This window comes from Triturus cristatus, chromosome 4_2 (assembly GCF_964204655.1).
Source record: "Triturus cristatus chromosome 4_2, aTriCri1.1, whole genome shotgun sequence".
Lineage (NCBI taxonomy): Eukaryota > Metazoa > Chordata > Amphibia > Caudata > Salamandridae > Triturus > Triturus cristatus.
This window is the reverse complement of record NC_140586.1, coordinates 532,137,829-532,714,544: the sequence shown is the minus strand read 5'-3', so window position 1 is coordinate 532,714,544 and position 576,716 is coordinate 532,137,829. Positions and strand designations below refer to the sequence as shown.

Here is a 576,716-nt window from a genome sequence, read left to right as displayed (position 1 = left end):
TAAGTTAGCCTGTCTGCCTTTGGGTCATATGCTCCATGTCATTATCTTTTGCGGAACTTGTGAGTGTGTCAAATCATCCAAACAATGATTTTGCTAACACCCAAAGCTACGCAAGTCTGCTACAAGTTCCCTGATATCTACATTTCAAGGTCTGACAGTGAATGTGCAAAATGAACATGTAGTCCAAGGTAACGCATTTTCATCATGCTGGCTTATAGAGGTTATGTTTTGGACTAAGTAGACAGTCCCCCAATGCGGGGTAAAAATCAGGGGTCAAATCTTTCAAAACACCATGAACTGACCAGAGAGGTCCTGCTGTACTGCTGTACTGCAGCAGCAGCCAATTCTATACTGAGGGCTGATACAGAGCCAATCCAAAAAGGAAAGGAGCTGAGCTCAGCTGACGTGTGTTTTCTCTCCCGGCCAAAGTCTAAGAACCAGAGCTTCTCTGCTGTGAACAGGTATGTAATGTACTGAATCCCACAAAATTCTTGAAGCAAGTTAGCTTCCATGCTTTCAGTGTAGCCCACAGTAGTCTTTAGGGTGGTAGGTTGATAGGAATTCCATTCACTGTAGAAATGTTTATATTATTCTCTCTGTTAGCGACATGCATGAGAGTTGTTCTGATTATATTCTTTTTGATTGATACTCATGTGCTAAGCAACAGGATAAGACTGCTGGAGAAAAGCATTGTTGAAAAAATAATTATGTATATATATATATATATATATATATACATATATATATATATATATATATAACCTACTGGCAGTCGCCAGTAGGTAGTTATAGTTAGGACCTATTTTCTATAGGAAATCCGCAACATTCTATTTCCAATAAGTCTGGCGCCGGTTGACGAATCTTCGCGAAATTTTCCAAACTTTTGGCCAGCTCTGTTCCGCTCCTATCCTTAAAGTTTCGTGGTGATTCGTCAAGCGGGGGCTGAGAAAAAAGGGGGGTCCCAAAACGCATTTTCCCCATGCAATTTCCCATAGGACCTGTTGACGCAGCTACAGCCCGAACTGCTCAACGGAATTACACCAAATTTGACAGAAAGGTAGACCATGGTTCAGAGTCGTGCCTTTTGCTTAAATGGTGTAAATCCGTTCAGTAGTTCCTGAGAAAATCAAAAGTAAAATCACATATATATCTGGGCGGAGCCTAACCACACATCATATCGTGAGATCTGATTGGCTGTCATCCAAGAAGTGTTGGCAGCCATCTTGGGACCAATATACATGATAGCACCTCATTAAAAAGCATTGCAGTTAATAGAAGGTTTTAAGACTTTAGTTACATTATAAATCATTTGTTGATGGTACCATACTCATTTTAGGAATTGTGGTTTGTTCTACGGTGATTTTACCATGTGAAAATGCCTTCTGCTGGGATATCATGAATCATGTTTGAGAGAAAACTATTTTCACATGCTTTTCCCACAGAGGTTTGGAAGGTGATCTATAAGCTAAACTGAGAGCATATTTTCTGTAAATTCACATTATCTTTCTTAGTCACGTGAGAATGAATTCTGACACTCTCAGTAAAACATGTACATCCAACAAGGGCAGAGACTATTAGTTGATTCCTTTGTGTTCTACTGCAACTTCCCAGAGTGTTCCAAAGAACAACTAGAGCGCTAATGCTGGAGCAGAGTTTTCTATTGAAAATTTACTGAGATTTAAACTCCAGTTTATGTTGTTTGTCATGATTAAAATTACTAATTTATAATCATTAATTATTAACTTTGTTAGAAGTCTTGACTAATCAACATTACTAATGAGAGAAAAATTACACGCGGGAATGCATAAATGTTGCTTTATTAATATGTGAATTAAATTGGTGAGCAAATTAATAAAATAAGTGTCGCAGAAGTGCTATTTGTTTCATGTTTACGCTTTTAAAATAACGTGTTTAAATGCTTCTTTGTGTTGCAGATGGCTAGGTAATTACATACACATAAGGGTATTAGTGGGGATTAACACTGTACAATCATTATGATGTGGTAAAGTTGTTTTGTGTTTCTTTTAATTAAGATGGCCCGTTTTGGCCTAAACTAAGATGGCCGCTATTTACAGCCTGCACTCGAGTGACTGAAATTTGACAAGAGGCCTTGCTGAACATGGTTGAAAGTCACCTGTCCACAGCTTCTGGCTGAATTAAAAGTTTCCGTGAGGACAGCAGCTCCGGGCTTGCTTCCAATTGCCCTTGGAAAAGAATAAAGCCACAATGAACTGTGATAACTTGCGGAGAGATCAGATTCTGTAAGAGTGCCTGAAGTTCCAACGAGCAGTGGTGAAGAAAGAGGTGAAAGGAGCAATTCCACAGAGACTACTCCTGAATCAGATGAGGAGGTTGAAAATCCACTTGAGATTACACCTGAAGAAGCAGGGTCAGTAGAAGATAGAGAGGGACAGATTGCGGAAGACCCCCGAGGAGGTGTAGGGAACATTCCTGATAAGCTAGGTGAAGGGACAAGTAGACAGCAAGAAGATTGCGTGTCGGAGACCCGAGGAGGGATAGAATTAGGGAAATCTCAATCGGTGGTGGAAAAGACTGTGGAGCAAAAGAGAATTGTTCATGGACAAGAGGCAAATGAGACAGAATCTGATGAGAGTGAGAATGAGAAATCAGAGGGTCGAGTTCTGAGAAAGAGACCTTGGATCGGAGAAAGAAATAATAAAGAAGTGAGACCGAAGAGGAGTGTAAGAGGAGATCTTTGGCCTAACAGGATAAAGAGACTGAGGTACAGATTGACACGAGCAAATTCATCGAAAGCTGAACAGGTGAACGAGGTGTCGAGTCAGAATCAAGCAAAAGGTGAAAAACAAAAGGTCTCAAAAGAACCAGAGGAGATCAAGAGAATCAGAAAACCTAATCAGAAGTATAGGTCACCGGAATGGACGTACGTGGCACTGTCTGAAGGTGAAGAGGCAGAGAGTCAAGGAAATCCAGAGGCGACCGTACGAGAAGTGGTTGAGGAGAAAACTGTTGGGATCCTGAAAGTTATCTTGACTGACATTGGAGAAGAGTCGGATGCTCAGGATGTTGTTGAAGATCTGATACAATTTGATGTTGCTGAAGAAGAAGTGAAAAGTGATGAAAATCCAAATTGAGTGAACTAAAGGAGTCACTTGGAGGAAAGTGAAAAAAAAAAAAGAGAAAGTCTGAAATTAGCTGTTTGAAATAATATAGGGATCTACAATTTCAGTAGTGGAGTAGAAGAGGCTAAGTCAAAAGACACTGCCAAAGTAGTAAAATGGCTAACACAGAGAATAATCAAAGTAGATGTGCCTTCTTGAAAAGATGGTGTAGAATGTGCTGCTGCTGTACAGGATTATTAATGCTGTTATGGGGTGTACTTGTTTTACTAGTTACTTTTAGAGTTACAATAGACACTTTTGGAATACATGCTGATAATGTGACTAACATTGAGAAGAGTTCACAGAAAATAGTTCCAACTAGAAGTAGTAACATTTACATACATAAAGAAAGGTCAATTTATGATTTTTCTAGTAATATTTTTTCAAAGTTGTTGTACGAATACGTAAAGACAATGGAAGTTAGGGATTGCTACGTTTGTATGCAATTACCTGCATCCGTTTCGGAGGGTGTTACTTATCATCATCTACCAGCTACGTATGGGATTTCATGTAGTGTGTTAAGTAGTGTTTTTTATTTGTTAGGGAAAATAGATTATGAGATGTCTAACAAAGATAACATTTTTGGGCAATTGCCTATGAATAGAAAGCTGAATCCAGCTAAAGAAGCTAACATTTTTGGTGAGATTTTTATTGAGGCAGAAGAATTAACATTAGATTACATTTTTAGAAACAATTTAACTTGCAGTTTGAAAGAAGAAGAAAAGGCTTTCCTAGACTTGGTAGAGAAAAGGAGAGTAAGCATGCATGAGAAGGTAGGGAAATACAAAATGAGTGAGACAATATGGGATATTGAGATGGGAAAAGAGTTGAGAAATGGGGCCAGTCCAACTCTGGCTTTAGATGCACCACAGAAGGGTAAACTATGCATTACCAGAAAGAAATCCCAATATGATAGGTATTTTGTTGGGACTAGTGAATGTCATGATACATATTTCATTGCAACAGGATGGGGTTTCAGGGGTGGTGAAGATCCAGTTTTCCCGGGAGTGTATTATATTTGTGGGAATAAGGCTTATTACAGGTTGCCTGACCATTGGTATGGCACGTGTTATGTTGGCCTGGTCTTTCCAAAGATTTTTCATATAGATAAGATAGAAGACGTAGAACACATTAATCTACTAACTCGTTTAAAAAGAGAAACTTGGTCAGAAATTGTAGGTGATATTTTTGGAGCTTTAATTCCAGCAGTGGGAATTTCACTAAATGCATATGGAATTCGGAAACTGTCAACAGTGGTGGATCGCTTATCGACAAGTACAGCTGGAGGGTTTCTTTTGGCAAATACGGAGTTGATTGCCGTACGTGCCATGTCTATGCAAAATCGACTTGCCCTTGATATTCTATTGGCCAAAGAGGGTGGAATTTGTGGAATGCTGAAAGTTCAACATTGTTGCACTTACATTCCTGACGAAAGCAGAGATCTAAAGGTCTATATCAAAAATATTACTGATTTGCATGAAGAATTAGTACCACTGGAAGCTGAAAGCATCCGGACTAAAATAGCTAATAAGATAGTTGCTGTTAAGAGTTTTATTGCTAAAATAGGTAGTACCATTATTGGTAAAATATTATTTCCATTGACATGTGTAATTATTGCTTTATTGATACTAAGATTGGGGTGTTTGTGTTGTAAAAACAGGGGAGGGAAAAAGAGAATAATTAGAGGAAATACTGCAAAGAAACAAAAGAGGTCAAAAAGAGACCCACAAGAAATAGAATTAGAAGAATTGAGGGAGAGTGTTTACTTGGAATCGAAGAGGGATGATGAGAGAGAATCTGGTGTTTAATGTTGTGTCATAAAAGACATTTTCAATTTCTCCTAGAAATAGGGACTACATTTTTTTTTTGGGTTGGTTATTGTGGTGATATATATCACCAAAGGGGGGATTGCTGGAGCAGAGTTTTCTATTGAAAATTTATTGAGATTAAACTCCAGTTTATGTTGTTTGTCATGATTAAAATTACTAATTTATAATCATTAATTATTAACTTTGTTAGAAGTCTTGACTAATCAACATTACTAATGAGAGAAAAATTACACGCGGGAATGCATAAATGTTGCTTTATTAATATGTGAATTAAATTGGTGAGCAAATTAATAAAATAAGTGTCGCAGAAGTGCTATTTGTTTCATGTTTACGCTTTTAAAATAACGTGTTTAAATGCTTCTTTGTGTTGCAGATGGCTAGGTAATTACATACACATAAGGGTATTAGTGGGGATTAACACTGTACAATCATTATGATGTGGTAACGTTGTTTTGTGTTTCTTTTAATTAAGATGGCCCGTTTTGGCCTAAACTAAGATGGCCGCTATTTACAGCCTGCACTCGAGTGACTGAAATTTGACAAGAGGCCTTGCTGAACATGGTTGAAAGTCACCTGACCACAGCTTCTGGCTGAATTAAAAGTTTCCGTGAGGACAGAAGCTCCGGGCTTGCTTCCAATTGCCCTTGGAAAAGAATAAAGCCACAATGAACTGTGATAACTTGCGGTGGCTTCGCTATGGTTCTGAGGAAAAGCATTCATGAATGTATCGTTTCCCTACCTCGAGTTTCCTTCTTCCGTGTTTTTATTTTTGTGATTTTTCTGAGCGGAGGTTTTTCTAAAATGTTGCCAGACAACATCCTTTCCTGCTCACTCAGCTCAGCGACTCAACGGACGTTCAGAGTTTGTTTGTTACTTTTATTTTGTTAGTTTTGTTATAAATAATGTTAGACTAGAGAGGGTCTAAGGCCACTTCTTCTTGAACCTATGTTCGTGAGGATCGATGCTGATCGAGAGGACGGCGACTCGGGAGACTTTACTGAGAGACCTGTCCTGACCCATTTAGCTAGAATAGGTAACTATGAGAATAATGATTTTGCTATTGATTGACTTGACTTTCTTTGAACTAATTTAGATAAAACAATCCTTTTGTTTGAATTCCAGTGTCGGGTGGTTATTTCTTTGTCATTTATTGAGTTTCAAATGTTTTCCCTATGTTTGAAATCATGACTCAGGACAATTTCTTTATGGTCGCATTGACCTCGTTTTAGATGCAGATTGGTTTAGGTTTCTCTCATATATTCAGTGTGGATAGAGTAATAGAATGAATGTTAGTGTGATGGGCCCTAGCGTATGATGAGTGTATGTGCGTGCGACTGTGGATTTACTCTGTCCGTGGAAGTAGGGAGAATTTATATGCGCCGATCTGCAGCACTAACACTCCTACTTATGATAAACGTATGTGCACACCTTAAGCCATCTTGATTGGAATAAAGTGGTAACTCTTAAAACATTTAATTTAAAAAGGAACAAAATGAGGGGGTTCATTTTGCCATAGAATGTATGATTAGTGTTGCAGAAAGAAAAATTAGGGCACATTTTGAGTGACTTCTCAAATCCTCTTCTATTTCATTAAAGAATTCTGACATGCAGACTGAAACATGCACTTTCAATACCAGCAGCAGACTTCCCTGGTGAGCAGTAGCTGTACTACAGTGATCTAATGAGCAACTAGAGTGCTAACATTCTGAATTTATGGCAAATGTGTGACACATCTGAATGCCTTCTTCATTAAATCAAAGTAAAAAACTGACAGTATACCTACTGAGGAGACTGTAGTAAATGAGGAAATTAGGAAACTTCATAACAAGTCTCCCAAGATGGCCACCAGAGACACAAGAGCCCAAATGTAGCACAAATATCACCGAGATGTAGCCCAAGTATAGCCCAATGACAGAAATCCCAGAGTGTTTTAAAGAACAACTAGAGCGCTAACAGTCTTACTTATGACAAAAGTATGGCACACCTGAAGCCATCTTGATTGGAATAAAGTGGTAACACTTACAACATTTAACCCCTTCAGTGCCACGCCCTTTCCCCCTCCTGTGCCGGGCGTTGCACTAGTGGGTGGGGTTCATGACGAGATAGTCTCGTCATGGGCACAGCGCAACCGTGCTCCATGACGAGACTATCTCGTCATGGGCACTGAAGAGGTTAATTTGCAAAGGAACACAATGAGGGGGTTCATTTTTCCATAGAAATTATGATTAGTGCTGCAGAAAGAAAAATTAGGGCACATTTTGACTTCTGAAATCCTCTTCTATTTCAGTAAAAAGTTCTGACTGCAGACTGAAACACGCACTTTGAATACCAGCAGCAGACTTCCCTGGTGAGCAGTAGCTATACTACAGTGATCTAATGAGGAACTAGAGTGCTACCATTCAGAATTTATGGTAAATGTGTCACATCTGAATGCCTTCTTGATGGAACCAAAGTAAACACGCATTGAAAATGCAATAGTTCTCGCCCTCGTTTAAGTTAAAGCAATTCTGTTTGTAATTAGGTGGCTTTTTAGCTTTGCTTGTATTAGAGTTATACCATGCATATGTATGCATATATGTATATGTATGTTTGCATGCATTTATATTTATATAGATATGCAGATTATATTTATATGTTTATATATGTATATAGTGGTGGGAGGTGAAGTCATTAAGCAGGTACCTGGATGTGGGGAGGGTTCCCCGAGGTTTGCGAGTATTGACAGCCCCCACGTACGAAAATCCAGATCCCGAGATGCTTAAGGAGTGGGCAGCGAACAACGTGCATGCTTCGGAGAATATGATGAGAATCTTGATCAAATATGCTGTGAAAGATCGGGAAAGAATACTAGCTGAAATTACAGTGTTGGAAGCAGAATTATTGAAATGCTTGGGAGAGGAGGATACAAATAAATTTAAGTCCGACCTCAGTATCCGTTTAACTAAATACGAGCAATCAATAACAGCACGCAAGGCTACAAAGTTTCACCGGGACAGGCAGGATTATATGCTTGGTCAGATTTACACCTTTGCACGTCGTTTTGACTCTATCCGTAAACAACGTCTTTCAAAGGCAACTATGACAGCAGGCAATCCAAGTATGAATATTCAGTCTTCAAATATCCCAGGTGAAACTTCCGATCTGAGTTCAGTAGCTAGCTCCGATGTAGACTCTCTCCCGGATGATGGAGCATCACAACCATTGGCGATGACAAACCCCCCGTCTGTAATCGAAGAATTTGGTTTTTTATACCAGGACCGGACTCAAAATCTACGTCCACCGTTTCAAAATCAAAGAAAAGAAAATTACGTCAACGAAAAAACCGACGGGGCAGGCATGGAACTACGATCAGGGAAGAAGAAGCAGTTCCAGCGCAAGGGATGGAGGAAATAACGCCAACGGTTATTAATTTAACGGATCTCATGTTATCAGAAGAAGAAATAAAAATCCTCTCACTTGGTTTCTCCTTCTGTAAACGTGCCAACTTTAACTATATGCAAACGCGTATTGACTTCTTCAAATTTGTGAAGAAACTCAAGCTGAAAAAATTCTTTGATGCAAAAATCACTAATCGGAAGGAGAGAAATCAAGAGGTCAGTGAAGAACCTGGTAACCTTGATGTTGGGGACATGCAGGTACTATTTGACTGTCAGCAACTTATAAGAGAGGGGGTTGGTGAGATCATGGTGGCTGAAATCAGTCAGGCTGATGATTTGTTTTGTCTAGATGTTTTTGACAGTTCTGCCACCAAATTTAGACCAAAATCTAATTTTACACCCAATACCCCCAAAGATGCGTTAGATTTATACTCCGACCTGGTAATTAAAGATCTAAAGGAGATATCCTTAAAATCTAGCAAAGAATTTTTGAAGAATGAAACAGGTTTTGATAAAAAATACCAATCTGTGATGGTCAAAATACAAAGTAGACGAGATATAGTAGTGAGACAGGCAGATAAAGGAGGTAATTTGGTATTGTGGTCCCTTGAGGCTTATAATGGTGAGGCAGCCTTACAATTGAGAGATAAGGAGTGTTATTCACTAGTCCCTCACAGTAATCTAGTGGAAGTTAAACTTAAATTTGACAAGGACCTTGCAAGATGGCGAGGATTAGGTTTAATCAAGCAATCAGAATATTTGTTTCTGAAGGTGGACAAACCAGTGGTACCTATATTGTACCTAATACCAAAAATTCACAAGAATAAGGACAAACCACCTGGACGTCCCATCATTTCTGCCATAGGGAGTCTTTTTGAACCAACCTCCAAATATCTGGATTCATTCTTACAACAGTATGTGAGAGCACTACCAGCATATATCCAAGATTCGAGGGACTTTTTAAATGAAATTGAAAATGTGAAATGGGAAGAATCTTATCTCCTCATAACGCTAGACGTCGTGAGTCTTTATACGAGTATTGCCCATGAGGATGGGTTAAGGGCCTTGAGGCACTTCCTAAATTTGAGACCGATCAACCTCTACCAACACACTAATATGCTGTTGGAGATGTGTAGGTTGTGTCTCACTAATAATCATTTTTTATTTGGAGGTGATACCTACAGGCAACTCAAAGGCACTGCGATGGGCACCTGCTTTGCCCCCAGCTATGCCAACCTACACATGGGCTGGTGGGAGGAGCAGGTGCTCAGAGTTGAGTATATCAGTGAATGGAGAGATCATATCATCAAATGGATCCGTTTCATTGATGATTTATTCATCATATGGAACGGATCTAAAGAATCAGCCCAAAAGTTCATCGAAAGTATTAACGTAAACAAGCTAAATTTAAAATTCACTGAGGAAATAAGCACGGAGAGAGTGACTTATTTAGACTTAGAGGTATACATTGCACAGAATTCAATTCAAACTTGTACTTACAGGAAACCAACTGCTGGAAATTCAATCTTACACGCAGCTAGTTTCCATCCTACCAAACTTAAAATGAGTATCCCTTATGCAGAGAATCTAAGAATGAAAAGAAATTGCAGTGAACCGACTGCTCTGGGCGTGGCCCAGGAAGCCTTAACTCATAGATTCCTACAGAGAGGATACAGGATGGATACACTAAATCAGGCAAAATTGAAAGTACAAAATATGGAAAGAAGTGCATTATTAAAACCAGATGGTAAAAAAGTGGAGCAAAAGAGGAAGCATACTGAGAGTCAAATCCGCATGATTACAGGTTTCAGTGCTTACCAAGCTAGAGTGAGAGACAGCTTGAGTAAACACTGGCACCTTGTCAGACAGGATCCCATCCTTCAAGGGAAAATCTCCAGATATCCTTTGGTGACTTTCAATCGTGCTAAATCAATGAGAGATGATTTGTTTAAAACGAATATGGAAACCAAAAAAGGAGGTGGTTGGCTTAAAGTCAGCCCTGGTTTTCATAAATGTTTTAAGTGTAAAGCTTGCAGGCATGGCAAGAACACGCAACAAATAATATCCCCTCTTTTAAACAGTCCCTGGAAACTAAGAAAACCTCTGAATTGTAAAAGTGACTTTGTTGTTTACGTTTTGAAATGCTCTTGTCCTAAGATGTATGTAGGCAGTACTATTCACATGGTCCACGTGCGTACCCTGCAACATCTTAGGGCAATAAGTAACAATGATAAAAACTATGTAGTTGCTCGTCACATAAATGAAGTCCACAAGGGAAACACGAGTGAACTGGTGTACTTTGCCATTGATCAAGTCCCCAAAGATCAAAGAGGGGGCGACAGAGAAAGTAAACTAAGAAAACTGGAGTCAAAATATATACTCATGTTTAATACGAAAAGTCCTCATGGTATGAATGTTGAAGAAGACTTACATGTGCATTTGAAATAGAGGTACCGCTATCAACTAGTTTTGGTTTTAATCTTCTTTGTTATTTTAACTTATATTATGTCACTAGTGTTTGTTCCTCATGTGTGTTTCTTATTTGTAAAAACATCGTCATAAGGAGAGCTTTTAAACATTGATAGGATTTTGATAAAAAGTATTTAAAGGATCTTTTATTAGTACTGTATAGCACTAGCACTTTATTGTGATAAGTTTGCGGATTTTGCACATAATGAGGCACTTGCACTTTATGAAAGCATTGTTTGTATACAGTTCAGTACTGAATTAAGCACTAGCACTTTATCATTTTAGAATTAGATCAAAGTACTGTCCTTGGAAAACTATGTTTTATAAATAGACACTAGTAGTTGTCTTTTGATTCTCTCCTTTACCTTTTTCTATCAACAGCGGTTTGAAATGAAATAATCGCCGTGGGTTGTCTCATACAAAAATTATGAAATATGGACAAAGATTATCTGACGATGTTTTGCATATAATTTATTACATGGAATGATAAAAACTACATGTTACCGAACAATGATTTAGAGTATTTTAACTTTGTATTAAATAGTGTCAAATTTTCTCTGTAATCAAAATGTTGTCTATATGGATGATTCGATTAAAATGTAAATATATGAGATAATATGTATCTTTTTAAATCTAATCCATTTTTTAGAACTATTGATGATAGGAGATTATTGGCACTATGTCAAGATAACTCTTCATGAAGACGGTTGAAAAAAACATATAGTAGTCTGTTTACCATGTTTAGTGAGTAACCAATCATGTGACTCTGCATTTGGTTTTAAAAGAAACTGATTTGTTCGCATGTAATTGTGTGATCAAGGGAGTTGTCCCGAAACGCGTTACGCGAAGAATAAATACCCAAGCCGGATGGCAGAAGCATCTCCAGTGTCGGTGTCTGATTTTTAAACGAAGTCGGATTTGGTTGGAATATATATATATATATATATATATATACACACACATACATCTATATAAATGCATATGCATTTATATGCATATATATATGTGCATATGTGTGCATGTACAGAGAGGTGTAGAGGTAGAGGTGTAGAGGTAGAGGTGTAGAGAGGTAGAGAGTAGTAGAGAGAGGTAGAGAGAGGTAGAGAGAGGTAGAGAGAGGTAGAGAGAGGTAGAGAGAGGTAGAGAGAGGTAGAGAGAGGTAGAGAGAGGTAGAGAGTAGAGAGTAGAGAGCGAGTAATAGAGAGTAGAGAGTGAGTAGTAGAGAGTAGTAGAGACAGTATCAGAGAGCGAGTAGTAGAGAGTAGTAGAGTGAGTAGTAGAGTGAGTAGTAGAGAGTAGTAGAGAGCGAGTAGTAGAGAGCAAGTAGTGGAGAGTGAGTAGTAGAGAGCGAGTAGTAGAGAGTGAGTAGTAGAGAGTAGTAGAGAGAGAGTAGTAGAGAGTGAGTAGTAGAGAGAGAGTAGTAGAGTAGTAGAGAGTAAGTGGTAGAGAGCAGCAGAGAGTAGTAGAGTGAGTAGTAGAGAGTGAGTAGTAGAGAGTGAATAGTAAAGAGTAGTAGTAGAGAGAGAGAGTAGTAGAGAGTGTAGTAGAGAGTGAGTAGTAGAGAGTAGTAGCGAGTGAGTAGTAGAGAGTAGTAGAGAGTGAGTAGTAGAGTAGTAGAGAGTGAGTGGTAGAGAGTAGTAGAAAGTAGTAGAGTGAGTAGTAGAGAGTGAGTAGTAGAGAGTGAATAGTAGAGAGTAGTAGAGAGTGAGTAGTAGAGAGTAGTAGTAGACAGTGAGTAGTAGAGAGTAGTAGAGCATGAGTAGTAGAGAGTGAGTAGTAGAGAGTGGTAGCGAGTGAGTAGGTAGTAGAGAGTGAGTAGAGTAGTAGAGAGTGAGTAGTAGAGAGTAGTAGAGAGTGAGTAGTAGAGTAGTAGAGAGTAGTCAGTCAGTGTCAGTCAGTGTCAGTCAGTGTCAGTCAGTCAGTCAGTGTCAGTCAATCAGTGTCAGTCAGTGGCAGTCAGTCAGTCAGTGTCAGTCAGTCAGTGGCAGTCAGTCAGTAGCAGTCAGTCAGTGTCAATCAGTGTCAGTCAGTGTCAGTCAGTGTCAGTCAATCAGTGTCAGTCAGTGTCAGTGTCAGTCAATCTGTGTCAGTCAGTGTCAATCAGTCAGTCAGTGTCAGCTAGAGCAGCTCTGCTGACCTGGTTCTCTGGCTCTAAAGCAGCTCTGCTGACCAGGTTCTCTCTCTCTAAAGCAGCTCTGCTGACCTGGTTTCTCTGGCTCTACAGCAGGTCTGCTGACCTGGTTCTCTGGCTCTAGAGCAGCTCTGCTGACCTAGTTCTTATGCTACAGAGCATCTCTGCTGGTCTAGTTCTCTGGCTCTATAACAGCTCTGCTGACCTGGTTCTCTGGCTCTAAACCAGCTCCGCTGACCTGGTTCTCTCCCTCTAAAGCAGCTCTACTGACCTGGTTTCTCTGGCTCTGTAGCAGCTCTGCAGACCTGGTTCTCTGGCTCTAGAGCAGCTCTGTTGACCTGGTTCTCAGGCTCTAGAGCAGCTCTACTGACCTGGTTCACTGGCTCTAAAGCCGCTCTGCTGACCTGGTTCTATGGCTCTAAAGCAGCTCTGCTGATTTGGTTCTCTGGCTCTAGAGTAGCTCTGCTGACCTGGTTCTCTGACTCTAAAGTAGCTATGCTGACCTGGTTCTCTGTCTCTAAAGCAGCTCTGCTGGCCTGGTTCTCTGGCTCTAAAGCAGCTCTGCTGACTAGGTTCTCTCCCTCTAAAGCAGCTCTGCTGACCTGGTTTCTCGGGCTCTACAGCAGCTCTGCTGACCTGGTTCTCTGGCTCTAGAGCAGCTCTGCTGACCTAGTTATTAGGCTCTAGAGCAGCTCTGCTGACCTGGTTCTCCAGCTCTACAGCAGCTCTGCTGACCTGGTTTTCTGCACTCACGATGCACGCACCCGACTTCGCGAAAATATATTTTAAAATAATATAAGTTTTTTATAAGTACAAATATATTATTTTGATGAATATCTTACATAATCTCTTGCCTAAATATGTATATTAAAGACACATACATATCATTTTGGAACATACATTTTTTTTGCGGGAGTCGCGCACCCAGCGCGCCCCAGCACGTATATGATGTCACGTGGGACCCGCAACCGCGCAAACATCTCGTACCGTAATGCGCATGTGTCGCGAATGCGCGGGAGCAGGAGTCGCAGACTGGTCGCATACCAATCGCGCATATCACGTGATATTAAATGTATATGATGTAACTGAAAAACACGCAGCCGTCGCACACCATACGCAGATCCTTCATGACTTTTCTAAAATGGCGGCTAGAATGCGCGCACCCACCGTGATGTGTACACTTTGAGTGCGCGACTCCAAAAAAAATTGGAATTTTTTTTAAAGAAAATAATATAAATATATTAAAATAAAAAATGAAAACAAGAAAATGTATCAATATTTCAGTTTTAATTAAAAAAAAAGATTTCTTTTACAATTTTCAGAAAAATATATAGTTATTTAATGAATAAAATATTTATAAATAAACAGTTAAAAAACGGTAGAAAATCAGTACAAAAAATAGATATAACTACTATCACACTTAAAAGTTAGCATTTAAAAACCCTTTGAAATTCACTGAAAAAAAACATAGGTTTCAGAGACGTTATAGTTAGAAATTAGCATTTAAAAAACCTTAGAAATTCACAGAAAAAACCAAAGGTTTCAGGGTGTTATAGTTAGCTGCCCATTTCACTCATAAAAAACCATAGAAATTACTCCGTTATAGTTAGTTCTGCTAACTATAACTCACGCGCCCGCAATGCACTGCTGATGATGTCACATATTGCATCATTCATGACATGGTCAGTGACATCACTGATGACATCTCAAATGACATCACTGATGACATCATCCACTTGACAATCTGATACACTTCATCATACACTAGTATAACCTTTCATCACTCACTGTAAAATACAGAGTACATATTTGAAACCATTGACACACCAATACCAGTTACTACATACCCACTCACTGATTCCTAAGTCTACACACACAACTACCCATTCAACAACAGAATCATCTATACATGCAGTCATTAATTAATAGAACACTATCAAATGCACTTATACACATATATAGACTTTGACACATCAGCAGTCATCTTAGTCGGTTATGCAGTCATCCTACTCACTCATGAAAAAAATGTATCGCACTTAAATTTACTCACTTACACAATTATCCAACAACACCTCATTTATTCAAACACATAGTAACTCATCGGTAATACGTTAAAAAGAGCACCATTACAATTATACACTCATTCATATAGTTACTCTCACAATCACTGACTCTTACACATACTTTTTTATATACACCAACTCTCACATACAATGCCTTTTATTTTTTTACTGTGTTGAAGATGTACAACTAAAACATATATTCGCTCACCAACACACAAATAAATACACTCAGTCACCCAAACAACTGTTTCCACATGCACTCTTAAACCCATACACCTAGTCAATCAACCATTCACACATCTATGCATAGAGTTACACACACCCCATCCAACCACACACAAACTCAGTGTCCCTTGCAAATACTCACCCAACTAATCAATAACTAATATACACACTCATGTAGTCAGTGACCAACTGATGCAGCATGTTATACAACAACAGAGACAGTGCTGCACAAATTCACATAGTTTAGTTTCTAATCCATGTATTAAGTGAGACACTTTTAATTACTCACTTAAAAAGACAGTCAGACAGCTACTAAATCCTCCATCCAGACAGTTATATATCCACTCAATCTTCAATAAAGATTGGTATATATATAATACATGTTTAAATTTCAAACTAAACCACATTCAGTGGGTGATGTCATCAGTGATGTCATCAGTGATGTCACTGACCATGTCATGAATGATGCAATATGTTACATCATCAGCAGTGCATTGCGGGCGCGTGAGTTATAGTTAGCAGAACTAACTATAACGGAGGAATTTCTATGGTTTTGTATGAGTGAAATGGGCAGCTAACTATAACACCCCTGAAACCTATGGTTTTTTCTGTGAATATATATATATATATATATATATATATATTACCTACTGGCAGTCGCGAGTAGGTAGTTATAGTTAGGACCTATTTTCCATAGGAAATCCGCAACATTCTATTTGGAATAACGTTGGCGTCGATTGATGAATCTTCGTGAAAGTTTCCAAACTTTTGGCCAGCTCCGGTCCGCTCTTATCCTGAAGATTTCACGGTGATTTGTCAAGCGGGGGCCGAGAAAAAAGGGGGGTCCCAAAAGGCATTTTCCCCATGCATTTTCCCATAGAACCTGTTGAAGCAGCTACAGCCTGAAGTGCTGAACGGAATTACACCAAATTTGGCAAAGAGGTAGTCCTCAGTTCAGACTCGTGCCTTTTGCTTAAATGGTGTAAATCCGTTCAGTAGTTCCTGAGAAAATCAAAAGTAAAATTACATATATATCTGGGCGGAGCCTAACCACACATCTCATCGTGAGATCTGATTGGCTGTCAGCACTTCATCCAAGAAGTGTTGGCAGCCATCTTGGGACCAATATACATGATAGCACCTAATTAAAAAGCATTGCAGTTAATAGAAGGTTTTAAGACTTTAGTTACATTATAAATCATTTGTTGATGGTACCATACTCATTTTAGGAATTGTGGTGTGTTCTAAGGTGATTTTACCATGTGAAAAAGCCGTCTGCTGTGATATCATGAATCATATTTGAGAGAAAACTATTTTCTCATGCTTTTCCCACAGAGGTTTGGAAGGTGATCTATAAGCTAAACTGAGAGCATATTTTCTGTAAATTCACATTATCTTTCTCAGTCATGTGAGAATGAAGTCTGACATTCTCAGTAAAACATGTACATCCAACAAGGGCAGAGACTGTCAGTTGATTCCTTTGTGTTCTACTGAAGCTTCCCAGAGTGTTCTAAAGAACAACTAGAGCGCTAACAGTCCTACTTATGACAAACGTATGGCACATCTGAAGCCATCTTGTTTGGAATAAAGTGGTAAATCTTAAAACATTTAATTTAAAAAGGAACAAAATGAGGGGGTTCATTTTGCCATAGAAAGTAGGATTAGTGCTGCAGAAAGAAAAATTAGGGCACATTTTGAGTGACTTCTCAAATCCTCTTCTATTTCATTAAAAAATTCTGACATGCAGACTGAAATATGCACTTTCAATACCAGCAGCAGACTTCCCTGGTGAGCAGTAGCTTTACTACAGTGATCTAATAAGCAACTAGAGTGCTCACATTCTGAATTTATGGCAAATGTGTGACACATCTGAATGCCTTCTTGATGGAATCAAAGTAAAAAACTGAAAGTATTTCCTACTGAGGAGACTGCAGTAAATGAGGAAACTAGGAAACATCATAACAAATAAGTCTCCCGAAATGGCCACCAGAGACAAAAGAGCCCAAATGTAGCCCAAATATCACCCAGATGTAGCCCAAGTATAGCCCAATGACAGAATGTCCCAGAGTGTTCTAACGAACAACTAGAGCGCTAACAGTCTTACTTATGACAAAAGTATGGCACACCTGAAGCCATCTTGATTGGAATAAAGTGGTAACACTTAAAACATTTACTTTACAAAGGAACACAATGAGGGGGTTTATTTTGCCATAGAAATTATGATTAGTGCTGCAGAAAGAAAAATTAGGGCACATTTTGACTTCTCAAATCCTCTTCTATTTCATAAAAAAATACTGACATGCTGACTGAAACATGCACTTTGAATACCAGCAGCAGACTTCCCTGGTGAGCAGTAGCTTTACTACAGTGATCTAATGAGCAACTAGAGTGCTAACATTCAGAATTTATGGCAAATGTGTGACACATCTGAATGCCTTCTTGATGGAACCAAAGTAAAAAACTGAAAGTATTTCCTACTGAGGAGACTACAGTAAATGAGGTAATTAGGAAACTTCATAACAAATAAATCTCACAAGATGGCCACCAGAGACAAAAGAGCCCAAATGTAGCCCACATATCACCCAGATGTAGCCCAAGTATAGCCCAATGACAGAATGTCCCAGAGTGTTCTTAAGAACAACTAGAGCGCTAACAGTCTTACTTATGACAAAAGTATGGCACACCTGAAGCCATCTTGATTGTAATAAACTGGTAACACTTAAAACATTTAATTTACAAAGGAACAAAATGAGGGGGTTCATTTTGCCATAGAAATTATGATTTGTGCTGAAGAAAGAAAAAATAGGGCACATTTTGAGTGACTTCTCAAATCCTCTTCTATTTTATTAAAAAATTCTGATATGTAGACTGAAACATGCACTTTTAATACCAGCAGCAGACTTCCGTGGTGAGCAGTAGCTTTACTACAGTGATCTAATGAGCAACTAGAGTGCTAACATTCAGAATTTATGGCAAATGTGTGACATATCTGAATACCTTCTTGATGGAATCAAAGTAAAAAACAGAAAGCATTTCCTACTGAGGAGACTGCAGTAAATGAGGAAATTAGGAAAGTTCATAACAAATAAATCTCCCAAGATGGCCACCAGAGACAAAAGAGCCCAAATGCAGCACAAATATCACCGAGATGTAGCCCACATGTAGCCCAATGACAGAAGTGTGCAAAACACTTATTTTTTGTGTATTTGCAGTTTTATATAGTGCAGACTTGTCAGGTATTGGAGTGCTTTACATGAGCATTGGTTACATCACACAAGATCAAATTCATTTTGGTTGTAGACATGGGGAGATTAAGTGATTTGACCAGAATCACAGAATGTTGAGCTGAAGCAGAAACTCCAACCTGGTTCCCCAGTTGCAAAGTCTGCAGCTCTGAAAGTAACACCACATCCTCTCCCCTAGGTGCAACATTTAATCAAGTGGCCAACTGGATAAAAAAACAAAGATTACAAATAATTTAAAAGTTCTTTGCCGCTATTTGAAAACTCAAAAAATATGTCCTCATTTTCGTTTTTTAGAGCACTAACCATAATTTTGATGCAAATAAGACCCTCTCATATATGTAATTTCTAAAGGAAATACTCTAGGTATTACAGTTTTGATTACATCAAGATGACGTCAGGCGTTCCATACTTTTGTAATAAATATAGAATGTTAGCAATCTAGTTGTTCATTGGGATACTGTTGAGAGGCAGAGGCCAGGGGCACGAACTCTGAAAATTGAAGGCAGGTAGGAGAGTGCAGAGGCAACAATTTGACCACACTGGGCAGGCAGGAAGTGCAGTGGCAGCACAACAGACTATGGAGGGCAGTGGAAAGGGGGGCAGGGGCAACAAACCAACAATACAGGACTGGCAAGAGAGGCTGTGGCAATATAATAGACCATTGTGAGCAGAAGGAAGAGGCAGTGGTAGTACAACCATACATGCCAACAGACCTGTTTCAGCCAGGAAACGTCCAATGTTTTTAAGCATAAATGGGCTTTATTTGATCTGTCTCCTGTCTACAATCTCCTCTTTTTCAATGTAACTCAAAGGGGAAAATCAATACCCCAGTTTTTTTTCAAAATCTCCCTCTTACCAAGTTCAAAATGTTCGCAAGTATGGTACATTGGATCATGGTAGGCAGGAGGAATTGAGGTAGGGACATGGACTCGGATAACAGAGGACAGGAGGGACATGGAGAGGTGCACCAAACGGACCCTACAGGGCAGGCATCAGGGTTTGCAGCAGCACAATACACCACACAGTGCATGCGGGACGGGAGTGCAGCACAACAATCCATAGAAAGCAATAGGGAGGGGACAGGACCATGCACATGGACAACAGAGAACAGAGGGGAAAGAGGCAATGGTAGCTAGCTGACCATAATGGACAGACAGGAGAGAAAGCTGCAGCATAACAGACCATAAAGGGCAGGAGGGACGGATCAGGGGCATTGCAATGGAACAGACAAGCCAGGAGAGAGGGAATAGGGGTCTGCACATGGAAACAGAGGGCTGGGGACAAGGGGGCAGGGCAGGAGCAACAAGATGACCATGGAGGTCAGGCAGGATGGGAACTAGAAACAAGACACACCATGGAGAGCAACAATGAGACTATGATGGCATATACACAGACCATGGAGGGAAGGTGGGAGGGGGTCAGGGGCAGCTAGCTGACCACACAGGGAAGGTGGTAGGGGCCATGGCAGCACAGAAGACCATGGATAGCAAGCGGGAGGGTTAGTGGCAGCACAATTGGCTATGATGGGCAAGAAGGAGGGTGCAGGGGCATGCACAAAGGACCATGGAGGATAGAAGGGAGGGTCAGGACCTGGGCACAGACAAGAGAGTTCAGGGGAAGGGGCCTCACAACAGACCGCGCGGGGCAGGCAGGAGGAGCAGTTGCAGCACAACAGACCAGGGAGGGCAGAAGGGTGTGGCAGTAAAATGGACCATGGAGGACAGGAGGAAGTGGATAGGGGCATGGCATGTGGACAGGCAAGGTGGAGGTGGCAGGGACAGGTTACAGTCATCTGACAATGCTAGGCAGGTGGGAGGGGAGTGGCAGCTCAACAGAACACTCAGAGTAGATAGGAGTGGCAGGTCCATGGAGCATGGTGGGCAAAAAGGATGGAGCAGGGGCATGCACAAAGACATCGGAGGGCAGGGGGAAGGAGAATAGGGGCAGCAAGCTAAGCACAGATGCTAAGCAGGAGGTCAATGATGGGCCAGCGAATTGGGCAATGGAGGGCAGGAGGAGTGGACTGGTACATCATGCTAAATGGAGGGCAGTAGCAGCACATCAGACCATGCATGGCAGGAGGGAGGAGGCTAGTCCATAGATTCAGACAACAGAGGATAGGAAGGGGGTGGATGGGGCAGCAAGCTAACTGTTCAGAGAAGGTGGGTATTAGGAATTTTATTGTTTTTAAAATGTGTGTCTGTGCGAACTACTTAAAATATGAACAAGTATGCAGCATAATCTCACTTTTATTCAGGAAGAAGAGGACGTTTGTGACTGTGACTCCGGGCTCACTTGGCAGAAACACCCCCTGACCCTCCACCCCCATCTCAAAATGTAATGCCCGTGAAAAGGGTAGGTGGACGCAGTGTTATATAGAACATAGTCCTGAGAGCACGATTGAAAATGAAAACTAGATACAGTATATGGTATAAACTATGCACCAAAAAGTGTGATATAAGATGAACCAGGGCGTGAAATATAATATGCAATACATTGTGCTTAATGACAGATTCATTGGAGAGCGCGAGATAGCACAGGCACTAGCGCGTGCTATGCGATATGCGCCTTGGAGTGTAATATGCACAGGGCAGTGTTGTGTAACCTAACTAGTCTCTAAAGTTGTAATATAAAATATGTGCTGGGGAGTGTAACGTTGCATATGCACTGTGACAAAGATATGGATCCCAGATTGTAATATGTATGCGTAATAACATATGCATCGAGGAAGGCACGTTAGATGGGGCAATATGACCCGTGCGAAGGCAAGTGTGACATGACATATTCACGGGGTGGTGTTACAGTGCACATGGGCTAGAGAGTGCCATAGCATATGCACTAGCTGGTGGAATACAACACAGAGGTGTGAGGCACTCGGCGGGCACTGGTGGGTGTAACACAGCATTGGGCTCAGCCAGGAGCACGCTGTGACTCTCAAGTGAGGTTCGTCTCCTTTCCAGAGAGTAAAATAAAAAGTATTACACATCCGGCAGTGGATGTGTAGTTTATTAACCGTGAGGGGATTTCTTGCATAGTTTGGTCGAATTTTTGTCGAATCCCCTTTGAATGGCTTGGTGTGCGTGTATATTAAATGTGCCCATCAATAGCTACCCATGTTTGTATAAATAAACGACAAGGGTGTCTACTTGGAGAGCACCCACCGGCGGGGGCGCCGGGATTAGGCACGGTAGGGCGTCAGACACGTCAGAGCTTCACTAGCGATGTAAATACATTCCATGTGGATTCCTTCTATGCATAGTCGCCTTTTAATGAATATCACGCAAATCATCATGGTGATGGGTACGTACGGTTTGTCCAGCATGTCCTAGGTGTTTCTATAAATATATATTTTTTTAAATAATAAAAAACAAAGGCCGGCCCGGGGGGTGGGGTCCCCGGGGCCATAAGTGGCCTGAGGAGGGGGGACAACGCAGCCCGGTCCTCAAGAATATAAAAAAAAAAAAAAGGCCATGACCCGGGGGTTGGGGTCCCCGGGGCCGATTAAGGCCTTGGGAGGGCCAAATTAATTTTTGTCAACAAAAACAATTAGGGTGCAGACCCTGGGGGATGGGGTCCCCAGGGCCAGTAAATTAGAAAAAGAAGGGGGGCCACACACCCCTCCTTCTTAAAAAAATAAAATAAATAAAAGACCGGCATCGCACCGGAGGCCACGCCCCCTCCTTGCAGCACTCTGCAAACGCGCCCCCTGGCCAGTTGTAAGTTGGGGAATACTGAGGGTCCCTGAGGGTATCTCCAGTTTGCGCCAGGGGGCTGCGTTGCAGACAGGTGTTCTGAGGCCACGCCCCTTTTTACACCTCTATGCAACGCAGCTCTGTGGCGCTTACTGGAGGTACCTAGTGGGCTAGTTTGACCCTAGGGACCCTTAGGATTCAAGGGGACTTAATCTCTCAACTTAGAACGGCCACAGGGCACGTTTACACAGTGGTGAAGGGAGGGGACGGGGCCTGAGGTGACGTGTGCAAACACGCCCTATGGCGCGTTTTAAGTTGGGGAAATAATTCCCTTTCAATCCGGAGGGACCCTGGGGGCCAACTAGCCCACCAGGTGCTTTCAGTAAGCGCCACTGAGTTGTGTTGCAGAGAGGTGGTCCAGGCCGTGCCACTTTTTACACCTCTCTGCAACACAGCTCTGTGGCGCTTACTGAAGGTACCTAGTGGTCTAGTTGGACCCTAGGGACCCTCAGGATTCAAGGGGACTTAATCTCCCAACTTAAAACGGCCACAGGGCGTGTTTACACAGTGGGGAAGTGAGGGGACGGGGCCTGAGGTGACGTGTGCAAACACGCCCTGTGGCACGTTTTAAGAGGTCGTTTTAATCCCCTGCCCTATTATATACTAGGGGCTTACAGAGGAGGTCATGCTAATCACAGGGGGACCCCATCGCATGGCGTTCCCTAGTGTATGTAGGTGTTTTCACTGTATTCTGATTGTCTTTTAACATAGCACTGGCTCTAGGACTGGTTAGTCAGACTCAGTTCCCACCAGTATCGGTCTGAAAAAGTTGAGGGTACAGGATGATTTTGCAACAAGGCTTCTTTCTGCTCTTCTGTTTGTTCTTTCTGCACGTTATCCTTCTTCCTGCACTTTTCTTCGTCTTTGAGGACTTCTGTTGCTTCTTTCTGTATTTCTGTTTTTTCTTTCTGTGTGTTTTTTCTTCTTTCTTCACATTTCCTATCTCTGTAGGCATAGTTAGAAATTAGCATTTAAAAAACCTTTGAAATTCACTGAAAAATCCATAGGTTTCAAGCACGTTATAGTTAGGAATTAGCATTTAAAAAACCTTAGAAATTCACTGACAAAAACCATAGGTTTCAGGGGTGTTATAGTTAGCTGGACTTTGAAATGTCATCAGTGATATCATGAGTGATGTCACTGACCATGTCATGAGTGATGTAATATGTGACGTCATCAGCAGTGCATTGCGGGCGCGCGAGTTATAGTTAGCTGACCTAACTATAACGGGGGAATTTCAGTGGTTTTGTACGAGTGAAAAGTCCAGCTAACTATAACGCCCTTGAAACCTATGGTTTTTTGCAGTGAATATATATATATATGAATTTGAAGCATTCAGAAACCTTCAGCGCACAGCACGCGGCGAAAATGAATGAACGAACTCCTCTTCGTCGGTGCTTGAAATAATTTTATTCTCTCCATTCTGTTTGCCATGACGCGTTTCGGCCGGAAAACGGCCTTGATCACATGAGACTGGCTTTACAATAAGTGTTTTTTAAGTGGATAGCACCCGTGTCATGTGATTCATAAACATGGAAAATATACTGTGTTTACTGGGAATGCTTTTCTTAAATGAAAAAATAGACTAGGTAACAAATCAAATTGCAGAAAAATGTATCAAAGTCTATGTCTAAGCCTGATAAATTGATATTATTGGATATAATGTGCTCATGGAAAAGTAAAAGACATGAATGCCGATCATAATGATGCCTAGTCATCGCATATGGTATAGTCACTGAAACAGAGTGGAAGATCACACTATCTGAAAAATACAGTAAAATAAAAGCATAAATGCCATTTTATAAGGTGGTCGACTATCTAATACAGTATATACTGTTGGCGTTAATGGATGAGGATGAATGAAGGCAATCCAGACATGAGCATAAATATAAGATAAAAAAACGCAAGTAAAAACAAATTTGTATGTTCCATGTTGTTGATAGATAAAATCACATTTAAATAATCCCAATGAAAGAAAGTGCATATGTGTAAAAAGTGCAAATGTAAATGTAAAGTGCTGAGTGCAAATATGTGCAACATATAGCTGAGTCTTCCTGAATTAAGAATTTCATATGCATAATAAAATAGATTGAATGTAAAAACCTGATAAAAACCCCTATTGTTAATAAAGTTATCACATTCAAAATATTAGGGAAGTGCTATCACAAACATTAAAAACACTATGTGTTTTGCGAGGCAAAGTTATATGCCATCGAGATGGTAAAGGTGTGGTTAGACAAGAAAGACGGACTTGCCTAATGTAGACAAAATGTGTTGGACAGGGCTTACATCTTATAAAAAGTTATGCAGGTCTTCCGTGGTGTTGAGTCCAAGTGGGGTCTTGCTATCAAATTTCAGTATGAAACGTGTCTCTAGTTGTCTTAACATACGTTCTCTATTGCCCCCTCGTTTGAGTTTCGGGATGGCATCAATAACAAAGTATATAAGGCAGCTGAGATCATTGTTGTGTACCAATTTGAAATGCCGCACCACCGGGTAGGTGGCGTTGTTGTTAACGATGGCTCTAAGGTGCTGCAAAATTCGAGCATGTGCCTGAAGTTTGGTGCTGCCTATATAGTTGAGGCCACAACTGCATGTGAGGACATAAACCGCATATTCAGTGACCACCTATTTGGACTGGTGCAGAGCTAAATGGAGTACTATAATGAGTCTTGTTGACTCCAAATTTGCATGCCCTGCACGATGTGCATTTAAATAACCCCTTAATAGGTTGCAGCCAAGTCCCCTTTGTTGTATGTTCTGGGTTTTTACTAACCAATTGATTTCTCATTGAGACCGCCCGTCTAAAAGGGATGTTGGGTACGGAAGGAAGTCTAGGAGCCAAAACCACATCAGTTTTAGGAATTGGCCAGTTGTTGTTAATAATGGCCCTGAGTTGTTTGTGTTGCCGATTGTAAGTGGTAACTAATCGGGATGCATTGCTTACCAATACATATATATATACACACATATATATACATATATATATATATATACATACACACATATATATATATATATATATATATATATATGTATATATATATATATATATTGCTCCTCACACGTAGTAAATGATGACCAGCACTCGCGCTAGGTTAAACCCCGTTCCAGATTTATTGCGAAAAATAAACTTTCAAACAAACGCGTTTCGGCGTCGGCCTTCGTCAATGTATAGATATTTTCAAGGAAATTTCCTTTTGAGCACTTCCCTCACCAGGAAAAAAGAGACTCGCACTCCAGGGTCAATGTATATGATATATTATTGGCACCCCGTTTCAATCAAATGATCTTCTTCACAAGCCAACATTTCACCATTAGTGATCACCATTTAAAGTGTATTTACAACATAGAAGGAGTTCTCATTCAAAAGAAAAGACTTTCTGCCGGCGTGAGGTTACAAAACCGATCTGTGGTTTTAACACATTCAAAAATAAATAAAAAGACTTATGTACAGCATATTGCTCTAGAAAAATTAATCTAATTCCAGAAGAAATATTTCGCCACTTAGAAATACGAATATGAAAAAAATATATAAAAATACAAAGTGACACATAACAGTTGTTTAGACTTCGGTAGTGCACATTTTTCTGCGAAGTTACAGTCTCCTGTATCCGTGTTAAACACCACAAATCAACAGTATTATTTCATTTCAATTTTGCCCTGTGGCTGCGCTTTCGTGATGGCCAAGGGGCCTTTTCTCAAATACGTAAAGATATAGACCCAAAAGTCATCATATTTACAGAGTTAAACACTAATTCTGGTCCTAAATTATATAGAAAGAAAAAGGTTCATCCTTGTTGGAGACAAGGAGACTCTTGTATTTCCCATGAAAATGACCCTTAAACAAAACATGCAAAAAATATATACTAAACTCAAAAGTGAAGGGGGGGTCATATTAGGGGGTGATAACAACGCATATAGTGGGAGGTAAAGTGGAGGTGAAAAATTAAAAAGAAAATGACAAAAAAAGAAAAACAAAGGGAGCAAAATTGCTGGGCCTCAGACGATTTGCTATCATATATGGGGTCCGGGGCCATTAGCCGAAGGGGGCTAGGAGTATTGAATTGGGAAATACCAGTATATATCAACCCAGGGATGGGAATTAATGCAGGCTATGCTTCCTGTGAAGTTTTACAACCTGCTGATACTGTGTTAGATAAAGAGCCCTCCTCGAGACACAGTATGTACAGAGAAATCATGTATCACCATGAAAGCAGGAGAAAGTCAGTAAATCAGATGTTGTACTCATCCTATGTGGACCAAAAGTTCCTCATCCTCGTTCAGGCCGAAGGGGTTCTTAGTGTCGAAGAGTATGATGTACTTCGACTCCAGGACCCTCAGTTGTTTATCACGGTCACCCCCTCTAGGACTTGCTGCCATCCTGTCAACACCAAAAAAAGACAAACTGTTAGCGTTCTTATTATGGTATCTCAGCCAGTGTTGTGCAGTAGAGTAGCTCAAATCCCCATTCCTGATTGCTCCAATGTGCTCCAGAATTCTTTTCTTCACAGGGAAGATGGTGCTCCCTATGTACATTTTCTTACAAGGACATACTATAGCATATACACAGTAGTCAGTGTTACAATTCATGAATTTGGTTATGTTCCCAATTTTCCCAGTTGGTAATGGGTATGTTTTTCTGTTCTTGCTTGTGCTACAGGCCTTGCACTTCCCGCATTTGTGGAAACCCTTCTGCTGCTGTATCCAGCTTTGTTGATTGCTAGTACCCATGTAGCTGTTGACCAGCATGTCCTTAAGGGATTGTGCTTTTCTATACGTGACCATTGGATACTCACTGACCTTAGTGCTGATCACTGGATCATTTTTAACAATGTGCCAGGGTTTTTTCAGGATTTCTCGAACCGCATTTGCCTCAATGTTATAGTTCGTTATCATTCTGATGTCATTCTTTCCCTCCTTGGTGCCTGGTCTTTTCACTAGTAGGGCCACTCTGTCCTGGGAGGCTGCTCTCTCACTTGCTGTTCTCTGAACTTTCTTGAGATAGCCTCTCTTCCTGAATCTGTGCAACATGGTGTGCTGCTCTTTCTGATATCCTACATCAGTGTTGCACTTGGCCCTTATTAGCTCTCCATGCGGAATACTCCACTCTAGGGGGGGGGTGGCTCTTAGCATGCAAAAGACTGTTTTCTGTGGTTGCTTTTCTATGTAAATTGGTTGACATCACCCCCCTCCTTGACTTGTACCACTGAGACATCCATTCACTCACCAACACACCCATACACACACTCACCCACCCATACAGCTGTTTCCACATGCACTCTTGAACCCATACAGCCAGTGAATCAACCACTCACACACACACTCAGTCTCCCATACAAATAATCAGGTAACCAACCAATAACCCATATACACACACTCATGTAGCTACTGACCAACCCATGCAGCAGCTTACACAACAACAGACAGACTGATACAGACATTCACACAGTTTTGACTACGAAAACGCACTTTTAGCGGAAGTGGGTGAGACACTGCTAGCCAAGCTGCAAGTAATCCAAAACACTGCGGCAAGGATGATATTAAACCGCCCTCCTGGCTCCCCTTCACTCCCTTTACTGAGAGAGCTTCACTGGTTGCCAGTGAAAAAACGATCCTTTTTCAAGATCTGCTGCCTTACCTTTAATGCGTTGAATGGTAAGGGTCCTCTCTACTTACAAAAGAAACTCACAAAACAGATTCCGGGTTGTAATCTCAGATCCAACTCACTAGCTCTACTAAAGGTCCCCCGTATACATCTCAGCCGTACCGGGGGTAGAGCCTTTTCGTACATTGCCCCTAGGTACTGGAATCAGCTCCCAATCGCCCTACGTAAATGCACCTCCTACCTGGTTTTTAATAAACAGTTAAAAACTTTTTTGTTCTAACTCATACCCATTAACTGATACCGACTTCTTTGTCTCTCTTTTTGCTAGGTAAGCGCCGAGATGCCCCCGGTGTGAGTTGTGCACTATAGAAGTGCAGCTAACATAACATAACATAACATTGAATAAAGCAGAGATTCAGTTATTATCTCTTGGTCTCACGTACTGTCCACCTAACCAATTCTCATATAACCAAACCAGAATTGATGTTTTCAAATGTATTCGTAAAGTTAAGCTAATCAAATATTTTTGTTTGCATAAACCTACTGGGACGTAGCCAATTCCACCGTGCCCACTAACTACTGTAGACGCCCTTCAGGTAAGAGATATGCAGAGTTTACGGACATTACATTCTTTGTCTACAGACACTGCAAATTTATCAACACAGGAGGCTATGCCAGCAATGGAGATTGTAACCAACAAAGCAGCCAAAAGTCCATTCAAACCTCTACATTTCTACCCCTTATGCCTAAACATTCTGTGGACATTTTTAGTGATAGGGTGGTTGAAGAACTGAAGTGTCTTAATAGGTCTGTGATGCCAAGCAAGCATGCCAGAACATATAGAAATGCCCAATACCAGTCCCTCATCAAAAAATTGAATAACAATCATGACATTGTAATCAACAAATCAGATAAGGGGGGCAGTATTGTTCTTTGGCCTTGCCAGCAATACATGGTTGAAGCTGATCGTCATCTCTCCAACGTTTGCTGCTACAGAAAACCTTCCAAACAGGACATGCGACAGGTACAGGACAAAGTATTTAAAAGCTTGTCTAAGTGGAAAAGGATGGGGCTCCTTACTAAATATGAATATGGATTTCTTAAAGTTGAGCACCCAGTTACCCCCATTTTGTATTTTTGTGCCTAAGGTGCATAAAAAGACTGTTCCTATTCCCAGACGTCCCATTATTTCAGCACAGAAAAGCTTGCTTGACAATGTGTCGAAGTACGTGGATTATTTTCTTCAACCTCATGTAACATCTTTACCATCTTATGTTAGGGACACCACAGATTTTTTGAGTAAGATTGATAAAGTTACTTGGCTTCCTGGATATCTACTTGTTGTCATGGATATTGAATCCTTGTATACGAGCATCAACCATCTGGATGGTTTATCAGCAACCGAGTACTTTTTGGACAGAAGGGACATTGGTATGAAAGAACATAATATGCTAATTGAGATGACGGAAATGTGTCTGAACAATAACTATTTTTCTTTTGATCAGACAATATACCAGCAACTTAGAGGGGTGGCCATGTGGGCATGTTTTTCCCCCAGCTACTCATGTCTTCATGTGGGCTGGTGGGAGGAGCGTGCCCTCATGGCCAAACATGGGGACATGTATAAACATGTTGTACATTACTGGCGCTTTATATATGACGTTTGTTTAATTTGGGAGGGAACACAAGAAATGGCCCTTGAATTTGTCAACGCTATGAATCAAAATGAGTTGAATCTGAAATTCACTGCAAATATCAGTGACAAAAGTGTGGAATTTCTTGATACTTTAGTATATATTGACAACAACAAAGTTCATACCAAATTACATCGTAAACAAACTGCCGGTAATTCCATTTTACATGCTGATAGTTCCCATTCATGCCATCTGATCAGAAGCATTCCCTACGGCGAATTCTTGCGTATTCGCCATATTTGTAGTTCAGTCACTGATACACATATTTGCCAGCAGGAGGCTCTCTCTAGATTTTTGAAAATAGGCTATAAAATGTCGCAACTCATTATAGCCCTGGAAAAAGCTAATAACCACACAAGAGAAGCATTGTTGAAGCATAAAGAACTAACTGTCTCTGTTGAGGGAGCTTCCTCTGCATGTAACACTGAGGAAAAACAGCAAATAAGATTAATAACTATTTTTAGTGTACAGGAACATAAGATCCATACAATAATTCACTCCCAGTGGCCTATTTTGCTCACCGACATGACTTTGTGGTCAATTTTACCAACATTACCCGACATTACTTTCAGGCGGGCACCCTCAATGAGGGATGCCCTGGTTAAATATTGTCCTGAAACTCTTCCTAAAAGTTCAAGGTGGGTCAGCAGGGGTTTCCATAAATGCACTTCATGCTGTGCGTGCACTTTTGCATGTAATATGACTCACTATGTGATGGCATTTAGTGACAAAAGAATTGAGATCATGGAATACCTGACCTGCCGCACTGAATTTGCCGTATACATCTTGAGATGCACCTGTGGTTTTGCCTATATAAGCATATTCTTCAACATGTCAGGGCTATTGTCAACTCTGATTCAAGTTATCCGGTTGCACAACACTTTAAGCTAGGTCACCAGAACAAGTTGAAAGATTTGACATATTCTGTGTTAGGTGTCGTTCCCAACCCCGGGGAATTGAGAAAAGAGACTTAGGCAATTGGAAACACACTTTATTTTAGCCCTAGACATAAGAATGCCGAATGGCATGAACACCAGCGAAGATATGCATAATTTTTTATAATATTTGCCGTATGCTCTGGTATGCCTTTACATATGAACTCATTGGTATATTTTGTGTCCTTTATAACCGTCTTTTTAGAACAGTTTTCATTTTTTGTACTTCCTCGTTTAAAATCTTGGTCTTAACTTCAAGTTTGATCCTACACTATATAAGCTCATGATCATTGGTACTGTATGATGCTGATTAGTCAAGTTTGAGGGTAACAGCTGCTGCTATCGAAATTGAATTTTGCACCGTACTTATTTTGCACATTTTGCAGGTTTTGCACATTCTTTTGCACTTTAGTTAGATAGGACTGGCATTCTCTTTTTTGCATGTAGCTTTGCTATTTGGCTAGGTTTTGTATGAATGTGAATCATTTTTGAATATGTCTGGGTTGCAGCTGTTTTGAACTATATTAATTGCCCTAATTTTTGAGAGTTTCTATATCATGTATTCAGTTGCTAAATGTTTTAAGTCCCGTGTTTTAATATCAAATTATATACTGCCTGTTGCTCAATTTTATATCTCATTTGAGATATTTTAATAATCTTACACTTGCAGTTTATTATCAACCGGTGATCTATATGTATATATTCTCAGGAATTTTTTGCACTAGCACTTTATACTTGTGTACACTTCATTGATGTTCATTGTTTTGCATTTGCACTTTATCTGTACATTTGACCAGTCAAGACATGTACAATACTTCTCAACTGAGGGAGATATATAATATTGTATTTTAAATCAGGTGTAACACTGCATATTAGAATGTGTCTTCAATCTATATTTGTTTTCATTACAAATAGCCATTATCTGTCAATTTGCTACAGTTCGTTATAGAAGCCTTTAATGCTGGTGTATAGTCTGTTCTTTATTTTTCATGGTGTTTACCTTGTGTTGAAAGGCAGTTGAGAATTTTCTGCCATTTTTTTGCTATTTATTTTGTCTGCCGATCACGAGACGCGTCATGTGATCAAGCTCGCGTGATGCGAGCGAAACGGGTCATGGCAGGCACTATGCCTGATCATCTGGTGGTGATTATTCTTCAATAAATCTTCAATGCTTCTTACACCAATCAATGCAGTCGTGAGTGTTTGCTGAGCACGCTGAGGTCCGTACCTGGGTTTTCTTGGACCGATTGCCAGGCCAGGGTTTGGAGTTATATATATATATATATATATATATATATTCACTGAAAAAACCATAGGTTTCACACACGTTATAGTTAGGAATTAGCATTTAAAAAACCTTGCAAATTCACTTAAAAACCATAGGTTTCACACATGTTATAGTTAGCTGGACATTTCACTCGTGAAAAACCATTGAAATTCCCCCGTTATAGTTAGTGCAGGCAACTATAACTCACGCGACCGCAATCCTCTGCTGATGACGTCAGATATTACATCACTGTATTTAGACACTTATTTACCCATGTCTTCTTCCATTAATTTTTAGCTATACATATATCACAAATATTTTTTTTTCAGAAAGACACATATGTCATCAGTGATGTAATATCTGACGTCATCAGCAGAGGATTGCGGTCGCGCGAGTTATAGTTGCCTGCACTAACTATAACGGGGGAATTTCAATGGTTTTTCATGAGTGAAATGTCCAGCTAACTATAACATGTGTGAAACCTATGGTTTTTTAAGTGAATTTGCAAGGTTTTTTAAATGCTAATTCCTAACTATAACGAGTGTGAAACCTATGTTTTTTTCAGTGAATTTGTACGGTTTTTTAAATGCTAAGTTATGTATTTATTTATTTTTTTTAAGGTTTTTCACCGTGCGTGTACCGCACGCCCACGTTACGCAGTTTGCGGAATTTTTCCGTTTCTACCATACGCGCATGCTACGCGCACTCCGCGATTTTTCGAAACAAAATTAAAAGAAATTTTGGCCCTTGGGGGTCCTTCTGGGACCCCCTGACAAAGGCTAGGGGGTCAGGAATTGTCCACCCTGCCCCCTTTTCACGTTCTCCACCTTTGTTTTTTACCCCCTCAGACTGCGAGAGACAAAATGGCGGCCGACACTTCCTGGTTTCGACCGATTCGAATGTTTACTAAGATCTAACAACCAATCAGACTCGCGCTCGCGCACGGCAGCATACGGTAAGTTTTACCGTACGCGCACGGAGCGCGCTTATAGATATATATATGCTTTTAAATGCTATTTTCTCAGGAAATACTGAACAGATTCACACCAGACCTGCAAAAGGCACATCCCTGACCTGAGGACTACCTCTCAGCCAAATTTCAAGTAATTCTGTTCAGCCGTTCGGGCTGTAGCTTGGACTAAAGGTCCTATGGAAAAATGCATGGGGAAAACGTGTTTTGGGACCCCCCTTTTTCTCAGCCCCCGCTTGACGAATCCCCCCGAGACTTTCAGGGAAGGAGCGGAGCGGAGCGCCCCACCTATTTTGAAAATTTCATGAGGATTCGTCAATCGGCGCCAAAGTTATTCCAAATAGAATGTTGCGGATTTCCTATGGAAACACAATCCTAACTATAACTATCTACTGGCGACCGCCAGTAGATAATATATATATTCATACACTAATTCCGGTCCAAAACAAATCCAGGCTGTCACGGGCGGTCCGAGTAAAGACACCAGAAGTCCTTAATATTCTGTACACCCAAGTTACTGTTATGAACAGGAACCACTCAGACACCTTCACGTGCTGCAAAAATTCCGTAATTTTAATGGCAAGTTTGAAACTATGCGTTTCGGCTTTACGCCTTGATCACGCTCAAAGAAGCTCAAGTATCATCATGTTTAAATTCATTGTTTCCAAAACAAACAAAGGACTATTTACAAAATCCATGTGTAAATACTGCCAACTGTGGCGGCCATTTTGTAACGTCTAAGACTGAATTTGTATGTATATGTAGCCACGCTATTATGGTACAAATCTATACACAAAAGTTTCTTCAACCAATTTTCTCAACATTAATATAGCTGAAAGCCGCAATCTATATATTATTAAGCGGCAATTATGGACATTTATAATATCACATGTGCGCAATAATTTGGCATCATTCCAAATAGCAAAGCTAACTACAAATTAGTACACAGCATGTCATATCGAGCCCTAGTGGGCTGCAACATAAATATAACAAATGCATCAGTCATTGCTAACAACTTTTCACCCAAGTGGGTTAGGGCGTACATCAGTTCTTAGATCCAATCGTCTCAGTCTGTCACAGTTGTTAATCAAGTTGACATATGGCCACACAGAGTTTTCAAATAGTAGATAAATGAAATACCACAACCTGAAATATAAAAAATAGTTAAAAATTACTGAAAGCATCTGCTACTCTGTCTTATTCAATACCTCATTATTTATCATGTAAATGGATTGCCAGCTCTTCGCTTGAGTTTAGACCATTAGGTGCTAAACTTTCCAAATCTATGATATATCTTGACTCTAATTTTCTGAGAGATAATTCTCTGTTACCTCCTCTTATTCACAAGTTTATTGAATCAATGACAACCATACGAACCCGATTCTCATCCTGACAGTGTTTGGCAAAAAAATGCCGGGCTACCGGAAATTGTTTGTTATTGTTTCTTATAGACCGGATATGTTCCAAAACTCTCTTCTTGGCCTGATGTTTAGTACTTCCCACATACCATTTGTTACAGGGGCAAATCAATACATAAATACAATATGTCGTACTGCATGTAAGGATTTTTCTGATTTGAAATTCTCTTGGAATTCGGTAGTTCCAGTCTGTCACAGTCAAAGCTTCCCTTGCAGGCCTTACACTTCCTACATCACTTAAAGCCCGGTTTGCCCTTAGGATTTGCCTTCTCCCCATCTGTCACATGATTGTGACTTAGCTCATCTTTAAGTGAGCGGCTTTTCCTGAATGTTATTTGTGGGATACTGCCGAGATCTTTCTTTAAATGTTCATCTGTGAACAACACATGCCAATGGTTGTTAAAAATTCTACGAACTTCGTTCGCCTGTCCTGAAAATGTGGTAATGAATCTTATACCCTCATTACCCTCTTCTTTTCTTCTGGGGTGTAACAGTTCATTCCTGATTACTTTTTCAACTCTTGATTTGGCCTCTGCAAAAGTTTTATCGCTATATCCACGTTCCTTGAATCGTTTACACATAGGGACCTCCTCACTTTGTTAAGCATTTATAGTGCTACAGTTTCTTTTCACACGTAAGAGTTCTCCATAGGGGATACTATATACAAGGTTCCGTGGATGTGCACTGCTTGCACTAAGAATACTGTTGCCAGCAGTTTTCTTTCGAAACAATCTAGTTTCTAGAATTTTCCCTTTGACTTCTAAAAATACATCTAGAAACTCCATAGAACTTTTGCTGACATGTTCTGTGAAAGTCAAGTTGTACTCATTTACATTAAGTTTATCAATGAAACTTTTTGCTAATCTCTCATCCCCACTCCAAATGAAAAAAATGTTGTCAATATAGCGCAGCCACAGGGTTACACTGCTCTCAAATTCAGTCATGTGTGAGACCACCTGCTCCTCCCACCAGCCCATGAACAAGTTTGCATAGCTGGGGGCAAAGCAGGTGCCCATCGCAGTACCCTGTGACTGCCTATAGATGGTATCGTTGAAGATAAAAAAGTTGTTAACTAAACAAAATTGAATCATATCAACAATCATCAGTGAATGGTACAACAATGAAATAGATTGTGTCTTAAGAAAGTATTGAATAGCTTGTAATCCCAACTCATGCTGGATACATGTATAAAGGCTACTCACATCAAGAGTTACCAAAGTGAAGGCTTCTTCCCAATGGATCCTATCAATTATAGTGAGAAAGTGTGTAGTATCTCTAAGATAAGAAGGGAGGGCTACCACATAAGATCTGAGGTAATGATCAATAAACCTGGACGTGTTTTCTAACAGGGAGCCAATAGAAGAGACTATAGGTCTCCCAGGGGGGTCATACACATTTTTGTGGAGTTTTGGAAGTAAGTAAAGGATGGGAATTTTAGGGTGGGCACACTACAAATAATTAAATTCCTCCCACTCCAATAGTCCTCTCTCCCTCCATTCTACCAATAGTTCTTTGTAAGTCGTATTAGATTTCAATATGTCCGCCATGCTAGATTCACAATAGCAGTCACCTTCATTTAATTGTCTGATCCCTTCTGCCAAATATTTGTGTTTGTCCTGGACCACTACATTTCCCTCTTTGCCCGAATGGCGGATTACGATGCTACTATCCGCTTTCAGATTGTCCATAGCCGTAATCTGTTCCAAAGTCAAGTTTTTTCAATTACAAGGGTTTTTTTTATATCTTATTTTGTTCAGGTCCGACAAAACTCCTTTTTCAAACACATCTATGGCATCACATTGCACATTAGGAAGGAATACAGATTTTGGTTTAAAACAACTTCCAGGATTGATACCTAACTCCTCCCCCATGATTCCACATTTGATAGTGTGCCCTCTTCCAATGACTCACTGTCTCTTAAGGTGTTCAATACATGTAACATCTCTATGTCTACGATATTAAGGTTACTCACTTCATTTGACATGATGTTTGTCGTCAATTTCTGTGGTCGCGTGTTAAACCATTTCTTTAATTTTAGCTTTCTTGAAAAGAAAAACAAATCAATCCTTGTCTGGGCATAGTTCATATTAGAAGTAGGGCAGAAAGATAATCCTAGAGAGAGGGTCTCAATTTCTTCATTAAACAAGACTCTTTCGGATAGATTTACCACAGTCATATTCTCTGTTTCCTGCCCCTTGTCTCCATTCCCACCGGAGCTTTGTCTTCACCTCTTCCTCCTCTCTTTTGCTTTCCTATTCCTCTTATTCTTCCTCTGCCTCCCCGTCCTCTGCCCCTCTGTGCTCCTAGATCTTGCTGAGACTCTGTCCTGGTTTGGTTCATCATTTGAAATTGTAATAAAAAATTGCTTGTCTTCCTTTGTGGATCTTGTATCAGCTCATGATTTACAGCTGTTGATGCATCTGACAGACTGCCATCTGACATGGCGCTCTCACTGATTTCTATCGACGCCACTGATGTACTTGGTAGAGCTATAGTTGATACCTTATTGCCTTCAAAAAGATGATCATATTTCTTCTGGAATGTTAATGTCCGCCCTGACTGATAATCTTTAAAATCACGTACAAATTTTCTTTGTTTTTTAGCCGTTATTTCAGCTTCAAGATTATCCATCCGGATCATGAGGTTCTTCATATATTCCTCCAATACTTCTTTGGAAACTAGTTGGCTGATTTCTCTAGACCTATCTTTCAGTGCATACTTAGCTAAGCTCCGCATCATAGTTAATGTTCATTAACTATGATGCGGATCTTAGTTAAGTATGCACTGAAAGATAGGTCTAAATTGCTACTGGAAATTGATAAAGTTTTAACGGAAATCAGCCAACTAGTTTCCAAAGAAGTATTGGAGGAATATATGAAGAACCCGACAAAACCTACCAACCCAAAGAAACGCACATGACACCCCTTCTGGTTCACGGAAAGACTAAAAATCTAGAAACTTAACTGCAGACAAAGTGAAAGAAGATGGTCCACCAGTAAGAGCCTCGAGGACCGAATATGCTTCAAATTCACCCTCAACTGCTACCACTACCTCCTGCAAAACACCAAGAAGACCGCACTAGCCGCCCACATCAATCGCCACTCCAACAACTGCTAGGAACTTTTCAACATAGCCTAGGAATTCAACACCCCTTCAGCAACAGAAAACAACATCACAGAAGATCTCTGCAACACACCGGCGGACTTTTTCCACTGCAAAATGAACACCATCTACCAAGATTTCACATCCCAACCCCCTGCCGCAGACAAGATCAACTTCCTCATGCTGACTGACGCCCGCCCACACAAGCTCACCTCATGGAACCCCCTCACCAAGAAGGATCCGGCGACCATCATGAAATCATCCACTCTGAAGCCCCTGCAGACCCCTGCTCCCACCATGTTTCAAACCTCTGCAATCAACTAATCAGATAAGAACTCACCACGGTCCTCAACTCCTCGATCATCACAGCCCCCTTCCCCCAGAATTGAAAACACATTGACGTGAAGCCTTTGCTGAAGAAGCCATCCGCAACCCCAGGAGAACTGAACAATTACCGTCCCATCTCTCTGCTCCCCTTCCCAGCCAAGGTCATCAACAAGACAATCAACATCCAGCTCACCAGACATTTGGAGAACCATGAGCTTCTGGATTCAGAACAAACCACAGGACCGAGACATGCCCTAGCGGTAGCCACAGATGACATCCGAATCCTGCAAGATCAGGGAGAAACAGTGGCCCTCATCATCCTTGACCTTTCAGCAGTGTTCAACACCGTTTTCCACCACATACTGATCAACAGACTCCACAAGATAGGAATCCAAGGAGCAGCCCTCAAGTGGATCGCATAATACCTCACAGAAAATCACCCCCCTACTCCTCTCTCCCTCAGAACATCACCTGCGGGGTACCTCAAGGCTCATGCCTCTGCCCAATCCTCTTCAACACATACATGACCCCCCATCCAACATCATCAACAGCAAAGGACTCAATATCCTCTCCTACGTCAACGAAACCCAACTCATTCTCTCGCTGACTAACAATTCAAGAACCATTAAAAACAAGTTCCAAAGATGCCTAAAAGATGTTGCCGGCTGGATGAGCAAATACTGTCTCAAACTCATCACTGACAAGACAGAAGTATTCATCTTCAAGAAAGGCAAGGACACACACCGAAACAACGAATGGTTGCCCCCAGAGCTGGGTCCAACCACTATACTAACCAAACACAGTAGCAACCTCGGCATCATCCTCGACAGCCAGCTATCCATGAAGAAACAAGTCTGCGCCATCTCCACCGCCTGCTTCCTCGTGCTACGTATGCTCAGGAGGGTTTCTTCAAATGGCTGCTGACAGACACCAGGTGAACCGTCACCCTTGCTCTTGTCACCAGCAGACTCGACTATGTCAACAACCTCTACGTCGGAATACCAGCCCAACTCATGAAGAAACTCCGGACTATCCAGAACACAGTGGCCTGACTCATCCTCGACCTCCCCAGATGGACGCACATAACCCCTCATCACAGGAAACTCCACTGTCTACCAGTTATGAAGAGATGCCTGTACAAACAACTCACCCATGCATACAAGGCATTACACAATGAAGCACTGGCATACCTCAACCAACGCGTGACCTTTCACCAGCCCACCAGGAAACTCAGATCTGGACCCCTCACCCTAGCTGCCACCTGTCGCATCCGCCGGACATACAGCGGAGGTCGTTCCTCCTCTCATCTGGCTGACCTGGAACGACCTCCCTCTGCACCTCAGAGCCTCACCATCACTCCAGCAATTTAGGAAGGGCCTCAAGACATTGATGTTCAACCAATAGGAGAACAGGCAGCACTATCCGACAGAGCCTTGAGACCCTCACGGGTGAAGCAGCCATGCTCTACAAATCCTGATTGATTGATTCCACATTTCAGTCCCTTATGCAGTGAGTCCCAAGCACAGGCTCAATATCCTTTAAAGCTAGAAGCTACGCATGATAAAAAAAGCAATACCAAACCAATTGATATATCAGGCACCTTGTCTGTCACCAATGAACAGTCCTTTTTTTCAGTCTCAAAACCAGACGGATTCTGTAGAATAGTTTTAGAAATCAAAACACACATATACAAACATACACAGTTAAAATGCACACAACATGGGTCCAGTGACAAACCTTTACAGAAAAAAAATAAAACATCCATGGACAAGGCCAATTTGTTCTTTAGTCAGAACAAAGCGTCTGAAAGTGAGTATTTAACTGCCTTCTGTTCGATGGAGTGCAGACCTCTTTCAAACGATTGCCCCTGGGGTATAAGAAGAGCCCTAGCCTATTCTCAACAAGCATAATGAAGATCTTACAACCAGATCCCAAGGCGCTATCATACATCTACCTTACAGATAACAACTTAAATGCACACCTAACTAAGGCAGACTGAATAGTGACAATATTAATCTCACAAGATTACAAAATTAACTTTATAAAGTCGAAAATTTTCTACCCGGTGGTAACATTTTTCCCAGATATGAATTATCCAATGAGGGCAAGGAACTGGATTTCTTTCAGAAATGTGCTACCTTGCAGACTCCTGACACATTATGCTGAGCAAGCAAAGCCCTTGTATGACTTAACTTTTTACCAGAGTTTCTGCAAAACAAACACACAGCTATCTGGTGTGACATGCAGACATGCTAGAGACAACAATATTTACAGACTAGGGATAACACACACCTACTATTAAAAGTCATTTCCATACATACACATCACAATGATATTCTCCAGCTGAAGCTTATTTTGCTTCCATAGAGAAAATCCTTGCAGCTATACAGACAGCTATTTTGACAGAGTGTCAGTCTGTGCAAGCAAATCTAATAATTGTGGTTTCTCCTGGACGGGTGTAGGAGAGTAGGATCTGCTTCTTATGGTTACCCCCACTTGCTGATGTTTCACTGTTTTCGACCTTAGTCTGGCTGGGACCCTGCTATCCAGGGACCCAGCCTAGCTGCTTCCTCTCTAAATTGATTGCATGTACTTTAGGTACACCGCAGATTGGATTCTTGGGTACCTTTACAAGTCCCTAGTATATAGTATAAAATATACCCAGGGCATAGGTACCCCAGAGGCCTCTCAGAGGATGCAGCATGTATTATGCCACCCCTGGGAGACCATTTAAAATGACACCACAGGTCTGCTACAGCAGCCTGTGTAAGGTGGTGTATGCACCCCTTACTCAGATATAGGTTCCCTATATCTATCCATATCACTGCACATATAAACCTATCAGTCACCCCTATGGCAGTCCATATCAATCCTGAAGGCAGGGTGCTGGGTTTTAAGGAAGAGGGTGCCCATGGATGAGCTGAGCCCCTCTGCAGCCTTCGGAAACTTTATTCCGGGGTTATTTGTGATGCAGCCAAACCATATACTCTTAAGTGCATTATAACCTTGCGGTAAATGCTAACTTTGGAATGGCTGCATAGAAACATGTTGTGTTTGGTGTCAAACACCTTGGAATCATACCTCCACACCAGTAACTGGTGTGGGAGGTATGATTCCACCCTACTAGAGGGAGAAATATGACTTCACCGGTACACCCGGTACTAGCTTAACAGAAACCTGGCATCACAAAATGGAGGCTGCCAGCCACAGACACGAGTCTGCCCTCCTACTATTGGACGAAACTCCGGCAGGGGAGGCCTGGACAATAGATTTCCTGTCACAGGGAGGTGTAATCACCTCCCAGACAGGCTTTAGTGTTTTGGGGCTGGGTGGATGCACTCCGAGAGTGCTTTGATGTCTGCACTGGGGGCACATTTGGTGTCCCTGTGCATAGTCCAGCTCAAACCGGTTGCAGGAGCTACCAGCCCCTGCTTTGGCACAAAACTGGACAAAGGACATGGGTGTAGCCACCCCTCTGTCCTGACCCTCCCATAGGTGGGTCCCCAGAGATTGTTCCACCCCTTCCTTGGGTATACAGTAGGAACCCCTAACTACAGGAATTTAGATTTTCCCTGGACGAAACTCTGCTACAGAATCCCAGAACTTCTACTATCTACACGACCGTGGATGACTGAAGAATCTCCCTTGGAGTAAAGAAATTACTCCCCTGCAAGGCAGGCACCAAAGACGCATCTGTCCAGTTTGCAACTACGCAGCTCCTGAAGGACTCCGAAGACTTTGCAACGCAGGAGGTAGGTTTTCAAGCTTCCTCGAGGCCGATCCGTGCTCTCACCAATCCTGCGATCCAAAGCCCTTGTGGGGACCCTGCAACCTGAACCCCTGGACACCCTGCACATTTGCTGCAGCATATGCTTCTTGGTGATCCCTGGGGCTGTACTTTGGGCTACTTGTAGTCCAGACCCCGAGCAGTGATTCCACCGAAGATTACTGGCCTACACTCCTCGAGTGACCCGTGGGCTGGTATCAAGTGATTCCTCTCGACGTCCCTTCGCGATCCCTTGTCTGTCGACTTGTGGGTCCCTGAGAAGGGTACGTTGACTTTCAAAGGGCTTTCCTGGTTTCTCCGACTCTCCATCGCTTGGGGAGTCCACAGGACCTTGCTGGTCCACACCGAAGCCGTTTTAACCTCACTGCAGGGGGTTGCAGTTGCCAAGGCTTGTTGGTCTCCAATCCGGACACCGACCCCCCAGCACTCGACATCCTTCGTGGGACAGCTCGCCTGCAGACTGTGGTCATCGCCGACGCCTCCTGGTCTCCGTGGCAGTGGAGTCAAGCTTCACCTCATCACACCTGAAACACCCGACATCAGTGGGCATTCGTCTATCATGCCCCTGGTCACTGGCAAGTGACCCAGACTCTGTCCCCTCTGCTTTCAGGTTCTTCACATCTTGGATCCAGGCTTGGATCACACCGGACACTTTTCCTTTCCACGGCAGCAGCACTTTGCAGCAACTCTCAATTGACGACATTGAAGATTCCCGACACCATTTGACACCTATGCACCCGGCTTCCCTGTTTTAGGTAACACGAGTACTCGGGTGCTCACGTGGGTGTTGGCCTTAGAACCTTCCAAGTATAAAAGGGTTTGCTCCAAGTCCTCTCCTAAGTGTCCTTAAACTCTAAAATTCCAATCGGGACCTTCCCATAGGATTGTACAGAGCTCACGGCTGTGTTCTCACACTGCACGTGTCCCCCGTGGGTCCCCTGTGTCACTACCTTGGGTGGTTCCTTGGGGTCCCAGCGATTCTATATGCTCTAGGCACTGTATCTAGTAAAGTCGTGGTTCTTATACCACTTTCTTAATATATGGTTTGGTCTCCCCCTGGGGCCCATTGTATATTGTGCTATTTACTGTTGTTTTAGACCTGTATTATTGTGTGCCTTGCTCTCTAATCTCATAAAGAGGTTAGTAGAGAGTGTTTAGAAATAAATACATATATTTCATATATATAACTTGTGTGGTTCTCCTTTCATTTAGTCATTCAAGAGGTTATAATCTGGTAAACCAAGCTGCTTTACACTCCTTTAAAACGTAGCCTGAAGGCTGCTCTCCATAGCTACCACTAGGATAACTACCGGAGTGGTGATGACATCCACAAATGGATAACTGCACTTGAGAGGGCCTGTCAAGTACAGAGGTCGCTCAGGAGCAGCGGGCAGCAATCTTGTGGCTCTCCTTTGCAGACAAAGCTCCTCACTGTTAGAGAAGAGGATGCTGACAATTACAACGTTTTGAAGAGTGCACTGATTGATGGGTTTGGCCTATCCACTGAGCAATGCAGGATAAAGTTCAGAAATACCCAAAAGGCACTGACTCAAGACTGGGTTGACTTTGTAGATTGTGCTACTAAGGCTCTGGAAGGCTGGTCATTTGGCAGTAAAGTGTGTGATTTTAAAGGATTGTACAATTTGATTATGAGGGAGCAGATCCTTAATAATTGTCAAAATCAGCTGTTGTATCAGTACCAGGTGGACTCTGATCTGACCTCTCCCCAAAGAATTGGTCCAGAAGGCAGACAAATGGGTCAGAACCAGGGTGAAACAGAAGGTTCAGAACCAAGGTGGTGACTCCAAGAAGAAGGATTCTAAGAACTCTGATAAGGGTGAGGAAAAAGGGTAAAGACCATAAGTCTTCTCAAGGGCCCCAAAATTCTGCATCTGGTGGGGAGTCCCAATCCAACAAAGGAAAAGGCCAAAAGAAACCATGTTGTAAAATCTGTAGGCAGAAAACCCATTGGACAAGTGATTGTACCAAGTCCAAGGACTCAACTCCAGCCACCATTGCCCCTAAGGCAACTGTTCCCCCTAGTTCAGCTCCAAGTGGTGGTACTCAGAATAAGGGTGTAGTAGGGTTACCCCTGGGATCTGAGATGGACTCTGGCCAAGTCAGAGTTACTACTCAGGCTGTACTGATCTGTGATGGAGGCATGGATATGGCCTCCTTATTTTTCAGTCCCAGTAATCTGGGCAAATGCAGACAGCAGCCTTTGATAAATGGAAAAGAGGCCTTGGCATTCAGGGACACAGGAGCAAGTGTCACAATGGTGACAAAAGATCTTGTGGCTCCTGAGCAAATCATACTTCGGGAAATGTATCAAGTGATCAATGCTAGCAATGTCAAGGCAGACCGTTCCCTGGCAGTTGTTAATTTCACCTGGGGAGGGGTAACTGGCCCTAAGAAGGTTGTGGTAAGTGCAGACCTCCCTGTTGAATGCTTGCTTGGCAATGATTTAGAAACTTCAGCTTGGGCTGAAGTGGAGCTTAGGACTCATGCAGAAATGTTGGGAATCCCTGCAGATGGGTTTGCTATGACCAGGTCACAGGCAAAAATGTCTAACACTGGACAGGCCCTGGATCCTGGAAGAATGGACCAGGTGCCTCCCAAGAAAAGGAGCAGTAGGGGGGAGGCAGTGTCTTCCCCCTGGCTCAGAAAGCAGATCAATCTCTTGAGGGAGATGATATCAGTCCTGAAGAAGGAACTGTCCCAGAGGAGCTTGAACCTGACCAGATTGAGTTATTGGGGACAGAGGGCCCTTCCAGGGCAGATCTGAGCCAGGAGCAGCTGAGCTGCCCTTCTCTTGAACCCCCTCAGAAAGCAAGCTGCTGATGAGGCTGCTGGGAATGCTAGTGGAACCCATAAGATCTATTGGGATGATGGACTCCTGTACTCAGAGTGTAGACACCCCAAGCCTGGTGTCACCAGGAGGTTGGTTATACCTCTGAAGTTCAGGGGCTTCCTATTAACACTAGCCCATGATATTCCATTAGCAGGACACCTAGGCCAAAACAAGACTTGGGACAGAATTGTCCCTCACTTTCATTGGCCTCACATGTCTGAGGACACCAAGGAGTTTTGTCGCTCCTGTGTCACCTGTCAAGCCAGTGGTAAGGCAGGTGGTACAACAAAGGCCCCCCCTGATACCACTACCTGTGGTGGGTGTTCCCTTTGAGAGGGTTGGGATTGACATAGTTGGTCCCATGGATTCTCATACAGCATCTGGGCACAGGTTTATACTGGTGGTGGTGGACCATGCCACTAGGTATCCAGAGGCTATTCCCCTTAACCACCACAGCACCTGTGGTGGCAAGGGCCCTACTTGGAATCGTTTCCAGAGTGGGTTTCCCTAAGGAGGTAGTATCAGACAAAGGTGCAAAGGTCATGTCTGGTTACTTGACTGCTATGTGGAAGGAGTGTGGTGTGAATTATAAATTCACCACCCCTTATTACCCACAATGCAATCGGTTAGTTGAAAGGTTCAGCAAAACCCTCAAGGGCATGACCAAAGTTCTCCCAGAAAAGCTTAGGTGCAGATGGGACATACTTTTGCCCTGCCTTCTCTTTGCCTATAGAGAGGTTCCACAGAAGGGGTTGGTTACAGCCCATTTGAGCCTCTGTTTGGACATCCAGTGAGGGGTCCACTGTGTCTAGTGAAGGAGGGATGGGAGTTACCTCTCAAACCACCTAAACAGGATATTGTGGACTATGTACTTGGTCTCCGCTCCAGGATGGCTGAATACATGAAGAAGGCAAGTAAAAACCTTGAGGCTAGCCAGGATTTACAAAAGACCTGGCATGACCAAAAGGCTGTGCTGACTGTTTACCAGCCAGGGCAGAAAGCATGGGTGTTGGAGCCTGTGGCCCCAGCACCCCTCCAAGATAAGTGGAGTGGCCCTCATACCATAATTAAGCAAAAGGGAGAGGTTGCCTACTCGGTAGACCTTGGAACTCCCAGGAGCCCCCACAGGGTGCTCCATGTCAATAGGCTCAAACCATATGTTGACAGGGCTGACATGGGCTTGCTCATTGCTACTGATGAGGGACAGGCGGAAGAGAGTGACCCACTCCCTGACCTGCTCTTTCGGAGCCCTGATGATGGATCAGTAGATGATGTAGCCTTGGCAGGCAGCCTCACAGTCCAGCAACAAACTGACTGCAGAAAAGTTCTCAGACAGTTTAGACATATGTTTTCACTGACTCCAAGTCAGACTACCTGGTGCACTCATGAAGTGAACACTGGGGACAGTCTGCCTGTTAAAAATAAGATTTACAGGCAACCTGACCATGTCAGGGACTGTATCAGGGCTGAAGTCCAGAAGATGTTGGAATTGGGAGTTATTGAACCCTCAGATAGCACTTGGGCTAGTCCGGTAGTCTTAGTGCCTAAACCTCATACCAAAGATGGCAAGAGAGAGATGATGTTTTGTGTAGACGACAGGGGTCTTAATGCAGTCACTAGGACTGATGCCCATCGAATCCCTAGGGCCGATGAGCTGATAGACACTTTGGCCTCAGCCAAGTTTCTTAGCACATTTGACCTGACAGCTTGCTACTGGCAGATCAGACTAGCTGATGATGCAAAGCCAAAGACAGCATTTTCTACCCCTAGTGGCCACTACCAATTTGTGGTGATGCCCTTTGGTTTGAAAAATGCACCTGCCACTTTTCAGAGGTTGGTGAACAAAGTCCTTACAGGCCTGGAAGCCTATAGTGCAGCATATCTAGATGATATTGCTGTTTTAAGCTCCACCTGGGAGGATCACCTGGTCTACCTAAGAAATGTTTTGGAGGCTCTGCAAAAAGCAGGCCTAACTATCAAGGTCACTAAGTGCCAGAGAGGGCAGAGTCAGGTTGTGTACCTGAGCCACCTTGTGTGTGGAGGCCAGGTTCAACCATTGCAGTGCAAAATCCAGACCATCATGGACTGGGTTGCTCCAACCACCCAGACTCAGGTCAGAGCTTTCTTGGGCCTGACTGGGTACTATAGAAGATTTGTCAAAGGTTATGGATCCAAAGTGACCCCTTTGAATGACTTGACTTCTAACAAAATGCCAAAGAAAGTTCAGTGGACAGTCAGCTGTCAAAACGCATTTGATGACCTGAATCAGGCCATGTGCACTGCTCCCATTCTGCAAAGTCCTAACTACCCCAAAGAATTCATTGTTCAAACAGATGCATCTGAGTTGGGGGTAGGGGCTGTGTTATCACAATTGAATGAGGAGGGTCAGGATCAGCTAGTAGCTTTTATTAGCAGAAGGCTGACCGCCAGAGAGAAATGTTGGTCAGCTATTGAGAGGGAGGCCTTTGCTGTGGTTTGGGCTCTGAAGAAGTTGAGGCCACATTTGTTTAGCCCTCACTTCATTGTTCAGACAGACCATAAGCCCCTCTTTTGGCTAAAACAGATGAAGGGTGAAAACCCCAAACTTTTAAGGTGGTCCAGTTTCCTACAGGGGATGGACTATACAGTGGAACATAGACCTGGGGGTAACCATGCCAATGCGTATGGACTCTCCAGATATTTCCACTTAGAACATGAAGACTCAACTGGTCAAGGTTAGTTTAATGTCCTTACGTTGGGGCGGTTGTGTAGGAGAGTAGAATCTGCATCTTATGGTTACCCCCACTTTTTGCTGATGTTTCACTGTTTTTTTAATTTAGTCTGGCTGGGACCCTGCTATCCAGTGCCCCAGCTTAGCTGCTTCCTCTCTAAGTTGATTGCATGTACTTAGGTACACCACAGATTGGATTCTGGGGTACCCTTATAAGTAGCTAGTATATGGTATACTATATACCCTGGGCATAGGTACCCCAGAGGCCTCTCAGGGGCTGCAGCATGTATTATGCCACCCCTGGGAGACCATTTAAAATGACACCACAGGTCTGCTACAGCAGCCTGTGTAAGGTGGTGTATGCACCCCTTACTCAGATATAGGTTCCCTATAGCTATCCATATCGCTGCACATATAAACCTATCATTTGATGTGATTTGATTTGATTTTGGAATTTATATAGCGCACTATTGCCCAGGAATGTCTAGGCGCTTTCTGGAGGAGATTGTCGGAGATGGTGTATTCGTTTGAAAAGAGCCATGTCTTTAGTAGTTTTCTGAAACCAAGTAGTGTTGGGCAGCTTTTGATATTTAACGGAAGCGAGTTCCACAGCCTCACAGTACCCAGGACAAAGCTTCTTCCTCCCAGCTTGCTTTCTTGAATTTTGGTGTTTGGAGGAGTTTGCTCTGTGCTGAGCGTAGGTGCCTTGATGGATGGTACCAGGTGAAGTGTTGCTTCAAGAATGCTGGCCCATTTCCCTGGACAGATTTGTATGCTAGACATTGAGCTTTAAAGTCCATTTTCTTCATAGGAAGCCAGTGGAGTTTTTTCAATCCTTCGGAGATGGATTGGAATTTGGGAACGTCTAGCAGCAATCTGGCGGCAGCGTTTTGTGCTCGCTGAAGTTTATTCATATGTTGTTTCTGAGGCCTAAGTATAGTGCATTTCCATAGTCCAGTATAGCCAACGCTAAGACCGTCACTAGCGTTTTCACTGCTGCAGGGGGAATGAAGGAGCGCACTTTACGGATTGATTTAAGAGTGAGAAACACCAATGAGACTACTTTAATGACCTGTTGTTGGAAGGTCAGACTGTCATCAAAAATGACACCCAGGTTCCTCACTTAATGGACAGGGGTAGGGACAGCGCACATACTAGAAGGCCACCAGTTTTGTGACCAAAAAGATGTGTCGGAGCCTAATAAGAGTACCTCAGTTTTTGTTCCATTGAGCTTTAGACAGTTTGTCCCCATCCATTGGTTTATGTGAGACATGCACTGGTTAAAACGCTCAGCTGTTTCCTCAGGCTTGCTAGAGATGGACACCACTATTTGGGTGTCATCAGAGTAAGATATAAATGTAAAGCCGAATTGCTTAATGACCTTGGCTAAAGGGGTCACATAAAGGTTAAACAGGGTGGGGCTAAAGGAGGAGCCTTGTGGCACCCCGCAAGGCAAAGTAAACTGTTCTGAGTAGGAGTCCCCTATCTGAACATATTGATATCTGTTGTTCAGAAAGGATTTTAGCAATGTTTGGGCAGAGTTCTTGACTCCCACCTCTTGGAGCCTCCTGATTAGAATGTCATGGTTCACGGTGCCGAAGGCCGCCGACAGGTCCAACAGGATCAAGGCGGCATTGGCACCCGTGTCCAGTATTGCCCAGATCTCCTCCGCTGCCATGATCAGGACGGTCTCTGTGCCATGTCCTTGTCAGAAACCATACTGTGAGGTCTGCCGACGAGATGAAGGTCGTTAGTTGGAAGTTTTGAATTTTCTCCAGGACCTTGGCCGGGAAGGGGATCCTTGCTATTGGTCTGTAACTGCTGTTGTCATTGGGATCTAGATTGGGTTTTTTCAATAGTGGAAGTATGGACATTTTCTTCCATGTGTCTGGAAAGACACCTGAGCTAATTATTTCTTTAAAAAGAATGCTGAGTTGTTCACTGATTGTGTCTGGTGCCATATGGAATATTTTGGGAGGACAGGGGTCCGATGGTGCTCTGGATTTTATGGATTTAATTGCCTCCTCTACCTGTTCTATGTATGGTTCGAACAAATTCAAGACATTGGTCGGGCATTGGGAGATTGTGGCGGGAGTGGCTACCATGCCGTCGTCCCAGTCTGAGACGGATTTTTTTTTTTTTTTTTTTTTTTTTAAAACCTTTATTACAATTTCGAAAAGATACAAGTATGGGCCTACAACCAACAGGCCGGCCGCTAAACGCAGTGTAAACATAGGCACAACTTAACATGCACATCAATGAAGCAGCAAAAGAGTTACTAAAGTGCTAATCATCGCAGTCAGCCACAGCCGCAGTCCCTAAACAAACAGGAATGGTTTCATATTTTTGAAAAACAGAAAACATCAAACTCACAAGGCAGAGGAGGTTAATGGCAGAAACATGTGCTCCTCGTATCGAGGGAGTAAACCAACCCGGGTAGACAGAGGGGGGGGGGAGGGGGCAAGGCAGAAGCGACAAAGTCGCATGTCGCAGGAGCATACAGGAATGCGGGGGCTAGGGAGACAGAGCGGCGTCCATCTCACGCGTCTGGGGCGGGGCGCAAATACCTCCACGGTTGGAGTTCCAGGGACCCCACACCTTAATCCACTTCCCAGGCTTGCCTCTCGCCACATACACCGTTTTCTCTCTAAACATACACCAGTCCATGTGTTCCTTCCACTCGGAGACCGTTGGCGGCCTCTGGGAGCCCCACAGTTGTGCGATGTCACGCTTCGCTATCATATAGCCTAGAGTCCCCCATTGCGTCTGCGTCACATTGTAATCAGTCGGCTCTCAGACATTCAGCAAGCATCTACGTGCCTCCGGCAACAAGGCAACATGCGTGACTTCTTCTAACACCGCATGCACTCTGCACCAAAACCGAGTCACCTCCGGACACTCCCACAAGATATGGAGAAAAGTCCCCAGTAGCCCACAGCCTCGCTTACACAAACCATCCACCGAATACCCCATACGCATCAGGCCAGGCCCCGTGACGTACACTCTATGCAGTATCTTAAGCTGGACGAACCGCAATCAGGCCGGGATAGCCACCTCTTTCGGGGAGGCCACCGCTGACACCCAATCCCCGTCGTCCAGTTCTATACCGTCTGCAATCCATGTTGTCTGAGACGGATTTGAAGATGATTTGTACTTTGTCCTTAAAAAACCCGCTAATTGGTTGCAGAAAGCTGCGCTGATGTCTTTTTTTTGTGGTTCAGGAAGCTTGACTAGCTTCTTCAATGTTGAGAATAGTGCTTTGCTGGAATTGCCTGCCTGTTGGATTTTATTTGAAAAGTGTCTGCTTTTCTTTTCCAGTAACATCTTTTTATAGATGCTCAAAGATTGAGAATATAGAGATTTATCGGTTATTGAGTAGTTGCTTCTCCAGCGCCTCTCTGCCTTTCTGCAAAGTTGTTTCTGTTTGCGCAGGGCATCACAGAACCAGGGCTCAGATTTCTTTATGCGCTTGCTAGTGATGCTTTTTTCTGGTACCAGTAAGTTCACTGCGGATTTAATCCAGTTGGTGAAATTACTTATTGAGTCTCATATTTTAGGTCAGGTTTAGAGGACGCCAGAGTGTATTGAATCTGCTGGGGGCCAATATTCCTCTAGTTGCGATATCTAGTTATCTTATGGGGTATGTGCACGCTGGAGATGTGATGTGTGATGGTTATTGAGAACAGGATGGCTCCATGGTCTGACGATAGAATTTGCAGGATTTCTTGTATTTTAAAGGTGTGGATTGGATGTGAAAAGTCCATCCAGAGTGTGACCAGCATCATGTGTGGGGTGCAATACTTTCTGTTCTAGTGAAGCATTAGACATCATCTCTATAAGTGATGCTGAATTATGGTCTTCTAAATTTTGAAGGTGGTAATTAAAATCGCATAATATACAATAGTCCTCTGAGTTGGTGCTTGATTCTATTACTTGGCTGATAATTTCCTCGAATTTGCTTTTGCTTTTCAAGCTGGGAGGCCTATACAGTAGTGTGCCGTTAAAGGTGTAGTTAGCACTCAGAGTGATTCTGAAGGAAAGTAGTTCGCAATCCGGGCTACTTCCTGCCGGGGATCCTTTAAGTTCCAGGGAGTTATTGATAATAATCGCTGGTCCACCTCCTCGTCTATCTTCTCTATCATTTTTGATAATAGAGAATCCTTGGGGTATAGCTAGGGCCAGATCACAGTCAGAGGTGCTATTTGCCCATGTTTCAGTCACCCCTATGGCAGGCCTTATCAATCCTGAAGGCAGGGTGCTGGGTTTTATGTGAGAGGGTGCCCATGCATGAGCTGAGCCCCTCTGCAGCCTTCGGAACCTTTATTTCGGGGTTGTTTGTGATGCAGCCAAACCATAAGTGCATTATAACCTCGTGGTAAATGCTAACTTTGGAATGGCTGCATGGAAACATGTCGTGTTTGGTGTCAAACACCTTGGAATCATACCTCCACACCAGTAACTGGTGTCGGAGGTATGATTCCACCCTACTAGAGGGAGAAACAGGATTTCACCGGGACACCCGGTACCAGCTTAACAGAACCCTGGCATCACAAAATGGATGTTGCCAGTCACAGACACGAGTCTGCCCTCCTGCTGCTGGATGAAACTCCGGCAGGGGAGGCCTGGAAAATAGGTTTCCTGTCACAGGGAGGTGTAACCACCTCCCAGACAGGCTTTAGTGTATTGGGGCTGGGTGGGTGCACTCCAAGAGTGCTTTGATGTCTGCACTGGGGGGCACATTTGGTGTCCCTGTGCATAGTACAGCTCAAACCGGTTGCAGGGGCTACCATCCCCTGCTCTGGCGCGAAACTGGACAAAGGACATGGGTGAAGCCACCCCTCTGTCCTGACCCTCCCATAGGTGGGTCCCCAGAGTCTGTCCCACCCCTTCCTTGGGTATGAAGTAGGAACCCCTGACTACAGGACTTTAGATTTTATCTGGACGAAACTCTGCTACAGAATCCCAGAACTTCTACTATCTACACAATGGTGGATGACTGAAGAATCTCCCTTGGAGTAAAGAAGTTACTCCCCTGCAAGGCAGGCACCAAAGACACATCTGTCCAGTTTGCAACTACGCAGCTCCAGAAGGACTCCGAAGACTTTGCAACACAAGAGGTGGGTTTCCAAGCTTCCCCGAGGCCGATCCATGCTCTCAGCAATCCTGAGATCCAAAGCCCTCGTGGGGACCATGCAACCCAACCCCCTGGACACTGCGCACATTTGCAGCAGCATATGCTTCTTGGCAATCCCCGAGGCTGTGCTTTGGGCTACTTGTAGTCAAGACCTCGAGCAGTGATTCCACCAAAGATTACTGGCCTACACTTCTCGAATGACCTGTGGGCTGGTATCAAGTGATTCCTCTTGATGTCCCTTCGTGATCTCTTGTCCGTCGACTAGTCGGTCCCTGAGAAGGGTACTTTGACTTTCAATGGGCTTTCTTGGTTGCTCCAGATGTACCCTGACTCTCCATCACTTGGGGCGTCCAGAGGACCTTGCTGGTCCACACCGAAGCTGTTTTACTCTCACCACGTGGGTTGCCGTTGCCAAGGCTTGTTGGTCTCCAATCTGGACACCGACCCCCCAGCACTCGACATCCTTCGTGGGACAGCTCGCCTGCAAACTGTGGTTGTCATTGACACCTCCTGGTCTCCGTGGCAGGTGAGTCAAGCTTCACCTCATCGCACCTGAAACACCCGACATCGGTGGGCATTCGTCTATCGTGCCCCTGGTCCCTGGCAAGTGACCCAGACTCTGTCCCCTCTGCTTTCAGGTTCTTCACATCTTTGATCCAGGCTTGGATCACACTGGACACTTTTCCTTTCCATGGCAGCAGCACTTTGCAGCAACTCTCCATTGACGACATTGAACATTCCCGACACCATTTGACACCTATGCACCCGGCTTTCCTGGGTTAATTAACACGAGCACTCTGGTGCACACATGAGTGTTGGCCTTAGAACCTTTTCCTAAGTCTAAAAGGGTTTGCTCCAAGTCCTCTCCTAAGTGTCCTTAAACTTTAAAATTCCAACCGCGACTTTCCCATAGGATTGTACGGAGCTCGCGGCTGTGTTCTCACACTGCACGCGTCCCCCATGGGTCCCCTGTGTCACTACCTTGGGTGGTTCCTTGGGGTCCCAGCGATTCTACGTGCTCTAGCCACTGTGTCTAGTCAAGTCGTGGTTCTTATACCAGTTTCTTAATGTATGGTTTGGTCTCCCCCTGGGGCTCATTGTATATTGTGCTATTTACTGTCGTTTTAGAACTGTATTATTGTGTCCCTTGCTCTCTAATCTCATAAAGAGGTTAGTAGAGAGTGTTTAGAAATAAATACATATATTTTATATACATACCTTGTGTGGTTCTCCTTTCATTTAGTCATTCAAGAGGTTATAATCTGGTAAACCAAGCTGCTTTACACTCCTTCAAGACTTAGCCTGAAGGCTGCTCTCCATAGCTACCACTAGGATAGCTTTCAATAAAGGTTGTCTTAAATCTAATCATCAATAAGGGTTGTTTGGACTGGTGCAAGGTGCCCACTATGACTAGTGGACAGCATATACCAGGCCAACTTCTCACAACGGGCACTAGAGGCAGCCACTAAGGCAAGTATTCTGAATGCTTGTGTTCTACACCTGAGATAGGTTAATTGGGCCCCTTTGTTAAGTGCAACGGATGTAAAATTTCAGTATGATACGACTCTATGGACAAAAGCTTTCTTCCAATATCAACAGAATGTCATGCCTACTCCGAAAAGCTTACCCATTGAGTCATACCAGAGCTGTGCACAATCTATGGTAGGAACTGAACAAAAGTACTCTACAGCCTGAACAGTTCATGGTGTAGGGGATAGCACCCCCAAAATGTAGAAATGCATGCCTTGGTTCTAGCATTGAAGAGGGCTGACTTGTCAGTTCAAACACTAAGAGTCCGATTCCAATGTTGGACAGACCTGAGTCCGTCCGATATTGGTCAGGAACCGTGACCGAACGACCTACTGTCGTCGGTTACGGCCCTGCAAGTACGATGCGACTGAACCCTGTTCAGTCACACTCGTATGTTTCACAATGGGAGCATGCATTCCGAACTGAATGCATGCCCGCATTGTGAAATGGAGGGGTGCAGTTCATCCATGCACCCTTTGGCTGACACCCCAAGGTGCCTGCCACCGGGTGCAGGGATCAACAGAGGGGCACCATAGGTGCTGCCAGGCCGCCATTTGGTGGCATCGCACCCATGGGGGCCCTACTGGGGGCCCCCAAAGACAGTTTCCGACTGCCTTTTCGGGCCGGAAACACCGGCACAAAAAGGTAGTGGAAAACTGCCATCGTACTCCCTCGGTCATAAAGAGGCGGCCGGGGGAGTACTGAAGGATTTCCGGATGGTGGACGGGCTCTCCGAGCCCATGGTAAGCCATCCGGAAATCTGAGTCAGATTCCTTTCCGACCGAGCCCATTGGAATGGCTTGGTTGGAAAGGAATCCGGCCCGCACATTCCGATGCAGGCAGAAGGGCTCCGACCATTGTTCGGAACCCGACCGTCCAAAATAGGAATCGGGCCCCAAGTGTCCAATTCATCCTTCATATTTATTTATTTTTATTAACAGGTTTTATATGGCGCTGGCTAGACCCAAAGGTATCATAGCACTTTACATGATCATGAAGAACACAGTAAATCAAGAATGCATTATCATATGAAGCGAGACTCAATACATTCTAGTGCACACCGAAGATAAACAGTCCTGTAACGAGAGATAATTAACAAAGTTCAGTAAGCTTAAGAGTTAAAGTATTTGTTGAGGAGTAGGAGTTTCAGGTCTCTTTTGAAGCAAGGGAAGTGTGTCCAAGGTTACAATGTTGATCTAAAAGATAGGCGCCTGAACAGATTCATAAAGGAACCCAGCTTTGTTGAAAGTTAGCTGTCCTACAAGATAAGCTTCAATTTGTACATGTGACGCACACTTTGGGCAGCTAGGGTACTCAGTTCAGGTCTTAGTTGGTACCAACACCTGTATCTAGTTCAAAGAGCATTAAATAACTTGCCTAGACGGGTACTATATGTACCTGGCCTAGATAATCCTGGAAAGGTGATGGAAGGAAAATATGTTGATCTGGACTACCACTTAAATGTCTTATAGCGGGCCCATGAGGTCAGAAACAAGCTATCTAATTTGAAGCATTCTGAAGCGGACACCAAGGAAGAGGTGTCACCAGCTGCTGTTGGGTAGGTCCCAAAAGTAGGCAATCTAGTTTGAGAAAAGATCCACGATGAACACCCGTTTGGGCCATCGGACAGACCACCTGGGCCAGTTCTTGGGGTACAAGGAGAACGACCTGCCTCCTTTGTCTTGTTCAAAGAGAAACCAACAGTTGTCCATTGACCATGTTAACAAGCATTATGAGGTTGATTCTTTGAGCAGACCCCCCTAGACATCAAGAAGGATTCAGAGCCTCTCCATACTCTGAATGAAATACCCCTAGAAGAGTGCAGTGAGCTTGACCACGCAGCAGGCGATATTTGAGCCTATTGTGTTCTCCACCTTTACACCAAGCAACAGATTCCAGGGAAGACTTGAACGCTGCAATTACTACAGTTGCAAGTGTTCCAAACCATGCCTTGGTTCATTATAAACCCCAGCATGAGTCCACATCAACTGAGATGAGACCTTTTTGAGAAACAGAGCTTTATAATAATGAATCTGAATTGCACACAGAAGACTTCATTACCTACCCCACTCACTCTACACCATGGATTTCTTCTTGCTTATTATCGGTTTTGTGACCAGTACTTGATACCTCCTCGGTCTTCTTGATTGCTACAGAAGTGCTTCTTTTTAGGTCTTGCCTGAGCCAGCACGCATGTGCTGCTCTGCGAGGCATTTAGTAAGGGCTTTTAAACCCTGAACAGACGCTCGTGCTTGGGTTTTTTTTTTTTTTATCACCCGCAATTGGCCTTTGCGTGCGTCTTTCTAAGAAAGACAGCATGCAATTGGTCCAAGGCAGTTGCATGTCCCGTCTTCTCTGTCCCCTGGCCTAGGGTGCTCAGGAGCGAGCAGCAATGACGTCTGTTTCCAATTATCGCATCCACATCTCGCGCTCGCGTTAATTGTAAACAGATGTTGCTCGGACTAGCCGGCCGGGGCACAGGCCCAGTGTGCACACTTCTTGTAATTCAATTCCTGTTTGTTTGCTTTGAGCTTTTCAGTTGCCAGGCCGTGTATGATGTAAATGTGCCTTTGGCGGCCCTCTTGTCCGACAGCCCCTCATCTGTCACTGTCCTCCACATACTTCCACCTGTTGACCCCACCACCCTCTGCGCCGGCCCCAAAAGGGAGGCGCTCTTCACAGAAAACACTGAATTCCGGTCCTTCCACCCCTTCTGCCTGGGTCTCAGGGAAAGCTGGGCATGTGTGTGGGGCCTGTGGGCAGAGTGTTCCAACTTCCACACAAACTTTCCTGTCGCGCTGGCCCATTAAACTCAATAAGGGCCCTGCTGGGGCAGATAGTGATGTGCCCTGGAAGTCAGGAGGTTAGACTTGCTGTGCTTCCGGGTAGGGCCTTTGACGGGGAGGAACCCGTTCCTGGATACTGGGAGCTCCGGGGCTCAGTGGAATTGTACTCTGTTGCTGAAGTGGCCGCTGTGACGGACTATGTTTTTCCAAGAAGCCAGTCCGCCTGCCTTCCCACGCTGCCGGCCCAGGACACGGGTACTTCAAAGGCCGCCGGTGCGACCTGCTTTCAGACTCTGCAGGGCAACATGTTTATGTAAATGTGCCCCGCCAGGGTCGCTTTCTCAGTAGTGCTAATTCAGACACAATTGGCCGAAGGGGGCTCTTTGTCTGAGATAAGACGCCCTTGTAGTGCATTGTCCGGATCTGTGTTCTCCATTCAGCAGTCCCTCTGATCCTCTGTGTCTCCCTGCGGGGTGTTATTGTGCGACTGCAGTGATGCTACCTGGACATGGTTTACAGCCCGCTGGACATTACACGCCCACTGCCAGCGCCAGGGGGAAGCCAGCCCGGCTACAAGGCACGCTCAGCTCTCAAGAATTGCACCACTAGTGTGGGGCCAGAGAAAGCGTCAGCCCAGGATAACACTCTTAATGCAACACGCACCGTGGGATGTTCATGTCTCACAATGTAAATATAATGTCTTGTAATGTAAATATCCGAGCTCTTTACATGTGGTATGATTCATAGCAACGCTCACAAGATCAAACACTTGCGTATTTGCTAGACATTAACACTGTAATCAAATCACAATAACTCTCCTAGAATCTTGTCATAATAATTATTATTCTTTTGGCTTATCGGTTCACTTGTACAACTACCTCGTAAACCATGGGCTGCGAGGCAAACGTCAAATTGAAAATTCGTAAAATTATTACTTTTTCATTTTAGAATATGAATTTTCACACACATATATATTCACTTTCACACACACATAAATAAAATACATTCACTTAAAAGTGTTTACCTACAAAATGATAGGGATTTTCTCAGCTTGGAAAGTTGTTTTTTTTACATGAACGAATCTGTTATGTTATTGGGCCAACTATGAGGAAAACGTCAAATTGTGAATACCTAAAATTAAATTTTCTTCATATAAGAGTATGCATTTTCACACAAGTCTATACACACACACACACAACTACATTTTTCTTCATATGAGTATGCATTTTCACACACGTATACACACACACAGTGTTTTAATCGCACTCTTTAACGGCTTCTTTTGTGTCATGTGAGTTCCGCACTTCACATCGGCCCTGGTGCTCTTTTAAATTATGTGTTTGTTTTTTAAATGATTTGTTTGCTTGCATTTTGTCTGCCTTCCGTCTCCCATGTGACAGCTGTTTCGCGGCTTGTATGTAATCTGACTGGGCACTGATTTTTTAATTCCTTTATTTTATATGCTTGCTGTGCTTATAATAAATAGTCCATAAAACGCTGAGATTCATCATAAGTGCTAGGAAAGCCAATTGTTTTCCATACCAACACAATGGGAAGTCAGTGAATGATTCTTTTCCTCAGTTCCTCTTATCCTTTTAACTAAGATTTTTATTATCACGGAGCTGCATATGTAACAACCAGTATTCTGGGGGATGTAGTGTGTGTGTGTGAGAGAGAGGGGGGGGGGCGTGTGTTCGTGACTCAATCGAAGGGGCAGATATACTACAGTTTGAACAACGCTGCCCAAAAACATTCTATGTCTTGCTCAAGCTGACAAATTTAGCAAAGCGTAATATTTACCACACGACCTGTAGCGTTGATGACATAATTTAATGAATGTAAATAAAGCTGCACTCCTGACGTAAAACGAGATATATCTGTGCGCTGTGGTGCAAACACTATTGAGCAGTGCCTTGCATGCCATTTAAACACCAGGCATTATCTCAAGTACACTAATCTTCACACAGGCGACAGCCCAAGGGATACATTTTGTAATATTTCAAAATCTTGCATGTGACACAGTGATAAATCACCATATGTAGATCACTCAAACTTTTATCCACTGTTTGTCCCTTTTTCATTTGCGATTAGTAGTGTATTCGGCGCTCGGCAACACTACTTTATATGGCTTTAGTACATAGAGGTATGCATAGCTCCTACCCTACGACATCCACTTTGTACACATTAATATGGGTTTTATGCTAGGGCAAACATGCATGCTTAATTTGCAAGGGCCTTTGCCGGTGCTTAGTACTTGCTTTTAATTCTTAACTTGACACTTATGATAGCCCACCTCGTGGTGGTTCTTTCTATTTTCGAGAAGAGCACATCAGTTTAACAATTAAATATACATTTTCGAAAATAATTCTAGCAGGTCTGGTCTTACAGCTTTGGGCTGCCTGGAATTGTTCAAACGGTCACATTTGTTGATACTGGCAGGTCAATTTGGTACTACAAGCTGAGAAGTCTCCTGAGCAACACATTGGCCCTGGCAGTGTTTTTGTCACCAATTAATCATTGTTCCATTTAGCATTGTGCTTGATGAGATTTTCTGAGCAAAAACATTACTGTGTGAAAGTTGATCGGCGCTATTGGTCAAGCCACTTTGTGCCACATGAGTGCCTGTGCAAAACTTTAGTAACGCTGCTTCCAAGAAGCCTTTTTTTAAGAACGGAGCCTACCAAAGGCACATTTGTCTGGTTTGCTAATGACATCTTGACAGGTCGAAGCCTACCAGACAGCTCAATCGTCTGGTTTGCTAACAATATCTTGGGATATTCAGAAAGTTTACCTGGAAATGCATTCCACCCATTGTTTATTACTGGCTTTGTAGTTTGTAACTCACATTTGCTTACTTTCTATTTGGTGGCTTTTTTTGTTTTAAGCTGTCCAGAGCAAGTTTGTCCCTTCCCTTGCCAAAATCATATTTACTGTATTCTTCCACCTGTACTGGATTTCGCTAAACAGCCCTATAAATGTTGTTCTTATGTTGTCACATTGGCTGTGCAATGAAAGATAGAGGTCAAACGCTACATACAACATAGCCAAAAGTTCTGGCTAAACGCATAAGGTCCCAAAGGCGAGACCTATTGGCTATGCCAATGCTTGTCATCATATGGCTAACAATGCTACCTGTTGAATGTATGATGCTACAACGCAAACATATACAACGCATGCCTTTACAACACATTTTTAGAAACTACATTTACAATGCATTCCAAGACAATGCATACCTTTACAAGGCATACCATTACAACGTATACCATTACAACGCATATTACTTTTAGGGCAACAGTAGGGTAAGTGTTGGATAGTGTAGGGGTAACAATTACTATTCCCACTCCAGTGAGTGCAACAGTAGGGAAAGTGTTGGATAGTGTAGGGTTAAAAAGGACTATTCCCCATTACTTACCTTATAATGCGTTGTAATGGCATGCGTTGTAGTGACATGCGTTGTTGTGACATGCGTTGTAGTGACATGCGTTGTAGTGACATGCGTTGTAATGGCTGCATTGTAATGGCATGCAAATTAAAGGATGTTGCGTTATAATGACTGTGTTGTAAAGTTAGTGCATTGTAATGACTGCATTGTAAAGGTTGTTTCCCCTACCTGTTGTTCTAGTGCTACTGAACAGACATTATGTCCCAGAAAGAACTTTTCCACAATTCTTGGTTCGAGAACTTCAACCACATCTCTCACCCCACAGAGCTCAGCAAGCTATGATGCACACATTACAACTCATTGTGTGCCCGAGGGCACAGTTTGGGAAAGGGTTCCTATCAGGATGTGGGACCCACTGAGACATTGCAATTGTCACACGTGTTGAAAGTTTCGATGAATGATGTGATTATGCCTATTTCTATTTCAGATGACTGGGACACTGATAACTGTAAAACATATGATGTCTGATTTACAGGCGTATACCACTCTAAGCAATGAAGATCCTTATTCAAATGCAAATTACAAGGAAATGTATGGCTCTAATCATTCTGCACACTAGTACATCCAATGAACCAGTTATCCCAGAGAAATATACAGTTGCACACAGTAGGAGCATAGTAAAGCTCTGTCTCTCAATAGTCATTCAAATTTCTTAAAGAATTTTCCTTACTTTAAGAGTGAGAACAGTTCCCATCCCTAAGCTTTCTATTTTTCACAGCATCCACAACAACTCCTGAAAGACTTAACAACTAACAAGCTGATTCATTCAGAGGAATTCTATCAGAATTTGGCCATACAGAGATATGATTAGAAAAAAATATTGATGAGCCAATAATTTGGGGAACCAAACATTGTCAAGTTGGAGGTAACAAAGCCCTATTTTGTATTATACCTAGAGAAATGATTTTTCTGAATGGAACCATCCCACAGACTACCTGTCTGGGCTTGAAACTATTAGAGATCTGAAAAAGCCTCTGCACCAAAGGTTGATTTAGCACTGTTCACCAATTGGCAACCACAAATAAACATTTCCAGGTCTGAAATAAATGCTACGATCCAGAATGGAACTTATAATTCCTCACTATTCCCTTCAGAATATTTAGCCCTATGACGCCATTATCCCAATACAGGCATATATTGTTTCCTTTCCAACAACCCTGGTCCTAAAGCGAATCGCCCTGATCCCCAGTATAACAGACGCATACCTGTAGTTTTTGACACGTATAGTGTGGGTAGGCTGTGCCAACATTGGTTAGCACATTCCAGTCTTCAGTCTGTGAAGTAGCATCTATGTCCAATTAAAGTAAAGATGGATTTTTTGATTTCCTCCTAGGACCGCGCACCACTAGAAACAAGCATTTGTAATACAATAGTTCTGCCATTTCTCAAAGTTAGAGCTATAGGCGTTGTAAAAGTGTCATTAACCTATGTGTTTTGGTTTGGAGTGTAGTGAACAGAGACACAGCTGCAGCACTGTCTAGAGGACTAAGAATGAGAAATTACCACTGGGAGCAGAGAAGCAGCTGCCGCACTGTTTAGAGGACTTCGAATGAGGAATTACCGACGGGACCAGAAAAGCAGCTAGCAGCACTGCCTAGAGGACTTAGACTGAGGAATTACCAATGGGACCAGAGAGGCAGCTAAGCAGCACTGTCTAGATAACTTAGAATGTGAAATTACCAAAAGGACCAGAGAAGCAGCTATCAGTACTGCCTAGAGGATTAAGAATGGGGAATTATCACTGGGAACAGAGATAAAGCTGCAGCACTGCCTGGAGGACTTTGAAAGGGGGAAGTTACTGATGGGACCAGAGAAACATCGAGCAGCACTGTCTAGAAGACTAAGAATGAGAAATTACCACTGGGACCAGAGAAGCAGCTGCAGCACTGTTTAGAGGACTTAGAATGAGGAATTACCGATGGGACCAGAAAAGCAGCTAGCAGCACTGCCTAGAGGACTAAGAATGAGGAATTACCAACAGGACACGAGTAGCATCTAGCAGCATTGTCTGGAAGACTTTGAATGAGGAATTACCGATGGGGCTAGAGTAGCAGGTAGCACTATCTAGAGGACATAGAATGAGGAATTACACTTGACACGGTTGCAGCACTGTTTATAGGATTTTAACCCCTTCGGTGCCACACCCTTTCCCCCTCCTGTGACGGGCGTTTCCTTAGTGGGCGGGTTTCATGACGAGATAGTCTCGTCATGGGCACAGCGCGACCGTGCTCCATGACGAGACTATCTTGTCATGGGCACAGAAGAGGTTAAATGTGGAAATTATCGACCAGACCAGAGAAGCAGCTGCAGCACTGTGTAGAGGACTTAGAAGGAGGATTTACTGATGAGACCAGAGAAGCAGCTCTATCTAGCGGTATTAGAATGAGGAATTACTGACCGGACAAGATTAGCACCTAGTAGCACTATCTTGAAGACTTATAATGAGGAATTAACAACTGGACAGAAGTAGCACCTATCAGCACTGTCTGATAGACTTAGATCGAGGAATTACTGACAGGACCAGAGTAGCAGCTAGGAGCACTGTCTAGAGGAATTACCGACGGGGCCAGAGAAGCAGCTAGCAGCACTGCCTAGAGGACTTAGAATGAGGAATTACCAATGGGACCAGAGAGGCAGCTAAGCAGCACTGTCTAGATGACTTAGAATGTGAAATTACCAAAAGGACCAGAGAGGCAGCTATCAGTGGGGAATTACCACTGGGAACAGAGATAAAGCTGCAGCACTGCCTAGAGGACTTTGAAAGAGGAATTACCGACGGGACCAGAGAAACAGCTGCAGCAGTATCTTGAGGACTTAGAATGAGGAATTACCGATGAGCCCAAAGAAGCAGCTAGCAGCACTGTCTAGAGACATTAGAATGAGGAATGACCGATGGGGCAAGAGTGACAGCTAGCAACACTGAATGAACGACTTAGAATGAGGAATGACCCACAGGAGTAGAGCAGCAAGTAGCAACACTGCCTAGAGGACTTAGAATGAGGAATTACCGACGGGACCAGAGAAGCAGCTCGTAGCACTATCTAGAGAAGTAAGAATGAGGAATTACCACTGGTAATGGAGACACAGCTAGCAGCATTGTCCTGAGGATTTAGAATGAGGAATTAGCACTGGGAATAGAGAAGCAGCTCCTGCACAGTCTAGAGAACTAAGAACAGGGAAGAATAGAAACACAGCTGCAGCACTACCTGAAGCACTTAAAATGTGGGAATTACCGACGGGACCAGAGAAGCAGCTGCAGCACTGTGTAGAGGACTTAGAATGAGGAATTACAGATGAAACCAAAGCAGCAGCTATCAGCACTGTCTAGAGGACTTAGAATGAGGAATTACTGACGGGACCAGAGTAACAGCTAGCGGCACAGTTTAGAGGACTTAGAATGAGGAATTACCGATGGGACCAGAGAAGCAGCTACAGCACTGCCCAGTGAACTTAGAATGAGGAATTACAACTGGAACGAGAGTAGCAGCACTGTCTGGAACACTTTGAATCAGGAATTACCAATGAGACCCGAGTAGCAGCTAGCAGCATTGTCTAGAGGACTTACAATGAGGAATTACTACTGGGACAAGAGAACCAGCTAGAAGCACTGCCTAGAGGACTAAGAATGAGGAATTTCCGCTGGGAACAGAGATAAAGCTGCAGCACTGCCTAGAGGACTGAGAATGGCTTTGTTCAATGTTTTTGTTGCTGACGGGAAGGTTGGGGTGGGGAGAAGGAACCGTGGAGAGGGGTATCAAAACAAGGGACATCAGTAGTAGGGTGGGGGGGCAAGCCACATGAGGAAGGTGTGGGGGAGGGAGTGGCAACATAATGAAGTGTGTGGCAAGCAACATGAGTGAGGAGTGGGGGGTAAGGGAGGGAGCTTGTGTAATAAAACTGGTAGGCCAAGATTGCGCTATGTAAAACTAAAAGAAAAAAAAAAGACTCCCAATGCCTGGCAATGCAACTCCACCCTAATACCCACAGAACCAGATGTGTGGTTAATGTACCCTGAGTGTGTTTAAGTAGTGCAAAACGCCATGAAGTAAAATGCACTACAATAAACATGCAGCATATACAGGATAACAATTTCCCATCCTTCCACAAGCTCACAAAGCCCTCGAACCCTGTCTGATGATTGACGAATGAGTGGTAAGATCTGAAGTGTCCCGCGTGGTAACCCCGGGGCCTGGCTTGAGCAGACACAATGAACAGCGAGATACAGATATCATGCTAGTGGCCAGATATCAACTGAGCAACACCCGGAGCCCCGGGCAATTTATTAGTGTGCCTCACGCTGAAATGGCGTAAGCCAGTCTAGCCCACTGTTACTGGCGTGCAGGGGTTCCCAACTGAACTTCCCCCTACATCGAGAGGTTGCATCGGCAACACTACATTCCTCCTTTACCAGGAAATTATAACAATTAACCAAAACTTCAACAAATGAAAGATGAACAGAGTAGCACACTTTGAGTTCACAAATTACTGTCCATAATAACAAAGCATGTAGAACGTTCTTACTTGGTCACCAGATACTTCGGCACCCTCTTCCAGCAAATGGCTTGGATGTCGTCTCGGATTAGCAGGGCACAAAGTCTCTGTATTTCTGGGAAGGTTTCGGGTGTGACGGCAAGTTGTAACAACCTTGGCTGCCTCGTACGGAGGGTGCCGGCGACGACATTGGTGTGTCACTGCTCTCTCTCAGCCTTGTACTTTCACCTCTTGTGTCAGGAAGCTCCAGTTCCGAACCCTGGGAATTGCCAAGGAAGGGCGTCGCACTTAGATCCTCTGTTGTTGCGTTTGGGAAGTCACAGCGTTCTCCACCAGTTCATGGAGGGCTGGTTGTGGCAGTCTCTCTTGGTGGATTAACCACTGGAAATTCTTCAGTATTGTCCTACGGGACTTTCTTGAATTGAGATATGTTGCGGGTCACAATCTTTTGGCCTCTTCAAGCGGTTATTCTGGTGCCCTTGACTTATACCACGATCCACAGGTCTAATTCAACTGGTAGTCGTAACTTCCCTCCGGGGTGGCGGTCCTGTACCAACACACAATCTCCCACGAAGACTGGGTGATCTCTAGCATGCCTCTTTTGGGAGACTTTGTCGTTGCTATGTATTCTTCTGGAGCCTGACTGATTTGGGGGGTTTGGTGTTTCTTCCCACACTGGGTAATCCGGGATGGCATCTGTCACAGTTCGACAAAAGGATAGCTTGCTCGTAGAGTTTCTTGTTGTGCAGTGTGGGGTGAGACAGTATTCTTGTAACAACTGGTACAGGACTTGCTCCAGGTTTCAACTCTCTGCTAGAGCAATTTGGATTGTTTTGTTAAGTATTCTCATCAGGCGTTTCACTTCGTCATTGGCCTGAGGCCTTCGCGGTGTTATCCGGCGGTGCTTGACATGGAGGGGTGCCGTTCTAGTGAATGGCGGGCCGTTATCGGTTCAGATCTCTTTGGAGAGTCCATGTGTTTACATGAGTTTTTCAAGCTTTGGGATTACTTACGCTGAGGATGTTGTTGGTATGATCTCTACTTCGGGGTACAGTGAGAAATCGTCCACTACAACTAGCATGTACTTTCCTCCGGGTAGGCTGCCGAAGTCCGTGCTCAGCCTCTTCCATGGGGCGCCAGGAGCTGCTTTAGTGATGATTGGTGCGGGTGTATTCGGCAGATCAGTCGCTAGGCAGACAGGACTATGCCTTACAATTGTTTCTATCTTTTGGTCTAGGCCGGGAAACCAGACTTTACTCCAGAGTCGGTTTTTTGATTTGACCATCCTTTGGTGGGCTCCATGTGCTAGGACAGCCACCTTCTGGGTCAGGCTTTCCTGTAGAACAAGGCACAGGCCTCTAAAGAGGCAGCCATCAGCATTCACGGACAGTTCTTGGTGGGCTTGATATAGAGCTTTCAGGATTGACTGGGCTCTCTAACTACGGAGTGTCGTTAGGCTTTGCAGTGTCTTCCAATCCCCAAAGGTGACTGCTTAGATGGTGATCTGGAGACAGTCATCCTTCTATGTGGCTTCTACAACATCTTCAAGGGAGATTGGAAGGGGCCTGGATCTCTCTACAATCATTCTTATGTAGCCTCTGTGGCTTCAGGCAGTGTGACTGGTCGAGCATGCCTTGACAGGAAATCTGCCGGTTTTTGGGTGCATGGTCTGTATTCGACAGTGAATTGAAATTCTTACAGCTGCAGAACCCATTTCTCAATCCTTGGGGGAGGGCGTGACGAGGATCGTTGAAATTGCGGGATTAGAGGCTTGTGGTCAGTGATGACAGCAAACGGGTGGCCATACAGGTATATAAAGAAATGTCAACAGCTCCACAGGATTACGATGGCTTCTTTCTCAATCTGTGAATACCGTTGCTCTGTTGGTGTGAGTGTTCAGCTGGCGTAGGCTACTTGAGCCAATTTTCCACACTCTTGCCGTTGAGCTAGGACTGCGCCCAGGCCAGTGGGGCTGGCATCTACCATGAGTTGGGATTCCCTCTTGGGGTCGAAGTACACCAGTGTGGTGTCTGCAGACAGGGCCGCCTTGGTTTGCTGGAATGCTTCTTCCTGCTCGGACTCCCACTTCCTTGGACTGGTGTCTTTTGTTAGGTCTCTGAGCGGGCCGGTTAAGTCTGACAAGTTCTTAATGAGCGATCCCCAATAGGTTACCATACCTAGGAAACTGTGAACTCCGGACACTGATGACGGGGCTGGTGCTTTCTGGATGTCTTTTACCTTGTCCAGGTCATTACCGATGCCTTTATCCGAGAACCGATAGCCAAAGAAGCGGATGTCTTTTCGTTGAATGTTGAGCCGGGTGTACCTCCAGAGTCCTGCGTGTGTCGAGAAAGCGGTGATGAGGCAGGAGACTGGGTATCTGATGGTAGCCAGACCGAAGATCCATCTTGGAGAACCACTTGGATCCTGCCAGTGCACCGATAATGTCATCCACGGTTAGTGTGAGATGGCGTTCTCGTTTGATCACTAAGTTTGGGATTCTCATGTCCACACAGATGCACATGGCGTCATGCTGTTTAGGCTTCTTCACCACGACGATGGGGGACACCCACAGCATAAGACCTCTCAACCGCTCGATAATACCGACCTCTCTAGGTGTTGGAGCTCGGCATCCACATTCGGTTGGAGATGGAAGGCAATTCTTCGGTGTCTGAGGGCTATCGGAGCCACCGATTTATCGACGTGTAACTGGACAACTGGTCCTTTAAAACACCCACTTCCCTTAAACAATGGCATGAAGTCTTGTAGTAGTCAATCCAGGTCGTTCTCATGCACGTTGAATGCAAACTGGATCACGTTGAGGTCTTGAGCAGTGCGACAACTGAGTAAGAACCCTGACCCTTCCTGTGACACATAGATTTTGGCACGTTGATGAGTAGTATGAGAGAGATCTGCCTGAAAGATGCCACACAGCTTCAGTGGTGAGCGGTTGCCAAACGCGTATACCTGGCACATTGGTGCTGCGGAGCGCTTGCGGGTTGGGTAGGTTGTGGTAGATGTTAGCAGCCATGAGATGGATGGTGGCTCGGTGTTTATGAGCACGGCAGCGGAGTGGTCTTGCACTCTGATCTTGCAAATCGGCGCGGTCTGTCGGGGGGCCAAGAGCATATTCAACATCTTCACCACGTGGACAGTGGCTACGTCATCTTCACACGCACTGCAGGTTTTTCCACTGGCACGGCAGGTTCCGTCATGGGGGTATAGGCCACTGCACCACCCACACGTGTGACTCCGCGAATTTTGCTTGGCTGAGCGTGAGGCTGGTTTGGCTAGCTTCGGTCTGTTCCCACGAGTCTCCTTGTGTATGGTGTGGACGAGTTCTTCCTTGATAGGCGTGCGGAGTTGGGGTCCATGTGGGCCGCTCTGGCACTGGAGAGCTCTTTGAAGTGCCCCAGCATCAGAATATCTCTCATGAGCATGTTATGCTCCTGCAGGACGCGCATTTTGTATGAGGTGCACCCTTGAAAGAACTGAGCCCAGACTTTGTCATCTTTGCCCAAGAGGGTGCAGGTGCTCGCCAGTTCCTTCAGTCACCCATAGAAGACGTCCACTCACTCGTCTGGTTGTTGTTGCACCTGGTGGAGAAGAAACCGTTCATAGTCGGGGTTGGTGTAGAGCTCAAAGTGCGCCGTGATGGCATCGCGAATGGTGGTGTAGTTTCTCGGCAGTCAGGCCTGCTGTACTATCTTGGAGATCTTGTGGATGTCAGCCCCGCCCAGGTGGAGAAGCATGGGCCTCCCGTGCGGAACCGAGATCTCTGCTGCTTCTAAGTAGGTCTCTGGGTGCCCAACCCACGCTTTCCAGCGCGTCGCTTGGGATGGGGGGGGGGGGGGGGCCTGTGACGGTGAACGGCTGTGACGTCATGGTGGCGAGTCGCAGTGGTGAGCAGGTGGTGTTGGCGCTGGGCAGTTGCACAACTGGGCAAACTGGTGGCTGGTGGTGCTGTGGTGCAGGTCTGTGTGCATGCTGGAGCTGGCTGTGACCTTGTGTGACCTCACTTGGGGCCCTTGCAGAGTGGACTGCAGTCAGCATACTGTGTTGTGGGGTTGCAGGGCTTCTCCTGGCAATCAGGTTTTCAGGGCGCTGGATTGACTTCTAGGGTTTGCAGTGGTCAGCCACAGTGCAGAGCAGTGCTGGCAGTGGCAATGCTCATAGGCTGGGGCAACACGTGGAGGCCATTACTAGGGACTCAAGCCCTTCACTGCGCTTCCTCCTTGGCCCTGGTGGGGCGCTGCGGTGACCTTTTTCTTTCTGCCCAGAGCCCCGGGACGGAGCAACGTACTGTGCGGAGGAAGGGTACGGACGCTCACCTTGCTCTCCTTCATTGTGGTGGCCACGGCACACATGCACAGGAGTGGCGGAAGGTCCGGGCGCTCGCCGCTGCGTCCTGCTCGCGGAGCCTGCTTGCCGTCCGCACTGCAGCTGGAGGCAGAGGTGCGGTGGTGATGCAGCAAGGTAGGGGCTTCTCTCTGTTCTGCTATTTTTTTTCTCTTTCCAGATAAGTACTAACTGAAATTTGAAGTTAGTGCTTCTAATAATCTATTATCTTATGATTTACAGTAACTCATTCCTGTTATTATTTTACATCTACAGGAGAAAAAGAGCAGACGTAAAAAAAAAAGTTAATATTTGTTTGGCCTCCTTGGAGAAGTCAAACCACTACATTTGACACTGTTCTGCAGAGCACTCAGAATTTCGAGCTCTCTGCATAAGTGGAGATCAGCTCAGCAAGCCCAGGTTTTTACTTTGCATTCTGGGACTTGTAATACTGTTTATCACATTGAATTCTGGAACCTTTGGTTCTTATTTTACAAACAAAAACTTGGACTGAATGAGCTGCATGGGCTACAAATGCATGCACCTGGGAAATCCGTGTGTTCAGTGATTCAATTCTGATGTTATAGAATAAACACCTTGTTTTTAAAAGACACCGATCTCCGCTCTGGCTTTTGTGAGGCCTTCTGTATTCTAATGCCAAAAACTACAGCAACATTGTGTTTTTTTGCTGGGATGCTCCTAAAGGCGAGAGTTTTTAAATCCTTTGCATTGTCTGCTGTATTCGCCCCTTGAATGGGGCAGAAAAGTTGGGGTTGGCAAATTTTGAGGGGATATTTCATAGTTTTACCTGTCGGTCTCCAATTTGTCACATAGCACCTGGGGAGTGAAGCTGCTCTGTGTGATCGCTGTATGAAGTAATTTGTCAAGTGATTTACTGGGTGGGAATTTATTAACATCAATTAACTTTAAAAGCGATCACGCACCATTCACTCGAAGAACTGCCAAGAGCAGTTTGGAACAAAACTACAGTACAAGACGAAATGATCAAACAGGCAACACGGACGGGGTATTGGTGGAGGGGGCAGGCATTAATACACGATTTGTAGCTACAGGAATATATGCTATTTACAATGAATGGAATAAAACCTCACAAATAGAAGCTCATGAAAGATTTAAACAGAGAGTTAAAGAACACCTGCAAGCAGTTTTTAGAATTATCAACAAAGGCATGCACACACTTTCTCAAAAGGTGTATTCCTTAAATAACATGTCTTCGGCATTAGATCTCCTTAACCCTTTGAAGGCGGGTGGAATTCTCCCGCTGTGCGGACGAATAGAACACGTGCGCAAATCGGATGGCTCCCGGAGCGTCCGACGCACACGCCCTCCGTGACGTCGGACAGCCAGCATGGCCAGGCATAGTAAAGAGATACAGGGCCTTATAAACTGTTCCGTGCACTGGCAGCTTCTAAACAAAGCAACCATTGTTGGACCTTACAACTTAAAGTTAATACAGAAAAACAGAGGCTAAGAGGAATCCACATACACTCTTTTAAGCACTGAGCAAATGGAAGGAACCCCATTTTCTGTTAGTGAAAATCCAACTATCACATGACTGATACACAGAGTTAATTCTGAGCCAAACACAACTTTTTATTTTCATGAATGCCAGAAATGTATATCATTGGGCTGGTGCTAGAAAATGTGCAATTCACATCTGTTTACTTTGTGGAAATGTCCTTTCTCCTGCGTGTATTTAGCTAAAGATGATTCTGTATTTAGCAGTGTATCCAGCTGCAGAAACACTCTAGATCTTTCACGACTGTGTGATTTAACTTCCTTGCAAGAAATGTGTAATGCTTTGATTTCTGGGTTGAATTGTGTATTAACAGTAACTCCCATTTCGTCCATCCCCGCAAACCTTTAAATAATGGTGCATATTTAATGTTAACCAACATCAGCTGCTCTGGGTTGGAGCCTGGCCAACTTTATGTGATTACAGTTACTAAAACAATACAGTGTTGTGGAAGAACCTTGTACCCACAACCTCAACATGTAATCAAAGATCTCCCTTGGCCTAGAATCTTTATCAAAGACATGTTTTTTGACAAAATGAATAAACTTGATAATGTTAAAAGTGGGGCAAGTACTCAAAAAAATTAGGTAAAGACACAGGCTCCAGCTCGCAAAGCCGTAACAAAAGTTTCATAGTAGTGAAAACTGTACAGAAGAAATTGATGGTGGATTTTCTGTAAGATCAGTACTGAAAGTTCTCTTTAAAATCAATGTGCTATACGTGGACTCCAGGACTTGATTGAAGTTACGGGCCATGAAGTCCTGTTTTATCTTTGTTTTCAAATCCCTTAAGGAAAATTCCTTTTTAGCCCATGTATTATCTAATTGATAGCTCTGAATTAAATTATTTACATAAATAAAATGTCACTTTTCGGTTTTCTTACGAGTTTCTTCCAAATGAGTGAGGGTACAGACAAAGAGACATTAAGACAAAGCACACCCAACCCGATCTACGTTTCCCCAAGATCCCACCCTACCGACAGTATCATTCAATGCGGTCAGTTGACCTATTCAGTATTTAAAACTGTCGCTAACGCCACTACCTTATAATGTAGTATTGTTCTATACCCACTGGATATTCTCTGTTAACTCACATGCATCCTCGCATGTAGTTCTAATGAATTTGTTCACACAACCTGTAAAGCACTCTGATACCTTCGGGTCTAGCTAGTGGTATATGAAACTCAACATAAATAAATAAACAACAGAGCTTTCAAATCACACAGATTGTGTACGACGACAAGGCCATACTCAAGACTAATAATTTCACGCAGCATACACTTTCTTATCCTAAAAATCCTCCTGATGTAATTAGCCTGAAGGAGTGCTAATTCCAGTTCCTTTTTCAAAAATATACACCAGAGCAATAACTGATCAGCGGAGTGAGGTTAGCATCATAGTACATTCAGAACAGTAGCATATGAAACAGTATTTTATTTTACATGGAAGTGTTTAACCCTACACCATCTTTTCGAATTTACTTGTGGAGTGAGTTTGACTCAGGCGACCAGAATAAAATTGACGACTTAGTAACACCCAGCAAATCATAAGTGAGTGTATGTTCTAAATATTTGTTATGAACAGTCTAGGAGAATCTGTATCTGGGTATACCAAAGGTCATCGAGTTAATTTATTTACAGCCATACTGGGATGATTTTCTTTACAGTGATTTAAGATTAAGTCCAAGGACATTTGTAGTCCAATGGGGGTCTTATCTAAGAACACAAAGTCGTTGGCATGAGCCAGGACTGGACCTTTTTTGCTACCAAGCTTAGAGGGAAGGGATTGATCATGGCAGGTGAGAAATAAATCAGATAAATATTAAACAGAAAAGAGGCCAGAATGCAGCCCTGTTTTATCCCAGAGCTAGCAAACGTCTATTCTGAATATTCAGAATAGTTACCAATTTGAATTTACACCAAGGTCGAATTTTGAAGCTTTTGTATATAATAAAGTAGCATAGGATCAATGTCCAATGTCAGGATCTTAGACCATACTCTCATCCAGTCCACTTGGTCAAAAGCGTTACTAAAATCTATAGTGCAGGAACACAGTGCTCTGTAGAACTCTCACTTGTTCATCAAAGATCATATTTAATGCTGTGATACATTTATAAATGTTCTTTTGAGAACTAAAGTTGACTTTGTCCCAGTTCAATATCTGCTCTCTTTGCAGTCAGTGCTCAGTAGCTCATAAATAATTAGAAAAAGACTTTACTTTCTATGTTCAACATGACTAGGAGACGTAATCTTTCTTGTATACTGGTAGAACGCTACCTGTCCAGTAGTATTATTGATGGTCGACACTAAATAATCAAATAGTATTTCAAGTTTGTGATTTGAGGAAAGCTGCAGAGAGGCCATTTTGACCAAGGCACCTACAATTATTTAAAGATTTATTCAATCTTTACATTTTTGATAGTGAAATAGTTAAATGATTAATCCGATTGTAAGGGCAGGATACGACTGTAGTCTGAATTGCCATGCTATAGCTAATTTCTAAGAGTATGCCATTCATTTTCATGGATAGCAAGACCTCAGCAGGACTTTTGGATGAGTTGAAATCAATTACCACACTCCAAAGGAACAAGTCACTTACTGGTAGATATAAACAACCGCAATGGACCGCACTCCGCTAGCCCCTCCTCCGGGTCGCCCCAAGGGAAGCTGGTACATGAAGTTCTTGAGTGGTTCACCCCAGTGGGTGCAAGTAAGTACTTGTTGAACTGATGATCTCTGATGGAGTTCTTGAGTGGTTCACCCCAGTGGGTGCAAGTAAGTACTTGTTGAACTGATGAGCTCTAGACCCGATACATGTCCCGGGTTTTAAAATATCGCCCGAGACATGGCTCGGGTTTCGGGATAACTTCCCTCCTCAGTAGAGAAAATAGTTAGGGGTGGAAGAGAAGGCCGCCAAGCAACCGTCAAGGGCCTCAGTGCCCGCACAGGCACTCAGGTGCGTCGTCCAGGAGCTCGTCAGCTCAAAGCTCGAGGGAGCCATTTTTATAAACAACCGCAATGGACCACACTCTGCTAGCCCCGCCTCCGGGTCGCCCCAAGGGAAGCTGGTACATGAAGTTCTTGAGTGGTTCACCCCAGTGGGTGCAAGTAAGTACTTGTAGAACTGATGATCTCTGAGGGAGTTCTTGAGTGGTTCACCCCAGTGGGTGCAAGTAAGTACTTGTTGAACTGATGTCTCGGGCGATATTTTAAAACCCGGGACATGTATCGGGTCTAGAGATCATCAGTTCAACAAGTACTTACTTGCACCCACTGGGGTGAACCACTCAAGAACTCCATCAGAGATCATCAGTTCAACAAGTACTTACTTGCACCCACTGGGGTGAACCACTCAAGAACTTCATGTACCAGCTTCCCTTGGGGCGACCCGGAGGAGGGGCTAGCAGAGTGCGGTCCATTGCGGTTGTTTCTAAAAATGGCCCCTTCGAGCTTTGAGCTGACGAGCTCCTGGACGATGAACCTGCGTGCCTGTGCGGGCACCGAGGCCTTTGACGGTTGCTTGGCGGCCCTCTCTTCCACCCCTAACTATTTTCTCTACTGAGGAGGGAAGTTATCCCGAAACCCGAGCCATGTCTGTTAAATGGTAGCGGCAAGTAGTATAATCTGATACCATCGATCATCATGCGTGTCCTTAAAAGTGACAGGTCCCCCCTCTTGGTGCCCCCGCCCTTCGCTGTGGCCTTAAAAGTGACAGGTCCCCCCTTTTGGTGCCCCCCGCCCTTCGCTGTGTCCTTAAAAGTGACATGTGTGACTGCAAAAGTGACATGTGTGGCTGCAAACGTGAGATGTAGGCGTTCAACCGGCCCATGGGTCCGCCTTGGGGCGTGTCTTCTTATGTAGACATCAGCGAACCAGAGACCTATGATGCGTGTATGTCCTTGTTGTGGTGTAGAGGGGCACGCCCTTTTAGGATCTGATTAGGATACATATAAGGCCTCCTTAAGAACCTTGTACAGCAACCAGCCCCCTGAAGCCGAAAAGGTTCCCACAGCAGTATGAAGAGATACAACCCGCTCGTGAAAAGCCCCATGTGGGGTGGCTCCCAGCCCACTGTCGATAGATATTACCATAGCGTAGCACCCCTGGTAATGGCCGAGAATGCTCAACCAGAAACCCCTCAGGATATGGGCTGCGACGTTACTGGTTTTGGTACTGACGTTTGTCGGGGGGTGCAAAAACTCAGTCTCAAGGAGTGTTTATGCAGGATGTCGCCGATTAAGGACGCCGGCAGCGAGAGTGAGGTCTCATGTAGCGGCAGCGTGTTTGCTGGCCTTAGTTTCGTGGACATGGAGGAAGCTGAAGAAGCTGTAGCACCTCCTAACACAGACGTCTATGAAGACCTGGATCTTCAGGAGGATACGAAGCCTGAGAAGGACATTGTGCATCATCCGGGTACAAGCGTCGAAGATGACGGGCCATCGATGGACATTAGCGACTCTCAAGATTTCCGAGCCGTCGCCGAGGACGGTGAAAATGCGGAGGTTAGTAAAAAAAAACAAAAAAAATAAAAAATGTTATGCACAATCCGTTACAAAATGATGTATTTTTATGTCTTCAACTGCGGGCATGTCAAGCGTCCTTCTTTTTTTTGACCCCCTAGAGAACAAAACCAGATGTATGCACATACTTTATAAAGCACTATGGTGAAGAAGTTGAACCATCTCCTAGCACGAACGTCTATGAAGACATGGGTCCTCAGGAGGATATGGCTGCTGAGGAGGTTGTTCTGCAGCAGCCTGGTACATGCGTCGAGGATGAGGGGGCATCGCAGGACATTAGCGACTCTCAAGATTTCAGAGCCTTCGCCGAGGGTTGTGCACATGCGGAGGTTAGTAGGAAAAGCTTATGAGCAGTCAACTACATAATTGCAGTATTTTGTTTCTGCGACTAATGGACTGTCATTTCTACTTTTGAACCTTAGAGCGAAACTCCAAAAGGACCGGCGGCAGAGTGGAGGCCTGCAAAAGCGAGCAATGTATTCTTCAATTGTCTGTGGTGCTCAAAACAGGCTGAAAGCTCCACATGTCAAAACCGCGAGGGTTGCGACAAGTGTGTTTGCGGCTCTAAGAGCGATGCCTGTGATAAGGACGATGACGGCGTGTCCTACTATGAGAGGCGAGAAGTTAAGGGTTTTGCAGCGGCTGTGATACTAAACTGTGTCAAGCGTGACTATTACAGCCTTTGTCACGGACATCAAATTAATGATCCCCAGCAGGCCGCTCACGAATGTTTGTGCGAATCATACAGAACAAGAACAATACGCTATATTTGTGGTTTGCTAGACCCGTACAAGGTGTATAAACTGCTAAGGGTGGTGTACGGTATGCACCCGGAAAGGAAATATGTACACCCCGATATGTTGAGGATCCTGACAGCGGCACTCAATGATATTCGACATGGTTATGCACCGAGCGTAAAACTGCCTGCTATGTATGAGCTGTGTCCTGCTTTTGATAGAAAGTTGATAGAAAGACTCATAGAAAGACGTATGTGTAATATTTATAAAAAAAATAGAACAATAGGGTCTTTGGCCCCACGAAGACTGTTTAACTAAGGTCTTATGTAATGTGAAATGATAGCGTGTATTTCGAAGAAACTAGTGGAGTGTCGCACCTTAAGGTGGCTATGTTTTAATCCTTACTTATGACAATTACTGTGAAAATGTAAAGTATCTTTTGCACAGGTCTTGACAGTATTGTTTTTTAAATAAAACGATCTTACACAAAACAAGCGTCTTTCATTTCATTTGTTGTAACAGATGCTATCATGTCGAGGGCTCGGTTAAGAAAACTTTATTATGATGCAAGGGGTGTTGGTTGCTATGGAGGCGTCGAAGCTCTATACAGAAGGGCTGTAGATGAAAATGAACCGGTAAGCAGAGACCTTGTCAAGACGTGGCTATCGGGAGAAGAGGCGTATTCACTCCATAAACAGGCCCGAAGACGTTTTAAGAGACGCCCCACAATCGTTAATGCGCAAATAGATTATCAGTGGCAAGCGGACATAATCAGCCTTCAAGATGTCGCAAAACATAACAACGGCGCCTGTTATATATTAACAGTCATAGACGTGCTGTCCAAGTACGCCTACGCAGAAGCGCTACGCGATAAAAGTGGTGCTAGTGTCACGGCCGCTTTTAAAGTCATCTTCGGGAAGGGTCGAATTCCTCAAAAACTACAAACAGACGCTGGTAAAGAATTCTTAAACAAGACATTTCAGAAATTATTAAGCCACCATGGGGTTCAACATTTTGTAACCCACACGGAGGTAAAAGCAGCAGTTGTAGAACGGTTTAACAGAACTTTAAAGTCTAAGATGTGGCGGTATTTTACAGCCCATAACACCTACAGATACGTGGATGTTCTACAAGCATTTTTAGATGTATATAATGCCAGTTATCACAGGACCATCAAAACATCCCCCGTAGAGGTCACTCCTAGTAATTCCTTAGCTGTTTGGAGGACCGTGTATGGCCGTAATTTTGTTACAAAGGTGAAGAAACCCATTTTTAAAAAAGGTGATCACGTGAGGATTTCAAAATTGAAAGGGATCTTCACGAAGGGCTACCAACAAACTTTTAGTGATGAAATATTTATAGTGCAACGTGTGGAGCTTAAAGAAGGGCTGTATATTTACAGGTTAAAGGACTACGCAGGGGAAGCTGTGTCGGGGATCTTTTACAAGGAAGAGTTACAATTGATACCTGAGGATCCGAACCGTGTGTATAGGGTTGAAAAGGTTCTGAAGAGGAAAGGTCGAGGTGTTAACAGCCGGGCGTATGTCAAATGGAGGGGATGGCCTGATAAATTTAACAGTTGGGTACTGTCCAGCTCCCTGAAAGGTGTGTGAGCTAAGGACCGCCTGAAAAAAACAGCTGATAAGATGGAGACAACGCCCTTTTATATTACCTTACCATCCAACGCTTCTAAGGCCATGTTCCCCGACAATCAGATCTCTAAATACACCGTGAAATTGGACCTGAAAGGGGATTGGGAGGTGGCCCTAACAGAAATCCAATACCCTAGAACCTGGAATACATTTACAGCTAGTGAAGCTAAGTTTTACATAAAGCGTGATCAGGACAATGTGAACATGCATGCTGGCATACCGTACGGTTACTACCCTACCGTTGCAAGTGTTGTCGATGCAATCAACAAATCAATAGCCGGCATCGAATCATATGCGAATATTCATCTGTCTCTAGATAACGTCAGAAGGAAGGTGTTTCTTAAAGCCCCGAGTCGAGGCACGACGTTTAACAGCACCGGTAAATTAAAAAGGGTCTTAGGCACTGTGTTGCATGCGAAAAGTCTGGCGGAACAGGATCACACGTGTCCCGATATTAACGGAGGCTTCTACACGCTCTATGTGTATAGCGATATAGTAGAGGCCCAGAGGACCGGGGATAGTTACGCGCCGCTGCTAAGATGGGTCCACGTACAGGGTGAAAATAATACGATGGTCAATATTCAATTTAATAAACCCGATTACGTCGCAGTTTCTAGAAACCATTTTGACACTATTTCAATTATGATCTACGATGATCAGTCTGAGCCGGTGGCCTTTAAATACGGGAAAGTTATTGTTAAGCTTCATTTAAGACCGAGACGCGACAGCGGCTATTAATCAGGCATCATGGTGGTCGTGAAAACATACGGGGACCCGTCTATGTACAGGGACTATTACAGAAACCAAGCCGGTTATGGAGGGCCCCCGCACTTTCAAGGGTCGCCTGTTATGTACGGGGCTGGTTTAGGGGAATTCTTCAGGAGTCTGTTTAGAAGAGCTATGCCGTTCTTGAGAAGAGGTTATGAAATTGCAAAACCACATGTTAAGGCAGCGGCTTCGAGCATTGCCCAGGATGTGGTTGGTTCTGTTACTACGGCTGTTGCAGAGCGCATGAACAAACAGCCGCAAGAAGGATCGGGGTTGCTGTACACACCACACGCGAGTGTTAAAAGGAAGCGTCGTGCTTCGAGACTACGCGGCCCCCCGGCCCCCTATAAAAAAAGACGGAGCTCTTCAAAACGCACTCAGAAAAGAAGAGCTCCAAGACGGAAGAGAGCTGCGAAGAAGAAGAGAAACGGCTCTAAAGTAAATATTTTTTAAAGCATCGTAAACTAAACCATGGCCTTCGTACACTGTGCATCTGGTGAGTGCGCCAAATCCGAACTAGACTTGTTCACTCTAAAACCAACGCAGACGAGCATCGAAAACAGCTTCTTCAAGGAGGTATCACCTTTAGCAGCATTGACACCTCTGGCCCCTATAGAGTTTTGTGTGTCGGGGTCCACGGATATGTATTTGGATCTCAACAACACACTGTTGCATCTTGTGTGTAAAATCGTAAAAGCGGATGGGTCCGACATAGCAGCAGCCGCTAGAGTAGCGACGATCGCTTATCCCCTAGCGACCATGTTTAACCAGGTGGACATCACCCTGGGCGATCGAATCATCACACAGAACGATAACATGTACGCCTACAGAGCCTACCTCGAGAGCATTCTAAATTACAGCAGCGACGCCCTTGACACGCAGCTTTCAACTGGGCTCTTCTACAGGGATACACACGCACAGTTCGAAGTCACGGCTCTGGACGGTGCCAATAGGGGTTTTGTAAAACGGGCGGGGTTTGCAGCCTGCAGTCGCCCCTTTGACCTCCTGGGGCGCATACATTCAGACCTCTTCTTCCAAGATAAACTGCTCATCAACGGAATTGATCTTAAGATCAAACTCACTCGCAACAAGGACTCATTCTGCCTCATCAGCGGTGATGCGGAACAGTACAAACTGGACATACTATCAGCGAGCCTGTTTGTAAAGAGAGTGAAAGTGTCACCTAGTGTCAGGTTAGCGCACGCCGACGCTTTACAAATATCGAACGCCAAGTACGCTGTTGAAAGAGTGGGTTTGAAGGTGTTTAGTATTCCAGCAGGGACTCGCTTAACCCAACAGCAGAATTTATTTCTGGGGCAACTTCCCAAACTCATCATCATCGGATTCGTGGACAATACAGCTTTTAGCGGCACCTATGCGTCAAACCCTTTCAATTTTAAACACTACAGCATCAACTACGCCGCGCTGGTCCATGAGGGCAATGTGATTCCTGCAAAACCCTACACACCCAGTTTTATAACCTCCAACTATATCCGGGAATATCAGGGTTTGGTTTCAATAACAGGGAAACATCTAAGGGACTGCGGTGTAGCCGTGTCACGTGAAGGCTATGGGACCGGATACACTCTGTTCGCATTCGACCTGACACCCGACATGGAAGATGGTGGGCACTACAACCTGGTCAAAAATGGGAATCTAAAAGCTGAAATACGATTTACTAACCCTCTACCTGCGAATGTGAACATGATCGTATTCTCAGTGTTCGACAGCCTCATCCAGATCAACCACGCCAGACAGATTTTGTTTGACTATCTTTAAAACAGTTGTGAAATGGACACTGTGCAGATACGGGACTTCCTAAGTCGGCATAAATACGCTCGGAAATACTTTTTAGGTGTTTTCTCTAGCGATGGGCTACCGGCTGAAATAGGCTCAGAAAGACCATGCACCCTGGTCTTTAACACCGATCCGCATTACAAGAGTGGAACACATTGGGCCGCCGTGTTTATAGATAGCGACACGGTTACCGTGTTTGACAGTACAGCAGAGTTCCCTGAACACCGTATATATACACAGCCCATATTCAAGTTTGTGAAAAAAGTTGCGGAGCGAGTGGTGTTTAATAATCTGAGGGTCCAGGATTCGGTAGCCATGACATGCGGTGAACATTGAATTTATTTTATCAGTAAAATGTCAGAGGGTATTTCATTTAGAAATTTCTTAAATCTATACTCGAGGGACCTTGTTAACAACGATAGTCTAGTTACGAAATATGTAAAAGAAAACACAAGGGCCTCGGTCAGACCTGCTAGAACCGAATATGTAGCTTGTCAAAATTGTAAGGGTTTATAACTTGTATGTGCTTAATGATGAACGTCTACAATAAAAGACATTGTTTTTAAAAAGCAAGCATTCAGACTTTGTATTTCACTGCTTATTCATGCATCATATTTTATTTTTTATTTTTAAAAAAGGTTTAAAAAGACGCTTGAGACGGTTGTAAAGTTATAAAAGTGTTTATTACAAGCCTGTATGTAAGTTGTGCATTACACTGACAAACTTTGCTGAAGAAATATATGAAGAAAATCAGACACGCTTATACACATAATAGGTACATTTAAAAATTATGGATGAATCCATGTACGGGGTATGGACAAAGGCTTTTTTCGCCGTGTAGATGGTGTCATAGAGGTAGTCCAAGAGGGAGATATCCGTAGGCCTTCAGAGGCGGGTGGCGATGGTGGGAGGGTTATCTTTAAACTTTCAAACATACGGCGATGATCGTTATTACCAATGAGCGTAGAAGGGATGTTGAGTTCAGCAGCGGCTCGCAGAAAATGATCCCAACCACGCGGTGCATTTTGAGACGTTAGCATTTTCGGGTGCGTGAGCCCTTTAACCAGGTCGTACATGTGCGACCCTACAACCGGCTGTCCCTTGTAGAGAAATTCGCCTCGTTCATTACAGGATGCGAGGTCTTTAGAAGTTGCCAGTTTACTCATCAGCATTTGCGCTGCACCTCTATGTCTTTGACTTATATTTTTTAAGAGTTCATCAACAAAGGGATCTGGGGCTGACGCAAGGTCCGGCGGTGGTTGTAGGGGTTGAGGGGTATTCGCAGGGGCTGCAGGTTGTTCAGAGTCCGGGGTATATAGAGTCAGCTTGTTTTTCTCAGTATTCCACTGGTTGTAGTAACTTAAAAAGTTTTTAAGGGTGCTGGTGTAAAGGTTTGCCTTGTCGTAGGGGTTTAGATCAGTGCGGTTGAAAATGTCTTTAATTTCCGCATCCAGGCGCAGAGTCTCATTTCTGCGTATATCCCACGCGTTGTCTGTGGAAGAACCCAGGTGGTCCATTTGCTGTTTAGGAACCAAATACATCTTTGTGGCATGCTCCATTACTGTCCCGAGAGGAGGCTTGTAATTACCGGTATAGCAATCCCCAGCAGGTTACCTATAAAACCCCCAGATTGTTTCACCAGTTTCTTCTTTGTAATGAGTGAGGCCCTTTTATTACTGAGCTTCTTGATAAGACTCCTCTTCTTCTTCAGCACCTGTAACTGACTCCCTGATATAGGGACGTTGCCTTTTAGGGTGTTTAGGGCTATTTCTGAAATGGCAGCCACTAAGTCGTCAGAAGCAGCGCACAGGATAGCTTTTTTGTGTTGAGGACTGGCTGTAACAAGCAGTTTCAGGAGAGCTAGATTGCGGCGTAGCCGGGCAGACATGGTCACCACCTTATATCATAAAGGTCCGTGTGTAAATGTCTCTAAAACACGTCAAAGATTCTTTTTATGGGGCCGTGGTCTGGTCTTTGGAGTGTAGGCGACTGGTAGCTCGGGGGGAAAAATATCAGCCCTCAGTCTATAGTCTTCTAGAGTTTCATTTTTTAAATCGACCAGCAGATAGCCATGGGGTTTTGCCGTAGCGTCGCTAAAGGCCTCCATGAAGAAGTGTGTGTTTCCGGGGTACATCTGTTTAGCTATGACTGCTATTTGTTGTTTGTCCCGGGGGTTTTTAAATAAAACAAGGTATGAAGCGTTGAGAGCTATAGACCGACTGTTCTTGCCCTTGTAAAACAAGTTCTGTACAATGTAGCATATGCTTAGATTGCGATGATGTGAATATTGCGTAAAAGCTCTCTCTAACTCCGGATGATCACCCCCTTCACGCATAAGGTCATCGACAATGATCATGTTTATATGGGACGGTGGCAGTAGCTCATCATCGTTGAGATTATCTGGTATACCCTCTATAAAACGGATATGTGGGAAACTACGGGACAGGGCTGTATAAAGAGGCTGCCAGCAGGAATATAGCCACACAATGTTATTAGGGGTTTGGGATAAAACAGAGGGCGCATTTTCTAAGAGCTTTTTTATAAAATAGCTCTTACCACAGTTTGAGGGGCCTGCTAACACGCAGGAGAAGGGATGTTGCAAACGGGTGTCCATGGTGTGGGGGGTGTCTCTCTAATGGCTCTAATAACCATAAGGGATTGTTTTATAATCCGCGGTCAGGATCCTTTTATCAAAAACAACGCGCAGGGTTTTATGTAAGGGCTGCGTCGTAATTTCCCATTTCTTTTTGGATCTGACTGTGCATGGTTGGTTCACAACTATGGTCTTAGCAGTTTCACAATCGGCTGATGCAGCGTATTCGTGCACCAGATTCTTTAGACTGTCAAAATTGATTTTTAGGGTGTTGCTGACATTTAAGGTTATACCTTTGACCTTCATACACACTTTATTCATGTTTGTGCGGTAGGTGTAGGTCTTAGGTCCTGACGATACGTATTCTATTATATGCTCACCCTTATCGAGCTCGCTGGTCAAATCACCCAGATAATCCCCAAGAGGAGGGTCTTCATCCCCTGGTTTACTCAGAAAAATCACCGAGTCGGTATCATGATACAGACATCGGTCCTGGAGTTTATCCATAACCCTGTAGAGCTCTAGACGGGCGTGGGCTGTAGTGAAACAGGCTATGAAGATATTTATGTTGTTACACGTTGTGGGGTATGCTTTTGTGTATTTCCAACACACTGCCGCTGTCTCGTCATCGATAAAATTGCAGCTGGACACCTCATAACAGGGGGCAAATAGGTACTTAAACAGCTCGTCCGGATCTGTTATTAAGGTCGTATTTGATAGGTTTGTACGCTGTGCGAATTTTCCCCATAAGGAGTTGAGGCAGAGTTTAGCTAACTGGCGACGGGCCGGGTTGACCTCTATCATATGGGGGCGTAAATGTATACCCTTGTGAGCATAGTAGTCATCGATGTATTTCTGCTTTGCATCCTGACTAGTACACCATTTGGGATACCCTGAGGCCTCCTGTTTGTCTCTGAGAAACAGATTAATGTACGGGGCAAAGAGCTGGGTCGTAGTCCTCTTAAAATGCCACACCTCGTGTATCCTTCCGAGCCTGTAACCTTTCTCTAGCGCCACTTCGACCTCGATACTGCACCAGGTCCCTGTGAGCATCCTTTGTTCATCGGTGTGCCTGCAACCACCGGTCTCTTTAAGCAATGTGCATGTTCGACATAGGGGGAACAGCAGCTTACCATCGACTCTGTAGGGTAACACTGGAAAGTAAAGCCGCCTTGGCGGATAGATTTCACATTTAACTAACCTAAAGTATTCCGAAAGGGGCTTAAAGTCTCTATATATGATGGTAGGATGTCCTAAGGGGTATACCTTCATTTTGTTTACAAAGGGGTACAGGCTGGTGAAATCATAGTAGTGTATTTTCTCACCCTCATCCGTGGCCCTGTACAGTTGTATGGCGTTTGTACGGCCTCCGAATAAGGCATCGCGGGGTTCCAAGGGTTCTGGTAAATCACGACTCTGAAGGTAAGAGATGAGCTCGGTGTCAGTTGTTAACATCTCTAACCACTCGTGCTCCCATAGAACCCTCATAGCAAAGCCACATTTTTCAATATACTGGGCCTTCAGCAGAGTACGTCTGTGTAAGTGCTCAAATTTGGCACCCAGAAGTTTGTTAAACTCGTGGGGCTTGTAACACTGAGGGCAGCCGTGGTAAAAACAGCCGTTGTATTCAAAGGCCGTCGCCACCCCGTTAATTACAGCGTACCCGTCCAGGTAATAGGGCCCCACCCGGTATTCACCACCCTGCAGGGCGTGTTGAATATGTACGTCTTCCTTCTCAGAGATGTATATGAGCCACCGGATCGAGGGGGTTGAATAACGTTTCTGTTTACCGTTATAGAGGTCTGGCGGCACTAGAGCGATACTTTGAGGTCTTAAAAACATGTGTTTGTAGATGGACATACACATGGATGCCAAAGTGATGTTTTGAAAAGGGTCTATGTATGCGACCTCTTTTATCATTGGAGCCATCTTCGGTTTCAAGGCCCGACTTTTCTTTGTCATTTGAGGTTTCTTTGGCTTCAGCATTCTGACTTTCTTAGTCATCACCACCACAGCGTCTCTGAAGAGGTTACACGCTTGGCGCAGGATCATTACATCAGCCTGACAATAAGCTTTCAACTCTGTTTGAAAATGAAACTCTTTTTCACGGTTTTCAGAGTACCATTGTAGAAAGCTCTCTTTCTCGGCTGGCATCATATATTGAACCCCGTAACTGTCAGGAGATGGCATGGGCCCCACATAATTCTGGTTCGCCCATGTGTTAAAAAAGTGTGGAAAATAACCCTTACACCCTGGGAAACCAAAGGCTTTTGGCAGCTTACTCAATTTCATGGGTAGGAAATTCAGAGTGTCTATAAACCTTATTTGTAAATGTCCGACTGTTAACAACATCAGCTTTGAACCCTGAGTAATGAGTTCTACTTGCACCTTTTCACGAATCATATTTTGTAAAATAAAGAATGAGTCGTAGGCTTTTGAGTTGTGGGCCAGCATAGTATACCCTTTGAATTTGGTTTGAATTAAAGTGTTAAGGAAATCACCAACGCACGTTCGGCCTTCAAACTCCCAGCTGTCGTCGGAAGTTAGATGGTGTGCGTAAATATAGTTAGGTTGGTGTACACCCGTCTCCTGTGTGCACTCTATATCAAACACTATGTAGGCTTCGGTTTTGGTCTGGGGCTGGCCTTTAACCATGTAGCAACGATGGTTGGTACCCGCCGCATAAGACGTATGGCATCGGGGGCATTTCATACCTTTGCATTTGTGATCAGATGCCACATACCGACCACACTCAAAACAATCCATTTTAGGGGTGCATTTAACAGCTTTCTTGTGGATGGTCAAACAGGCTTGAGAGCGACAAAACAGCTTACAGGTGCAACACCTCACCTTCAGGGCGGTATCTACGAAGCAACCATCCCTCTGGCACATCTTACAGTGCATTTCACACTGATGACGGTCCTTAGTGCTGTATATATGGTCGCAATGGGTGCACACATACTTGACACCCAGAAAACCTTTAAGGTTTAAGATCCCGTAAAAGTGATTTTCGTGGTGAAGCACATATACGGTCTTGTTCCTCACCGGGCTGCCAGTTGTAAAGTACTTCCAAGAGCCATTGTGATAAAGAACTTTCACCGTCACAGCGAAATAGTTCTCAAAAAGACCTATATCGCCAAAGCCGACCATGCGGTCGGGAGGTATTTCAAGAACCTCATGGGCTTCAGCCGCTCTAGACATGATGACCGCGTCGGTGGTGTTGCGACCCAACAGTAGGCCTACGATGCTGGCCGCCAGACACGTGTTGTTTGTATCGTTGTTAAAGTCGAGCAGCCAACGTTGTTTCTTACCAATTATCTTACTGTATAGCATGCTCTTTAAAGGTCTGGAAACACCCCCCTCACGCCCCCGGACAATGAGGGCTATGACGCGGAAAGTGCCATAGGCGACTAGTTCAGTCTTACTCTGTAAAAGCCTCAAAAGATTTTCTAAAAATTCCACAGCGTCAAACACATCTCGGGACCTCTTTTTGGTGAACAAAGGACTGTCAAAACCTTGTCCCTGGAAACGTAGTTGGAAAAAATCATTAGGACCCACAGCGCGTAACAACCTTTCTATGAGCGTTTGCACCGCCTGGTGTATAGCTAAAACACCCTGATCGGAGGACCTTATCTGGTGAAGGTTAGCAAACCTAAACTCCTCGTAGTGCTCGACGGCATTAAATCTCTCTACATCACGCCTGTAGCTTCTAACGCTCTCTAAATATACTACCTCTGAATCCTCTTCTTGAGGTATTTGACTTGCTGGGGAGCTTGTTGCTGTATCGTATTGGGGATTCTGGTCCAGTATGGGCTTAGGGGCCCTTTTAACCACCCTTGTAGCACATATTCTGGCTTTCTTCAGTTTACTTATTAAAAGCCGTCGCTGCTTAGCGCTATTAGCCCATTTTTGTTTTTTACGGGTCCATGCTTTTCGAGGTAGCCGACCCCCTCCTATTTGAACAGTCTGGGCTGCGCCTAGGGGCTCTGGACTCAAGGCGTCCTCTGTTACAGACCCACCCCGAGGGTCATCTATGCGTTCCTTATGACGGAGTGTTGGTTGTTGTTCAGGCGTAGCTTGTGAAACGGTGTGACGGTGCTCTATGTACTTTTTACGCCTGAGTAGCCGTAAGAAGTGTAGGGACTTTGTCAGGAGTGTTTGTACTTTACCGAGGTATTTTGATGTGAGGGTTCTTTTATTAAAACCAGAGGCCCTGACATTCTTCAGGGTGTGTAGCTGACCTAGTCACGTCTGTATACGCAATATGTCCGATCCCGCTTCCTGACACGTTTGGAGGATTACCCTTTTACAGAGGTCAACCCTTTGCAGTATTTTCTGCTGAGCCTCCACCATGACCCTGGCACCACTACCACCCAACCCCAATTTTAAGGTTGCGGTGTTCGCTTGGCGTTTTAACTTCCTGACCGCCATTTGTATATCCTTTACATGCGCGTCTAGTATCGGTTTAGGGTTTATAGAGTCATATTTTGGGGGGTGAGGGCTGAATACCGTGTTTGGTTGTATAACAACCTTTAACAAACCAGGGTCTTCTCTACTGACTGCATCCCCAGCAACCATCTGTAACTGAGGTCCTGGGGGTATCATAGAAACAGGATCCCAGTGCGAGCACCCTGGAGCATTGGGTGAAGGGACCTCGCTATATGACACCTCCATACTCTGATTTGACCAATCATCCCAACCCGTACTGCAACCCGTACTGCTATGGGTGTATATAGTTGGGGGGGATACAGGGTTTACACACCCCGAGGGGCTTGTTGGGTCGTATGCACCCTCCGGGGTTGCAGGTGACATGGGGCACGGTGAGTGTAAGTGCCTGTCGTAATAATCAAGGGTGCTACCGTCTAAGACAGTGGCCGTGAGGTTGTCTGGCGTATGTGTAAATGTTGGCTGCAAAACCCCGGTGTCTGTGTTAGAGAGCCCCCCGGACGCTGCTTCTGACGGTCTAACAAATGTGTCTACAGAGGATGTCATTATCACGGGGCACCCCATGCTGCCGGTATAAGGGGCTCCTAAAGGCTGCCCCTTGTCAGTCACATTGTCCCTAAACTCAGAAGGCGCTACTACAGATGGTTCCAGGGTTTGGGTTATGGGGCATTCCTCTACAGGCGCCACCCGTTTTATTTTTGAAGCTATAGAGGTCTTCAGAGGGTGGGATGGGTGCTGCGGTGTAACAGGATTGACTAAGGACCCTTACGATGCTTCTACTTGTAACGCCTGGACCCCTTGTTTATTCTTAAGATATTTTCTTGAGAGCCGGTTGACTTTAGGGGTTTGGGGTTGTAAGAGGGCTTCTGCAGGTGTTGTTACAAACTATGGTTCCTTAGAGAGTTCGGGTGTATCTGGTTCATTCACCTGCTTAACAACATTTTTTAATGAGAGATCTAATGGAGTCTTTAGGGGTTCGGGGGCCAGAGGTTTCTTGCTGAGGTCTAAAGGGTCTGCTAGGGACTCCATGACCAGCGACTTCTTCTTGAGGTTTAAAGGACCTGCCTGGGTTACTGAGTTCGACTGTTTCTTCTTAAGAGCCGGTTTGCTTGAGAGGGGGTTCCCTTTTGAGGGCTTGAGAGGGTTCAGATACATAACGGATGCGTCGGTTCTCTTCCGTATGTTTGTGTAGTATGTGTAGATCTTATTCTGGCGTACACGCCTACTCACACCTTTTGCCGCAGGCGGGGTGTTCAGGACAGTCTTTGTTATATCAGCCAGCGTTTTTGTTGACCTCTCAGCCTTATACGCATCTTCACCACTGTTCTTTTGAACGGCTCCTAGAATGTAACATAAAAAATATATATTAGAACAATAAGGATCCCGTATAAGATGTTTACCCTACCCATCGTAGTACACCGGGTACTACATGCCGGTGGCCCCCATTGTTTGAGAGAATACAACCCCGAGAGATCGTTTTCCACACTTTTTTTTTTTTTTTTGTAAAAACACACCTTTTATATGGCTTTTCCCAACTCCTTTCTTTGTCACGGGTCCGTCTTTAGATGCGGCGGATTTTCTTTTCCCCGGCCTTTCTTTTGGGTGCTGCGACGTCTCTTGCACAAACACATCAGGGGACCCTGTAAAGGGAAAAAAATAAGCATATTTGTAGTATAAACCGTCCACAGCATGCTCCGCTGTGGAGTGTTCCTATAGTTCACGTTTGTGTTTTCCCAAGTCTTAGGCCTTTGAAAGAATGAGGGCCTTTTTTTTTTTAAAAAACACACCTTTTATATGGTTTTTCCCAACTCCTTTCTTTGTCACGGGTCCGTCTTTAGATGCGGCGGATTTTCTTTCCCCCGGCCTTTCTTTTGGGTGCTGCGACGTCTCTTGCACAAACACGACATCAGGGGACCTTGTAAAGGGAAAAAAATAAGCATATTTGTAGTATAAACCGTCCACAGCATGCTCCGCTGTGCAGTGTTCCTATAGTTCACGTTTGTGTTTTCCCAAGTCTTAGGCCTTTGAAAGAATGAGGGCCTTTATTTTTATTTATTTTTTCTGATTTACCTGTAAGTACAGGGTTATCCAGCACATTCAGAGACATGTCTTGAGACCACCCGCGTCGATGTGCATCCTCAAGAATCTTTTGTAGTTCGGGATCCAGACCTATAAAAACACACATACATGAGAACGACCATTGGAAAAGCAGAGCGTCTAAGACACAGGTGTAAGAAACTACTCCGAAGTAGACATCTTTAAATACATATACCTGTCTGTAGGGCGTGCATTTCCTCGTCTGTGAGGATTAATTCTGGCAGATCCTGCATCTGGGTTGAATATAAAAACGGCTGTTTTAAAACCACACCTCATAAGCAGGATATTACAGTTACATGCAGCTTAGAAAACCCAAAATACACATCACATAGAGACACGCATCCTTACACCTGGTATATGTAAAACATCTAGGAATATGTTCCAATGTTTAGGGGTGTACAAACTGTAGGCATGACAGGTCAGACCCTTAGCTAAAAGGGCTGGTTAAAGTTTGGGAAAAGCATAAAAATCAAAATTGAAAACAAAACCTGCGCATTTATGGTATTGTACACATTCTTTACACTAGATAAAATGATATAACCCTCTCTAAAATGAGTATTAATCACCGTAGTTACCCCGGACATTTATTTATTTATTTCATTTTAACCTTGAAGCAGCGGAAACAATAATCAGGGTATCTGATGCATTTATAATTAATATCCCCTAAGCTATGGGCGGCCATTCATGTTTTTATAAGGCGGGACTATTGGCTTTGTCACTGGCTGCTATTTGTATAAAGTTGGACTATTGGCATTGTCACTGGCGGCTATTTGCATAAGGCAGGCCTGATGGCATTGTCACAGGTTGTTAGTTACATAAGATAAATAAGCAGCAGCTCCGGCGTGTATATAATGCTGAAAAAGCTTCCGTTTAAAGGCATGTTGACACCACGCTCATTCTGCAGCACTCGGGAAACCCTACAGGGAGCTACCCCCTCCGTGGATACGACTGCAGGCCCCGCCCCTTCAAAGACGTCAGGGGAGTCCCTGTGATGTCATTGAAGGGGCCGGGGCCTGCCGCCGCATCCACGGAGAGGAAGCTCCCTAAACCCCTGCAGCCGCCATTGGGACCCCCGTGGCTGGTTTAAAAAAAACCCCAGAGCAGCACCTTCCTCAAGCGATCTCTGGGGGGGGGGATTCAATATTTAAAAAACAACCGGGACGCTGCGCCCACGCCTCCCAGGCGCCGTAGGAGCCCCCACAACGGCCGCACTTACCCCCGGAGCTCCGCATGGAACACAGCGGGCTCCTGGGGGTTTTCCTTTTTTCTTTAAAAACACTGGGGGCCTTGCGCACGCGCCACCGGAACACCAACCCAGGCCTCACAAACCCCCGGAGCACCACCTTGAGCAGAGCGGACTCCGGGGGTCTTCACAATTTTTAAAAACAGCTGGGGCCTCACACCAGCGCCTCCCCGGAGACATCGGAGCCCCCACCACGGCCTCATATCCCCCGGAGCAACGCATTGAGCACAGCGGGCTCCGGGGCTTCAATTCTTTTTTTTAAAAAGCAAAGCGGTCATTGTGCCCGTGACCCCCATGGCGCTAGCGGTACCGGCGACCCTTAGACCTCACAGACCCTCGGAGCTCTACATGCCGCACAGCAGGCTCTGGGGCTTCAATTTTTTAAACAATTCGGACCTTGTACCCACGGCGCCACCGGAGCCCCCAACCACTGCCTCACTATCCCCTGAGCTCCGCATGACCCCAGCGGGCTCCGGGGGACTTGTATTTTAAAAACAAATGGCGACTTGCGCCCACGCCCCGGAGCCGTCGGAACCCCCACCCCCCAGGCCTCACAAATCCCGGAGCCCCTGCATTGCGCACAGCGGGCTCCGTGGCCTTCAGAATTTTAAAAAACTACGGGGGGTGGGCCTTACACCAACGGCACCCAGGCGCCACCGTAGCCCCCACAACGGCCTCACATACCCCGGAGCCATGCGTTGAGTACCGGGGGTTCCGGGGGGGCATCACTGTTTAAAAAACTACAGGGGCCTTGCACCATCGCATCCCAGGAGCCATCAGAGCCCCACCATGGCCTTACAAACCCCTATCAGCGTCCTTGGGCATCTATCAACAGACAGTTCACCAGCAGAACCACAGACACAGGCCTATTGGTAAGTACTTAAACAGTTTTTATTTATTGTGAAATTGTTTGGGGTTAATTTTCACGGCCTCTGTGGCCTCTAAAACAGTGGATAACTATACAAAAATGCTTCTAGACAGTGTTTAAACTACGAATTACAACCATACTTTACACCCCTCATTATTCAAATTAAACAACCTACCAGAACTCACATTTAACAATAAGGGAGCGTAAACATCAGCATACACAGCGTTAAGCATCCTTTTAAAAATACACCAGTGTTCACATTAAATGCATTGCGCTTTACGTCTTTTAAAAATTAAAAAGTTGGCCCATGTTTCACAACCACCCTTATTCACATTAATCAACAGATCACACCGTCTTAAACATTATTTAAAACCATGTAAACAGCGGCCTACATAGATCTAAAACACCTTTTAAAATGCCGCTTTGTTCACTTAAATGCATTCCCAACACATTAAATAACCCATAAGCATTCATCCCTTATTTACATACCTCACTTAAACTGCTGCATGCGTCGTTAATCTGCGTCAAGTTGCTCTGATCCATTGGAAGTCTTTAAACGATGGGAATGAGGGGCCTGTGCAGCAAAACAATACACACACGTCGTTCCAAATGGCTTGAAAGGCTGTTTATGAGAGGACCCTGAAGTATGCTTTTATAACTGTGCGGACATGTTAATTGGAAGGACGAGCCCCTTTCTGTCTTGGGGCGTGTTTAGAATCTTGTAGTACGGTTCATTATAGGTAATAGAACATTGTCGTGAGGGTCATTACTGGTAACGTTTTCTGACCCCTACGTATTTTGGTAGATGCCATTTTAACCTTTGACTTGTGTTCATTAAACCATGGGCCTGTTGCTGGCTGCACTCCGTCTGCTAATCGGCCGGGTGATTGTTTAGAACGTTTTCTGACCACTGTCGTATTTTGTTAGCTGACATTTTAACCTTTGACTTCTGTTCATTAAACCGTCGGTCAGTTTTTGGAAGAACCCCGTCTGATGTTTTAGGGACATGCTGCCCCTTGTTAGATGTCATTTTAACCTTTGACTTGTGTTCATTAAACCGCGGGCCTGGTGGGGGATGCACTACGGCTGAGTTTTAGGGGCCTGGGCTGTTAATTAGAAGGGCGCCATCTTTTCTGGCTGAGTTTGTTTAGAATGTTTTCTGGTCACTGCCTTGTTTTGTTGTGTCATTTAGACCATTGACAACTGTTCATTAAGCCGGCGGCCTGTTTTTGGAAGAACCCCGTCTGAAGTTTTAAGGACATGCGGTATGCCCATGTGAGGATCATTTTTGAGTACTTTTCTGACCAGTGCATTGTTTTTGTTAATCACTTCAACATTAGGCATTTTGTTAATTAAACCACCAGACCTGGTCACCTAATCACATTTGTTTGGGCCTCCTGCTCCGTGGAAGGATGGACTGCTGTTTTAGAAACAACCTGTGTACTATACAATTTAAGGCTCGTGGGGAGCTTAGGTGGGGAGCTTAGGACTTGTGGATTAGTTTTTCATGTTCTGAGCGGCTCTCTGTAGGGGGAACCGACCTTTGTTCTTGTGTATTCACACTGTGACTTGTGACTTTTGTTCTTGTGCTTTCACGTTATGACTTGTGAGGCTGAACGCAATTCAAATTGCAAACTCTGATTCTAAAGAAAAGACCCTTTTAAAAAACCCTCTGCACCGTAAACACCTGTGTTAGACAGCAATGCATCCCCGGGTTGGGGGATGCCTGCTTAGACGACAACTGCCACATGACCACAGCCCTCCTTTTTTAAAAAAGACCCAGACATTTCTCTCTTAAAGGAACATGCTTTTTACTAACCACCTAAACTATTTGCTAACCGTGCATGGGCTTTAACATGTGCACCACGCTCACACGCTGACACAAACCCTGTGCCCCACCCTTGTATTTCCAGGGGCTTGAGGCCTGTCACTTTTAAGGACAAGCATCTGGCACTTTCAAGGACTCGCAGACATCTCACGTTTGCAGCCACACATGTCACTTTTGCAGTCACACATGTCACTTTTAAGGACACAGCGAAGGGCGGGGGGCACCAAAAGGGGGGACCTGTCACTTTTAAGGCCACAGCGAAGGGCGGGGGGCACCAAAAGGGGGGACCTGTCACTTTTAAGGCCACAGCGAAGGGCGGGGGCACCAAGAGGGGGGACCTGTCACTTTTAAGGACACGCATGATGATCGATGGTATCAGATTATACTACTGCGGCACCTTCAGTCGATAACCTTCAAGTATTGCCCGGCGGTAATCGCCTCTTATACCATTCGATAATTAACCAACAAAAGAGGCAGGCGCCGGAGACTGGAAGGCAAGAAACAAAGTTTTATTCCGTCGGAGCAGAACACGTCAGATCGGACAGCAAGGTATCGTCTCGAGGTGCTCTACCCACATCTCTGAGGCCTGGCCTCTTATACACAGGTTTATTGCTTTATTACACGTGACACATTCTTGTTAAGACTTTGATGTACGGAAAGGTATCCTTGGAATCCCCACTTCAAGCTTGTTCCTACACATATCTACAGTGGAAGTCCCCACCCCACCCACAGTAAGAGATGGCTATCACACAGGTGGACATTCCGCCAATTCCCAGGGGTGTGTGAGACTGGTCGGGTCTCAGGGGGTGGGGGCCTTGATCTACTGTAATCCCTTTGATGTGAGGTGTTTCCCTTGCAGTGGGGGCAATAAACTGCATCCGCAGGGCTAGGTGATGGCCTGGGATCGGTTCGGACAATCGTGCGCAGAGGAAGGGGGTTATCAAAAGGACGTATGACCATGTATGGGATGAAAGGAGGTGTTGGTCAGGCGCGGGATGTGGTTCCATGGCAGGGTCGCGCAGAAGGAGAGGGTTTATGGCCCATGTATGAGAGAGCGGGGGTGGCCGGCGCGCGGGGGGGTGTTTGCAGCGCCAAGGGAACGTGCTGGTGATCGGCGAGGGGCAGAGGGGCCATGGTGCTTTCAAAATGGCTACTGCTTAAGTGAGCGTACGGGCCTGAGAGGGGACAAGGTGGCGCCGATTATGTTGACATCGCAAACCAGATTTTAACAGTCCTCCCTTGTCAACATATCTAGCCAGCTTGTCTAGCCGACATCTATCTTCGTTAAATTCTTAGCCACGACATCGTAAATGCTTTCATGCGTTCCTGTTTCAAAGTACAGAGTCTTAGGACAGACAGGAATAATCTGACACAATTGTACATAATTACATGAAGTTGATGTGATAGGCGAGATGGTAGCGCATACAGAGTTACATCAGCTGCGTCATATGTCAGACCCGGAGATAGGTGGAGGGAAGCTTGCTTAAACACAAACCTGATACCGTAAAGAGTGGTCTGACAAAACAAGGAATATTACGTACATTACTTAAGGCCTAGACTTCGTGTGGATCAAACTAAACAGCATAGTCATGTGTACGGCTGATGCTATACAATTGTCATTTATACTAAGTTAATGTTTCTTAACTATTAGTGTGCAGTTGGAAGTGACCGATAAAAGACCTTGGGAACTTGGTTGGAGGATAGTCAATTAAAAGGTGGTTGGGAGAGGAATTTCAACTCAACATGAGTTACAGTCAGAGAAGGGGGGGGGGGTAATGTCCACAAGGGAGTTCTTCTTTCCAGTGTCCTAGTACCGAGAGCCATCACTGGTGAGCTCTCATTGTTCTTCTTCTTTCGTTGGCACTGTTGAGCACCGGCGGTGGAGCTAAGGTCCAGCTCAAATCCAGGTTTTCACGTTGCAGGGTGTGACCACTCTTTGCTCTCGGATCACAGTCCTGTTTTGTCCTGTTCCTTAACTGATCTTATCATAGGTACCTTGAGACGGGGTACCCGCATTTCGTTCCTTTTTCGTCAAGTCAAGTTCAAAATCCCATATGGAAAAGAGAAGGGGGGGGGGGGGGTAGGGACGTGCCTTGGGAGGCCGAGGGAAGAGGGGGTGGAGTGGGATCGGATCAAAAAGCAGACCAAGGAGAGCAGAATCTTTTAGCACTGAGCCCATCAATCGGGCTCGACGGGCTGGGACTTCAGGCATGAGCTGATCAGTGAGCAGGGGGCTTCGGGATAGCCCTTCTTTTTATCGCTTTCCATGCTGAGAATGGTGCCTCGTCCTGCTTCTTTTTGCTCCGTGGCTCCCCCTTGGTCGAGGCCATAGATGTTCCATGATCCGCAGCCAGGCTGTGCGTCACGTCCGACCCCTCTTCTCCGATGACCACGTGCTATCTTTGAATTAGTACAAGAAAAAAAATCTTAGAGAACTGGTTGGGAAGACATTTACACACTTCATTCTCTCTCTCCCAACCCCAAGTGGTCGGGGAAACGTTTATCGGTCGCTCTATGGTGGAAGTCTATTAACTCTTTAATCATTGCTGTGATGCAGGATTGTGAGTGTTCTTGCAAATTTCCATCATTAGGTCTGCTATGTGTTCATTCCTGTACCTTATAAGTTACAAGAAGTCTGACATCCAATAACTTCCTGGTCTAGCAAAATTTGAACCGGCTTCCCCGGTAGAGACTCGTTCTTCTCACACAAGCCCTGTCTATCCATATTTTTCTCCAGGGATTGCTAAGTGTATGAAAAAGTGCGAGGTGCTACTGTCATAGGCTCACAAGTATCTGTTTCGGGGAGGAACACAAGTTAAACATTTTTCTTGCTGGAGACAATAGTTAACCTTTATCAGTTTTTAGGCGATGTATCTTTAAAAACAAGGTCATCAGCTGTATTGCTTAAAATATCCAGGGGCGGCTAGTACAGAACTGGGACTATTCTGGAAGGACGGGGTGCTTAGACGCTCTATTTCTGTGCAATGGGCGGGGCGATTCTGAGCGAGGGAGGTGGAGTCGTTAGAGCCATAAAACAAAAACCACTGACAAATAGTTCCCGTGATAAGGGCCAGATTGGGAGACATCAGTCGTCTTACCTGTCCTTTCTTTCTCAGCCAATTAAGTTTCAACATTTTACAGAAAGGAGAGATAGTCGTGTGGTAAACTACGGTCGTTTTGCTTTTGTCAATTTGTTCGAACACCGTCGTGTTTAGGGCAATTATACATATACTGAGGACGTACTGTTTCGTCATCTATTCAAAAGAGGGCAAGGGAGCTTTCAGCGAGGAAGAGAGAGAGAGAGAGAGAGAGAGAGAGAGAGAGAGAGAGAGAGAGAGAGAGAGAGAGAGAGAGAGAGAGAGAGAGAGAGAGAGAGAGAGAGAGAGAGAGAGAGAGAGAGAGAGAGAGAGAGAGAGAGAGAGAGAGAGGTGCACGATAATAGGCTACTTGGTGTACACACAACATAGAGCAGCACGAGTCAGTTTTACGTCCAGGAACACAAGCTGGGGGAAAACATAAATTCAACGTTCACGTACACACGAACACCGAATAGGGTGTAACGGTACATACATCGAGCACAGAAACCTAAGACGAAGACACAGGGCTATTTTCGGTATCATCCGTAATTCATTTTGGGGGGGGGGGGTTTGGATGAGTCCCGACCTGGGGTATTCTTAACTTCTCTTATTTAGTCAGCACACGAATCGACTCACTGGTGGTACATTTGGGTTATCAGTTGGAGTCGGGTTCGTCGTACGGGAATGACCCTTCAAGTTTCTGGTGTAGGTCACCCTCCAATTTACTAGCTCCCGGGAGAGGGAGAGTCCTTCCTTCAAACGAGGAGTTACCATATTCGGGTTTATTTTCCCATCCCCTTGATCGGTAGACAAGCATTTCAGTCATACAAAAGACGTTCTCTTCAGCGACCCAGGCATATGCAATACATACACATTCATACCGTACAATCAGGGCACGTATGCACAGTCATACAATACAGTTTTTCGTGTTCTCAGTGGTTGCCTGCACTCCACGCACCATCTTACAACGTTTGTCTATGTCTTTCCCTACATTTGAGCATAGTGCGGTCCATGGCCACTCCATTCTTCATTCGGGACTTCCGATGTAGCCTACTGGGAAGAAAAGAAAAGGGGGGGGGGGCAGCATTCAAACTACGTCAGCGCCCATAAACACGAAAAAGTTCTACTTACCACGTACCAGGCTAGCTGTAGGAGCGTTTAATACCACAAATCTACTATATCCTTCCATTTTACTATACAAAGATGCTTCATTTTATTTGTCCCTAAATTCGAGTTCCCTCGTCGTGCAGTTGTTTCTCAATCAGTCGTATATTATGGGACAGAGTACCATACCTTGCATTCGGCAGATACCTTAAGCTACAGTCAACCATTTTCTAACAACTCTGGAAAAAAGAAGACAGGTGTGATGGATACAAATTTTTCATCAATCCAAAATTCAGGCAAAGGGTCTGTATTATCTGTCTTCTATTGTTTGGGAATTTTGGTCATTATTAAAAAACTTTCGCCAACCCTAATGATTTGCTATGACGCTGATCCCATAATTCATTCGAAAACCCTTTATTGAAAAGAAATGTCAGTACACAAATACGGGCCTACAACCGTATAGGCCGGCCACGGTGCAAGAGGCGTCGAGTATCATGAGCAATACTACCTTAATGCGAAAATAAAAATAATCAATAATGAGAAGACCAGGCTGTTCCATGGTGGCGCCTCGGGTGTGGGGTGGGCCTCTTTCCGTTTGAGGATGGGGGGTAGAGGCTTAAGTGTTATAAGCTGGAATGTTAATGGTTTGGGGGATCGCATCAAGAGGGGGATTGTTTTGCAATTTTTGAAACGCTCAATGCCAGACGTTGTCCTGCTGCAGGAGACGCATCTCATAGGCAATACGTGCTGTGCCCTGAATAGGAAGGGGTATAAATTCATTGCACACTCGGGATTCTCTTCTGGGTCCAGGGGTGTGGGCATCCTCGTTAGAGCATCGCTGCCTTTTGAGGTGGACTCCACCATTGTTGACGATAGGGGGAGGTTTGTGGCGGTGGCGGGGCGGTGGGAAGGAAGGACTTTGGTTTTGGTTTCGGTTTATGTCCCGCCGGCCCTGCAGGCCTCCACATTTGCTGAACTGGGCAGGGCTTTGCTGACTCTCCCGGGGGGAATGCTGGTAGTGGGAGGGGATTTCAACGCTGTGGGTTCCGGACTGTTGGATAGATACCCGCCCAGGGACACAGGGGGGGCTCAGAAATGGCTTCCAGACTTCCTGGATACATTTGGTCTGATAGATTGCTGGAGGCTCCGGCACCCCACACAGAGTCAATACACGTTTCACTCCGGGGCGCATGGTAGCCTCTCCAGGATTGACTACCTGCTCACACTGGCCGCACATGCCTCGTTGATATCCGAGGCGAGGCACATGGCACGCGGTATCTCTGATCACTCGCCAGTGTGGATCCGGCTGGATCTAGGTCGGGAGGGAGGAGGGAGGGTGGCCCCCATCAACCCATGGTATTTCCGAGACCCCAAGATGCGCAGCGCCCTGGTAAAGAAGGTAGATAATTACTTTAAGGACAATCTGGGAACCGTGGACTCGGCGGTGTCGCTGTGGGAAGCTTTTAAGACCGTGCTTCGGGGGGAAGCCCTCTCCCTGGTGGTGGCTGCCAAGAATCGGAGGGATGGCGAGGTGCGGCAAGTGGAGGAGGAGATTGCGGCCCTTGAGGGGGATATGGAGGAGGAGGTTACAGAGTCCTCATTGCATGAGCTTTGCCTGAAGCAGGCGGAGTATAGGGACCTGGTGACGAACGCCGCTAAGACCCTCAGCAGGGAACAACAGGGCCGCCTGTATGACGTTGGGGATAAGGCAGGGAAACTCCTGGCGTGGTTGGACAGGAAAGAACGGGTCAATAGAGTGGTGCCAGAGTTGATTGGAGAGGGGGGAGAGCCGATTGTGGAACCTGAGGGGATTGTGAGGTGTTTCGCGGAGTATTTTCATAGGGTTTATTCCTCTGTGTCGGACAGGCCGCCCGAGGACTCGTCTGATCTCCTCCGTGATATCGAGTTGCCCTGCCTCTCTGACATAGATAGGGACGATTTGGATGGTGACATCACGGTTGACGAGGTGGCGGGGGCGATTCGCGCGTTGAACTCGGGTAAGGCCTCTGGACCGAATGGACTGCCGATCGACCTGTACAAACTGTTCCCGGATAGGGTCGCCCCACACCTGCGCGCCATGTTTTTGGAGGCGCGGGGGGATGGGATCCTTCCGTTGGACCAGCGGCTGGCGTCGATCGTGGTCATACATAAAGAGGGTAAACCCCGAGATAGATGCACCTCCTATCGGCCCATTTCACTCCTCAACGCTGAGCCGAAAATTCTGGCCAAACTCCTGGCTACCCGTTTGATTAGGGTACTTGGCGATTTGGTCCACCCGGATCAATCTGGCTTTATCCCGCACCGAAATACAGCATTGAACCTTAGGCGTCTTCATGGCGTCATCGCCAGGGCGGGCACGCTGCGTGAACCGGCTGTTGTGGCATCTCTTGATGCCACGATGGCCTTTGACACGGTGGAGTGGGCATATTTATGGGCCGTGCTGGCCAAGTTTGGTTTCGGTTGCGGTTTTGTGAGTTGGGTTCGGTTGCTGTACGAGGGGCCACTAGCGAATGTTGTGGTGAATGGACGGGCATCTACTCCGTTTCAGCTTGGTAGGGGTACTCGGCAGGGCTGCCCCCTGTCGCCTCTGTTGTTCGCCCTCGCCCTTGAACCGTTGGCTGCGTGGATACGTTGGCACCCGGATATACGGGGCCTCCGGTGGTCGCCTGATCACGAGGACCGTATTTCGCTTTATGCCGATGACATCCTGCTGTATCTTGCCTCACCTAAGAAGTCACTTATAGTGGTCTGTGACGTACTCGCATCGTTCGGTAGGAACTCGGGGCTTGTGATTAATTGGGGCAAATCGTACTTGTACGTTCTTAGTGGCGAGGTCCCACCGTTCCCTAGAACATGTTCGGTACAGGTTGCCCAGCAGGGTTTTGTGTATTTGGGGATTTTTATATCCATGGATCCTGTTGTGCGCTATGAGAGGAATCTGCTCCCCCCCTTGGCACGCTTGAGGCGAGATGTGGAAGGTTGGCGGAGGCTGCCGCTCTCCCTCGTCGGGCGTGCGGCCCTGTTTAAAATGATGTCTCTTCCCCGCTTCCTCTACGCTCTCCAGAACACCTTGGACTGGGTACCGGCCAAATACTTTCGGGAGGTCGAAGGCCTCCAAAGGACGTTGCTGTGGGATGGGCGGCCGCGAATAGCTATTTCAAAGTTGACGCTCCCATGGTACGATGGGGGCATTGCGCTCCCAGACATCCGACGGTACTATTGGGCCACGCAGCTGAGCGCGATCAACCATGGGTTTTATGGCCCTGCCCTCAGCCCTGGGTATGCCATGGATAGGTGGCTGCTGCGCGGCGGCAACTACTACAGGGCGTTGTATTCGCGGTCCTTAGACTCGTCCCTCACGGGGCCCACAGGTGTGGCGGTGCGCGTATGGAAGATGGCGACTGACTCGTTAGGCTGGAAGGATAGGCTAACCCTCGCTACCCCATTGTTTGAATCGGAAAGATTGGGAAGACTCTGGCACACGAAGGGCTTTGATAAGTGGGATCTGATAGGTATATCCAAGGTGGGAGATGTACTGCATAAGGGGAGGGTGAAGTCTTTCGAGGAGTTGCAGACTGAGTTTGAGCTAGGGCCCTCAGAGTATTTCAGGTATATCCAACTGCGTCACGCCCTCCGATCAGTCCTTGTTGAGGGTGAGAAGGTGCCGGAGTCCTCTCCCCTTGAGGACCGAGTCCTTGATGGTCATATGCCCGAGAGCACGATCTCGCTCATATATAAGAAGTTGATAAACGTCCGGGCGGACTTGCTATTGGGGCTGAGAGAACAGTGGACCAGGGATGGTCTTGAGTTGGATAATGAGGACTGGCAGTCAGCGGTTTCTTCGCCTAAGGAGGTTGCGATCCCGTCGCGTCTGAGGCTGGTGCAGCTTAAAATACTGCACCGGGTGTATGTGACGGGGCCAAGGCTGGTCCGCATGGGATTCTCGGAGGACGGCCTGTGCAGAAGGGGATGTGGTATGGTGGGTACTTTCCTGCACATCATTTGGGAATGTGGTGTCATTGTGGAGTTCTGGAGGAGAGTCCATGCAGTTATGGGGGAGGTGACGGGCATTGTGGTACAGCCGGAGGCGCGGTGCTGCCTCCTGAACGTCTGGGGGCCCACTGACCTCGATGAGGCGCAGACCCAATGGGTGACTCTGGGTAACATGGTAGCTAAAAGGGATATCGCGCGACTATGGGGCTCCTCGGGACCCCCTACACTGACAGCGTGGAAGGAAAACATGGATTGGAGCATGTTTAGGGAGAAGACGGTCTACTGCTCTAGAGGTCGCCCCCGGAAGTGGCATGCCATCTGGGGGCGGTGGAACCAATACAGGGGGGGAATATGTCTTGCCCCGGACCTGGAACCTCCCCAGGAACAGCTTTCCCCCTGACCTACTTTCCAGCACAGCTTGGTTTTAGTAACTGTTCTGGGCCTCTGCTGTTCCCCTTCTTCCTCCGTACACAGTCTTGTACTTAGTAGACGAGTGGGGTCCGGTCTCCCCTGGGGGCCTCCGCCATGGGCTCTCAATGTCCTTGCCTTGCTGGGGTTTGTTGTTGGGTTTTTTTTTTTCTGTGTTTATTTAAAATTGGACCTTTTGCATTACTCTTTGAACTGCATTGGGGACACATCACTGTATCTAACTTGCAATGCTGCCGAACCTTCGGGCTGTCGGCTGAATAGCTGTGTCCTGAATTTTGAAATAAAGGTTTTCAAAAAAAATAAATAAATAAAAAAAAAAAAAAAATAATAATGAGAAGACCAGCATAAAATAAGGTTGTTCGCATGCCCAGTCAGTACCCTCCTCGTTCCCCGCCCGTCATGTGCAAAAAAAAAAAAAGGAGAAGACCGTATATCCCTTAACATCAATGCCAAGTAACCTGGAACGCCATAAGGAGTTGTAGGCCCCTCCTACATCGGCGCCATTTTGGGGCGAGGTCGGGTGGGTCCAGTGTACAGTCTAGATGTTTCCACTAGCTAACGGTCGGACCAGAATCCCTTTCGGCAGTCCAAAAAAGTTTCCATTAATGCGAACAGAAAGAACAGACAGCATGAATCGTGACTCGAAGGTGGGGAAAGCAAAGTTGTTTCCTACCGGATCATGCTGAGGTTCCACCAGAACTGATTCGGGTTGGTAGACTACAGTGTCTCCTGGTAATTCAAACAGAAACTGGCGTCAGCATGAGGGCACCACCATCTTGCAGCGACGCCGTGGTCCTTTCGGAGAGCGGGACAGCAGGCGTGTCTCTTCGCCGATACCCTGAATCAGTCTCTCTCACGGCACCAAACGGGGACAAGGTGGCTGCCGCCCGGGGCAAAGGCAAGTTAATGTGGAATGATCGAGCGATAGTGGCGGTTGCCCCCACCGGAAGTCCGCGGGAGTCGAGGGCCAATGACTCCTGTAGAATCTGCAAAGCTGAGAGGACGTCTTCAAGGGTGGGGCCCACGCCCGAGCAGGCAAGCTTCCGAGTTCCGAGGTAGCCCAGAGCCATCTTAGTGGACCAGGCCCGAATCCGAAGAGCCGGCCGCCATTTTTGAGACTCCTGTGGCAGCAGCAGTTCTCCACCACGGCCACCAGAGTGGGTCCCCCGACCAACCAACTGCGGGGGCCCACTTCTTGGGTGGAACGCTAAAGGCAAACTTGGTGCAGAAAGGAACTTCCGCCTGGGTGGTCGTCCGGCAGGTGAAACGTTTAATGGCTGCCCTGCTGCAGCTGGCTGGTGAGTGAAGCGTCAAGGGGTGCCCTACTGCAACTGGTGAGCCTCCACCTGGGGAGGCGGGGGAGGCCCGTTCGTGTCGCCTCCCCCCCAGGGCACCCCACGCCATCTTTCGGTGATGCATTGTAGGACGGCCAGGCCGGCACAACTTGCTGGACACCACCTCGATGCCGTCCGGGTATCGGCGCATCGTGTTGCCTCCGGCCTCTTCGCACAACGGACCGTCACTGATGCCGTCTCACAGGTGGATGGATTTTGTAGGCCCTTTTTATAGCCCAAAGCCGACTAAGAGACAGCAATGTTGCTACTTCGAAGAAGGAGGGGCGGGGACTGTGTTACGCGGACGGTGAATGCTTTGGGATGGATGTTGCAGCAGGCTGCCATGTAAATAGTTATGTTTTAACGTGTTTTACCCTGTTGGAGTGTTGGATATACCTACAAGTTATTAAAACGTTTTAATCATACTATTTTGTTGGAGTGTGGTATATATAGGTTGGGAGGGAGCGTATAGAGGGGGCATATAGGTGATCGGAGGACCTAATAGCAATTCATCGTTCGCCCGCTGCTTGGAAGGCAACTCAGGGTAGAGCGTAGAGGGGGTCCTAACAGGGCACTGGCCTGATGTTTCAAACTCTTGTTTTTGTTTAGCTTCCTTTCTCTCCTTTATCTCTTCCTCTAACTTTCTAGCGGCAAGGTGAGCTGCCTTACACAATTCCTTTTCTGCTTTTACTTCTTCCCTCTTTTTCCGTTGTGTTGCTTCTTTGCGCCACATGCCAATACTGTCAAGCATAGTAGACGTCGTTTTATTGCTACATAGAGCTATTTCTAGCGTTTCTATTTTATGATCATCAAAGGATCCCATCAGTGGCCACTGACTCTCGGAGTCCTTCTTTGTATATTTATGCCATAGTTTGCTATAAGCTACAGCGATTAGTCCATATTTAGTAAACATGTCCTTATTAGGGGTGCCTTCCAGTGGAGCCGGATGGTTCATCTCTAATAAGCGGTCCGGGCATAACCAACTACTAATCAGTGGGGAGAAGATAGGCATGACGGGTTACAACGGGGACAAAAGTCTGCACTACCTATCTTTTCACTGCTTGCAAAGACTAGATAGAATATCTCTATTCTACGTTATTTGCAAGTAGAGAATACCTCCAAAGAACCAATATCGAGCAACCAATGTTGGGACAATCAATCAATCAAATGGTGAGAAAGAGATAGGCACGACGGGTTACAACGGGGACAAAAGTCTGCGTTACCTACCCTTCACTATTTGCAAAGACTAGACAGAATATTTCTATTCTTCCTTATTTGCAAACAGAGAATATCTCAAAGAACCAATATTCTTCAAAACAATCAATGTTCGGACAATCAATCAGTGGGGAGAAAAAAATAGGCACGACGGGTTACAACGGGGACAAAAGTCTGCGTTACCTACCCTTCACTATCTGCAAAGGAAGAGAGTATTTCTACTCTTCCCCGTTTGTAGACAGCGAATATCTCAAAAGGAACAATCAAGTAAGCAATACTAGTATTTTCAATCAATCAATCAATCATTTCGCAATTCGTCGTGTTACACGACCTTACCCGGACCGCATGGACAGTTTCTCGTCTTCCGCCTCCAGCGCCCGATCGTCCTCTACTCTCCGTATTTGCCGCGGCACTCCTGACGGTTCCCAGTCAGGACTGTAGATCACTCGAGAGAGGTCTGTTCGGAACCAGTGAAGTTCGGATGATCGGCTGCCAGACGAAGGTCTATCAGGCAGGAGCTCTTCCCGATCGTTGCAGTCGTTCACTTTGTCGTCAGGACCTCTCCCACTGGATCCACGTGTCGCTGATGGGCCCCACGCTTGGGATGCCAATTGTTAAATGGTAGCGGCACCTTCAGTCGATAACCTTCAAGTATTGCCCGGCGGTAATCGCCTCTTATACCATTCGATAATTAACCAACAAAAGAGGCAGGCGCCGGAGACTGGAAGGCAGGAAACAAAGTTTTATTCCGTCGGAGCAGAACACGTCAGATCGGACAGCAAGGTTTAGTCTCGAGGTGCTCTACCCACATCTCTGAGGCCTGGCCTCTTATACACAGGTTTATTGCTTTATTACACGTGACACATTCTTGTTAAGACTTTGATGTACGGAAAGGCATCCTTGGAATCCCCACTTCAAGCTTGTTCCTACACATATCTACAGTGGAAGTCCCCACCCCACCCACAGTAAGAGATGGCTATCAAACAGGTGGACATTCCGCCAATTCCCGGGGGTGTGTGCGACTGGTCGGGTCTCAGGGGGTGGGGGCCTTGATCTACTGTAATCCCTTTGATGTGAGGTGTTTCCCTTGCAGTGGGGGCAATAAACTGCATCCACAGGGCTAGGTGATGGCCTGGGATCGGTTCGGACAATCGTGCGCAGAGGAAGGGGGTTATCAAAAGGACGTATGACCATGTATGGGATGAAAGGAGGTGTTGGTCAGGCGCGGGATGTGGTTCCATGGCAGGGTCGCGCAGAAGGAGAGGGTTTATGGCCCATGTATGAGAGAGCGGGGGTGGCCGGCGCGGGGGGGGGGTGTTTGCAGCGCCAAGGGAATGTGCTGGTGATCGGCGAGGGGCAGAGGGGCCATGGTGCTTTCAAAATGGCTACTGCTTAAGTGAGCGGGGACAAGGTGGCGCCGATTATGTTGACATCGCAAACCAGATTTTTAACATGTCTCGGGCGATATTTTAAAACCCGGGACATGTATCGGGTCTAGAGATCATCAGTTCAACAAGTACTTACTTGCACCCACTGGAGTGAACCACTCAAGAACTCCATCAGAGATCATCAGTTCAACAAGTACTTACTTGCACCCACTGGGGTGAACCACTCAAGAACTTCATGTACCAGCTTCCCTTGGGGCGACCCGGAGGAGGGGCTAGCGGAGTGCGGTCCATTGCGGTTGTTTCTAAAAATGGCTCCTTCGAGCTTTGATATGACGAGGTCCTGGACGACGCACCTGCGTGCCTGTGCGGACACTGAGGCCTTTGACGGTTGCTTGGCGGCCCTCTCTTCCACCCCTAACTATTGTCTCTACTGAGGAGGGAAGTTATCCCGAAACCCGAGCCATGTCTCGGGCGATATTTTAAAATCAAGGACATGTATCGGGTCTAGAGATCATCAGTTCAACAAGTACTTACTTGCACCCACTGGGGTGAACCACTCAAGAGCTTCATGTACCAGCTTCCCTTGGGGCGACCCGGAGGAGGGGCTAGCGGAGTGCGGTCCATTGCGATTGTTTCTACTTACTGGTAGATAATCGATGTAACTCCAGATTGCTCACCTGTAGAATATCCCCAGGCTGGATCAGGAAGATGTTTTTTAGCATACTAGTAGGTAGTGTCGTGCAGTTCCACACTGACTTGCTCTGCCCCGGAAGTGACAACTGGGGCAGCAGGTACGAGCCATCGAATCATGCAGACTTTGTTTCCGGCCACCGTCCAAACCCTCAGACAAGCAGCAAAAAAAATAACAATTGTACATACCAGTGTACAGATTTCTAAACAGGGACTGTTTTAATATGGAAAATCTCCATTACACAGAATGGGGAGGTGGGAGTGAGGTGAGGGACTGCTGTTAGAGTATCCACCAGAAGGAGTGTTACTAAACGTAAGAAACTTTTTCTTCTGAAGGATTCTTCTAACAGCAGATTCCTGATCTGTAGAATAGATACCAAAGCAATAACTCCCCTGAAGGAATGAACGACTAATGTGTCTTTCCTGGCTAACCGGCTTTCAATAATGCTTCATGAACAAGTGCCCTGATGCCCGTTAGACCTGCCAGCCTTAGGGTGGTCTTCCCCCAAACTTTTTGCCTGACTGCCTCCAATTTTGCAGAATTCTTTTTGTTGGCTTTAGGAGTCTGTGCACTTTACCACTGCTAACCAGTGCTAAAGTGCTTGTGTTCACTCCTCTATACATGATTTAATTGACTATAAGTACCAATCAGAGTTCAATACCAGTGCCCAGGGCCTGTACATTAAATGCTACTATTGGGCGTGCAGCACTGATTGTGCCACCCACTCAAGTAGCCCTTCTAAACATTTCTCAGGCTTGCAACTGCAGAGCCTGTGTATGCAGTTTACACTGCCATGTCGACTTTGTATTTCAACCCCCTTGCCAAGTCTTAAACTCCCCTTTTATCACATATGTCACCCCAATGGTAGACCCTAGAAAGCCTGTAGGTTTTTCACTACCATGAGGCCTCCCCCTCTCATTGGATACCATTGGGCATTCCTAATCACAATTAATAAGCTATAATTCCTGATTGATGGGGAGTAGATCTGCCATTTTAATACCTTAGTAATGGTAATGATAAATTCTCTTTACTGGTAAAGTGGAATTTATCATTACTATTTTAAATTGCCATTTTTTGAAAGATGCTGTGCAAACAAATAATGCTGAACAAATCAAACATTCACCTCCAATCTGGGTTAAATCCATTGTTCTGTGGTTTACCATGCTACCCCAGTTTGGACCCAGACCTATGTAAATCAGTCTTGTCCCTGCTCCTCATGAGAACAGTCCAGCCCAAACAGCCAAGCCAGGTCCTCCCTGGACCAGAAACAAGCATCATGGGACCGGTTTCAGAGTATATCAACCCGTATCAGCCATTTTAGCTTGAATCCAGGTGCGCAGCGAGCAAGGTACCCACGTCTGGCATACTCATCTCACTTAGGGTGAAAAATGCTGCGCAAACAAATGATGGACGGAAAGCTGCACAATTCAAACATTCACCCCCAGTCGAGAGATCTGGGTTAAATCCATAGTTCTTTTGCTTAACAAGCTACCCCAGTTTGAACCCTGTCATATACAAAGCAGTTTTGACCCTGCTCCTCATGGGAACAGTCCAGCCTGAACTGCCAAGCCAGGTCCTACGTGGACCAGAAACAAGCATCCTGGGACCAGATTGGCATTTCTTTTGCTTAGCCCTGTGTGTCTGCAGCCTGTCTCTAATACACGTTAGGGGTGGGTGATAGTTGGACTTTGTGCATGCCCTCTAGACAGCCATACACAAAGGGAATTTAGATATGATTTGATGGGTCTTCTGCGAAGATGGGAGGGAAGAGCTAGGCACAGCCTCACACTTACACCTGCATAGGCTGTGTCCTGTCCCCACAGAATGGACTGCTTAACCCCCCTGTTGTGAGTCTGGAGCCAGGGCAGGAAGGGAGGACCTCTGTGCACTTCAAAGCCATTCTTTGAAGTCTCATCCGCATCAAAAGCACCATTGGGTATAAGAACTGGACTTCTGACCCTACCACTTCAGTACACTTCTAGACCTGTGAATACTCTGCTGGAAAGAAGGACTGCTGTGCTGCTGAAGTACTGCCACTCTGCTCTGGAAAAACTGCTTTCTTTCTGATTTGCAACCTTCTGCCCTCCTAGCCTGGGTAGGGAGGACTGGACCCACTTCACTTGAACCCAGAACCAGAGTGACTCTAAGGGCTTGTTGGTGTGCCTCCTAATTAAACTCTCGGGGACATAAATGACTTCCAAATCACCTGCTACAGCACTTGGACTGTGTCATCTGGTGAATTTTGCCTTGCCAAGTGGTGCCAAACCAGTACTGGGCCATTGGAAGTAGGTAAAAAGTGCTGCTCTAGTAAAAATCCACGGATTAAAGCCGTTGTGCTGCTTGGAACCACCACATCCCCCTCAACGATGATGCATTGCAGCTGTTGTGAGGATTGAGTGCATTACATCATTGCTGCTGCGAGGATTGAATGCATCGCAGACTGAGCGGTGCCTCACGTCTATCTCCGATGCATCTCTGTCTGTGCCTGGCTCGGAGCCAGCGCATCGCATCCATCCCAAAGATAAACGACGACGCATCGCCTCCCCTGCTCCTCGCATTTCTCTTGTTGTCGACACAAACAAGGTAATTTGCAGCAGACCGAGGCGGGTTCCTGTATGCGACCCACACTCCATTGTGGTAGACCTGAATGTTTGGATTTGACAGATAGCCCTGGTTCCAGTTTATTATTTAAAAATTCATACCTCTGCTTCTACCTATTGGATTTTTGTCATTTTGGTATTGTGTTCCTCATAAAAAATCTTTATTTTTTCTAACCTGGTGTGGAGTCTTTTTGTGGTGTTTTCACTGCGTTACTGTTTGAAGTGTACCAACCAGAAACCCAATTTCTAACAATGCCCACATAGCGTCCTGACAAATATCCAGGACATACACTTTGTGTGCCAGAGAAGTTGTAGCACCCTTGAATATGTTTGTGTGAGCCCTCAATCCCTCAAGGGGCTGCTTCTTGGCAGTTTACTGTCCATCAGGATAAGGTCTACTTCTGCACAGCCTTGACTTGATTGCCCAATAGAAACCCACAAAAAGCTCACCATTCACCCATTGGTTTTGGTGCACTCAGTGTAAACCTTCAATACTAGGACCGATAGGGCCCTAATCTCCACGCACAGTTGCGTTCAGGTCAATGCCTTGAAACAATTCTCAAAACTGTAGTTTTTTTATGAACATGCTTAATCCAACATTTGTGGTGAATGAATAAAAGAATTTCTTTCGAATCAATGTCTCAACGATTAAAGCAATTTATTCATTGCAAAAATATTTGTTAGTTGAATCTTCATTCATTTCTTCGTACAAATCCAAATTACACTCTTACAAGAGGTTCACTTTTGTAAATGCCCAATGCATTTCGAGCCAACCGGCTCTTCGTCAGGGGCTAAGTATCTAAAGAAATAAACAATGTATATTTACACAATGAACGTTACAATGATGGCAAAAACATCAGTTTGCAAATACATGATCAAACTCAAAAGTTCATAACAACATTCTATACTGAAACAACTGAGTGAATGAGTTGAGTGACCGAATAATGACCCAAAATGACCGTCACCAAGAAATGTTTAAATAAAGTTGTGTGAATGGAAGCGGAAAAAAGCTCAATGAAACTGTTACCTTGTTGATCAGTGAAAAACCGCTTTTCAGAACGAAGAATTCAATCTGAAAACAGAACACACTAGAATGTTGTCTCTAAGCATAGAGAAAGAAACTGACAAGAGCGATGAGATAAAAATTCAAAAAAAATCTTACCGACACCGTGCTACGTGGTCGATTCAATGAAGAAGAAACCTATCCAATTGCTGGTTCAAAAAATCACCAGGTGAAACTCATAGCAGCATGTTGGGAGCATGCGCTTATATCAGAACATATTAGACATGAACAAGGTGACTAAACAACGATAACCCAACTACATATGGGTGAAACTATCACAAGAAAGGAAACTATACTGGAAATGAACAAGGTGACTAAAAATACGCCGACTCTCATCAAAGTTAGGGCTAACTTCTCTATTGGAAATAAACGAAATGACCATGCGCATAAGCCTGAATCAAGGTGGGGGTAATGCTCGCGTGCATACTGTGCTGCTGAACCAAAAATGAACAAAGTGGCTAAAAACAAGATAAATGGTGCCGCCATCTTGGAAGAGAGCGAAAAAGAACCCGAAAAGTAAAATTACTGTAATAATGGTTGAAAAAAAGGTGGAAATGCAAAATGTACCAGAAAAAATTAAAACGTGTGTTGGTGCGGTCACTGGTCAGGGTAATCTAACCCAAGCAGAATGGTTGATCTCATTGGTATATATGAATATGCAGTACTATCCTGATACAAAAAAAGCTCTAGCAAGAATACATCATAAATAACAAGCATAGTCTATTTTATCATTGATGCCTTTCTCCATTAAGGTGTCCAAATGCTTAATCCAATAAGTCTCCCTCTGTAGGAGACTTCTAGTCAGGTCTGTGTCTTGACGTTGCTCTACTCTTTCTAGCACAGAGAATCTGAGTTGGGCGATACTGTGCTTTTCTTCATTCCAATGCATGGCCAAACTGCTGTGTTTATTGAATGTTCTGATTGTACTTTTGTGCTCAGATATCCGTGTTTTAATTTTTCTTTCGGTTTTACCCACATACAACTTGCCACATGGACATTTGATGTAATAGATGAGTTTGTTTGAATTGCAATCAGAAGTGTGGTGAAGTTTAATGATTTCTCCAGTGCATGGATGGTTTAATGTGTTACCAATGATAACATTATTGCAATGAATGCAATTATGACATTTACTCATTCCTTTGTAAGCGATGTTTCCTTGCTTGATTGGAGTATTGATGATTTCTTTGATGTTTTTTGCACGTTTATAAGCAAACATGGGAGGATCTTTGAAAATGTTGTGAAAATCAGGCTCATTCTGTAACAATTCCCATCTTTTGGTGATGATGTTCTTCACTTTACCAGATACTGTAGAGTATTTTGATACAAACACTTGTCTAGTTGTCTGTTTTCGTGGTCTGCTTAATAAGAGACTCTCTCTATTGAGTTTGGATGCGCGTTGTTTGGCTGATTCAATCACTTCTGTGGGGTATCCCCTGGCAAGATACATCTGCTGTTGGAGTGATAAATTCTTCTCCGTATCCTCTGCAGTAGAGCAGATCCGTTTTATCCGCAAAAATTGGGACAATGGTAAGTTGTGTTTGAGGCTGTTAGGATGGAAACTTTGAAAATGGAGCGCGCTGTTCACATCTGTTTGCTTTTTGAAAACCTCCGTTTTTATGTGACCCGCTTCTTTGGTGAGAATGACATCTAGAAAAGATATTCTTGTCTGATCAATTGCATGGGTGAACTGAATATGTTCATCAATATGATTAAGTTGTTCAATTTTACTTTCCAACATTTCCTGAGTATTGATCCAGAGAATAAGTATATCATCAATGAATCTGCAATATAGCAGTAGATTTCCAGTCCATCCGATGTCTTTGTAGATATAGTCTGATTCAAATTTAGCCATGAAGGTGTTGGCATATGCCGGTGCCCCGGCAAAGCCCATAGATGTGCCTTGTTGCTGCAAATAAAAATCATTATTCCAGAAAAAGTAACTGGGATGTAAACAAAAATGTAAAAGTTCCAGAATGAACACTTTGTCTGCTCTGAGCGAAGATTGGCGCAGTAGAGCCCATTCTACCGCCTCCATGCCAGCTGAGTGAGGGATCGAAGTATATAAAGACTTGACATCTATAGTGCAAAAAATGATGTCTTCCATGAACTTTATTTTCTGTAACTTTAATAAGAAATCTGTCGTATCTTTGATATACGAGGGCCATTCTTGAACCAACGGTTGTAGAAAGTAATCAATATAGTGTCCCAAGGGCTCGAAGATGGTTCCACAACCCGTTACTATAGGCCGCATTGGTGGGTTAAACAAGTTCTTATGAATCTTTGGCAGCATGTACAGGGTGGGTTTCCTTGGATACTCTACTGTCAGAAATTTTTTGGTGGTTTCACTTATCCATCCCATTTCCAAAGCATGATCAAGAATGCTTCCAAGCGTTTCCTTGAGCTCAAATATAGGATCTTTGTCAAGTTTTAAATAAGTTTGGGTGTCTGATACGTGTTCTTGTACTGCGTTGATGTAAAAGGAGCGATCCATAAGAACAATGGCTCCTCCTTGGTCTGCTTTTTGAATCTGTATATCAGTGTCCATCTGAAAGAATTTTAGAGTATTTTTTTCTTGTAAAGTTAAATTCGAATTCTTCACTTTCCTGAATTGTAGTTTTTGTAGATCTTTCCTCACTAGGTTATCGAATGAATCTATGATTTTATGCGAAACTGGTGCTTGATATGTGGATTTGGGTTTGAATTCAAGGAACTCTTTGGTTTGTGTGTCTTCCTTAGCTGGTAACACATTTGTGAAAAAATGTCGTAATCGTAGTATTCTGGTGAATCTATATAGAGCTAGTTCGCATTCCAGTAGATTGGTGTCATAGGTTGGAACGTATCCAAGGCCTTTGCTCAATGTTTGAATTTGTGAAGTGGTAATTTCCTTTGAAGAAATGTTGACTACCAGATTTACTTCTGGCTCCTTGTGCGTCCTTGTTTTGTGGTGGCTTCTCCTGGTTTTGCGCTTTTTGATGGACCCGGTGGTTGACTTGTATCCAGGTCCCTGGATAAAAAATGTGTGGATCCTGATGCTCCTGATTCTTCAGTGGTGTCTTTGGTGATGTCTTTGGTTGATTCTGAACTCGGTAATTGACTTTTCGCTGTGGGTCTAGTGGTTGTAGTGTCAGTGTCTGTAACTATGCTTTCCTCCGAGGAAGTATTCGTGGTTGGTTTTCTGGATTGTGGTCTTCTCTGTGCATAGACTTCCGCCCATGTATAAACTTCGTTGAGTTTATAATCCAACGTGTCACGTTTATATTTTCGTAATTTACCTTCCTGTATTTCTTTCGTGTATTGATCCAGTCTCATGTTGATGTCATCTAAAGCTTTTTTAAGCTCGTCGTCATTCATTCTCGTTGATAAATTGTGTTTTATTTCTGAAATTTCCTTGGCAAGTTCATTGATGACTTTAGATAATTCTTCTACTAGCAAAAGGATTAAATCAAGTGAACATTTGTTCAATATTGAATACCACCGTTCCATGAAATCTTTGTTTAGATGAAACCTGTATAGCATGGGTTTAATGGACATCCTCAACCCTCTTGGAATTCTTTTGGCTCTATGATATTGTATCAGGGTAGATGCATGAAGTCGTTGATTCATTTCTCTCTTCAAAGAGTACTCTAGTTGTTTTAATTGCTGAATGACCGTGTTGCCTTGCAAATCTGACGCTTTTACATCCTGTATCAATGCATATATTTCTGATGCTTGTTCTGTTGAATAAGCTAGGGTGCTAGCTCTGTTGTCTGTCAAACTTGAAATGGAGTCGAATGACATGATTGGGTGCTCTCGTACCGGATGACTGTGATACTGAAACAACAAAATGGATGGTAGAGGCACTCCGAGTTCGTGTTTGAAACAATATTTTACTCGTTTAACACTTCTTTTGGATAGCGTGCTGTGGAGTGGATTCCAACAGTCATGGATTCCTGACACTTCAAACCTTCAATACTAGGACCGATAGGGCCCTAATCTCCACGCACAGTTGCGTTCAGGTCAATGCCTTGAAACAATTCTCAGAACTGTAGTTTTTTTATGAACATGCTTAATCCAACATTTGTGGTGAATGAATAAAAGAATTTCTTTCGAATCAATGTCTCAATGATTAAAGCAATTTATTCATTGCAAAAATATTTGTTAGTTGAATCTTCATTCATTTCTTCGTACAAATCCAAATTACACTCTTACAAGAGGTTCACTTTTGTAAATGCCCAATGCATTTCGAGCCAACCGGCTCTTCGTCAGGGGCTAAGTATCTAAAGAAATAAACAATGTATATTTACACAATGAACGTTACAATGATGGCAAAAACATCAGTTTGCAAATACATGATCAAACTCAAAAGTTCATAACAACATTCTATACTGAAACAACTGAGTGAATGAGTTGAGTGACCGAATAATGACCCAAAATGACCGTCACCAAGAAATGTTTAAATAAAGTTGTGTGAATGGAAGCGGAAAAAAGCTCAATGAAACTGTTACCTTGTTGATCAGTGAAAAACCGCTTTTCAGAACGAAGAATTCAATCTGAAAACAGAACACACTAGAATGTTGTCTCTAAGCATAGAGAAAGAAACTGACAAGAGCGATCAGATAAAAATTCGAAAAAAATCTTACCGACACCGTGCTACGTGGTCGATTCAATGAAGAAGAAACCTATCCAACTGCTGGTTCAAAAAATCACCAGGTGAAACTCATAGCGGCATGTTGGGAGCATGCGCTTATATCAGAACATATTAGACATGAACAAGGTGACTAAACAACGATAACCCAACTACATATGGGTGAAACTATCACAAGAAAGGAAACTATACTGGAAATGAACAAGGTGACTAAAAATACGCCGACTCTCATCAAAGTTAGGGCTAACTTCTCTATTGGAAATAAACGAAATGACCATGCGCATAAGCCTGAATCAAGGTGGGGGTAATGCTCGCGTGCATACTGTGCTGCTGAACCAAAAATGAACAAAGTGGCTAAAAACAAGATAAATGGTGCCGCCATCTTGGAAGAGAGCGAAAAAGAACCCGAAAAGTAAAATTACTGTAATAATGGTTGAAAAAAAGGTGGAAATGCAAAATGTACCAGAAAAAATTAAAACGTGTGTTGGTGCGGTCACTGGTCAGGGTAATCTAACCCAAGCAGAATGGTTGATCTCATTGGTATATATGAATATGCAGTACTATCCTGATACAAAAAAAGCTCTAGCAAGAATACATCATAAATAACAAGCATAGTCTATTTTATCATTGATGCCTTTCTCCATTAAGGTGTCCAAACGCTTAATCCAATAAGTCTCCCTCTGTAGGAGACTTCTAGTCAGGTCTGTGTCTTGACGTTGCTCTACTCTTTCTAGCACAGAGAATCTGAGTTGGGCGATACTGTGCTTTTCTTCATTCCAATGCATGGCCAAACTGCTGTGTTTATTGAATGTTCTGATTGTACTTTTGTGCTCAGATATCCGTGTTTTAATTTTTCTTTCGGTTTTACCCACATACAACTTGCCACATGGACATTTGATGTAATAGATGAGTTTGTTTGAATTGCAATCAGAAGTGTGGTGAAGTTTAATGATTTCTCCAGTGCATGGATGGTTTAATGTGTTACCAATGATAACATTATTGCAATGAATGCAATTATGACATTTACTCATTCCTTTGTAAGCGATGTTTCCTTGCTTGATTGGAGTATTGATGATTTCTTTGATGTTTTTTGCACGTTTATAAGCAAACATGGGAGGATCTTTGAAAATGTTGTGAAAATCAGGCTCATTCTGTAACAATTCCCATCTTTTGGTGATGATGTTCTTCACTTTACCAGATACTGTAGAGTATTTTGATACAAACACTTGTCTAGTTGTCTGTTTTCGTGGTCTGCTTAATAAGAGACTCTCTCTATTGAGTTTGGATGCGCGTTGTTTGGCTGATTCAATCACTTCTGTGGGGTATCCCCTGGCAAGATACATCTGCTGTTGGAGTGATAAATTCTTCTCCGTATCCTCTGCAGTAGAGCAGATCCGTTTTATCCGCAAAAATTGGGACAATGGTAAGTTGTGTTTGAGGCTGTTAGGATGGAAACTTTGAAAATGGAGCGCGCTGTTCACATCTGTTTGCTTTTTGAAAACCTCCGTTTTTATGTGACCCGCTTCTTTGGTGAGAATGACATCTAGAAAAGATATTCTTGTCTGATCAATTGCATGGGTGAACTGAATATGTTCATCAATATGATTAAGTTGTTCAATTTTACTTTCCAACATTTCCTGAGTATTGATCCAGAGAATAAGTATATCATCAATAAATCTGCAATATAGCAGTAGATTTCCAGTCCATCCGATGTCTTTGTAGATATAGTCTGATTCAAATTTAGCCATGAAGGTGTTGGCATATGCCGGTGCCCCGGCAAAGCCCATAGAGTCGGCGTATTTTTAGTCACCTTGTTCATTTCCAGTATAGTTTCCTTTCTTGTGATAGTTTCACCCATATGTAGTTGGGTCATCGTTGTTTAGTCACCTTGTTCATGTCTAATATGTTCTGATATAAGCGCATGCTGCCAACATGCCGCTATGAGTTTCACCTGGTGATTTTTTGAACCAGCAGTTGGATAGGTTTCTTCTTCATTGAATCGACCACGTAGCACGGTGTCGGTAAGATTTTTTTCGAATTTTTATCTCATCGCTCTTGTCAGTTTCTTTCTCTATGCTTAGAGACAACATTCTAGTGTGTTCTGTTTTCAGATTGAATTCTTCGTTCTGAAAAGCGTTTTTTCACTGATCAACAAGGTAACAGTTTCATTGAGCTTTTTTCCGCTTCCATTCACACAACTTTATTTAAACATTTCTTGGTGACGGTCATTTTGGGTCATTATTCGGTCACTCAACTCATTCACTCAGTTGTTTCAGTATAGAATGTTGTTATGAACTTTTGAGTTTGATCATGTATTTGCAAACTGATGTTTTTGCCATCATTGTAACGTTCATTGTGTAAATATACATTGTTTATTTCTTTAGATACTTAGCCCCTGATGAAGAGCCGGTTGGCTCGAAATGCATTGGGCATTTACAAAAGTGAACCTCTTGTAAGAGTGTAATTTGGATTTGTACGAAGAAATGAATGAAGATTCAACTAACAAATATTTTTGCAATGAATAAATTGCTTTAATCGTTGAGACATTGATTCGAAAGAAATTCTTTTATTCATTCACCACAAATGTTGGATTAAGCATGTTCATAAAAAAACTACAGTTTTGAGAATTGTTTCAAGGCATTGACCTGAACGCAACTGTGCGTGGAGATTAGGGCCCTATCGGTCCTAGTATTGAAGGTTTGAAGTGTCAGGAATCCATGACTGTTGGAATCCACTCCACAGCACGCTATCCAAAAGAAGTGTTAAACGAGTAAAATATTGTTTCAAACACGAACTCGGAGTGCCTCTACCATCCATTTTGTTGTTTCAGTATCACAGTCATCCGGTACGAGAGCACCCAATCATGTCATTCAACTCCATTTCAAGTTTGACAGACAACAGAGCTAGCACCCTAGCTTATTCAACAGAACAAGCATCAGAAATATATGCATTGATACAGGATGTAAAAGCGTCAGATTTGCAAGGCAACACGGTCATTCAGCAATTAAAACAACTAGAGTACTCTTTGAAGAGAGAAATGAATCAACGACTTCATGCATCTACCCTGATACAATATCATAGAGCCAAAAGAATTCCAAGAGGGTTGAGGATGTCCATTAAACCCATGCTATACAGGTTTCATCTAAACAAAGATTTCATGGAACGGTGGTATTCAATATTGAACAAATGTTCACTTGATTTAATCCTTTTGCTAGTAGAAGAATTATCTAAAGTCATCAATGAACTTGCCAAGGAAATTTCAGAAATAAAACACAATTTATCAACGAGAATGAATGACGACGAGCTTAAAAAAGCTTTAGATGACATCAACATGAGACTGGATCAATACACGAAAGAAATACAGGAAGGTAAATTACGAAAATATAAATGTGACACGTTGGATTATAAACTCAACGAAGTTTATACATGGGCGGAAGTCTATGCACAGAGAAGACCACAATCCAGAAAACCAACCACGAATACTTCCTCGGAGGAAAGCATAGTTACAGACACTGACACTACAACCACTAGACCCACAGCGAAAAGTCAATTACCGAGTTCAGAATCAACCAAAGACATCACCAAAGACACCACTGAAGAATCAGGAGCATCAGGATCCACACATTTTTTATCCAGGGACCTGGATACAAGTCAACCACCGGGTCCATCAAAAAGCGCAAAACCAGGAGAAGCCACCACAAAACAAGGACGCACAAGGAGCCAGAAGTAAATCTGGTAGTCAACATTTCTTCAAAGGAAATTACCACTTCACAAATTCAAACATTGAGCAAAGGCCTTGGATACGTTCCAACCTATGACACCAATCTACTGGAATGCGAACTAGCTCTATATAGATTCACCAGAATACTACGATTACGACATTTTTTCACAAATGTGTTACCAGCTAAGGAAGACACACAAACCAAAGAGTTCCTTGAATTCAAACCCAAATCCACATATCAAGCACCAGTTTCGCATAAAATCATAGATTCATTCGATAACCTAGTGAGGAAAGATCTACAAAAACTACAATTCAGGAAAGTGAAGAATTCGAATTTAACTTTACAAGAAAAAAATACTCTAAAATTCTTTCAGAAGGACACTGAAATACAGATTCAAAAAGCAGACAAAGGAGGAGCCATTGTTCTTATGGATCGCTCCTTTTACATCAACGCAGTACAAGAACACGTATCAGACACCCAAACTTATTTAAAACTTGACAAAGATCCTATATTTGAGCTCAAGGAAACGCTTGGAAGCATTCTTGATCATGCTTTGGAAATGGGATGGATAAGTGAAACCACCAAAAAATTTCTGACAGTAGAGTATCCAAGGAAACCCACCCTGTACATGCTGCCAAAGATTCATAAGAACTTGTTTAACCCACCAATGCGGCCTATAGTAACGGGTTGTGGAACCATCTTCGAGCCCTTGGGACACTATATTGATTACTTCCTACAACCGTTGGTTCAAGAATGGCCCTCGTATATCAAAGATACGACAGATTTCTTATTAAAGTTACAGAAAATAAAGTTCATGGAAGACATCATTTTTTGCACTATAGATGTCAAGTCTTCATATACTTCGATCCCTCACTCAGCTGGCATGGAGGCGGTAGAATGGGCTCTACTGCACCAATCTTCGCTCAGAGCAGACAAAGTGTTCATTCTGGAACTTTTACATTTTTGTTTACATCACAGTTACTTTTTCTGGAATAATGATTTTTATTTGCAGCAACAAGGCACATCTATGGGCTTTGCCGGGGCACCGGCATATGCCAACACCTTCATGGCTAAATTTGAATCAGACTATATCTACAAAGACATCGGATGGACTGGAAATCTACTGCTATATTGCAGATTCATTGATGATATACTTATTCTCTGGCTCAATACTCAGGAAATGTTGGAAAGTAAAATTGAACAACTTAATCATATTGATGAACATATTCAGTTCACCCATGCAATTGATCAGACAAGAATATCTTTTCTAGATGTCATTCTCACCAAAGAAGCGGGTCACATAAAAACGGAGGTTTTCAAAAAGCAAACAGATGTGAACAGCGCGCTCCATTTTCAAAGTTTCCATCCTAACAGCCTCAAACACAACTTACCATTGTCCCAATTTTTGCGGATAAAACGGATCTGCTCTACTGCAGAGGATACGGAGAAGAATTTATCACTCCAACAGCAGATGTATCTTGCCAGGGGATACCCCACAGAAGTGATTGAATCAGCCAAACAACGCGCATCCAAACTCAATAGAGAGAGTCTCTTATTAAGCAGACCACGAAAACAGACAACTAGACAAGTGTTTGTATCAAAATACTCTACAGTATCTGGTAAAGTGAAGAACATCATCACCAAAAGATGGGAATTGTTACAGAATGAGCCTGATTTTCACAACATTTTCAAAGATCCTCCCATGTTTGCTTATAAACGTGCAAAAAACATCAAAAAAATCATCAATACTCCAATCAAGCAAGGAAACATCGCTTACAAAGGAATGAGTAAATGTCATAATTGCATTCATTGCAATAATGTTATCATTGGTAACACATTAAACCATCCATGCACTGGAGAAATCATTAAACTTCACCACACTTCTGATTGCAATTCAAACAAACTCATCTATTACATCAAATGTCCATGTGGCAAGTTGTATGTGGGTAAAACCGAAAGAAAAATTAAAACACGGATATCTGAGCACAAAAGTACAATCAGAACATTCAATAAACACAGCAGTTTGGCCATGCATTGGAATGAAGAAAAGCACAGTATCGCCCAACTCAGATTCTCTGTGCTAGAAAGAGTAGAGCAACGTCAAGACACAGACCTGACTAGAAGTCTCCTACAGAGGGAGACTTATTGGATTAAGCGTTTGGACACCTTAATGGAGAAAGGCATCAATGATAAAATAGACTATGCTTGTTATTTATGATGTATTCTTGCTAGAGCTTTTTTTGTATCAGGATAGTACTGCATATTCATATATACCAATGAGATCAACCATTCTGCTTGGGTTAGATTACCCTGACCAGTGACCGCACCAACACACGTTTTAATTTTTTCTGGTACATTTTGCATTTCCACCTTTTTTTCAACCATTATTACAGTAATTTTACTTTTCGGGTTCTTTTTCGCTCTCTTCCAAGATGGCGGCACCATTTATCTTGTTCTTAGCCACTTTGTTCATTTTTGGTTCAACAGCACAGTATGCACGCGAGCATTACCCCCACCTTGATTCAGGCTTATGCGCATGGTCATTTCGTTTATTTCCAATAGAGAAGTTAGCCCTAACTTTGATGAGAGTCGGCGTATTTTTAGTCACCTTGTTCATTTCCAGTATAGTTTCCTTTCTTGTGATAGTTTCACCCATATGTAGTTGGGTTATCGTTGTTTAGTCACCTTGTTCATGTCTAATATGTTCTGATATAAGCGCATGCTCCCAACATGCCGCTATGAGTTTCACCTGGTGATTTTTTGAACCAGCAGTTGGATAGGTTTCTTCTTCATTGAATCGACCACGTAGCACGGTGTCGGTAAGATTTTTTTCGAATTTTTATCTGATCGCTCTTGTCAGTTTCTTTCTCTATGCTTAGAGACAACATTCTAGTGTGTTCTGTTTTCAGATTGAATTCTTCGTTCTGAAAAGCGGTTTTTCACTGATCAACAAGGTAACAGTTTCATTGAGCTTTTTTCCGCTTCCATTCACACAACTTTATTTAAACATTTCTTGGTGACGGTCATTTTGGGTCATTATTCGGTCACTCAACTCATTCACTCAGTTGTTTCAGTATAGAATGTTGTTATGAACTTTTGAGTTTGATCATGTATTTGCAAACTGATGTTTTTGCCATCATTGCAACGTTCATTGTGTAAATATACATTGTTTATTTCTTTAGATACTTAGCCCCTGACGAAGAGCCGGTTGGCTCGAAATGCATTGGGCATTTACAAAAGTGAACCTCTTGTAAGAGTGTAATTTGGATTTGTACGAAGAAATGAATGAAGATTCAACTAACAAATATTTTTGCAATGAATAAATTGCTTTAATCGTTGAGACATTGATTCGAAAGAAATTCTTTTATTCATTCACCACAAATGTTGGATTAAGCATGTTCATAAAAAAACTACAGTTTTGAGAATTGTTTCAAGGCATTGACCTGAACGCAACTGTGCGTGGAGATTAGGGCCCTATCGGTCCTAGTATTGAAGGTTTGAAGTGTCAGGAATCCATGACTGTTGGAATCCACTCCACAGCACGCTATCCAAAAGAAGTGTTAAATGAGTAAAATATTGTTTCAAACACGAACTCGGAGTGCCTCTACCATCCATTTTGTTGCACTCAGTGTAAAAACACAGACACTTTTTTTTGGGGTGGGGGGGCAAACAATGGAGTCTCTCCTCTTCCAAGGGGTGAGGTGCAGCAAAGATCGTCAGAAGTGTGATAGACTCTCTGACGTGAAAGGGCCATAATCTTCAGTGGAAAATTCGCTGCAGTTTTCAGCACCAGTTTGTGGTGAAAGAAGGTGATGTCAGGTGGCTGGACTGAGAGTGCTTGAAGCGCACTCACAATAATCTGAAGTGATCACGATGAGAAAGACCATTTTAGGGTCAAAAACATACGGGATAGCTGTGTAATGGCTCAAACTGGTTTCACTTAAGAAAAGTAAGGACCAAAGGAAGGTCTCATTTAGCTGTCATGAAAAGCTTTGAGGGAAACATGGAGACCAAATCTTTAAGAATATGCATCACAAAGCGCGATTTGAAAAAGGGTGTGGTGCGGCAAATCCCAAAAGGCTGAAAGGGCTAATAGGTAACCTTTAACAGTGCCCGCTTTATGTCCTCGATGGACCAAAGGCAGAACAAACAAGAACACATTTGACAGTTTGGACTGCAAAGGGTCTTTGTTACGTGTGCTACACCTCTTCACAAACTTGTCCCATTTTCTGGCGTAAACAGATTTTGTAGAAGGATACCTAGTGGCTGTCACTGGCAGAGTCTGTGTCCCCTGGCATTTAAAGATCCCACTAGGTAGTGTACGATCAGGGAAGTGCTCTGACATTTCCACCTAGTCCAGATGTGTATGGCCTCTTGGCACAGGCTCTAGGACACCACCATACTCTGCTTGCTGCAACCAGCTGGTGGTGGGGTTGTTTGTGAGGACCTGAACCAGCCTCCCCCTTGATGAATGGCAGGAAGGCTTTCAAAGCCAACCAAATGGCCTACAGATTTCTCCCCTCTCTGAAATAACCTCCCCAACCATGTAGGGAAGTGCCCGTCACCACTGCCAGCTCTGATTAGGGTAGGGATAAGGATCTGCTGCTGGTCTAGCAGTCACCAGTACAGAACTCATGCAGTCTCCTATGAAACCTGGATGGAATCAGACAGGGAGAGGAGTTGGCCTAACGGCTAGGGCGCTCGACCTCGGACCTGGGGAACTGGGTTTGAATCTCGGTAATGACGCTAAACATCCTGTGATTCTGGGCAAATCATTTAATCTCGCCGTGCCTAACAAAAAATGAATGAATGTCCTCATGTAACTTGTGCTGTGTAAAGCGCTCTGATACCTGATTGGATTCAGGTCAAGTTCGCGCTATATAAAACTCTGCAAAAAGAAAAAAAAAAAAGCTCAGTTGGTAATGGGGCAATGAGACTTCAGGTCCCTCTGCAGAACCAGCACATGCGATCTGGTATGGTAGACAAGCAGGATGCAGTAGGCCAATAGGCCAAGAAGCCTCTGAGCCATCCCCGGAGACCCAGGACCGAGGCTGAAACACCAGGATCATAGGTCAAATGGGGTCGGGCTCACTGATCTGCTTGAAAGTCCTGAAAGTACACCATATCCAGGATGGCTTTAATGAACAGGAGCCTCTGCGAAGGAGTCCCATGTGACTTTGGCATATTAATCTTGAACCCCAGCAATGTAAAGAGGTTTTCCATCGTCTGGAGGTGATCTACAACTGACTTTGGTGAGCCTCCCCTCAGAAGCCAGTCGAGGTAGGGGAAGACTGAAACTCCCTACCTCATAAGTTGCGACCAGTTTCATCACGTAGGTGAACATTTGAGGGGCGCTGGTAAGGCCAAAGGGGAGCACGGCAATCTGAATATGCTTGGGGCTCACAACGAATCGCAGATAGCACCTGTAGGCCTGCAGGATTGAGATATGGAAATAGGCTTCCTGCATCTCCAACCCACATCCAGTCACCTGGATCCAGGGCAGAAACAATTAGCATGAGCATCCTGGATTTGCCCTTCTGAAGGAAGAACCAGAGATGGCGAAGTTCTACAATAGGGCAGAGGCCCACACCTTTTTTGGCCCCAGGAAATAGCATGAACAGCACACAGTTCTGAACTCTAAAGGCCGGGCCCTCTGTATGGTTCCTTTGTCCAAGACAGCCTGACCTCCCTGCAGTAAAATTGACAGAGGGTCCTCCAAAAGCCACTCTGTTGCGGGTGGAAGATGCTGTGGAATGGAAAGAAAAGGCAGGACACAGCCTCTTTGGACTATCAGCAGGGCCCACCTTTTATATTGAATGGCTTACCACCCATGGAGAAAATGACTAATCCTGCCTCTCATGGAGTGATCGCGTGCTGCTAAGAACAAACTAATGTAAGTTGGAGGCTGTTAGAGAGTCTGGGAGGTTCACTATACCTGCAGACCTGAACTTTGCCTGCTAGGCCCTCTACCTTGACCTTGAAAGAATTGGGGTGCCTGTTGTTGGGGTGATGGCCTTGACACTGTATAGGTGAGACCACTTGCAATAACTCAGAAGGAGTGAAACTGGTTTGGATACTGCCTCGCTGTGCGGAAAGAGTGAGGGAGCGCGCAGTAGCTTTTCTTTCAAAAGCACTTAAGGGAAGAGTTGACCTTCTCAACAGAGATGAGTGACCAGTCAAATGGCATTTCCATGAATTACACATGAACGCCATCCGAGAAGCCCGTGGATCTCATCCATGCATGGTTCCAGAGCACTCCACTAGATCCAATTGCTCTGCGTAAGCAGTATGTTGTGTCCAAACATGACTTAACGACATACTTGGCCACATCCTGGCCACCCTGAATGATCTAGGCCAAAATAGTGCAACATTCTTCTGGGACTGCTGGTAAAATTTCAGCATCCAAGTCCCATAAGGCATGAGAGTATCTACAAAGCAAACCGATGGCACTGACTGATGTAAGGGTGATGCTAGAGGTAGGAAACAGTCTCTTCCCCAAAGCCTAAACTCTTTTCGTCCAGGGGAATAGTACGAAAAGAATTAGGGTTAGTCCTGTTAGTGGAGGCCTGTAGTACCAGGCTCTGAGGAGTTGGATGCTGAGGTAGGGTCACCAGGAGTAGGCGTCTGATGACATATGAGCTGTCCATTTTCAGAATGTCGCATTGGGTCTCATTGAACAGCAGTCGGGGTCAGATGAGGATTGTCCTGATTATAACACTTCATTCAGGACGCTGTTTTTCACATCAACGGAAGGCAATTCTAGATCGAAGATTTAGCTGCCTGTCGAATGACCATGGTGATGAAGCAGACTTTCATGGGAGTGCCAGGGGTGACATCAGCCTTCTGTGAGGAGGTGTCCAGCCTACTGGCCACTTGTAGATCCATATAAAAATTGTCACCTCCTATTGAGGGGCATCATTGTTATCACAAAAAGCTGGTTTGCTCTGGTCAGTGTTCAATCCGAATAGTTATTGAAACACTGGAGGGCAGCTCCTAGGCAAAGGGACATTTTATAAGAGTCCGGGTGTGTGGGGCTAGCGTGCCTGGGAACTGAGCTCCAGTGCAGCTTCAACCTTGGTTGAGACCGATTTGGCTCGCAGTGCGACAGAACTATACAATTAACGTCCTTCTCTGGTGTTTATGTAGCAGGAACCAGCATGGATCATGGTACTGGACGTGGATGTTGCTCTGGAGTCTGAGCTGAATCGAAAGTGGGTTCAGGAGGCATGGATGACGCAGAGGGACGACACAACAGTAGACCTTCATGGATCCATGGGGCCAAAAGGTGTGTCAGAGGAGCCAGCATAGTGCAGAATATGTGGAGCATAGCCTCTTTAAATGCCTTAATCTGTTGTAGCCACGCCAACAGACCAGAGAATTTGGGGTGCATAATAATCAGCTGTGGAATAAGTTCCGCGGTAGGGGACCGGGAGGGAGAATGTGGTTCACCCTGACATCCTAACAACTCCTCAGATAGAGAGTGGTGAGGCTGGGAAGAGACACGCATAAATTTCTTGTGTTTTTTGGGGGGGATTTTGACTTAACCAAAAGCTTGTTTCGCTGTGAAAACCATTTGCACAACTGGCTCCGGGAGCGGTGTCGGGTTCATCTCCTCAACTTTGAGGGCAACATGTATTCACTTACAAATTCAAGCGTGCGCAAACACAAAATGTATATACAATTAAAACAATATTTTATTTTGAAAATACTTACTTTTTGCCAGCCAGTTTCCTGGATCCAGCTCAGGCTGAGGACAACTTTGTCCTAATCTTTATCTCCTGAGCACCAGTTTCCATAGCATTACAGAACCTATGTCAAATGCAAGATAAGTGATGGTGCAGAATGTGTACCAGTGAGACCAAAAGCCCCGCATTGTGAACTACAACTGCAAAGTGAATGTGAGAAGTGGAAACATGGTTATGATTTTGCACGTGTGTGACCACAGATGAGGGACAGCACCTTAAACTGTAGCCACTATATGACACCATTAATTCAGAGTTAGGCACTCCCTGTTGACATTTGTGTGCGATTTACAGGTGAAATAATCGAATCTCACCACAGTGGACTTAGTCTTTCATCATTTCATCAATGCTGAGAACTTAATTGCATATGAAAATGTTCAGTGTAAAATACTATACAATTAACAGTTCATTATTATTACCGATAATACACTACTTTAATGCAAATACAGAAAATGGCCAACTACACTAATGGACGTAGTTAGAAGAAAACTAAAGTAATCGATACAACCTTGCATTTTGAAAGTAAGCTTTATTTTATTACCTCGTTATATTTTTTACAAATAAATTGAAAACACCTAAAAATATTTAATAACTACGGGCCGGATTTAGAGGTTGGGCAGATGGGATTCTCTGTAACAATTGTGAGGGATATCCTGGAATACGGTGGATTGGATCTCCGTTAATTTGCGAAAGAGTATTCCATTTCCCAAATTCTTGATCTGGCCCCATATAGTAACATTTAAAGAATGTAACTTAATATACAATTACAATAAAAATATACTTAATTACTCGTATTTACTCTAAATAATTGAAACACTGGGATAACTTTAATACATTAAATACATAGATTAGTATAACATTTTTAGAATGTGATCGTAAACATTTTCTACAAAATGAGTACACAATCTAAACATAAATAACATTTATAAAGCATAACATTGTTTAAACGTACTAAATTTAATGTACTTGTAACTTTTTCTATACATATAAATTATATGAATGTAATGAATACATTTAGAATAATAAGTGTCTCTTATGGGGATAATGGTACCAAATGTCCTTTTTCTTAGATTCATGATTCATATTTCTTCTAGTCATCTTTCAGCACCTGGGTTGGAGCAGCAGAAATCGGCAGGGCAAAAACGCTGGTCTTCATAATTCAATTAAGTTACGTTTTTCATTTTACGAGGATAGATAGAGTGAGTAGGCTTTTGGTCAGAGTGCTTTGGCTATCGACTTTCTCCTGTTTTATCTTAATTTGCTCTTACTTAGCACTGTTCACCAAGCCTAATCTATTGTGAGGATAGGAACACTGTACCATTTATGATCCCACTAGTGTTTGGTAATATGCATCATGTTCCCCCCCATGGTTAGATTGCAGGTAAAACATGACATGTAGCTTACAATGAAAACTGAGAATGTATTTTCTCTGCTGACATGACATTTTAATTTGAACTTTATGGCTTTTTTGTTTAGAAAGTTTTGCTGTTTGGATGCCTTTGTCAAAGAAACTGCTACCCACTGATCGCTCTTGTACTTTCACTTGTTATTTTACTGTCATGTTAATATTATACTTTTTTTGTTTACAAATAAAATAAGAGTGCAAACATAGCCTTTGCTAAATATGCAGCAAGTAATGGCCCTTTCCCAAAAGTATTTACTATGCAATACTTTACTATTCACGTTATTTAAGTTAAGCTTCCATGTTACTGTAGCAAAATTGGAAATTAAATGTAATACCAGCATTTGTAAAGCGCTCAACTACCTCCGAAGAGGTGTCCTGGCGCTGTGGGCCGTCAGGAAGATTAAGCGAGCTATTGCCCAGAGTCACATGGTGCTGGGCTAACCTGCCGCCGGTCTTGGGGATCGAACCGTGAACCCCGTGGTCCGGAGTCAGGCATCCTGGCCGCTGCGCCACACCTCTTCCAAAGGGCACTTCTATGGTCATTAATCTTATATTTCAACAGAGAGCCTGATGCTGAGACTTTATTGGTTTTAAGACAATATGTTTTATGCTGTCTGTGAGACATTGACAACTAATGTACAACCTATTGTTAGACTTGGCTTTTTCAGCGGGTGTTGAAAACTAAAACAGCGATATGATTAAGCATTCACTAAAGACATGAATTCTCTCTAGTTAAAACATGTTTCTTGTCTTATGTTGACTAATGTCCGGACTCCATTTTGTATTGTCATGTCTCCACGTGCTTTGCACGAGAAGAGTCCTACCTTTTTGCTAGTTGCTCTTGTAATCTGCCTAGTAACAGTCTATAAATAGCTCCTTTGTCCGTCTGGCGCAAGTTCAGACTTGACCACAACTGTTATCACTTAGTTTTTGTTTGACCATGTTTTCACGGGCTCAGGAAATTGTTAACTCCGCCCATATATTGATCCTGTATCGAAAATGTCCATAAATGGTAATGAATTTTGCTCTATGTTGTATCCACCCACTTATGAGCCCCTCTGTTGTGTATAAAAGGGGACCGCGTACGCAAGTTCTTTGTGCTACTCTATGCAATACTGAAGAGTGTTGTGTAGGTTGTAGGACCACCCTTAAGGGTTAATAAACTCTGTCTTTGTATTTTGCAGTTTCCGTGCCAACTTCCTTCTAGCTTTTGTTACAGGAGAGCGAACCCTTGTATTCTGCGGGCCTAGCTGGGGCCTGTACTCATCAATTGGCGCCCGTCACGTGGGGCTCATCGGCGACTCGGATGCTCGAAGGACTGGTCGTGACGAAGGTGAGGAATTTGGCCGGGGATGTGATCACTACCAGCGGCGTCTTTTAGTCCTGGCATCCCAAGGTTTTCTTCCTTCCCTTCCGAGCTAACCATCTGGGTGGCGCCGGTCCTCGACTGAGACCTCTTCTGTCGGTTTGCCGTGTGACAGCCGTTTGGGCGAATTTTGGAACTTGGCAGTTGGAATCTGGACACTCTTGATTGGTAAGAACCGTTGTACGGTACTTGCTCCGAGTTTTGAAGCCTGGGTTGGCTATTTGAGTTTGATTTGTGATGACCGGTCATATTTTTGTATTGATTACTGTGAGAATATATGCGTTGCAACACATATAGGCAGGTAATGTGGAGATATTTCTCCGGAGTTGTTTAAATTTGAACGGCGCAAAGTTTAAGTGCCATTTTTGATAATACTGCATATTTTGCATTATTTTTGAAGCATGCCTGCTTTTAGCGCACTCCGTAAGTGGTGCTGCTGCTTTGGAAACCGGTTAAATCTTGAGGAATCTGCTCCAGCCCCCCCAGAGGGGACTCCTAATAGGGATATGTATGTGAAGCATGGTCTTTCCTCTATAATGTACAGCACAGTGTGGAGGAAATACACCAAAAAGGATCCTGAGTTACGATGGCCTTTGTATGGATCGTTTGATATGCGTAAGATTGAGTATGTGGAACAGTGTATGTGTAAACGGCATACTCGGCAAGACATGTTTGAATGTGTACGGTTATGGGTGAAGGAAGTGCGTGAGCTAGAGAAACATGAGAAAGCGTTGATTGATAAAGAGCAACGGAAAAATGACCATGTGATTGCACAGGAAGCGAAGCGTCGGGAGGAAAGAGAACTGGCGGAGAGGCAAGAGAAAGAGCGTAGGTTGCAAGTCTCGGGTCAATATGCTGTCCGCCAGCCACTTTATCCTGTCCTTACTAATCTCGAAGATGATTTTCATTTATTAGATCGCTCTCCGCCCCCTTATGTTGGCGCCTCTGCCCCGAGGTCACAGGATTCTGGATCGGTTTTGGATAAGGTAGACACGCGGTCCATGTTATCAACTGAGCGTATGGGTGAGCTTCGGAAAATTTCTTTTCGCGCGCTTAAAGGCAAGCTATCTCTTACTGAATTATTGGAATTTTTGGAAAGTTGGCAGGATAGTGAGAAGTTGGATTTTGTTGGAACTTTTTCTGAAGAAGTGGTTATTGCCTTTCGGAAATATTCTGATGTTTTTGAGCCTGAAGATGTAGTATCAGATTCTAAAGCATTACGTAACGGTGTCTTTTCTCCCTCCAAGGTACCCGATGCGGTTCGACGGCTGTTTACATTGCGGGACGCGATGCTTGAACTTAAAGAAAGAGCGCGCCAAAAGACAGGGGAGAAGGAGAAATCAGATTCACACGTCGGCGGAAAACAATCGTCTACCTTCCATTCAGATAAGAGTGAACTAGTGCATGCTAAACCAATACGAGAGGCGGCACCTTTGTATGTTCCTCCTAAAGGAGCAGGAACTAGTCTAGACATGTCTTCCCCCGATGCTAGGGGATATTTTGTGTATAATTGGGTTTATACTCCATGGCATAGGACTGATGTTATGGCATTAAAGAATGCATTGCCTGACCCCCGCAAGAATCCAGCGGCCTTTTACGAAGAGGTCGAAGGGGCCTTGAATTCTTGTACCATGACCTTAGCGGATATAGATTTGTTTTTTGGGCTTATTTTACCACCGGACATGTGGCGATCTGTGCGGAGGGTGGATGATCAAGCAGCTTTTAAGGCTAAGTGGTCTGAGATTGAGGATGAGGATAGGGAGAGAAAACCCGCGCAAAAACCGCCCCAGCTTATTTTAGATCTTCCTGCTGCTATCTTGACTAAGTTGAAAACGATTATCCCCCCCTAAAAAGATTGACTGGAATATGTTAGCCTCATGTAAACAGAAGGTTGATGAATCAGTTTCAGACTTCTTTACGCGCTTTGAGGAAACATTTCATGATTTCAGCGGTCAGTCGCTTACGGATGATACTGGTCGACACCTTTTTGTTGATAAATATGTGGCGAATTTATTACCGGGAATAGCAGCTCGATTGAAGGCGAGTGAAAGTTCGTGGTCCACCTCGTCTCCGGCATCCCTCCTGACTATGGCTCAGTATTATGAGCGTCAAGAACAAGAAGCGAAGGGGAATGAGGAGAAGAAATCGAAAGATTTGAAAACTAAGGTGATGTTAGCACAAGTGTATGGTCCGCCTCGTCGGGGCGTTGAGAGAGGTAGAGGAGGATTTTATGGTCCCCCTTCGGGTCGGTCAGATGTTAATAGAAATCAATGTGCGTATTGTAAACAGCTGGGTCATTGGGCCAGGGATTGTCCGGTACTATATGCACCCCGTCAGGGACGTGGTCAGGGACCGTCGAGAGGTAGAGGGGGCTTTTCGAATTTCAGAGGGAATTCCAATGATCGTGCTCGCTTTGAGCCTAACGTGCAGCAACGAGATAGACCTAACGTATTTGATCGGCAAAATCAGTATCAAATGTCTGGGAATGACCGTTCTGGGTACCATGATTCGCAGCATGCGTAGGATTGCGTTGGATGGGGGTTGGAATCAGTTGAAGTGCCGGTTGATCAGAGGGGTCCTTATGTTTCAGCAAATGTTCTGGGTTCTACTGATCAGTTCCTAGTTGATACAGGAGCTACTCGCAGTGCGCTGTCCAAACAATTGGTTCCGAGGGCTCCCCCATCTGGCTTAATGGTTACATCGGTAGGGTTTGATGGTACACTCTCTCGAAGCCCTCTATCCCGACCCCTTGCATTTCGTGTTGAACAACTTTCTGCACCTTGTCCGTTTTTGCTTGCCCCGAACACGCCTGACAACATTATGGGTCTTGATATGCTCAAGCACTTCAGAGCTACGATTCGCTGCTCCCCTGCTGGAGTACGTGTGATATTAAACGATAATCACCCTATGACGGAACGGATGTGTGTGGTTGCAGAGGATACTGTATTAGCTTCTCTCCCTCGTACTTTGTGGGCCACCTCGGATACTGATGTGGGACAGATGGTGATTCCGTCTGTCCACATTAGTGTCCAGGAGGGTGCGGTGTTACCGCGCCTCCCTCAGTATCGTATTTCCCAGGAGGGGGAGGAGGCACTCATACAGATTGTGCAGGATTTGATTAAGGTGGGAGTAGTGGAGGAAGTTCCCTACAACGTCTGTAACAGTCCTATTTTACCCATTTTGAAGAAAGATACCGATACTAGGGTTTATCGTTTTATCATTGACTTAAGGGAGGTGAATAAGATAGTGATACCTCAGTATCCAGTGGCTTCTGATATCACGACATTACTTACTCTGGTCCCACCAACGGCGACCACATTCTCGGTTATCGATTTGCAAAATGCTTTCTTTTCGATTCCTATTCATCCTGATAGCCGGTACCTCTTCGGCTTTACTTTAAATAATAGGTCTTATAGATTTTGTAGAGTCCCTCAGGGTTATACAGAGAGTCCTAGTATTTACAGTCAAGCATTGAAAAGACAATTGGATTCCTTTGTTCTGCCTGATGGTGTCGCCCTTATACAATATGTCGACGACATCTTGTTGGCGGCTGACACTCCTGAGCTGTGTGAGAAGTGTACGTTATCCTTGCTTTCCTTTTTGGCGTCTCACCATCACAAAGTGTCGAGGAAGAAATTGCAATTCTGTAGACCAAAGGTGACTTATTTGGGTCACCTTTTGTCTAAGGAGGGGCGTGCACTCACACCAGATCGTATTCAAGCAATTTTGGACACGCCAGTACCTTCCACACAGAAGGATGTGCGTGCATTTTTGGGTCTTGCCTCTTTCTGTAGGCAATGGATATTGGGGTTCTCACACATAGTTCAGCCATTGTTAGCACTTTTGACAAAAGATACCCCAATTCCTCTTCCCTGGTCGAATGAGTGTGAACTTGCCTTTCAGCAATTGCGACAAGCCCTTTGCTCAGCACCAGTGTTGGGGACCCCTGATTATACAAAGCCTTTTACACTGTACGTGCATGAGAAAGATGGATGTGCATCATCAGTTTTAGTGCAGATGCACGGCGACAAGCAGCGCCCTTGTGCATATTTTTCGGCTGTACTTGATCCTGTTGCCCGAGCATTGCCTGGTTGTTTTCGCTCAGTTGCGGCGACAGCTGTGTCAATACGCCAAAGCGAGGGAATTGTGTTATCTCATAAGCTGTTGGTATTAGTTCCCCATGCTGTTGATGCTCTGCTTAATCAGACAAAGACGCAGCATTTGACCAGTGCTCGTTTAACGGGATATGAGTTGACACTTTTGGCTCCTCATATTACGTTAAAGAGGTGTGCAACGTTAAATCCAGCCACATTGTTGCCGTTTCCGGAAACTCAGTCTGAAGCACGAAAAGCACACGACTGTATTCTTGTGACTGAGGAACAGACAAAGGGTCGTATTGATCTCCAGGATACGCCCTTTACAGATGTAGATGGAGAACTGTGGGTGGACGGATCATGCCTGAAGCTACCAGATGGTACGACTTCAGCAGCGTATGCAATTACCACATTACAATCAATAGTGGAGACAGCACGCATACCGCAGAAATCAGCTCAGGCAGCGGAACTGATAGCATTAACACGAGCATGTGAGCTCAGTGCAGGATTGTGTGTGAATGTTTATACAGATAGCCGCTATGCCTTCGGAGTAGCGCACGATTTTGGCCTACTCTGGAAGGAGAGAGGGTTTCTAACGTCACATGGAGCACAGATAATGTACGGGGAGTTAGTCCATAACCTTTTGACTGCATTAACATATCCAAAGAAGATTGCTATAGTTAAATGTAGTGCCCACAAAAAGGTGGTTGATAAAGTTGGAGAAGGGAATGCTTTTGTAGACCGGGTGGCACGAGAGACGGCGATGCAGCCTCGCTCTACTGCAATGTATGTTGTAAAGTCACAGGCAGAAAGATGGCACGATGCTAGGAGAGAAGTGCTGGAGATACAGAGGACCGCTTCCGATAAGGAACGGGAGCAGTGGTCTAATGATGGAGAATTAGATGACGAAGGGTGTTGGAGAAGCAAGCAGATGGATAAATAGAAGTTACTCACAGCTTTTATACAACCTATGGTTCAGATGGCACATGGACTAGCGCATGTCGGAGCTTCCGCAATTGTAAAATTACTCACACAAGTTTGGGAGCATCCGGAGATCGCTAGTACGGCAAAGAGGGTAGTGCAGACCTGCATGATTTGCCTGAGGTACAACCCAGGAAAGGGTACACGAACTCCAGCAGGAGGATTTGCAACACCTACTGCACCCTGTGAGGTTTTGCAGATGGATTACATTCAGCTTGAGCGCTGTAACAATTTGAAGTATGTTCTAGTAGTGGTTTGCGCCTTCAGTAAATGGGTTGAGGCATACCCTACGAAAGACAATACTGCAATGACTACAGCTAAGATGCTATTGAAGGAGTTCTTCCCTCGATATGGTGTTTGTAGATTGTTGTGGAGTGATAACGGACCTCATTTTATAGCAGACGTTATCAATTATGTCCTGAAAGGACTGGGAATTACCCAGAAATTTCATGCAGTGTTTCACCCTCAGTCTGCGGGATTGGTTGAGAAATATAACAGTACTTTGAAGCTTAAGATCGCTAAGATCCAAGCTTCGACTTCTTTGACTTGGCCAGACGCTTTACCGCTGGCATTATTGTCAATTAGATCGATACCGCATTCTCGGACCGGTCTCACACCTTATGAGATCGTGTTTGGACGCCCAATGAATATTTGGGGTCCACCGAAACCGAAGTCAGTGTATGATGTACCTTGTGTAATGATGAATGATTATCTGGCACAGTTAACGGATAATTTGGTTTCTATTCATCAACAGGTTCGAGAAGCGCTCCCTGATTGGTCCACAGGTGAAGGACATAACCTCCGGCCTGGAGACCATGTTATGATCAAGGTGTTTGAAAGGACGAACAGTCTGGAGCCGAGATGGGTTGGTCCTGAGCAAGTCTTGCTCGCAACGAGGACAGCTGTGCGAGTCTCCAATCGGAAGAACTGGATCCACTCCTTGCACTGTCGTAAAGTGCCGCCTGGATTAGTGGAGCCTGCTGTATTGACCGACCATCGAGAAATCCTGACGGCAGAGAAAGGCCGTGCTGTGGAACCGAACGACACTGAGGAGCTCTTCCCGGACCAAGCGATTCCTGGAGGCAGAAGATATTATCACAGACCGAGGAAGTGATTTCTTTCTGTATCAGGACACGTTGTCAGAACGGCCCTTAGGTTAGTGAAACGGAGAGCCAATGAGGCAAGGGGGGGATCAGCCCTGCATTAGTGTAGTGACACCCGTCTTGGCCCGCTGGTGAAGAAATCAACGGCTGCCTAAGGGGAAGAGTTCTGACAACCTTTTAGTTTCAGGAAGATATTGACTTTTACTACAAAATGGAGAAGAAGAAGATTTTTTGTGCGACAAGTTTTATTATCATTGTAGCTATTGTTGGTTTAGCCACGTGGTTTGTTGAGGATGTAAGTCCTGCCCGTGAGTTGCTTGTTTTGACTACTCCAGTGCCTGAGGAGCACTACTTTTATACCCTTCCGTATCAAGAATTAAAGCATCGTCAGTCTTATTTGAATAATACTTTCATCCAGATGTTGCATCATACCCATGTTGCTACAAATGCTACGAACTGTTGGATATGTGGTATGATGCCAGCTCATCAGAAGAAAGGAGGAACGCCGTTTATACCTCTTCCTTTCTCTCATAATGGCTCTTGTAGAGCATGGTACACTTTGCTTTTTGCCACACGGAAACCTACAGTGGGACGACTACTTTTTAGACTTAACAGGGAATGTCATCAAGATAAAGAAGGCTATCCACAAGCGAATGGGACAATATGGGAGTGGGAAGAATATCGACCAGACAATGAATCAATTCCCTATATCTTCACGAACACCAGAGACACTGCTGGGAATGAGCAATTTGTGATTCAAGTGGCACAAGCTCAAGCGGACCTGTGTGTCCAGAGTGTGGGTCATATTCCTGTTGGCGTTAGTGACTGTATTATTGTTTTGAATATAGATGGATTAAATAATAGTACTTTCTTAGCTTCCCATAATACATATTTCGTATGTGGGAATAAGGGTTATTATCGCTTACCAGCCGGCTGGTCCGGAGTATGTTATGTAGCGTTTTTATTGCCCCCTGTATTCTTAGCGCCTGCATCCTATCATAAAGATTTGAAGTTATTGAACAATGTAACTGTAAATAGGTATAAACGTACTTTATCTATTGATGATGTTGACCAAACCGACACTAGTTTACAGCAGTATGTTGATTTTAACTTAGGATTGTTTTTCTTTGTTGGAGCTGCCCTAAATAGTAGGAAGGTTCGACGATTAACGAGAGTTGTAGAGGCTGTAACAAATCAAGCTGCTGTCGCTCTTGGAAATCTTACGGAAGAATTGCAAATCACTAGAATTGTTGCGTTACAGAATCGTATGGTATTAAATGTTATGTTAGCAGACAGAGGTGGAGCATGTAGGATTATTGGAAGTAGCTGTTGTGTATTTATTCCTGACCACACGCCATCAGTCTATAACGCTATTAATAAATTGCATAAAATCGCACCTGAGATCCATACAGAAAATGGCACTTGGACCTTTTCTGGATGGTTTTGGACATTGATCACTACATGGGGATGGAAAGTCTTAACTGGTCTCTGCATTACTGTAGCAGTTCTGTTTTCCTGCTGCATCTGTGTTCAGTGTGGTCCTTTACTCTGTTCTTTATGTGTGTCACTCTGTATTCCTGATAAGAAAGCTATTGCCAATGTCACCTATCAGAAACATTTACACAAAGAGGTGGAAGAGATGATGAAAATTGATATATATGATGATTATCCCAACAAGCCGAATGTCTTCAGTAAATGCTGAAAGGGTCGTCTGTTGAAAACTAAAACAGCGATATGATTAAGCATTCACTAAAGACATGAATTCTCTCTAGTTAAAACATGTTTCTTGTCTTATGTTGACTAATGTCCGGACTCCATTTTGTATTGTCATGTCTCCACGTGCTTTGCACGACGAGAGTCCTACCTTTTCGCTAGTTGCTCTTGTAATCTGCCTAGTAACAGTCTATAAATAGCTCCTTTGTCCGTCTGGCGCATGTCCAGACTTGACCACATCTGTTATCAGTTAGTCCTTGTTTGACCATGTTTTCGCGGACTCAGGAAATTGTTAACTCCGCCCATATATTGATCCTGTATCGAAAATGTCCATAAATGGTAATGAATTTTGCTCTATGTTGTATCCACCCACTTATGAGCCCCTCTGTTGTGTATAAAAGGGGACCGTGTACGCAAGTTCTTTGTGCTACTCTATGCAATACTGAAGAGTGTTGTGTAGGTTGTAGGACCACCCTTAAGGGTTAATAAACTCTGTCTTTGTATTTTGCAGTTCCCGTGCCAACTTCCTTCTAGCTTTTGTTACAGGAGAGCGAACCCTTGTATTCTGCGGGCCTAGCTGGGGCCTGTACTCATCACGGGTATACCCCCAGACATTTTGCTTTTTGGCCTTTGGCCTTTTTTTACATTGGTTTTATGACTCTGGGCACTTTACCACTGCTAATCAGTGCTAAAGTGCCTATGCCCTCTATGTAAATTGTTTTTATGGTTTGTTGTTTCCATGATTGGCTTATTTGATTTACTACTTGGGCCCTAGTAATATGCACAGGTGTGACCAGGGCCTGTAAATCAAATGCTCCTAGTGGGCCTGCAGCACTGCTTGTGCTACCCACAGAAGGAAGTAGCCACATAAGTGTATCTCAGACCTACCACTGCAGTGTCTGCATGCAGTTTATGACTGCCATGTCGACCTGGCAAGTGCACACACTTTGAAACAAACTCAATTGTCTGTGGGTCTGAGGGGTTGCTTGGTGCCCAACGGGATCCTACACCAATCAACCATATCTAATAGCGCCTAAGTGAAGCCCTCACGAGGGAAACCCTAATAAGGGGACGGAGTCCGATCACTCACCAAGGTGACATGCTTCATCATCTGGGATCTCCTCCCGGCTGTAACCCCTAGTACAGCCGAGGGCTACAACCCCCTCACTGTGAGGGAGGAGCACAGGGATGTTTTAAGGATCTTCTAGGATATACTAAAATCCAAAAGGTGGTGAGCTGAGGTGTACTACTAGGTGATGGGCGCAGTTCTATGAAAAGAGTGACAAAAAAGTGAATTAAAACTGGCTGCCTGGAGAAAAAAGATGTATTAATTATCCCTTGGTGTCAGGGTTAAAAACAGTGCTAAGGCAGTTTAAAAAAAAAGAAATCTGCATCTGTCTAGATTAGAGGGTCGGTCTACATGTTTCAGCTATTGTGACCTACAGAGTGTCTAGCCTTCCTCAGGACCTAAAAAGTGTAAGCTACTGTGTTATATGTGACAACAAAAATATAAACGTGAATGTAACTAAAAAAAGGAATCCTATACAACTTATCGCACCACTTGTTTCAGTTCAAGGAGCGTGTTGTAGTTAAACCTGTGTAGAAAAGCACAAAAAACGTGATCAGATACTAGTGTAGCTCATAGTAACTGTGAGCGAGTACTATATACTCTTTCTCTAGACTACAATTACTGTGTAACAACAACTGTAAATCTGGAATTAAAAAACGTACCCGTAGCGTGCAGGTAAAGAACCTCACCTCACCTGGCCACTACTCAGGACGTGAGGCACCGCTCTAGAAAAAGAACATAATTGACAAAAAAAACAGACTCATAAGAATATAGAAGTCCGATTGTGACATTCAAATCAATACAAATATCTGGGGTAATAGATACATATTCAAACCAATGGTCCATAAGTTGATCGCTATAACACAACCTATAGGTATCGGTCAAAACAGAAGGGACCAGATACCAAAGGATTAAACATATCTAGGTGTGTGTAATGAGTTAAAAACATGCTCCAAATGCGAAGGGGAAGGGGACTCTAACATGCTTGCAGAATCAAAAGCGGGAATCTTGGTAACACTTCTACCTGCGATACACCTATTCAGCATAATTGTGACCTGTATGCAGTTCAGGTAAATGAGGCTAGCAATAAAGATGACAAGTTTGTGCCTTCATTCATAAAGCTTTTAAACTAGCAAAGACCAGGGAAGAGACTATTGGATAGGCTACCTGGTAGATAGCTACGCCCAAGCTAGTTTCAAAGCTTTATGAATGAAGGCACAAACATGTCATCTTTATTGCAAGCCTGAAGGCACCGCAGAGGGCACCTACGCACTTTGCACCACAACCCTGGTCTCATCGATGACTATGTCTTACACCGTCACTAAGCCACTGCTTGCACCGTGACCTGTGGGCACCACACTTCGCACCACCTCGCTTCATGCCACCGCCCTGGTATCCCTGACAACGATGCTCTATGCCAACTTCGATGCCACTGCTTGCACCATGATTCGAGGGCACAGCTCATAAGTTACATGTTAGACCGCTCTCAACCCGCACTGCAGCTTTGGCCTACCGATGCCGCGCCATCGACTCCATTTCGTCAGTCGACCACAGCGGCTTCACACCAACAACGCTGCAGCTTGCACTGTGACCTGCGAGCACCGCAACAAGCACCGCATCACTTCACACCGCAACCCTGGTCTCATCGATGCCACTGGATGACTGTCACCGAGCCGCTGCCTGCACCGCGACCTGAGGGCACCGCACGCCGCACTGCTGCACCGCAGCCCTGACGCCTGCAGACACCGGCACTCTCAACTACAACGGCGAGGTGTTCCATCTGCAAAGCGTACGACTTCAAGAACCTGACAACTCCTGCAGCGACCTCTGGAACCGGCGCCTGCAGACGCCTACTCTTTGGAGAAACTTGGAGCAGCTTGAAATGAACGTCAGAATGAAGGGTATTGAGAAGGCCATGAGTTCTTTTCAAATTGGTAAAGCTGCAGGGCAGGGTGGACTCCAGGACAAACTTCCAAGGAAGTGACCAAGGTAAAGTTCTCAGTCACCCGATCTTTCTAGTCATTTTACAAGAAACTACTTCATTTATTCAGACCCTACTATCTTAAATACCACAGAGGTAGCTGTTTTCCTCCAGAAGGGAAATCCTTGCTACGTGTCTGTGCATGTGAGGAAAAGTGATTCAAGAACCTGTCACAACTTTCGGTTTTTGGCTGCTAATCAAGCCTTCAGCCGAATATCATGGTCTATCCCATGCAATGGGAGATACTGATGAAGATGGTTGTTGGGGCAAAATTTATAACAATAGATCTCACTGACTGGTTCAGCATTCGACATAGAACTTGGCAGGGTTATCATTTACCACCAGGACTCTATGAATCATGTTTTAGGGAAATTCCTGTGCATAAAGCAATTACACCAGTTAACATGGAAGGGATTGCCATTTAAGTAAAGGTCTTTGCTGGTGATCTTATGGTGCATACCCCAAATCCTACACCGGCACTAAGCAATTATAGGACAATTTAAATAATGTGTTTCATGCTCAAGAATCTAAAATCTGACACACTACGAGCTATTTGCTGGAGGATTAAACTTCAATAGTTTGTGAGACATCAACTCAGTTAAATATTGAGTTTCCCTCATCCATGTTTGATCTAGATGCTTTAAACTCAATTATAATCACAAATTAGATGAACGCATTAAACTGCAACATTTCGCAGTCTCACTAATCAGGTATGTCAATAAGACAACAATGATTACCCATGGCCAAGTTTCAATGTCAACCTTTGCGTCTGCATCATTTATTTAAGAAACTGATGCAGAAATTTTTATTTTCATTTATGCCCATAATTAAAAACAGATGAGCATATATTGTGCTACTGCTTCTCTGACTGGGCTGAGCCCTCCCCAACTTCCAAATGTGTTAATGGGTTTCCATGGAGAAGTGGCTTGTGCACTGGAACCAGGTAAAGATCCTGGGAAATGCTGTAACAATCTTTATATCGATGCACATTTCCTTCTCAGGAGTGTCTCCATCCAGCAGCACTCCTTGTTTGGTACAGAGCAGGGCCTCCCTCTTAAACCATTCTTGTCAATCTTTAACATGACTACATCTTGCCGGACTGATAGATAATTCACTTTACCAACTTGTTTCTGTTCAAATCACGTTTATTATTTCATTTCGTGTTTAAATTCAGATGAATGCATTCATCCAGGCCCCGTATTCCCAATGCATTTCGGATCACAATCAGTTATTAGTCTGGGGTGTCCCTGTCCCTCGATTCCTGCATGCACCCTCTCAAGTGTTCTGTGATCCGTTCAGGCTAATCTCCATCTCATATTCATTAACGTTTAAATGTTTTAATTAACTATCGTCAAGTAAATACTTATCAGGGATTGTTTTTTGCCTACAATCAATTGCACCCTATTCCATTTACTTTTGGACCCTAATATACCTTTGAACAAGGAGATGATCTGATTGTTTGGGCAAACAAATTAGCATAGTACGTCACGCTCTGAATAGCTCAAAAAGTGATCAGCCCGTCATTATTACCCTGGGGCTTTCAAATACAGACTTCAGTAACAGGTCTCCTTTTATCATTGCAATAAACCAGACAAAGTCGGTAAGTGGAGCGGTAAAAATGCGAGTGCCCAGATGCGCGCGCCTCAATGGATGGACTTCATAAGTGTATTTTGGGTTCAATTCTCCAAAGATACTCAGAGAAGATTGTTATCTATCTTGACCAAATGCTAGGACAGACAAGGGATCTTAGATTCTTGGCTCCACCCCACAGCATAGAAACAAATTGCTCTTTTTTGTACTTAATATTGCCAGATTACTGTTGCTGGCAAAATAGTAATGTAGTGAAGCTGTCCTCTATATTGAGTGTTGGTCTGAGCTTCTGGAGTGTCAAATGTAATATTGCTATGAGAAAAGGTGTTACACCTTAACATGTCAAAGCCTGGGTGCCAAGTACAACTCGGTAAAGCGTAACTCTAAACTGCAGTGCCAAAAAATGTAGAATGTATCTATGATATTTAGCGTTGTTATGGTTTGCTTTTTGAAGAAACACATGTGTTGTGCTCTTTTAATGTTGTTCTGCCTTTTGTGTACACGCCTCCTATGACTAGGTGTGGTATGGAGGGTGTACACCCAAACCCACTGGAGGTGGAGAGATGCCCCGGGCTTGAGGCCCATGATCGTCTGAATTCTAAAGTAAAGCAAGACAGATGCTGCCGAAAGGGAGATGGAGGGCGAATCAGGATAGTTATTGTTTTGTGAGAAACATATATTGCAGTTATTACACCAATTAAGCGCTCCGACCGACCACTGATTGTAGGTGGGTGTGTATGTAAACTGAATAAATGTCAGTAAAACAGAGTTAAACTAAAAAGTAAAGAGGGGCTGGCTTAATTATTTTAGCAGCTGAAAGGGGTGCGCTCTAGAAAGTCACTTTCGGTAGCTATCTGATGGTGTATGTACAGATGATTTGATTGTTTTTTCCTCCAGTTTACCCGAGAAACCACAATATTCTCCATGCAGGTGGAGGGTTAGAGGATTGTATTTTAGGACAAATAGAGCTCAGTCAGATGTGGATAGAGAACGAACAGAAAGAAGACTAGACAGTTTATTGCTTCAAGAATTAGAATGAGTAGACAATAGTGGGCATTTCCTCTGTTAAAGACCCACATTTTTCGGATGCAATAGCTGACTCACTGAGCATAGATTCTAAGTGCAATGCCTTGGAGAACCTACTACTTTTGTGGGCAAGAGAGACATTGATTTTGATGTTGCCCTTCCCGACTGAGCCCTATAAAAGGAACAAAGATGTAAAACAGCACATATGTATCGATATATGTATATGACTCACGTGGTGCATAACCATCTACAAAGAAGGGCTGTGCAGTACACAGTTGAAGATTTATTATGCATAAGAAGTGGGATAAAGGAGATGAAGAGCAGAGATATTGCATAAAGGGAGTTTGCTTAGAATGGTAAAGTGGGCAGGGGTGAGGCTGGCACAGAGGGCCAGGCAGTGAGGGGGAGGGGTAGAGTTGTGAGTGGTGGCGAGTGGGTGTGGCTGGAAGGGGTGAGACTGGATGGTCAGTGTGATCTGTCTTATTTGTGAAAACCTTTAATGTGGTGTCCTTCTGCACAGAGGACTTGCTTCAGTGGAGGTAGGAAAGTGGGTCTGCAGAGCTTTGCCTCAGTAGAGATAGAAATGGCAAGAGCCAGGATGGTAGTTCTCAAGTTTGCTTCTAAAAGGATATAAGTTTGCAAAGCAGGGCCAGTTTAAGCTATGCAGTCTTCATCTTGTATGTAATGAGAGCCCTGAAACTGAGGAAAGCATCACTGTAAAAGCCCAGGGACTTGGGGTTGTCAAACTATTCAACAAGCCATTGTTTACCAGATTTTAAAAATACAGACTTAAGCTTTCTTACCATATATATGTCTTGTGAACAGATCATAATCACATAAAAAAATCCATCTTTCCCCCCGGATGCCCGCTTGTGGCTCCAATAGGCTGAAAGGTAGAGGTCTGCCGAATATGGCTTGCGTGCTCGTCTTCTTCTCATTGTCTCTCATTTTCCTTCTCTGGTCCTTCTCCCCTGTTCTTTTATTTATTTATTTATTATTTTTTTGTTTTTTAGTTCTTTATTTTCCCTTTTGTTTCCACTCTATCCTGCTTTGTTTCGCTGTTTTTTCTCTTCTTTTATGCCGTTTTCTTCTCTTTTTCAGTTTTCCTATTGATTTCAATGGCTGCCTGGCTTCAAAATGGCCGCCACGCTGTTCTTTGTTCCTATTGGCCCATTTTGCCTGACTTCAAAATGGCCACCGCTCTCGCGAGATTTCCTTTGAATCACGCGCGCTTTTTCATTTAGGTCTGTTTGTGCACGCTCGGTGCTGGCGCTTCTCACTCTTCGCTTCACGGGCGGGCGCCTAAATTATTTAATTGATTATGCTTGCCTCAGTGCTCTTACCGCTTCACTTTTCTGCGGCCGGGGTGGGCTCCCGCGTCGCTGCACGCTGGACTGCTTCCCTCAGACCAGGGTGGGCTCCTGGCTTTTCGGATCGGGGATCGGCGTGATGATCGCTGATCGTCGCGATTGTCCTCCAGTCGTCCGGCGGACCAGGGTGGGCTCCGGGTTCATCACACCTGCTTCAAGTCAGGGAGGACGACAATTCGGCTTCCTTCTGTTTTTCTTGGTGAATCCCACCTTCGATCGCCAGCTGTCGTGTCCCCACAATCCCACAAAGACGCAGGACACAGGTAGGGGTTATATCCTTTTCTTTATTGTACTTCTTCGCCGAGCTGCTTGTGACCACGTCTGCCCACGCTCCCTCGTCCCCTCTACTGTCCCCTACCCACACCCTTGACCGGATGTGGGGTCCAGTTACCCTGGGGTCCCTATGGTCCACTGCAGGGTCCTAGTGCCCTGTCCCGGTCACTACAACGATCAGCTGCTTACTATACTGTCCATTCACACTGTACTGTGCCATACTTAATATCCATCTTGAGCTTCTTGGTGAAGTGCTTCCGTCACTCTCACTCCACTATCATGGATCAAAGGCTTATGACCCGTGCTTGTGCTACATGAAGTACCCCACAGAATAAGATGGAAATGCCCGATATGTTAACAGTATAATAAAGCATCCCGCTCTACTAAGGAAAGCTGAGTTCTGCACCCTTTAATACCCTAAATGTAAAGCCTATTGTTACCTCCGGTCTGTCTATATTTTGAAGTAGAACAACATCTAGACCCCTTTGCTGGCATCAGTACTCATGAAGGCAGGTTATTTAGCAACAACATACCCCAGTGTTGGAGCCTGGCAAATACTCTTTTTCAACCGACAAAATACATCTTTACATTCACTGCTCCACACAAACCACGCTTTTTTTTTTTGTCGTGAGTCTTTTGTTAAAAGAAAGCTTTAACTTTCGTCCTTAACCTGTCCTTTGTTTTCACTGAAGGATGGCCACTAATCCTGATGCCACCATGTTTTTCTCAGACCCACAACAGAAAATTCATAGGAATGCAGACCAAGTGGCCAACCAAGTCACAAAAGGAACAAGGAAGAGCCGGAAAAGCAGAGCTCTCCAATGTGTGACAGAAACTTTAAGGAATACAATAACAAAATAAGGCCGCTCAAACCTTTCAAAGAACAAAAAAAGGAAACTTTTAAAAAGTCAAACAAGAAGCAACTGAGTAAGACAGCAAGAACAGCACAAGAGAGGAACATGGAACTGTACTGTCATCATCATCATGAATAACTTTATTTCGGTCATCAGACCATAAAAGTACAATAAAATATATACAGGTACAAGGATAAGACCATAAATAAAGAAACTGTTTTAAGACAATTATTAAACAACGAGTTATCATGGTTAAAGGAGAGGAATAAAAAAAGAAGCTAAGGCAAAGCATTTCATCAATTAAAACTCATCCTTCTCCGCCACATGCCATGTAAAAAGCGGGAAACTGCATAAACAATGAGGGGATTAGTATCATGCGTCAAAACTCTACATGCTTGTGCACACTGTCTGAGGCCCAAATTTTTGCACAAAGGGACAAGCCAACATTTTCGGATCATACTATAAGCTGGGCAGAAGAACATAATATGAATAATATCTTCATTGCAGATTTTACAGGCTGGGCAGATGCCCTCCTTCGTTTTATCCCATCTAGATGTTAATGCCCCAATTGGCAGGGATCCATGCCTCAACTGAATGTATAATTTTCTAGCTAAAGGAGGCTGTACTAAGTCCAAGAATACCTCGAAGCCAAAATCAGTTTTCACCATTAAGAACTCAGAAGTCAACCTCCCCAAGGTGGTCGAGCAGCATAAATTTTTAAAATTATAGGATCTTACAGCCGCCAATATCTCTGACTTCTGAGTCCTCACACAGCTTATGGCCGGGGTATCCCAAAGATGGGGCAAACCAACTTGGTACAGGGACGTCTTTATATGGAGTAGCCATGGTATTTTCTTGTAATTTAGCTGTCTCCAAACTGGAATAAATTCCCCTCTAAAAGTTGCAAGTTCGGGGACAGACCATAGCCTTCTCCAGAAGAGTAAAGGTCGTATAGCCGCCAGGTCACTAACGGATTCTAGATCCATATCCAAACGCAATGGTGTTAGAGGGGTACTCTGGGGAAGACCAACCAAACCACGCATAAAAGCATGTTCTACCTTCTGCAAGTTGGATGTGTTTGAATGTCCCCACAATTCAGCAGCATACAAGGCCGCTGACCTCACCTGTATTTTGTAAATTTCAAGTACAGGAGTAACTGGTTTAAATATGGAAATTCTATGTGATCTTCCAATTCCTCCTGCTATCTGCGAAAGCCTCAAGGAGGATTTAGCTACATGGGCATCCAATACAAAGTGCTCAGTCAACGTGACTCCCAAATAAATAAAGGTCTTAACTCTTTCTAGGGGGACACCAGCTAGTGCAGGGTTCGGGCGGGTGTGCCTCGGGGGATTGAAGATCATAAACTTAGTTTTCCCCAGATTGATCTCCAATCCCCTCGAGGCACAAAAGATCATAAAGCCGTCCAAGACCCTCTGGATACCCGTTGATGTCCGCGACAGCAACAATGTGTCGTCCGCGAACATCAGAGCGGGCACCCGGCCAGAAGCCAGAAACAGGGCGTCACTATCCCTAAGATTATTTAATTCATTAATCAGACCATTTACATATAAACTGAACAGTGTGGGAGCCAGTACACACCCCTGGCGAACCCCACGGGTTACGGGAAAGCGGGCTGAAAGCTCCCCATTCTTCCCACACCTCACCTGTGCAAAGTTCCCTGTATGAAAGCAGACCAAGACGTCGAGTAAAAAGGTTGGGAGACCAAGATCCTTCAACACCATCCATAGTTTCTCCCTGGGGACCAGATCGAATGCGGCCCGCAGGTCCACAAAGACGAGATAGAGGCTGCCACCCTCCACTCTTGTGGTTTTCCAGTAGAGGACCTGCAGCCGAAAGATCTGATCAAGGGTAGAAATTCCCGTTCGAAAACCAGCTTGCAAGGGAGTCAATATTTTGTTCGCCTCCATCCAATCTAATACTCTATTCAGAAGTATTCTGCCCATCAGTTTTTGAGTAGTATCCAGTAAGCTGATGGGCCTGTAATTGGATGGGGCAAGTGGACAACCCTTCTTAAATATTGGAACGATCTCGGCTCCAAGCCATGTCTCTGGCAATGCTGAACCTTGCAGGACCGCATTGAACAGGACGGTCAGGTATGGGGCCCAGATTTTAGGTTGGGAACGAAAAAGGTCCCCAGGGAGCTTATCAAGGCCTGGCGCTTTATTTAAGGGCAATCCCTCGATTGCAGATTCAACTTCTTTCAAAGAAATTGAATCAGAATAATAGTCAGCCTCATTCCCAACGGTAAAATCCTGTGAACTCGTCCCTGATCCTAAGTGGCTGTGGAGAAAGAACGGGTCTGCAGATACAGCAGTCCCTTGAGATGGTGTATTGTCCTGTACCAAATCGACAGTAGCCCTCAAATCGGGGCTGGAATAAAGTTCTCTAAAATGTGCCTCCCATACTAAGGGAGCAATATTAGGTACCCCCTCCTCTTGATCGCCTCTCGAAGAAAGAGAGACAATGGCCCAAAATCTCTTATGATCCTTGAGAAGGAGAGCTTGTCTCATGTCATTCCATCTGGATTCCTCCCACTCTTTCCTGGCCCTATTCAATTCCTTCTTATAGGATAACCTAAGTGCTCTGATATTAGAAGTGACCTTCGATTTAATTGCTGCAAGCATGTCTCTCTTCGCAATTTTACAAGCGTGATCATACCAGGGATGTATTTTGACCCTTGGGTTCCGAGCTCTGGCGACTGGATAAAATACTTCACCAAGGCTCGTGGTCAATTTCCTGTGTATCTCTAAGGCCTGGCTAGGGGAGACGAGGTCCCCCATTTCGCTGATAAGTGGAGTGGCAATCTGATAAATTGCTGCAAGACGTGTTGGTGAGTCCAGACATGTTGGCCATTTGACCCTTCTCCTGTTATTAGACAAAATATGCGGTGGAGGAACCGATGATGTACTTGGGTCTAGGTTAGATAGGCCAAAAGCACCTGGATTGAGCGTCAGAACCAGGGCATTATGATCACTATCATGTCTGTTTACAACCGCAAAATCTTTTAGCTTATCCCAGTGTTTAGCTTCTATTAGAATATAGTCTAAAATAGAAGTGCTATTAGACCTATTAAATGTTGATAGACCAGAGCAAGGATTATCAAACCTTCCGTTGCATGCCCATAAGGACATTGCGAGTGTAAGAGATTTGATTTGCAATACCAGCTTGGTCCAAGCCCTTACTGGGGCTATCGCAAGGGCTGGAATACACCCCAGCGAATCCACTTCATCATAATTGCCACGGTCAGGGATGGTCAAAGGTACATACTGGCAATTAAAATCGCCACCTAAGATTATCGTTATAGTGGGGTCAAGAGACTGGATGAAGGAGTCAAGGATAGTAATAGTGTTTGACTCATTTCCATTCAAGGTGGGCCTGGAATAAATATTTATAAAGGCCACTCGAGACTTATCAGAAAGGGTTAATAGAACACATTGGATATCTAAAGAGTTTGTTCCAAGCTCAACGGCCTGAATACCCAAATGTGTTCCTACCCAAATAGATAAGCCACCAGAAGGGCGGCCCTTGCCTGACGAAACTGAAGGGATGTCAAAGGTCGCAAAACCATGGCATACACTCCCTTCCAGGGCCCAAGTTTCTTGCATCATACAGATGTCATGGTTTGCCATAAAGGCAAACCACTCCGGTTCTAGTAATTTATTCCTTAGACCAGCTATGTTCCATGATAGAATCTTTAAGCTTCCCTGTTTCCTTTTGTCAAAGCCTTGCTCCTTCCCCTGTTCTATTAAAGGTACTTGAACAGGAATGTCCTCGATTCTCTTTTGCGCCCTCCTAGTACCAATACAGCAGGAGTCAACGCCAGAGGACGGAGGTGTAGTATTCACCATTGGTCCAGAATCAACCTTATAATCGCTGTTATTTGACTCTATGCTAGGAGTTTCACCATAAATCAGTCAATCTACCTCCTCTAGAACGCTGAACCTGTTCCTATGGGCATATGACTGAAAGGGGGGGATGGGATTTGAGGTACATTCCATGAATGGCTTCCACTGGCAGGTCCTATTAGATGGCAGGAACTGGTTCCTATCGTATTGGGGCCTCTGTACACAAATCGGATTTGAGCTTAGGGTGGGGTAGAAATAAGACAAGTGCAGGGGAAATATCTGAGAATTCCACCAAGAAGGGATTCTACAGATATAGTCCACTACAACAGGGTCCCTAAAGTTTATTATTATGGCATCTCCTGCCACTGTTTTGGGACCCCTTCCTATGCAATCAATTCTTCTCACTGCCAAGATTTCCCCTGAAATATTGGGGGGGGAGAGGTCTGTTTTTGCTTAACCATTGAATACATTTATTTTTCAGGTCACTCTCATATTCTTTTTTCCCCTCTGCAAGGGCCGGGACACCTACTATAACTACCACATAAGGGTGTGCCTCTGGAGGCAGATTTATGAAAGACAACTGGGAAGGGACAGCCCTAGGTTCATCGGGTCTCTTTGCCATAGATGAAGCAGTTTTTGGGAGCATCATATTCTCCTTAGAGTGTGGCCTATGATTAGCGAGTGGAGTCCTTGGGGGCTGGGAAGTGGAGCTCACTACCGCTGGTACGGGGGGAAGTAGAGGCATGGGGTTTATATGTTCGTAAGTGCTTATTGGAGCTCCCTGGTTTGAGTTCTGTACCACTCGAGTATCATCAGTTGCTATCCTCAAACTACCAGTTACAGGTGGTAATATCTTATCCTTAGCAATTATAGGCTTTGCTATGCCCCCTCCTTCTTGTTTATAATGGAAACAATTCTATCTAATTTAGAAACAAGGGGTTTAATATGGGAGGCAATAATCTGCTCCAAGCATGCCTATGGATCAGCCACCATGTTGGTGACCCAACATGGCACCCCCGCTTGGGGATGTAATGTACTATCCAGTGGGGTCACCAAGTTATGGTTGGCCTGCGATTTTTTGCCAGGTTTCCTAGTTTTTTTCGGGAGACAATTTTTCCTTAACTTAAGGCCTGGCTTCCCAGATTTTACAATCACTATAGGGGAAGAAGAAGACGGGATGGAGTGAGGGTCCTCAACATTATTAGAAGACATCACGGAAGCCTGAACTAATTCCTCATTCCTCAAAGAATCTGGAGGCATCTGAGAACATGGGAGCTCAGCATAAGTAGGGACAAGATAGGAATCAGCAACCATAGGATCAATAGTAATTACAGAGCAGTCCCCCCCATAGTCTTGTAAGCATAATGTGGGGGTAATAGATAGTCTCCTTTCTGTATTTTCTATTGCAGTGGCCACAACTCCAATAGTCTGTTGTAACATTTTGTCAATGGCCGTAAGTGTCGGTAAAGGCTGAGTCGTAGCTGGATGTAGTCTAGTGTTAGGGCGGGAAGCAGCAGACTTTAATACCTTGCCCAATTTACTCATGGTATATCCGGAATGATATAAACAGTGTCAGAAAGAATCCAGTGTGAGGTGAAACTATAGGAGCCACATCAGACAAAAAACAGGTTTCAATGGTCCATGCAAAGTACCTTCATGAATCGTCCAACCGGTCTTCTCCAGTCTTTTCCGAATCCAGGGATGTCTTGGGCGAGTTAGGAATAATACAGCCCAGCCCAGCCTCTGTCAGCCCCGGACGGCCACAGACGGCCCGCCCTTTGCCCGGGCTTAGCCCGGCGCCGCCCGCGCGCATCCCGCGACGCGGAGGAAGCCGCAATCTTTTGAGCGCCTCCGGGCGCGTTGGCGGCGTCAGCGGCCGCAAGGGAGCCTGGGGGCTGTAGTCTCCCCCCGCTCTCGGCCTCGAGGAGCAGTGGCGGCGGCGGCGGGGGAGACACACAGCAAGAAGCGGCCCAGGGACTGCGGCAGCAGCGCTGTAGTGGCAGGGCAGCGAAATGTTCCCCCAACAGGTAGGTGAGACGCAAGGTTTCTAGTTTTCTAGAACTGTACTGTAAATGGAGATGACCATGAGAAAGCTGAAAATTTCCAAACAATCAATCAGTAAGGATTTGTAAAGCACGGCCAATCACCCACGAGGGTCTCAAGGTGCTGGGAGGGGGGAGAGGGAGGCTTGTCTGCTGGTTTGTCAACGCTTAGGTGTTCAGTTGAAGAGCCTTGAGGTCCTTCCTAAATTCAGTGACGGTGATTGTCTGAGGTGGGTAGACAGGGTGTTCCAGGTCTTGGGGGTGAGGTAGGAGAAGGCTCTTACTTCGGTTCTATCGTGTGGATCCGAGGGAGAGTGGCCAGAGCCAGCTGAGTGGAGCGGAGGTGTCTGGTGGTGATGTAGAATGAGAGGCAGTGGTTCAGGTATGCTGGTCCTGCGTCGTGGAGGGCTTTGTAGGCGTGAGTGAGGAGCTTAAAGGTGATTCTTTTGTTGACTGAGAGCCAGTGGAGTTCTCAGAGGTGTTCGGAGATGTGGCTATGGCAAGGGATGTCGAGGACCAATCTGGCTGCGGCGTTTTTAATGTTCTGGAGTTTCCTGAGGAGTTTCTTGGTGACGCTGGCGTGGAGTGCGTTACCGTAGTAATGAAAGAAAATAAGAAGTAAAACACGTGTTTTAAGTTGGGGTCATGTTTTGCCATGGAAGTTTCTGTCACCATTTTAAATTGAGCTTTTGGTTTGGATAACAGATAAACTCCACTGACTTAGGGAAACCCTACAATTAGCACTCTAGTCACAGTAGAAGTAAAAACGAGCACCATGTAACACAGTATGCCCTCTGCATAGGTAATGTAAATAGCCATAGCTGCAATGCCCCTAACACGGTTATATTATTAGTAAGAAGTCTACCAAACGCCATTTTATATGTTAAGTTAAACGTCAGCTTTTGAATATCTCTTTATGAGTCTGAATTTTGGTCTAAATGTATTAATTCAGCCAAGCATAAGCTTCTAATTTAGTAGGCTAGTTTGGGCTGCACATGGGAGAGTTATTGACAGGAAGCATGAGAGCTACCAGCAGCTCACGTGCTACTCTTTGAAGAAGCCTAGTATAGCGTCTTCCTTTCCTAGTGCTCTGCTGCTACAGACTGCCAGTGTCGACCAAATAAAAAAAGATCAGAAATGTCAGACACCGTCTTCCCGAGGGGGGATGGCAGGGTGGCCCCGATCAACGCATGGTATTTGCGCGACCCCACCATTCGTGCTGACTTGATTAAATCCTTGCAGCGATATTTCGATGAGAATGTGGGGTCGGTCCCGTCGGCCATCTCCCTGTGGGAGGCTTTCAAAGTAGTCCTTAGGGGAGAGGCCCTCTCCTTTATTTCCCATGCCCGGCGACGCGAGCGGGAGGAGGTGACCCGGGTGGAGGCCGAGATTGCAGAACTGGAGGGTGACCTGGGGAGCGGGGTAACAGATGCCAAATTGCACGTTCTCCACCTGAAGCAGGCGGCCTATCGGGCCCTCGTCACAGAGGCGGCCAGGGGCCTCAGTAGAGAGCAGCAGGGGTGATTGTATGATGTGGGTGACAAGGCTGGCAAATTGATTGCGTGGTTGGATAAGAGGGAGCGAGCGAGCCGCGTGGTGCCTGTGATTGAGGGTGTGGATGGTGCGTGTGTCACTGAGCCGGAAGCCATTGTCTCCTGCTTTGCGGATTATTTCCGCGGAGTCTACTCCCCTGCTTCTTCCTGCTCGGAGGAAGATTCCCATGCCTTGCTTCGGGATATTGCACTGCCCTCCCTTACGGTGGAGGACAGGGATTCGCTGGACGCCCCTCCCACCTCGGACGAAATTGCCTCGGCTATTCGCTCGATTGCATCCGGCAAGGCCATGGGCCCCAATGGTATCCCCATTGAGCTATACAAGCTACGCCCGGACGTGTTGGCGCCCCACCTGCGTGCGATGTTCCTGGCGGCCCACTCGCAGGGCTCCCTCCCGCCGGACCAGCGTCTGGCCACAATTGTGGTGATCCACAAGGAGGGGAAGCCCCGTGAGCGGGTCATGTCCTATAGGCCGATCTCGCTCTTGAACGCGGAACCCAAAATCCTCGCCAAGGTGCTGGCCAACCGGTTGGTTGGCGTGGTGGGCGACTTGGTCCACCAAGACCAATCGGGCTTTATACCGCACCGCAACACGGCGCTTAATCTGCGGCGCTTACACGGAGTGCTCGCGCGTGCCCCATTTGTGCGGGAGCCGGCCATCTTGGCGTCCCTGGATGCCACCATGGCGTTCGACACGCTTGAATGGCCGTATATCTGGGCGATGCTGGCTAAGTTTGGGTTTGGCCCGGGTTTCATCAGCTGGGTCAAATTGCTATATTCGGGCCCGCTGGCGCAGGTGGTGGTGAATGGGCGAGTATCGGCCCCATTCGCGCTGGGGCGGGGCACGCGGCAGGGTTGCCCCCTGTCGCCTCTCCTGTTCGCCCTGGCCCTGGAGCCCCTGGCGGAGTGGCTGCGGTGGCACCCCTCTATCCGTGGTCTCCGCTGGACCCCCGAGCGTGAGGACCGTGTGTCCCTCTATGCGGACGATATCCTTTTGTATCTCGCCTCCCCGCGCAAATCACTGATCGTCCTAGTTGATGTTTTGCGCTCCTTCGGTCGCAACTCAGGCCTGGTCATCAACTGGGCGAAATCCTGTATCTATGTGCTTTCCGGGGAGGCTCCGGTCCTCCCGCGGGACTGTCCTATCCAGATTGCCTCCCAGGGTTTCCGGTACTTGGGTATATACATCACTCTTGACCCGGAGGCCCGCTATGAGCGGAATTTACTGCCCCCCCTCCAGCGTTTGAAGGAGGACGTGGTGCGCTGGCGGCGTCTGCCGCTCTCGCCGCTCGGCCGAGCGGCCTTGTTTAAAATGATGTCCCTGCCGCGTTTCCTCTACGCCCTCCAGAATACTATGGACTTGGTACCGGCACGCTACTTCCGTGAGGTGGAGGGCCTCCAGCGGCGCCTGTTCTGGGACGGGAGACCGCGCATTGCTCTGGCTAAACTGACGCTCCCGTGGTACGATGGGGGGGTCGCCCTCCCGGACATCAAACGGTATTACTGGGCCTCCCAACTAGCTGCAATTAATCATGGCCTTTACGGGCCCGCCTTAAACCCGGCATTTGAGATGGACAAGATGCTCCTGCCCGGTGGCGACTATAATCGAGCGCTCTACTCTGGCGCGCCCGACTCCCGTCTGACGGGACCGACGCGGGTCATGGTGCGTGTCTGGCACGCGGCTAATGCAGCTATGGGGTGGAAGGACCGTTTGACCCGGGCGTCGCCGCTGTATGCGTCTGAGCGGCTGGGCTCCCTGTGGACATCGAAGGGCTTCGAGAAGTGGGACACGATCGGCATCAGCACGGTGGGAGATCTCTGGACGAGGGGGGGATTCAAAACTTTTGAGACGCTGCAGGCGGAGTTTCAGCTGCAGGGCACTGAGTACTTTCGGTACCTACAAGTCCGCCATGCGCTGGGCTCCGTCTTCCCGGATGTCGCATCCATTCCGGAGTCTTCCCCCCTGGAGGACAGAGTGCTAGATGGCCATGTCCCGGACAGCGCGATCTCCCTCATATACAAAAAACTGATTAATGATAGATCGTGCCTGCTGACTAGTCTTCGCGAGGCTTGGGTTGCCGACGGGCTGGAGCTGGATGACGAGGATTGGATTTCCGCGGTGGCCTCTCCGAAAGAGGTGGCCATCCCGGCTCGCCTTCGTTTCGTCCAGCTCAAGATCCTTCACCGGGTCTACGTGACGGGGCCAAGGCTTCTGCGTATGGGCTTTGCCGGTGACGGCATGTGTAAGCGTGGCTGTGGTGCGTTGGCGACTTTCATGCATATACTGTGGGAATGCCCGAAGGTGGAGCGATTCTGGCGTGGGGTGCATGAGGTCCTGCGTGCGGTCACGCGTGTCGCGCTGCTGCCTGAAGCGAGGAGGTGCTTGTTGAATGTATGGGAACCGAATGACTACTCGGTTCCGCAGACGCGGTGGGTGACTCTGGGATACATGATAGCTAAGCGTGATATTGCCCAATTGTGGGGATCCCAGAGGCCCCCTGCGGTGACGGCCTGGAAAGAGCATATGGATTGGTGTATGTTCCGTGAAAAGGTGGTGTATGTGGCGAGAGGTAAGCCTGGGGCGTGGATGAAACTCTGGGGCCCCTGGAACGCCTACCGCGGGGGCATTTGTGAGCCACCCCGGCTACCGGCTGCCTCGCCTGCACCGTCTCCCTAGATGGCCCCCTCCCCCGGCCGCGGACACGCGGTCCCCCAGTCCCTGATTTATTCCCATTCCCCTCTTCAGTGTTTTGCTGCTGGTTTGGATCCCCCACTAATGGAACACGTGTTGTCATTTTGGATTATGGGTTGCCTTGCGGGTGTGGTTTTTTGATGTTGTTTTGTTTTAAGAAAATGGAACCGTACTGTGGGCATGGGGCGGTGAGGCCTGCACCATTGATTACTCCTGTTTTCCTACAAGTGTACCGCTGAGAGACTTCTTACTGTACATGTGTATTATGCTTTTGATTCGCTAGCGGCCGGCCGGGTGGTTGTAGGCCCATACCTGTAACTTTTATAAACTGCAATAAACGGTTTCAAAAAAAAAAAAAAAAAAAAGAAATGTCAGACACCTACATTCATGTAGAAGAAAGACAGCATGGGGTCTGATCGTGGGCTGCCACAGCGCAAGTTACACTAGATGGATGGAGGATGGTTCCAGATGTCAACAGGAAACACTTGCAGTGGTAAGAGGGCGTAGCATCCTCGTAGTGACACCAAAACATCTGAAAAACAGTCAACAAAGTTAAAACAAAATTCTAGCAGACTTATGAACTACTTCAATTGATCCCTGTTTCCGGTCTATGGTACAACTTTCAAAGCATCAGTCACTCAATTTTGGTTTAATACCATCCACAGAAATTGCATCCACCACAGGTCGCCTTTCTCAATTGCCAATTCTTTTTTGTGATTCAAAACTCCTCCATTCATTTAATCGAATACCTCCTATTCTTGCAACGTCATTCCTTCGACTCATACAGCATCCTGAAAATAGAATATTATGCTCATCTTCTCCAATATCGTCTAGAGATACCAGTTCAAATGGCATTGTGTAAAAACAATATGCCATTGTTAGACCTGGCACCTTGGCGTGGGACTCCCTTCCATTTTTTGCTGTTGCCTCATGTGTTTTTGCTGGTGTTAGATACTTTGGGCACTGTGCCACTGCTGTCCAGTGCCACATTGCAAGTGCTCCCTATTGTAAATTGACGTATGAATTAGTGATTCCATGATTGGGTGGTTTGGCTTACCTGTCAGACCCTAGTACAGTGCACCAGGAGTGCCCAGGGCTGGTAATCCAAATACTGCTATTGGGCTTGCAGCACTGGTTGTGCCACCCACAGAAGCAGCCTGTAAAAGTGTGTCTAAGGCTTGCCATTGCAGAGCCTGCGTGCAGGTACTGTCATCCTGGCGCACAGGTGCCTCCCATGAGCTCGTCAGCCCAGTGGCTCAAGGGAGCCTTTTTGAAACATAAGGGGGATGGGAGCACCCTGCTACCTCCCAGCACAGTTCGCCCCTTTGCATCCTGGTACATGCAGTTCAATTTAAATGCTTACTTGAAATTTTGCAGAGTGTCTCACCAAAGTTGGTGCAGGTTAGTGCTGTTAATCTCTATACACATGTGTTTCTGGATTTCATCCTTCTTCAGTAGAGAGAAAACGAAATTCTTCTGGGGTTTGCTGAGAAAGCTGCCACAATCCTCTCAGGTCTCTGTACCTCTCCCCGGCGCACAGGTGCCTCCCATGAGCTCGTCAGCCCAGTGGCTCAAGGGAGCCTTTTTGAAACAGAAGGGGGATGGGAGCACACTGCTACCTCCCAGCACAGTTCGCCTCTTTGCATCCTGGTACATGCAGTTCAATTTAAATGCTTACTTGAAATTTTGCAGAGTGTCTCACCAAAGTTGGTGCAGGGAGAGGTACAGAGACCTGAGAGAATTGTGGCAGCTTTCTCAGCAAACCCCAGAAGAATTTCGTTTTATCTCTACTGAAGAAGGATGAAATCCAGAAACACATGTGTCTAGAGATTAACAGCACTAACCTGCACCAACTTTGGTGAGACACTCTGCAAAATTTCAAGTAAGCATTTAAATTGAACTGCATGTACCAGGATGCAAAGGGGCGAACTGTGCTGGGAGGTAGCAGTGTGCTCCCATCCCCCTTCTGGTACGGTCATGCTGACTGGGCAAGTGCACCCACTTGCCAGTCCCTAAACCTTCCCTTTTCTTTATATCAGACACCCCTATGGTAGGCCCAAGGGCAGGGTGCATTATAAGTATAAGGTAGGATATGCCCTGGTGTGTGTGGCATGTTCTAATAGTGAATTACAGCCATTTTCGTTTTTCACTATTGCAAGGCTACCTGTTCTCCATAGGCCAGAATGGGCAGTTTAATTATTACATCTTATAATCCTAACTGACTCAGGGAACATGGTAGAAACTCAAATTTAGTATGCCTGAACTCAGAATGATAAAACACATCTATTAGTGAAGTTGGTTTTAACATTCTGTGTTTGAAAATACCACTTTTAGAAAGTAGGTATTTTCTTGTCTAACCATTCAAACCTGCCTCTGCTAGGCTGTGTATTCCTTGTCTGGAGTTTGAGTGACAGGCTTGGGGGATTCCAGGAGACAGGGTGAGTCAGCCCAGTGGTGAATAGAGAGATCTGCATCTAGATGGGAGGGAGGAGTTGCACATGGGGCCTGAATTGGGCTGTGCCTTCCCTCCACAATGCTGGCTCCACCTCCTGTGGTTCGTCTGATGTCTCTGCCCTGCACTGTTAAAGGAAAGAAAGAGTCATGTCAACAAAGTGCTCCAGGACTGACCAGAAATGGTTTGGGCTAGGCAAATGCCTCTCTGCCTTCAGAGAACAAAGAGAAACTGGGTATAAATACTGGGACCCAAACCCAAGAACTTTAGATCACTTTGGGAACAAGAAGAAACCTTTGCTGAGGAGAGGAACCAGAAGAAACTGAGGATAGACTATCCCTAAGCCAGAGGTCTTGAAACTTTTTTGCTCTGAGCGCCCCCTAAGGAAAATGTTTTGAAGTAGGGCCCCCCCTCCAAAACTATATGGCAAGGATATGGAAAGGGGTAGAGATGATCGCTGGGGGGGATCATGAGATCATTTTAGATATGCTTTTCTGTAGCTTGTACTCCAGACTAAATGTGGGGCTTACAAAAAAAGCAACAGCATACAAGCAAGAACAAAATTGACCAACACACTACTACTCATAATAGGGGAGCTGTGGGTCACAATGCAACTCCACCTGCTGCACTAATGGTGGCTGTAGCCCTGAGAATCTGGCTATCTCCTCTTCATTCACTCATTGCCCACCATGTCTGACCATCACTTCAATCTTAAAACAAGCTAAGTCTCTTTCTGAAAAAAATGAGCTACTGCATGCTGCCCCCTTTTTTTCACCAAGGGTGCCATCTGCCCTAATGCTAGCAAGACAAATGAGCCCTCATGCCCACTTTTTATAGTATAACATTCATAGTTGTGATGCAATGGGCCCCTGGACAACAACATCACTACACCTGCTTCACCAATGATTGCTACTAACTTGTGGTGGCATCTGACCTTTGCTAACAACATGGGCCTCCCATCTCACCTCATCCCTCGCCCTCTGATCTCTCATCATCCACCCCCATCTTTCTGATGCCCAAATCAAGTGGTCTTCTATACTTCAAATTTCCCTTCCCTTGGTCCATTGCTCTGAGGACCAAGGCAACACTGGCACAGTAAGTAGGCCCTGGGTCTCTAAAGGAGTTGTAGCACCAATGATACATACAACCCTACAAAGCAGACTGTCTACTTTGCCAACTGAACAGGGCCATCACTTATAGGCCAGATGCCCAAATCATGCTTTCTGCCGCTTTATTTAAAGAACAACAAAAAAAAGTAAATTTAGCCCTCCTCCTCCCTCTGTTCTTTGGTCCCTATTCCATGCACAGAAATGTTGGAGTGTGCCCGAATGCTACCCCCCCACGTTCTTTTTAATCGTAAGACTGACATAACTGGGGTACAGTAACCACTCAAAGAACATGAAGGTAGGGGAGGGGTACTCCTGTGAAACAGAGAGAGGAATAGAGAACTGTTAAACAACAACTATGCCTTACCACCAGGATGCCCCCTTCCTGAAAGAAATCTAAATGCGTGCAATTGATTAATCACCAAATATAAAGGCTGCTTTGGAGCTAGTGTAGGTTTTAGTTAATAGTCATTTGGAGCATCACAGTGACAAATATTTATTTTGAGAGCTAATATATGTGTTCTTTAAAAAGAGTGCACCCCTTTAATGGACACATATCAAATATTTACACTAGATATAATCTGAATGCTTCTCACTAAACTATATTTTTAAACCACTTGTTTTTATCTTAAACAGTATTTTGCAGCAGCCTGTTTTATACTGTGTAATTCTATTTTAAAATAATGACATTCACAGCACTTGCCATTACACACGTGGTCCTCTTAGAACTGTAAATAAACAAGCTACTATTCCTCACTGCACCATTAAGGATTTAATTCTGTGACATTCTGGTCACACACAAAGAAATTAGCAGTGATCACATCAGCTAACCAAGATTTCAAAAGGTAAAAGAGTGCATTGCCCTTTGATAAGTTTAACTTTAATTTATTTTTATTTTGAGGTGTGTGTGTGTTTTTACTATGCAGTCACCTGAAGGTGGAAAAAAAATGCAGATTATTTTTCTTTTTTTGCTATATCTTTAACCCAGTCTCCACACTCCCTGAACCTGCTCTATGCGGCTCAGTAGTACGGTCCTCACTCTTTCTTATGGACTTTAAATGCTGCATATAAATGAAGACGGCCTAGAAACGAGCCTTTCTCCGCTTCCAGGCTATCTTCATTTACATGTAATTGCAGACCCATTTGCGCCCCCTTGGGAACATATCCACGGCACCCCCAGGGTGACGCGCCCCACAGTTTGAAAACCGCTGCCCAAAGCTGAAGTGCTATTTGGGGGATTGGCCTGCAGTGGTTGCCTGACTGCCAAAGAAAGGAGAAAGGACTTTGTGTGCACTTTATTCAACTTGTAAAGGATCTACAAGGGCTTGAGAGAAGAGCTTGCCTCCTGCTGAAGTCTCAGGGACAACAGACTTCAACCACCAGCTCTCCAAGAGTTCTTTGGAAGTGCCTGTAGCTGTATCTGGGCCTTCTGAGGGACTGCGTGTTGCAAGGAGCTGGAAGCGCGACTCAAGAAGAAGAAGCGTGTTGCCGTTGCAGCCGCTGCCGTCGCATCACTGAACAAGGATGTCGCCGCTGTAGCTGTCGCATTGCACCGGCGCAGGAGAAGCGTCCCGCAACACCAAAGGAGCGTGTCGCCTTCGCAGCATCACTGAACAACGGTGTCGCCGCTGTAGCTGTCGCATTGCACCGCACCATGAGAAGCGTCTCGCAACACCAAAGAAGCGTGTCACCGTCGCAGCCATTATCATCGCATCACTGAACAAGGGTGTCGCCGCTGCGGGTGGAACAGACCTCGGATAGTGGTCATGGCGACCTCCACCTCTCCTAACTTGGAACAGAGACAGGCTGAACGACAAGAGGCGATCCACATGGCGGCATCGTTGGGACCACTAACTCCTAATCCTGATCGCCTTCCTAGCCCTTTGAGACTCCCAGATACTGGGGATTCCTCGTCATCCAGACTGGATGGATCCAAAGAATTTCCAATGCCAGAAGTCACCCCGCAAATGACGGATGGAATTATAGAACTCTTAATTACCACCTGTATCTTGAACACATCAACCGCAAGTGTTTACAGCACCAACACTGCACCGCGCTAATGTCTGACACCCTAGTTAGTCACCTATTCCCCACAGACAGCAATGGCTGTCACACATACCATACGCATCGCAGCGAGCAGCTCCCACCGCAGCCCGAGAGACACAATGTGTGCACCGCTCACATTGCTCTTACCATCACGGTTTGACATGGGGGATATCGGATTACACCCTGACACTACGGGGTAGTCCGACACACACTGCATACGAGCCACTAGTACCGCCACTAGACTTCACTCGACCATTGAGTTTTCCTCTGTTTTCAGCCCCAAGTTGGGCCTCCCAATTTGTACGAACACCTCTTTGGTGCTTGCCCCCACAGTTAACCGTAACTTAGCTTGTTTTTCATCTCCCCCCCCCTGTTTTTTACTTAATGTTGCTGGGTTGGAATTAATGCACACGCCACATACATCACGATGCCCCGCCCCTCCTACTCAACCTTAGTTGCCAAACAGCTATACCATGGTACAGGTCAACATGATTACGTGGAATATGCGCCAACATGTAGGTACTCCATTTACGCCTGTATGCGGTGCAGAGCAGTCGACATTGCGTTCCTCCAAGAGACGCACATGTCGCAGGCGGAGCTCGGTAGACTGCGCAGTAGATGGAGGAGACACATACATGGTACAGTTTACTCAGCCCATGCACGGGGTGCCCGTGTCTGGATAAGAGCAGGAGTCCCATCTGTCAGCGAACAGACACTAGTTGACCCAGAGGGCAGGTACGCATTGGTTAGTGGGAGACTAAACGGACAGCCGATTCTCCTGTGCTCCGTCTATGCTCCCAATATCAATCAGTCCACCTTCCTAGATAGCCTCACTGGGAAACTTACCAATTGGAGCGGGATCCCCTGGCTCATCGGAGGAGACTTTAATTCAGTATTAGATGTCGAACTGGATCGATCATTCCCGCCTCTCACGAGGACCACTGCAGCGTCTAATGCGCGGGCCCTCACAGACTGGCTGACGTGCTGGGCACTAATAGACACATGGCGCACCACTAATCCCGATACTCGGATATACTCCTATTACTCGGCAGTACACAAGTTGCACATGAGACTAAATAGGATAGTGGGGTCCCCAGTGCTACTCCCACTGCTACACCATATAGAATACTCAGACCATAACCCCTTACCTGGAGATTACAAACCTCGGCACTCGAGGACCAGCACTTTCACTTGTCACTGGGAACAGCTATCCTTGAATATTTTGAGCTCAACGAGGGTACAGCCGGGGACAAGTTATTGGAGTGGGAGGCCTTCAAGGTCAAAATGCAGGGACACTGTCTGGGCACGACCTGGAACATTTGTAAGACTTTACAGCACGACCGCACTAGATTAGTATCACAGCTATTACGGTACGAGACCCAGGGCGAGGAGAGAGGCACGGGCCACCATCGCCTAGAGACATTACGCACACAGCACGCCGAACTGTTGGAACGCCTCCGCTGCCACAACTATGCAGCACACACAGCCCGCACACACGCCACCGCTGACCGTGCAGGACGGCGCTTAGCCTGGCTCATCAGGCAGGAACATGCCCACATGCCCATAAGCGCCCTATGAGCCGATACTGGCTTGCTAGTGCACACGCAACGTGATATTCACTCAGCTCTGGCACACCACTATAAGCTACTATACCAATCCCACAGATCACAGGACCCAGACGGCCTCTCATCCTTCCTCGACCGGATACAGCTGCCTGAGACATTGCCAGAACACACAGAGCTCTTAGACGCTAGGATATCCTTAGAGGAAATCAGGGAGGCAATCTCATCACTCGCGACGGGCAGGACCCCGGGACCCAATGGCTTCCTGGCCGAGTATTACAAGGTGTATCAAATAACATTGGTGCCGAACCTGCATACCCTCTTTGCAGCCTCGGTAGATGCAGGGCGCCTCCTCTCCTTGCTTTGCGAGGCACATCTCATCTCGCTGCCTAAACCAGACAGAGAGCACACTGACATGGGCTCATATAGACCTCTCGCCATTCTCAACTCAGATTACAAAATTCTGGCTAAAATTCTAGCGGACAGACTAGCACAAGCAGTCCCCTCACTGGTGCACGCAGATCAAAATGGATTCGTACCGTCCTGTAGTACCTTCCTTAATTTGTGCCGCTTCTTCCGAGTGGCAACCTACTCCACATGTGAATGGCCGCGGGCGGGCTGCTTGTACTCTACCTTAAAAAGGCTTTCGACTCCCTCGAATGGGATTACATGTTTGCGGCCCTCGAAAGATACCAGTTAGGTCCCACATTTTTGCAGCTGACCCAGCTGCTCTATACGAACCAGACGATGAGAGTGAGGGTGGGCCCCTATATGTCCGAGGCCATCCCAGTGCGACGGGGCACGAGGCAGGGCTGTCAGTTGTCCCCTCTCCTCTTTGCACTGGTGATGGAGCCACTTGCGGAATCCTTGAGAACCCAATTACAAGATGGCATTCCACTGGGCGGTGACGTACACACAGTCTCGCTATATGCCGATGATCTGTTGATATATTGCAGGGACGTTAGTCGGATCCCGGGGGACCTGGCCCATGTTCTGGGAGAGTTTGCAACTATATCAGGCCTCAAAGTTAATGCTGCTAAATCCAAGTTATATGCCTTTGGAGCAGGAGTTTCAGATCGAGAATTTGTGCTCAATGGGGAGCGAGTACAATGGAGCCCAGACACGTTTCGCTACTTACGCATACGAGTCTATCAGCAACCGCAGGATCTCTTTGACGGCAACCTAGGCAGGGCCTTAACAGCCATTCGCTCTCAGATGCGGTTCTGGAGCACACTCCCCCTGACAGTCACGGGCAGAGTAGCACTGTTGAAAATGGTGGCCTTACACGGCTCCCGTACTACTTTGCCAACTTGCCTAGTTATGTACCAGCCTCCTTCTTTGCCCAGCTAAAACAGACAACTAGAGATTTCATTTCGGGTCCCAACCGATACAGGGTAGTGTTCAGGAAGTTATATTTACCCACAGATCAGCGGGGTCTGGCGGCCCCTTGCTTTGAGCACTATTACCTCGCGGCTCAGCTCCAAGGGTCGCCAGATGGCTTGCAGATCGACAGCGCAGTGACACGGCATCCACCCGACCGCCATACACTATGCTGCAGATCCTTATGCTTTTCCACCCTGGAGCACGCACACGTCCCCCGGAGTCTTTATATTTGAACGTGGCTTACAGGTGCTACCGGCGGAGCCTCTACCTAACACGGCATGTCACACCCTATGCCCCTGCTCTCCCACTGGAGTGCACCCCCAGGGGTCCAACAGCGTGCACAGCCACTGATTTGCACCATTGGCACGAGGCTGGGATACGGACCCTAGGGGATCTACATCACGAGGGCTCACTGATCCCATATGCGACACTAGCAGCAAACGAGGAACTTCCTGCCGGACAATTCCTCCTACACTGCTCACTGGTGGCCACCGTTACAGAGAAATGGGGAGATCTAGGCATCGGATCCCCCACAGGTACAGGCTTGGAGGTGTTCCACCAAACGCGTGGGCTAGTGCAGAGGGCACAGCAATAAGGCGAGAGGAACTGGTGGGCCTCAGGAAAACACCTACAGCTGCAAATTGGGATGCAATCCTGGCAACACTGCAGCAATCCACAGACCTCCCAAACCAGCCCCTGCAGGCATCTGGCCTCCACAACCGCCACCGCGCACGCGATCCACACCCATAGACTGCACTTTCGCAACTGATCATGTGCCTGCAGTTAAACGATACCTCCCCAATGCACTTGCGCTTCATAGCCTTATGACAATGATACTGCTAAGGGGGTACCTCGGAGGCACACATACAGCTATGCATGTACTCAAACTTGCGTGACCGATCTAACCCTACTCCAAGTTCACTACCCTATATACACAGTTATTGCCACGTTGTCGGCTTCACCAACCTATCTGCACCTAATTGACTCTTAAACATAATATACTTCATACAATGAGCAAACATGTCAGATATATTGGTTATGGACAAATTGATACTGTAAACAACCATGTGTTAAATCATTACTAAAAGATAACCCTGCACCCGAGAAATGTAATTCTATTTTGTGAATAACGTAGTGTTACTTATTATAATCCGAACAAAACAAAGTATCGCATCAATTCAGCTTCCCATAATTCATATATCCATTTAATGATGAGACTTGGTTGTAGTTTTAATCGTTCGTCCTTTATTATATAACATAATATAAAATGTTAAATCATTACGGTGAAAATCAATACTATAACACCTTTGTCGTATTCACATATGCTGATGTCTAGTGACGTATAATATCTACTGTTGCTACAAGCTACAGCAATTATGTAATAACTCATGTAAATGTTTACCAAAAACCAACAGAACAGATTAAACAAATAAATGAAAGAAAATAAGGCGTAAAACACACATTTAAGTTGGAGTCCTGTTTTGCCATGGAAGTTTCTGCCACCCTTTTAAATTGAGCTTGTGGTTTGCATAAAACAGCTAAACTGCACTGACTTGGGGAAACCCTACAATTAGCACTCTAGTCACAGTAGAAGTAACAAGCATTGGCATAGTCAATAGGTCTCACTTTTGTGACCTTCTAAGTATTTAGTTCTGCAGCACAATATCCTTGGTGCAAGCACATCAACTGTTGCACGGCTAAACACTTATAAGGTCCCAAAGGCGAGACCTATTGGCTATGCCAATGCTTGGTGTGGTTATGTGTGTGGTTGTGTGTGTGTGTGTGTGGTGTTTGTGTGTGTGTGGTTGTGTGTGTGTGTGGTTTTGTGTGGGTGCAGTTGTGGGTGCGGGTGTGTGTGTGGCTGTGTGGTTGTGTGTGGTTGTGTGTTTGTGGTTGTGTGTGGTTGTGGTTGTGTGTGTGTGGTTGTGTGTGTGTGGTTGTGTGTATGGTTGTGGTTGTGTGTGGTTGTGTGTGTGTGTGTGGTTGGTTGTGGTTGTGTGTGGTTGTGGTTGTGTGTGTGTGGTTGTGTGTGTGTGTGTGTGTGGGTGTGTGTGGTTGTGTGTGTGCGGGGTTGTGTGTGTGCGCGCAGTTGTGTGTGCACGCGGTTGTGTGTGCGCGCGGTTGTGTGTGTGCATGGTTGGGTGTGCATGGTTGGGTGTGCGCAGTTGGGTGTGTGCGGTTGTGTGTGGTTGTGCGTGTGGTTGTGGTTGTGTGGGTGTGGTTGTGTGTGTGTGGTTTTGGTTGTGGTTGGGTGGTTGGGTGTGGTTGTGGTTGTGTGTGTGGTTTTGTGTGTGATTATGTGTGATTGTCTGTGTGGTTGTGTGGGTGTGGTTGTGTCGGTGTGTGTGGTTGTATGTGGGTGTGGTTGTGTGTGGTTGGTTGTGGGTTTGTGTGTGTGGGTGTGTGTGTGTGGTTGTGTGTGGTTGTGTGTGTGGTTGTGTGTGTGTGGTTGTGTGTGTGTGGTTGTGTGTGTGTGGTTGTGTGTGTGTGTGGTTGTGCATGTGGTTGTGTGTGGGTGTGTGTGACAGTAATACTAAAAGCATCTCAAAATAAAGGAACACAAACATCGAGTTTGTGGAAAGAGAAAGCACGTTGTAAGTCAAACGGGCGCAGCAAAGCATTAACACAACAACAAAACAAACAAGATCACTTAGCGAAGACTGAGTGCTGATAATGGATTCACACAGCCCATCATCTTAAGAGTTTGATTGCAGCCAATGTGCACTCAAACCTGCCCCCTCCTTGTGAGTTGCACCCCATATTTTATGAGTTGTACCTGCTGCACCCACCATAGCGCTTTGAGAACTAAAGCGCTACATAGGTCTAATCGATTAACCAGTCGCCAACATGCTGTGCTTTTAAAGAGAATGTGCCAAAAGTTTCCAGCTTCCTCATCATGTCCTCATGAAAGCGCCAACGAAAGGACTCCCTGAACGGTGCAACGGACATGAAGCAGCCGCTGCGATCAGAAATAAACACTGTGAACGTTGTCCAGTTTCACAGTAACATTTCATTAATGTTCTTTAAGTCACATAACAGTAATACTAAAAGCATCTCAAAATAAAGGAACACAAACAGAGTTTGTGGAAAGAGAAAGCACATTGTAAGTCAAACGGGCGCAGCAAGCATTAACACAACAACATGTTCTTTGATGTTTGATGTTCTTTGAACGAGAACATCAAAGGGGGCGCCGCAAAAGTGATCGCGTGCAAAAGTTAAAGTGATCGCGGGTGCTTAATGAGCATGATGAGGTTTGCCAGCCTCTGCTCCTAAGCGCGCGCCCGCGCACTGTAGCTCTAGGCTGGCCATGGTAGCATTTTTTGAGCCCTCACAAAAAGTCTCGCCAGACCAGCGCATGCGCTGGGTCAGGCGAGACCTAAAAAACGAGCACCATGTAACACAGGATTCCCTCAGCATGGGTAATGTAAACAGGCATAGCTGCAATGCCCCTAACACAAAAGTTATATTATTAGTAAGAAGTCTCCCAAACGCCATTTTATATGTTAAGTTAAATGTCAGCTTTTGAATATCTCTTTATGAGTTCTGAAAATATACACGTGGTCTCAAACACAGTCTGAATTTTGGTCTAAATATATTAATTCAGCCAAGCATAAGCTTCTAATTTAGTAGGCTAGGTTGGGCTGAGCATGGGAGAGCTATTGACAGGAGGCATGAGAGCTACCAGCAGCTCACACGCTACTCTTTGAAGAAGCCTGGTATAGCGTCTTCCTTTCCCAGTGCTCTGCTGCTACAGGCTGCCAGTGTCGAACAAATAAAAAAAGGTCATAAATGTCAGACACCTACATTCATGTAGAAGAAAGACAGCATGGGGTCTGATCATGGGCTGCCACAGCGCAAGTTACACTAGAGCAATGGAGGACTGTTCCAGATGTCAACAGGAAACACCTGCAGGTGTAAGAGGGCGTAGCATCCTCGTAGTGACATCACAAAATCTGAAAAACAGCAAAGTTAAAACAAAATTCTAGCAGACTTATGAACTACTTCAATTGATCCCCGATTCCGGTCTATGGTACAACTTTCAAAGCATTAGTCGCTCAATTTTGGTTTAATACCATCCTCAGAAATTACATCCACCACAGGTCGCCTTTCTCAATTGCTAATTCTTGTTTGTGATTCAAAACTCCTCCATTCATTTAATCGAATACCTCCTATTCTTGCAACGTCATCCCTCCTACTCATACAGCATCCTGAAAATAGAATATTATGCTCATCCTCTCCAATATCGTCTAGAGATACCAGTTCAAATGGCATTGTGTAAAAACAGTATGCCATTATATGGGGTCACAAATCATTTTCATGATCTTAGATCGACATGCAGGTCAACCTGGTGGTATGCGGAAAAACAACTAATGCGCACAAGTTCCCTGCACTACTCAGGTGGCAATCATTTAAAAAAAATGGTGGGTACTGGTTGGTGTCGACACAGTAGCAGATTTTTCTCCTATCTGATGGTCGAAAGTAATAGTCGCAAACCTTTCAAATAATTTACTGCCTTTTAGGATACCCTAATCCAGTAAACCATTGAGCTGGTCTTAAAGCCCCCAGCTAAGATTGGAATAGGTCTCACCTCCAGGTTCTCCTTTGTTTTTCAACACGATTTTTTGCGAATAAAATCACTGGATTTCTTTTCAATCCAGGGATGATGGGTTCATTTAGTTTGTACCTAGGCCATGAACAAAAGCATACTCATTAACCCCTTGTGTGCCCATGACGAGCTGGACTCGTCATGGGCCGCGGTTGCGTGTGCCCATGACGAGTCCAGCTCGTCATGAACCCCGCCTGCTAATGCAACGGCCGGCACAGGGCGGGGAAAGGGCGTGGCACACAAGGGGTTAAGACAGCTCACTACACCTGCCTCCAAGACGGAGTCAATCAGAAAGCCAAAAACAAAAAATAAAATTGCAATAATTATGAAACTGTAGTTAATAATAGAGATTGAGAAATTTTGCAGGCTTCAGCCACACACTTGTTGAGCCTTAAATAGACTGTCAAATAACTATAGAAAAAGGAAATATAGGAATTTTAAGCAACAAGGATACCAGTGGACACATTTGAGTCCACAACATCCAACTACAAAACCATTTGACGGAATAGTTCTACAAGTTGTGGTGCACAGAGGGGAGGTCTTGGGATCAGCAATGAGTCAACATTACCCAGAGTGAAACACTGGAACTATAGAAAACCTTCAACTGCACATATTTTTAAAAAACTACATGTGGAGAAAAAATACCCAAACAATGAATGGGGAAGTCAAAAAAGGTGTTCCCTGTAGGTTTTAACACCTTCACTGCTAGGCCTCCCCCCGCCCCCCATGCCAAGCCTTTTTTTGGCTATTTGGGGAAGTTTGCACTTAAACCCCTAACTTTTTGACCACATGAGGTATCCACGCCAAATTTGCGATCTTTTTTTCCAACGTCATGGGTATTCTAAAGGTACCTACGGTTTGTAGATTCCCCTGGAGGGGACCCAGAAATTAGCCACAATACAGCTAACATTTTTTTTTGAGGGGGGGGGGAAGGGCTATAGATGAAAGCGTCTGTTTTTTTCCCTGCAAATGGTATCAAAAAAGGGGTTTTGGTGCTGAAATCACCATCTTCCCAGCTTTCAGAGACAAGCAGACTTTTGTCAGAAAAGGAAAATTTTTTACACAGTTTTGGCATTTTTCTGGGACATAGCCTATTTTTGCTATTTTTTGTGCTATCAATCTCCTTCCAGTTAATGGTAGAAATGGGTATGAAAGCAAGAATGGATCCTGGGAAGCTAAACATTTTAGAAAAGTAGACAAAATTCTGAATTCAGCAAGGGGTCATTTGTGTAGATCCTTCAAGGCTTCTTCATAGAAACTAACAGTTAAATATAGGAAAAATTGAAAATTTGTTGAAAAAAAACAGCCGTTGGTGTCAACGTTTTCACCTGTAACTTCTTCTAATTATGACAGCGGTTTGAAATCAATATACCGTTACATTTGCTGGACCTTTCTGGTTGCGGGGATATATAGGACTTGTAGGTTCACTACGAGAAAGTGCCATCTTTCTTGCATGGTATGCCCCCACTTTTTGCTGAATTGCTGATGTACTTTGAGTGTGCCCTGGGCTCCTGCCAATCAGGTGCCGAGGGCCTGTGTTCCTTCCCTAAAACTGCATGAAGCCTAAACCCAATTGGCATCTCTGGCCACATGTCAGCCCCTTGTAAAAGGTACCCTAGGTACCCAGTGCCCTGTGACCAGAGAAGGCCCCTAAGGGCTGCAGCACTTATTGTGCCACCCTTAGAGGCCCTGTACCCTGACATACACATACACTGCCTTTGCAGGCTGAGTGTCTTGGTGCAGAACAAAACAGAGAGTCGACATGGCACACATCCCTGTGTAGATAATGATAGCACGTTCCTGAATAGGAAAATGTCTTTCGTTTTGCACTCAATCTCAGAGATATGATCTCTTTTGTGAAATTAAACTCGGGTAAATCGGAATTTATTCAAGTGTAACTTGAGTTTATTAACCGTTGTTCAAAGTTAATGAAGTCAAAGAATTGTATTCATTCTTTATCAATGCATCATATATCCAACTGCCCAATGCATTTCGGGCTTTTTTTAAGCCCTTCTTCAGGGGCGGTACTCTGAAAGGATAAGGTATAGGGTTCAGTATATATATACATTTTATAAACACTCAATGGAAAAGAAGAATTTGTATCCAAACAATTATACAGTAGATTTTGATTGTAACAAACATGGTCATGTTGAAACAGTATTAAAAGTAATACGTTCGTAATGAGTAAAAAAACACAATACCAGTGTTGGTAATTACCAAAATGGAGGTACACTACACATCAAAGTGATGTGAAAATATCCACTTGTTTTACATGTTAAAACAACATACTGTGATGTGCATTTACCAAGGTCATAGGAAATAGTGAAGCCGAAATGGACCAAGAAAGTTTGGGTGGTAGTGTAAGTAAAAAAATTAAATGAAAAAATGAAAATGCCATATAGGACAAAGTAATGTGGTGTGTTTTTGCCAAAATTGTAGGAAAAAGTAAAAACGAAATGAAAAGAAAAATCTAGATGGTGGTGTGGGTAACAAAAATACATACAGCGTGGGGCCTTTTAAAAGAATACAATCACTATCTGACAAGTAACGGAAGATCAAACTTACAGTTGGTATGGTGATGTATAGGTTCTCCTGAACCCGGGAGAATCAAATTGGAAATGCTCCGGTCAGTGTAATGGATGGTAATCATGTGATATATAGACATGTGATAAGGAAAAGTGCGGGAAAACGAGAACTACAAAGAAAACAGACTTGTAGTTCCAAGAGGTAATCATGTGATATGTAATGAAGAAAAATGCGGGAAAAGGAGAACTACAAAGAAAACAGACTTGTAGTTCCAAAAGGTCAATAAAGTTTAGTGAAACTACCCGTGCAAACAAAATATAAAATAATAAACAATATGTAAAATAATAAACAAAAGTGAGTGCAGTTAAATCTGTAAAGGAATTAGGCCAAAAGTAAAAAGAAAAATGGAATAGACAGCGTGTGACACCGAAGAAACACATGTAATTCGAGTGATTCGAACCAAAAGCGATAGTTAAAAAAATGTAAGATATTATCAAATCCTGGAGCTTGTAAGGAAGCGTCAATGTAATAGTGCAATAGTACATGTGTATAAGATGAAATTAGTAAGTTAAATAAAATAAAATAACTGTAAGGTTCAACATGAACTGTAAAGTTACACAAGGTACTAGGGTATCACAAGTCGGGTGGAAAGTTCAAATCTCCAATTTAAGGTGAATAAAGGAGACCTTAATTACAGAAAACAGCCCAGATCATAACGCTCGTTAAGACCTTTCGGATGTATGGAATTCAGCTTGTGGATCCAAAATGTTTCTCTTTGTAATAGATATTTACTATTGTCACGACCCCTCAGCTGGGGAATCTGTTCAAGAACCAAAAATCGCAGTTGACAGATGTTATGCTGATGCTGGTGAAAATGAGTTGCGATTGGTGATTTCGCCTGTTTGGTACGTATATTGCTTTTGTGTTCATTGATCCGTATACGGATTTTTCTCTCAGTTTTGCCCACATAAACCAAACCACATGGACATTTCAACATGTAAATGAGATTCTGACTATTACATGTGGCTGTAACCTTGAGTTTGATCGTGTTGCCTTGTGAAGGATGTTGGATGTTGGTACCTTTGATGATAGAGTTACAGTTACCACAGTTAAGACATGGTAAAGTACCTTTGAAGGAGCTGGTAGTGAGTTCATCAGCTTTAGACAATATTTGTTTGATATTGCGTGATCTTTGGTAAGCAAATCTAGGTGATATTTCAAAAATGTTATTGAAATCCATTTCCATGCTTAACATAGGCCAATACCTGAGGATGGTTTTTTTTATGTTGAAACTTTGTGTGGAAAATTTTGACACAAATGTCATTCGTTGATCAGAAGTTTTTGGTGGTTTGGGTGAAAGAAGCATCTGTCGGGTAGATTTGTTAGACTTCAATATGGCGCTGTCAAGAACTTTGGTAGGATATTTTCGTTGTTCAAATTTGGAAATGCAAGCGGATTTGCTTGATTCAAACAATTCATTGGTACTTGAGATTCTTTTCAATCGTAGTAGTTGTGAGTAGGGCAAATGATTCTTGAGAGATGGTTGGTGGAAACTGTGAAAGTGCAGGAGATTATTGCGGTCAGTAGGTTTAGTGTAAACCTCAGTGGTGAGGTTTCCTTGGTATAATGTTACCTTGGTATCCAGGAATGTTATCGATTCTTTGTTTATACAATGAGTGAATTGAATTCGTTGGTCAACTGTATTAAGTGATTCGATTAATGATTCCAGATGATCAATTGAGCCATTCCATAAGATGAAGATGTCATCAATGTATCTTTTATAAAGGGTAAGATGTTGGGTCCACTCATGTTTGCAAAGTATGTTGTCTATTTCAAAACGGTGCATAAAGAGGTTCGCGTATGTTGGGGCGGCACAATTGCCCATGGAAGTTCCGGAGCATTGAATGTAAAATGTTCCTGCCCATTCGAAGTAACTGTGATAAAGGGTGAAATGCATGAGTTCCATCAGAAATACTTTGAGATTCTCTGGTTTGTCTGTGGTCATCAGAAATGACTCGATTGCCTCAATGCCTTTATCATGGGGTATGGAAGTGTAAAGTGAGTTTACATCAATGGTACATAGGACGGTTTCCATGGTTATCAAATTTTGAATGGACTCCAGGATATTGAGAAAATCAGTAGTGTCCTTAATGTAGGTAGTCATCAACTGAACAGAAGCTTGTAGAGGTTTATCCAAGTATTTCCCTACGGGTTCATGTAGTGAGTTCACTGTAGACACAATGGGTCTGAATGGCGGTCTTGTGGCGTTTTTGTGCATTTTGGGGAGCATATAGATATAGGGTGTAGATGGGTTGCTTTTGATCAGATATGTTTGGTCTTCGTCGTTGATGACACCCTGTTCTAAAGCTGTATTAACGATGGTTTTTAGCACAATCATGAAATCATTGGTTGGATCCGTTGGGGTGGGCATGTATGTATCTGAATTGTTGACGTGATCATTAACATTTTTAGTGTAAAAGATGGTATCCATAATGACCAGTGCTCCACCTTTGTCGGCTTGACGTATGGTAATTTCTGGTTTGTTTGCTAATTCTTTTAAGGCTTGTTGTTCCTTTTTGGTTATGTTAGAGTATGCCTTTTTGTTATGGTAGCCAATTTTTTTGAGTTCTTTATTAACGATTGTTTCGTAGGCATCCAATACTTTATGACTCATGGGTGCTGTGAAGGTGCTCCTATTGCGAAGTCCCATTAGGGTGTTCTTCCGTGGTACATCTGGAATGTTAAGGATGTTTCGAAAGTAGTGTTTAAGTCTCAGTAGACGCATGAATTTAAAGAAACTTATATCAGTTTCTAATTGATTGGAATGGTAGGTGGGAACAAAGGAGGTTCCTTTTTGAAGTGTAGCAATCTGGAGTTGTGTAAGATTATAAGAAGAGATGTTTATCACGAGGTTTTCTGACTGCGCGTGCTCTTGGCCACTGATTTTGTTGATGTTTTTCCTCCTGGATCTCCGGGTGGCCTTGTGCCTGCCTCTAAAAAATGAGATTGTCCCGAACTGCTAGTTGTTGGGCCTTCACTGGCTGTATGCTGTGGGTCTCCTGTCTCTGTTGATCTAAGATTTGGTTGTGAAGTTTGGGGTGCTCTGGTTGTCTTATCTCTACTAGATGAGTCATCGGAAGATGTAGTGTCTATATCCGATCTTTGTCCTGTGTGTTGACGTTGTTGTCTTTTGTAAGCATAGGCTTCTGCCCATGTGTAGACCTCTCCTAATTTATAATCCGTACTGTCACGTTTGAATTTTCGTGTTTTCCTTTCATTAATCTCTTTAGTATATTCGTCAAGTTGTTTGTTAAGATCTGCAAGTGTTGCATTCCAATCAATGTCAGAGATTTTACTAGAAATTTCTTCACGAAGTTCATCAATTTCTTTCTGAAGGTCTACAAGAAGTTTGGATAACTCTTCTACTATTAATAATATTAGATCCAGTGAACACTTATTGAGTATTGCTTCCCATTTTTCTGTAAACCGTGGATTATTTTTACATAGATTCGATTTAAGGGCTATTCTTAACCCTCTTGGGATCCTTTGTACCTTGTGGTAACGTATTAATGTGCTCGCATGGAGCTTTTGGTTGATAGCTCGTTTGGAGGTATATAGTAACTGTCTGATGTTAGATTGAACAGTTGTTGTACTGTGACTGGACCCTGTGGTATCCTCAAAGAGTGCATAAATGCGTTGAGTTTCTTCATTTGTATACGTGAACGTTTGTGTTCTTCGTTCAGAGGTATTATCTTCTTCATCCATTTATATGTTGGTGCGCTTTCCGTGTCACTCAGGAAAGGGGACTCATATGAAAAGTTAGAACAGAAGTTGCGCACTCAAAATTTCTCCAGGTCAATATTTTAAGCAAAATTACTTGGTGCAAACGAATTAATCCCCCTGAGTAGGGAATTCAAATTGTAGATAATGATAGCACGTTCCTGAATAGGAAAATGTCTTTCGTTTTGCACTCAATCTCAGAGATATGATCTCTTTTGTGAAATTAAACTCGGGTAAATCGGAATTTATTCAAGTGTAACTTGAGTTTATTAACCGTTGTTCAAAGTTAATGAAGTCAAAGAATTGTATTCATTCTTTATCAATGCATCATATATCCAACTGCCCAATGCATTTCGGGCTTTTTTTAAGCCCTTCTTCAGGGGCGGTACTCTGAAAGGATAAGGTATAGGGTTCAGTATATATATACATTTTATAAACACTCAATGGAAAAGAACAATTTTTATCCAAACAATTATACAGTAGATTTTGATTGTAACAAACATGGTCATGTTGAAACAGTATTAAAAGTAATACGTTCGTAATGAGTAAAAAAACACAATACCAGTGTTGGTAATTACCAAAATGGAGGTACACTACACATCAAAGTGATGTGAAAATATCCACTTGTTTTACATGTTAAAACAACAGACTGTGATGTGCATTTACCAAGGTCATAGGAAATAGTGAAGCCGAAATGGACCAAGAAAGTTTGGGTGGTAGTGTAAGTAAAAAAATTAAATGAAAAAATGAAAATGCCATATAGGACAAAGTAATGTGGTGTGTTTTTGCCAAAATTGTAGGAAAAAGTAAAAACGAAATGAAAAGAAAAATCTAGATGGTGGTGTGGGTAACAAAAATACATACAGCGTTGAGTTCTTTATTAACGATTGTTTCGTAGGCATCCAATACTTTATGACTCATGGGTGCTGTGAAGGTGCTCCTATTGCGAAGTCCCATTAGGGTGTTCTTCCGTGGTACATCTGGAATGTTAAGGATGTTTCGAAAGTAGTGTTTAAGTCTCAGTAGACGCATGAATTTAAAGAAACTTATATCAGTTTCTAATTGATTGGAATGGTAGGTGGGAACAAAGGAGGTTCCTTTTTGAAGTGTAGCAATCTGGAGTTGTGTAAGATTATAAGAAGAGATGTTTATCACGAGGTTTTCTGACTGCGCGTGCTCTTGGCCACTGATTTTGTTGATGTTTTTCCTCCTGGATCTCCGGGTGGCCTTGTGCCTGCCTCTAAAAAATGAGATTGTCCCGAACTGCTAGTTGTTGGGCCTTCACTGGCTGTATGCTGTGGGTCTCCTGTCTCTGTTGATCTAAGATTTGGTTGTGAAGTTTGGGGTGCTCTGGTTGTCTTATCTCTACTAGATGAGTCATCGGAAGATGTAGTGTCTATATCCGATCTTTGTCCTGTGTGTTGACGTTGTTGTCTTTTGTAAGCATAGGCTTCTGCCCATGTGTAGACCTCTCCTAATTTATAATCCGTACTGTCACGTTTGAATTTTCGTGTTTCACATGTCTATATATCACATGATTACCATCCATTACACTGACCGGAGCATTTCCAATTTGATTCTCCCGGGTTCAGGAGAACCTATACATCACCATACCAACTGTAAGTTTGATCTTCCGTTACTTGTCAGATAGTGATTGTATTCTTTTAAAAGGCCCCACGCTGTATGTATTTTTGTTACCCACACCACCATCTAGATTTTTCTTTTCATTTCGTTTTTACTTTTTCCTACAATTTTGGCAAAAACACACCACATTACTTTGTCCTATATGGCATTTTCATTTTTTCATTTAATTTTTTTACTTACACTACCACCCAAACTTTCTTGGTCCATTTCGGCTTCACTATTTCCTATGACCTTGGTAAATGCACATCACAGTATGTTGTTTTAACATGTAAAACAAGTGGATATTTTCACATCACTTTGATGTGTAGTGTACCTCCATTTTGGTAATTACCAACACTGGTATTGTGTTTTTTTACTCATTACGAACGTATTACTTTTAATACTGTTTCAACATGACCATGTTTGTTACAATCAAAATCTACTGTATAATTGTTTGGATAAAAATTGTTCTTTTCCATTGAGTGTTTATAAAATGTATATATATACTGAACCCTATACCTTATCCTTTCAGAGTACCGCCCCTGAAGAAGGGCTTAAAAAAAGCCCGAAATGCATTGGGCAGTTGGATATATGATGCATTGATAAAGAATGAATACAATTCTTTGACTTCATTAACTTTGAACAACGGTTAATAAACTCAAGTTACACTTGAATAAATTCCGATTTACCCGAGTTTAATTTCACAAAAGAGATCATATCTCTGAGATTGAGTGCAAAACGAAAGACATTTTCCTATTCAGGAACGTGCTATCATTATCTACAATTTGAATTCCCTACTCAGGGGGATTAATTCGTTTGCACCAAGTAATTTTGCTTAAAATATTGACCTGGAGAAATTTTGAGTGCGCAACTTCTGTTCTAACTTTACACATCCCTGTGTGCCATGCCCACAACACACTGCCCTGGCATACCTCAGTCACCCCTCTAGTTGGGTGCCCTATGCCAGTGGTGTGGGTACAGGTGCATGAGCCCTGTACCCCTACAGTACCCAGGTCCATTCCTGGGCACTGTAAGTGCAGTGCTGCCATTGAGAGTATATGGTGCTGGGAGGTCGTCATCACGAACTCCACAGCACCATGATGGCTGCACTGAAGACGGAGAAGTTTGATATCAAACTTCTCAGCACATTAAACCCACACTGATGCCAGTGTGGGATTTAATGTAAGATGCACGACAGAGGGCAACTTAGAGTTGTCCCCTGAACCTAACCTACAATCCACATCCTGTCTGAGAGGCTGCCTAGGCTGCTACCCAGCAGACATGTTGCTGGACCCCTGGGTAGAGAGCCATCCGCTCTCCTGGGCCTGCAACAATGCACGTCCTGGGCGAGGTGCTAGGTCTCCTCCCCCAGGATGGGCAGGGGGAAGCTTCAAAGGCATGCACCCGCCAAGCCTGGCCTGTGCTGGAGTGGACAAAGACCACAAGGACATCCCCCCGGCGACCGTGACCAAGAATCCAGCACCCAAGGGCCCACCTCGACGCTCCTGACAACGCCTGCAGCCTCAGAACAGGGACCCCTCCAACCGCGACCAGCTGAGGGTAGGATTTCCCAACGCGAAAAGACACCAGGCGCCCTGCGGCCCCCAGTGCCCAGCTCCTGGGTGCCTACCTAACCTACAGCTTCCCAACTTACCTCTCAAAGTGGTGGTCACACCTGAAGAATCTTGGCCCGAGCATGCAGCCTTTGTTCTCCATTGAAATCCATTGGGCGCTCGACGGCTCAAAAGCACCCTGCACCCAGCCGCCCGAGTGCCCCTTGGAGTGCAACCTCTGTCCTATTTTTCTTCCCCACTTGCCCTGAGTGAGTGACCAGGAGCCCAGCTCCCACAGCCGCGTGGCCTGCCTACTAGCAGCCACCAACCAAAGGCCCCCTGCCCACCATAGGCTAACATTGGGCCTAACTCTCTCTGCACCCGGCTGCCCCTGTGCCGCTGAGGGTGTAACAACTGTACCTACCTGACCCCGGGAGACCCCCGAGTCTATGCCCATAACCTTAACTCTGCCAGTCGAGTACTTACCCAAAAGCGGATAACTCACTTTTCTTCCATAGGGTAACATTGACTGGTTTCACTTGGAAATTCTTTGAAGTGTCGAGTTTTGAAACTTTAAAATATTCACTACAAATCAGCCGAACAACGAAAATGAAATTGCTCACCTGTTATCAGGAGAGATCTCAGTGCTGGATCTTGGTGCCCAGCACTGACCCTGAAAAGTAATTACAACCGTACTTACCAATAACTTGATTTTCCTCCATAGGATAACATTGCCTGGTTTTTACCAGAAATTCTTGTGTCGATTTTTGAAACAAACAAATATTCCTTAAAAATTGCCCGTATAACAAAAACGATTTCTTTCAACTGTTTACAGGAGATGCACCAGTGCTGAATCCAGGATCCAGCACTGAGTAAGAAAAAGTAATGATAACCCTACTTACCTGTTAAGTGAATCTCCCCCCATAGGATAACATTGGTGATTCTATGTGAAAAAGTTTCTAACTGACAACTTTTGAAATACAATAATATTCCTTAAAAATCATACCTTTAACCAAAACCCATTTACTCACCTGTTTCCAGGAAATGTCCCAGGACAGAATCTAGGATCCAGTCCTGTGGTTAGAAAAGTAATCCAAAAAGTAATTAATTGCATTTACTAAGAAATTCCCATTGAGCTCAATGTTATAATTGTGTTTGAATTGTGCTGCCTATAGCAACAACTGTAAGTACTGTATTCAAAAGTCTATTGCCTATTGAAAGTATTTACCTAAAGCATCTCATTTTGAGAAAGTATATTTTGATACCTACTTGTGGTTCTAAAATAAAACAACTATATATTTTGATATACAAACCATTGGCCTAGAGTTCAGTTATTGAGTGTGTGAGACCATTTGCTGACGGAGTGTGTACAAGAAACGCTTTACACTGTCCTCCGATACTGCCTTACTGCTCGACCAAGCTACCACTTTAGAGAGTAAGGTTATATCTAACTTTAGCCTCTGCCAAACCTGTGGGGAATGTTGACTCTGTACACACTGTACCTATTTGGGGACAGTATATACAGAGCCACTTTCTTACATTCACCAAGAACCCGACTAACTCAGAGCCAATAACTGAGCAGCGTCTTGCAATGGTTTTTTATTATGTACCAGGTATATAGCAATTATTTTGGGAAAATGTATACATGGAAAAATCGGTATGAAAGATACCTATGTATTTCTGAAATGGGAACAAAATATAGAGTTTAGAAACAGTAAATATTTGCACATTTCCGAAATTGGGAGTACCCACACTAGCATGAGAATTATAGGTCATTTTTCAAAATGACTTCTTTTTTACACATTGTCTTTCATTTGGAAGGCAGAATTGCATCGAAAGTCAATAAGTAATAACAGTTGCTTTACAATTCTGTGTTACCTCACTTGTGTGGGTAGGCCTTGTGCCCACGACAGGAAACGGCCCAAAACGAAGGTGGACACCCCACATTTTCACAGTGAAAAATTACCCTTTTTTTGCAAAGTGCCTAGCTGTAGTTTTTTAACCCTAGCTCTAACGGCACCTAGGGAAACCTAGAAAACCTATACATTTTTGAAAACTAGACACCTAAGGGAATACAGGATGGGGTGGCTTGACTGGCTCTCACCAGGTTCTGTTACCCAGAATCCCTTGCAAACCTAAAAAATTGTCAAAAAAACAAATTTTCCTCACATTTCTGTTGTGGAAAGTTCTGGAATCTGCGTGGATCCACACCATTCCACCCACCCGCGTTCCCTAAAGTCTTCCAAGAAAAATGGTACCTTACTTGTGTGGGTAGGCCTTGTGCCCACGACTCAAAATGCAACGTGGACACACCACATTTTCACAATGAAAAATGACTGTTTTTTTGCAAAGTGCCTAGCTGTAGTCTTTGAACTTAAGCTCTGCCTGCACCTAGGGGAACCTAGCAAACCTATACATTTTTTAAAACTAGACACCCGGGGGATGCCAGGGAGGTATGGCTTGCGTGGATCCCCCAACGTTTTCTTATCCAGAATCTCCTGCAAACCTCAAATTTAGCTGAAAAAAACCAAAAATCACTTTTGTCACACATTTTTGTGTGGGAAAGTTGTGGCATCAGTACTGGGCTGACACAAATTTCCTACCACCCAGCGTTCCCCCGGAACTCCCGATAAAAATGGTGCCTCACTCGTGTGGGAGGCCCAAGTATCCGTGACAGGCAAGGGCCCAACACGTATTGAGGCGAAATCAAAATTGCCTATCACAAAACAACCTGGTTTTGTAAGAGGGTCACCTCGGTTTTGTGCCCCGTGCTCAGCGGCCAGCTAGGAAAACCTACCAAACCCACAGGGAGGTATAGCTTGCATGGATCCACCAACGCTTTCTTACCCAGAATCCCCTGCAAACTTCAAACTTACCTAAAAAAAACACTTTGGTTTGTGATAGGTAATTTTGATGTCGCCTCATGAGGTTTTGGGCCCATGCCTGTCACGAGTACTTGACCCATCCACACAAGTAAGGTACCATTTTTGTCTGAAGACTTTGGGGAATGCGGGGTGAGTGGAATTTTGTGGATCCACACAGATTACAGAACTTTCCACAACAGAAATGTGAGAGTTTTTTTTTTATACACATTTTGAGGTTTGCAAGGGATTCTGGGTAACAGAACCTGGGGCCAGATGTATCAAAGGGTTTTGCCCATTCTGTGTCTATGGGGAAATGTGTTGCTACATATGGCTCCTGGTGAGAGGCACACAAGTCACCCCATCCTAGATTCCCCTTGGTGTCTAGTTTTAAAAAATGTAGAGGTTTGCTAGGTTTCCCTATGTGCCGGCTGCACTCGGGCCCAAAATCCACAGGTAGGTAGATCTTGAAGACAATTCAGTGCCTAGTGGGCTTTCTGCCGCCCTGGGGAGGGGGGAAATCAAGGGATATTGCCCCGATATGCCCCCAAGGGGGGCAGAAAGACTGTGGGTATTCTGTTGGGGGAGTGGGGGCATTGGGATGCCCATTCTGGGATGCCCCCACCCCTACTAATAGAAAAGCCAGCATAATCGCTGGCGCCTAGTGGACTTTCTGCCCCCCCTGGGCTACTTCCACATCTGCCTCCTGGGGGGGGGGGCAGAAAGGCTGTGGCATCTTTTTTTGGGGGGTGGGGCATTGGCATGCCCATTCTGGGCCACTCCCACCAAGAAACTTTGAAAGAACAAAAAATCCCTGGTGGCTAGTGGGCTTTCTGTCCCACCCAGGGGGGCAAATAAGAGGCTATTGCCCCATCTGCCTCCCGGAGGGGGGCAGAAAGACTATCATTTTTTTGGTTGGTAGTGGCCTTGACTTGCCCATTCTGGGCAACCCCCACCCCTAACTATATAAAAAATAATCCCTGGTGCTTAGTAGGCTTTCTACCCCCCCGGGAGCAGATCAGGGGCTATTGCCCCCTTCTTTCTCCTGGAGGAGCAGCAAGTCTTTAGTTTTCTTTGGGGGTGTAGGGTGGGGGCATTTGCATGTCCATTCTGGGAAGCCCCCACCCCAGGCCTATAAAAAAAATAATCCTTGGTGTCTAGGGTGCTTTCTGCCCCCACGGGGGGCAGAAAGACTGGAATTTTGTTGGGGAGGGGTGGGGGCATTGGCATGCCCATCTTTGGCAGCCCCCACCGCTAAATTAATCATAAAAAAAAAACCTGCAGTCTAGCGGGCTTTCCGCCCCCCGGGTGGGGCAGATTGGGGGTTACTGCCCCCATCTGCACCCAGGGGTGGCAGAAAGACTTATTGTGCAGGGGGGGTTGGGGGCTTTGGCGTGCCCATAATGGGCAGCCCCACCCCTAATTTACATAATAAAATAAATCCCTGGTTTCTAGTGGTCTTTCTGCCCCCCGGGGCGCAGAGTTTGGGCCACTGTCCCCATCGGCACCCCAGGGGGGCTGAAAGACGGGGATTTTGTGGGGGGAGGGGTGGGGGCATTGGCATGCCCATATTGGGCAGCCCCCACCCCTAATTATAATTTTCAAAAAAATCCCTGGTATCTAGCGGGCTTTCTCCCCCCACCCCGGGGGGACAGATTGGGGACAACTGCCCCATCTTCCTCCCAGGGGGGGCAGAGAAACTAAATGTGCGCAAAATAATATGAGGAGAGCAAAGGCCCTTGCCCAAGGGGGCCGCTCCCCCCTCCCTGGTGCCTAGTGGGTGGATCCCTGCTTGGGGATCGCCCTCCTGGTTAGCAGTGGCAAAGTGCTCAGAGTCCTAAGGCCCAAAAAAAGATACAGCAAAAAGTGGAGGGAAGCAAGCAAATAGTTAGGGGAAGACTACCATAAGGATGACAGGTCTAACAGGGCATGACACGAAAACGATAAGATTCAGGACCTCAGGATGTAGACCGAACACAATCAACTGGTGCCACTCAATCTCTACACATGGACTTGTAGGTTGCGCAGTTTCAGGTACAGAACCATGCCCTGCTGCTGCGACCGAGGATTTTCCCCAAGCGGAAGCCTGATCGGTGGACAGATGCTCATGCCCAGAAGATTCGGGTACCACACTCTCTTGGCACAATCCAGAGCTACTAGGGTGATATGGGCCAGGTCATTCCTGATCTTCTTGGGGCAGGAGAAGTAGCAGCAGAAAGGCAGAGAGACCTGTGTTCAACTCTAGAGTGAATGCATCCCCTAGAAACAGCCATCTTGTGAACTCGAAAGTGGAAAAAATTTGACACTGTGCATTCAACCATGGCAAATTGGTCTAAATAGGGCTCTCCCCATTGTGGGAATATTCCCTGCAGCACCTTGTGAGGAAGTCACCTTTCGTGATGAGCCAGGCGCCATCAGCTGAGGTCAACTGATTTGGTGTTCAAATATCCCACCTGGTGGCTCGCATCCAGGGATATAACCTGATGGTCCACTCTTCTCCAGAGGTAAACAGGACCCAGGACCTCACCCCAACCGTGCTTGTTGAAATACCACATGGCTATGGTATTGTCCGTGAGACTGGTGCAGTTCAGAACACAAAATCTCCTCCTGCTTCCACAGACGGAATGATTCCTCAGTCACACACACATACACACATCACACGCTGGTGGGGCCCATAACACCAACATTCATCCACATCAAACTATCCGTGCCTTACAGAGGAGGGATATCCCGATCCCGAACTGCAGCTATTCACTTTGGATAGAGAAAACACATCTATTGACTTACTCTAACAGTCCCTCCATCCGGAGGTCGAATAGATCATTTAGTTGGTTTGGAATTTGATGGAAACACTTTAACCCTCATATTACTCAGCTAAAATATCACAAGAAATAATCACCTGACACAGTCCTTCAAATAATGTTTTTCTTTATCTAATTAATTTGCAAATTAAATCCTAACAATGCCATATTATCTTTTGTCATATTTACCTATTCTGGCTATTTGTCATTTTCTAAGTCAGCACCAGTCCTCAGAAAGATCACCAGTATTCTAACGTCCTGTCCTCTTCAGTCAGCATGGGGTGTCGCATAGAGTAGCATCGATCAGGGTGCGTCTCAAGCACAAGGGGTGGTAACCACTTTCCCTCTCTAGACTACTAATATTTATACCAAATTTTACATATGATAGTATCATTCTCTTTAAAACCAGGCCGCTGATTGGCTGAATTCAGCCCCGTCCCAATACTTTAAGAAACATTCTCAAAATTTCACATACGGATGATGAATAAACTAGGCGCATGGGAAAGGCTGTTCCCCGGTCAGGAAAGTATCAGTCTATTGTGAATAGGTGGCTTTTGGTTCCCAGATGGCAACATTTGCTCCATGTTCAGGGACATTGGCATTTCGCCCAGAGTAGTCTTCATGGACCTGGTTCAATAGTTCATGGAAAGGCCACGACGAAGTCAGTGCAGGCGCCTTCCTCCATCGCTCAATGCATGAAGTCATGTACTTTAGTGAGGATTCAGTCGGCAGCCATCTTTTAGTACGCCGAAATAGTCAACTTAAGTAAAGGAAACACAAATCGCAATTAATACATAGAAATGACTAAAACAGTGTTATTCCCTTACTAATACCCTTATGTGTGTGCATTTATCTAGCCATATGCAACATTTGAAGCCGTTAATTAATGCTGGTTTATTTAAGCGCAAATCACGTTAACACTGCTTAAGCTAAACATATAAATTTAATATGCGTACAAACTTAGTTCACTTATTATTTTAGCTGTGCAAATGCATTCCCACGTGTATTCTCTTGGTTAATAAGGTTGATTAATTCATTCACAACCCTCTATTATTCATTAGAATTAGTTCTTTATTAATTTTAATATAAACATATATAAATGGATTGGGTATACTAAAAATTTTTATTTTACCCTCTCCATCAATCCCCCCTTTGGTGATTTTATCACCACAGAAAACCCACAAAAATTCAATTTTATTCCCCTTTTTGCAGAAATTGGAAATGACTTTTTGCTTAATTAAAATTCTGTTTCTCTTTCGTCTTCTCTCTTTCTTTTGTCATACTTACTCTCCTTCCACTCTTCCATTTCTATTTCATTGAGATCTTTTTCTGGTTTCTTATCTCTCTTTTTTTGTAAATTTCTCGTTTAACCTTCTTTTTATTTCTTCTATATCTACAACACATACATCCTAATTTAAGTATTAATAATATGAAAATCACACAACTTAATGGAAATAATATTTTCCCTATTATAGTACTACCTAATTTACCTAAGAAAGCTTTAATAGCAGCCATTTTATTACTAATTCTAGTCCAGATACTTTCAACCTCCAGTGGTTTTATTTCATCATGCAATTCTGTAATATTCTTTATATAGACTTTTATGTCTCTGCTTTCGTCAGGAATGTAAGTGCAACAATGTTTAACTTTCAGCATTCCACAGACTCCACCCTCTTTTGCCAATAAGATATCAAGGGCAAGTCGATTTTGCATAATCATAGCATGGCAACCAGCTCATTGTTTACCAAGAGAAATCCTCCAGCGGTGCTTGTTGACAAGCGATCCACTATGGTGGACAACTTCCGAATATTATTTGCATTGAAAGATATTCCCACTGCTGGTATCAAGGCTCCAAAAATATCACCTACAATTTCTAACCAAGTTTCTCTTCTGCAATGCATTAGTAGGTTATTTGGTCCACTATTTTTTTACTCTATCCATGTGAAAAATCTTTGGAAAGACCAGGCCAACATAACATGTGCCATACCAATGGTCGGGCAACCTGTAGTAAGCCTTGTTCCCACAAATATAGTACAGTCCAGGGAAAACTGGATCTTCTCCACCTCTAAATCCCCAACCGGATGCAATGAAGTAAGTATCATGACACTCACTTGTCCCTATATAAATATAATCATATTGGGACCTTTCCCTCATGATGCATAATTTACCTTTCTGGGGTGAGTCTATAGCTATTGTCGGTTTAACTCCACCCGGTGTCTCCTTTTTTCCATCTATTTCCCATCTATTTCCCAAATGTTTTCCCCTTCCTTATGTCCCTCTGCATTCTTGTGTATTTTCAATCTTCTCTCCTCAACCATATCCAAAAATGTTTTCTCTTCTGTTTTCAAACTACAAGTTAAATTGTTCTTAAAAATATATTCTAGAGTTAGTCCTTTAGTTTCTATAAAAATTTCTCCTAACACATTAGCATCTTTAGCTGGATTTAATTCTTTATTCATGGGCAATCGTCCAAGAATATTATCTATATTAGACAAATTATAGTCTAATTTCCCTACTTGATAAAATATACTAGTTAAAACACTACATGTTATTCCATAAGTTGCTGGGAGGTGATGTTAAGTCACCCCTTCTGAAACAGATGCAGGTAATTGCATACATACATAGCAATCCCTTACTTCCATTGTTTTTACATATTCATACAATAATTTTGAAAACACATTACTAGAAAAATCAGTTATTGACCTATCTTGATGCACATGCTCTGTGCTTGTCCTAAACGGTATTACCTTTTGTGAGCTTTTCACTATATTAGTCATATTCAGTATGTCCTGCTAGTGTATCTAAAGTTACTTTAAAAGAGATCAAAAGAGCGAGTACGCTCCAAAGAAGCATTAATAGTCCGGTACAACAACAACATGTCTTGCACCACCTTCTCATGAAGATACATCTACTCTTGTTATCATCTAGGTTAGCCATCTTGTTAGAATTAACCGTGTCTTTTGACTTAGCCTCTTCTACTCCGCCTCTTGTAGTTTTCCTACAAGAGCTAAGACCTTATCAGGTGATCCAAATACTTCAATTTCTTACTTAATCCTGTGTATTCCTACAAGGATCGCTTAAAATTACTCAACTCGGCCTTTCGTCGTTTTTCACTTCCTTCTCGTCGTCCACATGCAGGATTTCCTGATCTTCCGCTTCTTCTCCGATGTCGGATAAGATAACTCTCAGGATTTCCCCTGTTTCTTCTTCTTTTATCAATCTCAGCAAAGTCTCCTCTGGATTTCCTTGACTATCTGCCTCTTCCCTTTGTTCAGGCAGTGCCACATACGTCCATTCGGGTGACTTATACTTCTGGTTTGGTTTTCTTGCTCGTTTGTTTGCTTCTGACACTTCTGTTTCTCCCTCTTTCTCTGAATGCTGACTGGTTACTTCATTCACTTGTTCAGCCTCTGAGGGTTTAACTCGTGTCAATCGATATCTCAGTTTCTTAATTTTGTTTGGCCACAAACACCCTTAGCATTTCTTCTTGGTTTGCCGTTTCTTTCCTCAATCCAAGTTCTCTCTCAGAACTGGACCCTCTGGTATTTCAGTTTCACTGTCCTCAGATTCTGTCTCGTTTGACTTTTCCTTTTCAGTAATTTCTTTTTCCACCTCTTGGGTTGGCCCTACTTCTGTCCCTCCTCGGGTCTCAGGCACGCAATCTCCCTGCTGACTACTTGTCCCTTCACCTAGCTGGGTGTTGCAGTTCCCTACACCTCCTCTGGGTTTTTCCGCAACCTGTCCCTCTCTTTCTGTGACTGTCCCTTCTTCTTCTTCCAGTATTTTCTCAGGTGGAATTTCTTCTACTCTCTCATTTGGTGTAAATGTTACTTCTGACTGGACATTCTTTTCTTTTCTTCTTTCTGTGTTCACCATTGGCGTTTTGCTCATCTCCAGAATCTGAACTATCTGAAATCTGCAATCTTTTTCTCAGAATTTCTTCTCTGGGGGTCTGAACTAGTCTTGGCTCATTTTCCCCCCTTTCAGGATTTTCTTTTGACTTTATATTTTCATTGCTTGACTCATCACTTGATTCTGATTCGTCAAAGTATTCTTTTCCAATGCCATCTGCTGGATTTGGAACTCTCAAAGTGTGACTTGCATATATCCAGTTTTTCAGTCCAGCACACTTCACAGCAGTTGTTGTGGTCAGGATGACCTGTCTTGGCCTTCCCAACCTTGGAACCAGGCAATTTCTTCTTCTGTGGACTTTTATCCTCACCCAGTCCCCTGGGCTCAAATCATGTGCTGCTTTCTTTTCAAGTGTGGTGGCATCCGCTCCAACCTGGTGAAACACAGAATGAACTGCGTCAGCCAGGCCTTTACAGTAATCCAAAATCATGTCATCAGTTATAGTCATCAGCTTGTTGACTGGTACAAACACATGTCTCATAGCGCGTCCCATGATGATCTCGTGTGGACTTAAACCTGTGGTTCTGTCTGGAGTAGACCTAATTGTCATCAAAACCAGAGGCAAGACATCAGGCCATTTCAAACCTGTGGCTAAACACATTTTTCCTATTCTGTTTTTGATAGTACCATTCATTTGCTCGACCACACCAGAAGCCTCTGGTCAGTAGGCACAATGCAGTTTCTGTTGTACACCCAATGCTTCACAAATTAGTTTCATGATCTCATTGTAGAAATGTCCTCCTCTTTCTGATTCTATGGTTATTGGGAACCCGTACCTTGGTATGAATTCCCTCAACAATTGCTTGGCCACTGTGATTCCAAAATTTCTTCTGGTCGGGTATGCTTCCACCCACCTAGAGAACAGACAAACCACCACCAACACATACCTCAATTTGTTAAAAGGGGGCATTTCAATGAAATCTATTTGCATTCTGGTGAAAGGTCCTCCCTCCCGGCCTATGGTGCCTAGACTCACCACCGTCTTCCTTCCAGGGTTGTACTGTTGACATGTCAGGCATCTCTGACAGATACTTTCTGCTATCAACCTGAATTTTGGATTGTACCAGGTCTGCTTAAAAGCCCTTATCATGGCATCCCTTCCCAGATGTCCTTGGCCATGATACATCCGTGCCATGGTTGACATCATGCTATCAGGCATTACTGGTCTTCCATCCCGATAGACCCACACATGATCCTTTTCCCTGGGTGCACATCCTGCTTTTACCCACTGCCTCATTTCTTCATCCACTGCCTCATCCTGCAACTGCCTCACTTCATCCCATGTTCCCACAACGTTAGTAAACATTATGGAGCAAGAAGACATTTCCTTTTCTTTTGACCGATTAATTGAGTATTTATTTCGGGCACAATACTGAGCCATGTCGTTTGCAAAACGGTTTCCGGTAGTGATGTAATCACTACCTTGCCCGTGAGCAGCACATTTTACCACAGCCAATTCTTTGGGCATTTGTATTGCCTCAAGCAATTTTCCAACCACTTCTGCATTCCTTATGGGAGTTCCACTTGAGGTCAGGAAACCTCTTTGCAGCCATAATTGGCCGAAGTCGTGGACAACTCCAAAGCCATACTGGCTATCAGTCATCACAGTCACTCTCGCATTTCTCCCAATTTTGCATGCCTTGGTTAATGCCACTATTTCTGCTACTTGAGCGGATTTAACTCCTTTCAAGGGTGATGCTTCTATAACTGCTAAAACTGTGCATACTGCATAGGCTGCGCTCAACACTCCTTCATCCGTTCTCAAACAGGATCCATCCACAAAAAACACATAATCACTTTCTGGCAGTGGCAGATCTCTTATATCAGGTCGAGGTTTCGTGCAGTAGTCAAGCACATCCAGACAATCATGATCAACCTCTTCTCTTATCGCCACTCTCTCTGCATCAGGCAAAAGTGTAGCTGGATTCACATTCACACATCTTTCCAGACTCACATTGTTTGCACCTAGAATGACCTTTTCATACTTAGTTAGCCGACTATGCGACATGAACTGTGTTCGACTCCTTGTTAAAAGGATCGCCACACTATGGGGTACAAACACTCTTACTGGATACCCCATCACGATTCCCTCACTCTGCTCTAGGCTTCAGCATGTGGCCGCTACTGCTTTCAGACATCCTGGCAGACCTATCGCCACTGGATCTAACATTGACGAGAAATATGCCACTGGTCTCCTTTGCCTTCCATGTTTCTGTATTGACACTGAAAGTGCGCATCCATTTCGCTCACTACAGTATAGCTCAAACTCCTTTTCATAGTCTGGCATTCCCAGCACAGGGGCTTCACAAAGACTGTTCTTCAACTGTTTAAATGCTGCCAATTCTTCTTTGTTCAGTTCAAGGGGGTCTTTTACCTCACTTTTTGTCAATTTAACCAATGGTTTGGCAATCAGGGAAAAATTACTTATCCACTGACGACAGTAACCAACCATTCCTAGGAACATTCTCACCTCTCTTTGGGTCATTGGAGCTTTCATTTCTCTAATGATTCTGATCCTGTCTGTGGTTATTTTTCTCAGGCCTTTTTTGATATTATGACCCAAGTATGTTACTTCCTTCTTACAGTATTGCAATTTTGTTGGAGATACCTTCAGTCCTCCATCTGCCAAATGATTTAACAAAGCTATGGTGTCTGTTTCACAGGCCTCACGTGTCTTTGACGCCACCAATAGGTCGTCAATGTACTGGACTAAAACTGAACTCTCAGGTATAGTAAGACTTTCCAGAGATTTCTTTAACAACTGATTGAAAATGGAGGGGCTCTCCGTGTACCCCTGTGGGATTCGGCACCATGCCAAAATATGGTTTCCAAACCGAAATGCAAAAAGCGGCTGGCTGTCATGATGCAACGGAATGGAAAAGAAAGCATGACACAAATCAATTACCGTGTACCATTCTGCATCATGTGGGATCTGATATAAAATTACTGAGGGATTTGGAACAATTGGACAACATGAGACGACAATCTTGATAATCTTTCTCAAATCTTGCACAATCCTGAATTTCCCACTTGGCTTTTTCAGTCCCATGATAGGCGAATTACATGGGCTGCTCATTATCTCCCTCAACACTCCTTGCTGGATCATTTTCTCAATCACAGGGGTTACTCCTGCTATTATTTCAGGTGTCAGTCTGTACTTTGGAATGTTTGGGTAAACGGCTCCTTCCTTTACAGCAATTCTCACTGGGTCTACATTTCTCATCAGGCCTACATCTTCCCCAGTGAAATCCCAGACTGCTGCTTTCACTGTCTGTTTCAATTCCGGGGGCAATTCATCTGGATTGAATACTGCATAGGTTCCAGCAACCTCACACTCTCGGTTAGCTATGGTCATTTTATACAGAACATCTTCATCTGGTGTTTCAAATCCCTTCCTAGTAAATTCACAGGACTGGTGTCACACCACAAATCGATGCATGTCTGAAAATTTCCCTATTCTGACCTTTACAGGATCAGTAAGGTACGTTTTAATCTGGGTGTTAGACACACCAACTACTTGGATTGTTTCATCTGAAAGAGGAAGATTTTTAACATCTGCTGATCTGACAGTGGATCGTGTAGCTCCAGTGTCTACCAGAAAAGTAATGTTTTCATCATTAACTTTCCCATCCACAAATGGTCCTGTCTGATCTATTTCTAGAGATGCGCCAAGTACGCACCCTGCTTCCTCTTTTCGGCACCGTCAATAAATCTCTTCTGGCTGACTTTCGTCATTTTGCAGCCAATACTGTGACACAGCGCTCGCGCGTTGCAGTTTGTTTACCTGTTCTTCATTGTAGAATCCCGTCTCTTTGCTATACTTCTGTGTGCTTCGGCTCTGTGGTAAGGGCGGTTTTGGCACCTGATTCTGTAGATTAACAGCCTTCTGCTGTTGCGGCGGTGGGCCACTCCCCTCACACTGCACCTGTGGATTCAATGACGGATTTTCATCATTAGTACCTGGTGGATATTTACACTCGGATTTCCAGTGCCCTAATCTTCCGCAATTGTGACAGGGGAACTTCTTTTTGGCTTCTTCGATATTACCTTTTCCTTTTCCAAGGCCAAATTTTGATTTAATGCCTGGATTATTAGCTTGTTCTATCAGCTGAGCTTCCTGTCTCTCTGCAACCTTCACTTGAGCCCACATTGCCTTTTCTTTTAGTTTTCGCTGCTTTGCCTCAATCTCATCACTAAAGTATTTAGCATGCCTCAGGATCTCCTCTATTTTCTTGCTCTGCCAGTCCACGGTGTGCTGCTTGATCATGTCCCCAATCTCGGGACGCAGACCATACACAAATCTGTACACAAAATGACTCAGGTCCTTTCCCCCCAGACTGTCATCCCCACTAAACTGTTTGAAAGCCAAAATTAGCCTCTCATAGTATGCGTGGACTGACTCTTGCTTCCTGATGTGTTCGATCTATTTTAACCCAGTCTGTTTCTTTTGGAGGCACTTTGTTTTTCAAGAATGCCATGACCTGTTCATATTTCTTCATAACCTCTGGATCTGGGCCTCCGGTTTTGGGATCTCTCGGGTATTCTTTGGTGGGCCAATCTATGACTATCTTACATTCTGCCCACAAGTCTGCTGGCACTATTATATCAAACAGATTATTCAAATCAATCCACAGCACCTTTGACAATTTCACAAATCTGTCTACCTGTCTGTACCACTCGACCGGTTTTTCCCGTAATCGAGGGAAGTCATTTGTAAATGACAAAATGTCCTGTCTGGTCCATGAGACATGCACATATCCCCCTCCTGGAATCTCTCTCATAGGGAACTCCATCACCACCCTCTCCTTTTCTCTCACAAGAAACACTGGAAATGTTCTGTCTGAGGTGTCATCCCGCTTCCTATACCACCTGCTCTTCCATTTGTCCACATCTCCCCATTTCCTCAATACCGCGATTATGTCCCTCATCTGCCCTATCCGCCCTGCAGCATTCAGATTCTCTATATCTTTTTCTGTGAAATCCACTCGGTATGGCTTCTGTAAAGCCTTTAGCTTGTCCATGTCAATTCCCATTTCACTCGCTATTTCTGCTAGTCTGTCATGTAAATTCTTTGCTCTCCAAGTGACACTTCTACAGAGGAACAGCAGTTCCTCATCTTGGTAATTTTTCAGCTTTTCTGTGGGGATGGTCCCTACAATCAACTCTTCCAATACCATCCATAATTTTGCCACATCAACGGTATGAGATTCTTTTTCTTTATCCTGCAAGCCTTTCAGCCATTCATTCAATACTTCAGTAGTTATGCTCACTGATTTCTCTACATTCCCTGGTTCTGTCAATCTCTGTGGTTCTAATATTGATCCTCCTACCATTCTACTTCTCTCGGCAGTATCAGAACAGTAAAATGGGTTCTTTGACACATGCAATTCACCTTTACCCATAGTATGTCCCCAGGAATTCTCTTTTGCTCTCATCAGGGGCTGTTCTTCCTGTCTATTGTTCACATACGGGACCGTTAGTCCGTGCTCACTGTCTTTCTGCTTCTCAAAAATAGGCATAACAGGACCTATGATCACAGGAACTGGAACTGCTTCTAGATTTTTCGTCAATTCTCCTATTTTCTCTGTCAGTTCTAATGTAGTTTTTGCTAATTCCCTAGAATTTTCACTCTCGCCATATTTTCCTTTCCCTTTTCCTTAAGAGAATTTCTTCTTCTTACTTCTGGGGTCACAACTTCTGTTTTAATGATTCTCAGAGTTTCCCTCACTGGTGTACCTGCGGTTGGCGTTTCTGGTTCCTGCCTGTATGGAGGTGGACTTTTGTAAAACATATCTAGGACATCGTTGTCCGTTTCGTTAGCCCCATACCTCCGGGTTTCTACATGATTTTTCTTTTCTAGGCATTTCCTTCCTCCACTTTCCCCTTCTGTTCTAACGGGAAACAATCCTTCAGTCATACTAGCATCTCGCCACCTTCTCATTCGGTCACAATGAGTTTCACGATCATTTGGCCGTCTGAACATATACCGATACCTACTGCCATTTCTCTGTTTCTCTCGCTCATGCATCTCATCTTCCCACTCTGTTAATGCCTCAAATTGCGTAGGCCTAGGTCGCGGATCTAAACTCATCATCCTCTCCCGTAAGTTCCTCAATATTGCCAAATTAAAGGACCCATCCTCTGGAAACGCTAAAACTCCGTCTTCCTTTGTATATTTTGCCCAATTGTCTAACCAGATGCACGTATGGTACCCATATTTCGCAACCATGAAGGATGCGGGGGTTTTCGCTGGGGGAAGTAACTGTCCTTCCCTAGTCACAATCTCTTTGTCTTTTACAAACCAATTCCGCATTTTACTAAATAAAGATTTCTTCTTCTTTTCGGGTGAATGATAATACATTTTTCTTTCTTTCGTGAACCCTTTAGTCCAATGGTACGACCTTTAGTCCAATAGCAACGCGACTCTTACTCCTGCACCAATCTCGGCGCGTCTACGTCACCGTCACAATTTCCAATCCTTGCGCGACTCACACTAACGCACCAATCCTGGAGCGTTTACGTCACTGTCACAGCCTCCAATCCTGGCGCGGCTTACACTAACGCACCAATCCTGGAGCGTCTACGTCACTGACTAACTGTCCAATGCCAGCGTGGTCCACCTGACGTCAACAGTCGCTGCAGCAGCTCCTGCTCCTGTCTCCAGTCTATCCCTCCATTACAAGACTACTCGGTAGACCTTGTTTCAATTTTACAATACTTGTTAGTTACAACATACAAACATCTCCATTGTCTGTCCCGCTAACCACAGAATAGCAAAAGACCTTTCCCACGAGAATTCTGCTTCCCGAGAGCAGCGCTTACCTCTGCCCTACTACAGAATCATTACGTCCATTGGCAAAGTAGCGCATCCCTCTACTTTACCCCTCTTTCAAGCATCAATTAACTGTTTTCTCCGGAATTAAAACACATAGGTGGAAACGCAATGCTCCTGAGAGATAAAACCAGAGTTCCGCAATGAATCTGAATGCTATTTCATTCACACACTTTTACACAAGAAAATATAGTTCATTCACACAGAATCCTGCCTTTTCCGAGAACAGCGAACCGTCTGTCCTACTACAGAATTATAACATACGTTAACAAAGCAGCGCTTACCTCTACTTTGTCCTTCCAACAAGCTCAGAGAACACCTGCTACCTTTTCAGTGATAAGCGTTATCGGTATGCCAATTGGTTTCCTGGTACCTAAGACCAAAATTTCACAGGTAACCCTTTGCTATCATACGCACTTCTCTCACACAGAAATCGTCTCTAATGGCAACACACAGCGATGTCACCGAATCGAACCCAGACAATGCGACGCGCAACTTCAATTGTCACACGTGTCTCCCGTGTACCTACGGGCAACTACAATCCCGTCTTTCCCGAGAGCAGCACTTAACTCTGCTCTACTACGGAACTGTCATCAATTCCCGACTTCCTACCTCCCAGAAGCCGTACAGACAACATAAAACTCAATACGACTTCAACATATAGTGTTAGTACATTTATCAATACCAATCAATAATCGATAAGCTATATACATGCCAAAATCATCAAACCAAAACAATAAAAACCATCTCTAGCTACCAAAAATACTGGTGCAGTTCAGAACACAAAATCTCCTCCTGCTTCCACGGACGGAATGATTCCTCAGTCACACACACATACACACATCACACGCTGGTGGGGCCCATAACACCAACATTCATCCACATCAAACTATCCGTGCCTTACAGAGGAGGGATATCCCGATCCCGAACTGCAGCTATTCACTTTGTATAGAGGAAACACATCTATTGACTTACTCTAACAGTCCCTCCATCCGGAGGTCGAATAGATCATTTAGTTGGTTTGGAATTTGATGGAAACACTTTAACCCTCATATTACTCAGCTAAAATATCACAAGAAATAATCACCCGACACAGTTCTTCAAATAATGTTTTTCTTCATCTAATTAATTTGCAAATTAAATCCTAACAATGCCATATTATCTTTTGTCGTATTTACCGATTCTGGCTATTTGTCGTTTTCTAAGTCAGCACCAGTCCTCAGAAAGATCACCAGTATTCTAACGTCCCGTCCTCTTCAGTCAGCATGGGGTGTCACATAGAGTAGCATCGATCAGGGTGCGTCTCAAGCACAAGGGGTGGTAACCACTTTCCCTCTCTAGACTACTAATATTTATACCAAATTTAACATATGATAGTATCATTCTCTTTATTTCCAGGCCGTTGATTGGCTGAATTCAGCCTCGTCCCAATACTTTAAGAAACATTCTCAAAATTTCACATACGGATGATGAATAAACTAGGCGCATGGGAAAGGCTGTTCCCAGGTCAGGAAAGTATCAGTCTATTGTGAATAGGTGGCTTTAGGTTCCCAGATGCTAACATTTGCTCCATGTTCAGGGACATTAGCATTTCGCCCAGAGTAGTCTTCATGGACCTGGTTCAATAGTTCATGGAAAGGCCACGACGAAGTCAGTGCAGGCGCCTTCCTCCATCGCTCAATGCATGAAGTCATGTACTTTAGTGAGGATTCAGTCGGCAGCCATCTTTTAGTAGGCCGAAATAGTCAACTTAAGTAAAGGAAACACAAATCGCAATTAATACATAGAAATGACTAAAACAGTGTTATTCCCTTACTAATACCCTTATGTGTATGCATTTATCTAGCCATATACAACATTTAAAGCCGTTAATGCTGGTTTATTTAAGCGCAAATCACGTTAACACTGCTTAAGCTAAACATATAAATTTAATATGCGTACAAACTTAGTTCACTTATTATTTTAGCCATGCAAATGCATTCCCACGTGTATTCTCTTGGTTAATAAGGTTGATTAATTCATTCACAACACTATTATTCATTAGAATTAGTTCTTTATTCGTTTGAATATAAACATATATAAATGGATTGGGTATACCAAATTTTTTTATTTTACCCGCTCCATCAAGACCTGATCCAAGAAATTCGAACTAGCCTAGAAAGTTAAAAACGTACCCATTGAAAATGTTTGTACTAGATAAGCATCAAGCTGGCCTTGCAAAGATTCCTGCACAGCAAAGAAGATTATCTCATCTTTATCAAGACTTTATGACTCTTATGAGCTACAGGATTTGTTACCACAGGACTAAAATGAACACAGACTGGCACAAATAGCAGTGACCACCTAGAGAAGCAAAGCTTAACACCAAGTGTTACAATGGAGAACTTGAAGCTTAAAGGCAAAAATATAGTTACATTTTCTAAGAGATGCCACAGAGGGACCACTGCTGGAAACTTCACATTCTCTCACTTGTTAGATAAGCTGAGAAACACAATTTCAACTATTTCTACTATGTTTGTGTACACCATTGAGTCCAAACAGAATAGTAGTTAAGTAGTCATCACACAATTTTGACCATTAGTAATGGTATCCATTAACTTTATTAATACTTTGAGAACTTGTCATGCTAATAAAGTTAATTTGAAATTATTTTAGAAACCACGTTGAGGCAGTGAAGGAACTCAAGTGTCTCATTATAGGCCATTTCATGGATAGGGGTTTCTCCCAGGGCCGGACCAGGGACCGAAACCGGTCCTGGCAAACTGCTCTTTCCCCTCTTCCCCCCCCCCCCCCGGGTGAGGGGGTGCAGCTGAGCAGTTTGCGAGTGCCGGTTTCGGCCAATTTTGTTACTGGAGGCCGATATTGCTGACCCCCGGTAACAAACACGGCCCCCCAGGGGCCCAAAACCGGCCCCCATCCTAGCGACCCACCGGGAAATGCCCGGTGCCCGCTACGGCCAATCCGGCCCTGGTTTCTCCTCCTGACGGGATCTCAGACTTCAACAGGCAGTAGGGATGACCCCATTGATCTGCCAGATGATGTAAAATGTGTTTTCCGCTAAAGTAAATGACCTCAAAAACGTTCACCATCACAAAAAAGAGCTCTTGCACTCTTCAAAGACGGAAGAACACATTCATTTAAGACTAAAACTAATGTCACCGCTTGAAAAAAAAGGAAAAAAACATTAAACATTGAACAAGTGTGTGTTTCAAGTTTGTGAATTGGGAGACGAGAACGATTGGCACACGGAAAAATAATTAACTGGCCCATTAAAAATACTACCTGTGCAATCCCCAAAGCTCTGGGTGGCAAAAAACACGAAACAGTTGAAGCAGCATCACTCGAAGCCTTGGATATAAGTGTTCAAAGGGCATGTAATAGGATTGAGTGAAATATTTTTATTTATAACATCAAGTTAAAGGACAAGATTTCCGATGGATTCTTTCTTGTCTTGATCTTACACGGTTTTAGAAACTGTGGGACACTCATGTGACAAAAACACAGTTCAATTCAGAAACACAAAAGAGCTAGGTGAAGAATTTGGCCCATCAGCCATTGCTTAATGAGAGAGTCTAACGAAAAACAATTGTTGGCACTTCAGCTTTTTATTCCTCAGCAAATGTGTACAGGCAAGATGAAGAGAAAGGACAGTACAATGGCAGACACAAAGAGAACAGAATTTTTGACATTCAGGAGGCTCACACAGCCAGAACATTAGGGAGCAAAGAATTACAGAAGCAAAGGGAAGCATGGGCAGTAGTAGGGAGGAATGAAACACTACAAAAATAAAAACTTTTGAAATTTGCTTTTCTTTTTTTGGGGTCCTCATCACCTTAAGAAGGTCGATACCCATAATGAACGCCAGGGTCTGGTGGGCATCTCTCATCTGCAATTGTCTCTAACAAGTTTAAAACTGTTTTCACTCATATAGGAAACAGTCGGGTGAAGAAGACATTGGCAGTTATAAAGTAGTGGGCTCTAGGCCCACATACTGGTCCAAGGCACGTGCGCCCAGCCCTTTTTATTATGCGAAACCTGTGATGGATGGGTGTGGGTTGAGAGTGGAAGCCAGATGTCGAGTGGCTTGTGGAAATACCAGATTTACAAACACTAGAATGTGTCCCGCAGGACACTACATCCCTCCCAAACTTTATTGAAAAAGAGATGAACAAGTCCAACCTAAGGGAAAGAGCAAAGAAACAGAAACACAGCAATACTGAGTCTCTTCAGCCCATCTGACAGGCAATACTGGATCTCTTGACCACCTATCCATGGAGATACAGTCTACCTTGGCACTGTTGCTTTGTCCCATCTAGTCTCACGGTGTTAGAGTTTGTTTACACAGTTCAAATTGAGGGTGTATCAGGAGTTCACTGGAAAGGTCTTTTTGAAGGAACTCAGGGTCCATGGACGGCACACCTGCAAAGACTGATGATGACATTGGTTGATGGGGTTCTTCCTTGAAGGTGATGATGCTTCCCAGTGCCTGCTGGTGGAGCAGCTTCAGACTTCCCTCTCGTGCCAAGACTCCCCTCTCACAGAAATGTCCTTTCTGCTGGGCTGCCACAGGACTGTGTGGGCTGTGCGGGGCCTCTCGTAGCCACGCAAAGGCGTTGCTGAGAAACTGCCAACAGGCCCACAAACAAGTCGCTCTTGACTCACAAAGGGTGGTTGTCTCAAGGTATATGTGCTCTGGCCATCAGGACTCAGGTCTTCATGAGATAGCCTTTGGGTGACCAGTCCCCGTCAGTGACCTCAGTGCTTCCTGGTACCTGTTGTGGAGGTGGTGCAAATGCATCTCTCTTTTCAGGATTCCCCTCTCACAGGAATTCCCTTGAAGCCCTTGCCCCTGGATTGCCACAGGACTGCGTGGACTGTGCGGGGTCTATAATAGGCCGCGCAAGGGGGGACACTGCAGAACTCCCAACATGGCCACAGTCAAGCCTTAAGCAACTGCAAAAGGTGGAAGGTCCAATGGTCGAGCATGCCCTTTTCAGCAGGACCCAGGTTCATGGGGGCTCCCAGAAGATTTCTGGTTGGCCAGCCTCCCATGGCGCCAGGAATGCCTTGTTGGCCTCTGGATGTTTCAGGCGTTTGGATTCACTCTGGTGGTGCGATGCTCCTTAGGTAGTTCTGGTGATGCACCTGGTTTTGATGAAGATTACCATCTTACACTTGGGCTACAGGTGGCAATGTCTTGCTTGAAGTGAAGAGGGCTGGAGTTCTTCTTTTGTATGTGCAATTGCTAGCTAGACTGCCATCTATGCCAAGCTGCCAGTGGCAGGTGACTGGATGGTCACACTGTGAAGCATAGGGCCTGGATGCGTTTCGCACATGCTGATGACTTGCGGTTAGTCCACCCTCAGCGCTGTCCCCTGTGATGTCTCTGCACCCCGGTGGCTGGCTTGTGTTGATGGATACCCTCTCCAGTAGTGGCATGAGTCCTCAGACTTATCGCTCCATCCCTTTAATCTTGCGCACCTATGGTAGTTGTTCACACTGTGGCACCGTGCCACTCTTTTCTCCTCTTCAACTACTTCACAATGTGGTGTCATGCCACGCTCTTCTCTACCTCCAAACAGGTTCTTCAATATGATGTGGCGTCGTGCCACATCTCATGTTAACTCTACATAGGCATCTCGCTGGTCTTGTCTGGTTCTTCGCACTTGGCTCTTGTCCTGTTGGTAGGACATGCTTCTCCTCGTGGCCCTCTCGAAGGCTCTATGCCTTCCTCAGGGATCTTCTCGGTGCTCCATTCCCTGGAAAGAGGGTCACCTTTCTTCCATCTTCTTTGCCAGAGGGCATAGTGCTTGAGACTCGAGCCTGCGCTGTTGTGGCGCTTGCTCTTGCCTCTTTAAGGCATGCTTGGCAGGGTCAGTCACTTTGTGTGACTTGCTCAATGCCAGGCCAACGGTGGCCTTCAGTGCTGGGGCACGGCCGTCTGATGCGGCCTCTTCTCTCTTCTGATTCTCTGATGCAGAAGTGTTTTCTGCTGGCTCCTTGCGTGCCTGCTCCTTTCCCTTGCAGTGGTGTCCGTTCACCACTGTGGGGTACGGCGCTACTCTTTTCGCTTGCGGTGGTGGGCACTCGCTACGAGTTGGGGCATGCAGTGACCTTCTCTCACCGGGGATTTCCTTGTCTACAGGAAGTCTCTGCTGACGCTGCGGGCAGTGCAGCTCCTCCATGGCGCTTCAGCCTGTGATTCAGTAACTTGTGCTGCTTTATTCCTTTTACCCTTCTTAGGCCCGCCTTTACTTATGCTCTGCTGTGTGTCACTTCCTTAGCTGGGGCAGCTTTGGGCTTCTTGGGGCTCCCTGTGGGAGGTTTACAGTCTCTCCCCTCCTTGCCTTAATGTCGAGCAGCCAACAGGGGGCGTGTGGCGCTATCAGCACCTGTCCTGGCTGTTCCTCATGGTCTCTATCCTAAAGTCTCACCCACTGCCCCACTACTAGTGGGGTAGTATTGGTGCAGATCGGAGCTTCCGAATCCCCTCTACTTCCACAGACGGAGTGATCTCACAGTCACACACGCATACACACATCACACGCTGGTGGGGCCCATTACACCAACATTCATCCTACCACTATCCGTGCCATGTATAAGGGGAAACACTTTCTGATAACCTAACCAATCTGCACGTACCCTGAGGTCAATGGCATCTACTAGTTGCTTATAAATCTGGCGAAAACATTTCAAATAATATGAAAATAAATTCAATAAACATGACAAGAAAATAACCTCCCAACACAGAGATTCAAACAGAATATTTGTTTATCTAAAATTGTAAGAAAAGCCAATTAAATGCAAATTCAATTCTCTCATAATTACCTATTTTGTCTAAATGTCAGATCCTAAGTCAGAACCGGTCCTCAGTAATTCAATCAGAGTTTCTAGCCGTCATGTAGAGTCACCGTCCTCTCCGTCAGCATCGGGACCTCGGATCATCAGTTCGGGAAGAAGTGGCGCTAGACCTCTCTAGTCTACTAATATTTATACTAGAATTTACATTTCTGAAATGTTACAATCTTTATTCAAAACGGATGAATGGCAGAAATAATGTCATCTTGGTACATTTGAGATACTGTGCAAGATTTTCTCACACTTAGATCGTTCCAAATAATGAATAGAAAAATAAGATGTCCATGACTAATTCGATACTTCTACGGATGTCTCTTTTAGATAATTTGTATCCCAGTCGTGGGATTATCAGTTGATAAGTTCAGTATTCGGGTTTGTAACAAATTTCATGTTCAGGGGCTCTTGGCATCCGTCCTGGATTTGTCGTCATGATCATGGCTTTTCAGTTTTGTCGAGTGGGCAAGGTCACAGGCAGCGCGAAGCTTCCTTGCAAAAATTTCCATCAACTCGAATGCAGGCTGCGGGTGGTAGCCATTTTCTGGTAGGCCACATTGGTCAACTTAAGTGAAATAGAACATAAAATAGAATTAATGCACAGAAATGATTATACAGTGTTATTCCCCTGCTAATACCCTTATGTGTATGTATTTATCTAGCCATTTGCTACATCAAAATCCATTAATACATATTAATTATAAGCGCAAAACACAATAACATCACATAAGCAACTTCTAATTCGTCAATGGCTCACCAATTTAGTTCACTTATTATTTTAGCCATGCAATAGCGTTCCCACGTGTAATTCTTCTGTTAATAAGGTTGATTAGACACGACTTTGACATATCTTTAGTAGTTAATAATTAATCAGTAGTACTTTTAATTATAACATGCGAAAATGAAACAGGTATTCGGTTTTAAAGTAAAAACCCTGCTCCATCAATCCCCCCTTTGGTGATATCTTATCACCACAAAAATCAAAAACCCAAAAATCAATTTAATTTCCCCTTTTGGAAGAAATTCAAACTATCTTCTTGTTCATTCTTTTCAAACCCACTTGTTTCCATCTCATCTTCCTTCTTAGTTTCTATATACATGCTTTCTCTTAGCTCTTCTAATTCTATTTCTTGTGGATCTCTTTCTGGTTTCTTTTGTCTCCTTTTAACATTTTCTTTCGTAATTTTCTTTTTATTTCTTCTATATCTACAACACATACACCCTAATCTAAGGATCAATAATGCAACAATTACACAGGTTAATGGAAATAATATCTTACCAAAAATGGTACTACCTATTTTAGCTACAAAATTCTTAATAGCAATCATCTTATTAGCCATTTTAGTCTAGATACTTTCAGCTTCCAGTGGTACTAATTCTTCATGCAAATCAGTAATATTTTTGATATAAACTTTTAGATCTTTGCTTTCGTCAGGAATGTAAGTTCAACAATGTTGAACTTTCAGCATTCCACAGACTCCACCCTCTTTTGCCAAAAGAATGTCAAGGGCAAGTCGATTTTGCATTGCCATAGCACGCAAAGCAACCATTTCTGTATTAACCAAAAGAAAGCCTCCAGCGGTGCTTGTTGACAAGCGATCCACCACTGTTGACAGTTTCCGAATGCCAAATGCATTCAAAGAAATTCCCACTGCTGGAATTAAAGCTCCAAAGATATCTCCTACAATTTCTGTCCATGTTTCTCTTCTATAGCGTGTTAATGGATTAGTATGTTCAGCATTATCTACTCTATCCATGTGAAAAATCTTTGGAAAGACCAGGCCAACATAACATGTGCCAAACCAATGGTCAGGCAAACTGTAATAAGCCTTGTTCCCACAAATATAATACACACCCTGAAAAACTGGATATTCTCCTCCTCTAAATCCCCATCCGGTTGCAATAAAGTATGTATCATGGCACTCATTAGTCCCTATGAAATAATAATCATACTGGGATCTCTTCCTGGTAATGCACAGTTTGTCTTTCTGTGGGGCATCTATAGCCATAGTTGGACTGGCTCCATTTTTCAACTCCTTTTCTTTTTCAATATCCCACATTGTGTCACTCATTTTATGCCCTTCTGCTTTCTTGTGCATGTTCAACCTTCTTATCTCAACCATGTCTAGAAAATTCTTCTCTTCTCCCTTCAAACTGCAAGTTAAATTGTTTCTAAAAACATATTCTAAGGTTAATTCTTTGGTTTCTAAAAAAATCTCACCTAAAGCGTTAGCTTCTTTGCAGGATTCAGTGCTTTATTCATAGGCAACTGCCCAAGAATATTATCTACATTAGACATATTATAATCTAATTTCCCTAACTGGTAGAATATACTAATCAACACACTACATGAAATTCCATACGTAGCCGGAAGATGATGATAAGTCACTCCTTCCGAAACAGAGGCAGGTAATTGCATGCAAACATAGCAATCCCTTACTTCCATTGTCTTTATGTATTCATACAACAATTTAGAAAAAACATTGCTAGAAAAATCATTAATTGACCTATCCTTATGTATATGTACATTGCTAGTTCTAGTTGGTACTATTTTCTGTGAACTCTTCCCTATATTAGTTTTGTTCTCAGTATGACCTTCTAAAGTGTCTATAGTAACTCTAAATGAAATCAGTAGAGCAAGCACGCTCCAAAGCAGCATTAATAATCCTGTACAGTAGCAGCACATTTTGCACCATCTTTTCAGAAAGGTACATCTACTTTTATTATTCTCAGTGTTAGCCATATTGTTAATTTGACCGTGTCTTTTGACTTAGCCTCTTCTACTCCTCTACCGAACTTAAGGGCAGCGAGTACCCAACAGATTTTTACAATCTACTAGTTTTAATATTTCTTTTTCTTTTCTTCTCCAAGTGATTTTCCTTATATTTACTCAATTTGGATTTTCATCACTTTTCATTGTCTCTTCATCATCATTAAACTGTATCAGGTCCTGAACATCCGTCTCTTCTCCAATGTCGGACAAGATAATTCTCAGGATTCCCACAGCTTCTTCTTCGGCAACCTCTTTCAGTAAAGCCTCCTCTGGACTTCCTTGACTATCTGCCTCTTCTCCTTGTTCAGGCAGTGCCACATACGTCCATTCCGGTGACTTGTACCTCTGGTTTGGTTTCCTTATTCTTTTAGTTCTCTCAGGTATCTTTGTTTCTTCTTCTTTAGTAAGATTTTGACTTGACACTTCGTTCACCTGTTCAGCTTTCGAAGAATTAACTTGTGTCAGTCTATACCTCAGTCTCTTTATCTTATTCGGCCAAAGATCTCCTTCAGCATTTCTCTTTTGTCTTTTGTCTTTCTTCTTTATTGTTTCTTTCTCCAAGCCAAGTTCTCTTTCTCAGAACTCGTCCTCCATGTATCTCATGGTCACTTTCATCAGACTCTGTTTCAGTTGCCTTTTGTTTATCAACAGCTTTCTTTTCTCCAACAACTTCCTTTTCTCCAACAGTCTCTTTTTCCACCAATTGAGATTTCCCTACTTCTGTCCCTCCTCGGGTCTCCGACACGCAATCTTCTTGCTGTCTGCTTGTCCCTTCACCTAGCTTGTTGTTGATGTTCCCTAAACCTCCTCTGGGTTTTTCCGCAATCTGTCCCTCTCTGTCTTTGTCTGTCCCTTCTTTTTCAACATTTATCTCAGGTGGAATTTGTCCAATTTCCTCATTTGATTCAGGTGTCACTTGTGTTGGAATGTTCTTTTCTTTTCTTTCTTTCTTTTTGTGTTGGTTATTGTTAGTTGGAACCTCAGGAACTTCTTCAGAATCTGAACTCGCCTCTGCGGTTTGCACTGTTCTTTTCAGAACCTCTTCTGGTGGGATGAAAATTTCTCTCGACTCACTTTCCCCACTTTCAGGATTCTTTTTCCTTCTTACTGTCTCGCTGTCTGCATCATCACTGGAATCTGATTCTTCAAAGTATTCTTTTCCAGTGCCGTCTCTTGGATTTGGAACTCTCAGTGTGTGACTGGCATGTATCCAATTTTTCACTCCAGCACACTTCACAGCAGTTGTTGTGGTCAAAATGACTTGTCTCGGCCTTCCCCACCTTGGAACCAGGCAATTCCTTCTTCTGTGGACTTTTATCCTTACCCAGTCCCCTGGGCTCAGATCATGGGCTGGTTTCTTTTCAAGTGTGGTGGCGTCTTCTCCAACCTGGTGAAACAGAGAATGAACTGCGTCAGCCAGGCCCTTACAGTAATCCAAAATCATGTCATCAGTTATAGTCATCAGCTAGCTGACTGGTACAAATGCATGTCTCATAGCAAGTCCCATGATAATTTCATGCGGACTCAAACCTGTTGTTCTGTCTGGAGTAGACCTAATGGTCATCAGGACTAGAGGCAAGACATCGGGCCATTTCATTCCTGTGGCTAAGCACATTTTGCCAATTCTGTTTTTGATGGTACCATTCATTTGTTCAACCACACCAGAAGCTTCTGGTCGCTAAGGACAATGTAGCTTCTGCTGTACACTCAATGCTTCACAGATCAGACTCATGATTTCATTATAAAAATGTCCTCCTCTGTCTGATTCAATGGTTACTGGGAACCCGTATCTTGGGATGAATTCTCTTAACAGTAATTTGGCCACTGTTATCCCATCGTTTCTTCTTGTTGGATATGCCTCCACCCACCTGGAGAACAAACAGACCACCACCAGGACATACCTCAATCTGTTGACTTGGGGCATTTCAATGAAGTCTATCTGCATTCTTGTGAAGGGTCCTCCCTCTCTGCCTATTGTTCCTAGGCTTACCACTGTTTTCTTTCCAGGATTGAATTGCTGACATATCAGACATCTCTGACAGAGACTTTCTGCTATCAGCCTGAACTTTGGGCTATACCAGGTTTGCTTAAAGGCCCTTATCATAGCATCCCTCCCCAGGTGTCCTTGACCATGATACATCCTTGCCATTGTTGATAGCATGCTATTTGGCATGACTGGTCTTCCATCCCTATAAACCCACACATGATCTTTCTCTCTAGGTGCACAACCTGCTTTCACCCAATCTTTCATTTCCTCATCTCCTGCCTCATCCTGCAGCTGTTTCACTTCCTCCCATGTTCCCACCTCATTAGTAAACATTAAGGAACAAGAAGATATTTCTCTCTCTTTACTCCGGTTAATGGAATGATTGTTTCTTGCACAGTATTGTGCTATGTCATTCGCGAATTTATTCCCAACGGTGACAAAATCATCACCTTGACCATGAGCAGCACATTTTACCACTGCTAGTTCTTTAGGCAGCTGTATCGCCTCTAGCAGTTTTCCAACCACTTCAGCATTCTTTATAGGAGTTCCACTTGAGGTCAGGAAACCTCTTTGTAGCCATAGCTGGCCAAAATCATGGACAACTCCGAAGCCATACTGGCTGTCAGTCATCACAGTCACTCTTACACTTCCAATCTTGCAGGCTTTTGTTAGTGCCACCAATTCTGCCACCTGAGCGGATTTAACTCCTTTCAAAGGTGATGCTTCCACAACTCCTGAAACTGTACATACAGCATATGCAGCACTCCGTGTTCCTTCATCCGTTCTTAGGCAAGATCCATCCACAAACAACACATGATCACTCTCAGGCAGTGGCAGATCTCTTATGTCTGGTCTTGGTTTTGTACAGTAATCAAGCACATCCAGGCAGTCATGATCAACTTCATTTCTCACTCCCACACATTCAGCATCAGGCAACAGTGTCACTGGATTCACATATCTCTCCAGGCTTACATTGGTTGCACCAAGAATGACTTTCTCATATTTAGTCAGCCGACTATAAGACATGAACTGTGTCCGGCTCCTTGTTAAAAGGATTGCCACATCATGAGGTACGAATACCCGTACAGGATATCCCATTATAATTCCCTCACTTTGTTCCAGACTTTTACAGGTAGCAGCTACTGCTTTTAGGCAACCTGGCAAACCCACAGCTACTGGGTCAAGTGTTGATGAGAAGTAAGCAATTGGCCTTCTCAGGCGTCCATGTTTCTGGATTAACACTGAAAGTGCACATCCATTTCTCACTACAATACAACTCAAATTCCTTTTCGTAATCTGGCATTCCTAGGGCAGGAGCATCACATAGTCTGTCCTTTAACTCTCTAAAGGCAGCCATTTCTTCTGGGTTTAGTTCTAATGGGTCTTTCACCTCACTTTTGGTCAATTTAATCAATGGTTTGGCAATCAGGGAAAAGTTACTTATCCACTGACGACAGTAACCCACCATTCCCAGGAACATTCTCACTTCTCTTTGTGTCATTGGGGCTCTCATTCCTCTAATGATTTTAATCCTGTCAATGGTCACTTTTCTCAGGCCTTTCTCAATGTTATGTCCCAGATACTGGACTTCTTTCTTGCAGAATTGCAATTTGGCTGGAGATACTTTTAATCCTCTATCTGCCAAGTTATTCAGTAAAGCAATGGTGTCTACTTCACAAGCTTCACGTGTTTTTGATGCCACAAGTAGGTCCTCAATATACTGCACCAAAACTGAATTTTCAGGCATTGTTAGACTTTCCAGAGATTTCTTTAGCAATTGATTAAATATTGAAGGGCTCTCTGTATACCCCTGTGGAATTCGGCACCATGCCAAAATCCGCTCTCCAAATCTAAAAGAAAATATTGGCTGGCTGTCATGATGCAATGGAATTGAAAAGAAAGCATGACATAAATCAATTACAGTATACCATTCTGCATCATGGGGAATCTGATATAAAATCACTGATGGATTTGGCACAATGGGACAACATGACACAACAATCTTGTTAATTTTTCTCGAATCCTGTACTATTCTGAACTTTCCATTAGGTTTCTTCAGTCCCATTATTGGTGAGTTACATGGGCTTCTCAATATTTCTCTTAACACCCCCTGCTGAATCATCTTTTCAATTATGGGTGTTATTCCTTCGATTATTTCAGGTGTCAGTCTGTATTGCGGTATGTTTGGGTAAATCACTCCCTCTTTTACAGTAATCTTTACTGGATCTACATTTCTCATCAGACCTACATCTTCTCCAGTAAAATCCCAAACTGCTGCTTTCACTGTCTGTTTCAATTCTGGGGGTAATGCATCTGGATTAAATACAGCATATGTCCCCAAAGCCTCACATTCCCTGTTATCCATGGTCATTCTGTATAGGACATCCTCATCTGATGTTTCAAAGGTTATTCCATCTGGAGTACAGAAAATAGTGCAATTCATCTTGCACAGTAGATCCCTGCCTAGCAAGTTCACAGGACTAGTGTCACACACCACAAATCGGTGCATGTCTGAGAATTTCCCTATTCTAACCCTTACTGGTTCAGTAAGAAATGTTTTAATCTGTGTGTTAGACACACCAACTACTTGGATTGCCTCATCCGAGAGAGGAAGATTCTTTATATCAGCTGACCTGACAGTTGATCTTGTAGCTCCTGTGTCAACTAGAAAAGTAACACTTTCACCATTGATTTTTCCATCTACAAAAGGTCCTGCCTGGTCTATTTCTAGAGTTGCGCCAAGTACGCACTCTTCCTCCTCTCTTCGGCACCGTCAGAAGTCTCCCTCAGAATCACTTCCCTCAATTTTTTAGCCAATATTGGGCTACAGCGCTTGCGCGTTTTGGCTTGATTACCTGCTCTTCATCGTAGAACCCCGACTCTTGACTGTACTTCTGGGATCCTCTTCTCTGCGGCAAGGGTGGTTTTGGCACCTGATTCTGCTGCTTAGCAGCCTTCTGCTGTTGCTTATGCTGACCACACCCCTCACTCTGCACCTGTGAATTCAATGATGGATTGTCATCATTAGTAGACGGTGGATTCTTACACTCGGATTTCCAGTGCCCTAATTTTCCACAGTTGTGGCAAGGGAATTTCTTTTTCGCTTCCTCGATATTTCTTTTTCCCTTTCCTGGACCAAACCTGGGTTTATTTCCTGGGTTATTTGCTTTTTCAACCAACTGTGCTTCCTGTCTTTCTGCAACTTTCACATGTGCCCACATTGCCTTTTCTTTCAGTTTCCTTTGCTTCACCTCAATCTCATCACTGAAGTATTTTGCATGTCTCAGGATCTCATCAATCTTCTTGCTCTGCCAGTCTACGGTATGCTGCCTAATCATTTCACTGAACTCAGGCCGCAAGCCATACACAAATCTATATACAAAATGGCTCAAGTCCTTGTCACCCAGATGTTCATCTCCACTGAACTGTTTGAAAGCTAATATTAGTCTTTCATAATATGCATGGACTGATTCTTTTAATTCTTGATGTGTTCGATCTATTTTAACCCAATCTGTTTCCTTGGGGGGTACCTTATTTTTCAGGAAGGCCATAACCTGTTCGTACTTCTTCATGACCTCCGGATCTGGAGCTCCTGTCTTTGGATCTCTTGGGTATTCCTTAGTGGGCCAGTCTATGACTATTTTACATTCTGCCCATAGGTCTGCTGGTACAATTATATCAAACAGACTATTCAGGTCAATCCACAGTACTTTTGACAATTTCACAAATGTGTCGACCTGTCTATACCACTCAACGGGTTTCTCCCTTAGTCGAGGGAAATCATTTGTAAAGGACAAAATATCCTGTCTGGTCCATGGGACATGTACATACCCACCTCCTGGAATCTCTCTCATGGGGTAAGCTGTCACTGCTTTCTCTTTTTCTTTCAGAGGGAATGTCGAGTAAGTTCTATCTGCCCCATCCTCTCGTTTTCGATACCATCTGTCTTTCCATCTTTCTACGTCTCCCCATTTCTTCAGCAAAGCAATCATTTCCTTAATCTGTCCTGTTCGGCCTGCGTTGTTCAGACTCTCAATGTCCTTATCTGTAAAATCCACTCGGTAAGGCTTTTGTAAAGCTTTTACCTTGTCCATGTCAATCCCCAATTCACTGGCTTTTCCTTTCAACCTGTCATGTATGTTCTTTTCTCTCCATGTAATGCTCTTACACAGGAATAGGATTTCCCCTTCCTGATAATTTTTCAGCGGTTCTGTAGGGATCGTTCCTACAATCAGCTCCTCCATTTCCATGCGTTGTCTAGCTACATCAATTCCCTGGGATTCTCTTTCTTTCCTCTGCAAAGCCTTCAGCCAATCATTCAAATCCTCAGCAGTTATTCCCACAGATTTTTCTGCACCCCCTGGTTCTGTCACTCTTTGTGGTTCTAAGATCGATCCTCTGTTCCCTTCCACACATCCAGAATTCAAACTCGAGTTAGTCTGCACACTCAATTCTCCTTCACATATGGTATGTCTCCACTGATTTTCTCCCATTCTCCACTGTGTTTCTCCTGCTCTCATTTCTGCCTGCTCCGGAGGAACAATCAATCTATTGCCCACATATGGTACTGTCAAACCACTTTCGCCTGTCCTCTGCTTGTCGAAAATCGGCATAACCGGACCTATTGTCACAGGTACCGTAACCGCCTCAAGATTCTTAGTCAGTTCTCTGATTTTCTCTGTCAATTCAAAGGTAGTCCTTGCTAGTTCTCTGGTCTTCTCATCCTCAATTTCATTCTCCCTTTCTATCTCTCTTTCTCTCTCTCTCTTTCTCTCTCTCTTTCTCGCTCTCTATCTCTTTCCGCCAGAGAACAACTGCTTTTCAACCCAGGGGTGGTACCCTCTGTCTTAATAATCCACAGGGTGTCTCTCATCGGGGTCACTGCTGTTCCTACCTCTGGTTCTCATCTATACGGGGGTGGTTTTTTCATAGAGCATGTCCTCTAGGACATCGTCATCAGACTCATTCGCCCCATATCTCCTGGTTTCTACATTATGTTCTTACTCTGTACACTTTCTCCCTCCTGACTCCTCTGATGTTCTTACAGGATATAATCCCTCGGTCATACTGGCATCACGCCACCTTCTCATCCTGTCATGATGGGTTTCACGATCATACTTTCGCCCAAACATATACCTGTAATTACCCCCACCCCTCTGCTTTTCTCGTTCATGCATTTCATCTTCCCATTCAGTTAATGCCTCAAATTGCGTCGGCCTAGGCCGAGGCTCTAGACACATCATTCGCTCCCGTAAATTCCTCAGTATGGCCAGATTAAATGAGCCATGTTCCGGGAAAGCTAACACTCCATCATCTTTCGTATACTTCACCCAGTTATCTAACCAAATACAGGTATGGTACCCATACTTCGCAACCATGAAGGATGCAGGGGTTCTTATCGGAGGAAGTAACTGTCCTTCTCTGGTCACAATATCTTTATCCTTGTCAAACCAGGTCTTAACCTTACTAAACAAGGATTTATTTTTCTTTTCCTCAGCGTGGTAATACATTTTCTTATTTTCCGCAAGCTGTTTGTCCTTTCTACAACTGTACGATCTCTTGTCCAATTACAGCGCGACTTACACTAACGCACCAATCCTGGAGCGTCTACGTCACTGACTCAGTCCACGAATCCCAGCACGACTCACACCAATGCACCAATCCTGGAGCGTCCACGTCACCCTGTATGTCTCCCAATCCTAGCGCGGCGTACACTAGCGCACCAATCACCGTACTTTCCACCGTTCCAACCCACTGTCCAATCACAGCGCGGTCTCCCGGACATCAGCAGTCGCTGCAGCAGCTTCTGCTCCTGTCTCCTGTCTCTCTCGTCGACCCCTCCTTTACAAGACTATTCGGTAGACTTTGTTTCAACTTCTACGAGTCTGTTAGTTACAACAAACAAACATCTCCATTGTCTGCTTCGCTAGCCACAGAACAGCAAAAGACCTTTCCCACGAGAATTCTGTCTTTCCCGAGAGCAGCGCTTACCTCTGCCCTACTACAGAATCGTTACTTCCGTTGATAAAGTAGCACATCCCTCTACTCTACCCTTCTAACAATCACCAATTAACTGTTTTCTCCGGAATGCTCCTAAGAATTTCACAATTAACCAGAATGCCTTCTCATTCACGGACTTTCACACCAGAAAATGTAGTACATTCACACAGAATTCTGTCTTTCCCGAGAACAGCGAACAGTCTGTCCTACTACAGAATTATATCACACGTTAACAAAGCAGCGCTTACCTCTGCCCCGTCCTTCTAACAAGCTCAGAGAATACCTATTACCTTTCTAATGATAGGCGTTAACGGAATACCATACGGACCCCTGAGACCTAAGACCAGAACTTCACAGATAACCTTCGCTATCATATACACTTCTCTCACACAGAAAATACGTTTCTAATGGCAACACACGGCGATGCTACCTCATCGAACCCAGACAATGCGACGCGCAACTTCAATTGTCACACGTTTTCCCCTGTCTGCATACAGGGCCAACAATCCCGCCTTTTTCCGAGAGCAGCACTCCCTCTGCCCTACTATGAAACTGTCACCGACTCCTTACGTCCCTTAGCCGTTCACAATACATAAAACTCAACACGACTTCAACATACAGTGTTAGTACAAATATCAATCAATAATCAACAAGCCTATATACACGCACATTCACCAGATCAAGACAATAGTTAACCATCATTCTGCTACCAAGAAACTGGTGCAGATCGGAGCTTCCGAATCCCATCTACTTCCACGGACGGAGTGGTCTCACAGTCACACACGCATACACACATCACACGCTGGTGGGGCCCATTACAACAACTTTCATCCTACCACTCTTATCCGTGCCATGTAGAAGGGGAAACACTTTCTGATAACCTAACCGATCTGCACGTACCCTGAGGTCAATGGCATCTACTAGTTGCTTATAAATCTGGCGAAAACATTTCAAATAATATGCAAATAAATTCAATAAACATGACAAGAAAATAACCACCCGACACAGAGATTCAAACAGAATATTTATCTAAAATTGTAAGAAAAGCCAATTAAATGCAAATTCATTTCTCTCATAATTACCTATTCTGTCTAAATGTCAGATCCTAAGTCAGAACCGGTCCTCAGTAATTCAATCAGAGTTTCTAGCCGTCATGTAGAGTCACCGTCCTCTCCTTCAGCATCGGGACCTCGGATCATCAGTTCGGGAAGAAGTGGCTCTAGACCGCTCTAGTCTACTAATATTTATACTAGAATTTACATTTCTGAAATGTTACAATCTTTATTCAAAACGGATGAATGGCGGAAATAATGTCATCTTGGTAAATTTGAGATACTGTGCGAGATTTTCTCACACTTAGATCGTTCCAAATAATGAATAGAAAAATAAGATGTCCATGACTAATTCGATACTTCTACGGATGTCTCTTTTAGATAATTTGTATCCTACTCGTGGGATCATCAGTTCATAAGTTCAGTATTCGGGTTTGTAACGAATTTCATGTTCAGGGGCTCTTGGCATCCGTCCTGGATTTGTCGTCATGATCATGGCTTTTCAGTTTTGTCGAGTGGGCAAGGTCACAGGCAGCGCGAAGCTTCCTTGCAAAAATTTCCATCAACTCGAATGCAGGCTGCGGGTGGTAGCCATTTTCTGGTAGGTCACATTGGTCAACTTAAGTGAAATAGAACATAAAATAGAATTACTGCACAGAAATGATTATACAGTGTTATTCCCCTGCTAATACCCTTATGTGTATGAATTTATCTAGCCATTTGCGACATCAAAAGCCATTAATACATATTAATTATAAGCGCAAAACACAATAACATCACATAAGCAACTTCTAATTCGTTAATGGCTCACCAATTTAGTTCACTTATTATTTTAGCCATGCAATAGCGTTCCCACGTGTAATTCTTCTGTTAATAAGGTTAATTAGACACGACTTTGACATATCTTTAGTAGTTAATAATTAATCAGTAGTACTTTTAATTATAACATGCGAAAATGAAACAGGTATTCGGTTTTAAAGTAAAAACCCTGCTCCATCAGTATCAGAAATAGAAAAGTACTGGTGGGGCTGGCAGGTTCTCATCTCACGGTGCTCTCACTAGTCCATATGGCCTGGTACTCCCAGAGTCCCCTATTTACCTTTTGTACCCGCAGCCCTTGTACGGATGGGGTCTTCCTCCCTCCTTCAAGGCAAGTAATAAGACTACACCAACTGTTGGATTAGGGGTGCAACCCCCCGGCCGTATTTATTACAAAGATTAAAAAACATTTATTCACATTTTTGTACAATTACGCAGAAAGTCTGGATACATTGTTAGACAGATGATGTAACGTGGCTAACCTTAAACTCTAATACACACGACACTCCTACCGTAAATCTAACGATGCATATATTCACTTTCTGTGTGTCCCGCTGGTGGCCCGGGCGCCGTGCCTGTGGGGAGCAAAGGAACAAGAGACTGTTCTGCTCCCCACACCCCCTTTTAAGGGGGGGGAGGCACGGGCCAGGCCGGTCTAAACCAGTCAGACCCCAAAGTTGGGCGCCCGCGTGAACCGGAAGCACAAAAGTGCTTCCGGTTCGCGCCCCTTCATATGCCGCCTATTGGACCCTCGGGGGAGGTGGGAGTGCTCCCACCTCCTCCCTGCCCCTGGGGACCGGTGCGACCGCCATAATGGTGGCGCGCGCTAGATTAGCGCTCTGCCTTGTCCAGTGTTTCCTTTGCGGCACTTACCTCAGTACTGGTGCAGCACTTTGTTCAATGCTTCATTTTCTCATGACTGAGTGCGTTGCAACACGCAACTGCTAGATGGCGCTACAGCCACTGCTCTTTCCAGACTGTGGGCCATGCAGCACTTCGTTGCTGAGAGGGGAGATCATCCCCTGGACTATGGGCAGCAAAACAAGGTGAGAAGAGGCTTTGCAGGGACCTCATACACGCCGGGATGGTTTGTCATTTGCATTAATGTCTCTTTCTCATTTGAAGGTGCTGGTATGTGATGCCCCTCCTTCAAACACTTAGGGATAGTTGTAGTGCCACCACATGCGACTGCTAGGTGGTGCTGCAGACATTCAGCCACACAGGCATCATGGCAGCAAATGCAGGAAACTTAACTGCCCAGCAGGCACAGCCACTTTCACCTCTTGCTCCAGGGTAAGTTTTGTTTCTTTACACTGAGGGCTGGTGAGGCCCGCATCACACACCAGTGTCCAGGACTCCATGTCCCTGATTTTGCACCCCACCCCTTTTACCGGCAAACTGCATCCCGGTTGCATTTCATCTGGCCCTCTGGGTCACCTTACCATTAGTAGGTGCACAGGCACTTCCCCTGGGTCACTGCTGCCCGTCTGGGATTACTCATTTGAGAGCACCATCATCAGAGTGGCTGCATGCATACATGTGGGTCCAATCCACTCGTCGCCATTGTGGAGAAGTGGCATCTAGGCCCACATAGTTAGAAATGATGGGCATGGACACCATGGTATAGTACTGGTAACTGGCCCAGGGCACGTGTGCCCGGCCCCTTTGATTAGCAGGCTCACCTGACTGGTGACAACTGTGATGGATGGGTGTGGGGTGAGTGTGGAAACCAGCTGAAGGAGTGGCTGGTGGTAACACCATATTTACAAATACTAGAACGTGTCCTACAGGACACTACAGAAGTCTGCATCTTATCACGAGTGCTGAAACAATCATGGTGTAATCACTGGGCAATATTGCTTAGATCTCAAATATATTCAGCCAGTTAGACATCTGAAACCAAAAGTGCACCTTCTTGTTCATGCATGCCTAAATCTTGAATACAGAATCTATACACCTGATTAATCCATTCCTTAATCTGTGGTGGGTGGGGGGCTTGGTTCTAGCCATATCTTCCAGACCACACGTTTGGCAATAAACATCAAGTAAAATATTAGTTTTTGTTGCCTTTCCACTAATTTACCTTGTTTAGCTGAAAGACAAATGAGATCTGAGATGGGTTTAACTTGAAATTGTCTCTTATCACTTCAGATATGGCCATACATACATTCATCCAAAATAAGTTCAAAGCGGGGCAGTTCACGAATATGTGGACATTATTTGCTTTCAAAGTAATGCAATTCTTACAAAGAACGTCCTGTGCCCTTGTCAGTTTGGATAACATACGTGCGGTCCATTACGCCCCATGCAAAGTAAAAAGATGCCGCTTCTTAAGCATAGCAGGTTCGACTAAAGTATAATGAGTTTTAAACATACTTTCCATAATTTTTTCAAACTGCACATTTGGCAAGTATCGATCCAGCACTCTGAAGTGGAGGTCTTTTTGCTTATCTTCTAAGATGCTTGGAGGCTCTTTTCCCTGTCAGGTGCCATTTAACTTCCTCTTTTTGTGCTGCTACCCATGATGATATTTGAAAAAAAATTAAATACGAAAGTTTTCCATTAGTTTTGGTGCTGAGGTAATTGCATGATTTCATGTGTTCTCCCACAATCATATCTCGCCAAGTTTCAACACTTGTGTGTGTAAATAACACAAGACGAGTGTAACTTGAAAAATTCCATGGTTTAATTCTCACATAAACAGCACACGACCATCCCGGCAGCTCGTCCCTGGCAGACTAACTGTACGCCTCGGAACCCTCAACCAGCACCATCGCGGCAACATTCCAAACATGAGGTTCCACTGCAAATGGAACTAAAGTAAACCCACAATACATATATCTTCCCCCTTAACAGACCTAAAAGAAAGTAATTAGAGCACATAACCCAAACAGTACACAAATAAGAAACAAAATACACAAATCAATCCAAACAGCAAAATCAAATAACTAATGCAATACATATTTACTTAAGTACAAGGGGAGAACAGTATTCCTCAAGTTGCGTACTCTTCTCACTTCTGATGAAGTGCACCTAGAGTCAGATGCCCCATCCTGACTCTACACACTCCCTTCAACAGCAAGGCCAGCTTCCGAACTAGGAGATGGCATGCTTACCTGCAAAGGCCGGAAATCTCCACCTGCTCCACTCAGTAACTCTGTTTGACCAGCTCCACTCACGCCCTCCACCAACCACCAAGCAACCAGTGTACCACAAACTTCACCAGGTAGTTTTTCCCTCACATGCACCAGAACCACTCTAATGGTTCCCTCCGATGAGGGCTGCCTTACTCGTACTACACCATTTGCCGTTTCCCACCAAAATGAAATGATTTGAAATTTTCACCACCTGTGTGGTAGGGAAGAACTTAGAACCAAGTCTCTTTTGCTGATAAGGCTTTTTAAACTTCTCCACATCACCCACATGAAAAATCACCTCCTTGACATTGTGGAAGGTGTTGTACCTTGCCTTGGACTTCACTTGCTCTTAACACACTTTGCAATGCACCTCCTCGCACTTAGGAATCCTCTAACTCACTGCAGTCTGATCTAGCACTCACTCAGGGGATAAATCACTGGATGAATGTCTACTTCTCAACAAAACTAAGGGTACAACCCCTGTAGAGGAATGCGGCGTGTTGGGATAGCTCCAGTCTATCCTCAACAGCCCATTTCACGTCTGCTCCAGCCACCCAAGCCAACTGGACAGTCTCCTTCTACAAATTGGCAGATCATACATAGGCCCAACAAAACCCATTCCCAACCTCTAACATGGGCCTTTGAGATACTCTACAGGGCACACGGGAGCTTGATAAACCCACAGAGACTTGTCAGTCTGGCTCTAAGTGGTACACGGAGTGACCCATACATCCACTTCATTACCCATCCCAGGCCACAAATAAAAATCAAGCACCCTTTTAATAGTGTTCGTTCTGCCAACATGACCCCTATGTGCCACATCAATCAAATGCTTATTTAAACAGCTTGGGGGACTAAGCCTGTTCCCACACAACATCAACTCGCCTTCAATAGACAGCTCATCTTTAATGTTGTGGAAGGATCTAAACTCTTCGCTAACATTCCTATCAAGAGGTCAACCATTAGAGATGAACTGTCTCCAAGTGTCTTTCTCAGCGTGCTCTTCCTGTTCAGAAAATTAGATGGTTTTTCTAGCAATTTCCACATCATCTACCTTACCAACCATGCATTCGACCTCAACTATCTCTTCCAATGAACCTTGAATGGGACACCTGGAAATAATATCTGCTCGGGTGTTCTTTGCACCTGGAATGTGTTTTACATCAAAATCAAATTCATACAACCTTACTAATCTGGGGCTTGCCGTGATCAAATTTATCTCGGACAATAAAAACACCAAAAGTTTGTGATCCATAATAAGAGAGACCTTGTATCCTCACAGATATGTTGCACAATGTCTGGTGTCCCAAGTATAAGATAATGCCTCATGTTTTACACTACTATAATTGCGCTCTGCCGAGGACAGACGTCTGGAGGCATAGGCTACTATAGTAGTATAATTGCGCTCTGCCATGGATAGACGTCTGGAGGCAAATGCTACTGTGCATTTGTTATTGTTTAATTGTGACAGTACTGCCCCTAGCCCAATACCACTAGCATCAACAGCCACGATAGGCCTAGCAACATCCTTAAATGGAAATAACGCAGCAGCCTCAACAATAAGTTGTTTCAAAATCTTAAACGCCTCACCCTCTTCAGACTTCCAAGTAAATTCAACCACTTTACATGAGATCCCCCTGAGGTGTTCAGTTTGTAATGCTAAATTCTGAATGAATCTGGAATAATGCTCACACAGACCACAAAAGGACCTTAACTGATCCTCACCTGTAGGTTCCGGGATCTTGCTAATTGCATCAACCAAGTCTAACTTGGGTCTTATACCTTCCTTTAACAAAATGTGCCCTAGATACTCCACCTCCGGGGCCATGAAGCAACACTTGTCCTTTTTTACGGTTAGACCCTGTCTTCCCAGTGTGCCCAAAACCCTGTCCATCACCTCAAAATGCTCCTTCTTATCGTGGGTGAATAGCAGGATATCACCCTGTTATGCCAAAACATGCTTGTTGTCCCAAAAAGTTTAAACATAAGTTTCTGGAAGCATGGCTGATGCTTGGCCGAACCACAGTCTCAGGAATCTATACGTCCCAGATGGTGTATTAAAGTTTAAAGGGCCAAATGTATGACCATTCCATTTTGCAAGTCGCAATTTGCAACATTTTGCAACTCGCGATTTGCGACCCGCAAAATGGAATGTTCAACAGTGTCTCAGACACGGTTTGCGATTCCTAATGGGGTCACTAAAGACCTACCTCATTAATATTAATGAGTTAGGTCACAATTTGCGATTCCTTAGGAATCTCACATATCACATGGATGCTAGTCTGCTGGGGACAGCAGACCACTATGTTTGTGTTTGCTTTATAAATAAAGCAACTTTTTTTCAAATGCAGCGCATTTTTCTTAAAGGAAAATGGGATGTGTTTAAAATTTAAAAAAATTATCCTTTCATTTTTTAAGGGAAGGCAGTGGTCCGTGGGATCACTGCCTGCCTGTATTTTCAAAAACATTCACAAAGTGGAAGGGTCACCTTGGGACCCCTTCACGTTTGCGACTGGCTTACCACCTACTTGAAGTAGGTGGTAACTGAGATTGTTTTGCGACTGCATTTGCAGTCACAAAACAATCGTACATACCAGTGTGGCTTACTATTGGGAAGGCAAGCCTTTGGCACGCCCGTTACTAAAAGCGACTCACAAATTATTTCGTGAGTCAGTAATAGGTTACCGACTTGCAAAATAGGGTTTGTACTTACCACAACCTTTTTTAGCCGCCGCAGACTGGTCGATTTCCCAATTGCAACTGCTAAAATGGGTCGTACATCTGGCCCAAAGACCTGGAATTGGAACACAAATGTATTTGGTGATACGATGCCCTGAGGTCAATGGTGGAAAGTACTTTGGCGTCACCCAACTATGTGAGCATTACTTGGACCTTGGGAAGTGGAAAACAATCCACAACCATGTTCTTGTTAGGAGACTGGAGGTCCACACAGAACCTCATCTCTGCATTTTTCTTCTTGGCCACAATTGGTGAAGCTCATACTGAGGAGTCAACCGGCTTAATTACGTTGTCGGCACACAGTTTGTTCAGATGATCCTTCAACTGGCTTCTACCACCCAAAGGAACATTTCTAGCTCTATGCATCACTGCTACTGCGTCTTTTTTTAAGATGATTTCATGCTTAAACCCCTTTACCGGCCCCAGGCGGTCCTAAAAGAGCGAATCATAAGTCTTTAGCAACTATACCAACGTATGTGGTAGACAAATGTAATCAGTAATTTAACTGACTTATGGGATAGCTCTACTGGACTCACAAGAGATATAGTACACTCAGTACAAGGTCTTAGCACCATGCCAAGCGCTCCCTGATCTCGCCAATGCAGGATACTGTAGCCTTTGACAACTACATAGATTTTGGTGGAGATAAACTTCCCTTTAAATGCCAGGGTATCTACAAAAAAACATCAAATCAATAATATGGCCCCCAAAAGCAATAGTGCGTATGTCAAGCAGCAACAAAATGATGGAATAGCACTAAGAACAGTATAATTTTTCAGTAACAATGGTGATGGGTGACCCTGATTCCACCGTAACTTTTACTTTAGCTGTCCCATTTGAGACATCACATATGGGGTCACCACTACCCGCTTTATCTTGAGTAGTCTCCATCATCTTGATAGATAACATTACTGTGGTGTTTAACTCTTCTGCTAAATCACTACAAGAATGAGATTCCTCCCTTACAAACCCTAACTTTAGCTTTGGTTTTGAGTTCAATCGCATGCACCTGTTTTAAAGCAACGTATTCCTTGCCTTTATTCAACTTGTTTAAACCTTGGGTTGACCTTTCAATTCCTTTTGCTTTTTTCAACGTTTCCTGGAGACTGGTATTCCGGCAACATAACTTCTGCTGAATGTGCTTATGAAACAATTAACCATAATCGGGTCCCTAAATTAGTTATCCAGGTTCCCATCAAATTTGCATGTGGAGGCTAAAACTCAACTCAGCCTAAAAAGTGTAATTAGACTGAAATTGCGAATGTGATCTTGTAAAAAAAAAAACACAAGTCTCTCCACTATGATACTGGTATCATCTTTGAAATTATTCTCCAGTCTACTGATGGCTTCTGTGTAAACATCCCATTCAGTGTCAGCAGGCCAAAGAGCTGGGGGTACATGGCCAAAAATGTGTTGCCCTTACACCCCTAAACAATTATAGAGTAAAGCCAACTTCTGTCTTGCATTGAATTTTTCCCCATCAATAAGTAGCTGTCAAACATTTAAACCGCTGAAGCCACTTGTATTTTTGAATACCAGGTTCAGCTAAAAATGGTGGCAGAATATTACCATTTTCATGTTGGCGTACGTAGGACAGATTACACTACACGGATAAATAAGGCACCAGCAACACAATGCGAAGTGCAATACAAATTCCTTTAGACCAAACAATTGTGCACCCCCACCTACAAGGCAACAAAAATGGAGCAAGGCTTATATTTACTACATCCAGAACAAAGTAGAATGACCTTCAGTATCTACCCACGACAATAACGTGTAGAAAAATGATGGTGGCAGGCTAATGGTGGGACATCAAAGTGGGTCTCTGGCAGCACACCAGGTGCTTTGAAGAACAAATACATAAGGCGTGCCTGTCGCCGAAAACAGGCCACACCCAACCCAGCAGAACGTGCCTATAGCTGCAAGTATAAAATCTGACAGCAGCAAGGCGTGCCTGTTGCCGCAAGTATGCAAGCAGAAGCAAAATTAAGTCATGTAAAAAAAAAGTGGTGTAGGCATGCCTGTAACAAAGTATACAATTGACCCTTATGCAGAAGACAGGCAAATGATTGGCAAGGCATGCCTGTCGCTACGAGTATACAAGTATCACTTGCACACCTGACAGGCAAAAATATGAGAAATAGGCGCCTGCCTGTTGCAGACTCCACAGCTAAGGCGTACATTCAAAATATGGCTGCCAGTGTCAAAGGCAGCATGTGTGTGTGGTACGTTGTGACAGCATGCATCAAAAACTTCAGTAGAACCACCGCTGACAGGAGAGAAAGCACTGCAGGCTAGCGCGAGCAGTGAGTTAGAATGGCACGCTTGCACTGACAGCACGCGCACTGGCACGACAGGAAACAATGACATGCGATGAAGGCCTCTGGCTGACACCTCGCGCATGCACACAGAGGCTTAGAGCCTGAAACTGTCCTGCAAGAATTGTCGCTGTCCCACCACTAATGTCAGAGACACTACGTTTACACTCCCAAAGGCGGAAGCATAACGAAGTGCCACACTTGCCTGAGAGACGACCAATAGCAGAAGATACAGGTACAGGTGCTGTCCTTGGCTGTCACAGGGCTCGAGCCACTCGTCGCCAAAACGTATTGCAACTAATAACACAAGACATGTGTAACTTGATGAACTCTGAGGTTTAATTATCACATAAACAGCACATGACCATCCCGGCAGCTCCTCCCTGGCAGACTAACCGTCTGCTTCGGAACTCTCCATCAGCACCTTCGTAGTGGCCTTCGAAACATGTGGTTCCATTGCAGATGGAACTAAATTAAACCCACACCAACCTGCCTCCATAGGCACTGGAAGCAAGGGTGCAGGGGGCTGGTGCGGCACCTCCAAAATAACATGCTTGATTTCATAAGGTGATTGAGTAATAAAGATGCCTTTACATTTTGTTTTTATCTTGTTACATTTGCTATGCGTTCAAACACAGAGGTCAAAATCCAGGCTGTGTCTTCTGACAAATTGTTGCTTATTCTTTTAACATGGAGATTGATGTTTACTTTTCTTTCTCTAGCTACAAAGTTAAGGTGAACTATCTGACAATGTTCTTGATGTATAGGGAGTGTGAAAGTAAAGGCTGTAGGATATCACTTTTGTTTTCCTACCTCATAGCAACATGTAAATACCTGTAAATGAACTGTACACATATTTCAAAACACTGAAGTTAGAAAAGCACAAATGAAGCATATTTTTGTAATTCTGAAGTGTGATGGAAATAAGGAATTGAATAGGATCATAACAAATCAAGACACTGTACTTGGTGATGTGCAAATGATAAATATTGACTGAATCCTGATGTCCACATATTTTCGTTTGTGCAATATATACTTTTGTAAGTAAAACACGTATGTGCAAATTTAGTGGCTGTTTCAATAAAAAATTTGCGGTCTGTAAATGGCAGTGCACTACTAGACCATGCTATATTAATATATTTGAAACAGTGTGCACCAGAGGATACATACAACACCTTTACCAACAAATTAAACGGTAGTAATGTCAAGCAAGGCGCACCTCAACAGAGCTGATGTGATCAGATTAGGTATTCAATAACACTTGTCATATAATATTTCGAATACAACAGGAACAACCATATTATTGCGGTGCCACTCGGGATAAGAATGCACCTTACTACCTAGGTGCTGGACTACACAGATCATGCAATGCATTCCCCATGATAAGCAAAATTATATACAAATATCCCGGCACTCAAACGTAACAGCTATTATTTATATTGGTATTTAGCCAAAAAGACAAACATAATGTATCATCAATAAGTCACTGGCTACAAAGCAGATTGAGGTTCTCACAAAATATGTATCAAAAATCATTTAATTTTGAAAGACTTTTTGTAAATGAACATCACAATTCTAAAAGAGACCAAGAGAAAATCAAAGTTCCCCAAGTACATATACTTCTAGCCTGCAGTTCATTAGGTAGAAGTTTGTAATCTCAAGGTCCTGGTCCAAATGGGTAGCAGCCGCAACAGCCGACACGTGTTTCGTCACGTCTTGTGACTTCCTCAGGGCTTTTTCAGATATTTGGAATTTCTATATCCCGTTCAGACATTTGTAATTCCCAATGGTATTTTAATCCTTCCCTTTCAAAACAGAGCACTAAATTTTCAAAAAGTGCAGCATTCGTGGTCGGCTTATTGTAGACATATTCCTACTATTACGTGAAAACTATTTGTATAAAGGTTGTATCAGCTTGGCTTGTATTAGGAAAATGTGTCTCCAGCGAGTATTCTATATTTAAGCACAGATGAGACGTTTTTCCAACGTGTATGCGGCCCAGAACACTAGTCTTAGAAATGTATCCGTTGGAATGGTCTTCATTTCATCTTCTAGATAGTGATTTTCGTTGAGGTCTTTGGTTTCACCATAGTGGGTGAGAATTACGACCGGCTACGATAAGCCAGCGCAATATTATTTGAGAATCCGGAAGCATGGGCCCCGCATAACACCTTTACCACTCTTCTGCTGAATGGGCGTGGCTAATTTGCTATACTTGTTCTTTGTGTGATGCTTGGATTTTTCAAAATCTCCAACAATGATGGTAGCAATCCTACTCCGAAAATTGTTCCAGCACAACCGCCTGCCTCCTTGAGCGGGAGGCTCAATGCATCTTTGAGGCACTCAGGTGTACCAGGGAGTCCCATATGGGTGCAAATACACTGTAGTAAAGGCCCCGCCTTCCATCGTACCTTAACCTTATACCATACAATTGCAGAAGTGTTAAAATCATAACACTTTTTTTAAAGAGCTTAGGGACACCAAACTATACAGAAAACCATTAGTGGCATTAAAAATCTTTAACATTATGTTAAGTAAAGATCCTTTATCAGTCACCGTCGGGGGGGGTGAAAAGCATTCTAAAATGTAGAGGGGTAGGTCTCCTTTTTATTAAGTCAAGCCTGTAGGCAGCGCGCAAGCGATGTCGCTATGGCGACGATCTGTTGTGTTTAAAAAAAAAAAAGTCAGATGGGGCTTTTAGCCCGCCTACATTCACCATTGGTCAATAACCTGATAACTCTAATTTGCCGCCTTCTAATTTAGCAGAATTCACGCTACCTCACTTCCTGTTAGTTGTTTGGAGCACCGCTCAACTACAGTTTGATTAAACTTAATTAGTGTCCCTCTCCTGCATGTAGCGTGATGGCAGCACTATTTCTACTTTGCTTTGTGTTCAGCAGCCCGTCTTTCAATGTGTCAGGAACGCACCTCTAATGACATGGGTAGTTTCTTGGGCCACACACATGTAAGATGTAAAATTTATAATCAATAATCATAACATAATGAGTGAACTACTCTTCTATTGCATGGGAGTTTCGCTCTTGATGTGGCAGTGTTGTCGCTCGTTGTAGCTAGACCCACTAGTGATTCTGGTTAGAGGCGATAGTATCACCATTGGCATCCTTTCCCACCCCTCCAACATAACATACATGCAAATGAATAAACACACCACAAATTTTTTGTTTGGGTAAAGTTGCTGCAGGTTTATTACATACACCGTTATGTAATAGGTGGGTTATCTTACGGGCGATCCAAGGGAAGGCAACCAACTGGGCCGCCTGCCCGCCTGATGAGCCAGGCAGCACTGGGGCGAACCACACCTGTGCTGCCCTTACTGGTGATCCTCTTCCCGGATCACCTGACACTTGGTCCCTTATTACTCACGCCCCTTTCAAGGCGGAGCGTAGCATAGCAACCCCCCGGTTGTTCAGGCCCACAACCGCCCGAAGGACTAACAGGGAGCAGACACGGTTTTCCAGAAACCTCCCATGAGGCTCCTAGGATTTGGCTCTGGCAATCCCTATGGTGCCGCGCAGAGGTACCCTTTTGTACCGCTCTGCTTCCAGATCGCCCTGTAACTCCGCCACAGCTCTAGAGGTGGCCTCCATCGCCACCAGAGCCCCCCACCAAAAAACTATACCCTTACCTGCGACCTCTCATCTTTATAGCCTCCTGCAAATCTAGAAGGAAGCGATCCATCCCTACTGGTGACAGATGAACCCCATCTATATCACAATGTCCCTGGACGGTGGCCTGGATCAGCTAGTGTCTGAAGAAACCAAAGGCCTTTATGGCCTGTGAACTTGTGCCAAGAACTATTCACCCTCATGCGGGAAAGTTCCACTGCCTCACATGACTCAGCCCCGTACCCCTCTGGGCGGGACGATTTCAGACACCCTGGCTCACATTGCCACATCTATTTGCTGATCTCACCTAGCTGCCGTCCTTCTAGCACCATGTGTGCCAGGACCTCTGTGTGCCCCATCTATGGGACAGCAGCCCACTTGCTAGGTGACCGCCCCTAGAACCCATCTACCTACTTTGGCTATTATGGCGAGAAGGATTATACTTAACCTTTGCACAGTCCCTTTGCTTTCTAAATCATGCCGCACAGGAATGTTCATAACTAGAAGTATGTGACAATGAGCAAGGGAGCCCTCCTGCCCTTGCCATGTATCCCTTATGGGCATTTCGCCCGCTCAGCTCAGTCTGTGGTGGAAACCCCTAGGCATGCCAGCTTAGAGAATCTGTCTGATTTAAACAGTGCCCACTGTCTACAATATGGTGTCTAACATTAAGGTGAGACTAAGTCCTACTTTAACCCCATTCTAGAATACTCCCAGATAGGGGGGGGCGGTTCACACTACGCACCCTGCGCAGCCCCAGCGGTGGAAAATTACCTGCTCCGTTAAATTTAAATTTTTGTTGAAGACTGGACGTGCCAAATGTTCTCTTTACATAGTAGCCTTCTGTGGTTGACCCTTGTTCCCCCATTTCTTGGGACAGCAGCCACCATGTTGGCTGACAGCATCCCCACCCAGCGAGGCTAATATAGCTACCCGGGCGGGTCATTTGTGCTTAACTGCAGGAACATGTCACCTACCCTTAGTTCTGGGGTGCCCTTACTTCGCCCCAATGATCAGACGATTAACCAAACTCCTTTGATTGCTAAACCCTGGTGAACACCCTAATGGTGTCAAATCTGGTTTGAAACAATATATGCCTTGTGCCCATTATTGGATACAACTCACCCTTTCGTGGAGTGACAACTACACAGGTGCCTACACAAGTTACCCAACATACACGTTGGCCCTGGCTGCCTTGTGTTCTGGTGCCCGATTCGGAAAGAGACTTGCCTTCCCTTGCTGCCCCCTGGGATTTAGTCATTCATGGCACTGACCCGCTAGGGCCTCCTACTGGGCTGTGTAAATGCGGCCCAGGATGACCTTAAACAATCAGCTTGGTGTGATACCATAAACCGCATTGGTCATGAGAACATTAAGAAGCTCACAATTTTCACCTGGGCGTACCTCTCAATGAGACCGGCTCTACACAGCTGTAAGGCCAGAGACACACATATATCCAACCTATTTACTAATTTTGCCACTTGGCACCCTACTGGTTTCAGCTCTGTGTTTTTGTGAAGCGCGCGTGCCCCTGGACCATGATTCACCGATAACTGGTGTATGTTACCCACTCGATGATGTATCGCTAACTACCCTTACTTGGATTGAAGGAATGCTGGATGATTCCTAAGGACTGTGGACTGCCCCTTCCAGTCTCAGGCTCTAGCCCATAGAAGGATAACCAGGGAGCAGACAAGTCTGTGAGAACCAGGGGGAACATTCTGTGCAAAAACCTGCCCTTTCCTGAATATTGGGATGCCAAAAGGTCTATAATACCCTGTCGCCATTCGGCTCTAACGCAGTGTTTACCAAACTTTCTGCGCCGCAGCACACTTGTTAGGTGACAACTACCACCACCCGCCTGCTGCCCTGGCTAAAGCGTGGGTGGATATGTCTTAACTGAAGCAACCCAATACCTGCCCTTGGTTGCAGAGGAATGCCCACCCAGTGTACATGGTACCTGATTCTATATGGTGCCCGGTGTTCCTCATGAAGGCCCTTATAGCCAATTGCACAATGCAGTCTCAGCATTTCGCAGTGCCCCTCTTTGCGTTGTAATTTCCTGAGTAAGTGTGAAATTATACTTTCCCACTATTGGGCTGGTAACCGGTGGCAAAGGCAGACAGAACATGTTTTGCGGCTTCTGACATTGCCTCTGGAAACAAAACCACAGTACACCTACAACACGCCGGTACCCTTGGCTTGTTAGTTGTATAAGGTAACTGAAGCCACAATTCTGGCTTTGCTTTGTAGCATATTGAAAATGCTTCCCTTCTGAACAAATGGGACTGTCACCTTAACGTGTTGAACATTGCATTAAATGTCTCCCTTCAATGAATAGCAAGCTCAACCGCAAATGGGACCATTACACTAATCAACACCACCAATCAGCTGACATCAACCCTACCCCCCTGTACAACAGGTAAAATGTGTGTAAAACCCAACCATAACCAGACGAAACCATTAGAAGCAGTTTATCTGGGGCATTGTAGGGACATATCAGATACTAGACAACCTGTCCCTTCTATCTGAAACGCGATAATCATTAACAGAATGCCAAGTGACTTAAAAAGAGGCATGTCCTCTGTAACAGCTCCACGCGGTGCAGAGGCTCAAATCCGGTGCTTTCTTTACCTGCCTTCGCATAATCTGCAGTCATGTGACCTTGGTTTGGCTCGATATCATTAACAGAATGCCAAGTGACTTGCGGTCAGCAGACAAAACACCCCCTGAGCGAAACGGAAGCACTGCTTCCTCCAGTTTGACTGTGTCCACCTGAAAACTTGGGGTCTCTCAAAAAAGGGGGGGGGGTGGTTGATGTGATGAAGCGAGTGGTTTAAACACCCAAGCTGGACATCTTTGATTAGCATGGTGTGCTGCCTAGTTCGGTCTCCTCTATCCTTGTGCCCAGATATATAATCAACCGTAACATGACCCCTACATCAAGCCAGGACTATTGACTTTCAATGGTTGTTAGTTGCCTAAGGTAAATAAGCAACAACCTATGGCTTCGTTGTAAGAATATTGACCGTGACCTGTGCGAGGGTCTGTAGACAACACTGGCCCCCGGTAAACTGCCAGAGTGAGCACAACATGCGCACAAGAGGGCCCTTATGTGAAACACGGATGCAGCAGAACCCGGCCAGTTATAAAAGACACCAGCAGCGCAAAAGAAGCCATGATTAAACTTCTGGAGTGCTACTCCAACCAGATGCATCCCAAGTATTGAAAGGAGTGGAAAGCAAGCTGCGCACCAGCTGAAAATCTTTATAATAAAACTGCAGCTATCCTCGATCTATTCTGCTCCTATCAGCCTCCTCGCAGAGTTAGCCTGTTGAAGAAAATGAGGCAGCTCAGAACGACAGGGACCATCAGCCTGGCTGATGGCTAGAAGTTGTGCGAGAGCTCACTGGCGACCCACCCACCGAGCCGCACACAAGCTGTCCAGGGGCTGCCCAGCTCCGCAACTACGTGACGCGGCTCTGACCACAACGCACCTCCAAACCGGCACCCCAGGGGCAAAAGGCAACCCCCACTCAGAGCCCCGAACTCTGAAGTGCCCAGAAGCTGAGGTCTAACACCGCCAGGTCGAAGCACTGCGGAAAGCAACAGAAGCTGCAACCGAGTCACGGCGTGTTCATGCTGGGCAGGAAAGGCACGCGGTGTCGCCAAACCAGGGACAAATACACACCCGCCATATCACATATGGGCTCACAAATGACAACCTACATTCAAATTGCACACACAGCTGAAAGACCGGGCCTCACGGAGAGCGCCCCTTCCCAGAGTGTGCCAAATGCAAATGGCGGCCACCTAAAACGGACGTAGGGGCCCTGTCCAAATGATATACACACACAGGACAACATTCACCATAAAAAACGCTACCCCGCGGGCTGGCAATTTATCCGCATCCCGGCCCTGTGGAATGGCGCAACGTAAAATAATCCGGGCCGCATCAGCCGGCCAAAATTTCGGCAACGCGCTGTTCCCCCTCTGCCTCAACACCACTCTGCTGCGCCGGAGGCACCCCCTAAGCGCCCACACCAAGCCGGGGCAGCTTCTCCAGCACCACTCCTTCACGACCCGGAACATCAGCCATGGCGTCCTCACCCTCACGAGCCGCTGCTCAAAGTATTAGGCCAGTCCTTCTGCGCCACCGACGGGCAAAGCCACCGGACAGATCTGTGCTCTGAAAGTGGACAAAGCCCATCCCTTCAAGTCAGTCAAAGCCAATAACCATTTTCTAAATGACATCCTTACGTGCCTGTGATTGACAGTTAGGCAGCATGATCTCACAAAGAAGGGCGACAGTTCCGAAGCTCTCCTGTCTATGCGCGTGTTACACTAAGTGCACCAGTGTCTAACACGACTGGTTGTGGATCACTGCTGAGTTTATCGTATTAAAATCTCTGTTTTCAGGAAATTACAGAATTACAAAAACCGTGCTTCCTTTTTTTTTTTTTTACTACCTGCTGGAGGCATTTACATTTTGTTGTGTGTTGCAAAATTAATATCCTACAGCCTTTCCTTTCACAATACTGTACTGCAGCAAGATCACATAATTACCTTTTAAAACTCCTCTCACTTTTCAGTCAGAGAAAGACAAGTAAACGCCAATCCGCATGTTAACCCCTTCGGTGCGTCGGAAGGCCCCCGGCCGCCAGGGCCGGACTGGGAACAGAAACCGGCCCTGGCAAACTGCTCAGCCGGCCCCCCCCTGGGGTGAGGGGGAGTGCAGCCGAGCAGTTTGCGAGAGCCAGTTTCGGACGATTTCGTTACAGGGGGCCGATAATGCCGACCCCGGTAACAAAAACGGCCCCCAGGGGCCCAAAACCAGCCCCCAACCCTAGCGGCCTACCGGGGAAACGCCCTGTGCCCGCTATGGCCAGTCCAGCCCTGCCGGCCGTCCTCGCACATAGCACGGGGATCGGGCACCAGAGGAATTCCCTTTACCTCCAACAGCCTCGGGAGCTGTGGAATAGCTTCCCCCGCTCCCGAGGCTGCCCCCTTGGTTTACCTGAAATGACGATCAGCGCGCACGTCGCTCTGACGTCATTTCAGTGAAACCGAAATGAGTCAAGAGGCTCATTTCAGTTTCACTTCATACATGCTCAGTGGGCTATCTCAGCCCCCTGAGCACGTAGAAAGGTGGGAGAGGCATCATTGGATAGCGATCCCCCAAGCAGTTATCCACCCACTAGGCACAAGGGAGGGGGGAGCGGCCCCTTGGGCAAGGGCCTTTGCTCCCCCATATCTGTTTGGGCACATTCAGTCTTTCTGCCCCCCCTTGGGGGCAGATGGGGGCAGCAGCCCCCTATCTGCCACCCCCTGACACCAGGGATTTTTTTAAAACTTGGAATTAGGTTGGGGCTGCCCAATATAGTCATGGTAATGCCCCCACCTGCCTCAAAATGACAGTCTTTCTACTCCCCGGGGGGTCAGAAAGCCCACTAGATACTAGGGTTTAAAAAAAATTATAATTAGGAGAGGGGACTGCCCAATATGGGCATGCCAATACCCCCAGCCCCTCGCCGCAAAAGTACAGTCTTTCTGCCTCCCTTTGGGGGCAGATGAGCGCAGTAGCCCCCAATCTGCCCCCCGGGGGGGCAGAAAGCCCACTAGAAACCAGGTATTTTTTAAATGAAATGCAAATTAGGGGTGGGGCTGCCCAATATGGGCATGCCAATGCCCCCACCCCTCAGAATTGGAGTGTTTCTGCCCCCCTGGGGGGCAGATGGGGGCATTAGCCTTCAATCTGTCCCCCCGGGGGGGGGGGGACAGAAAGCCCACTAGACAGAGTTTTTTTCCCAATGAATATAGGGGTGGTGGTTGCGCAAGATGGGCATGCCAATGCCCCCACCCGTCCCCCCCCCACAAAACTCCAGTCTTTCTGTCCCAACCTGGGGAGCAGATGGGGGCTGTAGCCCCCAATCTGCCCCTGGGGGGAGTAGAGAGCACCTTAGATGCCATGATTATTTTTTTTGTACACCCGGGGTGGGGGCTTCCCAGAATGGGCAAGCAAATGCCCCCACCCTTCCCCCCCCAAAGAAATCAAAAGACTTTCTGCCCCCGTCCCCCCAATAAGCGCCAGGGATTTTATATATAGGTAGGGGTGGGGGCTGCCCAGAATTGACATGTCAATGCCCCCACCCCAGAAAGTAAATGCTTCAGTTTCTCCAAAGTTCAGGGTGGGGGCTGCCCAGAATGGGCAGGCCAATGCCCCCACCCACCCCAAAAAAACTGACAAGCTTGTCTGCCCCTCCCAGTAGGCAGATGGAGGCAGTAGCCCCTGATCTGCCCCCCTGGGGGGCAGAGAGCCCACTATGCGCCAGCGATTATGCTGGTTTTTTTATACGCAGGGGTGGGGGCTGACCAGAATGGGCATCCCAATGCCCCCACCCCCTAAAAGAATAGCCACAGTCTCTCTGCCCCCCTCAGGGGCATATCAAGGCAATAGTCCCCGATTTCCCCCTCCCCAGGGCAGCAGAAAATCCACTAGGCACTGACTTTTTTCCGTAATGTGCCTACCTGTGAAGTTTGGGTCCTAGCGCAGCCGGCACCTAGGGAAACATAGCAAACCTGTATATTTTTGAAAACTAGACACTAAGGGGGAATCCAGGATGTGGCTCTAACTATGTTCCGTTATCCAGAATCCCTTGCAAACCTCAAACCTGGATTCCCCTGGGTGTCTTGTTTTTAAAAATATATAGGTTTGCTAGGTTTCCCTAGGTGCCGGCAGAGCTAGGGTTAAAAATCTACAGCTAGGCTCTTTGCAAAAAAAGGGTCAGTTTTCACTGTGAAAATGTGGTGTGTCCACATTGCGTTTTGGGCTGTTTCCTGGCGTGGGCACTATGCCTACCCACACAAGTGAGGTACCATTTCTTTCCGGGAGACTTTGGGGAATGAGGGGTGGGTGAAATTTTGTGGATCCAGGCAGATTCCAGAACTTTCCACCACAAAAATGTGTTTTTTTGTTTTGACAAAATTTGAGGTTTGCAAGGGATTCTGGGTAGCAGATCCTGGTGAGAGCCAGACAAGTCACCCCATCCTGGATTCCCCTGGGTGTCTAGTTTCTGAAAATGTATAGGTTTGCTAGGTTTCCTAAGGCACAGGCAGAGCTATGGCTCAAAATCTACAGCTAGGCACTTTGCAAAAAAAGGGTTTGTTTTCACTGTGAAAATGTGGTGTGTCCACGTTGTGTTTTGGGCTGTTTCCTGTGGCAGCCACTAGGCCTTCCCACACAAGTGAGGTACAATTTTTCTCGGACGACTTTGGGGAAAGAGGGGTGGGTGGAATTTTGTGGGTCGACGCAGATTCCAGAACTTCCACCACAGAAATGTGAGGAAAATGTGAATTTTTGACAAAGTTTGAGGTTTGCAAGGGATTCTGGGTAATAGAACCTGGTGCGAGCCAGAGAAGTCCACCCCCATCCTGGTTTCCCCTGGGTGTCTAGTTTTTGAAAATGTATAGGTTTGCTAGGTTTCCCCTAGGTGCCGGCAGAGCTAGGGTTCAAAAGCTGCAGCTAGGCACTTTGCAAAAAAAGGGTCAGTTTTCACTGTAAAAATGAAGTGTGTCCAAATTGCGTTTTGAGCCGTTTCCTGTCGCGGGCACACGGCCTTCCCACACAAGTGAGCTACCATCCACACAAGTGAGCTACCATCTTTAGCGGGAGACTTAGGGTAACACAGAACTGTACAGCAACTGTTATTACCTATTGATTTCGATGCATTTCTGTCTTCCAAATGAAAGACAATATGTAAAAAAGTAGTCACTTTGAAAAATGACCTATAATTCTCATGCGTGTATGGGTACTCACAGTTTCGGAAATGTGCAAATAGCTACTGTTTCTAAACTCTATATTTTGTTCCAATTTCAGAAATACATGGGTGTCTTTCATCCCGATTTTTCACTGTATATATTTTCCCAAATTAATTGCTATATACCGGGTACATAATAAAAAACCTTTGCAAGACGCTGTTCAGTTATTGGCTCTGGGTTCGTTGGGTTCTTGGTGAACCTACAAGTCCTATATATCCCCCACAACCAGAAAGGTCCAGCAGATATAACGGTATATTGCTTCCAAATATCTGTCATAATTAGAAGAAGTTACAGGTGAAAATGTTGGCACAAATGGCTGTTTTTTTTCAACTCATTTGCAATTATTCCTATTTTCAACTGTTAGTTTCTATAAAAGAACTTTGAAGGATCCACACACAATGACCCCTTGCTGAATTCAGAATTCTATCTACGTATAGCTTTCCAGGATCCATTATTGCTTTCATACCCATTTCTACCATTAACTGGAAGAAGGTTGAAAGCACAAAAAATAGCAAAAATAGGCTATGTCCCAGCAAAATGCCAAAACTGTGGAAAACTGTTTTGGTTTTCTGACAAAAGTCTGTCAGTTCCTGAAAGCTGGTAAATGGTGATTTCAGCCCCACAAACCCTATGTTGATACCATGTGCAGGGAAAAAACCAGACGCTTTCATTTGCAACACTTTTTTCCCATTTTTCTAAAAAAAAATAAAAAAAAATAAAAATGTAGCTTTATTTTGCCTAATTTCTGGGTCCCCTCCAGGGAAAGCCACAAACACTGGGTACCTTTAGAATCTCCGTGATGTTGGAAGAAAAGGACACAAATTTGGCATAGAGACCTTATGTGGTCAGAAAGTTACAGGTGCCTAAGCGCGAACTACCCCAAATAGCCCAAAAAAGCTTTAGCACGGGGAGCGGGAAAACACCTAGCAGCGAAGGGGTTAAAAGAATAAAGCAGCAATTTGGCAGAAAACATAGCCGGATATTGGACCTCAGTCTTTGCAGCTCCAGCAAATGTGACAAGATAAACACAGAATGTAAAGGCATCATTATTTATTGCTCGGACCTTTCCAACCCACCACAATTCGGTGTACAACTCACGAGCCGGTCAACCCACAGTTCTGGAAAAGCTGTTCCAAGGTTTTTTTTTTAAAGCTTAAGTATAATTAAAAAAGTAGCATTGTTCCATGATGGAGGGGGTTTAACCCTTAAGTAAGATATTATTGAACAGTGTCCTCTATACCAGGCAATTTATTTTTAATCTAATCACTTATACAGTTCACCAGAACGTAGGTGGCATTTCCCTTGCACACTGGTAGTTAAATTATTTAAAGAAAAATGGTAGCTTCGGATCCATGACTGCAGGAGTGGATAGAATGGAACTGAAACAATTGTGAATGGTTGGCGTCTATAAACAACTCTGCACATTCATTCCGGAGCAGAAGGATGCCATTCCAGAGCTGCGGTACACCACCTACCGGCATGCAGCGGCACTACTGAAAATGCTCTGGATGCCGTCTAACTCCTGGAGAAATAATCAAAAGGGGAGGAATCTGCAGTTAGACGTCTGCATCAGCTCCTTTAGTAGTACATGATTGCGTAGTGCAAAGTGCTGCTTGATTCCATTACTGTTTATTAAACATGCTACTATCCTCCTGGCTCAGTCAAGTGAGCCTCTTGAACAATTATTAATTTGACACCACATTCTCTCAGCTGTTCCATATGGCCGTCTTCTCCTAGACCACTGCCCATTCACTTTCCAAGTTGGGACGCTTAGTTATCCATTTGCTTCTTTTCCTTTTTACCCATTTGCTCCCTGCATTCTTTTTTTGTTTCTAGGGTTTTATTATCCATTTGAGCCACATACTCCATGGTTTATTTTTAACATGAATTAACGTATATTTACAACAGTCCTTCTCTGCCCACACCTTCCAATTCCACTTTGGAGTGCTGTTGTTACCCTGCAGACCCCTAGAAAGCAGATGCTTCCTCCATTGGCCCAATGGTTTTCCCTTGACTTCTCTTTGGAAAAATAAAAAACACTGTAAAATGTTGGAAAGAATTTGGGGGAAGACATTATTGGGATGACGATAAGGTATCCTATAAACAAACCCTAACTAGATACCATATGAATCTAAAATTGGCATAGAGTAATTTCCATACTGAGAAGCTAAGAGGGGCTAGTAACAGTTCTAGGGAGATTTTTAAAATAGTGTCCCAATTTATGGACCATAAATCACGGACCCGGCCTCTTGAAGCCAATTTGAACCTATGCTCTAGGTTAAGCGACTTCTTTGAAGATAAAATTGTTAAGATCCAGATGAATTTACTGTCATCTAACTCTGCCTCCACCATTGAATCTTCCCTAAGATTCTGATCCCTACCTCGGAAGGCAAGCTCTTCCAATTCAAACTACCTTTCGGGGAGTAGCTAAAAGTGTGTTTTCTGAGTTGTAAATCTGGCTCCCCACCCGATCCAGGCCCCCACATACACTAAGACAGATTGTCGATACCATTTGACCAGTCTACCTCAGCTTGTTCAGTTCCTCCTTGCATTTGGGTATTGCCTCTGATACATGGAAGAAGGCAAGTGATATTTATTTTCTTTAAAAAATAAATAAATAGCCTGCAGCTGATAATTTGGTCTTCTCATTTTAGACCAATTCATCTCCTTCCAGCCGACTCAAAAATATTAGAATAAATCGTCAACAGTTTGTGGAAACATACAATCTCCTTCATCCCTCTCAGTTTGGATTTCGAGCGCATCACAACACAGACAGGTTACCTGGAATTGCCGAATCCATGAAGATGACTTTGGACCTGGATCATAATGCCGCCTTGATCTTATTAGATCTCTCGGCGGCGCTCAACACCGTATCCCACGATACTTCACTTCAATCTTTGGCAGACATTGGACTGGAAGGTTCGGCACTGATACGGCTCAGCTATTTTCTGAATACTAGAGTGCAGACAGTGTGGATAACGCCTCACTTTTCTATTAGCAAAACCCTTAAGTGTGGAGTGCCTCAGGGATTGGCATGGAGTCCCACGTTATTTAACACTTATGTCTCCGCATGCCTTTCTAGTGGAATCATATGGCATTAAAATCATGTCCTATGCTGAAAATACTCAGCTACTACTCTCATATGAGGGCATTTCAGAATCAGCTATGGAGACTTTCGCTGCCTGAATAAGGGCTGTCATTTATTAATTTATTTATTAAGAAATTTGTTAAGCGCGCGGCTACCTCCAACGGGGGTGTCCCGGCGCTGAGGACGGCAACAGCAGAGAACATAAAAGCTAGTAGCTGGCAAACAGCCATGTCTTCAGTTTACCTCTGAACTGAGATTCTGGGTCGATCATACGGATGTTAAGTTGGAGGGAATTCCATAGCCTTGCAGTAATCACTGCAAAGGCTCTGCCACCTTTCCTAGATCTGTAGAACCTGGGGGGGAGCAGAAGACGGAGGTGATTAGATCTAAGCACTCGAGAGGAATGAACTCGCTTCAGTCTATGTCTGAGATATCCTGGTCCCTTACCATTCAAGGCCCTGAACGTCAGGACCAGGGCTTTAAACTGAATGCGGGAGGAAATCGGAAGCCAGTGGAAGTTCTTCAGATGAGGGGAGATCGAGTGGCGGTAAGGGACCTTACAGATCAACCTGGCCACCGCGTTTTGAACCATCTGAAGTCGGTGAACGAGATATGCAGGTGCACCCACGTAAAGGCTATTACAATAGTCCAGGTGGGAAGTAATGAGAGCATGCACGATAGTCTTCAGAGAATCCGTGGGCAAATAGGGGGACATCTTTTTTATCATGCACAGTTTGCCAAAGCAGGTAGAAGTGACCTTATGAATTTGGGTCTTACCCAACAACTCATTATCAATTTGAAAACCCAGATTACGGGCAGTTTTGACAGGTGAAGGGGGAGGGTTTAATTCCGACGGCCACCAAAAGGATGGAAGTAGAGGGGATTTTTGGTTAAAAAAAGCACCTCAGTTTTGTCGGTGTTTAGCTTCAGGGTATTGGATGTCATCCAAGATACGTTAGAGAGGCAGGTTTTAAAATTAGATAGTCCAGTGTCAGAGTGGTCTCTGAATGAAAAAATAAGCTGTGTATCATCAGCATAAGAGACCACTCTGACTCCAGAGGCCTCCACCACCCTTGCCAGTGGTGACAGGTAAACATAAAAAAAGGGGGCTGAGCGCCGACCCTTGAGGGACTCCGCAGCTGAGAATTTTTTTTGTCTTTGGACATAAAGAGGTGACACCACACCTGTTGCGTTCTATCAGTTAGAAAGGATTTAATCCAGGCCAAAGGTGTGTCACGAATCCCTATATTATAGAGTCTGTCCAACAGTATGGAGTGCGAGACGGTGTCGAAAGCTGCAGACTGATCGAGGAGTACCAGCATGGCTACCTCGCCTCTGTCAACGCTTTCCCTAATAGTTTCAGTGACCTCTAATAGTGCAGTCTCCATACTATAGCCGGCTCTAAAACCGGATTGTGAGTCGTGGAGGAGATTTTGGGTCTCTAAATAGTCGGCCAGCTGTTCCTGCACAACTTTTTCTAATATTTTGGCAGGTTTGGGTAAAAGTGATATAGGTCGATAGTTAGAGTAGACTGACGAATCAGCTTCTGACTTTTTTAAGATAGAGATCAGCATGGCCGGTTTCCATTTTATAGGGAATTGGCCAGAGGAGAGAGAGGAGTTCCAAATTGAAATTAACGGTTGAATAATAGCTGGGGCAAGGGTCGTAAACACCTGAGCAGGAACCGGGTCGAGAGGTGAGCCTGATTTGCACCGCTGTGTTTTTAATAAAGCAGTGTCAAGTTGGATAGCTTTGAAGGCACGGAACAATCTTGCATTGGAGGGGATAGGATCCTGAGGAGGTGTGCCCTCACCTGCCCTCTCCGTGGGTTTAAAGGAGGAGAATATATCAATAATTTTATTGTGAAAAAAGTCAGAGAGGCCATCGCAGAGTTCTTGACTGGGTTTTGTAAGACAAGTGAGGGCAGACGGTTAAGTAAAATTCTTCACAATTTGATATAATGTTTTGGCCGAGTTTTCCGCAGTAGTAATTTTATTGGCAAAGTATTCTTTCATGGTGGCCTTTTTGAGTGTGTGGAATTTTTTCATGAACTGGCTGAGAATAAATAATATACAATGCAATCCAGACAGGATGAAAATTCTACTTTTTGGGCCCAACCCATCATGTGAAAGGTCTTGATGCTGGCCAAGGGACTGTGCAGTCTCCTAGTCTCTCACAGAACTGGCGAGAAATCTTGGTATGGTGTATGATGGCCATATTTCATTTTGAGGCCCAAATCTCCTCTGTAGTGAAAGTGTGCTTCCGGATAATGAAGGCACTGAAAAGTTTGTCCTTTCTCCCTTGGGAGGCTCAGAATATAGCTGACCAAGCTTCAACACTTTCTAGATTGGATTACTTAAATGTTTTATACCTGGGTTTACCACCTTCTCTAACCAAGTACTTACAAGTAGTGCAGAGCACGGCAGCTAATCTTCTATTTAAATTCATTAGGCGTACTTTGATGTCCTCCGATCTAAAACAGTTCCAAGGGCTCCTAGTCAGTAAGAAAATCATCTTCAAAGCCCTAGTGTTAGCCCACCATGCCCTTCATGGAGAAGGGCCACACTCTCTCAACAAAAGGATTCGGCAATACTGTCCTCGCAGGGCCCTGTGTTCAGGAGATGCACAGCTGATACAGGTCCCTCGTTTTTAAAGATTGAGATGAGGAGGATCTTCCTTCTTGGCCAATGTTGCAGTGATCTGGAACCACCTCCTTGTCCAACTTAGAACTACGATTAAAGAGACTGCCTTTCGCAAATTGCTATAAAACCATCTATTTAGCCGGTAACTTGTGTGTCACTAACCTGTTTCTTCCCTTAGCACTGGGACACTCTACAAGTAGCTGTGCGCTCAAAGTCTAGTCATTAATCTATTAATTCAAGATTCTACTACTACGTTTAGGCGGAGCCTATACTCTATTAGCTCTTCAGCCTCATCTTTGTTTTTCAGAAAGTGCATTTTGTTATCCCACATATATTTTAGAGCAGGTGGGACTTTCATTTGGACTTTAGTGCTTACGCTCTGCAGTCTGAGAATTTATTTATCAAAGGCCTATTGTTTTTTCCCCAAGTGCAAGACACATGTTAAACATTAATGAGCAAGAATAATCCTTTAAGACAAACATCTAGCTTTTAGGCACCTTCAACCAAATTGAATCTTTAAATCTTTGAGAAAGTATGAAAGTTAACCAAAATGTTTTCTTGTATTTTTGTCATTTTTTCTATATGGGCTTGGTTTATAAGGGATTGTCAAGTCATATCATGTTGATTACACTTATAGAGCACATGTTTACCAAAGGTTTCTTAGTGCTGAGGAGAGAGGCAGAATATCAGCAGAACAGAAGGTGGTTGCTCAACACAGGTAGACTGTTTAAAAAGTCACATCTTGAGATTTCTATGAAATAACTTAAATTCAGATTCATGGAAGAGATGGTCAGGAACAGTGTTTCATACTAATGGTGCTTATATCGCTAAACTGCAGCCACCTGCCCTACTCTTCTGAAAATTGGGGATAGTGAAAATGTTGGAATGTGTGCATCTTAGGTTTCATAATGGAATGTACTTCCACCTTATTGGCTAGAAAGTAAGGTGTAGAGCCCCTCATGCTCTAAGTATGAGGCAACAAATTCTAAAGTGGATGCATTGTTTTACTGAAAGCCAGGGAAGCTGCTGTTGCACTGGAATCGGATGAGTGCTTCTTGGAAGTTGATACATTAAACGAGCCACTTCATTTTGGAGAACCTGTCCAAATGATAAATGGGATAGGCAAATTCCAGTTTTGAACTGGCAATGGCCATCACTTTTTATGCCTCTGGTGGAAGTAGCAGGGCTATTTTCCTAAGCATTTTCATCATAAACATGATACTGATACCACTGATGTTACCTGTGGTTTCCTGCTTAGATTATTGTCCATGAAAATGCCCAAGCTTTTGGCTGACACTTTTGGCTTGGGAACCAGTCCATTTCTCTGGGGCAACCTAGTTGGTTCCAGAGTTTCATCTTATTATTTATTATGACAATCTCAGTTTTGTCTGTGTTTAATTTTAGGCGAATAAAGTTCATCCAAAGAAGCATCATATGTTTTGAAATGCAAGATAGGAGGCCGATGCTCTATCCAAGTGAAGCCATAATTGGGAATCATCAGCATAATTAGAGAGTCTGCAGCCTCTTGATGCAAGTTTTTGGATCAGTGGTTTAGCATATAAATTGAATAGGTGGAGGATAGTGAGGGGCCTTGACGGACCCCAAAATCTCTATGAACTGCTTTTGCAGAAGAATTTGCAAGATGCACTGCAGGAGTATGGTCTGCCAAGAAGGATTTAATCCAATTCAAATAGGATAGTTGAAGGCTAGCCTCCTCCACAAGCTTGACCAAAATCTTTTTGTAGACAGTGTCAAAAGCAGCAGACAAATCCAGTAGCATCAAGACTGATACTAATCCCTGGTCGCATCCCATCTCAAGCCAACTACAGATAGGAATATAGATTCAGCAGTGCGCATAGTAAGGAATGCTTCTTGAAGCAGGTGAAGGGTTAATATTTACAGATTATTCGGGCTATGTAGCCTTCTAAGATTTCTGAGGCTTCTAAAATGTAGGCTGTATAGAAAAGCAAAGATATATTTTTCAGCAGAGAGGGAATCTTCCCACCACTTTTTTTTTTAATAAGGGAATCACTAATCTGCCCTTAAAGGAGTCATGCACTGTACGTTAAGCTGAGGGCATGTTAAGAAGGGTCCTCAGAAGATTATTATTTACAGTAGCCACAGATTTACTAAATGCCGGGGAAGGTAGGGATGTAATGGCCTCAACCTTCGTCATTAATGCTGCTCTTCATCTATCTTAGTAAGTTTCTATCCATCATGGCCACTATCCTGCTGATTGAATTGCTGTTTATTCTATCTTTAATTTTCCTTATTTTATCTACAAAGAATTTGTTTAGTGGGCCACTGAATTTTTGGGTGAGGCCTGAGTTTCTAATAATTCTCTCCATCGAGGTAAGCTCCTTCCTTTGACTCCTGGTCCAGGCAGCCAAAATGTCTATATTGAATTAGACGGATAAAGAATTTCTTAATATCAAAGCCTTCTGCTTCCTCTTGGACGTTTCAAATTTTGATATTGTTTCTCCTGGCTTGATTTTCCAATCTCCCTAGTGTTGCTTGTGTAGTCTTATCCTGAGATTTAAGTACTTTTAACTCCTATGTGTTTCTTTCAACATCAAAGGGTATTCTATGCACAGCCATTTCTAATACCATATTTCTACCAGTAAGCTTGTTAATTTTTCCAGCTAACATCTGATACATATCTCGTATAGCTTTCAGTTTCCCCTTTCCCTTTGGAGCTGGCAAAGCTGCTTTAAATTTCAGTAGAGAATTCATTCAACATCGACTCCAGTCCATCTTTGTCCTACTCATGTAGTGGCTCTATTGCTGGAGATTGAGGCTGGGTTGGCGAAAAGTACTATATTGCTAAAGGGGGCCCTATCTGATTTGTGATTTCACAATTCTTTTCTGTTACGTCCTGTAATGGATTCTAACCTGTGTTGCGGTCTCTATCCTCCAGCTGAAATAGTGTTTCAAATCTGTTTGATAAGTGAAGATCACTGTCTACTATATGGCCCATTCCTGAGAAATGTTCCTGTGGTATGCTGGATGGTAGGTCACTTGGCAAGAGGCTGCTACTGGGAGATAGGTGAAAATTATTTTTTCTTGAGTCGGGTTGTAGCTCTCCCAAGGAACCCTTGCGAGCTGCCCCGATACTCCACTACTGAGTTCAGTAAGCATTACAGGAGTTTCTGGGTTCATCATAGACTGTTCACAATCCTGATTAAGAGTTGTGTCCGTAACATGTGCAGCTATCCTCTGTGAATCATTAAATGGAGTAAAATAAGATCCAAGTGTCAGGGTGGGTCTTAAAGACTTCTAATATTCATGACTACTTAGTTTACAGGTTGTTTTGGGAATGGAGTCTCTCTTACACGACAGCTTAAAGTGGCTCCTGCCAGCGTGAGCTCAGATAATGCTAGACACACTTTATTCCACTTTTGGTGACCTATGCTTCTTGAAGCCTGCCTACGACATTCGATGACAAACCCTAAATCTTAACTGGTATCTATTGGGATTTTTAAAGAGGTTAAATGCTTTTTTATCTGGCATTCTTCTACAACTGGTATTTCTATTGTTATTCCCCTGGGATATGGAGTGAAAACATACTGTTTGGTCAATTTGCCAGGCAATACGAGTCCTTTCCCTTGACTTTTGCTGTTGCTAGAACAAGGGCAGCTATCCGAGAGACGTTCAAAAGCAAACACTCTCACCCTCACCTGGATGCTGGGTTTCCTCACCGCTTTCTACTGACAGGTCCCACAGCATCCTTTGCTGAGGCTTCACGTCCACTGCCTGACTCATGCTACTGCTGCAACTGATCCCCAGGTAAGGGATTCTTAAGGCAGCCCTCCAATCATTAGCTAGCTGCTGCTGCACAGGGCTAACCTCCTGAATATGCCTCGTCCTCAGCATCCTTCAGATAAACATTCAAGCAATTGAAAATTAAAAAAAATAGTAAATGCAGAAGAGTGTCATTGTTGGAGACATTGAGAAGTGAGCAACGGTGTCCCCCAATGAAATATGCTTCAATTTGCTTGTGGCTGAAGAATGAAGATCAAACATGCATGGATGCACAAGCAAAGCTGCAATTTTTGAGTGTTTTGTAACCAACTGGTAATAGGGTGAGCTAGCAGTTGGGGGTCGAGGGTAGGTAATTAAAAAGTGAAGATTGTATGCTATAGAATGAAGGTAGTTGGAGTCTGGCCATCAGACATATTTGGAATCATTGTTTAGGGGTTGAGACTACTGTGTAACAAAGCATGAAAAAAAGCTTTACAGAAAGATTCTAATTTAAGGCAAATAGCCTCTTACCCTCAAAGTGGGTGACATGTATATTTGCCCCATAAGCAGTCTTCATAAATGCAAGAACAGTGTCTACAAACTACAGCAAGAGCAAGAACATGACACCCCCATAACATGGTGTTCTCCAAGGCTGCTTTGTAAATATAGTCCTGGGCACACAGGTACTAGAAAAAAACGCCAAATATAAATATTTGATAAATAGGAACAATACACAAACATGCTTGAACGTCAGAAGTCTTCATATTGTGTGTTTGAGTAGATTTCTGCTATTTTGTGTACTCACAGTTATACAGAAGAGACATGATGCAAATCTAGACAAATCATAGATTTCTAGGAATGCCCATCCTTCCCCGTATTCACTCTCAACGAAGTAGCAGAAATGTGTATTATCACACTAAAATGTTTTGTCCAGTGGGAACACCTTTTCCTGATAAATCTGTTCCTCAACACCGCAATGAATAATGAGTTATTTATCTTCAGTAAGACACTCTCTGGTGGATACTGTATCTAACCGCAGATTCCTCATCTTAAAATATTCCTAATTGCCAGATCAAATCTGGAGAATTTTGTAGCTGTGCTCTTGAGCGCTGACAGGTGGCGCATGCAGCTCAACTACGGCTCCATCCTACCAGGAAGTGATGGAGTACAGCTACATGTAAGTGCGCACCAATAAGAACCCACAAGATGGGGGCAGTGGGGGCAGACTGGGCCCAGTACATGCAGCTGTTAGTGGAGCTCCATAACCAGCACTAACAGGTATGTGCCCCCAGACGATAAAAGACACAAGTACAAAATGGTGGCACTTCAATATATGTGAAAGCACTAATTGAACACACACCTCTTCTGACTAACAGCAACAACCAAAATTTAAAGCAGGGTCACATGGTACTAGTTGCCATGATACAGAAAGGGGTGGATCTGACGGGTGGACAAGAGCGTTAACCACAGAGTCTATCAAGGAAAGGTCTCTTCAAACAGTTCATTGGTGAGAGAAGAACTAGCTAACAAATATAAGGGGCTAACTAACATGTGGCTTAAGGCAGATGCCTATTCAAGCACTCTGAATCATATAACATCGACTATAAAAACTCCCACATTGTCGAAAAGTCAAAAGAAAAAAGAAAAACCTCAAGTCACATTAGAAAGCCTACAACAGGGTGGCTTGGGAATTTATGAAGACAGTAATTGCAATATTAAGACTGGGGGAGCAATTCATAAAAAATTATATTGGCTAGCTATCAAGCTCTTTGTTAGACTGGATATCTTTGGCATGGTATTCCACCAAACATTTTGCCTTCAATCCTCCTGTTTTGCTGAATTGATTTTTTTGTTGGCTTTAGGACTCTGCACTTTACCACTACTAACCAGTGCTAAAGTGCCTTTGCTCTCTCCTTCAAGCATGGTCAAATTAGTCAACACTTAATTGGTACATTTAATTTAATTGAAAGTCCCTAGTAAATGGTGCTATATGTACCCAGTGCCGGTAAATTAAATGCTACTGGTAAGCCTGTAGCGTTACGTGCCACCTACTAAAGTAACTTTTTAAAACATTTCTCTGGGCTGCTCCTGCATCCTATAGAGCAGTTTTAAAATGTCATTGTGACAAGGCAAAATAAACTGTGCAAGGCCTAAACCTTCCTTTTAATACATATGTCACCCTAAATGGTTCATAGGGCAGGGTAAATTGTATGTAGAAGGACATGTGGATTTGGTTTTACTAAAGTACTTTTTCACCATTGTTATGCCTGTCCCTCCCATTGACTAACACTGGGTTACATTATTGCATGTAATAAATGATAACGTTTGATTTGGGGCAGATAGAAATAAGCTGTTTACTCTTAAATGTATTAAAATTTAAAATCCTCTTTAATGGTAGAAACAGATTTTAAGTCTCAATTATGAAAATTTGACTTTTAGGAAGTTGGCGTTTTTTGGTCCTAACCATTTGTCTTGTGTCACAGGACTATGAATGGCTCTGCTGTTGGGTTTGTGTATTGCTCGCAGGCAGTAACACAAAGGGGGCTTAGGTGTGGACAGGATGGGCCATCCTGGCAGGATGACTGAGGGGTGGTTCCCAAGTCCCCTTATATTTTAAAGGGCTTTGTTTCCTGCACACAAATGAAGCAAACTCCAGGCCTGAACTGCATTTAGTCACCCCAGACAATTTGGACCCTTGACAGGGGATTGGAAAAACTTTCCAGAATGAGATGTGGCCATATAACAGGGAGTTCCCCTTCCCCCATACACACAGAAAGGCTGGACCAGGGATAAATATTGAACAAGAGCAACTCTTCAGAACATTCCTGGATACGTGAAAGTAACAGAAGAAGGACTACCCTGATTCCAGAGAACTGACCTGCTGCTTGTAGGACAGCCTTGCCTTCAAGTCGGGCTAACCAGAGTTACTCCAAGGGTCAGTTACGTGACCCCCTGTGTAAGCTACAAGGGCACAACGCGCTTCAGAGACCTCCCTGCAACTGCCCAGCTGACCTTCTCTGGACTGGCATCTTGACCTACCCTGCTGCTAACCTCTGCCTAGAGTGAGTCCTGAACCCCAAAAGGAGCCCCCTAAATTGCTGGACCTGTGGCTGGCATCAGAGTGCACTCCTGCCAGCGAAGTAAGGACCTTGTACCACAGCTCTTCACAGTTCCTGATCGGCTGTCCGGTTGGAACCAACCCATCGTGACACAACTAGACACAGGACTTCACATCACAGCTCTCACATTTCCTGGTCGGATACGACGCAGCATGATGCATAACGTCACATCGCAGCACTACGCAGCTCCTGATGGGAAACGATGCAGAGTGACGCGAAGTCGCTTATCAACGATAAGATGAACTAATGGTCCTTGTATACAGCCCTCGCTCTATTATGGTCAATCATAACATGCAACAGTCTCCCGGTCGGACGTGAACATATAACCCAAGTTCGGGCTTTGCAATTTAGGACCATTTTCTTACAACTTTAAAAGTCAATATCTCTGGTTCTACTGAATCGACTTTTGTCGTTCATGTGCCATATTATTTGTTAGAATGTACTCTATTGTACTAAATTGATTTGGGATTTTTCATGTGTTTCTGTGCTGCAATAAATACTTTACTTGGGCCTTCCCTGGCATCTTTGCTTTAGATAATGATCCCAAGGTGGATGTATGCCTTCCTTGTACTTCCCATTTTAGAGAGAAAGAGAAATGCTCAAGGATATGCAAAATGCTCTTTTGAAAGTTGTGTAACAAGGGAAGCAACCTCGAGTTTCAGGCAAAATCTACAAAGCTAAGAGAGAAAAGGGAGGGGTTGGCTTTCCCTGGGATTTTCCTCTACTCTCAATTACTATAGGGTGGCTCAACTACATGTACTGGGGGAAGACCCCAAAATGTTGGGTTCAAATGGACTGGGCAGTGGTGGGCAGGTCACCTCATCTGGCTGCCATGAAAGTCAACGAGGCTGACAGGTATATATTGCAGCCACATAATTTACAAAATACGGAACATTTGGGATGCAATTGCCACTAGTCACAAAATTATATCCTTTCCTCACCAATAACAATCATCTTAGACAACCCCCGAGTTCATGCCAGGAAGGCGGCAATACAGCTTCACCATGTGGAGAGAATGTGAATGCCAGATGATTGCCAATACATTTAATAAGGGTCAAATTAGGTCTTTCAAAGATCAGAAAAAAAGTTTCTGGTATCAACAGATGAGGCATTCAGTACTTCAGCCATTGGGCAAAGGGAAGCCTCAACAATACAATTGACAACGGGAATGAATTTTCTCACTTCATACTAATAGAGTAAGTGATGGGTATCTGTCCTCTAGAAACTCCACTACAGTGACAGGACTGTGGAAATACAGGTGAAAAGGAGAAACATATCTCTAGTTTAAGCCATCAGTAAACAGGTGGGAAATGTATGGGGAGACACATGAAAATGTATCCACACAATTTAGGAATTGGCACTGCAAATTATGACTAGGTGGAACCTGACCCCGGATAAGTTGAAAAAACATTTTTTACCCAAAGACAACTAATAAATGCTGGAGGAAATACAATGAAGTGGGCATACCTCTCCATGTATAGAGAGTCTGCTCCAAAATAGCAACATATTGGAAGGAAGTGCGGTCTCAATACTAGGTATGCACCCTCGTCCCAAAATTGGGAAGGGTGGGAAGAACCACTGGAAGTTGATTTACCAACTCCTACTTATTGCTCATCTTACATAGGCTAGACATTGGAAATGAACAGCAAGCCCTATGTGAAATACATGGAGTTAGTGAATTTGGGAGACAATGACTGGTAAAGGACTGTTGGCGCATATCAACAAACTGAAAGATGCCTATATCGCAAAATGGCTACCAATTATACACTCTTTCCGTGGAAGAAAATAACATACTCTTAGACTGAAATTTTTGTGGGTGTTTGATTGAGGGGTGCAAGAACCAAACGGAATGTTGCAATATATCCTATGGTGAATTAATATGACAAGAAAAGGGCAACATTTTGATAAAAATTAAAATCAGTGTTCAGGTGGGGGAATTCTTCTCTCTCTAATCTGGTCATATTTTCCTTACTTTAATTTTATTTTGGTAGATCCTCTTTTACTGTTAGGTGACAACATAAAATAGGTCATTCAAAGGCATAGCACTTTAGAACAACAAATTGTACATGAAAGTATAAGGAGGGGCTCTTTACCAAGATTAAGCAGAAGAAGGATGCTGTTCCTCCAGAAGAGGCAAGAAAAAAGGGAGAGTAGAGAAGCTGGCAGTCGGGACCAGGAAGGGAAATGATCAACTGGATCTGGGGATCCGAGTGATCAGAAGGGATTGCCCACACACATCCAGATGTGTGTCATGCTTCATCAATGGGCTTCTCTTCATTGGGCCGGGGTTGCAATGGCTAATGGGCCTCTCGAGAGGGCTCTTTATCCGAGATCTTCTGATTTTTAAGCCATAATGATAAGTGCAAGTGAGGATGTGGTGAGTGTAGGGTGGCGTGCTAGGAGAATTAAAACAGTCTAAGGGCTACAGAGAACAGTTTTAAAGGTGGTCTTCTCAGTAGGAGTAAAAACAAGGGCGCTGTCACAGGAGCCAATGAGGCTCGACAACTTCAAGATAAGTGACATAGGGTCAACATGTTTCATGACTTATGGCTAACTGGATCTTAGACAGTTCTTCAAGACCAAAGGGTTGCCACCTACCATAAACCTGTCTGGGACCATAGGTGTGTAAAGTGAATGTGCCCAATCAAAATGAGTCAACTGTACCTGCTACGGTTCTGGACATTGAAGTTCCGACCTGTAATAAAAAAAAGCAAGACACAGATTCGGGGTTGTCACCACTGGCTCAAAGGTTTGGCACTCCCTTGGTACATGTAGGTAGACTTCACAGCAATTAAAAACATGCTTATGGTACATTGTCACCTGCATTGAATTGTGTGGGTCTTATACATACATCTGACTTGGGAAAAAAACATTTTTCCCAATTGTATTTTGGGTTCGGTTTTAGGGTTGATGTTTGATTGTTTTTTAAAGCCTGCTGCCACCTTTGCCCAATCCTCACAGGTTAATGTTGGATTACAGAATGCCTGTTGATCTGCCCTGCACTTCACGGCACCACGGCGCGCTGGCCAATTTATGGCGGCACGCCTTCCAGTCTGACTCTGGATCTTTATCTTCAATTGGTGCTGAAAGCAGTTTTTGACTGACAACTACAAATCCTCAACCATGCGTGTGAAAGGAAGTTCGAGTTCGGACAGAGTTAAACACACAATTCGTTCTATGCGACAGAATATTTTCATGCCTTTTAGCGGGTGTGTGAAGTTGAACCACCTGCTTCCGCAGCAGGTAGGTCTGTCGCTGAACAGTGAGATTCAAAGTGCAGCCACTTACCGCTCTTTCTGGCCTTTCCATCAAGTCCTTTGGCGTGGGCGGCAGCGGCATTTTGCTCACTCATATCAGGTCCACAGAATACATGTTTGTACTGGTGGGGAGCAGCCTACCTGATTCTTCATACCAAACGGCTGCATACATGCCAACATTTTAATCAAGAAGCCGGTGTAACTGCATCCACAGAAGAGTGGCCATCCCAGCAGCGATTCTCCCGTCATGGTGAGGATGGCTAAGGGCAGAGGATAGACTTTGACAGCGGCTACCTGCCCTCATTATTTTCTTTCTGTTTCTTCCCCATGGCGGTGGCGCTGTTGGCGTTTTGCGCCAATAATTTGGTGGGGCTGGAGAACAGGCTCTCAAAAGCCATGACCTTGGCAGACACAGACTACAAACAAATGGAAATGCTCAGCGTCATATACATTTCCTTTTAAAAGCACCAAGCGCCGTTAAATTGCACAGGAGGCCAGGTTCAAGTCTCGGTATCAGATCAAAAACATGAATTGAGCAAATCATCTTATTGCCCTGAAAACAATCATGTTAAGCACTTCAATACCTTTGGGTCCAGTTCGAGGGGCTGCAATGCCTCATGCGCTCCATGGAAACCTGGCAGAATGGCACTGGAACAATGTTTTTTTTAAACAAACAGCGACTCCAGGGTAGGTGAGGGCTGGCTTGCAGCAACATGGGCTAAGGTGGGAGGGGTGAAAGTTGCATTAAAATGCAATCAGCCACCAGCACTGAAGCTGAACACAGGCAAACAGTAAGATGAGCAGGAAAGAAATAAAAAAAAAGTCCCCCCAAAAAACAGATAAACAAGCAAAGCATAAAGATACAGTACTTGGTCCCTGCTCTGCGCGAGGTATGAAAGAGAAAAGGAAATGACAAAGAGGCAGGACTGACCACTAGCAAGCAAGGATTTTTAAAGGACACTGAAACAAGTCAAAAGTAGGGGGGTGGATTTAATCCCACAACAGATGTATATACTAAATTATATATGAGGTCTCGAATGTTGACCTAAAAAATAGCACTGTAAGCACTCATAATTATCACTTACCAGGCCTTATCTGATATAATTTGTCATGATCTGGAAGTCACATGTCCAGATGTATAATGTATTCTTACAAAAGACTAGAAACAGGACACTAAGTAAGTGAATGATTTAAAACATAAGTCCTAAAAGACGTGATTTACAATGTAAAAATACATGCACTCAAGCAAATAAAATCAACATACATGGCAGACATTTGACAGAAGAAAATAATTTTACTAGAACAAGCTGTTTCAGTAAGACACCCAAAGATGGAGGTTTAAAAGTAGGTTAGAAAATAGTTTATCATGCAAAACAGAATCTGTTGAATAATGTTGCAGGAAAAGATGAAGAAGTTTAAGCAGTGGATAGAAGGTAAACAACAGACAGAAGGTGAAGAGGAGGCGAAGCAATTTTAGACTGGGGACCATGAGGTATATATGTCGAACATAAGCAGCAAGTGGTCCTTATCAGCTGTTGCATTGGTTTTTTAAACACTGAGGACCCAAACACGACAACAGATGTGCAGCACACAATCTATTTCATATACACAAAAGGCACAAATAAATGAGGTTACCCAATTGCCAGTTTCCCCCACATTACCAAGCATCACCTATCATTCTTGTATGTATGCTTCCGTCAGTGTATAGCTTCCTCTACTCATCACCCCATTCTACTTCTAATCCTTGAAAGATTTATTATGTTGTATAAACTGGAATGGAAGGATAATTCTCCCTTCAACCTGCTCTTTCCAAATCACTTCTGGAATGTTTCCTGTCCATAATAGTATTCTTTAAGATTACTCTAGACAGCTTCCTGTAAGTGCTGCCTTTATCTATGTCTAACTTATTCCCTTTCCTAACTTATGCCTAGATTCACTTCACAAAAGTGGAGTGGACCGAAATGGGAAACTAATATGTAAAGTGAGCATTCACAAAGTGGGGATGATGATCAGCATGCTACGGCCACTGTCCCTCTGCTCTCTAGTCAATTATGCAGAACAGCATTTCACCTTCCAGCTTAAGTAGCCCAGCCAGAGGTAGGCTGGTGTACCACAGTACCAAAGGCAGCATTGAAGTACTCTTTGATTTCTCCTTATTTCATCCTGAGCTTCAGTTTAACTTTAACAATGTTAAAATATTATGGAGATTTGGTCATTTTATTTCAAACGTTAGGGTTACAACTTGAGACGGAGAAGTGCTTTTTGAATGCTGGGGCTAAGAAAACTGTAGTCCATGTCCTGTATTTTGTCCGCAATATCATGTACATAGGAGGAAGTGGATCTTGCAGCTGTGCCCCAATCTGAGCATTAGGGACTACAAAATTGCAACTATGACTCTTAAGGCAGACAACTCTCAATCAATTTTATTTTATGTGGAGACCCAGGCAGAAAACGGTCGCCCTGTTGCTGCTTAATGCCTACTGTCCATAACCTGTGTTTTTTTTAAATAAAGTTTCTAGTGATTTTATAAATTTGATGCGTTTTTTTAATACGGTCTTCCAGCACATGCTATAGTACAACTATGTCTAGGTGTTCTGAAATTAACTTTGCCTCATACTTCAAATTGTTGTGATGTCGCCTTCATATGCTGCTAGTTCTTATTCTTATGTCCCTTTTTAAAAAACAAAACATTTTATATCTTATGATTTCACAGATTTTAATGATTTGTTTTAATTTATTGTTATATGTGCTTTTATGGCACTTACCAAAATAAAAGCTAATCAAGAATGCTGCTCCAAGCAACAGAGAACGAATGTGTGGAAATGCCACAGCTAGGATGACACACTGGGGGCATGGCCTTCCCTAAATTTCTTTCTGCCCACAAGCTTTAGTCAACAGTCAACTCATTTGACAGGAAAGGGGCACTTCATGCAACCACTTACAACAGGCAATAGTGGAAGTATAATGGAATAAAGCCTGTTTTTTTTTTCATTTTAGTCAATCTTTTTATGTGAAAGTACCATTAAATATCTTTAGCATAACTTGCAATTTTAACTCTCATTTTTGCCTCTTAATCGTACACATCAACATAATAAATGTCTTAAAAAAATAGCAGATCAGCTAGCATAAAAGGACAATAAGTTCAACATAAATTTCCCAGATGGTCAGTTTTGTAAACAATTAAAAAAGAAATGGAGGCAGTGTCCAAGTTACTATCTTAAAAAGAAAAGATTTTTTCAGTGCAAACTGAATAAAATTTATTTTTAAAAAGTTATTCTTTGAATAATAGGATTCTTAGTTGCACAATTCAGTTGCATTATTTGTGGGTGCTTAGCTTTACAATATACTGCCATTCCTCCTATGAAGCTGCCTCTTAAAGGCTTAGAGTGCTTGCATTTGCTATAATTGTTCAACTTGTATTTAGATTCCATTTGCAAAGATTGTGTTTGTATCTTGATTCAAAGCGTCTTTTATCTCTGGAGGTAAAGCATCAAAGAGGTGATCTTCGACAATGAGCCCGCTTCTCTTGAGAAGGCGGCACTGGAGCAGCTCGGACGGGAGGCGATCTAAACAGTTCCCCTTCAATTCCAGGTGGGATAACTGAACTAGATGACCTATTTTTTCTGGGATTGAGGTGATACAATTTTGACCCAGATTCACAGTTCTTAATTTTACACACTTAAATAACTGTTTTGGCAAAATCTCCACTTTGTTTCCAGTGACATGCAAGTGCTGCAGGTTTTGAAGCAGTCCAATTTCTGCTGGTATCAAAGAAATTGAGTTATAGCTTACATCCAAAAATCGTACTTTTTGAAGGTTAAACAGGGCGGCAGGTAGGGATTCCAATTTGTTGTTGGAAAAATAAAGAGATTCCAGGTTTTTTACTTGGGAGATTGAGGGAGGAATATTAACAATTTTATTGTACCACAGCTTCAAGCAGGTCAGTCTTTTTAAGTGCTGGAAGCTGATTACTTCTTCAATTGTGCGGATGCTGTTTGATTTTAAATCCAACTCCTGCAAGTTACTGAGACTGAAGATGGCATGAGGTATCCTTTCTAGCTCACAGCTCTGTAGCTCTAGCTCTGCTACATTCAACATCTTCTTAAGGTTGTTCAGCACCACAAGCTTAGTACCGTCGTTGTGGATGACCAACTTTGTTAAATGCGGAGCTACGTCAGTGATGTTGGATGGTATTTTTGTCAAATTGCTCTTCACGTTAAGGGTCTTTAAGTGCCTCAACTCTCGGAGAGACTCGAGACCTATCATTTTATTATTTTCAGAGTTCAAATTACCCATCAAGTATAAATCACGCAGATTTTTGAGTAAATAAACCCACGTAGGAATTTCTGCCACATCGGTGAATTTGACATGCAGGCACTTTAGATGGTCACGAAGAAAGCTAAATGCGGTTTGCTCAACTTTAGCAGGGCAGTGACAAAGGTGAAGTTCTTGGAGATTGGCCATTTGTGAAACCTTTGCAGAAATTTTTGCTTCCGGAATGAGCTCAAGCTTTAGCACCTCAAGATCTGTAAGATCGAACACCGCATCCGGGATCCCAGAGAGCATAAAGAGGTGCAGCTCTTGCATATCTTGGGCATTGCGCAAGACGTGCTGCCGCAGTTTTTCAAATGTCCACTCGTGATTCAAACTTATCTCACGAAGTTTGTTCTCACTTACTTCAGACAAGAAGACACCAAACCTCTTGGAGTACAACTGGTCATACTGATCAACCATGTGCAGAAGGAAGGCAAAATCATTTTTGACATCTGGGATGTCACTGAAACTGCTCTCTTCTCTGACTTTTTCAAAAGAATATTCTTTTAAGGGTCGTCTAAACAACCAGAATAAAGTGTAGAGACAAACGAGACCGTAGACAAAAATGAGTGCCATGTAACTGATGAGTAGTTTCTTCAACATAAAAGCCATATTATGCGTGCATTCAAATTCGGTATACCCAGTAAGATGTTCTACTTTTGGTTCGCAAGTATGCTCAAAGCTGATCGCCGTAACGAATGTAAGAGTGTAGCAAAGAATAAACATGAACTTGACTGTCTTGATGACAGTTTGAACAACATACAAGTTATAAATCAAATCGCTGTCTTCTACATGAGTACGGAATTTGCGCACCTTTTCAAACAGGGCTTTTGCCTGCTCGCCATCCTTTTTGTCTAATATGGTCATACCAGGTACCTCGACAACAGGTCTTTCCGCAGAAAATTTTATACCAGATTTGCTTATCATAGGGGTACTGGCACCTGGGCTCCCTTCTTCACTGCTAGTGGAGACATGTTTAGGCAAAGTCTGGGCTCCAGTTAACCTCTGCTTATTCTCCTCTGAATCTTCACATGCAGTTTCAGACAGTGCCTTTGTGGTCCACGGAGATTCAAAGCACTTTCCCAATATTGACACAAAATGCTCAATTTTGGAGCACGTTTTGGGATATTTAAACCAAAAATTGCTGCTGACCATCAGAATGATGGTGTGAATGAGAGCGAGATAGGGGAAATATTTGGAGTACCATGGGAGGGCAACATGGTAACACATTTGATTAATGAATACGTATTGTTGATAATCCAAATAGGTTTGTCGTCCTCCAGGTTGTCTCTGGTCCTGCTTTGGCTCATGATTAGTGGATACTGTGGACAGCAACAGAGGTTGATTAGCCCCAGATGTGGAGGATTCTGGAGTAACAGATGATGGGCCTTCTAGAACAGGTGTGCTCATGCTCCACTCCTCATTGCCTTTGTCGGTTGTGGCACCCAGCTTTGGTGTTGAAGGAGTTTCTTCATTTTCTGCTGCAGATTGCTGAACCTTTGAACTTACAGCGGACTGCACATTTGGTAAGCATACCACTTGGTCTTTGGTTAGCTGCATGGTGCCAGCAAAGATGGCAACCATCAGCATGACAACTGCTAGATAATCCATAAAAACGTCCCACCATGGCTTCAGAATACGATACGTAGGCTGGACATCATTAAGAGATGCAACTTCTGCAAGGGTAAACATTCCTGCAAGTAAAAAAAACAATTAATTTGTCAACTGAACAACCATTAATTGTTTAATTTAAAATGTGACCAAGAATCAATGAGTTTAGATTTCTTGAGAAATGTCAACTAGGGTTTTAGAAACTAAACATTTCCTGACTTTTGCTACATACCCTATATGAAGTTACTGTAAGTACACTGGTGCGAAAGCAGTAACTTAAACCCAAAAACTTTTAGAACGTCAACCATGGAAGTTCAGGAACACTTCCTAATGCAAAGCATTATTTTTCGAATTACTTGGTATTTTATTTGTATAATTCAAGCACTACTAATCACGGGCAACCGTACTCTTTCTCCATTGAGTAGACCAGCCTACGCATACAAATGAGAAAATCAAGTTTTATTAACCATCAACCCATAATGCACCATGCGTAGCAAGACTAGTGTGATTATATATAATAGCATTGTACATAACTTACCAGCCTTCAAAGGGGTGCTGAAATTAAAACTCTACAAGGGAGCCTCCGGCCATTAAATACCTGCTTTGAGTCTCCCTCTCCTTTGCCATTTTTCCCTCCACCCCTGCCTCCAGGTACTTTTTTGATCCCTACCTACCTAACACCTGTGCGGAGAAGGAGGCTTTGATGATGTATGTTGGTGCATCATAAATCATATCAATAAAAGAATCCATATATGCACAGATTGCCATTGATGACCAGCTACATTGTGTTTTTTCAGTTCTGGCATAAGCAGCTTGCCCTTGCTTCTTCCATTTTAATTCCAGTATTTTCCCCTCAATTACCATATTGCTAGCTGTATAAATTTCACACCACCATTGACTGAGCTACTTATTTGTACCGGGAATAAAAATTAACTGCAACTTCAATTGAGCTGCACCCAGCTAACCTACATATTTTATTGGCAAAATATATTTAGCCCAATAGCAGTGCAACTTTGGATAATACTGTAGGTTGGAGGAGCTGTTATTATTAAAGGAGAGTTGGGCCTGGCTTTAGGTTTCAGGGCCGGCTCTAGGGTGGTGTGACCGGTGCCACCGCACCGGGTGCTGGCTTTCTGGGGGCGCCGTGTTTGCAAGTTTATTATGTTTTTAAAGCACCTGCTGCCACGTTCCTTTCCTTCAGCAATTACCAGGCATCACAAAAATGTCAAGATAACTCCTGTGATTAATGTTCTTCCTGGAGAGAGATCGGAGTTTTGTATAGTCGAGGTTTTGACTTATGTGAAGGTAGTGCAGAGGGTTAATTTGCCTGCTGCAAAGAACGTGTACTATGTAGATTACAGAGTACATATAATGTAAATAGGTCAGCAGGTTACTGCTTTTAAAAGAGACATCCCTTTTGTTACTTGCAATTTACAACTCAAAGTCCTAATATAGAACAGTGAGCTATTAACGTTCATCATAGAACTGCATACACACTGCAAAGTATACATTAGAGCATAGATTAATGTTGCAAAAAGGGTTAATTTAGGTAGAAATAGATTCTTATTATTAAAGAAAACTCACAACTATGTGGTTTATTTTTTGACTCGGAGTTTGTGCTTCTCCACACCACACACTCCTAAACATCCTGCCTACCAGTATAGATGACATGTGACTCCTACACTTGTAGTCCTTTGGTTTATGTAACTTTTCCTATACACTGATTTATGAACGTATGATTGATTGTCTCTGTGTAATATGTGTGTGTGAGATGCAAAGTGCTCTGACATCCTTTACTGGTAGGAGTGGTGCTATATAACTAATTCAATGCATCTGAGAGAGAGTGGTTTTGGAGACTTGATCACTGTTAAAGGATGCTACAGAGAGATTCCGTGGTGGAGGTGGCCATTGGGGGGTCCAACAAACATTGTTGCACTGGGCGCCACCAGCGCTAAAGCCGGCCCTGTTAGGTTTACTGTCCTTCTATCCAATTCTCCAGAAAATATGTCTAGGATAGTGGAGGGTGAGGAATATATATTTAAAAAAAAAAGTTATTTATCTTTTTTTATTTATCCAAAAAGTAACTGAGGAACATAGCCTGCAGCAGAGCACAGCGGCAGAAGCGCATGCAGAATGTGAAAAACAATTGCCAAGAAACACATTACCCCAACCCCATTACTAAGAAACAATTACTACAATGTGTTCCATTTATCACCTCTGCTCCTTTTATTTTGGAGGGAATGGGGGGGCAATAAGAACCAAAACTCTCCTGAACCCATCTCTCATACCATCCAACATATACTTGTGTATGTCACGTCTGGTCTCTTCCCAATCCAAACGTTTGTGGCTAATATATTTCTTGGTAATTATTTTGAGATAACTGGTGCCATGGTACAAATGGATTAGAGATTTTCATACTGTGCTGTGTCTGCATCTCAACAGCTTCTCTTTCGCCATGAGCGGAACATGGGCAACGACAAGACCGAAAGCATTAAGCTTGAGGTGGTTGTATTGGAATACAACATAACAAGCGTTTTAACACAACCAGGAATTGTAGCCATGAGCTACATCCAGAAACCATGTTACCCCTTATGGATTCTCACACAGTGGCGGCTGGTGACATTTGAAAGTGGTGAGGCGCAATAGTTTGTGATGAGTGGCCGGTGGTGAGCGAGCGCAGCGAGCGAGCCTGACAGTCATATAAGGGAGGTTCGGGGGTGTTCTTCCCCAGGAAAATGTTTGAAAAAAGAGCGGGCAAATGGTGCCTTTTCCAAGCATATTTGAGAAAGCAAGGTTAATAAAGCAATTGTTAAATACTAGTTTTGACATCAATAATGCTCACTAATATTACTGCAAATAATCTCTGCGACACCCTCACATTTCTCATATGTGAGGTCCTGTTTTGATCGAAAAGAAACCTTTTATATAGATGTTGCATAAAACAAACAGCATTTCTCTGAAAAATGTCTATAATAGCTTCTCACACCACCTACATTCAAAATAAATTAAGTGAAAATCGTATTTAATACAGTTTGTTTAAAAATTATTCAATGTCATCAGGGCAAGAATCTCTGCAAAACAGAGCTGGCTCTATAAGGGGACCCATGAATTTCTGAAGCCCTGTGCCAGAGCCGAGCCCACTTTGCCAATGCCTTAAAACGTTTCTCACCAGGCCTGGTGGTTTTGTTTATGTCCTGACACATGGCTTGCATTTTATTTCTTGCATTTGTAAGCCCCTGCTTTCATCAAACCATTTACGTAAGCTGCAAGCCATTTTCAGCCATAAACAAACACAGCACAAATGGATTTGTTGTCACTGGTGAAGCACAGGGTCAGGAAGCACTGGAGAGGGAGGGTTAATGGAATAAACAACCCCACGAGGCACGATTATGAGTATGTAATATAATAGATACCAGACTGCATCAAACATTAAGCTTGAAAAAGCGTTGTCAGAGACATTCTCAGATGCTCTTTGCAAACAGACATGCATCTTACAGTTCCAGGAACAGTATCCTGTGTCGTCATCACACTCAAGGAGCTGAAGTGGGACAGCCACAGAAAGGATTACCATGCATGGGAGCTACAGCACGTTTACAGAGTGTAATTCAGTAATAGCTTTAGCAATAGCGTGTCTTCTTTCTCGGGCATTAATGAATAATCTACACATCATCAGCATTGCATTAATGGCATACATTTTGAGTTTATATACTTGGAGGTGGCATAAAATCTGTATGGATGGGATTTTTATGCACACTGCACTTTACCGGCCTCAGTGACCTGCGATGTGTCAAGCATGGCAGGACTTCACTGGGCACCTGCGCTATGCATAGATTGACAAAAGGCTGTTGAACCACAGTACAGACAGTTGAGCTTACCAGTTTGTGGCATGATTTTAGGTAGTGGTTACTGAGAAATTATCAAAAACAAATAATCACTAACTTGAATTAAGGCACAACATAATGTTCCAATATTCTCGTTTTTTTGTTGCAGTTTTACATAGATTGAACGCGGCCTGAAGGTATCAGAGCGCTTTATATGAGCACCAGGTACGTTACACAAGGATATATTCATTTTTGGTTTTTTGCTAAGGAAGGAGATATTAAGTGATTTCCCCAGAATTGTCTTTGTGGGAGGAAGAGGTGCGCACTGTTTTGATCAGCCGCACTGCTGGGAGGAGAGAGTAGAGCAACTGCTATTGTACAAGTTGAAACTTACACAGGCTCGAGGCAGCATTTCAGGTCTGCCCAGTCCTTTCAACCAGGCCGTTTGCCCCATGCTGTTGGTATGTGCATGAGAAGGACACAATAAGTGTTGTAGTGGCATCTGGAAAAAAATAGGAGTGTCTTACCCTACCACGATGATGCGGTCAAGCCGGAAACTGAGAGCTCTACTCCCGACTCTCCATGCTCCTTTGTGTGTAATGGTGTATACTTACGCACACAGAGAGAGGAGGGGGAGAGAGAGGTTGAGAGCTATGGCAGATTGACCAGTTACTGCACAGATTTACAACAAAAAAAGCAGTGCAGTGATTGGTGAATTTGCTCCCCATGCTCCGGGCGTGGACATGCCCAGGCTCTGTGTTCTCTGCCTAGAGACGCTAAAGAAGCCAATCCAGGCGCTGCTGATTGGTCAGGGCAGGACAACTCACCGCTCATCAGGAGACCGGTGTGCTGCAGCTTCAAACCCCCCCCCCCACTCCTTCAACCTGACTTGTGCAGTTGTTGTACTGACTGCTCCTAACCACACCCATAAGCCCAGGCAGACAAAAGTGAAATGTGACGTGATGATTGAAAGGAACGGGCCCGTGGCTGAGACTGCGAACTGCCACGTACTAAGTGATTAAGTGTAAATAACATTACACTTACACACATTTTTTGTTCATGCAGCTCACAGCTGCCTGGGACCCTGGGAACAATAATAAGGGGGCAACGCCCAAACGCCCTCACAGAGGAACCGCCCCTGGGGCTGAGAAGCAGTGATAGTGGCTTTTATTAGAAAGATTCCTCGTGCAGCCAGCAGACACCAACAGGTCCACTGCTAACTTAACGTGAATGAAGAGCCAAAATAAGAAATATTCTTGCATATGCTTCTGATATTTCTTATTTTTCCCAGTCGCATGAATGACATTTTCTTCGTCGGTTTTCACACCTTATATCTGGCTGGGATCCACAAGCCACGGAATACAAAAATCCAAGCCTGTTTTCAGGATAACCTCAGTGGCTCTGTAAGAGGTCACATGACAGCTGCTGAATGCAGAGATGGACGAGACAACAAATAAACAGGGAGAGCAGAGCCGAAATAGGTCTCGCATTATAGATGCGAGACCTATTTCATTTCAAACAAGCGGCCGTCATTGCCCTGGGCTGTTTGGAAAGTAAAAGCCTGCATGGTGCGCTGAATGTTGCAGGAAAGCATGTCATGCCTGCAGTAGGAGCAACTCATTTAAGAAAATAGGGCTTACAGACTAAATAAGACGTACCGTGTATCAACAGAAGTAACAAGCGTTTGCAATGCAATAGGCCTTGCATTTGCGAGAGTTTGAGCTACTGGCATTGTAAATGACAATGCCCTTTATTTATGTGTTTTTAAAAACCTGTAATGTGGTGCGTAAACACAACTTCTTTACGAGAAGCAAGGCTGGCAGTAACGGCATCTCTTTCACCCCAGCCTAGCATGGCCTACAAGTAGTAAGAGGCACAGTTACTTCCAGCCTTGTTTGTTGTAAGAAACGCCTATAAGTACAAAGTGCGTGTTTACACAATACTTGCAGTTTTTCAAAACACATAAATAAAAGGCATTGTCATTTAAAATGCCAAAAGCTCAAACTCTCGCAAATGCGAGGCCTATTGCATTGCAAATGCTTATTGAATTTTCCGTTTTGCTTTTGTTTTTACAAATCGCAGCTGAAAACATCCGGAGAGAACAAGGAAAACCAGGAGTGTATGAGCTTCTGTACTCCTGACAAGAGATGACTCTTATTTGTGGATACATACAATGACCAAAATGAAAAGATGAAAACGGAAGGGACTACGTGATAATGAATAGCTGACAGACGGACTTTTGAGCTGTGGGAAGGTCGCGTCACTTGTACAGGACCTCAGGTGAAGCAATAGGAGACTGTCAGTACACAGGAAGTTGAATCCCTGCATTGGCTTGTCCATGGGGCTAGGCCTCTGCCCCTCCCCATCCCGCAGGCGGACGTGTGACTGTAGGAGTTGTACTTTGGCCGCAGGCAGCATGAGATAAGAATGTGACGTAACCGTGGGGATGAAATTGCTCAAGAAAGAGGTCACTGGCCCAACATTTCACCTGGGCGCGTTGCCTTTTACAAGGCACAAAGGAACTAGCCTTTTGAAAAAAACTCTATTTAACGATAATTACCCATGACGTGTCGTTGTTGCCCAACAGGAAAATGGACAGGGCTGTGGTGCGTTCAGTGGCCAAACTCTGCCAACATGGTTGACCCTGCTCCGGAACTTCGTATTTAGAGGTGAACCTGGCGTACATATTATTCTGACAAAGTCTCTCACCACGTTTGGAAACGTTGGTTTGTGTGTCACTAACCCATAAACGATGACGGATGTTTGAGAGACTCATTCTAACCTGATGTGGCAGAATCTGCCCTAATTTAAATGGTTTTTCAAAAACACCCCTCCGTGAAACCGACTCCTCCCAGCCCAGCAGGCCGTTTCAATATGAGGCGGACGACACACACAACTGATTCTGCCAGTCCCACTGGCCCTTCAGAGGCACATACTTGGCCGGCATTGGTCTGCCGTGTGACCGTCTCTGCCCTCGTAGCACTGTCCTTTCAGAGGCACTGGCCTGGCGTGACTGAAGCAGCCCTGTCGCCCAGGACCTTCGCCCTGCTTGAAATAGAAATATATCAGAGAGTAACTTTTTGCTCGTGAAAAGTGAATTACTCGTCCACCAAAAGTTCTGCACCCTTGCTGAAAAATGCAGGTCCTCTTGCTTAAAAAAAATAAAAAAAATAGGTAATGTTCGTGCTTAGTACCTGCTCATTCAAAGCATCAGCACCTTCCAAACCAGTATAGTATACTCATAACTGACTCCTCACCAGCTCAGTTGTATTTTCAGACACAGTAATGAAGGAGACAGTATCATGCCGCAAGCAAACAATCCAGCCCGGAGTGGCCATCGCAGAGGGAGACAGGGCGGTATCATAAATGCCTCACTTTCAATCGGAGGCCAGCATTTAACATAAATGATGACGCATGCCAATAAGATTGATGGGCGGGGCTTCAAGCCCCTTTCCGAAATCATCTCGATCACAATAAGCCTCGCAGAGCGAGGAGCGCATGCACGCTCCAGCGCTAGGTCTGCGAGACCTAAAAAGCTCAGTCCTCGTGGGAGATTAGAAATGAAGACAAGGCGGTACTAAGGAGGGACTCACAAGCCTCTTAACGAATCAGAAGTCAGTCTTTACAAAGGACAATGACACAAGCCAATGAAAAACGTGGGCGGAAAGAGGGTGGAGCTTTAAGTTCACACTTGAATACAGAATGCCTCGCAGAGTATCACATGTGCTGCCCAGGATCGACCTAAAAATGATGAAATAATACTATTACAAATTGTGCCGCATTAAATCTCATAATTTGCCTTTACTTACTGCATAATTCATTCAACCCGGACGCATAATTTGGACCTCTCCTGCCGCATAATTACCAGTGGGCTTACCTACAACCTTGTGTTAAAATGTGCAAGTCAAAAAATTCATTGGCAGAGTGGAGCCCGAGTTTTGACTTGGCCTATAGAAGAGAAACTGGAGCAAAGCCTTTGAAATACTTGACATGTGAATCTGCAAAACAGGTCTTATAAAAAAAGGAGCAGGCTCTTTAAAATTCAGAAACGTTATATGGATGTGGTTCACAATACAACATTAGATTATATTTCTGAATGGATAGCTATGTATTAAAACTTATAGTTTCAAAAACTAAACTGAACGATTCAAGATTCCCCCACACCTTATAATGGCCTGACAGCGTTGCAGTGAGCGAAGCATTCAATAATTCCATTTTTATTGTGCATTTTATATATGGCAAATATGGTTATGCTATATAGAATGCATCATACCCTATTTAACCTTACCCAGTTGAAGTTTTTGTTTTATATAGAGTGCTCCCCCGATATCTGACTAGTCTTCCCAGTCTTTACATAATCATTGGTCTAGTAGTTTGACTAAACACTAATATAGTCTCTATGAGTGAGGACCTTACGGTTGGACTAGGACTAACCCTTACACAGGCAAACGTTATTAGGGTGCTCTGAATTTACAATGAGGGGTAACATGTTACTAAGCAATAGTCACTTTATCGTACAGTTAATTAAAACCATTATCTAAAAAACTTTACGATGTATAGGTCAAAGGCTTCATAAGTCTTAAATCAGATGAACATTTTTTTTCAGCTCCTGTTAAGTTGAGGCAGTGTTGTGTTGAAGGCATGGACCAAAATGAAACATGCCTTTCGATCCTACTTGACCTTTGGTCAGCGTTTGACACAGTCAAACATGATACCCTCCTCGGTTTACTGGAGCACAGGATGGGGTTATCAGGGATGGTGCTTTTGACTGTTTTTCTTCTTTTCTACACAAAAGATCCCAAATGCTGAAGGTTAATCAGTCCCTGTCCGAACCCTCTCCGCTCACTCTGGGAGTACGGCAGGGGTCCACGCTCTCATCCACTCTCTTCAATCTGTTCATGGAACCTCTAATAGAAATCCTGAAAGTCTCCAACATCCATTATCACATGTATGCCGATGACACACAACTGTACCTGAAAATCTCCTCCCCAGAGGACATCAGCTCTCTTAACTCAGTGCTTGAATAAACGCAAAGCTAGCTGACACTCAATCATCTGAAACTGAATGCTCTCAAAACTGAAATCCTCCTCATCGCCCCTGACAAACAGTCCCGCCATTGCAAAATGAATGCACCTACTGACAGTCCTCAAGTGCTCGCCAAATATCATTGACTCTACGAGATCACGTGGATTAATACTTGACAGACACCTGAACAGGCAGAATAACATCAGTTCTCTCACCAAAGGAGCAAACTTCCATTCAAGCATCCTAAGGCAAATAAAACCGTTCCTTCCCCACAACAACCTCAAAACTGTGGTGCAAACATTAGTGATCTCAAAGGTGGATTATGGCAGTGCAACCCTCTGTGGACTTCTGAGAGCGAGGATTGCCCCACTCAAGGCCTCTATCAATTCTGCTGCAAGGCTCATCGCAGGCTCCAAACGTTATCACATCTCGCCTGAGCTTAAAGCTCTTAATTGGCTCCCTTATAGAGCAAGGATACATCTAAAAATTGCCTGCATGACTCACAAAGCTCTACACTTCAACACAGCACTATATCTTGCACAAAAACTTGAGCTCGCAGGAGGCTTCAGATCCTCTAGATGCTCCAGCACCTTACTACTTAACTCCTACAGCGCGGCGCGGATTTCCGCGCCACGCTGAAGGTTCCGTGCGCGGGCGGGGCCATGACGGAACGGTTCCGTCATGCACACAGCGCAACCGACGTGCATGACGGAACCATTCCGTCATGCGCGTCGAAGGGGTTAAACCACAGAAATTCCATAAAATGAAAACATACAATCGAGCATTCTCAGGTATTGCACCTAGAATTTGGAACTCCTTACCACCAGAATTGAGACTGAAGATTCCACAGCTTCCTTCAAACGGGAAGTCACGCTGATTCTGATGGAAAAAATAAAAAATTGGCCTAGTCCCACAGTCCACTTGAGAAGGCGCTGCATTACCCTTGTCTCGAGTGTACTACAATGATTGCTATTGTCATTTAGTTCTGTCCTTTCCTGTTCAGCTGTGATATTAACTCTTGCTCCCCTATTAGGAAAGTCAAAGGGTTATACTGAAAGAACTAGGGTTCGCTATCTTACTCTTCCCCCCTTTTGAAATGTGCTACTGTTGTCATCGATGGTGTCCTTTTCCGGTCCTCCCTGTTCTAATGTTGTTTAGATTGCTTGTACCCTTGTAACTATGCAACTACCTTTCTGTGAAGCGCTCGGATACCCCCCTGTGGTCTTGTCAATGCTATATAAAACTCTTTAAATAAATAAAAATAAATAAAATGGTACAATTGCCAATTTACATTTATTATTCGATTATTTAAAAGCTTTACTTAAAATCATTTCAAAGTATGTAAAAGCAACATAACTCATGAATCGAATGGTGTTACCCTTGGTTGCTGTTATTACAGTATTTGTATTTTAGTTAACATGATTGGCCAGGTCCATGAATTTAACAAACTTGAAGTGCAGTTGTGTTTTCCCACCATTTAGGAATTCTATCAGAGCTTGCCTGCAAGTTCTTACTCCAAGGTTATAAAATGTGGGAGTAATAGCTTTCTCCGTGATTCAGACAGGGACAGGGACAGGAATATAGCATGTGCAATATTGACTCGGTCTTGTATCCACAAATTCGGCAGTTTGAGGGTGGCCTTGTCTTTTTCCATTTCGGTGTGAAATCCTTTGTAGGAAAAGAAATTAGGCTGTGTCAATGATGTTAACCAGGTGTAATGAGAAATGAATGCTCAAATATCTCTGTAGGACTAGGTTGTCTTACGACCGATTGTTGACCAAGCATGTCCCTTTTCGCAAATAAGTCTTTATCTTGAGACAGTAATAATGATTTGACAGATTTATTTCTTGTTTTTTAAAGCAAGAACTGGTCATAGGGAGCTCCCAACTTTCTCAAATTTGTAATTTTGTCAGAGCTGTGTTGAGGTAGTTTTCCGACAGATTATCAGCTTTGGTAAGATTTATTTCTGTCCACTTAAGCCTGTTTAAGGAGCCTTTTGGGGTCATAATTTCTACAGTTTGTTAAATGCTCCTTTTCTAGAAGGCTCTTGTCTGGATAAAACAAATTATTTGTGTATCTGGGCCTGCATGGTGAAAGAATGATCTATATAGACTGGCTTGTAGAGTGTCTAGCAAATTTGTCTCTCTGCCTCACAATATTTCACATCCACATATTAAAAAAGGTAGACATTTGCTGTTAATCACTTTTATAATTGGATTGGTAAGATTCTTGTGCAAGGAACTGAGCTCAAAAATCTTACTAGTTTGAGATGGGACGTGAAGTTAAAATTACAATCAAGGGTGACTGCAAGTACTCGTATGTTTTTATCTTAAAGATCTTTTTTTTCCTGTATGAACCAGCTGCTGGTTTTCTTTGCTTGTTTGGCAAGTGTCCTCACCGTAGCCTTTTTAAGATTAATTTCCAACAATCAGTTTTCTGTGATGTAACTTCCCATTGCTGTGATAAGCCTCTGAAGGCCGGTTGACTCAGTAGGACAATGCGTTCCGGATATTGAAGGTTAGTCAGCATTTAGTTTGCCAGGCTAGGAGAGTGAGAGATTACATTAATTAAAGCATTATTTAGGTTCACTATATATGGGTTGAATAACGCGGGGGCTAAGACTTAGCCCTGTTGGAGCCCCTCATTTGTTCGTATTGTGCAGGTGGTTGTCTTTCCATCTCCCAGTTTGACTTTCGCCCAGGTATTTGAATATAAAGATTCTATTGGATGCAAATGCTTTTTTGCAATGCCCCACCGGACCAGTTTTAGCCATAAAGTCTGCCCTGGTATATTGTCAACATTGATCTTAGATTATTAAAACAGGTGTCCTGTGTTTTATACGCCTTTTGCTTCCTTATGTGATTATTGACAAAGTGAGGAGGATGGACAGGTTGCTCTTGGCTTGTTGGAACCCAGTCTGATTGATTAGAATCAGGTTCAGTATCTCTTCCCATGAATCCCACTCTACCAAAAACCTGCTGGCAAATTATTTCACCTCTACATCTGGTAGGTAGAGCTAGGTAGAGTCTATAGTTCTTAGGGTCTCCATGTCTGCCATTCTTATAAATTCGCCGCAGAATGCAACCTCTCAATGACATTTGGCATTTGATTTAATGTTCAGCATCCCTTGCATAAAGGTGAGAACATTTTGGACCAGTAATCTGACTTTGATTAAAAAAGGAAAAAAAGTATATTGGCCAGACCATTCGAGCTATGGGGACACCACCTGTTTTTGCTTTTTGTATTATATTTTGTAGTTGGTTATTATCTTTGCTCAAGAGTTCTGTGTCATCCGACTTCTTCGTCGAAGAATCTTCATTTGTTGAGGTGGAAATTCCATAGAGACCAATAATCTGACTGGTCCATATTTTATCATTTAGTTGGCATTGTTCGCTCTGTGCTGCCCATACGTTAGCTTCTTAATAAATTCCCAGAAAAACTTTGGGTTGTTGTTACTGCAAATTTGGTGTAGCTTTGTCCACTGCCAAGACTGATGGGTGACTTTCATACTCCAGATAGCGAATTAATGTTTGTTCAATATTTGTTCCTTTGATTGTTATAGTTCATCTTCACAACGTTTTTCAGCGGTCTTGTCTCTCATTTTAGCAACCTTTTTTGGGAATTTTAGTGATTTATGTTACCACTTGTTTCAGGATTTAGCTTCCTTCCATTCTTGCCCATTTTGAGTTCGATGCTACAAACCATTTTTTTTTATTAGATGTTCTACAAACCTTTGCCATCTGTGCAAGTGGTGCGATTCCTTCATTTGGTGTCATTTTGCCTGGCCATTCATAGCATGTGTCTTGGGGACAATAATTTTCGGTCCTTGTTGTTATCCTATATTCCTATATATACTGGAAGAAGGGCAGATTTAGTGTGCAATCAAGTATTTATTTTGAAGTACTTGAGATATGGGCTGAGGCAGCTGGTGATCTATTGTGAAATGTCCGTTAAGCTGTCTAAGCCCCAACAAGTGCAATAGCGAAGTAGAGGTGTCAACCGCCTTTTCTCTGTGCCATGTTAGGGAAATGTGAACTGCAATATTACATTAATGGTTCACTAGATTTACAATATCAGATTCTTCAGTGTCCTTCGAGATGCATGCTGAAGTCACCTATAATGAGCCGGTTCGCTGCAAGGTATAAATTGAGTAGTTCACCAATTGTTCCTGCAAGACATTTTTGGCAAAATTAAGGACTTTTATAAATGTTTAACAGCAACAGTGGACTAACTGCTTGAGACAATTAATGATGATACCCAGTAACCAAAGTACTTCTAATTCTGATCTCACTACTTAAATACTGAGACTTGAGGTGATGTATAGTGATAGACCTCCGTCTTTGTTGGTTGGACTCACATGTTGCTTGCATTTGATATTCAGTGTATCCTATGAGGGGAAAGTTGTCCTACTCCATGTTCTTGGAAAAGCAGGATGTCATACTCTTGCCAGAGCTTTTGGACATCCCCGTCTTTTGTGATCTATTATCCAACTCTAACATTCCATGAGCAGATCGTAAAATTGCGATGATCGACATTGTTTTGTGTTATATTTAAAATGCTTTTGTGTCTTACCAGAGATGTGAAGCGCCAGTTCCTGTCATCATCTTGTTGGCTAATAGTATTGTCTATCTTTCAAAAGCCCCCATCTCTCGGATGATAAAGTTAGGGTTCCCAGTTTTATGGTATTTATTCTTTTAACATTTCCGTCTGTATTTATCCATATTTATTTTTGAGCCATCTTATCAGTATTTATTGATATTTATTTTGTGGTTTGTGGATAAATGAAGATGTAAAATTCTATATTTCCATATTTACTTAACAGATAGACGCGCACTCATAATATGATGTTTGTCGTGTTGTAACTATTTAAGCTGCCAAATATAACATACCAATACACCCACTGTAAAATATTATCACTATACCACAAATGTATCTTGACATGTGCCCTGGTTTCAGGAAATTTCATCCTGTTTTTAATTTCCCATGCTATCTGCTCAGCTGTCGGCCTACAATTCATGAAAGACAGCACTGAGAATCATTTAAAAGAAACCTCATTTTCTGTATTTATCCGCTTTTAAAAATAGATGCAGACAGAAAACACATTGTTGTCTATTTAAAAATCTGTAAAAACGGAAAACAGGGAGCATTGGTTATAATTAACTAGTCTTATTTGTATTTGTTTCTGTGTGGCCTATTGCTCCTCTTGAGCTTGAAGGTGTCAAAGGGGAAAGACTGTTCTAGCTGTTGGTTTATTTGTTTGGAGAACTATTTTTAGCAGTTGCTTGTCTGGTAATAAAATAATGGGGTGCAGCAAGGTTTCATATGCACCGATATTTATTCTCATATGGAAATTTGATTTCTTTGTGAGAAAACTTGATTTGCTATTTGGACAATAGACCTTTTTACTAGAGCTGATACCTTTCTATTTGGGCTACTTGAAAATTGATAACATTTGTTCTTCAATGGGATAGTTCTCTGCCTACACACAGTAATATCAAGATGTTCAAAGGAGCCCTCTGATATGTATTTGGGAAGAAATCACAATTTGTTTCTGTTTTTTTCACTCTATTCCAAACAAGTTTTAGCTTTATCGGCCTGTCTTGTGCTCTTCATGCTTTTGCCTGTCTCTGCAGGGAGAACAAGGATTTGCAATGCAATAGGTCTCGCATTTACGCTAGTTTAAGCTATTGGCATTGACAATGACAATGTGTTGTATTTATGTTTGAAAAACCAAAACATAAATAAAAGGTATTGTCATTTAAAATGCCACTAGCTGAAACTTGCGTAAATGCGTGACCTGTTGCATTGCAAATGCTTGTTTAGTATGGCTATTACTCTGTGTAGCACATTTTTGTAGAATAACCATTGTTACAAGATACCTAGACTCACTGAAAATCCTGCCATCTATTGCTCTGTGACTATGCACAATGAACAATATTTCCAATGGTGTTATGTAGGTTTTGGTAAGGCATATGTTACATTTAATTGTTGGTATCTTGATTTATTATGGTATATATTACTTATAAAATTTGTCTTCGTAGTCTTCGTTTTGTGTAATTGCATGTTTTAGGCCATATTAAAGGTACCTGCAATTATGGGGCGTAAGCTTCACCTACTTATATACTTGTACACGCATATTTCACCCCTTTGGAGAATTTATATTGCAATACGGCCTGCCTGCAAACAAGCATGTCATATTCTAACTCTTAGACATATTGTTTGCTATGTATTACGTGATTCGAAATAATTGGTGAAATCAGTGGCGACGGTGGGAGGGTGGTGGGTGTTGAAAATGTACCTGGTAGGGGACGTACTCTTCATGAAAATGAAATCAAATGACTGGGCCTCAGCCCTCTCTTTCTGGGAGCAGCAAAGGCGGTAAAGAACAAACAGTCAAGCAGCGCGTAGTGCGTGAGACCCCTCTGACATAAATGGTGCAGTGAACATTTCTGCTTGTGCAGGCTTCCCCTATTGTTCAATTACACACCGGAATCTTAAACAACAGCTCTGCAAAGGGGAACACGGAAATCAATGATTACCAAAGTACCATAGCCCGCGGGCTGCAAGCTTGCTGACAAACAAAAAACATAGGCTGCATCGTGCACGAGAGGGCGCAGAAAGAGCCGGCAAACCTTCAGAGGTTTAACACTGTCTATTCAGAGGCTGACCCTGGTTAATGGTTCCCGCCCTGGTAGTGGCTGGATGATGTCGGCGTTGGCTGAGGGGGTCTGGTTTGTTGTTTCATGGCGCCAGTTCATGCATGAATTTCCTTGAGTGATTTGGAGAAAACATGCCTTGCCTTCTCGGGTGGCAAGCCTCCGGGGGCCTGCTGAGTGCAGGGCTGCACGTGACATCTTGCTCAGTGAGAGTTGGGGCCATCTTAGATGAAGCGTTTTCTTGTATTGCAACCGCTTTAAAAAAAGCATTTGCAATGCAATAGGTCTCTGATTTATGCAAGACCTATTGCATTGCAGCAGGGGTCGGATGAGAGTTCCATAGGCAGCCTGTGTTTGGTGGTGGGAGGGAGGGCACCCTATGGGGAGATGGAGCTTTAAAGTTGAAAGCACGGCGCTCCTGAAATGGGCGCTGCGCTGAATAGTGTGAAGTTATTTTAAAAAATGGAGGTGGGGAGCTTTTGCGCTGAAGCATGCAACAAAACGTATGTGGGTGCCTGCGAGTGACGCGGACGCTCGCTCCCCAGGTCCCTAGGCCAGGGGAGAGAGAAGGCAAGACATGCACCCACCTTTGGCCAATTGCGTGCTGTCTTTCTTACAAAGACGTACGCAAAGGCCAATAGCTTGTGAGCAAAAAAAAGAAAAAACACACGCACGAGTGTGTGGTCCGAGTTGGAAGTCCTTACTAGAAGCCTCGCAGTGCAGCGCATGCGCGCTGGCTCAGGCGAGACCTAAAAAGGGGACAGAAGGCAAAACGGTACATGCTGGTAGTAAATAGTATATGCTGAACCATTGGTGCAGGTTTCAAACCACATGTCCAAATGGACTATACTAAGCTTGAATAAAACGGAGACTGAATGGAGAGTGCCTGCTTTGTTGTACCTCCAGCAGCTGATGTGAAAGGCATGTGCAGAGAGGAATACAGGGCGAGCAGTGGAGAGGGTGCGCAGGTGAGGGGAAATGTACATTTGAGATGGCCCTCAACTTACGCCTAATCATGTTGAATGACTTAAATAAAACAATTTGATTGCTTTCTAGAAAATGGCGATTACCAAAAGGAGAAATTCACGGGTGTATTGTTCACAAGTGTAAAGCTTTAATTTTAGCAATTTTCTATTAAATATAAACAACTTCTGGAAAGAGTACATCCACATTCTTCAAAATAGCAGCAGCAAAGCCATTGCACAAGTGTCCCTGCTACCAGTTGCTAAACTTTTTGGAGTGCCCTCTGACGACAATGATCATTTCGAATTTATCTATTGCTTAATGTTGCAGATTTGCTTCTTAAAAGTTCAGCAAATAGTAAATGTTATTATCCAAATAAGTGCAACTCAATTTATCGACCGCAAAAAGATGAGACTTTACCGAGATTCAAAGTTCATCACTGGCAAGTCACACCACGGAGAACTTAATTTGCCGAATTGGCAAGTTCACAAACAAAAATTAAACATCAACTCTGAAAATATAAGTTGTGTCACTAAAAACGAGCAACTCCTCTCCTATGCCACAATGAATACTTGCGTGGATAAATGGACTAATTTTGTTTCTATTTACGGTATTGCATTTTCCTGTACTCTGTACTTGGTTGTGGTAAGATTAATACCATTACTTCAACTGTATGAAAGGTAACTAACTAGTAAAGAAAAATGAAGTCTTAACATAGGTTGTGTAAGCATTCAGACTGTCTGCAGTAGTATTATTTATATAAACAAATGTGTGCATACAAAAAACGTAAAACAATTAGGAAACAATTACCTACTATACAATAAAATAATTCAAATTCATGCCATATGTAGAATAACCCCCATACTGAATCCTAAACTCGTTACCCTTGTGAAAAAATAATTCAAACGTCAGAAGACACACTAAAAAGTAGTCCACAGGTGCAGTTCAGAATATGCGTATTAAAATAGAATTGGAGTATAAAACATTTCTGAGAAATTGGATCTTTGAGTTCCGCATTACCGATTCACTTAACTATGTAAATTACATTTCAAAGCAAAATTTCTGCCTCCTCCAGCAAAATACCAGTTTTCTTAATCAGCAGTTTTCAGAGACTGAGAAGTTCAAGTCCATGTATCCCATTTCACAATCCACTGCGAAGAAAGCTCCTTGGGCAAACCTGAAACTTTCTAATGATCTCAGACTCACCTGGCCTCGCACATGCACCTCGAAGTCCCGGTCACAAGAACCGCGGGCGCACACCAGCAGCAAAGCCAAACACCATAGGAGGAAGCCGTGGCTGGCGTGCAAAGGACATTTCCATCCCTTGGGTACCAGGTCAGAGGACGGGAATTTTATATTTGTCGGAGGCGAGCTCCTAGGTGAAGCAATTACATGCTCTTGTGTGGGTGCCTGGGAGTGACGCGGATGCTCGCTCCCGAGCTCCCTAGGCCAGGGGAGAGAGAAGGCGGGACATGAACCCACCTTTGGCCAATTGTGTGCTGTCTTTATTAGAAAGACGCACGCAAAGGACAATAATGTGTAAACAAAAAAAAAAAAACACACGCATGTGGTCTGAGTTGGAAGTCCTTACTAGAAGCCTCGCAGAGCATCGCATGCGCGCTGGCTCAGGCGAGACCTAAAAAGATGGAGTTTATTTGCTGCCACTGCCTCCAGTGGTTCAATAGTATTTGAAGCATATGGGTTTGAGCTGCTGTAGTCTATGTTGGCTGAGGGTAATTTCTGCAGTACAGTTAGACTGTTTGTAGCAATTGTTCCGATTTTCTGTTGAGTTGTGAGATTTTCCGTGGTATACATCAATTCCATGTTCTTTGCTCCTTGTAAGAGATTGTGTATTTTGAGGAATATTCTGAGCACAAATCATTTGTTTCTTCACTTTGTTTACTGCTGGGCTTTATCATGATGACCATTTCCTTTGTTTCTGGGCTCAGTTCTTTTTTTTTTTATTCATCTTAATTTGCCCGGCATTATCAGAAGGCTTTTTCTTCATAAGAGGATAGAATATTCAAAATAGGGTACCTGGTGGTGTGTTCGAAATTCTATTTGTTGTGTTATTCTCTGTTTTTTTTATCACAGGCTTTTCTCAGTTTATGTTCCCTCTTAGAGGTCTTCTAAGTGACTATCTGAGTCTGGCTTGTGGAGGTGTAATTTGTCATTGTGTCACCAATTTCTTCCGATGTGAAATCCTTAGGTGAGCATAAGAGGGGTATATCTTCCCTTTCTGACAGGTGGTGTAGGAGAACGGTGTTTTGTATTGGTAGTTTTATCAGTTCGCTACTTTGACCCTTTTCCACTTTTTTTTGCATGAAAGTGACATAGTGTTTTGGTCGGGGTGAGTGAGCACTTCCTTTTCACTAACTGGGCACATGAGCCAATTTGCGGTATCTGGCTCGAGCAGTTTTGGATTGTGTTGGTTTTTCACTTTTACTTGTGGATTTAATTTCTTTCACCAAGGTTCAGGGACCCTTGATAGGGTTTCCACTTTGTTTATTATTAGAGCACATTCACACGTTGTGTTGATTGGCACTGATCCTGTTTTGACCCAGAGGATCAGATCATTAAGGAGATATAATTTGGTATCAATCCTGGCTACATGAGTTGTAAGTGTGTGTAAATGATCGATCTGAACATTTAAGTTTAGATCATATTCTTTCAAGGTATTACATAGCTTATATAGTGAGGTTTTCATCTGGGTTCTTTGGTGACTGTTGAATTTGGGGGCTTGTATATCCTCAAGTTCCTTCTGCCTGCCGGTATGCCCAAGCATCGGTCTCACATTTGAGTTTTCAGGTGTCATGATGAGTCATCCTGTAGTGCCTGTAACAAGGAATCATCTGTCAATTGGTTGTTTTGCATTTTTGTTAATAACATGTTTTTCCCTTGCATATTAATTTGCTGGAAAGCTGATCTTACTTTGCTTCTGTGTTTGACTGCAAGTGCTCATACGCTTCTTTCCAAAGTAATTGTCTTTCGCTGATTTCATTTTAACTCCTCTTCTGAATTCCCTTGGTCTGTCACCAATAGAGGTTGCTGTTTTGTTTATATATTTGATCAGGGTTGTGGGGGTTGAGGGAGTCTTGATATCTTTAACTTTACCCTTTTGTGAACATGTCCAACATGTAAAGCATCTCTTTACTACTTCTTTTCCTCTTATATTTAATTAGAACGGTGGTGCAGCGCAAAGATTGCCCACCCTTAACACATCACAAATGTCACAGACACTGGAGAAACACATGGTAGGAAAGTGCACCTAGCACATGATTCATTCATGGTTTAATTAATGTATCCACTTGATATATTATAGAGTGCCTTCACTGTAGGATAAGAGAACTTACTAACACAAAATGTTTTGCTTTAATTAGTGGGATTAATAAAGAATCCTCTTCGTTTAGTAGAATATTTTTTCACCATAGAGATGAAATGTGACTTTCTAAATGTGAGTGTTACTACACGGGAATAAAATGTAACAAATTGACACGGTGATTAAACACTTCCTTACATATGTAGAATGTAATCTTGCTAGAAACGACAATCGATTTAAGTCATGTGTGCCTTAATATCCCATATATTTGATTTAAATGCAGCTCATAGTTATTGACAATTATGATGATTTGTTGAATATTACGTGTATTATTTAAAGTTAATACTTTTGAAACATATAATCATTTGTATTTAAATGTGTGCACACACATTAAATGTGCACCATTGAAGTTAATGCTAAACTTAACATGAGTAGGCCTGTATTTCACTATTCTGCATAAAGCTGATATCATTTTTCTGCTAACTCGACATTTCTTGCAGGTATTCACATACATCGTTAGTTTAGAACAGATACCTTACTGTACTAGAGATAGGGGGAACGGGAGCCTGAAAAAAGGTATTTGTCCAAAAGTTCCAAAGTACATGTGTTTAGGAGAAATATGTTCCCATGTCCAGTGTGGGATAAACTAGAAATGTTGCTGTCTAATGTGATGATTTGTGGATTTCAATAGCCCATCATGGTGTGATCTATGGAGTGTCGCCCATAGACTTCACGGGTTATAATATACCCTTCCCCCTTGACTTTACTCAGATCTCTTCCCTGATCGAACCCCTTTACAGACACCTTTCCTTGATTCCTTCCTTCCCAGAGACTTTGATAGCTTAATGGACTTTGAGAGGTTTTATGCCCAATGCTTTTCCTGATTTGTGCTTAAGTGTGGCTTAGGCTGACACTTACACTTGACCCATAGAAGACTCATGACCCAGCTTCTGAGATGCTAACACTTTCCAATTATGATTTATTTTGTTTTGACCCGACTTCCTTTATGAAGTTTCCCTGATTGCTAGAACCATATTTCCCCAAACCATCCTCTGGACACTGAATTCTAGATTATTAATGTATAGGAGAGAGAACCTTAGATTATTCTCTGAGCATCAAATGTTAATGGTGATCTTCTGCATAGCAGTTTCAGAACTGCTTGTCAGTCTACTATTAATTTGCCCTAGTTTATTTTGGTGTCCAGGGATCCCTGTTGTCATTTTATATCTTTATAGTATGGTGCTGAGAGTGTTTTGTTTGAATTTGATTATTAACTTGTATAAACCTTTTGAACTTGTCTACAGATTCCTGGTCCTCATTGTGTAGTCAAATAGGTTGCACTGTTAATTAAAATGTTGTCGACTGTTAACACTAGCTCCCATCACCTCTCAGACGGACAAAAAGGTCCATCAAAGGACCAATGGTAAGCTAGTGGGCCCAGAAATCACTGTATCAGGGCCAAAATGCAATTCTTAGCCCTCCAGACTTCATTGTCTATATAAGGAGGAGTAAGAACGTAGATGGTTGCTTTCTGAAACTAACTTTGGCTGATATGTAGAGAAAAGGCAAATGGAACCAGTTTAAGTTATAGTCCCAGCATACATAGGCATGTTAGTGGAGGATGCTCGCCTTAGATTTAAGTTAGTTAGCAAAGTGTAAATGCACTATTGTCTGCAAAACACGTGGCTGGACTCCTGCACCTTTAAGCACCTCTTGGCACTGGGGTCTCTTTTCACTGCAGCTATACTTTAAAGTTAATATTTCGGGTCTAGATGGCAAAAAGGAAGGTGCTGGTATCTAGCCACACATGCACCAGCTGCGTTTTAATGCAAAGTCTTAGAGCTTAGTACTTAAATGAGACCAAGTTGTGACGAAGACCAGCCGGAAGGCAGACAAAGAGGTGTGCCTGCCGCAAGCTCTACTGGCACCCCTTGCAACCCACCTCCACGACCTTGCGGCTTCCCCCTCCCCACAAAGTTGGTAGACCCTCTTACTGCTTGACAACTCAGGTGGCTGGCGGGAGCCTGGTCGGGGAGAGGGGGGGGGGGGGACTCTGCAGCCTGATTGGGACACTGCAAGGCACTCGCATAAGCATGCTAGCCACTTCTGCAGTGTTATGGGGCTCCTTGCACATTTTTGGGCTCATTGTCTGGTCCCGAAGCTTGGGCACTCCCTTGTATGCCTACTCTTTCTCTCCACACAGGGCTCACTGAACTGTGGGCTGCTGGAGCTTGCTGCCAGTGACCCTCACTCTTCATGAAGGGAGTCTACAGATCATTTGCTAATTATGGTGGACGTTAGAAGGTGCATGGTGCATGCTTGGTCCCGCGTCTCTGCTCCTACTCTCCTCGTGCACATCGAGGAAGCAGGAGACACTGACCAATCACAACGCTGCAATGCAGAGTTGCGATTTGTAGCACCCATACTCCCCTGACAAAAAACAATGCTGCAATTCAGTGTTGTGATTGATTTTGAGCGTTCTAGTTTGACGCTCAACCAGGGAATGGGGGCCTGGGCATGTTCTCCATGCAGGCTCTAATGCAGCCTGCATGGAGAACGGGGAAAGTATGCATGACTGGTTTGGGCTGCCTGAGAGAGCCGACCAAACAGTCATTGCACACTGAGGAGTGGGCAAACCACTTCTCCCCTGCCCTGCTCCAAGAGCAGAGCAGCCCGGCAACCCACCCACCCGCAAAGCAGCAGGCAGCAGCATAAAATGATAATAACGCAAAGTTATTATCATTTTATGTGACTGCTTCGCACTGCTAAAAGCAGTGGGGCGATGTTGCTCTGCCATAGCACAGGAGCCCCTACTGGTTTTGGCTTGTGCAGTACATACAGATGTTTTAAGTAAATAAACTCGGTTACTTAAGGGTACTCTGAATGTTGGCAGTGAAGTCACCGCAAACTAGCTATATTACTATGACTGCTCAGGTTGGGGAAGTGAGGAAATCGAAATGGAGCCAGGTTTCCTAGTCATACCATCCTCAACAATAGCTCCTCTCTTCAGTTTAATATCAACTATCACTGCTTTGTGATTACTTGTTTATTAGAGTCTCCGTTAGTATACTGGGTTTAATATAGCGGACTTGCCCAAAACATGTTACCTGTTTAAACCAGTCGAACACGGCACAAAAATGTGTTGTGAAAAAAGTAAGATTTAACCCCAGAAAATGGATAAAGGAGACAAGAATGAATGCTTGTAATATACAAGGCAGCATGGGAGATTATAAGGATCGAATACGTTTGTGCAATTTTGTGAGGCTCTAATTGTATCAAAGTTAAGAGGACTCCTACTTCATAGACAAAACTATTTCCACAGAGGCCAAGCATCTCAAGGAAGGCAAATAAATAGATTATCAAAGCAAACAGGTAACCTAGGTCCTAGAGTTGGTCAGTTTACAGGCTTTGAAAGAGAAGGATCTTTGAAGTGCAGTTCAAGCCCTGACATGTATTGGGATGCAGTGGAAACTCCCCAGGAAAGCACACTCTCTTTATTTATGTCCATGTATGCCTTTATCCACACACAAAGCAATTCCCTTCAGTGGGTGGGACCACCTTGGCTACGTGTGCCTTGTGAGATCAGAATAATACTTTTCTTTTAGCCAGTGTGTTTTTTTCATTGGCAAGGTGTTGGCAGCTCCTCCGGGATTAGGTTTTCAAAAACCATGATAAAATAAGCTTGGGCAAAGCCAAAAAGACGGCAACCAGCAGATTGGCTTTGCCAATGACTGTTCATTTTTCTGGAAGGAAGCAAGTGTGCGCGGAATACTAGGCTCTTTTGTTTGACAGTCCCATTGCGCAAGAGCCAGACCAGCTTCAGAGCCAGCCATCTTGCCATACCATTTTGTACATGGCCTGCTGTTTTGTTGCAAGCATTCCCATTACTCGCGTGCGATTATATATAAATAGAACTAGACCCAGGACGTCTTACATAGGTCTTTGAATTGTTTTCAGCGGGAACCAAAACTGTTGCAAGTTTATCCATTTGCTTTTAAAAGGCAGGTAGCTTTGCCAGCAAGAAGGTTTTCTGAGAACAGCTCTGTGAAACACACCATTAAACTGTTCCCATAGGAACTTCCAGGAAAGGTATAAAGCACAAAGACAAGTAAAGACATGGCTCCTATGAACTGAAGACAAAAGTACAAATTAAAGTGAATCGGCACTCCCCATCTCACAAACATCCCTTTGACTCATTTATTAATTTGGTTTAATTCACTGTAGTGGTGCCATTTTAATAAATGGTTGCAGAATCATTGTATTAGACTTATTGGTTGATTCCATTATAGGGGTGGTATATGACATATGAGAGATCCATTTGTTAACCAGTGTAATCTTGCACCCTGGAGGTTAAGTATTTTTTTTGTGCTTCTGTTAGGAAACTGATCAACCACTTATTAATAATAATAATACAATTTCATGTTCAATACCACTTTTTTACCTCTAGTCCTGAAGAATGGCGCATGACAGATAATTTGCATATATCGTTGAAACATGTTGGCTTTTTAGGTCTCGCCTGAGACAGCGCTTTAGCGCTGCTCTGGCGAGACTTATAGTAAGCGCGTTTTGGAAGTGCAAACGAGTGCTTTCAGGCCTCCAACTACAGTGCATGTGCCTCGGGCGCGCGCACCATTTGGCAGCCTGAAAGCACTCGTTTTCTTTCACTTTCGGGGCCCCTTTGATGTCCCGCACCACTGTGCCCGCCCCCACTCCCCCTCCCACTCCCTCCTCGTCAACTTCAGTGCGCGCTTGTCTTTCCGCCCCCACTCCCCCTCCCACTCCCTCCTCGTCAACTTCAGTGCGCGCTTGTCTTTTCTTTTCGCCGACTCTGGGAGGGACAATTTACTGGCTTCTGCGAATTCCAAGTGCGTTCATATTTCGACGCGCTCTGTATTTTTCACATCGATATTTATCCGCTGCTGCCTTTCTCTTTGCTTGCGAGATAAAGCACTACCCTGATTGGACACCTCTCAGCAGGCGTTTTCTTCACAATGTTCGTAATAATAAAAAGCCTCGCTGCGCATTTATTCTTGATCCGTGGTCATGCAGCTGCTTTAGCTTGTGAAATAAAAGCACAGAAGGCAGCACGAATTCGTGCGTTTTATTTAGAACTAAACCTCAATCCCTTTCTCAGAGACGCCACGGGCGATGGCGACCCTGCCACACATTGCCTGTTTCTCTGGTTCCTACGCCCGCCTCACAGTACCTAGACCAGAGTGAGGTGGGCGAGGAAACAAATTAACAGGCAGATTGAAGCTAGCCGAAGTTTTAATTTGTATCTGTACAATATTTAGGTGAAGTGTGCTGTGTTAAATCGACAAGACTCCGGTTACCCAGCATGCTAATGTATCTTAAAATGCACACTGGGAAATATGTTCGAGATCTTTTCTAATAATAATCATCCCTTTGCTTTTGACAAGGCGCTGATTTCATGTCTATCGGGACAATATTTCCTAGAGGGATCTTGCGTCCAGTTTCTAGGTCTCTCATCTCCAAGTGGGTTAATGTACAGTGTTGTTAAGGTGATAGAGATTTCCAGAAAGAAAGGGACGGGCGAGGGACACATGTTGTGGGGAGACAAACACGGAGGTGTGAAACTTCTGATGTTTGTACTGAGACGCACACAGCTGTGTGAAGTGCAGTCTAGGCCTTTGAAGGAGCATTGCAGCGCAGCGTGCAACCCAAAGCACACAGACAAGGAGGAGCCTGCTACATGGGGGCAAACATTTGTCACTAACGACACTACTCAAGTAGCAGTCAACAACTCGCCTCGCAACTTTCAGCCAAAAGTTCCAAGCATGCCAACTCTTACTTTTTTTTTATTTAACCAGCACGGCACGCCTGAGCACTAATAATGGTGGCCGCGCTTTTCTTTTATTCCTTGCGATTGCTGAACTCGGTCGCGTGCCTTTTTTCCTATCTATTAACTTTTTTTTTACATTGGCGGCACCAGCGCTTTACGCGTAAACATCGTAAGCTAAAGCGGGTGCTTTACAAACCAGTTTTCATTAAAAAAAAACGTTTTTGCACTTAGGTTTCAATTTAGTTAGAACTCGGATCAGTAATTAAATAGAAAAACATTATTTGCGGCTCCCGCGCTTTACCTTTAAACATGTAATGTAATGTAATGTAATGTAAAAGAGCATTTGTAGAGCGCAAACTGTCACTCCGCAAGGAGCCTCCTGGCGCTAAAAGGACTGAGTGAAGAAACTGAAATGGGAAGAATACCAGGGAAGACTAGATTAGTGTAAAGCAGAGGTCATCTGGACATTTGTAAACCCAGGTTTTAAGTGCTTTCCTGAACGACGTCTCTGATTGTTGCATACGTAGGTCAGACGGGAGTACGTTCCAAGCCTTAGAGCCAAGATAGGTGATCGTTTTTCCTCCTTTGGTGGCAAGTCTGAAGTGGGTTGGTCTTAGTAAATTGGCCGAAGAGGATCTGAGGGTCCTGGTAGTAATGTAGGGTGCGAAACGAGCAGCAAGATATCTGGGGCCTGTCCGGCGAGTGGCTTTAAAAGTGATCAGAAGCATCTTGAAGAGAATCCTTTTATGAATAGGGAGCCAATGCAAAGTGTTTAGAGCCGAGGATGCTGATGAAGTACGTGGGAGCCTGAGAACCAGGCGGGCCGCAGCGTTTTGTGTTATTTGTAGTCTTTTGATTGTGGATTTGTTAGCCCCGGCCAGCAGGCTGTTGCAATAGTCCAAGCGTGAGAGGACTAGGGCAACAGTTACAGATTTCCTGGCCGCCAAAGGGATCAGATCAAAGAATTTCTTCAAGGATCTTATTACACTGAAGCAAGTGCCTGCCGTGCCTAGAGCATGGGGGAGGAAGGATAAGGAAGAGTCAAACTTGACCCCCAAGTTTCTGGCCACCTTAACTGTATCTGGTGGGGGTGAAGTACCTTCCGGCCACCACTTGTTAGGGATGAAAGTAACATTCGTGCCAATGGGTAGAATTTCTGTTTTATCGGTGTTACATTGTAAATGATTGTTCTTCATCCACAGAATGACTTGAGAGAGGCATGATTGGAAATTGCTTTCGGCTTCATTATTGTTTTTGTCTAGGGAGACGATCATTTGAGTATCGTCGGCGTAAGAGGTGACTTCAATTCCGAATGATTTTATCAGGAATATGAGGGGGGCCATATAAACGTTAAACAACAGAGGGCTCAGGGAGGAGCCCTGAGGGACCCCTGTGGTGATAGTCTTCTCTGTGGAAAGGAAGGGACCTAGTGACACGGTTTGTCTGCGATTGGTGAGGAAGGATCTAATCCATGCCAGTACAGATCCCGTGATACCGCCGCGTTCGAGTCTAGCCAGAAGGATGTCGTGGGAAATGGTATCGAACGCGGCGGAAAGGTCCAGGAGGATTAGTACTGCTTTTTTTCCAGAGTCAGCAAGGGTCTTTAACACCTCTGTAATTTCTAGGAGGGCAGACTCCGTTGAGTGCCTAGGGCGAAAGCCAGATTGCTGCGAGTGGAGGATGTTATTTGATTCAATGAAATTAGAAAGTTCTTTAAGTACAAACCTCTCCGTTATTTTGCCCAGTACTGGGAGCAGTGATATCGGCCGTAGGTTATAGAGGACTGATGCGTCTATATTTTCCTTCTTTTTAAGAGGTTTGACCAATGCAAGTTTCCAGTCCTCGGGGACGATGCCTGTGTCCAACGAGGAATTGACTATTTGGTTGATCAATGGGTTAACGGTGTCGATAAGTTTATGTAGGATCCTGGGGGGGCAGGCATCCAACGGAGAACCTGAGCTACATGTCATTATGGCCTTGGATGTGGCCTCCAATGACACTGGTGAAAAGGAGGAAAGTTTTGCAAGGGTTGAAGGAGGAGTGGGGGTTTCCGGGTTAGTGTTGGGAGGGGTAAGCAAGAATGATTTTTGTATTTTGGAGATCTTCTCTTCAAAGTAATTGGAAATATTGTCACACAGGGCTTGTGAGGGGGGAAGATCTTTCTTTAGTCCCTTAGGATTAGTGAAGGAGTTGACTATTTTAAAAATGGATTTTTGGTCAAGTTTGGATTCTAGTATGACTTTGGAGTAGTAAGATTTTTTTGTAGTTTTAATAGAGGCATGATAGAGTTTTCTGCAGGTTTTGTAGGCTTGCTTATCCTCAGTAGCATAGGATTTCCTCCATTTACGTTCCAAATGCTTACACTGGTGTTGTTCTTTAGCTAGCTCCGGGGTAAACCAAGGTGGTCGCTGGACTTTAATTTTCCTAGTCTTTTTCCTATTGGTATGGTCTACTAAAGGCGCCAGATCATTACAAATGTTGGAGATCCAAGTGTGAAAGTGCCCCGAGTCCAGATTCGGGTTACCTGTGAGGGTAGGGGTACAAGATTGCGCATACGGCCGAAGCTTGGGATTGCTAATAAGTTTGGACCAGTTGCGGCGGGGTTTGGAGTTGGGGGAGCTGTCCTGACTGTCTGTCGATGGATAATCTAACATCAGTGGGATCATGTAGTGGTCAGTCCAGGTCAGTGGAATAGGGAGGGACACTGTAAGTGCGGGAAGATTGGAGCAGATCCCGTCTAGAATATGACCCGCCTGGTGGGTGGGTTGTTGAACTAGTTGTTTCAAAGTAAGAAGCTCCGTTATCTGTAAAAAATTGTCTGCCTCAGGGGATCCTTTGGATTCCAAGTGGAGGTTAAAATCCCCTAACATAGTGAAATTAGCATATTTTAAGAGTGACTGGCTTAGGGCGTCTCCTAGTGAGTCCGTAAAGGTAGAACTATATCCCGGCGGCCGATAGATAAGGACTCCTGAAAAGGACAATGAAGCATTTAAAGAAATGCAAAAGCCTAGGCTTTCAGCACCTTTGAGGGGGGCTATGTCTGTGGTGACACAGGGGATGGAATCGCGGATAATGATTGCCAATCCCCCTCCTCTCCCTCCTAGCCTATCTTTCCTGTGGATAGTGTAGTTAGGGGGGGAGTGCAATGGCTATATCTGGGTTGGAGCAGTCTTTCAGCCAGGTTTCTGTAATAAACAGGAAATCCAGCTGCATGTCTAGTATTAAATCTCTGATGTCCTGGCAATGTTTGCTAAGGGATCGTGCGTTAACAAGTCCTCCTTGCAGTTTGAGTTTGCTAGTAGGGGGAGGGGGACCAGGCTCAATGTGCCCTGAAAGGTCGCTAGCGAGGAACTCATGTCTACACTTGTAGCATGCAAAGGAGCCCCAAAGGGTGTCCGGGGGAATTTGGTGGGGGCAGCTCTTCCTGGTGTTGAGAGCCTTAAGATCCGCTGGGCTGTACCTTAGTACAGTGGTTGTTTGAGCAGGGGTTCCCACCTTGGCCACGTCCTTGGCGCGGACGGGCGCAGACGGGCTTGCCTTTGGCGCGCCTTCGGCGCGCCGCCGGCGCGCCCGCTGCGCGCGTCCGCTGCGCGCTCGTTTTAGCATCGGATTTATCCCCAGTGCCCGGAAGTGAAGGGGAGGGGGGGGGAGGAGTTTCCGCCCGAGGTCCACCCTCCGTTCAAACGGCACTTGCCGTGACGGACCAGGGTGCAGGGCTACATCCGATCAAAACAGGTAAGGGATTTTGTTTTGTTTCCCACCACCCTCCACGAAGCTATGCAGTAAAATGTACACGTAATTTAAAATTAAGACAGGTTAAAACGGTACGATTTCAAAAGCAATTCAAATTCATGTGCAAAAAGCAAATTAGGCAAGGATGCGAGCAGCGCAGCTGGCAGCACTTCACCACGTCCGCTGCGCGCTCGTTTTGGCAACTGATTTATCCCCAGTGCCCGGAAGTGAAGGGGAGGGGGGGGAGGAGTTTCCGCCCGAGGTCCACCCTCCGTTCAAACGGCACTTGCCGTGACGGACCAGGGTGCAGGGCTACATCCGATCAAAACAGGTAAGGGATTTTGTTTTGTTTCCCACCACCCTCCACGAAGCTATGCAGTAAAATGTACACGTAATTTAAAATTAAGACAGGTTAAAACGGTACGATTTCAAAAGCAGTTCAAATTCATGTGCAAAAAGCAAATTAGGCAAGGATGCGAGCAGCGCAGCTGGCAGCACTTCACCACGTCCGCTGCGCGCTCGTTTTGGCAACTGATTTATCCCCAGTGCCCGGAAGTGAAGGGGAGGGGGGGGGAGGAGTTTCCGCCCGCCCTGTTAAGGCAGTTAAGCTAAAACGTAGTGTGATTGCTTCAAAAGTAAACAAATATAATTTTTTTTGTCTATTTCTTTACGTTTGCAGCAATCGCAGGACCAGCGCATTAGCTTTTAACATGTTTAAAGGGGCTTTTACAAAAGTAAACACATAGGAAAACAAGCATTTGCAATGCAATAGGTCTCGCAGTTATACGAGTTTGAGCTATTGGCATTGTAAATGACAGTGCCTTTTATTTATGTTTTAAAAAAAACAAACTTAAATAAAAAGCATTGTCATTTACAATGCCAATAGCTCAAACTCGTATAAATGCGAGACCTATTGCATTGCAAATGCTTGTTTATCTTACTGGTTTGACAAGAAACCAAATTATCCTTAACATTAAGATTGCGCCTTATTACATAAACGTATGTTTACAGAATAGGTCGAACTGTTTGCTGCACTTTTGAGCATGTTCCACTTTGAGCACCCAAGCCGGTCCATAAGCATGTATGTTATCAATACTGTGCTCGCCTTGTACAGTTAAATGTTACAACAACGACTTTTAAATGCTGCCCAAAATGCTACAAAAACTCTGTTCTGAAAGGAAATGATTTCAGGGCAACAAAAAGCACCTAATATCACAAAGTCAACAGTAAGAGGGGCATTGACGTACTAACTTTGCACTTTTTATGATCTCTTTTGCTTCCCGACTCTTTAACGGTTATGTAAGTAAACCCAGGATTTTCTTTACGATGTCCTAATATTACATAGGCATTTTTTTCACTGCCACTGTTTACTTTTAGCGCAGTGTCCAGTCGAGAAAAATTAGGAGACAAAAGCACTGGAAAGCACGTGGAGCTCTTGAAGATGATATATTAAAGAGCCGTATATGTAACTCTTAATTACTCTGTTCCTGGACCACTATAATTGTGTGTAATGTTGCTAGATGTTTTGGGGTATTGCGCACACCAAATCATGCAGTGATGTGCCATAGAGTGTGCATGAGGAGACGAATCCGTTTACCTCATGTTCACTCAGCCAGCTGCTTCATTGCCGTGTGTGAGGCTGCACTAGATCAATGACGCGCATACCCATCCCCTAAACGCAGACGCAGAGCTGAAGAGGCGGGAAGGAGTGTTGTTCAGGTAACCGGCTGATGACGCAAGAGGCCGAGGAAGCTGTGGCATGAAAAGAGTCACGAATGATCTACAGTTTGCAAGGAAAACATTTTTTGTTTGGATAAACTTCAGACATTTTCGTTTGCTTGAAGGAGTTTATTTTCATTTCAACAGATCTGTGGAAACCGGATGGAATGCTGCATAGACAGTAAAAGCCCGTTGTTTATTCAGATCACCCGGGGCCGTGCACCAGGTTTGTTCTTTTAAAGCTAAAACCGAGATTTAATGCAACCCTGCCAAATATCACACATCAGGAGTGACACTAACGCATTTTTGGGCGGTGGTCCGCATCACCGCACAAGAATGCAAGGTCACGCATTTGTTGCGCATCCTTGACACCACCACAGGTGCAGAGGAAAAGATAAGCGGGATCGAAATCGCCACCCTGGCAAAACACCCCTAATGATCTGAGCATGCAGCGCGGACCATGTTGTTACATGGATTCTTACACACGTGCTGTTCTGGCAGTGTGTCTAAGTAGTAAGTCTGAAAAGACTATATGTGAATGGCTCATTGCGGCGCTGCCTGCAGCAATGAGCATTCATTATTAGCAACGCTGCTACGGGGCCGGCTGGGGAATACTGCATTCACGTGGCCTGGTAAGGTCACGTGATTGCAACAGTGTATCCCTAACTCTCTGCGTAGGCAGCAAGGCGAGAGGCAGTTATGTTTTTTAGTTTGCCGTGGCGCCCCCCACGTCATTGGAAATAATTATTTGGGTGCCTCCTCGCTCATGCGCGCAAACACCGGCTTTAACTGGACGGTTGGACTGGTCGCAGAGTCATGGCAGAGCAGTGGTAGACGTGGGAGGGATCGGAAGGGCACGGCGTGCCCCTACTTTCAAAAAGTATTTCAGTCCGTTCCCCTACTTCTTCGTTTTATAAAAGCGTCCCAGGACGGCAAGAATAGTCCTACTTAAAAAATATGACTTTTTAATTCTGCCTGTGTGCTGCACATCGAGGAAGGCCTCTGCAGTGCCCACGACCTCCTCCCCCTTCTCCTCCTATCTAGGGGCCTGCAAAGCAACACTGAAAGGGCCATCAGTCTTAGGTTAGCGCGAAAAGGGCTACCTCTGATGGCCTTGCTGCTGCAGTGATTCATGCCTCATTTAGTGAGGACGCTACCTGCCTGCCCCCACTGTGACCAATACAATGGTCACATCAGGATGCTTTGGTGGCCCTGCCCTTGACCTCCTCTGTCCTTTATTTTCCAGCTCATGTGGACTGATCGACAACACCTGGAAAAGAAGAAAAGGGCAAAGGCGAGGAATTTGTGGCTTGCTGTAAATCTGCTCTCCAACTAGCCAGAACTGGAAAATAGGAGGAGGGTGGCTGCTGTAGCAGAGGCCCTGCGCTGGTCTATGTACCCACAGCTGACCCAGCCCCACCAGCCTCTCCTGGAAATTGTTCTTGTGCTTGACCAGAGGTCCCCAGCCCCTCCTTTACAGCTCTGCTCTTTACCCTGCACTGGGACCTGCAAGAGGAGCCTGGACTGCCTCTGAACTCCAGGCTCTTAAATAGACATCAAGTAAGTTGAGAAAAAGAAACAATACCCAGTGCATTTATTTTTTAAATAACTGGAATATGTCAAATGTCTTATCAGCTGTTTTTCTTATGTTATTTTTTTTAATGTGTACCACTGCTTTGTCTGTGTTCAGGGATGTGGTCTTTTAAAACAAGCATTTGCAATGCAATAGGTCTCGCATTACTGAAAGTTTGACCTATTGGCGCTGCAAATAATAATTCAACACCAAAAGCTCAAACTTTCAGTAATGGGAGGCCTAATGCATTGTGAATACTTGCTTTTTTAGGCACCTGAGGAGACTAAGTGATTTGTCCAGAATCAAAGGATGCTTGAGCCTCCTGCCAGATCTGAACCTGGTTCTCCAGCTTCAGTCTTTTAGGGCACCGAAATATGTTGATTATGGCTACATCTAGAGTTGCCCCTCAGTAGGAGCCTTGCTCACTCTGAAGCAAGGTAGAGGTCAGACAGACAAAGGGTTGATAAAATACTGTAAATACGAAAAAGAATCAGTTTCCAAGCACTGAGTTGTGCTATTAGAAAGCCGGCGTTGAAGCACCAGGCTGTAGTTCATTGGTAAATTGCAACATTAGTCAATATTAGTTGCAATACCACTTCTGCCGTTTCTAAGCATTATGTATCCAATCTAGCGATCCTCAAATTAACCGATCTGGGAAGGATTAATTGGTTTTGCCTCCGTTATCCATACACATGAGCACATGAGACGTCAATGACTAGAATTAATTCACTGAGGTATGTTGGCACCTTAGAAACACTGTCCATAGTGCCTGCTAGCTGTTTCAGTGCCCTTTGTGTTGGTTACAAGGTGGAAGTCATGCGTGGCACACCCTACCACAAGGGTTGCACAGATACAGAAGAGCGCATTTACTCAGTTAGAGAGGGGAACAGGGGAGGAGCTTTATTGAGAACCAGGTCAAGTGCCAAATCATGTGTAATTAAACTGCTGGACAATTATGTACAGGTTTTGACAACATTTTACAGTGAACGATGCACTGATTATCAGTTACAAATCCAAATTTGCACGGATAAATTAGCTAAACATAACATTTTATTTTTCTACCAATGGTAGGGTCCAAATATTGGTACAAAAATTCCCAGCAACCCAACAAAACTACATGCCACTTGTGCAGATCACTAGGCCTGGTCCATAGTGTTTCGCACCTGTATCTCTGCACTCATGACAGCCAGTAAAGTGACAGCACTGTCCCTGCCCAGTTCACGATGAAGCCTGCAGCCAGTGCTTAATTTGAGCTGGTGGTTGCAGGTGCGGATATTCAGCAGGGTAGTTTCATGAGTTTAACACTCACCGCTGAGATCTGTGGGCCATTAGACTGAATCACAGAAGTGCTAACTGAGATCTCAGTCCTTCAGAGGATGGTAAATGAAATCTCGTTTCACAGGGTAACGGTAACATATATTGTTTACAATGCTTGGAAGTGTGGGTTGAAACTTGGCATGAAACGGGTTATTACCCTTAAAATATGGACAGTTATAGGATGGGATGTGAGGAAGGCAGATGAGACGAAGCCACCTGCCTAATGTCAACTTCATTTTAAGAGCCACTCGTGGCTGAGTACACTGAGGTGATCCATTGAGACCCACCCCCAAAAGGAAGAGTCTTGCCCATTCTATTGACCCCCTCCCCTATCCCCTGTTACCCACTCAATTCTCAGTGGCCTGGATGTCCTCACAGTCTCAATTAAGAGTCCTTCCTATGTGTGAATAGAGCCCTGAATAGTGAAGGGTGGTACGCATAGAAGCAGTGTTCCCTTCTGCTTCCCCGTCACCCCTCTTCGCTTATGTTCTCTCTCTTCCATACCTACACTTAATTATCCTCCTCTCCATCAGTGCTTCAAAATGGCGTAGCCAGCCATAAAGCTCATTCCCGCCACCAACTCCATACAGCCTTCTCCTATCCCCTTGCAGTGCTCTGAAGCAGCCAGCAGATGACTTGTACTTCTATGAGCGAGTGCATACGATGGCTTTTGAACGCCGTGATGCCGCGCCTGGCCCCACCAATGATCCATTTATTGTTTTTTTAAAACACAAACTCCGCACAAGCAGGTCTCAGAGTGCTGTGCACAAGAGGGTGTTTGAACACAAGACAACTGTGAATTAACTAGTGACACAACAGAGCAGAGCAGATTGTTGACAATGCAATATCGGCCCTTGATTAGCAGTGGATTCCAGAACAAGGAGTGTAAAATTCTCTGTGTAGAGGAAGCTGTGGTGCAGGGAGGGCACACAAACGAGTTTATTTTTACAAACTGACCACACTGAACGGGGTACCTGTGCACCCTAAACTAGAAACACAGTGAATAACACAAGAGGCGTGGGATTCGACAGTGCAGACAAATCTGGGACTAGTAGAAAGGCAATGAAGAGACAGGACGCATGGCTCCTACCCTGAAGAGCTGGGTGATCCTCTGCCTTGACAAAGCACCGGCTGGGTCACACAGCTTCCAATCCACTTATGGCAAGCATGTCTCTGAACCATCGAGAGGAGAGCTTAGCCTCTGGCACAACACAGGAACCTCTGCCTCAGCAAGGGTTCGGCTGGAAGTTACCCCGGCCTGGACCCAAACCCATCTCTGCACAATATAGCTTCTCTTCAACTCAAAGTCACAGGACTGCAGAACAGATGATTGCATTCTGCCTTTACTTCTATTCTGTGTGGCATGGCCCTAAAAAAAATTGAAAATTGTCTAGAAGTTAAAAAAACATTATTATATTGCTTGCTAGAAAGATGATGTTAAAGGTGCAAACTTTAAAACATCTGCCGAAAAGATTATGCATAGTAAAGCACAGCAGGAATTGTACAGGAAGGTCAAAGAGGTAAGTGGTCTTGTGTGAGGGTCCTTATGAATAAAGTGGTCTTGTGTGAGGGTCCTTATGAATAACATTAATGTGCCTACCTCAGAGGCAGAAATTAGAAATGCCCAATCTGGGTAGTATGAAAAAAAGATCTCACCTTCTAACTCCCCGCGAAATTTTTAACATTGCCCAATCCCTCCTTAAGCCTCCTGCGGCCCCTTTGCCATCTGAAAACACCTTAGGACGTTGTAACAATTTGGTAAATTTCTTTTATAAGAAAATTGAAGATATCTACTCTACTTTCCCCCCTCTACCAGTTTCTGTAACTACCCTCCCTGCAGATGACCAACCTCGATTATCAGATCACTTAATTGAGACAATACCCCCCATGGATATGAAATCTTTCAAAATGTACGTTGACCGTTTGAAATCCGGCTCCCCAAGTGATGTTGTACCCCCCACCACTCTAAACCAGGTTTTCGATTCTGTTGCTCCAGTTATTCTGGACCTCATTAACATCTCATTTTCCTCTGGGCTCGTTCCCTCCCCATGGAAACGGGCCATGGTCAGAGCTCTTCCAAAGAAACCCACCCTAGACCCTGAAGTTTTTGCCAACTATCGGCCGATTTCGCTCCAGTCAGGGATTGCTAAAATAAGTGAAAAGTACGTCAACTCTGTTCTCTCCGCTTTTTTTGGAGGAAAATGAACGCCTCCACCCTTCCCAAGCTGGTTTCAGACCTCAACAAGGCACGGAGACTGCCTTATTAGCGGTGGTTGAAGAAGCAAGAAAAATGTTGGATGTCGGCAGGTCCGTGGCTATTGTACTGCTCGACCTTAGCGCGGCCTTCGACACGGTCAATCACCAACTCTTGATTGCAAGACTCCGAGAGATAGGAGTCACAGGAACTTTACTCATATGGCTTGAGTCTTTCCTGGTAGATAGATCATTTCAGGTCTTTGAGGACAATTTCATCTCTGAAAGGATGCCGTTGAGATGTGGGGTGCCTCAGGGTTCCTCCCTGAGCCCCACGCTCTTCAATGTTTATCTGCACCCTCTGGCCGAGGTGGTCAAGCCTTTTGGTGTTCGGATCATCTCATACGCTGATGACACTCAGCTGATTGTGTCTCTATATCATTTGGACAACACTAAGAGCAATTTGGCCAATTGCTTGGAAAGTGTATCCGTGTGGATGGATGGCTCTTTCCTAAAGCTGAATGCAGCTAAAACCGATCTGATGATTTTGGCCAGCGTACTCTGGCCAAAATGTCTGTGTGTTATGCCCCCCCCCAAAGATCAAATAAAAAGTCTCAGGTGTGGCTGGATCACAACCTTAATTTTAAGGAGCAGGCGCGTAGGGTGGCAGGTACCTGTTATGGTATCCTGAAAATGATTAGGACAATTCTATCCCTTCTGCCCTTCAATGCTAGGAAACTATTGGTGCAAGCCTTGATTCTCTCTCGGCTCGATTACGCCAATGTGCTTTACTTAGGCTCTCCTTGCTCCACCATTAAAAAATTGCAAACGGTCCAAAATTGTGCTGCGCGACTCCTTACGCATGCTTATAATCGGGAATCTGCTAAACCTCATATCATCTCTCTGCACTGGCTGCCGGTTGCCGAAAGAATTCAGTTTATGGCTTTGTGCATTGCCCAGAAGTCGCTCTCGGCTAGGGCCCCACCGATTCTTCGATCGATCATTTCCCCCTACCTCCCAAAAAGATCACTGCGGTCCGAGAAGAAATATCTAGCAGCCGTCCCCAGAGTAAACCGTGTTCGGAGTGGTGGACGCCTGTTTTCTTCCATTACGGCGAAATGCTGCAACCAGCTGCCAGAACATATTCGGCTTGAGGCCAATTATCTTTCCTTCCGCAAGCTCCTGAAGACTCTGCTGTTCCCTCGAATCCTCGGCTTCTTCTCGGTGATGACTTTGTGTCTAGCGCTGCAAGGCCTTTGGTAGTCATGTGCTCTAGAAGTGTAAATTCATTCATTTATTCAGAGGCCTTCTTTTGTGCATCAAACTGCTCATGTGCATCATTCAGGCAAGAAGCCAATATAAAGGATATTCAGGAAGAATCTGTGTCTTACACGAACAGTGATCCGTGATGTTTATATCAAATAAGCATACATATCTGCACTATTGCATTGAAAAAGGCTTTACAGTAACTAGGCCGGACTAGCCGTTCCAGGCACCAGGCGTTTCCCCGGGTGACTGGAAGGGTAGGGGGCCGGTTTATTTTGTGAGGGCTGGTTGTGTAGCAGTGCAGAAGTTTTCAAAACACTGCAAAGTCCTTTGTATATTCAGCAGGTTTCGGGCAACAATAAAAGTGCCAAGATAACTCTGATCAATGTGATCTATGTACCTGCTGGAGAGATATGGGAGGGTGTTTTGTCCAATGGCTGTTTTGACTCATCTAAGGTAGCGCAGAGGGTTAATATGCCTGCTGCAAAGAACTTGTACCATGCAGATCAAAGAGCAATATTTAATATGCATAGCTCAGTGGGTTACTGCTTTGTGTTCACTTCCCAAATGAAAGGACATTTGTATAAATATGTACCATACTATGTATGAGCAGCTGGCTGGCTGACATGAATACGAAGAAGCCCTTGTGGGTTTCCATAAGTTAGATCAGACTCTCCTGAAGAGTCCCTTTCTCTTCTGAACCCTGCTTAACACATGTGTGCAGGAGTAGCCCTGTATTCATGTCCTCAATATTTGAGACAAAAAATACTAATTGACTTCTGAACAATGAGAGTAAAAGTGTAAGGAAACATGTTTCTGCTTATATTTTGCACGCTTTACATAAACCTGCATTCCCTATGAGTGTTTGCTTTTTCCTGAATTAAACCTCAAATAAACATGTTTATCCATTGCTTGAATTAAATAACGTTATAAGCTGTAACTGGTCAGTGAAATGCCAAACATACAAAAACTTGTTATGTTTTGCCATTTCTATCCACACTCCTGACTCCGCCCACTGGTCCAAACCTCGGGTTAGTCCCACCCCTGGATTCTCCACCCACAGTTCCCCAACTTTTTTTCCCCCACTTCGACCACTGTGGCAGACGCAGGATCAGTTAATTAAAAAGTCCGGGGTAGCTGAGGTGATGAGCACGCCTCCGCCGCTCGCACACCCCCGCAGGCTTTCCTCGGTCTCTCTTGAGGGTCACCCGGCCCCACAAGTACCGACTGCTGCTGAATCGCCGTTACGAGCCTGCTGCTGCCCTGTAGCAGAGATAGCTGCTTCTGCTCCACTTGCGGCTTTCGGCCCACTATGTGCTCTGTGCAGTGTGCAAAGTCACTTGGTATAATCATGAGCCCACAGACTTAAGGTACAAAAGAGGGTGGTGATGGACGGAGCATCAGAGCCAATCAAACACTCACACCCAGTCAACAGATCCGGGTTTGATCCATCACCGTTCTTTAGCCCACTCTGCCACCCCAGTTCAGACATGGCCATATGCAAATCAGTCTGACCCTGTGCCTCATGGGAACAGTCCAGCCCGAACTGCCAAGCCATGCCTTCCCTGGACCGGAAACAAGCTTCCTAGGACCGGTTTCTGGCATTTCAGCCATCTTCAGCCAGGCTTGCTTGAATCCAGTGGCAAAGTGAGCAAGGGACTCACGTCTGAGCATACCCTGCCAACTTATGGCGAACAAAGCGGTACAAAAGAGGGTGACTTAAGGGTCAACCGGCCCTACCGCGCCACCGGCGGGGCCGGCCTGCTGCCGGTCGCTGTGACAGTGTGTACCAGCCCAGGGAGGAGGAGCCAGTTGCTGCGGCGCCGTCTCCACTCCTCGCCTGCCTCTAATCAAAGTAAGTGTAAGATTAAACATCACTTATAACTTATGAACTCGGAAAAATATTGGTGCTCTCAATACAATGGATGTCCCACTGCTCATTTCATTGGCCAGATTTATAGCCATCGAGCCGTCGGGAAAGTGATTAGGTAAAGCTTTTTATTTTCAGTCTGTCAGAGCAGAAGAAATTAGTGGAGAGTCTGCACCTCGGACCAACCATGAAATGCGCTTTCAAGTGAGGAGACTCAATCTTGAAAACAGTCCTCATCCGCCTCCTTATCCCCCCGCCACCCCCACTATAGCAGTCATTATGTTGTTCTCTGTACTTGAGGCGAGTAAGGGGCAGGCACACACTGCGCCGGTTTTCGCAACAGGTAATCTGACCCTACTACAATAACGGACTTTGCTGAAATTCACGGAAACGTCCTTTTGTTTGTGGTGGCGCGGCGTGCACTGTCAATGCGGTGCAGATCGGAGTCCTCGTTTTGGTTAACAGTAGGATCAGCTTAGAGGGGCACTAGATGCTTCAGTTTCTCGTACTTTCCAGCAGTCTGTACATCTTCTTAAGAGTGCCGTTGCTCAAATGGGTGTAATTGCTGATATTTATGTTTTCCTAGTCGTCGTTGCCTGATTTTGCCTGCAAAAAGTTTCACTCATATTCATTGGAATGTCACTCATAATTACACTGAAATTGGCAATCTCAAACCTTGGCAGCTATGTTAATGTGAAGATAAATCTTGAAACCTTCACCTTGTATGCTATCTTTTCATCTCGCTCTCAGCTTTTCGAAGGCCCCTCGAAGGCCCCTCAGCCATCCGTGGTATGTAAGCTGGGGCTGCATATATGACCAGGCAAAAACACTTTTACAAAATGCCTGGTTTCACAAATAAAATATCAACCCTCTTTTTAAGGCACTTAAAGAACAAAGTGAATTCAAACCCTTCTTAAGAGAGAATCGCCAATGCGGATTTCTGCAAAAGTTAGTTAATGTGGCAGCGTGTGGTGTGACGAAAAATGGTTTCTCCCCCTATAATGTGATGAGAGGTGCCTGACTCTCCCATACCTCGCAGCACAGCTATTCATAGACACGGAGTTGAACGGGGGCCCCATGAAGGTTTGGCCGTCCTCTGAAGGGGCAAGGGACCCCTTCACCGCAGGAGATGCAAGGACCGTTGTTAGGCGCCCCCCCCCCCCCCCCCCAGCAGGCTGAGCAGAATTACAGCTAGATTAGAACTAGTATGCAGTTTAAATAACATGTTCTCTTCTATTTTGTGACAACACATGAATTTATCAAATATATATTCCAGAAAACGAAGTCCCCTTAAGTGAAGGCAATTCTGGCACCTTATTGAAGGAAGGGAGCAGAGGCCGTTTTACTGGAATAAGTAACAAGCGCTCCTCTGTGTAGTTGCCAGGTCTCCTCTTTGACAAACAAAAGTGTTTTTTTTAGGTCACGCAAGGCAAGCACATGCGCTGCTCTGAGAGGCATGCTGTATTCAAGTATTGACTTGAAGCTCCGCCCACTCTCCGCCCATATTTTTCATTGGCTTGTGTCATCCTTTGTAAATGCTGGCTTCTGATTCATTAATAGAATTGTTAGTCCCTCCTTAGTACCGCCTGGTCTTCATTTGTAACTTCCCATGAGGACTGGCCCTGTTATTTCTGTTACATGGAATGTTTTATTTAGTCTGTAAGCACTATTTTCATTAATGGGTTTCTCCTACTGCAGGCATGACATGGTTTCCTGCACCATTTAACGCGCCATGTGCGCTTTCACTTTCTAACCAGCCTAGGACAAAGGCGGCCGCTTCTTTGAAATGAAAGAGGTCTTGCATGTACACGAGTTTGAGCTATTGGCTTTGTAAATGACAATTCCTTTATTTATGTGTTGAGTATCAAAACAGATAAATAAAAGGCATTGTCATTTCCAATGCCAATAGCTTAAACTTTTGGAAATGCGAGACCTATTGCATTGCAAATGCTTGTTAAATTCTCTAACAGTCTCTGGATATTGGTTGTACCTCATTAGTACCACTTTAACACCCAACTATAGCAATAAGCAACAAAAAGCTGAACAGTCAAGTTTTAAAAGGGGTCTTCCACCACGCTGGACACATGTTGCTGCATTTTTAGTAACTTTTGAACTGTTTGACCTAGAAACAAAAATCTTTTGTGTTAAAATCTGCAAATTATGGGGCAGATGATGGATAATTAAGTTGCAAATGTGTCAAATCTCTAATCATGCGAAAATCGACTCAGCCCTGGTTATATATAGTGAGAACATTGGGTACACAACATAAACCCATACAGTGACATGAAAGAGAATGTTGGGCATCTCCTGAAATTATAAAGGAAAGGAGCTGAATTGCAGATTTGAATAGAGCCGCAATGTTATAGTCTTGCATGCAAGTCCAGTGTTGCCCGCAGCATGGGATACGGCAGATGAGCGAGCAAGTAGAAAACCATTTTCTAAAGAGAGGAGCCCATGTCCGTAATCTTCAGCCTGAAGGCAACGGTACCCACCCGATAGACTAGGAACCATAAATTAATGAGAGGAACTCCCCATCTACACTGGCGATGATGGTACCGCATGAAGATGAAAAAGGGGCACAAACTCTTAGAGTTTGTCATCTTGAGCTTACAAAGTGGTGACTAGTAAGAATTGAGTAAGACGAATGTAGAATGGGTTAGTGGTGACTGCAGCTCATACAGGTAAGGTGCAATTTTTGCTTGAGATGATTCACAGCTAAAGAAAATTGTGTCAATTTTGGAACTGTTGTCAATGCGGACATTGCACAGGTGACATACATCTTTTTTAAAACCTAAAAATAATTTAATAAATCCTTCAGCAACCAGCAAACGGGATACAAACTTTAATACTTTGTCCGTTTATTTGAGCCCACAGCAAGTCAGTCACACACAACATGCATAATGGCAACGTGACAGCTCTACATTGATATACCTGAGAAAAAGCATTTAACCAAGAAATAAATTCAAACAGAAATATTACCTTATTGCTGGAGGTATAGGCTAAAAAAATTGCGAACCAGGTAAGAGATTCTCCAAATGGGATTCTCTAACCAAATACAAGAAGGAAATGCACCACATTACTGTGTGCAGACCCCATACTCTACCAATGGTAACAGAAAAAGGTTAGAAATATGAAATGCATGTTGTTTACCTTTCTAAAAACCCTATCTTCAGTAATAGATTTGAAATTCATTTTCACTTTAATTGTGTGGAATGAAATGAATTGTATATTTTTTAAATATCTTACACACTTGAAAGTTCTGAATTCTATGAAAAATGCACACTACAGGGGTGTGGCAAAGCTGAGCATGGAGTAGGCAGATCTGTCGAGCTCCTCTCCATCCCGGCCCAAAAGATGCATTACGCACCTCAAAGTGGACCCCACACAGAGATAACATACCCCACTGCCCCAGAAGGAGACTAAAGGACAGCGCTCCCCACCCCTGTGTTAACGTAAGTGCTGCACTGATGGAGACCTAGGAAGGCCTTCGCTGGAAGACTGGTGGGCTCTATAGGCCCGTCGAGAGCTTTATTAGCCCCTGTGCCAGGGGAGACGGAGGAGTCAATGTAATCGTGGGGCCTCCCCCGTGTACCTCCGAGGCAAGCAGAGGTCCTTGCGCAGTCACTGGGGCAGCAGAGGACTACAGCAGGGTGGCCCGCCCTGACACGATTACCCAGGCGCTTGGCCCGGACGAGGCAGATGTCTACTGCCACACCGCCCGACTAACCGCAACCATTCCCGCTCCACAGCTACAGCCCTGAGGGAACCTCGACACGAGCCAGGTTCTTGGCCAATTGCCACTGCCGGGGACAACAGCATAGCTGATGAGCAGACGCACCGTGCTCCTGAGTCTTGACGCCCCACGACCATGTGAGATCAGAGCCAGTCTGCAGGCCTTCAGAGGAGCCAACACCACCCACTCCACGTAACCCCTTCCCCCCCCCCGCAGCAGACTTTGCGGGCATGAAGAAGGGTGCTGGGAACGCCAGCAGCCTCCCGACCCTGTGTAAGTCCAAGATCCTGCACAATCTTGGAACCCACCCTGTCGATTACAGAGGATAAGGTTACCCTAAATACCAGAGCACACATGCTTCTGACTACTGCACTGTGGGGAAGTGAGCGCCCTACTCCACCCTGCACCCCCTGGTGGAACAGACTGGCGTAGTCAGGGGAAATGCCCCTCAAACATTGCCTGGGGTGCCTCGGATTGGTACCAGCCTCACCCTCAACAAATGAACTCCTGCTATGAGATGCAGTGACACTGGTCGCGGGAATCCCTCCTCCCCCACCTACAAACTTATATTAACATAGGAGCACATCACCCAGACAAGGGCTGCTACCAACACCCTAACAAGTTTTTCACAAAGGCGAGGATGCAGCCCGACCACCCATGCATCCACCAAGTGCCGTAACACTCCTCTTAGCAGCACCCACACCCTGTCGCACAGGAAAAATAAATCCTCCATAATTGGTTCAAGGCCCTCGTGGGGGGCACCCAGAACCTGGGAAGGGGAAAAAAGACCGTACCAAATTTACATCACAACTGCTGATATCCATTGCATTGCCACCTCTGAAAAGCTGTGACTCTGCTCTATCTCCACAGAAGGGAGATCTGTGTTGCAACATCGCGGCATGTACAACATTTACGTCCCACGCCTGGACTAACCCCTCTGGGACACAAAGATGTGCTAAAGTGAAGAGCAAACCCACCAAAGAGGGTATGGTGAAATTCTGGATATGGCAAGCAATGGAAGACAATACGTAAAATGCCGGCCACGTCACCAGACAGCGACCAAGCCACCACTAGGCCACTTACTTTCGCAAGAATATATGTATTGCTTCCTCTGAAATCTGAAAGGAAATCAGCTCACTCAAAGTCAAAATTTAAATCCTGCCTCCGAGAGGTCAGCAGAGAGGTCAGTGAGTTTGGTGGGGGAGGGGGATCGTGTGGATCATGACCTAGAGCAAGAAGCGGATTCACAGACCGAGGATCAAGAAATGTTATGGAGAAGGCTTAACACCTTAGGAGACCTGAACATTGAATTACAGCTAAAACAAGAAGACCTCAGAAACTGGAGCTGCAGAAACAACAGATGAATTAGGAGCATACACAGGGGGCAGAAGGGAACCAGATCATGACCTTTTCGGCTGACTTTCTCCAGACTATAAGGGATGACCCTACACTTGCCCCACTCCCTAAATTAGATTGATCTCACAGAACAGTCCAAAGTGTTCACACTGCAGGTCTTGTTCCTGATATCTTAACCTACCTCCACTACTATTAGGAAAAAGAAGCAATTGATGGCCGTGGGTCAGCAGATATAATATTCCGTAAAGCAACAATCCAAACTTTATCAAGCTCTTGAGTTGACAACTCCCAGGAAGCGTAGAAACTTTTGCCCAGTCACAGCAGCTCTAAAAGACCGCAATATCAAATATCAATGAAGCCACACCGTCAGCCTCATCTTCCAATGGAACAAATGACGCAGAGCACGCTGCTCTTTACTGGAAGCCAAAACACTGCTGGGACTCCCCATGAAACAGAAGGAGGATGGCCTTCCATACTCCCAACCACCAGAGAGGCAGCTATAGCACAGAGAATGGGTGACTTCCACCCGGAATTGCAAATCTTGGCAAAGGGGCCCCTAATACTTCAGACGACGCTAAAGCAGATATTACCTCTCACCTACAGAAGATGGAGTTAGCTTCCCCAACCACAGAGGACTCCACGTCATGACCCCCCTCCTGCAGAGACACTGAACTCTCAAAATGCACCAAACTCACCACTTTGGGCACAGCAAACGACCAGAGGGGGCTTAAGGAGCTAGAACACTGGCACAACCCCACCTAATCTCACCACCACTAAGATATTCTGGTAAAGACTTGGTCCTTCATCCTTGTTTTTTCAAAACATGGGAACCGCACTCCACATGTGATGGAACTGTCAACTCACATTTCAGACTCAGACTCTTTCTCTCTTGGGCCCCCTTGGCCACCTTACTTACCAGATTCCCTCCCCATTTCACCCCCTCCCTCTTCCCACAGTGGGAGGAATGTTTGGGAACAGCAGAGGTTTACCACCCATCGAGTCTACCTAATTGGTGCCATGAGCACCCTCCTATTGCAGTAAATAGGGACAGGGCTCTCTTACGCCAACACAGAACCCCCGCCAACATTTAAGCTACTCTCACTAAATGTGCGAGGCTTAACTTAAACTCCTCCCACAAATGAAAGTAGATATGGCGTTACCTGAACCACCAGGACCCGGATGTCATCTTCCCACAAAAAAAACATTTAATGCAAACAGATCACCATCGAATGTGCCCCTGCCGCCATCCCCACAAATACTGGGCGTCCCCCACCACTAAAAAGTCTGGGGTCACAATATTCTGCAAATCACATATAGGAAGTGCCTCTACCTCAGTGCCTCTTGATTCATAGGGTAGATTTCTTGAAGTCACCACCCACAAAGGTACTTAAACCCTTACAATGCTTAACATTTATGCCCCCTACACGTCCCAAGACTCGGTCCTATGCAATACACTGAAATAGCGACTACGAGGCAATACATAGGGACATAGTAGTGGGGGTGACCCAACCTATCATGGAACCCCAATCAGAACAGAAATGCTAACTCCTATCAGGAGACAGGCGCAATGTGAGCCCTATTAAAAAAAGGAAATCCAGAATGGGGACTTGGACGCTTGGTGCTACCTTCGTCCTGACACCAGAGTCGACTCTTTCTACTCACATGTCCACACCTCTTACTCTCTCATGAACTACATAACCATTACCCACTCTCTCCTCACCGCACTAACATCCGCTACCATATCAGATATATTCATCTCAGACCACACCCATGTGGAGCTTGCATGGCATAGAGACCCATGGTTTACCCCCCCCCCCCAACACCCTAGGGCATACACCCTCAAATATTGAGGGACCTGATTAACAGGGCGGAGATCTTGGACACCATAAATGACTACTTCATACATTAATGAGATGAGCATGGCTGGGTCAAATTCTGCGCAAGATCATAGAGCAAATTAGCATTCCAATAATTCCCATAGTGCTCATAAGGATAAATAGAAACGGCCATCCCACGGTTCAAAATTTGCGGACTAACAAGCCCCAAATATCATAACTTACAAAGTCTTTATCCTGAGCATATCCAATAAGGTTCAAGAGTCCTTAAATATATAGTTGTTGAAACAACTTCTTTGAATTCCAAGTGTCCAATTCCTTGTTTTCACAAAGTTACATCCAATAACACATCATTACACTTCAGTGGGCACAGTCACAGCCAGATGAACAATGTAGCCACATGTGGATATGCTCAGGATAAAGACTTTGTTATTTATGACTACTTCATACACTACTCCTCCCCAGGCATCCCTACACACACACACGCTGGGACACTTTCAAGGCAACGAGCCAGAGCTCAATCATAGGGTTTGAGAATGGAAAGGCAAAAGAGGCAGGACTCTGGGAATGCTTTTTGACAGCAGTTAAAAGACCTGGAGGCCCCTGACAAACAAAAACCCACCAAACTCCTCTAAAAGAAACTGGCAATAACCAGGGGTTAACTAAAACTCCACAGAACCAATCACGCAGAACACACCCTCCTAACAATAGGGAAGTTCTTCTATAACCGAGGCAACAAAGTGGGCCCTCTTATTGCCTGCAAAACAAGAGCCCATATGACCAAGACTCACATGTCCCGGGTCAAGGTAAAGGCGGGAACCTGGGCAGTAAAAAAGAAAAACAAACAAGAGGCCTTCCGCAAATTCTAGCAGACTCTCTTTACGCAAGGGATCTTGCACATATACGATGATTTCTAGAGCAGTATAATTGGGAACTGATGCCTACCCCATAAAAGGACTCCATGGAAGGTCCTATAGAGGCCGAAGGGTTGCGTCGACAATCTGAACCATGCTAGCGGGTAAAACGCCTGGGGCCGATGGCCGTCAAGGGGTCCACAATATTCGCTGCCTGGCCCACTTAATAGAAAAGGCCCGAAAGCGCAAGATCTTGGGCTTACTCCTTTCTCTTGATGCGGAGAAAGCTTGTGACCGAGCAAGCTGGGCTTTCATGACGGATGACATACTTAAACTTCAGATGGGACGTGGATATAGGAAGAAAATCTTGGCAGCCGACCGCAGTGATCAGCGTAAATGTCAACGCACAGAGCCAATCACTCTGACACAGAATGAGACCGGGATGTCCCTGCACCCCCTCTCCCCCTTTGCCTTGGCAGTCAAACTGCTAGTCACCAGATTCCAACAGGGGCACCTGATTGCAGGCATCCTATTTGGCAATCTCTAGCACAAGATAAGTCTGTTTGCAGACGATATCCGCATCACACTCACTGAACCAGCAAACTTCCTTGCAGCCTCAAATACCATCTTGGAGGACTTTGAAAGAGTCTCCAGCTTCAAGGTCAAACTGGCCATAGCTCATGTACTCAATACCACAATCCCCCCCAGCTGACATTTCGATCCTTAAGGAAGCGACCCCCTTTCAATGGGCCCAGCTGTCAAGCAAATATTTGGGACTCAAAATCACACTACACTTAGGATGGTTGTGATCCATCTGGAGGCAACTTCACAAAAACATTATCGAAGACTTTCGACAATGGCACCCACTCTGTCTTGGTTGGGGAGTATAAACGTTAAAATGAATATCCTCCCCAGAGTATACTTATTCCAAACGCTACTGACCACCATACCAACCCAGGAAATACTTTAGCTCTACGATAATATACACATCTTTGTCTGGGCGGAGAAATCTCCATGAATCTCCAATTAAGTTTTAATGCTCCCTAGAGACAGAGGAGTCTTGGCTTGCTCCAACTTTCTGAAATACTACTGGGCGGCCCATCTGTTATATCTCAGACTGAACAGTCAGTGAAAGTGAGAACATTAGCTGCACATAGACAGGGTAGTTACTGGCCAACTGCTCTGTGACTTAGCATAGTTTCCAAGACATGTGCACCCCAACAGTGACCACATCACCACCCAAGCAAAGACAGTTCTAGATGCCTGGGAACAGATAGCAGTCAGAAAGGGGCTCACAGCCTTCCAATCTCCCTACACCCCATTGCTAGAAACCTGGAATTCATGCCAGCCCTCCACCCACTACCTTCCCAGAGTGGGTGAGGGGTGGCTGCAGAATTATGGGCGACGTCTTTCGGGGCGATGAAATTAAATCATTTGAACAATGGCAACTGAATTTCCACATCATCAATCAATCAATCAATCGATGATTGATTGGATTGAGCCAAGACTCTAAACCCTACTCCCTCCCTAGCAACCGAATGAGGTGGGTGAAAGACTTGAGACAGGACATACCCCCTGAAATCTGGGCACTCCTATGGGCGACCCTACCAAAATCTCTACACAGCATCCCCCAGAGTGAATCGGCATGCAAAGTGATAGTACAATGGTACCTCACCCCTGCCAGACTCCAGCATATTGTACCCCGCAACCTCCAACCTCAGCTAGCATTGCAACCAAGAGATTGGAACATTCAAGCATGTGTGGTGAGACTGTGCACCCATCCAGATGTTCAGAAAAGAAATTTCAAGTTCACCCTGGGACACACCAATCCAGCTGACCCTGCCTCGGTGCTCCTAGGGTTACAACCAACCAAGATGATGGGAAAAATGGTCTCGGACTAGACTGGACCCTTGTGTGAAACATGACTGGAGTGGGCAAGCAACTGATTTCCCTCTATTGAAAGAGAAGAGAGCCGCCACCCCCATCCCTATGGTTCCACAAGATGTGCCAAAACCCTAACCATGGAACAGATCTCCTACAGTTTAGCACACACATACAAGAAATCCACTCCCATCCGGCAGATGCTCATAGATTAGATGTCCAAACTCAAATTTTGCAGCCTCACCCACAAAGGCTCAGGGCCCTCCCAATTTTTGACTCCTAGAACTAACCTCTTGTCCTTGAACATGACCCTCTTGATTGCCCCAGACCCCTCCATCCATCCCCTCATCCTCCCTTCTATGGTCTTTCAACCTCCTTCCGGGTCATCTCACCCCCACTAGCGCACCTACAGCTTTATCCTTAGAGGGGTTTCCTTTTTGGGGGTACTGCTGGTACTCATGGGAGGTTTAGGGGGAAACTTTGTTACTTGTATTTCTCAAATAAACTAAAGTAAACACCTGCACCTGTGATGTTTAATGGTGGAAAATGAATAAAAATAAATGTTTAAAAATGCACAATACAATCCTGTTTAATCACAGGAAGGGATTTACAATGTTATCGCCTCATCTATGGAGAAGAGTAGGAAGGATTGGTGGCACTTTGTAGAGTGTATTCAGCTAGCCATATCACTCATTAAGATTTCAAGACAACTCCTACTGTAGTAGGTCATCCAAATTCTTTTCGAGTTCTTGAGGTCTAGAAACTAGAGTATTTTGAAACATAAGGATTATTGTTTTATGATTACTGAACGAAAATGCAAAACATAATAAGTTGCGTATGTAATTAGTCTAATCTAGCAATTTTTTAAATATTAGGAATTAATCCTTTGCAATTTAAAGTATTTAAAAAAAAAAATTAAATGTTTTTATCTAGGATATTTTACTATCATTTAAGGAATAACTATTTATGAATCTGAATTTTGGACTGAGGAACTAACAAGTTCAATTTGTGAAACGGGTGCTGGCAAGTCAATTGAAAAATTAATTTAAAGCATTTTCTGTTGTCACTTAGAAAAGACATCAAACCTTTTTGAATATGATCTTTGAAACAAAAAAGGACTTTTTTTTTTTTTAATAGGTGTCTTCTCTTTTTTGAATACTTTTTGACAACCTGGTGGGTGAAAACTTGTAGAGGCACCTCACGCTGGTCAATTAGAAAGAATTCCTTTATACACACTGGCCTTTATATCTTAGAGTAAAAGGCCAAACAAGCAAAAGAAGACAGTCCTTGGTGACATCATTAGGCCCTGGAAGGATATGGGGCCAAAGCCCTGCGTTCTAACCATCACATTGTTCATGTGCCTTTTAACCACTAAACTCAATTCATGCACACTCACACCATGCCCATAAACAACGGAAGCAGTTAGTACCAAAAAAGCTGCGCATCCACAAGATAGGGCTATTGGTCTTCCCGGTCTGGCTGGTTGGTCTCACATGTTGGCTTTCATTTTCTTAGATGAAACATGGTCATGAAGGAGTGGTAAACTTATCGTCAAAGAAATAAGACAAACATTAAACTCATGTCGATGTGATTATCTCCATCCACGTAAACATGGGCAATGATTCCTGCCCTGACTTTTGTGTGATAGCCTAATGCATTCTGAGAGTTATGGTCTTGTTTTCTTTCCTAATTAGACTTACACATTTGAAAACAATGATTTGTACATCAAAACTTCAGCACTGGAGACCGTGTCTGTAATGACTTTGAGTGAGGTGGTCACCTTATATGTAAATATTGTGAAATGCATATACCCTTTTGTGAGTTTCCCTCACTACAGAGAGGTGTGTCTGCAACACCAACCTGCTTTTCTTAGATGTTGGCATTTGGTTTTGTTTAATTTATTCTCTAGGATGGCTAACTGCTTTTATCCCTGCAAGACCAAACTGTGGCCTGCCAGGTGGACTCTGACTGGTCTTCTAGCTTCTGGCCTGGCTCTGCTTCAGCTTTACAATCAGTCTCCCTTTCAGGTGTTTTGTTGTTTAATCTCTGCTCTTTATTGGCTAGCATGGAATGTGCTTGCATGGCGTTTCTTACAGGTAAACCCCTCACCAGCGCACCAACAACAGAATTCTGACTACTGGCGCAACACAGAGACTTAGCCAGTACACTAGACCCTCGTTTAAGGGCTCCTTTGAGGCTGGAATAGTCCTCTGCACCGCTGTATTTTTCACAGCTGCTGGGAAGAACATTGATGGTTCCTTAGCCTTTCTGCGCATTAATTGATTTAAACTAAAAGTTCTGGTCTCCAGGAAGAGTGTGTTCCTCTGAAGGCTTCTAATTGGATTTAACGATTTCGAATTTGTGCTGGTGAGTGATTATGCGTATCTACCAAACTACGGATTCCCATATGTGTTTATTTTGCTGCTTTGTAAATCTTCCCATTTTGCTTACGTTAATGCAGATGCCACAACAGATACAACAGTTAGGATAATAATACTTTGTAACAGTGTGGCGTACAATCATACACAGAACATTCCGTATTAATTCATTAATAAATGGATCACATGTGTAGTTGATTACATGCAGTAGTTACAGCTGCTCGATTTCTTGTCATGAGATATGTTTTAAAATTTGTAGGATAAGAACAAATATTTAGCAATTCTTGTTCTCAATTAATCTTTACAGATGTGTTTAAAAAAATTCCAGAGTCATACGTGAGTAGATAAACCACTCCTGGTTTTTTAGGCCTCGCCTGGCGTTGCAGCGCAAAGCGCTGCTCGCTCGGCGAGACAAAGTGAGAGAGGAGATTTCAGAAGGGGACTTGAAGCCCCGCCCATCCTTTTCATTGGGTCGCGTCATTGAAAAGGATGCTTTTGAGCCACTACCCTTTCTTCTTTTCGTTCTGCCCATCCGGACTGGGTCGTCTGCTTCACGGCTGTCGTTAAGCACTTTCTTATCTTTAGGACATCTAGTAATCTGTTACTGGTCTTGTTTTCGTTTCACGTGCGCAGGGGCCATCTGATTTTAGCGTCCGTGTAATACTTGTTTTCTCATGGGGCCTGCCCTCTGTCTCAGAACTCACAGATCTGGGTCACCTAGCATGTAAGGATTTCTGTCACAGATCTGGGCCACCGAGCATGTAAGGATTTCTGTCACGCCACCTTCGAGACACAGTTTGTGTAGTGTAACTTTTACTGATGTTGTCATTATATTAATTACAGGATTTAAACTAGAAAATTCTACCTATTTTTGGTTACAGAATGCTGATCATTATGCTTTGATGGGCTGCGCCCATCAAAGCTAGCTAGTGAAATTGACACGTGAAGAGAGGCACTCCTTCGTAGACGCACTCGAATCTCTGACACGAGGCGAGAGTTCTGTCGATAGGTCCCTCAGCCACACTCTGACCCCACGCTGTTCTCTGCAGTGGGTTTAGCTCTGACTCTGTTGTTGTGAGCAGCTCTTCCGTTACCGCACGTCATGGGAGGTGATGTATTAGGTGGAAACAAAAATTTAGATTTTTCATTGCCATTCAGATAAGCATCACCCTCGGGCAGGTAATCTGCTTCAGAGATGATTACAATAGGACTATCACAAACCGAATCAGTCTTTTTATGACTCCGCCAGAGCACATTCGGAAGAATTGCCCTTTAATATTGAACAATGTGCAAGTGTAGAATGAGTAATGTTCCGGCTAATGCCGAACATTGGGAGACATTAATCTTCATTCTCACCATGTTAAAGTGAGGCAGAGAGGCGAGGGCTTAAATGTAGTGCAGTGCGCAGGCAGCAGATTAGCACTTGTGTAAAAAAAACGCACACGCATGTCCCCTGCCAGTACTGGATTTGACAGAGGGAGCTACGACTCAAGGCTGAATGACATCGTTCCTAAAGAGAGAGGGTTAGTTTGGGGATTGCTCTGAATAATCTGAAAAGACCGAAGCGCCTGGAAGCAGCATTTATTGCAGCAAAGCGCTCGTTCTGTTGTCTCGTGGTCTTACCAGACCCCCCCCCAGCTGCAGCGGGGTCTCCCCTGCTGGAACCGGTCCTAGTATGTATTTGGTTTCTATGACAGCAGAAAGTGAACTACAGCATCCGAGTTACCGCGACAAACCACGATGAGCCTGTGTGGCAGGCACATGAGCTAGTGCATTCTGGGAGTTGTATTTCTGCTTCAGTTAAACTGAACAGATTTGACATGAAGACATCTAGTAACCTTAGCCAACGGGGACTCCATGGACAGCCCCGTAACAGCGCGAGGCCATGACACCCCCTCATGTTTCCCACTCCCAAGGGCTCCACACTTCAGGCAAAGAAACCCGCTCTTCTACTGACTGGGGCAGGGATGAAGCAGACGTTTGTTGGATTTTCACATAATGGGAAGGAACAGGTGAGTGTTGAATGCCCGCTAGCGTGCCCCAGGAGTATTTCTTCATAGGCAGCAGAGCCGGGCCGGGTTTTTTCCACTGGACCCTTCTCAGCAGCAGGCTGAGGATGTCGTCAAGCACAGTTTAAAAGAGGATGATGATGAGTAGTGTTTCTGTAGAGTGTGTTTACCTGAGTGCGTGTCTTTTGAATTTTAAACTCAGGACCCACCCTCCCTTCTTGTGCACGTGAGGTGGCTTTTGCTCCTTTGACCACTGACATGGGGCTTACATCATCGGTGTCTCAGTAGAACCCCTGCTGGCAGTGTTGTCACAGTAGTCTCACCCATCCCCCCCCCACCTCATGGCTGCCCACATCTTCTACACTAGCACCCCGCCCCCCCCCCACCTAGGTGTAAAAACCACTGTGAGAAAAGGTCCCATGTTCCCACTGCCTCGCCTTTCAGTGGATTCTTCTGAGTGCTGCAACTAATACTGCCTCCCAGCGTCCATGGCATTAACTGGGTCTACATCCTCTGATGATGTAAGCTGTCACCTTATGTAATGATCTATCTCAGTTGTAAAGCGCTCTAGCGCCTTTGGGCAATATCCGCGCTATATAAAAATAAATAAATAAATAAAGGGTATCTCTTCCGGCCTACAAGCTTAGCCTCAGGGTGTGCTAACCCCTTCACTGCTCTTAGTGAGGGCACTGAGACAGAACTCTCGCCTAATATAAATCAAACTGCCCCCAGTTTTGAGCTCCCTCGCTCCGTGGCTATCACTTTTAATTTGGCTCTCTGCCTCCTCTCCAGTGTACAACCCCTTCATCTCCTCCCTAATCCACCCCGCCCCCCAGGACATCTAATTACAAGCAGCCCCACAGAGAGCTGCTTCACTAAGGGATACGCTCATCTCTCACTGCCTGGAGGGGGGGTAGGGTAGGGGAGGAGGGGGTCTTCATTAATTCTGGTGGGAGCAGGATAGAGTCTCCCCCGTATGGGAGAGTGAGAGCGCTCCGGGCTGCCAAGAATGACATTTGTCAGCAAAAACCGGCTGTGTTGCTTGAAAGGAGAGCTATTTTTGTCCTGGAGGGCGGGAAAGAGGGGCATCGGGATTCATCCATTCACCCATGCATCCATACATCCATCCATCGAGTGGGATTGAGACCGGCACCCTGAGTCACTCATGGAAGATGGACTGGGTAGCAGCCTAGTTTCACTTATCAAAGGTGGGCGGTCTCAACCAATGGAAGGGGTGTCATTCATTACAAAGTAGTCTCACCTGCTAGAAAAGGCATCACTCAAGGAAAGGTCTCACTCACTAGAAGGTGGTCTCATTCATTTGACTTAGGTCTCACTCGCTGCAAAATGGTCGCACTCTCTGGTTGGTGGGCTTACCCCCTACATTTTTCCAACACCTTGAAGGTAGTGTCACCCCCTGGATGTGGTCTCACTCGATGGAAGGAGAACTCATTCAGCATAACATATCCACCTCAACTGGAGGTCGTTTCGTTAGAAGGTGGTCTCCACGACACAAGTCCTAAACAAGCATTTGCAATGCAACAGGTCTCTCATTTACGCGAGTTTGAGCTATTAACATTGCAAATAACAATGCCTTTTATTTTTAAAATATAAATAAATGGCATTGGCATTTACAATGCCAATAGCTTAAACTCGGGTAAATGCCAGGCCTATTGCATTGCAAACGCTTGTCCTTTATGGGTTCTTGTCCTGCCTTTGTAATGGCATAAACAGGACTGCAAGTCCAGACACCTAAACAGAAATCTGAACTCGATGCACACACGAATCTGGCTAGGGAGCTGCGCCATTACCAGTTTCAGTAACGACCTCCCGAGGAGGTGTACAAATCATGCATTCCATACTATGGGATAATTGTACCTAGTAAAATATGAAAATAACAAAATAGTTATGACAAGTTTACTAATTTTCAATAGTCCATAACATTTGTTGGAGCGAATACAAAACTTTTGCCCTGTTTAGCATAGCCCCCCGTTATCTTCTAAAAGGCTGGGCTCCTGTAGTGTCAGAAGGGGGAGATGCTGCCAGAGCATAAGTTACTTTCGTGTGCTCATGTATTCTGCTGGCTTTATTGAAGACCTTGGATGCTAAAGCCGAGGACCTTTTAAACTAAAATCGTATGGTTTTGGACAAATCACTTTATATGCGTGCGGCTCAAACTATAAATATGTGCAGAAATGCAACTGTGTAACGAAAAAAAATGTTTCATGCTAGTAACTCAAACCTGATTTGATGTGTATACATTTGAATGGTTTCCCAACTGCCCATTGAGCAGTCAGTTGCTTGCTAGGTAGCGTTCAGCTGCATCAATACGAATATATACTCATAAACATGCATTCTTTGATGTCATTGCTGCCCACGCCCCCAAGCTATCGAGACAGGATTGGAGCTCTATTTACGAGCAGCTCTGCAGAACATAATAGAAACAGTTTAATAATTAAACTGTAACTCTGCATGCCAGCGCTCCTGCACTCTCCCTGTGACCCGCCATCGGCCATGACTGCAAGGTCCTGCGATGTTCCTTTACCCACATGTTTAGATTAACCGGGGCAAACATGTTAAACATGGCAGATTAAAAGGGATTTTTTAAAAAGTAGGAAGGGGCAGTGAATGCCATTTTTTTGGGAGTGAAGCGCTCGAACTAGAAGCAAAGGGTTCACAATGCAGCATGGGTGGTCCCCATCAAGTGTTCAGCTTGAGCAGGTCTGAGACCGTAGTAAGGGGATCTTCTGAAATAAAACCTCTCTGTGCCAGGCTTTCTGAAGACAGATTTCCAGTAGAAGCCTCCATGCAGAATGGGATTGCCATCATGGAGTCGGGAACTAGGAGGTGCATCAGTATAGACATGTGATCACGTGTAAGCTCATGTCCTAGAGCACTTAGAGTTGGCTGAGCAAATCCCCATGATAGAGTTAGAATGGGCATGTGCAAATGTAGTAGCTCACTCACCACACCATCAAAGATACACTGACTCGGTTTCACCTTTCTGTCAGTGGAAGGCTCGTAATAGTGGGAGGGATGGATGCCGATCGAGGAATGGTAGGACTTAGTGGCAGCTCCTTATCAGGGGCGTCAGGGGGCAGCCCTGCCTCCTGTGAAGTCCCACTTACTATCAATTTCCATAACTGCTAGCTATTTAACTCAACAGTGTTCATGAAAACATGATGCTCCTTTTTCATTTACACTGCCTGTGCACAGGCCAGCCCTCTCGGCTTCGTCTCCAGGCTCCTGATGACAAGAGGAAGAGCAGGGGGCTGAGCGGTGATATATCTACAGTGTGGTGTTTACACAGCACTCTGTAGGTGGATGTTTGTATTGTGCATGTGAAGTTGTTCGGACGGAAAAGTCCCTTGCATGGTGGCAGATGTGTACACCTGCTGTGTGACCCAGCTGCAACAACTGCAAAAACAACAATTGATGGACAGAATGCAGAACAATGTCATACATTCACCCCAGTACAGAGATCTGGGCCTAAATCCATCGTTTTTTTGCTCACCATGCCTTTCCAGTTTGAACCCAGCCATATGCAAATCAGTCTTGACCCTGTGCCTCATGGGAACAGTCCAGCCCGAACTGCCAAGCCAGGTCCTCCCTGGACTGGAAACAAGCATCCTAGGACCGGTTTCGGGGTTTCACCCCTCTTCAGCCAGGATAGCTTGATTCCAGTGGCATGCAACAACAGCTGGATCCTTGGTGCTGATTTATTTTCAGTCATAGTTGAGTATGGATCATGTGTGTCCGCCATGGCATAGGTCTGTCTCATGGATTGCAGTCCTTTTGGACCAGGAGGGGCACAAAGCGCTATCCTCATAGTAGTGCAAGGCTACTGCCTTTATCAGGAGTCAAGTAGCACGAGTGCAGTGGTAGCAGCATACCGTGTAGTCATCAGTCGGCGTGAACATGCTTTTTTACCTTGGTCACTCGAATGAGGCCTACAGGCTCACTCAAGTAAAGTTCTGCTGCTGTGTGCTTAATTCAGCCATGGCCTACAACAAGTTGGTACATAGAGCTGTGCAGCACGCATGTGGTTACAAGTGTCTTATGTGCGTATGTGTGCCTATGAGTGGTACAATACACAGAATATTCTGGTTCCATTTTGGGAGACCCACGGCTGACTGGAGGAGTACGAGGATGTAGAGAACTTCCCCAGGCAGATTTGTGGATTGCAGCATTCCTGAGGTCTGGGTGGAACACTTCCAAGGGTGCTCTTTGAATCTCGAGGTCACTGGAAAGTGGCCTGGGCACATCTTAGAATTGAAATGGTGCTGATAAGAGAATTATAAAGAGTAAGGCTGAGTACATTGGGTACCAGTTTGACACACATAATACTGTAGTTGACATCCAGATGTGAACTTCTAGGCACTCACATGGCCTGCATTGTGGAGCTAGCAGATCGCTCCTGCTGTGATAGACTGCTTCTGGAGGAAGGGCGGAACAGAGGAGTGGGTACTTCAAAAGGAAGCCGTCCCCCAGCACAAACTTCAAAAGACTCAGACCCTAAATCACATTTTGGGTCTGATAACGGACTATAGGAAGGGGAGCTTGAGGCCCCCAACATTGACAACTGTAAAGCAGCCAGTCAGGCTGTATGTGAAGGAGGAGAAGCTCTGTAAGACTTCTACCTGTGACCAGGACTGGGGGCGGAGGTCTGCCACTCTCCCAGCTGGGTGAGGGGACATAACCAAGAGAAATCCAAGACCACCCTCCCAAGAGCCTGGAGCAAAAGTGCCTGCCTGCCAAGATCAGTGTGCCCTGTGAGGAAGACGAGAGAGCTTGGAGGGAGTAAAGTCCAGTGGGGGGACCCTGGAGAATGGATACCCCTAGCGAGGTGTGAGGAGATGGCTTCCGCACCAATCAGGCTATCGCTCATGTACAGATTAAAGTCTGCAACCATGTGTGGCAGAGGGGGCTGAGGGGCCTGCCCTGAACAGTGCATTACTGCCATGCCAATCAGGCCGTACCTATTGTGCTGAATAAAGTTGGCGACCCTGTAAGTCGGGGAGGGGGCGGGGGAGGCTGTTGTGAACAGCAAGGATAGTGACCTGGTTTTGCTGTTACTGAAAGGGAAGGCCACTGTGATGACCTGCGAGTGCCTGCACCCAAACTGAAGAGTCTGAAACCATATGGTCGCCCCTTACCTTCAACAGCGATCAGAGGAGCTTACTTCAACACCAAAGGCAGCACCGCAGACAAACAGCTGCAGCTCCTGCAAAGATGAGAATGCTACTCACCGCTGACAGCACTGCAGACCTCCGCAATGTCAGAATGTGGAATGCTCCAAGGCACTCCAGTAGAGTAACCCCAGCAGAAGTGCGTAAGACTGTCCTCTAGGCTGAAGAACTCAGGGGACCTTGTTCTGCCCCATCGTGCTATAGGTGCTGGAACACTTGACTTTGGAATATTCTGAGCCTATCCCAAATGTCACCAATCCTGAACGGGGAATAACCACTACCAATAGAGAGGGAAGTGTGGCTCCAGGGCATGCCTATCTAACACTAGAGTAGTGACCGCAGGAAATCTAGAAGTAACTCTTGGCACAGAGCCACTTTGGAAAAATGCCGGCGCTTTAATACTGTAAATAATTCTTTGCATGGGGACGCCCGTGACAAAATGCTGGCACTGGTACACTGTAGGTAATGCATGGCATAAGGGAGGCCATCCAAGGCAAAATGCATACTGGAAGTAAACTTACCATAAGGGAACAACTATGATAAAATACTGGTGCTGGTATAATTGAGTTAGTTGGAACTGAGGTGGTGGTTTGGGGGAATCAAACTATGACAAAATACTGGCTATGAAATACTGTATACCTCCACGCAGGTGACCATAGTTTAGGGGCAGTATCAATGGCAAAATTCCGATCCTGGAATATTGTAAACAATTATTATCTTAATAAGGTACCCATTACAAAACGTCAGCACTGGCACAATAATTCAATTCTTAATTTCACAATTTGTCTCGAGAGGTGTCTATACACCTCTCAAGATAAATGTTTTAAAAAATGGGGGGGGGGGGGGAGTCTTGAAAAGTATTATGCCTTACCAGTTTCAAAGATGACCAGCCACCACTGGTAGGACTGCGCAACTGTTAGATCTGGGGGTCTCTAGTTGGCAGGGTAGGTACCACTGTCCAAGTAGGGACCCTTGCTTCTAGTCAGGGAAAGGGGGATACACTGTTAAGATAACCCCTGCTCACCCTCTAGGTAGCTTGGCCTGAGCAGTCTAGGCTATCAAAGGCAATGTGTAAAGTATTTGTACCAACACTCACAGTAAGACAGTGAAAACACCACAGATTTACTCCACACCAGTTTTAGAAAAATAAGGTATCTTTACTAAAAACTTCACAAGACCAAATACTACAGAAAAACCAACATACAATTAAAAAGATTACTTTAAAGATAGTTCAAGAGTTTGCAGAAAGTACTCCAGGATGTAAAAGTCAGTATCCTGCACAATGCGACTCTCAATGCACAAAATGCGACACTCTCGTGCCCAACAGTACCTGTAGTTGCGATAAGGTTTCCCAAAAGCTATAACAAGGAAGATGGCAAAGGCGATGCGATACTCCTGAGATCTTGGGGAGGCTTTGCAGCAGCCCTGCTTCACGCAGCAGAGGTGGATGCGCCGGCTCCGATCTGTAGGGGGAGGATGCGATGACTTTGGCTTTCGTTGCGTAGGTTTCTTAGGGGGAAGCGTCACGCACAGGTACGATGCGACGATCTTCGGTGCGGCGCGGTGCGCAGCGCGGACTTCGGGCGCCGCAACCCTCGATGCGTCACGGGACGGGACTCTGCGTCGATACGCGCAGCGACTGGATACTTTCACGCACCGGCAGTGGTGCGGCTCTCAACTGGTTCTGCGACGACCCTCGCAGCGTCAGGAATCTTCACGCACCGGGACGATGCTCGACGCACTCGGCGATGCGGGGACTCCGGGTGCTGCGATGACGCCGCAATGAAATTTTCCTCACACTCTCGTTCTTGCGACACGCAATCGGATGATGCGTTGGGTACCAGTTACTCTTTTTCACGCTTCTGCTTCCCAGCTCCCAAACACAGCAAAACGACCTCCTGAGGCCCAAAGACTGGGCAAGCACTCCAAGGCAGGTCAGAACTCCTTCAGCAGAGTTCCAGGGGAGCTGGTGGTGAAGTCCTTTTGTTCCTGGGACTTCTTAACAGGGAGCCAGCTCTTCTCAGGCCCTTGGAGATCAGAATCAAAAGAAGGGGACACAGCAAAGTCCTTCCCCTCTCCTTGGCAGCAAAGCAAAACAGCAAGCAGGCAGTCTTCTCCTCTTCAGTTCTTTTCAGCTTTCTCCTTGGCAGAGGTTTCTTCTTAGTTCCAAAGTGATCTAAAGTTTAGGTGTCTGGGGTCCTCTTCTTATACCCCTCCAAGTCTTTGTCTCTCTGTGTTTCAGTGGGGGGATTCCCCTGCTCAAACCGGTTCCTGGGTGTGCTCTGCCCTGGAGCACCTGTTTCCTTTCAGAGTGAGAGGCAGGGTCGTTAGACGCTCAGCAGGAGGTGGAGCCTTCTTTGTGCCAGCAGAGGCAGAGTCCTCAGCCTGGCCAGCAGGAGGTGGAGCCAGCATTGTGCTGGCAGGGGCAGCCCTATTCACACCCAGGCCAGGAGCTACTCCTCCAACCCATCTAAAGCAGATCTCCCTATTCACCCTGCTGCTGACTCATCCAGGCTCCTGGAGCCACCTAGCCCATCACATGACACCAGTCAGCCAACCAGCACACAGGCACACAGGAAGGTTAAACAGGAGAATAGCTACTTTCTAAAAAGTGCTATTCTCACACAGTGAATTTAAAAACCATCTTGCTAAAAAGATGTATAATTAAATTCTGAACACAAAGATACCAAACTTGGATTTTCTATCTTGCCCTTATGGGAAGATAGGCATGTAAACAGCCTCCCCCATTCTATCCTATGGGCAAGATAGCCACTCAGCAGTGAAAAACGAAAATGGCTGTAATTCACTACCAGGGCATGTTACACACCTCAGTACATGCCCTACCTTTCAGATACACTGCACCCAGCCCAGGGGGGTACCTAGGGCCACCATAGGGATGCCTGACATGTACAGAAAGGGAAGGATAAGGCCTGGTCAGTGGGTGCACTGGCCAGGTCGACATGGCAGGCCTGGACTGCACATAGGCACTGCAAGCAGGCCTAAGACATCATTTTAGGGCTACTCCTGTGGGTGGCACAATCAGTGCTGCAGCCCACTAGTAGCATTTGAATCACCAGCCCTGGCACACTCAGTGCACTTTACTAGGGGCTAACAGGTGAAACAAATATACCAATCATGGATAACCAATCAATATAACAATTTACCAAGGGAGCACTTGCACTTTGACACTGATCAGCAGTGGCAAAGTGCCCAAAGCATCTAAACCAGCAAAAACGAAATCCAGCATAGCGTCAAAAATACAGGAGGTAGAGGCAAAAAGTCAGGGGTAACCACGCCAAAGATGCAAGGTCTAACAGCAACTAAGACTAGAATAAGGAGTCTTCTCAAAAGAAGCACTTAGGATGATGGAAGACTGCTAGTGTGACGGTCTGCTGAGGACCATATGCTTATAGCATTAATTTGTATGGCCTGGCTTGACAGCGCCACTGTAGCCAGACACTTATGTGAGTACCACTAGAGAGGAGTGTTTGCTCCGCCCACATGTTGGGAGCCAGGAGTACACGTTTTGATTGGGCAGAAGTTGGGTGCTTCCACAAAGGCCTGCATGCAGGTATCAATGCTGCTTTCAGGTAATCGGTGATGCGAGCGGCAGACAGGAGTGAGTTTATTTGATTAAGCACATTAAGATGGAACTATCAGCTTTGTAGTGAAAGAGGCACTCTTGTGGTTTGGCACCCTATGATGACCTTTGACTACCATCATTTTAACTGACTTGAGTGTGTTATTTTACCCTAGCCTTAATGTAGGACGGTCCTTCATATGCCTGCTTCTCTTCTTTCTTGTAATCTTGTTGTCTTTCAGTGGGAGCTGTCACGGAGTAGAACAGTCTTGCCAAGAACAGAAGGCGTGGGATGTGCATTTAAAGGCGTGAGAGGGAGAGAGAGGTGTGGAATTTCGAAGTGTAGTGTTGTGAGCGGTGGTGCACACATGCTCGGTGTTGTACATTGAGAGATAAAGTATGTGATTCTGTAAGCTGTTGTGCAGAAATGTGCATTGTGTTGTACAGTTATGAGAATTAGGAGATCTTACTATTGGCTTTGACATGGCCTCATGTCATCTTGTTTTCTGACTTTGCCTTGCTTCAAGCTTTTCTGCATGCACAACAGTGCTTGCAAGTTGTTTGGGTTATGAGAATTACAAGTGTTTACTATTGGCTTTGACATGGCCTCATGTCATCCTTTTTCCCTGGCTTTGCCTTGCTGCAGTTGTTCTGCGTGCACAGCAGTGCTTGCAAGTTGCGTGGGTTATTCACATTCAAGGTCTTTCTATTTTTCTGAGCGATTGCTTTTGTTTAATGTACTCTGGAAGGCCTTGTGGGAGCTTTGTCAAGATAGAGACTGGAAGATGTGAGAATGTACATCTCTTCCTCAGAGTCAAAATACGGGAGCTTGGCCAGCCTCCATCTTGGCTTGACGCAGACTGGTACAGCCAACTCATTTTTTTCTAAGGAGAAGGGGGCAAGGTTTTCTAGAAGCTTCTCCTCACGTTGAGTAATGATATTTAAGCTGGGAGCCTTCGGGGCCAGGTGGAAGTTCACCACAGAATAGACGTATTGCTGTGGAGTAGACGGAACTTGAGTCCCGATTGAACTCCTTCCTGGGCAGTTGAAGGGCTTCCCCAACTTGAATTGGCAAGGATGATGCAAATTCAATCGGTGAGGTGTTCCTAACCATTTTGTATATTTTTTCTACTCTTTGCTACTAGTATATACTGCCTTTTATTTCAATGGTTCATTTAGTTGTTCACTTGATATTTGGAAGTATGCTATTACTGATATATTCAGCCGGCCTTTCTAAAATATTGCATTAATAAACTTGTGTGTATTATTTTAAATGCACCTGAATTTGTTTTCTTACCTCGCCTAAAGGGAGTGCTGCATCTTTTCCTCGTCTTTAGGGAGTGCTACTCAAAGTGCGTGCTATTTTAAATGCACCTGAATTTGTTTTCTTGCCTCTCCTAAAGAGAGTGCTGCATCTTTTCCTCCTCTTTAGGGAGTGCTGCTCAAAGTGTATTATTTAAAGGTGCAGTGGTATATTTGCCTCCAAAGTGGAAGTGCAGGGTTTGGGTGTGGCTTATTGGTGAGAAGTCACATTCATTACACAGCTTTGCTTGTGTTTTCTGTGTGCCTGACCTACTCTGCTCGGTGCAGATCCATATCAGATTCCTCTGATTTTTATTGGCGTCTGAAGCAAAATTTCTGTAGAAATAGTTTTCACTTATTTACAACTTTTTTCATCTACATTTTCTTCATATGTTTAATGTGGGTTCCCTGTAAAATCTGTTGCAAGGAATCTGGATGAGGGAAGCCCTTTGCATCTGTGATGGATCCGTTGACACACCCATCTGAGATAAACTGATTTTAAAAAAAAATTAATTTGTCCTACCTGAGCAACGTGGATGATTCTTTGGTGACTTTAGAAGACCGAGGCAACTGTTTGGGTGGTGGACCAAATTGTGTGTGTGGGGGGCTCAACTTGTGGAAGCCTTGGTAGAGGATAACAAGCCTCACGGGACTGATTAGCAGCTCAGCATATGCCACTACTGAAACATGTACTACCATGTTCAAACACAGACGTCGGCTAAAAATCAGGTGTGCCTATACTATTGCCATGGTGGCACCTTGGAATCCAGAATCACCATAAGTTACTTGTGCTATAGAAATGAATCCATTAATAAAACACAAACATGGGAAACTATAGTTTTGAGAATTCTGGAATTATCACGCTATATTAAAAGTGCTTTGTAAAAACATTAAATCTGTTAAGAGAATGGAAGCCCCATTCAGGTTAGGGATGCCTTGTCAGATGGATCACCAAATCTTGATCCATGGTTCAAGCAAGGAAAAAATAGAGAAAATTGCCCAGCGCTACTTCTCAGTCACATGTTTTCCTTTCAGGGAATAAAGTACTATTGATCATGTACTGAGTAAGATGCAAATTACAACTGAAGTTGTCCATTCGACATTTTAATTTTTCATGTTTTTTATTCTGTATTCATAACATTCGACGGAGTTCATCTTCATTATTTTCAATCATCAACTTGATACAAATCTTCGTTAACAGAAACAAGGAAATACAGCCAAGCCAACACGTGTTTCGCAAAAAACATTAGCTTCTTAAGGGCTTAAAATACATGAAAATTTGAATGTGTTATAGGTTCCTGATTTCAGTTCATCACTTCAAATTATCAGTTTTCCTTGCGATGTGTGTTCACAATAATTTCTACAGGCTGTAGCCTCCCTCCAGTAATGAACCGCGGTAATAGGTGTGTAGATTGTCTGCCTTATCTATAGTTTATGCCTTTGAAACCTTGCACACCAGAGTTTGATTTTTGGGTAGAAAGAAGCCAAAGATGAATCCACTCATCACTGTAACTTGGAAACACTGCACTAGGACCACTGTAAGAAGGCTCCTGTGTAGTGTCAGTGTACTGTCTCCAGCAGAAAAATACCATGATGCCTACTGGCCAATCTGGAGCCATCATGTTCACTTAACTTTAATTGCATTTTCTTCTTGTTTGCTGCTTGGAGCAATATTATCATTGGAGCACAGAGATAGAAATAGTGATAAACATTATCCATTTGTAGAATAATATTTAAAATCCATTTCTCTGACACACTTTGTTGAAATGGACTAACGTGTTTTTATCAACGCGCTGGATTAACTGTTTGCGCAAATTAATGTGTAGAAAAACAGCTCAAATGATGACTGGGACTTTTGGGGCTTTCGCCAAAAGCTTGTTTTTGTTATAGGGGAGGGAAGTCGATACACTCCAAGATGAGGCATGTTGGATATATTAATTTGTACATCTAGGAGATGGGTCAAGATGTCAATTCTACCTACTGAAAGGGTGGGGTGACTCCTTGTCTTCAGGAACTCGGGCGCCTCGTCTGCTAATCAAGTCCAAGGCATCCGAGGGTAGTTGGAATTATGAGAAGTGTGGCAAGTGATGTAAGAGTCATCTTGCTTTGGCTTTGGGTGAATTGTGTCCACTGTATAGGTTATCACACAAGCATTTGTTTAAGTAAGTATCTGATGTATCACAAGCTGCATGACTTCCCAAATAGTTGATGAATGGTTGCCACACCCAATATTGTTGCAATTATTAGACTTTAAACACAGGCACATATCCAATTCAATTGGATTGTTAGACTGTTCAGATCAGCAGGAACACCATTGGCTCAGTGGTATCCCACCCGGTGATTTCACCTAATTCAAAACAGATGATGTCTCTGGGTGGGATTCTGGGGAAAAGCAAAATGGTAAATCCGACAATAACTCATAATTCATTGTGAGAAGTTGGCCTAGCATATGCTGGTCACTAGTTATAGTGGCCACCTTGCACCAGTCCAATTCGACTCTTATGGTAGATAGGTTTAAGACACCTTTTAAAGAAAACAATCCTAGTGGTAGCTGTGGAGAGCAGCCTTCAGGCTAAGTCTCAGAGGAATGTAAAGCAGCTTGTTTTACCTTATAATCTCTAGAATTACCAAATGAAAGGACACCACACAGGTATATATATCATGTATATTTGTATTTATTTCTAGACACACTCTACTAATCTCTTTATAAGATTAGAAGCCAGGAACACATTCAAATATCAATGTTTCTCAATAAGTTAAGCACAAATATGGCTGGGGCCCTAGGGGCGTACCAGACCATATACTAAAAAAGAGGTTTAGGAAAGTCAACTTGCAGAATGACAAGGCCTAGGGCCTGTAGAATCGCTGGGGCTTCACTACTGCAGTGAAAGCAGGTAAGTAACAGACCCACGGGAGTCGCGTGCAGAGTGAGAACACAGCCGCGGGTTCCCTTTTGATTACAATGGAGCAAGTCGCGGTTTGATCTTTAAAGTTTTAGGGTACTTCGAGGAAGTCTACAAGCAAGCCACTTACAAGGTAAGTAATTCGAGGGCCAACACACACTAGGGCACCGGAGTGTACGAGTTACCTCACCCAGGGAAGCATGGCAACAGCAAGTCGCGCGTAGAGTGAAGAAAGTCGATGGTGCAGACCAGCAAGGTCTGAGGGACTCACCCAGCGAGGGTGAGTGAGGGCAGGCCTGGAGCAACCAGGGGAGTCCTTTGAGTCGATAAAGTCTTCGGGGGACCCACAAGCCAACGGGCAAAGGATCGTGAAGACGCCTCTTGAGGAAATGCTTCACAGGAGCCCACGTCACTCGGGACGGGGTAGGCCACTGATTTGTTCTGCAAAACCTGCTGGAGGCTTGGGCCACAAATGGTCAAAAGCACAAGTTCGTAGAACGTCGTGAAGGGGTTGCACTCGACAATAGTGCACGGTTCCCAGGTATTGCGGTTCCTCGTCACTCGTGGGGTCCACTCACCTCAGCTCTGCTGGGGACTCACAATGGCCGTCAAGAAGTCAGAAAATCCACTTCCGGGGCTGCAGGGACTTCGGACTCCGGCAGGAGCGGGAAAGTTTGCGACTGTTGATTAGAGTTTTGGTGCCTGCCAAGCAGGGGAGTCACTCCTTGACTCCAAGGGAGATTCTTCCGTCTTCCAAAGGTAGTGGAAGGTCGAAGTGCCAGGATTCTTCTTATAAAGCGTCGTCCAGGGTTATCTAACCTTCAATGGCAAGGTGTACCTATCTTATAGTAAAAGAAAGGGAGGGACTAGCTCTATGACCACTCCTCTAGAAGGGTCAGGGGGGTGGGTGGTTACACCCACTTCCCTTTGTCCAGTTTCGCGCCAGAGCAGGGGCTGGTAGCCCCTAAACCGGTTTGAGATGGCATATGCACAGAGGAGCCTACTGCTCCCCAGTGCAGGACTTCAAAGCACTCTAAGAGTGCACCCACTGAGCTCCAATACACTAAATCCTGTCTGGAAGGTGGTGACATCTCCCTGTCACAGGATGCCTATTGTTGGGCCTCCTCCACTGCGAGTTTCAGTCAGCAGCAGGAGGGAAGCCCAGTGTCTGTGCTGGTGGCATCCATTTTGTGATGCCAGGGCTCTTTCAGATTTCGACCGTGTTTCCACAGTGGATACATGTCATCCCCTCTAGAAGGGTGGGATCATACTCCCACACCAGTTACTGGTGTGGGGATATGATTCCAAGTTGTTTGAAATGACTGCATCAAAACATGTCGTGTTTGGTGTCAAAGTTAGCATTTATCGGGAGGTTTTAATGCACTTAAGAGTATATGGTTTAACCGCATCCACAAACAGCCACAGGGAATAGACCCTGCCAGCTACAGAGGGGCCCTGCTCAGGCAGGGGCATCCCCTCACATTGTAAACCAAGCACCCTGCCCTCAGGATTGATAGGGCCTGCTGTAGGGGTGACTGGTAGGTTTATATGTGTGTGTATGGTGAGATATAAGAACCTATACCTCTGTGAGGAGTGCTAACACTACCTCACCCAGGCTGCAGTAGCAGGCCTGGGGTGTCAGATTTAGTCTGCTTCCCAGGGGTGGCATAATACATCCTTCAGCCCCTGGTGGGCCTGTAAAGTACCTATGCCCTTGGTACCTAAGGTACCATATACTAGGGGTGTGGAGAAGTGTGGCTCAATGATTAGAGTGGCAGACCCTGATGCAGAGATCTAGCCCGGGACCAGGGTTCAATTCCCCGCCTCGGCGGGTCTTGGGCTCATAAATTCCACGGGCCTGATAACTGTTCTATTACCATGAAATGTACGCCCTCCCAGGCTGATTTCCGTCAGTCTATGAAGCATCATGAGAGCTATGGATGACTTTTTCACACTAACCGTGTTCTCAATGCTGTATACCTCCTTTCCATAAGGTATATTTCTATTGATGAGCAAACATTATGCCGTTCATCCCACCACACACAAAAAATCACATTTGAGCCCCCACTAACCCCACAGCTCTCTGCCTCTTGCTAATTCTTCAATGTCAGCAAACTGCATCAGTCTTCAGTCCCTTCTTGGTCAGTGTCAGTCCTGGGTGCACCCAAAGTAAAGTGCTGGACCGGTTCCTCTCAGAGATGCTTTAAAAGCCACAGATGAGGGTAAAGTGAGCCTAATACAAGCAACATAGTTGACAATGAAGTGATTGTTTACTGTTTCACCACATGAGTGTCCCCTCTACTTACCTCTTGGGTGTGCCACCTTCTTAGACACAAGGTCCCAGGCCCCACCACGCACAATTTGACCCTTCCCTCCCCCTTCCTCTACTCCCTTCCGACCTTCAGCAAGGCTTCCCAGTCTCCGATCTAGACATTGAAATGGAGTTCAATCTACCCTTCTTAAAATGTATAAAAAAATGTACCACCTTTCAATTATGTCATTAACAGCTTTATACAAAACTGTTGGAAAATGTTCATGCATGCCGTGTAGCCACATTAGTTCAAATGTGACAAACGCAGGTCTACATAATATCCCCAAACTGATTATCAGTCAAAAAAAGGTATGCACCAGATCAACCAAAGGAGATCCCAACCATTCGTGGTCTCATTTTTAAACAGCTCATCCCTAAAAACAATTTGGGTTTTTAGGATTCTCAAACATGAGACCATGTCGCTTTTACAACAGGGAAAACTAAAGCCAACTTTCAATTAATGTATATCTTCTGAGGCACATACTTTCTTTAATTTGTACAGAAAACAGTGCAATGGTGGTCTGAAAAGTGATGAATCCTCAGACTGACGGCACTTGTGTGGTTTACAGAGAATGCTTAGTTAAAGTCTTACATAATCTACAGCGAGTTGAGAATTTGATCATCAGCTGGTAGGACTAGCTAAAAAAAAAAAAAAAGCCTATACAAAAATAAATAAAAATAAAAACGGTAGACCTTCATAAGCGGTCAGCCAATGCTAGACTGAAAGTTCCATGTTTTTTTCATATACACCTACCCCCAAAGTATATTTCACAAAAACATCCAGCCTCAAGACGCATCCAGAAACTTAAAATCTTCCACCAAAACTATCCTTGGCATTCAGAATTTAAAAATCTGCTATCGGGAAAAAAGAAGGTTTGACTTTTGCCGCCTTTTTTAAAACCATGTTTTTCTCGATCATTTAGGAAAGAGAAACCTTCTCAAATTCAGAAAAAGTGTAAAATAAAAAAAAGACCTACCCAGTAACTGGTAATGTCTCCTGATCTCTTTCCCCTAATACTATATATGGTTATGACTAGAACCAAAAGTCTATGCAAGATTCATTTTTCACTGACTCACTAAATGTACAACTTTGGAGTATCTTTGTACTACTCCGGTTCAGGGGTCGCAGTCAGCGGTTAAGTAACCTATCTCCAGGATTACAAGCACTGGCCGTTTCAGGGTAGTTGGTTAAATGTTGCAGGCTTACCTTTGTCTCTTTGGCAATCACATAAGGGGTAACAATTCTCTTTAAGTTAGCTGGTAGACATCCGTCACCAAGCACTACAATAGCCAAGAGGTTTGATCCTTGCACTCAAGGGCTGACAAATGCAATACAAAAATGCCTTCTACCATGGAAAACAATTCAAACAAGCACTGGCAAAACCAACAGGGCTGCTGTTAATAAGCTACCACATGCAGAAGTGACAACTGCACCATGACCGGATAATGACCGGATAATGAGGCCTATACACAAAAGACTGAGTCTGATTTGCAAACCGTCTTCTGCAGAAGGAATACTGAATGTTACTTATGCAACTCCATTTAAGGTACAAACTGTTGAACTGAACTACAAAATACTCTGCATGATTAGAAACCTAGTGCACTGCACTTGTGCCTAATCTATGCGTTTGCTTACCCTTGGGGAGAAGGTCTACAGAAACTAGAGAAACTCCTAGAATGGGGAAAGGCCGCCACAGAGGGTGTAAACGCTTACCTAAGAATCGTAATTGGAATCACTAACCTGTAGCTGAGCCCCATGGAATTATGTAGTATTAAGTCTTATTGTGCTTTCAAAGTACTTTCTTTTTACCAAGATAAACACTGGGCTAAACAGCGCATTATTGTGTAGATTGTTTGACTTTTGAATTCGGAGATCCGGCCCCAACACAACCTACCTTAAAAGCCTTTATCTGCTTGCACTCGATACCCGCAATGTCAAGTGCCAAGAGGATGTACTTTCCCCCATTTGCAGAGCCATAGTAGAAAGGACCCAAGGACACCAGAGGCAAAAACACCACGAGTGGTGCCCAGTAGTACCGGTCTGTCTTTTGGGGTCTGACAGCAACCATACAAGCAAAACAACAGAAGGAACACAGACAACACACAGAGCCACAGAGAAAGAAAATCTACATCTAGGGCACAGACAACACACATTCTGAGAGGAATACATACAAGCATTGGCATAGCCAATAGGCCTCACCTTTGGGACCTTATAAGTGTTTAGCCATGCAACAGTTGATGTTGCACCATGCTGCATAACTAAATGCTTATAAGGTCCCTGGTACCAAAAGCGAGACCTATTGGCTATGCCAATGCTTGTTTAATACAGACAGTACCACGGGGCTGCCGTGGCTTCTTGAGGCACAAGTGAAGAGAGTTTGAAGAAAAAAAAACGCAAACTGCACTTTCTGGTAGTATGCATGCATCAAAGAAGACTGTGACAATAGTTTACACAACTAAGTGTACCTAAGTTTTTCCTCGGCAGACGTAGACTGCTGATGCAAACTTTTGCGTGGGTCATTAGACTTGATGCAGCAATACAATCATAAAACAAAGCATATCCGTATCGTTACAGTCCATGCACTTGAACACACTGACTGGGATGAAAGAGCATCGTAATCTCATCAGCAAATGTGGCAGAGTCGGGCTTTGAATTAAAAAGCCTCCCTCCTCTGTGGACGAGATTTGGCGGGCCGTTATCTGAGGAGATCTGGTAATGAGCTCCGGGCTGCCTGACAATTGCCATCCATGCCCTTCTGAGGCGGGGGTGAGGGCGGAGCGGACGGCATCAAACTGGGATACAATTAGCACCCCGGAGCACACGCTCCTCGTCTCACGCGGACTGACAAGCTGCTCCCACCAGCCCTTACAAGGCGCTGAGATGCTGTCATTGAAAAATACATCCGAAAGGTGACGGGGTCAATGGCGCTCCTCGTTATCCACCGATAATAACGACGGGTCTCTGGCTTTCCGCCACACGCAGACGGTTTCAGTCAACAATCGAAAGAAAATAGCAAACCTACCCGCTTCCCTCAGTAAGTAGCCCTCACTCACATCGACTGACATTCTGCACAAAAAAAAACAAGCATTGGCCGCGCGGCCGTGAAAGTGACATGGCCGCGCGGCCCGCGAAACTGATCGTGATCAAAGGCAGATGGCGGCTGCGCGCGTCCACGTTCGCGTGAACGCAAGCGCTAGGCCCCCAAAAGCCTGTGGCAGCACTTTGAAGACCCATACACTAAATGTCTTGCAGCGCATGCGCTGGCTCAGCGAGACCTAAAAAGGAATGGGCAGAGGGACAATAGATAAATGCACAATTTCTACTGGGGATGTGGAGGCTTTGTACACACCTTATATGCAGCCTCTCTATGAAGGAACCCACAATCAAGGGCGGGAATATCGACGTCCATTCAATCCGTGTACTCTCCCAGGAGAAATAATATCCACATTTGTAAAACGCAAACAATCACCCGTAAGGGTCTCTAGGCGCCGTCGGGAAGATTAAGCAAGCTATTGCCCAAAGTCACATGGTGCTGGGCTTATCTGCCGCCGGTGCCGGGGATCGAACCGTGATCCCAAAATTCCGGAGTCATTCGCCCTGGTGCCACACCTCTTCCATTGAGAAATGGCACCCCACGATTTTCATTTCCCGAGCCTACCTCATCCATGCTCTCCCTGGGAGGGTTGACTGGAAGTAACAAGACAGTCTAGTCTTCAGGTTTTTCCATTCTCTTGTATAAAGCAACCTTTGCAGAGAAGCAGTTCAACCCATGCGCACTTATTCAGATACCGATGTCTCTGTAAACCAACAATGCAATGCTATGTACGTGCTGCAGAGTTCATAAAAGCAGTCACTTTATCAACACCATAAATAGCAGATGTTTGCTCATCAGACTTGCTGGTTTTCCGCTGCTTTTAAGGGATCACGTGCGTTTCTTGGGTTGACATTTTTCTACAGCTTCTGTTGCAGCAGAGTAAACGAGATAGCAAACCAGACAGTATCACTTCCCGTGGCCTGTTAGCCTCTCATTTGTTTATTTCCTTTGTTTATGTCTGCTACGGAGATGAACTTTCTACACAGCAAGTGAGCTTTAGATTGACAGAGACGAGATAACCTTTACACAGATGTGAAATCATTTACTCTACTGAGAGCCAAGAACCTCTCATGTGAGTGACAGCTCTTCTTTCAGCTGCTGTTGTGATATGCTCACAAACCAGGGCACAAGTCCTATCAAAAGAAGTGGGGGGACTGACCAGGTCAGACACTATGCAAGTGACCATCAAAAACAACAGGAGAGGAAGGGATCAACACGGCTAGTCCCCTCAGTAGAATATCAATAAACAATGAAGCCAGTGTACAACAATATGAAGTAGGGGGCACTCTAGTCAATGTAATACATCAATCAATCGAGCAACGAGCCTCAGATTCCCTGTGAACCGTTATGTTCATAGGAAGTAAGCTTGGCCACTTTGGAACAATACCCAGTGGGTATGAAAAAAGCCCTCACTCACCAACCTGGTTGGTGACATGCTTCATCATTGGGCTTCCACTGGGACGACCGAATGTCATCCCAGTGTGCTGCGACGCCAGGTTACTGCGGAGCTGGGTTGGTTGTGTGGGGAAAGTGAATTTAAAATAACCAATCAAGTCAAAAAGAAACTTTATTAATTTTGCTTAAATGGAAAGAAGTAAAAAGGAGTGAGGGTCAAAAAAATAAAAGACCTGGTTCACTCCGTGGCGGTCAACATGTTTCTGCCTCATGGATTGTTAATCGGGCATTCGTCAGGACCAGAGGGGGATGTGCGTAGCCCCGGTGGTGTGCACTCGCTAAGGTCCACCCAACCGAGGGCTAATGTGTGAAAAAATCAAAATACACTGAGTAGTGTGAACTCCGCCAAATAAAATAATTAAATATGGGGAGAGGAGAGGATCCCGGTAGGGGGGTGGGAGCAAACTGGCACACCGCCCTTGCTGCTCTCAACCCGCGATATGCCTAAACAGCCTCTTGCTGCCGGGTCCGGACCCGGCAGCAAGAGGCTGTTTAGGCATATCGCGGGTTGAGAGCAGCAAGGGCGGTGTGCCAGTTTGCTCCCACCCCCTACCGGGATCCATGAGGCTTCTAACGGACAGGCCTCGCTAGTAAACTCGTTCCTCTCCCCATATTTAATTATTTTATTTGGCGGAGTTCACACTACTCAGTGTATTTTGATTTTTTCACACATTAGCCCTCGGTTGGGTGGACCTTAGCGAGTGCACACCACCGGGGCTACGCACATCCCCCTCTGGTCCTGACGAATGCCCGATTAACAATCCATGAGGCAGAAACATGTTGACCGCCACGGAGTGAACCAGGTCTTTTATTTTTTTGACCCTCACTCCTTTTTACTTCTTTCCATTTAAGCAAAATTAATAAAGTTTCTTTTTGACTTGATTGGTTATTTTAAATTCACTTTCCCCACACAACCAACCCAGCTCCGCAGTAACCTGGCGTCGCAGCACACTGGGATGACATTCGGTCGTCCCAGTGGAAGCCCAATGATGAAGCATGTCACCAACCAGGTTGGTGAGTGAGGGCTTTTTTCATACCCACTGGGTATTGTTCCAAAGTGGCCAAGCTTACTTCCTATGAACATAACGGTTCACAGGGAATCTGAGGCTCGTTGCTCGATTGATTGATGTATTACATTGACTAGAGTGCCCCCTACTTCATATTGTTGTACACTGGCTTCATTGTTTATTGATTTACTATGCAAGTGACATCATGATGCGTGCCATGATGTCACGACGTAGCACTTTAAAAGAAATAAAAAATTGCTGCTGAACCTGTCCTGGTGTCTTACACTGGAACAAGATCAACATATTTCTGTGGGGTCCAGCTTCCTGGCGGGGGGGATGGCGTCCACCCTGTGAAAATAGTGGGTGGACGCTGTGTACCCCCGACTCGTGCCCTGACACAAACACATCAAGCACTTGACCCAATCATGCAAACTAAGAAGGTAGGGGCAACTTTATCATCATGAACTCATGTTAGAAACTCCCACAAAATGAGCAAATTCCCTAAACTCCATACACTATTTGTGTCACATTCATTCCTCTGGAAGCAGCAAACACAAAGCCTTGCAGATGCACTTACATCTGCGGAGCTTTCAGTCTTCTCAGGCTCATACAGGAGTCACTCCTCGTGTCCAAGTTTTATTTTGCATTCTGGGATTTGCAGTCCTATTTATTCCTTTAATATACATGGGGTCTGCAATCCATGTATAAAACCGTCTCTAATTTCTGTATTACAGCAACTGTGACCTCTCTAGTGGCCTGTAATTACAAATGATGTAGCTTCTCAACTGTAATAAGTTATTGCAGTTGAGTTTTGATATTACAGTGCCTGCTACCTACACCTAAGGTGAAAGGCAGGCCACAAGCACAACTACAGTTGCGAGAGAGAACAGACTTTCTCTTCTTCAAATAGGTTTCTGAACAAGAAAAAGTGATCAGTAGGACAATCAGCTGATTTTAATATCTTTTTGCAACAAGAAAAATACTTTGGGTGCATTTAATTTCGCATCACAGGTTGTACTTTTATTCTTCTTGTCTGCAAATATCCCTTTTCTTTCATATGAAAGAGCAACGCACCAAAGAATTAAGTAGTTTTTAGGGAAAATTATGGTATGATCATGTATTATCAGGAATAAAGTACTCCCTGCCATGCATTATAAGGATAATGCCAGTCACTTTGGAGCTCCAGGACCTTCTAAAGAAACTAGGCTTTTGGCATAGCTGGTCTATATGGTCATGGAACTCCTCAGTGGCTAGCAGTATTTTTTATATGCTCCTAGTGGCCTTGGAGTGTCCAGCAAACCAAACTTGCACTCGGGACTGATGGCTTCCAAATGTGTTTATTCCAAAAGTGGCAATTAGGCAACGCATTTTGACCCACCGGCCTTGGGTATGCTCTCAAGCTTAAGTGCAATCCACCATAATATGTGTACCATAAAGATAGAAACAGGACCAGCCTGGTTTGAATTTGTACATAGTGAAAGCAGCTTCCCTGCTTAAATCATGTGAACTTAGACAAATAATTTATTTCACCAAAACTCTTTTTTCTTCATTATCACGTATGAAGGTACTTTCAAATATGTCCATTCAGACTATCGGCTGCATAAAGCTATCACTTTTAATAAGTACTTCTCAGTGCAGTGCTAAAATGTGCCCTGTCAATGTTAAAGTTTTCATATGTTAAAGAAATATACTTCTTAAAAATTTTGAATAGACTTTATTATATTTTACATGATGTTTGTTGTATGTTATACATAGCAAATATTTTCAGGGCTCTGCTCGTGCAAAAGCTCTAAGAGCTGAGCAAGACCATTGGCTCGACTATCCCTGTTAATTTTTTGGCTCATCCACCTCTAGCTAGAATTCAGCCACTAAGTGGTTATTCCATTCTCCTGTTTTGGCTTTAATTCCTCGCGTAAAACATTACACCGCAGGTAGAAGCCATATGAAAGCTCAGCTCTTTTTAGGCTTGAGGGTCTAGAGACGGGGGCAGGGTGCAATATAAATATATATATACATTTATTTTTTCTTCTGGCAGTCGCCAGTAGGTATTTATAGTTAGGACCTGGTTTTAATTGGAAAAGCGTTTTTGGGTTTGCTTATAACTTGGGCGCCGTTTGACAAATCTTCACGAAATGTTCCCAAAAACTTGCCCTCTTGGGTTTAGTTGTGCATGGAAAGTTACGGGGCGATCCGTCAAGTGGGGGGCTGAGAAAAGGGGGGTTGGTCAAAAAAGTGTGTTTCCCCGCAATTTCCCATATGGATTTTGAACATGACTACAGCCGAAACTGCTGGAGGGAATTACATCAAATCTGGCAGAGAGGTAGCAGTGAAGTGAAGCGCCACCAGCAGCGCTGGGACTGGCTGACCACAACCTGACCGGTGTGATGCAGCCACCATTTTAAGTATCAGGGGAACATTCCCTACCCCTAAAAATCTTCATGCAAAGTGATTAAAGGGGTCAGGGTAGAGGGACCCTGACCCCATGGGTGTGTTAGAGTCACCTATGTTGCATACATAATTTAGTTCTAGCAGGGTTTTTCCACTTTGGGAATCCAAAGATCCCCCATAAGGCTCATCGAGGCCCCAGTGTAAATCTGTGACAGATTTGTGAATCTTTACACACTTTGAAGAAAACACGTTCAGACCCTCTCAGACATCCACACAGGTACTCTCACATCTATTTACAGACCCACACAGGCAGTCATGCACCCCCTCACAGACCTATGCAGGCACTCTCAGACCCACTCACATCCCACATAGGCACTCTCATACCCACACAGACACTCACAGACCTATGCAGGCACTCCTAGAACCACTCATAGATCCACACAACCACTCACATACCCTCACAGGCATTCTTACACCCACTCACAAACCCACACAGGAACTCACAGATCCACAGACCGAGCCATGCAGGCACTCTAACACCCACTCGGATATCCATGCAGGCACCGACAGACCCATACAGGCACTCACAGATCCATTCAGATACTGGCAAACCCACTCACAGACCCATGCATCCACTTACACACCCACTCACAAACCCACAAAGGCACTCATACACCCACTCGGAGACCTAGGCAGGCACTCACGCGCACCCTCACAAACCCACACAGGCACTGTCATACCTACTCACAGACCCTCACAGGCCAATGCATCCAATCACACACCCACTCACAGACCCATACAGTTATTCAAAGACCCACTCAGAGTCCCACACAAGCACTTTCACATCCACTCACAAACCTATGCAGGCACTTTCACACCCATTCACAGACCTACACAGGCATTCACACCCACTGACAGACCCACTCAGACACTCACAGACCCACTCACAGACTGACTCAAAAACTCACACTCACTCACAGACCCACTCAAACACCCCCTCGTAGATCCACTCAGACACTCATAGACCCACTCCGATATCCATGTAAACACTCACACGTCCACTCACAGACCCACACAGGCATTCTCACACTTTCTCACAGACCCAAACAGGCACTCAAACCCACTCAATGAAACATACAGCCACTCACACACCCATCCTCTAAGATTACAGGTTAAAATTACAAAAATAAAATTACAATAAACCTTCAAAATTAACTGAAAAAACAAATGTTACAGAGAAGTCATAGTTTGGCTCAGATTGTACATGCACAAAACCATAGAAATTCTGCAGTTATAGTGACCTTAGCTAACTATAACTTACGCCCCCGCAATGCACTGCTTATGACCTCACATATCACATCACTCATGACATGGTCAGTGACATCACTCATGACATTTCTGATTACATCTCAAATGAAATCAGTGATGACATCATCCACAGAACCAATCACACTCACTCACACACCACCTCTCACACACCCATACAACCACTCACACACCCTCTCATTCATCCATACACCTACTCACGCAGCCACTCATTCACCTATAGTCACTCACACACACACACACTTACTCACACACCCACTTATTCACTCATACAGCTACTCACACATACAGCCACCCACATACCCACTCACTTATACAGCCTCTAAACAGAGCCACTCACACTCCCACACAGACACTTACATAACCAGTCATACATCCATGCAAGCACTCACATGTCTACTCACTCACCGATACAGCCGTTCACACACCCACACAGCCGTTCACACACCTACTCAGTTAACCAAACACCCACTGTAGGAAACTAGGTTTTTGTTGCAGTACCCCCCACACTTTTTGCCTGTTTTTTTTATGCAACTTTGACTGAAGTGGACTGGGTCCCTGCTAACCAGGTTCCCAGTACCAATGTCCTTTCCCTAAAAATGTACAATTGTTTACCCTCTGTAACTCCCTAGTAAATGGTACCCCTGCCACCTAGGGCCTGAGGTACTAAAGAGGGTCCCTAAGGGCAGCAGCAGAAAACTGTGCCACCCTAAGGGCTACCTCATCAAGCACATGCAAGGCTGTCATTGGAGGATATTTGTCTTGGTGCAGACAAAAGTGAAAACACAACATGACGCACATCCCTGTGTGCCATTTCTCCTACCACTGCATGTCATTGTTGTAAGTCACCACTACAGCAGGCCTGGCAGCCCGAAGACAGGGTGAGTAGTACTACATGGGGGGGGGCATACCTGCATGAGCAGATATGCCCCTGTGCTTTGAGTTTCACTACTGCCAAAACAAGTGACCAGGCAAGTCATTTTAAAACATGTGCTGGGAACTGGTGAAAACAAGTTCCCCAGCTACATGATGGCTTCCCTGAAAATAGAGATGCTTGGTATCAAACATGTCGTATTGTTAAACCCACGCTAATGCCAGTGTTGGATTTCCCAATACATGCACCCAGAGGGCACCTTAGAGGTGCTCCCTGAAAACATACCTGCCTCTGGTGTCATTGCTGACTGGCTTCTGCCAGCCTGCAACCTGAGACGCTGTTCTGACCTCCTCGGATGAGAGTCTTTTCTCTCAGGAGACTCAGAGCAAAAGCCTACCAGGGAAGAGGGTGTAACACCCACTCCCACAGGATAACCTGCGGATAAGTGTCCTTTGGTCAGCAAGCTTCATAGAATCTCCCGCCTTTGGAATATGAATCTGGCTCCCCTCATAGGAGAGGAATCCACTCCCCCTTGTCTAGAACCCCTTGGCACCTGGACAGGTGGGAAAATTAGCTAGTCAGGTAGGTGTGCCACCTCCAGGCCAGTACCACCCTTAAGGTGGGCTACTGTGAGCTGGACATGATTTTTCAGAAGTAGCAATCTTTGTGATGGCATACTTAGGAATTCTGGGACAGAGTTATGACCACTTTCCACAGGAAGTGGTCATATAGGGGTGCAGTGACCCCAAGGGTCTGTAGCCCATTGGCTACTACCCTACACTACCTTAACTCCCACTACCCTATTCAGTATTTAGGGGAGTCCTTGGCATCTGAAAAGGAGATCCTGATGACCTAAGAAGAGAAGACACCAAAGAGCCTCAAAATCAGACAAGACTGAAGAGAGCACCTGACTTGGAACCAGCCGCACCGGCCTGTCTGCAGCCCCGCCAAAATAGCACCAAAGTCAGATTGTCCAGCAGCTGTTGACTCCAGAAATCTGGGAGGATTGCCTGCCTTCAGTAAAGACCAAGACTTTCTGAAGAACTGTGAAACTGTTCCCTGCATCCTGCAGAAACTACAAAAGAAAAGACTCTGAGGCCTGCAGAACCACCAAAACCCTACACTTGAAGCAACCACTGCACCCATTGCCTCCGGCCTGAGTTGAAGTTGGCCAACTGTGACAACAAGGCTCCCCAGCCCTCCAGAGCTCGAATCCATTGTGGTTTCACCCCTCAACATCTCCTGCAGCCTTTACATGCAAGCCCCCTCAACTGCGACTGCTCGTGGTAAGAAAACCAGATGCCTAAAGACACCTCTGCATCAGTCACCACCGGGCCGTGGAGAAAAGGATTCCAGGTGTCCCTATGCCCCTGAGCATTGCAAGCTTTGAACCCTCCTGTTGGTTCATCCAAACTGGCTTCCTAGCCAGAACCTGCAGCCTCTTTTTACAGTGACCGATCCCCAATGAAACCTACCTTTTGGACTCCTGACTCCGTTTTGCACCCGGCTGCCCCCGTGCCACTCTTGGTGTACTGTTGGAGCTGCCTTGGACCTTGCCCACCACTCACCTTAACTCCTGGAGATTGGTCCTGTAAGTCGATGTACTGTACCTGTTTGCAGAACTTGTTCTTCCTTCCGAAGGATAACATTTCAGAGCTAAAAAATTACAGTGTCCACTTTTTGAACTGAATATAATTTATTTTAAAAACACTCACCTGAACAATGTTTCTCGGATATCTAAATATATTAAGATACTTGCTATTTTTATAAATTTGTGTGGATCTCCTAGAGTCGTGTTGTCATTTATTAATCATTATGTGTGTTGGACTTGGCCCTTGTGCAGGTTCACCCCGAAACTTTTTGCGTTCTCCTAGCCTTTTTCTGTAACCTGGTGTTGGTGATTTTAGGCCTCTGAGCACTTTAGCACTGGGGTCCAGTGCAAAGTGCGTGCGCTCTCTGTGTATGTGTGGTGAGATGGGCCTGCCCTCCCATAGGAATGCATGGGGGATGTGTGTGTCCCTGGTAGTTCCTGGTGTGAGAGGAGTGCAGGGTCGAGTTTGGTATGTGCGAACTCTTGAGAATAAATGCTGCGCAATGGTGTGCGCAGATTTATGGTGACTGGTGGAGAAGTGCCACTTCTAGAAGTTGGCATTTCTGTGTGCGGTGTGTCTGCCTGCCTCATGTGGAGTGCATGTCTGGGTTGTGATCGACAGGAGCTGAGAGGGCTGGGGAATTCCAGGAGCCAGGGTGAGTCTGCCCGGTGGTGAATGGAGAGATCTGCATGTAGATGGGCGGGAGGAGTTGCACCTGGGACCTGAATAGGACTGTGCCTTCCCTCCACAATAGCGGCTCCGCCCCCTGTGGTGTGCCTGAGCACCTAGCCTATCCTGTGAAAGGGAGAGAGGAGCTGGGCAAAACAAAGTGCTCCAAAACTCCCCTGAACCAGTTGTATCTGGTTCTCCCATTGCCTGCACCTTTTAGACAAAGGAAACAGTGGTATAAATATAGGGGCTGTGACCCCAGGAAAATGTTCAGTCTTCTTGAGTATTTGTTCCTGAACCTGAGGGGCGTGCGGCTTCTTGGGCCCAGGGGGGGGCCGCCAGGAGGGCTTGCCTCCCTGGGCCCTGCTTGCCCCTTCATCTAAGGACTGATTCCTTGAGATCCAGGACCTTTGCTTGCTCCTAGCGCCTCGTGAGCGCACTTATTTTAAATTCCGAGGAGAGAGGAGCGCATGGGCTATGCAGCACTAAGCTGCGATCATTTCTGAAGGAATCCCTATGGGGGGATTTCCCCACAGTGCGTGGAAAGAGCGGATGCCCACCCCGCATTTTGCCTGTCTTGTGCGGGAGCCTACCCCGCGTTATGCATCTTTAAAAAGAGCGGGTGCCCACCCCGCTTTGCGGTTATTTTGATGGCGGGTGCCCACCCCGCTTCCTGTTTTATTTAAAAATTGCGGGTGCCCACCCCGCATGGCCACTTTGTTTATTTTTTTTTTAAAGACGCGGGTGCCCACTCCGCAATGGCCGCCGAGATCGTGAATCACCACCGCGTCCCGATATGTCCCACATGAAGCCAGGCTCGTCCGCCTGACTGTGGGCGGGGCCTCGCGGGTGCCGATTCCGCCTTCCAGGTGAAGAAAGCTGGTAGTGAGGGAAGGTCTTGGAGGCAGGGCTCCCGCAGCTGCGGTATGAGCCCTGCATGTGGTTACCGGACATGTCCTGCGGGAGCCTACCCCGCCGTGATGAGAGTCCGGAGATGTTCCCAGTAAAGCCGAGCTAGCCCCACGCCTCTGATGGCAGGAGTCCCGGTCCCAGAAGGGGGACTGGGCGAAGAGGAGCGACAGTGAGGAGAGAGACTCCCCAACAGAGATCCGGTGAGTGGGGCTCCTCCAGGGTTCGTGCCGATCGGGGCACAAACGCCAGTCCACTCCCTGAGAGGGGCATCTTGTGTTTGCAGAGCCTGAGCGGCCCCGTCTTGCAGCGGGCCGCTCCAACGTTAGCCAGTGCACTCCGACGTTTGGAAGCAAGTTCTTTTGGGGGCATATTTGTTCTAGACCCTACGTGGCTCCAACGGTGGGCGCATTTATTTTAGACGGGCCCAGAGGGGCCCAGGCTTTTTCCCCCTGTTGAGTGGCCATCCCTCCACAGCTGCCCCGTTTCGCTAGAGGGCAGCTGCAACGTCGAGGGGGGCTCCCACATCGGAGCACATTGTCGGTGCTCAGGCTCCTTCCAGTTTGGGGCACAGTCGGTGCCGGTGCCCCTCATTTTAATATTCCCAGCTGCCCAGCAAGTAGTGGGCAGCTGCAACTTTTAGGTCTGCGCAGATTGCGCACGCTTGACTTTCGCTGCTTTGGCAGCACACCCTGACTTTTGGGACATAGGGCATTTGAGCCCCTTTTTGAGATGGCCAGTTGGCCAGGGGGACTGTTAGGATTGTAGGGCGCCAGGCACTAATGTGATTTTGGTGCTTGGAAATGTAATTCATGTAGTATGTTTTACACACCCTGTGTTATACCACTAAATGTGGTCTTTTATGATTATGAGGTTGTTTTGCATATCATGGTTTATGCTAGTGAGATTATGTCTCTCTCTCTGTGATTTATGCCCCTAATGTGAGTTGCGCTTAGGAGGTTAGGGTCTAATGTGTTTAGACTCAGGAGAGGATTGCATAATGTGTTTATGCTGGTGAGGTTGGCGCTGAATGTAATTCGCGCCTGATGTGATACTGGGCATAATGTAGTTTATGTTACAGGCTGATGCGAAGAACAGTGATTACTAGTGTTTACTGGTGGAACGTTTATGATCTGTTTTACTCTTACTAAGTTCGCTTTGTGATGGTTCTGACAGTGGTCCCTGTGGCCCTGTCATGTGTATATAATCCCTTGTAAATATTGCCCAGTGCCAGTTGGCACAGTGTATATTGTGTGATTACTATTCTAAGGTGTTATGAGAATACAAAGGCTATTTTTTTATATAACCTTGTGTGGAGTTCCTTTTGTGGTGTGCCTGGGATGTTGTTGCTCTTGTGTGCGTACACAAATGCTTTACACATTGCCACCGGGATAAGCCTGACTGCTCATGCCAAGCTACCAAGGGGGTGAGCAGGGGTTATCTTTGGCGTGTAACTACCTCGCCCTGACTAGAGTGGTGGTTTCTGCCTGGCTTTGGCGCAAGCCTTAGCCAACCAGAAATCCCATTCCTAACAGTGTGTATTTGCAAATGTCTTGCACTCCTCTGTGTTAAGCCTAAGGCTGCTCAACCACACTACCCCCTAATAGAGCACTTTGGGATTGAATAGCAAGCCTTGTGCACTCATAATGGAACCCCTGGGCTCTTTACACGGTATATCAACTTATTGATATATCACAAAGAATAAGCTTCCTACACCCACTCAAACAGCTGCTCACTCATCCGTACAGCCACTTACCTACCCAGTCCCTCACACATACAGTCACTCACACAGTCACTCTCTCTCACCAATACAGCTACTCACCTAGCCTCTCACTCAACCATACAGATACTCACACACCCACAGATATGCACAGTCACACAGCCACTCACATACTAAATGTCAAAAATGTAATCACTCAGAAGTTTACTTCTGTGGCACCTTAGTATATATTTTTAACAACCAAACTTTTAGAAAAACACTCACAATCACTGGATTAGGTCATTTAAGATGCCATCAGTGATGTCACTGGCCATCAGTTGCAGCTCGCAATACTCAAGGGTGGGGGTGGTGGGGTTCGTGTGGGGGTTACCGCGGAGAGGGTTCCGGGGGTTAAAATAAAAGAAGAAAACCTACCTCACCGGGTCCCGTGCCGCCTCTGTTTCTCGCCCGGGTCCCGCGTTCCGCGTTTTCCTGAAGTGAAACAGGAACAGGAACAGGAACAGGCATGCTCCCTCCCCTCCTGTAAGCCAATCACAACGCTGCAATGGCAGTGTTGTGATTGGTGCAGAGTCTCAGACAGCGCCCAGCCGTGCACCTGTAGGGAAGCCATTTTCTCTATGTAGGCTGCATGCTGCCTACATAGAGAAAATGTAGAGTGTGCATGACTGCTTTGGTCGGCCCCATGGCCGACCAAACAGCCAGGGCACTTAGAGTGGTACAAGCCACTCCTCCCCGACCCGCCCACCCCCAACCAGGCATACCCCGGTCTTCTGCTTTCTCACAGCACGAGAAGCAGAAACATAAAATGGTATTAAAAATAAAATGTTATGTTTCTGCTTCTCTCACTGCGAGAAAGCAGTGGGGCGGCGTTCCTTCACCCTAAAGGAGGAGCCGCCCCTGCTGGCCATGTCATGAATAATGTAAAATGTGAGGTCATAAGCAGTGCATTATGGGGTGTAAGTTATAGTTAGCTCACGTAACTAGAACTGCTAAATTTACTATGGTTTTGTGAGTGTACAATCTGAGCCTAAACATAGCGTCCCTGTAAATAATGCAAAGAAACAAAAACTGCCCTGGATGACAAACTGATGCATGGGGCTGGGAAACTTGAGCGATCTGCAATGGATTTGACATGAACCCTGCCAAAGGGCCAGTAAAATCAGATTCTAAAAAAAACTGCACCACAAAAATGGAAATATAGTAACGCCCTAGCTGCAATTATATTTCAGCACAACTATGTTAACATTTTCAACAATATATATTTTTTATTTTTCAATAGGCATTGGTATGACAAAAAGTACAACACTATAGAAGTACTGAAGGAACAAAGAAAGTAAAATTCACAGACATTTTGAAATCATCAAATAAATCTAAATAAGAAAGGAAAAGGGAACAGCTAGGTTGCAGGGAGAGACGTTAAGGTGCATAGGATAGAATGACGATGCAGATTTAATCCCATTGGAGACTAGACCAGATCCTTCTAAATTTTACCCAAGGGCGAGGACCTCTAACCTTGGCTAGAGCGGATTCCAACTCATACACCTGTCTAAGTACTGCCCAGACTTCCCTAACAGTGGGGCTAATATTATTTATCCAGGCTCTTGCAATGCATAAACGGGCACAAGCGACAATAATGGTGGCTAATAAACTCTGGTAACTAGCAACCTCATGTTTAATCCAAAAAAAGATTTTCTTTTCAGTGAGCTGAGAGTCACGGCCGAGGTGAAGTATGAGGATAGAGGAAACATCTTTCCAGAATATATTTAGTCTCGAGCAGACATCAACAATATATCTAATATCTTTGAGGGATATTTTGTGAATTGTAACTTTTTTTCGTGAGCTGTTGCAAATGCAAACTCAATGTTGGCTGTAGGCGTTGGTTACCTGCTTTCAGTTTTTCTGTGTAACCGCGCATGGCCCCACGCGCTGGCAGTTTCAATGCATGGTTAGCACACACAGGCATAACACTATTTAAGCGTTTGTTAAAAAACCTAAAGTACTTGAATATGCGGTGTATAAACTGAAGTACGGTTGATTTACACGTTCACAACTAACATCAAACGTGGCTAACTTAGTACTCTAAACGAACTATGGTTCTGTGTTTTCACATATTTAGCGATCGTCAAATCTTCCACGACCGTCTTCTGTTTTTACAGTTTATTTAAAGCGCGAGCCTGGGGCACTGTAAAGTTTTACAACAGAACCGGTTTACGATAACTTTTTTTTCCTGGGCACAAAAAAACATGTTTCCGTCTCCACAAGTGTTTGGAGGGCAGCATCGTAACAGGCAGCGCTTTAATCTCGACTGCCTTCCCCTTTAGAGTTCTCTGGATGTTTTAGCTCCCGTGATTTGCTGGAGCTTTCTGATCCTTAGATCTGCATCTCGAGCAGGTCACACGGGCGGTGTCGGGGCTCCAGCCCACCCCGAAGGAGGCCAGGCTGCGGTGGACCCTTGCAGGCTGACTGACTCAGTAGATGAACGCTGCGGTGAAGGTGGAAGGACGCCGAGACATAAGTGCAATAGGATTAGCGAAGTGAGCAGAAATTAATGTACAGTGAGGCTGGGATTCTAATAACCCTGATCACGCACAGGGGATTACGAGGTTTATTCAAAACCCGATACTTCATTTCAGCTCATTAAGGCAAACGGAGTGTTAATCAGCGGTCGAAGAAGAGAAAAGCATGCGGGCCTGGGATAGTAGCTACAAATGTGGCACAGTCAGAAATGAGGCTGAAATCAACAACATCTTCTGTAAATTCCTTTTTTGGCCTTTCACCTACAGGAAACGGATATAAAATATAATGCACACATCTTAATAAATGCAACTTACATTTATCTGTGGGATTTTTTCAGATAGGACAGCTCGGCTAGGTCAATGTGACCACGAGCGGTGGGTGGCAAACTCTGCTCCGCCGGAGGACTTGTTTTGCCCACTCAGTTTCAGAAAAACTCAGCAAACCTCAGCTTGGCTGAGGCTTTCTTGCATGTGGCTCACCAATTTGTAGTTGGCAAGCGCGAGCAAGGAAATTTGAGCGCTAATAGCTTTGACGCAAATAGCTCATACGATTAGCATCTTGAACTACATGTATATCTAATGTGGTCTTCTGGATTCACAATGCATTTTTATAAAAATTTTCCTTTTTTTTCCATTGGAGCTGTACTATGATATCTGAGAAAAACGCACATGACTGCACGGGTGTTAAATCGTCGGCTAGTGTGACGATCGCAGTATGTGGGTAGGAGGGCAGCATGCGCTCCGGGATCGGGGAATGATTAGACACACACCTACTCCACACTTACGCTTCGGTGCACTGACCCGGATCATCCGGTCCGGCCCCCATTTATTATCTGCACCTCTTCCGGGTCACAGCCCAGACCACCCTCTCTGTGATCAGGGGGGTGATCCCCATAAACATAACATTCCTCCTTTATCATGGCAAAACAAAAACAACAAAACACCGGTTGAAAAACACTCCAGTAGAGAGAGAGATAGATAGAGAGATAGATAGATAGAGAGATAGATAGATAGAGAGATAGATAGATAGAGAGATAGATAGATAGAGAGATAGATAGATAGAGAGATAGATAGAGAGATAGATAGATAGAGAGATAGATAGATAGAGAGATAGATAGAGAGATAGATAGATAGAGAGATAGATAGATAGAGAGATAGATAGAGAGATAGATAGAGAGATAGATAGAGAGATAGAGAGATAGAGAGATAGAGAGATAGAGAGATAGAGAGATAGAGAGATATAGAGATAGAGATAGAGATAGAGAGAGAAAAGAAACCAATGCATTTCTTTTCCTTAGTCCATCACAAAACCTCTCAGTCGAGACGACACCGCTGGATTGGCTCGGAGATGATATCTTTGTCCACCTCGACCTTCACTCCCATCTCTACCGCCTTCAGCTCCAGCTGCCCCTGACAAATGTTCCACAGCTGCCCCGGACATTGGTGGGGCTGGCCCAGGTGAGACACTCTCCTCGTCGAGGGCGTCACCCGTCGGTTCGCCATCCTCGGACTCTGGCACCACCACACTTGGTCGCACCGGACACTGGTACTTTTTGAACTGGGAGATGTTCCTGGTGACTGTCTCGGGATCCCTCTGGGCAGTGACCATTATGCCCTTGACCGTCTGAATCACCCAGGGCTCAGGTTCGAACGGAAGGGAGAACTTCCCTCGTGGATGTCGATTCTTCACCAACACCAGGTCACCTGCCACCAACGATCTGCTCCCGGCATGGCGCCTCTTGGACATGCGGTCATTCTTGACCCGCCTCTGCCGAAGGCGTTCGGATACTTGACGATGTGCAGGCGAGGATGGTGTCAAATGAGGAAACACATCATTCAGCACCCGTTGATTACATAAGAGACCGGGGCTGGCCATAGTTGTAGAGTGAGGTGTAAGTCTGTATTCTTTCACGAAAGTGTACAGGGCACATTCCTTGTTCTGTTCTCGGGACATTGCTATCCTGAGTACTTTGTTTAGGGTGCGCATGAAACGCTCGGCCTCGCCATTGGCCTGTGGCCACCGGGGTGTGATCTTCACGTGTCGGACACCTCTTGATCGGAGGTATTCAGAGAACTCGTGGCTGGCGAATGGCGGACCATTGTCTGTGCGTAGCTCCTTGATTAGCCCATGGCTGGCCATGATTTTCTCGAAGCGAGGTATTGTGTTGCTCGCAGTGATGGAGTCCAGTATCTCAACCTCGGGGTATTTTGAAAAGTCATCAATGACGACAAGCATGTGTCGGCCATCCGGTAGGCTCCCAAAATCGGCACTCACCCGGTGCCACGGGTGAGGAGGTATGTCTTCCGTCAGGATTGGGGCCGGCGGATCAGCGGGCCCCACCGCTTGGCAGAGCGCACAGGACCGGACAGTCCTCTCCACCACACTGTCCAGATCAGGGAACCACACCTTGCTCCTCAGACGTGATTTTGTCTTTACCACACCTTGGTGCGCGATATGAGCTAAGTCCACCACTCGCTGCTGTAGTGACCTGGGGATAACCAGACGCGTGCCTCTCATCAGACATCCCTCGGGGGACACGGCCAATTCGGAACGGACATTGTGAAGAGCTTTTAACGCCATTTGTGCATCATCCGTTCGGGTTGTCCGGTTCTCCAGCAGGGAATGCCACCTTCCTGATCCAACCACTGATATCACCATCTCCCAGCAGTCATCCCGTTTGGTCGCTTCCAGGATGTCCTCTAGCCTGATGGGCAGAGGCCGAGAGCGTTCCACCACCAGCCTGACATATTCCTCCGTCTCCTGCGCTTCAGACTCCTCTTCTCGGGTAACTGGCCGGGCATGTCTGGATAGGAAATCCGCCAGATTTTGTGTCCCTGGGCGGTAGACCACTTTGAATTGGTATTCTTGCAGCTGCAGGATCCACTTTTCAATTCTTGGAGGTGGTTTCGACGACACGCCCATGAAAAGAGGAATCAGCGGTTTGTGGTCAGAGTGAACCATGAATGGCTGCCCATATAGGTAGAGGTGGAAATGACGACACCCCCAATGGATTGCAATCGCCTCCTTTTCTATGTGTGAGTATCTTTGCTCTGTTTCCGTCAGAGCTCGGCTCGCGTAGGCTACCGGGGCCCACTCTCCGTCCAGTTGCTTCTGGGACAATACGGCACCCAAACCAATGGGACTGCCATCCACCGACAGTTCGGACTCCCGGGCGGGGTCAAAATACGCTAAAGTGGTTTCGGCGGACAAGGCGTGTTTGGTGTCCTGAAAAGCCTTCTCCTGAATGGGACCCCATTCCCATGTGGCGGCATTCTTCGTGAGTTCTCGTAGGGGCGCCGTTAGATTCGTTAAGTTCCGGATAAACCGACCACAGTAGGTGACCATGCCTAGGAAGCTTCTCACTCCGGTGACTGTGGTCGGGGCAGGTGCCGTCTGGATGTCACGAACTTTCGCTGGGTCGAGTGACACTCCTTGTTATGAGAAGTGATATCCAAAAAACGCTATTTCTTTTTTTAGGAACTCCCACTTTTCGCGATGCAACGTAAGGCCACTGTCCTGGAGCCTCTGGAACACGCATCGTAGACGGTTCATGTGTTCCTCCAGAGTCGGTGCGTGTACTAAAATGTCATCACTGACGTTTATGACCCCTCTGAGGCCAGCCAATACACCTCTGATGGTATCTTGAAATACTTCCGCCGCGCTGGACACTCCAAAACTGAGGCGCTTGTAGCGGCGCAGACCCACATGGGTGGAGAAAGTGGTTATGGCCCTTGACTCGGGATCCAGCAGGAGTTGATGGTAGCCCGCCCGAAGGTCCATCTTCGAGAACCAGTGCGATCCGCTGACCTCCGCAACGATGTCATCGACCGTGGGTGTCAGATGGCGTTCCCGCTTGATGGCATGATTCGGCAAACGCATATCCACGCATATCCTGACTTCACCTGGTTGTTTCGGTTTTCGGGCTATCACAATGGGGGAGACCCATGGTGTCGGTCCTTCCACTCTCTCGATGATGTCAGCGGCCTCCAATTTTCTTAGCTCCTCTTCGACCTTCGGCCGCAGATGAAACGCTACTCTCCTTGCTTGCTTGAGAGCAACTGGTTGTACTGATTGGTCTATGTGAAGCCGTACCAGGTGGTCCTTTAAGCATCCGATACCGTCAAACAGGTCTCGAAATTCTTCCACCAGTGACTCAACATCCTCCAAGTGCACAGCGAATGCAAACACCACCAGTTGCAGATGTTCCGCCGTACGACAGCCCAGCAGCATTCCCGCACCTTCCTTGGTGACGTACACCTTTGTGCGAACGGAACTTGACTCATGGGTGATGTCGGTGGTGAAGACGCCTAACACAGTGAGTGGTGTGCCGGAGCCATAAGCAAACACCTGTATGGACGTTGGCTTCAAGATGGGCTGTATCGGGAAGGATCTCAGCATGGACTGGGCCATTATGTTTATGGACGCACCTGTGTCAATCAGCACCGGCGTCAGATGTCCTGCAATCTTGACGTTACACTTTGGGACCCTCCGTCTTGAACATCCATCAGGTTGTAGGGCGTGAATTACATGGACCGTGCCTTCGTCCTCATCGTCATCCATATCGTCTTCCTCAGCCCCCTGTTGAGGGGCATCCACTGCATTGATCTGCCGACCTTGTTGCCGCTGATGTCCCGCAGAGCGGCACACTTTGGCTAGGTGATTCAGACGGCGACACGCCGAACATCTTTTCCCTTGAGCAGGGCATGGACCTTGGTGTGGGTACGACCCTCCACACATGTAGCAGGAACGAGTCGAGGGTGGTGGTTTGCTGTGTTCCGGTTTCTTTGTAGACGCTTTCTTCGAGGTAGTCGCCACCACCGCGTTCACTGGCTCTGTCTTCACTTGACGTTGAAGGGCCATCTCCATATGTGCGGCGCGCACTTTGGACAACTCCTTAGACCGGCCCATGGTGAGAATGTCGGCCATGGAGATTCCGGGCGTTTCGAGTACCTTTTCTCTCAACTTAACGGACGAACATCCCTGGATGAACTGCGCCCGCAGCTCGTCATCTGTGTCCGGTAGGGTACAGGTGCTTGCCAGTTCCTTCAAACTAGCATAGAAGGTGTCGACCAATTCCTCCGGCTGTTGTCTAGCTTGTCGTAGGAGAAAACGTTCGTAATCTGGGTTTGCTAGGGGTTCAAAATGTGCGGTCAAAGCTGCTTTGAGCGTAGCATAGGTATGGGGAGGGCCGGCTTCCACCACGGATTTTCCCAGTCGGTGAATGGCAGGACCACCCAGATGCAATAGCATGGGCCGATGTCTTTCGGGCTTTAGGCCGACTGCGGCAAAATAGTTCTCCAGGCGCTCCAGCCATTCTTTCCACTTAGCCACCTGGGCGGACGGCGGGCCGTCCACTACGAACGCTTCAATCGGGGGCACCGTCGTCGTCTTCACGTTGACTGGTCGGTAGCCTTGATTCAGCCGGCGCAGGCTGACCTGGACGTGACAGAGGACGTGCTCCGGGAGTGGACGCAGTCAAAAGAACTAACACCCGCACCTCCGGCGCAGGCAGCAGTAAAACATCGGCCTACAGGCACTCGTCTGCCAGGCTTCAGGGTACGGGCATCCAGCGTAGGTGATTGCGCCCCACGTTTCAACCAGTGGTATTAGGATAGACTCCCTGGGCGAGACTCAGCAGTCGTGAACACCCCGTCTCTCCCAGCAGCCCATTCGCCACACTGATGCATCCACCACGGTCAGCAGTCCACTTCACAGGGCACACACACGTGAACTAACCAGGGAGAGCAGGCTGTAGGTGGCTTCCTTCTGTGCAGCACCTCCGGGACTCACTCGCATGTTAGGATGCAGCCAGGCAGCAGGTCATACGAAGAGAGCGCCCCCACACGCGCTCGGTGCGAGATACGCAGGCACGTGCGCGTGCCCCGTCACCGGGACGTGTTCAGCCCCGTCGCGGGCCCTGGAGAAGACAGCACCGGGAGGTGGCAGGGAGCAAAAAGTTGCAGGCCTCGTAGGCGCACTCACGGGCGAGGCTCAGCGCTCTGCGTGGCAGCCGCCACCAGAGCGGGTCAGGCAGCGCTCCGGCGCTCGAAGCACAACGGCCTCCGGGTGAGCAGGCAGCGAAGATGCAGCCGCCGTGGGTCGAGAATCAGGAAAGACCCCCTCGTCGCCAGTTGTTAAATCGTCGGCTAGTTTGACGATCGCAGTATGTGGGTAGGAGGGCAGCATGCGCTCCGGGATCGGGGAATGATTAGACACACACCTACTCCACACTTACGCTTCGGTGCACTGACCCGGATCATCCGGTCCGGCCCCCATTTATTATCTGCACCTCTTCCGGGTCACAGCCCAGACCACCCTCTCTGTGATCAGGGGGGTGTTCCCCATAAACATAACAACGGGATCCAGAAGAAACCGTCTCTAAACAGTCAAATCGATCTTTCACTTTAATGTTCAATTCAAGGTAGGGTCAGAATTTGATGTTTTAATCTGATATTCATTTTAGTGCAACAAAACGACCTCACAAATATGTTGGAGTGAACCCCTCCTGGTCCCGATTAAAACGACCAGCAGTACAGAATGTCTAGAAATTTCAAATTCTTTCGCGATGTGAATGCATGTGAATAAGAGCGTTTCTCACACTTAGGCCTCCAGGTGCACATAACAGCCCGATATTCAACTCCATTGCGTGAAAATGCAGGAAGAGCCAGCATATCCTAACCTGGAGTCAAAAAGGCATTTGCTTATTTTCTAAACGCTATGCACTTGGTTTCTAGCCATATGCTGGACAGTAAGATGTTCCAAAACTTGACAACATTGCCTAAAGACAGCTCTGTGAATCAATCACAGGGTATTGTTTTTTTGGAATTATGGGAGATGCCTTTTGACAGGCATGATGTGGTTTCTAAGATTTGAGTTGAGAGTCAAGCAGATTATTTGAAATATTTTGCCCTTTTTTCAGCAGACCGGAGGATGCAACAAGGTAAACAATTCCTCTAACAAATGTAAGCCAAATGAAGCCAGAGTGATGCTCTGTACTTCTAGGCAAGGAAGGATAAAACACCTTTTAAGCTAGTAAAGTGATATTTAGGCTAAAAACTGTTTTATCTGCGACTGAAACGACAGAACTTTACGAAATATAACATCTGAATGCTGCACCCTAGCTTTCAGGTAAGATTCCTCCCAAAGGCTGGAAAGCCACAGAATCAGAAAATAAAAGGGGTGTCCTAGAACAAAATACAAACTCTGTTGTCCTCATTACAGCCATCTTGTGAGAATTGACATTTCTGCTTTAGTAAATTTTTTTTTTTTTTTTAAAAGATAGCCCCCCGCCCCTTTTTTTTTTTTCTTTGCACCAGTTAGTTTGGACTTCAATCTTCTAGAGAATCTAGACCTCTGCATAACTGTGTCAAAAAGCCATGCTCAATCCCGCAACTATTCCTTGAGGCCTTGGACCCAGTGGCGGCTCCTGCTTTTTAGCAGTAAAATAAAGGTAGAATAACATTATAATACCTTGCGTTGGTATAAATTTATTTTGTCCTACTTCTGGCAGCTTTGCGGGAAGGGGCAGGGTAGGGGTGGCAGCACCCTCCTAAGTGCGCAATGACTTTGCCGGCCAAAAAGTCTTGCACACTTAGCATGTTCTCCAAGCAGGCTGCATTACAGCCTGCTTGGAGAACATGCCCAGGCACCCAGTTAGTGTCTGAATGCCGAAACACGGTGCTCTGACCAATCTTATAACACTGCTAAGGCAGCGTTGTGATTGGCGGACTGGGAGCCTGGGTGTGCTTCCTGTTCAGGCCAGCGAGGGAGGACTACGGAGGAGAGACGCAGCGAGGAAGCGGCGAGAAGGTACTTTTTTTAATTTAAATTTTATTTTTTAATACCCGCTTTCCCCGCATCCTCCCGCTCCTTACTTCTGATCCGTGCTGGCCGCCGCTGCTTAGACCTTTGGAGATTAACGCTAGGGTTCGAGATCAATCCCTCTAGGAGGACCTTCCATAAGAGTACTTAAAGTGTAAATCTCGGTTAAATAATAACAGATCATTCACTTAAAATTTCACAGCTATTTCAAAACGCTCCCTACCCAAGACAAACCAATATCCCGTACCTACAGTTAGATTAAGGAAACATATATGCCCTGGGCCGATGCACTCTCTTTATGACATAAATCACACTTGGATGATGTTTTATGCAGATAATGTCGCAGGTAGCTGAGAAGTACACCCTAAAGCACCCTGGTGCTAAAGATTCAGGATAGGATGTCATACAAGAGAAAAGCCACATATATAGAGAGAGATTTAAAATGCAAGCCCTATTCAAACATTTAGTAACTTACATATGCTTTTTTATGAAATTGAGTGGAAATTTAAAAATACCATCCTACAGCCAAGCTATATTAGAAGCTTTATAATTGCCAGACTATCTCTTACAGAAGTGAATGTTGTTCAGAGATGTCCAGTATTGCCAACACAGTAGAAACCAAGAACTGCCCTGTAAAAAAGTACTATGTTAAAGAAGCTAGGGATTTGGCAAACTGAGTTTTGTTTTTCTTTACAAACCAATGACTAACGCTTTGATATTTTTACACTGAAACATCAGTGCTTAATTTGTGCTGGTGTTTGCTGGTGCTGGGCGCCAACACTTTATTCTTAACACCGGGCTTTTGACAGTCTACCACATGGTGGCATTGTCCAATTTTGAGCTAAACCTAGCAACACAGTACTTACATTAATATACATTAAGAGAGGACACCAGGACGCCTAAACTACTCTTACAGCCTTTGTTGTTCAAATCGCCACCCCCGCAGGAGTACGATCGTTCGTGAGTAGCACTGGTATTGGCCTTTGGCAGCAGGGGCAGTGGTTGGAGCAAGCTGCAGGGATTTCTTTTCTGAGAAATACCTCTGGTCTTGGCGCTTAATTTAATTTTAATTTCCACATTAAGCACTGACGGAACAATGCTAGTGCTTCTACTCCCAATCAGTGAGTCATCAGAGTAGCTGGCACTTTCATGTAATAAAATACTGCTCAACAAATGCATTTTGCTGGTCGACACAGTACTGCCTTGTTCGGAGTCGGGCAGTTGCTGCTAATATTTTATCCCTTGCACAGCAAGTGGTACAGTATTATGTTGGATTTTACAATACCTGCTCCTTTAGTGTAAATTGCAGAGTAGTTAGCAGTGCACTGAGTGGTATTTTATCTGATCTGTAACAGTTGGCTGGGTGCAGGAGATTGTGGCACTTTTGATGGGCTGCACAGAAGCAGGTACTTAACTCTGTTTACCTTGAGGCCATTTTAAGTAGATTCTTATCTGCAGGTGCGCACAGTAGTCGGTAGTTTGTTTACCTGGAATATTTACACAATATCTTATGCCTTAAATATGGGTCGAGCAGAATGTGTTAGATTTTGGCGTCTCACTGTTTGCAGTGTCTGTGCAAAGTAGAATGTATGCCTAGTTTTGACCTGGTTTACTGATGAGTACATAGGTTTGTATTTTAACGCGTTGAAATATATAGTATCTGGAGATGTGCAGCGTTATCAAACACGGGCCACTTAGTTTATTGAACTGCACAAAAACGTTCGTGATGGGACTTTGCTGGTCCTTACAACAGCCTATTTCTTAAATGGCAGATCTCGGGGGCAGGGCTGGGTCGAGGATACAGATCAGCGGTAAATGGGGAAGAATGGCAAGGAGGAGTCTCGTCAGTTGTGACAGTGGGCTTGGAGCAGGGATGGCGGCGGTGCTGCTTGCGCTCGTCTGGCCTCTCATTGTCCAGTTCAAATGTGTCTCAGTGCAGGGCCGGCAGGTCTTTTATTCCACCGGGAATTTCCCTGGAGGGCGGGAGCCCTTGGAGGCTGTTTTGAAATCAGGTGCTGGTGCCTCTGTCACTTTCCCCTGCTGCCAGGACTTATTTACAGCAGACACAGGAAGGGTTCAAGAGAAAGAGAGGGTGAGAGGGGGAAGGTGGAGAGAAAGCGATCAGAGAAGATGGAGAGATTGCCGCTGCCCGCGTCCCACGCAGAGGGACATCAGCAGGGCAGCTCTCTAGTGGCCACCCGTCGGAGCCTCCTCCCCCCCCCCCTCCTGTTCCACCTCTCCCGAGAGGCCGCGCCTTGGGGAAGGGAGGCCTCAATAGGCATTTGCTGGGGGAGGCGGGCCACTGGTGCTGGGCGGGGCGGGGCTAGGCCCTACTTAAGCCCGCCGCCCCCGCAGATCGCCCTCTGCTTCCTGGGGTACACTCCTGTGCCGCGCGAGTTCCCACCCTTTCTGCTTACCTTGCGCAGCGTAAGCAGCACGCAACTGGAATGTTATAACGTTTTTTCTTGTGCTGCAGGCGGAGTTACAGGGCGATCTGGAGGCAGAAGGGTACAGTAAGGGTACCTCTGCGACAGTTGGTACAGTAAGGGTACCCCTGTCCGGCACAGTAAGGGTGCCCGAGTCAAGGTCCGGGAGCCGAAGGAGGTTCTGGGAAGACCGCGACAGCGCCCCGTTAGTCCTTCGGGCGGTTGGGGGGCCTGACCAACCGGGGGTGTGCCATAACACGCTCCGCCCCCGTTAAAAGGGGCAGGAGTATTAGACAGATCACGTGATCCAAAGGAGGATCTGAAAAATGTGCCGCACTGCCGGGCATCGACCCACCGTGCCTGCTGGCTCGCAAGGCGGGCGGAGCAGCGGAGGGGCTGCTTGCCCTGGATCGCCCGTAAGATAACCCACTCTATCGTCATACTTATGTTGTATGAAATAAACCTGCAGCAGTTCTTCACCCATAACTAATGTGTTAGAGTAATCATTGGGTGATGTCTGTGCATGCGTGTTGAGTGGAGCGGATGACGGTGTGGTCACTATGAGCAAGGAGAGGAAAAGAGCAGGCTGATTTGAGCATTTTTTGCCATGCTGCTTTAAGGTCCCCCAGTCCAGCCCTGTCCAAGTTGCCCTGCAGGACCAGGCCTCAGTCCAACTGCTTGGTTGGACGGGTCCCTTAGTGCTCACCACACTTAGGAACAGGTAGTCAATAATGAGAACCTGGGAATCAAATGGACATCTTGTACCACATGCTGGTAGTCATACTGTGCTCGCTCCACTAAGGTGGGCTTCTACTTGAATGGAATACCCAGGTAACACAGTGCCCTATACATACTTTTCACTATCTCTGCCATATGGAATGTGAGAAACCAGTGCCTGCCCATAGTAATATGGAACATTGTGTTAGCGTCTTTCAAGGCTTGGAGATGGACTTCACAGAAAGGTAATGGAACTGTGATCCGGAGTACAATGGAGGCATGGAAGCTGGTCAAAGGTGTGGCTATAAAGAACAAAATATTCTGTAACTATTTTATAGGTCTTTCACCTTAGGATAATTACATGTAAAATAACGCACACCTTAAATTAAAAAATAAATGCAAGTTAAATGAATCAGTGGGAAAAGCACTATTTTACATTATGAAATCTCTCTTGGTTATCACGGAGCCACAGAACTGAATAATGGTTGATGCAGTCGGGAAAAAGGACCAGGATTTTTAATCCTGTGAGATCCCAGACTGTGCCAGAAAGCACTTTCAATATGCAAGTCATTATTTTAAACTTGCATTGCACACAGTGTAAAATAGGCCGCCACAAAACGCACATACAATTCTGGTTTAAGGTAAAACAAAAAAAATAAAGGTGCTTTCAAAACAGATTTCAGGAATATGTTTACTAGACCTAGTGCAAAATATTTATACTCTCCATTAAAAGCCAGCACTCGTTAGCTCAGCTGGTAACATCCTTACAATACCTCTCAGAAAGGATACAACTTTGCATCATGAAACTTCAACAATCAAAGCAATATTGCTTCCAAGCAGCCTTTACATGTGCATATTAACAAATTACTTTTACATTTGTTTGAGGCAGCAGGCACCCTGGCAAAAAGTATTGTTTCTTGTTCAGATGTTCCTTCCTCGGCTTAACAGCACAGGAGACCGTGTCTTCTAACAAAAAAAGTAGGGGAACTGTTTTTGTTCAATTAAAAAAAGTATGGGCACGTCGTGCCGCACAGATCCCACCCACTTCGACCTCTGCTGTAAGATCTCTGTAGACTCACCCTGCTGATAACTAGGTTCTTTGAAAGCTTGCCCTAAGGGCAATACATTCTTTCGCTCTTCTAATCCTTTATCCTACCTTTTTTTCTTCTTACAAGCAGCCAAGTAAAGCCAAAGGAAAGGGCATGTTTGAATCTGCCTTGTTACATTTCTGCCTGATCTACATTGAAGGGAGCTTCGCCAGGTTGCTACTATTACCTGGCAAAAGTGAGAAAGACGTGTTGAGCATGATCCTTATCCATTTAATGAGCTCTAGCATTTTGAATGCTGCTAAGAGACTGAAAGTATTCCTTGAAACAGTGCTACATGAATAGAATACCTTCTGAAGATATGAAATACAAGACAATGCTGCACATGAGTTTTTTCCAAAGGCGAAGAGGTTCAAATGAAATGTTTGAGTGGCGGTGATCTTGTCTGAGGCTCTACAAAAGCATGCTTCGTTATATAAAAAATTGGACCATTATGCCAGTAATAGATCCCAGTGGGCGTCGTGCCCACGGAGAGAACTACAGTACACGGGGTTGAATTAAAATATGGCTTACAACCTTTCCTCTTTCACAGGTTGATAAAATAGGACGTTCTGAGCTTATTTACTGGCATTTTATTTGGCACCTCATGGTGCTTCCAGGCAGATTTAGAGTGGCAAGAAGGAAGTAGGGGCTAGCAGAGTATATACTCAGGGGTGCAGCAAGATCGCAAAAGAAGAAATAGGTAATCATCAAGACGTCAGATGTTGCTTGCATTCTTGTTCCTGTTGTACCAAGGCTCGGAGGAGTTTCTTCCCCTGATCAGTTCAAGTAAGTGGCTGATTTACATATTTGTGGACCTATTTAATAGCAGAGAGGGGGTGGGGGGGGGGGGTGGAGGGGGAGTGTGACAAGGTCTGGTGGAATAAGATAGCCTTCATCTCCTTCCAGATCTGGCTGTTGCCTCGGGGCTGGTATCGGCCTGGTCCAGGCTAGAGGACCTTGGGATCCCAGCGTGTTCCACTCTGTTCTCTTCTTTAAAGGACCTGGAGGGATCCTACAGGAGTGATAGAATGGTATGTTCAGGTATTCCAGACTCTGTACCCAGTTACACAAGCAGCCAGCGTACGACACAGAACAGGGTTGATGGTCTCAGTCCTCTTCCATGTCAGGACCAATTGATGATGTTTTTGGAATCTTCTGTGGGAAGACTATGTACATACTACTACATAAGTCTGGGCGTGACAGTATTAGTAATTGGACAAAACAAACTTTTTCGTGCAAGTTAACTACTGGCATAAATCTGCATATTAAGTGAAAGTGCCCTCTTTACCCAGACAGGCATTTGAGAGAATTCCTAGAATGCTTACATCAAATGAGGGAGTCTCCTGATCACCCAGTGATGGTGGGCATTGAAATGGTAATCGTCTTGCTTAGTTTTGCCAAGGACAGTGGCGGCTGGTGAGATTTTAAAGTGGTGGGCTGAAAATTTTTGGTGTCGAATGGCGCGCGAGCGAGCGCAGCGAGCGAGCCTGAACCACCTACGGAGGGTTCGGGGGGATTCCCCCCCGAGAAAATTTTGAAAAATTAGCAGCCAAATGGTGGATTTTCAAGACTTTCGGAAGCCATTGTGCTTAACAGAAACAGGCCACTGCCTCCCCTAAAACTATCATCAGTTCCAAGGCCTCATGAATAAACCATTCTAAATTGCAATAAACCACAATTAATTTTAACAATGTTGCATAAATAGGTTGGATCTGTCTACTGACCAAGTGGCTACTTGAGATAAAATTGCATTCAAGGTAGCCCATCAGAGTGAAATGCCTTCTTTTTCCATATAGAATTGAATCTCATATTGGTTAGTGTTCATTTTTTGGAACTCAATAGCATGTATAAAGGCACCATGTATTAACAAAAAACACATAAGCATACAGAGATAAAATATATACATGCATGCAACACATAAAATGTTTCCCCTACCTGTGCTTGTCTGTTTCCTTTATTAATCATTTGTTCAAAGCCAAGTACACAGGAGGTGAATGAAATCTTCATATGATATAATTGGCTACAGATAGAAATATTCATTTGAAGAAAAAAATAATCCAATCTTATAGACTGTCAACCAAACTTTGAGCCGGCTAGCTTTACAGTTGAAAGACGAAACGTAAATATCCCTCACCCCAAAGCCAATTGTTCAAACAGTAATTTAGAATGCTTTATATAGATTTACATTTAAACAATCAAGCATGGTAAAATCCTTTCAAAAAAATTTATAAGGAGCAGGAAGATGACCAAAACCTTTGTGTAGAGAAGGTTTAATAGTACAAGAAGTATGTTTTATATACTTTAAATTTAAATACTTTGTACATCACTGCTAAAGTGTCTGGTGAACCAGTACTTCACAGATTCCATAGCCACACGCAAGTTGGTTCTTGCCAGGAAGTTCATACACCCTTGGGAAGAGCTGTGCCTCAGGCTTACCGACCGACCCAGGCAGGGGGTTCTGGTAACATTAACAAAGTCAATTCATAGCACGACGCATACCATACGGATATGTTCTGGGGAAATAACGTCATCACTGAATGGCTGCATGTTTAATTTTATGAGAAGGAGTGCGGTTGTAGCGCGGCCGCCTGCCTTGTTTTCATACATAAATAATAACTTCCATTAACAAAGTCATTCAATTCATCATAGCACCACACCACATCACTGTTGTGGCGAAGCCAAATAGAATAAGGTTTCTTCATTAAAACGACGCAGTTCTGCGCACGTTTTCCCAGCTAATGCGATGGTCTCGACTCTCGATGCAGGTAACACTAGAAACTTCCTAGTGTTCATTTTCAAGTCAAGTAGTAGCCTGGGAGATCAATGGGTACTCAGCCCAACTCCAACAGCGGCAGCCATGTTACAACTTAGAGTCAGAGAATAAAAATCCATTCACACCACAGAGAACGGTCCGGTAGGCCCTACCTGCCCGAGTTCACACACGTCTCACTCTCGGTCCTCCTGACAGCAACCTCCTGCAACCAAATGGATGGATGGTGGACTAGGCTGGCTGCTGCTACAGAGCACGACCGGTCCGCTTTCTTTTTTCAAAGGCCCCGACCTTGACTCACTAGTCTCCACCGCTCCTGACACGACACAGTCCGTCCCGAAAATGGCGGCTGCTGCTACATGCGCGGGAAGAACTACTCCGAGTCTGCGCAGAGGGTCCTATCCACTCGTCACAGGGTGGTTCTCACCACGCCCTGTGACGAGTTGGGAGGGGGTGGGGGTGAATCTCACACTCTCCTGTCTCCTCCACTCTCTGATTGACGTGGAGATGTTAGCAATCCCGGGCTTGTGTAAAAAACGCCCGGGGCTAACTTAATCTCCACGCCATTAGGGGGTGGAGACTGGGCCTCCAGGCTATGTCTTTGCCTGCTGATGGCGTCACAGCCTTCAGGGCTGTGAGGTTCTCAGCCGGCAAAGACATAGCAGGTGGTGCAGCGCGGGGGTATTGACAGTGGGAGGCAGCAGACTGACGACAGTGCCCCATGTTAAAGTTTGCGGCGATGTGTTCTTCTTCTTTGCGTTTTTTTATTTTCTTAATAAAAAAGAAACGTACTGGTATTTATTTTTTTTTTAAATCAAAGGAAACTTGTTAAATTAATTAACTGGGAAATTACCTGGGGCGGAGCCCCGACGCCCACACAGAGAAACCGCCACTGGCCAAGGAGTACAATTTCTGTCTCCGAGCCACTGAGGCATCAGTTGCTTTCCTTTATCACTTCCCATGCCTGAATGAGGCAGGTAGTACCAGCAGGTAGCTTTGCTTGGCCTGCTCATAAGCAGTTCACAAGCTGTATACCGTCTCTGGTTGGTCTGAAGCCTGATAGTCAACTGGATGGGAGGGGTAATACGTTGCTGTGTGACCTCGATTGGGGGGTTTGAGTTTGGTCATTAGCTTGTTAATAATTGTAAATAATTGCCTAAATAGATTGAATGTTAAGGTTGACTGAGCATTGATAGAGGCTGGAACACAAGAAGCAGCATGTTTGTATTTGTATTATGCAGTAAAATATACCCAAAGGCATCTTGGCACAGCAAACATAACTGCCGATTCAAAGAGTACATGCTTGTTATACAAAGCGGTTCAGGGGGACACAGTCCATAGACCAGACAGGAGTCTGGAACGATGGAACGCTATACTAACTCCCCCGATCACTGATAGGGACTGGGAACAGATTTGTGCGCTGACTGGTCGGCTGACCTCCAACAGTAATCTGAGAATCATTCACTTTAAGTTTATGCATCAAGTGTACTATACTCCTGTTAAGCTACACAAAATGGGTCTTAGAGACTCCGATACTTGCAGGAGATGTAGCCAGGCTGGTGCTGACTTCTTTCCTCTTGCATGGCAATGTGCTCCGGTATTCAAATATTGGGAAACTGTTGTTACTACCATACATACTATGACGGGACAGGTTTTGCAATGCACGCCATTGGAGTGCCTCCTGGGCTATGTCCCCACAATCAAGGCTGCTGTGGGAAGGTTTGTGCGAGTGGCCCTCTTACTTGCAAGGAGGAGAGTGTTATTTACATGGGAAAGCAAATTGGTTCCAAAAGTTGATAGGTGGATAAAAGACATGATATATTGTCGAGACCAGCTTGAATTATATGCTGAGGAACTGTTGTCAACTTCCCGACCCACAGATATCTGGACACCTCTGAGAGAATATTTATTGGCTCAAAATGATATAGATGCTGTATAAGGTGTAACTGTGGTGGACGATTAATGGGGAACCACAACCTCCCGGACTAGCAGTTTTATTTTTGTTGTGGAGAGAGCAAAGTAAGTCATGTACATGTGTGCTATATACCAATCAAAAGAAGGTACCTACCACTTTATTTTTCTGTTTTCAATTGTTATGTTGGTTTTTAAAGCAAGGAATATTATAGCAGTGTATTTTTGGACTGTGATTATTCTGTATTCCGTTGCAAAAAAATCTTAATAAAAAAAAAGTACATGCTTAAGCCAGGAGCACAACACCCATTTGGCAAAAGGGCTTCAGCGTCCTCTGCCATGCGTCCAAGCCCGGGTTGCTGTAAATTTCAAGACACAAACATTTCTTCAGATGAAGTATGCTGAACTGTGAAGAAGATGGGGCTTCAATAAAGTCTCGTACAAAGTATTTTGCAGTCCATTCAGAGGTTGAAGTGCATAAAAAATGTGTTAAAGTAATGAGTGGGAAATGCATTCTTCTATGTCATGAAGCTCAATTGGTTAATGAGAGAATTGCAGGTGTCTCTATGTGTAGCCAGACAGTCGCAGAACAGAATCCTGGTTGGTGCACTGCAGAATAGTGATGTGTATGTATAGTACTGAGATCCCATCCTGTGAATGAAAGCACCACGAATATGCAAGGTAATATTAAAAAAATTGCATAATACTCACGGTATAAGACAGACTGCCGCAAAACATACCCCAAGATTTAGGGCCTGATTTAGAGTTCCGCAGATGGGTTACTCCATCACAAACATCAAGGATATCCCATCCGCTGTACTACAAGTCTCATATCTAATGACACTTTTAATGTGGTGGAAGGAATATCCGTCACATGTTTGTGATGGAGTAACCCATCGCCAAACTCCAAATCAGGCCCTTGATGTTTTGTATAAAAAACTAGTCTATCTAAATATTTATTCATTAACACACAATAACAGACTGTACTGCGTGCACACCTTTATTTTTTATAAGTTTCCATCAGATGGATGCACTCTAGAACTCAGCTGAGAACATCCTTACATTACCTCTCAAAGAAAATGCATCTTAGACACCATGAAGCCTCAAATGACTACCTCAATTAAAGCCATATATTGGCTCTCAATTAGCCTACAGATCTGATGATTAACCAATTCCACTAATTTACATTTTTTTCAGGTAGCAGCCACCCTGGCGAGAAAGCTTATTTCTTGCTTCTATGTATGCCTCGCCCGGCTTCACAAAACAGGTGACCCATTTCCCTTCCCTTCAAGTCAGAGGTACCTAAAGATTGGCACTATGTAGTCTGGAAATTAAAATAAAAGGGAACATCGTCCCCAATACATTCTGCCACTTCCACCACTGATGCCATCCCAAAGCCATGTACAGGTAGAAGGGGCTTGGATTGTTTTTTGCTTCTCATGCCTCATGCCGTCGCACTCTCATTGCCTAATCAGCCCACCTGCAAGGTACCCTTAAAATACATGAGCCCAACTGGGAACTGTAAGGAGATTAATTCATGTGCGGAAGTGTGGTCGACACAATTATAATAAGTCTGGTGTTCCTGCATGCATATGTACTGGTTGTGGGAGCAACTAACACATATTTGTTGTCTTGAAAATTTAGCAGGTACAATCACTGTGGAAAAAGACTTCATTTTAGCTTGGACCTCTTCTATACCCCCTGCCTGAACCTCAGACGAGACACAGTGGTCCCTGCCAGTCAACATTCTCCACTCCTTCCTTAATCTTCCTCACTCCTCTCTCCGCTCCCCTACACCCCAACACACTTTTATCACAGGCCCCATCACACTTTTACAGCCTGCTCAGAGGAGGTGGTAAATGTGTGTGTCTAACCTCATGAAAAAGAGAACACAGTGTGGAACACAGCCTGGTAACTCTGGGCCAACACAGTATTACCCAATATGTGGGGTTTAATTTGTAATTGCAGTGCCTGCTTGTTACTGCTCAGTACTGGTAATTACTGGTGCCAAGTTTGCAACACAATTGTACCATGTGGCTTGTAATCAGCACCATGGTGGGCTTCTTAAAGGGCCTGTGGCTATATCAACGGGGATGAAGGGCTCAGTTATCACATCCTACCACATCTACAAATACACAGCAGTGGTATATTACCACAATTTAACTTAAACCAAAAGACAGAGAATGCAAGATTCGATCAGACTGTAATAGAGAGGGACAATGGTATTGTCATTTGTGTAGCACTTTATCAAACCTTGAGAGACTCAAAGTACTAGTATGGCAGAAAAATTGGTTTGTATTATGTTTTTTAATGCTTTGAACCCGTTCATAACATCAAGGACTATTTAAATAGAAACTAAATGAGAATATCATATAGTCTAGGTTTTATTTTTATAAAACAATTTTATAGCTTTAATATTTACTGTACAGAGTATCAACAATATCCCAACAGGACATCCCAAAATGTTTTCACCACTAAAAAGAGAGAGAACAAAAAATGGGGTCATCAAATATCACAGTTTTTATTAATCAGCCCAAATTAATCCCACCAATATTTCCAACATTTTGAGAAGTTTAAAGGGACAGCTCCTTGCACGATAAATAGGTACTTCCTGCTTTGCACACTAGCCCATGGCGGAATGCCATTCTGATAGTAGGAGGAAGAAATGATTTCCAGTAGCAGGCAATGTCTCTCTTGGCACGGGTTTTCTGGCCATTCCCAATAGTGTGGACTCTCCATGGGTAACCCATAGGTCATCCCGAATACCCAATAGGGCAACTCCGGGGGACTGCTTCACGGGTGTCTCCAGAACTGGGGCGAGTACGCTTTCAACAGCCAGCCATTATTTAGTGATCACTGGACAAAACCAAGCTACATGATAGAAATCAGCCTCTTGGTTGTAACTTCGAAAACAGGCAGGAATAGAAAGCTTGTGGGCATGCCACAGAAGCCGGGTGTGAAATAGGTTACATGCAAGTACTTTAGTTGGACCAGTCTGAATCAAGAGGAGAAGGTTATAGTCCGGGACCATCTGAGCATTTTCAATCGGCATCATCCGCAGGATCCACCCAGTTTTCAAATTTCTGCTTGAGGGCTACGAATCTATAAGGGGAATCGATTAATTGTAATTTATATATTTGGGAGCCCCCTTCTCCCCAAGTTTTCAGGCTTCGTTGTACTGTATTCTGGGGATTTCAATTTCGCCAATCGGTGGCATGGGAGTGCTTGACAGTCGTATTTGTGAAATTGGGATTTAAAGTGCAAACTGGGATTGCAAGTCTTGAAAAGATTTCATGCTAGATTCTTGCCAGACATCGCTTAGGTAGGTAATACGAATTCTATCCCATTTATGAAATCCCACCAACGGTACTATGTGACAAAGCCAGTTTCCTTTATAGAACATGGTCTGTTGTGTGTGCTTCTTGTCCCATCTAGTCATGCTTAGTGCCAGATCAGGAACACCACTTTAGTAGGTTCTGGGAGATGTTGGGCGATAGGCTCTCCATAGAGTAAATTCATGTTATCAAGGCCCAAGAGGAACAGTTCTGCATGATATGCCGGGTCCCCACACACACTGCACAACCATTCATTAATTAGTAGGAGCTGCAACATCCATTATCATAGTTGCACGTCTGCCATGCCCTACCTTGGTCATACACTGATTGACAACATTAATCAAGGGCAGTAAGAGAACAATGGTTGACTCAAAGAAAGGAGCAAATCATGGCTGTAAGGCTTCGGAACCAAGTGGCTGGAATCATCAGCGGAAAGTTTAGCAGAATGTAGAAGAAGCGGGGAAGAGTCGTCATTTTGAACAAAGCTACTTTGCCAAGAATATGAAGTAGTAGCTGGGCCAATCGTTGAAAGTCACACTTCCTACTTGTCAGAAAGGAAGAAAGATTAAGACTCCAAGTCAGTCCTGGTTCAAGCAAATGTAAATGCCCAAATATTGAAAGCTGAGCCGCATTACTGGTATAGAAGCCTACTAGACGGTAATGTCTGAATCACCCTAGGGAGGGATCGGTAATGATTTGGATGAATTAGTTCAGAGTCCCAAGGCTTCCTCATATAGAGCAAGGATCTGCAGTACATGTGGCCCCGATATCTGGGGGTTAGTCACATATAAGAGCATGTTGTCAGCGTATAGTGCAACTCAGTCTTCCTCCTCTCCCTACCAGCCTAGTAACTTGTTCTCACACCGAATCAGGTTAGCAAATGGTTCTTTAGCAAGAAGTGGAGATCACAGGAGACAGCCCTACCTAGTACCTCTATAGATAGGAAATGAGTCAGAAGGCACACCGTTAATCTGCACTTGGACAGATGGGGCAGAATAGAAAAGCCTAACACATTACTGAAAACTAGGTTTGATTCCCATATGCTCAAGGACTTTGTCAAGGAAGGACCAATCAACCGAATCAAACTACTTTTCAAAGTCCACAAGGAGGAGGGCACAGGGTTCACATATGGAATCAAGCCAATGCCAACTGTAGGCACCTAATGCAGTGACGGGTTCTGCGGCCAGGCATGAAGCCACATTGATTAGGGTGAATAAGAGAGGGTAGCATCCGGAGGAGCCTATGGGTGAGGGCTATTGCAAAAATCTTGGTTTCTGAGCTCTATAAATAGTCACTATAGTGGCTATATCGAGTTCTAAGGGTAAAGTACCCTTGACCTCTGTATAGAGGTCTAAAAAGTTAGTATATCATGAAATTTACAGTAATATCAAATAGGAAAGACGCCTGGCCCAGGTGGTTTGCCAGAGTCAATTTCAGCCACAGCGTCCCCTATTTGATCGGTTGTGAAAAGTAAGTCCTGATCTTTCATCTGGGACAATAGGAGTGATGGCAGGGGGATAACCCCCCCCCCCCCTCATGATTGTTTTGGTTTGCTCGCGCGGAGACCACGGTTGAGGAACACAGAGGGAGTGATAGTAGTCGCTAAATGTTTCTGCAGTATCAGTGGCTTCACTTCACCGGCCTGAAATCTGAGCCCTATCCTGGAGGTCATCTCTCTGGTGACTAACTAGCAGAGTAGTTTGCTAGATTTATCCCCATGTTCAAAACCCTTTAAATAGAAACCCTTCATATAGAATGACGGGCCCCCTCCAGGGCAAGTTGGCGTAGTGATGTTTTGTCCAGCTCAAATTAATGCCGAAAGGAGGGAGTTAAGTGAAAGGATCCGAGCCTCCAGGTCTGCCATCTGACCCGGTTTGTCCCGTTCTTGGCAAATAAAAACTTTGGCCACACCTCTAACAGTAGCCTTCCCAGATGCCCATAGAGTTCTCACAGAGGAGACCGAGCCTTGCTTAGTGTCAAAGTAGGCCTGGAGTTCTGCAGCCAAATAATTTGAATATTTGGAGGGTACCAGACACTATGCATTAAGACGCCAGATAGGGTGGTAGCGGGGGTACACAAGTGAACGAGGATTGGGGAATGGCCTAAAATACCATGTGGAAGGATAACCTTCCACAGGCCCAATGTGGGAGTGTATTTTCTCAGATGCGGATGCCACGCAATCCAGGTATCACAATGTCCCAATGAGGTCAGCCAAGACACCAGCAGCTTAGTGATGCCAAGCCTACTCGGTGTGGGAGCCGCAATTTAGTCCCTCTCAGGGTCAGGAAGGTATTAAAGTCTCCCCCAATAACGGATGCCCCGAGGGAAACCCATTCAACAGCTCTGCAGGCCTCCAGGGCAAATTTGGGCGGCTAAGATGGGATGTAAATACACAAGATGCTGTATTGAATCCCCTCAAAGAGACCTCTACGCTAAGGATCAGACAACACTGCTGTGACCACCAAAGGAAAGCTCCTATGAAGGAATATTTTTACCCCTCTAGAGTCCCTAGTAAGCAGGTCACTTGCAGCATGAGAACTATCAGCATATTGTTTATGGTGTAGCAGAGGACAGCCGGTCTCTTAATACAGTCCAGCAGCCCCTTATCGTTTCACAGCAGGACTGGACAGGATGGAGAAATCAGTCATGGGTGCTGGGTATAAGGATCTGTAGCAGAAGGGTCCTCGGTTAACCAAGGCAGAGGCACTAGGGCAGAGGCAATTCTATGTAGTAGTGGAGGAAACACCTGTATGCAAGGATAAAGGCACAGGATGTGAAATATATGTTCTGAGACAGTAAACAATACATTAAAAAGAAATATAACCCCCTCCCCAAACGGCACTCCAACCCAGATTTCCACCCCAGAAGCATCTGTCACCCAACAAAAAAACATGGGGGAACATTAGTGATAGACCTCCTCATATGTAGGATTTATGCTAATGCAACATTATAGCAGTTAATTTATAGAATCAAAGAAAACAGATGTGTGAGTACATCCACCACAACCCTGCTGAAATTTGCACTGTCAGATCTTCCTGCGAGCCCAAGAATGGCCGCCCAAGTGTCTAGGATAAAGCTGTACATCCAGGTCTCTCAATTTGGACTCAGTGGCTCCTCCCTGGGTGGGGGGCATGCACGGTTGACTTCTGGAGTAGAGTCGAAGGAGGCCCCCATCTGTCTCAGGTGAGTCAGGGGATTGCCTAGGCTGGCGGTGGCCCCTGTGGGATCTTGTTCTTCCTGGTGACCTAGGTTGAAAAAAACCTAGAGCTGCCCAGGTCCGTTGCTCCAGCAGATTGCGGCAAAGAGGAGAGCCATGTCATAGATCCTTCTTTTTCAGCTGCCAGTCTCAGTCCTCCTCTGGGGTCTGAAAGAAGTGGGCCCATGCATCAATCTCAATATAGCCAGAAAAATCTGCATATATTGTAGGCTCCTGTCCCAAAGTTTCTGTTTAAGGCCATCAAAGGATTTCCTTCTTTGTTGGACCAGCTTAGAATAATCTAGAAAAATCATATTGTGTGTTAATTGCAATGGTAAGTTGCCAGTCTTCCTCGCTTTGTGGAGTATTGTGTTGCAGCCTTAAAAAGTAAGAATTGGGGCAATGATAGGATGGGGGAACCCCTTCAGGGTGAGGGGGCTTAAGAGTCAGAGACCTGTGGGCTCTTTCAATAATGAACCACAGCAAAAGTGAGCCTTCTGGGATCCAAGTTGTCAGCCAATTGTCTAAGAATTGCCTCAGGTTGGCGGACTTGGTCCTTTCCAGGAAGCCCACAAACCTGAAGTTACTGCGCCGTGATCTATTTTCAGCATCTTCCACTCTTATTACGGGTTGCTTTTTGGAAGAAAGGGGCTTGGACATATTAGATTTAAGGGCCGTCATATCATCCTTCAGTACAAAGACACCGTCTTCAGACCAAAGGTATTGGCGAAGAAGAGACATATCAACCCTCACTTTACCAGTCTTCATCTCCACGGCATCTCACAAGGCTTGGATCACCTCAGGATAGCACTGATGTAGGTAGGATCTGTCAGAAGCTGACTAGACTGGGCCTGTAGCAACCAAAGGGGTGGATAGTAAACTTTTGGATTTTTGTCTGGGAGTGCATAGATAGGCCTTTGCCTTGACCCATGGTCCACCTTAGGAACTGGCCAGGAACACAAATCAAATGGCAGATAAAAGTGGTAACAGATGGAGACTGTGGTGACACCTTTGAGACCAGGGGCAATTCAAATAACGGCTTACGCTGGAGGGAGCACCGCCATCCAGCTCAGCTGGAGCCAAGGGGGACCACAATGCAGACCGTCCCGCTTATCCCACTCCTGAGAAGGCCCAGAGGAGGAGGGTGGGCAGCAGGAGCCACCAGGTCCTTATTAGTGTCAATGTATTCCCGAGGGAAAAATGCAAATATAGCCCTCATGAAGGAGAGAAGAACAGGGATGTGGATAGGAGTCCGCACTCACCGTCCCCACTCCTCCTTGACAGAGTCTATCGTCTAACTCATTAGTCTAGGCACAGGTCGTCCAATGAGGCCTGGAGCCTCAGAGAACCTCCTACATCCACTCTTCACCTTGGTGGTGCAGTAGGGTGGACTGAATGCGTAGTCGGAAGTGCACACTGGCAGGTAATGCTGGATGCACCCTGGGTAGCACTATGGGTGGTTGACTGTGCCAAGAGATCCCACCTGGTCCCCACACGTATATGTCCAGGTGTATCTGGTAGGTCCCCTGCCCCAAAAATCTGTGCAATACTCTCCAGCTCCTCGGAGCGGCTATCAAAGCAAGAATTCGCGCCAGGTGGCCTCATGCACCAGCTCGAACAGTACAGAACTGATGGTATTCAGTTAAGCACAGCTTACCAGCAGGGGAGCACAAAAGGGGGGGGAGGGGGAGATCTCACTCACCACCCGAGTGGAGAGACTGGGAAATCCAACACTGTGGGCTCCGCACCTGGCGTCGGTCCAGCAGGCTGTGGGGCCAGCTCAGTCCTCAGGAGTCCCACGCTGCAGGTGTCTACCCCAGCTAGCTGCCTCCAGAGTCTCGGGCCTCATCAGGAGTTTGTCAACTCTCACCATCAATATCAATATATCAAGCTCTGTTCATCAGAGGCACCTTTTTTGAGGGTAATTATAAAAGTGGAGGTTAGGGTTTCTTAATTCTTTCTCCGAATACACCCCTCGCTTATAAGAGGTAGTGACCTCCCACTTTGTATTTTACAGATGACAGTCACTTCAATAAAAATATCACTATAGATCATATAGGAATATAGATGTTAGTGAAATATCAACACACATCCATGTATGTGTAAGTTTAGAAAAAGTATAGAAAAATGGTGAAAGGGCAAGATGGCACCTTACGTACGCACCACCACTTGTTTCATCATTGGTAGCCATCTTGCCTTCTTTAAGGCAAGATAACTACCAATTATGAAACAAGTGGGCATAGCTAGTGAGTACCAATCAGCAAGCTCTATTGGTGGTGCGCACGTGAGGTGCCAACTTGCCCTTTCACCATTTTTCTAAACTTACACATACACGGATGTGTCTTGATATTTCACTAACAGCTATATCCCTATGTGATCTTTAAGGATATTTTTATTGAAGTGACGGTCATCTGTAAAATGCAATTTTTTAGAAATTGAGGCAAAAAGGAGGTAGGTCGCTACCTCTTATTATAAGCGAGGGGTGTATTTGGAGAAAGAATTACGAAACCCTAACCTCCACTTTTATAATTACCCTCAAAAGAGGTGCCTCTGATTAACAGGTCTCGATATATTGATATTAACCAAAGCCGCACTTTCCGCATCACCCGCCCCGGTCCACCCCGGCTGTGTGCCGTTGTGTGGAGGGCAGGGCTAAACACAACCGAATTCACTTCCGGTTTGAGGAGGCGGGACTTCTTACCCGGGACTCCTCATAAGAACGAGGTGCACGCGAACGCGCAGGCAAGCCCGTCTGCGCCCGTCCGCGCACGACCGAGCCCAGAGACCAAAACCCTTGGTCCAATCGGCAGGATCATACTTTCAGCTTAGGAACTACGTAGACTAGAGAGGGCTTGCGATATTTTATGTAAACATAATATAATCGCTGACAGTAGAGAAAGGAGATGCAACCACTGTCAACTGACCCTAACACCCAAACCAAATAAGAAGACAGTAGGAAAGCTACACCTAGCACTATTGAACCGCAGGTCGCTAGCGTATCATAAATTTGAAATCCATGACTTACTAAGAGAGCGAGATTTGGATGCTCTTTTCCTGACTGAGACATGGCTTCGCCCCCGATACCTTGGATGCCATCCCTAATGAATATCTGATAACATGGCAGGACCGAGACGGTCAAAGAGGCGGCGATATTACTATAATTCACAAATCCACACTGAAATGGCCAATTCCCTGGTCGGACCATCATTTAATTCAGTTTACGATACCCTCTCACAGGGAAAGATCAGAACAGATCAAGAAAATCACGACCAGGAAATGGAATAATTTTAACTCTACCTCCTTCACCCGTGAACTATTAGGAGAAAGACCCTTACTTGATATTGATATCAACCTAGCCAATAACCAACTAGAAACATGGATTACACACGCACTTGATAGGACAGCACCTTGGAGTTCTAGGACCCCAAGGAGACAAAATGAAACTGCCCCCTGGTTTAATGTGGAGCTAAAGTCATCCAAAAAGACCTGTAAAAGGCTGGAGAGAGTATGGAGGAAGGACTACTGTAGTAGAGCAAAGGAATACAACAAAAAGGAATTAAAACAATATCATGCACTAATCAAAAAAAACAGATGTACCTTTTACACAGAAGAAATTGAAGGGGCTAAGAACTCATCTAAAGAAATGTTTATCATACTAAAGTCCCTTAGAACACATGAAACTAAAGACGATTCTACCATATCTGCGCAAAGCTGCAACAGGGTAGCAGAATTCTTTGCAAAAAAGGTGACCAAATTTATGACACCTTCCCGGTAGAAGCAAGACAAGGTACAGGGCTTGCCTCTGGAAGCCATACCATGTTCACGGGAATAACGCTAGAGGCCTTTAAGATACCTGAATTGGAAGAGCTTACAGCCATAGCAAAAGGTATCAAATCTGGCTTCTCCCGGGATCCGGCCCAACCAGAAATAATAATGGAAGGCGCCAAGGAAATTATGCCATATATATTGGAGCTTATCTCTAGATCATTCCAAAATGGCACGGTCCCGACCAAATGGAAACAAGCCATTGTTAAGCCTCTTAAAAAAAATAGCATCATTAGACCTAGCCATATTGGAAAACCTCCGCCCTATCTCACTACTGCCATTTGTGGCGAAAATTGCAGAGAAAGCAATAAATAAACAGTTGGTAGAACACATAGACAGGAATGAACTACTCCATCCATCTCAATCGGGTTTCAGAAGGGCTCACTCCACTGAGTCAGCATTGCTTATGGCCTCGGAAACCCTGAGAATGCATGCAGACGAGGGACAGACAGCCGCACTGATCCTTCTTGACCTAAGTGCGGCGTTTGATACCGTCTCTCATAAACTCCTCCTCCATAGGCTAGAGACGTGCGGTGTGAGGAATATGGCTCTAAGCTGGCTGACATAATTTCTCTCCTCACGAAGCTTCCAAGTCGCACAGAAAATGTACACGTCGGAGATCATTCCCCTACCCCAAAGGGTACCACGAGGATCAATTCTAAGTTCCACTTTATTCCATATTTACGTGGGACCACTGGCTGAGAGCGTAGAGAAACACAAGCTGTCAATTGTATCTTATGCAGACGATACTCAACTTATTGTGCTGCTATCTGAGAACAAGGACCAAGCTGCGGCACGTTTCTCTGACTGCCTAAAAGAGGTAGCGCATTGGATGTCCAATCACTGCCTCAAACTGAACGGTAATAAAACTGAGGTGCTGATTGTTGGTAAGACTCCATCAATCTGGTCTACCGCATGGTGGCCGGACTGTTTGGGCCAAATACCGACCCCTAAAACAGAAGTTAAAAATCTAGGGGTTTGGTTTGATTCCGAATTGACTTTTGAGAGCCAAATCCGTAAGGTGGCCGGGAAATTCTACTCTGCTATGAAAACTCTGCGAAAGGTCCTAGATCTCCTACCTTCCAACACCAGGAAAACCATCGTACACGCATTAATAACCTCTCAACTGGACTATGGCAATGTATTATATCTGGGCACTACAAAAAGAGGTCTAGCCAAATTACAGAAAGTACAGAATGCGGCGTCACATTTAGTTCTCGGCCTGCCAAGGAGAACCAACACTAAACAAATCTTGACTGCTCTCCACTGGCTCCCAGTGGAAAAAAGAATCATGTTTAAGGCAATGTGCCACTGACATCGCATCCTATTAAAAAAAGGCCCTAGCTACCTGTTACCTTTAATCATGAGATACATACCAGGACGTAGCCTGAGATCACTAGACAAGGACCTAGTGACGGTACCAAGAGTTGTCAGAGCGAGAATGGGGGAGCGCTCCTTTAGGTACCGAGCTGCAACGTGTTGGAATAATCTCCCGTTAGAATTGAGAAGAGAGCCGTGCAAAAGAAGATTTCGCAAGCTACTAAAGACCAGGCTATTTGTACAACCATAGCCAGGATAGACTTGGCGATACACTCACACAGCAACCAGACTTGCAGGCAATCTTCCACCCTCTCGTGTGATTTCTTCAGCACGGGGACACACCGTCGGTGTAACCAAGCGCTCTATAAATGTATAAATAAATAAATAAATATTGTATGTTGAGTGGAGGGCGACCTGTTCCTTGTGTTTTCCCTCTGGAACTCTCGTCAGCAACCCGGTGCCGTGGTCAGGATCCAGTCATCAGCTGCTGCCGAGGAGAAAGGAACTCAGCAACATGGCTTCCGGGGATACTAGAGCCTGTCCCAGACACTAGGCTTCTGGGCCAGGCGCTGCTTCCATCCGACACCTGGGAACCACGATTGGCAAGAAAAAGCTCCCTGAAGTGATCAGGGCCCCTTGCGAAGTGCCAGGGTCTCAGTAGGGCATTAAAAGAGCGACAGTGCTGACCGATGGATCAGGTTTACCTAGGAGCTCCAGGAGCATTACCATAATGCACCCTTTGTCTAGGCGGCATAGGCCACCCCCTCCCTCTATCACCAGGTTTTAGCAATGATTCTAATTAATGACCCAGCCATGTCCACTTTCATGATTCCAAGTACTTGTTGCTTTAAGCAAAGCGGAATGTGGGTGCTGTAGGCCTTTGTGCCATGATGTTTATATGGAATTTTTTTTCCACAAAGGCCGTTTTGGGGTTTATGATATGCACTCTAGGGCCACATAACTGCAGGAATCACTTAGTTTGCACCTCCCAAGTGTAGCTCCCTTCATCTCTGTGTGCTTTCTTAGCCCCATATTCTATGTTGTTCCTACTCTATATACACAGATCACTCCATAAATGACAGCCATGTCTATCCTCACACATCTTTCCTACACGCATGAATAAACACAGCTGCATGCTTGTTTACAACACAGTTTCAGCTATATCCATATAAAAAAACACTTCAACATAGACCATACTGCACTCACACACTTCTGCCTCTCAATTAGGATTGAGTGCTTAAGCAACCCATATCGCACTGTTTCTATTCAAAGTCACACAGAGGCATACCAACCACTGCCTAGCATCCGCACACACACACTATGCATTTTAACGCTGGACGGAATACCTATATGGTCTGCAATGCCAGAACACCATTTGTTGCAAAGTTATTTCAAGGCAACTACCTTATTTAACAGTTCTTTAGACCCAGTGGATGAAGCTCAGTCATCCCACATGAAAACTGCACAAAATGAGGTGCTAACAACAAAAATTTTATTTTTTAGTTAGGATAGCACGGACAACTGGCAGATTAATTACCAGGCAGTAATACTGCCAACAGATTGGCACTCCCTTATTCAATTTCAGGATGAATAGAAGAGGCATTTGAAATCACATTCAAGATTTGCAGGTCACACATCCCGAAATCAGGTGTGTTAACCCACCAAGCTCAATTTTCTGAGATTTATACATGTGTGGCCACAAACCAGCATATGTTGATACATGAGCAGACTGAAAACATACCTTTCGTTAACAGTCAGGCATTAGTGAATTTCTGAAGATGGAATAAAAAGAAATTTCATGAGCTCACTGTCTTTTCACAGAAGAAAGTTTCAGAGAATTGGCAAAAGTGGTAATCATATTGAAATAACTTTGCAAAAACTGCTTCTAAAGTGTTTTATATTGAAACTTGCCTTGGCTGCTTTTAAGTTGTTAGGTCAAAGATTCCCCTTTTTAAAAATCTACCAGTAGCAGATAAACATGGTCAAATCCACTAAAATGTTTGTTGTAATCCTATTGGGAGTGACTAATAGGTCTATAATGCTCAACTTTTTATTTTCTTGTATTGGCTGTAAGAATAGCTCCACCCCATTGTTTTAAGTGCTGGCTCTGACTACATCGGTTGGTATGTTAGCTTCTGTGGAAGCTTAGGTCTAGTGGCACCCCCGACCTTAACTACAAAAGCAGATCAGTATGGACAAAGGCAAGATTTGAGAGTTTTACTTAAATTAAGCAGGATAGCTTATTTTTTAATGATAATGTGCAAGGAGTTCCACAGGGAGGCAGCTGTGGCAGAAAAGTATCTCTCCCTTTGTTTTGGGCTTGTTTGACCATGGGAACCCAATAAACGTACCTTAATTCCTTGGATTACATAGGAGCTGGTACCAGCTTAAACATTTGATTAATGGCAAACAGTCAGGTTTATGAACGGTCTTATGGACCAGATAAAGTGACTCCAACCTGATCTACTTCATAACACATGGTCAATGCTCAAAAGTGACCATATTGAGCGAGACCTGGTAAAAGCTGTCCAGCTGTATTTTGGAACAGTTGCGTTCACAACCATTACTCTATAAGGAAAAGTAAAAAATAGAATTCCACAGTTGAAGAACTACCTTAACTTTTACCCAGCCATCACTTGTGCAAGGTGGAAGTGAGATGCGATTGAGAGAATGAGCATGTTGATATGTGTTCAAGAGTTTATATGACTGTATGGTCGGGATGGCACTGAATTGAAGATGTAATTTCACTTGACATTTGAATGTGTGGGAAGGTACTGGTTATTTGTGAACGCATGGACTCTGAAGACATGATTGCTGGGGTTGTTGATATGGTCACAATGTGTTACTGTGCATTATTGCATACTCCTAATAAGCCAGTGTATGATAGTACTTATGAGTATTGTATTGTATCGCAGTATTGCATATTTGTGCCATATAAAACTGGATTCCATTCAGATGTAATTATCATGGAGGAAATTCCTTACATTGTAGACTGTGGAAAATCGTATGATGGGTGTAAAAATATGCCTTACATTAGTTAAGAGTACATGGTGGAGTAGAGAATAGAGAAAATACTAAAACTGCTAAATTTGTGAGAGTTTGGATTTTTATGAGGTGCCTAGTATTAAACACACTGTCAACCTTAACTTCATCGAATGTACGTTTTTTTTAAGGACCTTCATTAGTTGTAATTTGTTTACGACTTTTGTGTGTCAGCCGAGGACATTTTGATGTTATTTTGCTCAAAGATGTCAGCAAATATCATAGGACAATCTCACTTAATTACATTTTTTGTCATTTAGTGTTCACGAACGTGAACTTGAGTGGCACATCCTATAAAATACCATGGATACTACTGTGATATGCTTAAATTGAAGTACACAAAACTCTGTTTATTTTGCTTTTTCAAACACAATAACTTGCCATCTGTAGGTCTATGCGATAGGTGTAACTGTTTTACTCAGATACTTCGACTTTGTTTATGTGTTCTGTTCATTAGCATCGGGTTTGGATTCTTTTTCGAGCAGAACATAAGAGTTGTAGCCCCTGTGTCTACGTGGTATGTGTTGGTTGTGGCCACTAAGGTGTTGCCTTGCCTATGCCTATTTGGTGGATGTATTTTGATAGAAGTTCACTGGCGTATTTTTGTTGTAACTCACCACAACTTGTGACCAATATCTGTATGTGATGGGTGAGGCAGCTGGACACGCAAGGGCGTTTTCACAGCTTGAACTACAGAATTCACAAACATTTATAGTAAGTTAAAAAAATGCACTTCCTAGAATGCGTGATGCCCTCAATTTACATTTTTCAATGCAAATTATCCAGAGTCCATGAACATTTACAAAAATATACAGAGCACTGACATGCACACTGGACACTTTGTTGTTGCTTAATAATCCATAAACAGCTGAAAATATATTCAAAGATGGAAAAAGCATCAAATGGAGATAAAAGATAAAAAAAAAGTCTGCAAAATTTGGTGTACGCTTGCCCAGGGCTGTGTGATACATTCGAGCATTAAGCTGCATCTGGCATTTTTATAAATTATATTTTAAGAAGTGACTAGAATTTAGACCGGTTTATTTATATCAAGTCAATCTTGGGCAATATTCAACAAGTTTGGAATACTGGAAACCTGAACTTTGAAGGCAATATTCAACAACTTTGGTTAAAAGTCGTTGCAGTGGAAAAATAGCATTCCCTATGGACTGGGGCATCAAATGTATCTAAAGATTCACAATTTTGAAAGTAAAAACGCTTTGTTGTTAAATTGATAAATGCAGTTATATAATAATAATAATTATTATTATAATAATAATACAGTAAAGCGCAACAGCTACCTCAAACAGAGGTGTCCCGGCGCTAGAGCGATGGACAGTATGAAGATGAAAACCAAGAAGCGATACCGCAGACCTATTATTCTGCCCTGAAAGGCCAGGTCTTAAGCTGTTTCCTAAAAAGAGGCTCTGCCTCTATGTTGCGTAAGTCGCCTGGCAAAGAGTTCCACAACTTAGCTGCCCCAAGCGTGAAGGATCTGCCTCTTAGGTAGGCCTTTTTGAAGCGGGGCGTGCAGAGCAGCGTTTGTGAGTTGGACCTTTGAGATCTCGTCTGCTTATAGCCACGTCGTTTTTGTTTCAAGTAGCTGGGGCAGTTACCATGAGTGGCTCTGAATGCCTGTTTCAGCACCTTGAACTCAATCCTTTTAGCAACGGGTAACCAGTAGAGTTCTTTTAAATGCAGAGAGACATGATGTCGGAAAGGGACCCGCCAAATCAGTCTTGCAGCCGCATTTTGTACCATCTGAAGGCGTAAAATTAGGTACTTTGGCAAGCCTAAATAAAGGCTGTTAGCATAGTCCAGCCTGGATGTCACCGTGGCATGGACTATGATTTTCCAGCACGCCTCAGGCAGTAGATGCAGAAATGTTCGCAGATTTCTTAGTTTACTGAAGCAGGTGGCTGTCACCTGCCGTATCTGAGCCGAGAATGACAAATCAGACTCCCACTTCACACCAAGATTTTCTATAATGTCTGTAGGAGAAGGGGGAAGGCCCATTTCCCTTGGCCATCAAAGATCCGGAGCTGGAGGCGACTCTTTCCCGAAGAACATCACCTCCATCTTTCCTGCGTTGAGTTTGTTTGTTGTTATTCATCCACAATGCAATATCTCTCAGGCAGCCTTTGAAGCTCCTGAAGGAGTCATTGGACTGCTCTTTAAAAGAGAAAACCAGCTGGGTGTCGTCAGTGTAAGAAATCGCTTTTACCCCCCAACTGGCTATCAGAGAGAACAGCGGAGCCAGATATAGATTGAACAAGAGAGTACTCGACGCTGACCCCTGAGGGACTCCACACCAGAGATGTTTCGGTTTGGACACAAAGGTTTGTAGTGAGACCTTCTGAGAACAATTGCTTAAGTAGGAGTTCAGCCAGGCCAGCACCGTGCCCCCTATGCCCATCTCCTGCAGTTTCCGAGACAGCAATGTATGGTCAGTAGTGTTGAATGCCGCCGACAGATCCAGGAGCACCAACATAGCAGATGCCCCCGAGTCCACCACCAACCCATCTCCATGAGTGCCGTCTCTGTACTGAAACCAGATCTAAAGCCAGAATGGGTAGCATGCAAGATGCCCGTGCTCTCAATGAAATTAGTCAATTGTCACTGCACCAGTTTTCCCAGCATCTTTCCTGGCGCAGGAAACCGAGAAATAGGCCTGTAGTTATTTAAATCCCCCGGATCTCCATTTGTTTTTTTCCGCAAGGGGAGAAGTGTAGCATGTTTCCATATATCGGGAAAAATGCCAGACACAAGGGATGAATTCCAAATGTGTAACAGCACATACTTCAGAGAGTGTGCCATCACTTTCCAAAGTTTCAGGGGGCAAGGGTCATCTGGTGCCCCTGACTTACACCCCTGGATTTCCGCCAACACTTCCTGCATCAGAATCGGGCTAAAATTCGTGAATGAGGGTTCTTGTGTGCCTCCCTCTCTACTGTCAGATTTCTCTGTTTCACGTATCTCCGAGAAAGACTTGTAGACCATCTGGATTTTGTTGTCGCAGGAGTCGGAAATACTTTCGCACAGAGAGAGGGATGGTTGTGCACCGGGCTCTAATGCTTTAGGCTTGAGAAAAGAATTAACCACCTTGAAAACCTCTTTAGAAGAGGTTTCAACCTTATATGTGCAGCTAGCTATGTAATCCCTTCTGGCAGTGCTAATTAGTTGGTGCAATTCTTTCAGTGCGTTTTTATAGGTAGTTTTTGCTGCCTCACAATAGTTTACCCTCCACTGCCGTTCCAGTCGTTTGCAGCTGCTCTTGGCCGCTCTAAGGGAGTCAGAGAGCCGAGAGGGAGAGCCTCACTGACCTAGTGGATCTAGCCAGGGCCGTGGAATCAACAGCTGTCGAAATCCACTGATTTAGAGCCCGGGAATCCGCGTTAGGATCAGACATGAGTGTAGATTGGCTGGCCTGTAAGATAGGGTTCAAGGACGCTTCTCTCAGGTTTTTCCAACTTCTTTTGATAAAAGCTTGGCTACCCCTATCCTGTCCTCGAAGATGCCGCTAGCCCCACAAACCTGGCCATTCAATACGTCCACATCTTTCCCTGACAGTGGACAGCAGTCTGACTGGGGATAAACAGGCTTCTATGTGGCTTTATTGTTCTTTCACTGTCCATCCACTACTCTTCGTCTACAACAGAGGAAGATGCTCATCCGCCTCATTTTCTTGGCAGGACAAAGTCACAATTAGCCATTTGGGAATTATTGTGTGTTTAATGAAAAGTATAGTAACTGTGTGTATAAAATAGAAAAAAAAAGGTGTCACGTCGTTCCCAAAAGCCCCCACCCTTTTCAGTTTGTCGAAATCCTACTGCCACAATCAAGGTGGATCAAACCTACTAAATACCTATTAATCTGCCGTGTTCTGTGATTTCAGAATGCACATAGAGTTAGCAATTTTTATTTTTTGGCAGTTTTATATAGCGCGAACTCGACTCAGAGGTATCGGAGCGCTTTACATGAACACCAGTTGCACTGCAGACGGATGCATACATTTTTTATTTTTTTTTAGGCATAGGAAGATTAAGTGTTTTTCTCAGAATCGCAGGATTCTCGAGCCTCCCTCCCGCCAGACTCCTCCAACCTGATTCCCAGCTTCAAAGTCGGTCCTCTGGCCATCAAGCCACATCCTCGTGTGCACTGTGGAGATCCCCCTGCTGCCATTGACTGCTGGAAGGGAGCTGTCCAGCAACAGGCACAGCAGGGAAATGAAAAGCATGCGGGGACACAAAGCAACAGCTGTTGTTAACGACCCCACTGTTATTTATTTAGTTTGTCTCTTTGTGTGCTCTCCTGACCTCCTCTGTGTTCCCGTGAGGCTCTGCGCTGCCCACTTACCCACAGCAGTGCTCTGCAGGTCAGAGCTCGGCAGCCCTCCCTCCCTCCTTCTGATGCCCTGAAGTATTCTGTTGTGGCTCCATCTGGCTCCCCTGATCCGACCCCACTCCAGTCCTCTTGAGACGTTTCGTGTGTCACTAAAACTCGCGTTTCAGCTGCTGCCCTATAGCTGTTCTCCAGCGGAGGGAAGCCGGTGCTGTAGCTGCCTTCCCTACAGCTTTTGAGTGTGGGTGGTTTGCACTTTACAGCCTTCCCGGTTGTAATTGTATGTCTTTAGGAACCTTGCATTGCGGCGATTGCATCGCTGCCTGTACGGTTGATGCCTATGGTGTCTTTGTTGTATGTGTGCAAGAGAAGCATGCATCATTGAAGAAAATGAGGTGCTTGTAACCAGTATGTGTGTGGGGAAGCTGGCACTGCTGGTGCCACGTGCACAATCCCGGTAATGCGTGTACGAGGAGAGGTTGGAACGGCTTGGTACACCAAGTGGTTATCTATAACATCTTCGAACTGAACATTTTTGAAAACAGCTTTCACCTGGCCTAAACAATGTTTATCTTGTTTGAGAAGACAGACTGGAATGCATATGTTTTCAATTGTAAGTAAATGCCTTTTCCTGGGCCTTATAATATTCAAACAATACAGAATTGCACAGTCCTGGGTGAAAGTATAAAAAAGTACAATTTATAACAAATATGGTATTACCATGCAAAACTGAACAAACCTAAAGTAAAAAGGTTCAACGTTTGTACTGCGTACCATTTAGAAATGCTTGTTTAGCATAGACAAAAGCATATGAAAAATGGATTCTACAGAAAAGTTTTGTCTTTCTTTTAATACACATTTTTCAGTCATTTTTTCCCTAGTGCTGGCCCACTGCTCACCAATTTATTATGAACACAGCTGTAATCTTGGAACGGTAAAATAATAAGAGGGTATTTAAAATACCACTCCAAGATGGCTGCCTTGTATATATTCAGTTGGTGGGTGGCACAGCAGCACTAGGGCGTGAGCACTGAAAGGAATTTGAATAGTCGCTGCTATAGAAAAGACAGCAATAATTTTTTCCGCAGCATCCATTTTACAGACGCTTTTTTCAGAGCTACATGGCCCTTACGCAGTGTAAAACAGCCCATCATGCATTGTAGTAGAGTTGGAATGACACAAAATAGCTACCAGAGATAACAGAACAAGGATTACACCGAAATACTGTAAGGTGTGACTGACGATACCACACACCAGTGACTGAGGTTCCAACGCAAAAGTCACCGATTGAATGAATGGTAATCCGAAGACCCTTTAGGTAGAAAATACAGTCTATTCGCCTTGAACGGTACAAGTGCCATATATGTGGAACCTAAAACGCATGATACAGTCAGTGTTTTAAAGCATTTATGGATTAGAAAATCCACCTTTGACTACACAAGGGTAATAGTCAAAGACATGTTTCTTGAATGCATGCTACTAACATGATAAACCATATGGTTACACATATAGTTACACATCAACAAACTACTGTAAGATTACTCTAGAGATGGATTCCATACCCAGAAAGAGAATCGGTCAGAGAGACACCTCATGGTACTAAACACCAAGATGGCACAGGGCTGTTTGCCCCAAACTATAGTTTATGCATCATTGGTAAAAGAATCTGCACACTACAACCCATACCTGGCACATCCAACTACATCTTGTCGGTTCTAATATTGTGCAGGATGTGCAAGCTGAAGAGTGTTACTGTTCACTATGGAATCTCAAATAATTGACTGCCAGTCCTCTGGCTGAAACTGTATTCCAATCATCACGGGTCAGGAATAGGAGTTGTGCACAGTGTGGGTGTACAGGCTGTTGTCCTAGGCAGAGAACCCTCTGGTTGAACACAAACAAAGCGTACAAGAGAAATTATTCAAGATGTTTATAAGAGAGGGGGAATGAAGACCGAGGCAAACAACTCCAGCTGACACAATACAAGTGCAGACGTTGGATCACTAATTGTGTATCTAGGAAGGGATCTACCTACCCACCATAACTTAATGCACGAACCTACCCAGGGCCTCCAGATTAGTGCACAAAGAACTGGAAGAATCCACACACTGGCAAACAGGTCACAATTATGATAGAAACCAGTATCATGGAGGTATCCATCAACACAGCAAAAGCAGGGCCGGCTGAGAACCTACACGTTTGTGCTAGACACAGAATGCTCCTCATCACTACCTTAGTCTCCAGGCCAACTACCACAAGACAAAGTAATAGGACTCAAGAAGTGAACAGACACCAAGGGAAATAAAGATGGGTACCCAGGTAAAAGTAAAGAGATGAAGCACAGACAGCCTGACCAGATGGTACACTGATATTTTCCCCCTAAAGTTCCCCATGTAATGTTTCGGTCTCGCCTACACACCGCGCATGCGCTGCTAAGGCAAAAAGACCTTTAGCAATCACTTTGGCTTTTCAACCAAAAACGTGCACACATTCCATTGCCTTCAATAGCAACGTGTGCTTGTGTGGCGATTCACTTACAGGAGCGCGCGGAGCCATATGGTAGCAATTATCGCTCCTGGAGCTGCTCGCTCTCGCAAGTGAAACGCTTTCACTTTTGCCGACACTTTTTTATCCAGCACTCGCCCCCTCCTCTCACCCCTCCACCTGCTGCCTCCTTTTAGCGCCAGGAATGCGCTTGTTGGGATTGGTCACAGCATGTACATAATGACTGGTGTCTTTGTTTTCCATACATATTCAATGTTTACTTTATTTGATTGCCATGTCTTCTCAGGTTTTTTTGTTTTTGTTCCCTTTAAAACGTGGATCATGTCGCGACCTTTACCTTTTTTTTTACATTTGAAGAGCACCTTCTTGGCATATGTACGTTCTCACAGAAGAACATTACTTTAAGTGTCTCACGCATTTCATCGCAGTGATATTAACACGATTGGTAATCTTTGGAATAATCACATATAGATTATCGTTGGTGTATACGCACATACACGTTTTGTTTAATTTTATTTTGCTGCAATGAACTTTATTCATTCCCTCCAGAATCTCATTAACACTTCAACGCGGTTCCTTTAAAACGTCGAACTCTTCCTGTAGTCACTCCCACATAACGCTTAATTAAGCCTCGTCACACGTCGAGTTTACATTCACTTCGAGGAAGCGATACTCAACTATCGTGGTAGGCACTGAACTGATCTATCTCATCTAAGCCACGTGTTAACCACACTACAGCATGCAAGCACGTACGTGTCAAGTTGTTCCAGAACCACATTTCAGTATCCAACAAAAAGCGGTCTGAGGCATGTTCACTTGCTTTTTATAATGGTTGTGCACAGCGTTCACTTGGGTTTTTTGGCATGAGCAGGATTCTTTTCTTTTCCGGCTCTACTCAGGAACTTTGCCATTTATTTTTTTCAATTCGTTATGCACTTTGTCATTTAGCTTGGACACGTTGGTCACACCCAGAACTAATGTGTTTTCGTCATTACCTTATTGGCGTTGAGACACGTTTATACCTTCTTCCAGGAACTATCGTTCACCGATTTGCATACCGAAATCAGCTCCAGGAAAAAAATACTGCCCTGAGCTATGCAGGTGAAATATAATGTACGAGCAAAACCGCAGGCTGTATGTTGATGAATATAGAACCGGTCCGCACATCTTATCCTTTCTGTTAATTAGGCGGAAACTGGCCGCCATGTTTAGGTGGTCTTGGCTGCGCCTTTGTGTTACTGGTACACCATGGCTTCCACAACGGAACTCACGTCCTTCTGTGTTCACCCCCATAAGGTATGTTTAGCACTAGTCTAAGCAAAATATGTCTAAATTGTCCCTTGAGGAGAATTGTGAGTGCATTTGGAAAACAAAGCACGAATATAAGTATATTTTTGTAACTTTCATTTTCCCATCAGTAGGGAGTGTGTTAGTTACAGGGGTCTGCTAAATAAAGTAGAGTCCATGTTCGGTTACCCTCAATCGAAGGCCCTATAATACTTTTGAGTAGCACTCCAATTGTAGTTTACAACAAAGACACAACATCGGAGGAACGCTCTTACTTCTCTGCAAACCAGTAATGCAGAATACTTTAATGACGTTATACAAATAAGGACCCCACTTAGGTTTGTGTATCAGAATATCAAATATATTGTCTAAAGGGAATAATATGTCTTAAATATTGTTTGCAAAAGTGTCATCTCATTGGATATAGATTTTCCATTAAAAACTTATATGGGGTGACATTTAGGACTTTTTTTCCCTCTGTTACTTTTTCCTGTTTTGTTCCCCTTGTTAGTGCTAGCATTCTGCCTGTTCATACTTTGTTTTGTCGCTTTTTACATCGTTCGGTAACAAAAAGGCCAGTAGGGTAAAGCTTCTATTTGTTGTGTTTTTTCATCCCTAAGTTCCTTTACCTTTTACCACATGTTTTTCTTTCTCGCCCTCTTGCATCATCTAGTAACTCTTGCAATCCTTACTTTATAATGTCCCCCTTTCTCTATCAACTTCAGAGTGTGTGTCTGTCCCTCGCCTCTGCGCGCTGTCAGTCCAGCTGTCTCCCGTACTTTCTCGTCTCTCTTGAACCATTTCACCATTTGACCTCTCCATGTAAATGTAAATGTTGTAGACTTGTAAAGCGCACAGCTGCCCCAGCAACGGGGCGTCCCGGCGCTGTAGACCGCTGGGGAACCCGTCCTGGCTATCCCTGTGAGATGGTCCCTTTCTGGGTATCTCCAAGGTGAAACCAGGCATCCCTGGCGTCTGTGGGGGGCCATTGTAGAGATGAGGCAAGCTTAATGCCCAGAGTTGCCGAGTGTGTTCCTGGTTAGAGTAGGTACCGAGGCGAGAATTATCGAGTCCGTTTTGACCCTGGTCCACGACCCTGCCGCGTCGGGAATTGAACCCTGGTCCCTGGCCGATTCTCTGCTTATGGGTCTGCCGCCTCTAACCAGTGAGCCACACCTCTCCACCGTCTCTTCAGTACGTGTTCGCACTCCCCGGACCTCACTCTTGTTATCACTCCTAGTACTTTTTCCCAGTACTGAGGTCGGCTTGTGTTTTGTCCCGTTATTGCAGCAATGTTTTTTGCTTTGATCCAACCCGTGCCTCCTTGTCTTCACTCACTGTGTTTTATTGCACACTTCTATTCCTTAATGTCGCACTCTAATTGTCGTTATTCCTCATTCACTGTGGCAAGCCCGACTCCTGAGTGAATGTTGGTAAGATATCTCAGTGGGATACTGCATCTGCTGCTGTGTTGTACAGATTCAAGTCATTAGCGCCTCATTTCCGTGGACACACAGCTACTGTCAGAGGCCAGACTCCAGAGTAAATGTTGCTAAGATAGTTCAGTGGGATAGTGCACCTGCTACTGCGTTACTCAGGCTCAAGTAATCAGCGCTTTTCCGCGGACACACATCTACCGGGCCTGTCTCAAAGACCAGACTTTGGAGTGCGTATTGGTGATAGCTCAGTGGGATAGTTTCTATGTTGCTGCGTTTTTCAGGTTATATTTATCTGCGGCAATATTCCCCTCACTCGAAACTACCTGGCCTGTCTAAGAGGTCAGATTTCTGAGTAAAAGCTGGCGAGATAGCTCAGTGCGTTCATCTACCTGCACCTGGGGTCTAAATGTAGCCCTCATTCGCCTCCCAGTCCTGGGGTGTGCATCTTCCTTAGGTACATTTTCTTTGCGTGCATCAGGGGTGATGACATCTTTGCTGCGCTCCTGCACAGGCCCCATCTTTAGAAGGCAGAGTGAACAGGATGACACGTCAGTCCTGTCCATGTGACGTTGTCTGTGTCCCTTTGTAGTTGTTTGCCTTCCTCCACCGGTTCACTTTTGCCCAATAAAAAGCGTATCAATTTTCAAGTTTTAGAGATGGATTTCCAGAGTAAAGTGACAAGGAGTTCACACTTTTTTTAACACAACGGTAACGCCGGTGTTGTTAATACTGGTAATAAAACCCCCAGAGAGGGGGCATGTTGTAGGGCTCCTGTGTCTACTGTCTCTCAATTATAAAAAGCATTGGCATAGCCAATAGGTCTCGCCTTTGGGACATTATAAGTTTTAGCCATGCAACAGTTGATGTTGTTGCACCAAGGATATTGTGCTGGATAACTAAAAACTTATAAGGTCCCAAAGGCGAGACCTATTGGTTATGCCAATGCTGGTTTAATTTGAGGTGCCTCTACTCAAGGCCCCTGAACTGTAAACTGGCACTCCTCAGGGTCGTCTCTTGGATAATCCCCAAGATTGGAGACCCCCGTTTGCCACCCGACCCTGAGATTTTAGAGGCAGCCCCCATCAACCTCCTCAAACTGAGGCTGGGCTCTTTTAAGACTGCCTTGGCACACCGCACAGATGCCGAATGACAAACCCGTAAACTGCAGTCCAAATGCTCGGGCACACAGCCCACCCCCTTAAAAAAAAAAAAAAAAAGTGTAATATTTGCAAACCTTACACACAATCAAGCTTGAGTAAAATAAATTGTGCTGCAAACCTTATAGGTGTGTCATTTTTAAGGATTACCCCCGATTGTAAACATTCATTTTATTGTAAGAATATCAATTGCAAGATGAAGAATGAGTGCTGCCCACAGAGAACAATCTCACCCCCACTTCTTCTTGCTCTCCTTTGTATTTTTGACTGCTTGGAGGAAAAGCATATGGTTTTCCACCCGAGTAGTCACCTCAAGGGTTTTGCACGAGTCTTTGCGCATGGGCAGATGTCCTGCTAAACCCAACCAGCCCAAAGGAGTCGTCATTACTGACTGAAGGATCCTGAGTCCACTCTACCCCTCACCATGAGATAATGGTTGGCTGTGGAAGACTTGACCTTGAGTATATCAGGTCTTTCTAAACACACTGAGCCCTCTAAATGCACAGCAGCAATGGAAATAGACTACTGAGAGATCGACTACTGCAAGTGGAGTCGAGACAGTAGTGATTAAGTCTGGCCAAGACACACTCCCCTACCCCAAACTTTCTTATTTTATTAAAGTCTCTTTTTCCCCCCTTGCCAAGCATGCTCTTTCTGCTAGCCACATCCAGTCATCTTTGTGGTATGTTCAGTACCTTCAAAGGTCCTGTGCTACTGCGCTTTACATCCACAGCGCCCGGAGGTTGGCCTACCTCCCTGGTACCAAGAAAGTCAGACACAAACTCTACGAAGCTGTCCCCCTTTCTTGCTGGGACTCTCAACACTGTAATGGTCATTGCAATCTGCTTTGTTGTGTACCGTTCTCAATGTTCACAAACCTCTAAGGCTGTAAATTCTAACAAACGCCACTGGTACAAATTAATCCCTTTTGATCGAAAGGGGCAGTACCTCATTTTAACTATGCTGTCCTTTTAAGGATTCACAAATGGCCACTTCCAATCTTGGTGGTTTCCATATCTGTACGGCTTTGCCCGGATGCTTCACAATCCCTGAGGCTCCGCAAAATTTGAACAGTGTGAATAGCCAGGACCATGGTTGCATTACTCTACAATGTTTCAACAACTTCTCTGTCAGTAAGTACTCACACAAGAATACCATTCTCACTGCGAGGATAACATTCCACACTAGCATCTTTTCTTTTACTTTGGTTGCATTGTGCGCTCCATTATTGTTTTAACTAGTTATACTGTACCTAGAGTTAAGATATAGGAGATATTATTACACTTGTTATAAAAACACAGCCATAGCTGAGCACCTACACTTTGCTGTTGGTTTTATAACCATGTTGCACTTTATTTAGACTCGCCCCATACACAACCTCTCTTAAATGAAGCCTTGGACTTCTCGGCCATGCCTACCCAGAGGTCAGAGGCACCCTGCTAACCCTCTCTTTCTGTTGGGTAGATTGAGGGTAGATAGCTAAATGAGGGAATATTCCGGATCCGTAGCAGAGTTCTCATTAAGGGAGCCGAGTGGCCTGTTTAATCCACACTCCTAGGAACCAATACTGGCGCCCGTACAAACGTAGAGCCTCACAAATGTCAATCACAGATTATCCGGACACAGGTACATGAGCATGGCAATCACACCCACCAGTTCCCTTACACAAAGTGCTGGAGAAAAGATTTTTTTTTTTTTTTGTGCATATGTAAATACGTTTATCTAAAGCCTCAATTTAAAAGGTAAGGAATCATGAAATCACATTTCATAATTAGATATAATACAATTAATTTTTCAATTAGCCACACAATGTCATACAGATTGAAATAAAGAAAACATTTGATGGTTGCCGAGAAAAGAAAATGAGAGAGAAACATGGAATATTGAGATTCAGCATTTAGATCATACAAACCCAATAATGGGGAGCCGTAGTTCAATGTGTCAGAGCAAGAGCCAGTAAACCCTTCAGCCAAAAGGTTAGCACCTGCAATCTCTATCAGCCGGTAAAATGCAGGTCTGAGTCAGTTCAGAAAAGTTCAGTTCAAATGGGTTTGGCATTAAAGAGAAATCAAGTTCATGCCAGGCAGGAAATTATAAAAGACAGCCAGCACTGACTCCTCCTCCAAGGGGCAATTATACTTGAAAGGTTTTAGTTTCTTCTCAGAAAGTATCAGCTATGATCTTTTCATATGGGTTCCATCGGTCATCCACTGTGGGCTGTTTATGGTGTGATCAATACCTCACTAAAAATATGGAAACATTAAGTAATCCTTCTGCGAAATCTTCAAATTCAATTATTTTATATTTCCATCCTTTCCTTGGAAGTAAGAAGATTAATTTTGTTCACTGTCTGTCTGTTCCCAGATGCTCTCTCTGTGTTTACAATTGTATTGATATATTTCTGTCAAAAGTGTTGCTGAATCATACAAGAGTTGTTTGTCTTCTAGCACAAAAAGGAAACTTGACAAAAAGTTCTCACCTTGTTTAAAGTGACTACTTAAGCTAGATTCTGTTTTTTGAACAAATAAAGAAAAACATCTGAGGCCTACATGAAGATTTGCTAAATCATTACCAAGTTATGATTTATTTAAAACACACATTCATATAAGCATTTCAATTTTCTTAGTTAATTCGATCTTTCTTCTTTTTCTAGAAGTTACATGTAAATATTTGGCACTACTAAGTTATTTTCATGTTTATCATTCTTCAAAACAAATGTTTACATTGCAATTATAAAGTACACGTTTTCTCACTCGACACTAGAATAAGCTGCAAGCTTTCATATTTCCTGTCATTGCGAAATTAAGCATTAGAATCTTTTCAAGTACTTTATTTCTGTAGACATTGTTTCGTTTTGACATTTTTAAAAGTCAATATCTCTCCCCCAATTCCTTCAATAAGTAAGATCAAACTTTATGCGGATGATATTATGTTATTAATTAAACCTGAGCTTCATTCGCAAGTTAAGATGCTTCAGATCTTCGAAGAGTTCGAAGCCTTAGGGGGTTACCGGATCAACAAAAAGAAAACAGAGATTTTGATCTGTGGGAATAGAGATCCAGAAATACATCCCGATCTAAAGTGTTGCATTAATACTAAACCCAAAAGATATCTCGGGGTCTATTTCTCACAGTCAGTTAAGGACTTATATATGCTTAACTTTGATCCGCTTCTTTCAAAGATCCGCTTAATGTTTACACGTTGGAATTCCTTGCCACTATCAATCCTGGGTCGGGTTGCCCTGATAAAAATGTCTATTCTTCCGTTATTTAATTTTTTGTTTTCTACTATTCCTTGTTTTTTATCAGGAACGTATTTTTCCAAGATTGAATCTATGTTCTCTGCATTCGTATGGGCAAAGAAGCCTCCTCGTATAGCAATTAATACTCTCTATGCGGATTTAGATCAAGGAGGACTTTCTCTGCCAAATATTAGAGATTATTATAATGCTTATTTTATACAGTATCTGTCGAGATTTAGGAATCAAACTCAAGGTCAAAACTTGTTTATTAATTGTTTCTTCGACTTAATTTGTTTTGAAAATGAGCTACCCCCTCCCCCGCAGATTTTTAAATCTCCCAAATTAGTTCGCTATAAGATTCTCTTATGGTTTCTTAAAAAACGTACTGTTATGTTTAATAGATATTCACTCCCACTATTTAATGCAACAACTCCACTGTCCAGTATTTTTCCACTGATGGGTATTAAAGGTGGATCTGATATAGCGGACAATTGGGCCAGAGTAGGATTTAGTAAAGTAACTGATTTTTTAAAAAATGGAGGCTGGATAACTCCTAGAGAGATGGCAAGTCTTGTTCAGACAAATTTTTTGTTGGTTTTGTCATATAATACTATTTTTAAATTTTTGGGCCAACTTGATATTGAACAGCTTAATCAACCAACGCAATTGGTTAAAGATCTCCTTATAAATGAGTGTATAAAGAGACCAGGGGAATGGAAACGTTGCTTAGCATATAGTAGGGAAACGGATTTAAGTCAAAAAGTAATTAAAAAATGGAAGGAACAAGAAAACCATGTACTATCTATGAATACTTGGAAGACTATTAACCATTTTAATTTTAATATACTTCGGGGAGCTAATTGGCGAAGAATGTTATTTTTGGGGAAATGGTTATTATATCGTACTCCTGCTGCTATTTCCAAAATGTATTCAAACTATCCTTCAAACTGTTTCAGATGTACACAACACATATCCGCCAACTGGTCTCATGTAATGGCTCATTGTACCAATATAAGGGAATTTTGGGACGATATTTTTGTGTTCTGCCAGATTTATTTCAAAATTACGCTCCCTTTTAATGAAAAACTGATACTATATGGTTTTGATTCAGATTTTAAAATATCCGCCCAATTGACTAAACTATTGTATATAGTAACGGCAGTTGCAAGATCTTTACTACTGCAAAACTGGCGGTCAAAACAGATTCCAAGTAAATTAGAGTGGATACAGAAAATGAGGAGAGTAAGAAAGAGTGAACAAATTTATGCTCTGCGGGTGGGAGGTGGGAGAAAATTTGATAAAATTTGGGGTTCTTTTTTTGATTCGGACTGATGGTTATTTAGTGGATGATGCTTAACTTTATTATTTGAGAATCCTTTATGCTGAAGCTGTCTTTTATGGTGTTTGATACTGTATATGTTTGACCAGCAGTCTTTATTGTCACTAAAGTACTTCAATAAAAAAAAAAAAAAAAAAAAAAAAAATGTGCTGACGATTGACTGGAGAAAAGATGCTGCCTAGCAAACTGGCCTGGGGAGGTTTAACAATGGCCATGTACAGGCACATTTTGGATACAACGTTTACACAACAGGAAACATTTTAACTGCGTAACTTTCACATCTATCAGATGCATTTTGCAATGTTGCCATTGCTGTCTGCTTGTAAACAGATCTATCATGACCACTGAGGCGGCTCTCACCTCCCTGTCCCAGCACGTGAAGTTTGGCGGGCTGTACACCATTTGCGCAATGAACAACGACTCATGACTCGGCAGAATGCTCAGAAGCAAACAGTCTGACTGAAGCTGGCAGGCAATAACTTTAAAGGAACATTGCGAGGCAATAAATCTATTTGGAGAGAGTTTATGTACATATGTGAAACATAATATATTTGAGATAATAAATACTAATTTGTTTAAACTACAGCAGTGTAAATGCGTTTTTGCAATTAGACAAATGACAACCCTGCCCTGCACTTGGAGTACGAGGTGGCAGCAACTACAGCATGAGTCCAAATATTTACCAACAATATGAGGCTGATAACAAACCCTCCAAGCCATGGTGTGATGTTCTTGATGACAGAGGAGCCACAAGACCTAAATACGAGGACTCAAAGATCAATGCAGGAAGCCTTCTTGGCACTGTTTAACCGAGAACAGGTGGAGCTGTGGAGACGAGACCTCCAGAGTTCTCCCCCAGGACAGAGAGAAGCAGGTGCAGTGGAAAAAACCCTTCATAGTTAGCTAGACCTACTACTGGAATGATTGGCAATACGACAAACAGAGTCTCAACCGTCACCATCCACTGTCGGAAAATGCTCAAATTTTACAGATGATGGAATTCAACAGGAAATAACACACATTCAGATCACAAAGAAACAAGCATTGGCGAAGCCAATGGGTTTCGCCTCCGCAAATTAAATTGGTTTTCTCCACGTACTTTTAGGCATTTTGAACAGAAGCATGAGCTGCTGTGCAACATTGCTTGGAGTTCAAAGGAAAAGCGCTATCAGACGGCCTGCTTTGATCGCTTCATAGTGCTTTTTTTCCTTTTAAGACTTATTGCACTGCACTACCATGCAACATGTCTTAAAAGAAAAAGGTGCTTTGAGTGTCAACGATGGCCGTGTCATAGCACTTTAAACTTTTATGCCATGTTACACAGCACCTCATGCTGCTGTGCAACATCTCAATAAAAAGATACATTGACAAAATCAATAGATTTTGCAGAGGCAAAACCTATTGGCTTTGCCAATGCGGGTTTTGCTGACCGCCCTACTGGTCATTTGTGCAGCATCCAGAAAAGAATGAATTGAAGGTCAGAGGTTTAAAAACTGGAACCATCTACTATGTCAAACGTCTCTTTTCAAGGCCCTTATTTGCAACGTGGTTGCATTGCTTAGCGTTGTCAGAGACGAATCCACACAATAAATCACTCTTCCTAATTAAAGAAGCCGAATGCCGTATTTGCCCATGAAAGATGATTTGTGCTAAAATATTCATGCCTTTGCATTTTTCTTAACACATTTATGTTGATTGGTTGAACTCTACAGCCATAAAACAACATATTTACCACTTACGTAATAGCGAGGTATTTGTTATTGGCTGTAAACAACAACATAAAAATGGATCTCTTCAACTCCCTCATTCTTTAACCTTTCTTGAGGAAAAACTCATGGAACATTATTGATGAAAAGTGATATGTTTGTGAGATGGACTACCTTGTCACTAATATTTTAATGCTGCCCATAAAACTGCTTTTTAAAATTTTGCTTTAAGCTATGTTGCTCAGCAGCCCATGCTACAGTGAAACACCAGAAAACAAAACATTAACAAAGCCAAATGGCTCTGCGAGAGCTATTTGGCTTTAATGTTTTTTAAAGATATCTTAAAAGTAAAAAATAAATTTTAAAAAAAGCACTATGGTGTGGCCTGCACTGGTCGTCATATCGCTTTTTACTGTAGGGCGGGGGCAAAAAAAAAGGACATGAGATTGGGTGGAAGGGATTGCAACATAGAAGCTGGTGGGAGGGACAGGGCAAACAACAAGGATGGGAGAGGCGGTGGGAGAGATTGCAAGGGGTAGATAGAGCCTGCCAACACATTCACTCTTAAGGAGTGCCTGATTAAAAAGTACCTACACAAGCGGCGGTCAGTGGAAGGGCACTGGCCGCAGAAAGCAGAAACTGTACTCGGTTCAAGCTCCATGGTTGACCAGATGGTGGAAGAACTGAAGAGAAAGTGGAAGCAGTAGGAGTCCCTGACCAACGAGAAGGAAGGGAATGAGAGCGCTGTGGGAGACAATCAATGGTAAATAACAGTAAGTTTGAGGCGGGCTACAAACCTCTTTCAAAGATTTTTTTTTTTTGGTTACAATAGGTTTTGCGGACATTGCTTGAGTGTGCTGTATGTGAAACATAAAAAGGAGAGAAGCAAGGAGTGAACAACCACCACCACCTCAACCTTCTGAATCCCTCACCCAACACATCTACCTATGAAGTTTTGTTTTTTTGTAAGTGAAGACTGTGCTGAAATTGTAGGAAAGGGATCCATGTATGGAAGCATATCTCTGATGGATTGTAAGAATGCTCAAGGAGGGAGGAAGGAAATTGTTCAAAGATTCAGTCTGCAGGTGGGAGGAGATAATAATAGATCTTTGGTGTTCATCAGCTGGATAGGCTGCTGCTACTCTGGATCAAGAAGCTTGCATGGGGTGGGAAAAGATAATATGGAGAATTAGGTAGATTTAAAGTAAAGCTGTGGTTGGTGAAGACGTTCAAGCTAGCATCACTGGGACAACTGTCCTATAAGCTGCCAGAGAGGGAAGTAGATTTTAGGAGGATTTTCGGGTAGCTTCCTCGATCTTAACTGAGGATACAGTGTTGTTTTTATCGACAGTAGGCTAAAGTTAGATGGTATCATGTCTGCTACCTGCCTGCTCCAGCCTGTGTTTGGAGTTGCGCTGTAGGCCTGCACAGCCTCGCTGTCAGAAGCAGCTCTCCAGCTGGCCGTGAGAATGATTAATTCACTCCCAAAGAGGGTAAAGGCTAAGAAACAGGCGCCAATCAGTTCATTACCTCACAGCAATAACCCCCAGCAAGTGGCATTTAAGTGAATTATGCTATTTGTTTTGAAGAAAACCACCAGGGTGCGGGCGGCAGAGGCAACAGGGCCCCACATTTCAAAACCGTTCAGCTGCATTGAGGTCGGCGCCATATTCTGCAGCGCCAAGCCCTACCTGTGGGTGTCGATGGAGGAGCAGGGTCGGCATGTGTGTGCATGGGGTGAACCGCTCGTCTTTCCTCTTGTGGCGGCGGACCAACAAGAAAAAAGAAAGTAGTGCTTACAGACTAATAAACACATACCGTGTAACAGAAGTAAAGGGGCCAGTAACCATGGAAGGTTACAAATGAAGAAAAGGCAGTATTAAGGAGGGACTAACAAACTGATTACTGAACCAGAAGCCTGCATTTACAAAGGGCAAAGACAGACATATATGGGCGGAGAGTGGGCAGGGCTTCTCTTCTATCCTCTACCACAACAGATCATCAGAGCAACGCATGCGCGCTGACTCAGGTTCGACCTAATGAACAAAGGGGCAAGCACACACCCTTGATACACACCCCGTTCAACATTAGATACTGCCCGACCAATCCCAAATCTTAACACATGCTTTTTTCTCATGGTGCAAAGATATTAAAGTGCGCACCAGTAATGTGTCCATCCCCATTTAGATTAAACATTTTCATAACTTACCTCAGTTTACACAGTCGAAGGCTGTCGAAAAGTCCATAAAAGCAAGATACAGGTTAGATTGCTTAGCCACGGTGTATTGGCCTATATTAAGATGCACATTCAGGCATTGTTCCACTGTACCTATTCCATATCAAAAACCTAGCTGACACTCATTCATTACATTTTTTTCAATTGGCTCATGTTAATATCCTATTGGATAGGACTCTTCCAAATATCTTAGCAGGGATGTCTATCAGGAAGATAGGGCCATCATTTTTAGGCTCAGTGTGACTCGCCTTTTCAAAAATGGCCACTATGATTGAAAGCGCCCAGGATTTTGGAATTGTGTGATGACTCATGGAATTGAAGACATTTGTCAATAAAAGGTGCCCATAAAATCGTTGCACACTTAATCAATTCAATGGGAATGCCATCGGAGTCAGGGGCCTTACTGCTCTTACTCTCCTGAATGGCAGTCGTGACTGCTGACAAAGGTACAAATAGGAAAGTGAAAGTATCAATTTTGACAGCGTCAATGTTGGTTTGGTTAGGTTACTGGCAGCATAGATAACTTTAAAATGCACTGCCCAATCCTCTCCCCTTATATGGCAGCTAACAGTGGTGCCGATTTGATCTATTGCCCTAATACTTGATACTGTTCTCCAAAAAGCCTTACTATCCTTCGTCTTTGCGATGTCTTTAAGGGTAGTGCACTGGTCAGTTATAATTACCTTTCTGCACTTTCTGGTCACAGACTTATACTGCCAACGCAGAGAGGCCACAAGATCTTTATCTTAAGGGGGAGTAATAAGTGCCTTGCGCAGGATGAGATTAGCCAGTGAGCATGAGTGATTGAACCACCGAGGGGGCCTGCAATGCTGATTTAGCTAACTTCCATAAGGATAAATATTTGTGGTATTTACCTGAAAATGTCACGAGAACACAGAAAAAATGTTGAGGCATACCCTATCAACAGAATATTTTACATACCTCTACTGCAGTCTCGTGCACAAACCAGCCAATTGATATCCTTTGGGCAAAAGTTGGGGAAATATTTGTTTTCTATTAAAAAGTGACAGTTCAGGGTGCAAAAAATAAAGTGCCCAATTGGCAGCGGCAGGCAACCACACAAAAAAATCCTCTCTGTCCATGTGTCAGCATTTACCCCAATGTAAGTGTTTCCCGGTCATTATATTCTTCTCGCAGCATCACCCCGTCACAGTATACTCCTGCTTTAACATCCGTTTTAATATGAGCGTCACTCTGCATTTCCGAGGTTCAGCAGTGGCATCTCACTGTCCCTATGCTTTTTTTCTGCACCCGCAACAGTATCTCTATGCCCCAGTGCCAGCCTCCCACCCTAGCGACAGTGTTTCCTGGTCCCTTGTCCCAGTTTCGCTGTCATCATATCCAAGTCTCTCAATCCTCACATCCAGTCTAATTGCCTCAGGATACAGTTTTTACTGTTCCAGATCCAGGTCTCACAGCACAGGCACCCATGGCTCACTATGTGGGTCTCCTTGTCCCAGTGTCTGGGTCTACTTGTTTCAGCGTTCGTGTGTTTGCGTACACCTGTGCAAGCGTTTATGAGTCTGCATCCCTCCCGCTGTCTCAGTGTAACATGTTCAATTCTTTCTTTTTCTAGTGTCAGAGTCACTCTGTTCCAATGCCAGTCACCATGTTCTAGTGCCAAGTGTTTCTATGCCCCAATGTTAATATCAATAAACCCCAAAAATAATGCCAGTATGCTCCTTTCCCAGTTTTGAAACTCTCCAATTTTAGTGTGATCCCTATAACTTTGTCAAGGTTTGCCTCCCAGTCTCATTATCTCTGTCTTCTCAGCGTAATATGTTGGTTGCATTGCCATGGTTTTCCTACGTTGTTGGCCCGGTTACCTTGCCCGGGAGAACGTGTCTCTGCACTCCTTGTCCCACAGTTTACATCATCCTGCTCCAGGATTTGACTCTTATTTGCTTCTCCCTTTTCATTGTTACCATCTTTCGGTTGTAGTGTCTGTTTTTGTCACTCCCTTTTCACATTTCCACGCATTCCTAGTCCCATGTCCACATCTATGTGCCCTCGAGTATAGCTCTTCCTGACTCGAGGTACCACTGCCCAGCATTCACGGCCTCCCAAAGTCTTACTATAGTCCTGTCCATTCTCTGTGCCCCATATTCTGTGTCGCCCCCTCCCCGTCCTAGTATCTGGCACACCGCCTAAAATCTCCCTTTAATTTTAAAGCCTACATGTCTCGCTATCCCAACACCATTAGGTCTCGGTTACAGGGTCATTGGGCAAACAATGAACGACAGATGCAATCTGCGAGACCAAGAGAGTAATCATCTGACTTGGATGTGTTAGGCAATGCAAGCTCCTGTGATTGGAGTGAGCACTCACAGATGTGGCAAATTAACCCAATGGACAGAAGTAGGTGCAAGAAAGCATTAGTGTATGAATTCGAAAGGGAATTGGTCTTAGGATGCCACTCATCCATGAAAACCCACCTTTGGGAATGGAGAGATGCAAATTATTTCACCTAGAGAGGCCCAGAGACGCAATTAATTTTGTCTATTTACTTTAGTTGACGGCAGCTGAATAAATGTGCAGTGTAAGTTAACAATACATAAAATGTAAAGTGTCTTCAGGAAGGAGTTGGTAGCCTTCGTAAGAAAATGAGCTTAGGGGCTCTGCTGAATTGTGTTGCATCCTGCTGGGTTTCCCAATAACACTTGATCACCTTAGTTGGAGACACCATATCAAATTGTAGAGAGCTCTGGCAGATTTTGTGCACTGTGTTACACAAGGCAGAGACTTGACAGAACAATAAAGGTAAGTGGCCTTAGGTAGGGCATTTCAGCGGTCTAAAATACACTGCTGGGCAGACCCAAAGCAAGAACTTCACCAAGCAACAAGGTAATTTTTGCACTGATATTTTGCATTTTGGAGCCATTTATTGGTAATTTGTGATGATGCCATACAGCACCTGCTTACAATAAACTTAAAGAAACCCCGACCCTGCAGTAGGGTTTTAAGCTTCATGTAGAGGAGCATGCCAAGCTATATCCCAATGAAATAAAACTCCTTACAACAATCCCAAATATATGCAAATAACTAAATCATACAGAACAGAATCTGCCAGCAAGCAACAAAGTGCTTAAAATTAGTCACAATCAGACCTGGTCATTAGTATTTTAAGAGCAGTCTAAAGAGGAACAAAAGAAAAACTTAAAATATCACCCATCGCTTTAGCAATTCAAGGGTGCCTAAATTAACAGGGAACTATTAAACTCGCACTTATAGTATCTAAAAAGCTAGGTGAGATATTAGGTTTGAATATTGTTTATACTCGAAAAAAATAATGTAAAGTTACAAAATTCTAGACTAAACATCATTTACATGCAGATTGTGTGTAGTAATAGCGCTACGTTCGTTTTTCTATTTTCAGCTTCGCTTGAACTACTAACCGGGAAAATTAGGTTGTCAAGAAACCTTTATGCTTCCTAGCAATTAAAATGACTTGGACAAACTTTGTTCTTTGATTTTGATCATAAAGTTGTTTTTAAACGAACTAAAACCTATCTATTAAATACACAAAAACAATACACGCCCTATAAATGACAAGGTGTTGTCTAACAGCACTAGGCGTATATTTACAACACTGCTGAGTGTTTATTTTCATTTTATGTAGATCACGAGGAACAGCCTGAATCTCAATGTGATGCTGTAATCTAGGTGGCTCATTATGAAACTATCTGATTATAGAAAATTCGGGCACAAACAGCAATGTGGCTTATTCTCCACTTAAACCGGAGCTTTAGTTGTGTCGGGTCTCACGGGTGCTGAGCGCAAGCAGTTTTTTAGAAGGAGGCCTCAAAACGGGTCCCTATCGGGCTCTGTTTTGTGCCCTGGCACAGGCGGTCTGTTTTTAGGTCTCGCCTGGTGAAAGCAGCGCATGCGCTGCCTAGCCAGGAGAGCACCTTTTGGAATCAATTCTGCTAGGGCTCTCATGCACGCGTCTGCAATGGACAAAGATGGCTGCTCTCGCCATTTGTCCATTGCAAACAGCATGCGCGTGTCCGTGGGACTGTGTCCAGTCCCACGCCATTTTGTTGCCATAGCAACAAAATGCCGCTTCGTGTGTTTTTTTTAATTTTTTTAATGTCAGTCCCCCCCGGGGCAAAAGCAGGCATCCACTTCGGTCTTTCTGCTGCGATCAGCTGTCCTGACAGAAGTGGATGCCTGCTTGTGCCCCGGGGGAACTGCAGGACAGCCGTTAGTATTTGCAATGCAATAGGTCTCGCATTTATGAGAGTTTGAGCTATTGACATTGCAAATGACAATGCCTTTTATTTATGTTTTAAAAACGAAAACAAGAATAAAAGACATTGCCATTTGCAATGTCAATAGCTCAAACTCGCGTAAATGCGAGACCTATTGCATTGCAAATGCTTGTTTTCAGGACTGCGGTGACTGCAGGCACATCGATGTGCACGTGCTCACACTGCTCACTAGTCGAGATGTTACAACATGACATCATGGCAGGTGAGCGTTGTAGGGGAGGGAACTCCTTTAAAGAGAGTCATTTTCACTCTGGATTTCCATTCTCTTTAAATCTCAGGAGCAGCAACTTTGTCGTGGTGGCACCAGGGCTTTAAGTGGAAGCTTTTTCAATTTTATATGCAAGCCATAGTTGCTGCTTATTTATCTTATGCAACTAACAACCATTGACATAGCCAATAGCGTTGACTTGTTGTAGGTATGATGTTACTTGTTTGATATATCTGGATGCAATGACAGAAACAGCAAAATACAAGTCGGGCGGCACATTATGCTAAGCACAGATTTTTAGCTTACGTGTTTAAGCCATGCCCTTAATTACATTGTCCACACCCATTTGAGAGACTCCCACTTAAAGCCCCGACTTCAACGGAACTTGCACTATCTGCTTTAACACATAAGAACTCACTGCTGGAGTCACGGGAGAGAATTTCACCAGGAGAAACGCGGTCACACTGGTTTGTTTTTTTTCACCATGGGGGAATTACTTCTTGATTTCGGTAACCGTAGCACTGCAAAGAGATACAAACCTCCGATTCTTATTGGGGGTTTTTCCCTCAGAATTTCCCCGGTACTTTCATGGCGATGTTTGTGTATTTAAACCCGACAGGTCAGTGCGGTATTTACGAACCATTTGTGCTGCAGATTCGGCCACAATTACTTGTTTGCACCCAAAGTGAGATTACCTCTGGTCTTACAATGAGGGCCTTTGAGTGGCACTGGCACACATGCGGGGCCTGCATCCGATTAAATCAAAGTACTGGGGGCACCAATTATTTTTTATTATACGCATAATAAACAGCTGAAAAACAGCTCTGATCGTTCGGGCATAAGAATGTGCAACACAAACTGAAAGACATGAACTTACTTTGTGAAAGAAGTGATTTTAAAGTTTATTGCATTTGGTATGGGGAGCTGTACTCAGATGATACCCTTAATATAAAACATTTTAGTCCTGCATGGCTGCCACCGCGGTCCAAAGGTAGCTGCCAACACATTTATTTAGTCCTGGCCATGTATCTCACAGCAATTAGCATGTTGGACATGTTTTGAGTTTTTACTTATGTTAAAAGCGAAACTGTAAATCCCAGACTGCAACACGCGGGTGACTAACTGAAAGTGTGGCTTGCCACATGAAGCGCTAGGAAGATTTCATTTTGGGGAAAATGAGGTCGACAGAGCATGATGAAGGTAAACATTTAACCTCTGTTCACATTAACCCACATATCCAGGAAAGCCTAAAGAGGAGCTACTGGCTTACTGTAGTCCAAACGCTGGCCAATAGAAAGTCTGCCACTCAGTTTATCTAGTTAATGATCATGATCACCTGAGAAGACCCCGCTTGCCTTCAGTCTTGAGCCAAGCAGTAAGTGATGGGTGTAAGGAGGATAACCACAGCAGGGCAAAGACATGATGGTGTCATATCATGGATAGGGTGGGGCCGGCATGGACATATAGTCAGCATAAACCATGCTTTTAGAGTTTCTCTAAAGGTTGTAAAGCGAAACCCAACCACTGAAGCACAACAGAATTATGTTGACCGAGAACGAAATAAAAATCCTTAAATTCAAGGCTGATAGCAACCACTCTCTGAAAGCTTATAAAAGAGCAGTGGTCTAGTGCGGTTTTATATTGGTGCTTAATGAGGGAAATGCAAGGTTGGCTAAGGCTGTTCTCACTTGTGAAAACTGGCATTTGTCACTGTAATCCACTACAGGGAACAATCCAATGGAGAATCATCTTCAAGTGTGCCAGAATCTCCGGGGATAGTTTCATCTCAGTAGTTCAATGAGGATTAGATTTAAAGTTTTTTCCAATCAAGCCGGTTTTGACATTGCTGGTAGCGATAATAGCTCTTCTTGAGAGCATGAAGTGGAATTTGGGATTACATCTGCTCGTAGCACGCTCTCATTAACTGGAGGTGTGAGCTTCGCCATATCCTACATATCTTTAGCCTGAACTCCTCCTTGCACTTTACTGCTTAGATCTTTCAAGGTCACTTTAGGCCCAGCTGGAAAGAACAAACGAGATGAAGTTTTGGCCATACTTGTAGCATTAGCATTAATCCCCTCATTGGCCCCTGGATTCGCTGCTTTCACCGGATATTGCCAAGTGTATTGGCCCATATCGATCACATCAGAGGGCAGACTTAAAATTTGTGAATCCTTGGACGCCTGGCAGTCTTCCCTGCAGTCAGGGCTAAGAATTGATTTGCTAGAGGAGTTTAAAGGTATGGAAATAGATGGAGACATATCTTCTGTTATCATAGATCGCTGCATAGCCACAGGAGGGAGATCGCCCCTCCCCAAACACTGAGCGAGTGAGCCCCGAATGTTAGCGGCTTTAGCGCTCTTTGTTGCAAGGTTTTCATTGATGTATCCAGCGTATCCTGTGAAATACATTTAATTGGCGCTCTTTGTAGTGATTTTTCTTAGGAAATTTCCCTCTGAGACATAATCTAGTGCTTTGGGGCAGGGGTTTCGGAGGTCGAGGCTGCACAGACCGCTTCCGCTCCCTTCACCTGCTACTACTCCACCTAAGGAGACACCTAGAGTGCCCCCTTAGGCAGCACAATTAGCACCTTCTTTGCTGCTGGGGTCTTAGTTGACTTGATTCTCATGAGCTATATGCACCTGAATCTTCTATGTTAATCAAGCCCCAGCTTACCTCACACTCCTGCTTTTCTTTTTTTTTTTTTTTTTAAAGAAGTATGGTCTTCCAAAGGCCCCCACCTCCCCCACTAATAGGTTGTAGATCCTAAACCCCAGAGATGCCTCGCACCCTACAGCTTGTATATAGCAGGTGGAAAGAGAGGGGAATCACTAACTGCTGCCTGAATCGACGTCTTCTCATCGGGCCATCTGAAGTCAGGCAGAGGCAAGTGCAGACTGCCAGCTGGGGTCTTTTCACTATTCTTTCCTCGAGCGTCGATCCAGCAAGCTCTGCCTAAAAGCACTGTATGACCCTGCCAATTAGGACCACAGGCTCTTCGCAAACTCTCTGTGGCACCACATTGCAGCCGGGGAGTGGTTCGTAGCGGAGAGTGGAGCAGCCTGCTGCTGTACGACCATTCAGCGCGTCCCTCACCCAGAAGCGGATTCAGCCGTGATGCATGACAGGAGCTCCCACACAGCCCTCCTGCTATTAAAAAAAAATACAAGTGAACAGTTGAGCCAAATTTCCGACTCCCTGCTGCAACTCACCTCAGGTATGACACACTTGGAGCAGAGGGTTGCTGCTCTGAAGGATTCAAACAATTATCAAATCGAAATTAGAATTAAAGACATAATGGAGCAAGAGGAGCAGCAGCTCAAGCTCGATGATGCATAGTATAGATCCAGACGGGCAAATCTAAGATTTGTTTGAATTCCAGAGGATCATGAGGCAGGACAAACAGTCATCTCACTAGTCTCTGATCTGATACTTAAGCATGTTGTCACAGAGAATGAATCAGAAGGGCTGGACTTAACCATCACCTGTGCTCATCGAGTCCCACCTACTCGCCCGCTAATGGCAAATATCCTAGAACAATCCTAGTAAATTTTGGGAACTTTCGTGCTAAAGAGCGAATCCTGCGCTATAAGACAGAAATCATCTGCTACTTCTGAGAACTTTTCATTCCGCATATTTTAGGACATGTCTAAATGTAGTGGCACGTCAACGCAAAGAGTTTGTTGCTCTTATTGATGATTTCAAGCGCCATTGGGCCCCAGCGGGCATTTTGCAGCAGTCAAAAAAGGTAAATTTATATAATCAAGAGCAAGCTAGGGTCATGATTAACGCGCATATGTCAGGGAAAATTGCAAATAGTTGGGGCACTCGCCAAGGCTGTCCGATCTCCCTGGTTCTTTTTGCACTATTAATTGAACTGTTAGCCTTATCTCTTAATCAAATTGAACCCTGGTTCTCTGTGCTCCCAAACTTAAATTGCTTGCGGATGACTTGATCCTGTCCTTGATTGTCGAGGAAAATATCAAACAACCTTTGATAGAATTCAAGCCTTTTCCGAACTGGGGAGGTATAGAATAAACCAGCTAAAATCAGAAATGTTGCTCTTCAATGCCTCCATCTCCATATTACCTAGTGAAATACAACATCAGGTGCAAGCCGTCCGTCCTATCAGATACTTAGGTATTTTTATCTTACTCAACTTTTCTGATCTTTATCAACTTAACTACCTACTTTGGTGAAAGCTCAGATATTACTATCGCAATGGCAGCTATATCCACTTTCTATCATTGGGCGAATAGCTCTTATTAAAATTATGATTTTACCTCTTTTGCTTTTTATCTTCACCAATGTTATTATAAAAGTTCCCACGAAATTCTTTTTAGAAATTGATCAGATGTTGCGGCATTTCATTTGGTCAGGTAAAAGCCTCGGACCAAGCTAGAAACCTTACAATTACCAATTGATGAAGGTGGTCTAGCAACCCCACATTTCAAGAAATATCTTCAAGCATTTTTTTTTAGATTGGTGTGTGAGGGCAGCAACCTCTAAAAATCCCACGACAAATTTTTATCTTAACTTTATGTTATGCGAGGCAAGTATCAAGCTCTTCCCCTTTCACAATATTCTTAAGCTCCCAAAACGATGTAGGTACAAATTTCCCTTGGTAATACCATGGAGATTTAACCAACTGACGGAGATCTACGATTCCCCCCCAATTTCACCCTGATATTCTAACGATCTATCAGAAACCAATTCCCACTTAATTTCGACCCTAGTGGCAAAATCGCAGAGTCTGTAAAAATGGAAATCGAGAGAAGCTCCCTCTCATTAACAGTGGGTAGTTAAGATGCAGCAGCTTAAAAGGGAAGAGCGCTATTCTTTGCGGATTGGGGCGATCTCCAAATTTCTGAAAATATGGGAAGTGGAAGGTAGGATGGGTTAGTACCTGGAATTAACTCCTGGTAGATTGAGCCCTAATAACATCAGGATAATTAAAATAAATAAAAATATATATATAAGAAATGATAAACAAAAAGGTTCAAATAATTTATTAATGGGGTTTTTAGGTGTCTGGTCAGGTCTTCGCTTATTCACATTTTTTTTAAACAGATATTCTGGTAACACTAATCAGGATTTTCAGAATGCTCTATGAAATAATGTGCAAAGTTAAGCTGTTGTGTTTTACCATGGGCAAATGAAATGAATTACCCTATGGCTTTTTTTGCTTAAAAAGGGGGTAAGATTATTTTTTTGCTGTTGTGTCTTTCTTAACTAAATGCTTACTTCATAATAATTTACTACTTGGCTGTGTGGTGCAAGAGGAATCATGCTGTAACCTATTCATTCTTATTTAATGCTCGTTTTTCTACCTGCTTGAAATCTAAATAAAAAATTACCACTATAAAAAGTGTGCCAGAATATCCAGGCAGTTGATCAAGACAAAAAGCATGGGCCCGGGAGCTCCAGTAGTGCTCAAAACACGCGCTGCACTGGTGCATGTCTGCAACTACCTGCCCACTTTTGTGTGTGGCAATGTCTATCAGCGGGTATCATGAGCCTCAAGGAGCCTTGTGGACACTTTCAGACTGGCATATAGGGCAATCAGGAAATGCCTGATGGGCTGGTCTGACTGGTCAGTGTGTGGGTTGCTATTTTGCGGTCTGTGGGCCTCTTTTATAGTCTGGTGGGCCAGTTTTTACTTTTGATTCCCCCAGTACTGCCACAAACATGGCCCGCAGTAAGCACAAATGCATGAAGTCTTTGCTATTTTGTAAAACATCTATAAAACTGTCTATACAAGTTCGAAAGGGCCCCTAATTGCAAAATGGGGGTCACCTTTTTAGCTCTTAGATTCACTAATATGGTCAATTTCATTTTGGTGCGCGGGTCTATTTTTTGTCCTACTCTGCCCCCGCCAGTGGATTGTCAAGCAGCCTTCAAGCTAATCATTTTCCACAATTCTACAGCACGAAAGGTGATTGAGTGTGATCCAAATCCTCATGTTTTACTCATGGCTTTAATGTCTTCATTGATCCCGGTTGGAGCAATAATCATATTTAAAATGTGGACACTGGTTTGTGAACGTCTTTAGTAAAAATGCACTGACATTCTCCATATCAACTGTTTAAGGATATAACATACATATGGTTATGTACCACAAGCAATGGCAAGCCAATAGGCCTCGCCTTTGAGACCTATTTGGTTTGCCAATGCAGTCTGGCAATGCTGTACAGCAATGGTAAAAAGCAAAATGTATCTTACCAATGCTGTGCAGCATCGGCAAATGAGGGGGGAAAAAGCTAAGCATGCTCTAAATGCAAGCAGAAGAAAGGTACAAGTTAGCCAATCAATTCCAACAATGGGCTAATGCGACTAGGCAACTGTGTTACAACAAAGGAGCACCAGGTTTGTATCCTAGCCCACACACTGATACTTTGTGGTTGCTTTCGACTCAGTTTTCTAGTCTGACAATATCTGCTCCGGTGTCCATACTGGCTTCTAAAATAATGGGTCTAAGAGTTAGTTGCACTGCACACCATTTATATTTGCTGTAAAACGTGCACAGTATAACCAGGTTTACTAAAGTGGCCTGAACTAAGATGGTAAGGGAGAGATGGCAGGGACAGATCAACAAAGGCAACGAAAGGAGGGTGGGTGAGGGCAAGTAGACGGACATGGAATGATCATGGAGGGAGGAGACGTACACAATGAAAATCACAGAAGACACTCTGGTAGAGTACTTATAGACACAGAAAAAGTAGAACCTAAAAAATGAGCAGTGGAAGGACACAAATAACACCTCCGTGCTCCTGGGGATGGACAAATACCCGAAGTAGTAAGGGTAGAGCATCTGACCAATAGGAAGCAAGCAAAAGAGAGACAATGAAGCCAACCAATGGAAAGCAATTGGCAGTCTTTAAGCCCACTAAAAGAAAACAAAAGTTCTAAAAGAGGAGATACATGTACAGTTTAGGCGAGACTCAAAACCCATATAGGTCAGTCTAGACTGCATGGTTTTAACAGTAAGTTAATACAAGAGTTACAAACAATTTAAAGATAACTCTAGTTAGAAAACACGTTCAACATATTTTACAATCTATTATGAAAAGTTAAATATAAGACATATAAGGTGATCTAAATATTTTGTCAAAGAAGAATGTAATCTATAAACAATTTGTTACAGAAGTTGTGATCACATCTTGATCACAGAGCTCCAACACATTTCTGTAAATGTGCTGAAAAGTGTGGATATTTTCTACGAATTTTATCAATTTTGCACCCAGTATGCTCACTGAGAGCCAGTCTAATATGGCAATCATCTACCACTACAGTTTAACAATGTTTTTGCCATCAGTAGGCATCTGACAATCCAATCGATTTGAGCATTGCTAATCATTGGCTATGCTGAGTCACTGCTGAACATGATAACTAACTTGGGTAAATTAATGTTGAGAGGTTGTCAAATGAACTTTTTGAGCCATTTCTATCTACCAATGGAAACATTTTCTGGTAAATTTTAGTAGTTCATAAATAAATGCATTAGATTGGCACCTGGGGTGTTACATCTTCAGCAGTCATATTTCCCCACAAGACTTAATTTGAAGTATGCGTGGTGTGCTTTAGAACCTCAATAAAATTTGCTGCTGGATACAAATCAGTTGCATATTAATGCTTGTTTTCCAAACAGACAAACAGTTGACGCAATGGCATAGTTTATTTCCTTTTCCTAGTCTTTTTTTATGTTTCTCCAGTAGCTGACATCTTTAAGTTGTTATGATTTTATAAATATTATCACCACCTCACTCACCCTCCCATTCTCCTTTAACTATGTTTCTCCAGAGCGCATCAGGCACAAAATGGGAGCATTGGTGATGCCCTGGATGTTGTTGCACTGAACGTTTGTGTGTGTTTTGAGCCCACTTTGTGCCCTTATTTATATTTATTGCAATATTCAGAGTTACATCAACATATGAATCAAAAGCACATTAAAAACCAAAACCATCCTCCCATCCAGTTCTATTATATTAGTTCATCAGTTATTTAGTGAGCAACTCTTTCCCAGAAAATACGCATTGCATGTCCAACCCACAAACCCCATCAATTTCTCATTTTCCAATAGTTTGATGGTCACAGTTCAAGGAGTCTGTTATTGGGAGGATCAATCATGTTTAGTAAGTATTTCACTCCAAATTACTAAGTCCCTGTGGTTTTTTTTGTCTCTCCTTCTAAGCTTTGTGTTGTTTATCTGCAACTGCCCACTCCATTAAGTCTGATTTCCAGCCCTTTATTTCTGGGGCCCTGGATGCCACCCAATGTATAGCAATCCGGAGTCTTGCCAGTACCTTACTGAGTGCCATAATTCGGATTTTAATTATTAAAATGCTTTCGTTGTGACATTATACCCAATAAACACATTTAGATAGAGCCTTCCAATTTCAGCCCCACCAAGTGTGATACAGTTCTCACCACCTCTCCACAGAAGCCCACAATCCGCGGTCAAGGCCATGTCATGTGCAGGAATCAGCAGAGGGTAGCCCACATCTTTCGCATGCAGTGAGACTGCGAGGCTAAATTTTAGTCAGTTTATTTAGGGTCATGTATGTTCTGTGCGAGAAATGAAACTGCATCAGCTTACATTTTGCATTAGGGGACATCGGATTGATCTGTCCCCATGCTCTTTTCCACTCCCTAGTTATTAACTCATCTGGGCAGTCAGCACACCACCAGTCTCTGGCTCGGTCTATCTTACCACGCTTATCAGTTACTAAAGCTACATTAAGTGCGTTATCACTTGTCTGCAACCAACCAGCTACAGTATCTGTTGCCTGACAGCATGTTCTTGTGGTTTGTTTGTAAATGTGTTCCAAATCAATGGCAGTGTGCGCTAATAGCATAATGTAGGAACTGTCCCAATTCCAATCCAAACTGCTCCTGTGCTTGTGTGAAAGACAGGAACCTATTACTGCGGTATAGGTCTCCAACTTGTTCGCAGCCCCCGCATAGTGCAGGTTATATCTTTCTGCATATTATAAATTGGTTTCAATACCCATAACAGCATTCTGTTTGTAAAAAGATCTATGCAATAGTTTCAGAACACCTTCTACCATAAGTCTGCGATCAAGGCAATAAGATACAGAGAATCTCTAGAGACCGCCCTTTTCCATCATACACTTCCAGCAGACTACAGAATTAATGTGCATCCGACTCCTCTTGGTTAGTGCTGATCCTCCCCATGATGGCAGCCTCTATTGGCTTTGCCAATGCCAGATGATTTTAAAATATGCCAGCACTGGAAACGCCAAAGGCTTTGACCAGCCATGTTAAATGTAGAGAAAACACAGTACAAAAATGATGGTTTTGTAGATTTTCAAGATGGGCAGCGTGTTGCACGTAATGTTCATTGCATCATGACATTACATCAGGAAGTGTGGCAGCCATCTTCAAAGTACATGGAACACTGTTTCCTATAATTTCAGGATGATTGTCAGTGTGGTAATGCAATGTGACAATACAATGCATGCTGTGTGACAACATAGTGATAATCTTGAAAGTATACAAAACAGGTTTTGATACTTTTGACATGGCTGGTCGCAACTTTTGGCTTTGCTAATGGCAGTGCATATGAAAAGCCTCCAGTATTATAGCATCGCCTATACAGCATAGGCAAAGCGAGACTGATTGGTTTTGCCAATGATTGTTCCGTCTTGAGTTCTAGTGTTTTTTTCACTTTTTTGATTTTGTGTTCAAGTAAAAAAAAAATATATATATAATTATTACAAAATATACACTGGAGCCAGGAATCTGTGCTCCCTTTGACAAAACTGGCCGGGGAGGAGGGCAGAAACACATTCAACAAGCTGAGATTATTATTTTTTTTTAAATAAACTAATATACACTGCAACCAGGAGTCTGTTTCCTTAGGCAATAATTAAAAAAACATTTGAAAAAAAGCATTCAACAAGCTAAGAGATCGTTTTAAAAAAAAAATAAACAATTAACATGCTTCCTGTTTTCACTGTAATCTACTGAACTGAATGACGTGCTAAGATTTCACAAAGGACTGAACTTTGAAACTGCCATTGACTTCAAAGCGGCGATATTTGCTGTATTGCTCTAAACCGAAATTATCTTCTCTCTAAAAATACAGTTTTCTGTAATTAACAAGGTGAGTTAAAACAATATTCCTCTAGGTATTGTAAATTGCAGCCTAATCGAGAAGGTAATTACAGCCCATGGCGATAACACGACTGTACTCATTATTTCAGAAATATTTAATGTACACGTTGGTTTATAATTTCCAATGGAAATATAGCAACAGAAGACGAGATCCTCGCCAAGTAATTACAGTGGTGCAGACCTAAAACTCTACTGTCATTCTTAACACTGAAAGTAATAGCAACCGAGCACTCATAGGCAAAATGAAAAATCGTGGGAGGGGTCTATCTCATATAAAGCGAGTGCTGGAAGTACTATTCTTCGACACATGGTTACTGGAACTAAAAAAGAAAGTGCTACACTTGGTTGGAAATGTAGCAGCATTTGCAGACATATTTAAAGTGATTATAGAGCACAGAAGAACACGACACAATAACAGAAAGCAAAATAATGTAACCGTATGCAAGACCAAAATCCAGTACAAAACAACACAATGATGCAGCACAAAACAATGCAAAAAAACAACGCATAACCACAACAAACTGCAACACAAATACACACAAATATTCTTGTCATATCTTGAGTTTTTGACAAGATTTCCCTCTTTTACTTATGCAAATGTATGTATTTAATATAATTGTTGTCTTTAATAGCATAGCAAAAATAAGTATCTCCACAAGGACTTCATTTATTATATTGCATTGGACGGTACACTTTAACGATCTACTTGACGGATTCAGCAAAAAAAAGGAGGGGGGCAGGGGTTAATCGGAAAAGTAGGTTAAGCGAGCCATAAACACTGCTATTTGTATTAGGGGTTGAGGGGGAGACCATGCAGCCAGTTACCTGAGAGTTATGTTAATTGTATTGCAAATGCCAACTGTTTGCATAACATAACTTAACATAACATAACATAGCATAGTCCTGAAGTGCAATCATGGGTGAGAAAAACAAAACTCCTTGTCAAAGGTCCCAGACTTGCGGGTCTTTTTGCCTCTGGGGGGGGGCATATATCTCGAAGGTTCAGTGGGACAGTGTTCCAAGTAGAGGAAGGGTCTAGGGAGACAAGAGGAGTTGAGACTCAGATTCAGGGTCCTACCTACATGAGTTTGGCGAGGAGTAGCAAGCACTGGACTGCAGAGCACCAAGTTACTTGAAAGAGCACAAACAGTGACACCACTTGGGCTATTTCTTGGTGCCCCATTAAAAAAAGAACATTCAAGACCCTTCTATTTTGCATGTGACAAATCTTCACAGGAAGGGACATGACAGAAATTAACACCAGATGACCATGAAGTCTCTTTGGCGACCAAAGTAAGCAAAATGGATAAAAAGATAAATAACTGTAATAAAACAAGAACACGCACGTTCAGGCTCTATTAACATTACATTAGTCACACTGGAAGGAAAAGCTAAGCGCAGGCCTCTCTGTAACCGTTATCTTTACTTCACTGTTCATTTGTTTTTTCTAGACTAGTACACAATTAAAATTCCAAGATAGATTTTCACCGACACAATATTGATAATAGGCAGTGCCCAGGGATCCCCTGCAAAATAAGATGTGCAGTATAGAAGACTTTTATCCCGAAATATATGAAAGTAACAACCCATAGAGGAAAATATCTTGAAAGGATCACTCCGCTCACTAAAATCTAAGCAACCGGTCCAGTGACAAAGCGGAGCCCTGAAAAACATTTTTTTTTTTTTGCTTGAACGTTTTTATTAAACACAGTAGGGCCTAGTAAAAGTACAGCATAATGCTGCACAAGCAGAGCATATGGATTGAGAGTACAGAATTAATACAATGTCACTGCAGGGAGATTGTGTAATAGGAAACAACTGAGCTAATGTAAATTTTCTAAATATAAAAAAGAAAATATGTAAAAGGAATAAGTGTTAGACTTGTCAGCCTTAGGGTAGTCTTCCCCCAAACGTTTTGCCTTACTTCTCAATTTTTGCTGGTCTCGTTTATGTTTACCTTACACCTGCTATCCAGTGCTTAAGTGTGTGTACTGTCTCCTTAGAGCATGGTGAAATGAGCTTACACCCAATTGGCACGTTTAATTTACTTTTAAGTCCATAGTAAAAGGGAACTACATGTGCCCAGGGACTAAAAATTAAATGCTAATAGTGGGAATTAAGGAGTAGTTAAGAACACCTCAAGGTGTGAGCATTAACGTACCTCTGTTGCACCAACAGGTTCCGGCCCTTAAGGACCCTAACCTGGTCTTGGGCATTTGTGAGGGCTCTCACAAGGATCCCTAAGCTAGGCAGAGAACCTCCTACTTAAGGGCAGAAACATGTTGGCACAACAGGGCAAATAATGGACATTGTACCCAGAAACTTCCTCTGATTATAGGTTTCAGCATTTTTATCCCACCTAATAAAGTATTCTTTGTGGTCTACCTTGAGGTATTCTTAGCTAATTACAATTGGATTCCTGGAAGATTATCCAAAAACCTCATTTTTAAGGCCTCCCTCAAAAATAATCTCTTGAGGTTGAGTCCGCCCAGGTAGTACCAGGGTTGGATAAGGTGGCCGATGATGAAGCATACCACATTACGTAGGTGAGACCACCTCCTCTAATGTCTTAAATGCTCTAAGGTATAGCTGTCACCCAGTACAGGTAGGTACTACCATACAAATGTAGGGCACAAGTTACCCCTCCTCCTCTCCTGCAGGTCACTGCATCAACCTTGTGATGTGATACAATTCTGAAAATGCCACTTTTAGAAAGTTGGCATTTTCTTGTCCCAAACAATTGGCGCCTGCAACCTGTAACCTGGGTCACATGACTAGGTGTAGCTAACAGTTGGTCTTTGTGTATTGTTCTCAGACAGTGAGACAAAGGGGAATGGTAGCTGACAGAATGTGGCATATCTGACCTGATGAGGGGTAAGAGCTATCACCTACCACCAGTGCTTAACTTGTTAAAAAAATAAGTGCCAGGACTCTGGTCAGGAGGCCACTGCAGCGTCCACCACACATTGTCCATGCCAGCACTGCCAGTAATAGTAATAACACAGCTACTAGCCATCACACTCTTGCAAGTGTGACTGTTCGGACTATTTCTGGCCCCCCAAAGCTATAAGAATGTCCCAAGCGTCAGTGCTGACAATTAAATGCCAGTGCTGAGCACCGGAAACCACCAGCTCAAATTAAGCACTGCCTACCACACTTCCACATCACAGAGGTACTGACCAGCACAATCACAAAGGGTTTTGACACTAGTCTTTTGTGACCCCGGACAAGCGGGTGCCAAGGCAGAGAAGCAGGAAACTCCAAAGACCTTTGGGGTGGAAACCTCCAGAAGCTTCTCCTATTTATAAGTGGGCACCAGGTATAAATAGTAGACTGTCAGACTCATCTCTTCAGTACACCTCTGGACTTGTGGAGGCTTAGAAGAACTGCTCTGGTGCTCTGTCAGAAGGACTGTTACTCTGTTGCCCTGCTGCCTCCGTGAGTAGGTATGGGCCTGCCTCTTGATCCCAGGACCACCAGAGTGACTCCAAAGACTAGTTGGCTGCCCTCTTGATCATATTAAGCCTCAGGGAAAGAAAAGGCTTCAACAATCTTGAACGCAGTACCTTGACTCTACTTGCTGTGAGTCTTGTCCTCCAAGTGGTGTCAACCCAGTCCTGGACCCTTTGAATTGGGCATGAAGGTGCTCTGCCAGCACAGCTTTTGTCCTCTAAGCAGAACCGACGCAGCCGCATCGGAACCACCGCAGCGCGAAGCATTCAGGACCTCACATCTTCAACGGCGTCCTCAATGACATCGCAGTACTCTGCATCACAGCCTCACAGCTGGGCACCTGAAATGATCCGCAAACCAGGATTTTAGGTACTTTGTTCAGCGGGCCTAACTTGGTCCCTGTATCCTGCCTGCGCTGCTTTGCAGTCGGCCTGAAGTTATGACTTTTTCCAGTCAGACATGACCAGATAAGCACAGTTGATGCTTTGTGCTTCTAGGCACTATTTTCACGTAAACCCTTAAAATTGCATTTCTCCGGTTCCTCTGACTGGATTTTATTTTGTTTTGACCTCAGATAATTTATTAAATTTTACTCTATTTTTCTAAATTGGAGTGTGATTCTTCTTGTGTTGTATGTTCACTTTATTCCAGCTTGAAGTGCTGCATAAATACTTTACACATTGCCTCTAACTTAAGCCTGTCTGCTTTGTGCCAAGCTACTAGAGGTAAGCACAGGTTAATTTGGGGGGTTGCTTGTGACTACACCCTAACAGAAATTGTAGTTGCTGCTTGAGTAGGGTTTCACCCCACACAAACATTCATCCAATTTCCAACATGCATTGTGGCAAAAGAGTGAGAAGTAGATTGTACATACAAATAATTCAGGTGAAAATTACAGAGAAACTAAAAATCTCTAGATTATTCTCATAGAGTAGTCCACTGGTAAATTGGGAGGGTTTAGAACCTGTGTGTTTAAAGTGAGGGTATGCAGTAGATTTAAGGGATTTCCAGATCAATGTGCTGGATTAGGGGGGGTATTCCTTCAAACAGTCTTTGAATAGGGGCAGAGATACACTCTAAATTTAGTTTCAAAGTAATGTTGCACTCTACACTTGTCCTTAAAAGAGAGGAACACCTCATATTAAACACTGTGTGAGCCACAAGCTACGCTCACAAAAGATCTCTAGTAGCTGGAAACCCAACTTAAGACATTTAGTATAAAGCCAGATATTAAGGGCACTATGGACATTAATAAAATACACAAATGTGTTCTTCAAATCCTCCAAAGAACAACAAGCCTATAATAGACAAAAGCAAGTACTAAATAGAAAAATATTCTACATTCACAGTAAATCCAGGGTAGTGCTTTCACCTTGAATTACCACTTGACATGTATTTTATAGTCATAGCAAGAATATTTATGTCAAGGTCAATACAACCTAAAGCAATGAATACAACCAGAAACGACTTCCAATCACAAAGATGATGTCACAAACTCTTTTGAAAGTGCCAGCTCACAGTTTTACCTGAATCAGAAAAAATAAATGGCAGGTATTTTTATACGCAGCATTGGAATCCTGATAAGCGCCCATATCAGTCACATATTTGCATAATTCCTTCTGTACAATTACAGCCTATAAAAATTAACAATAACATTTATTTAGAAAAATATTTTCATAAAAGGATAAAAGGATGGGAGCTCCCTCAATGGATCAGATGCAGAAAAAAGCATGCCAATCACATTAAGTGATGTTTTGTGTGTTATGTAGTCCACCCGCGCATTCGGAGCTTCTTCGTACATTTCAAGCAAGTGGATCGACTGATAACACAAACATTTTTAGCGATAGGCAGCAGCTCTGACGAGAGCCCCTCTGAACCATCTGAGATTTCTGGCCCCTTCCGCACAGTTGGTATGAAATAGAATAATTTCATCCATCCCTGGACTTGGTCTCCCAAGTTGTTTTGCTTTAACACTGCATGTATAAAGTCTCATCCAATGAAATCTAAAAGCCTTTCGGCATCTATAGAGGCTACCATTATGTGCGTTTCATGCTGAGTGAGACTGTTTAATACATTAAAAAACGTCCACAAATTTCGAAAGGTGCTTCTGCCAGTAAGAGAACACATCTGCTCTGGGTGTACCAGATCTAGAATACTATCATCAATTTAGTTACCAAGACCTTCCCCCATGTGTGTTCAACATGGAAAGTGGGCCATATGAGACTATATTTAGATACACCATGACCAGGACCTCCCTGGTTGAGGCAGGCAGAGACCCTGTCTCAGAGGCATTGTAAAGTTATCCCAGATGCAGTTCAACAGCCAGGCCCATAAAAAGTGGCATAAAATTTTGCCGGGAGCCCTCAATGTCCAAAGTCTTCCTGTTGTTCAATAATTTAATGAGGATTTTTTTAAATATCTACTAGAGTAAGAGGGGCATCTAGGCCATCTCTTCTCTCTCGGGGGTTAAGGGCGGTAGTTGTACCTCCATCATAAAATATTGGAGCTCCTCAGCATTATTGTGCTGGGTATAGTTTTCCAGGAAGCCTAATTTATCTAAGTTAGGGTGTATACTACCTGGCCTTCTGGGTTGCGTGTTGCTGTAATTGGTGGTCTGTTGCCACTTCATTTTTACTAAATGTGCAATCATTCAGTCGATTTTGTCACCGTTCCCATATGTATAATCTCGGTGGTCCAAGCATCTCAGGTATTTGGGTACATAATTCCTTGAGGTACAGCAGAGCAACATTCAGGGTATTGTCTAGTGTTTCCTGTATTTCCTGCTGTCTTATTGTGTCATGTACTGTTGTCAGTTACCTTAACCACACCGGTCTGACCGGCATACAGTTTTAAAGCATGTACCCCCTCAATACTACTCTAAAACATTCCCATGTTATTCCATAGTCGGCGACCGATTCCTGATTATCATAAAGTAATTACGGACAATGATTTTGACTGCTTCTCGCAAACCATCTGCTGTAGAGCCTGTTATTGTAACTTCCAAGTCTGTGCATCCGTCGTTCACCTGCCCCATTTTAGTATCAGATCACTTATTGCTATTATTTTCACTATTTTACCAAGATATACAATGTTAACAGTTAGACTTGTTAAATGTGAAGATGTCATAAACATATCTAGTCAAGTGTGTCAAGGATGTAAGAAAGAATAGCACAAAGTATTTTCTGCCTAATAGGAGAGTATCTCAGCAGGAATCTCTTAAATACCAGTTATCTTTGCAGAAATAATTGGCTAATTTGGTGCTAGCTGCTCCAGTCAGTAGTAGGAACGCACTACACTAGGCACGCACTCAAAATAGCCACCACATATGAACAGAACACACGCTTTAAGCAATAGACGTAGCCACAGATTATTTAAAAGTGAAAAAGCGCTATATTGGTTACATACAAACCCATCAGTGTCCTGGAATCCCCATCAAGCATACCTTTAAATTCCTTTTCAGTACCTCTCTCCTCTTATGTTAAGCAAGTATCTTGTGCCTCATGCTGGGACAATCCATACCACTAACATTTCACTTGATTACCCTGTGTGTGACATATTTGGTCATGTCCTATTGTGGGTAGCTATTTAGTAGTATTGCTAAAACCTTTTAGGTGTAGGATACATCCCACACTCAAGCAGTCAACGATGAAGCCCAACTATACCACAGTAAGTTGTTTTTGGCCTACATATTTCCAATACACCACCATCCTTGGGCACTCCCTGGGTTGGGATTAACACAACTCGGTTTTTCTTTAGTCTGAAGTGGGTCTCCAGCACCACTGCTGGAATTCTCTTTAGTCAGATGGCCCCAAGATGTTCCAGTTGTACCACAGCACTCCTCAGGAAACTTGCTTCATGGAGTTACGGTAGCACTGCAAGTTATAATATGGATAAACAGAGAATGGAAGCCGTCAATGGGGAAGGGAGTAAAATCCCACCTTCACTTCATGATATTCAGACATGCACCCTCGCCCCACATACTCCCTGCTGTTATGGAGGGGATGTGGCAGCCTCCAATCCAAGGATGATTAATTGAATCAACATGTGTCAGGTGCAATACAATGGAGGCTAACAGGCTCAGACATTACGGACAGTCAGAAATGCCTAGGGCACTTGCTTTTTATCCCTCTATGTGAGGGTTTCAAGATCCCTAAAAAATGGTAGAAAACCTAAGGCACTGAAGAGATCCAAAGGTGACATTTGTTTTCAGCATACGAGTCATTTATTAGCAGGAGATACATGGAGACTTAAATCTCACTCGAGTCCTATGCAATATTTTGCTTCAGCGAAAACAAAAGCGAAGGGTGGTGTCACTGTATGCACACCACATAATGGATTCTCACTGCAGTCCTCCTTCTCGAACAAAGAGGGTTGCTTGCTCTTGTTCACCCAGCTAAGAAGAGGAATGGCAATTTCCCTGGTTGCTGTTTATTAAGCAAATGAGAGACAAGAAGGTTTGCTCAAACCAACTATCTGAAGGTCTGAGCTTAGAACTGAAGCCATTCACCATCGCCGAGGCGACTAGAAATTGGTTATTGACATCCACAGAGAAAACAGGACAAGGAAGTGGGGCATCATAGTGATTTTTTATGATGAGGGAAAGTTGTGACTTTTAAATGAGGGCTAGTTGATGCTTGGCATTCTTTGAACTAGGGAAAAACAGAACATTCTCACTATTCAGCAGTCATACGTCCTACTCCAGGACTGATGTGATGATAGTGGACCACACCTTATGTAGCTCCCTACAGGAGTCTAATAATGGCTTCATCATATTATCTGACACTGCACTCGATACTTCCAATCTAACCTACGGTGGAGGGTGTTTGGGTAGGCTTGGGATCCAGTGTGGCATCTTGACAATAGTCTTCCAAAGGACTTAGTGTCTAGACTAGTAATTCTAGCCCAAATTAAATAGATTTTTTCTTACATTTAAATTGCCTTTAACGTTACAGGGGAGTGTAATTTTTCAAAATTATGGGATTCCTACAAAGCAGTACTAAAAGGATCTTTTATTGTAGCGGCAGCTAGGCTAAAGAAAATTTAATAAAGTGTAATACACTCTAGTCAGGGCAAATCAAAAACATTACAAGACAAAGTGGGAAGGCTAATGGCATCCAAATTACAAAAGAAGCTGATCTAATCACTCATAACGGTCATAAGGGCAGCAAGCAGTATTAGACTAACACAAAAAAAGATAAATGAGATGCCTTTCAAATATATTACTAACAAATGATATGCTAAGGAGGTGATAGTGCTAGAAGAGGTGGCCAACTGTGTCTTGGAGAAGTTGTTAGGTCCCATCAGATGACCAGTGGCAAAGTCTAGACAGCGCAGACACTTTTGAGAAAGTGAGCTCAGACACTTCGGAGAAAGTGATTAACGTTGTCAATGATCAAAAGATAGGAAAAGCCCCAGAGTTGGAAGGTTTCCCTCCACACTTCTTTATAACACACTGGCTAGGACTGGCCATGGTGTTTAACTACTTCAATGTAGACCCTGTAACACCCTTAATGGCTAAGTGTCTATTCTGATAGAGGAAGGAAAAGATTCTGAAAATTGCAGAGCTAACAGCCCTGTATCACTCTTGAATTTTTAAGTTAAGGTGTTCATAGACACTGGCTTTATGCTTAGACGAGATCTAACTTCAACTGATTCATGCCAATCAACAGGGGTTTAAAATGCCAAACAGTTTTTACTGGCAAGGTGGTGAACAAACTCAGTGACACACATCTAGGAATGGTGTAACAGGCTATGATCATTTTTGGAATGGAGAAGAGAACAACTGGCATTAAAAGGTCTGAATGCTTTTTTGGAAATCTATGGGTACCAATCTTGACTATTTTGCGAAGGCTACAGAGGTCTCATATGTGCAAGGTATTTATAGAGGCATATAACAATGCCTTGAAGAGACAAAAATAACACTGGCCGAAACACCTCATTATTTGATGTAGATTGGAAGATGTAGTATTGGGGGGTTCACCCAGTTACATTAAGAGGTCAATAAGATTTATTGAAACAAAGATGGGTTAAATCAGGATCAAAACTCATATGAAAAGAGATCCAAGGACTTAAATATACAGTATGGAAAAGAAGATGGAGCCATGGTCACATTGAGAGGGCTGTTCAAGGCCACAAATACTTTCTCCTGAACACCTCTTGCTGTCAGCATGATTCACTCTGAATCATGCAGGTGCAAAGGGAGTCACTGTAAAGTAATGAGAAGGGGTCTATAAGAGCCATTTCTTCTCTATGGGGTACCCAACTCTTCATCCCCCACTAACCCTGTAGAGAGTAATTTTGAGTTGTCCTTTCTCCTAAGTCACCACTAATACCTCTCCTGACATACAGTACTTCCTCTACCAACACCAGCCTGCCTGCCTGCTAATCTTCCACTGTATATTGCTCCCTTTTGATCTGCAACCAATCTTCACACCCTATGGTTCAGTGGTCTAAAACCGACCTACTTCTTATAGGAGAACAGCAGCAGTGGAGGGTCCCTGCCACCAATCTCCCCCACTTCAATAGACCAGAGACCATTATTCTTTACGTATATAGCTCATGCATTTAATGGCAAATTCTCTATTCTTCTGACCACTTCCTCCAATACCTGTTAAGTCCCCACTTAATTGACCTTGTTTCAAGGCACTGATTATGTTGCTACTTCTATTCGCCTCAACACCTACGCACAGCAAGTGGGCATGAAGAACAACACAAAGACATCAGAAATCATCCCACTGAATGTTCCAAACCCTTCACCAATCAAGGCAGACCGAGAGGACCTAGCCATGACTGAACAGTTCACCTACCTAGGCAGTACTATCAGACATGATGGAGGGGCAGGCAGCGACAATAAGAGCAGACTGAACAAGGCCAGGAATGCCTTCAGAATGCAGTGCAATGTGTGGTAGTTATCTCAATACAGCACCAACAACAAGCTGAGGCTTTACCAAAGCTATCTTCTGTCCACACACACACACAAAGATGAACATATTCCAGAATACTGAGATGCAGGACTGGAACTGAATGAAAAGTTATTTGCCTATTCCAGGCTTCTTTGACGACAAAATCTTTTTGGTACATGGAACGGAAGTCTGGAGCTCACTTCCACCGTAGATGTGCGAGGCAAAGGACCATCTAGAGGTCAAAAAGATGGAGATTCACATATTTTAATATTGCACGCGCCCCTTGAGAAAAGTCTGGAAACCTGTACACTCTGGGACTAGATGTTTTATAAGGGGATGTGCTCACATTACTCAGAAGAGAGGTCGCTCTTTTTACTAGGAAGATGCAACTGTAGAGATGGGTCCATAGTCTGGCAGATCAGAGCAGACTGAGCAAAATCAAGAACGGCAATAATAAACAACACAATATGTATCGGCTTTCGATCTCTTTTGAAAAGCGGGTGTTGTAATATTGATCTAATGCGAGGGAACAAACCAAGGTGGCATGCCTCTAATCTCTGCACCATGGCTGCTAATATGTACACGCACCAAGCAACCCTCTCTTGATCATCATGATATGGAAGCCCAAGATACATAGATCTCCCTCCCAATGTCCAGGCACTGGCTCTTTCATATTTAAAGTAAACATGGGAAGCAAATGGTACTCGGGCTGCAGTACCTCACAATGAAAAGCATGCATGCTGAGCTTAACAAAGATTGTGAAAATAATGTAAACTTTTTTTTTTTCAAAGTACATATGGTCTCAGTGTATCTGGCCAAACCTATGCATGGTTTACTATGTCGCTCGATAATGTGTATAGTAGCTCAAATGATAATTGTATGTGGATAAGTAGGGAGTGGAGGGAAAAGAAGGCAACTGTTTAAAATGTTTTAAAAGCTGTGACTGTCAAACAACAACCACAACAATTATTTGCTATTTCAATATAAATTTGCATTAAGTTTCAGGCTGGCACAAAGGAGGGTGAAAACAAATGCAAGAACACCACATTACACAAGCCCGGAGTTGCGAAACGGTCGACCTGACACAGCAAAAACGCAACCACTAAATACGAGCTTTAACCGGCTGTAGAGAAATGATTACAAAGATTAGAAAGAAGAAAAAAAAGGCAAAGTGAAAAGCAGTCAAAGAAGAAAGCAGGCACTCTTTAAAGGCATCAATCAGGTGGTTGAAAACAGTGGAACATATTTAAAAAAATAAACCTCAGTGTCAGTAGGTGTGGCTCTGGAGGTGAAGAGTGATATCACTCAAGCACATCTGAATATTAAAAGTCCTTCTTCCATAGCTTCTTTCCACACCAGTGTTTCCCAAACATTACCGAACCACGACCCACTTTTTGTTACAAAAAAGTTTGTGAAACCACTTACCTTACTTATCGACATCACACTGGAGATTTTTTAATGTAACAAACGGACCATGTGGAAGAACATTGTCATTTACAGATGGCACATTTTCCATTGAAATGGTCACCAAGTTTGAAAAGACGTACAGTTTTACTGATAAAACTATATTGTACACATATGATGTGTTCTAAATAGGTTTCAGTGAATATTTATTATTTCTGAGTCTCCAGTATGTTGAGTTGTTCTGATCCTATTAAAATCGGTTTCCATCACACTTCAGTATTACAAAAAAGTGCTTCATTTTTGCTTACCTAGCTCTAAATGAGAACACTTAATTTACAAGTATTTCCATTTTGTTGTGTGTTACGAAAAAATGACATCCTATAGCCTTTCCTTTCACACTTCATGCACTCCAACAAGATTGACACACATTTCACTTTTTCTTTCTCCGACTGCTAAGTGAGAGAAGTTTGTAAACACCAGTCCTCATGTTAAAATATAAAATAAAAAAACAGCAGAAGGCTTAGGCTGACATTTGACCGGTCTTTGAAGCACAGCAAATGTGCCACATTACATACAGAATTTAAAGGTATCTTTCCAAAAATCGACTCATGACCCACCAGTGTGTCGAAAATCACTGTTATTGTTTTTCATTGCAACAACATTGCAAAGTTAGCACTTAGCAGGAGCTGACCACAGGCTTCCATTCACCAAAATTACAGGGATAGCAAAAGTGATATCATACGTAACCCTTTGTTTCACAATGACACCAAAGCATTAACGCCTTGCCCTGCCCTTAAATATTTGTTGCTGATGTGTAAGGAGAAGGAAAAGGGAAAACTACAGAAAGGAAATGGGGTCCTTACAGCACTGTTTATTTTTAGGTCTCAGCTTTTGTGGACAATACCAAAAACTTACGGTGGCCTTAGAGCCCACCCACTGCTTACCATTTGTTTGTGTTAGGGCCACTCATCTGCTTGGTTCTTTTCGGATGGCTTGAATTTCTCTTCATTTTTTTTTACTCTACCCCCCCCCCTCCCCTCCCCCAGCCCCTTTGGTCATCCTTTTGATTGGCCGATTGTATTCTTCAACTGCTCACATTTAGCCAACTACTTTTTTCTTTGTCTTTCAGCACTCAAGAGTGTGCTTTCTCATCTCTCTCTTACATGTAGATTCCCCCATACACCTCTATGCTCCATGTTGCTTCCCCCTACTTCCACTTATCTCCCTCGTTCTGCTTCTCCGTTGGATGCTAGCCTCCATCAAATGCATTCAGTGTTGCTCCCTTCTCCCCCACAGCAGCATTTATTTTTAGTTAATCTCCTCCACAAAACCTAAAGAGCCCCCCCAATGCTCCCTCACCTGCTTCCGTTTGCTTCCCCTAACTGCTGCTATGTTGCTTCCACCACCTCTTGTGGTTCATATAATATACTTTTTCTTAAATGGCAGACCTACGAGCTCCCATTTCCAGGCAGGCCACTTCTCTTTAAGACTTTTACAGAAGTGAAAATATATATATTTTTTTTTATTTAACACTCAAAGTGTTGTCCACCATCTTGGGCTAGTAAACAAAAAGATGAACAAGACAGCCTTCACCTCAATCAGTTGAAGATCGCATGCATATTCATACTTAATCAAGCATGCACAAGCCAACTGAGTGGCTCCAAAAAGTTGTCCTTCCTAAGATTTCAGTATGCCACTGACCTAGCGCCATCTATCTTGAGGAAAACTGTGCAAAAACCTCCCCAGCCACTCTGCACAAACAAATCCAATGGGTCTTTGCTCCCAACTTGACAATTTACCTGCAGGACAGTGCTGGTGTGTTTTTAAGCCAGTTTTGGCTATAGGCATGGCATCCTTACCACGGCAGTGAGAAAAGGGATATCATAAGAGCTCCCATCTCTCCAGACCCATCATAACTTTATATATTTCTCTCCGAATCAGGTAGCCGAGCACTTTACATGAGCACCAGTTTCATTACAGAAGGACACATTCATTTTTGTTAGGCATGGGGAGATTAAGTGATTTGCCCAGAATCACAGGATGTTGAGCGTTGTTGCCGAGACTCGAACCAGGTTCCCCAGCGTCGAGGTCAACGGGTCTAGCCGCAAGGCTACATCCTCTCTTATACTGTAGATACTCCACCATCTAGACTCCATGGTCATCTAGTCATTATTTGTGAGGGAATTCACAGGAGACTTATCTCTGTGTAGTGTGAAATGTGCTGCTACAACAGTGGTATCAATATTAATATAATTTTTATGTGATCTTTGGCGTCATGTAAGGGAATGAGCAGTACAAAGGGATGGTGTTCTGGACGCAAGTTACTTTTTTAAAAATAAGTGAGTTAGCAGAATTTACAATCAAGTATTAAAACGGAAAAGAAAAGCATTTAGGAGAATATCTATTGTTTACCATAGAAAGAAGATCCAAGCTAGATGCACTGAAAAGAAGTAACTCAAATTTCCTATGATTGATCTTGTAGCCACTAATCAAAGTAAAATCATGAATTTCATCTAGTGCATGCTATATATTTGATTTATTTGCTAAATGATAGAGGATGAAGCTCATCAGCAATAAAATTCTGTTTTGACAAGGCAGGAACAGGAGGAGATATATGTGAGTTTCAAGACAAGTGTAGTGGCCAGTGGATCAATGAAGAGAGTGAACAAGGTAGAATATATTGGACTAGCCGGGTAGCCCAGGACACTTCGATTTTGCCAGCCTCCAATGAGCGGGTTATAATTTTAACAGAAGCTTCTGTATATATTTTTTTTAATTTGTAGAAAATGGGCAGGAAATACAGATGCTTGAAGTATTGGAAAGAGTGTGTCCAATTCACCAGACCGAAATGCCAAGATCCGATTCAGTTAACAATTGCTCCTGATTTGAGAACATGTCATCAATTGCCTGAACCAAAAAATGGGTATTTACTGAAATGGTTCTCTTAGGCAAAAAGCCATTTTGGTATCTGTGAATTAACTTTTTGCAATTGGCGTGATCCAATTAGGAAATAGCGTTTAAAAAAAATGTATCGTAAGCATTCAGTTAGCTGATCAGTCTATATGGGGTAGGATCATTGACCAGTTTCCCTTTTTGTTAAAACTGGCTTCCGAAAGGAAAATTGGAATTAGCTCCCCTAACATGATTTAATTTTAAAAAGTTTGACCATAATGTTTTTATGCTTTGGGGAAAACTCTTTGTAGTCTTCGATAAGTATACCCACTGGCACTTGCTTTTGAATTTGCTAATCCATCTAAGCTCTTTTTAAATCCTCAGAGGCAAGTGAGTGCCTATTTAACCGTTCTTGTTGATCAGGACATAAAACTTAGAAAGTTCAAATTTCTCAGGATATTGAATAATATGATCTGGGTATTAACTTCTGATATCTGATAAACAGATTTATAATGAACGAGAAATTACTGAATAACGTCCTGTTAGTTTAGAGGTAACTTACACTCTAGATCAGTAATTTCCATTATGTTATTGTGGTTGTATGATAGAGGCATGCATGGCTAAACCGTGTGTGTCTCTACCAAGAAGCCTAAACCATAAATGCATCTTAACCATGCATGCCTTTACCAGGCAATTTCATGGTAAAGTCATGAATGGTAAAGGGGTAAGCATGGCAAAAGTCATTACTCCTCCAACCCCGCCCTAATCTACAAACTCCCTACCTGCCCCCCCCGCCCTGAGGTTCTAATACCCCGACCCCCTCCCAACCACCATGCTGTCCCTAGCCCTTAACAAACACTATCCCTACCCCCTCTGATCCCCTGCGCGGTCCCTAAAACTACCCCAACCCCTTCGACTGCCCTTAAGCCTAAAACCCAAAAGCCCATTTTTTTTTTTAACTACCCGACCCCCCCAGCTCTAAAAACTACCCCGCCCTCACCTAAGCCCTAAAAACTATCCCGACTACCAATTCCCCCTCCCCCTGCTCTGAGTCCCAAAATCCTGTCCCTTAACATACACTACCCCGACCCCCTCCTACCACCAGCTGTCCCTAAAACTACCCCAACCTCTCCCACTGCCCTTAGGCCCAATACCCCAACCCCTAATTTAAAAAAACTGCCTTCACCCCCCCAGCCCTGAAAACTACCCCTGACCCCCACAACCCTGAAAACTACCCTCGATCCTCACCAGCCCTGAAAACTACCCCCGGTTCCCCAGCCCTGAAAACTACCCTCAAACCCCCAGCCGTAAAATCTACTCCCAAAACCCTCAGCCCTGAAAACTACCCAACCCCACCCAGCCCAGAAAACTACCACGACCCCCAGCCCGGAAAACTACCCAACCCCCTCCACAGTCCAGAAAACTACCCCTAGCCCAGAAAACTACCCTCCGCAGCCCAGCCCCACTTGCCTCACCGCTGCTCTTTCCCTGGTGAGGTCTTCCTGCTTCCGTCCCTGCAGCAGCCAGCAGCTAGACCACGCACTGCCTTAACCACGCATATGCGTGGTTAAGGCATATGCTTGGTTAAGGCAAGCATGGTAGGGCTTGTGATGTCAGAACACACATGGCTGAGGCCGTAGTGTTCCAACTGTTTCCCTTTTATTACCCTTAACTTTGCCTGCTGAAGCCAACAATTTTCCTATATGCTTGCGTTCTTCATAACATTTCTGCTCTATTGTTTTCTCACAGAGGAGCTCTTCAGATTTATTTATTTTTTAAAGTTCTTTAGATTTTGTCTGGCCTGTGGCAATATTTGTAGATTAGCAGGCGAAATAGATGTAGAATTAAAGTAAGTCTACAGCTTCTTGAAATTACATTATGCTCAAGATTCTTTTTTTATGGATCCAATACCACCCCAAGCAAGACACAGAAGAGCAGCAGCCAGGTTGTTCTGAAAAAAATATTTTATGATTAAAGGAACTGCGGCTTTCCATTCTAAATCTAATGGAAGAGTTTTGTTGCAAACCATTCTTGAGTTAAATAGAAATTCAGACAGACCTTTTTTTCTAAAGAGGTGAGGGCATGATCTGAGAAACAGTTTGTGAATACGGATTAACTTTTTCAGATCAAAGACTGAAAAATCAAAAAGAAATATAGATTGGAAGCCAAACTGAAATTCGCAGGCGCAAGATTGAACTTTTTTAGGTTTTGTTTGTGGGGTAGAAAATGTCTGTGTTTAACTCCCATGTTAGAGGTGCATTTGGGAGTTAAATAGCTGGAAAACCAAACCCCTACCTGGATTATAAAATTTGCAGCATCATAATAAAAGAAAAAGTCTGGGGTTCAAATTGCAATTTGCATAACAAACATGTAGATGGTTTTCCTATTGTCAATCTGCACAGGAAGTAACATCACTGGATTTCCCATCATCCATTTGCACAGGAAGTTTTATCACTGGTTTCCTACCCACAGCACCCTACGCTCTTTGCAGGACCTATTGGATGTGGACCAGCGCTATGAACCCTAGCTCTCCCCTTAGCTGCAAATACCCTACTGCGCTCCTCCATTCTCTTATCCCCAGTCACTATGTGCCGCACTGCTGCCACACTGTACAACACGGAAGGAACATTCATGTGCGCCTCGTGCTGGCTCTCATGCACTTTCTAACAGACATTACACCCACCACTCCCGCACCAGCAGCACCCCACTCGCTCACACAAACCAGCCACCTTTTAACGCAGACCAAACACCACCCAAACAAACACACTTGCATACATGCTCCTCAACACCTGCTCGCTCACCAAGCATGCCGCAGTGATGTGGGACCTACTGCATGACCATGCTCTGGACCTGCTCGCTCTCACAAACATGGCTAAACCCAACCTAAGCACCGAACATTGCCACAGCCATCCCTGCCGGCTACAAGATTGTTAGGCATGATGTTCAGCACAAACACGGAGTTGCTATTGTATTCAAAGACATACACAGACACCCCACCAGCTACATGGAACACCTCATGTTCAAGATATGCATCACACCAAACTTCTTCTTAAGCAGAACCCTCGTGTACGGATCACCAGGACCTCACACTAATTTCACCAGTGACATCACAGACTTCGTTGAACCCCTCATCATCAAATCCAGCATCCTCCTCCTCCTCAGAAACCTTAACTTGCACCGAGAAGATGGCACCAACCTAAACTCAATGGCCCTTCTAGAAAACATCGAAAATGTTGGCCTTACCCAACACATTATTGTACCCACACCGCCAGACACCTACTGGACTAGATTTTCTCTTCCATCAGCAACATCGCAGTTGCCAAGCTAGCAACTCTGACCTGGACAGACCACTTCATAGTCAGTTTCAGCATACCCATCCAACCACCGGCCACAGCTGGAAAAGCATTTCATAAGAGATGTGGCCTTCACCCTCTCCGAGCCCCGGTATGAGCACACCAGCGACTTGCTGAAAGCCTTTAAAAACCTTTAAAGTTGGATCCACACATGCGCCCACACCTGACTCCCCTCGAGTGCAACCCAATGGCAGGAGCCCGACCACAGGCCAGCTGACACACAGAGGAACTCAAGCTGACAAAATATCACTTTAAGTAACTGGAGCATGTCGTGATAACTTTTATGTGTCTCCTTTAAGTGTGGAGCACTGTGTCTAGTGCGTTCCACATTCTACCTACTGTTATGGGGTTCTTATTAAGGCAGTTGGTGTTTGGCTGGCTGGGGATGAGCCACGCTTTCACTGCAGGCTACCGTTTATTTTAATAAATGTTCTTACTTACCTGCTTTGCCTCTCCGGTGTCGTCCTTCATGCTTCCAAGAAAGCACAAATTGAAACAAGTCAAGACATAGCACATAAAGACATCTTCAAATCAGCCCTAAGACGCTACAACAAGCAGCTACAGTACACGAATTGCAGAGCTCTTGCAGATCACATCGACACCAGCACTGACAACAGCAAGGACATTTTAGCCATCAAAGATTTCTCCATGCTTCCTACTGCCTCCATCAACATTACCACTTCACAAGGCCTTTGCAACAAGCTCTTAGAACTCTTTGTTAACAAAATCACCTCCATATACAGCAACTTTGACCCTTAACTGGACCCCATTACTGATGCGACTCAACTTCCCATCACAGCCAATGAACGAACCCTGACCTTGTCGTCTGCCGTCACCACAGTCGAAATCTTTGCTACCATGAAGACCATACACTCAGGGGCTCCATCTGACACTCGCCTCTACCATGCCTAAATCTAGGCCTGGGCCAAAATTCCGTTCCGTTCGCGGAAATTGCGATATTTTGGCATTTTCGCGTTCCGCGGAAAGCGCGAAAATGTCAAAATTTCCGCATTCCGCAGCTTAGCGATAATTTCTTTCTTGCTCGCGCTGTAAAATAATACATTCTCGCGCGCGATCGCCTTACCTGAATCCCTGTGTTCTCCGACAAGTTTTCTTGACCCGGTCGCGTTCTCCACGAGATGTTGGATTTTGGTAGCCATTTTGCGCTGTCTCGCGAGAGTTCGCGTCCGCATTAACGTCATTTTTCGCGCGATCACGTAATTTGTCGCGCGATCACGTCTTTCTTCTCGCGATCATGCACCGCGCGAGTATGAGAAGATTGAGATCTCGAACATGTCATTCTACATCCCGAGCCAGAAGATGAGGACGCGGGCACGTGAAATCGAACGCGAACAGGAGAAAGAGACCGCGAACACGTCATATCCAACGCGACAGGGACAAAGAAGAGAACGCGATCATATCGTTTTCGACACGCCGGCGGAAGTAATGTGAAGCTCGAGAACTCAACAACGTAAAATTTACAATTTGGAGAGGAATATCGGCTCTAGCAGCATGAAACCATCTGCAAATACTGATTTTGGATGAAAAGAACTCCTTAAATTGACATTTGGCTTTCCTTTTTTGTGCAAGGAGTCATTTTTTTACAAGGTGGAGAGAGGGAGGAAGTGACACAGAATCTCCAACTTCCTGTTCCTGTCCAGCAGGCTCCTCCCAGTGCTTTGTCCATCTCCTGCTCATTCTGCCTTTGGATTTGGAGCTGGAAAGATCACTCTTTTTGTCTGCTGCATCATTGCAATTGGATTTCAGGATTTTTGGAATAGGATATTTTACAAGTAAGTGGTTGTTGTGTTTGATTGTGGGCATTGCAGTTGTTGTGTAACTACAATTTATTTTTGATAATTAATTAATTATCATCATTTTTTTTTTTTTTTTTTTTTAATTTTGTGGGTTGTAGTAGTAGGCCCGAGCTAGCCATGGGCATGGCCTCATGGGTGTGTGTGTGCATGATGAAGCAACTGTTCCTTTTGTTTTTTGAATATATTTCATTTTCAAGCACATTTAGGGCATGGATGGCATTGGATTGAGTTGGGGAAGTGTGTTTTTTGGGGTGGCCTTGCTGATGTTGTTGGGCCTGGCCATGTGGCTGGTGGCCATTTTGAGGCCTAGGCCTGCAAGCTTGCCTGGCCTTGTCTTCCAACAGGCCTGCTTTCATCCACTAGGACCAGAGCAGGTAGCCACAGCTTTATTAATCTACTGTTTTCTGTGTGCTCTGTTGAATTTACACATCATTTAGGGCATGGATGGCATTGGATTGAGTTGGGGAAGTGTGTTTTTTGGGGTGGCCTTGCTGATGTTGTTGGGTCTGGCCATGTGGCTGGTGGCCATTTTGAGGACTAGGCCTGCAAGCTTGCCTGGCCTTGTCTGCCAACAGGCCTTCTTTCATCCACTAGGACCTGAGCAGATAGCCACAGCTTTATTAATCTACTGTTTTCTGTGTGCTCTGTTGAATTTAGACATCATTTAGGGCATGGATGGCATTGGATTGAGTTGGGGAAGTGTGTTTTTTGGGGTGGCCTTGCTGATGTTGTTGGGCCTGGCCATGTGGCTGGTGGCCATTTTGAGGCCTAGGCCTGCAAGCTTGCCTGGCCTTGTCTGCCAACAGGCCTGCTTTCATCCACTAGGACCAGAGCAGGTAGCCACAGCTTTATTAATCTACTGTTTTCTGTGTGCTCTGTTGAATTTACACATCATTTAGGGCATGGATGGCATTGGATTGAGTTGGGGAAGTGTGTTTTTTGGGGTGGCCTTGCTGATGTTGTTGGGCCTGGCCATGTAGCTGGTGGCCATTTTGAGGCCTAGGCCTGCAAGCTTGCCTGGCCTTGTCTGCCAACAGGCCTGCTTTCATCCACTAGGACCAGAGCAGGTAGCCACAGCTTTATTAATCTACTGTTTTCTGTGTGCTCTGTTGAATTTAGACATCATTTAGGGCATGGATGGCATTGGATTGAGTTGGGGAAGTGTGTTTTTTGGGGTGGCCTTGCTGATGTTGTTGGGCCTGGCCATGTGGCTGGTGGCCATTTTGAGGCCTAGGCCTGCAAGCTTGCCTGGCCTTGTCTGCCAACAGGCCTGCTTTCATCCACTAGGACCAGAGCAGGTAGCCACAGCTTTATTAATCTACTGTTTTCTGTGTGCTCTGTTGAATTTAGACATCATTTAGGGCATGGATGGCATTGGATTGAGTTGGGGAAGTGTGTTTTTTGGGGTGGCCTTGCTGATGTTGTTGGGCCTGGCCATGTGGCTGGTGGCCATTTTGAGGCCTAGGCCTGCAAGCTTGCCTGGCCTTGTCTGCCAACAGGCCTGCTTTCATCCACTAGGACCAGAGCAGGTAGCCACAGCTTTAGTAATCTACTGTTTTCTGTGTGCTCTGTTGAATTTAAACAGGGCATGGATGGCATTGGATTGAGTTGGGGACATGTGTTTTTTTGGGGTGGGCTTTCTGATGTTGGTTGTCTTAAAGACATGCTTTTGTTGTGTGTGTCTGGTGAGTGTTGTTGGTGTGCGATGCATGCTCCCTGCAGACCTTTTTGGGGCCTCTGAATGTTCGTATTTGCATTTTGTTGCATTAAAAAGGCAGAGCAGTGTGCTTCAGCATGCATCCTTTACCTGACCTTTATAGGCCTTTTGTCAGCTCCTGGTGTTTCCCAGGCCCCCTGCTTGTTTGTGATTTGTGAGTGTCCATGTGGCTGGTGGCCTTTTTTTGTGTTGGGAGTTATTAGTGTCCTGCTTTTGCCATATAGGCCTGCATGGTTTTCCTATTGGCTTACTGCTTCCATCTATCCACCCCCTTTGCCAGCAGCAGCTCCATGGATGCTGAGATGCTCAAATAATGCAATGGTCCACCCCACTTCCATTAGTTTTTTATTTTGTTGTTTATTATTAACTTTCCTATCCTTCCTGAGAGTGTAGTGTGTGGCTGTACACAGTACTAGTAGTATAACATAGCTCTAGTTAAAAAAAATAGTCATAAATGGCTAGACTATCTTTTGTTTGCACTAGTACAGTACTAAGTAACTGAACCACAAAAACAAATGCAACATTTCACTGATGTTCTTCTCGGGTCTTCTTTGCTTTTAGGTGCACAAAAGACAGAGTAGGAGGTGTCATCGGCATCACCTGGCTACCCGTTTTACTGCCAGCCAGACAGAAGTCCTGCTGCGCATCCCGCCCACGTGTGACCAGAACTTGTTGTGCATCTGCCTCCTGCCTGACATCTGAAGAAGATGGCCCCAAAGAAAGGTACCAGGTCCAGTACCAAGAAAGTTGCAGGTGAGAAGAAGGAACAGAAAAAAGAAGTGCCATTAACCACGACTGGTGGTGTGCCGGCCAATGTTTTTTTTGGCACCAAAGCATTGTCCGGGAACCAAGCTGGGAGCAGCACAGCGGTCCAACCCCACCAACCTAGGCCCAAGGGCTTTAGTGTCGCAGAGGTAGCCAGTCTACTAACGAGCAGCGATGTTGAAGAAATGTCATTACCGCAAAGTAGTACACAATCAAGTTCAACGCAGGCGCAAACTCAGCAGATCAGTGTCAAGCCGCCGCAACCAGAACAGCAGCAGCCGCCGCAACCAGAACAGCAGCAGCCGCCGCAACCAGAACAGCAGCAGCCGCCGCAACCAGAACAGCAGCAGCCACCGCAACCAGAACAGCAGCAGCCGCCGCAACCAGAACAGCAGCAGCCGCCGCAACAGCCCACCATAGTAGTTGTTGCTCCTGACTTAGGGGCATTTCAGGAAATCGAGCTTCCTGCAGACAAAGTGGAGCAAAGTCAAACCACTGTTTCAGAAGATCAATTGTCTTCCAGACCACCAGCAAGGAAAAGGAGGCTTAGTCCATCATCTTCTTCTTCAAGCCCCGCTTCTGATGATCGTGATGACACTTGGGTCCCACCAGCTCGGTCTGAGAGTGAAGTACGCCACAAGACATTGCTTCTGAAAAGGAAGGTCCCAGAAAAACTTAGAGTTATGGAGGTAGATGTAGAAGAGGGGGGTGATGATGTTGATGAAGACGAGCCAGTCATCACGCACATTACTCCCGCCCCAAAGGGATTGGAGACAGACATTCTCACCCTATCCAGAAAGGCTGCTACTGAGCGGGATGTAGCACGGATCTCACCAACACAGGTTACACCACCACTACCTCCAGCTGCCATATTTTCCAAGGCCCGGCAGGGACCTACATCCAGCTCAACCATCTCAGTAGGAAGTGGTAGTAAAAGTCACAGTGTAGGTGGACAGGGTCACATATTTTCAAGCACCCCCTCAAGTTCATCTGGTGTTGAAAGTGGCACATCCAGAAGTGCCAGAAAGTTCTCCTCCCCAGTTTGGGACTTCTTTTCTGTTAGCGCCAAGGAGGAGAACGTTGCTATATGCTCAATTTGTCGGCAAGGTGTTCGGCGTGGTAAGCTTGGTACAAACTATGGTACCGGAGGACAAGCAAGTCATCTAAAAATACACCACAATATCGTGTGGGAGGATCACCTACGCAAGTTAAAAGAAAGTAGAAAAACTAAACCCTTTGAAGTTGGTCAGGAATCAGGGAGCGATATTATTGTGGTGGCAGGTGAAGAACAGGGAGGCATTTCTAGCCCTGTCTCCAGTAGTGCAGTCACTGCAGTGGTAACGCCCACATCCTCCTCAGTAACATCAGAGTGGCACCGCAGTAAGAGCCATACTCAGAGTGTGGGTGAGTCACCAAGGCGACCGGCGAGTACCTCAATGAGACAATGTGTGTCGTTGAGCCTTAGTGGGTTAATGAAAACAGCACCACTAAGGAAAGTAAGCCAGCCTACCATTGACAGCATGTTTAGGTTGGAGGGGCAGTTCCAACGCAACCACCCAACGGCAAGATTGTACAATGCGAAGCTGGCTAAAATGGTAGCGCTGGACCTTCTTCCTTTTTCATTTGTGGAAGGGGTGGGTTTCCTTGAATTTGTGTCTGCCATCTGCCCGAAATGGAAAGTTCCCAGCCGGTCCTATTTCGCAAGAATTGCTGTTCCGGCACTACATCATGATGTGCTGGAATTGGTTGGTCAAGGTTTGCGGCAGAGTGCTGTGCACAATATCCACCTGACAACAGACATGTGGAGCAGTTGCCAAGCCACAGATTACATGTGCATCACTGCACACTGGATCTCTTTTGTGGGGGTTAGAGATCAACTATCTGCACGAGGTGTTGTTGACACAGTTGCGATTTTTGAAGGTACTCGGAAACATGCAACTGTAGCCATGTTCGCCATGGAGAAATCTCATACGGCTGAAAACATTTTAGAAGAGTTTCGCACCAAGGTTTTGGAATGGCTGCGGCCCAGAGGGCTTGGTATTGGCTTTGTTGCCACAGACAATGGCAGTAATGTACTGAAGGCCATGGAACTTGGTTCCTATTTCAGGGTTCCGTGTTTGGCACACTGCATAATCATTATAGTGCAAGACTTTCTGAAAAAAGAACCCATAGTAAGCAATTTACTGACCATCTGCCGAAGAATATGCACTCATTTCAGCCATTCTTTTAAAGCTCGGAAGCAGCTGAGGATCATCCAACGTGAACTTAGGATGCCAGTCAAGGCCCTCATCCAGGAGGTGGCAACACGTTGGTACTCAACGTATTACATGCTTGATCGTCTGTACGAACAGCACAGGTCACTCAATGAATATGTCTGGTACAGAAGCAGTGATGCTAGTGTTAAAGGCATGACCCTTCAGAGGGAGCAATGGACCCTAATTCAATGCCTGACTGAGATGCTGTCTCCTTTTGAGGTCTTCACACGTGAAGTCAGCAAGGAGGACTGTACAATGGGCCAAGCTATCCCATTGTTGCAAATGCTAGAGCATGAGCTGAATAATGTGTCTGAATCCTACAAAGGTGTAAAGGACAGAAGGCAAGCCCATGACTTGGTGGAGAGCTTATCCAGGCGCTTATCAGAAAATATAAGGATACAAAATAAAATTTTGTCACAAGAAGATTATATTTGTGCCACAATTCTGGATCCACGTGCAAAATTAGGACTATTCCTTTCTTTTTCCGACAATGATGTTGCCCGCTACAAAATTTGTATAGCTGAAGCAGCCATCAAGTTTGAAAACGAAGGGCTGCTAATTAAAAGCCCGCCACATCAACCCACAACAAGTACTGATACTGAAGCAAGCCATGCAGAATCAAGTGCAACTTCGTCAGCTGAGGGCAGTGCGGTTGGCTCACAATCGCAACACTCACCATCGACTACAAAAACAATAACTGGATCATTCGGCCGAGTACAATCATTATCAGATTGGTATGTAAAGATGGGCCTTAAGCACAGTGCTGATGCACAGAAAAAACAGCACAAAAGCTTACCAGCAGCAACCCTGAACATTGAGCGGATGGTCCAGGCCTATCTGGACGATCCAACAGAGGTGTACGTTGATCAAAACCCAGTGCAGTATTGGTATAGGAAAAGGTCTGATTGGCCACAGCTCAGCAGACTGGCGATAAGCTATCTGGCTTACCCTGTCGCAAGTGTCTCTTCCGAACGTGTTTTCAGTGCTGCTGGTTCCATTGTAACCTTGAGAAGGACCAGTCTATCTCCAAAAAACGTGGAGAGGTTAACAATGATCAAAATGAATCAGCACTTCATACCACCGAATTACACAATGCGTGAATCAACAGAGGAAGATGAGGACAGCGGCTTAGGTGACGGAAGTATTGTGTCAGATGATTACCTACTACTGGAAAATCCCCCAGAGTTTGAGGACGAGCTATACTTCCCTGACAATTAGGCTCGCAGTTACTGTCTTCCTCCCTTTTTTCCCCCTTTGTTTGTGTCTGTCGTTCCGGTTATGAACTTGTGAATCGCAACAAATGCATTATCACCGTCTTCTACTCTTCTAATTTAAGATACAAGTTTCAGGTGTCTGCCATTTGACACTACAGTCCTCAGAATCCAGCTCCTCCGCTCGATCATACTGCATCTCCTGGTCAATTCCATTTCCCTCATGAATGATGATTGGATGATGGTAACAACAAATTCAAACTTTCCTCGTCCTTCCAAAACAAGTGGACCATGAATCTGATGACTTCTATAGCTATCCTCCTTCAGAGCCGAGAGAGACTGGCCATTAACTGAAAATAAGATGCAACAGGTAATGATTGATGCCATGCATTGGCCGCAGAATAGCAGACTGAATGATGTAGATTTTGTTGTGTGTGTTGCGCATGAATTGATGTAATTGTGCACTGCCACTAATCAACTTTCTACAGAACACACTAATTTTCCCCTTCTTGCAAACAAGAAATGTGTACTTCTCCTGCATCTTGGTGATACATTGCTTTTAATTCAATACAGGAAGGAGACTCACTCAATCTGCGCAATGCAAATGACTGTGACTTAACAGCACCGTCCATCATGATGATGGCGAAAGAGACGGCCTGCAGCGTTAACGAGATGAGATGAAACAGGTAATGATTGATGCCATGCATTGGCCGCAGAATGGCAGACTGAATGATGTAGATTTTGTTGTGTGTGTTGCGCATGAATTGATGTAATTGTGCACTGCCACTAATCAACTTTCTACAGAACACACTAATTTTCCCCTTCTTGCAAACAAGAAATGTGTACTTCTCCTGCATCTTGGTGATACATTGCTTTTAATTCAATACAGGAAGGGGACTCACTCAATCTGCGCAATGCAAATGACTGTGACTTAACAGCACCGTCCATCATGATGATGGCGAAAGAGACGGCCCGTTAACTTAAGATGAGAAGGAACAGGTAATGAATGATGACAATTAATGGCATGCATTGGACACCCGACTCTGAGCTATTGGTCTTTGTGTTTGCGTTGTTTGTGCACAAAGTGATGTCAAAGTGTACTAGTAGTAATCTATCTTTCTGTACACAATAAAGAATGACTCAAGTCAGTAATATTTATATTTCTACTCTGGTTGTGTCATAAAAATTATACTTATACTGCAGGCCGATCTTCAATCAGTAAAAGTATCAGAGATGATGATGAAGTCAGGAGGAGGATGTTTCAGGAGTGGCATAAAACGGAAAAGCCTAAAGGTAAACACGTCAACAACAACCACAGCAGACCCAAATGTCTGTGTAGAAGTTGAATAGAGTGTAGCGGTGGGATGACTGCAGTGCATTGATTTTACTAACTTTAACTGTAAAATGCTATGTTTGGAATGGATAATGTGCTTTGCGTTTGTCCAACTCTTTGAGAGAAAAAAAAAGGACTCTAAAGTGTTAACGTAGGATGTGCTAATGGTAAGCACAGTGGGCCTGATCTCTCCTGTTACTGTTGAAGGTCAATGCTGGAAACAGACTAGAGTAGAGATGATGCATATGCATACATGCCACCTCGGAAAGTGTTCTTGTTGCACTACACCATCACTTGTGCATTTGTTTTCACTTTCTTTCTCAATATCCCCTTTGGTTTTCAATCTAAAATTACAGGCCGGGCCTTGGCCAAAACTTTGTAAAACATTACAATGCATATTAATTACCTTACCAATCAATCACCTTTTTTTTCCAGCCGGGCAGTGGCGAGTGGCGAGGCGACACACCCAAGATTGATGGACGAGAGGAGCAAGAGGAATGCCGAGATGCAAAAAACCAGTCCACATTTTTGACCAGGATAAGACAGTAACAGTATCCACTTAACTTCTTTTAAATAATTTGATTAATATCTTGTATACAATCTTTACAACAGTGTGTTCTTGGAGTTGTTATTATCAATCATCATTACGTTTGCTCTGTGTTTACGATTCTTCACTACCAATATATAAAATTTCTATTTGCTATCTGTTAAAGTATTAAGGCCGGAACAGAACAAGAAATAGAAGTGTATGTAATCCGGGTCTCTCATCATCATGCATGCATTGCCTTTTTCTCCCTTAACATATGGAATGGATATGGTATGGTAGTCTTCAATGATTGTCGTTTGTTTGTCTATGTATGCATACTGTTTGTCTATGTCAAACCTTTCCCAAAATCCCCCTTCCCATCCATTCAACAAACCCTAACCCTCTTCCCCCGGGCTGTGTGACTTATTGTCGAGGTGTAACTAAATTAAATGTACACCAATACTTAATCACACACTTGCTGGGGCGGATGTGGTGAAAGCAACACTACTTCAATTTCAATGCAGAGCGATGATCTTCTTCTGCTTGCCCACCCAAGAGTAGGATATTTCAGAGGTTATTTTATTTAACAAAGGAACATATACCTCAGCATGAATTGCCGGCATTGATTGGATTTGTTTGTTGTCATTCCTCATATACAGCACTAACTGTTAGACTGTAGGCATAGTCAAGTGACTCGAGTCGACAAAACTATAGTTTGTAACTCTGTCTAGTAGGTTATCCTCATAATAACCACCATTCAGTTTTTTTGTCAAATATTTGAGCATATAATTGTTGCTCGGTAAATTCTGTGATGTACTTCATTCAACTACTCCTCTAACAGTCTCTCAAAGGCGATTGACTGTCTCCTTTTCTTTTTTTGGAAATGCTGCCACCCTGCCAGTGTATACTACTACTACTATACTACCACCACCACCACCCCAATCATGGCATGTATGAAAAAGGAAACCATCTTCACCATGCAGCCAGTGCTGTGCCACAGTTGGACATAAACATCAAGCACCGGTAAGAGAGAAGTTTGGGGGAGGCAGAATTAATAATGGACATGTTGTCAATGATTTCATTTTCAAACACCACTCCACAGAATGCATAGACTAGAGGACAGACTGAAAGTACTAGAAGGACCAGTCAATGAGTGAGGTGTGTCGCATCTATCTGTTTGTGTCTTATACAGTCAGCAAATTATTGAAATCAAACACAGGCTATGGGCGGCCATGCACCAGCAAGGAAACAGTGTGATGTAAAACAGTTACCCCACCTACAAAACATTAACAACATTGCATGTACCATAGAAAAATATATTTAATTTACCCTAACAAATAAACTAAACCCACAAAAGCTGACCCACCCACCTCCCTAACCCCAACCACTGTCCACAGTAGAAAAAAGTCAAACGCCAAACTAGTAAAGAACAGGAATTAAAAAAGGGGCATTGACAGGGACTAACTGGTGGGGCGGGACTGGAGGAGGGCACGCATCAGGCGCATCTCGTCCTCTAAATGGGCGACGCGGCGTCTTAGGCCGCGGCAGTTGCAGCCACAGGGGGGGGGGGCACCGGAGATGACACGGTGGCGGCGGGCAGCCGCCAGGCGGTGGCACCGTACCGCTGGAGGGCGGTGGCTGGGGCCCGGGGCACTGGAGGAGGCTTCAATAGCTGCTGCAGTCTCCTCCTCCTCCTCTGCTAGGACCACCAGCCGCCGGTATTCATGCTGGATTGCCTCCAGCTTCCGGCGCCGTGCCTTGGCGGCCAACTCCTTCTGGTTGAGTTTCGGAGTTGCTGTGTATCAAAAAGAAAAAAACAAGACAATTGTAAAATATAGTCTTAATAAAACAGTAGGACAAGGTAATTATTTATACACATAGTGGCATGGTAGAGTAGCACTATAAAATAAAGCACAGTAGTACATAACATTTTAAATGTCGCCCGTCCTTCTTCCTTCCACCTGTCTTACACTTTTTAGTTGAACAGTGCACCAGGTGCTCTTCTCCATAAAACTTTCAAAGCGGAGTTGAAATCAGATAGATGAGGCCATTGGTTACTCAATACTCCGGCTCCTAGTCCTATACCAATTAAAGGGAATTCTAGTCTTCTAGTTCACTCTTCAAACGTCCCCAAGAACTCATACTTACTTACGACATCGGATAGCGGGCGGACTTTGTCCGCCCGCCATCCGACTGCTAAAAAGGGTGGGGGTCCCGTGGGGACAATTAATTAGGATGATGCGCCCAGCACAGTGGCGGGCGTACCCTAGTTTTTTTAATTTAAATTCTGGTTGGCTTTGCTGAAATCAATGCTAAAATGTTGTGCTGCTTTTCCAAGCACAACATGACGGGCCCCACACGGAGCCTGTCACGTTTTGCTTTGAAAGTCGGGGGGGTACCATAGCATACTCTGCAATGTGTGCATGCCTTTCCGTGGCGGAGGGCAATGCCGCCACGCAAAGGCATTCCAAAATGCAGATTATATGGCTGGCGGTGTGGTGAGAGAGACACCACCGCCATATTGAACCCTTTTCCGCCTGGACATGTCTGAATATTTTCTACAGGGATGGCGGGAGGTTTGCCCCTGCGGTGACGGCAGTGAATTCCAGCCGGCCCGGCGGGGGCAATACGCCCACCATCCTAATGGGGGCCTAAGTCACAACTGTACAGTATACATATACATACAGTACACCCTTGCAGTGAGTGTGCTGTCAAGTTCAACAATAGTTAAAGATTATGAATCTAACTTACCACCGCCTGCCACTGGTGCTGCCACTCCCCCTACCGCTCCGTTGCTATCTGCAACTGCCGCATCCTCGCCCTCGCCTTCGCTGGCCCCAGCAATGGTGGTCGTTAGTGCGCCTAGAAAACATTACACATTTATTAGGCGTCATATACACCTCCCCCCTATTGATCAGTAGCAAGGTTGAAAAATGAGTTAATACTAACATACATCACTAGTACAAATCAGGTAGTAGTAGAGTAGACACTAATAGTTATATGATCATTGTAGCCTTTGCTTGATTAGCCCAAGCCATGCACATGTGACGTTACCTTTACCTTGCAGCTTCCTAAGACACCTTTGAGCCCACATGACCTGCCTCACACTGCTACTGTCTAGTCTACGCGCTGCGTACAAGCGGTCAACAAACATTAACAAGCCACTTTTTTAGGAAGAACTGGTGTACTACTGTTACTGTTAGTCCATATTGCTTATCCATAGATGCTACACTTTTTGGCACGGCTGAGAAATGCTTGCAAGTTGCAATATACTAACGCACACCATTTCTTTTTTCGCATTACAGACGCAAGATTCCCTTCTACGAACCAGAGCTTCTGAACGATGCACCAACTACCAGTACTAGGTTCTTCTGAGGTGAGGGGTCCCTTCACTCACATCTTCATTTATAAATGTATATAAACTAAATTGCTATGGGATGGTGGTGCTGCCTTCCACCACTGTTCAGTTATCATGATTTAATTCCCAACTGTATAAGTGTAACAATGTATATTGTTTTAATGTTATTGATTTGCCGGTTGGTGCTGCTAAGAAAACAGTGTACAGACCTTCTCAAATTGAAATAAACATTTTAAACTTACATAGACTTCGTGGTATTTGGTGTGGAGTGGACTAAGTTACACGAGTGAGCAAATTAAAGTAAGGGTGTGCATGTGAATTGCTTCCACGACAAAGGTTGGGTGTGTTATGTTCTGGGTTGTCTACTTGTTGGGTATCTTGGGGGGAGGGTTCCGAGACCTAATAGGTATGACAAGACAGTACTATAGTCAAGCAGTGGAATTGTGGTGGGTGCGGAATTTGATTGAGGTGTGCAAGGAAGGTCCAACCTACCATCACCAACATCCTATTTTCTGGTGCAAATGTATGTGCAAGATCCCTACAACAGTGGTATGTCCTATAGGGTATCATATCAAAATATTAAGAAATCTGGTAGGGCTGTTGCTGTGCATTTTCAAAGCCTCAACATCAATAAGAGTAAAAGTAGTACAAGACAATGACCCAACGGATTGTACGAGCTACTGGTGAATATGAGTTTTATATTACAACCTTTCACAAAGAGTGGCACTGGCCAACTGGGCAACTAGCTACTACAGTACAGACAGACTGATAGTATGTAGTAGTACTCAGTCATCATAGCGGAGGCAGGGATAAGATTTTTGAAACCGTACAGATCGAAGGATAATTGGTGGTAAAAAAATAGCATTTGGAAACACACTATAGTTCAGGAGAAATGGGGCAGTAAAAGTTATGGAATAAGAAATATTATTAAAAACAAGAAGACTTACTGGGGCCAGCAGAGGAGCCCTCAGCGGTGTCCTCCTGGTGGTGTTCCTGTCCCGCCGACTGCCCAGTCCCTGTCGGTCTGCCCCTGGGTGCTGATGGACAGGAAAGATATAAGAAAGAGACAAACATTGATGGATGGTGTCAAACAAATACAATATTTTTCAACAACGGTCAAAAAACACTTATGTAAACAACAATTGCAATAACTACATTGACCGATCTCATCTGGTCAACATGCAATATCGGGGGATTCGCAGTTCGACTACTTAAGTTACTATTTATCAACAGTAATCCAGTCTTCCATTCTGATTCCAGAAAACTAAGTTACAACTAAGCCTAAGTAGTAGTACAACGTACCACCCAACCTAGCCCACCTATTCCAGGCATGCCAATTGTACATTAAGTATGCATTTCCACTGTATTCCTCAACAATGTGTATGGTCCAATCATGGAGGACACATGAACATGACTACATTTTTTGTATACACCAAATTTTGGTTTGATTGATGCTGATCTGCTACTGCTAAGTAACTGCTAAGCCTACCTCCACTCATTGAGCAAACTAGAAAAGGTTCTAAAGACTGCCGTACTAGCAGCACGTCATGTAACTGAGTGAGGGGGGGCATCACGCATACCACTAACCAATTAGAAGGTCCTTACAAAGTACCTAATCCTAAGTATCAATCCGCCCCTATCTATTAGTGACAGGACAAAGTAAGGAGTGGACGTGAGTCACTGTAGCATTACGTAACTTAATTTCTCTAAAATAAACTCGTAAAGAATCACGCTAAGCAAACGCAAAGCTGCAAACAAGTAAGATTAGTAGTAGCGCAGAAGAGCACCTGTGTCATAATCACAGAAGACTTTTAAACGTTATTAACCTGGAATGTATTGTAACTGTAAGCAGCAACATTCTAGCTGGTTGGAAGGAAAAAAAGATATTCGCAATATATAACATAGAGCAGAAGAACAGACACAAAGTTGTAATAATTAAATAGGTACTCACCAAGCCCCGGGACCTCCACTCCTAGCAGGTCCAGCAGGTCCTGCTCACGGTCCAGGATGTCGGACCACCGGTGCGTCAGCTGTGCCTGGGTGCGCCGGACCCCAGAGATGCGCGACACTGCCCGGCGCACCTTCCCCCACCGCTGCCGATGCTCCCGGAGGCCGTACCCGGACCCAGGCCTGCCACCTGCTGCCAGGGTTGAGGGGAGGTGGCGCTGCACAAAGAAAATGAGTGCAGCCAACTCCACCTCCCCAAATAAGGCCCGTGCCTGCACCCCTTGTGGGCGCCGCCTTCCACATGGAAGGCGGTCGCGGCTCTGGCTGCAGCGAGCCCTACCCTTTGACATGGTTCTGGGGATGAGAGACGGGGTGGGAAAGAAAAGGTAATAAAATTAAAAAAGTAAGTAAAGGAAATAAATAGGCAATAGAAAGAGTGAAAAAGTAGCTAAAAAACAAAAAAAAGTAGACAAAAACCAAAAATATAGAAGCAGGAAAATAGTTAGAGAAATAATAAGTAATAAAGATCCAAAAAAAGTGGCTATAAACAAAGGATTGAAAAGATTTAGGGAGGATTGAAAATCAGGCCCCAGAACCATGCAATGGAGTGAAAAACAAGATGGCCGCACCCATTGCGACCACGTGCGCAAGTTTGCGCGATATTTTCTCCCCGAGCAAGCAAAAAGCAACGCGATCAAGTAAAAGCGGTCGCGAACAGGAAATATCGACCGCGAACAGGCGCGAACATGCATTGCGCGACCCGGAACAGGAAGTAAGCATCGCGAGAGGGCGGGACAAGTGAAAACAAGATGGCCGTGCCCGTGAGCAACCGCATGGGTAAGTTGGCGACCCGCGATCACGCAAAAAATACCGCGAACAGGCGGCAAAAAAACTTCCGCGTCTTCGCGATATTTCCGGCGTGTTTGCGGAGATTTTCTGCATTTTCGCGATAATTTGCGAAAGTTAATTTCGCAAATTCCGCCCACCCCTACCTAAATCAAAGGATCCCTACCGATCAGTGAAGCACTCACCCATCCTCAATGCTTCCATTGGCTTAGTCACATTCCGGACACCTGAAAATAAGCCACTGTCATGCCACTACTCAGAAACCATCCACCGACCCAGCCTCACTTTCCAACTACAGACTCATCTCCCTCATACCTGACCCTGCAAAGGTCTCAGAGAAACTAGTCAACAGACTGCCTCAGCAACCACCAACTCCAGCGCCACTCAGTGTGGATTCACGGCCAACCACAGTACTGAATTAGCACTCATCACAACCACAGACTACATCCACATGATCCTTGACAAAGGAGACACGGCAGCCCTCATTCTCCTAGACCTATCGGCCGCATTTGACACAGTCTCACATCCCATTGTCTTCAGGCACCTGCAAGAAACTGGCATCCAACACCGGCTCTTCACTTGGTATGCGTCTTCCTAAAGGTTAGAACACGAGTAGTCAGCCTGGCACCTTAGTCCTTAGAAGCCAGCAAACACATCTGAGGAGGGCTTCAAGGTTCGCCGCTCAGCCCTACCCTCTTCAATGCATACATGATCTCTCTGGCCAACGTCATCTACGCTCACAACATCCTCTCCTATACAGATGACATGAAACTCATACTCTCCCTCTATGACCAGACCCCAACACAAGAAGTAAGTTAACTGCCAGCATGACAAAAGTCACTAGCTAGATAAAAAAAGAATGGTCTCAAGCTCAACAGGAACAGAGCAGAAAGAGTGATCTACAGCAAGAATACCTTACCATGGAACTCAAACTGGTGGACGGCCGAACAGAGACAAATACCCAGAACCCACACCAACAACCTCAGAATAATCATTGACAGCAAACTGGGCACTATCGCACAAGTCAAGGCTGTCACTGGATCCTAAATATGCTGAGGAAGATATTTAAATGGCACCCAAGCAACTCTAGAAAAGCTGTCATACACACCTAAGTCACCAGCAAGTTGAACTATGGGAACATCCTTTACATCTAGATCACTAAGCAACTCACTAGAATACTACAAACCATTCAGAACTAGGCAGACAGATTCATCCTCAACCTTCCACACAAAACTCACACCACACCTCAGGAAACCAGACCGGCTGCCAGTACACAAACGTGCTCAATTCAAACTCCTTACACACACATTTTCAAAGGACTACACAACTCAGGCCCTACCTACCTGAAAAGTGGCGTGCCCTTCCACCAGCCACCCGGACAACTCTGCTCTGCAGGACTCCTACCCGCACTGATCCCATACACAGAAACAGATACGGAGAACGAGCATTCTCTTAAATAACACCTAATGCGTGGAACGACCTCCCACTCTACATCCAAGCCTCCTCCTCTCTTCTTGAATTCCCCAAGACGCTGACGACCTGGCTTTTCAATTAAGCAACCTGCCACCAGCAAAGCTAGGTGTGCGCACACACACCTGCTCAACAGCAGGATTCACTCGCGGGAGATAGAGCGCTTTATAAATATACATAGCATAATTATTGATAACAAAAAATAGAGGTACATCATGCAATCCAGTTTAAAGTTACATTTCCAAGCATTCCTGAAACGAAGACGACTAAGTTGTGTTATTGTAATGAACAAGATGAGAGCAAGTATGGCAGCAGTGTAGCCTTAGTCGTTTATCTGGAGAACTGTAGTGTAGTTTTAAATTACAGAAATAGACCAGTGTATTGTTTTGTGATGCTTTTATTGCACCTAATGCTGAAATAAAACTACCTAATTGTATGTAATGGGCCGCAATGTTAAAGTCACGCTGGACAAAACCTTCAAGTCTGTGCCAAGAACAAATGCTCACATTATCCAAACCACAGACTTCGATTTGCTTTCAAACCTAGGAAACTGCAGCAGCATACAAGACATTGGCGATGACGTGATTTGAAAGGAGGGCCTGTGGAGAATAAAGGGGGCACTTCTTGGCACCCAATACCTTAAAGTGCCTCATTTAAGGGGCAACTCTAAACATCCACGCCTGGCTTTCCTTTGTGTTTTGGAATTTGTAGGTTGGCTTACCCGGTTACAATGGCAGAAGTTCAAGTGCCATAACTAAGAGGAGGAAAAAAAAACAGGACGGGTTTATCCACCTCTTGGCATGACATAATTTGATATCTCTGCGACACTTTACCGACTAGCAGGGGAAGGCTTTGCCATCCTTCCCGGTCTGCCAGGAATATGCCAATATGTCCAATATAGGCTAGCCTTAGCCTTCAATTCTGCTTTTCCTGTCGTATTTTAACTAAAAGTTCAAAAGCACACTAACACAACTACAAGTATGCCGTCATTTATTTTCCATCAAAACACCCCACAAGCAGGTTAAGTCTTCAATTAATAAAGTTCATTATACACTCCTGCCAATACATCAGAACTCACAACTTGAACCAGATAGTGGTCGGCCAGCCCCTGAAGGCTCGGGCCAGATGCCAAGCTTTGGCCCGGCTCGAGGTCCTCGTGGACCCAGGAGCCCTAAATGAGCCCAATCTTCAGGTGGCTTTTGCTGGCCGGCCAAATTCTTACCTCACTGTCCAAGCTCTAATCAACACCGCAGCAAAGGTGCTACCCGCCATGGTCTTCATACAGAGGGGGATATACTAGACAGACGTACAACCCATTTAAATTCTGCCTCTACTCGGGAAGGGGGGGTGGAGGGGTATTTAAAAATGCAAAAAGCTTGCACGACGCGAGCTCCGTCACATCTGCAGCGGGGGTCTGCACTTCCCTTCTGTTAGTGTGAAGACCTGTAATGGCGTTGGATCTGTGGACCTTTTGTTTTGACAAATGTGTAAATTCCCTTACCGAGGTGATGAGCTACTCCTATAGTAAGGGCCACTGCTATTGTGCAGCAGGGAAGGACCAAATTAGAAGGCAGAGTTGAATAAATTAAGCAACAAGAAATGGAAATTATACAACCAAATGAGAGACATCTTGTGATACTATTTGGTCCGAATGTTGTCATTTAATACTGTCTGGGTAAAGGTTTCACCTCAGTAGTAGCCCAGTAAAAAGAAACTGAAAGAGGACCAGTCAACCTTTGCACAGGGCCTTACATTGTGTACATAATGGGTCGCAGCGATTCTACTAACTTTTGATCGTGCGAACTAAAAACAAATTTTGGGTAAAAATCTCAGTTAATGCATAGATGATGGATTATGTGGTAACTCCATATTTATGCAAAACAAGCCATGGCAGCTGAGTTCCCTGCCTCACTTTGTTATTTTAATCAGAAAGCAGTGCCAGGCCATGACCCTCAACACTGGCAGTGTGGGGGGGCGACAGACAAACCAGGGTGAGGGGTTCAGAGGGATAATAAAACAAGCATTGGCATAGCCAATAGTCTCGCCTTTGGGACCTTATAAGTGTTTAGCCATGCAACAGTTGATGTTGCTGCACCAAGGATACTGTACTGGATAACTAAACACTTATAAGGTCCCAAAGGCGCGACCTATTGGCTATGCCAATGCTTGTTGTATGTAATCGCGTGGCATGTTAAGGCAAAACAATTGGTTTTGCCAATGCTCGTTTTAAAAGTAAATAAGAAACAAGGGGCCCTATTGACCGGTAACACGAAAGTCAAGGTCATGCAGAGTTATTTGTGTTCTTTACATAGCCATGAAGGCACTCAGCTCATAACTTTTCAAATAAATAAATAACCATGATGAAACCCTGAGTTACAAAGTGTAGTGTTTGCGGAGCGTGGCTATAGTCGCTGCAAAATGTTGCCATCACTTTAGCAGTTTGTATGTTCATTGTGTAGTAAAAAAATTTAAAAAAATTTAAAAAAGGGGAAACTGTACCAACTTGGTAAAGAAAGCATTTGAAATTAATACAATCCCGTCCCATAGTGTCGTATTTCGACTAGGCATAAGTCTTGGACATGCACAATTTTCCACGATCAATCTGTGGTCTTTTGCAGGCCTGGGCGGTAAATTCCACCTGCTCGCGGTATTTACGGAATTTTTTCCTTGTTCTTGCTTTCATAATGCGTGTTCGTGCACGCGTAATGACTTACCGAGATCACTGCGTTCGCCGACGAGATTTCCTATCCGTTCGCGTGCGCCACGAGATTTTGGTAGCCGGGTGCGAGACCCCGCAAGAGTGTGCAATCGCAAACACGTCATTCGGACGCGCCATCGGACATCCTTGTTTGCGAACAGGAAACACGCATCGTGAAAGGGCGGGACAAGTGAAACAAGATGGCCGCGCCAACTGGCGACTGCATGGGCAAGTTCGCGAGATATTTCCCCCTGAGCACGCAAACAGCATCCCCAAACAGGAAAAACACATCGCAAACGGGAGGAACAAGCAATTCCGCATGCTCGCGGATTTCTGCGTAGCTCACAGATTTTTTACCGTTTCGCTGAACTTTGCGTAACGCGACTGCGCAAATTCCGCCCACCCCTAGTCTTTTGTTAAACTTAACATTCCCAAGGGACGTGTAGGAGACAACAATGGATAGGTAAGGAGATATTCAGAGGCGTAATGCAGCCCCCTGTGGCGTAGGGGGCCCCAACCATTGAAGGCGCCTCCATTCACTCCAAGGCCAATGAATATCTATCGATTTATCCCACTGGACTTATTCTTACAATTACTGTCTGAAGACCTGAAATTCACTTTCCTATTGAGTGTTCAGCTTCGGTAAAAAGGTAGGTCCCGGACAAGTGAGACAAATTTCTTCACTGCCTTAATTTATAGCACTTCTAGATGCTACCTAAGGAAGGACTACACCTTTGTCACGCATCCTCTACCCAGTGCTCTGAAATGTTAGGCTCAAATCCTCTAGAGCATGTAGCTTCTTGGGCAAGCACGGCCACTCTACCTATGAAGATGCGTTTGTTACCTTGAACAGGTAACAACTTATTCTTCAAGTGCATATTTGTGTGATCTTGGGCAAGTAGGCACCCTCTCTAAAATGCATTCTGTATAAGAAGAGGGCGTCAATCCCCGCTTCTCTCAGCACTCTTGGCACAAGATTGTCTTGCATCTTAATGAACTTTGGGTGTAAAGGCGATGCTGATTACGGTTCGTGATCGAAGTTGTAGACCCCTCCCTAAACTGGGAACCCGTTATTATTTTAGACTTCCCGAGATATTCATGGAAGAGGATGTTTCCACCCTCCTGGGCTTTGCTTGTGCTGCGCCGCTATCCACAAAGCTGCAAGTTAAAGTTTGTATAGAAGTAACTCAGTCTCAAATACATTACTACCAACTGACTCAGTTTCATGATTATGAAACTATATTTGTAACTACCGATATGCACAATACAAACAGTACACAATAACACACTTACCGAGCACAACGGAGGGTCCTGGGGGACAGGTGGGTGCCCCAAAGCCTACGGATTGTAGCAGCATCAACACAGCAATTAGAAGAACACACGGGGTATAGGAGGCGTAGTGTCGCCGGGACTCATCTCTCCAAAGCATCACGCGAACAGGAGAGCTAGATTCTATGACTATCCGTCAGGAGCAGAAGATCACGACCAACTAAACCTCCTCAGACCAAGGCCGGGCTAGGGGAGGACAGCGCGAGCGTCGGGGTCAATCACAGGACGCCGAGACGAGAAACAGACACAACCAACAGCGCACCGAGACACCGCACTTCCTCATTTGCTTCAAAGTCTTGGGAGTGAATGACGTTGAGAGCAAGTTCTCCCACCTTCCTAGACAAGAGTAATCGCACGAGCAAGCATTCTGGTAGAGTCAACGAAAGAGGTTTACACTGGCCATGCCCCTATCTGTTTGCTGTAATAATGCCCCTGCGGTGCTGTTCGAAATTTGGAGCCAATAAATTAACAGGCTCTTAGCACCCGTGCCGGACACGAAAATGTTTGCAAAAATGTTTTTTTTTTAAATGTAAATTATCCAGCAATCATTACATAAATCTGTTCTGTAAAGTCTTTTCAAAATACAAGCGCAGACGCGCGGCGGCAAAAGTGAGAGCGAGGAATGCAGCTGCAGCAGGACGCGAGTGGTGCATGCGAGCGTGAAAGCGAGGAATGCAGCGGCAGCGGGACGCGAGTGGTGCGCGCACGCTCGTGTGAAATCGGACACAAAACAGATGGCACACTGCGCGTGCCGCTGCTCATAACCGCAAACCATAGGTCAGCGATTCCAAGAGGTCGTTTTCCTAGAGCAGTGCATGCGCACTGCGCTAGGCTCGACATAAAACATTTACTTACCCACGTTTCACTGCGGAGGTTCTTCTTTCAGTGCGGAGGATCTTCTTTCTTCTGCAATCAGCTCGAAGGCACACCTGATGGAGCCTCAGGCAACCCCCATCTGCAAATCCCAAAGCTGCTCTCATGCTGCAGATGAGCAGCATGACCGCAGCACCAGGAATGGCTGGAGCGGGCTACCTTGACGCTCCAGCTCTCCACCCAACTGTCTGAGCTAGCTATGTTGAGAGGTTTACACTGCGCAAATCAGGGTGGCCGTTGCAAGGCGGCCGGACAATGTGACTTGCAGTGTGAACTGGTGGAAAGAGCACCACTCCCCTGCTGCCAGTCAGCAGCAGCCCCGCCCCCAAACACTGCTTGGGCTGAGAGCAATAAAAAAATAAAACGGTAATTCATTTTATTACAGTTTTATTTTTCATTTTTGCTGCACTGCACTGGCATCAGGGGTGCGATGCTCATCTTTCCTAATTGGGGGGGGGCCGCCATTGTCAGAAAGGCTTCTAGTGTCCACTTGATTTAGCATGTTATTTGTACATTTTTTTAAAGACTGATTTAGCCCCTCAAAGAATTAAACATAAAATATTAAACTTTGAAGTAAAATGGGAAAGAGATACCCATCTGGTTGCTAATTTGCACAACGTGAAATCTGGAAACCTGGAATCAATCTTATCCTAACCAAACTGTGTGATCCTATGCAATTAGTTTATTTCACTGTTCCTGCTTTTCCTTCTTCGTCACATTTGAGAGGACCTCTAAGCAAATCAATTCAGAGCATGCACTGTACAACAAACCTCTACTGTTTGGTTTAATAGACAATCATGTTGCTCCATCTATAAACAAGCATTTTCAATGCAATAGGTCTTGCAATTGTGAGAGTTTGAGCTATTGGCATTGTGAATGATAATGCCTTTTATTTATGTGTTTAAAAAACCTGCAATACCAATAGGTCAAGGTTTCAAAAATGCGAGACCTAGTGCATTGCAAATGCTTTTGGTTTACAAGCGCACCATGCAGTGCTTTCACGTTAATAGAGTCCACGCCCTTTTCTTTAGACGAGCCGTGTCTAAATAAAGGTCCGCGGTCACTATTAAAGTGAAAGCACGGTATGGGGCGCTTTTACAAAAAAGCATTTGTTTGACAAACAATACAAAGCATTTGACATTTTTTTTTTGTATAGGCACCCCATACAGCGCTTTCACTTTAATTGCATCCGCAAATCTTTCTTTAGACACTGCTTGTCTGAAAGAAAGGGGCATGGCCTCTATTAACATGAAAGAGCGGCGCTTATATACAACAACCAAAAAGTGAATTAATACATGGCGCCGCATACGGCGCAGCAAATAAACCAAAGGTATGGCCTCCACTGTTGCGTGCCATGCAATAAAAAATACATTTTTAATAATATAAAAGTGTGCAGCGTGCTGTGACGTCATGGATGGAATAGGGGTTAGATCATTAAAGAAAGTAGTGCTCACAGTTTAGATAAAGCAGACCGTGTAACAACATAAGTAAAAAGTCCAGTTGTTATGGGAGGTTACAAATGCAGACAAAGCGGTACCAAGGAGGGACTACTAAGCCGATTCACAAATGAAAAGCAACAATTTCACCAGGACAGTAACAGGAGCCAATTGAAAAGCTGAGTAGGAAATGGGTGGAGCTTCTAGGCCGTACCTCAATACAGCATGCCTCGCAGCGAATGCACTGCGCAGGCTCGACCTAAAACAACGCGGGGAGTACAAGACAACGGACATCCTCTTAGTTCACAAATGACATATTCGGAGAAGCAACAAGAGGAGCGACCCGAATGACTTTAAGTTAACGTTTAGTAACTATCACTTCTATTAAATTGCTTTGATGTAATCTAGGATGCTAAAAAAGATTTTTCATTTTTTATTTCTAATGAATCTTTATCCTAGGTTTACGTGACCTTTGGTGATGGGTTCCATGACAAACATTTTGGTGGTGTTGCTGGTGCTCAATCTTTTAGACTGAAGCCTGGACACTGGGTCAGCTTGGCAAGGCTCTCCACATTAATCTGCTGACTAGCCCAACTCTCCAACCAGGAAGAGGTATGAGGACCATTTCGAATGAATTGCACTATGGGATTGTATGTTATTTTTAATGAATGAATGAGTAAAGAAACTAAACCAGAGTAAAATGTGTGATACTTCCATAGAATAGTAAGCGCTGCTTCAGGTGGCTGCACGCCTAGCTCATCGGCACTCAATTTTTGGGACCCGACTTAATTTTCAGCATCAGACTTTAACCAAAGCAAAAGAGAAAGGCAGAAAAGGGGGGGGGACAAGGAGGAGGAAGCGAAAGACGAGAAAGAGTTATGAAGGCGGGGAGTGGGGATTAAACCGAACCTGCAATAGTGGGGTAAAAGAGCAGGTGGTGAAGAATGGTGAGTTCACAGGCATGAGGTTAAAAGAAAACTAGACGGCCTTGGTAGGCTGCCACCTCTGCGCTCGGGAGAGCCGGACACAGGCTTCGGAGGGAAAACGTTGGTCCCGGCACTCATGATTTCACAAATTAAGCACTGCACATGGGCATACACGTCCCAGCATTCAGTGTGGTGCGGACCTGAAACCAGGACTGTCTGGCTAAAGCTGTAAACTGCATAGGACTATTTGTCATTCGACTGCGACTAGTTACCGCTGGAAAGGATAAGTTCGGTAAATATTCAAAGAGTAACCAAATGGGGTTACGAGCCTGCACCAAAAAACAGGGATTCAAATTGCACGCATTATGTACACATGGGCGTTGTTAATGGTTGTTCTTGAGGACAGAATGTGCAGTGAGACGTATTGGACAAGCTGTGCCAGGGATTAAAGGTTCAACAACATGCAATATTAATGCAGAAACAATGGGCCTGCGGGAACCGGTTCTCCTTTCACTCTCTTCACGGTGTGAGGAGGGAAAGCTCTGTTCGCAAGCAGCCGCCGTGGCCTACCTGCACAAACGTGCTGCTCCCCGCCTCAGGGCACACAAATTCCCCCGGCGTTACTTCATCGTGCACCACGCAGCCCCTCAGGCCTCCACTGGCGCGTGTCACATCCTCGTGTTTCTCGTGAATCGGAGATCAGCGCGCTTCCGGCTGAAAAGGGTGAGGGATGAGATGTCAGCCAGCCACGGAGAGAGAGGCTTCCTGTTTCGCAACTGACTTGCTATATAAAAACAGCACTGTATAAATTTTTTGTGCACCATAGAGAGTAGACGTTTGGTGGTTTAAAGAACCCCAAACGGCAACAGTTCCACAGCATCACACTGGAGAAATTTAATCTTTTTCCTCTAAGGCATCGCCCCAGACGTAACTTGTGAACACAGAGGAAGAGCGCACATTTAGCACCTGTGCGCTTTGAACACAACCTAGTACAAGCAATGTAAAGTAGCAAGAGCATGCCGATATGCCAGGCTGATTGAACCGCCACACATCCGGGCTTCTGCACCTCTATTCTGTGCTACAGCTGCGCGTGAAGAGTGTGTGGCCAAGAACTCACCGTCATTGGAAAGAAATGCATCATTTATTTCTGGCAAAAATAAGCAAATGCGGTTACCAATAGGCGGAATATATTATGAGTAATTCAAGCTTACTTTTTTTTGTTGATGACAAACGTTACACCAGCCGATGCAGCTAAAGGAAAGTGATCCCAAACAGCACCGATATTTCCGGACACTAAAACGAACCGCGTGTGGGCTTTATACACAAATTTCGTATCCGAGTTTTGAAACAAGTTTCAATTGACCATATTCGGCCATTCAAACGTTTAGTATAAAGAGCCATGCATTGACAAACTAAAACAAGAACTGACAAAGCCAACAGGTCTGGCCATAGCTGCCCATTTTTAACTTTGCCAAAGTTTGTGAATGTTTTTTGAAGGAATCTGGAAAATTATTGGGGGTGGGCACCAGCCCACCTCATGGAACAATCACAACCCGTGACAGGAGGAACCTTCGAAGTCACTAAATTAACTTGAGCTCAGCCCCTAGTAGCTATGGCACGAAGCCATCTCTACTCTACTCTGCACCATCCTACTCTATGCATGTGCACTGTACCCCACTCTACTATGCACCACTGCACTCTAAGCCAATGCATTCTACATCTCTTTACTCAAAACCAATGCACTCTACGCCAATGTACTCCGCACCACTGCACTCTAGGCAATTGTACTCTGTCACAGCGCTCTATGCCACTCTATTCTACTCTGCGTCAGTGCACTTTGCGGCACTCTACTATGCACTACTTCACTCTATGACAGCACTACAACACTGCACTCAGCCGTTCTACTTTATGCCACTCTATGCCACTGAACTCTGCATCGATCCACTGTAAACAACATTAATCTACTCTGCACCACTTTACTCTCTGAAACAATCTACTCCATGCCACTGCAGTCTAGGCTACTTTATTCCACTCTACTCCACTGCACTGTACGCCACTATACTCTACAGTCTACACCATTACACTCTAAGGAACTGTACTTTGCGCCACTGTGTGCCACTGCACTCTACACCAATGCAGTCTATGCCACTACTCTACACCACTGCATTCTGTGCCACTCTACTCTACTGTGCACCACTACACTGATACTGTACGCCACTTTACTGTACGCCACTCTACTCTGCGCTAACCTACTCTATGCAGTGCACTGTACCCCACTGTACTATGCACCACTGCACTCCAAACCACTCCAGTCTTGGCCACTCCACTTTTTTTGCAACACTGCATTATACACAAATGCATACCACTTTAGTCTACCCTGCACCACTCCACGCCACTGCACTCTACTCTGAAACAATCTACTCCATGCCATCACACTATTTCATTGCACTTTATGTCACTTTATTCAACTCTTTGCCATCCAACTCTATGCCACTGCAATCAATGCTGCACAACTCTGCTCTATGGCTCTACTCTATGCCAACACACTCTACCCTGCACCACTCCACGCTAAAACAATCTACTCTATGCCAATGCACTCTTTGCCACTCTACTCCACTCAGTGCCACTCAATTCTATGCTGCATCACTACTCTAAACCATTGCAGTCTACGCCAATGCACCCTAAGCCAACTGCTTTGCACCACTGCACTTTATGCTGTTATACTATTCAGCATTCTACTCTATGCCACTGCACGCTACATCACTCTAAACCAGTGTGCTCTAGTCACTGTGCTCTACACTATTCTGCTCTGCACCACTGTACTCCATGTCACTGCTCTCTGCACCAGTCTACTCTGCACCACAGTACGCCGGTGCAATCTATGTCACTGCAATCTATGCTACTGCACTCTATCCTGCACCCCTCTCCTCTGCAACACTGCTTTCTGAGCTACTCTACATTGCTCCACTCTACTCCATTCCATACCACTCTAATCCACTCTCCACCATGTCACTTCACTCTACTCAAACAATCTACTCTATGCAACTGCAGTCTATGCCACTCTATTCCACTCTGTGCCACTCCACTCTATGCCATTCCACAATGCGCCACTCCACACCTGGCCACTTTATGCCACATCACTCTACACCAATGGTCTCTACACCACTTCACTCAAAACCAATACACTATGCCACTGCACTCTATGCCCGTCTACTCTGCACCACTGCACTGTACACCACCACACTCTACACCATTTCACTCCACACCATTGCACTCTGCCACTTTACTCAAACCACACACTACGCCACTGCACTCTACTTTGCAGCACTGCACACTATGCCTCTCTACTCTGCACCACTCTACTCTATGCCAGTGCACTCTACCCCATTCTACTATGCACCACTGCACTCTTCGCCACTGCACTCTACACCACTCTACTCTAGGTAACTACTAGGTACCACCTCACTCTACGGCACTCCCCTCTGCAGCACTGCAATTGAAATGTTGCTACTCTATGCCCCTGAGCTATAGCCTGCATCACTATACTCTACTCTGCACCACTCTATTCTACGCCACTGCACTATATTGTGTGTCACTCTTTGCCTCTGCAGGCTATGCTACACTACTGTACTCTAAGCCAATGCACTCTATACCACTTTACTCAAAATCAATGCACCCTACGCTACTGCACCAACACCAACTAATTTGCACCACTGTGTTTCATGCCACTATACATTCGACTCTATGTCACTGTACACTACGCCACCCTATCCTACTCTGCACCACTGCACTCTCGGTCACTGCTGTCTCCACCACCTACTTTGCAGCACTCTACGACCCTGCACATACAGACACTCTATTTTGCAGGACGGCACTAATCCGCTGCACTGTACTCCGCACAACTCTACTGCACTCAACACCACTGCATTCTATGCCTATGCACGCTAAACCACTCCACGCCACTACAATCTACTCTGCACAGCTCTACTCCAAGCCACTGCACTCTATACTACTCTACGTCACTGCCCTCTACACCAATTTATCCTGCAACACTGTACTTTATGCCACTTCACTCGAAGCCACTCTAAGACACTCCACTCCTCTCTATGATGCTCTACTCCAATAAACTGTGCTGTACTAATACTCTACTCCACTCTATGTCACTCTATGACACTACTCCACTCGACGATGGTCTAGGCAACTCACTCCATGCACGTTACTCTATTCCATTCTATTCTATGACATAGTACTCCACGCCCCTCCACTCTGTGATAACTCTGCTCTATGCCACTCTACGTCACACCCTCTAGGCTACTCCCCTCTGCTCTACACCACTCCACGGCACTCCATGTCACTGCACAACACTATTCTTCACTCTTTCACTGTACTCCACTCTACGGCACTGTACGCTACTCCAAGACACTCTGCTTCAATCCTCTCCACACCACTCAACTCTACTGTACGCCACTTCACACCACTCTATGTCACTTCATAACACTTCACTTTACTCCACACTACTCTCTTTTACCCCATTAACTTTTAGCCATGCTGAACAGCAGCCATTCTGGTGTACAACATTGCTAAAACATTTTGGCAAAGTCAATAGCTCTTGCACAGGCGAGACATATTGGCTTTGCCAATGCTTGTTATTTTAAGAGCTTTGCACTTTGCTAGGAGGAGGGAGGAAGAGGACAGGTTTTGAAGATAAAGGTTCGGTAGAGCGGGTAAATCAGTGTCTTCAGTCAGCAGGTTTTCTCCCATGGTCACTGCTCAGTCCTTCAGTCAGTCGTATTCCACGCCATGGACTTACTGATTTGCAACAAAATGAAGGGGCTAATGAAAGGCTGTCAATGAAACAAATGGAAGGTCAGAAACTACACTGGGTTTGGCTCGTCCAATCCTAAATAGCAGGGCAACAAAAAAAGAATCGGGTAACGTGGGGGCATGGGAATAACCACCAAGCAGCCGCTGGCAGAGGAAGAGCAAATATACACACGGGTTTCCACTAAATGTTTTTGGCTATGTTGCAATAACGAGGGTGGATGGGGGAGATCCAGAGCCAAAGATTAGAGCAGTAGTAGGGGTGTAACTTGCTCTCAAGTTGCCCATGGATTGTGCGACTCCTTGTGCCGTTTCGACTTTTTGACCAACACTTTGCATGCAGAGACATACCTATATGTTCATAATATGAAGAAGAAAATGGCTTGTCACAGAGTGCAGAGTTGCTGGCAAAGGTCATGACTAGCTGAAGGTGTCACACAAGACCTGTGCACTCGGCAGAATAATTTCAAATCTAGACTAGATAAAATGCTTTAAATGTGTATGGTGAATTGGAGAACACGACAACAAAAATGGTACGGTCAAAACAATCAGGAAATAATAAATACATATTAAGGGGGATAGGAGTCCCTAAACGACCCCTTCTCAGCATCTTGTTAACCACACGTGAAATTTCATCAAAGGAAGGCGGCTTGGGTGGTTTCACAAAATCTCACTTTGAAAAGCGACCTAGAATGCTTGGCACATCCTCTCCGCTTGGCACACAATCCTTTGCGCTTGGCACACAATCCGCTCCTTTCACAAATACAGGTCTAGATACTAATCCGAAATGTAAGATCGGGGGGTGATCATTGGTTCCAGTCTTCTGATTGTCAATGACTGCTCTTTCTCGCTCATTGCACATCGCTGTCCTGTCCTTGTACTCCTGTCCGTTGACTTAAATTACCTGTACCCAGTCTTAGCGCCTTGGGCTGCGCCCCATCAGGAAGTCACACCTGACATAGCATCAGGACATCAAGACTACTGAGCAGGACAAGCCATTTTCTAAAATAAATCCCTATGTGGCGCTTTGAAGCAAACAAGCACTTATACCTCTGTTCAGTTCCACCGTCACCTCCACAACCTGCGAAGCACAAGGAGAAATTGCCTGTAGTATGTTGTGGCCTTTACGCTAAGTAACAATAATCCCTGCTATTCACTAAGGCAACAAAATATCCAAGTGATATATAAAATGTCAACATATTATCATGAGATTTTGCTGCTCTAATCGATGAATATTTATTTAATGTATCGGGGAGGAGGGAAGAAACAAAGACTGGTGTGAAGGAATCTTTAGCAAAACGTAGATGCTCCTTTGAGGGAGGTATAGCTGAAGCTCTCAGTGTTAACTGGAAACATTTCGAGGTACTCCCACTGAACAGAACTACAGGGGAGACATTTAGAAATATAGATGGGTAACTGGATGGTATCCAATTATGGTTACCACTTTTCTCATATATACTGCATCCAGTTCTGGACTTTAAGAAAATCAAATGCATTCTGGATGTTGTAGTTTCGTTTTATGTCTATGGATCAAATTAGACTAACACAGCTGAAAACAATGATTTGAAAGTGAAAGGTTCAGGACAGGAGATAAAGACCTGGAGTGAGGTGGTCAAACACATCAAATAGTCAACAAGAGCAAAGCTTTAGTTATCAACGAGATCACTCAGAACCCCATTGTGAAAATATTCCCCTTATTCACAGTTTCCAATCTACAACTGTATGCTACCTATGCCCCCACATCCTCCTCCCCAGCTCACATTAGCAGCGTAGGGGGAGAGGAGTCATGGGGGAGCCACATATATATTCAGATGTCCCGCAACCCAGCCAATCAGGACCCCCCTCCAACTTCAAATTTTAAAAAACTTACCTTGTGTTCTGCAACTGTTTCCCATCCCAATACAAAAAAATCCATACCAGGCGTCCTGCATCTCTCTCACACTACCTTCCATGCTTTCCCATTACTCACCGATACCCTTAATAGCATACCTGGCATCAAGGCACCCTTTGAGCATTCCCACTAGAGTCTCTTCACCCATACCAAGAATGAGCCCCTATGGTGCGCCACTGTCACCACCCCACAACATGCTCTGTGCCTCCCCCTGCCCAAAGCCGCAGTCGGCACTCACATTGAGAGCAGAGAGCTGGTGCCGTTCTGAGAGTGAAGTCAGAGGCGAATGGCATCTTTCCATGAGAGAGAGCCAGCAGAGACCCGGAGATAATCAAGAAGGTGGCATCCGACGAAGGAAGAGCCCAGCCTGTTTTCTCCCCACCTTTCTTAGGTCTGTGAAGACCATAGGGAGACGGAACAAAGTGGGTGGGATCTAGTGGCAGCTCCACCGTTGGAGCGGAGGAGCATCACCCCACTTAAAATTCCCCTCCAAGGCACCAATTTATTACCATTTTATTTTTCATCCCCCATCCAGAGCCGAGCGTAAGGACGGGGCTGCTGCTTAATGAAAGCAGCAGGGAGGAGGGTGGGCTGGCTAATGCACTGCTTAAAGTGCACATGTCTTTTTGGCCGGCCGTCTTGTGACGCCCAGCCACACATGCACACTTTGAACCTCTCAACTCAGCTGTCTTAGGACAGTTGGGTTGAGAGTAAGTGCAGACCTCCAGAGCGCTGTGGAGCACCGAGTAAGGCCGCGCCCACCAGTCCTGGCACTGCTCACATGCTGCATTAGCGCAGCACAAGGACTGGGCAAGGGAGTACCAGCATTCAGTTCCAGTAAAGAACAGGTCCGGAGCAAGGGCTTCAGGCTCATTTTATTTGTATTTATTTATCTAATATTTTCCACGTGCTCCCGACGCCCCTTCCCCCCCATAGATGCTAGCCGTCACTGGTGAGATCGCCAGCTGCCATGTGGTCTCTCCTCCCCAAACTTTTTGGAGGCAGAGGAAATGCATTGAAACACAGTAAAATTGAGCATTTCCACTCATGATGTACCAACAGTGGGAAACAACCTTTGCTGCCCACTAGTGCTGCGTCACAGAGGCGAATAACCAGAATCTGAATCTTTAGAAGCCGTACAGAACTGCTTTTGAAGGATCCACTCTCCCACTCCCTTAGTTCAATCTGGATTTAATTCCAAATCGAGCTGCATGCCCAAGCAGAATATCTTTCAGTCTTTCCGCAGTCACTGGAACCCAATATCTTACTACTAGAAATCATCCATCACAGGTTTACGAAGTAGGTCGACTTTGGACTGCTGATTCACACGCACTCTAAAGTAAAGGGCTCAACAGCAGTAAAGAGAATTTCATTCTGGGTGCGTCTAGGTTTAAGCAGATGTAGCAACCCACGAATGTCCATGCCACTTTGGTCTCTGTAAAGCGTTCTTAGAAAGCACAGCACAGATCAGTGGAGATAGATTGTTCCGCTTGTTAAATATCACTCCTCCGTCACATGTTTAGCCCACAGTGAAGGTAAAGTTCTCAATAGTATGGAAACATTCAGATATTATTCATGCATTGTTTCCTAATCCAAGATTACAGATCTCTAGTTGACTGTTAACGACTGGTTTGACTTCAAACTAATGTCAACTGGAGAAGTTAAATAATAACCTTGGGTCTGTGGATCTGGCCCAAAGAGCTGGAAATGGAAAAAAACACAGAGAATCTCAGGTTCACGCACATAGTGGACTAGGATCGGAGCCAATAAACCACAGCAACACACAGACAATACACCGGGTGGGCAAAATGTACCTAGGCACCAAACATGATGCCATTGCCTCAGTAGAAAACATCACAACACAGCTGCTCAACTTTCAAAGTTATAGTACCAATACCTATCAGCAGGGCTTGTACACTAGACATGGCTAGTACCAGCACTTAAGCACAGTGAGCATGGGCCCCAAAATTTGCCATACCCATCACACTTAATAAGTCTACCCCAATAGAGTGTCAATCCCTGAAGATTGCTCAGGACACATTCCGATCCATGATTTTTCACCCGCTTTGCCACACTAGACTGAAACCAGCCACAGACAAACCAGTCTCAGCCTGGCCCAATAGGAACCATCCAGCCTGAACTGCCAAGCCAGGTCAACTCCAGATCAGAACACAAGCACCCACAGAACAGATTCATCTTAATTAGGCTTGATCAGTGAGGTACAGGTGGAGTCTTTTGGCACAGCGAGCAGGGGACCCACATCAGAGAATAAATGTTGCAATTAGTACACCTACTACAACAAACAACTTAGTGATGAATAAAATGCTTGAATTAACCTCAACAACTGGCAAGCCCTTGGGCCACAAACCTGGCCATCGTTTTTTTAAAGACTATCCCACTCTAGACAGAAATCAGCATATAGAAATAAATGTTGGCCCTGCTCCAGTACCTAAAGTCCAGCCAGAAGTATCAAGTCAGGTCTCCTCCAGATGGGGGCACAAACAACCCCAGAACGGTTTCACCCTACGTAGACCTCATCAGTGAAGTATGGCTTAAGTCCAATAGGAGTCATCACTGGACTCACAACTGGGTATACCCACAGCACTCAGGCCATCAACGGCAAAAGAGACAAAGCGATGGAAGGAATGCTTGAGTGAATCTCACCCATTAGCAATCGCTCGAGGCTGCATTCCTGTCCAGCGTTTTTGTGCACTATGTCCATGTAGGCAGAAACTAGCCATCTACAATTTAGTCTTGGTCCGTCTACAAAAGGATCAGAGTACAAAAAGAAAATGGACTGGAATGCATCCCGAACGACTGAAGTAGCGGATGATGAATTCAACCATTTTTTGTTTGTTACAAAGGCTAATCGAGCAGTTCTAAGTGTAGAGTATTGCAAAGTGAAGACAAGTAAGAATAAGGAGGATAGTTGTCGGTAATGGGAATGGATCCTCAAAATACAATAACAGTTTTTTAGTGCTTCAAAGTCTTGCCGATGGTTTGTGGTACTTGGAGAGCCAGAAGACATAGGAAATGCTCTGATCAACCATTTCCAGAGAATGTGGTTCCACAATGTGGGTACTGAAACCACTATTCACAACTATGTTTTTATGGGATTATATTTCAGACGATTTATACACATCCAATCGTTAAGCTAGAAAGCACATGTGAAGGGTCTGTCATTTTTGTTCAATTTAAGGACGATTTAGACACCATGAGAATAAATACACAATTTGCTACTTAAGATGTTAAAAATTATATTTAATGGAAGAATAGAGATACTGAACAGAGGTCCGAGTGCGAACTTTTTTGGGCTCCGCAGGTTACTCAGATTGCTCTGATATGAAACCACAAAAATCGTTTGGACACAATGTGTGGGAAAGATCAGGGGCCTCACGCACAAAAAGGTTGGTTTGCATTGCCTTGCGACCATCCTCATTCTTTGTGATCCTGGGGATTCTCAAATCTCACAACACCTTGACAATTTTTGCAAAAAAAATTGCAGAGCTCCACCCACTAGTATTAAAGCATGAATCGACTTGCATATTATTGCAGAAAGTAGCCTGTTCTGGGACGGAGGCCTGCATGAGACAGTTGACCTCAAACCTAGTAGTTGCATTCATAATGTGGATGCACTGCGATCCCCGTCAAGGGACAGGCGGTACAATAACACAAACAGTGGCACATTGTGAGCCTGGCTGAAACCGGTTAGGATCTCCTCGTGTTCCCATTCAGATAAGATGTGGCCTGGCTGTTCAGACTATGCTCTTGCCAGTGGTGCAGGACCTAGGCTGATTTGTGAATAGTTGCTCCCTTAGTTGCACAGTGAGCAAAAGGATATGGAGTAAAATACGGCCCAGAGAAATTTGCCACTGGATGAAAATAATGTTAGCATTCCACCCATCACGGTTTTACTTCTCACATTCAGAATTGCACTTACAAAGTGAGGGCAGGAGTCTATAAGACAAACACCGGTTAAATTGTCAAATACTGACAATCTACACTTCTCGAATGTTTAGCTGTAGCCTTAGCAGCATTCCGTCCTTTGCAACTGCAGAAATGGTTGCAAAGCACGTGTGCATATTACTACTAGAAGCATGGGGAAAGGAATGCCCTTGCCCATCCCGTCTCCGTTTAGACTTAAAAGACACTGCAATTTGTACAACTGCAAGTTGCAGCAGCAAGTAAGATTTGCAGAACACTTTTCTGCATTGCAAATCGAATCTTTGTATGTGCAAAGTCTGTTGCACTGGCTTTCTGAATGCAAGTATTTTACGCAACAGGCCCCAGATGAAGGAGGAAGCTTGGATATCTACTTGACTGGGCTAGTTAAAGATGGAACGGGCAAAGGTATCCAAGGCTGCTCAAATGTCTAATAAAAACCAAGGCATCGATACCGCTGTCCTTCAATTTCTGGCTGGTATTATTCATCACTGATAACAGTAATACTTATTTGCCTCAAGCTAGAAAAATATCACTGAGGTCTGTGAAATCTTGCAGCACTACCAATCCCAATGTGCCACCTATATATGGGCTATTTTATAAATACCACTTACGACGGCCATAATAGGCATTGCTTCCATTTCACTGCAAAGAGATGGATGGATTAAGCTAAATCTGGAAGTTAAAAAGGGAGGCAGAGTCCATCCATTCTTCTAAAATGCAAACCAAAATTTGCATAAATAATACTAGCACACAACATTGAATCCCTAATGGGTATTGCTGATGCACTTATGTGCATAATGAGGTTATTTAGAGATCACAATTTCCAGCTCAGTTAAATGTGGAAAAACTCTGTAAATTCATCGGTTTAAAAATGAAAATATATAGAAGAATGCATGAACAAAATCCTCACCTCGTCCACAGATGCCATAAACTGCACACCAACTAGATGACAGTTGTAAATGAAAGCTGCTTGTTGTACCCACCAGACACTGACCAGATAAACAGAGCTCTGGCTTCCTACGTTCAATCTATCCCAAGAGTGGGGACTGTAGGGGTGAAATTGCTCTTTGGATGCCAACACATTTTTGTAATGTCTTCTATTCAAAAATAAAGTGACTGTTACTCCATCCATTGAATATGCAATCGCTATCGTGAATGTAGCAGGATCTAATTACCGAGTCCTTGCTCGCCTACATTCCCCAGACTGAATGCACAAGATATTAGGGATGCCACCCACCAGAAACTGTTTATTAATTAGAGACTGCTACCTTAGCTGCAGTCAAAGATGGAGCAGTAGCATTCCCCTTCATGAACAACCAAACTATATTTATTGCATGCAAACTTGGAGGGAAGATCTGAAGAAAATACAGTTTGTTAAGAACTATTTTGTTTTCAAGACTGATTTTTGGGTCTCAACTACAAGACATACAGTTTCTGGCTACCAATCAGGTGAGACTCGCAGATACTGTTGCTCCACACCCAGCTTGTCTGTAAAAGCACAGCAAAAGGCAAATGTTTGCCAGGTTATGATTAAGGGTAGGCTTTAAGTGTTGGTTTTGTTTTATCTCATGCATTCCACATATTGCAAAAACGCTCAAGTCTTGCCACAGAAAGGGCTTTTCAAAAAAATATATATTTATAGGTCTTTTAAACATACAGATTGTACATATAGCAGCAAGTGCCAAGTGATGGGTATAACACACTGGTCCCAATCCCGCAGGCCGTAACCCACGTACAATACTAGTACTATACACACTTTTCCTGGGTGTCCCTTCCTTCTGCTTCTCCCGTATGTATCTTCCGTATCATGCCGTAATCATGAACAATCTTACAAATCCCTGCCCCAACCCACCCCGAGCTTCTACAGAAAGGGCTTTATGCCACCGGTAGATGGGCCCGCTGCTGCACTCACTCAGCTGGAGTTAATAAAATTACTGAAAAAGAATTGTCCCTTCTCCAGAAAACACATAAATCTGCTCTCTGAGCTGCTGCAGAGGACCAAATGGCCGGAGAAGGCTTCAGACTGGAGTCCAGTGAAAAGTAAATAAAGCTTTGACAAACATTTTCATTTAAACGTTCTTATTCTGGTTAAATGCTGTTCAGAGGTTCCGGAGTGAAAACTATTTGGAAGATAAACCGTGACATTTATAAACACTGTAAATGCTGAATTTAGTGTAGAGTTTTGAGATACCTTAAGATGTGTGTTTGCTTTTCCTTCACTATTTAGAAAGGTTCTTTTTCTTTTGCATTTTGCAAAACAATGCTTTATAAATAAGCATCAGCAAAACCAATAGCTCACTATAAAGGCAAGACCTATTGACTTCAATAATGCATGTTATTTAGGTGACCACTGGTATGTCACACTTCTTCCACAATATTAGTTGAACCAAAGCTTCAAGTCACCTTCACTTTCTAAAGGCATGGTACTGTTTAATTATCTGGACTAGCCTTTTCAGCACATGTAGAATTTTGATCAATTTTTTCAATTCAAGGTTTCTTAATAAATGTATGCCCTCCTTTTGCAAGCCACGCGACCAGCACTGTAATCACGAGCAAGCATGAATTTAGCAAACTACAAAACTGTATAAACAGCAAAAACAATAGGCAGAGAACCTGGGCACTTCAGCACTTAGAATTCTACCACCTAACTCTGTCACTACAATGAAGAATTATGAGAGAATACATTAATGAAAGTGATTGTGTTAAAAAACGGTGGACGAGTGTGATGAAGCTTCTTTGGTAAATACTTGTGTAGAACAAGGTGCTAAGCAGGTTACTTCAGAGCACCGAGCTACTGTCTGCAGTTTGGGAGTAACCTAGAATGCATTTTGAAGAAATACTCTGTCCTCGAATCATGAATGGTCAACATTTCTATATTCCGTCAATGAGTAACCTGGCAACTGACAATAAAAGCACAACTATGATGCTTCTCCCATGGGTGGGCCTGTGAGGAGGATGGTGGTAATAACCAACATAGGCCCTTGTTCATGATCTGAAAAAACAGCATTAGGGAGAGGCTAATTTGTCATGGCTGTGGACTAGTACCAACCTCTGCAGACTTCCAGTTCCCTTTGGTTGGGACAAGCATTTGGAACTGGAAATACTATTGTAAAAGCTATCAATCTTAACAAGCTTTGACAAAGCTCATAGGTCCCGCTTTTGAGACCGGTTGGCTTTGCCATCTCCTTTAGCCATGCTGCGGTGCATAGGTAAGATGCTGTGCAGCATGGCAAAAAGTTATAAAAAAAAAAAATTTAAAAAAAGGTGCGATGACACGTCTGCGTAATTTTGTAGATGTATGCATGTGCTGTTATCGACAAGTGCCTACAAAATAATATGGGCGCCATTTTTCTATTTATTCAGCGATCCAGAGATGGATCAGAGAATAAAAAGAAATATACAGTAGAACAAAAGAACTTTTATGATGGATGGGCCTGCAGTAATTTTTTAGCTGGTCCACCACATAAAAAAAATAAAAGACCATAGATTGGGGCAGCAACAGGAAGTGGGCAGGTGGGAGGCAGCAGAAATTAGGAGCCAGCCGGTGGGGAAAACAGAGCTCAAGGGGAACACACACACGCAAGAAAGCAACATGGGGAGAACAACACAAGGGAGAGTGTAAGACGGTGGGGAGGATCCGGTAGAGAAGCAGATGGGCAAGAAAGATCAACATGGAGTGAGACAGAGGAGGACAGAAAAGAACACGAGAGAGACAACTAGAAAACACTTGTGCTCTCATGCAGTGCTTAACGAGTAAATAATAGGGCGGTCCTCCAAGGGTGAGACTATCACAAGAAGAGGAAGGAAAGTCAACACAAGCTAACAAATAAAAAGCAAGCACATGAAAGTGATAAAGACAACCAAATGTAAGTAATTCATTGGCCGTTGTACTGTATTTATTTCATGTTGTAATGATTTATTCTACATCATTTGATTAATATGTTGTGTTCAAGTTAAAAAACATTGAAAAGGCTTTAATTTTGAAATGTTAAAAGAATACAAGTAAAATACTGCTTGAAAAGATGGTATACAAGGTTGAATTTTGAGTATATCACATATAGTTGTGCACATTAGAGTCCAAGTTACCCACGGGGACCTGGCCACCTCATAGTAGATAACTTAACAAGCCACATATAATTAATTTCCTAATTTAGTTAAACAAAAATAACCATACTAACAAATAGTTAACAGGATTTAAAGAGAAGACAACTCTGTGTATGTTGATGTCAGAATTCATTAAATTTTGCCTTATACATTGGCAGTGGTTTCATTGTTCCCACAATCTCTTCAATTCCCCCAATCTCTTTGATTCCCCCAATCTCTTAGATTCCTTCCTTGAGATTCTCCTCAAGTACCACTTGGTTTGAGACTCTATTTATGTGGATGTCTGGGGAGCTGCCCCCAACTAGATCATTCATCCCAAGTTGGCATGGTTTGTGATGATGCTTTGCCTCTCCTTAAAGTGCCACTGCGAGGTATCACTATTGTCTAACATTAAAAATAGAGAGTATTCCAAGTCATTCTTATTGTTATCCCTTATAGCATAACTAATGAAGCATTGCTTACTTTCAACAACATCATACATACCACAATTGCATGTTAAGCCATGAAGCAACGGTCTCTGCAATTTCACACATTTATAAGACATCAAGACAAAAGCCTAAATAATGGCGAAAGTCCAAAAGCAAGGTAGATTGTCAAAAACAGTTATAGTTCCTGATTCTATCTCGCCACTGTTTAAGGAAGAGCTGAATACACTAGACGTGGAAGCATCAATGTGGAATACTGCCAGGCTGCTGGTTAGTTAGCCTGGAAACGCCCCTATTTCTCACAAGGGTTCCTGGAATTTTAGGAGAAAGAGGAAACCATGAGCAAATAGTTAACCTGTTTGGTTTTTCTCCTCTATGATGAGCGCTGTAACACAATTTAAAGCAGTTCACAGGGGACCCAATATTGACTGTAGCTGGGAAGGTACGTGATAAGTTGCATTTTGCAAAGAGAGTCTCTTTTTTCCATGATTCAAAGGCCTTATGCCTCAATTGTGTATCCTTGTAGGAGTCTGAGAACCGAATAAGAGTTTGAAAGCAGGGAAGGTGGGAGCCAGGAGCAGACAGTGTGGCTTGGAAGAGAGGCATGAGCGATTCATTTTACTTTTCCGACCCCCTCAGAAGACAGCAATTCCAGTATCCTTCAAACTGATATTTACAATGGGTCCATATTCTATTGTAAGTAATACAACAATTTTGGATAACTAAAGATGCTGCACGTTTACCGCCCTCTTGCTGCGGGGCATTGGCAGCTATCTGCTAGTTGCCCTACAGTCATTATGAATACTCAATTTAGGATTATAATTTAAGGGTTGGCAATCAACTACTCTTAATGCCTGCATCAGCTGACAATAAGGAGTAGAGGGATTTTTCCAAAGGCATTTTATTCTAGTAGAGGTTTGCATGCCAGAGTGACTCACTGGAATATGCTTTCTTACATTCGAATTATACAAGGTACTGATTCACTGGTGCTTTTTAGGCATGCTTGTTACTATGCTTTCATGTTCAATATTCGCAATTGTGACACTTTTTTTATTTATTTTTCACAGTGTTGACTAATGCCTTAGATTCATGTTTCATTGCTACACCAGGTTACCTTGGGTATTCGGATGTCGGTCACCGTTTGCCTGATGAAGGATCTCTTTGGGATGGCAGGGTGCATTCATTCTTCCCCTGGACACAATAAATGTACGTATAAGGTTGGTAGGGCCCGGGTTTTTCCCCACAATACTATTTTGAAGGTGGGAGAAGATCAAGCGACCCTCCAAAAAATCCTTGTGATTAAGCACAAGGTCACAGGTTTCCCAGAGGGGTAGTCTGCAAGGGGGAGGGGGAGATGTTCAGTCAATATGGCCCACTGTCTACTACCCTCTGCTAGGCCAAAGTTTTCATGTACGAATGATGAATGTGGTGCCCTTCCCAATGAACCAAGAAGTTGCATGTCAGGCTTTTCATGATGATGTGTCTTTAAATCATTTTTGTTTCAGGACAAGTAGCTCCTAAAAAAAAAAAAATCCAAATGTCCCCTGTGTTTTTTTGTTTCCCGGCCGTCCTGCAGTAAGACAGATCTGAGCTTTTAACCTGATTCTGTTGTTAAATCCATTGTCCATTTCCTTCTCTGGGTTTCAGAGTCTCTCTATCCCTTGTCCCCGCAGGACTGCTGTTTCTGAGGTTTGCTTTTTGCAAGACTTCCTACCTTTGAGGCTCCGTAACCAAGTGCTCAATGGATTCAGAAAAACAAATATTGACAGACATGCATGCACACAGCCAGGGATAAATCAATGCAACAAGATGTAACTCGGATGAATGTGGCAAGTGACTGATAGGTTTGCTGTCTCAGAGCATGAGGCCATGAAAAATGAAATCTGGTAAGCCATAAATATAATAAAAGGACTATTGTGCATTTTAGGGTTCACAGTAGCAACAAGAACACCTCAAGCTAATTAGTATCTCCATGTTGACATTAAGAACCATCACAGGTAAAACAAAAAGTCTTGAAGTGCCTCCTTAGCCACAGGAGAGTTTAGGCACTCAATAACTCATCATATAGGCTCTCTGTCACATACATTACACTTGTGAATCCATTCTTCCACTCGCCCATTGGCAGATTTACCAGTCCACAATAAAACACACACAAACTCAACACACATAGGCAAGATAATTATACTAGCACTGGCAAAGCCAATAATTCTGGCACTGGTTGTCAAACCTTTGGCTTTATTAGTGCTTGTTTTTGTCAGTTGTTTTTAAACTATTGCTGCAGCAGATGCCGTGCATATATATAGTTAGATAAAAATGTCAGCTAAAACACATCATTATAAACTAACCAAACCACTGAAATTCACCAGATACAGTCATCTCAAGTAACTGCAACTTGTGCTCTAAATTAACTATAACTCACAACCCCACCATGCACACAGTGTTATCATCAATGCAATTTCAGATATTACAATGAGGTTATCAATTATGTCATAGAAGATGTCATGAGAGCTGCGATATGTAAGATAATTAGAAGTGCATGGCGAGGGCACAAGTTATAGTTACCAGAGATAACTATAACTGGGGAATTTTAGTGGTTTTGTTAAATCACAACCTTATGTTTTAGCTGACAATTTCACCCAACTATAATGTTTCTTTAACCTTTATTTTTTTCAATGAATTTCTAAGGGTTTTTTTTTTTAATTGCTAAGTAAGATATTATTTAAATTCCTAACTATCATGCCATGTTGGCCTTTATTTTTTTGTGTACATTTCTATATTTTTTAACCTAAAGTCACCCCACAGGTGCCAAATCCCTGCTGCACGCAATGTGGTGTGTTGAGAAGGGCCTGGTGGTACAACCAACCCCCCACTCGCACCCAACCCCCTTTTTTACCAAACATATAAACATAAAAGGCAAGCCGATTGGCTTTATCAGGTGGTGAGCACAACATATACAAAAAAAACTATTAACTTTGTCAAAAAGTTACCAATAATTATAACCAAATGTATATTTTATACATACATTGCAATGTTTAGTAATACTTATTGTCACAAACTATTTTAAATAGCTTCTTTTTTTTTTTTTTTTTTAAACAACCATAAACACATCTGGGTCTTTTTTTCACATTTTTCAGGACACTATACGCAGCCTTAGAACCAAACTCTAGGAGTTTATGCACTCCAGCTGAAGAGCATACTGATGGAGACAACAGTTCTTTAAATATTATTTTAAGTGCTCCTGGGGCATGAATTCAATGACCCAAGAGATTTAGGGCCCAATTAGGATGAGGGTCGGAAAGCCTCCGATCACAGTTCAGAGGCTTTTCGAACGTCATTGTGGTTTCAGTTTCAACCGCCCCATTACAATGCAGGCGGTCGAAATTGAAACCGTCCAGTCATTCCAGAAAGATTCCGACGGGCTCAAAGAGCCCGTCGGCCAGTAGGAGACCGGCAAGTAATCTAAATGGGTGGCGTTTCTGCAGTTGGGATTACAATGTCGGTTTCCGACAGGCTTTCCCTGTTGGGCTTTCTGACATGGAAAGCCTGTCAGAAAGCGACATTGGGGGCCCCTAACAGGGCCCCCTTCAGCCTGCGGCCTCCAGGTAGGGTCAGAGGGAGCACCTATGGTGCCCCCCTGTGACTCCCTGCACCTCATGGTGCCTGCCACACTGTGCAGGGATTCACACAAACTCCAATTTCTCTATGGCAGCTTATGCTACGGTCAGTATACAGCCGCAGCACAAGCTCCATAGGGAAATGAGAGTTTGCGACTGCACCAATGGTCGGCCAGTTCCCATACCGATGCCTCCGCCTGACATCGTAATAAGGCCCAAATCTTTTTTTTTTAATGTTGCTGGGTGGCTGCTGCACTCCCTGCTACCCTCCACAACATAAAAAAAAATATTGGTGGTGCCCCTGCCCCGTCTGGGGAGTGGTGCTCCTTCAAGGAGCACCACCAGTATAAAAAAATATATAACTAAAAAGCCCTTGCAGGGTATTCTGGTGCCCTCCTTGCCTGAAGCAGTGAATAATAGATGAGGCTCCTGGGATGGTGCACACCAGACACTGTTTCCTTCGGACTCCCGGGTAATGGGGTACCGGGGCCTTTCGAAAGCTCGCTGAGGGGGGCCACCTGCCCGCTCTCCCCATACATAAAAATGTATCAATCCCAGGGAATGGGATAACTTGGTCTTCTAAAGTCTCGGGCAGGGAGCTAAATATGAGAACAATCCTGGGGGGAACCAAAGCTTTTTAAAGAATCAGGGAGGGAGACCGCACACCATAAAGTTTTGTACTGACCCCTCCCATGCACAGGTCCACCCCAGGGGGCTTAAAATTCAAAAGGTGAGCAAGAACTGTGGTACAGGTTTCTGGCACCCACTGGTCCCTGTGGAACCACTCCCACGAGGCCTAGATGGGCAGGGCATCTCATTCCCAGAACACCTCCCCTCCCCATGTGTTTTATTTTTTTACTTTTTTCAGGACAGTGCCGAGTCCCAAAATGGCTGGCACTACATCTTTGTTGATGTGGTGGCAGCCAATCATATCTTGACTTATCTTTAGATCTGTTGGGTCCGCAGATCCTCTGCGGCTTGATGTATAAATACATTTTTAACCTTAATTTCTCAAAAACTACTGAGCGGATTCCAAGTCACAAAAGGCATGCTTTCTGGACCAAGATTTAGCTTTCTGCTAAATTTGGTTTCATTTTTGCGATATTGCTGTTCAGTTTTCCTATGGAAAATTGCACGGGGTAAATGCATTTTTAGACATCCCTTTATCTCGGCCTGCACCTGACAGATCACCCGGAAAATTTCCAAGAAGAAGCTGAGGTGGATGAGACTTTTCTTAAAGTTTCAGGAAGATTAGCCAAACAGCGCCAAATTTATCAGCAAACCAAAAAATCTATTTCCTTTGGTCTTAACTACAACTACCCAGCCCCATGCTATGTGCTACAGTGGATGACCGCAACCAATGGACTATGAGGGCTAGCTGAAAACCTCAATAAGTAGATCAGAAATATCCTTTTAGTAAACTCACAAGGTCTTGGCACTCACCAGAACAAAAAATAAAGCTAGAAAAAGAAAATATGCCGTCTAAACATGATGGGCATGTACTTGCAATTTATTTAGAGTTTTAAATAGGAAAAACAAGACCCAATGGGTGGCACAGCACTTTACTAAAGAGGTAGTTTCTCATTGCATGGAAGCAGTTTACATTAGAGCATGGTTACACAGGAAACAAGCATTTGCAATGCAATAGGTCTCGCATTGCTGAAAGTTTTAGCTATTGGCGTTGCTAATAATAATGCATTGCTAATAGCTCAAACTTTCAGCAGTGCAAGAGCAATTGCAGAGCAAATCTTTCTTTTCAAGAGGCCATAAGCACGTAAGGAAAAACAGTGTAATCGAACCTGCCTTAATCGCTTCACCTCTTCAAACCCCTGTGCACTCTGTTACTTACCGAGGCCCAGTTGGGATGTGACATACTTCCTTCTGCGCTGCAATCTCTCTCGCAAAGAGTCAAGTTGTTTCTTATGCGCCTGGATGGAGCTCCAAGTGTCAGACATGCTGCCACCAGACAGCAGCCGGAACCACCAATGCACAAGCCAGTTACCTAGGGGAAGGTGTTTGCGATAGGATGACTTTTCCACACCGCCCACAGTAGTTTCCCAGCCCACTTCCGGTCTGCATCTCTGCTGCAGCCATCTTAGAAAAGTATCGTTTTCGGGCTGCAAAAGGCAAGCTACGCAATCCGTATAGATGTCCTTGTAGCGCCATATTAAAATGGGAATGCGTCATCGCGGAAGGTCGCACAATTATGGATGGACATTTGTGCCTGCGAAAAACCAGACCGTCTCATGTTTAAGAACAAAACTAGACTATTGGTTCTCCAGCGCTGCTACCGGTGACTTCCAGTTTGCGCTGGAGCTCCACTGCGATTTCGTGCCCTCCCAATGCGGGTGAGTGCACTTTGGTTCTAATATATTCAAATTCAATACAGTACAGTGAAATACAATCTGTGCAAGTTTTCTGGCAAGCCGTAAGTAAAGTAAAAAATGTGCAAAACGGAGCAAGTTGAACAAGCCAACAGCATCCCTATAGACAGGGCTTCCCCGCATCAAACACAGGCAAGCAAGGGGGTCGAGAGTGGCGACGGTGGCACGCACGCGAGTGGTGTACGCCACAGCGAGCCATGTGTTTTGTAATATCATGCACTCATCTGGGAACGATAATACAAACCAGATGTTACCCTGTGCGCGTAACAGACACCAACGGGAATGGGCTGAGTAAAGGCGGGACATGCGCCCGCCTTTGCCCAATTGCGTGCCTTATTATTTTTGTTTTTAAACGCTAAAGCCAATGGCCGCCCGCAAAAGCAAAACCACATGCACGAGCGTGTGGTCAGCTTCCAGAACCCCCTTACAAGACGTCTCGCGCTGCACGAGCATTGCTCCGCACTGCAACGCTAGGCGCGAGACCTGAAAATACATTGATGCAAGGAATCATTAAAGGAAAAAAAAATAATCAGTGGGAGGGCCTTTTGCAGTGGTAGTGCACACAATACGATTGCTTTAAAGTTTCTTCATGGCCACCAGATTTATAGGAAAGTGTTGGCCTTGGAAAGCCAACAGTGAAACTACAAACAACATCATTCCAAGATTCCAGTCCAGTTTAGAAGCAGTAGCAACCAGGGCCGGTTCTAGGGCGGTGCGATCGGTGCCACCGCACCGGGCACTGACTTGGGGTGGGGGCGTCATATTTTTGCGAGTATATTATCATCTTTAAAACACCTGCTGCTGTGTTCCTGGCAGAAATTAAAATGTCAAGATAACTCCGGTGATTAATCGTCTTCCTTGAAAGAGACCAGAGGTTTGTCTAGTGGAAGTTTTGACTCATTTTAAGGTAGCGCACAAGGTTAAAATGACTGCTGCTAAGAACGTGTACCATGCAGATCTCAAAGTGCACATAATGTAAATAGGTCAGTGAGTTACTGCTTCTGCAAGAGACATCCTTTTGTTACTACAGTTTAGAAGGACAAATCCTTATATACAACATTGAACTATTTATCAACCGTCATCAAGGAGCTGCATGCAATCTGCATATGTTAGAGCTACATGTTTGTTTCCCAGCCTTTCACTATCCTAATCTCGCCACAAGGGTTCATTTCGGTAGAAAACAATTCTGATTATTGAAGAAAGAACCCATGACAATAGTGTTATGTTTTATATCCTGAATTGGGCTTTTCCAGAATACTCAAACTTTATTGCCTACCAGTCTCGTGGACATGTCATTCCTACACTATACCTTGTAGTCCTGTCTGATGTAACATTTCCTATACACCGATTTACACACCTATGATTGTCTCTGTGCGATGTGTGTGTGATGTAAAGTGCCCTGACACCTTACACTGGTATGAGTGGTGCTATAAAGCTAAATGAATTTGAGAGACGGTGGTTATGGAAACTTGAGGGGCACTGTTAAAGGGTGGCAATGAGGGAATCCGTGGCAGAGGTGGTGGGGGGGGAGGGTGCCAACAAACATTGAAAACACATTGATGGCAGATATGCACGTGATCTGGCAAAATGCAGTGAGTCACTCATTGAGTCAATGGCTAATAGGCCAATTACTGCAAACTGTATGACATGGTGAACATAGATTTGTTTTTGTTACAGAAACCTAGGAAGGATCTTTGATCACACAGGGTATTTAAAGCCTTTTGTAGGCCAGACCCCAAAGAATTTTATTTTCACCTGACCCTTTTTTTTGTCAATATTTAAAACCTAAACTGGATCACTAGTAGGTTGAAATATTTTCCCACTCCATAGTTTGTAAACTACTTGTACAACTACTGGTGTTAAATAATATTCAGTCATGACCTTCAGACAAGGCCAGTTGCATGTATACTTGTGCAAGTGGCCCTTAATGCAGAGTGCCGTTGGATTAAAAAGCAGAGCCAGCTAAAAGCACCTTGTGATTTGCGGTAAATTAGCAGGACTTACCAGCCTTATTTGAAATGTAGTTTGTTTCTGACTAAACAAAAACCTCCTAGAAGCAGTGCCGAGAACAACAAGTTCTGGCTTGTATCCATGCATCACTTTACAGTGTATTGTGGCACGTTTTAACTTGGAGTAACAGAATTCTAATGGAAAACAGGAACAATGTGCGAGATTCATTTCAGAAAGTGGTTGCTTTACAAAATGGATAATGGTCTGTCACCATGTACTAACTTCACGAGCAGCATCAAACACCACTGCGCTTCCCAGCGCTGCACCAAGGCCTACTTGAGGCACTCACCTTTCTTCTCTGTCATGCTTCTGGGTTTCCTTGGGTTGTTGTCAGGGTATTTCTCAGTGGACCCCAACATAAAATAATTTGGAAACATTCTCAGTGGTAACAGAACCAGAATGGGAGAGAACATCAAACAGGATTCCTCCTTGCCATAGGTACAAAGAATAAATAGAATAATTTCTGCATGAAGCACACCACATGTCCTCTCACACACTTCTAATAAGCAGTGTTCTCACCGGCATCATCCAGTTTGAAACGACACAATCAGACCACATGCAACACCCTCATTCACTTCACCCAACTCTTCCCGCACAGGTTATATGAAAATCACATACCTCCCAAACCAAACCTCCAGGCTCAACTGTGCTCGCTCCTTACAATTCAAGTGCCACAATGCCACACTTGTGGCATCTGTGCCCTACACAAATGCCAGGTAACATAACATTATGTGGCAGAAGACCGGGATCTTCTAGGGATCATGGACTCAGTCCATGTGGAGCCTAGGCCTTTCAGGGTGACAATCAAAGCTCCCTCTCTCTTTCCCCCTTTCATGAAAATGCGTCTGGAGGGGAATTAAAATTACATCTGAAGACCATTATGTTCACCTCATCAAAACTCAAAAGTTCAACTCTATTGCTGCAGCAAACTCTCTACAGGACATTCATGGAATCTGATGAAGATGTTGGCTAAAGGTCCGAGAGCCGATTTGTGCCATTTGCTTCCATCCCTTGTAAGTTACCCGGTCCCCCTTAAGAAAGTTCACAATTTGTGACACAAAAGCGGCCCCTTTGCTTAATGCTTTGAAAATCCAAGTGCTGCCTATCAGGTGTTGGCATTTCTCAGAAGGCCCCACACTGACAGTGGCCAAGAACAGCACAGTGTATCAAGTTCCAGAAGAGGGTCCCTTCAGCTAGGAAGATAAAGAGCATCTCATGGTGTACCGCTTCACACGAGGCGTGTAGCCACTCTTCTGGCCATTTTGATATCAGGATTTTGACCCTATAACTTTCTTTGCATGTTTCTTACTTTTGTAGGAGTTGGGTAAATCAAAGTAAGAGAATTAGAGGTCAAGCGGACGGATCTACTAAAAAATACTGGGTGAATATCACACAAAAAATACTCATGAAGGGAGTGGCAGTTTCTGCACTACAATACACAGTGTGATTGTGGGGAATGCACTATCTCCGTGGTGATCTGAACTCAAATTGAGAATGTTTTGGTGCCTTGTTTGAAGTATTTACATAAAATAAAAAATATTCTTTCCTCATTAAGTGACATAACACCTTTATCACAGGGGGCCACACCAGTGCGAGCAGTACTTGAAACTAGGGAAGAAGAATATATGTCGGAGATTTAAGTTCAAAAAGCAATGCAGAAATAAAACAAGCATTGGCAAAGCCAATAGGACTCGCCTGCCTATACAAGAGCTATTGAGTTTAGCAATGTGTTTCAGCCATGTTGTACACTAATGTGGCTGCTTTTCAGTATGGCTAACAGTTAGTGGGGTGGGGTGGGTTGGGTAGGGGTGGAGCAGAGTGAAGAGTGGGGTAGGTTGCAGTGGGGTATTTTGGGGTGGGTAGAGTGTGGTAGAATTGGGTAGATTGGGGGAAGAGTGTGGTAGATTGGGGTAGGAAAATGACATTTTTGTTGTTTCCATTTAAAAACGCCCAAGTTCGAAAAGAGAACCAAGTGAAGCTGTACTTGTATGCTGCAGATGCAAAGGACCTCTCTATTCAGTCAGTGTACCCTACTTTTTGCACTCTGAAACCTTTACACAGTTCTAACAAATAAAAGTACCCATATTAAAGCGTGCAATTGGAATACAGGCATTTTTCTTTTGTGATTTTGTAGCAGTGTAATCGTTACTCTATCTTATTTGAAGCCTGAAAAAATTTACCTATTTTAGTCACATAGTTGACAAGCATGGGAACGAGAGGTTAGGCACCCCATCAGTAGGCAATGGTTCGTCAACATTTCCCAGCTTCATGATCAGCATCAAACACCACTGTGCTTCCCAGCGCTGCACCACAATCCCTTCGAGAGGTGTCCCAGCCGCAAGGGTGACATGTGACACATGAAGAAGCCTCATGGGAAGGACAGCGTTTAACCAAGTCCTTCTCCCTCATGCTTCTGGGTTGGCCTCCATATAACTTTACTGAGTTGTCTGTGTTTCCATGGGTTTTCGCAGGGTGTTTCTCAGTGGACTCCAATATAAAATAATCTGGAAACCTTATCACTGGTCATAGCCTTCACTGGCAGTTAAGAAAATGGCCATTTGCGTCACTGGATACAGCAATCATCTACTGGCAGTTGATGACTTTTTAAAATTGGGGGGGGGGATGAAACTACCGACGCATGTCACCTTAATCGAGCAAGTCCAGTTTGCCTAAAATGGAGGAGAAGTCAGACAGGGCCTCGTATTCAATAAGTATGAAATGTTCGAAATACCGACTTTCTGTACAGATCAAGCTGTTTTCCATCTGCAGAAGAGAAGGGAAGAGTATAAATCTAAAAGCAGGCTTTTGCTTGGAATTCCTGTAGCAGCCGAACTGCCCGATTTGTGCACCTGCAAAAATAACTAATCAGACAATATGTACTAGAGAAACATTTACAGTGGTAATACAACCCTTTGGCTCAGCCAAAATTCTGCATGCATGTTTTACCTAGCACAGAACTTTTTATGAGCCTACATCCAAATCTTGAGGGCTTTGCAGCAGGCTGGACCAAAATATAGCAAAAAGCAGCATCGAAGATGCTCACATGCTTCTCTTGATGGTGCAGCTGTTTTTGGTGAGAGGCACGCGGCATCTTCGACAGTAAGATGACAATACAGTATCATCCAGGCAGTCTTTCTTCTAACACCCACTGCACTATGGGGGAGTACAATCTGCTGAGAAATAAAAGAACTAGTGACGTGGCACTCTATCATGCTGGGCTTCATTCAGCTAGCAAGGCCGGGTCAGGAATGAAATCATCACTTGGTGCGTGCACACATACACAGGATCGGCCTTTCAGTGCCTGGTTGACTCTTAATTGGACTTTAAAGCAGACAGCCAGGGACTGATATATTGACCAAAACTGTTTGAAATACTGGAGAAAAGTGTTAGAGGCCTGAAGATCCAAGGAGCCGTGCCCGAATGCACCAGCCATCAATGCAATCAAGCCATTTAACCACGTATGTTAGAAGAGAGGGTATAGGTTGCTCCACTAGGTGGTGCCCCCAGTGGAGCGATGCTATATCTTCTTTCCTAACACACATAGTCTAGGTCCACTCTCTCCCCTCAGCTCTGCTGTGCCGTCTCTTGCCTCCAGACCCCACCCTCCTCCTTGGGAGGTTCGAGGCTGCTGTCCGCTCCTGCACCGGCTTCCCGCTCCAACTGGGACCAGACTGCCTGCAACCACGGTAACCTTTGTCAGCCGTTTTTTTTCTTAGTTTTTCCCCGTTGTGCCACTTATCGTGCACATCTGTGTCTTGCTTTAATTCCACCACTGTTGGTGTTTTCTCGTGCCTGTCTGTTCTTTTCGCCTTTCGCTGCTGCCCCTCCGGCCCCTCCCCCCCCAGAATTCCCCGCTCCTGCCTCATCTCCCTCCCACCTCCCCTACTTAATGGCGGCCGCTGCATGGTTGCACAGTGGGCGCACCGCCAGCGCACCGAGAGCTAGCCAAAGGCAAGCCCGTCTGCGCCCGTCTGCGACCTGACCGCTGTCAGGGACCCTGAACCTCCCACTTCCCATCGCTACGACACCACCACCCTGCTCGCACTCAACCCTGGAAGACTTAGAGAACGCCAACAGGCCTCGCCGAACACAACCCACGGCCAGTTCTCCTGCCTCCACTGCTGCTAGACCCTCACCGCTACCCCGGCTTCCAACACTGCCGACGCCAGCACTGGACCAACGCATCCTCCGCCCCGACATCAGCACTGCCATCCTAGACGGATACAAGATACAGAGGAAAGACAGCCTCAGCCACCAAGGAGGGGGCCTTGCCATTGCCCACAAGAGCACCCTCCTCCTCACCACCTCCAGCGAAACCTTTCCCTCTGCCGAAAACCTGCACTTCCAGATCCAGACCACCCCCAAAGCCACACTCTGAGGAACCCTCGTCTACAGACCCCCCAGCCCCCGAACACCCTTCACCACCACCGACTTCATCGCACCCCACGCCATCGCCTCAATAAACTACATACTCATTGGAGACCTGAACTTCCACCTCGACAACCCCAGCGACCCCAACTCCACTATCCTTCGTGACAACCTCGCCAGCATCGGACTTAAACAACTCGTCAACACACCGACCCACAGAGCAGGACACACCCTCGACCCCATCTTTGTGGCAGCAAACAGCATCCAATTCAGCCACACAACGCAGCCGCCATGGACCGACCGCCACTGCGTACACTTCGCCATCAACAAACCCAAGGCACCCAAACCAGCCCCACGCCCACCACGAAGGAACTGGAGCAAGGTTACCGACGAGCAACTTAACTCCACCCTCACCCGAGGCAACCACACCTGGGCACCCGACGCAGCCATAGAACTCCCCACCTGGATCTCTGACTGCGCAGACAAGCTCACCCCGCTATGCAACCCCGACAGACAACGCCCCAGGAAAACTGCCTGGTTCACCACCACTCTCCAAGAAACCAGACGCACCTGCAGACGCCTTGAGAAGAACTGGAGAAACACCAAGACAACCGAAATCCACACCACCTACAAGGACGCCATGACGGACTACCACAACCGGATCAGAGCCACCAAGAGGAATTTTATCCACAACAAAATCCTGGCCAACTCCACCAACTCCAAGGAACTTTTCAGTGTCATTCAAGAATTCATCAACACACGCAGCGAAGCTACAGACATCACCCCGTCCCAAGACCTCTGCGACAAGCTTGGAACCTATTTCCACCTCAAGATCAAAAACCTCTACGACAACTTCATCGACCATCCACCAGGCGCCACAGAAACACCAGCCAGCCCACCGTCTTGAACTGGACACCGATCACATCCGAAGACACCGCCTCGACCATGAAAAGCATCATCTCGGGGGGGGGGGCCCTCTCACATGTAACACAGAGCCACGGCCGCCATCGCGCCCAAACTACAACACACCATCAACACCACCTTCAAAACAGGCACCTTCTTAGATGACTGGAAGCGCGCAGAAGTCAGACCTCTGCTAAAGAAGCCCACAGCTGACCCCACTGACCTCAAGAACTATCGGCCCATCTCGCTCCTCCCCTTCGCAGCCAAAGTTGCAGAAAAAAACAGCCAACAGGAAACTGACACGATTCATTAAAGAGAACGCCGTCCTCGACCCGTTCCAATCCGGATTCCGAAGCAACCACAGCACAGAGACTCGCCGCCACAGATGACATCCGCACCCTCCTGGACCAAGGCCACTCCGCAGCCCTCATCCTACTCGACCTATCAGCGGCATTCGACACTGTCTCCCATCGCACACTAGTCGCCATACTACACGACGCATGCATACAAGGAACAGCCCTGGACTGGATCCGATCATTCCTCACCGGAAGAAGCCAAAGGATCAGACTTCCACCCTTCCTCTCCGACGTCACAAAAATCACCTGCGGAGTCCCACAAGGTTCATCCCTGAGCCCCACCCTCTTCAACATCTACATGGCCCCCCTCGCAGCCATCATCCGACAACACAGCCTCAACATCGTATCCTACGCCGACGACACCCAGCTCATCCTCTCCCTCACCAAAGACCCCACCACTGCCAAACTCAACTTCCAGAAAGGAATGCAAGATGTCACAGTCTGGATGACCAACAGCTGCCTGAAGCTCAATGCCGAGAAGATAGAAGTTCTCATCCTCTGTACCACCCCTTCTGCATGGGACAGCACCTGGTGGCCGACCGCCCTCGGAAGCCCACCTTCCCCCTCAGACCATGCCAAGAACCTCGGCATCGTACTCGACTCATCACTCACCATGAACCAACAGGTCAACGCCGTCACCTCCAGCTGCTTCAACACCCTCCGCATCCTCAACAAGACCTTCAAGTGTATCCCCCCTGAGTCAAGGAAGACAGTCACCCACGCACTCATTACCAGCAGACTGGACTATGGAAACACACTCTACGCCGGCATCAACAAGTCTCGACTCCGCAATCTTCAGACAATACAAAACACCGCAACCAGACTCCTCCTCGGCATCCCCCGACACGAACACATCAGTCAACACCTACGAAGTCTCCACTGGCTTGCCATGGAGAAAAGAGTCACTTTCAAAATCCTCACTCACGCCTACAAATGCCTACACAACAACGGACCCACATACTTCAATGACAGAATCAACTTCCACGTGCCCAAAAGAAACCTCAGATCTTCCAAGCTCGCACTGGCCGAAACCCCACGCATACACAGAGCTAGAGCAGGCGGAAGATCCTTCTCTCACATTGCAGCCAAGACCTGAAACGAGCTACCAGCAGACATCAGATGCGCCCCCTCCCTGAACACCTTCAGGAAGTCCCTCAAGACCTGGCTCTTCAGCTAAACAGATCTGCGGACCCCCCCGCTCACTGCCTTGAGACCCTCACGGGTGAGAAGCACGCTTACAATTCCCTGATTGATTGATTGATTGATTGATTGACATAAGACTTTCTCCAGTCTCGATTATTTCTTATTTCTTAAAACTGAGAGTCAGAGGGTACTCAATGCATGAATCTTAGCATGAGGCCTATCAGGTCACTTGCCCATACAGATAGACCTCGCTGAGGGTCCTTCGCAGCCCACGGCAGGATGGCGCCTAAGTCATTGGTGCACGCAAGATGGGGACTTTTGTGAGGCCTGCCAACAAATGGTGGAAAGAAACTTAAAAGAAAACTGTGGGTCAGCGGACTCCTTGGGCATCCTCTGAGAGGCCTTGAAGGCCACCTTGAGAGGAGAGATCATTAGTTCTAATATGAGCCAGAGGGTAAGGTTCCGACAAAAGATCTGAGACTTAGACTCCTGCATAGACAAGCTGGAACTGCAATATCTTGCTAAGGTAGAGGACTTGAATCTGAGGTGCTCTGTACATACCCAGATGCTTCTGAGACAGGAACATATGCAGGAGGTTCGGTGGCATGGTTTGTTACACAAAGCCAGATATATCAGAGCTAGCTAGCTTGCTAGCAAGACCCTTCATTGACTGTGCATACCACATGCCAATGGAAGCCACATATCCAATATTGAAAACAACCGAGGTACACATGTCACAGGTAGCGTCGATATAGCACATGCCTTTGCCACATACTTGCCTAGAGACCTTCGGGCAGCAGACATAGTGCTGATCCCACAACCACGCCACAGTGGCATACGCTGTGAGGAATATCGACCAATCTCACTACTAAACATAGAAGTCAAGTCAAGATCTGAGCTAAGGACTGGTAAATAGACTGTCGAGGTGATGGGAAAACATGTTCATCCAGACCAGTTGTAGTTTATGCCCTAAAGGGCTAATAGACACAGCATTAGAAGCGTCAACAATGCCACTGAGTTGGACTCAAACCTAGCAGGCCATCAGGCTTTACTCATGGTTGACTTTCAGAAGGTGTATGACACGGTGGACTGGGAATACCTCTTCACACTGTTAACACACCTATGGTTTGGACCCAAATTCATAGGGTACATTATGCTGCTCTAGACCAGAGTAAAGATTGGCAATACAATCACTCCCTGGTTCCCCATAAGGAGGGGCACTCTTCAGGGGTGCCAGCTCTTGTCCCTGCTCTTCGCCCTAGCGATAGAGACCTTGACAGCATGGGTGAAAGTTGACGCTCTTTTCAATTGCCTCCAATGGTCTCCGACAGCAAGCAATAGTATCTCACTCTACGCAGACAATGTCCTCCTCTTCCTGGATGACCCTCCCAGCTCATGACCGCGAGCCCTGCAAATCCTGTCCATATTTGGGATCTACTCAGGCCTCTGGATGAATAAAGCAAAATCGTCCATCTACCCCATTGCTAACTGCCCGACAGTCATGTATTGGGTCCCGGAAATGCAAGTGCTGCTGTAAGGGTTCAAATACCTTGGGGTGCAATATCACGGAGGACAAGGCCTTGGTGTATGAGTGCAACCTGAATTCTCAGCTACAGAGACTGGCAGGAGACGTCAAATTCTCAAATCGTGACTACTTGGCCGCTCGGCTATTTTCAAGATGGTTTCACATTCGAGACTTTAATAATCAACTCTAGAACTTCCCCTTTCCACTGAAGAAAACCTTCTTTGCTAGGGCCAATGCTGTATTACCACCTGAGCTCCTGTGGAATGGAGGGATGCTCCTGCAGTGCCCTCGCAAAATGCTATAGGCCCACTTTTAAAGGCGGCATCACCAATCCGGACCTGCTGAAATACTACAGAGGAGCACACCTACTGATACTTAATGACTGGTGGTTCGAGGGGATTGAAGATCCGGCATACGGAGTAGAGGGTTGAGCTCTGGGTTGCAACAGCCTCCCACACTTTCTATATGGTGGTGCTTTGCCACACACTATGCTCACCTCCACAAGGGTGGTACTGACTTTATGGAAAGAGGCTACAAAAGCCACGGGATGGGCTGACATTGGAGGCCCAGTTATGGAGGAGGACTAGTCTTCTCCATGTGTCATTACTATACAGTTTTGGCAGGTGAGATGCCCTTGGCATCAAGATGTTGGGAGACGTTCTCACAAATGGATCCCTAAAGGCTCTCTCAGAGCTACAGGTAGAATACCAAATGCATCGCTCCCAGTTTTTTTCCGCTATCTACAGCTTTGACACGCCCTCATTCCCCTTTTAGCCCATAGACGCTGAAATCCCAACTTATTCACTCCTGGAGGTTAAAATTCTGCTCACTGACATTCAACACACAAGCTGTCGGTACCATATCAAACACTGTTATGCCAACAACCAGGTCCTATGGGGACAGTGAGAGAGGCATCGTCCTGGAACCTGTGCCAACTTGAAGACAATAACTGGAGGGAAGCAGTGGCGGCCCAGAGAGAAGCAGTGATGGCCACTAACTTCCGTCTTATCCAACTCAAAACACTGCACCGCATGTACCTTACAAGGACATGACCACTCAAAATTGGGCTGGTAGGCTAGGGGAGTTGTCTGCGCTGCAGTGCTGCTAATGGGGACTTACTACACTCTTTCTGGAGCAGTCCAGTCCCATCACATTTCTGGAAAGGAGAGCTGGGGACTCTGCTTGCTGGAGGGTAACCAGAGAGTCAAAACGAGTCCTACTGCATATTGCAGATGAGGTGAAGGCTAACAAATGTCAGAGGGCACTGCTTTGGTTGGGACAGCTAGCGGCCCAGCAAGACATTGCTAAGAATTGGAAGAATATAGGGGGCCCCATCCTGCGAGGGGTGGAGCAAAGTGCATGGATTTCTGTATGGGCCTAGAGTGGCAGGTATATCAGGCTAAGTGGTGCCCCTGAAAGTATTTCAAAATTTGGAAGGACTGGAAAGAACACGGAGGGGTTTATATAGAACCTTGCCCATCTAGGCCTTGAACCATAGACAATGAGTTGCACTCCTTCGAGGCAATACCACACTGAGACCTAAAGGGGGGATTTTACTGGCCCCGTGCCCCCTTGGCTTTTACGGTAATAAGGTTAACGGGCTTTGGCTCTCTCCATTTCTGATGTACAATGCTCAGAATGGAATCGTACAGTGATGACGACGACTGGTGTATGTTTTGTACCAGACCTGGCTTTGTTTTAGCTAAAACTCTAATAAAAAGCTTTACAAAAAAAAAAAAATTATCACCAGCAGAGCCAGGCATCTGGCCTGAGCTTTCACTGGGTCGGCCACCTCTACGTATGGGCGGAGTCATGTCATTCTGTCAGTAGTGCTTTTGAAATCTCTCTCTCTCTCTCTCTCGATCACAAAAGGTCTGGCTACAGCTGTACTCCCAGGATAAACTTAAATAGGCTTGTCTTTGGAGACTGGAAGGGGCAGCAGTGAAACAAAACTGCAAATCTCATTTTCCAATTCCTTATATAAAGCTGTAAAACACAAAATAAAGCAAAGGGGCTCAGAAAAGAGGATTTTTTTGGGGTGAAAACTTAAATTTGTTTTCAGAAGTGGGACAGTTATAATGTAAACAACAAATCAGTACTTGCTTTTGAGAGAAATCCATTATAAACATGAGGTTGGCCCAGTTTTACTTCCGTCTGCATTCTGGTGATGACGTAGCGGGCCATCCGGCACCTACGACCTAGGGATGCACCACTGAGGACATACATAAAGGGAGTGTGGATGCTTGAGGTCACTCCCACAAAGCAACTAATGTATGTGGAGTACTGTTTGAGGCGTTGTAACCTGGTCTCCTCCTGGAGACACTCAGACGGTGATGATCGTCGCAGTCATTAAAATGAGGTGATAACCTGCCGCCATGCACAATGCGCCAAGCCAGCTAGACAACCAGCCAAATGGACAGTGCAAGTGGCTGCACGTTCACTCCACTGGTGCAACCCATCACTTCCGAAGACATGGCCTGTCTCGCCTTAAACCAGAGTGCACTGCATTCCCTCCAATCTCCGCTGTGTTAGAGAGAAGAAATCTGGCAACAGCAGAAGCTGCGAGGACCAGTGCCAGCAAGAGTCGATGACCTGGTGCACTCCAAAGGTCATGAGCACAAGAAAGGAAAAAAACATTTGACAAGCAGTGGACAGCAGACGTCACACTGTGTGCACCACATTAAAGCACAGGAGAAGACGGGAACTGAAGGAAAAGAAACACGAGATTTCACCCAAACTAGATGAGTAGAATTCAAAAAGACAGGCAAAATAAAAGAAACAAAAAAAAGAGATATTAACTAAGAGGCAGGATAAGCAGGAAAATAATTGGAAGACAAAGGCATAAAACTTACCTAGAATACGAGAGAATGCAGAAATAGTCAACAACGTTCTTATATATTAAAGCAATTGAGAAGATAGTAGCAGGATTAACAGGTACTTCTTCTAATTCACAGCGCCGCTAGGTGAAGTCGAGTCATTTTTGCACTATATTATTTTGTGACTCCGTATATTTTTTTTTATAGCATTGTGTGGTACCTTGCCAAGAACTATACGTGCTCTGTAATTACACCCTTCAGACAAGGAACAGCTCTTGTTTTTGCCCCGAAGGCAACGAACTTCATACCTGCCATGTAATTTCTCGAGCCCTAGGTAAGAAGTACACAACTCAACACATTTCTGTCTTAGATATCCTTTCCTTCTTCTGAACTTGGTTCTTTCTTTCAATTTGTATTACTTTTCCAAGACACACGGACTGGACTTATTCTCGATCCTATCTGACATAAACAACAATTCATCATTGATTTTCAAACTAACTATTAGGAATAAGTGCACCTTATAATACTAACCATATTACTCAACTCCATACTGAGCTAAGGGAAAGAGTGTTTATCTGTTCCTTCTCCCAAATCCCTCATACAAGTCTTACATGGCTGTTCTGCCTCCCCTAATAGAGCGATCCTTTCTCTATATTAGTCAAGACTGCATGTACCTTTTTGTTATGTGTGCCTCAGTCGCACATTACAGATGCCTTCTGCATTATCTCTAGGTCGTTCTGGGCTTTCCACTGGTGGAATTTCACGACCACCACATCACAAGTATTCTCCAAGTAACAGAGGTATTTGATTTTGATCACGTTAGCTCAAACCTTACTGAGCATGTCTCACCTTCACCCGCCTGACACAGAATTGCCGTGCCCACTTGGAAACATTGGATCAACGTGTATATGATGAATAGGTAAAGGTGATTTTAATTTTTTTCTCGCTTCTTTTTTATATTTCTCACTCTCTGTTTCCCACTTATATCTAATATTATGTATTTGGAATGATTGCACACCCCTGAAGAAGCTCCAGGCCTCCAAGCCAAACAGGAGGGGGGGGGGGGGGGGATATGGACGTGTTGGCTGTTACTGTGAACTTTTTCTTTCAAAAATATCGAAACAATTAAATGGTTGAAAAAAGTTTGTCTTTTTTGGGTATTTTTCGTACTTTCTATTGATAGTTTAATATGTTACTGCCTTCACAATTGCTCCAATACATAAGAACATTGTTGACTATTTCTGCCTTCTCTCAATCTACTCTTGATTTGGTGGGCTCAAAGAAGGCACCGACATACGGGGAATAGTCAAACACCTATTGATAGTAAACGCAATCCCAGAGGCACAGGTTCTTGGAGTCGGGAATGGCTCCGTAGTCATACAGGGCAAAACAAACCTATAAATGGAGCTTGCAACACATGCAAAGAAGGAAACCAAGTGACAGGAAAAAGCGGCTCCATAACTCCAGTGGGTATTAATATTTCAGCAGGTACGAACGAACAAATATGGATAACTGAACAGACTCAATCACAATGCTCAGGACCGTCAAGCATGGCCTAAGACACCGTCATTAGCAACCCAATAACAGAAACCATCCCAGATGGCCCAAAAGCAGGGGGTGGGGGGTGACCACACATGCGTCCATGAGTGCACTGCCACTTTAGGGAGTTAGTTGATCCGGCAACTGTTGCCATCATTGGAAAACATGGGCTGGTAGACTGAGCAATTATTTGCAAGCCACTAGAGAGACGGACGGATGGCAAAGTGAAGATCTCGCTGCTGCTGCACTGCACTGTAGAATAGGTATACAAACTATTGGAAAGCTCCCTGCGACAGGAGCTGACCAAGACCATGATGCTGCAACAGTTGAATGCCGACTTAGACCCAGAGCTTAATCCGTACTAGGAGACTCAACAGAAGGAAGACAAGATGATTGAATGGTTCTATGCGAGTTAAGGGGATTAGCCAGCACTTGCACCAATATTGACCAATCAAAGGAGATGAGAGTACAGGTGTTTAGTCCTGAGAGACTTAATATTGCATCAACCAGGAACAAGACTAGAGGATATGCTAGTACTGGCAAGATCTCCTGAACTGCTGAACATCAGAGCCGAAGAAATGGCGGTCACCTTAGCACAGGGAACCACAGACCCAAGTAAAACTAGGGAGGCAAGTTTAACAAATAGAACCAGTCAATGCTATAAAAGCCCTAGTACATCAGATGGCTAGAATGCAAAACATTACAATGACCTGATGCTGGATCTGCGGGCTAGATGTCCGCACTCTCGATAAATTCCTTGCCCAAGGCACAGTATGCTTGAAGTGTTGCAAGGCTAATCAGCTTACCTGAATACGGCAAGGAGGACAAAAGGAGCTGAAACTCCCAGGGTGGCAATGCATCACCCCAGCTCTATGACGAATTAATCTGGATGAAGAGCAACCAGTCACAACTAGGGCCACAATGCCTGACAGACTGTGCACATATGAGGAAGACGAAGAGGAAATCTTTCTAATATCTTACACTAAGCAGGAGGCAACGTCAATCTGTATGATAGCCATTGTAGACATGCAGTAACCGGCATTAATCGACACTGGTGTATCAATCAGTGTTATGAACAATGACCAGTGAGAACAAAAACTCCTCGTGGACCTATATTTCTTTTTTTTAAAAGAGTTAATCTAAGCATGGGTTGAACACATCTGTTGATTCATGTATATGATTAAATACACAAGTACATAGTCTTTATTTTAATAAAAAGATCTTCCTTTTATTTTGTAAGTTGATCATAAATTATACTTTTAGCATGATCATTGAGCATTCGTCTTCATAATTTTCTTCAAAATCCATGTTAATCATTTTACTTTAACAATCATAGAAAAAAATCTTTTTGGGGAAAGTTATATTATTTTTAAACAATTTATATATAAAAGGCAATACAACTATAACCTCCTCAGCATGACACAATCAATTCACAAACATACTAACCACTCTTACTTATACACACTCATACATAACACATATACTTAAGGGATACAGGGAACATCGAAATGTGGCAACATCTCCGGTATTAGGTTTATAGATGGAAACAATCTAAACAAATCCGGGCGCATGTGGTCGACGCGCGTTTCGGTGGATTTTGGACAGACAGGGACCACCTTCATCAGGACCTCGCCCAATAAGGATATAGTGTCATCAATTTAATACAGAGTAGGAATACTGTATAGCAGTTTAGTCGTGGGCACTTGAAAACCAGAAGTCAGCGGACTTTATTTATATTACACGTGATACGCAAATGTGCGTTTTAGTTTTTTGAAAAAAAGAGAGAGAGGCAGACGTCCATTCTATCTATATAGCTCTAGTTGATTGGTTCCTGCACAACGACCATTAATTTTCTAACGGAATAGAGAACGATGGCCAGACAGGAGGTCTTCAGAAAGTGTATTTTGAATAATGGTGAATACTCAGATATGCAGTAAGGTGATCATCCCCATATTTGAAATTTTATGAAGAATGGAGGAATGAGAAGGTTGAGACCTTGACGTTATTCAAAGGTGCGTATCTTCCTCTAGATTTGAACGGTCTATTTTTCTTCAGCGAGTCCGACAGCGTGTGCAGCAACTTCTCAAGGCGTACATGAACAATGACCAGTACCAAGCCCTTCAACCGAAGTCCAAGTTAACCGCAACAGCACTTGGATCTATAAGCTTGTGGCAGGAGCCTTTACCACTGTCGTAGGCACTGCTGTAGCCATTCGAAATGGGGGTGTTGAAACGCAAGCCTGCTTCCAAGTCACCACAGAAGAAGAAGGTGGTACACACCTAGGATTCTATATGATCAAGGACCTGGGCTTAGTGTTCTTCACCTATAGACTGGAGTTATGCCAAGTGGACAACATCCTCAAGGACTTTGCGCTATTATTCCAAGAGCTTGGGTGTTGAAAAAGGCCCACCTATCAAGCTTTGACCTTGACAAAGATATCAGACTAACAGCCTACAGGCTAAGAAGGGGGCCTTTTCTTCTTCGTCAGCTGGTAAAGAAAGAACTAAAGGAACTGGGAAAAACAGATATGATTGAAAAGGTGTGAGGGCCTACCCCATAGGTGTCAGGGCCTACCCCATAGGTGTCAGGGTCTACCCCATGGGTGTCTCCTCAGGTCATCACCACCAAGCTAAAACAGTTGCAGGCCATCCGACTGTGTATCTGTATGAGGCAGACTAACAAGGTCATACGAAGTGAAAGACCTTTTATGCCCACCAAGGACAACATCATTGTGGACCTCAAATGGGTGCAATGGTGCTCCAAGTTGGACCTGAATGCAGGACACCACCAGCTAATGCTTGACCCTGCCAGTAAGTACATTACAAATGTTTCCATCCACCTACGTCTGAGAAGGTGTAAACACCTCAACCTTGGAATATTGGAGGCAGCCAAAGTGTTCCAGAAAACTATACAGAAGACACTTTAAGGACTGAAGGGTGTGTTGAAAATTAGCGAAAACATCCTGATATATTCAATCATTTTACCTGATCACCACCAAGACCTGTGGGGAAGATTAAAAGGAGGACCTACCCTATAGAAGGATAAGTGATCATTCTTTGAAAATCCAATTGACTTCTTTGGGTAAGCCATAAGGAACATGCCTCCCGTCCCCCCAGAAAGCAAAAGAAGTTAGGGTCTTCCTAGGCATGGCTACATAATGTGGCTACTTTGTGCCTAACTTGGCCACCATCTCTAAACCCTTGAGAGCGTTGACCAAAGCAAATGCTCGGTGGGAATGGGATGCTGAAGCAGAGGAAGCATTCAAAGAGACAAAAAATGCACTCCTCCATAACACCATAATGGGGTACTTTAATCCTAAGAGAGAAATTGTAGGCACTAGTCCAGTGGGTCTAGGCACCATCATATTTCAGGAGCAGGGGTCATGGGCACCAATAGCGGTATGCGAGCACTGCCCTAATAGACACTGAAGCCCAGTATGTCCAGATTGAACGATAAACCCTGGCCATTAAGTGGGGTTGTCGCCAGTTTCACCTCTACCTCTAAAGCTGAGAATCCAGAGTAGTAACAGATCATAAACTACTAGTTTCTTTATTTGCAGGTGCATCCCAACACCCCCACAGAAGCTAGAGATATAGGCAGAACAACTCCAGAAGTACAATTTCATGGTAGTCTACAAAAGGGTGTCAGCAGTCCTGCTGACTAGCTATCAAAGCACCCACAACCATGGGGGTGGGAAGTGTCTATGCTGGCTGATGGCACTGAAGACTTTGTACATCTAGACATGCAAAGAGCTTGCCAAAAAGCAACGGGCCTGGAAGGGAACAGAAAAGCCTAGCAAGAAGACAAGTGCATACAAAAGACTGTGGAAGCCCTGCAACATCATCTATGGAAAGACATCTTAAGAGACTCTAAGAAGTAAGGACAAACGGAAAGGATGAGGGGCTCACCAAACTATGCAGGATGAGAGATGAGCTCAGCACCACAGAAGAAGGTCTTCTCCTTAAAGGATGGCACATTGTGGTGTTGCAGCTGCACTGAAGTGGCTCACAGAAAAAGCCCACCATGTACACCATGGATTGTGAAAGACAAAGTCCCAGCTAAGGGAAACATTATGACTCCTAGGGATGGGTGAAGGAGTAGACATGATTGTTACAGTATGCCAAGCCTGCCAGTTGACCGAGGGAGCAGGATTCCCAGCCCCCATCATATAAGAAGAACTGTGCCATATCCTAAGGTCCAAGATCAACATGGATTTGGAAGTTTCCCTTTTGGCCAAGTAACAAGGGTGATGACACCGTGGTCACAAGCCAATGGAAATGTGGAATGGTTTATGTTAAGTCTTTACAAAGCCCTCCACATTGGAGTGTGTCAAGGAAACCTAAAATGTTTTTTACACCATTTACTGAGCATGTATCACCACAGTGACACAGTGAAACAGACATTTCTTGGCTGTCTTTCCATCTGGCCAGCTGTCGCCCTCTATGGCTACCCGTCAGCAAGCACTGGGACGCCCCGTTGTTGGAGCAGCCATGCGCTATACAAGCACTCTTAACATAACAGTCTCCACAGCACCACGTAATGTTTAGTAGGCACACATGTGACAGCATCCAGGCTGCTCCCACCCAGCGTCTGGCATCTCCTGACAACATGAGGACCAAACAGCGACAGAAGGAAACCAACGACCGGGCGAACCAAACCCAGATGGCCTGAGACCCCAAGCTAGGTGTGTGAAATGGAGTGCTCATAGGAGACCGATGTCCAGGGTGAAAGTTCTAGAACCCTTTCAAAAGGGCCCATGGACGGTGGAAAGAATAAGAGGAACAATGATTTCGGCATCCCCGGGAGGAGAAAAGGGACAGCAAGAGTTTCCTGGTTCAAGAGAATACCAGCAGCAAAAGATAGCGAGAATGAGGAGGAAGAGACACTGGGCGTTGCTGAAATGCCCATGAACCCACGGGGGGCAGTGTCCCCGACAACAAGAGAAGGGAGTTCAGCTGCCACTGCTTAAGTAACAAGTGGGTACAAAAATGAAAGGGAAGATCAGAGGGTGCCAGTGGACGAAATAAGTGTTGGACAGAGAGATCCAAGTACAATCCGAAGTTGGAGATACAACATTAGGCCACACTCAGCCCCTAGTCCAGCACTAAAGGACTATTTCTGCATTCTCCAATGGGATTCGCACGAATAAAACCAGGGGCACACCTAAAGTGGAGAGAGATGTAGGGAGCTACTCTGCCCCTACCTCTGTGAGGTATACACAGCAGGCATCCTGATGGCTGGGCGCGGCACAGAGGAGTGCTCTGTTCTGGATCACTCATAGAAAGCAACTAATGTAAGGCTGCCCGGGGGGGGGGGGGTTGCGCAGTGGCCCGCCCCTTCGAGGGCGGCCGCCTTAGTGCCACAAGTAGGCACAGGGGTGGGAGGTCGAGTCCCTGGGCTTGACCTAGGGAGACCCCACTAGCGGCTGTTTCCGGCGAGGGCGGGGGAGGAGACGGGTACATATACTGTCTCCGCCCCCTCCTCGCCCTCTTGTCCTCTCGTTCGCCTTGCCCTCCCCTCCGCTTACCCGGCGTCCGGAGGGACAAAGGGGGGGGCAGGTTTTTTCTAACAATTTTCTTTGTGTTGCAGGAGGAGTTACAGGGCGATCCAGGGTCTGCACATACCAAGGGGTACATCATGCAGCAGCACCGCGGGGTGCTAAGCCAGGATACCCAGGGATGTTTTAGAGGGTCCCCTGGAAGAACGACGGCGCCCCGTTAGCCGGTTGTGGGTCTGAGCAACCGGGGGCTGCCATGTATGCTCCGCCCACCCATCACGGGGGGGGGGGCGTGTGAAGCAAGTGGACGGGTGGTCCACAGATGGGAGGGGTGGACCCTCCCAATATTTGGTATACACCAGCTGGCGTTGCCATGGTGATTCTAGGCTTATCAGACGGGCAGGCGGCATAGGGGCTGGCCTGCCCTGGGATCGCCCGTAAGATAACCCACCTTGTTTGCATATTGGTTTATGCTAATAAATCCTGCAGCAATATTTCTCCACCTACATTAGTGTCGTGTGTTTTATTCATGTACTTATGTGTTTGTGACAACTGTTGCCGATATTGGCACTATGTCTGTGGAGTAGTTTTTGTGGGCCGTAACCTGGGGCCTTCTCGGCTACTTTACAGTGACGTAATGTAAACATCCAAATATAATGCGAGATGAGATCTAAAACTATACGAACCAAAATGCACAGAGTAAACACAGGACTGGGCAGGCTGCTGACAACCCGTGATAGCTAAATGTACACAATGAAAAAACCTTTTTATTCGACCAAGTAGTTTGTGAATGCACATTCCTACAGACATCACACGTGCTCACAGTTACTGCAGCGTCAGTAAGGCGCAATGCTACGAAGGCTGTAGCAATGTATGACAAAGGTCCCTGTATGCCACAAACGGCCCAATGAAGGAATGCTGCCCGTCTCCCATGCCCAGGCGGCCCATGCAGTGGAGCAACAACGCACAATGTGCTTTTCCAAAGGCTGGCATGCGTCCAATGACTCGTAAGTCGGATAGATCCAGCCAAGAGTGCAAGAACTTCGCACTTTAGAAAAGACACACCTTAACTCAGTCTTCTTACCCTCTCTCCTCCCTACGACTACAGCAACAAGCAATGGTTGTCTCCCGTGCACATTAATTATTAGGCAGTATAAAACCCAGGAAGACGGGGGTTGGGGAGAGGCGGGGGCGCTGGCAACAAGCAGCCAGTCCTCAGTGGGGTAGGGATGAATAGAGAAGCGTTATAGCACCCTGGGCACAGCGTGCCCTCCGGCTAATGCAGGCAATGCTCAGCTGTCCCAGGGATGGGTTCTGACCAGGGGGGGTGTGGGGGTGGCACTGGCAGACATACCTGTACAGCTCCCCGGCGCCCAGCTCTTGGGCTCCCCTCAATGATGGAGGCCGCCCCTGGGCCCGAAGGCGCCGCAGTGAGAGGGCTACCGCAGCCTACCCGCCCCGTCACCGCACGGCTCAGGAACGGAGCGCTGCTTGTAAACAGAGAGTCACCGGCGGCGGCAGCCCCAGCCTGCGAGAGAAGGAGGCGGCGCCAGAGAGTGATGCTGTAAGAGGGACGGGCAGCCGCCTAAAGGTGCTCTGGGAAAACAGCGCAGCTGCTGGCTGTGCTTCACCTCTGCACGCACTCGCTGCACCTGAGCTGCGCGTCTAGCAGAAGTGCACCTCTCCCCGCAATCCGTCCGCTAAACCATTTGCACATTGTATCCACGCTCCCACCCTGCTCCCTCGTTTTTCGCTCTCTGGATTTCATCCGTGCCCCGTGCACTACACACCTGCATTCCCTGCTGTGTACTACCACACTCCCTGAGCGCACGATCGCCCTATTTGAACCTCGCACTCACGCCTTGCGGCTCACCTTTGCACGGCGTGCACAGTACTTCAGCTCCGAATTCCCATGGCGTGCACTTCACCTATAAACGTAACCCCATATACTTCCGGCCCGCCAACACTTACGCAGTAGCCTGGCACCTCACTCCCACACTTGATGCCCATTGCCAATGCCGTCCACAGGTCCACTCCCTGCTCCGAAGATTGATACACTCTTCGTGAGTTTAATAGGGACCCCCCATTCGTGCTGTATCTTTTTTAATAACTAATAGTTAAGTAGAGGGGTTGCAAGAGACACCTGTCTACTCCGCACAAAGCACGTGCCTACATAACGAACTTCTTAGACATGATAATAGTACAGTGGATCAGCCATTGCATACAAAACATTCCTTATTTTTGATTCAAGGAGACTCCTAGGGCCTGGTTTAGAGTTTGGCATATGCAGACGGACCATCAAAAAGCATCTGTTTACCTGTCCACTGCCCTGGATCTCCAGCCGCCAGATTTAGAGGGAGGCAGGCAGGTTGATGGACCAAAGTCCGCCAAGCATCCACCACCTCTGTTGTATTTTTCTGCTTCCGTCAACAGAGTTATACCCTAAACACAACGGATGGAACACTGGAAAGTCAATACTCCATCCACAGTATTAGAATAGTAACTAAAGTTAACTGTATGAACACAAACTATTTCTAACAGCACTTGACCTAGTCTCCCTGTCTGCCCCATGTCTCACACTACATACCTGAAAGGAGGACAGAAGGCTCCGTAAGTAAGTAATTTTTTTATTAAGCAGGAAGGTAACAGACTTGCCAGAGCAGGCAACAACAACCAACTGCCAAACCCTGACCATTCCACATGCCACCATTCCAACAGGGAACTCAACGTCATGATGGCACGTGCATTACAATAATAAAGAAGAACCCAACACATCTCTTCCTTTACAATAACGAAAAAGCAAAACTTCACAGCTGGAAAGGAAAAAACAAAAGGGTTGGGAATACTCCAGGAAAATGGAGCAATACAAAAACAAACAATGTCAATGACTCACATAATCCTTGAACCAAACGGGAGCTTTCCTTTGTCTATCAGACCCCTTAGAGCCGGGTTAATCTTGCGTGAAGCTGGATTTCATCTGTGTGAAGGTACGCAGCCCCTGCACAGTGTCAGCCCTCTGCTTGGACAACCTCTCCTTGTTCCACCATCTCCTATCGCTGAGCTTGACGGATCTAGCTCCAAGAGCAATGATCTGCAGAGGACTGGAAAATTTAGAATGCCCCTTAGCAACCAAACCCAGCAACTTCACCTTGACCCAATCCCCATCTTCCAGTAGAGCCTGTCTTCTCCTTTTGACAGGTTCCTTGGTCACATACTTGCTTTAAAACGTTTCGCAATTTTCTCTCACCACCTCAGGTTTAACCTTAGTTACATTCAAATCATGCATCCAGGGTCTTACTAACTTGGTGGTAGCCATTCTGCCCTTCAACAAGACAAAAGGAGATTTCTTAGTAATGGCACTGGGGTTGGTGCGCAAAGCCCATAACATATTCACCATTTCCTTCTTCCAATCCAAACCATTTGCTACTGACAACTGGATGCTATCTTTTATGACCCTATTACATCGTTCCACCAAACCATTGCTGCGGGCATGATATAATGAGGTGGTGATGTGCTTGATGCCCCAATGACTCACAAAACTTTGAAAACTCTTTGGCCATAAATTGCACACCATTGTCAGTGACAAGTTCGACAGGTGCACCTTCCCTCAGAAATAAAGACTGGAGAAAATCCAATACTTCCTCAGTGGTACCGGACTTAGCAAATTTCACTTCAGGCCAACGCAAACCATAATTCACTGCACCTAAACCAAACCTGTTACGTTCATCCAATACATACATTGGTCCAATGATGTCCAGGCCTAATTTGAACCACGCTTTGTCAGGTACAGGCACCGCCTCAGTGGGACTGGGAAATGTGACTTGAGATGTGTCACTTACCGCACACGCTACAGAGTCTCTGACAAAATGTTCAACCCCTCTATCCATGCCTGGCCACCAAAGTACCTCTCTTATTCTCCTTTTCATGGCACTCATGCCCACATGACCCTCATGGGCCAACGCTAAAATCTTGCCTTGCAGAGACACAGGCACCACCAACAAATCTACTCTCCTCAACACACCCATTTGCATGCTTAGCTCTGGAAAAACATGTTTGAACGAACTGACTTCCCCATCATTGGAAACCCAACCCTTAGTCAACATACTAGCTTCAGTCTGGATGGTTTCGTCCCCCAGAACAGCAGTTTTCCACTCTTCCTCCGATATGCACCCAAAACCAGACTCCACTAATGAGGCCACAACACAAAAATCATCATCCACCTGTTCTTCTACCAAAGCATTGGGAAGAGGCTACCTGGACAAACAGTCGCAAAAATATTCTTGGCACCAGGAATATATTCTAACTGAAATTGGAACTCCATCAATCTGTAATGGCATTTGGTAATGCGGGGAGTGGCATTACTGGCTCCCTTTGAGGTAAAGACATTCACTAAAGGTTTGTGATCCACAGGGATGATAAACTCGGAGCCCCACAAGTACTGCCTAAAATGATCCACACCCCACCAACACGCCAGGGCTTCACGGAGTTAGTGCCCTCAGCACCTCTCAGGGTGTGAGATGCAAAAGCAACCCCTTCTTCCCTCCCTTCTTTTTTCTGAAGAAGCACAGCTCCTAACCCATATTGACTGGCATCATATGAATATCATTAGTGTCAAATGCATATAGGGGAATGGCACAACTTAGTTCCAATTTTATTTGTTGGAATTCACACTCTTCTACTGAGGACCACACAAACTGTTGTTTTTTTTAATTCGAATTCTCATATTATGTGTTTTATCACTGCAGTTGGGAATAAATCTAGAATAAAATTCTAACATTCCAAAAAATCACCAGAGCTAGTCCTTGTTTTGCAGTGTGGGGAAACCTTTTATGGCCATGACTAAATCCTCCTTATTTTATTTTTTTCAGAGTTTTTTATAGCGCGAACTTGACCCAAATCAGGTATCAGAGCGCTTTACATAGCACCAGTTACACTACATGAGAACACACATTCATTTTTGGTTAGGCACGGGGAGATTAAGTGATTTGCCCAGAATCACAAGATGTTCAGCGTCATTGCCGAGACTCAAACCCAGTTCCCCAGATTTGAGGTTGACCGCCATAGCCATTAGGCCAACTCCTCTCCTTAGGTGCCACCCGGATCAGACAATTTATAGCCTAGGTAGTCCACTTAATTCACTGCAAATTTGCACTTCTCTGTTCTTAGAGTGATACCCCTTTCAGTCAAAATGGATAGAACAGTAGCTAAAGACTTGTCGTGATCTTCCGAAATTTTTTCGTACACCAAAATGTAATCTTTGAAAACATCTGACATTGGGAACACCAGAAAACATTGCCTCCATGACTCTTTGGAATACCGCCGAAGCGGATGCCAGACCAAAGGGCATTCTCTTAAATCTGTAGGCACCAGATGGAGCCACAAAGGATGTTAGATGGTGGCTTTCTCTTTTATAGTGTTATCTGGTGATAAGCAGAAGACATGTCTAAAGTGGTAAAAATTTTGGCTCCCTTTAAATAACCCAACATCTCAGTGATGTTTGGTAGAGGATGTCTGTCGACCCATATTCTCTCATTTAAGTCCCTCAAGTCGATCCACATTTTGAGGGCACCGTTTCCCTTCCTGGCCAAAACCACGGGGGACAACCACTCAGAACTCTCAATAGGTTCAATGATACCTTGCTGGCACAGAGATTCCAATTCTAAGGACAACTCCTTTCTCATAGCAAATGGAACACGTCTGGGTTTGTGAACTACTGGTTGAACTCCTTGTTTCAGAATGATACAATGTGAAAAACCTTTGATTTTGCCAAGATTCTTGCCAAAAAAACCTCTGGAAAAAACGCTTTACAGTCTTGTACTTCCACAGTTCAGACAGATTTAAAATCCTCTTTTAGCAGACCTGCTGAGGACTGTTGGGATCGAAAATGATACCTAGATTTTTTTGTTATAACCATCCCAGCAAGGACGAACCATCTTTTGCCACATACACCATGGCAGTAGTTGAATAATGCTTAAAAGTTAAGACACAACCAAATTCTCTGAATATCTGAACTGGTTTACCCCCATAAACTACAGGCCTAACTAAGGACTTCTTCAAGGGACAGTTGTCTAACTTATTCCATCTTTCTGGACCAATAAGGAACCGGAATCAGCCATCATGGAAATACTCTCACCATCTATGCTAATTTGACAAAAAGGAAGCTTGATACTAGAACAGTCAAACTTTAAAATTTGTGTATTGTCAAGCATTTTTGTGCATTGAACAATTTTTGTGTATTCAGAGGTTTCATGTGATTAACCAACATCAGATATCATCATAACCTCATTGTCTTCTTCACTGCCAGGATCAGAATCCACCTCAGATACGCTGTCAACTGACAGAACGTTTTGGTTACTGGTTTGACATGTACAGGCTTAGACTTACACACCTTGGCAAAATGGCCCATTTTTTTGCATTTCCCACAATATTTACCTACCGCAGGACAGAAAGGAGCATTACCCAAAGGGCTTCTGCCGCCACATCTGTAACACTCAAGGGTTCTTTGCCTATCATTTTTCTTTTCCCTCTTGTTCACAACACACTCCACAGTGGCTGTATGAACTTTAGATTCTAGAGCAATCTGGTCCATAAACATGGTTGTAGTCTTTACATTTTTTGGCAATTTCTAAAGCTTTGTCCAAAGTTAAGTTCTCAATTGTCAAGAGCTTCTCTTAAATCTTTTTGCTATTGGTTTTCTCAACCAATTGATCTCTGAACATTTCACTCTCAAATGCTCTATAATCACAAGTTGCTGCTAAAACTCTTAAGATCACTCATAAAAGCTTCTACTGGTTCACCAGGTAACTGCTTTCTCATGTAGAACTGGTTCCTCTCCATAATGATGTTGCGCTTCTTTTTAAACCTCGCATTCATCATTTTTATAGTGGAAGCATATTCATCCACAGCATCACCCTCACCCATAACTACAACCGGAGGTAAGTGCTTTAAAACCTTTCTCCCTTCAGTGCCTAAAGAATGTCACAATAAAGCAAACTTTTTTTTTGGAGTAAAATCTTCTGCTTCAATTGCTTCTAGATAAGCCTCAAACCCTTCTAGCCATAATTCCCACTCCGCAGCAGGATTTTTTAGAGTGGATAAAAATGGGCAAGGAGGTAAAACTGATTATTGCATGTTGGGGATATTTGATAAATACGAACACAGAAAAGTTGCAAACACTAAACCACAGATTAAAGTTATCTGGGGAAAGTGACAGTAAAAGACTACCAAATTACAAAATGCGTAAGTCACTAATAACAAATGAAATGCATGAGCGCTGTTGGATCATGAAATGCAATGAACATTAACACTTGCAATACAAATAAACGCAGACAGGCACAAAGGAAAAGTTAATCCCAAAGTCATGCAGTGTGCGTGTCACTGAGAATGACGTTGACATGCAGGAAATGTGCAGAAATGGGTGTGCGTGTCACCGGTGCACACTTCGTGAAGAACTGGCACTGAATGTACATAAGCAAGATAGGGTGTGTGCATCACCGATACGCCAAGAACAAATAAAGAAGAATATCTGGTTGTAGACTGACTTACAAAAGAACAAATGCGTGAAGCAAGGAAATACAGCGCTGCCAAGGAACAGCGTCCACCAAGAACTTGGTGAGGGAAAAATGGAACTCGTCGTAGAGTAATTTGCTATACAGGTGAGACTCGCCGTCTGCTTGAAACATTGGCGAAATGACGAATGTTGCCAAGCAACCGGCTACATGAACGTGCGGACGCATGCTGGGGTTGCTAAGTTGCAGAAGAATCGCAAGCAGGGATATCGATTACGTCACCAGCTCGCCAAAATGCCCCAAATGAAACAATTAAACCAAATGACGAGAAGACTGCAGTGGACGACACCGACGCCTAACAGCAGCGAAGTGTCGTGGAGAGGCCGAAACTGAATCTGCCCAAACTGCAGCCTGTAGACTGCACGAAAAAGTCCTGGTCCAGGAAATCCCGATCTGCGATTGTAGAACACACAAAGACAAGTCTTTCTCTGTCGGTCCCTCGGGGTCCAGATCCAATCGTCGCCAGTTAAAGGAGGACAAAAGGCTCCATAAGTAAGTAAAATCCGTTTTCTTCTGCAGCAGGAAGGAAACGGACCAGCCAGAGCAGGCAACAACAACCAACTGCCAAACCCTGACCATTCCGCATGCCACTATTCCAACATTGAACTCAACAACATGGTGGCATGTGCATTAGAATAATAAAGAAAAATCCAACAATACCTATATAAGATACTCACCTTACACAATTTTACTACAATCCCACCCCTCAAATTAGTAAGTGAATGCACATTTTAACACATATACATACATGGTCACACAAACATATACAAACAAAATGGGGGTATTAATTATCACAGGATTACCGACTTGGCGCTTGCCAAATAACGTGAAGTAAAACAAAAATGAAACAAATAAATGCGATGCCACAGGTGAGGGAAAACCCCTAAACCCTCACTTTAAGGACCCTAGAGTCTGAAATGAGTAACAACAGTTCCTATGCACATGCATGCAAGTAAAGTACAGTACAACACATTTCTGTCGATCAAGGATGGAGAGAAATGGTGTCCTTTTGAAGTGTTCGCCTTTAATGGTATATTGCACAACAGGCTAGCCAACATGTGTTTCGTCAATAGGGTGTTAAACCCTTGACTTCTTCAGGGCTGGACACAACATGGAAATAACATCTGTCAAATTGGGAATACAAGTTCATTAAACCACACCCTCAAATTCATTACATTCAAAGGTGTGACAGGAAAAATCTTGATCGTGGGTAGAAGCACCCGAGTTTTTGAAAAAATAAAAAAGAGTAAAGACAAAATCACCATTGGGAACCCTACAGTGAAGCGACAAAAGGTCTCAATAGTGCAAGTAGACTTCAATCCAAACTGATCAAATATACGCGATTCCAATAATGGTGGTGATTGACACAAGTGGGAAAAGCCTAATGTTAGGTGAAAAGTCCGAACAGTGAGTGTAAGATCCTAAGATATTTAAAATTGCTAAGGGCCTTACAAATCCACGTGCAGCATAACCGAATTGTGAAGGTGGAGTGATCTCCGGATTCGAAACTGACTACGATATAATGTGGAGCAGCCTACCTGTATCGAGGCACAAGCTTTCGTAAAAGCATGTACTCCTGTCAATACATGCACCCCTACGTATATGCCAAAATACACAAACACTCTGTAGCTGGTGTCATATGAGGAAGGAGAAAATTGCAAAGCTCTCACCTGTAAACCGGTGATAATTCCGACACTGTAGGCCATAAATAGTCCAAAAATAGTTAATCAAAAATTAAATCCTTTTCTCTCTGTAGCGTGAGTCTGGAAGATAACAGCTCACATTAGCGTACCTAGTATTTATCAAGTTACAATACCCCACATCACAATGTGCTATCGATTCTATCTACTACCAGTATCAGGCCCTTACCTTTCACTCAGGGCATCAGAGAAAAGACAGGAGACCGATTTACGGGGTCAATGACTCCAGAATTTTAACGAGGGCCGAGTACGGAATAAGCAGGAAAAATTCAGTGTCCAAAAGCCAAAGTATGCAAGTCACAATTAAGGAAGGCCGATGTGAGCCGTAAGTATGCCTGAAGAAAAATAAGTAAATAGGAATCCATATTAGTTGCGCCGCGTTAAACCATACCTATTGCTCAAAATTTGCAATACAAGGTCCCGAATTACAAGCCACTCGTGGTATTTACCCCATGGGAGTACGCCAGACACCCGTAGCACTCACGGTAACGCGTTCAATACCGGATGCGGTAGGATTCACGACCCAGAAGGGTATAGATACATGGCATCCGGTATTGAACGTGTTCCCGGAAGGGCTAGGGGTGTCTGGCGTACTCGCATATGACATACTTACGGCTCAAATCGGCCTTCCTTAATTGTGACTTGCATACTTTGGCTTTTGGACACTGGATTTCTCCTGCTTATGCCGAACTCGCCCCTCGTTAAAATTCTGGAGTCATTGACCCCGTAAATGGGTCACCTGTCTTTTCTTTGATGTCCTGAGTAAAAGGTAAGGGCCTGATACTTGTAGTAGATGGAATCGATAGCACATTGTGATGTGGTGTATTGTAACCTCATAAATACTAGAGACGTTAATGTGAGCTATTATCTTCCAGACTCACGCTACAGAGCGAAAAGGATATAATTTCTGATTAACTACTTTTGGACTGTTTATGGCCTACCGGGTCGGAATTATCACCAGTTATCAGGTGAGAGCTTTGCAATTTACGCCTTCCTCACATGACACCAGCTACAGAGTTTTTGTGTATTTTGGCATTTACGTAGGGGTGCATGTATTGACTGTTAGGTTTGAAAACCCCATTCCTGTGATGCACTCGTTTCATGCTATATTAGGTTAGCAGTGTGTGGCTAAATAGACGCCACTTGTATTCACGTTGTGTAACCCACTGAGTTATCCCTGGAACGTGTAAGCTTTAGTTAGCGAGTGTGACTCCATTTCGTATTTCGTAATCCCTATTAGGCTGTTTAGGCAGTGCCTGCACTAGGCTTCATTACTCGTATTGCTTGCCTCAGCAGAACACTGTATTTCGTTATTATTTTCTCTTCTGTTCAAGGCTGCTTCCCGACTTATCAATGAATAGGCCATTCTGCCCTCGCATACCAACCCAAGGTGTAGTTCTGCTCCCACGTGAGGAGACGTTGAGACTCAGCGCGGTAACCTTGAGTTGTATATAGCATGTACCCATCTGGCAGGTGGTAGCCCATCCTTCTGTGCCTCCTTTGTTCATGTTCGGCCCAGGCTTGTAACTTTCCACTGTGGGCGTGGTTGGAGGCTTCTAGGAGGAATGATTATGTGTTGGGGGCTGTTGGCGAAGTCAGTCCCTCGGCAGACATCTTAGGGTGCAGGTCAGATTGGACTCCTCTGCAGAGTATTCCTAATTAAAGCTTGTTTGTATTCTCTACTATCTGACTGACTCGTCATTCTTGGGAAGGCATAGCAGGTGGTTGTAAGTAACCCAAGTGGCCCCTAAGGGCCACTCCCTTCAGTTGGTGCCCAAACAGGGACCCCGCAAGGAGATCCGACTCGCCCGTAATCAGGTTGTAGGGTCGGGGGTGCGTTTGGTCGGTCGGGCGGATCAGGGTACCCCACACGATCGAGCTTGGTTCTTGCAGCAGTCCGCCCGCCCGGCTGATCGGGCGACTCCTCGTCTAGTGGTCACCGGCTGGGTTCCTGAGAAGGCGAAACCTTGGAGTTGACCGTTTGGTCCGAAGAGTCGGCAGTGGAGAATAACTTGGCTCGACCTATGTGTACCATGTGAATGGTTTGAATCGTGGAAAAATGGCGCCATTCTTTAAAAAAAAAAATAATCTTTTTATTAAACAATTGTGACAGTACAGTGGGCGGCCACGGGGCCGCATAGCAAGTAAATACAATAACACAGATAGCAGAGCCATGCATCAAGTAAACAGTTGCTGTATAAGGCATTAGGGAGGAGAGAGATCAATGTCCGATTCTGAACTGCGTAACTCAATCGATGGAGACACACATATTTCACCTCGCAAAGTGTTCCATTTCGCCCAATTGTGATCCCATTTCGAGGGACAGCCCCTGTGTTTAAATACATCTTTTTTTTCATGTGTCAATTGCTGTATCCATGTCGTGGACCCACTTCTGGGATTTAGGTAGGTCCCCGGTACCCCACATCTGGGCGATATTCCTTTTAGCCAAGACAAACCCCAACGAGACCCATATGCTCTCAGTGTGTGTCAGGTCGGTGGCCTCCCACATTTTTAATAAACAAAGTCGCGGGGAGTGAGTAATAGTCTTCCCACATACCCTTGTAAGCACTGTGACGATCTTCCCCCAGTAAGGTTGAAGGAGTGGACACTCCCAAAGTGTGCGAAAAAAGGTGCTTTCAAGTGCAACCTCTGAGACACTTCGGATCTGATCGACGCCTCATCTTGACTAGTGTGTGTGCTGCTAAATAGACTCTGTGTAGGATCTTGAGTTGTATCAGTCGCATGCGCATTGGAATTGCTACTTCTTTGGGAGAGGAGAGAGCTTCTTGCCAATCGTCATCCTCTAGATATCCTAGGTCCCATTCCCATACCTTTCGGAGGTGCACCAGTGTGTCAGGCTTGTTATTTATTCATTCATAAGTGAGTGTCATCGCCTTGCACGGCAGGGGGTCTGTTAACAGTCGGTCTTCCCGAGGGGATGCCTCAGGTACATTCTCACCATTGACCACGGTGGAGATCAGCACATGTCGGATTTGTAAGTAGCGAAATGTCTCAGACCCTGCTAGTTGGTATTCTGCCTGCAGCTCACAGAATGGGATCATCTCATTATGCCATCATAGGTCACCAATGGAGGAGATGCCAATTAAGTCCCATTTATCAAACCCAGGACACCTACTCAAAATTCCAAGCTGTTCAGATTCCCACAAGGGAGTAAGCAGTGTCAGCTTCTAATGCCACTCCAGCGTTTTTGTCACTCGGTTCCAGAGCGCCACTGTCTGGGCCGTGGGGCCGATGAAGAGTTGGTGTTTAGGGTTGGAGTATAAAGCCAGCCTAAACCCCCCCGAGACATTATCCATCTGTCTGTGCGATACGCCGGCTCAGTTGGAGGGGCAAAGACCCACTGATTGACAACCGCAAGCTGGGCGGCCCAATAGTATTGTTTTAAGTCGGGCTACGCGATTCCACCATCATACCAGCCCCTGGTTAATTTGTGTGCAGCAACACGTGGTTTTTCCCATCCCATAAAAGGTTCCGGACTTCACTCTCCACGCTGACAAAGCAGGCATCTGGGACCCTGTAAGGGGTGTTCTGCAGTGCGTACAGGAATCGAGGCAGTGCCAGCATTTTGAACAATGCTGCCCTACCAAGCAAAGTGAGGGGTAGTGATCTTCAATGGAGCACGTTGTTGTGGAGCCTTGCCAGTGGGGCCTTGAGATTGCGGTCATAAAAGAGGTCGGGATCTTGTGTGACATAGATACCTAAGTAGCCGAAAAGGGCGGTGGCCACCGTGATGTTGGTGTTTTTTGGCATCTGTGGCACCAAACCCAGAAGCATGAAAATCACAGATTTCGTCCAGTTGATTGTATAGCCCGAGTGGGAACCGAATATAGCAAATATGTGGAGGATCCTGTGGAGCGATGTATATGGTGCAGCTAAGTATAGGAGAATGTCATCAGCATAAAGAGAAATTTTGTCTTCATGTTGATCTGTCCACTTCAAGCCCCTGATTATGGGGTCCCCCCTTATATTAGGGTAAAAATGAGGGGTGACAGGGGGCAGCCCTGTCTAGTCCGCCTTTCTAGTCAGAAACATCTGGAGGTGAGTTGGTTAACCACCACTTGAGCGGTGAGACCTGTGTATAGTAATTTGACCCATTTTATTAATTGTGGACCCAACCCAAGACGTTCGAGTAGAGCAAATAAGTAAGGCCACTTGATGGTGTTGAACGTCATCTTGGCGTCCAGGGACAGTAGAGCTGCATCTTCCTGGATAGTGGGGATTCTTCCCATCACTCCATGTAGGCGTCTGAGATTGAGGCCTGTGTTGCGGCTGGGCATAAAGCCCCATTGATCTGGGTGTACAAGCGTACAGATAATAGGGAGCAAACGGTTGGCCAAAACCTTGGCGAGCATCTTCACCTCGGCCGTTAAGAGAGAAATGGGGTGATAAGAGCCACAGCACGTAGCTGGTGTACCCTGTTTGTGGATGTCGGCCACTGAGGCCAACATCAGATCTTGGGGAAGGGCCTTGGCGCGGAAATTCTCGAAATACATGGCACGAAGGGAGGGTGTTATCTTGGAGGTCACTATTTTAAATAGTCAATCGGGAGCCCATTGGGGCCCATGGCTTTGCCCGACTTAATTCCGCATATAGCGGTCGCAATTTTCTCTTCAGTTAGGTCACCATCTAGAGCTTCACTGTGTTCTGGGGTAAGAGTGACTATTGTGATAGTGGCTAGAAGGTCCCTGGAGTCATGTAGAGTGGTAGTGGTGTTGGATGTGTAGATAGAAGCAAGGTGTGAGGCAAAAGCCTCTGCAATTTGCTGCGGGTCATATACTACCATTCCCGTATCACTTTCGATAAGGGGCACCCATCGTTGTGCTGTCTCACGCCTCTCTAATGATGCAAGGAGTTTCCCAGTGTTGTCGCCCAGCTCATAGATTTTATGTCTACTAACTTTCTGTTTTTACTTAGCTGACTCCATCGCTAACTGTCGGTAGTCCTGTCGTTTGACACTTAAAGTGTGAGTCAGTAGTTCATCATCGTTAGTTGCTAACTCATCTTCCAGATCGCAAATCTCACCCTCAAGAGATTCCTGCCACACTCTAAGCTCCTTCTTGTGCCCTGCCGTTAATGATAGTGCCTGACCCTTAATGACCGCCCGAAGGCCCCCACAAAATCTGACTGGACTTGACTGAGTTTGTATTATCTGCGAAGTAGTGGTCCACTTCTTTCAGAAGGGCCTTCCGGACGTGTGGAATTTTTAAACGCCATGGAGTTATGGACAGTGTAAGATGGCCACAGCTCTGCTGTAGAGTTAATTGAGTCAGGACAGGAGAATGATCATAAATACCACGCGCAAGGAGTTTAGTGTCACTAAAATGCAAGAGGTTGTCGGTGTGGGTCAGCAGATAGTCGATCCGGGATTGGCTACCATGAGTGAAAGGTAAAGTTGCGCTCCAGGGGGTTAAAATGACGTCAGAGATCAACAAGGCCAAAGGCCAAAAGAAAGTCCATCAGAGGCGTCGAGGGGGACGAATGTCGACGCTGCCATCTGCAGTTAGGTTAAAGTCACCCCCAACACCAGGATACCATCTGGGAGGTTGAGGAGAAGTTTACCCAGGACAGTGGTGCTTTTTAGCGCCGGGGGTACATACCCCGATAGTACGTTAAGGGACTTCCCTTCCCATGTCCCCGTAAGTGCAGTAAATCTGCCCTGGCAGTCTGCCCATGTCTTGGTGATTATGAATGGGCATTGTTTACGGAAGAGGATGCCGGTACCCCTCGAACTGGATTTGAGTGTGTCACCAATCTATAGCCCCAGCAATCAAGGGCCTTGCAAGTGTTGCCTATCAGATGTGTCTCTTGCAACAGCACCATGTCCGGGGCATGTCTCTTAAGATATTGGAGTACCACCCCTCGCTTCAATTTGTGCCCCAGCCCATTGACATTCCATGTGATAATGCGGAGCGATTTCTTCACAGTGGGATCTGACAAGGTGCAGTTATGAGAAATGGGGCGCTAAACGCCTGTGTCGTAAGCCCAACGGACGGAGAGTGACGTAAGAACTCCTACAGCCCAGAGTATAGGTGCATGGATGACGGTACTGTCTCACTGCTATCACAACAACAACAATAAAAACAATATAAACAAGTCCCCCCCCAAACACCCCTCACCCTCCCTCTCCCTGCCTCCCTGCATGATGAGCACTGAACCTCCCGCCGCCCCAAAATTGCAGAGTGCCTATTGCCCACCCTAGAAACAGTTGGGAACGTGAGCCAACCCCACTCCCTGGGGCATCGATTTTTGATAATAATTTTACCCTGAGTATATTGCAGTGGGTGTGGAACTGTGCCAAAGCAGAGTACAATTATGAAGAAAACAATACCCCACAACATGTGTCAATTGCTGCCTTGAGTCAGACGTTTATGCCTTCAAGCAGTCACAAAAGTCCGCTGGGTAGTGGGTCCCCGATGAGCAGACCGGTGTCCACGGAGGCTCCAGGGTGTAGCCAAGTGAATCAAGAATCACTGGGACTTCACGCTAATCAGCTTGTCTCTTTTCCGAAGTATTGTTCGACGCCGCCTCGTCCCCGGAAGGGGTCACATGGTGGTGGTCCGGCCGAGTTGTGTTTCCTGACCCGTTCTTTACCTTGTTGTGCCTCTTGCCGACAGTACGCCAGCCGTCAAGCCAGTCCCAGGCATCTTCAGGACTGGAGAAGAACCAAGTTTTTCCTCCGAATTCAATACGCAATTTCACCGGAAACAGCATTGCATATTTTATGTCTTGTTCACGTAGGGCGTGTTTCACATCTAAAGAGCTACGGCATTGTTTCTGGACTTATAACATGAAATCTGGGAAAAAAGTGACTTTGCTGTTGTCTATGAGAACTGGCGGGGCCGCTCTCGCCGGTTGGAGTATCACGTCTCTGTCCCGAAAATTAAACACCCTAGCCAGGATTGGCTGAGGTGGTGCTCCGGATTTGGATCGTCCGCCCGGCACTCTGTGTGCCCTTTCGATGGAGAAGTATTTGGATAGGCCCTGAGGCTGGAAGTTTTGTAGCACTAATTCTTCCAAGAACAAGTCTGCGGCTTGCCCCTCTGTGCGTTCCCGAACGCCTAGGATACGAACATTATTGCGGCGCATTCGGCCTTCATAGTTATCAATTTGACGCTCAAACAGGTCTTGGTTGACTTGGAGATCCGTGACTTGGCGCTTAAGGAGATCCGCGTCTGTTGTCAGACATTTGGTCACGGATTCCACTTCGGTGATATGTTGGACCATTTTACGCATGTCTGCCCTGATCAGGGAGACCTTGGAAGCGACGGTGTCAATTTTTCTCTCCAGGGAAGTGCGCACTGTCATTATGGCCACTTGAATGTCCTGTAGCGTGGGGTCTGGCCGATCCCCTGTGGATCTTGTCCATTTGCCAGGCAAATTTCTCCAGCTTTGCCTGGAGCGAGTTGCGACCGCTGCAGCCACTCGCCATGATGGTGTCGATGTGCTGGTTTTGCAAAGGAGAGGTGTGATACTGCCCCACTGGTTTTTCGCCACTGCCTGTGAAAGGGGCAAAGCCCAATCAAGGCGTGTCGGGTTTCACCGGTCGGGTCGGAGTCAAAGAAGACGCACACCGAGCCTTGCCTGAGTTGGTAGATGGGGAGGGGTCCCAGACTTAGTGCATCTGTCCCCGACACTCTCTCCTGGGGGCCCTCAACAACAAGGGTCGATCATTTCAATGGCAACTGTGATATGGATGGGCCTGGGGACGGTGCAGCTCCCTCTAACTGCAGGTGGCCTGTACACGGTTGCCTAGTTTGTGTGTCCCTTAGCAGGTCTTCCGGATTAGGCCTCAGTCCCATCTCAAATCACAATTTTAACCGGATACGGGCCACAGGTGGGTACTCACAGTTGGTGACCGCCCAAGGGGAGAGATGTTCCCAGCAAATTAAGTGCCGCCGCCGCCGCTGCATGTCGTCTTAGTCCCCCGGGGGCGCCTCGCCTCTGCGAGAGAATCCAAGGTCCACAACCGCCTCCTGCTGCACTGGGTATCTTCAGTGGGACCCCTGGAGGATATTGGTGCTCGGTCGCTGCAGGGGCATCAATTTGTAAAGGCATACAAGACTCACTGTGTTTCTGTCTCAATGGTGGCATGCTGCACGGGCCCGCTCCATTCACTGCGGCGGCGGTGACGTCTCTGATATTATCAGCAAACCATTTGGCACCAGGGAATTGATTGCGGGCGGAGTGGTGGAGTCCCAGATCTTATGGTGCGCTGGGAGAAATGGGGGTTGTGCTGGACTCCTCGCGATCGCCTCAGGTGATGCAGCAAAATTGTTTACGTCTACCTCGCCGCCGCTCCCAGGCCGGTGAGTGAAGGCCCGTCGTGTTTGCTCCTGACTCGAACAACGATCCACTGGGGCCACAGGTACAGGGAGTTTTCCGGGGTGGTGTGGTATGGGAACCAGACTGGTAATGTCCCTCGGAGAGACGCTGAGCAGGGGTCACTGTCGCAGCCACAGCCCGGCCTCGCTCAGGAACTAGAGGCCTCCAGGGCAAGTCCCTCGTCCGCAGTAGATGCGACCCCGGTCTGGATAAGTTTCTCTGCCGGTACTGGTCGGATTGGAACCACTCGGTGTAGCGGCTCATCGCCTCACCCGGTACTGCTGACCCGCTTTTTGTCTATTTTCGCTCAGGGCAAGATGTTCATATTCGGATGTTACGGGAGTGGTGCGACTGAGCTATGCTACCATGCGGCCATTTCCCTCGGCAGCTGGCCACACCCTCAAAAAATGGCACCATTCTTGAACAGCACGAGCCTACGGGCTGTGTCTTGGTACAGTCTCCGGACTGTCTTAGAGCAGTTTTCGTGTCCTGGTACGGTTTTCAGGTTGTCTTCTTGAACTTGGTGAGTTTGCGGACCCTTTTAAAAGACACAGAGTGTTTGCAATCAATCTGCCAGGCCAACTGGAAATTTGGTTTACGCTTATAAAGGCCTGGGGCTAGAGCCTGTCTTCTTGAACTTGGTACAGTCTCTGGACTTTAGGGAGCAGTCCTCGGGCCGTTTTGGGTTTGGTTCTTGAACAATTTACTTTCTTTTATTATTTATCTTTTCTTTAAGTTTTGTTGTTGGTGTTATACTTGTCTGTTGGGGACAGCACACGTGTTTTATGTTAAGATGCCTTGTCTAAGTAAACTGGGGTGTTTGTTCTGCTGAGGCTCGACTGGAAGAGAGCCACCCTGCACCTCCGGAGGGTATCCCAAATTTTGATGTATACATCAAGCACGGTATTGGCCCTATTATGTTTAGCACATTGTGGAATAAGTATAGGAGGGACAATGCTGAGTTACAATGGCCACTTACTGGCTCGTTTGATGAACAAAAATTGAATTTCTTGCAGGACAAATTGTTCACCAAAAAGAGCAGGCAGCCGATGTTTGATTCTCTAAGAGTATGGTGGAAAGAAGCAAAGCAACGGCGTATGAGAGCAGAAAAAGAGGCGAGGAAGAGACAGACGCAAACAATAACGAAGAAAGCAGTGGCCTATGAAATGGAAAAGATAGAGAAAGGTATAGAATGTGCAGATAGAAAGTTTCGATTGCAGATTGATAAATGTTATGTTACGAGAGAGGAAGGTGATGTTTTCATTGAAGAGCTATTGGATTCTCGCCCTCCTCCACCTTATGCTCCTGAGTGGATATACCCAAAAGTTCCCGCATCTCAGACCCCGGCCCCTGGTGCCGCTCTCCCTAGTATTTCTGCCTCTAGCCAAACTGCTTTAGCCTCAGCCCCGCCTGTTCCTCTCTGCTCACGCAAGTAACAGGGACGGGAGCAGTTAGCTCTCCTGTTCTGTCTACTGACTCCATATCTACCACTACACCCATTTCACTCCTACAGCACTGTGTCCTTTCAGGATGATACCTATCTCTTCAGCTGCTCTTTCCCCCTTAAGTGTGACACCTCAAAAACTGCAAACTGGCGAGACCCCCGTGCGTGAAGGGAATTGGGGGGCAGCACGAGACCGCACGGAGAAAGTGTTGGTGCACTCTGCTGTGGGTGATGAGGAAAAGCAAATGGTGGTGAATCAAGCAGCTCCGTGGGCTTGGATCCCGATCTATAGTGTGGAAGATGTGTGGCATGTGATGAAAGATTATGAGCCCTTCATAAAGCAGCATACTCTTAAGGTACATGTTGGCCACACTGATAGGACTGTGGGAGCAGTGTTTTCAGGGTGTTACACCGCAGATCATCTTTGACATACGGGACAGGGTATATGCCACAGGTATGGCTCCCAATGAGGTTTTTAGCAATGTCACGACATTGGTGGGTTACCTGGGCAGATTGCTCCAAAAGGTCCCGACGATGGTGACCCAGTACCCCATGAGGGAGGTCCTTCTCATTTACCATCCTGAAATACCAGAACTGCGCGACTCCACGGACACTGTAATTAGGCCACGAGTCAACGCTCGGTTTCAGGAACAATGGATCTATACTCCTTGGAAGAGGAGTGAGGTAATATCCTTTAAAGGTCAGTTGCCTCAAAAAAACCTGACTGCGTACTACAAAGAGTTGACAGAGGCGGCCTCCTCCACGGTGATGACGTTAGCTGATATTGAGTTGTTCTTTGACCTGTTGGTACCAGTGGATATATGGAGGCAAGTGCATACACAGGATCATGTAGTGGAATTGGGAGGAACATGGGATCAGATCAGGGCATGGGATAAGGAGCGCAAGCCCGGTGACAAGCCGAAGGAGGAGTTATTGGCTTTACCGGGTCACATTATCACATATATGCATTCCCTTATCCTGCAGAGACGGGTGGATTGGGACAAGTTGACTGCATGTCGTCAGAAGAAGGACGAGAGTGTTTGTCTGATATCTTTACTAGGTTTGAAGGGGTGTTTCTCGACTTTGGTGGTCATGACCTGTCGTTGGAAGGTGGTGTCCAGTTGTTTGTCAGCAGATTCGTTAATAACTTGCTCCCTGAGATTGCAACTAGGTTGCAGGCTTCAGAAAGTACTTGGAGCACCTCCTCTCCATCAGTAATACTGAGTATGGCACAGTTCTACGAGCATAGAGAGAATGAAGAGAAGGAGAAAGTGGAGAAAAAGTCCAAAGAGTTGAAAACGATGGTGTTGATGCAGCAAGTTGCGAGGGGAAGTGAAAGAGGAAGAGGTTCAGGTTTGGCCCACCAGCTGCCCTGGTCTAACAGGGGTGGTATTTCGAGTGCAGCCATTGAGCTCAACCAATGTGCATATTGCAAGCTGGAGGGACATTGGCGGAATGAGTGTCCAGAGTTATTGCATAAAGGTGAGGCCAGAGAGGTCGGGGGTTTAGAGGACGTGGAAGAGGAGGAGAAGGCCGGGGGTAGATGCGGTCAGAGGATGCATCGTCTAATCGACAGAGCGGGAAGTATTCAGACGACCCCCGAGGGAGGCAGCACTATCATGATGACTATGATATGGATGAAGTGACGGGGATGTCTCACAGATAGGATAGCCAGGGACAGGGTAAAGGACCAGTTCCGGTGCCTGTAGATCAGCTCGGACCCTATTTGACTGCGGATTTACAAGGTACGACCGAGAAATTTCTAGTTGATACGGGGGCTATGAATAGCTCTGTTTCCCGTTCACTGGTCCCGGGGGCAGCTCTGTCTGGTCAAAACAATGTTTTGCTGGGTTTATCAGGCGTGCCGGTAGTTAGCCCCATTTCCAAACCTCTTGATTTGACTATTGGCCCCTTCATGGTTGATTCACCATTTTTATTAATCTCTTGTGTGCGATGTCACGGTGGGTGTGTGCGGAGGACGGCCAGGGGCCACCCGAACCCCGCCCACTCATTAATTCGCCCACACAGCGGGAAAATTCACGCAGCACGCAAGGGGTTAATGTCAAAATGTGGGGAGAATTTGTTGGGATTGGATTTGTTAAAAAGATTGCATGCGATAATTTTTTGTTCTCCAGACGGCGTTTACATGACTATCGAACCACAAATGGCCTGTGCCAAACAATGCCTCGCAAAGGGTGCCCCCCCTCCCCGTTGACTTTAGAGATGTGCCAAACGCACTGTGGGCTACAGGAGACACGGATGTGGGGTTACTCCAGATCCCACCGGTCTCTATACAGATCAAAGACAATGCTGTATTGCCACGTATTCCCCGGTACAAGATATCCCAGACAGGAGAAAAGGCCTTATTGCAAATAATACAGGGTTTGATTAAGTCTGGTGTGGTTGAGGAGACAGTGGTGAATGTGTGTAATAGCCCTATTCTTCCCATTCTTAAAAAGATACCCCTGCATTCTTCTGATGCTCACCCTGATGTTTATTGCTTCATAATTGACCTTAGAGAAGTCAACAAAATAGTGGTTCCCCAGTACCCTTTTGGTTCCAGACATTACCACGATCTTGACAATGATTCCCCTGTTGGCAAAATTCTTTTCTGTGATCGATTTGAAGAATGCTTTCTTCAGCATACCAATCCATGCAGATAGCACATATCTGTTTGGATTTGTAATAGCTGGAAGGAGCTTTAGATTCTGCCATGCTCCACAAGGCTATACAGAAGGTCCAAGTATCTATAGCCAAGCTTTGAAAGCTCAATTTGATTCTTTGGAACTTCCCCCTGGTAATGTGCTGTTGCAGTACGTTGACGACCTCCTTGTGGTTTCGGACAATGAAGATGGTTGTAAGAAGGCCACAGTTAAATTACTGTTGCATTTGGCATGCCATGGGCACAAGGTGTCACTTTTCAAATTTCAATAGTGTCGACAGGAGGTCACCTATTTAGGTCACCTACTGTCGAAGGAGGGTCGCAGACTAACACCTGAACGCATAGCTGCTATTACTAATATGCCTGTTCCTAAGGCATAGTGCGAGGTGCGCACCTTCATTGGTATAACTTCATATTGTCGACACTGGATCCCTAATTATTCCTTACTAACAAAACCCTTCCTTTACCTGACCACCAAAGAAGTGCATGAACCCTTGCCTTGGACGCCTGCATGCCAGCAAGCTTTTGAGCAATTAAAGTTTGCGCTTTGCTCTGCTCCTGTGCTTGTTACTCCTGATTACCAGAAGCCTTTCGTGCTCTACGTACACGAGGCAGATGGTTGCGCTCTTTCTGTTCTAACTCAGGGTTTCTGTGGTAAGCAGAGACCCTGCACTTATTTCTCTGCTATTCTTGATAACGTCGCCAGAGCTCTCCCAAGCTGCCTGAGAGCTGCCACGGCGGTGGCAGTTTCTATCAGACAATCGGCAGGGCTCGTCCTTGCTACTGACCTCACAGTAATGGTACCCCATGCTGTGGATACGCTATTGAAAAAGACAAAGACGCACCACCTACTCGTGCACGTCTGACTGGATATGAATTAACCTTGTTTGCTTCGCGCATTGCCATCAAACGATGTGCTTCTCTGAACCCAGCCATGTTACTACCCACCCCTCCCTTCGGAAGAAAAGGACAATGATATCTATGATTGTTTATTTCGGACTGAGGGAGAAATGAAAGGATGGGTAGACCTGACTGACGTTCCCTTATCTGACCCCCAAGGGGAACTATATGTCGATAGCTCTTGTTTCAAATTACCAGATGGCACTACCACTGCAGCCTATGCAATCACAACATTACACACTGTAGTTGAGACATCCCGTATACCATACCAATCGGCCCAAGATGCAGAGTTGGTTGCCCTCCTTAGGGCTTGTGAGTTGAGTGAGGGACTGACTGTCAATGTCTGCACCGACAGCCAGTACGCCTTTGGGGTGGCCCATAATTTCAGACACCTCTGGGCGGAGAGAGGGTTCTTGACCTCGCATGGGTTGCACATACAGCATGGTCCATTGACACATAAACTGTTAACAGCATTAACACTCCCTGATAAGTTGGCAATAATAAAATGTAGCACTCTTAAAGCAGTAACAGATGACGTTGGAAGGGGAAATGCGTTTGCAGATCAAACAGCTAAGGAGACAGCGAGATCGAAGATGAAAAAGATGTTCATGGCAGGTCCCGCTAGGTGGGTCCTAGACAATGGAATGTTCGAGGACACATTAGAAAATGTCGGGGAAATACAGAGTGAGGCGACCTTAGATGAACTGGCAATATGGGAGGAGAGTATAGGGCGTTTGGACGAGGATGGGTGCTTGACTGACTTGTCTGGGAAACAGAGATGATTGCTGCCCAATGCTTATGTGCTCCCTGTTGTTACCATGGCCCATGACCCAGCACACATTAGTGCCAAAGGAATATGTAAGCTACTGGACCCAGTATGGCAGAACAATAATATATCTAAGGTAGCCACACACCTAGTGAAACTGCATTATTTGTTTGAAACATAATCTTGGGCAAGGTACTCCTACACCCGTAGGCAACTTTGCTCCACCCTCCTTCCCTTTCGAGGTTCTCCAGATGGATTTCATTGAAATGAAACGAGTTAGTAATTTGAAGTACGTGCTAGTAGTGATTTGTGCATTCAGTAAATGGATTGAGGCTTACCCCACTAAGGAGAATATGGTTATGGCTACGGCAAAGGCACTCTTGAAAGAGTTCTTCCCATGCTATGGATTGCCACGTGTGATCTGGAGTGACAACGGAAGTCACTTCAATTCAAAAGTAATTGAATTGGTGTTGCAAAGGCTTGCATACTAAGCAGAAAGTTCATGCAGTGAACCATCCCCAGTCAGCAGGCCTGGTTGAGAAGTACAATGGTACTCTCAAACTGAACTTAGCGAAGATTCAAGAAAGAACAGGATTGTGATGGCCTGAAGCTCTACCTTTGGCTTTGTTATCTACCAGAGCAATGCATTCTAGAACAGGGTTGTCCCCGTATGAAGTGGTCTTCGGACGCCCCGCCAATGTCTCGGGCGGCCGTGGACCCAAGTGCTTCTCCGAGAGAGAGTACGCCCTGCTTGTGGACTATCTGTATGAGTTGACTAAAGATTTTTGTTCTATTTGCCAACAGATTCACGCCACACTGCAACCAGTACCAGAGGGTCCTGGGCATCAGCTACAGCCCGGGGAATTCATCTTGGTGAAGAATTTTCAACGAAAGAGCTGCCTGGAGCCTCGTCGGAAGGGACCACTTTTAGTCCTGCTCGCCACCCACACTGCAGTGAAGCTTGAAGGCCGGAAGCACTGGGTGCACAGAACCCACGTCAAAAGGATCCCTCTCCCACTTCCATATGATCGGTGGGTCCTCAACGGTATTGCTGATCAGGAAGGTGAGCGAGTGCCCCGTTTCATTCCCTTTTTTGACGCCCGATTGAGGTGGGCGCAGACAGACGAAGAAAGCGATACGGCCTTGCTTGAGGCGGCCCCCCCAGAGATAAGGGCCGCCCCTGACACTCCCGCATCTGGTGCACAAGAGTCTGAGTCTCAATGCCTACTTGACCCTGAGTTTCAGCCCTTTTTGTTGACAAAACAGTGCCTGGAGTCACCAGGTATAACCGGCAGCCCTGACAGAAGGACAGTGCATCAGTAGGACAGTCCAGGAGTTAGGGAAGGACTCGAGCTTAGGGCGTAGGTGCCATGCCTAAGGTGACTGCATTAGATTAAAGTGAGCTACACTGGTACATTGCCCTGGACACTGGACAGAATCGTTGAGGGTACTTGCCCAGGAGGGAGGGTGCCCTATCCTGAAAGAAGAGGATTTGTTTTCCAGCAAGGGCTGAGATCGCGCAGCTCCCCGTGGGAGTGCTTCATAGCACCGTCGTTGATGAACTATAGGAGTCTACCAGTGAGGATCTGAAGGACACTGGGTGACTTGTGCCCCTCTGGTTGGTTGTATTTTTGTGGCTCAATTCCTAAAGTTTCTTTCTATGTACCCATTTGGCCCCATTTGGCCGTGCAGTCATAAAGAAGAAACAGCCTCTAGTTGCCCCACCATTACAGCAGAATAGTCCTGTGTGGTCTAGTTGGTCTACTGGGAGTAGAGTAGTAGTGGTAGTAGTCATTTTCATAGTTACGTTAACACTATTTGGGGTGGTCTGGAATTTAGAAGAACAGCATCCTGTGCACACCTTGATAGGGACTACCCCGGGTCCACCTGTGCATCTCTTTGTTACACTTGCCCCGCATAAAGAGAGACATAGACAGACTTATGTCGAGAAAGCGTTCCTGCAGATGCTTCATCAGGTCCACAGCACCACTAATGCCATGAACTGTTGGGTGTGTGGGTTACTTCCCTCAGTTATGCATAAGAACGATTTACTGGTGTCATTACCCCTGTCATATTTAGGTAGTTGTGAGGCTTGGTTCCAGCTGCTTTCTATGGTATACATGCACTATCATGCTGACGCTATGAACATGGTACAGTCTGATTACGAAGCAGTGTTGAATTATATAGTTATACACCAGGGATATTCACCTAGGACAGTTGGAAAGGAGGGTACCCTGCATCCAGATGCTTGGATGAATATTTACAAAGATAATAAGAACATCACTTGGTTACAAAATGAAATGTTGGATTTCCAAGGATTTAATGTTACTGAATACTTTAAATGTTTCCAGGAAGGAAATATCACTGAAGACAAAGCCATGCCCGTCCCTGTGATCAATACAGCAGCTAGTTTCTGTGTTGAAGGTGCAGGGAACATTCCAGTAGGACAGAGTAGTTGTAACTATACCTACAGATTGAACAGTACTAGTAGCCCACCGTTGCTTACACCTCCAAATGTATATTTTGTTTGTGGGGAACAGGCTTATACATGGCTTCCAAGGGGGTGGTCGGTGTTATGTCTCCTTTCTTTTACCCCCATTTACATCGCACTGTCTAATTATTACAAAAATCATAGGCTACAACGTAGAGATCTATATTTGCACTGGGTCAAAAGAGTAGTCAATCCAGAGGATATAGATCACACAGAAACTTCCCTTCAGCAATTTACTGACATCATGAAGGGCATTCTGCCGTTCTGGGGCCCCATGTTCAATAGTTGTAATATTCGTTGCCTTGCCAGAGTAGTTGAGGGAGTTATTATTAATACTTCAGGTATACTGACTAATCATACAGTCGAGCTTCAGGCTACAAGACTCGTTGCTCTTCAAAACCGGATGGTTTTAGACACCATTCCTGTTGATTGGGGTGGAGCCTGCCACGTCATCGACAGCAGTTGTTGTGCATTCCTGATAACGCCCTTAATGTATACTCCGCAATACAGAAATTACACAGGCTTGATTCAGATATCCATCAGGATAATGGTTCATGGTCCCTCACAGGGTGGTTCTGGGGTCTGCTGACATCATGGGGTTGGAAGATACTACTTTTCCTTGTAGCTATCGCATGTGTCATCTTTACATGCTGCATATGTATTAATTGCCTTACCGCCTGTTGCACTTATTGTGTGAGCAAGCTCACCCCACCCCTAAATTGACAGGACGTGATAATAAGGTCTCTACTATGATGATGCAGGATATACAGAACATGATGCTTATTGGCGAAGGTATTTTTGAATACTGAATAGATTTTGATGCTTATGTGATGCCTTATTCTCCTTTGTAACTTGAGTGACTATGCATCTTCTTTCTCCCACTTAGAAGTGTAAAGACCCTACCGGATAGCCTCAATAAAGCATTTTGCCACCCATGCTAAAAGGAGGATCTGTTAAGTTTGAAAACCCCATTCCTGCTATGCACTCATTTCATGCTATATTAGATTAGCAGTGTGTGGCTAATAGACGCCACTTGTATTCACGTTATGCAAGTCACTGAGTTATTCCTGTAACGTGTAAGCTTTAGTTAGCGAGTGTGACTCCATTTCGTATTTCGTAATCCCTATTAGGCTGCTTAGGCTGTGCCTGCACTAGGCCTCATTACTCGTATTGCTTGCCTCAGCAGAACACTGTATTTCGTTATTATTTTCTCTTCTGTTCAAGGCTGCTTCCCGACTTACTAATGAATAGGCCATTCTGCCCTCGCATACCAACCCAAGGTGTAGTTCTGCTCCCACGTGAGGAGACGTTGAGACTCAGCGCGGTAACCTTGAGTTGTAGATAGCATGTACCCATCTGGCAGGTGGTAGCCCATCCTTCTGTGCCTCCTTTGTTCATGTTCGGCCCAGGCTGGTAACTTTCCACTGTAGGCGTGGTCGGAGGCTTCTGGGAGGAATGATTATGTGTTGGGGACTGTTGGCGAGGTCAGTCCCTCGGCAGACATCTTAGGGTGCAGGTCAGATTGGACTCCTCTGCAGAGTATTGTTAATTAAAGCTTGTTTGTATTCTCTTCTGTCTGACCAACTCTTCATTCTTGGGAAGGCATAGCACGTGGTTGTAAGTAACCCGAGTGGCCCCTAAGGGCCACTTCCTTCATGACTGGAGTAGATGCTTTTTATTTCAGGCTTACGAAACCTTGTGCCTCATTACAGGTAGGCTGCTCCACATTATATTGTAGTCAGTTTGGGATTCGGAGATCACTCCACCTTCACAATTCAGTTATGCTGCAAGTAGATTTGTAAGGCCCTTCGCAATTTTAAATATATTAGGATCCCACACTCACTGTTCAGACTTTTCACCCTACATTAGGCTTTCCCACTGGTGTCAATCACCACCATTATTGTGCTCAGAATCGCCGTATATTTGATCGGTTTGGATTTAAGACCTTTTGTCACTTCACTGCAGGGTTCTCAATGGTGATTTTGTCTTTACTCTTTTTAGTTTTTTCAGAAACTCGGGTGCTTCTCCCCACAATCAAGATTTTTCCTGTCACACCCTTGAATGTAATGAATTTGAGGGTGTGGTTTAATGAACTTGCATTCACAATTTGACAAAAGTTATCTCTATATTGTTTCCAGCCCTGAAGAAGTCAAGGGTTTAACACCCTATTGACTAAACACGTGTTGGCTGGCTTGTTGTGCAATATACCATTAAAGGCGAACACTTCGAAAGGACACCATTTGTCTCCATTCTTGATCGACAGAAATGTGTTGTACTGTACTTTACTTGCATGCATGTGCATAGGAACTGCTGTTACTCACACAAACATATAATGCTAACACTCCATAACTAACCTGTTTTCATATTTTTTTAAATAATGTATAGTAATACAATTTCCAGTGTTTTCTTAAGGGTTGTGGACGCCCTGGGCAAAATATACTTTAGATGCTCCTGTTCAGAAAAACTTGGTATTTTATTATCCATTTTCCAGGGATGTTGGGTGATCTCGGGCGTGGGGGCTCCACCCCCAAATGAAATTGGTAATCTCAATTACCATCCATCCATCCATCCATCCATCTTCGTTTAATATATAAAAAGCGCAGCTGTACAATACACAGCCAGTGCCTGCCTGTCACTCCCTGACTCTCACTAATGGAAGTGTCAGGCAGCCAGGCACTTTATACAGACACATGTGCTAGTACACATGTGACAGACAGTCTAAATTCTTTTGATATATTGGCTTGCCTTTAAATAGCCCTGTACTTTCATAGTTCAGGTCCTTCAGGATCTACCCCCATATGACACTCGGCAGTGTCACCTTTCCAAGCAGCTCTGGGCACTTTGGGTATCGCCCTGTACTGCCTGGAGCTGCATGGCATTTAATGCTGCCTCACACCTGATCCCCACCCTTTCCCCAGTCATTGCAGAGTGGGTTGGGGTCAGCAGACGTCACTGATGCCACCAGATCTAGCATTGTATTGGCAGGGCGAGCAATCGGCCATTGCCCCGGGGGCCTGAGGCCACGGCCAGCTGGTGGGCTGTTTTTTCAGACGTAGATAAAATCACGTTTGCTGGGGCTGGCTTGTCAGCTGGTGCTTGACCCTAAAGGTTGCTGTAGCCTTCGAGCGAAGATAGGAGCTCATTATAACCAAGTACAGAGAATAGCTGGCTTGTTGTCTTGTGCACTAGGATAATTGACCAAACTGAGCAGGCACAGGATGAAGTGGGTCTCCTCCTATCCCTAGTCTCTCAGCGTGACAATGAGGCCACTGGGAGTGGCTGTGCTCTTTTTAAGCGTCAAAACAAGCACTAATGGTACCAGGGGTTGTGGTGAAAGGGGGCTGTGCAGGAAGAGATTACGTGTGGTGGCCATCCAAGAGGCTCTACCTTTGTCTCCAGTAGCAGTAGCAGCCCCAGGTGCCTGCTCCCACCTTGTCATCCTAAACACTGGGAGGGGACTTCTGTTCACTAACGAACAAACATAAAAAACAACGCAAACAACCCAAATTAGCAAAAAGAAAAATGTTTTTAACACAAAACAATTCTTTTTTTAAAGTTTTTTTAGCATTACTGTAAAAAATGTTAATTTAGGGCCAAAATGACAAAGGGAAGGAAGAATAGGCAGAGCAGCACAGTAATTTAATGGATTGAGCGAGGAGAGAAAAAGGAGAAGTGAGATATCAGAGTGGAGAAGAATGACAAAAATTTAGGAAGAGGGGAAATCAAGTGAGGAAGAAAGGAAGGGTAGAGGAGAGAGGATAAGGATGCTAGAGATGTAGACGGATGGAGGGAGTGAGAGGGGAGAGATTAGGGAGAAGAAATGATGGAAGACCGTGGCAAAAGGTGCAGAAATCGTGAAAGATAAAGAGAAAGCTGGAAAGCGAAAGTGGAGAAGAGAGAGGCAGGAAAGTGGTAGAGGAATAGGGTAGAGGTAGATAATTGCCAGAACTGCCAACTTGGGAACCAAGTTTGAGTCTCAGCGTTGGCTCAAAATCCTGTGATTCTAGGCAAAAGACCTAGGGCCAGATGTCCAACCCTTTTTTGTGGCCGCAAACGGAAGATCGGCCCGTTTGCGACCGCAAACAAGGTTCCAGGCATGCACAAATGCTATTTTGCGAGTCACTGACTCACAACATAGCACTTGCGACTCTCTTTATTAGGAAGGGGCGTCACTTCCTAATAGCGAGTCACCTTGACATGTAGTTTTGTTTTGCGACCACATTTGCTGTTGCAAAACACTCGCCGTTTACCACGTACTTCAAGTAGGTGGTAAACCACTCGCAAACGGAAAGGGGTCTCAAGGGGACCTCTTCCCCTTTGTGAGTGTGCGTAAACATTTTTTAAGAGCAGGCAGTGGTCTCACGGACCACTGGGTGCCCTTAAAGAATGAAACCCGAAAGTTTAATTTTTCTTTTTTTAAATGTAAAGAAGGACGAGAGTGTGTCCGATATCTTTACTAGGTTTGAAGGGGTGTTTCTCGACTTTGGTGGTCATGACCTGTCGTTGGAAGGTGGTGTCCAGTTGTTTGTCAGCAGATTCGTTAATAACTTGCTTCCTGAGATTGCAACTAGGTTGCAGGCTTCAGAAAGTACTTGGAGCACCTCTTCCCCATCAGTAATACTGAGTATGGCACAGTTCTACGAGCATAGAGAGAATGAAGAGAAGGAGAAAGTGGAGAAAAAGTCCAAAGAGTTGAAAACGATGGTGTTGATGCAGCAAGTTGCGAGGGGAAGTGGAAGAGGAAGAGGTTCAGGTTTGGCCCACCAGCTGCCCCGGTCTAACAGGGGTGGTATTTCGAGTGCAGCCATTGGGCTCAACCAATGTGCATATTGCAAGCCGGAGGGACATTGGCGGAATGAGTGTCCAGAGTTATTGCATAAAGGTGAGGCCAGAGAGGTCGGGGGTTTAGAGGACGTGGAAGAGGAGGAGGAGGCCGGGGGTAGATGCGGTCAGAGGATGCATCGTCTAATCGACAGAGCGGGAAGTATTCAGACGACCCCCGAGGGAGGCAGCACTATCATGATGACTATGATATGGATGAAGTGACGGGGATGTCTCACAGATAGGATAGCCAGGGACAGGGTAAGGGACCAGTTCCGGTGCCTGTAGATCAGCTCGGACCCTATGTGACTGCGGATTTACAAGGTACGACCGAGAAATTTCTAGTTGATACGGGGGCTATGAATAGCTCTGTTTCCCGTTCACTGGTCCCGGGGGCAGCTCTGTCTGGTCAAAACAATGTTTTGGTGGGTTTATCAGGCGTGCCGGTAGTTAGCCCCATTTCCAAACCTCTTGATTTGACTATTGGCCCCTTCATGGTTGATTCACCATTTTTATTAATCTCTTGCATGCGACGTCACGGTGGGTGTGTGCGGAGGACGGCCAGGGGCCACCCGAACCCCGCCCACTCATTAATTCGCCCACACAGCGGGAAAATTCACGCAGCACGCAAGGGGTTAATGTCAAAATGTGGGGAGAATTTGTTGGGATTGGATTTGTTAAAAAGATTGCATGCGATAATTTTTTATTCTCCAGACGGCGTTTACATGACTATCGAACCACAAATGGCCTGTGCCAAACAATGCCTCGCAAAGGGTGCCCCCCCTCCCCGTTGACTTTAGAGATGTGCCAAACGCACTGTGGGCTACAGGAGACACGGATGTGGGGTTACTCCAGATCCCACCGGTCTCTATACAGATCAAAGACAATGCTGTATTGCCACGTATTCCCCGGTACAAGATATCCCAGACAGGAGAAAAGGCCTTATTGCAAATAATACAGGGTTTGATTAAGTCTGGTGTGGTTGAGGAGACAGTGGTGAATGTGTGTAATAGCCCTATTCTTCCCATTCTTAAAAAGATACCCCTGCATTCTTCTGATGCTCACCCTGATGTTTATTGCTTCATAATTGACCTTAGAGAAGTCAACAAAATAGTGGTTCCCCAGTACCCTTTTGGTTCCAGACATTACCACGATCTTGACAATGATTCCCCCGTTGGCAAAATTCTTTTCTGTGATCGATTTGAAGAATGCTTTCTTCAGCATACCAATCCATGCAGAGAGCAGATATCTGTTTGGATTTGTAATAGCTGGAAGGAGCTTTAGATTCTGCCGTGCTCCACAAGGCTATACAGAAGGTCCAAGTATCTATAGCCAAGCTTTGAAAGCTCAATTTGATTCTTTGGAACTTCCCCCTGGTAATGTGCTGTTGCAGTACGTTGACGACCTCCTTGTGGTTTCGGACAATGAAGATGGTTGTAAAGAGGCCACAGTTAAATTACTGTTGCATTTGGCATGCCATGGGCACAAGGTGTCACTTTTCAAATTTCAATAGTGTCGACAGGAGGTCACCTATTTAGGTCACCTACTGTCGAAGGAGGGTCACAGACTAACACCTGAACGCATAGCTGCTATTACTAATATGCCTGTTCCTAAGGCATAGTGCGAGGTGCGCACCTTCATTGGTATAACTTCATATTGTCGACACTGGATCCCTAATTATTCCTTACTAACAAAACCCTTCCTTTACCTGACCACCAAAGAAGTGCATGAACCCTTGCCTTGGACGCCTGCATGCCAGCAAGCTTTTGAGCAATTAAAGTTTGCGCTTTGCTCTGCTCCTGTGCTTGTTACTCCTGATTACCAGAAGCCTTTCGTGCTCTACGTACACGAGGCAGATGGTTGCGCTCTTTCTGTTCTAACTCAGGGTTTCTGTGGTAAGCAGAGACCCTGCACTTATTTCTCTGCTATTCTTGATAACGTCGCCAGAGCTCTCCCAAGCTGCCTGAGAGCTGCCAAGGCGGTGGCAGTTTCTATCAGACAATCGGCAGGGCTCGTCCTTGCTACTGACCTCACAGTAATGGTACCCCATGCTGTGGATACGCTATTGAAAAAGACAAAGACGCACCACCTACTCGTGCACGTCTGACTGGATATGAATTAACCTTGTTTGCTTCGCGCATTGCCATCAAACGATGTGCTTCTCTGAACCTAGCCATGTTACTACCCACCCCTCCCTTCGGAAGAAAAGGACAATGATATCTATGATTGTTTATTTCGGACTGAGGGAGAAATGAAAGGATGGGTAGACCTGACTGACGTTCCCTTATCTGACCCCCAAGGGGAACTATATGTCGATAGCTCTTGTTTAAAATTACCAGATGGCACTACCACTGCAGCCTATGCAATCACAACATTACACACTGTAGTTGAGACATCCCGTATACCATACCAATCGGCCCAAGATGCAGAGTTGGTTGCCCTCCTTAGGGCTTGTGAGTTGAGTGAGGGACTGACTGTCAATGTCTGCACCGACAGCCAGTACGCCTTTGGGGTGGCCCATAATTTCAGACACCTCTGGGCGGAGAGAGGGTTCTTGACCTCGCATGGGTTGCACATACAGCATGGTCCATTGACACATAAACTGTTAACAGCATTAACACTCCCTGATAAGTTGGCAATAATAAAATGTAGCACTCTTAAAGCAGTAACAGATGACGTTGGAAGGGGAAATGCGTTTGCAGATCAAACAGCTAAGGAGACAGCGAGATCGAAGATGAAAAAGATATTCATGGCAGGTCCCGCTAGGTGGGTCCTAGACAATGGAATATTCGAGGACACATTAGAAAATGTCGGGGAAATACAGAGTGAGGCGACCTTAGATGAACTGGCAATATGGGAGGAGAGTATAGGGCGTTTGGACGAGGATGGGTGCTTGACTGACTTGTCTGGGAAACAGAGATGATTGCTGCCCAATGCTTATGTGCTCCCTGTTGTTACCATGGCCCATGACCCAGCACACATTAGTGCCAAAGGAATATGTAAGCTACTGGACCCAGTATGGCAGAACAATAATATATCTAAGGTAGCCACACACCTAGTGAAACTGCATTATTTGTTTGAAACATAATCTTGGGCAAGGTACTCCTACACCCGTAGGCAACTTTGCTCCACCCTCCTTCCCTTTCGAGGTTCTCCAGATGGATTTCATTGAAATGAAACGAGTTAGTAATTTGAAGTACGTGCTAGTAGTGATTTGTGCATTCAGTAAATGGATTGAGGCTTACCCCACTAAGGAGAATATGGTTATGGCTACGGCAAAGGCACTCTTGAAAGAGTTCTTCCCATGCTATGGATTGCCACGTGTGATCTGGAGTGACAACGGAAGTCACTTCAATTCAAAAGTAATTGAATTGGTGTTGCAAAGGCTTGCATACTAAGCAGAAAGTTCATGCAGTGAACCATCCCCAGTCAGCAGGCCTGGTTGAGAAGTACAATGGTACTCTCAAACTGAACTTAGCGAAGATTCAAGAAAGAACAGGATTGTGATGGCCTGAAGCTCTACCTTTGGCTTTGTTATCTACCAGAGCAATGCATTCTAGAACAGGGTTGTCCCCGTATGAAGTGGTCTTCGGACGCCCCGCCAATGTCTCAGGCGGCCGAGGACCCAAGTGCTTCTCCGAGAGAGAGTACGCCCTGCTTGTGGACTATCTGTATGAGTTGACTAAAGATTTTTGTTCTATTTGCCAACAGATTCACGCCACACTGCAACCAGTACCAGAGGGTCCTGGGCATCAGCTACAGCCCGGGGAATTCATCTTGGTGACGAATTTTCAACGAAAGAGCTGCCTGGAGCCTCGTCGGAAGGGACCACTTTTAGTCCTGCTCGCCACCCACACTGCAGTGAAGCTTGAAGGCCAGAAGCACTGGGTGCACAGAACCCACGTCAAAAGGATCCCTCTCCCACTTCCATATGATCGGTGGGTCCTCAACGGTATTGCTGATCAGGAAGGTGAGCGAGTGCCCCGTTTCATTCCCTTTTTTGACGCCCGATTGAGGTGGGCGCAGACAGACGAAGAAAGCGATACGGCCTTGCTTGAGGCGGCCCCCCCAGAGATAAGGGCCGCCCCTGACACTCCCGCATCTGGTGCACAAGAGTCTGAGTCTCAATACCTACTTGACCCTGAGTTTCAGCCCTTTTTGTTGACAAAACAGTGCCTGGAGTCACCAGGTATAACCGGCAGCCCTGACAGAAGGACAGTGCATCAGTAGGACAGTCCAGGAGTTAGGGAAGGACTCGAGCTTAGGGCGTAGGTGCCATGCCTAAGGTGACTGCATTAGATTAAAGTGAGCTACACTGGTACATTGCCCTGGACACTGGACAGAATCGTTGAGGGTACTTGCCCAGGAGGGAGGGTGCCCTATCCTGAAAGAAGAGGATTTGTTTTCCAGCAAGGGCTGAGATCGCGCAGCTCCCCGTGGGAGTGCTTCATAGCACCGTCGTTGATGAACTATAGGAGTCTACCAGTGAGGATCTGAAGGACACTGGGTGACTTGTGCCCCTCTGGTTGGTTGTATTTTTGTGGCTCAATTCCTAAAGTTTCTTTCTATGTACCCATTTGGCCCCATTTGGCCGTGCAGTCATAAAGAAGAAACAGCCTCTAGTTGCCCCACCATTACAGCAGAATAGTCCTGTGTGGTCTAGTTGGTCTACTGGGAGTAGAGTAGTAGTGGTAGTAGTCATTTTCATAGTTACGTTAACACTATTTGGGGTGGTCTGGAATTTAGAAGAACAGCATCCTGTGCACACCTTGATAGGGACTACCCCGGGTCCACCTGTGCATCTATTTGTTACACTTGCCCCGCATAAAGAGAGACATAGACAGACTTATGTCGAGAAAGCGTTCCTGCAGATGCTTCATCAGGTCCACAGCACCACTAATGCCATGAACTGTTGGGTGTGTGGGTTACTTCCCTCAGTTATGCATAAGAACGATTTACTGGTGTCATTACCCCTGTCATATTTAGGTAGTTGTGAGGCTTGGTTCCAGCTGCTTTCTATGGCATACATGCACTATCATGCTGACGCTATGAACATGGTACAGTCTAATTACGAAGCAGTGTTGAATTATATAGTTATACACCAGGGATATTCACCTAGGACAGCTGGAAAGGAGGGTACCCTGCATCCAGATGCTTGGATGACTATTTACAAAGATAATAAGAACATCACTTGGTTACAAAATGAAATGTTGGATTTCCAAGGATGTAATGTTACTGAATACTTTAAATGTTTCCAGGAAGGAAATATCACTGAAGACAAAGCCATGCTCGTCCCTGTGATCAATACAGCAGCTAGTTTCTGTGTTGAAGGTGCAGGGAACATTCCAGTAGGACAGAGTAGTTGTAACTATACCTACAGATTGAACAGTACTAGTAGCCCACCGTTGCTTACACCTCCAAATGTATATTTTGTTTGTGGGGAACAGGCTTATACATGGCTTCCAAGGGGGTGGTCGGTGTTATGTCTCCTTTCTTTTACCCCCATTTACATCGCACTGTCCAATTATCACAAAAATCATAGGCTACAACGTAGAGATCTATATTTGCACTGGGTCAAAAGAGTAGTCAATCCAGAGGATATAGATCACACAGAAACTTCCCTTCAGCAATTTACTGACATCATGAAGGGCATTCTGCCGTTCTGGGGCCCCATGTTCAATAGTTGTAATATTCGTTGCCTTGCCAGAGTAGTTGAGGGAGTTATTATTAATACTTCAGGTATACTGACTAATAATACAGTCGAGCTTCAGGCTACAAGACTCGTTGCTCTTCAAAACCGGATGGTTTTAGACACCATTCTTGTTGATTGGGGTGGAGCCTGCCACGTCATCGACAGCAGTTGTTGTGCATTCCTGATAACGCCCTTAATGTATACTCCGCAATACAGAAATTACACAGGCTTGATTCAGATATCCATCAGGATAATGGTTCATGGTCCCTCACAGGGTGGTTCTGGGGTCTGCTGACATCATGGGGTTGGAAGATACTACTTTTCCTTGTAGCTATTGCATGTGTCATCTTTACATGCTGCATATGTATTAATTGCCTTCCTGCCTGTTGCACTTATTGTGTGAGCAAGCTCACCCCACCCCTAAATTGACAGGACGTGATAATAAGGTCTCTACTATGATGATGCAGGATATACAGAACATGATGCTTATTGGCGAAGGTATTTTTGAATACTGAATAGATTTTGATGCTTATGTGATGCCTTATTCTCCTTTGTAACTTGAGTGACTATGCATCTTCTTTCTCCCACTTAGAAGTGTAAAGACCCTACCGGATAGCCTCAATAAAGCATTTTGCCACCCATGCTAAAAGGAGGATCTGTTAAGTTTGAAAACCCCATTCCTGCTATGCATTCATTTCATGCTATATTAGATTAGCAGTGTGTGGCTAATAGACGCCACTTGTATTCACGTTATGCAAGTCACTGAGTTATTCCTGTAACGTGTAAGCTTTAGTTAGCGAGTGTGACTCCATTTCGTATTTCGTAATCCCTATTAGGCTGCTTAGGCTGTGCCTGCACTAGGCCTCATTACTCGTATTGCTTGCCTCAGCAGAACACTGTATTTCGTTATTATTTTCTCTTCTGTTCAAGGCTGCTTCCCGACTTACTAATGAATAGGCCATTCTGCCCTCGCATACCAACCCAAGGTGTAGTTCTGCTCCCACGTTAGGAGACGTTGAGACTCAGCGCGGTAACCTTGAGTTGTAGATAGCATGTACCCATCTGGCAGGTGGTAGCCCATCCTTCTGTGCCTCCTTTGTTCATGTCCGGCCCAGGCTGGTAACTTTCCACTGTGGGCATGGTCGGAGGCTTCTGGGAGGAATGATTATGTGTTGGGGGCTGTTGGCGAGGTCAGTCCCTCGGCAGACATCTTAGGGTGCAGGTCAGATAGTACTCCTCTGCAGAGTATTGCTAATTAAAGCTTGTTTGTATTCTCTTCTGTCTGACCAACTCTTCATTCTTGGGAAGGCATAGCAGGTGGTTGTAAGTAACCCGAGTGGCCCCTAAGGGCCACTTCCTTCATGACTGGAGTAGATGCTTTTTATTTCAGGCTTACGAAACCTTGTGCCTCATTACAGGTAGGCTGCTCCACATTATATTGTAGTCAGTTTGGAATTCGGAGATCACTCCACCTTCACAATTCAGTTATGCTGCAAGTAGATTTGTAAGGCCCTTCGCAATTTTAAATATATTAGGATCCCACACTCACTGTTCAGACTTTTCACCCTACATTAGGCTTTCCCACTGGTGTCAAACACCACCATTATTGTGCTCAGAATCGCCGTATATTTGATCGGTTTGGATTTAAGACCTTTTGTCACTTCACTGCAGGGTTCTCAATGGTGATTTTGTCTTTACTCTTTTTAGTTTTTTCAGAAACTCGGGTGCTTCTCCCCACAATCAAGATTTTTCCTGTCACACCCTTGAATGTAATGAATTTGAGGGTGTGGTTTAATGAACTTGCATTCACAATTTGACAAAAGTTATCTCTATATTGTTTCCAGCCCTGAAGAAGTCAAGGGTTTAACACCCTATTGACTAAACACGTGTTGGCTGGCTTGTTGTGCAATATACCATTAAAGGCGAACACTTCGAAAGGACACCATTTGTCTCCATTCTTGATCGACAGAAATGTGTTGTACTGTACTTTACTTGCATGCATGTGCATAGGAACTGCTGTTACTCACACAAACATATAATGCTAACACTCCATAACTAACCTGTTTTAATATTTTTTTAAATAATGTATAGTAATACAATTTCCAGTGTTTTCTTAAGGGTTGTGGACGCCCTGGGCAAAATATACTTTAGATGCTCCTGTTCAGAAAAACTTGGTATTTTATTATCCATTTTCCAGGGATGTTGGGTGATCTCGGGCGTGGGGGCTCCACCCCCAAATGAAATTGGTAATCTCAATTACCATCCATCCATCCATCTTCGTTTAATATATAAAAAGCGCAGCTGTACAATACACAGCCAGTGCCTGCCTGTCACTCCCTGACTCTCACTAATGGAAGTGTCAGGCAGCCAGGCACTTTATACAGACACATGTGCTAGTACACATGTGACAGACAGTCTAGATTCTTTAAATAGCCCTGTACTTTCATAGTTCAGGTCCTTCAGGATCTACCCCCATATGACACTCGGCAGTGTCACCTTTCCAAGCAGCTCTGGGCACTTTGGGTATCGCCCTGTACTGCCTGGAGCTGCATGGCATTTAATGCTGCCTCACACCTGATCCCCACCCTTTCCCCAGTCATTGCAGAGTGGGTTGGGGTCAGCAGACGTCACTGATGCCACCAGATCTAGCATTGTATTGCCAGGGCGAGCAATCGGCCATTGCCCCGGGGGCCTGAGGCCACGGCCAGCTGGTGGGCTGTTTTTTCAGACGTAGATAAAATCACGTTTGCTGGGGCTGGCTTGTCAGCTGGTGCTTGACCCTAAAGGTTGCTGTAGCCTTCGAGCGAAGATAGGAGCTCATTATAACCAAGTACAGAGAATAGCTGGCTTGTTGTCTTGTGCACTAGGATGATTGACCAAACTGAGCAGGCACAGGATGAAGTGGGTCTCCTCCTATCCCTAGTCTCTCAGCGTGACAATGAGGCCACTGGGAGTGGCTGTGCTCTTTTTAAGCGTCAAAACAAGCACTAATGGTACCAGGGGTTGTGGTGAAAGGGGGCTGTGCAGGAAGAGAGATTACGTGTGGTGGCCATCCAAGAGGCTCTACCTTTGTCTCCAGTAGCAGTAGCAGCCCCAGGTGCCTGCTCCCACCTTGTCATCCTAAACACTGGGAGGGGACTTCTGTTCACTAACGAACAAACATAAAAAACAACGCAAACAACCCAAATTAGCAAAAAGAAAAATGTTTTTAACACAAAACAATTCTTTTTTTAAAGTTTTTTTAGCATTACTGTAAAAAATGTTAATTTAGGGCCAAAATGACAAAGGGAAGGAAGAATAGGCAGAGCAGCACAGTAATTTAATGGATTGAGCGAGGAGAGCAAAAGGAGAAGTGAGATATCAGAGTGGAGAAGATTGACAAAAATTTAGGAAGAGGGGAAATCAAGTGAGGAAGAAAGGAAGGGTAGAGGAGAGAGGATAAGGATGCTAGAGATGTAGACGGATGGAGGGAGTGAGAGGGGAGAGATTAGGGAGAAGAAATGATGGAAGACCGTGGCAAAAGGTGCAGAAATCGTGAAAGATAAAGAGAAAGCTGGAAAGCGAAAGTGGAGAAGAGAGAGGCAGGAAAGTGGTAGAGGAATAGGGTAGAGGTAGATAATTGCCAGAACTGCCAACTTGGGAACCAAGTTTGAGTCTCAGCGTTGGCTCAAAATCCTGTGATTCTAGGCAAAAGACCTAGGGCCAGATGTCCAACCCTTTTTTGTGGCCGCAAACGGAAGATCGGCCCGTTTGCGACCGCAAACAAGGTTCCAGGCATGCACAAATGCTATTTTGCGAGTCACTGACTCACAACATAGCACTTGCGACTCTCTTTATTAGGAAGGGGCGTCACTTCCTAATAGCGAGTCACCTTGACATGTAGTTTTGTTTTGCGACCACATTTGCTGTTGCAAAACACTCGCCGTTTACCACGTACTTCAAGTAGGTGGTAAACCACTCGCAAACGGAAAGGGGTCTCAAGGGGACCTCTTCCCCTTTGTGAGTGTGCGTAAACATTTTTTAAGAGCAGGCAGTGGTCTCACGGACCACTGGGTGCCCTTAAAGAATGAAACCCGAAAGTTTAATTTTTCTTTTTTTAAATGCATCCCGTTTTCCTTTAAGGAAAACGGGCTGCATTTAAAAAGAAACGACTTACTGTCTGCATCAAAGCAATATAGGGGACACATAAGAATATAACATTAGGTATAATAAAAAGAAATTCAAGGGGCAGATGGACGTGAAAGGAGAGAGCAAGACAGGAGAAAAAGGGGAGGTTTGCAAGACAGAGAAATTAAATAAAACTTCAAGAAGAGATAAAAAATTCCAGGAGAAATAAGGGCATGAGAGATATAAAAATAACTGAAGAAAGAGCCCACAAGGGTGACAGGAGTAGGAAAAAGAGTGGGACTTGTAGATAGAGAAAATATAGGCAAGGAGAGAGGAGAAATGTGAGAGACTGAGTGAAGCACATAGGTAGAATTATAGACCCAAAAGAGAAGAAAAGAAGTAGAGTATGAGAGAAAAAGGCAGAACTAGAGAGAGGGGCAACAGTGATAGGGAAAATGAGAGGTGCACACGGCAAGTAATAAAGGGGTATAGAGACAGAGAAAGAAAGGCATTTGGAGTGAATTCCTGCAGCTTTTCCAGATTCAAATACATTTTCTACCCACAAAAGATATCAAGTATGAAGTTGTATGCAATCCCGAAAGACATCGCTTGCAGAGAGGCTCCTGAGTGACATCTAAAAGAGGAAGACTCCTAGTTCCTTGAGGGTGAACAGAAGCCTCCAGAAACGAAGGATGAGCATGGTTCTGTGACTCATGGCCTGAAATAATACAGGATATTGATGGGTCTTTGGTGGTAGCACAGACTAAGGGACTAATAGGTGACTAACACATTCTGGCACCCAAAGTAGAGAAATGTATAGGCCTGAAGATCAGGTGAGGTGACCTGTAGGTGTGATGCAGTGGAATAATGGTGTGTCTAGTCTTGGCCAATGCTACTGACCCCAAAAGTTTATAAAGCTTAATTTATAAGAGATTACTCCCTATACTAAGCAAAATTTTATGAAAGGTCATTATTCACACTGTCCTTCGGGTGCCCGGGCCTAATTTTGTTCCCAATGCGACCCTGATCCCATCCTGTGACGTACTGGAAAAGGGTGGTGTACAAGTGAAGCAGTAGTTTGAGTACAGTCATGACGTCCAATGGCATGTACTGCACGTGCTTCTTACAGCAACCAATGCTAGAAGCCTGTCTTGGTAGTGTTAAATTGCATTGGAGGACAAGTGGTGTGTAGGACTAGACTCACGTCAACAGGAGCTTGCTTTTTGTTTTGTTTTGCGTGCCCTGTCCTTCGGCTGTAAGAGAAAGGACAGGGGAACCCTACTCACTAACGGAACCAGGGTAATGGTTATATAAAGGGAAACAACGGTTCCTGTGGACTCATAAAAAATTATTCAAGCAATATAATTTGCACAATCGCAATAAAAAGAGGGTAGAATAATGTCAGAGGGCAAGGAACCACCAACACATTTGTACAATTATGACTTGTTTTTATAAACACAACAGACTTATTATATATATTGTTTAAATTTACAGTAGTACAGATATTTGTGCACTGTGTCCCAAAGTGAAAAATGGAACCTAATCATAAGTAACAGGGTGTATATTTATATACAAGGTTTCCATAAATCTTAAAAGGTGACCATTCTTGTATAATTTCTTTGTAAACAGCAACTGTATATAATAATACGCGCTGGGCAATGGTTCGCTCTTTCAGCTTGTCGACGGCGTTTCGACCCTCTATCAGTACGGTGTCTCCTCAGGACTAGTGATGCAGGGACATCTATAATGAAATAATAAGAGCATAAGGCCCATGTACCGGCACAAATGCAAGAAATAAAAAAGGGGGACATGGAGTGTGAATTACCTGGATTGCTTAATGCGCAGCCTTGTGAACTAGTGATGTGCCACAAGTGAGAAGTGAAAGGGTATTACTCACAAGAGGACCCGTCCGGGTACTGCCGGGGGGAAATGGGAGAGAAGGAGAGTATGGTTAAGGGAAAGCGGTGAGACAGGGCAGGATATTTGATGCACTTTGATTCAAAAGGTGCTCTTACCTCAGTGTGAGGAAAGGCTGGCAGTCAGGGGTACGGTTTGGCCGACCAGCTCTTTACATCAACTTGCTATAGCCATAGCGGTATGGTTAATCCCTGGTAAATTCTGGAAACAGTGACAATGCACTGTGTCGCTCTATGGATTTAATAGAAGGGGAGGTTGGTTTCTAGAGAAGGCGGTGAGCATAAGGTATTGCGCTCTTCAGTTATAGTTATTCCTACCTGGATGATATTCTGTGCGCGATGAAGCACAGCATCTGTATTCCCAAGCTGCGGTAGTCAGCTTCAAGGACGGTACAATGACAGTGATCACTTTGGAAGACTGCTCCTTTATGCAGTGTTTCCCGCCTTTCTGCATTGAGAACCGGCAGGCCTTGCTAGGGATAGTGGAAAACACCGTTCAATCCGGTGCTCGGTATCCTTGAAGGATAGAAAGTAAAGAAAGACCTCCGTGTTCTTGTGGCACAAGTGTAAATGCTGCGCTGCTGTTAAATGCAAGTGATATTGTGAGGCAGGTAATATTGTGAGTGTAAGAAAGTGGGTTTCTGTTGCAGTAACCCCCCCCTTTTTTACCTAATAGCTGATGCACTTTTCCTTGTTGTGCCCTGGGCTCCTGCCAATCAGGTGCCCAGGGCCTGTGTTCCTTCCCTAAAAACTGCTTAACAGCTAAAACCCAAATTGGCAAACCCTGGCCACATGTCAGCCCCTGGTAAATGGTACCCTAGGTACCCAGGGCCTTGTGACCAGGGAAGGCCTCTAAGGGCTGCAGCACTCATTGTGCCACCCTTAGAGGCCCTGTACCCTAACACACACACACTGCTCTTGCAGGCTGAGTGTCTGGATACAAGACAAAACAGAGAGTCGACATGGCACACATCCCTGTGTGCCATGCCCACAACCTACACTGCCCTGGCATACATCAGCCACCCCTCTAGCTGGGTGCCCTATGCCAGTGGTGTGGGCACAGAGGCAGGAGCCCCGTGCCCCTACAGTACCCAGGTCCATTCCTGGGTCCTGTAAGTGCAGTGCTGCCATCTAAGAGTATATGGTGCTGGGAGCTTGTCAAACACGAACTCCACAGCACCATAATGGCAGCACTGAAGACTGAGAAGTTTGGTATGAAACTGCTCAGCACATTAAATCCACACTGATGCCAGTGTGTGATTTAATGTACAAAGCACCACAGAGGGCATCTTAGAGAGGCCCCCTGAAACCTAAACCTACAATCCACGTCTGTTCTGAGGCTGCCTAGGCTGCCACACAGCAGACATGTTGCTGGACCCCTGAGTAGGGAGAGCCCCTGCTCTCCTGGGTCTGCATCAACAATGCACATCCTGGGCGAGGTGCTAAATCTCCTCCCCCAGGATGGGCAGGGGGAAGCTTCAAAGGCATTCCGCCTCTGTGAGCTTCCCCAGGCCACTGCAACCCCCCACTCTGGCGGGAAGCTTGGCCGGAAACCCCAAATAAGGACAGGGGATGTGCCAGCCTGCCAACCCCACCCCTCAGGTGGGGGAGGCGAGGTGAAGCACATCTCCGGGCTCTCGCCATCTTGAAGATGGGAAGCCCTGCCCAATCAGGACTAGGCTCCTGCCCCCCTCCCACAGGAGAGAGGCAGGATAGGGGGTGTACCCACCCCAGGACAGGGACCCATGGGCCCCTGCCCTTCATCTACCTGTAACGCCTCTAAATCTAGTATTTAGGGGCACCCCGAACCTTCCTTCCCCAGATTCCAAACTACAAAGAAGAGCAAGAAGAAAGAAGACCTGCCCTGCAGCTGCTAAAAAGAGGAAGACACCAACTGCTTTGGCCCCAGCCCTACCGGCCTGTCGACCCTCGAACCTGCTCCTGCTCCAACCCGGCATCTCTTGTGGCCAGCAACCTCACAAACCCCGGAGGACCTGGCTACCTCTTGGCTCTAAGCCCCTGGGACTCCCATGAGTAGAGGCTCTACTCAAAACCTATCTCTAATCCCTGGCAGCAGCCCGGAACCGCGAACCCAGCACACTCTGCACCAGCCAAGCCTGGCCAGTGCCGGAGTGAACAAAGACCCTGAGGACGACCCCACGGCAACTGTGACCCCGAGTCCGGCACCCAAGAACCTCCCTCGACACTTCTGAAGATGCCTGCAGCCTCAGAACAAGGTGCCCCCCAACAGCGATCAACAGAGGGTAAGATTTCCCGACACCAAAAGGCACCCCTGCACGCAGCGCCCCACGGCCCCCTGTGCCCAATCCCGGGGTACCTACCTATCCTCCAACTACCCAACTTACCTCTCGAAGTGGTGGTGGCACCTGAAGAGTCCTCGTCCCCGAGCTTGCAGTCTTTTTCTAAACCGGAGATTTCCCATTGAAATCAATTGAGCGCCCGAAGGCTCAAAAGCACTCTGCACCCAGCCGCCCGAGTGGCCCTGGCAGTGAAAACTCTACACCTACCTACTTCCCCACTTGCCCTGAGTAAGTGACCAGGAGCCCAGCTCCCACAGCCGCGTGGCTTGCCAGTCAGCAGCCACCAACCAAGGCCCCCCTATCCCTCATAGGATAACATTGGGCCTAACTCTCGCTGCACCCGGCCGCCCTAGAGCTGCTGAGGGTGAACCAACTGTACCTACCTGACCCTGGGGGACCCCTGAGTCTATGCCCAGAACCTCAACTCTGCCAGTCGAGTACTTACCCTTAAACCGCAAACTCTATTTTCCTCATAGGGTAACATTGACTGGCTTTTTCCTGAAATTTCTTCTAAGTGTGGACTTTTCAAATCTTAAAAAATTCACCAAAAATCAGCCGAGTAACGAAAACGAAATTACTCACCTGCTCTTAGGTGAGCTCCCAGTGCTGGATCTTGGTGCCCAGCACTGACTCTGAAAAATACTTACAACTGAACTTACCCTTAACTCAATTTTCTTCCATAGGAAACCATTGACTGTTTTTCTGTGAAATTTCTTCTAAGTGTCGATTTCTGCAATCTTTAAATATTCTTCAAAAATCGTATAATATCTGAAAACGTAATTAATTACCTGTTTTGGATAAAGGTCCCAGTACTGAGTCTAGGCACCCAGTACTGGATTACAAAAGTAACGAGAACATACTCTACCTGTAACCTGATTTTTCTTCCATAGGGAATCATTGACTGTTTTCTTTGAAATATTTTCTAAGTGTCAACTTTTAAAATAGCTAAATATTGTTTAAAAATCATTACAGTAATTAAGTTGACTTTCATCACTTGATTCTGAGTACTGACCCAGGACTGAATCTAGGATCCAGTCCTGGAATTCCAAAAGTAATCCTAAAAGTAATCTGTGGCAAATAACATGAAACTTCCATTGAACTCAATGCATTATTGTGTTTAAAATAGTGTTGCCTATTGCAACCACTTGTAACTGTTTACAAAAGTCAATTATATCTTGCAAAAGTATTTATATAAAGCATCTCATTCTGAGAAAGTATATTTTAATTCCAATTGTTGGTTCTAAAATAAAACAAGCATATATTTGTTATATATAAACCATTGGCCTAGAGTTCATTTATTGAGTGTGAGAGACCATTTGCTGACTGAGTGTGTACAACAAATGCTTTAAACTGTCCTCTGATACTGCCTTACTGCTCGACCAAGCTACCACTTTAGAGAGTAAGGTTATATCTAACTTTAGCCTCTGTCAAACCCTTGGGGACTGTGGACTCTGTACACCCTGTACCTATTTGGGAACAGTATATACAGAGCCACTTTCTCACAGTGAGGCATTAACTAAATTATTATGCAAAGGGAACAGATACAGGAATTTTGATCATGATCAAGGACAGTATCATAATTATTAGTCATCATTTACAAAAATCATATTTTTGAGAGAACTTCATATTACATTACATATGATTTGGTATAAATAAACCATTTGTTAGGAATAGTGTGAGAGATAAAATTAAACAGTGAACATTAAAATACTTCATATTTCATACCAAAATGGCATTTTACCCTTGGTTTTGAATTAGTACACGAATAATCAATATTAAGTTCTTATTGGAGGGTGGTGACATACTCCCTCCATTCCTCAGCAGAGTTAAGACCATCATCTATTGAGTTGACCCTGCCAATCCAATGACATTCATTGCGTTGTAGTATGTGTGTAATGTCACCCCCCTCTCTGGTAGAGTAGCGACATCAATTACTTGCCATCTTAGTTTGTCTGCAGTGTGATTTTTCTCATTGTAGTGTGACACCAGAGGGGCATTGGGAACTGATCTACGTATGCGACTACGGTGTTGACTAATACGTGCTTTGACCGGTTGTTGCGTGTGTCCAATGTATGGGAGTCCGCAGGGACACCAAATACAGTACACTACATTTCATGTGTTACAGTTGGAAAAGGTTAATAGATCATGCTTCACATTGCCATGTTAAAATGTGGCAGTGTTAAACGTGAGATCACAGGAGACACAATTGCCGCATTTGTGATGCCCTTTGATTTTGGGAAGGCCCCAAGCGCTGATAAGTGTATTGGTATTGTTAATCTTGATATCTGTGGCAGATCTGACAAGATGATCTTTGATATTTTTCCTTCTCTTGTATGCAAATAGTGGTGTCTCTATTGTGGGGTCAACACTTTGGATTATGTTCCAATTTTTTGTGATCAGGTTGCGCACTTGATTGGTGGGAGTCCCACATCAATCAGTTTCATTCGTAATATTTCAGCTTCTCGCATATAGTCAGCTTAACATAAGCTCTTTATACACTAACATACCCCAGAATGAAAGTATTGAGGTCATAGAAAAACTCTTAGACAGCAGACCTAGACCTACCCAGGTACCCACCAGTTTCATTATCAGTCTATTGCGCATTGCTTTACAGAGCAACTACTTCATATCAGGTGGCACCTATTATCAACAGTGCTCTGGTACCAGTATGGGAGCAATTTTTGCTCCCAATCTGGCGAATATCTATATGGACCATGTTGAGCACAAATTTGCCCTAAATGACAACAATGTGTACCGCTCCAACATTAAATGTTGGAAGCGGTACATAGATGATATCTTTCTGATCTGGGCAGGCAGTGAAACTGATTTTAATAACTTCGTCACATACCTCAACACTATCAAAACTCATCTTTCATTCACGTCCACGGTACATGAATCCAGTATAGCATTTCTAGACTTAAATATCAACCATGACAGTGGCCCACTTTACACCTCCCTCCACAGAAAGACTACTGAAAGAAACACCCTTCTATCTTATCGCAGCCAACACCCCCGTGCCTTAAGAGATGGCTTACCATTTGGCCAATTTTTGAGGGTGTGGCGTAACTGCACATATAAAGCTGACTATATGCGAGAAGCTGAAATATTAAGAATGAAACTAGTCAAGAGAGGCTATCCAAATAGACTAGTGAAGAAGTCACTTAAACGGGCTTGGCATTGCCCTAGAGTGGAACTGCTAAAAACAAAAAACAAACCAAATCTTGAAAAGATTGTATGCGTTACGACCTTTGGCACTCACACCAATCAAGTGCGCAACCTGATCACAAAAAATGGGAACATAATCCAAAGTGTTGACCCCACAATAGAGACGCCACTATCTGCATACAAGAGAGGGAAAAATATCAAAGATCATATTGTCAGATCTGCCACAGATATCAAGATTAACAATACCAATACACTTATCAGCGCTTGGGGCCTTCCCAAAATCAAAGGGCATCACAAATGCGGCAATTGTGTAACACTGCCACATTTGAACATGGCAATGTGAAGCATGATCTATTAACCTTTTCCAACTGTAACACACAAAATGTAGTGTACTGTATTTGGTGTCCCTGCGGACTCCTATACATTGGACAAACGCAACAACCGGTCAAAGCACGTATTAGTCAACACCGTAGTCGCATGCGTAGATCAGTTCCCAATGCCCCTCTGGTGTCGCACTACAATTAGAAAAATCACACTGCAGACGAACTAAATGGCAAGTAATTGATGTTGCTACTCTACCAGAGAGGGGGGTGACATTACACACATACTACAAAGCAATGAGTGTCGTTGGATTGACAGGGTCAACTCAATAGATGATGGTCTTAACTCTGCTGAGGAATGGAGGGGGTATGTATCCACCCTCCAATAATATTGATTATTCGTGTAATAATTCAAGACCAGAGGTAAAATGCCATTTTGGTATGAAATATGAAGTATTTTAATGTTCACTGTTTAATTTTATCTCTCACACTATTCCTAACAAATGGTTTACTTATACCAAATCATATATAATGTAATATGAAGTTCTCTCAAAAATATGATTTTTGTAAATGATGACTAATAATTATGATACTGTCCTTGATCATGATCAAAATTCCTGTATCTGTTCCCCTTGCATAATAATTTAGTTAATGCCTCACAATATTACATGCCTCACAATATCACTTGCATTTAACAGCAACGCAGCATTTACACTTGTGCCACAAGAACACGGAGGTCTTTCTTTACTTTCTATCCTTCACGGATACCGAGCACCGGATTGAACGGTGTTTTCCACTATCCCTAGCAAGGCCTGCCGGTTCTCAATGCAGAAAGGCGGGAAACACTGCATAAAGGAGCAGTCTTCGAAAGCGATCACTGTCATTGTACCGTCCTTGAAGCTGACTCACGCAGCTTGGGAATACAGATGCTGTGATTCATCGCACACAGAATATCATCCAGGTAAGAATAACTATAACTGAAGAGCGCAATACCTTACGTTCACCGCCTTCTCTAGAAACCAAGCTCCCCTTTTATTAAATCCATAGACCGACACAGTGCATTATCACTGTTTCCAGAACTTACCAGAGATTAACCATACCGCTATGGCTATAGTGAGTTGATGTAAAGAGCTGGTCGGCCAAACCATACCCCTGACTGCCAGCCTTTCCTCACACTGAGGTAAGAGCACCTTTTGAATCAAAGTGCATCACATATCCTGCCCTGTCTCACCGCTTTCCCTTAACCATACTCTCCTTCTCTCCCATTTCCCCCCGGCAGTACCCGGACGGGTCCTCTTGTGAGTAATACCCGTTCACTTCTCACTTGTGGCACATCACTAGTTCACAAGGCTGCGCATTAAGCAATCCAGGTAATTCACACTTCATGTCCCCCTTTTTTATTTCTTGTATTTGTGCCGGTACATGGGCCTTATGCTCTTATTATTTCATTATAGATGTCCCTGCATCACTAGTCCTGAGGTGACCCCGTACTGTTAGAGGGTCGAAACGCCGTCGACAAGCTGAAAGAGCGAACCATTGCCCAGCGCGTATTATTATATTCAGTTGCTGTTTACAAAGAAATTATACAAGAATGGTCACCTTTTAAGATTTATGGAAACCTTGTATATAAATATACACTCTGTCACTTACGATTAGGTTCCATTTTTCACTTTGGGACACAGTGCACAAATATCTGTTCTATTGTAAATTTAAACAATATATATAATAAGTCTGTTGTGTTTATAAAACAAGTCATAATTGTACAAATATGTTGGTGGTTCCTTGCCCTCTGACATTATTTTACCCTCTTTTTATTGCGATTGTGCAAATTATATTGCTTGAATCATTTTTTATGAGTCCACAGGAACCGTTGTTTCCCTTTACATAACTATCCTTCGGCTGTGTCCTAGATATTTGGAGCCTGCCCTCATTTCCTGTCTTCCAAAAAACATGTAAGCCACATTCAGATCCTATGCTCAAGCCTATACATGAAACATGTATTTGTTAGTTGTGCCACAAACCTCATTTAAAAATGTGATAAGTCCCTTCAGATTTCAAATAAGTGCACTTCTTATACTTGTACAAGTGTTTCACCTTAGTACATTAGATGACATCAATGCTTTAAGGGCATATTAACACCTGAACAAGAGCCTCTTTCTTTCCTAGATAACTATTCTGAGAAGAGGAAGTGCGCATGTTCACTGAAATAAATGAACATGAAAGTATTTTAGTTGCATGAAAAGTTTGAAAACTTCATGGAAACACAAATTAAAACAGGTTTAAACTAGTGCTCGTTGCTGCTTCTAGACACTTTAAGGGCATGGACAGTGTCATGTAGTTCATGTAGATGGTCCACCTCACTCTGATGCCCTCACCCCCTCCCTCTCTCTCTGAAGTTGTGAGTAAACACAGGGGACAGTGGAAGCAGCAGAGTCTGCAACCTGGCCCAGTGCTTAATTTGAGCCGGTGGTTTCTGGTGCTCTGCACCAGCACTTGTCAACACCCGCACTTGTGACAGTATGCCACAAGGTAGGACTGTCTGGCTAATTTAGAGATGACCACAATTCAATATATATCAAAATGACTATTACCTGCAGCACAAGCCATTCCTATAGCTTTGGGGGGCCTGAAATAGTCAGAATTGTGACACTTGTAGGAGTGTTAGTAGTCGTGTTGTTACTATCATTGGCAGCATAGCACGGGTAATGTGTGGTGGAGGCTGCAGTGCCATCCTGACGAGAGCCTTGGCACCTATGTTTTTTACAAATAAGCACTGACCTGGCACCTGCAATGAATGACTCCACTGGAAGTGGCACACTGAGGCACCCAGGAAGATTGCACGCTCGGGCATAGCAAGGAAAAGTTACACTAAGGGACAGCAGGAAGAGGCACCCTCAGAGTAAGCCAGGAAATGGTACACTGAGGCACAGGTGCAGCTTTACATTTAGATGTGGGAGGTACAAGAGCAGAGGAGGTGGGGGATATTACCTGGGAAACAGTGAGAGGTATGTTTTGATTGCATGGACCTGAAGCAGTAAGGAGCAGAGTGTGGTTGAAGCTAAGGTGCTCTCTCTCTGCTGTTGTTTTTCAAGAATCTGTGCGGTGGCAGGTTTACCTCCCTGTATTAAAGCTTTCATACCCTTCCCTCATCTAATGTCAGTCTCTCCAAGTTTCTTGTATGGTAAGATAATATGCCTCTAACTTGGGAGCCATCATTCCACCCTGTGTTTGATAGTTGTATGAGTCAATGCCTCACCTTCACACACTCTGAACTCCTTTCATCATTGCCTCACATACCTTGCATCCCTCTCTTCTCAGATCTTAACTCACCTCAGGCTGACACACACTGAACTCCTTTCTTTATCTCTTAACTTTACATCACACACCCTGCACTCCTTTATTAATGTCTTCATTCTGCCTCACAAACTATGAACCAGCCTCTTCTTTCAGTTCTGCTTTATAGATCCTGCAATCCTTTAACCCCAGCTCTTACCTCACCCCTGGCTCACACATCCTGCATCCCTCTCTTAATTTCCTAACCTCATGTTACACACACTGAACCCATTTCTTCATCTCTTAACTCTATCTCACATGCTCTGCGCCCCTTTATTAACCACTTAACTGTAGAGATCATGCACCATGAGCCTGCGTCCTAAGTTCCTACCTCACCTTAGGCTCACTCTCCCAGTTCCATCTCTTCATCTCTTAACTTAACCACACTCATGCTGCACCCCTCTCTCTTCATCTTCTAACATCTCCTAGCTCACTCTGCAGCCTCAGTTCATCTCATAATTTGGTGGAACTGGCACGTTCTGGTTGGCTGAAGTGAGGCCCTAGCCAGGTAGAACCTACCACTCCCTGCAGGGATGGGTGATTACACTCACTGTATAACCTGCGCTCACCCTTGTGTAGCTTAGCACTGTGCAGTCGGGCTTATCGCAGAGGCAATTTTTAAAGGATTTGCACAGCACTCACACAATAAATAAACTGACTGTCACACGTGGTGTATGTAAATACAGTTTGTATTCAACACACACATTAATTAACACCACATGAACATCATGAATTTCTGTGTATAAATCACATTTGGAAATATTGCTAGCAGTATTAGGCCCAACCGTGTCAAAATGACATCAGTAATATGCACACTTGGCAAAGATCCAACTTTACAGCCCCCAGCACCCTTATTGCAGTGCAAAACATCAGAACGAGGTCCACCCTGGTAATTATAGTTCATGCCACTCAGTTATCGTGTGCACCACAGATCACAATGAAATCAGAAATGTGTACACATAGATAATTACAACACTTTTAAACAGCACCTTGGGCCAAGGTCATACGGGTAAAAAAAAAGTCAAACGCAATATTCTTTTTCCAGGGAATCAACATGTAAACTAAAGCAACTCCGCCGCAAGGTGTAATCAATGACAGGCAGTCACGCCAACACACTCACTCAGCACCGATATGCGGTGCCACGGATATTAGGCAGGTTCGTATGGAGCGCACTCGCACACACATGCACACAGCACCGTAATGTGGTGCACTGATGTCTGGCAGGTCAGTTGATAATGCACATGCAGATCCTGTGGCCCAAGACTTATTCTACCATTCAGTCAACCCCAACTACCCTACACCCACGGGCTTCAGCTAAAGAAAACTTTCTCCCATATACTAGGCTGAGCGCGGCCAGTCACACTTAGTCAGGGTCCCAGGGAAGAAGGTGGGGGTAAGTAGCAGGGTTAATTAGGTGTCAGTCGACAAATGGGAGTTTGGACACTACTTGAAAGTTCACCCACGGTATGTAGAGCAGTAGCGGGCTGAGAACAAAAGTTGTTTAGTCAAAGGATTCCACACTGTGCTTTACGGCTCTAGCCCAGTTCTGCAAAGCACAGGATAGTCAAGCAGTTTGTTGACCTGCTTCCGATCGCTCTAGGAAGCATTCCTTAGCTCTGTCAATTACTCTCACCACCCAGGCCTAGTCCAGGCAATACTACTTGGCAACACAAAGTCGCTGGGGTCGGGTGAGGAGAGGGCAGTTGGTCTGCCTCCCTGAGAGCACCAAAGGAGCAACTGATGAATGGGGGATGAAGCACAGGACGAGACACTCCATCAGAAGCACGTCGATCAAAGTAGCAGCCAGGCAACTCTGGCACCCCAGAACATCGAATCCACTCCTCCACACCTCCCTGGAAATGAGGCACAAGATCTGATGTGCATTGATACGAGTTACAACAGGTAGCTCAGGTCACACACAATGAAGAGTGGCAAACTCAGTATCTTACTTGAAATGTGGCACTACGTCTGATGCTCATTGATCTGAGTCGCACCAGACAATTTCGGTCACACACAAGAAAGAGTTGAAAATTCCGTAGCTCCCTGGAAATGAGGCACAACGTCTGGTGCGCATTGATACGGGTCACACCAGACAATTCTGGTCTCACACACACAACAAAGAGTGGCAAATTTCCGTACCTCCCTGGAAATCATCTGATGTGCATTGATACGAGTTGCACCAGACAGTTCTGGTCACATACAATGAAGAGTCGCAAACTCATCACCTTCCTGGTAATGAGGCACAACGTCTTGTTTGCATTGATTTGAGTTGCACCAGACAGTTCTGGTCACACACAATGAAGAGTTGCACATTCTGCACCTCCCTGGAAATGAGGCACAGCGCCTGGTGCACATTGATCTAAGTTGCACCAGACAAGTCCGGTCACACACACAGGCCCAAGTTCAGCAGTACAGCACAAAGTAGAATGAGGCACTAATACGGGTATGCCATCACCTCAGAGAGTCGCAACTAGGTTAGGGGTGGGCAGAATTTGCATAGTCGCGCTACGCAAAGCTGCGCGAAACGGTAAAAAATCTCCGCGAGCATGTAGAAATTCCGCAAACACGCGGAATTGCTTGTTCTGCCCGTTTGTGATGCTTTTTTCGTGTTCGCGAACGCTGTTTGCGTGCTCAGGGGGAAATACCTCGCGAACACGTATTTTGAAAACGCGAACCAGCAAAAAATCTGCAAAGCTGCGGATCGCGGAATTTTTGGCAATTCCGCGTTTTACACGGAAAGCAAAATTACCCAAATTCTGCAAACTCTGCGAGCGGAACGGAATTTACCACCCGGGCCTAGTCGCAACCTGTGAATCAGACACCGCATGCAATGAGCATGCATTCGGTGTGTTGCAGGAGTGAGATGCGTCACAATCGATGAAGCAGGCCACCCGGGGACCCACAAACAGATGAATCCGTGCACCACCAACAAGACGCTTATGTGCATTGATGCCCATGATGCAGGAGCCACACTCCTTAGATGTGGGCAGTACTTTTGGGGCTCAGCACAAGGTAAACTGGTCTCCAGGCACACTATTTTGTTCCACACTCACGCCGGCTACCAGTTGGGATCCAGCAGATAATGTGGGTGCTTGAGAAGGTACCGCTGTAGATGGTGTGGGTCCCTCGCGGGAGGTCTTAGATGTCCCTGAGACCTCCACAAAAAAACAGGGGGCAAGCCAACAAGCCCTTGGAGAGCACATTTCAGGTTGCCATAGAGCAACAGGTAGGCAGCCCAGGCCAGCCACTATTCTTGAAGGGTGCACGGTCCCTTCCAATGGCAGTAATTTTCCTTGTGCACAACAGATTCCGCGGGCAGTGTGCACCACGCAGTTCCAGGATCTCCAGTCCCACATCCCCACAAGTGTATCGATACCCTGCTGAAGTTTGGCAACAGTAGTTATACTGTAGTGTGCGTTTGAAGTTGGGGATGGTTCAGAGGTTTTCCTTTTTGAACCACAGATGTCTCCCCAAAATATCAGTCCTTTCAGATATGGGGCTGTAGAATGCAGATCTTAATCTCTAGCGGGGCCATGATCTGGCTTCCCAGAGGCCAAGTGTCAAAACATCTCCCTCCAGTCTATCTAGTCAGGCTCTCAAAAGGCAGAGGTCTGTCATTCCAGTTGCATGCCCAATGTTTATAGCTGTCTCTGGGGAATGCACAGATGTGCTCCCCCAGTATCCAGTATGAACTGGAGTCAAACTAAAAGGCACACAAAGAGTTTTAGAGCAGATAAATGCCAACTTTCTAGAATTCTTAGAACAAAGGCGACGTCTCGCCCCAAACCAAATGCACTGCGAAGTTGTGCCTGTTGTGGCAGTCAAAAAATTCTTTCAAATTTATCAATGTAATCCTTTTAATCCGAACACTTAGCTGACTTCTTTTTAGATCGTATCAATGTTGCATGCACCCACACGTGGAGTGGAATGCCAATTTACTATGTTCTGATGTTAATGGTGGGCCATCCGAACCTCTTCCAAAAACACGAATGACGCAAATTCATCAAAGGCAGTAGTTTATTTATATAAAAACCCAATGCATTTCGGGCAAAGGTTGCCCTTCGTCAGGGGTCACTGTAATAACAAACAAAACAATAATCAATATCAGTTTGAACCATGATTAAAATTGGTCTAACATTCCTGAACAAAGGTCAATATTTTGTGTTTGTAACTACTTTTTATGATGTCATACATATTGATCCCCCTAAGAATCCCTTAAATATTAGTCTGTGAATCGAAACAATTAAATTCTATTTGCAACATGGATTGTTCCCAATATGTAGTTAGCGTAACCTCCTTGTGAACCCATAAACTAATGCAGGAAATACAAAATAAATCTGAGAATTTGAACTCTTCGTTCCTCTAGAGGCTAGTACTTCTGTGCTCCAGTGAACTCAAACTACTATCTCCCTTATCTTGACGTGATCTGGCCACCTTTCACTTGATATTAATCTAACAGAACCTTCCTGTCACCCCTATGGGTGACTGAGCTTGCGTTATTTGTCGCCTCACACCATCATTTCACTCGTGCATGCATCACCGCACTGAGGCGTGTCTCTCTTTCCTAGCTTAAATATCCCTTATTTACTTCATTCCTCAACTTGGTACTCATGTGTCTCCCAAACTAAATACACCAAACATCCTCCTTTTAGAGAAGCTACGTTAAAATTGAGTGCATCCCACACCCTAATCCTTCTTGTTGAACTTTCTAGAATTGGCATTTCTAAGCTATTAATGATAAGTCCTTCTTTACCACAGGAGAGGGTTTGTCATTGTAAATCCAAAGTAGGTAACATTATGAGGCTGCTCCACGGTAAGCCACTATTGCAGCTTGAACTAATTTCACCCATTCCCCCATGTTAACCTATGGGAAGAGCAAAACTCATAGGTGGTGAAAACATGCATGGGCATTCTTCACTAACGGGAAACATCCATTACCACGCAAGCATTGCATCGCAATGCCTTTACATCGCGGGTACTATAATGTAAGTCGTTACAACGACTTGCGCTGGATGGCGCTCTAACCTTAGGAATAGTATGATTTACTATTCCAACACCTTCCCTACTGTACGTAGACTGGTGTTGGAATAGTAAATCATACTATTCCTAAGTCCAGCGCCCTCCAGCACAAGTCGTTGTAACGACTTGCGTTCTAAAAACTGCGATGTATATATATATATATGTGTGGTTCAGCCGTAGCGACGCACCACCAGTAAGTGCGCCACGGTCTGCCCGCTAGAGAACCCTGTTTTGTGGACCGCGAGAGCTAAAGGGCAGACAGGCGACGCCACCAAAGACTGACTTTGGCATGGTTCTCGGAAAGCCTCGAAAATGGGTGATCTGAGACACAACAGACTTTGCATGCAGAGTAAAGGTTTTAAACATTGTGACATCTCCCATTGGAGGGTCAAAAGTAATAGGAGTGAACCACAAGTACCACAAGGCATTGCAACCCACCGGGGGCCTCCACTAGGGGGCGAACACTTGAAATAGAGTGACTTTCTTGCTGGTTCGTTATTGCCTAATTTGATGTCAGCGGCGCACCTTTGAAAAAGAGGAATGAAACATGTCAGGACTGCCGGCTGCTTTACGAATAAATGAATGCAAGCTTCGTTGCGGAGTGCGGCTAATTTCTCTATAAAAGGAGGATGTTTGGTGAATACATATATATATATATATATATATATATATTACCTACTGGCGGTCGCCAGTAGGTAGTTATAGTTAGGACCCTGTTTCCATAGGAAATCCGCAACATTCTATTTTGAATAACTTTGGCGCCGGTTGACGAATCCTCGCGAAATTTTCAAAACTAATGGGGCGCTACGCTCCGCTCCTACCCTGAAAGTCTCGGGGTGATTCGTCAAGCGGGGGCTGAGAAAAAAGGGGGGTCCCAAAACGCGTTTTCCCCATGCATTTTTCCATAGGACCTTTAGACACAGCTACAGCCCGAACGGCTGAACAGAATTACTTGTAATTTGGCAGAGAGGTAGCCATAAGGTCAAGGAAGTGCCTTTTGTAGGTCTGGTGTAAATCTGTTCAGTAGTTCCTGAGAAAATAGCATTTAAATCAATATATATATCTGTGGCAGCGCTCCGTGCGCTTACCGTGCGCTTACGGTAAGCTTACCGTACGCGTACGGTGCCGTGCGTGAGCGCGTTTCTGATTGGTTGTTAGATCAAAGTAAACATTCGAATCGGTCGAAACCAGGAAGTGTCGGCCGCCATTTTCTCTCTCGCACTCTGAGGGGGGGAGGAAAAACAAAGTTGGATAACATGAAAAGGGGCAGGCTAGACAGCTCCTAACCACCTAGCCATGGTTAGGATGTCCCAGAAGGACCCCCAAGGCCAAAAATTAAATTTTAGTTTTTTTTGAAAAAACGCCGAATGCGCTTACCGTACGCGTACGGCTAAAAATTATTTTTAAAAAAACAAACTCCACATATTCCCCCCCCCCGTGTGCAAACGGTGCCCGCAAGTCACCTTTTTGTACATGGCATATGAAAAATATGAACATTTAATAGATAACCTTTCACAACGAAGCGCATAATATGTCCTCTGTGTGCGGACGGTGCGCGAAGTGCATCGTGCGTACATGGCCCATCGAGCATAACGTGGGCACGCGGTGCGCGTAGCGCACCACGTGCCCACCGTGCGTGCACAGCACTAACTGCGTAAAGTGGGCGCGCGGTGCGCAAAGCCCACCGCGTGCTCACTGTGTGGGCACGGTGCGCGAAGCGCACCGTGCGCGCACGGAACGAACTGCGTGAAGTGGGCGCGCACGGCACGAACGGCGTAAAGTAACTTAGCATTTAAAAAACCGTACAAATTCACTGAAAAAACCATAGGTTTCACACACGTTATAGTTAGGAATTAGCATTTAAAAAACCTTGCAAATTCACTGAAAAAACCATAGGTTTCACACAAGTTATAGTTAGCTGTACATTTCACTCGTAAAAAAACAATGAAATTCCACGTTATAGTTAGTGCAGGCAACTATAACTCACGCGACCGCAATCCTCTGCTGATGCTAATACTGTATTTAGACACTTATTTTCCCATGTCTTCTTCCATTAAATTTTAGATATACATATATTACAAATATTTTTTTTTCATAAAGACACATATGTCATCAGCAGAGGATTGCGGTCGCGTGAGTTATAGTTGCCTGCACTAACTATAACGTGGAATTTCATTGGTTTTTTACGAGTGAAATGTACAGCTAACTATAACTTGTGTGAAACCTATGGTTTTTTCAGTGAATTTGCAAGGTTTTTTAAATGCTAATTCCTAACTATAACGTGTGTGAAACCTATGGTTTTTTCAGTGAATATATATATATATATATATATATATATATATATATATATATATATATAAATAGTTTTATATAGCGCGAACTAGACCCGAATTGGGTACCAGAGCGCTTTACATGAGCACCAGTTTCATTACAGAAGGACACATTAATTTTTGTTAGGCATTGGGAGATTAAGTGATTTGCCCAGAATCACAGGATGTTGAGCATTGTTGCTGAGACTCGAACCCGGTTCCCCAACATCGAGGTTGACTGCTCTAGCCGTACGGCTAGTTACTTTTTAAAATAAGTTAGTTAGCAGAATTTACAACCAAGTTTTAAAATGGAAAAGAAAAATATTTAGATGTAACGTTCCGCGATCATTTTGATTGCGTTGTAACTTCACATATTCTCACTAACTAGGCACAAGTGTACCTGCCCTGCCCTGCCTTTCATCTACCACTTGCCTTACCCCTTAAGACTTAGCCCAGGGATGCCTTAGTGGTAGTGAAAGGTCTCCTTTGGATTGACTAGTGGTTTAGAAAGGCCACCTGAGCATAAGTGCAACTGCGCACACACAGGCCTGCAATGGTAGGCTTGAGACAAGTTTACAAACATAAGGTAAGCACCACTTCCTAACATGTATAGGAAGGGCACACACACTTTCACAATGCATTTACTGTGGGAAAGTGTCCAGAGCCCTGAGGCCACTAAAAGAGAACCAGCAAAACCCTGGTGTTGTTCCATGGAAAGAGACGATCTCCTAGGTAAGAAAAATCCATGTGTACTTGCCCTGCCTTTCGTCAACCACTTGCTCCATCCCTCAGGGCTTACCCTAAGAAGCCAAACTGAACACAGGCGCAACTGCGCATCCACAGGCCTGCAATGGCAGACTTGATACATGTTTGGAAGGCTATTCTGGAGAGCGGCACAATCAGTGCTGCATCCCACCATTAGCCACTGCAGTACTTGCCCTCGGTATCTCGTGTATCTTTTTACAGGGCACTCACAGGTACAACACCTAAACCAATCAAGTAAACACCACTTCTTAGCATGGGTAGGAAGGGCACATGCTCTTTCACAATGCATCACAGTGGAAAAGCGCCCCGAGTCCTAAGGCCACGAAAAGAAAATCAACAAACACCAGGAGTGTTGTGTAATTCCTATAAACCTATATAATATCTGCACGTTTAGACAACATACACTGTAGGATCAGTATCGGGACTAATTCTAGACACCCCTACCGGGTATGTTAGCCTGTATACCAGCTAGCTCACAGTGCCACTAGAAATCCCTCTTACCAAGGAGAGAATAGTTCTTGGCACCTATCGACATGACAACCCTGATCCCTCAAGATCGTGAAAACAGTGCGATACTTTTCGCTCAGTCACTCATGCTCACTTTATCTCAGAGAGATACACAGAATAAACGGTGAGCACGTTTTTTTTTTTTTTTTTCAAAGATATATTTATTAAACGTTTACAGTTCACAATCTGGGAAGGCGCCATCACAGGATCCCACGCAGGGGATCAGAAAAGCCTCAGCAGGAACAGAACAAATCAACAAGTTGCCTAAAACAGCGCAAAGCCAGCTCCTATGCTTGATCGATAAGCCAATTAAAGAACACAGTTTCTAAACGTAATTGAGCAGTAAAAGAAAGTCTCTGCAGAGGCACCCGGTTAACAAGTGAGACCGAAGAAAGTCTGACGTCCTCCTGTGAAGGGAACCTCCCTGAGGTACCTCAGGGGAATGCTAAACATGAAACAAAGAACGTAAGATAAAGGGAGAAGAAAGGAAAAAAGGAAGAAGCAAATACAAAATCATCCCAGCGCGGGATAATAACAGAATAGGAACCCAAAAAGAACCCTCCCCCCCATCCCCCCCACCTTACCCGTGGTGGCGGAAAAGCACAAAAAAGTTGAGATGGTGTGTGACACAAGACTCCGATTAAAATTGAAAGAGGTGGAGGCTTCTAATGGAAGATGGACAAACAGCCGCCGGTAGGCCTCTGGAAAGGAAGGAAACAAGGGGTCCCCACTTAAATTCAAAATTCTTATAGTCATCCCTGAAAATAGCGGCCATCCGCTCCAAGCTAAGAAGGCGCCAGAGGCGGGAGTGCCAAAGGGACATAGCGGGCGCCTCCCTCCGCTTCCAAGCGGCAGCAAGGGTGACTTTAGCCGCCCCAATACATAACCACATAATCATTTTGTCTGCCCGCGTCTGATGTACCAGGGAGGCATCGCGCAGCCCCAGAAGCACACCGGCCAATGTAGTGGGAATGGGGTAACCCAACATGTCCTTTATATGCGCCAGAATTTCTTCCCAGAAGGGCCGGATGGCCGGACAGTCCCACCAAATATGCCGAAAGTCCCCCAATAAACCACACCCCCTCCAACATCTATCCGAAGTGGTGGGAAAAATCTGCCTGAGTTTAGCTGGGTGCAGATACCAGTCCATCATGGTCTTCAAGTGGGCCTCCCTGAGTTCTGTAGAATGATTAAAGCGCGCAATGTCAGACCAGAGGTGCAACCACTCCTCGTCAGAGATAGGGCGATGAATCATGTCTTCCCACATAGACATATACCTGGGACGCGGGGATGTAGCTGTTTTGAGTAGGTAACCATATAGGAACGAGATCACTCCCTTCATACTAGTAGTCTTAGTGAGATAAGCCTCAGAGTGTGTAAGGGGCCGTGTAGCCACATCCCGCACCTGAGGAGAGAGAGCCCAATGCATCAGTTGCGTATAGTGATAGCGCTCCGTGTTCTCTAGGTGATAGTCTCGGTTGCACTGATCAAAAGTAAGTGGTTCTGAGTCGTGGAACAAGTGCGTTAGGGCCAGGCAACTACCCCTCCTCCAAGCATCAAAAGGACCCTCATGATGGGCGGGAGTGAATGCCGGATTAAAATGGAGTGGTGTAAACGGGGATGGAAACGTGGTCCACCTGTCGTCACCCGAGACCGAATCCCACACTTTAAGTGTAGTGCGTGTAGGGGTGCTAATGTATGTATTTCGGGGTCTGTTCTGCCGCGCGTGCCATACCAGGTCCCAAATGGTTCGTCCCGTCACACTGCGGTCCATATGGAGCCAGTGTTTCTCGGAATCCTGTTGAGACCATTCCGTGAGGACTCTCAGCTGTGCTGCTTTGTAGTAAAGAAGAAAATCTGGCAGGCCCACTCCGCCTGCAGAGCGGGGGCGACGAAGCAGCGAGTAGGAGAACCGTGCTCGACCTCCCTGCCAAATAAATCGCAGGACCATGGACTTCACTTTGCGGAAGAAATCGGGCTTCAATTCGATCGGTAAGGCCTGGAAGAGGTAAAGGAGTTTTGGCAGGAGAGTCATCTTGATCGCATGGATGCGACCCAGCCAGGACAAGAACAGAGGCTGCCATTTCGTGAGTTCTGCCTGAATACGTGTTAGGATGGGGGGAAAGTTAGCGGCAAATAGCCCCTCAAGTCTCGGAGTCAGGTGAATCCCCAGTTATTGAATGGAGGAGGTGGACCAGGAGAGCGGGGAAAGCGATTGGAGTCGGAGAGCCTCAGCGGGTGAGAGGGTGAGATTAAGTATGTAGGATTTGCCTAGGTTTGTTTTAAACCCCGATACTAATTCAAAACGCTCCAGTTCCCCCTGCAAGGGAGGCAAGGATGAATCCGGCTCTGATAGGGATAAGAGAACATCGTCGGCGAACAGCGATATTTTATGGGATTCTCCCGTAAATGGAATCCCGTGAATGGAAGTGTTGTTTCTAATCGCAAAAGCCAGGGGCTCGATGCTGAGTGCAAAAAGGAGGGGCGACAGGGGACAACCCTGGCGTGTACCTCTCGAGTGGAAAAAAGAGGGGGAATGTACCCCATTAATCACGACTTTAGAGCGGGGAAGACGGTAGTTAGCTCTCACCATGTTAAGGAATTTAGGCGCAAAACCGAATGCCTTAAGCGTGCAAAGTAGGAACCCCCAATCCACCCGGTCGAAGGCCTTCTCAGCGTCGAGGCCCACCAGGACTGCCGGAATCCAACGCCTATTGGCCTTTTCAATCAGGTGTATAATTCTGCGGGTGTTGTCTGGCGTCCTTTAATAAAACCCGACTGGTCAGGGTGGATGAGGAAGGGCATGAGGTCATTTAGGCATTTGGCAATGATCTAGGATTATAATTTAGCATCAAGATTTAGTAAGGCAATCGGCCTATAGGAGGCACAAAGCTGAGGGTCCTTCCCTGGTTTGGGAATTACAGAGATCACAGCATCCGACATAGAGTCAGAGGTGGCACCTTCGTCCGCAATTTTATTGAAAAGGCGGACAAGGTAGGGGGCGATATCGGGGGCAAAGGTTTTATAAAAAAGAGCCGTATAGCCGTCCGGCCCCGGAGCTTTATGGGATTTCAGGTTGTGAATGCCCCAGTAACATCCTCTAGGGTGAAAGGGGCGGTGAGTAACTCATTCCAAGAAGCTGACACCTGGGGCAGAGATAGCGACTGGAGGTAGTCTTGTTGGGCAGCCAAGTCCAGGGAATCACCCGCATAGAGCTTCCCATAAAAAGACGCAAAGAGCTCCGCCTTTTCTCTATCCTTATGGGTAATAGCCCCCGAGGGATCCAAGACGCCACCTATGTATTCCTTCTCCCGTTTGCCTTTCAGTTGTCTGTCGAGATGTTTCCCAATTTTATTGCCCTGGGTGTATGAGAGGTTCCGTAACTTAAGATGCGTCTATTTAGCCCTGTTGTTATAAACGGCCTTAAGCTTGCTCCGGAGGGCCGTAAGGCCGCGGAGCGTTTGCCTTGCGGGAGTGGTCTTGTGGGTGCGCTCAAGGGCTGACAGTTCGGACTCCAACAGTTCTCTCTCATGGGCACGTTGCTTATTCAGTGCCGCATTGAGAGCAATGCATTCCCCTCGAATAACAGCCTTCAGTGCATCCCAGGTGACAAACTCCGAAGTGTCTTCCGGCCTATTAGTATTAAAGAATTCTGTAATGGCGGTGCGGATTTTGGAACAGGAGTCTTTATACCGAGTAAGCGACGCAGGGAAATACCATCTGGGAGCGACCAAGGCCGTCCCCGCCAATTAAGACAAACAGAGAACAAGCTATGATCCGATACCGAGAGGGGGAAGATCTTGGCGTCCTGCAAGGCGCCTTGCAGTGACTGGCTAACGAAAATATAGTCCAGCCGAGAGTATGTGTGATGGACATGCGAGTAAAACGTATAATCTCGTGACTGTGGGAAAAGAACGCGCCACGTATCGAGGAGGCCCAGATCATGCATGCGTTGCTGTGTCTCCCCCGAAAAGGAACCCAAGCCTGTCCGTGGAGTAGAGGAACTGTCCCATTCTTTCTGCCATAACAGATTGAAATCTCCCATAAGGACTAACGGGCCCTCTGCAAAGTCAGTCAATTTCCCCAGGAACGCGTTTAGGAACCCTGTCTGACCAGTGTTGGGGGCGTACAGGGTCGCAAAGGTACAGACCTTCTCTCTGAGGCGGCCTTTAACCATCACCCACCGTCCCTCCTTATCATTCTGAACCCCTAGCGGTTGAAAGTGTGTGGAAGAGCGAAACATAATGGCCACCCCTCGATGTTTTGTAAGGGCTGAGTATTTGTATATCAGGGGAAAAAGTTTGTGCCTGAGCCGTGAGTCTTCGGACCTGACCAGATGCGTCTCTTGCAGAGCAACAATGTCAAGGTGGTGATCAAGAACATATTTCCATAGTTTGTGACGCTTTTGGGGAGAGTTGAGACCCCTAACATTCCAAAGTACCTATTGATATCGGCATCCTATTACGTAAGAAAGACTACCTCCCATCACAGCCCACCAGCACCCGACAAGCCGCCATCTTTAAACCGCCCCCCCAGAGGAGGCCATAGGCCAGAGTCCCTGAGACATGCCTCCCCGAGCCCGGAAGAAGTCTCCACAAACCATGCGGAGTAGCCGCCACCACCACCACCCCCCAGCCCCCCTAGAAAGAAATTAACAAGGAAGAACAAAATAACCATTCGCACGTAGTTGGTGGTCTCGTCGTGGAGCCAATAAGGCCCCGCAGAGACCACAGGGGGTAACAGGTCCGAGGACCCGGACACGCCCGCCTCGGCAGGCAAGTTAACCAAAAGCAAAGGTATGCGGCTCTCGAAAAGGCCACTAAGCTAGAGAGGGCTAAACTTACTATCGCGCCATACCTGGACACTCACGCAAAGAAGGTGACTACAATGGGGGACAGAGCAGGCAACCATAAAGCGACACTAAGAGCGCATCTGAAAGTCAACATGACGACAACCTGGAGCGCCCAAACCACTGCGCTAGTCGAAAAAAGAAACATCAGCAGTCTTATGAAGTCTTCAGCGTCTATGATCCCACATCCTTTACCAGGGGGGTCTTCAGTCCCAGTGGGAGCAGTCACAGCAGGGCACAGAACTCCCCCGGCAGGAGCCATCCCCTGCCGAGACACAACAGAGGCCCCCAGGGGCACTCACCAACGCCACAAATGGACCCGGAGGCACGATGTATAGCTCCTGCAACCTCCAACAGGCGATCAGCGCCGCCCCCTGCGGGACCAGGCAGAAGAAGAAGAGGCCCCTCGGGAGGGTCCGCCAACTGCGCCCTGGATGCCGACATCCCCCCCAGGGGGAATGCCCAGCAAATCCAAGCCATCCTGGAGATTGGTGATATGGTGTCGTTTATTCCGGAATTCAAAGCTGAGCCCAAAGGGATATGTCCATCTGTACCTGATCTTGTCCTCTCGCAATTTAGTGGTAACAGGTCTGAGCAGTTGTCGCCGAGCCAAAGTTGCTGGTGCGACATCCTGGAAAACGGCACAGGTGCGGTCCTGGGATGTGATGGACTCCCTAGCCCTAGCAGCCTGGAGGACAGCCTCCTTGACCTTGTAGGAGTGAAATTTAGCCAGGACGTCCCACGGCCGCCTCCTCTCTCCCTGCTGCAGAGGCCCCACCTGGTGCACTCTATCCAGCTTTATTTTGTGGGTCTGTGGAGACACAATCTCTGAGAAGAGACCCACTACAAAGGCCTCCAGGTCCGGCCCCTCCGCGCCCTCCTCCAGGTCTCTGATGCGTAGGTTCTCCCACCGGGCCCTGTTCTCGAGATCCTCTGCCCGGAGCTGTGATTGATGGAGCTGTTCCTTGACGAAAATGACATTGTCCCGAAGACCGGATGAGACCTGCTCCTGCTCTTGGTGGTGGGCTTCGAGGTCCAGGACTCTGGTGCCAATCCACATCCCGCTGGAGGGAGGTCAGCCTCTCGGTCAGGTCTGCTCGCAGCTGGTCAATGGAGGTTTTGATATCATGCTCAATGTCTTTGCGCTGCACAGATTGGAAGTCTTTAAACATGGTGAGCAGGTCAGCTTTTGTGAGCGCCATCTCAGCGGGATCCGCGTCCCCTCGCGGTGAAGCACGCTTGCCCGCAGTCGAAACGAAGTCGGAAACCTTGTTCGAAGCTTTGGTTGTGGACCTCTTAGGCGGTATAAGGCAAGCCCCGGCGAGGCACGCTGAGGGAAGTAGCGTGAGACGCATACACTGCGATCCGAGGAAGTATGGGAGGCGCCGGAGCTAGGAGTAGGCCCCGTGCCACGTGACACCGCACCTCAGCCTCCAGGTGTGCAGCGAGAAGCCCCCCAGGGCGGCACACGCGTCACCAGCAGCAGGAGAACTCGCAGGGCTCCAAAGCGCCACAAGCCCCTCTGGTCAATCCTGGTGTGGCGCCCCCGCGCCGGACCACCACAGGGGGAGCAGGAAGATGCGGAAAGGCGAAAAGCCGGAGGCCCCCCCGAAGATGGTCACAGGGCCAGAGCGCCGATGGGACGCGCAATTCGGAGGAGCCACGAGAGCATGTCGCGGCGAAAGACAGGCCCCGGCCCCACCAGCTGCTCACCGAAGGGCCATCCAACGCCCCGCTGGTCAGTGAATCCGCAGGTGTGGTGTAAAGGTGCCCCCCCCCAAAGCACCGTCACACGTGGCCAGGCAGAAGGGCAGGAGGGCAGAAGAGCGCCATGGTGTCACGGTGTGCCGCCATCTTGGAGTCAGGCAACCCGGTGGAGCCAGCAGTCGGCCGGTGCCACCGAGTGCCGGTAGCGTCGCTGGGTCCCTCAGATCATCCCCCACTCGCCTTGCTGACTGTTGCCGTCCAGGGGCCCCCACTGCCGTCACTCAGCCGAACCAGCCACAGGTGAGCTCACGAGGGCGACGCCATGATGATCCGGCACGCGCCTCGCGGTCCGATGACAGAGGAGAACGGGACCGATCCTGCGAAGTGCGGCATCCGGCGATGTCCCCCGCCGCTGCCCCCGTGCATTAGACTCCCATAGCCATAACTGCGGGGCATAGGTAGAGTCGCCGCAGCTGTCGAAAAGCCCTGCCGGGTGGCGCGCGATCCGGGAGCCGAGACGGATTAGGTCCGGTCGGCCATCTTGCCCGGCCACGCCCCCCGTGAGCACGTTTTTCAATAAGCATTTATTGAACCAGCATCATTCTAGAGTAAAGTAGGTATGCTGAAACAACCATTAGACAGTAACAGATAATGATTATAAGCACTAACAGAGGAAAAGGATGGTAGATTTCTACCATTGTGCTAAAACAATGAATACAGGCATGTATATAAAATACATGACAGTAATAAATGTGAATGCCTACGATGCAACCCTAACTAGATGTACCTAAGTGTACCTAACATGTATGTGGGTGTAAAGCCAAGAATCCCTCTAGTATAAAGTAAACCCCATTACCTGAAGTGAGAGACTTTGGGACCCGGTCTTGGTCTCGAGATGGACACCCCGCAAGGGATGTCAGATCACTGCAAGCTGGAGTGTCTGCATGCAGGAACCTCAGCGTCTCGCGTCAGTGTGTCGGCATGGAAGTCCTTTTCTCCTCTGACTACCTCAGCAAAATATGGTGTTTTTATACCCAAAGTGGTACACTCAGGGGTTCTATCTTGCTGTGTCTTGTCAGACCAAGGATGACAGAAGAAATGACCCTTGTACATAGTTATTAGGCAGGAGATGGTAGTCCTGCTGAGTTTCCAAGAATCATCATGCATAATGGATGAGGCTAGTTTCAGTGAAAACCCTACATCCTAGAAGCAGTACCGTAAATGTGTAAAAGGTCTGTCCCAAGAACCGTTATGTAGTGTAATGGTAGGGGAGAATATAGGTGAAAGGTTAGGTGACTACCTGAGCCTAAATGGGGGTAACTATATGGAACATAACAGGAGGAGAAAAAGCAAAATGTTTTAGGGAAATCTCCTGAGAAGGGCCATGTCCAACATTATTCGACCTCTCACATGCTGTACCCTTCTCTCTTCATCTCTTAACTGGACATCATCCACCCTGCATCCGTTCCTTTTCCCTTAACTCTACCTCACACAGCCTGCACCTTCACTCATCATCTCTTGATGCGACATCACAATCTTTAACCCCTTTTCATACCTACCTCACACACATTCACACTTCTTCTCTCTTCCTCTTTTACTATCTCCTCATTCACTCTGCACCTTCTCTTCTTCTCATTATTATTCTACCTCATATGCAGTGCACCATTCACTCTCCACTTCTTAATTCTACATCACAACCATGCACCCCTCTCTTAACTCTACCTCAAATACTCTGCACCCCCTCTCATCATCTCTTAAGTATATCTCACACACTATGCATGGTTAAGTTCACTGTTCAGCCCATGCTGTCTGAGCAAAGTCGATGAGTGGGGGATGGGAGTGGAAGAAAACCCCTGAGCATGTCTAATTCATAATGGCTACAACTGGGCCCTTGGTGGCAACCCTATACCAGACCACAAGGAAAGTAGCAGAAGCCACAGCCTCTCTCTGATGAACTGTAGATCCCTGAGGAGACATAAACACGAAATTCATGACTATTTGGTAGATGGGCAGCCAGATGTGTTATTTCTTACGGAAACCTGGCTAAATGATGATTCTGCTCCAGAAATCCTCGAGGCCCTTCCAAGTGGTTACGGAATAATTAGAGGGGATCGACCTATTAATAGGGGAGGAGGGATTGCTATTATTCATAGGCTTTCTATTCAGTGTACCCTAGAGCTGGCGGACATTGCGGATAGCGAAGCAGGCTTTTCCTCTATTATGGCATCCACAAATTATATTATTAAAGGGTTTCTGATTTACAGGCCCCCTGGGCCTTCTATGCGGTTTGCATCTAGCATTATCTGATTCAACCAGCTTTGCGCTATGAGAAACTATTGTTGTTGAGGGATCTGAACCTTCATGTTGGCGAACCATCAAACCCCGGTGTGCAAGAGAACTGCCAGGAACTGGCAGCTCTACAATTGACACTTAAATCTGTGCTCCCTACCCACCAACTGGGTCACCTATTAGACCCGATTTTTGCCAACTGGGATGCCTTAGAAATTGGGTCCCCGGTTCCAGTCCTGTGGTCTGATCATTTTATGGTTCCCTTCAACGCCTGGATGCCTCAACCTTTTTTACCGGAGAAGCTGGGCATCAGGAAAAAGCATAGGAAGTGGGCTAGGTTTTCCCTAGCTAACTTCAATATGGCCCTATTACAGGGCGGGCCACCTGGCGGTACAGATGTTGATTCTGCCTGTGACGAACTCGATAAACGTATCATGGAGGCATTAGATAGTAATGCTCCATGGTCCTCGAGAGCGCCTGGTAAACAATTAAAATCTGCACCTTGGTTTAGCAGTGAGCTTAGAATAGCCAAATCAGCCTGTAACGCCTTGAGAGAGCATGGAGGAGAAATTTTTTGGATTTTAGGAAAAGTTAATATAAATCCAGTCTTAAAAACTATCACTCTCTTATTAGGAAGGCTCGGGCCACCTACTATAATGAGAAGATTGGGACAGCGGAGAACTCCTCTAAGGAACGGATTTATGATGTTACAACGCATGCTTTTACAACGCATGCTGTTACAACGAAATTTTTACAACGCAAATGCAGTGACAACGCAAGTCTTTACAACGCAAGTCTTTACATCGACTTGCACTAGATGGCGTGCTAACATTAAAAAAGTGTAATTTACTATTCTAACTCCAGTCCACGTAACAGTAGGGAAGGTGTTTGGATAGTAAACTACACTATTTTTAATGTTAGCACGCCATCTAGTGCAAGTCGATGTAAAGACTTGCGTTGTAATGGCATGCGTTGTCAATGCATTTGCGTTGTAACAGGTTCGTTGTAATGGTAGTGCGTTGTAAAAGTTGCGTTGTAAAGGTTGTTCCCCCTAAGGAACTCTTCACTATCTTTAAAGAGATCTCGTCACTAGCAAGAACCACAGCTCCTAACATCAGCTCAGTGGATTCTTGCAATTTGGTGGCCGATTTCGTTGCAGAGAAGGTGGGGAAGATTTACTCTACCTTCCCTGATGCAGCTCGTAACGGGTGTTTGGATGGTGATGGAGCGTCCAATATAGTGGGGGCAGAATGTCTTAGTGAATTTGCTGTTCCCTTATGTGACACTCTCAATAGTGTAGCCTTGAGTATCAAATCAGGCTCACCCAGAGACCCTACGACCCCTAGGGTGCTCAGAGGGAGACTTGAGACACTAGAGCCCTATATCAGACACCTCCTTGAGCTCTCATTTACCTCAGGAACGGACCCTAAAAGATGGAAAGAGGCGATCGTCCTCCCCTTAAAAAAGAATGTTGGCATGAGCCAACTGGAGAACCTTCGTCCAATCTCATTGCTGCCATACTTTGCCAAAATTGCAGAGAAGGTGGTTAACATTCAATTGACAGCACACATTAGTAATTATAGTTTACTTCACCCCATTCAATTGGGCTTTCGTGCATCCTATTCTACCGAATCTGCTCTGCTCCTTTCCACTGAAATCATCTGCAAATATGTAGATGATGGACAGACGGTTGCTTTAGTCCTATTAGACCTCAGTGCCGCATTCGACACTGTGGCCCACCTAACCTTACTACAGCGCCTCAGGAAAGGAGGTTTGGCTGGCCGAGCCATGGAATGGCTGAAGTCTTTCTTACACAATCGTAGTTTCCAGGTGTCTCAAGAACCTTATCACTCTAAAAGTATCAAGCTGAATCAAGGGGTCCCACAGGGCTCTACTCTCAGCCCCACCCTTTTTAATTTCTACATTTCCCCCTTGCCAGAGATTATTGAAAAATTTGGTATTAGTGTTGTGTCATAGGCTCATGACACGCAATTGGTGGTGTCCCTAACACAAGATCATGAGAAGGCAGCTATCAATTTCTCGACGTGCCTACAAGAGCTGGCGTCCTGGATGGCTAACAACTGCCTTAAACTAAATGGTAACAGAACTAAAGTTCTAGTGATAGGAAAAGCTCCCTCTATCTGGTCTTCAGCATGGTGGCCTCAGACTCTGGGACCTACCCCTTCCCCTTGTGATCAGTTAAAGAATCTAGGGATGTGGTTGGATACTAAGCTTTCCTTTGAGAACCACACCAGGCGAGTGGCGGGAAAATGTTTTGGGGTTTTGCGAGGACTCCGGAAGACTCTAGACGTACTGCCAGTTACAGCAAGGAAAACTATGGTCCACGCTCGGATGACAACACGCTTGGATTATGGGAACGCCCTTTACTTGGGAGCTTGTACCAAATCTGTACAGAGACTCCAATGCATTCAGAATGCAGCAGCTCGTCTCGTCTTAATGCAACCCAGCAGAGCCCCTTCCAACAAGGCCCTAGCCTCCCTTCACTGGCTCCCGGTAAGGGAGCAAATTCTTTTTAAAGCTTTGTGTGTCAGCCACCGTATCCTACAGAGAAAGGGGCCCACCTATCTGCATGACCTACTTATTCCATACTCTCGGACCCCTCGACTGAGATCTAGCGGGACGGGGCAGGTTTGCATGCCGACCATCAGAAGAGCAAGGATGGGTGGTCGCTCCTTTAATTTTTTAGCAGCCAAACATCGGAATGGACTCCCCCCGGGGCCCTGGCTGGAGTTTTCGGAGACAATTTTTTGGAAGAAGCTAAAGACCTAGCTCTTTCCCTCTTTAAGTCCCCCCTTTTGATCTCTCTTGTTTTCATTCTTTTGCTTTGATTCTGGTTTTCTTTGTGCCGCAGCGCGGGGACACACTAGTTAGTGTAGCCATGCGCTTTATAAATGTGTTAATTATTATTATTATTATTAATGCAAAATCATGGAACATAAGAGAGTGCAATCGGGCAACACTGCTGCTAACACTGGCACGCAAACTACATTCAAGGACAAAGCACTGTCACAACATGCATCTCTGCATATTCGTGTGTTTTGGCTAAAAGTCACAAGATAAGCCCCTCCTAGAGTTTTCCGTGTTGAAATTACAAATTCCCTTTATGGTGTTTTTCAGCATCACTGGGATCTATGGTTGACAAAGATGTGAGCATACTTAGTTGGCCTCAAATGGGAGATTAGGCTAGTAGTGGAACAAGTTACCTTGGCACTTGTGGTGTATGTTATCATAAATCAAATAACTATTCAGAATTCAACCTTCATACCACCTTACACACTTACCACGTACACTACAATCATATGCTGCAACCATGTACCCCAAGTAACCAATCGCTGATATGTTACCTCTTTAATCTGGCACATAATTTCAATGGCTGGACACACGCACACATTGAACGCATATATTAAACCTAAGTGTAGGCATAAATAATGTATAGCATGGCTATATGTGAATCACCACATCTACATTTCATCAGAAAATATTGGGGTAAATGCAATTACATTTGCCACCACTTTAAATGCCACTCACACTAGGCCCTTACAACAACTCTACCACTTTCTTCAACACACATGGAAAAGGGAACACACTACGTCTCACACAATGCAACAGACAGTAAATCTCAGGACATGGAAATGGAACTCAAAGCTTACCCAATGCAGTACATTGGACTACACAATCACATATGGCAAAGTTTATAACATTTAAAAAATGAAAACATAGTTTAAAGTAAACAAAAGACACAAAAGGTTCCAAATAAAGTTGTTGTAATAAATAAAGAAAAAGGGACAAAATAATCTTTCTTTCTGGATCCTCAAATGTATTTTATGAAACAAATTAATGATAGGTTGGGGGTGGGGTAAAAAATATTGTCCTATAACAGTCTTTTATGGTTTTGATTTCATTTTTATTTTTTTTATTTATTGCTCACAACTACCCAGGGTGTGTTGGAACTGACACTGTAAGAGGTAAATTAATAAATGAATTAAGGAACACAGGAGTTATTGAAAAAGATGTATTTTCAGAGCTTTATGTAACATGATTAAGTAAGATTCAGAATTGATGTTGGGGGGCGGGAGCAATCCAAGCTTTAGCGGTAATCAGAGGAAAAGACGGCCCACCAGTGCAAAATTTTAGAAACAGAGCTGAGACAAAGAGAGAAGTGAAGCATTGCAGAGGTCTGGAAGGAGAGTATCTCCAGACAATGGAAGAGATGTAGTTTGTGTGTGTAATGGAATGAACTGCCTTGTGGCAGAAACAGAGACCCTTGAAGAGACATCTCTAATGCATAGGGGGCTTGTGCACTGTCTTAAGATGCAGTGATATGCTGCAATGTTTGTGAATGTAGAAGAAGATGGGTTGCAGTGTTTTGGATCATTTTAACCTGCGCTCTTTCTTCCTAATATGCCACACCCACTCTCTCAGCCTGGCTTCCTTCATTTTGGATGCCGTCAACCTCATCTGAGTTCCACAAGGGTCCTTATTCAACCTAAGTGTGTTCAATGCCTACAAGACCCCACTAGCAAGCATCTTTCACTCACACAAATTCAACATCATATCCTATGCTTACAATATCTAGCATAAAGACCCTCTTCAACAAGAAGCCAAACACCCAGACACATTTCTCTGTCTGCATGACTGAAGTTGCAAGATTGATGAAAAGTGACTGCTTCAAGCCCAACACAAACAAGACAGAAGTAGTAATCTTTGGCAAAGACTCCTCACTCTGAGGCTTCACCTGGTTGCCAGGCAATCTTGGACCACATTCCTCCTGGCTACCCATAAAAAAAACCTCAGAATAGTAATCGACAACCAAGTCACCATGACCAGCCAAGAAAACGCAGTCTCAGTTTACTGCTTCTACACATTCAAGATGCTCAAGAAGATAAACAAATTACTTCACCCCCCAAACACTTGCAGAACAGTCACCCTAGCCCTAAGCACCTCAAGGTGGACTATAAAATGTTCTCTGTGCAGGAATCAAAGGCCAACTGAGCAGAAGACTCATGAACATACAAAACTTAGCAGCCAGGTTAACGCTCAATCTCCATCCCATACTAACATCACTCAGCACCTCAAAGAGCTCCACTGGCTCCCAATCCACAAACAAGCACCCTTCAAACTCCTCATGCACACATACAAAGCCTTGCACAATATTGACCCCATGTACCGCCACATAGAATTCCACAAACCAACCTATACACCTCTGCTCAGCTGGCTCCTACTCACAAACCCCCTGCATTTGCAGAACCAGTTCTGGCAGTTGTGCCTTTTTCTACCTCACTCCTAAAACCTGGAACGACCTGCCCCTGCACATCAGAGCCCCCTCCTTAGTTCTTGAATTCCGCAAGAAACCGAAGATGTGGCTCTTCACCTAGCCCTTACCCTGGCTCGGCCCATACAGCTTCTGTTTAAGTGTCAGGTCTCATGTGAGAGTTGGGCACTATACAAATATGCATAACATAGCATAACTTGCTAGACAGAGGGGGAAGTCCCACATATACCACATTACAGTAGTCCAGTGTACTTATAATAAGCAACTGGACTAACAGTTGCTTGAAACAGTGGGGATCAGAGATAAGAATTATTTTTAAATCTTCCAATGAGGACACAGGTAGAAGCTTTTTTTAAATAGGATGGTTTTTAGAAAGAGTTTCGGATGGGCTTCTTCAGCAGTGGACCAACTTGTGCCGTCTTGCAAAAAGATGAGACTAAGCCAGAGGTTAAATATTGCTTGTAAATAGACGCAATCAGGGTAGTGACTGAATCTTCAATAGCCCTAAAGATCTTAGCTCCAACGGGGTCTAATGAAGAGCTAGACTTAATGGGAAGTAACTTAGTGTGAATAATCTCCTGAGGGGCAAGGTCAAAAGTGGACTGGGAAGTTAAGGATTTGTGATTGGTTTCAGTCAGAGAGATAGAGGCGGGAGGCTGAGTATGGTGCAAGAGACAATAGTTGGTTGGGAAGGATTTAAGGTGTAAAATAATCAGCATTCGCAAGAGAGCTATAGACTGCAAAGAGTTTCTTGGTAGGGTTTTGGGCAAAAATTATTTCATATTGATAGTAGTTGGTACGGGATGTAGAAGCCAGTTTCTCATACGGTTTTATTTCTGATTTATACTGCTGTATAGCATCAAGGGTGTAGAAACGCATCCATGCCCTCTACATCAGATCAGCAGAGTACCAGGGCACAGAAGGGATAGTCCGGTGGGACTCATCCAATTCCTTAGGGAAGGTTTTCTCTAGGGCATCAGTGATCCATTTGTTAAAGACGTCAGTAGACGCATTAAGCTCCTGCTGTAGTATGATTTGTGAGGATTTCAGTGTGTTGTTGAGTTTCTGAATATCGAATTTAGACCAAGGGTTGTACTCATCATTTTTCCTAGTTAGAGAATGACTGAGTTCATGTTTATCAACTAATACTTTTTTGTGATCAGTCCAAGAAAGATCTTAACTGCAGTTGTGTTTATTAGATTGCCTCTAGCATAGATATGGGCCAAAGAGTGCCCTGCCAAGAGGATGGGCACCAGTACATGCTGAATCCGGTTTAAGAAGAAAAAAATTCCAGTATTTCTGTAGTGTCAGTATTCAAGATATTATCTATATGAGTCTTAAAGTCACAGAGGACAATCACATTATTAGTATCAAGAGGGGCTGAGGGATGCCCTATTGGCAGGGAAGAATAGTGTTTAGCATATAAAGCAATGTCAAGTAAAAACAAATTAAAGCCCTGTAGTCACCCCATAAGTCACCTCACACTCCGAGTCATAAAGTACAGCATGCAGTGAAAAAGGCACAATCAACCTTACAATAAAATGTTGCTTTTAAGAACTGGTCTTCCCCCGCAACGTTTGCAGCAATGCCCTCCTCAGATGGCTCAGAAAGCAACAAACACACAAATGATGGACATAATTAAGAACAAATCAAACATTCACCCCCAGTCAAGAGCTCTGGGTTAAATGCATCGTTCTTTTGCTCACTATGCCATCCCATTTGTCACCCCGAGTGGGGCGGGAATGCCCAGACGTGGGTTCTGTGCTCTCCATGCCACTGGAGTCAAGCTAGCCTGTCTGATATGGGGTGATACCCCAAGTTTGTTTCTGGTCCGGGAGGACCTGGCTTGACAGTTCAGGGCATCTGTTCTCATGGGAAGCAGGGTCAAGACTGATTTGCATATGGCTGGGTTTAAACTGGAATGGCAGATTTATTTACTGGGGTAAATATTTGACATTGTTAAGCATTCTGTCTATCTTTTGTTCTTTTTGCACTCCTCAGGCGGCTCACCATCTTCCTGGAGCTGATGCTATTTCAAGCACCTACTGCTTGGGATGTGGTCAGGTTCTAAGGATTTTTGGGGGCGGGTAGGGCCGTGTAGTTCTGGAAAGAGATGGTGACAGCAACGGTATGGTGTTTTGATATGGGAGTGTTTGGGGCTATTGGTATGTTTTGGGTGTGGTCAGGAATTGGAGGAAAGGTGCAGGAAGGTGGAGGGATCTGGTCTGAAGGAGAAATTGGGGTGGTCTGTGAAACGGGGTCAGACTTTTAAATGGGGACATTTGTTGGAATGGGGTAAGGGCATTGGATGGGCGCAGGGATTGGAATGGTATAAAAAGGAGGAATAGGGCAGGTGTGCTGGAAACAATGGTGCCAAGAGAGAGAGTCTCTCTGTAAGGTTGACAGGGAAGAGCAAAGGGTATGAGTCTCTCTGTAAGGTATACAGGGATGAGCACAGGGTATGGATATCAGTCAATTGTGTGAGTTGCTGGCTGACACCCTGGACAACGTGCAACAATGTTGTCTGCCCAACAGAGAGCTTCTTCAGAACTTACAGTGCCTCTTTTCACAACTGTACTTGCAGAAGGGGGGGCAAGGGCAGAGTTACATGGGGCAAAGGATACCTGAGCCTGTTTACAGAGTGGGTGTTGGACCATTATTAAGGGGTCAGGAATGAGGGCTCTGATGGTTGTGGTGGTGGTGGACTCAAGAACAGACGAACATCTCTAGTTGGTTTGTCTACTACAATGAGGGTCTGGCCTAAGTTGGAGGCCTCCTATTCTGATGTCCTAGCCTCTTGGCCAGCCCCTGCAACAACAACAATGTGATGGATGGAATGCTTGAATTAATCTCAGCCACTGGCAATTGCTTGGGCTGCATCCTATTTCATCTTTTTTCGCCCACAATGCCATTACAATTTGGACCCAGCCCTATGCAAATCAGCCTTGACCCTGCTCCTCATGGCAACAGTCCGTCCCGAACTGTCAAGCCAGGTCCTTCCTCAACTGGAATACAAGCAACTTAGGACCAGTTTTGCCATAATAAGCGCTCAACAGCTAGGTATAACTTGATTCCAGTGGTACAGTGAGCATGGAACCCATGTCTGGGCATACCCGTCACACTTAGGATGTCAACTGCAACAACAACAAAGTCACACTCATTGACACTAGTCCCTCGGTGTTGGTGCCTCCTCCTTCTGACTCCCTGAAGTCTGGCCAGCCTCTCCCTCACTTACTCTGGAGGAAACTGAAATCTCATATATTTGCACCCATCAGTTACATACTACAGAGGCCAATATTAAAACATATACACATCAAGGAGGGTCAAACATAAAACATTTAACCATTCTATTCTCATCAAAGAGCGCACAATGGGACATCATAAAGGGCTAATTGTGATTTTGGAAGACTGGTTGCTCTTTTTATTTTATATATGGTTTGATACTCTTGCAAAATGCTGTATGTTACTTTCAATATCTATCCGATCTGGCAACACAAAATAGAAAGAAATGATGAGGGAATATAATTAAAACGTGGCAATGTTATATATGTATGTCAGTTTACCTGAGCTAAAATATATATATTTTTTAATATGTCCAGCACCCGTGTGTTATCATACAACATTGACACATGGGACTCATATGTTGTAGATATGTCTATCCATCAGTCCAAATAAAACAGAGAAGGATAATACGTCAATTGAGTGAACAAGTCACGTTCCGATTTGGAAAGCATGCGGGAAAGGCCCATCATAGTGCAGGCTAAACCGCGACATTATTGATTCCTTAACACAACAATTTTTGTCAGGAAATAGCATTCAGGGCACCTTCCGGATCCAGGAAATATGTATATACACGTATGTTTTACATGCTACGTACGACCTTTTAGAACTACTGATCCCACGTTTCCCATGCTTCCATGATCGGCAGCTGAAGGGCAGGTCTGAAGATAAGAAGGTCTCCTGCATATCGGCCGGCGCACATATTTAACGTTCCTGTTCCGTTGTGATTCATGCGGGTGATTTGTGATCAGAGGCGCTTATCGAGGGATTCAGAATGGGTTGCCCTTCCCACTAGTATAATGGGGTGCTTTTCAGTAGAACTGATAGCCATGATGACGGCTCTCAGGTAGGAAAGTTCTCCGTCAGGCGGTGCCGCCTGTACTGTTTTCTGTGGTCCATGGAAAGCGTGAGCTGCGCTAAAGGTGTTCCTTGCATATCCTTTGATGCTCGTTGGATGAAGCGCTTCATGTTTTCACAGCGCATGCATGTGCACTCTTGTTATCCAGGTCAATAATGTAAAGGTGCCTACAAGGGAATAATTCGAAGGTTATGATCTTGAGTGATTTTATTTCAGACAGAGTGACATCTGATAACACATGTGGGATAACTCAAATCAAATACAACAAAACTAAACAGTAAATCAATTACAAATGGGTGTATGAAACAAAGATTAATTTTATAGATAGATAGAAAATCTTTATTCGGTTTTTCAAACAGAAAGAACCATAAAAGCACATTGACAAATAAAAACTTGATGTACATAAATAAAAAACCCAAGTGTTAAGTATGTATTAATAACAACAGACACAATTAAATATGTATTATGATAGCAGCAATTCTAGACAGTTAACTCGCCCTGGTGTTTCTGAGTTTTAAGGCAGATTTTAAAAAACCCATCAAAAATAAAGTACTTTCGGGGTTTAACATTTGTAAATAACAAAGGGCTGGTCTAACCTGGGTAAAGTTCTGTATTTTTAAAAGAGGCTTTAGATAGAACCTCCGGGGTAAATCGTAAAAGGGGCAAATAAATAAAAAGTGCACCAAATTCTGCGGAGACACATTGTCGCAGCCGCAGTTTGGCAGCACTTGACCACGATGACAACCCCTTGGAACAGTTAAAAGAAGATGAAAATAATCCAGCCGGAACCTGATTAACAAGTGTCGCTCGAAGCCCGACAAGGGCCAAGATAAATAAGGCTCCATTAAAGGTGTAGTTTTCAACATGACGTGTTTTCGAACACTCGGTTTAAATAATTCCGCCTCTTCGCGATTCATTTGTCGAGCTAAGGAAAAGAATTTCCTCACAGACTCTACATCAGCAGATGTGATCGACTCAGGGTTAAAAAAAAAGTTCTGAGCGCCCCACGGCAGAAAAACAGTCCTTCAGATATTTTAGCCAAGGGATTTTAAGCATATTATCCATAGATATTGCTTCTCTTAGGAGTAGGTGGTTTAAAAACAATTCTTTATTAAGCCATCATTTTAACCAAAAAGTTAGTGGCCGTAGTGCTAAAGTGTCACTAATAAAAGGTGTGCCGGTTTCTTCGTGCACTATTTGGTTAGGAGTCCCCTTTGGAACCCCCAACAATTGTTTCAGGAAAATGTTTTCTGCCACCACGATATCATTAACTGCCGCATGCCCCCAAAGTTCACTGCCGTAACTCCCTATTGCCACACTCTTTGCCTGATAGATCTTTAATAGTGCAGCAATAGGACGTTTACCCAATTTCCTGGCGAAATTAAATATTGCCACGTTAACCCGAGGAATCTCCCCCCTTTTCCTTTGGAGTAGTGGTCCCCATTTCATCTGATCGTCGAATAATACTCCCAAATAAGAGAATGTTCTTGTTGTGGGGACCTTTTCTTTGTTGACCCTAAATAGGTACGGTTTCTTAGGGCGCTGCCCCACCTGCATTATAAAGCATTTGGTGTTGTTAATCGATAGGTCACGAGCATCCATGAAACTATGAAAGGCATTTAATAGGGTTTGGAGACCTCTTGCGGTCCTAGCCATGAGGACGGCATCGTCCGCGTATAATAATACAGGCAAACCCTTACGGCCGACATAGGGGTAATCGGTACCAGTATTTAATAAGAACTCCTCCAAACTGTTAATATATAAATTAAAAAGAAAGGGGGCCAAAATACAGCCCTGCCTGACACCCCTGTGAACACTAAAATCCCTTGACACCCTTAGATCCTGTTAATACCTCATGTTGGCCTTGGTATCCTGATGCAGGTCCCTCAGAATGTTAACCAAATTAGGCTCCGCCCCCATGGCTCCCATGGCCTCCCAGAGCTTCCCCCGATTGACACAGTCAAACGCGGAGGAAAGGTCCATAAACGCCATGTGGATGGTGCCTTGCCGAGCCATGGTATATTTCCCTAGGACCATGTACAGGTTGAGGCATTGCGCTATTGTTGAATGGCTGGGCCGGAACCCATGTTGGATTCTGGAGATGATCCCGCGCTCATTGGCCCAGGCTGTTAGCCTGTTCAGGATTACTCCACCCACTACCTTGACCACGGAATCAATGAGCGAAATCGGCCTGTAACAGGTAGTTCTATTACGGTCACCTTTCTTAAATACTGGTACTATCGTGGATGTCCCCCAGGACCTAGGGCAGCCATGTTCTGCAGCTGCGTTAAGCACGGCGGTGAGAACTGGCGCCCAAAGGGATACTTTGGATTTAAATAAATCCGGGGGCATTCCATCTGGGCCAGGCGCTTTATTACTTGTTAACCCCAAGATGCGTTTCTCAACCTCGCTGATTGTAAAATGTGGTAGAGATACACTTTGATCACGTCTGTCCACCTCTATCTGGGGGGTATTACTGTTGAAGATTAAACTGAAGTGGGATACCCACTCATCTTCAGTGATATTGGTGCCAACTGAATTGTCCCCTACCATATCTAACATAGGTTTGTTAATAATATCCCAAGATCTTCCGCTGTTACAAAGCGCATTCGGGTCTAACAGTTCTTGCCAAATTTTGTTTTTTATATCTGCCTTGCGCTTTGCCAAGGCCTTTTTGTAGGACAAGCGTAATGACCTAATCAATGTAGGATCCCTGGGGCTAATCTTCAAAGCCGCCTTTAACTCTCGATCTGCTTTTGAGCATGAATGGTCGAACCACCTGGGGTCCATACAAGGAGGGCCCGACGTTGGGACAGTTAGCATTTCACCTACTTTTAAAACGATCCCGTCGAATGCTGAGAGGATATCTGAGGGAAGGGATACAGAAGACACACAAGATGATATCTCGGGAGCACATGATTTGTGGATCTTCTCATATAATTGAGCCGAATTCACCTTAGACCATTTTAGGCGACGCCTTCCAGCCGTGCATTTCAGAACACCACAAGTTGGCATCTTTTCCCGTAGATTTAAAAGGTTGCCAACCATTGAGATACATACAGGGTTATGATCACTATAAGCGTTTTCCTGGATTTTAAAGCCTGAAATAGTTGATTGTAGGCCATTAGAGAGAAGGATATGATCAATGAAGGACCCCCCAAATGCCCTTTAAATGTGGGGACGGGCTGATAACTGCAAACATCAACCAAGGACATGGCTGAAATTAAATCAAATTCATTTAATAATTGATTCAGCATGTCTCCCCGGCCAGAGTGTTAAAAATGAAAACCCCTCATCCTGTGGCAACCCAAAGTTCCCATTGCAGTGTTCAAAGGGTTCCCACAAGGGTGCACATTGAAGTCCCCCAAGATGAGGATCTGATGGGACAGACTTTCACGGAGATTCCGAATGAAATCACCCAAATCAACAATCCTACATTCCCCTCTTGGACTTACAGCATTGTAAAAGTTAATCAGGGTCACCATTGTATTCCCTCTTTTAATTGTCACGGCTTGAATGTCAGTGTTATAGGTGGTTATAGTTTTAATGACACAGGACAAGGCTAGGTCAATGTACAATGCCAAACCCCCTTTAGCTCTGCCACTGCTCGACGGTTCAGCCGGCACAAAAAAACATTTATAGCCTTCTAAAAATATATCACTCTCTACCAGCCATGTCTCTTGCAAGCAGATCACCGGGAATGATCTTATAAAAACTACCCAATTTGGATCTTTAGCCTTAACCCCAAGCCCAGCAATGTTCCAGGAGAAAACATTATGGACTACTTCCTTACTTGCAGCTGGGTTAAGCACACGGGCCGTGGTCGTGTTCCCTATTGAGTCGGCGTTATTGCCTGCAATGGTGACCTTCAACGGCAATAGGGGGACACAGGATGTTTGGTTGCTGCATAACACGGTGGCTACCTTGTGGTCTGTGGTACTTCCACTTTCAGGTGCCCCAAAAGTTACATCCCAGGATTGATGGAGTCAATCGACCATTTCTAGGCTACTATACCTATTTAGTGAGTGTATTTGACTAGGTGTATGCGATTTCGCATACCGACCCCCGTCCACCCTCCCTGCGCCACGGTGCTTTACTAAAGTCCATTCACTCTCTGAATCAGAGAGATGTGGTGCGGGGTAGAAAAATGACAATGGGAGGGGTTGAATCGAAGACCCATTACTGTGCTGGTTCCAATTACAGATATGTTCCACAGTACGTGGGTCACTAAAGTTCACCAACACACAATCACCTTGTATAGTTTTTGGCCCATGTCCCACCCAGGACAGCCTGCGCACCATCAAAATTTTGCTGGAGATATTACGGGGGAGTGGTCTATTTCTATTAAGCCAATCAGTAGTTTTATTTTTTAAAGACAAAAATGATTCCTCATTCTGGTTGCTAATTTTAGGGACCCCAGTTAAAACTACCAGATATGGGCTCGATTCTGGAGGGAGATCAATTCTAAGATCCGCAGAGGGGCCTACTTCGGGTAAATCCCGCGGGGTTTCTTTAGTCATAATGGCATTAACGCCTGTTGAGTTGTTAGTGGGTAATGTCACGGAGGTAGGTAGTTCAGCTGTGGGTACATTTAAAGTGGGTGGTGCTGGAGGCGGGGTAGATTTATGTGTTACAATCCCCTCCTGTACGGGGTTCATTTGAACGTTACACAAAGACAACACATTTAACTTGATCTTGTCCATAACTTCCAGTGTGGCTTTCTCGATGTTGAACAGCCGCTGCTCAATCAGTGTCAGTCTATCTTCGAGTGATTTAAATGATGACCTTAACAATAATCCCAGATTAGCAAGAACTGGGTCCTCCAGTACCAGTGGTGCATCAACAAGTTTAGACGTATCTGTAATAGTTTCAGTTGGCGTTAATGTCCTTCGTTTCTCTGTTTGATGCACGGCCTCAGCTCCTAAACCCTTTAAAGTTGTGTTGCCGTTGCTAGCTCGTTTGGCAGGTTTAGACTTCCTGCCTCCAGCAGCAGCAGCATTTGGCCCCCGCTTCCTCTTTGGTATAGCCCCTTCATGCCTCCCTCGCGTCTGCCTGGTATTTATTATCTCAGGTGTTTTCTCGGGTGAGCTACTAACGGGCACCATGGAGGATTGAAGCTGATCAGTTGGAACTATGGGTCGGTGAGCTTGAGGATTAGGCGAGCTATGTACAGACTCGGGGGCGACAAAGGTGTTTGAGCGTAAAAGCGAATCTGGGGTGCGGGCGTTAGCAAAATGTCCCAAAGAAGATCTTTTTGCCAGTGCAAGGTCTTGAGAAACCCGGCGCTCCATTAAGATAATCCCCTGATTGATAACTGAATTTGCTCTGATAATGAAGCTGTCCAATGTCCCTGTTAAGTTCCCACTTGGGTTCGCTACCTTGCTTCTACTTTCGCGTGCTGGCATTTTACAATACGAAGCAACCAGCCAAGCGTGTACATACAGATGGACCCACTCACTCAAAAGCAAAGTGCCACGTAAGAAGAGATGGCCCGGTCCGGTCTCCAGACTTTTAGACCACGCAGGAGCTGACCTGTCCCTTTAGAGTGCCTCCAGGTACACGGCTCAGCTGTGGCGGCTCCTGGCGTGGTGCAGCCTGGACCTTGAAGTCTCACCCAGTCTCTGCGGCCCTATGCGAAGATGGAAGAGGCTATGGCGGCGGTGGGAGGGCAGAGAATCAGGAACGGGCGAAAGTCAAAAAGGAGGGAACCAACAACCGGCAACCGGCAGGACTCTGCAGGACTCCTCTCCTCTCCAACAACAACGGGAAACTGCAGACCCCCAGCAGCCCTAATGAGCCCTGGTGGGTCCTCCGTCGCACTGTCGACCACAGACCAGCACTGCCCAACGTGAAATCACCCCCCCCCGATAGCACCTGGCTCCGGCTCTCAACCCCCACCCCGGCTCCGGCCAGGGGAGGGGGAGTACGCCGACTGTTAACTGGAGAGCCAGGGAGAGCCAGGGAGAGCCAGGGAGTGAGGGACTACTCGAGGACAGTGCACTGCACTGAGAAATGCTCTGAGCAAGGAGACAGTGCAAGTCGAGTTACTCCCTCTGGTAATGGTACGAACGTATTTGCACCCAGATAGCAAATTGAACAAACAGAGGGGGGGGGACCACAGGAACACGAACTGCAGCCTAACGAGAACGGGGACCACCAGTCCAATCCAATCCAACTGCCGGCGATTCAGTCCGGCCGCGCTACCACACTCCTGTATAAGCGCTTCACCAGAAAGTATCACTAGAACAAAACGAGCCCCCCCCCGCGGCTCATAGGGGTCCACCGGGGCTCACCGGGGTGTTTCTGCAGCCTCCTGTGGCTCTAGCTGCTCTTGTTGCGGCTCCGGTTCCCGGTTCGCGGAGCACAGTTCTTAGCCCCCGCGGCTCAGCTGCCGCTTGCTGGATACCGCTGCTCTCCCGCTCTTGCTCCCGCGCTCACACTGGGTCACTTGCAAAACCCGGAGTCCGGAAAATCTGTGGCTAGCTTCATCCGACGCGAGACCTGCATGCGTTTCGTTTGAAACCACGGCTGCAGGCCCCTTTCTTTTTCCAGCAACTGTGTCCCCTACCGGAAAATTTTTATATTTCATAAAACATAAAAATGGGATTTCAGAAACAACAGCGAAAAAAATCTAACATACATTGACAACAGGAAACAAATACATCAAGCATACAAAAATATCCTAGTTATCAATGTATAACTACTTAAATTATGGGCCGATCCTATATGTGGGATTTAGAACTAAAGGAAAATAAATTAATAATAACTAAGGGGAAGAATGGTTTAGGCGTCGACCTTTCGGTCGCCGTTGCATCAAGTCAGTGAGACCATCTTCAGGGCAGAGGTTTTTCTTGTAAGATTCCCTGACCCCTCTACAATAACAAAAACAACAGTTGATGGACAGAATGCAGAACAATGTCATATATTCACCCCAGTACAGAGATCTGGGCCTAAATCCATCGTTTTTTTGCTCGCCATGCCGTTCCAGTTTGAACCCAGCCATACGCAAATCAGTCTTGACCCTGTGCCTCCTGGGAACAGTCCAGACCGAACTGCCAAGCCAGGTCCTCCCTGGACTGGAAACAAGCATCCTAGGACTGGTTTCGGGGTTTCACCCCTCTTCAGCCAGGATAGCTTGATTCCAGTGGCATAGTGGGCACGGGACCCACATTAGGTGGTCTCCAAGCCACAGGGGGGTTCTGCCGGTCAATCTGTCCGTCCACCCCGGGAACCTTTTCGCCTCCCTCCAGCATTGGACCACCACCCTAGTGTGCGCAGGCCACTCTTTCCCAACTCTCCGGGCATAGAGCAAATGCTCACTGTTTCCTCTTGGCATTACCAATCTGTCCACTCTAAAGGCCGGTTCGGAACTATCCCATACACCCAATCATAGACTACTTGCAGCTGAGAGGCCCAGTAGTATAATTGCACATCGGGGAGTGCCAGGACCCCGTCGTATACCCCCTGGTAAGATTGTTGAGTGCTATTCTAGGAGTCTTACCATTCCAGAGCAGTGTCCGCACTGCTGGCGAAATACGCTTAAATACTCCCTGGGCGACAGGGTATGAAGTATCTTGTAGGATATATAGCAGCCTTGGCAGGGCGAGCATCTTAAATAGTGCTGTGCAGCCCATGAAGGAAAGCGGGTGGGATCTCCAATGACTGACATCGGCCCGAGGCGAGCCAACTGGGGTTCAATGTTCTTGTTAAAAAAATCCCCCACATCCCTAGTTATGTATACCCCCAAGTATTTGAAGCCATCCGTAATGACGGTGGCTGGGTATCTAGCAGGAACCCGTGAGGGTGGGCCCGACAAAGTAAAGATCACCGACTTCCCCCAATTAATGGTGTACCCGGAATAGCTGCCAAACAGTTTGAAAGCGCCATCGGGTGGTATGGCCGCGCCATATATAATATGATATCTTCAGCGTATAGAGAAATATGCTCCTCCCAGTCATCCGTCAGAGCCAGACCCCAGAAAGACCTGTCCCTCCTGATCCGATGAGCCAATGGCTCCAGGGCCAAGGCAAACAGGAGAGGAGACAAGGGGCAGCCCTGTCTGGTGCCCCTCTTAAGGGGGAACACCCTGGACATAGCCCCATTCACTCTTACCCGAGCCATCGGCTGTTCATAGAGGAGACGCACCCATTCACAGAAAGTTGGGCCAAAGCCAAATTTCTGAAGCACCATGAATAAGTAGGGCCATTCGATGCTATCGAATGCCATTGAAACATCCAACGACATCAATGTCGTCTGCATATCTCCAACATCCTCCGTCATATATAGCACTCCTTAAGACGTCGCAGGTTGTGACGGGTGCTCCTACGGGGCATGAACCCAGACTGGTCCACATGCACCA

At 44.8% G+C, this 576,716-nt stretch overlaps 1 protein-coding gene across 3 annotated transcripts; it reads right to left on the bottom strand.

The window, feature by feature from the left end:
- Window positions 1–249,646: 249,646 nt before the first annotated feature.
- On the bottom strand, window positions 249,647–491,541 carry LRRC8D (leucine rich repeat containing 8 VRAC subunit D). 3 transcript variants are annotated; one of them, XM_085602149.1, is made up of 3 exons: window positions 491,287–491,541; window positions 449,162–449,305; window positions 249,647–254,684 (listed from the first exon to the last, which is right to left on the bottom strand). In XM_085602149.1, the coding sequence occupies exon 3, from the start codon at window positions 254,680–254,682 to the stop codon at window positions 252,097–252,099; it is 2,586 nt and encodes an 861-aa protein (XP_085458275.1). In that variant the 5' UTR covers window positions 254,683–254,684; window positions 449,162–449,305; window positions 491,287–491,541; the 3' UTR covers window positions 249,647–252,096. The 3 variants fall into 3 exon arrangements, with proteins under 3 accessions (XP_085458275.1, XP_085458274.1, XP_085458277.1); XM_085602148.1 differs by lacking the exon at window positions 449,162–449,305; XM_085602151.1 differs by lacking the exons at window positions 449,162–449,305; window positions 491,287–491,541 and adding an exon at window positions 409,647–409,670.
- Between the last annotated feature and the right edge of the window lie 85,175 nt (window positions 491,542–576,716).

What these genes read in the sequence shown, in the direction of transcription:
- LRRC8D (XM_085602149.1), bottom strand. Translation starts at nt 254,682, where the DNA reads ATGTTTACCCTTGCAGAAGTTGCATCTCTTAATGATGTCCAGCCTACG.